The 566,095-nt window shown below is 44.1% G+C and overlaps 5 protein-coding genes across 6 annotated transcripts; 2 read left to right on the top strand and 3 right to left on the bottom strand.

Moving 5' to 3' along the window:
* Positions 1-16,373: 16,373 nt before the first annotated feature.
* On the bottom strand, positions 16,374-19,211 carry LOC147881749 (glutamate decarboxylase-like). Its single transcript, XM_087401886.1, has 7 exons — positions 18,993-19,211; positions 18,544-18,748; positions 18,231-18,431; positions 17,928-18,142; positions 17,546-17,799; positions 17,396-17,448; positions 16,374-17,087 (listed from the first exon to the last, which is right to left on the bottom strand). Exons 1-7 carry the CDS (start codon positions 19,085-19,087, stop codon positions 16,569-16,571), a joined length of 1,542 nt encoding a protein of 513 aa, XP_087258012.1. The 5' UTR covers positions 19,088-19,211; the 3' UTR covers positions 16,374-16,568.
* Positions 19,212-59,676: 40,465 nt separating this feature from the next.
* On the bottom strand, positions 59,677-60,807 carry LOC147881748 (early light-induced protein 2, chloroplastic-like). The gene is made up of 3 exons (XM_087401996.1): positions 60,615-60,807; positions 60,303-60,338; positions 59,677-60,114 (listed from the first exon to the last, which is right to left on the bottom strand). Exons 1-3 carry the CDS (start codon positions 60,747-60,749, stop codon positions 59,770-59,772), a joined length of 516 nt encoding a protein of 171 aa, XP_087258122.1. The 5' UTR covers positions 60,750-60,807; the 3' UTR covers positions 59,677-59,769.
* A 76,783-nt stretch (positions 60,808-137,590) lies between these two features.
* Positions 137,591-138,645, top strand: LOC147881747 (early light-induced protein 1, chloroplastic-like). Its single transcript, XM_087401998.1, has 3 exons — positions 137,591-137,781; positions 138,058-138,093; positions 138,272-138,645. Exons 1-3 carry the CDS (start codon positions 137,647-137,649, stop codon positions 138,614-138,616), a joined length of 516 nt encoding a protein of 171 aa, XP_087258124.1. The 5' UTR covers positions 137,591-137,646; the 3' UTR covers positions 138,617-138,645.
* A 25,533-nt stretch (positions 138,646-164,178) lies between these two features.
* On the top strand, positions 164,179-410,490 carry LOC147881746 (uncharacterized). The gene is made up of 21 exons (XM_087401787.1): positions 164,179-164,482; positions 166,742-167,118; positions 167,489-167,618; positions 183,483-183,687; positions 187,191-187,579; positions 229,587-229,711; positions 230,001-230,172; positions 230,807-231,035; positions 246,522-246,765; positions 263,752-264,165; positions 264,363-264,420; positions 279,386-279,473; positions 282,873-282,947; positions 283,192-283,275; positions 299,236-299,379; positions 311,723-311,795; positions 313,093-313,175; positions 349,760-349,814; positions 367,603-367,663; positions 367,829-367,911; positions 409,940-410,490. Exons 1-20 carry the CDS (start codon positions 164,227-164,229, stop codon positions 367,846-367,848), a joined length of 3,282 nt encoding a protein of 1,093 aa, XP_087257913.1. The 5' UTR covers positions 164,179-164,226; the 3' UTR covers positions 367,849-367,911; positions 409,940-410,490.
* A 70,940-nt stretch (positions 410,491-481,430) lies between these two features.
* SPI (BEACH-DOMAIN HOMOLOG A1) lies at positions 481,431-548,719 on the bottom strand. Of its 2 annotated transcripts, XR_015543966.1 has the most exons (21): positions 548,022-548,719; positions 546,835-547,335; positions 546,550-546,619; positions 543,908-543,993; positions 530,303-530,438; positions 529,945-530,001; positions 524,698-524,865; positions 524,256-524,450; positions 516,878-516,943; positions 516,601-516,715; positions 515,332-516,509; positions 514,236-515,010; positions 498,135-498,234; positions 496,847-497,970; positions 495,094-496,741; positions 491,799-494,936; positions 490,649-490,957; positions 490,258-490,561; positions 483,806-483,952; positions 481,606-483,655; positions 481,431-481,464 (listed from the first exon to the last, which is right to left on the bottom strand). XR_015543966.1 is itself a non-coding variant. In XM_087401875.1 (20 exons), the coding sequence occupies exons 2-20, from the start codon at positions 546,948-546,950 to the stop codon at positions 482,387-482,389; spliced, it is 11,001 nt and encodes a 3,666-aa protein (XP_087258001.1). In that variant the 5' UTR covers positions 546,951-547,335; positions 548,022-548,719; the 3' UTR covers positions 481,506-482,386. The 2 variants fall into 2 exon arrangements, 1 of the variants encoding a protein (XP_087258001.1); XM_087401875.1 differs by lacking the exon at positions 481,431-481,464 and having other exon boundaries at positions 481,506-483,655.
* Between the last annotated feature and the right edge of the window lie 17,376 nt (positions 548,720-566,095).

Genomic DNA, 566,095 nt, shown 5'->3' with positions numbered 1-566,095 from the left:
CACCATCCATGGGCATAAGCATCAATAATGTCTCATCTAAGAGAGCATAGCACTATCAGTGCATCAACTGCAATGTGTCAAAGTTGTCCCTCAGCATAAAATAGCACCGGTTTGCTAAACTGCCTCGTTTTGAGGTCACTACTCTTGTAATATAATCAATCAAAAGTTTTCACCAAAAAAAATGTGTTTGTGTGTGTCTGTGTGTCTGTGCACATTACAAGGGTTTTCCAAGGCAAACTGAAACTCCTTCAAGTACCGACATAATCCCGCTTATGACACATAAGCTAGTAGAAGACATTTCTGGAAAGGCTAAATATGTATACCATGATAAAGGTGGAATGGGAAAAGCAGGGTGGGCTACATCCAAGAGAGGATGGGAAAGAGGAGACTGGTAGTAGGGTGGGGGAAAGAAAGTAGAAGAGGGAAAGCAAGCAGGCATTCACTGCATAATTGAAGAGGAAGGTGGCATGTGCAAACGAGCATATATGCGTAAAAAATGAAAGCATTAAAGTGTCTTGCATCATGCAATAGCCCCATCTTATAGCCAAGTCTTGCTCAAATAATTGGCATCCACATGCACCTTTCATGTGAGCATAAGGGGCCAACCCTTCAATTCCTTGGACAGTCCTTAGCATCCATTTCTAGAAAAATCAAAACCCAATATCCAATGTTAGGATTGGGATGAGTCATAGGCTTAGACCCCTTTCCAAGATTTTAAATACCCAAATGCCAACTAGGGGGCAAGTGGGATTGTCCTAATTATATAATAGTATTCCTTTCGACTCCACACAAGCACCTACATCACGCATTGATGGGTCTGTGACCCATTCATGTGGAAGGGTGGCAACAAGTGAGAGTTTGCCATCGCCATATGCCCTCTTACTTTACATTATACACTCCTCATCACCATGCACACAATGATTTGAGCTACAATTTTATCAAAATTTTTTAGCCATTTGCATATTTCTCCCGATTTGGGATATAAAGCATTCCCAAGCCTAGTGCAATCATGGAAAGGTATGCCATTGTCACAAATACATCCAAAAGAGCCCTAAACATGGGATGCCACATATCACAACGACCCTACCACATGTTGAGCTTCAAGGCAACCATTGTCACCCTCGTGCCATTCACCCCAACCTACCATGTGGATTCAATGCCACATACCTTTTCCCTTCTTGGACTTTTGCATGTCACCACCATACACATTGACATTATAGGGGAGGTTGACTAAAGTTAAGCAGCTAGGATTTTGTTGCCAAGAGTACGAAAGGTCTAGAACAAGCACACGAGGTTAGGAGGGGTGAGGAACAGGCCACAAAAGGGTGGAGGTGGCATAGGGGCCAAAAAAGAGACAGGAGGAGGTATTATGAGGGGGCATATTTTGTTTGAAAGGCAAGGGGAGAGTATCGAGAGCATAAGCGCATGTGGGCCAATGCATGATTGGGTGTAGCTATTTTTTGTGAAGTCTAGGGAACATAATGCATATGGCTAACTTGCTCGATTTGTAACTTATGCATTTCTTAAAGGGATTTGACAAACTTGGTGTCTAAACTAATCTACACATTCTAAACTTGAATCTAAGATCAAAATATTACACAATTGGCATTGAATGAGATCATTAAACTCTTGCAAATGCTATAATGCCTATGAAGCATGCATCTCGGACTGTATAGGATATCCAAAAAAGAATTAAAACATCACATTATTATTTTACACATATATGGAAGCAATTGTTACTTGAAAGTAAACTACTTGAGCTTCTCACAAACCAAAGGAGGCAACTAATTAAGAACCTTTGGTATGGTTTAGGGGGTCTCCAATATTGTGTGTATACATTTGAGGGCAAGCTCAATAACTTTTTCTCATTTGGTCACAAAGGCAAACTCTTTGGAAATATGTACTCCATAATTATAAAGCTAGTGCATGGTGGTGTTAAAACTTTGAGATTTAGTGAAATTTCAGCTTAGTTCACCCATAAATGGATGCACTAGAAAAAACATGTGTAATTCTCTTTGAATAAATCCCAAATTATTTATCATTTTGCATTGGTTCCTTTTAGAGTCACTACCTTGCAATGCGGCCCATAAGAATGCCAAAGGTGGTTCCATTTCTTAATCCACAACATCAAAGCCGCTAGCGAGCCATTTCGCCTTTTGCTTTTTTCAACCAATTTGGGACTCTGCATTCATTTAGGTGGCAAAGTTGGTGATGTGTATAGCTCAAAGTGGCAAAACACGACCGTCAATTTGTCCCAAAATTTGACAACCCCCACTATTGCATTCAACATTTTCACTAAATTTACTTCTCATGCACTGGTAGATCTTGAATAAAGTGCATAGTGCATATTTGTGTGTCACATGTGTCCTGAATAAAGTACACAATGCACACCAATGTGTCACCTGTGCCTGACCTATCACCCTATCACATGAATACTCTTCTAAATTTTGATTTGCTTGTATTCGTGACCTCAGCTTCTTCCCATCTCTACTTCTTTTCGAAAATTATTTTTCTCGCTTCCTTGCTCCTCAGGGGCATTTGCCCCTAGAACTCTCCGTGCTCCTCATGCTCTCTTGGAAGTTGGAGCATGCACAAGTTTGGATTCTTGTCACAAAGCTTTCAGGCGAGTGTTTCTCTTCACAAGCTAGCTGTCTAATAACATAAATCACTTCTCATTTCTTTGTTCACTTTCTTTATTTGAAATAAGGAACCACATTGTGCAATGCAGTATGTCATGGGTTGCAAGAGAACTAGACAGAGGCTATGAGATAGGAAAGTTGATATACTCGGTCAAGGTAAAGGTATACCTGGTCAAGGTACTGTAGGAAAATGTGGCCGATACCACATGTCACCACTGAAAGCACCGGGTGTTGGGGCTCCAATCCCTCGTCCCCTAGCCATGAAAGCCTCTCCCACATCCACCAAAAAGAGCCGGCTAGGATGTGAGAGAGGGGCTATCACCATCAATCTATACCAAGTACCATAGGAGTCAACTTTGCATATGGGGTTTCTCCCCTATCAAGCTTCCACGTGTCAACTGTGCATCAAGGGGCTCCAATACCCCCATGAGAGTGAACTTTGGTTGACCAAATATTGCTGACCACCCACACAGGGCTAGATCAGCCTCAAACTCTGACCACCCACACACAGGGTCTAGTCAAACACACATGGCAACCACCCACACAGGGCACGATTTCCCAATCAAATGCCGCCAAGTTTCAGTAACCATTCATTGATGCTGACGCAAGCCATCAATTCCCACACTAGCCATCGGAGAGTCATTACTGAAGGTACCGTCATCAAAGCACTCCAGTCAAAGCACCCGTTGTCCCACATACGCGCAAAAACTTTCAAAGCAACATATCTGCTACTTTAGACAGACTGTGACCTAGAGCAAGCACATGGGTCATCACATCCCATGCACATGCGTAGTCTTTCAATGTAGCAGCCACTACCGCCGTGAACAGGTAGTTCATTTAAACACACAGGGTTGCGCACAATACACGTGTCCATCATACAGAGGCTCGTCGCCTGCTCTGATACCATGTAGGAAAACGTGGTCAATGCCACGTGTCACCATCGAAAGCACTGGGTACGGGGGGTCCCAATCCCCCAATGGAAGGGGGGTGACGATCCATCATGCCCTAGCTATGAAGCCATTTGGATATGCATGTGTACCAAGCCATGGTAATTCCCCTCTCTAAGTAGAGATTAGACCATGTGGAGATAGGTGATTGTCTAGAAGATGGCATCAATTTGGAGCAATATCATGCCAAACTTTGTCTGTATGATCTAGTGGGAGATAGAGGGTTTTCTCCGGATCATCTTGGAGCCCACCATCACCTATAACCTCTTGTAATGCCACCACTCAGTCACTGATAGATCACCCTTGCAAAAGGGTGATGCATACATGGTCGTCGATCTCACTAGTGTGTCAAATAGCCATTGCTTCATCGGGTTCCCAAAGATGTGTCTTAAGGCATAATCTCTCTAGTCAAGCTAGAGCTCTTTGCCTCCGCGTAAGTCATGCCTTGGCTACGTGAGTCATTGTGAGGACTAAACTTGCAAAGACTATCTCTATATCTATATCTATCTCTCTCTCTCTCTCTCTCTCTCTCTCTCTCTCTCTCTCTCTCTCTCTCTAGAGAGAGAGAGAGAGAGAGAGAGAGAGAGATGGCCTCAACAATGTGAAAGGGGTGCATAGCTTAAATCAGCTAGCTACAAAGAGGGTGGCATAGCTATGTTATATTCCTCTAAAACGAACACGAATGGCTTGGGTGCACAACATCGAAGGTGTTGTCCATTAGAAGGACCAACATGATTCCAATGATTGTCCATTGATTGGAAGCGATACAGACCGATGTGAGAAGTCTATGGGCAAAAACTTAATGCACAAAAAGGAGAGTCTGCCTAATTGAGAAAGTCATCATTGTAGTAGTGATGTATTAGATGGTCTTATTGAAAAGCAGCCCAAACTTTGTAATAAAAACATGAGGGGCATTTGTTGCTTGTTTTCATTGGCTCGTGATGTTATTTTTGTTAATTACATTAAATGTGTGAATACATAAGGGACATTTACTTAAATGTATGAATACATTTAAATAAATTAAATGTGTGAATACATAAGGGACATTTACTTATGGATACAAATTATTTTGAAACAATTATACGAGAGTTGTGTGGGGGTTAAAGGCCTCTGTACCTTAACCCTGGTTATGTACAATACTCAAACACACATATATATGGATGACATAGAATATTAGGGTGTTTTGTACGCACCAAAACTTGTGTGGCTCTCTCTTTTGGCTCTCCCTCTCTCCCACCTTCTTCCATTCTACTTCTATTATTGAGATCTCACAACTAGTACTCAAATGGTATCAGAGCCCGGGTGGTCTGTCTATTGAAAAGCAGCCCAAACTTTGTAATAAAAACATGAGGGGCATTTGTTGCTTGTTTTCATTGGCTCGTGATGTTATTTTTGTTAATTACATTAAATGTGTGAATACATAAGGGACATTTACTTAAATGTATGAATACATTTAAATAAATTAAATGTGTGAATACATAAGGGACATTTACTTATGGATACAAATTATTTTGAAACAATTATACGAGAGTTGTGTGGGGGTTAAAGGCCTCTGTACCTTAACCCTGGTTATGTACAATACTCAAACACACATATATATGGATGACATAGAATATTAGGGTGTTTTGTACGCACCAAAACTTGTGTGGCTCTCTCTTTTGGCTCTCCCTCTCTCCCACCTTCTTCCATTCTACTTCTATTATTGAGATCTCACAACTAGTACTCAAATGGTATCAGAGCCCGGGTGGTCTGTCTAATGCTTATGGGTCGTCTAGCTGAGCCCGAGAGGTCATTCTACATCCATACAGCTGTGTGGGTGGCATTTGCAGCTTTTTGGAAGCCTGTGGGTCCTTGTTTGATCTGCCCAGGTGGTATTCGAACCTTATGAAAGCCTCTTAATGGAATTGGAAGTCTCTTGAGTGGTTTTTCAAGCTTTGAGTGGTCTTTGAAGGAAAAAACGAATTTTTGGGTGGTTTTGGAGCCTGTGAGGTTTTTTGAGTCTAAGTGGACCGATTTGTCCTGGAATCATCTTGTGGGTGCTGGCATTCCATGGCTTTGGACTCTGTTGCTCATTTCGTGAGCTTTGTGAAAGACTTGAGCAAGGAAGGAGCCCATTTTCGTATATCTAGTTGTTACTACTGATGCTATTTTCATGACCTATGATCTCCAATTCAAGTTCCACTACCAAAGCACTTCCAGGCCTCCATTCAGCTTTCAACCAGCTTGGGAGAAGGAGTAGGAGCAGTAATAAGTTGTAGAATTAAGCGTTTTATGTTCTTTAATCCTCTTCTACGTTTCAACGCTCATGTACTGGACCAACTTGTAGAGCCCATCGTTTTTTATTTCGTTAGTTTCGATGACTCGGAGACGGGCCAAAACTGCTACCTACAAAGTCTTGCGTGATTCGGTGGAGTATTCACGGAGATCCAAAACTTTGAGTCGCCATTTTGTCTCTCTGTTTTAGATTTTCTCCAAAGCTCTACACAGGTGCCATGTGGCATTTTGGCTAAAGTCTAAGTTACCTAAGGTCTTAATTGCTGGTAAACTGCAAGGGTTGACTCTCAATTTTGCGTCCATCGGTTTGGGGGAAGTCCCAAGAAAGAGGGAAGTCTCGCAAAAAATCTAAGGCATGGAACATTGAGTGTTACCATTGTGACAAGAAGGGCCACATGAAAAAGGATTGCTACAAGCTAAAAAGAGAGCAAAAGGATAAGAAAAAGAATGCAAATTGGGGTGCAAATAAGAAGGAAGAGAGCCCAAGGGAGGACAAAGGAAAAATGAAGATCAAGGAGATCAATACCATCATTGATAATAGTGACAATGGCATTCTCTTCATGGGTGGGCCTTGTAGGTGTGCAAGTCCACTTGCATGATTTGTTCCTCATGCTTCAGATAGATGTTATTCGTACACTAGTCGTGTAGGAGCCCATACATTCGTAAGAAGGGTCTGCCTAGGATGGCCTCATATCTCGACTGCTGCTGGGTGCAGTCCATGACTACGAACGTGATGTGGTACGTGAATCCAAATACTTTGATGTTAATACTAGTGAGGACTCCCAGGCGTTCTGCAGTTCTGCCATTGGCCAACTTCACCACTAGATGGGTTTGCTCAAGTGAAGGTTTTTCCCACTTTACCCAGCATTCCTTGGTACAGATACTCACTCCGGCAACCCCATCTAAGATGGCATCAATCTTTTGATGCTGATAGGTTATGGGGATAGCCGCGTTCATGTCATCACCTTCGAAGTATTGGCCTAGCTTATTGATGGGAACCTTGGGTAAGTTCTGCTTCTCCTCTGGTGGCGATTGGTCGAACTAGCAGTGCCTGGGGGTAGTAATTGTCTATTCATCCAATTAGATAGGTCTCGCCAAAGGATGGGATTCCCTCTCAATAGGGAGGCGATCAGCATTTTTACCTCGATCGAGAGGAAGGCAACCAACCGGTGCTATCGTAGGGTTCTTATGAGGACTCCCTTCCCACTAGTAGCAGGTCCTCAAAATCATAAAGGTCTCCTTCTTCCTGTAGGTTTTGCAATACTGGGTCCTCTTGGAATAGTCGCTACATCAAATCTAGAGTCTCTCACTTATCAGAGTTGAAACACTCCTCTTCTTCCATCCTTTTCGGCACCTTGAGCACCTTTGCTCCTCGGTGGTTAGTCAAGTGGGCTAGGTGGATGGTATCCGACCCTCTGCTCACCTTGAGTCTATGCTCGAACTTTTCTTAACAGTCCCGTACCAAGTTCTGAGCCTCTATTACATATTGTTTCTCTGGGACTGGGTCTAGATAGGTTTCCTTATATGGGGGCAGGGGTGCGAGGCCTTGGGCATGCACTGGCTTGTTTACACCTGAGCTTGGAGGTACTTCCAGGCCACCCTAGGTGGAAGCACATCATGAGGTAGCAAGGGTGGCTATCTCCTCATCAGAACCATCCTGAATGAGCACCTGGTTGGGGGTCCATCACCTACCCATATGGTTTTCTTGGATTAGTTTGTGGATGTTGAGAAACCTCAGGGCCTTGCAGAAGGGGCCCTTTATCCTTCCTTGCCTGTTTTCTCATTGCCCTACCTATGTCTTTGGCTTGCATACTTGTGATGACCTTTAAGGGTACCGCGGCCATTTAGCCTTGTTTGATAGTGAGCAAGTTAAGGCTGGTGCTCTTAGGAGGGGTGACTGGGATTGCTAGTCTTCTCAAGGGACAACAAATGCTCTTTTTTGCATCCGATTGATACATTGGTTGGGGCAAGGACCTTGGAAATCGGCATTGGGAGGTGTCGTGGTTCCTCCATCTATGATAGTGTGCACAGTAGAGGGCTAGCCTTGCCCTAAGGCGGGGACACTCATTGGAGGGATGATTGCTGTTACATACCTTGCACTAGATGTTGTCTCTCTGTGGAAACAAGTGGGGGTTGCTTGACGCCTCCTTAGAGGTCCCTGACCTCCATTGTTGGCCGTATCGATTCAGTAAATTTGAGGCTAGCTCACTCATATCTAAGCCCTTGGGCTTGTTGGTCTCCTTCTTGGTCATCTCCACACTAGAAGACCTGACCGATGGTGATACTTCTAATGGGGTCAGGGTTTTATCTGAGTTAGCCTTGTCCATCATATTATCACTTATACGGATAGCCACCTTGTTGCATAGTTCGAAGGAGGTAGGTTTCATAACCATTAGGTGGTCATGCAGCTTCGAGTGTGCCAACCCAATGAGGAACCAGGGCAATAATCATTCGTCGCTCATTCGCTCATATGGTTCACAATGGGAATTGAGGTGCTTGATTCTAGCCATGTAATCCGAAAGGGATTCCTTGTAATTCTGCTTCACCTCATATAATTGATAAATCGGGCTCCATTTATGTCCATTGGGGGCGAATCCTATAGCGAAGGCTTTTCTCAGCGTCTCCCAGTTGACTTCTTCTTCCGGGGTGGGAGCCCTATACCATTGGCCTGCTTTGCCATCTAGACTGAGACCAAACACATTAGCCATTTCTAGATCTTCGGAAGCTCCAAAGGCTTCACATATCTACTCAAATTGCTCCACTTGGGAAACTGGGTCTCCTTCCCCAAGGAATTTGGTCATTAACCTAGAGATGGCTATGGGTCGGCTCCTTGAGGGATTTGCGATCCCTGCAGGAAACACTGGGGTGGGCGGAGGTGGTGTGGCCCCCCTTCCTAGCGCATTCACGAGGATGTGCACCACCTCATCTGATAGCACCGTTTGGGTAGCTGGTGGAGGCGATGCTAATGTGGGCCTAATAGGACGTAGGGGTCGCCTGGCCTTGGTGGTGGAATCCATTGAGTTGCTGATACTGGCATTGGGGCGGACGCACCAAGGCCTACATTCCTTGGAGCAATAGAGGCGGGGCGGTCGGACTCCTGGAGGGGGTGGGTCATGGGGTATTGGCATGGAGGTTCCTTGCATCAGGCGATAGGGTGGAACTTGTGGGGCCACATAGTTGGCAAAGGTTGGTGGCAATGGGAAGGTTGCGGGTTCATAAGACGCCCCTCCTTGGGAGCCTTTCGTATCGCCTCGTCTAGGGTCTTGCCCCTGGAAGTTCTTCATCCATGGATCTTCATCCTCCATGTGTTCCCACTAAGGGTGACTTGCGGAAGCTATGAGCCCCAGGTCCACAAAGGTGGTTTCAGTCCCTGTCTGCATTTCAGGAGCTAGTTGTTGCTGACCTTCCCTTCCCACCACATACATGCTAGCGAAGGGGTTTTCCATGTCTGTCGAATCTACTCGGCTTAAATGTCCAAACATGTTGGTGAATGTACCTCTTAACCTGGATGCTATAGAAGGAGAAGGAGACTTGGGAGAGCCCACACTAGTGAAGGGGGCTTCGGAAGCCCTTGGATTTGCGGGGTCTCGCATCTCCTCATCCAACCTCTCCGTCTCATTAGAGCTAGATGGATCCTCCTATCGAGGTCCTATTACGGACTGGGTGCTAGGAATCGAGCTTTTGGTTCGGACCGATCCCCAACTAGAGCAAAAGGTGGGCTAAGTGTAGCTCGAAGCATTGTCTTCAGGCACGGGCTCCTTGGACAAAATTCTTCCAAATTGCAAGTGCATGTATAAGACCTCTAACAGGGCACACTCAGGCTGAAACTTTAATTCTGTATTTTTTTCTGGACTACCCCAGAGGTATCTTGATGGGCGTAGGGATAGCTTAATGCACAGTAGGCGGGATACCAATATGGCAATGGGAGGCAAAATAGTTCTTAAGGCACCGATCGGTGGAATGGGTAGTGCCACATGTCGGTCGGATGGGATGCATGTGGTATCCCCACGGCCATAGGGATGAGCTAAGACTACGGGCGGCAGAGGGATAATGAGGTCGGTGGGATAATGGTACGGCCACGGGCATGGGGGTAGCAAGATGGCAATAGTCACAGGGATGATCTTTACATGCCAATTGGCGGGATACAAATACGACGACGGGCATGGGGATAATTGAAGGCACCCATCGGCAGATACTAGTATAGCTACGGTCATGGGGATAGCGCTAAGGCAATGAGTCAACAACTGTCAGTCCAGCAGGATAGCCAACTCTGACACGCATGAATTAGGGCGGCGGGTTAGACCATGGTCAAAAGTTAGGTCATGGGGATAGGCACTATGGCCATAGGTCAATGGAGTTTGGCCAATGGGATAGGGCTATGGTGACGGTGGACGGGATAATGCTAAGCCGCCGACCCATGGGGATAGAAATGTGATGTGTTGTCGATTGATTTTTGATGATTTTTGACAGATTTGTAATTTCTGTTTAGGGTTATTGTGTTAGGGGGATGCTATACTACCTAGTACCTAGTTTATCTACTCAATGCAAAAAACCTAGTCTACCTACTCAATGCAAAAAACATGAAAGAAAAACAAAATTTGAGTGCAAAAATGAGAGATTTCTTGAGGGGTGACTATTAACACACAAAACAACTTTGATTTTCAGCTTGATTCTTCATTCTTGGTTGTTTTTTATGAGATTTGACAACATTCACACCTTAGCAATTTGAGAGACTACCTTCCTATCATTTCAAAACTCTAACAAACCTGAAAAACAAGCTTCCTAAACTCAAAAATGCTCTTCAACATAAAATGATAGTCTTTTGTCTCTTTTCCGTCCAACTCACACTTCCTTCTTCATACCTCTCCTAAAACTCCACTAACAAAGCTCCAAGTTAAGCTTGAAGCCTTGTGCAATGGGTGGATTATGAAAGAAAGCAAGTGCAAATGCAAAAGCATACCTTGAACTCCTCGGCAGCGGCACCAAAAATTTGGTCTCGACGGTGACTCATGTGTTGTGGGGACCTTGAAGGAATGCCGATGGAGCCTCTTCCTTGTGAGAGCAATGCAAGCATGAGCCGACCAGTTGTGTCAGGCAAGCAGTTTTCGGAGTGTTGCAATGTGTTTCCACGAGAGAAAGAGGGAAGGGAGAGAAGGGAGAAGAGAGGAGAGAAGGGAGGGAGAAGGAGAAGGGAAGAGGAGAGTGAACGGGGATGGAGTGAAAAACACAAAGGTACTACAAAGAAAACAAGAGAACACCCAAAGACACTCTTGAGGAGAAGAGGGAGCTTGTATTCCAAACTTGTGCATACAACAATCAAGACCAAAGTCAACCATTTGGTCTTTTATACATGTCACCTTTTGAAGGGAGGGCCAACCCTTTTCCTTTTAGCACTCTCTCTTTCTTTACATTAAAAGGCTCTTGGGCCCGTAGGGTGCCAAGGTATCTTTGCTATCGTTTCCATCTCTTCCCTACTGTTCCACTCTTGTGTGTTAGAAATAACACTTGTGTTAACCATCTTAAAGCACTAAATAGTGCTTGTGTTAGCCTCGAGCCTCCGAGGTCGAAGCTATTTAGGGCTTGAACCTCGTGTACGAGGCTCAAAACCTAGAGTGGTGAGGCCGATCTTGAGCTACTTGCGGTTTGACCCCCGTGAGGCAAATAACCACTTAATGTATTTTTGGCAATTTGCGGCTTGAACCTGTGACTCCTAGGGTTATTTGTGGCTCAAACCCCGTGAGCTTGCACTGTACTCCTTCCATGGCTGTAACCATTGAAGTAAAGATCATGAAGCCGAATCACCTCTAATCACTGGTTACCTTGCATTCTATGACTGTACTCTGTGGATGTTAACAGCTCTACACGGTGTTCAGAGTGATTACTCCAGTGAGTTTTGATGAAATAATTTTTGATATAGAGTGTGAGCCTACCTGAAATTTGAAATCTCACCCACCAGCGGGTTGCAACACAATGCAATGTGGCCCAAAATTGCCCCAAAATAGTTCCACAATTGGCTACATGCAATCGTGCATCGACTTAAATTCTTTGGCAAAAGATGATTCATGTTCACTTTCTATAAAGGGAAAAAGGCACCTTTTTTGTAAGAATAATGATCTATTCTCTATTACTTGCCAATTTTGTCTGTTTGAATTTCAAGGATAGATTGTTTATTATCAATTTGCATGCTATATTATTGACATACGATTCAGAGAAAGGTCAAAGATCTCTTCACATAGGTAGGGAATTGTATCTCTTGATTATTACAACATGTTTAATTTATCCTAGCATTATATTTCTCCAATTTGGTGTAGGATTTTTTATCATGATTTTAATTTTTAGTTTTTAGTTTTTAGAGGAAGTCTTCCACTTGTGTTATGACAACATTCATATATGGCTCTGGAAAATAATCCATGGTTTTTTTTATATGAGGATAAATACATGCTTGACATGAATTGCCAATTTCATGCATTGGTGATATCATCCATATATCCTCACACCAACTTTTGTCTTGTGACAAATTTTAAACTTTTGGATTTTCACCCTCTAAAATTTGAGGATAATGGTGATAATGATTTTTTTTCAAATGCAAGTTTGCAATGTTAAATTAGCTTCACAATCTCTTAGATCAGTCGTATGAAAAGTATGCACCCTCATGAAGATTTTCTTGAGATGGGATATGTTAGAAAATAACCTTGGAAAAAGTTCATGTGAGTGCTTCAAATTAACATGAGGATAGACTTGTAATTGTGAGTGGAATGGTTTATTGTCACGAGGCAACTTTGTAATGAGAGTAGTAAAAAAAGAAAGCTTGTAAAAGATGATGGAAATTTCAAACGTGCAAAAATGAAAGGACAAGAAGGTGATTAAGACTATTAGAGAGAAAGTTGTGAAAGCTATGGTAGTGAATTAAGTTACTACTTCCATAGATCAAACATAACCTGACAAGGCACTTATGATGTTGTCCCATCATGGAGATTTTAGTATTTGGTGATACATTTCTTCCTTTTTCTTAATCTAGTCTGCATTAGGAGCCTTGTCACATGTGTACTTTGATCTCATACATAATAATTATTTGGTACAAAAATTATTGCGGGTAGCCTTGTCAAATGTGTGCTTCAATCTCATAAAGAATAATCGATACAAAAATTATGGCGGTTACCCTTAGGAGCTTTCCTCTCTTTCCATTTCCATATATGACGTAACCCACAACACTCATCATGTGTTGTCTCATGGACATTATAATGTCCCATCATGGAAACTTTAATAATTGGAATTCGTTTTTCTTAATCTATGTCTCCATTAGGAGCCTTGTCAAGTGTGTGCATGCTTAAGTTAGCCTCCATCAGGAGACGTGTCAAGTGTGTGCTTCGATCTCATAAAGAGTAATTGATACGTGAGTCCTAGAAGCTTTCCTTGCTTGAGTAAGTAGGCACAATATATATTTCCAATGCTAGTTCTTACTTTTGCGTGCAAAAATGCTTAAGATAATTGTGTTATATATTAGAACAATTTGACTACTCAATCCAACATCATGAATAAAAAATTTCAACCTATCTTTAGGAAACAATCCATACTTTCAAGAAACAAAGATAAAGTTACACGTTTGATTTTTCATAAACGAGATGAATTGTAGTTTCTTTAAAAATCTATAACTTTCAATCGAGACCTCCGATGAGGATCATACCAAGCCAACATTTTTCTATTTTTGTGTAGAAAAGTGCCATGACAAAAAATTGATTAAATACAACCTCAAAGTTCACATTAATTGGAGCTTAATTAAGCATACTACATAACTTCACAAAGCCATGTAAAATTTAACCTAACCTAGCCCAACCTTGCTAGCCTAACCTAAACTAACTTAACCCCAACCTAGCCTAACTCAACCCTGTACCCCAACCGTGGGCATGGTAGACCTGTCCGCCATAGCTAGCCTCCCCTCCACCTTCTATTTCCGCCAAAACGCATTCCCATGAGAAGAAGCTTGGTTGACAAAAACACATTTGTTGTTTGGAAGATCACAAACTAAGGTGAGCGATGGGTGGGAGGAACACCAAAGTGGAGCGGGCGTGCTAGTGGTTGTGAATTCGGGGCCAATGCCTATAATGGCCTTGCATCGCATGCACTTCACCAACTTTGAAAACTATGACATAGATCCAAACAGAAATGAGCTACCGCCAGAGTTGGTGCGCACACGGATGTGTCAAGGAGAATCATTATCCACACCTGCAATATTAAGAGGGTAAAGAAGAGGTTGGGGACTATGGAGAGGTGTTTCTGCAACCTTGGAGGGCATGGATAGAGCAACGAAGGCAGACATCATAGAGTATTTGATGAAGAATATGAGGGAAGGGGAACCTTTCGTGTTTACATGTAACGATGCCTAAAACAAGAGAGAGCGGGGTTGAGCAATGAAGGAAGGGCGAGAGAGCAAGAGAGATGATAATGGAAGCGAGAGAGAGAGAGAGAGAGAGAGAGAGAGAGAGAGAGAGAGAGAGAGAGAGAGAGAGAGAGAGAGAGAGAGAGTAGGGGAGGGATTATTTGTTGCACTTTGGGGTCTTTAACTTAGTTTTTTTTTTCAAAAAAAGAAGTATCTATTAATATGATCAAAACTGAGAAATTAAAGAAAAAGTTTTTTTCAAAAAAAGAAGTATCTATTAATGTGATCAAAACTGAGAAATTAAAGAAAAAGAACACTAGAAAATTAGTTTCCTCTATAGAGGTAGGAACACTACCTTGTACACTAGACTTCTGCATTATTTCAGAGACAGTACCTAAGTTCGGATGTTTCCTCCCAAGATAGAAGATTAGTTTACGTAGCTCAAAAACCACTCCCTCAAAAAAAGACTCGAGCCCACAATATTTTTTGAACACTACTATGCTTCTATACTTCCAAATTTGCCCAATATCGCTGGTTTGTTAAGGCTCAGATAAGGCATCATTTAAGTGGGCCATGTCACAGGATTGCCATTTTCCAAGTTGGTTGAATATCGATGGAAAAGTTCTTTAACCAACTACATCGCTTTGACTACAGAGCCGCATCAAGTGAAAATGTGTCTCTTATGCACTTCCAAGAAAGGCACATAGGGGGTTTAAGCAACTCCTAACTAGACGTTCGCATATAACTACTCTCCATAATAGCCACTTGAACTTGTATGAAGTGTAGCCCTCCAACTTAGGTTCATATGAATTGATTTTTAAGGGTTATTTTGCCTTTGATTAATATAATGTGTTTGATTTTAAGGGAGGCAACTAATGAATTGGAATTTTAATGAAGGGGCATAATCTTTTTTGAGGGGGAATAATAAGCTAATAATCTTGTACAAAAGAGAACTGGAATTTTCAAAAAATACTAGAAATGCCAAGGCAAGTATATATACAAGTACTTGAAATATTGTCAACCTTCTCCACTCTCATATGCTTGTGTGCAAATTTTGAAGTACCTTGCATGAAAACTTGGAAACTAGAAAATTATGTGAATGCTTGACATATAGCTCCTTATAATGCTTCATGTTTGACTGGCTATAAGAATCCAAATTAGAGACAACATTTGCACAGCCAGCTTTGTAAATTTGAAATGCAAATAAAATTACCATGCTAACTTCCACGAAATAACATTTTAAACACTTTGAGACCACAACCTAGAAAGGAGATGCGCTAATTGAACATGTAGGAAACAAGTAGTTAAAAGTAGGAAAAGAGTAGGATAAGGAGTCTTGAAATTCACATATTTATTTAAAAAGACTCACATACAAACTGCTCACTTGCGACAAAGGTGAGAAAGATTGGGATCCAGGTGAGGATACTTGATCGAGTGATAAGATGGACACACTAGGAAAGGGGAGGGAGTGGACACTAGAGGGGGACCAAAATTCAAGGTGTGTAAAAAGGACTAAGGAGATGGCTACTTGATTGGGGAATAAGATGGACATAGACTAGGAAAGGGTGAGGGAGTGGAGGGGGACCAAAATTCAAGATGTGTAAAAAGGACAAAGGAGATGGGGTTGGGTCACGAATATGGAGAAAGAAGCAGTGATGTGGGGAGAGAAAAAAGCCGCATTCAAATTTTTGAAGTGGAAATGTGGGCATAACAAGCTTGAAAGAGAACATAGATGGATCGAAAAGGAGAGGGGGGTACAAAATTATCGAAAGAACCTTCCATGTGGTCAAGTGCAAGGGGCTACCTGCCGGTGGTCTTACACACAACTCTCTATTTTTTTTTTCAAATTGGGAGACTACCCAAATAATACAAGCCAACCGTTTATATCTTCTTCTTCTTTTAGAAAGAGCATCACATCAAGAGAGATGCTCTCTCCATTCTAGGGTTACTTCTTTTTCAATTCTTATCGAAGGAAGCATGGTTGGAAAGGAAAGTCTAAAAAGAAAAACTTTCGAGGTGGGGACCAAAGAGCAACAAATTAAGGGGAGACCAACTCTAGATTCTTATCCAAGGAAGCAAAGAGCATCATATTGAGAGAAGCAAAGAGCATCATATTGAGAGAAACGCACACTCGGAGAAACGAACTCTCCATTCTTATAAGGAAGGATGGCGAGGAAGGAAAGTCTAAACAAGGAAACAAACTCTCCATTTTTATCCAAGGAAGGATGGATAGAAAGGAAAGTCTAAAAAGAAAAGGGGTAAGGGCAAAGGAAAGGCAAGGCAAGGAGGAGAATTGGCAAGCGCCACTAGAATTAGCAAACGCCACTAGAATTAGCAAACGCCATTAGTCTTGTGGAGGGCGGTTTTCTTCCGACGGTTAAAGGCCTTCTTGGATTGAGGCATGACGTTATCGAAGACGGTAGACTGCAGAACGTCGTGAGGCGAAACTCCACCGTCTGGTTTCACGAGCTCGGGCTCTTGCTTGGCTATGGCGACCGTCACTGCCTCCACTAGCTTCGGTGGCCTCGAATCCAAATACTCCAACACCCTCCCCAAATCGTTCAGCAATCTCTGCGCCAACGTGCAGCTGAAATCCTCCCTTATCACCACCCTCAATAGCGTTACGTGCTGCGCATCCGGTGCCATCGTGTACGCTGGCACTATCCATCCATACCTCCTCAGATTGTCTGCTATCTCGTACTCGTCGTGCTGTGACTTGTCTTTCAGCGCGAATGCCACCAATGGCACCCCCACCTCCTTCGATAGTATCTCGAACCTCCCCGTCTTCTTTATCCCGTCGCACAATACCTTGGCGTTCATCTGGCAATTCCGCATGATGCTCTTGTAGCCCTGCAGTTCATCATGCGGTTAAAAATGTCATTCGTCTACTTCCGTGAGCGTCATCTGCTAGCTAGATATCCATACTTGCATATATATATATATATATATATATATTTATTTATTTATCCATAGAGATTTCACAATCGTACTTTATCTGATCCCCACAAAAATTGATGTCATCCACGGCCGTGACGACTTTGCCTTGTGGCCTGAATCCACCCGGCCCAGAAAACGCCCGAGGGCACAACGCGCCACAATCGAATTAAATGTTGCTATTGAATTTCAATTTGTCATTCCATCGCAAATTAAAAAATTACCTCGAATCCAAGGCGGATCAGTTGATAATACTGAGCAATGATCTGGCTCGCTCCTGCGCAGATCACAAATTGATGTGAATTGATGGCGTCAAAAAACGGCAGACCACGTTTACCTCAAACAACGAACCCAATTCACGCTACCCAATATACCTTTGGAGAAATTGAGCGTGAAGGTAGGCTGATCGGCCCCGAGGTAATTTACATGAAAGACGAGCTCTTCAGGAAGATCCTGCTTGCTCTTCCAGACGACCCAACCAATGCCGGCGTATACCAGACCATACTTGTGGCCACTGACATTGATGCTACGCACACAAGATAGCCGGAAATCCCACTCAATCTCTGGATACAGGAAGGGCGCAACAAAACCACCACTGGCAGCATCCACATGGATCGGAGTGTTCCATCTGAAATCGACATTTTTTAGTAACCTATCTTCGAGCAAACACAGATCTGAGCTTACGAACTCAAAACAGCGCAGGAAAGAAACTTTTCTCAGAAAAATAACGCAGTCGATGTCCCAATTTGTCCTCACCCTGTTTTCTTATTCTTCTCCTCGAGTAGCTCGTTCAAGCGTTTCACGTCTTCGAATTCACCGTTGTATGTCGAACCCAGAATCGCACATACACAGATCGTGTTCTCGTCCACCATTTCCACGGCCTTTTCAGGATCCATCACGTAGTACCCATCGCTCAGCTTCACGTCCTTGAGTTCTACCTCGAAGTACCGAGCAAATTTCTCCCAGCAAACCTACAGGAGAGCTATCCTAAAGTCACGCCAGGATACAAAAATCACCGTTGACTCTTGTGTGCAGGCAAAATGAACAATCAAATGAAACCTGAACGTTTGCCCCTGTCACGATATTGGGCTTATCGCAAGGTTTCCCCTCTGCCTTGCGCTTGTTTTGCCATTTGCGCTTGAACGCCAGACCTGCCAACATGATGGCCTCCGAAGAACCTACGGTGCCGGCACCGACAGCTTGCTCCTCATTTTTCAACGGTGCGTTGAAAAGTCGGGCAATCATATTGACACATCGGTCCTGCAAACCCCTTGTTTCAGTACTCTGAAGATCGATCATCGAAGTCTGAGGGCGTTAAACGCTGTGTCGGGTCATTACGCACGACAAGAGCAATAGCAAAAGCAGATCTAACCTGCAACTCTGTTGTCACCGGGTATTCATCCATGTCGATGTAATTCTTGCTTAACGAACTCATGATCAGCTTATCGCACTCGGGCTCCATCCAAGTAGTAACAAAAGAAGCAAGGTTGAGCCGAGGATTTCCATCCAGCATCAGTTCATCACCGATGATCTGGTAAGCCGCATCCTTGGAAATTTCAGCCTCAGGCATGCGAAATCTGCGCAACAACATGAGAACAAATCAAATCAACAGGCAGCTTACTGCTGGAGCACATGATTGCCCAGTCAAAGGTGTTTTCTTCACAACTCAAGCAGGAAACAGCTGAGCTGCAGATGGGCTGCCAAACTTGTCCTCCGGGCAACGGCAAAAAAAAGAGCGAAATGAGGAGCAAATTTGAGGGCGTGATGGGCATATCCAAAGCTTATGTGGAAACGAGCTACAACAGAATGATGGAAGATGACCTGGGCAACGAAGTTTGGACGTAGCGGGAAGCAAAGGTGGAGTGGAGATTATTGTCATCTCCATGCTGAGAGCCAGAGGTAGTGCTGAGAACCATGGCCGAGGAGTAAGAGCAAAGCAAAGGATGAGAAGAAGATGAAGAAGACGATGCAAGGCAATGAATATAAAGCCAAGGAACACAGGCACAGCTGTCACACACGCATTCCCTTTGATTAAGGCCACCTCCACAATGGCGGAATCGTGGTTTTCCATAGCATTTCTTCTCTCTTTCTAGAACATCTCTTTTCGTATACAATATACAATGTAGGTCTCCGTGTCACATGTTCATTTCTCACCTCATAAATTCAAACATCACCTCCCTAGGCTTGAGGGGCCAATAAGAGGACCCATGCCAAACAAAATCAATGCTACTTGTCACTCAAGTCATAGAATTAGGGACCTATTTCTATGATGGCAATGGCAAATCTTGAATTGGGAGACCTTTTATACTGTGGAAATGGAATATGTGGAATTGGATGAAAAGCCATAACAAGACTAGCCCCTTGGCGGAACATAACAACCTCTGAAGATTTGTATGTTTTTTATTGGTTAACACGAACGTAGGAGTGAAGAGGGAAACATGTGCAAGGCTACTGTGGAAGGTGCATGTCAGGTCCACGCTTCGTTCTCTTCGGAGTGCGAGTTAAGAGGCCACAAAGTAAGGAGTTGGGAGGGGTGTTTAAGGTGAGCAGTAGTAAAGTGTTCAAGGTGCTCGAGCAATAGTAAAGGCAAGATGTCTATTGATGAGAAGGAGGGATGTTCAAGGTGAGCAGTAGTAAAGGTTTGATGTCTATTAATGAGGAGGAGGAGGCTTGGGGTGAGTAAGTATGGGGAAAGGTGACTCACAAGAGGGAGGTGGGTGAGGAGAGGATGCCTTTGTACACAAAGAAGGTTAGTGGGCCAACTAGCAAGGGATTCTCATAGCTAGTTGACAAGGAGGCGCATTCCCTGCTACATGTAGATCTTGCCATAGAGGTCAGGAGGCACAAAGGAAGGGTATGTAGGAAGAGGGAAGAAGGCATGCAATTTGCTGTGAGGTCCCATTGGAGACAGTTAAGCTTGAGATGGGGACGTTGGCAAAGGGTGGGGTATATTTGTTCTTCATAGAGAGGGCTCCATCATTTGACGATTTAGAGAAGCTGTTGAAGAGTTTTCTGGCAATTGTTGTGAGGCAAGGTTTGTGCGGAAGGGTTTCTTCTTGTTATGGTGTGTTTCAGAAGCTATTTGGAACATACTGGTGCGATGTTCATCTACATTTGCTCATGCTATTGTTTGTTGATATTTGTCATTCACCATGGAGGAATTCTTGTCTCATGAGTGCCCTGTGTGTTTTTGTTATGGTCTTCGGTTTATGGTTAGGTGATGCTCTTAAGTATGTTGCACGTGGATTGGGGAATTTGCTTCTTATTCTCCCATTCATGAGAGTCTCATTTGGGACTAAAAGGGTGTGAATTCCATGGGATTGAGTGCCAACTCGAATACATGCTTCATATGTAAAGGGCATGATCATTATGTGCGTAACTATCCTACTAGGGTATGTAAGGAGTTGGATGATTCAAATAATGTGTTGCATGTTGCAGAAGAGGGGTTGCATGAGAATAAAGTGGATATTGAAGCTGCGGTGCAAAAAAATGTAAGTTTGATCCTCACTTTTTTGAAATATGGAAAGCAATAATAGGAGCGATCCAACTAATCAAGGAGCTTTCACTGAGGAGTCACGTGGAAATGGTGACACACCACAGGTTGGTGATAAAGGACTCAAATGGAAAAAAATATACTATTGAAGATGGCTACCTACTCTACAAGGGTAGAGTATGTGCCCTTGATAATAATGACATTAGGCACCAGATTTCTTTTTACTATTAGGATAGTCAGAGTGTTGGACACCCGAGAATTTTGAAGACATATGCCAGTTTTGAAGAGGCAATTCTTTTGGCTTGGAATAGATAAGGATGTCCAAGAATATGTATTGAAGTGCCAAAAATGCTAGAGCATAACATTGAACGCCTTAAGGTAGGAGGTCTCCTACACCCATTGGAGATTCCATCTGGCAAATGGGAAAGTGTCTCCATGGATTTTATTGTTGTATTACGTAGGACATAGAGGGGGCAAGACTTTGTGTGGGTAATTGTGGATCGATTGACCAAGATGGCTCAATTTATTCCAACCAATGAAGGGATTAAAACTCTAGAAATAGCTAGGCTATTTGTGGAGCATATTTATAAATTGTATGGGCTACTAGTTGGTATTGTTAGTGACCAGGATAGCAAATTTAACAGCCATTTTTGGAGGGCCGTGTTTATGAGGTTGGAAACTTCTTTGAATATGAGCACCACGGATCATCCACAGAGTGATGGTTAAACTGAAAGGGTCAATTAGGTCATTGAGGATGTGCTTTGAGCATATGTAAGTAAATGGCAAACTAATTAGGAACAGTATTTGCCCTTATTAGAACTGCATATAATAGTACCAAACATTCGGCTACAGGTTTTAGTCCATTCATAATGATGCATGGATTTCAACCTAGGGCCCTAGTTGCAATGGGACTCAAAAAAGAGAAGGTTCACATGGCCAAAGACTTTCTTGAGGATATGAATCAAATGCTTAAGTTAGCTAAAGATAGCATCAGAAGGGTTCAAGATAGAGCAAGAAGTGATGCAAACGCCCACCATAGAAGGTTGGAGTTCTAAGAAAATGAGAAAGTCTATCTCAGGGTTCCTGAATCTTCACAATCCCTAAAGATAGGTAAATGTCCAAAGTTGTCTCCTAGGTATTGTGGACCATTCATAATGCTTAAGGGAATTGGAGAATTGCTTACAAATTAGCCTTACCAGAGGGATGCAAAATACATCTAGTTTTTCATGTAAGTAGGCTAAAAAGAAAGTTGAGATGATGATAATCTCATTGGAAATGATCTCCTAGTTGAACTCATTGAACCTGTTGCTTGACCATATGAACAAGAAAAATTTTAGATCAACAAGAAAAAAGAACAAGACATACAATTGGCAAGAATGTCTAGTTAAGTGGAAAGATAGACCTGAAGAGAGTTCAACATGGGCAAGGGTAAGCAATCTTTAGAGGTGGTATTCCAAATTTTGTTTTCAAGGATGTAAAGGGAATGTTACATCAACTATAATATTGAGGCTATGATATGAGGTGGGAAACCAAGAGGGCTGGACAATGGCTGTAGAGGTGGAGTAAAGGGCTACAATCTAGGAGTGTTTAGAAGCCTAGGCATTTATTGGAAGGTGAAATTGGAGTCCTTGAGAGGGGTTTAATGAAAGGTCACTATAGGACACATGGCACACTAGGAAGACTCCACATGGCAGGCATTGGGCAAGGTGGGAGGATTCCAAAGAGAGCTAAAAAAGGAAGGAGGTCTTGAGACAGGTGGTGCCACCAAAAACACGCAGAAAGCAAGAAGCTAGAGAGGGACCACTCGAATCCGATGGCTGGGAGGTTCACTGCAAGACAACCCTCTATTTCCTTCATGTATTAATTAAAGCAAGTTAAATGTGGGGAAATGGCATCATGTTAATTGCTGAACACGTCCTACCAGATTGTTGCTAAGGCTTTGGCATTGAGTACCAGGGAGATATGTATGTCTATGGTGGACACATGGAGAGGAATGGGTTTGTGAGCTGCAAGGCCATATTGCATGTTTTGGCTTCTTTAGATTATGCTTGTTCTTTGAGGAAAAAATGCATTTTGTTTGGTTTCGATCTGGATAAAGCTTATGATAGGATTTGATGGGAGTTGATTGGCAAAGTCCTGTTGCAGTTAGAATGTTGGGATCCCTTTGTTGGGATAGTTAGAATATTGTTTGGGAATGCTTCTACGCTTCCGATGATTTAGAACATGAACAGTTACGTTGATGCCTCTACCCATAATGAACATCGAATGTTCTTCTCTCTTAGCCCCACCACAACAACTGTGTATAAATGGCTCCTAATGGCTCCGACGCTGAAAACCCTATTAATTTTTGTCTCTCGCCCCCCTTACGCAAATTAATGTACTTCATCCCCCCCTTACGTGGTTAATCCGGCCCCCTCTCCCTTATCACTCTGACTCTCTTGCCTCTCGGCTACCTCTGCTTCCTCCCCTCCTCCCACTCACTCCTTCCCTCCTTCTCCCCTCCTTCACTCCCTCCTTCCTGCTCGCTTCTTCCTCCCCTCCTCCTTGCTCCTCCCCTCCCTCCTTTCTCCTTCCCTCTCCTCTCTCCCCCTTCCTCCCCTTCTCTTCCTCCTTGGATTGGAGAACCTTCACAGGCCCCTACATCGACCCCCCCCTTTCCCTCCTTTTATATCCAACGCAGGAACCTTCTGGATGTCGAAGGCTTCTCGAAGAAGCCACCACCCTCCTGCAGGCTATGATTACCTTAGTCACATTAATGGAGCATCACTGCCCCCTTTCCCTCCTTTTATATCCAATGCAGGAACCTGCTAGAAGTCAGAGGCTTCTCGAAGAAGCCACCACCCTCTCGTAGGCTGCAAATCGCGATTACCTTAGTCCATTAATCGAGCATCGAAGCCCCTAACAAATTAATTAATAAGCGAGTTTTTCTCGCTGGGGGGCCCTATTGGGGGTGTAGTGACAAGATTTAATTTATGTAGGGGTGGGAATAAAAGTATATAGTAAGCTTCTTGACCCATTGTTCTAACTTCTTGGGGTCAAGATTGCCATTAAAGGATTGCACATCTAGGGTTGTATCCACCTTGAAGCTTTAACTAGGTGGGAGCCCAAGCTTCCTTAAGAAAAGTATTCTCCTCCACAAGAGCTTCCTAAAGTGTTAGAATGTGACCCCATGGTGTGTTCTACTACTAGGATTTGAGCTACCCAACTTTTGCAAAGCTTGAGTGGATTGACCTATGTTTTGAGCATGTCTTTGAGACATTTTTAAGGCCAAATTCACTCACCTTTGTGGCCATATCTCCCTCAAACTTGGACAATTTCCTTTGGAGGGTAGTATGTCCATACAAAAATTCTTGTTAGAGCAATGCATGCCCCCTCCTCAGTTCATTGAGATTTTAACGATTTGCAGCTTTAGTCTTCTGGGAGTAAATTTAGACTTCCAAATAGACAGAGAGTCTATAGAAGTTTCGGGGTCGGTATGTAGTTGGAAGAAGACATTTGCTCTTGGGATGAGTGTATAGGGAAAAGAAGATGGCTAGAGGTTTTTGGTGTAGTGGATTGGAAAAGGGGATATTGTCAAGTATTTGGTTGCACCCTTGGGCCTAGGTTTGTTAGTGAGACAACGGTTTTGTTGCCCAATAAAGTAAGGTAGAAATTTCACAAGCGTGTTTGGGGTGGAATGCTCATTTATTGGTGATTCAACATGTGTTTTCTACCAACCAATTTCTACCAAGCAACAGCTATGTGGAATGCTCATGTATTGGTAATTCAACATGGCGACAACCTATGTGGGTTTTAGAAAGTGTCTTTGGGTGAAGGTTGAAAAGGAATTTGTTTGGGAAAAGGAGGATGAGTGGAGGAAGCTTCATTACATACCATGGAAGGCATTGGAGAGTAGTTAAAGTAGGGGTGGGTTGGGGTTATCAAAATTTAGGGTGAGGTATGTGTGTTTGATACTTAGTGGCTCCTAAAACTATTCGAATGTGGTGCTCCTTAGGCATAAATGATAAAGTGGTTTATTGTTAAGGGGAAAGGTGTGTGGTTGATGGTTTGTAGGCATTTGAATTGGTATGATAAACTAATGGCATGTTTTCCTTTGAAGATAATGGGGTTGGGTTCGGTGTCATGTCTGGTGACTTCTTAAAAGGCTATTGAAAAAGGAGAAAGGGTGCTATTGGAAAGTATTTGGTGGAGTTGAGTAGTGATGTGGGATGGTAAGCCTATCGCATTGATAAATTTGTTGAGAGCTAAGAAGCTACAAAGAAAGGGTGTAGTAGTTTGGGGTAGCTTTGCAATGATATGACAATAGATTAGATGTCTTTGGAGTCTCTGCAAGTTTAGTTTAGGCTTAATCATGGGGAACTGGTGGTGTTAGCTCAAGCATTGATCTATGTATCAGGAGTGGCTGACTAATTATGTGGTTATGGTTAGCATGTGAAGTAAGTGGTTGTTGAGTGGGGGTTGCATGTTGAGAAAGTTTCTGGCCAAAGTGGTTTCCAAGTCCTTGATGGCAGGTTGTTGGTCATAAGGCTAAATGATAATTGGAGTCTTAGCTAGCCAAGGCATGAATTGGTGGAGTAATTGGAGGAAATTTGGAAGCTTTTTGGTGTTGGTGTTGGTGTTGGTAAGGTGTTTTTTTCCTCTCTAGAAGGTTCTCCATCAGTGGTTATCGATTGTCTAAATGGGTTCACATGTTGCCGTTGTGCCCCAAGGGTGCCACTATGTAAAAACCCCATATAGCACGTGCGATCAAGGGGTATTAAAAATCCCGCTCCCTAAATATTTTTATAACATATATACACCCCTTCTGTAAATTTTGAGGTGATAAAAGCATCCCTTATGTATGAAAATTTCACTTTTTGAATTAAAAAACCCTTATTTATGTATATTTTTTGCAACTCCATAACCATATAAAATCCCTTCTGTTAATTGCACGTGCTATCGTACATATTTCCTAGTAATCCCCCTAGCATTGTGCCTAATGTGCAAAAATACAGTGGAAATTGTGAGGCATTTGATCCGAGAACGTGTAATGTTGAGGGGGGTGTGGAAGAGGTTGAAGGAGTCAATTTGGAGGGTGCTAAGATTACTATGTAAGCTTTGGAGATTTGTGCTTGTGGGAGATTCCCAAGGGTTATGTCTATACTCACTATGTGTTTGCCTTATTTGAGGGCAGTGTGTGGGGGTTAAAGGTCACTGTGCCTTTACCCTGGTTATGTACAATACTCAAACACGGCTATAAATGAATGAAAAAGAAGATTAGGGTGGTTCTGCACCCACCAAAACTTGTGTGGCTCTCTATTTCTCTCTCTCCCTCTTCCGTTCTTGCTTCCATTGAGAGCACTCTCAACTGGTATCAGAGCCCGGGTGATCTAGCTGAGTGTACGTGAATGCCTGGAGGCTCAGCAGCTCTGTGGGAGGAAGGAGAAGCTCTGTGGGAAGCTTTGTGGGTGACTTTACTTGTATTCGAGTGTGTAGAGACCTTGGAGGAAACTTTGGAAAAGTCACTTTGGTTTTGCGAAGTGGTTTTGAGAGCTTGTTAAGTGTTTTCAAAGAAAAAGTCATTTTTTGAGCTTTTCCCTGTTCTGTTCGATGTGACTGAGACTCCGTATTGACTTGTAGAGGCAACTATTGCTTGCTTTTGGTATCCACTTCACTTCAGGAGCTTGGAAACACCTTCATTCTTGGGGATCATTTCATTGGATTTCTGACTCACTGTGTCAGTTTCTGCGTTTTTCTGCCTGGGTGTTGGAACTCAAGTTTGGAGCAACCATTTGCAGATCTGTCAGTTTCGGTGGACTCAAGAGGTCCTAAAACTTCTATGTTGCTCATCATTCGCACTCCGGTGGAGTTTACAAACAGCTCTGTTTCCAAAAACGTTTTTCAGTCCGTGTGTTGGACCCAGTGATTGAGACCATGGTTTCCAAAACCGTCTGTCCCATGGCGTTCCAGATGCCCAAAAACCCCTACCTATCAGTTCTTGTGCGATTCGGTGGAGGATTTTCAGAGTTATACATCTCTGTGTATTCGATTTCGTCTCTCTGTTATGCATTTTTTATTCTAAGGTTTTGAAACCTTAGATTTATGCCACATGGCAGTGGATAAGTGTTGACTCCCATTTCTCACTCATCGGTTGGGATTTTGGAGTTCCGGCAGAAGAGAGATATTTGCAGATTTTCTTGCTAAGTCCGATTATGCAATGGCGCCCATGTTTTGAGGCACCTTAGGTTCTATTTTCAGTAGCGGTCATTACCGTGGGACTATGATTTCTTGAGCATACCTTATGCAAATCACTCTGGTTGCAGTTTGAGCAGTGTGCGCTCATTCGTGGTGTGCATTGGGTTGCAATGGATGATTTATAGGCCATTTGGATGCATTGCGGTCCTTATTGGATGCACTGATAGGCCCAAATTGCCTTGTGGGATGCTATTTTTATGGACGCTTTGCACATGGATGCTATTTTATGCTGAGGGACAGCTTTGACACATTGCAGGTGATGCACTGATAGTGCTATGCTCTCTTGGATGAGATATTATTAATGCATATGCTAGTGGACGGTGTTTATGCTTGAGCCATTTGGCACTTATTGGCATTTTGGATTGCTATTGCAGTTGGCATTTTCTTTTGGGCCAGATTTGCTCATATGGATGCATAGTATATGCACATGAGTCAGATGCTTTGAGACATGAGTTTTGGTGATATTTCACTCTATTGTGGCATACACATTTGGGTGCACCTGGTATTTGGTGTGATTCTCTCTTGTAGGCACTAGCATTTGGGATTTTTGCTTCATTTGCATCATGGTATCCTCTTTCATGTCTGAAAAGGAGTTTTTCAGCATTAAAAAGTTTGATGGGACAAAATTTTCTTTGTGGAAAGAACAAATAAGGGATGTGCTTATTCAAAAGAAGTAGATTAAACCCTTGGCAGGGATTGAAGCTACCTGCAAATATGTCTGAGGATGATTGGAATGAGTTGGATGCATTATCAAAATCTACTATTAGACTTCATCTTGTAGAGTCAGTTTATTTCATAGTAGTAACTACAGAAGATTTGTGGAAGAAACTGTGTGCCACTTATGAAAAGGAAACTGCCTCTAATAAAGTTTACCTCATGAAGAGGTTGTTTGAGCTACAAATGAAGGAAGGGGTCTCCATTGCTTCTCACTTGAATGAATTCAATATTATTTTCAGCCAGCTTCAGGCTCAGAAGATGAATTTTGATGCGGAGACTCAGGCAATATTTCTCTTATGTTCATTGCCATCCTCATGGGATACCTTCCATACAGTTGTAAGTAACTCTGCACCTGGTGGAGTACTGAAGTTTGATGATGTTGTGGGTAGCTTGTTCGCCAAGGAGATTAGACGGAAGTCTATGGACGGCAACAAGCAGGATGCAGCCTTAAATGTGCAAAGGGGCAGATCACAGTTCAGGGGGAAGTCCCAAGAAAGAGGGAAGTCTCGTAGCAAATCCAGGGCACGAAACATTGAGTGTTACCACTGTGGCAAGAAGGGCCATATGAAAAAGGATTGCTACAAGCTGAAAAGAGAGCAAAAGGATAAGAAAAGGAATGCAAATTGGGGTGCAAATCAAAAGGAAGAGAGTCCAAGGGAGGACAAAGGAAAGTGAAGATCGAGGAGATCAATGCAATCACACATGATAGTGGCAATGATGTTCTCTTCATATCTAGTTTATCTGCAGAGTTGCTTAAGTACCACTTCAGATGATGCATATTCCCAGGATTGGATTTTGGATTCTGGTGCGTCATTCCATGTTACTCCCCATAGGGAATGGTTCTCCACTTATGACAGTGGAAAGACAGGTTGTGTGCATCTTGAAAATGACTATGCATGTAACATAGTGGGAGTAGGTGACATAAAGTTTTCTTTTGCAAATGGGCCTGCATTTATTTTGAAACATGTGAGACATGTGCCTAAGTTGACCAAGAGTCTTATTTCAGTGGGTCAACTAGATGATGCTGGTTTTCACACCACTTTTGGCTTTCAGAGTTGGAAAATTCAGAAGGGCTCTATGCTTTTGGCCAGGGGTGCCAAGTGTGGGACTTTGTATCCCTTACATGTATCATGGATATTTGATCATGTTGTTGCAATAACCGAGCAGCCAAGCACTTCTTTGTGGCATTGCAGGTTGGGGCACATGAGCCAGAATGGAATGAAACTCTTATGCCGTTTGGGTTATGTACCGCATTTGAGTTTCTCTAATTTTGAATTTTGTGAGCACTGTCTCTATGGGAAGCAGACTAAATCAGCCCATAAAAGAAGGGGAAAGAAAGAGTTTGAAAAGCTTGATTTGGTGCATTTAGACGTATGTGGTCCCATGCCTACACGATCATTAGGCGGGGCTCAATACTATGTGACATTCATTGATGATGCAACTAGGAAAGTGTGGGTTTATGCTATAGCTCGAAAGAGTGATGTGTTCCAGGTATTTCAGAAATGGCTGGCCTTGGTTGAGAATTAGTTAGGTAGAACACTTAAATGCCTACAAACTGACAATGGTGGAGAGTATCTCTCTCATGACTTTCAGCATTTTTGTGATACACGTGGGATTAAGAGGGAGCTCACATCCCCTCATACTCCAGAGCAAAATCCAGTTGCAGAAAAGATGAATCGTACCATTCAAGAAAGGTTGCAATGCATGCTTTCCAATGCAAGTCTTTCTGGTGGTTTTTGGGCTGAGGCAATGAAGACTGCAGTCCATGTGATCAATAGATCACCTAGTAAGAGTTTGGATGGTGGTATTCCTGAAGAGGCATGGAGTGGCAAGAAGCCCTCTTACTCTCATTTGCATATATTTAGGTGTGAGGCATATGCACATGTGCCGAAAGAGCTTCGAAAGAAGCTAGATCCTAAGTCTAGGAAATGCATCTTTCTGGGTTATGGTGAAAGTGGAGAGATGGGTTATCGTCTCTGGGATCCAGAAGCAAAGAAGATCATACGTAGCCATGATGTAGTCTTCAATGAAAAGAAGATGCATAAGACACCCATGAGGGATGTGGAAATGAGGAGAATCACTTTCCAGGATGTGAATCCACCTGCATATGTTGATAGACAGCAAGCTGTCCATGCACTAAATGTGCAAGAAATGGTACCACCAAGTACTCCCACAGGTATACAATCAAGGGTAGATGATGGATCATCTATTGGTGGAAATGATGAGCCAAATGTGGCTGATATGCAGGTGGGACAGCAAGCTGAAATGCCTTTGAGAAGATCATCTAGAGTGTTTAGACCGCCTGATAGGTTTGTTCCAGGGGTAGACTATGTGATGCTTACTAATTGCGGGGAGCCTTCTTGCTACAGAGAGGCTATGATGCACGAGGATCAATGCAAGTGGGAGTATGCTATGCAATTAGAGATGAGTTCACTTATGAAGAATAAGACTTGGGACTTGGTTTCTTTGCCACATGGAAAGAAAGCATTGCCATGTAAATGGGTCTACAAGATGAAGGTCACAGGTGATGATGTGCCTAGGTACAAGGCCCGTTTGGTTGCTAAAGGGTTCAAGTAAGAGAAGGGTGTGGACTTTGATGAGATATTCTCTCTGATTGTGAAGATGACCACACTTAGATGCATGCTTGGACTAGTGGCATCAGAGGATATGGAGCTTATGCAGATGGATGTCAAGACAGCTTTCTTGCATGGGGATTTGCATGAGGAAATTTACATGGTGCAGCCGGAAGGCTTTAAAGAAAAGGGCAAAGAGCATTTAGTTTGCAAGCTGAAGAAGAGTCTCTATGGTCTTAAGCAAGCGCCTAGAGAATGGTATCAGAAGTTTGATGCTTTCATTCGGTCCCAGGGTTTTAGAAGGAGTGAAATTGATCACTGCCTCTACACTAAAAGGGCTAAGGATAATAGCCTGATAATCTTGGCACTATATGTGGATGATATGCTATTGGCTAGCAAGAATACTTATGAGCTAGATGCATTAAAGGCCAAGTTGCATGAGGCCTTTGATATTCAGAAGGATTTGGGACTTGCAGGTCATATTCTTGGTATGCGCATCACGCGTGATCGAAGTAGGAAACTCCTTTGGCTTTCACAAAAAGAGTATGTTACAAAAGTATTGCAGCATTTCAATATGGAGGGGGGGAAGGCAATGAGTACTCCATTGCCTCCATATGTGAAGCTGAGTCACACAGATAGTCCCAAATCAGATGAGGAGAGGGCCATGATGGCCAAGGTTCCTTATGCATCAGTAGTTGGGAGTCTTATGTATGCTATGATAGCTACTAGACCAGACATTGCATTTGCAGTGGGAGTTGTTAGCCGGTATATGGCTAATCGAGGAAAGAGGCATTAGGAGGCAGTTAAGTGCATCATGAGGTACATGAAGGGTACCAAGGAGATGTGCATCTGCTTTGGTAGAGGAGACATGCGTGTACTTGGATACACAGATTCAGACTATGCATGGCATGTGGATAGTAGGAGATCCACTTCTGGTTATGTGTTCACCTTTGCAGGTGGTGCAGTGTCGTGGATGTCTCGTGCACAGAAGTGCGTTGCTTTGTCTACCACAGAGGCTGAGTATGTTGCAGCCACAGAGGGTTGCAAGGAGGCTATATGGCTTCATCGGCTAGTGGGAGATTTGGGGATTCATACAGGTGTACCGACATTGCATAGTGATTCCATGAGTGCTATTTAGCTAGCACGGAATCCGGTCTTTCATGCAAAGACCAAACACATTGAGGTTAGGTACCATTTCATCAGGGAGGTACTTGAGGACAAGCGCATAGAGCTTGTCAAGGTTCATACAGATGATAACCCTGCGGATATGCTGACGAAGAGTCTACCTAGTCTGCGGTTTGAGTATTGTCGTGTATTGATGGGCATTGGATAGTATGCTCACTGGTTATTCTCCCTTAAAGGCACATTGTCCTTTAAGTGGGAGGTTGTGGGGGTTAAAGGTCACTGTGCCTTTACCCCGGTTATGTACAATACTCAAACATAGCTATAAATGAATGAAAAAGAAGATTAGGGTGGTTCTGCACCCACCAAAACTTGTGTGGCTCTCTGTTTCTCTCTCTCCCTCTTCCGTTCTTGCTTCCGTTGAGAGCACTCTCACAGTGGGTTTGTTGGCTATTTGGAGTGTGCAAAACTGGGTGATATTTGAGGAGGCGGCTTTGTTCAAGGACTATGACATGCAATGGTGGTTAAATGATGGACATTAGTAAGGTTTTGTAGAGAAAGAAGCCGGTTGAGAGTTGGATGTTGCTTGATAGTTGTTAGTTCATGATTATTTAGGTCCTTATGGGCTTCCTGGTAGCATGGGCCATGGATAGTATGCCCTTGGGTTGTTTCATCCATCCCTTTGTGCAAATTTTTTTTTTTGTGTGTGTGTATTTGGGTCCAAAAATAAAAACAAAAATTCCCAAGGTGACTTTCTTTTCCATCTTTAGGATTTAGTGTCATGATTGAAGACATGTGAAAGAGGACGTGATTTTCAAAGTTGGGAAGGTATCTACATCACATCTTTCATTTGAAAAAAAGAATGCGTGCCATAGTATTTCACCACTTTACCATGCTGCCTTCCATTTCTCACTGCTCAATAGTCGAAAAGTAAGGCTCTAGTGCTTTGCATCGTAAAGCATTCTTAGAGAAGGCTTCTCTGAGAGTCACTATACCTGCTCTATAATCCATAACTCTTCTAGATGAAAATGCTTAGTATTTTGAAAGCACTTCTCATTAACACCATAACTATAGCTTAGCTTCTATGTCAAATCTCTTGTGACTTCTGCGGGCCTAAACATGTCTCGCCATATGTAAGAGCTTCAAGGTTGCTCTTACCATGTTTGCTTATCATATTATTTTATGTTAGAGCGCTATAGTTATTTAGAAAAATAAAACTTGGGAAAGACCACATGCATTAGTCATAATGATGGGAATGCCACATGCATTAGTCAAAATGGATATCCAAAGTTTTGTATCTAAGCACATGTAGCTAAAGAAATATTGTTAAAATCTAATAAGGTATATCAACTACTTGATATGTTTATGTCAAGGCCACCTTCTAATTTGTTGTCCACATCAAAGTTTTGCTTCAAATACTAATCTCATTCTCGTACATGATAGTATGATTCAACCAATGAGAGATCAATGTCCTATCAAAGCCCTTCTCTTTAGAATTTGGTACTTCCTTGAGAGAAGGGCTTGTTGAACTAGCCTTGCAATCAAAGCATGCCAAATTGATTTCTTGTTTTGAAGGTCCTGCAAAACTTGATTATAAGGAAACTTCTTGACAAATTTGCAGTGAAATGGACAACATCTTGACAAAAGGAACGAGCATCTAGAAAGCGTCCAAAAATCACTTTTTATTTCAAGACCTCTTCCCTCCTGCCTTGATGTCAAAGTTGTCGGGATGGAGGAAGAACGATTCCAAAGGATCCAAGCAAGAAGATGAAGATTATTATTGGTGGAAGCTTGGGGAACCTGCAAGAACCCTTATTCTCCAAGCCAAGAGGGAGCCCTAAGAAGTCCACCTAGACTAGGCATTTGGCATGAATGAAGTCATTCATAGAAAATATTGGGGTCCAAGGAATACAATTGATCAAGCTTCTTACCATGTTTGTATGATCCTTTATAAATAGCCACTCCCCTTTTGTATTCAATGTCTTCTTGGAGAATCTCCAACACTTCTTCATCATAGTAGCAAGACTCCTCTTCACCAATCTGTCTAGCAAAGGACCTGTTCTCTTAGGAAGGGAGTTCGGGTTCAGCAGTCCCGAGTTCCCATGATTTGCTTGGCTCAACAACACTTTTTTATTAGCCATGTAGCCCCTTTGCCTTGAATCTTGAATGTCAAGAAACTATGATACTTTGACCCAAAAACACAAAGCCTTCTTCCACTAATAGAGATATCAAATCTTCTTCTTTTTTATAAGGATGGTCGTCATTCCCAAAAAGACCAAGATTCCAAAAAGAAAGGGTGGGAGTATACTTACAAGCAAGAGGTCAACAGTCCATGAGCAACAATGTCATGAAATATCTGAGGGAGGCAAGGCGGATAACTAGACTGACATGTGACACAAGAGCATCCACCTCCTTCCACCCCAAACGTCTTATCACAGAAAGCAATAAAATTGTGGGATAACCATATGGAGAGAAGCAATTGACCACAAATAATGTGCCAAATCAAAAGTGCGAGAGGGAAAGCAAACCCATAGTAGCCCCCACTCTACAATGAGGAAAGTCACATGACACCACAAACTTCGAAAGAGACTAGATTTACTAATTGTAGCTTGAAAACTATCATGGAAATTGGGCAAAGGTCTAGGAGACAGATGTTGAAAGCCAAGACTTGTCAAAAAGCATGGAAGAGGGGGGAGGGGAAAACAAAAGAAAAGGCAAACCGTAAACGTATAGAAACCAGCCCCGCCGTAAAACCATGTTAATAAACTATGAAGACTCCGGATACATATTCAAGGAGTCAAGGGCACGTGACATACACTGGTTGGAGGCCAATGCCAGGTGGAGCACGTGTCAAGCAGAGCGAGAGCTTTGCGGGGTCCCGCAGCAGACGGCGTGTGGACTGTCTGTTATGGACGACGAGCGCCACGCGTTATTCGCTCGCTTTTTTGTACGCGCCAACGGGCGCCGCGTAATAAGCTGTGTACGACTGAGCGCTCACCCATCCCACTGTCCCACACGGCTTTTATTGAACACTGTCCCACTGTGCCCATTTCATCAAACCAAGTTTTAAATAAATATCTGCACTTTGAGGGTTCTTCGGGGCTCTCGCTGTCGACATTTGAATGTCCAAAGTTCACAAGTTTGTTGGCCTTCGACCCGATTCAGAGACAAAATGAAAGAATTATCGTGGCGGTTGTCCATTGTGGGATTCACACACTGCGAACAAGTTCTTGTTATATAATTAATGCTGGGATATATGTTCATGAATTAGAGATGGCTTGGTGGTAGGGTCGAAGTTGTGGGTTCAAGTCTTGGCAGGAACCAATCATTTGCCAATTTTGAAGGCGGACAAGCTCACGGGCGGACTTTGGGCAGCCGCCCGTCAAAAATTCATTTTTTTGCTACCAAGTAGGAATGGCCGCCGCCTGTAGATGGACGTGTGAAAGGCCTACAAAAGGGGTCTCGAATTTCATTGGTGCAAACTCCTTTTTTGCCCATGTCCGCAGACAAGTGTGAATCCTACCTTACTCTCCTACCCTACTCGCTCTGCTAAATTCTATTCTATTAATTAATCCCTCACTACAACTCCTACTCGATTAACCTAAGCTGGGGAGGCCAACCCCTACTATATTACATATATGTAACCACTAGGGGCTATTTGCCCACAGCCACAACATCAAGTACTCACAAAATAGCAAGGGAGAGTCTTTCTTAATGCCAATTGCACTCAACTCCATTAGCAGATTCTCTATGGCCAAGGCCCGACTCCATTATCAAAAGTCTTTACTATTTTGAACACCCACACAACAAGGAAAACAACCACCCTAAGATACGACCAGGATGTTGCTAAGCTCGAGGTAAGCCCTTAGGTGCAACCTGTCAACACAATTCTCCAATCGGGACCTAACACAAAGCTCATCAATTAAATCGAACCTCCTTACCACACCATCAAGTCTCCGCCAAATCCTCGAGTTACTTGGCAAGACCACAATAGATGATGTGCCTCCTCAACATTAACCCCACACAAGGGCACATAGGGTGGTTGACCAATAACCAACTTGCTTCAAATCTGCAACCAATTAAGAAGGATTTTCCTGCATCATAAAGCTCACTTTCCTAGTAAGGCAACCCTTCTATATAGCTTTCAGTTGGCTTTCCACCACCCTGGGCTTTGCCACAACCTCCACTTAGTGTTTCAAGAGGTGACCAAGGATCTCTGGCCAACCTATAGACAAGTTTCGTAGTCACACTCCCCGTATTTGTTTTATCACCAATGAGCCATTAGTTCACCTTCCAGTTGGTTGAAGCAATACAATTAGTTGCCCAAGAATCAGGGACATGCTAAAGTACGATTGAGAGGATGTTGTCATTCTAAATGAGAATCACCTCCATGGGCTCCCACAAAGCAATTCTCAAGTCCCAAAGCTGCTATTGTCGATGTGGGCTTTGAGACTTAGAAGTGTTCCTTCAAACATCCATTCTTTCGGGCAAGGCCTAAGGTGAAACTGTCACTTATATTCTCTAAGTTTAAAGCCACTTGAAATCAATATCATAACATATGGGTATGCCTAGAACTAGATGCACATTGAGCACTTTGCTAAAACATGATGGAATAGGACCTAGTATTTTGTTGGACCTCATCCAATAATTTACAAATTCAAAGCGCTAGGTGTAGTTATTTGAATTATTTATTTGTAACCCATCCAAAACTTTCAGTATCATTTCACCTTTTAAGTCACATTTTGCATCAAAAGTGTGCTCATTAAATATTGACCTCTTGAGTAGGAGGGAATTTGAATAATTAAATAGCCTATTTTTAAACCTTGAAAATGATGTTGTGAATAGTCATTGTGCTATTTTCAACACCTCATGTGACCCGCGATATGACCTTTAGAAATCCATATTAGCTATCTTATCCAATTGGCACAAGCTATCACTTTCGACCATCTCTCGACCATCCACTTGTTTTGTTCAATAGAGACTAGGGAGCTAAATCCTATTGATTCACAACCAACATGTCTTGTTGCAAATTGATAGCTATGAAGGTAGACCTTTGATTCTATAGTTAATATAAACTATTGAGTATATTATAATGAATATCAGAAAGCAATCCTATTAAAAAATGAGGCTCTTAGACTCATGTTAAACCTTGATTCCAAATGGGTATACACAAAATAGACATCATCAACTACACCTAAGAACCAATCCTAGCAAATTGATATGTGTCTAACTATATTTGTAACATTATATACTACCTCCACAAAGTTTTCCTAGGAACCTTTGCAATCGTCGGGTTAATGTTAGTGATGAATGGGAGACAATAACATTGATTTTTAGAATCCATGATAATTGAGTTTTACTAGGTATTAGCATCCATGATGGGGAGACAATAACATTGATTTATAGAATCCATGATACTTATCATTGATTTTGGGAATCTATGATAATTGAAAATTGAGTTTTACTAGGTATTAGTATCAAATTGAGGTTAGCATTGAAATTTATTAAATTAGTATCAATAGTACGTTTTACTAGGTATTAGTATCAAATTTGAGAATAGCATTGAAATTTGGTAATAAGATCGAGTTCTTTTCAGACTTGATAGATGTAATCAATGGCTCGTAAAAGTTGGCTATTAGATATCTTCTGATATTAGAATTGGTGAAACCCAATGTATTGCAAAATGAGAAACTCCTATACAAGATTCACATCAAAGACAAAAGCTATATTTGTGATTGCTTGGACATACACTAAACATTTCTGAGACGGCAACAACCGGTAAAGAAGGGAGATGGCACAAAATAAAAGTGTAATCAAAGGTAGACAAAAAGGAGAGACAATGTGATCCAATGCCTATTAGATGAAGTATCGAAGTGTAGTGGGCTATGTGGTTTGTGAGTAGAAGTCCTCAAAGTGGAAGCTTAGGAATCAAGGATGGGAAATCCAAATTGTTGGAAGTGCTAGAGGAGGAATTGTGAAAACTATAATTAGGAGTAAGTACATTTCCTAGCGATAATAATTGAACAAGACTAGAACCTTTTAACCCATCAAAATTCCTTCCCTACATCTACTAATAAAAACCGTACAAGCTAATAAAGCCATCTTTGACTAGAACCTTTCAACCCATTGAAATTCCTTGCCTACATCTAGTGATAATAATTATACAAGCTAGTAAAGCGCCTTTGACTAGAACCTTTGAACCCACCTTTGACTACAACCCTCCAACCGACCTTTGACTAGAACCTTTGAACCCACGCAAAATTGCTCACCAGAAGTACATTGTGAACGGACTAATTGAGGATCCTAGTCATTCCTTAAGACAACATTGTAGTCCCAAAGTATACAAGAATAGGTTTTAGCCCCTGGTATGGCCTTTTAGGCTAGTTTGTGTGCTAGTGTGCACATTGTGCACTATTAGTTCATTAGCATAATTCAACCTTATAACTTAAAATTTTCCCCATGGGTTGACCGGGCTAGGGCTTTAGGGTTAGCCCTCAAAGTGATGCACTATTGCTTTTACTTATACTTTCTATTGCACTTGAGTGCTGCTACTGTGATTACACAACTCATTTTTTTTGCTTCATAGCTTAGTTTTGCTGCTCCATTGCTTCCCCGCAACCCTTCAGTGGTATTAGAGTAGAGTTCCAAACCTGCCCTGTGCATTCAATTGGACTCCGTTGCAAGAAAAGGAGTTCTACGCCTTCAGACGAACTGTGCAAGAGCATCCACCACCTGCAACAGCAGTTTTGCTGAGCTGCGATTCCATTTAGTGCAGTTTGGAGCTCTTTGCTTGCATAAAAGAACCCCTCCCTCCCTCCCCTCGCCCCCCCTCTCTCTCTCTATCCGTATGTGTGTGTGTGTGTTTGAAAATAAAATAAATAAAAGTCCCCTTAACAACACGACACTTGAAGCTCAAAATAATATGGGAGATAATTTAATGTAAAAAAATTTAATAACAAGTCTACAAAGATTGAGCATAAATTTTGTAAAATGAAAATGTCGAATCTCTCAGGTAGACCAGGTTCCAAGATCAGCTCCACTTACGTGTCACCATCCAAACTAACTAATTGTTAGACAATGCAGTTGCATTTGGGAAGATAGGTAATGCATGTATTCCCTAGGTTGTTATCACTTTATCTCTGAACTAGAACACGCCTTTAGGAGTCTCCAAGAATTATTGGCTTGTAGAGCTCACCAAGTGGCATGTGGGAGCACACCAGGTATAGGGGGTCCCAAGCCCCGCCCCTAGCCATGCAAAGCTCTCTCTCACCTCCCAAAAAACCCCAGGAGGGATGAGAAAGAGAGGGGAGATGGGCCAATATATCTTAGGCCCCCAAGGTTACAAAATTGCTTATGGAATTGTATTCACATCAATACACGTGTCTACAAGCCACGAGATCCTTATGAACATCGTGAGCTCCTTATGAACACCATACTCCAGCATAGCAATGAGGGGTGAAGGCCACCACCTCCAGCACCCCTTTTGAACAAACCCCAAGGCAAACACGTGGAGCGCAGCCAAACCTGGTCAAGGTCAACAAATACACAAGTCTAGACCAATCAGAGGCGAGCCCACCAAACTACCATCGAGTAGCCACCACCAAATCCCATCGGAGGAACACACATCAAGGAGTTAGGAGCTGCCACTGTCAACACAAATGCCAAGAGAGAGTCACACTTCACTGTCACCCCACCATGGATCACGACAACTCCGTCTCGCTGAATACTCTACATTCACCACGTGTATCAACGATCACCATGCAAAGTCAAGTCCACAGGTTGAGCATGCTGTGATACAATTGTTGGCTCATAGAGTGCGTCAATAGTGGTATCAGAGCAGAGGCTCGGCCTGCGGAGTTGACTGTGCATGGCAGCCATTGCTACACGTGACAGCTACGCAGTATTTGGTGGGAGCGCACTGAATACGATGGTCCCAAGCCCCGCCCCCTAGCCATGCAAAGCTCTGTCTCACCCCCCCCCCAAAAAACCCTGAGAGGGATGCGAGAGAGAGAGAGAGAGAGAGAGAGAGAGAGAGAGAGAGAGAGAGAGAGAGAGAGAGAGAGAGAGAGGAAGTGGGCCAATATATCTTAGTCTCCTAAGGGTTACACAATTGCTTATGGGATTTTATTCCCATCAATGCAGGTGTTCAACAGTCGTGAGTCCCCATGAACAAGAATCCGTAAGTTTTTAAAGAATTTAAGGAAAATAAGAAGAATTTATGGGATAAAAGGGCTAGGGTGGAAATTCTTGAAGACTAAATACCTTACATTAGAGCAAATGCCATAACTGAGGAACAAGCTACAATACATGTGCCAAACAACCATGAAAAAATATTTTAAATATGGAAAAAGAGGGGAGTTAGCATATGTACAAAGAGGTGACCACGTGCACCATTTAGCCACATATCAACTCTAATTGTGCTTGTATTTTCATATTTCTTTGGGTTTCATAAAACCAACATGCTTATAAGCACTCCTTGTAATTTTGGTGGACACTGCCCTTGATGATGCAGTAAGTCAAGAGGTAAGACCCTCCTTCATTTCTCATTTCCATTATTTGGAGGAATGCCCTCATTGCTCATGGAGGATGTTATTATGCCTCATTGCCAAAGGAGGAGGTGTTGCTATCCTCACAAAATGGAGGCATTTACGGTATGAAGACAAGGAAAGAGCATGTTTGTAAAAGCTCAATGGAAACTACGTGCAAACTACTTGTGCAAGGGTGGCAGCCTTGCGTTGGCAATGGTGTGAGGATGGCCAAGGTAGAAAGCATATGGAATAAATGACATGACTATCTAAAGAATGTCATACACAACTTAACAAGCGAGGTCAAAGAGTGAAAACCCTGCAATCATCAAGTACATCCTTTAAAACCATACTTTGTCAAATCTCACCTTATACATGCCTAAGATACAAAGGCCTCAACCTTGTAATCTAGGAAACTATATAGCCAATGTAGCCAATGTAACTCTCTCCCAATGTTACATTGAGGGAGGGTGTTGAAAGAATCATGCTTTATAAACACTACCTAAGGTGAAACTTGGTGAGTGTAGGCACATGGTTCACATGTAAAGGGTCACATGGAAGGTCATGGGCCTCATTAATAGTGTCACATGGAGCATGATATTGTACTTTGTGGTGGAGGATACAAGCAAGTGTGTGGAGGTGAATGTGCACAAGTGTGTCGTTGTATACCCAAATGGGTGGAACTCTTGGCTCTATTTGAAGGAGCCCTTGTATGGGGCTAAAATGCAATTGGCTTGAGCCTTTTGTACAAAAGTCTCATCATCTTTTGTGGTCTTATCTTCTCCCTCTTTCTCCTTCACTCGTGGTCTCTATGTTCTCAAGCTTTCCTTCATTCTCTCTAGCTCATCAAGCTTTTGTTGTGCTCTCTGGCTTAGAATTTAACACAAATCACATTCTGTTGCACACTTCTTGAATTGTAGATTCTGGAGGTTAGACAAGGGATCAAAGATGGAGGTCAGGCCTAGTTGAAGGTCAGGCTTGGTTGGACTCGAACATTTGAAAGTCAAGAATGTGGGTATTTCATGGTACAATTCTTTGTCTGTGCTCCATGGTATAACTGTGTGTGTGTGTGTGTGTGTTGGGGAGAGAGTGTTGTGTGATTGCATATTTGGTAGGTCAAGGTTAGCCTGAAGGGAGGTGAAAGCATGAGAGAGAGAGAGAGAGAGAGGCAGAGAGAGAGAGAGAGAGAGAGAGAGAGAGAGAGAGAGAGAGAGAGAGAGAGAGAGAGAGGCACAGAGAGAGAGAGAGAGAGAGAGAGAGAGAGAGAGAGATGTATTTGGTTGAGGATCTCCACAAAATGGAAGGAAAGGGAATTTTGTTGACATGTTAGTCGAAGTGCTCTATCTATCCATAGTCTTTGCCATGTGCATCTTCACTAATTTGCCTTTGCAGTCATCTATTTGATTATTCCTTCATTGTGTGGTTCCATTTTCTAAATCCACCTATAGTCTTTGTTTTTTTCCATATTCATGGATTCACTCTAGAGAGAGAGAGAGAGAGAGAGAGAGAGAGAGAGAGAGAGAGAGAGGTATTTCATTCTTGATGTAAGGTGTAGATGAAGTATTTCAATTCTTGAGGCAAGGTGTAGATGAAGTACTTCAATTCTTGATGCAACGTTTAGAAGAAAAATCCCAAATTCCATAAAAGAAGAGGAGATTGTAGAAACAGATGGAGGTAAGTATAGGCATGAAAGACATGATAGATGGAAAGGAGAAGGCAAGTATCAAAGGCATGCCTTTTTCAAAAAAGACAACCCCGTTCCAGGGAAAGAGCTTAGAAGAAGATGAGAATCCATTAGATTTGATTCTTTTTTAATTTCTTAAGAAGTGTGATGCTCAACAAGATTTCCATCTATTCTATGAGATGTGGAATAAAAGAGCTGGATTGTGCTACCATATTCGAAGTGCGCAGAGATTTCTTAGCAAAAGAGCTGGCAAAATTTAAAAATGTTACAGAGAAGGGTAGGGTGGTCATAGAGGACAAGGCTTACATTCACATCAAGTATCTAATAAAGGAACAAAAGTTTAGATTCCCTATAAACATGAGTTTTGATACCCTACCCCAAATATACAAGGCAAATTGTAAAAGTCATGCTAGAAGATGCAGGCTCTTGGAAGAGAGCCTTTCTTTTTCTATGTTCCTATATCTTTATTATGGAGCTCATGAAGACATACCAGAAGAGGCTAAGGAAAATCCCCAGGAAGAAACCAAATTTGAAGAAAAAGGTTGTCGACAGTATTGAAGAGGCACACAAATTAGAAGAGCAAGATATTAAAAATCTTGAGGAAGAGAGTAAAGAAAATGCATCTTTAGATCTTGTAGATTTGAAGTCAGAAACACACAAAGGAGCAATCTCTATTGAAGGACTAGATTATGAGAAATGTACTCCTGCTATCCCCATGTTTCCATCCTTCACTATTCAAGGTCAAGAGTATTATTTGCTATCAAACATACTCGCCCTCTTTGACCTAAGGGAAGATTGTGCCATTGCATGAAATTCTCAAGCTTGTAGTCTAGACAAAGATGTTGGAATTGAGGATGATGAATTGATGATTCTTGAAGATACGTTTGAACCCAAGGAAGCCCTATCTATGTGCCTTCTGAAAGCCACAAATATCAAGGATATGGATAATGAGACCTTCAATTAGGTCAAAACATAGATGAATATTCAGCCATAGGCATAGGAGCAGAGAAAAGTAGAGAGTAGCTTGGAAAGAAGCACAGACCTTTGGAAAGATAATTTTTTTGAGGATGATTAGAATATGAAGGTATGCTATCAACTTTTTCTTTGCTAGATCCCTTTTATTATGATTTGTGTTCATCTTTCTCATTATTATTTGTTTATAGTGCAGCTGTATATATTGAAGATGATAGTTTTCTTAAAACATCCATGGGGAGAAGAGAAAGGGGACTTGGACAATTGTTTTCCCTTTCACACTATATGAAGAAGATGTCTTCTGCCAAGATCCTGATTTGCCATAGACAGTTAGCAACGATGGAGAGGATGCTGTATCTATTTTTTCAAATGTTGGTTACTAGGTGGTTACTAGGTGAACTAGAGGAAAGACAAAGAGATACTAATTGAGAAGTTATCTGCCTTGGGACATTTTTGGGTACTGCCTAGGCAAACAATGCTCAAGGGTAGGGTACTTTCTGACCTACACTGTGTATGATCTGGCACATGGAATTAAAAATCCTCTACATCTAGATAGTTATGGGAAGCACCATCTTATAAGGTTTAGAGAGCCAGTATCGACTCCTAAGGCTGAACAGATAGAAGGAGGGAAGCTTGATGAGAAAGAATCAAAACAATTAAAACCAATTATGTTGTACCTTCCATTGTTACAAAGGGCTACAACAAAAGATAGTGAACTTTGAATTTGTATTAAATTCTTATAGTCTCTACTTTGCTTGAATGGGTTGTACATTGTTGACTTTTTTTATAAGCTTTTAAGCTCTATCAATCCATTTGTGATTGAAAAAGATATTTGTTTGCCTCCATTTCACATGTTTCTATGCAGTTGTTGAGTAATCCAAGATTTGCCTTTTTCTTTTCTTTTGTGCCATGTTGGAGGCAATTTTAACTTGTGATAATGCAACTTTTTTGTTTATTTGTAAACCTTTGTAGTATACATCTATAGAACCATTAAAATAGTTCTTTGAGGCTATTTGCCTTCAGTGCTTCTCTGAAATGTTGTGTGTGTTGAAAAATGCATTTCTTGCAATGTAATGAGAATTCTCCATTCCTTGTGTGGACCAAATTGTAGGGCATCCATCCTTTTTGACAAAATACAGAAGGTGGTTATAGATAATATGCTGCAACAATCACAGAAAATATTAAGTCACTATTTTGTGCTAGCAAACACCAAAAGCATCTACCTTACAAGATAAAATTTAGTGTGTTATGTTGCACCTTGTCCAAGCTTGTTTCATTAACTTTCCAAAAGTTATAAGCTCCTCTTCTAACGTATGTCCATGTCTCTTTGTCACAAAGGATGAATAGCTTGTTTAACGATTTCCATACTTCTGCTTTAACATTTCTAGCAACACCATTTGCCTCATCATCTTTGACAACATTTTGCACAAGCTTCCAAAGGCCAGATCTCACCCTCTACCAAGCTTCCCTTCCCTTTGTGGTTCTGATAAAAACCTTCTAGCTTTGACTCCACCAATTGATGGTTTGAGGGGAACATCATTTCCATTTGCTAACTTCTTAAGGTATGTCACAATATGAACATTTCCTCCATGAAGACTCATGTCGGATAATACTTTTTCTAATGCAGTAATTGGCTCTTTCCTATAGTGGCAGCCTGCTGTGTTGTGGGTGTTGGTCAAGCAGATCACACACCAATTCTCATTGAGGGTGCACTCCATTGCTGAATGACCAAGATTTTGGCAATGAGTGCACAAAAGCCTTTCAAACCTTTGACAACCGATCCATCTCTGGAAGCCACTGGAGCGACCTTCCCCCCTTTAGAGGCTCTTCGGGTCTTCTTATCCACTTTCGAGTCAGACTCCTCCATACTGGTTTCTTCAGGGCTCTCTGCATTTTTAAAGGGAAAACTTGTACCCTTTATTATACAATACTCCACTCCTGTGTCCATTTTCCTCTTTAGTTCCTCTCGCCTTTTTCAAAAAGTCTCACAAGCCTATAGTCTATATTCCATTACTCCCATTTTTATATATCCAAGAAACAAGATGCGGGGAGGCAGATGCGGGGAGGCACTATAAGAAACTTCAAAATCAGGGGAGATAATGGTATGTTCCTAGTAGCTTGTCCATAGTGGTCCATAGTGGCTCCTAAAGGTAACACATCAAGCCATGATAGGACTACACATAATGTTGAAGGAAGGGCTCCACACCATATTAATCCATGACTGCTCCAATCTAGTATTTATAGTCCTCACACCCTTGTCAATATACAAAGAGGGGAATTATGATCCTACTTTCTTTTAACATATGGGGGAAAAAGTCCATGATGTCCTCATGGACAATCAAAGTGCTGACAACCCCAAAGAATGCAAGGTACTAAATCCAAAGACTACAAGGGTCCCTGAGGGGACAAGAGTGTGTGTGTGTGTGTGGCCCACCCCCAACCCAGAGGTAAGACCACATGGTGGGGAGAAGCCTACCATGTGGAACTTACTCCCCACCTAAAAGTAATTGCCAGAAAAATGGATCTCTATGATAAGTGTAAAAGTGATATAAAAGCACAGTGCCATCAGTAGATGCATAATCCAGTTTTTGGTACTAATGTTTTTGCACATAAAAAGTAACCATTAGTACACAAAGGAAAGGGACTCAAAATACATGCAATGACAAAGATTTAGCCATTATCCTATGATTATGAATTAATTGTATGGTATTAGCCCAACCAAAGGCTAGTTAGGAGATCAGTGTGTGTGTTTAGATTTAATAATCCCATCAATAAATGAACCATACAATTAAATCAATCATTAATAAATGGATTGAAAATTTTAAGAAAACAAAATTGACCAAACTTTGACCTGAGTAACAAGATCGGCAATAGAATTTTTATTTATATTGAGGTTGCAAATTTAAGCACAGAAATAGTACAAACGTGTCAAATCCATCAGGTAGTCCATGCTCTAAGGTCAGGGTCCACTTACCTGCCACCATCCACACCAACCATTTGTTAGAATAATATAGTTGAATTTGGGCAGACAGGTAATGCATGTATTCCCTGGCTTGTTATTGCTTTACCTAAGAACTTGAATACACCTATAGGATTCTAAGAAAAAAGTGAATCAACTTCAATGTCCGCTAGAAAAAGGAGTTAAGACCAATAAAAAGGAATTTTTTAGAGAGAGGAGGAATCAGTTAGGGTGATTTAATAAAATGTACATAAAATTAATTTAATGGAACATTAAAGAAACAAGAAGGGTAGTCCATACAATTATTTAAATACAAGGATTAGTCAACAAGGGGGGTATTCCACACCCTTAGAAAATTTCCACACACCTTACCAAAATTAAATGACAACAGAGACTAAACAAATGAACATAAATGTCATCAAAGAATTTTTACATTTATAAAAAAGATTCTGGTTTCCCATGGCCTTAACTAATGAAGTGTCTGAATGGTACCTAGACCTTCTAGTGGAAGAGTGAGCCACATGGGACCTGCTTCAAACAGAATTTAAAAGACGCTTTCAAACGGAGAGGCTACAAGATGATCCCGCTCTCCAACTAAGCAAGATCGAACAAGGCCATCGAGAAGATGTACACACGTACCTGGGTAAGATGAAAATATTAATCGCCAAATGTGACCCACGCCCCGATGCAAAGTACCCCACGGCCTGGTTCATTGCAGGACTAAGAAAGAAAATCCAAAAGGATATGAAAAAGATTAGTAGCTATGAAACTTTTAGTGCTGCTCATGCAGCAGCCATTGACATCGAGGATGGCATGACCGACTCTGACACTAGCAGTGATGACGGATGACGGCAGATCTAGTGCACGAGATAAGTGCTCGAAAAAGGGCAATTCAAAGTCCACTGCCGAAACATCAAATGAAGATCGCCTAGAGGCCATGACCATGAAGCTGAAAGAAGACATGATGCAGGCCATGGAACAAAAACTTCACTTGTCTCAGCCGTCAACTCAAACATATCCACAGTGAGAAAATGTCTGGTGTCCACACTGCATGGCCAATCATACAGCAAATGAGTGCCCAGTCCTAAGAGCCACGATCATTGCACAAGCGAATCCACTGCCAAGGTTGTGGTGCCATATTTGCATTGTCGACGGCCATGATGAAAACAGTTGCATCTTGAACATGCACAACAACCCGCCTCGACCTCAACAATACCAAGTGGCACCCATGCCAATGTACAGGCAACTAGCACTTGGACAAGTCCCCTAGCTCCGAGGCTAAATCCTGTTCCTGTTCGGACACAAGTCCCACAACTACTTAGGAATACGAATCCATGACCATATCCAAGAGCACCAAATCCAGCTCCTCAGGTAGTTCCAATACATCAATTATAAGTAGAGGAAGTAGACTCATCATTTGAGTATGAAACGGAGTACCCAGTGTACTATGTAGAAGGTGTAGAGGGTCTAATATCAGTTTATGCAAATCAAGTACGTCCCAACACATATCGAGCACCAATCAAGTGCTACGGTTATGGAGAAAATCACCGGATTGCAAAGTGCCCTCATCGTGGTAGCCTCGCTACTTTCCAACCACTCTGCAGAGATTATGGCATAGGACATGCATGTATGGATTTTCCCATGAAAAATAAAGTCCCACAACAAACAGAGGTTAAGTCTGATGTCCCATTCGGCATCATTGGGGTGGACCATCAAAGTTTGGGTCTAGCAAGTGCAATATCACAACCTGTAAATGTAATTGCATGCCAACAGAAAGAGGCCACTAAGGACCCTAACATTCCAATCCAACCAAAGTCACTTCTTAAAAAGAAAGCACAAGTGCCTCCACCTCTGCCAAGCAATGAGCAGCCGAGCTCATCCACATCAACTCCCGAGCCTCAAATAAAAGAAGCTCCATACCCAAATGCAGAGGTGGAGAAGGCTCATTTTCAGGCACTTCAACAATGGGTACAAAAGGAACAAGCTCAATTTGAGGTTGAGAAACAAGCTCAATTTGAGGCTGAGAAACAAGTTCAAGACCCAATCCATGACTTGGCCCCACAAAATATTGATAATATACTCGAGCCTTTGTTCCAACAATAGACTCAACATAATGTACCGCCACGTCAACTTGAAGGAGCCACACTCTCTAGCATCCTGAGTTGCCCTGTGTCAATTCCCATCGGAATCCTCCTACGGAATTGTCCCAATCTCTGGGAGAGTTTCAAAGGATGGATTGAACTCGCAAATCCCCCTCCACCTATGAACGACATCGAAGATATCCCTATGTGGATGGGTGAGAGAGATGACATACGCAACATTACTGTGCCTTTGATCCACAAGGCATATAATGAAGTCCAAGCCATAGTGGATGGTGGAGCAGGTGTAAATGTCCTATCAAAGGAGCTCTATGAAGAATGGGGTCTCCCACCAATGCAAAAGGCTAATTTTAACATATGCCTTGCCGATGATTCATGGGCTAAACCCTTGGGAATAGTAAATGGCAAGTCCACAAAGGTCGCAGGAGTCCGCTTTTTCCTTCAATTCACAATCTTGGGTCTCCCCAAAAAATCCTATGAAATCTTACTGGGATGTTCTTGGTTACGAGAAGCATCAGTTCTCCATGACTGGGGAACTGATAGACTGAAAATCCAGAATCGTGACACCGTAATCATGGTGAATGTGGGAACAGGAGCTATAAAACCAATTGTGCCTAGAGCATTGGATGACACATCTTCAACGACAATCTCAAGCAAATTAGCTCCCTTGCAATAGCATGCCATAGCAGGTGATTCACAAAGCAATGTAAATAACTGGATACAAACATTGGCAACCATCGACAACTACCATTCATTGGACCCCATCTTCTCGCAGATTGATGGTAAGGTGCTACAGGTAGATCCTCCACTCACACATGAAGAACCAATCGATCTAGAGGTACCATTCTTTATGGCTGACAACAAAGGTTGAGAATGCTGAAATTGAAGATCAAATCTTTGACAATGACTTAGCCATTCTGCATGCCCTAATGGCAGTCGAGCTCCCAAAAATTGAACCTCCAAAGTTGAATAACAGCAGAAGATCCTGCAAGAAAGCTGAAGGAGGAAATCGCAAAAAAGCCAAGGCCGAACACTTCAATGAATTCAAATGAGTCCAAACAAGGATTGTCGAATTGTACCTTGCAAAGCCAGCTCCCTCAAAATCAGAACCACCGCCTCTTGAATGGTCCCCTGAGGAACTAGAAGGAGTATGCGCAGCAAATGAACCCTTACTTGGAAACACCTTACTAATGGAAAAGTTACCCCACAGTTCCCAACGTAAGAAGTTTTGAAAATATAAGCCACATGTGCGGATGAGGTGCGGATGAAGCTCGATCAAGAGACTTCAGAAAAAGAAAGTAAAAAAGAGCCTTAAAAATTGGTAAATGAAACTATGCCACCCAGTACACATGGCACATGTTAGGCTAGTTCAACACCATCAGAGGCCGATCTTCGAGAAGTGCTGGTATACTTCAAGAATTACATAGGTGGTAGTGACCACTAAGAGAATCTGAAGTTCAAGAAACTCATAGCATTGGAGAAACTCCAATCTATGAGGGACTGGCAAAAACATGCACAATAAACCTCGCCCTTGAAGGGGAGGAAGAAAAACTGGTTTTCATTGGGAAACAGCTTCGACAAGAAGATGAAACCAAACTCAAAGCACTCCTAATGGAATACCATGATTGCCTAGCATGGTCATACAAAGAGATGAAAGGAATTTCACCAGAAGTGGCAGTACACACGATACTTATAAGGGAACGTGCTCACCCTAAGGAATGTGGACCTTATCGCACAAATCCTAAATATGACACCAAGCTGGAAAAACTCCTAGATGCCAGATTCATCTATGAGATAGAGCACACTGATTGGGTTTCACCCATCGTCATTGTGCCTAAATGCAACAAGAAGCTCAAAATATGCATAAAATTAAAGAATGTGAATGCTGCCACAATTAAGGATCACTATCCCCTACCCTTAACAGAAACAGTGTTGGAAAAGGTGGCAGGCTCCGAAATATATAGCTTCTTGGATGGCTTGAGTGGCTATAACCAAGTGCAAATTGCTCCTAAAGACCAATCAAAAACATCATTTGCTACACAATGGGGTATTTTTGCATATAGAGTCATGCCATTCGGCCTTTGTAATGCCCCAGCCACATTCCAATGAGTCATGTTCACAGCTTTCAAGTCATTTTTGAATAAGTTTTTACAGGTGTTCTTGGATGATTTTTGCATCCATTCAAACAAAAAAGACCACTTCAAAAGCAGTACTAATCAAATGCAGGGAGCATGGCATCTCCCTAAATCCAACAAAATGCTAGTTCATGGTCACCCATAGAGTTGTTTTGGGACACATCATCTCTCAACATGGGATTGCAAACTGACATGGACAAAATCAAAATCATCATGGAATTGCCTCCTCCTACAGATTCCAAAGGTGTACAGGGGGACATGTTGGCTATTATAGAAGATTTATCTTGTAGTATGCCATGATAGCTAGACCACTTTACAAAATATTAGTGGAATCCTTATGGACCGAAGAGTGCAACCAAGCCTTTGAGCTTTTAAAGTGGCACCTAATCACAACACCCATCCTTATATCTCCCAATTGGGATATTGATTTTCATGTTCATATTGATGGATCCAAGTATGCAATTGGGAGTGTGCTTTGCCAACCTGATGAACATAAGAAAGACTACCCATTCTACTTCGCTAGTCAACAACTCAATGATGCAGAGATCAACTATACCAATGTAGAAAGAGAAGCCCTAGCAATGGTGTATAGTGTAAAGAAATTTCGGCACTATCTACTGGCAAATGATTTTGTCTTCTACACCGACCATCAAGCATTGCTTTATCTTGTGAACTATTCGTGTACAATAGAAAGAATAACCAGATGGCTTCTCTTGCTTCAAGAATTCAACTTCAAAATAGTGGTCCGCAAAGGTGCCCAACATTACATTGCTGATCACATGTCTCGTGTCAAGTCGGGAGAAGAAGCCACTGGAGTAGAAGACGACTCACTAGATGCCACACTATTTCAAATAGATGCTGTTCCAGAGTGGTGTGGAGATATCATTGGGTACTTAATGGCAGAAAGACCACCCCCTGAAATGAAAGTAGTAGATGCTAGAAAACTAATTCTAAAGGCTGCACCCTATCAACTTATTGTAGGATAACTGTACAAGATGGGCAAGGACCAGGTATTAAGAAGATGTGTAATGCCTCATGAGATCATGCCAATCCTAAGTGAAGTCCATGAAGGCATTGCAGGAGGACACTTCCAAGGGGAAGCCATAGCAAGAAAAGTTCTCCTCGTAGGCTATTGGTGGCCGACATTGTGGGCAAATGCCTATGAATATGTAAAAGGCTGTGATGTATGCCAACGGACCACCAAACCACACCACAAAGACTTCAATCCCCTAACAATAGTTGTTGCACAAAAACCATTTGAAAAATGGGGGATTGACTATGTGGGTCCCATCCATCCAAGCAGCAAAAGGAACACAGGCACGCTACATCATTGTGGCCACTGATTACTTTACAAAATGGGCTGAAGCTAAAGCAGTCAGAAAGGCAGATGCCAGAAGCATAGCAAGATTCTTATACAAAAATGTGATCACCCAATTTGGATGCCCCATTGAAATTGTGTCGGATAGAGGCACACATTTTGTCAATGAGGTAATCCAAGAACTCTTGTCTAGCTTTATGGTAATCCATAGAAAAAGCACACCCTACTACCCCCAAGGGAATGGACATGCCGAATCCACCAACAAAATAATATGCATTATCCTCACCAAGGTAGTAGAATAACAGCATTTTGATTGGGCAGAGAAACTGAATGCAGCCTTATGGGCATACAAAACCACACTCAAGGTCAGTACAGGGAACACACATTTTCAATTGGTGTACGGCCTTGAAGCTGTGGTCCCACTAGAATTTGTAATTCCAAGCCTATGCATAGCAGTATAGGAATGCATGGGAGACCATGAATCCTTGAAAGAAAGACTCTATTAGTTGGAGAAGCATACAAAGACAAGACTAGTCACCTACCATGCCATGACAACATAAAAACGCATGAGAAAGGCATGGTTTGACAGAAATCTTAAAGCTAAAGACATCAAGGAAGGTGACTTGGTCCTGTTATATGATGCCAAAGTACACAAGGGGAAACTAAAGTATCTAGGTCAAGGACCCTACTGAGTAAGAAAGATGAATCCCATCAGAGCTGTGCTGCTAGAAACATTGGATGGAGTCCAATTCAACACAACAATAAACGGGAGCTGAATGAAGCACTACTACTTCAACACGCAAGCCATCCTCGACAAAAACGAAGATTTGGGAAACCAAGTCTTCACCTTCATCAACCTTAACAACCACATGATCCCCATTACTATAAATCTCCCTCTTGTACAAAACCCTTCTACATATCGTCTCTTGTATTGACTTTAGGATGTCATCATAAATTCCCAAGAATTTTTCAACATATTGTAATTCCTCTACAGTTAAAGCTCTGTACTTTCTTTTCTTTGGTATTATCGCTATCCCTTTTTTCGTCACAGCTCTTTCACATGGAAAAGTAGTTTGAGCATATTTGATGCACCTATTCCATAAGTCTTGTGATTTTACTATAGAAGAAACTTCTAGAAGACCACGTTCATGCCAATCACAACATTCACATGACTCAAAATTCATCCATATTATATCCTTGTGGATCATAATATGGTCATATTCCTTATAAAGAATGCTCAAAATTCATCCATATATCTAGTGAGACCTTATGATCATCCCATAATGCTTGTAATTCAATTATACTCCCTAATATTTGATCCTCTAATGCTACACCTTGGAACGCTTCTCCACCTTCATTTTCACTCTGGAACTCCCTCAAAAGTTCAGCATGTGCTTCTAAATTATCCATAGCATTCTCTACATGGAGTGGACCACTATCATCATCTTCTAAATCATTATTACCTTCAAACTCTACTATATTCTCACCTTGGATATTTAAGCCAAATGTAGCACCAAGATCCTCAAATCTATCCTATTTTTAATGTCTAAAAAAGGTGACAGGAGCCACATAACGACCTCCACAACAAAATGAGTTACAATTACACCAAACTTTTCTTTGTTCACTAGGGGGCCTCAACAAGTGTGTCTCTCTTTGTGTATCCAATATAGATGGACTTTGGTTTTTAGCTACATTTTGTGTTTCTCTGATTATAGATAGATGAATATTCTACGCATTATATGAGTTGACTCTCATAGGCATTTTGCCAGGGCAATCGTAGACTGTATTAAAAGACCGAAGTGCTCCTGAGGCTAGATTGCTTAGAGACTATGCATTATAAGACTTGATTCTCGTGCGCATTCTGCCAGGGGAATTGCAGACTGTGTCATGAGATCGGAGTGCTCCTAAGGCTAGATTGCTTAGAGACTATAGATTGTATGACTTGACCTCTAGTGCTCCCACCATTACAAAGCATATCATGAATCTTGATTTAGGTGCAACGAATGATCCATCATATATGTTCTCTAATCTACAAGTATTTCTATAAGATATGCTTAATATATATGAATTATCCCAAAATTCTAGGTTCATTGAAATGATTTTTAGTGTGATTTGAGTCATACAAGTGTGTCATATATGCATATGTATTATCACACAATGGAAGGTTCATTCTAATGGATTTAATGCATAACATAAAGAGAAGGTGAATATACTAAAAGACATGTGATGCATATTTCATTTCTCTTAGCCATAACTTGTTTTCCATACATGAGCATTATTACCATAACTTGTTTTCAATTGTCTACTACGTTGTCTCACATGTAAAATTTTCTCTCTCTATGTGTGTGTGTGTTTGTGTGAGCGAGGTTCTTTTGGGAAAAATGTGTGTGTGTGAGAGAGAGAGAGAGAGAGAGGGAGAGAGAGAGAGAGAGAGAGAGAGAGAGAGAGAGAGAGAGAGAGAGAGAGAGAGAGAGAGAGAGAGAGTCTAACTATAAAAAGCCATGCTACTTGGAGGCAGTCAATAGAGCGAGCGAGCCCAAAAAAGCGAGCGACAATTAGTTGAAGTGGTTGGAAAATCAAGCAAGCAAAGAAAGAATCTAAGTTTTTTATAAAATAATTGCTTGAAGTACAAAGTATTCAAAAAGGTGGTTATGTGTCACAAAATTTATATTCTGATGCACACAAGTTTTTTAGATGGTGCAAAAAGGCATGATATTCATCTAAATCATGCCTTGTCATTTGATTTGATATGTAACATTATGCCATTTATATTTGATAATCAAAAGATGCAGGGATGTTAAAAACTCATCTTTTGGGCCAAAACAATCAAATGTTGACATCTTGCCAAAATATAGGGATGTGAAAATGTCCTCTTTTGGGCCAAAACAGGGAGCGCGTTATGTTTTGGCCCACAAGAGGACATTTTCACATCCCCATATCTTTTGATTTACAAGTCCAAACGAGGTCATGTTACATATCAAATCAAATGGCAAGGTGTACTTTAGACAATTATCACGCTTTGTGCACCATCTGGTAAAATTTAATGACCAAAAAATGAATTTGTGGCCAATTTGCTGCATTGGTAAGATTAGTGGGAGGTAAGAATAAATCATTAGGGAAGGATATTTTTGTAGTAACAAAGAAACATGGTTTTTGTTCCAAGAGTGCCTTCCTTCACAAGGCTCTACACAAAGCAAGCATCCATACTTTATACTGAATGAACATGGTCTTTTCCAAGCAACGTCCCAATTTTTGGTTGAAATTCATAGTGACCAAACAAAATAGAGCCTTGAAATAGCAATTCCAAACACTTTCTAGCCTCCATAGCTGTGACAAGCGACCCACTGTAGCGTCAAACTTGCTATTTGATTTTGCTCAACACACTAAAACGTTGTCTATTGAGTACAGCTTAATGAATACAATTTTTTAATTCTAGATGGGCAAAATTGGGGAGCATCTTGGCACTCATTTTGTTATCTCAATTGGCTACAATTTCTATGAGATAGGATTGAAAGGAGGCAATGACCCTACTTCGTTGAGTATTTCATGCCAAGCATTTGCGCTGGACTCAATCTCACAACGTTGGAAGTACTCCCTGGAATGAAGATCGCAATAGGGATCTTCATGTGTTTTCTTGATCACTAATGAACACATGTTTGAATGCACTATGTGCAGATTGGAGACGGCAATGGATCCAACATGCCTAGGTATGCCTCATAGGATGAGCTATTTGCATACTTCGTGGGTTTGAAATATGTATAAGGATGTGGGTTAGAAGTCTGTTGAGTGGTTGGGTTGTAAGTCCAATGCAGTGAACCTTGGACCCTAATGGTGGAGCTCGAGGCTTGTTGCAGACATAACCCATTTCCTGAGATGCTAGCCATCCAAGTTGATGGATGGAAGGCAACCGAAATCGATGGCTCTTCTTACACAAAGAAGCAAGCTCGTATTAGAGCAAGCTCACCATTAAGGGGTGTGAGTTCAACTGTGGTGTTTTTGTGGACAATGTGTGAGTGGAATTAGTTTTGGCATCGGCTAGTAATGTGCTTCAATGGTGGGTTTGAAGAGGTAACCGGCGTGCAGTCTCTGATACATTCACGAGAAGAGCAACACTTTCTCCGTGGGTGATGACAAGGTTTGGGGTAACATGCCTTGGATCATGCACAAGGAACACTAAACCTTTGTCTATATAGGAAAAAAAAGGGACTTTATTAGATACAATTGAATGTATCTAGTAAAAGTCCGGACTCGTAAAATTTAAACATTTCCTAGATCGACTATATAGCAACAAATAGATTCACTATATGGCAAACCTACAATATGATTTTACTAGATTAGATCTAGTAATTTATGTATATAGAAACACTGAGCATTGTCTATATAGTTAACAATTTACTACATAGCAAATGTGCTATATAGTAAAAGTCTACAGAACATTTGCTATATAGTAAATTATAATCCATATAGACAATGCTAAGTTAAATTTGCAATAGAATTTATTTGTATAGGAAAAATTTACTAAGTAATAAATGTAGACTTTCTAAAGGTTTTATAGAGTTGTTTTGATTATCTAATGGAAAAGAATAAAATTAAATTTAAACTTGAACATATAGTCAATTTATATAAAGAGCATAAACTAATCTTTAAAAAATAGATTATGACATAATCACCTAAAGCGTCACAAATCACATAAACTCATTTTCACAGGAAGGACATAAATATGAAAAGCATGCCAAAATTCACAAATTCATTTCAAAGAAAGTAAGAGCTTGTTACTAATCTACCATCAATACAATGTTTTATATTCAAAGAGACATTAATCAAAAGAATAATAAAAGAGTCCATCCATGTGTCTTTAGTTATCATTCAAAATAACATCTATCAGTTTGATACATGTATATCGTCAAGACATAACATTTTCTTTTCATCCCCATTAACCATAACTTTTGCCTCTAAAACTAACCAATCTATGATAGCTTTCCTTATTGTAGGCAAGCTATGCTCATTTCTATCTCCAGAAAAAGTTGGATCTCTCTTTATACTATTATAATTAGACTTAAGTGACATGTACATCTCATCCACTGTGTTTAAGTCTAAAAATTTCAAGAGAATTGTCTCTTGATCTTGTTCACAAAATTCATCAACCTAAAAAGCATCAACCCATAGTATATAAATTAATATTCCTCTATACTAACTGATAAAAGAAAGAATGCATTAACTTGAAGTAACACATGAGGCATATGAATCAATAATCTTTACATGCTAATGTACAAAAGGAGAAATGCATCATTCTTTACATATTAACTTACGTGATATCTTTTAAATTGCAATCTATAAATTAACATTTCTCCCTCCCATATGCATTGCATGTGTAGCCCACACCCTATGTTCAGCCCATGTGCATCCCATACATAGCCCATATACAGCCCATGTCCTATATTCTACCCATATGCATCCCATGTTCAGTCAATATGTAATATTCAGCTCACTCCCTATGTTCATCTAATGTGCATCCCCATACATAGCCCATATGCAGCCCACCTCCTATATTCTTCCCATATGCAGCCCATATGTAATATTCAGCCCATATGCATCCCATATTTAGCCCATATGTAGCCCATATCTAATATTCATCCCATATGCAGCCCATATAGATCCCTTTTGCAAACCATCCCCCTATATTCAGCCCATATGCATTCCATATGCATCCCACATCTTGCCTAACCCCTATATTCAGTCCATACACATCCCATACATAGCCCATATGTAGCCCAACCCATATATTTAGCCCGTACACATCCCATATGCAACCCATCTCCTATATTCAGTGCATATGCATCCCTTATTCAGCCCATATCTAATATGTGTCCCATATGCATCCCTTTTGCAACCCATCCCCTATATTCAGCCCATATGCATCCCATATGCAGCCTACACCTTGATAAAGTACGGATTGTACTTAGCCTAGTGCACACAAGATTGGCGGAAGAACTAAGGAGGATCAAAGCACACTAAATAAGACATGAGAGGGAGATAGCAAATCTATATCTCTTGCAATGTGTGTTCAACAATACATGATAGGCCTCTTATATAGAGAGTGCCCTTTGAATAGTCTCAACACATGTGGGTTCCTCTAATCCACATCTCTCCTTGTGGATATCCTTGACCCACATCTCCGCATCATGTACTCCACATCCTAGGGTGGCTACTTTGATTTTTTCCTATACCATACCTTAGCCTTTAATCTATGTGCTCGCACCACAACTCTCAACACCTCCCCTTGGTGCCATGATCCTTTGGCTAATGCAAGGTGGTCAGATGTGAGTTACATTTCATCACCTCCCCTTAGTGCATACATTGCTACTTAAGGTGGTCAAGTGTGGGTATTACAAGATCAAATCCTCCACTGGGTGCTTACATAGCTACTCTCAGGTGGTCAGGTTTGATTTACAAAAATATGGGCTGAAGATGGCAAGGTTTTCGCTTCTTAATACATGTTGTCGATGTCATTGTCTTCTTTGCTTAACGTAGCTTGAAGCATGATGCTTTGTTCTACTATGTGACTTGATGCTTTATGTGTGGATGCCATGTTTTGTGCTATGGTCATCTCATGCACTTGTGCTTTTAGAATGCTTTTTAACAATGATGTGTGCATTCATGCTTTGATTTGTCATTTGTTGTAAAGGTCTTACCAATTAATTTCTTTCAATATTGGCAGTGTCTAATTTCTAACAATGATTCTAATCCAATATGCACATAGAGCTAAAAAATACGATCATTTTTCCTTTTTGGAATGTGTCCAAATTCCTCTTGGATTGTAAGTTACGGCTTGTCGAAGATTCTGTGAAGAAGAGGCCTTTGATGATGTGGCATGGTTGTTCACATGCTGCTTACAGGCTGTGCTTGGCAAGGGGTTACTGTGCTGAGGTGGCCCTATGCCATGTGGCAGTCTTTTAACCAATTGTAGTTAACTCAAGGTTTAAACAAACTTAACTATGGTCACGCTAACCTATGCAACTGAACCTAACCCAGCTGACGTGGAGAAAATGTTTGTTCTCTGTTGGAGTCTTTGTCTCTACTGAACCTTTGTCGCGTGCTAATAGAAGGAGTCACTGCTGCTGCAGATCTGGGCTAGGGTTGCGCTAGCTTTTGGAGGTGCAGGAGCTTTCGCTCTGCTATTGGAGGTTGCATTAGCATTGGCTTGGGAAACCCAGGTCTGAACTCAAACAGCTCTCCTTTCGAGGGTCAGTGAGCTTTTAGAAATGGAGCAAGGAATTGGAAGTGTGGGAGGCTGTAGCGCACTGTGGCAACAAGACTTTGTATAGTCTTTCTTATGCTCAGGAGCTACCACAAGAGCCTATTGTAGAGTTTGCTCATGGCACCACAACTCTCAACACACCTTGCCCAACCCCTATATTCAGCCCATACACATGCCCATATGCAGCCCACCCCCTATATTTAGCCTCTATTTATTCATCCCATATACAGCTCATATGCAATCCACCACCTATATTCAGCCCGTATGCATCCCATATGCAGCCCATCTCCTATATTCAATCCATATGCATCCCATATCTAAATTCTATATCAATAATCTATCTAACTAATCTATAAAAGAAAGAATGCATCATTCTTAAATGATATGAACTTACTTGAGTAGGCATATCATGATGATCGATGGAATGAATATCCTTCTTAATGTTGATAGCATTCAACTCCTATGTGAAAGAAAAATCAAGTAGCAAAGAGTTAATTTTTACATTAAACTAAACTAGAGAACAACTAGTAAACCCACTAGCAAGTTTTCATGATTCAAGTACTTAAAGTTAAATAGAAACAATAACCAATACCTTCAACTTTTTTTGCTTTTTCACATTTCTGGTAGCCTTCTTACCTTGCATAGTTATTTTTGTCATCTCATTCCACTTAAAGAATAGTAAATAATAGTGAGATACTTTCATGAGAAAGAAAAGAACAAATTCAATGCAGAAGCATTAACATTAAAAATTTACAAATACTTAATGCATACCTTTGGCATGTGCTTGCTCTTTCTTCCAATAGAAATCTCAACATCATCTATTGGAGTCTCATAAAGGGAAGGCTGAGCCAAATCCTTAACCTATATGTCATTTCTTTTAAAACAAAACAATCAGATATTCATATTTAAAAACGATGAATATGATAAAGAAAATTCCAACATCATGAAATTTCTAACTTGTTGTTTTCCTTGCAATAGTTGCATAAAAGATTCTTGGGTTGAAAGGTAGTCATCCTAAAATGTGATCCCATTCAATATATGAGTTTAAAGAAATCACTCTATAAATCACTAAAAGTTATCAATAACAACTTAATTATTCATACCTTAGTAAAAGCTTCATCTTTTGCTATTGGTAGCTCTGGACAATAGGCATTGTCATCTTCTGCAAATAAATGAAATCTCTGGATAACAAGCATTATCTCCTTCTCCCTAGTAAAGTTCCCATAAATTCTTATAAATAAATCAAGAAGAAAATAAATATAAATTGCGTATCATACGAATCCGAGGATAAAATGATTAATTGTATCTAGCAAATATGCATGAATTTCCTAGTTTGGATGCGTTTCACTATATAGAGATTGGTCAAAAGTTCTTTGTGTATATATATTGATTATTATGAACAATTGTGTATCGTTGTACTTTCGTAATCTCTCGTCTCTATATCAAATTTCTTCTCTATTTGGGTAAGAGGGCGAGGGCCCCGAGTTTGAATACTAGTTCATGGGCGATTCATATAATTGGCCCTTGTGTGAGATATTCAGTGATTGCAAGCGATACCAGCCCTAGCATAGCAGCCCGGCCATTCCAAGTTTCTGCTTGAGCTGACATTATAGTTCCCGACTTGCTTTCCTTAGTCACCCCCTTGAATATGGGTATCAGCGATGCTGCAGAAATTAGGAACCCTGTGAGGATGAACCACTGTACACCGCCATCAGTGATTTGGGATAGAAGCCCGTGCCCGGTTGATGCTTCGATGCCCATGGCCGCAGAAAACCCGAGCATGGCCAACCTTCCATTGATCGTCTCCGGCGCAGGACCGGAGAAGGAGAATACATCGGAGAAGTTGGTGCTTACCTGCGTCCAAACGTTCAAACCATAATGCTCAGATACGTGAATGGAGATCCAGCAAATTCAGACATACATCTTCTTCCTCTAATCATACTATGCATCGAGAGATCAATGTTCCGGGATGCAGCTGTGCAATCATCCATAGTAGGATAGAGGACGCTCAAATACAGACAAAAGGTCCGTTAAACTGTTACCGTAGAGGACGTCTCAGATGTGCGACCCGGACCTGACTGCGGAAGAAACATAGTGTGTTAGAAGCGCGAACTCCGGAGCGAGAATGGGTATGAAAAGTTGAATTCTACGGGTCCTCAAGTTATTGATCTAAAGCCACACGGAATCTTTCCAAGGCTCCGGTCCTGGCAAAAATCCCGCTGAGCACCACCTTGCAAAGCGCGCGAGGCCTCGCATTGAGGAGAAACTATGCATGGCCATGTCGCACGGTGAGCGGAAAGAAAGGTCGAACGGGGGTTGCCATTTAACGAAGGAAGAGGAGGTGGGGGATTTACCTGGGGGGATTTGGAAGCACGAGCTGGGGTGTAGCGAGCTGTGGGGTGGAGAGGCTGACGGGGGGCGAAGGAGGAAGGGAGGGGGGAGGCCGAAAGGAAGCGAGAGGTGGAGCTGGAGAGGAGAGCAGAAGCCATGGAGGTGGAGAAGCTTGGCGATGGAGGGAGGAGCTGGGGTGGCAGAATAATACTACTTTGTTAAGAGAGGACTGCTTTGTGTTGTTAGAGAAGAGTACATTTTATAGAAGGGAGCAAGGTCACAAAAAATCAAAAGGCAAAATGCATGTTGAAAATGAAATGAGGAGTGGGAAATGTGAGGGGTAAAGTAATACAAACTCCACGTCCCCCTCTTTGTCCCCATCTTCCCCCTCCTTTTACATCGTGAATCCCCCCCTTCTTTGTTTCCTCCCACCAATTGCCTCCTCCATGCTCCTCAATTCATGTTTTTCCACGTCCCTTCAACCACCCCACTCTCGAAACATCTCGTTATCTTCCATCTCCTCACCCACTTCTTACTCATTTGGGCATTCTACATTGCCATACTTCTGCATATTTGACACAGATTTCATTCATGTTTTCACTTTCGTGCTAACTAGTCACAAACGATCACAAATTTACACACCCATCGAATATAAAAATGGTGTACAAATAGCGTGAATTATAGATTATTAATCAAAAAAGTCGATATAAACCAACTACATAATATTGCCAAGAGTGGCAAATAGGTCACTACAATCGAGAAATGACTTTGCATTGCAGGGAAATTCAAGTATGCTTATGTTTAATTACTAGTGAATAGAGTGAAAAAAAGTTGAAGAGTGAAGTGAACACACTAAATTATATATGTACAAGACTATCTTTTATTATTTTCCCAAGCACCCTAAGACAATATTTGCAGCTAGTGAGCTAACTATTAGAATGACAACTAGATTTGCGACAGGCAGTCTTTTCATCGTGGAGCACTACTAGCTCGAAATTGAAGCTGAATCCCACTATTTTATCAATTGTTTAAGGAAAAAAGAGAATGAGTAAAATATTGGACATGAGACGCGACACAAGGTCCGTTAGGATCCAATCCTCCCTGCAAATGTCAGGGGTGGTGATTTATTATTGATTTGTGATGTCCATATTTTGGAAGCTGAAGTCCAACAAATACATGAATAAGGTGATATAATAACTAATCCTCATTGAAGATTTTACAATATTGTCACATGGACGATAACCATATGAATAAAGGTATAGTCATCCTTCAATCTTGCATCCATCTTAGATTTCCTTGCTCTCTCGCATCAATAACATGCATTAAATGAGAGGAATATTGTAAGAATTCAAATTGAAAACAAGAAATTTTAAATGGACTAGTAATTGAAAATATTTATATTATAATATATAATATATATGATAATTATAACCACACAAAGTGTGGGTGGGAAGGCGGCGTGCTTCCTTTCCCAAAGAGTTATAATATGAGGGAACGGACCCTTCCCTGGGTGCCGAGATAACGCCGAGAATATTAACACCGAGAATATTAGCGGCGAGGATAAGTCTCGCAAATGGATAAGAAACTAGCATAATACCTGAATGTCAATAGTTGTAATCGAACATCGAGAGACAATATCTAGAAAACTTGCCAATGTGACCCTGAGAGGATCTGTGTGTGTCCTTGAGTGGGATGATTCCAACATTCTTAGATTGTTCAGTAGACTCTTGGATAGCACAAAAAGACAACTATCATTAGAGGAAGTTCGAAGTAGAGCATGCAACATTCTCACGTCTCTCCACTTAGCCACCGTTACATGCCTCTCCAACCTTGGGAAAATGGGATTTTGAACTGTAGTAAGTCGAGCTTTTGGGCTTGTGAGAGTAGAGCATAAGGTCATCGGCGAGGCTCTCCAAAGCTTCACATGCCGATAAGCTCAAACTTGCAAATCAAATAGACCATCTCTTCGAATCGAATAGGTTTGAAACATTTATATAGTCTTTTCATTGTGAAAAGCACCTATATGCTTTTAGTGCTTTAGTCAAAAGCTTAACTTTTACATCAAACGAGTTCAAGGGAATAAGATGAAACCAGATCAAGGGCTTAGATTCATGACACGTGGCTCAAGAGGGTGTGAGAAAATCCAAACATCTCCATAGGCCGCGTGCCGTAAACATTGACTGTTTGCACCTTGATTAAGATTTAATGAGTGTAGGTCAACATCTATTAGACTCAAATTCAGAGATCGAGGACATCACCAACTCTCTTACCCATCATTTAAAGGGTGCCACATCTCTTTGCTTTGAAGTTTCCCCTTTTTTGTTGTCTAATGCATCTCTCCCTATTGAGAAGTCTCGGCCAACCAAATATTCCAAAGCATCTTGTTGAACTCATAAAAGAATAGTGAGTACACATACCCTAGATGAATATCCTACTATTGCTTGCTACTGTAGTCAACATGGCACATCTCCTAAGTGCCATCCTCCTATGATTATAGATCCATGCAATAGTCCTGTTCATTTTACTCTTATAGCTTGCACTCAGTGCACATACCTCTATCTTCTTCCCTCTTAGAGTCAATGGCTTTGGAATTCTCGGAGGCCATAGAGTTGAGGGTCGATTCAAAGAAGCCTTCCCAAAGAGTTCCACTTGCTAGGATGATAGAATTAATTTACCAAGTCAGCTTTATCAAAGATTTCATGTTAGAGATGGGAGAGCTACAAGTCTAGAGTACAGATGCAACCTTGGAAGACAGATTCGAATTTGAGTGCTTACAAGGAGCATTGATCCAAAGATGGAGAATTTCACAAAGAGTTTTGTCAGATGGTTGCTACCACCTAGAGGGTCACATCATGGATGAGTTACCTATTGTGGCTCAAGTGAATTATGGATGATTTGGAGTAGTTTCTAGATGACATAGACCATGTCACTACCACTCAGAGGGTGACTTCATGGACAAGTTATCTAGTATTGATCAAGTGGAGTGTGAAAAGGAGAAACTTCTAGGTGACATAGGCCATGCCATCAAAGAGCAGATGTTGGAGTTTGATCTATGGGTTTGGGACTAAGCATAGGAGGTGCCTTAAATGTGTTTGGAGTTTAATCTATGAGTTCAGGACTAAACATAAGAGGTGCCTTCAATGTGTTCCCCATCACTGTTCCCAAGGAGAAAATAGAGTGCATTCTTTGAAGACTGAGCTATGGATCACAAGGGTTTGTTGAGAGGGAAAGCTAGAGTCTTATGGTCAAATTATCGTTAATAAGACCCAATATAAGGACAACATGGAGAAGTGATACATGGAGAGAAATAATGAAAATGGAGAGGGGTGAAGAGGTGAAAGTCGGGGGTAGGGAGAAGAGGGGTGGGGGGGGGGGTCACTCATAAATATGCTTTTTTAGCACATGGTTTAAATAGAAAGAGTCTTTTAAATATGTAAATGTAGCACATGGTTCTATAGAAAGAGTTTTTTACACCCCCTTTTTGCACATACAAAAGGGTATCATGTAAAGTTCTATTCACAACTTGCATAGAAAAAGGGTGTGTTTTACTCATGATAAATTTATGGATAAGGAGATTTACATAGTAGGCGTTGCATGACGTGATATATAGGTCTATACATAGGGATCTCCCCGAGGATAGGAGGATGGCACTTAGGAGATGTGCCATGCTGACTACAATAGCAAGAAGTAGCAATACATTTATCGAGGGTATGTGTAGTCACTATTCTTTTATGAGTTCAACAAGATGCTTTGTAATGTTTGGTTGGTGAGAGTTCTCAGTAGGGAGAGACACATTAGACTACTAAAAAGGGAAACTTCAAAGTGAAGAGATGGGAGACCCTCTACATGATGGGTAAGAGAGTTGGTGACATGGAATTCTTGGAGGCCATAAAGTTGAGAGGGTTGAGGCAACACGTAAGAGTCTGCTCCAACTAGTGCTCTAGAAGTACATTCTAGAACATTGTAGAGAGTAATGAAAGGCAAACAATCCAAAGTCTATTCTAGCCTCCAAATGCAAGGATTTTGTTAATGCTTTCAGGTTTACATTAACTCATCATTGTTGGATGGAAAACCTTGAGTGGGTTTGGTTTGCTTCAAGTTTAGGTCTAGTAGGGTACACATGATGGTTTTGCATGCCACGGTTGAATGGTTTTAGGTGGTGATTGAGTCAATGGAGGGCGTGATTCATGATGACATTCTACCAATAGAAGCTGGTACCTCTTGTCCATGATTGATGGTGATTGAAGCTTGTAGAGTTCCTGTCTTATATTATGGCACGCAATGTGCAATCCTTGATCGACCTGAAATGTGTCTCTTTTGGAATACAAGCTTTATCATTGTCTATTTCTCTTCTTGATTGATTGCTCTTATTTCATGCAAAGAGAGTTCATTGTTAAGTGTTGAATTCCACATGTATTCATTTTGTTGGTATGTCATGAACTAAGCAAAAAATCATACGAATATTGTAATTCAATTTCATCAGTTTTGGTATCAGAATAGGTGGTAGCAGTGAGATGTAGTCCAAGGATGAGGTGGAAAGTTTGTTATCTTCATGGGTGTGAAGTGTCCTACATGTTAGCCAACGATCCTCCAACTTTATCTTATGGACAAGGGTCTATGGCCCATCATTTAGGTGCTGAAAAGGAAGACTCCAAGAGCAGCGATTTGTTGTAGTGGGAGAGCCAAAATTTATGTGCCCATGGTATTCTAGGTAGGACTCTTGGAGCCAGGTACAATCATCACTTGGATTTGGCAGCAAGTACAACGGAGAACTGGAGAGCACTTCAAACACTATTCAGAACCCAGCTTAAAAATTCCAAGTTAATGTTGGAGCCAGGAGTTCTTTAGTTTAAAAGATAAAAAGTACAATGACCCTTGGAGAGCACTTCAGTAAGATGCACTCAATTCTATGGCAACTCCTTGATTTCAAAGTCAAAGTGAAAGATGATGATATTAAGGCCATTTTTCTCCCGTTTTGCTTTCAAGTTTACCTCCAGTGTATGCAAGAATCATCAAGATCCTTTGAGTCAGCAGAGAAGTGTCACTACCTGAGATGATAGCGACCTTATTGGGCGATGAGCATCATTAGAAGATGGAAGAAGGCTTTGAAGAGAACGTGTATCTCTCAAAGACAACTAGGAAGCAAGCAAAGAAATCTTACCTCTACGATGCGGCTACTGTGGCAAACTTGGACACAAGGAAGACTATTGCTTCAAAAAGAGAGATGATATTAAGTAGAAGAACAAAGAAGCTGGGAAACAAAACTTACGATACCCATGTTGTCGTAGAAGAGTTTGTCAGGATGTGTGTTATCAATGACAACATAGATTATGATGAATATGCATTCTAAAGTTTGAGAAGTGTCTCGGGCAGATGAATAAGAGTCAATAAATGTTGTAATAAAGCCAAAAACACCCAGTAGGGTTTAGGCCTTAGTGTGTCTAGATTTTATTAGTTAAGTTTTTGGGTGTGTCATTCATTGTGTGAGTGAATTGCAAATTTCTCAGAGCAGTGTGCTTTGGAAAAGAACTCACTTGATTTGTGAGTTGGTTTAGTTGCTCGAGTCTATTCTGTCAACTTTTATGTAGAGTTTTGGGTGGTGACTGAGTTGATGTAGGGGATGATTCTTGGCAACATTCTGTTACCTAAAGCCGGCCCCTCTTGTTCGTGATTGATGGTGACTGAAGCTTGTAGAGATCCTACCTTGTATTATGGCATCCTGTGTGCAATCTTTGATTGACTTGAGATGTATCTCTTTTGGAATACAAGCTTAATTGTTGTCTATTTCTCTTCTAGATTGATTGCTCTTATTTCATGCAGAGAGAGTTCATTGTTAAGTGTTGAATTTCACATTTCTTCATTTTGCTAGTATCTTGTGAGCTGAGTAAATGATCATACAAATATTGTAATTCAATTTCATTAATCATTCATCATGAATATCTTGTTTAGATTGATATCATCCACCATGGAGTCTACATTTTCTCCTCCGGTTGTAGCTCTCTTGGCTCCTAAGCCCTTACACTTTTGGAATGGCTTCTTCTCATTGCCTAAGGAGTGCTTACTCATTTGTGTGATTGATAACATGTACTCTTCTTTGCAAATGTTGGATCTCCACTTTCGGTTGACGAATATTGTAACATAGTCTCATGCCTTTGTAAGGTTTCAACCTCATCTCTCTCGAGCCATTATTTCTATCAAGATAGAAAGAGAAACATAAATTATTTCACTCCTATGAGTTTATGTCTTGTCTCCATATTGAAAGGCTATAGCTCTTTAAATCAAAACCATAGACACGTATTACACAATCTCTCCAAATACAATTGGTACCTCACATGAATATGAAGGAAGGATTCCAATCCAAAAAGATCTACACAAAAACACTCCTCCTGAAAATCTTGATACCTCACATAATCCCCTTCCCATTCATTGCCTTGCTGTTATGGTTGACCCTTACCTTGATACACTCTCTCCCCTCTATGTGTAAAATACATTAGGGGTGCTCCCTTGTTGTCAACCCAATGTTCAACAAAAGCTTCTAATGTCATTAATAACCACATATATATGTTTTATATAATCCCCTTCTTCACCCTCTAGTCATTTGGCCTATTGAATCTTATGTTTCGTTACTTGGCCCTTCGTGTGTGCAATACTTTGTATTAAAACTATTCTAAATTCCCCCCAATTCCACCCTCTAGACCTAACTAACCTCCCTAACCTCACCATTGCCAAACCCTCAATTCTTATAAACCAAACCTACTTAACTTTAGTCGAATGCAATAGCTCACCGCCACGCCTCCCTTGCATAATAGCCTCCTTTTCTTGAACGTTATGAAACCCTCCTTCTATATTTACTTAGTACTATGTCCCCTTGCTGCTTATCATCTCAGCTCCACCCTCTCATCGCTACCTATCTCCCACCTCTGCTTGATACTCTTGTGCCTGACTTTCCTCTTCGTGGTTCTTCTCAGGTGGCAAGCCCCATTACTCAAGTCTTTCTTGCCTTAATGTTTACAACTTTGTCTTGTGGCTTGTTTTTTTGGTCATTGCTGTTTACATTCTCCCCCAACACTTTATGTGCATTTTGCTCTAGCTAGCTCTTTCATTTTAGCTTCCTCTCAGCCACCTCTACCATAGAGCTTGATTATTTCAACTAGCAACCTCTGCTTCTCTCCTCATTGCCTTCAATCCTCATGGCCAACAGTCAGGTCCCTTATGCTATCACTGTTGCTTCTTTATTTATAGCATGTCTCCTTGAAAGTTATCTCCCTTGCATCTAATTCATCTCAATTGTGAATGATGTTCTCTCGGAGGTCCTACATTTTGGCCACAAGCTTGCATTGCTATACATTTCTTTTCCTCCCTTCACTATATAGACATCATGAGCTTAGATTCTAAAATCTAGGGTTTAGGATATGGAAATTAGGTTTTAGAATTTAAGCTATAGGGGTTAGGGTTTAGGGATTAGAACTGTTATATAAGTTTAAGAGCTTAGATTGTATAACCAAAGATTTAGGGAACTTTAGGATTTAAGATTTAGGGTGTAAGATTTAAGGTATACAGACTATATAAAATATGCATTCCAGTTTAGATATATATAAACTATATATTATATGCTTTCCAAAGTGTTTTGTTTAAATCCAATACTAGGTACGATCCTTTGCAAAGGCTTTACTTTAAGTAATTATAAGTCTACCTAGTCAAAGTATCCTACTGATTAGGGACAACCACATAGGCTAAAAGCACACCGATTCATATTTTCTTACATTCATGCTACATGGTGTATCAAAAGAAATAAAGAAGTATGTGATAAGAAATATTCAGAAGAAACATGTATTCCATATCATGGATTCATACCATGGATATCTGGTGGTTGCTAAAGTAGAAAAATGATATGGATTCAATGATACTGTAGTTTTGTGCAAAGCCTTAAACAAAGTTTAAGGCTTTTGCAAAGTATTACATACTGTAACAAAGATAAGCAAGTATGCTAAACCTCTTCCAGATTCTATGGTTTCAAATACCAACCTTACAAATACATTATCTAATTCTTCATTCTTCGAGAAGTATTATACACATGGAAGAAAAGCATACATGCTTTTCTTCCATGTGTGTAAAATTTAATATTTTCTTATTTTTTGAATTAATTCAATTCTTTGATTGCCTACTTTTTAAAATTTAAAGGTTATTACTATATAATATACATAATTTTAAATGTTATTAATGTATAATATTAATAATAATAATATATATATTTTTTATTTAAATTTATATAATAATTACATTATATTTATATTAGTTTTTAAGTTAATAATGTATATTTTTATTAAAACTAAAATTTAATATCTAGTTAATAGCCAGAAAAAATATTGTAGAGATTTTTCATATGAAGAACTACCTTACAAATACATTCACTAATTCTTCATTGTTTGAAGAATAAGTATTATATAAAGCACATATGCTAGAAGACCTCCCTTTCAAAAATATTTTTATTGTTATATTTTTTTAATTAATGTATTTATATAATATTTATATTAATTTATAGATTAACAATATATATTTTTAGCAAATTTATATTTTAACATTAGTTAATAAAAATTTATTATATTATGGAGTAAAAATATTATAAATGATTTCTCATATTAATAAAGTGTCGTGAGAAGAGTTTTTGGAGAGATTTATGGTTAAATTTTGTTTTGAAGTTGATGCGTATGTAATAGGTAGGGAGGTTTGAGTGGTTTTGAGGTTGAGAGAGAAATTTGTAATAGATTGTTTTCTAATTTATTTAAAAAAAAAATTTGTTGCATGTCCAATAGGTTGGGAGAGTTTGAGTTTGAGAGAAATTTGTGGCCATAGGTTGTGAGAGTTTGAGGTAAAGAGGGAAATTTGTGGGAAAAAAGATTTAATGCAAAAGATGGTTTTTTGAAGTTGTTGCGTACACAACAGGTTTTTGAGAAAAGAATCGGATTTGAAAAAAAATTCAAATTTACAAAAACTTAATTCTTAGAAGTTCTTGTGTATGCAATAGGTTGGAAATGAACTCATCTCTTAGAACATTTTGAAAATTGTGAGAATCCTGCAACAGGTTGATGAGAGGAGAGAAGCGTGGAGTGTAAAAGAATGAACTTTGAATGAAAGAAAGAATGAAGAACGATCTACTTATAGTGAACCTGAAAGAACTAAAAAAACCTAAAAGACTAAAAAAAGCTAACGACCTAAAAAAGCTGACTTGACCTAAAAGCTACCCATTTCCTATAAAACTCTACTTCTCCTCATTCTCTCTCACAACTTTCATCGAGCTCCTCCACCACCTCCCCACCCAGGTACTCCCTCCCTCCCTTCCCCTCTCCTCCCTCCCCTCCCTTCCCCTCTCCTTCTGCTTCCCATCCCCTCTCCTCCCGCTCCCCTCCCTTCCCCTCTCCTCCCGCTTCCCCCTTCCCCTTCCCCTCCCTTCCCCTCCCCTCCCTTCCCATCTCCTCCCCCTCCCTTCCCCTCTCCTCCCTTCCTCCCTCCCCTCCCTCCCCCTCTCCTCCTGCTTCCCCCTCCCCTCTTATCCTGATTGCCTCCTTTGATTACAAATCCACTCCCTCCCTAGGGGCAAGGAGCGGAGAGACAGAGGGTCCTTTTTTTTTGGTGGGGAGCGGGGACTGGTTTGGGGGAGGAGAGGTAGAGGCGAAGACGGGGAGGCGAAGGAGAGGACGGAGGTGGGAGGCGGGGAGGCGAAGGCGCGAGGGGGGGGGCGAAGGCGGGGAGGGGGGAGGCGAAGGCAGGGAGGCGGGAGGGGGCAGGCGGGGAAGCGGGGAGGGGGGAGGCAGGGAGGAGAGGAGAAAGGAGGGGGGATTAACCCCCCCTAACCTGTTGCGTGCGAAAAGGGCCCCCACTTAAGGGAGGATTAATCCCCTCCCCTAAGGCCCCAAGGGCCCCCTGTTGCACGTGCAACAGGGGCCCTTGGGGCCTTAGGGGAGGGGATTAACCCTCTCTTAAGTGGGGGCCCTTTGGGCCTCCAAAAAAAAAAAAAAAAGATGGAAAAAAATAAAACAAATTAAATTCTAAATAAATAAATAAATTTAAATAAATAAACTAAAATAAAATAAAGTTTTAAAAAATAAAATAAATTTAAATAATAAAATAAATTATATTAAATTTAAATTAAAAATTAAAATTAAATAAATAAATAAAAATTAAAATTTTTATTAAAAAATAAAAAAATAATAAAAATTAAAATATAGATAAATAAATAAATATAAATAATTTAAATAAAATAAATTAATTTAAAAAATAAAATAAAATAAATTTTATATATATTAAATTTAAATAAAAAATAAAAAATCAAAATAAATAAATAAATAAAATTAAAAAAATTAAATTAAATTTTAAATATATAGGTATATAAATAAATTAATTTAAATAAATAAAATAAAAATTTTAACAAATTAAATAAAATTTTAGAAAATTTAAATTAAAATTTCTAATCTATGTTTATAAAATATTTTGAATTAAAATATTCATGTGAAAAAATATTAGATAAAAAAATAGTATCTAGAAATATAAATATATATTTTTGAAAATATATTTGAACTTTTGAAATTTCAATAAAATATATTTTTAAAAATATATTTGAACTTTTGAAATTTCAATTAATTTTAAAATTTAAATATTTAAATATTTAATTGGTAAATTTTTCAATATTTTGAGTTTAAAAATCATTTTAATTCTCATTTTTTGTTTTTGATTGCTTTGTAGAAAACTATGGCTTCGAGTTTTGGTTCCAAGGTGTCTTTCAAATATCTTGAACATGCTTGGTATTTTATGGAGCACAAATCAAAGTATTTTTTGGCGATCACTGCCAAGAATGTGTCAAGCGTGAAATATTCTCCAGAGGCAGTAAGAAATGGTGGCATGGTCTCAACCATCAACATTAAAGAAAACAATTTGATAGAAGTTGTGTGCAAAGGAAAGAATGACGATGTGGTCTACAAGTTACGAGTTATGCACAAGCCTTCTTGAAGCCCTTAACAGATTCAATTGAGGGATCCTAAGAATTACTTAGTCCCTTGGAAGCATTGAAGAAAATGTGGGATGCATTTCCAAGTGGTGGTGTTTTACCTTCAGCAGCAGTAAGTACACCATCTATAACATGCAGCCCTCAAGTTGTACCACCAACATCTGTGGTGATAACTACGATATCTCTGACAAGAGTAACTACAATATATGTGATAGTAACTACAGTATCTCCAACTGTACCTACATCATCGACTGTTGCAACTATAGGAACAAGAAGGAGTGATTGTGGAGTAGATTCAAGTTCCACAGCTATTCCCAGAAAGAGAGCCAAAATAACTCCTACTCCACATGCAGATCGTTCAAGTGCAGGTTATTTAAAACCAGGTGAAAAATTGGATAGTGATGATCAGGAGGATCCGCAAGAAGAAGATACAAGTCTCGCAGACTTTTCTATAAGTGTGGCAGACTTACATCCTCCAGAGGATGAGGGGTACATTTAGGGATTTTCACAATTCAGCGTGGCCACAATGCTTATTGATCGAGCTTCGTTGTTCACAAATCAAAGAAAGCTAGATAAGATATCTACATGCAAATTGTATGAAGATACGAGGAAAACAAGAACTCCAGTTGCCACTAATATCACTCTTCATCCTATGGCATTTAAGAGACTTCAAGAAGAAGATCCTACATTGCTTGATGTCACATTTCAAAAGTGCGTGGACTTTCTTGATGCTTTTGAGAACTTTAAAAGGAGTGACTTTGTTCGTGAAGAGGCTTTGTACCAAAGCTGATATGGGATTGACATCGAGAAGAGATACATGCTAGCAAAGAATAGATTCTTGGAAGGATGTAGGTTTGAGCCCATTGATGGGCAACACTTTTGTGAAGCTTGCAGGATCGCCCTTGATGAGGAAAGAAAAGAAAACTTGCCACAGATTGAGTGGATGGAAAAGTTTCAACAGGTCATTTGTCATGTAAACGATGACTCGAAGTACATTCTAGAATCAGAAAGGCTGAATTTTGCTCCATTTAGGTTGAAAAAAAGCTCCTCTTTCTGAGATCTTGATAAAGGCAAGGGAGTTATGGGTGGGCTGTGGAATGCCACAAACAGTGAAGGGCAGGAGACCTACATCTGAGTACATGGTAAAGAGGACTCGGTTCTATAGATGCTTGAAAGGTGTTGTAAGCAATACACAAGGCATACCAAGTAATAAGGTTGAGGCAAAGGATCTGAACACCACCGTTGCAAGATATAGGAATGTTACTTGCATTGTCTTCCGCGAGGACTAAGTATTTCAGAGCATTGTGGATGTTTGCCAAGCATATGAAATAGGAAAGATATCCTTTGAGGCAATGTGTGTTTTTCATAGATGAATTGCAAGACCTTGCAGTGTCACGGATAGTTGAACTTGTGTGGTTTATCATAGAAGGTCCTATGGCAGATAAGAAAAGATCAACGTTGGTCCTGTTCATGACAAAATCACAAAGGGATGCCTTGTATGCGAGTTTGACATCTGCATTTGGGTATTTACTTTCAAAAGTATACCATGGTATAGTCCTATGCAATCATATGACTATCTTGGAAGGCACTGCCATTCAAGTCTTGCAGCCTTTCTTGATGTGCTTCTTATCCAGGGATGGTGGCAATCTAATCAAAATTCCTTTAAGGACTCTCGAGCTTCATTACTTTGAGGACAATAAGGTTAAGCTTGATGCAGCAATGGTGGATTACAAAAAGCCGATGCGATGTGATACTAGAGATGACAAAGAATTTACTGAATGATGGGTGGGAAGTAGCATTGTATCGAATGGGTTTTGCTGCTCAAAAATTGCTACACCAAGGTAGAAATGTAAATGTCATTGATACCCCCCATCAGATTGAGTTCTTTGACACATTACAGTTGCAGTACCTTCTTTGAAGAGGAAAATGTCAAAGAAGAGTATAGTGAGGAAAATGTCGAAGACGAGGGTAGTGAGTATGAGGGTGATGATTCTAGCTCAGGTGATGATGAGGATGAAAGCTTTGAATCCAATGACTTATGCCAAGAAGGAATCCGCACAAAGAATAAGGGTGATCAATTGTCAACTAGAGTCAAGGAGGTTCCACTCATCATATGAGAAGACCCGCGGCAACAAGAAGTAGTAGTAAAGCATGTCATAGGAAAAGGTAAGGCTAAAGAGGTGGAAGCACTTCCCTTGAAATTAAAAGTGAGGAAGGCACCCTTGATATTGGGTGAAGGACATGCAAGTGGATCAAGCAAGGAAGCCTTACCCAAAGAAGGTATGGACGAGGCAAAGCATGACCAAGAGGAGTTACCAGGAGGCATAGATGGTTCTTCAACCATGACCTTACAGGCAGCCTACTAGCCAGGTGCTTGGAACTGAAGAGCAAACTACTAAGGACCTTGCTACTGAGATTCCAGTCTTAGTTAGAGAGCCTATTAGTCAAGATCTTGGTAGTCAAGGGCGCATTGAGGACATTGGTACTGTCTTAAGAGTAGCCTATTAGTTAGGACCCTGGTAGTCAAGGGCTTGGCATTGAGGACATTGGTATTGAGGAACATGATGGTTGACGGCTTTGTAATCACAAGTTTTGAACTTCTATGTAAAGCGAATATCTAATAAAAAGTTAACTACTTTTTTTATTTCTTTACTGTCATTATTGTGTATAAAGATTGTTTATGAGGTCCATTTTATACTTAATGGTGTATTTTAAACTTTATGTCAATGTATTTTTATAGTTAAGGGTGTTTTTTAATACCAAGTGAGGTGTATATGTACACCACTTACACATAAAAGGATTTATGTATGCTACCTTTCTAAAGGTTTATGTACATGGTCATAAGGTGTGTGCGCACCACTTATACATAAAGGTGTTTATTTACACCACCTTTTTAAGAGAATTGGTCATCTATTGATGTTCTTAGGTGATAGTAGCTCAATTCATAAGAGGTTATGAAGATGTTTATGTAGACCCCACCTTTGTAAGAGATTTGGTGTTTATTTACACCACCTTTTTAAGAGAATTGGTCATCTATTGATGTTCTTAGGTGATAGTAGCTCAATTCATAAGAAGTTATGAAGATGTTTATCTAGACCACCTTTGTAAGAGATTTGGTTATGCATTGATGTTCTTAGTACTTAATCACCAAATCTTTTGTTTTGAGTTGTCAAATCTAGTTCATAAAACAACATTACTAGGATATTCAAAAAATTTGGACTGTTTTTTAGTTCATTTCTCAAATTGGACTTTACGTAAGTCTAAAATTTTTGAATAGTGTGTTCCCCCCAACTATTAATTATTCAATTCCCACCCCCCAGCCCCAATGGAATCAAAGCCACACTTGTATATTAAAGAGAGCTGATACAACCAAGCTGCCTCGGCTGGAAATGCATGATCAGTAGCAAACTTCCTAACCTAGCAAGCCAAGTGAGAGGGAGAGCATGAAAACACACAATAACATTGCATCCCTACTCCCTACTCCCTGTTAGAATGCTCTTCTAACTACTGTAGGACCGCCTTCTCTAGTTTCTATACTTGGCTCGCTGGACTGCTACTCGCTAGGTCATTACTCTCACCATTAGTCTAGCACCCTTAGCTTATGGTAACCTTTGCTTCAAATGCGAGGTCACCACTTCTTAATGTCTGTGCTCACCATTCAGACGTAACACCGCTGCTACTCACCCGGCAATTACAACCCACAAGTGCCACTTGTACTTGCTCCTATGTTAGCCTAACTCGAGGGCCAAGATAAACTTTATTTCTTTAACTTAGCCATGTTTTATTTGTTCTTAGCCGTTGATTTTACTGATTTTTTTATTTATTAACTTAATTTCTATCTTAATTATGCAAAAATTCTATGTTATATATTAGTTTATATGGCCACACACACACATTTTTTAAACCCTTTTTTTTCTTTTTATCTCCCTCCCTCCCTCTCTCTCTCTCTCTCTCTCTCTCTCTCTCTCTCTCTCTCTCTCTCTCTCTCTCTCTTTCTCTCTCTTAATCCTTCAACCCCCTCTCTCTCTTCTTCACCCTCTCTCTTCCTTTCTAGCTCTTATCTCTCCCTAATTCTCCAATTCTCGCTTCTTCCCCCTCTCTCTTCCTTTTGACCCCGTACTCCTTTTATCTCACTTTTTCCCTTCCCCCTCTTCTCTCCCCCCCCTCCTGAACCCCTCTTTTTATTTTCCCTACTTCCCTTAATTTTTCTCCTTTCCTTCCCCCCCCCTCCCTTAATTCTTCCTTATTTCCACATTTTTCTTAATTTTTCCTATTTCCTGTTTTTTACTCCTTTCTTAATTTTCATATTTTCTTTATTAATTTTTCCTTTTATCCCTTTTCCCGAATTTCTTCTTTATCTCCATAAATTTTCCCTATGTTTTTCTCTTATCCCTTATTTTTTAATTTCTAATTTCCTTATTTTTTATAAAATTCTCCTACTTAGTTTTTCATACTAGTTTCCTTTTAATTTAATCCTAATTTCTTACCTCTTGTTTTCTAAGTTTATCTTTGATTTTTTATTTTCTCCTAATTTACTCCTTATTTCTTCCCTTCTTAGGATTTCTTTCCTTAGTTTACTCCTAATTATTCCCTTTTAGTTTCCTTTCTATTTTACTTTTTTCTAATTTATTCCCTTTTTTATATATTTCCCATTTCCCCTAATTTTCCTAATAATCTTTTTAGTTTCCTTCCTATTTCAAAATTCCCTATTTTATTCTTACTTTTTCTAAAATCTTCTCCCTTTATTCTAATTTCTTCTAATAAACCCTTTTTCCTAATTTCCTCCTACCCCCCCCCCCTTTTGGCCTTCCCTCTGGGTAGCCTTAGCAACATTTCAATTTAGGCAAAGCATAAATTAGGCATTTTTAGAATTTTGGGAAGTGCATTTTTCCTATTGGACCTCCAGTATGGACTTGAATGCAGTGGTTGACTCTCTCTCTCTCTCTCTCTCTCTCTCTCTCTCTCTCTCTCTCTCTCCCCTCTCCCTCTCCCTCTCCCTCTCCCTCTCTCTCTCTCTCTCTCTCTCCTTTATCTCCTGCAGTCTTCCTCCACACCATCTCTAGTGGATTCTTTTTTGTTTTCTTTTTTGATCTTGGGCAGGCCTTCTGAATGATTAGATATCATTCACCTTGTGATTAATTTATTACCACTCCCCAAATAATTACCCCCTGGCGCCGCAACAATTATTGCTTCTCTATCTTTGACTACTCACCTCCCCATTCCTTATTTTCCGTGCATGGTGACTATTGACTACCTGTCTCCTCCTTTTAGTTGAAATGGACTACTTAACATGCTATAAATACCTGTCCCCCTCTCTTTCCTCCCTACCTACATCCCCTCCTGGCTCTAGCCTTATGTGCCTCCTCTACAAGCTCTTGTGCTACGCCCTACATTCATGTCCTTCTATCAACTATAGCAGCCCCCTCGCCCCATTGCAGCTGCCTTATACCTTTGCTATAGTGCTGATGCATGCTCACCAGTAGATCTATTAGGCAATCGGCCTCCGTGCCAGCTTACTCCCCCCATCCTCACTTGTGTGAGTTTCTACAATGGCTTTCGCCATTCTAGAGTGTGCCACAGTACTACGCTCTCCTTCCTTGTCTCTCCCATAGTGCATACCTACTATTGCTAGCTCTGCTCTCTATATACGTACCCACACCTTTAGTTGACTGAGCAGAGCCCTTGTCAATGTGCTACCAAGTTATTCAAAGACGTCGATGGACTCTCAGGTCCTTTTCATTCATTAAATGAAAAACCGTTCCTCTTTTCTTTCAATACCCCTCCCTGTTTTCGTTTTTTACTGCCTCCCCTTCCCCTCCCCCCCATCTCAGACTTTCTACTATGCTTTACAATTTATTTGCTTCTCTACCTTTTCTACTAGACCTTACCCTTCCCTCCCTTTCTCTTTGATCTTGAACACTTATTCTCACAAACTCTTTCAGTAAATTTTTCTCCCCTTCCCCCCCGTTTTTTATTTACACTCCCCCCTACAAAAGTACCAAGCTCACCCTCTATATTTATATAAAATGCAAAATTCACTCATTGTTACTCCAATCTACTTGACACTCATAAGTTTAAAACTAGCTTGATGGGTTCATGGTTTAAGTGTTAATTTTTATTGTGACCTCGATAATAAGGGAAGAGTGTTCATGACACCTGTCTTCCCAACTAAGGTTTAAGCGGGTTCTCACCACGTTTTTCTTGTTGGATGGTGGCAGGTATGTAGACTCTCCTCTTTAATAAAAGTAACACTTGCCAGGACTTCTTCAAGCTTCATGTTTTTTGCATAAACCTTCTTCTTTCTTATGAAAAACTCTTGTATACTTTCCATAAAAATTAGTAGGATTTCTACCTACTTGTTCAAACTCTTCCTTAATTCTATAATTTTCTCTCTCTTTTCCATTGTCATTGCTCTTTTGTCATTTCACTATGCAAAGGGGTTTTGTCTTGTCTTCCATACACACACACACACACACACACACACACACACACAAGCCTTTTTAATTATTTTCATCTTTAGTTTAAGTAATTTACTCCTCCTTTAAATGCAACTTTAGTCTATTGGTACATTTTCTTTTAAAGTGAGTTAATGCATTATTTATTAGTGATTTCCTTTGTGAGATCATTGTACTTTTATATGCTAGAATTTGGAGGGATGTTCTTGTTCCTAGGTAAAGTGATAACAAGCCAGGGGAAACATCTATTACCTGTCTACCCAAATTAAGCTATATTGTTCTAACATATGGTTTATTTGGACGGTGGCACCAGGTAAGTGGACCCTTACCTTGTAGCCTAGACTACCAAATGGATTTGACACTTATTTACTCATTTTTTGTAACCCTACCAAGGTTTGGTTGTAATAATATATTTGAAATTAAACTTTATTTGAGTTCTTCAAGAATTTATTATCCATATCTCTATTATTTCTAGTCAATGTTGTTAAGCTATTCTATGATTGAATCAATTGTATGGTTCATTCATTGATAAGATTATTAAATCTACACACACACATGCGTGCGTGCACGTGCACACACGCATAGATAGATAGATAGATACATACATACATACATACATATGTACATAGATACATAGATACATACATACATACATACATACAACACTATATTAGAGATTTGGGAATCTCCCAAGTCCAACTTTCAAATAAGAGGTTAAGAGTTGACCATGTAGCAAAATTTTAATCCTTGTTTAAAAGATGGACTTTACGTGCGTGCACACGTGCGCATGCGCATGCATACACACACACATACATACATACATACATACATACAACACTATATTAGAGATTTGGGAATCTCCCAAGTCCCACTTTCAAATAAGGGGTTAAGACTTGACCATGTAACAAAATTTTAATCCCTTGTTTGAAAGATGGACTTGGGAGGATTCATATGGTGTTTAGGGTAGATTTAACTTTTAAGTAAGGTGTTAAGATTTGACCATGTGGCCAAATCTTACCCATATTGGGGATTCCCAAATTCCCAAATTGCATACATACATACATACATACATGCATATGTGCATGTGCATGTGTGTGTGTGTGTGTGTGTGTGTGTGTAATTACATTGAAACCTAAAAATAACATAAAGCGACTAGGCCTTCTCAATCTCATATTGGTGAATAGATCATTTGATGGAGCAGATACTCATTGCCTAGTAAGCAAGGTCTAAAGAGCTTTGTCATCTCCTTTTCTGACAAAGGCAAGTGCTTTTCAGATGTTAATAAAATTGGCAATTGCTTCCACAAGACTCATTCACTCTCACCTCTGAATAGTAATAGTTTTGCTTTTGTAAAGCAACTTCCTTGTCGGCTTGTAATCACTAATGACACTAGAAACCAACTTGAGATAGCCATGTGACATGAACATGATTAGGTCTTAAGAGGAGACTCTAAAGATTCAAATTCTAGTGCCATATCTCTAATAATTTCTTGAAGCCATTTGGTTGATTCAAATGCAAGCTAATTGTGAAGTCATGACCGATGGAACTCTTGCTAGAATGAATTGTGATGCATCGCCAATTAATGGACCCACTACTAGCACTACTCTTGTTAATATAAATTGGGATGCAACACTCAGTCAGTCACATTGCTGAAAATTTTAAATCCACAAAATAGATTATTAGTTTCAAGTCTCAAAAAACCCTCTTTTGAGTTCTAGAGACTAGAACAAATAGGAAGAGGCACCTCATCAACTTTCTATAGGTGGGTTAGGAGGATGAAAAGCTCAAGCAATAGCATGACAAGGAATGTTTGATCAAAATCACACCCACACAAGCCATTACCAAAAAGTCCAATGATTAACGTGCAAGATAGCAAGACACTCCACACACTCCCTCTAATGACCACTTTGGCACACTTGGTGAATCAACTACTACAAATATGAACATTGAGATGGCAACCATCAAAGTAGGAAAATATGCAGACATGAGATAGAATCATACATGCAAATCTTGAAGATAAGAGTGGAAGGCAAGCTTGAGGATTACCAACATCATATACAAGACTGATGAGCAACAGCTAGGCAATGTGCTGTGTGTGTGTGTGTGTGTGCGCACGTGCGTGTGTGTGTGCGTGCGTGCATGCGCGCACGCGCGCGCGCGCGCGTGTGTGTGTGTGTGTGTGTAAGTAATAGGGGATGGAATGATAAATAAGAAAAGGGAGGGGAAATGGTTAGTTTAAAAGTCAAATATATAAATATTTAGAAATAAAATTATAATAAAAAATGAAAAGGGCGTTCTAGTTGTCTAAAAGAAATGAGAATATTAAAGGGGGCTAGGGGGCTTTTTACCTAGGGGTTAGACAGTACTTAAAATGAAAATAATGAGTGGAGGAAAAAAATTTTGTAGAGAAAGGTAGGGCAAAGAATCACTTGGGGAGGGACAAAGTTAGGGGGGGTTTAGCAAGAACAAGAGAGCTAAAAAAAAGGGGCCGAATCCAGGGAGGACAAGGGGGGCAAGGGGGAGTGCATGTGTGAGAAAATTTATTGAAAAAAAACATAAAGAAGGGGGGGATAAAAATATCAATGTGCCCTCTCAAAAATGCGAAAAAGGGGAAAGGGGTTGGAAATTTTTACTGAGAAAATTGTGTGTGTGTGTGTGTGTGTGTGAAAATGAGATAATTATTGAGCAAAATTAATGTGTGTGTGTGTGTGGCCCACCTCCAAGAGGTAAGACCGCATGGTGGGGAGTAAGCCCACCATGTGGAACTTAGTCCCCACCTAATAGTAAATGCTAGAAAAAGGGATCTCTTTGATAAGTGTCAAAAGTGATATGAAGCGATGCCATTATTGGATGCACAATCCAATTTTTGGAACCAATGTTTCTGCACATAAAAAGTAGTCATTAGTAAACAAAACAGAGGGACTCAAAATAATTCCAATTACAAACATTTCACCATGCTTAAAATTATATGAATTAACTGTATGGTACTAGCCCAACCAAAGGCTAGTTGGGAGATCAGTGTGTGTGTTTAGATTTAATAATCCCATTAATAAATGAACCATACAATTAATTCAATCATTTGGATGATTATAAAAAGCACTGGTTGGGAAAATATAAATAAATAAATAAAACTAAATTGAAGAATCCTTTGACAATATTGCAATCCAAAACTTTTATTAAAAAAGAAAACAGTCTAGATTGTCAAAATAATTTTTCTTTATATTGAGTTTACAGACTTTAAGCAAAGAATTAGTACAAAAATGTCACATCCGTCAGGTAGTCTAGGCTCTGAGGTCAGGGCCCACTTACTTGCCACCATCCAAACCATCCAGTTGTTAGAACAATGAAGTTGAATTTGGGTAGATAGGTAATGCCTGTATCCCCTGGCTTGTTATCACTTTACCAAAGAACATGAAAAAGCCTTTTGGAATTCTAAGATAAAAAGGAGCCCTAAAGGAATTTAAGAACATAGCGGGGGTTTAGAATCTAAAGAACTCTAATAAAGTGAAAAATAATCAAGAAAGGGGGTACACCACATCCAAGAGTGAAGAAAAACATGAATATATATTTTCTCTCTTAAGGAGAGGTTTGGGGGAGGACGATTAGAGAATTCTCCATCGTTAGATCAGAATGGATAATTTTAAGCATCGGATGAATTTCGGACACGTGGATTCAAGCTTTGGTAGTTACATGAGTCTCCTTCATGCCTTTCGCTTTTGTATGCTCAAGGAGAACGGAGAACCCATGAATCTATGACAGAGCTATGTACATGTAATCAAGGAGGACTAGCCTTTTGTATGATCAAGGAGAGCCTATCAATCTGTGATAAACTAGGAAGAATACCAAGGAGAAGTCATGAATCTATCACAAACCAGGAGGAATACCAAGGAGAATCCGTGAATTTATGATGGAACAGGAGTTAACTGAGTTATAAAATTTATTGAAGTGTGTGGACGATTGGAAATAGATTCTTTAGATTATGAAATTTTTTGCAAAATGATGATTGGAGGCATGTTTCTTCCGTCTTGCGCAGGCTAGATTTCGGTGGAGGCTAGATTGTGTGAGAGAGAGGGGAGTAGGGGAAGAGATAAGGAGAAATTGTAGATTAGGGAAGCGCAACAATAGCTCATGCTGCGAAATGATAGGAGGCAATCTAGCCCATGAACTATCTGTAGTCCACAACCATAGAATGTACCAACAACTCCTGTATGTAGCCTTGCTTAGGAGGTGGCGCTACTTCATGTGGAGCACAAGTTTCCCACTAGTATTAGTTAAAGAAGGGTGGTAAAACCTTAGCCCTAAGTGGTAATTGAGGGTCAAACAATTTAAATGGATTTAGAGAATAGGGGTAAACCACACCCATGAATGTTAAATAAGGAAAAAATTAGAAATTAAAGAAAAGATATAAAATTGAAAGCTTTAATTACAAGGAATGAAGGGCAATCCATAAAGGGTACTATACAATAAGAATGGGGGGTAATCCTCACCCATGGCAGTTAACTAGCACACTTAAAACCTATGTTTAAAGGGTCTAAGCACCAAGAGTGTTAATAAGTGAAATAAAACCTAGGTGTTTTTAAAGTAGATTGAAGCAAATACATGGTTCTTGCTCAACAATTCAATGTATTAAAAAAAAACATACTTGAATGATGCAATAGAAAAAAGTTAAGAAATTTTTATTAGGAATAGATTTTTAACAAAAATAAGAATTTAAGCAATGAATTTAAATGAATACCTAAACAATAAAATTTAATTATTAAATATTCAATGAAATCAAAAGGCTACCTAAGTCTAAAGTAGCTAATGAAAAATTACACCAAGAAAAATGTGCCAAATCGAATAGTTTTGCATGCATGTGTGTGTGCTAATTTAACTGATATTGGGGATAATCCACAACCAAAAGACGACCTCATTTTTTGACAAAAATAATTAAGGAGGGTGTTCCACATCCTTGATTAAATTCATAAGTAAATCATTTATGGTTATAAAATGATACAAAAAGGTTAGATAACCATAAACAAATCAAAGCTAATCTATAGTTGTAAAAAAATTAAAGCATGAAAAGCACCAAGGAAAAGCTTTACAAATTTCCTTTTCATTAAGAGTTTGAAAGAAATGAGGAAATTATGTGAAAATAGAGATGGAGAAATAAAATTATATTAAAAAAGCTTTTATATATATATATATATATATATAATTCAAAAGTTAATTAAAAAAGAAAATATGTAAGACAAAAGGAAAAGTTACAACCACAAGAGAAAAAAAATTAAAAAAACTCGGGGAGAAAGTAGTTGAGAAAAATACTTGACTAACTAAAAATATAAAAGCAACGTGAGTATCTAAAAAAGACTCATCAAGGTATAATAACGGAATAAGCAAAAAAAAGCTAGTCAACCTTAAGGTTGACTAATCAAGAGTTGTTGACCATGTAAGATGAGGTTTCTAAAAACAAGTCCAATGCATGCAAAACCCAAAAAATGCGTTAAACCGGAAAAGATGTTCTTGGAAGTTTGGAAGGCGAAGCTGTTGAGCCAGAAAGAGCATGCGGGATCCTCCCAAACACATAAGCGAAGTTAAAAACATGGCAAAGCCATGTTGTGGGGAATGCCAACCGCCGCTATGAGCTACTTAAGGGATAGCTAAGAGAACAAGGCTACCACCATAAGCAGGGGGAAACAAGTTGCTAGTGGTACGTATGCAAATGAGAACTGCACTTACCAAGTAGTATGCTATGACCGAAAGAGAAGAGCCCGAGTCAAGAGGTGAGTGTGTGTTGTGCATAAAGCAAAGATGGCGATACTGTTAGATATCAATGCTCCACTCTCGTGTAACTACGCGGGAACTAGCTAACTCTACTTATAAGCCCCCCATATGAGGAGAAGGCATTTAAGTAGCTCGGTTATCTAGTAGGTCTTGGTTTGGACTCTAGATGGGGGCCATGTGTGGCCTGATGGCTGGACGGCTTCAGATAGAGTTGGCACACTGCCAACTAGGCTACATGCAAGTGTGGGAAGGCATCCTTTGACTGACCGCACTGAGGGTAGATGGAGCATTTCCCGGGGCAGCCCACTCTCGGGTTGCGGGGCCCGTTTGGAGCCTCAGATGATCCCGGATGGCTGTGGGCCGAACGGTACCGCAGGTTAGTTGCTCTATTTTGTGCACCGGTTCTATCGTATGGTCGGTGGCCTATTTTGGGACCGACCCCCAGTCGACCGTTTTGGGCAGACTGGGTCGGCCACCCAATTGAGCCGAGTCGACTATGATTGGTGGCTATATAAGAGCAAGCCCGTGAAGCCCATTTCATCACTAGCTACAATAACCCTGATTCCTTAGCATCACTGTTTTCAGCATGCCATTTCTTTCACAGGAGTGCACGGTTGGGAGGCAGCACCATCTATTGTATCAGTTCTACAGTAATCAAATTTTTGATTCTCCATACTATCTTGTTTTCTCTCTTGCGTACAAGATCCTGTTATCTGTTGAGCACAGACGTTGTATTATTTTCTTACATGGTATCAGAGCCTGGACTCTAGCAAGAAGATTTGGTAGTGTGTTTCTATTTGCGAGCAGATTGTGAGAGATGGCCCAGCCTATAAGACTGCGAATCCCACCGTTCGGTGAAAGCGGAAAGTTGGACGGCTCTAACTATCCTCTCTGGAAGTTCAAGATGAAGACCATCCTAAGCGCATATGAGCTTTGGGACACTGCTACTGGGGTGGACGTGAGGCCGGAGACCGGATCCAGCCAATGCAGGACACAAGATAGTACCAACTACGGATGAGATTCTCACGTGGACAAGAAGAAATGCAGATGCGATGTGTTCTATTGTCTGCAGTGTTAGTGATTCCGTCATGGCGTTAATTCAACATGTCACCACCGCGGAGGAAGCATGGACGGTCTTAAAAAATCAGTGTGAGACCACGAATCAGACACGGATTCAGAATCTGGAGACTCAAAACGTGAACGAAAAATTATCTGAGTCTGAAGCGACAGAGAAGTTCATCACCAAGGTGAAGAATCTACGCGACAGATGACTGCGATTGGCATCACCATCACCAGCGAGAATCTAACAGGAAGGTGCATACGGATTCTCCCACCAAAGTACGACGGTCTTGTTACAGCGCTGAATAGTATGACGGTCTTGTTACGGCACTGAATACGCAGAACAGAAATCCACCCCTCAACTTTGAGTATTTCAACGCGATGCTTCTGGAGGAGGAGATGCATCAAAAGATAAGGACTGGAGAAGATTCGGCTTTCTAGACCGGATCAAAGAAAGGTAAGGACTCTAGTAACCCATCTTCTTTTGATGATAAAAAGAGAAAGAAGAAGATCAAGTGCTTCTATTGCAACAAGGCAGGGCACAAGCAGAATGAGTGCTGCAAGAAGATTGCAGATGAGAAGAACGAAGTAAAGAAAGAGTCCAGCAACAATGCACAAGCAGTACCAATAGAGCTGTTCGTAGCAATTGAGGAGATTTGCACGGAGGCATTCATGTACCTGCAGATGAACCTTGGATCATTGACAGTGGTGCATTGTGCCACATGACTAGTCGGAAGGATTGGTATACCTCTCTACAGCCGGTAGGAAATGACATCATGGTAGCAGTCGGCAATGATGCAAAATGTCTAGCAAAAGGAAAAGCTACGATTGCTCTCAAGTCAGATGGAGTTGTAAAACAGTTGTCCGATGTTCTTTATGTGCCAGATATCAAGAGGAACTTGTTGTCCGTTTCTGCGATCACGGATCGGGACCTCAAAGTTCGATTCGATAAGAATGGTGCACAGATCCTGGATCTTCAAGGAAAGTTCATTGGTAAAGTTACACGGCGCAACAACATTTATGAACTCTCAGCTTTCAGTGCGCTCAAGCGGATGTGAAGAACACTAAGCTATGGCATGAGAGGTTTGGTCATCTAAACCTTAGTTCTTTGAAGGAGATGCATAAAAGTGCAATGATTGCAGACCTACCAGAAATTTCAGATCTGCTGCCCGATGTATGTGAAGCTTGCATGATGGGCAAGCAGCATCGGCAGCCCTTTCCTAAAGAGGCCAGCAAGGCAAAGGCTCCTCTAGAGCTCATTCACATGGACCTCTACAGAAAGATGGAGACGGAAGTTGGGTGGTTCCTACTACTTCATGACGCTGATCTCGACGACTACAATAGAAGGATATGGATATACTTCTTGAAGACGAAAGACGAGGCTTTGAGTAGGTTCAAGGAATGGCATGTAATGGTCAAGAAAGAATCGGGGAGGAAGGGGAAGAAGCTGAGATCAGACAGAGGTGGAGAGTTCACATCGACTGAATTCGAAAGTTACTGCAAAAGTCACAGAATCAAGAGGCAAAAACCCCCGCCACATACATCACAGCAAAATGGAGTAGCAGAATGCAAGATGCGCGTCATCTGTGAAATGGGCTGGAGTATGATGAAAGGGAAAGATTTGCCAAAGACTTTCTGGGCTGAAGCATGTAACACTGCAGTTTACATACTCAATCATAGCTACACGAAGGCTGTGAACGGGATGACTCCACTGCAGGCCTTTTTTGGTAAGAAACCTTCAGCTACACATTTCAGAGTTTTTGGATGTGACTGTTTTGTGCATGTCCCTGATGCTACCAAGACCAAATGGGAACCGAAGAGCCGGAAGTGTATTTTCTTGGGCTTCAGTGAAGAGGCGAAGGGTTACCATCTCTATAACCCCGTTACCAAGAAGGTAATTGTAAGTTGCGATGTGGTCTTCTCAGAACAACCGCATCAATTGGAGGAGGATGCTTCTTTCCCAGACAACTAGGACCAGGATATCCATCCAGTACTGCCACCAACAGCAGACCGAACTCCCCCAACGGTGCTTGGGAGGATTCAAGACAAAGAAGATGAAGAAGAGCCTACAGAACCACAACGGCAACGGCCATTCCCGAAGTGGGTAAAGCAGCTTTTGGACGGTAGAGAACCTCCAGCCATTGAGGAGGAACCATCCGAACACCGCCGGTCCAAGAGATTAGAGGAGCAAAGAAGGGCGCAGGAACACTTGGTCAACTATGATTTGCTGACAAAAGTGATCCGTGCTGATGAATCCAAGTGTCTTGAAGAGGCATGAAGAGGCACAGGGCGATGATAGGTGGATGGAGGCTATGCAGTAGCTGGCTCCATAATGAAGAACAACACTTGGGACCTTGTGGATCGACCACCAAAATGCAAGGTAATCGAAACCAAGTGGGTGTACAAGACCAAGTACAAGTCTGACGGCACGTTGGATAAGTACAAGGCTCGGCTCATGGCAAAAGGATTTGCACAGGTACATGGTTTTGATTATCAAGATACTTTCGCTCCCATAGCTCGACTAACCACAATTCACAGTGTTTTGGCTTTAGCTGCCCAGGGAAGTTGGCCCGTGTTTCAGATGGATGTGAAATCCGCCTTTTTGAATGGAGATCTCAAGGAGGAGGTATACGTGGAACAACCACCAGGTTTTGAGATCCGTGGTTTAGAAGGTGAAGTCTGCAAACTGAAGAAGGCACTTTACGGGCTGAAACAAGCCCCACGAGCGTGGTACTAGCGAATTGATGCCTACTTTCTGCAAAACGGGTTCAGGAGGAGTCCATCTGATGCAAATTTGTATATCTTCAGAGAAGGAGGCATGTGTATGATCGTGGTCCTTTATGTGGACGACCTTGTCATAACAGGGAATCATGAAGAGAAGATCTTGCAGACGAAGCATTTGCTAGGAAGAGAGTTTAAAATGACAGACCTCGGACTAATGCATTTGTGTTTGGGGATTGAAGTTTGGCAGGAGCCGAAACAGATCTTCATTTCACATCTGAAGTATGCTGGAGAGATACTGAAGGCATTTGGCATGGTTGAGTGCAAGATAGTTGGTACCCCTATGGAGGTTGGTGCGAAGCTCTCAAACGAGGATTCATCACCACTGGTGGACGAAGCGAAGTACAGAAGACTTGTGGGCAACTTGATCTACTTGTGCAACACACGGCTGGACATCAGCTTTGCGACTGGTGTACTTAGCAGGTTTTCCAATAAGCCCCGGGAGAACCATTGGAGGGCAGGGATGCGGGTGCTGAAATACATCAAAGGCACACTTGATTATGGCATCACCTATACCAAGGGCAACATCTTGACCAGATTCTATGACTCGGATTGGGCAGGAGACGTGGATAGCAGGAGATCAGTGACAGGGTACTGTTTCTCACTTGGATCTGGAGTTGTGTCATGGGTCAGCAAGAAGCAACCCACAGTTGCTCTTTCTTCTACCGAGGCCGAGTACAAATCTGCATGCTTTGCTTCTTGCGAGGCAGTATGGTTGAGGAGGATTTTGGGGGACATGGGTGCAATGCAGAACAAGCCTATGCAGTTATCATGTGACAATCAAAGTTGCATGGTGATTGCAAAGAACCCGTTGTTGCACACTCGCACAAAACACATTGAGATTCAATATCACTTTGTACGCGAGCTCATCATGGATGGAGAGGTCAACTTGGTGTACTGTCCGACTATAGAGAATACTGCGGACATCTTCACGAAGGCTCTTCGAAGAGACTTGCTGGAGAGGCATCTTCATCGACTTGGCATTGGGCCGAAAAAGTAAGTTCACTTGCGGGTGGACATTGAGGAGGGGTGTTAGATATCAATGCTCCACTCTCGTGTAACTACGCGGGAACCAGCTAACTCTACTTGTAAGCCCCCCATATGAGGAGAAGGCATTTGAGTAGCTCGGTTATCCGGTAGGTCTTAGTTTAGACACCAGATGGGGGCCATGTGTGGCCTGATGGCTGGACGGCTTCAGATAGAGTTGGCACACCGCCAACTAGGCTACATGCAAGTGCGGGAAGGCATCCCTTGACTGAACATTGAGGGTGGATGGAGCATTTCCCGGGGCAATCCACTCTCGGGTTGCGGGGCCCGTTTGGAGCCTCAGATGATCTCGGATGGCTGTGGGCCGAACGGAGACTGCAGGTTAGTTGCTCTGTTTTGTGCACCGGTTCTATCATATGGTCGGTGGCCTATTTCGGGACCGACCCCCAATTGACAGTTTCGGGCGGACTGGGTCGGCCACCCAATTGAGCCTAACCGACTACGACTGGTGGCTATATAAGAGCAAGCCCGTGAAGCCCATTTCACACTAGCTATAGCAACCCTGATTCCTTAGCATCCAGCCTCCGTCTTCTACTGTTCCGGCATGCCATCGAAGCTTCTTTCACAGGAGCGCATGGTTGGGAGGCAGCGCCATCTATTGTATCAGTTCTACAGTAATCAAATTTTTGATTCTCCATACTATCTTGTTTCCTCTCTTGCGTACGAGATCCTATTATCTATTGAGCACAGACGTTGTATTATTTTCTTACAGATACAAATACGGAAGGAGAGTAAGGGATTTGAGGCTGTCACAAGGATCAGAGTGGGTCGAGGGATATTGAATGCAAAGAAAGGTTCAAAGGAGAGGACCTGAGTGGTGAAAAAGAGCATGAGGGGGGACATTGCGAGCCAAGATGGCAAAGAAGGTCTTAAGGGAACAGCAAAGACCCGAGCTAGAAGGACGTCTGGAGGGTGAGATGAACTCTATGAGTGGAAAGGTCGTAAGGCAACCGAGAAGGACAAGTGAGTGGAAAGGCCGTAAGGCAATTGAGAAGGACTCGTGAAGGTGAGGCATACGAGAAAGAAGTCATTGCAGAGTTGTGAAGGCCAAAGGAAAAGCCGTGAGCGAGCAATATACCATGAAAAACTGAGTGTCGAAGTATAAGTAATGGTTGGCAAAGAAGCTAGTAGTCGATGAAATAAGAAGGCAAGGGAGAAAGAGCGATTGTATCAAGCACTTTACAAGACGATGAAAAAGACAAGGAGAAGTGGTTGAGCACCAGAGCTTGATGACTGGTATAAGGAGAATGATCAAAGGGGAAAAAATGGCCAAATTAAGCACGTAAGACCAAGAAGGCACAAAACAATGAAAGCAAGGGATGGCGTGGCAGTGGCCAATCAGTAAGGAAGGGTGGTTAGGTAAGAAGGAAAATTAGAGCATGGTTAGGTTAGGGGTAAAAACAAGGTAAGGACAATTAGGTAGTCCATTAATAGGAGTGTGGTGGGGGGTTATGGGTCATTTTTATAGAGGAAAAAAGGACTAAATTAAAGTAATTATTTAAAAAGAAGTGTGTAAAAATTTAACGACCAATCACTTAAATATAAAAGAATGAGAAAAATAAATAAAGAAGTTCAAATAGAACGATATAATAATTAATTAAAATAGATTAATTCATTAGACAAAGTGTAAAGGGGAAGTTTCGCATGTCTTAATTAAGAATAGTTCATAAAATGGGTAACTCATCAATAGGGGGTTCATAAGTAGTATAAACAAAGGGGGAAGTAAATAAAAAATGTTTGAATACGAGAAATGTTTAAGTTTATATAGATTTAAAAAAGGGGGGGAAGGGGGAATAAAGCAAATAACTAAAAGTGAGATGATGCAACTAACTATTTAAGAAAAAAAGATAAATGAGGTTACCAATTAATTTAATACTAATTTATAACGTAAAAATAGTGTAATAGGGGATGGAATGATAAATAAGAAAAGGAAGGGAAAAATGGTTAGTTAGAAAGTCATATATCTATATATATAATTATAATAAAAAATGAAAAGGGGGTTTTAGTTGTCTTTAAAAAATGAGAATATTAAAGGGGACTAGAGGGCTTTTTACCTAGGGGTTAGGTAGTACTTAAAATGAAAATAATGAGTGGAGGAAAATAAATTTATAAGCAAAAGGTAGGGCAAAGCATCACTCAGGCAGGAACAAAGTTAGGGGCAGTTTAGCAAGAACAAGAGAGCTAAAAAAAGGGGCTGAAGCCGAGGAGGACAAGGGCGGCAAGGAGGAGTGCATGTGTGAGAAACTTTATTGAGAAAAAACATAAAAGAGGGGGGGATAAAAATATCAATGTGTCCTCTCAAAAATGTGAAAAAGAAGGAAGGGGTTGGAAATTTTTACTGAGAAAATTGTGTGTGTATGTGTGTGTGAAAATGAGATAATTATTAAGCAAAATTTTTGTGTGTGTGTGTGTGTGTGTATGTGTGTGTGTGTTTAAAGTTAAAAAGTCCCATCATTGACTAAGTCATATAATTAAATCCATCAATAAGATGATTTGTTAAAAATAAGAAAATGATAATCAGGAATCTTATAGTGAGACATGGAGCATTAGAGACACCATAGAAATATCCAAAAACGTTTTTAAAAATAATTCCAAATGCCTTTGAGATAGTAATACAGGAATAACATAGAGTGACGAATCTTTCCGGAGTTTGAGATTCCTTGGTTAGGGTCCACTTATCTATCACCATCCACAGAAAATCATTTGTAAGAATAAATTTGGCATCATGTGGAAAGACAGGTAATGCTTGTGTCCCTTGCTTGTTATCACTTATACCAAAGAGACTTAGAACTAATAGATTCTAAATGTATACCAAAAAAAGAACTGAATGTCATAAGTTCTCTAATATTTCTTTCGATACAAAAATGGTCTAGTTCTATTCTCTTGTCCAATTGTTTCCATTTCCCTTGTGCATCCTCCAGCTTTTGAGAGATAAAGGCCATTTTGGTAGGGTCTATGATTGCGGACATCCTGGCAGCCCCACGGAATTTGTTTGAGTTCGTCACGGGAATTTCCTACCAAATTCAGTTATCAAGCAAATTAGGGGATGGTCCATCATCAAGGTAAAACTATTCTAGAAAAGAGGGGGTTAGTTCATAACCAAGAGTGAGAAACCAAATGAGTATGTATGAGTTTTTGTAGGATGGGGGGTTTAAAGAATGGTGCGAGTAAATGAACGGAGATCATAGCTATGTGTGGTGAACCAAAAGACTTTATGCCGACCCAAAACCAGTGAAGAGCCATGAATGGTAGCTCCGAAGAACAAGGAGCATGAACGTCAGTCTGAGCTCTATAAAACAAGAGCCTATGAGCCGCCCATGCAACCGTGGAGCACGAATGACAGCCTGAGCTCTAGAAACAAGAGCCTATGAGCAGCCCATGCAACATGACACTACAGCATGAAGGTTACATATCAGTCGAGGGAAGGCCCGTGTGATGCAGTAATAAAGCAGTCGGTGGATAAAGGGAGCAAATTCATAAGCTAAGCAAGGGAGTACGATAAGGAGCACAACTGTTTACACATCTACACTAAAGTTTGGAGGTTGTAAAGAGTAGCAGGAGAATGACAAATATCAAGGGAGCTTTAATGTGGAGAAGAGCAGAAAACCGACAATCAGGTCACGCTCTGGGCCAGTATGAGTGGTGGAGTGGAGCATGAACAAAGGTGATCAAGAATCAACATCTTCTTCTACTTCTTGCAGGTGACAAAAAGAGAACCTCACGAAGCCAGAGAAGCTCATAACTGCCTTGTGTGGCTGACTCGTCATGTAACTTCATCAAAATATGTCCCCTATGAATGAGAAGAGGAGAAACTAAATAATACCAGAGCTATGAAATAAATTGCGCTTAATCCAGAAACAACCCGTCGAATGGAAAAACAGACTAAGGCAAGAACGACAGCAATCGGCCAAGCGCTGGACAGCTACTATGAGGAGCCAGTGGTGAAAGCGAAGGCAGTCTATATGTTCAAGACCTGATAAGTCAAGAGTTGTGAGCCGCCAGGAGCGAGAGAACTACGAAGAGCGCAGAGCCACTTCTACTACCAGTAGCGAACATGGCGCAGCAACCCGACTATATAGTGAAGGTGTAAGAGGTACAAGCAGTCAAAGCAAGAGAGGTCCAAGTCACGAAGAGGAAAGCAAGCCGTATTGACAATGGCTGGAGTACCTGGGGGGAAGAGGAAGCCAAGGAAAACTCAGGGACAACGTGGTTGAAGGCAACACCGATAGTGAAGGTTAGAAAAATCGGGGACAATGTGGTTTAAGGCGAAAGAAATGAGGTTTGCAAGAAGGTAGAACTCCAGTCCGGGCCAGCGTGGAGGGAGCTAAGGGATAAGCCCAATGAATGCTTCTTGCTGCAAAACCAGCGAATGAGCGCAACTAAAGAAGAAGGGTAGAGGTCGAAGAATGCGGTAGTAATCTGTGTATTTGAGGATGCCATAGTAGCATATGACTAATATTTGAGCAATCAATCAGGGCCTAGTAATGGCATGCTAGAATGAAGGTAGTATAGAACGAAGCACCCAGAGCAAGAAACCGACCTGAGTATTAGCTGAAGCCATGAGGAGGAAGTAGAAGTTGAAGGCGTAGTGGTGAGAAGACATCGTAAGGAGGAGCGTAGTGGCTGCGAATCCCATTTGAAGGTGGCATTTTAAAACCTAGAGGGAAGTCGTTATGGGAGACCACATAGTAATGGGTTAAGAGGGAAGCCGTTATGGGGGACCACTTAGTAATAGGTTAACGTAAGGGATAAGGGGGGAGAGTGGGACGGTGGCAAGTAATAGTATTTACTAAGATAGGATCCTAAGGTTAGACTATGTTAAGTTTTAGGGCTTCGTTTGGTAAGGGATTAGTTTAAGAAAAAGTTACCCTTGATTAATTAAAGCTTATACGGGAACAAGTTTTAAGTAAATAAATAAATAACATTAACGAAAATTGTCACTAAAGGTTTATTATGGCTATACTGAAAAGGATATATATATAAAAAACCTTATTAAGTATGCCATTAAGAAATATGTATTAACACAAAATCATTATAGTGGAAGGGTACTTATTAATACCATGGCCTATAAAAGAACTATCCTCCAAAAGGATTTGTAGTTAGTGTAGCTAGGGGATTCTAAGAGTAACCATGTAATAGAAGCCCCACTAAATGACCCCATGCCATGCAAGGTCTTGAAACAAAATTATATAAGGGTGTAAGAGTGTAGCACATATAAATTAATTGCCATGCATAGGGGAATGGTATTGGAGGGGTTTAAGCTAAGTAACCAATTATAAAATTGACAAATGAACATACATGAAGTTTTAGCATAATAGTAATTAAAATAAACTTACATGTAGGTACTATTATTCTTAAGTAATATTTGTCAGTTATTTTATTGTAAAAAATCATGAACATATTGCCTAGAGAGGACGAGTAATTAGTGGTCTTTTAAAGGACACCAAGACAAATGGTGAATGTTAGGAAAGAATCCAATACTAAGCTTAAAGAGGGAATCAAGCCAAGACAAGTCAATTATTATCATTTTCACGATCCAAGATAATTAATTACCAGAATAAAGGGAATGGACAAGTTAATTATTATAATACACATGATAAGCAAGGGGGTAAGCATCGTTATATTAGAGCTCTGCTCAAGGTAATACAAAAAGAGCTGTGTAAAATAGTAAGACCAAAATGATTTTGAAGAAGCTACAAGAATTGAATAAAAAACTGAACACACTAAAAATTGTGGATCCGTGCACTTGATAACCATCAAATGTCAATATTCTATCAAAGATATAGTTCCCTGAACACACCAAAATATGAGGATCCATGAACTTGATAGCCATCACATGTCAATCTTCAATCAAAGAGATAGTTCCTTGCAATTATAACCATAAAAGGTTGATAAAAGGACTTTTAATAAGTATTGTGAGTATTGTGTGTGTGCATAAGTTAAAAAATGCTAGTGTGTGTGAGTATGTTTACGCGAGAGAAAGTATACTTGTGTGTGTGTGTGTGTGTGTGTGTGTGTGTGTGGCCCACCCCCAACCCGGAGGATAAGGCCACATGGTGAGGGGTAAGCCCACCATGTGGAACTTACCCCTCACCAAAGAGCAAAATAAGAGTAGCGATCTCAAATCGTAAACTAGGAAAGCTGTTCTTTTTCAAGAAGTTAAGGATATTTTTGGTGATTAAGTTGGGATCAAATCCATTTTTAGCAAATAAGCCAATTACTCTATTGTAAATAAGTGGAAGAACTTGCAAAACACACACTTTATGTGCATAGCTTCTGGGTTGATTTCGTGCAGCATGGATGAAAGAGACATTAGAACAAGGTAATTTATCTTTTTTCCAAAAAGTGTGCATCTCATACTCACCAATAAAAGGCCTCAAAAGTGTAATTGAAGTGGTGAGAAAAGTAGTACAATAAGTGTCATAAGTGGGTTTGATAGTAATGAACTTTAATGGGTAAATACTCATTGGGTTAGTTAGGTCAATGGATCTGTTATGGGAAAGACAATTTGCCACAAAGCCATTATTGATAAAAATGAGATCATCCAAGAATCAAGCAGACAAATAAAATGCTTTAAGAGTTTTAACTTCTCTAAGTTTTGATAATTTGATAAATTGTAGCTCAAACCATGCCAAGTACAAGTTGCACCATCGTGGTGAGCACGAATAGCCCATAGGGATGCCTTTGGTTTGTAGAAAGAAAGTATCGCCAAGATTTGTATAACAATTTTCTAAAATAAAGATGTTAAGATTAATAAAATCTTTAAAATTAATAGTACACTCTTTATTTTTCTTAGTAAGCACAAAAATCTTCTTAGACTTTTTAAACACAAGATAGCCAAAGGTTTGTAATATTCTGATAAAATTTTGGAGCGACTCTATAAGGCTCTTATCTCCTTGGTGAGGAATCACTTCATAACAAGACTTGATGTCAAAAGTAAATACAGAGAAGATATGTTTAGGTAAATTAATTAGCAAGTCGTATTGGTTTTGAATAACCCAATATCCAATATCTTTGTAAAGTCTTTCCGAATACTCACGGATTCCACAATCAAGTGCTCTAAGTAGCTTAGTGATAAGGTCAGTATTATTGGAGAACATGCAGTTATGGGCATTGGTTAGCCACCTAAAAGTATTTTTATGTACTTTATAAGTACCCATAAGATAGGGAAATGTAAGTTTGGCAGGGAGAGTAATTTTATAAGATAAAGAATAGATTGTAACAGTATCAGAGATTTCTTTTCCCATTGCTAGGGTCAAAGAGAATTCAGGGGACCTAAGTCTTTGTAAAGCAGCAAATCTGATTAACTTTTTGCACATATAGGTCGGGGTTTGCATGGATTTATCTAACCCATAAATATAGAGTGGTGAGTAAGAAACTCCACTTCATCCATAATATTTTGGTCAAAGAACCAAGGTTGTTTATTAAACCTATGGTTAGGAAAGAAGGATTTGAAGTCTCTGAGGACAATTTCCTTTATAAAATTCTCATGGTCTAAAGTGGTGTAAAATTCCTTGAAGCACATCCAATTACTAAGTTTGGACCATGCCAAATGTAATTCCTTGATAACTGGATAGGGATTTACTAGGAGAGAGGGAATATGGTTAAGACCCTTTTTCAAAAAGTCTTGAACAACCGAGTGTCTAAACTGATGTGGGTCTGTTGATAAAACATGAGACCCAAAGTCATCCAAGTCTTGTAAAAAAGGTTTAAATCTTTTGGAGGTAGCGCAAATGCAAGACAAGGACTCTGTTGAAAATTTACAAAATGTATCCAAGGGTTTGTAAAAAGTTGCAGCAATATTTTTGGGATATTTCCAACCGACGCTGATATTAAACATGGAAAAGGTTTTCTTAATCTCAAATCTATCAAATACTTCCAAAAAAACTTTTTCCAATATAATAAAATCAAAAAGTTTGTTGACAAACAAAAGATGAATAAATATTTTCGCTATTTTATTGTGTTTATTAAATACTGACAAAGCCTTGGCTTTTTTGGTAATGAATCTTACTTGCTCACCGCTCTTTCCCCGCTTCACCCCAGCTCAACCGGCAATTCATCCCTTGCCAGAACCAGAGAATTTTGTAAATAGAATGGGAACCGGTCGGCCTTCAAAAGCAAAGAGCTTCAGGCTCCTGGCCAATCCATCGCCTTCACATAAATGCATGATTTGGTGCCCGTTCCTCAAGTCCTCGTCCTACAAGTCAAACATGGCCATTATATGTCGATGGAACGACTCTCTCCCATTAATTGGAGTGTTGAAAAAGTACAAATCGCGGCTCGAGATCAGAAGCAAATTAGGCAAAAGCTTCTAATTCATCGAATTGAGCTAATTCCAATGGAAGCTTCTATACTTACCTATGCCTGCCTCGTTTCCACGATGGAGCCCACTTCTTATGACTACTCGGTCTCGCATTTTTTGACCCCATAAATGATCCAACGGCTACCCCACCTTTTGTGCTCTGTTTGTTGGAGGAGGGAACACAAGCCTGCATTTCTCCGGCTTCTTTTTTTCTTCAATTCCGATTCAGAAATTAGCCGAGAGAGATCAATCACGGCAGGTAGAGATACTAGTTCCGGTAAAAAGAAAGACTAAATTCTCGAAGAGACTTCGTACTAGGAGCAAGGTAACTCCCCCCCAGGTGGGGTGTTAAGCAGTTTCCACAACGACTACTGAAAAGAATTCTCAGGCCTACCTGACTAGGGGAGGCCGGTGATAGACAATGGCGAGATAGACTTGTACAAGCCATAGGTGCAAACCCAGTCACTGACCCACTGATCCAACCATGGTATGCGCTTCGTTCGTTGGGCATTTGAGGCACATTCGGAGATTATTTTCTGGCATTCATTCTTTCACGAATGAAGTTCTTCTCTTCATTCATGTTGCCAACTTGCGAGCAGTTATTGTTTGCAAAAGATTACACCTCTGGAATTGGTTCCAATCCACAACAAAGCCATAGAGAAAGCTATAGTGCTTTCTTTGCTCCGCTAGGTCAATCCAAAACATAAGAATTACCAACTGCATTCCTGCACGCGTTGTTCGAAGTGAGGTTACAGTATATATGTATAGTATATATGTATAGGAAGAAAAGGGGGCGGCCAAGAAAGCACTTTGTGTTTTCCAAAGTGTTTTCTGCCAAGTAGAGGAATTGGTTTCTATAGTAGGGGAGTTGGTTGAGGCTAGCTAGGATCTCATGAACCTACCCAAGATCCTTGTATGAGTACGCCGCTCGTGATGCTCACATTGGACGGTGCAAAGCAGTTCAATGATATACTAATTTCCAAGCAAGAAGCAGAGAGACTCGGAAGAGTCTGGTATAACGATGGACAATATAAGAGATCCTTGGAATTTTGTGTTCTACAAGAGGAAACAAAATCCTACAAAGGACTTGAATGACAATTTAGAGAGGCGTGGATGGGTGTGTTGATGCCTGTGTTTTGATGTAGCAACAATTTTGCGTTACGAGATCCTCTTTTCCTACTTCCAATCATTCTATTTCCCTCTTTACACTTCAATTCACAGCAACAACAATACTCTTTTGCATTCTTCTATTGTACATCGACTGACACAAATCTCGACTCCAAGGGTTGACAAAATGTTCGCGGAGATCGAATGGGTTATGGAAGACCGATGAGACCATGGGCAACGAGGAGATGATTTGGAGTGAGTGTGTGCACCAAGTGGCTAAGGTAGAGAGAGTAGAACTAGCTATCCTTCCCGATTTCCAAGGGCTCCCAAAATAGGATGTTTCTCTATGCTAGAGCACTGCCCCTAATGGGGCAGTGCTAATAAACCATCTTTTTGGATCTTTGTTCTTTGACTACAGGAGAATAGCTTCAATAATATTGGCCAAAGGTGTGTTGTGGAGTTGAGGAAGCAAGGGAGTGTTGGGGAGTAGAGAGGCAGATTATGTGTTGCTTCTAGGCAAAACCCTTGCTTTACAATCCAAGCATCTAGGATCCAATGAATTTTCTTTTATCTTTCCCAAATTAAGCTCTTGGATGTTGACTCCTCTAAGTGCTCGAGTACTGCCCTTATTGCCAAAACCAAAGGCCCCATTAATCAAGATAAAGTTTGTGAGCCCAAGAAATTTCTAAAGAATTTTTGGAATACTTATCGTCATTTTCTTAAGTGCCAATGCAAAGATATGACCCTAATTCTTCTTGCTGAGCCTCCATTATTTGGTTGGATCACTTGTTATGGTTTGTTTTCCAAAATCTCCCTAGCTACTTCCCCTTCTCCTTGGGACCGGCCTTGGGACCGGCCTTGGTTTATGCTTTCATTGGATGGGTGGCTTCGTTTCCTTCTGAAATCATAACTGCTCTTATTGTATACTTTTGGTTTCATTTCCACCACTTTCGGGACCAAAACTACAAAAGAGCGCTAAAGAGGCAATTGAAAAAGGGGCCCTATGGTTAATAACCTCAAAATCCCAAAGTTTGTGCTCCAACCTAATGGAATCAAGCTCAAGTTGGCGAGGAGGGAGGAGAGGAATAGCTCCAGACAAAGCTTGAGACAAAAACTTTTGAGGGGAAGAAGAAGTTGCAGAAGGTTGGGAGCTTAAGGCAAAAAGGGCTTCTTTTTCAGTATGATCAAGGAGGTCAAAGTCTAAGAGCAGGTTGATAATTTCTACAGAGTTTTTAACTTCACAGGGGATTGATGGGAGACCATTAAGGGAAAAAATCTTATTCACTATCAAGGGTCGGGTAGAAAAGTAGAAGCTGAGATCCACATCTTGACAGTCAATGAGGGGTAGTGACAGAAGAAGTTTACTAAAGGCTTCTAAGAAGTCAAGTTGATCTTTCTTTGACTGGACTAAGAGGGAGATCCAATCATTCACAAAGGGGTGGTAGCAAGCTAAGGGTGTCCACTTTTTGACCACTTTCCATGGCTTGGGAGGGGGAGAACATCCTTTTTTGCACACAAATTGGGAAATCAGACCTACTTCCCTAAGTATTTAGTTCTTGAAGTCTTAAAACACCACACATGCCTTTGTGCACATAATGGTGTTATCTGATCAAAAGTTGGAGTTACTCATAAAAACTTTGTTTGCAGCTGACTTCAGGGTCATAGCGCCTGTCACACTTTTTCACAAACAGACACTATGACACTAAATTCACAATTTCTTCCTTGTTATACATCAAATGAAGGTGAAACTTGATAGAAAGTGTGTTCACATATGGTGGAACTTAACTTGATTTTTTGGAATTTTTGGGAGGGGTTTATATAAATAATAATAAAATTTGTAAATTTATGAAGGACAAAAAAAGGACATTTTTTTTGTACCACAATATTTTTTTAGTATTATGATTAATTGAACAAATCCAATTTGATAGAGGGTTAGTGGACACACAAGGTTATGTGATGGATGTGAAAGATCACAAATTTAACAGTTGGATTTTGAGAGATCTAAGATTAATTTTTACTTTCACTTGCCACCTCAGTCTTGCACCTCATCTTTGCCACCTCATCATTGCCACCTTGTGCTGCCATATCATAAAGCCGTGTCACATGCTTGGCCACCTCAGCTTGCCACCTCATACATGATGACCTTAGAGGCATGACACATGATGTGCCACCTCAGCACATCAAGCATGGAGCCACATAACCCATCAACCATGCTCATGCATGCATGCATGAGCATGAATGCCCATGCCAATCTTCAAATCACGTGGTTATGCCAATATTCATGGTATTTCACCCACCATAAAATATGCATGGAATTTCCCCCGCCAAAAATTATGCGTGGAATTTGATTTAATAATTAGCATAGGTGAATTGTATTGCTACATAACTATAAAGTTACACCATTTTTTAAGCATTGGTTATAATATTTGCTACATAATCAAAATGTTAGCACATAGCATTAGGTTAATATGGAAATAAAATTAAGTGAAAGCATAATATTTGCATAACATAATCAAAATGTTAGGACATACCATTAGGTAAATTTGGAAATAAATTAAAATTAAACATAGTAATATACCATTATATTATGCAAACATGAAATCCGATTAGCATTGGATTCCTTTAAAATTAGTGTAAAAAAATAAAATTATGTCAAATTAGAAGAGCCACTTATTTTGGCAAATCACCATAACCACTAGATTTAGCCAAATCAAGATTCAGATTAGAAGAGCCACCAAATCACCACAACCACTAGATTTAGCCAAACTACATCCAATGAAAGCCAATCAAATTTAATGAAGATCTAGGGGAGGATTGTCCAACCTCTCTATAAAAGACTACTTTTTTAGAACTCATTTCATGCATCCTTTGTTTGGAGCCTCTCCATTCTTGCCTTCCCATCACTTGTCACTTTCTCCTACCTTCATTGAGATGGGTTCTCAAAGCCATAGATCCGATAGATGTGATAGAAGCAGGAAGCCCCCTACTCATACTCTCGTGGATGAGAAGAGGGAAAGGAAGGTGCGTGAGTGAAAGAGAGCCTCAAGAACGAGAGCGAGAGCTCGTGCTACTGATGATGCACTCTTACCCCCCACCTCCACCTATACCTCCACCCCCACCTCCCTCCCTCCCTCCCTCCCCCTCCAACCCCCCCCCAACCACCTCCAGCTCATCACTCCCTCCCCTCCCCCCCCCTCCCATGCATACTCTCTCCCCTCCCCCTCCCCCCCATACCCTCACCACCTCCTTACTCCCCTTCACCTCTTCTCCCTCCACCCTTCCTCACCCCCCTCCCCCATCCCCTTCCCTCCTTCACTCCACTGGGTCTCTGTTTGCCTTACATCCCTCCCCCCCCCTTCTTGGTCTGCCCTCCTTTATTCCCTCTAGCTCTTCCCCCTCCACTCTACCTCCCCCCCCACCTCCCCCCTCTAGCTCTACTCCCTCCACTCTACCTGCCCCCCCTCCCCCTCCCCCCTCACCTCCCCCTCGTGATGGATCATGACGTGACTTGCCCATGACTACCATTCGTCATTATGCTAGTAGGATAGTGGAGTCATTCTTCAATGACATTACACCAGCTTCACAGTCAGCTCTACTATCTTGCTTGATTTATCACCCTACCTTGGTGGAGGAGTGTAGGAGGCTTGCTGGTCTTGTTACATCTAGATATAGGGTAGTATGTAGCAAGGTCCATTCTAGTGTTCGTCGGTCCTATGCATCCATCAAGCGTAGGAACATCGTAGAGGCCTTGGCAGCACATCGTGCCATTGTGGCTGCCATTAGTAGACCCCAGATGGCTGGCCATGTACACACCACATCGCGTCTCCTTAACATTGCACCGTGCACATTGCAAGCTGGTATGATTAGGAGGCAGAGTCTAGAGGACCATGATGTTGATGCTCTTTAGGCTTCGAGTGGCCGTGCACCCCGTAGCAATCGAATATTGGATGATTGCACTAGGTCCATCATACAATAGTTTTGGGAGGAGCATTGCAGGGCATGGGCATTTCCAGTGTTCAAGAATGCAGTGCGAAAGAGGGCATCATGTGGTGTCTACATTGAGCATGGTGCATGTTTTTTGGAGTGTACCGAGACTGAGTTGTACACTCAGTTTATAGAGGTGCACATGGAGGCCAGGATTGGGCAGAGGTCATTTGAGCGGTGCAGGCCATGGTTTGTGTGGTGTGCTCTAGAGAGCGTGACACATGTTGTCGTCACTATCATGTTGATTTTGGATTGATGTATGACGTATTCGTTCCCTTAATGGTCACAAGGGAGTGGTTCCTGTAAGAAAATAATACGTCTATTCTCAATAGATAACAGGATCTTGTATGCAAGAGAGAAAACAAGATAGTATGGAGAATCAAAAAATTTGATTACTGTAGAACTGATACAATAGATGGCACTGCCTCCCAACCATGCGCTCCTATGAAAGAAGCTTCGATGGCGTGCTGGAAACAGTAGAAGACGGAGGCTGGATGGTAAGGAATTAGGGTTGCTGTAGCCCCAGTGATGAAATGGGCGTCACGGGCTTGCTCTTATATAGCCAGCAGTCATAGTCAGGTAGGCTCAATTGGGTGACCGACCCAGTCCGCCCAAAACGGTCGACTGGGGGTCGGTCCCAAAATAGGCCACCGACCATACGATAGAACCGGTGCACAAAACAGAGCAACTTACCTACGATCTCCGTTCGGCAGCCCAGAGCCACATCCGGGGTCATCTGAGGCTCCAAATGGGCCCCGCAACCCAAGAGTGGGGCTACCCCGAGAAATGCTCCATCTACCCTCAGTGCGGTCAGTCAAGGGATGCCTTCTCGCACTTGCATGTAGCCTAGTTAGCGGTGTGCCAACTCTATCTGAAGCCGTCTAGCCATCAAGCCACACATGGCCCCCATCTGGTGTCCAAACTAGGACCTACCAAATAACCGAGCTACTCAAATGCCTTCTCCTCATATGGGGGGATTACAAGTAGAGTTAGCTGGTTCCCGCGTAGTTACATGAGAGTGGAGCATTGATATCTAACACCCCCCCTTAATGTCCACCCGCAAGTGGACTTACTTTTTCGGCCCAATGCCAAGTCGATGAAGATGCTTCTCCAGCAAGTCTCTTCCAAGAGCCTTTGTGAAGATGTCCGCAGCATTCTTTGTAGTCGAACAGCACACCAAGTCGACCTCTCCATCCATGATGAGCTCGCGTACAAAGTGATATTGAATCTCAATGCGTTTTGTGCGAGCGTGGAACACCGGGTTCTTTGCAATCGCCATGCAACTCTGATTGTCACATGATAACTGCATAGGCTTGTTCTGGCTTGTTCTGCACTGCACCCATGTCCCCCAAAATCCTCCTCAACCACACTGCCTCGCAGGAAGCAAAGCATGCAGATTTGTACTCGGCCTCAGTAGAAGAAAGAGCAACTGTGGGTTGCTTCTTGCTGACCCATGACACAACTCCAGATCCAAGTGAGAAACAGTACCCTATCACTGATCTCCTGCTGTCCACGTCTCCTGCCCAATCCGAGTCACAGAATCTGGTCAAGATGTTGCCTTTGGTATAGGTGATGCCATAATCAAGTGTGCCTTTGATGTATTTCAGCACCTGCATCCCTGCCCTCCAATGATTCTCTCGGGGCTTATTGGAAAACCTGCTTGGTACACCAGTCACAAAACTGATGTCCGGCCGTGTGTTGCACAGGTAAATCAAGCTGCCCACAAGCCTTCTGTACTTCGCTTCATCCACTCGTGGTGATGAATCCTCTTTTGAGAGCTTCGCTTCAGCCTCCATAGGGGTACCAACTGTCTTGCACTTAGCCATACCAAATGCCTTCAGTTCACAGCCATACCAAATGTCATCAAAGCATAGTTGACCAAGTGTTCCTGTGCCCTTCTTTGCTCCTCTAATCTCTTGGACCGGCGGTGTTCGGATGGTTCCTCCTCAATGGCTGGAGGTTCTCTGCCATCCAAAAGCTGCTTTACCCACTTCGGGAATGGCCGTTGCTGTTGTGGTTCTGTAGGCTCTTCTTCATCTTCTTTGTCTTGAATCCTCCCAAGCACCGTTGGGGGAGTTCGGTTTGCAATTGGTGGCGGTACTGGATGGATATCCTGGTCCTGGTTGTCTGGGAAGGAAGCATCCTCCTCCAATTGATGCGGCTGTTTTGAGAAGACCACATCGTAACTTATAATTACCTTCTTGGTAACAGGGTTATAGAGACGGTAACCCTTCGCCTCTTCACTGTAGCCCAAGAAAATACACTTCTGGCTCTTCAGTTCCCATTTGGTCCTAGTAGCATCAGGGACATGCACAAAACAGTCACATCCAAAAACTCTGAAATGTGCAGCTGAAGGTTTCTTACCAGAAAAGGCTTGCAGTGGAGTCATCCCATTCACAGCCTTCGTGTAGCTACGATTCAAGATGTAAACTACAGTGTTACATGCTTCAGCCCAGAAAGTCTTTGGCAAATCTTTCCCTTTCATCATACTCCGACCCATTTCATAGATGACGCGCATCTTGCATTCTGCTACTCCATTTTGCTGTGATGTATGTGGCGGGGGTTTATGCCTCTTGATCCCGTGACTTTTGCAGTAACTTTCGAATTCAGTCGATGTGAACTCTCCACCTCTATTTGATCTTAGCTTCTTCACCTTCCTCCCCGATTCTTTCTCGACCATTACATGCCATTCCTTGAACCTACTGAAAGCCTCATCTTTTGTCTTCAGGAAGTATATCCATATCCTTCTACTGTAGTCGTCGATCAGCATCATGAAGTAGTAGGAACCACCCAAAGCTTCTGTCTCCATCTTTCCGCAGAGGTCCGTGTGAACGAGCTCTAGAGGAGCCTTTGCCTTGCTCGCCTTTTTAGGAAAGGGCTGCCGATGCTGCTTGCACATCATGCAAGCTTCACATACATCGGGCATATCTAAAATTTCTGGTAGGTCTACAATCATTCCACTTTTATGCATCTCCTTCAAAGAACTAAGGTTTAGATGACCAAACCTCTCATGCCATAGCTTAGTGTTCTTCACATCCGAAAGCTGAGAGTTCGTAAATGTTGTTGCGCCGTGTACCTTTACCAATGACCTTTCCTTGAAGATCCAAGATCTGTGCACCATTCTTATCGAATTGAACTTTGAGGTCCCGATCCATGATCACAGAAATGAACAACAAGTTCCTCTTGATATCTGGTACATAAAGAACATCAGACAACTGTTTTACAACTCCATCTGACTTGAGAGCAATCGTACCTTTTCCTTTTGCTGGACATTTTGCATCATTGCCGACTGCTACCAGGATGTCATTCCCTACCGGATGTAGAGAGGTATACCAATCCTTCCGACTGGTCATGTGGTGCGATGCACCACTGTCAATGATCCACGGTTCATCTGGAGGACATGAACTGCCTCTGTGCAAATCTCCTTAATTGCGACGAACAGCTCTACTGGTACTACTTGCGCACTGTTGCTGGACTCTTTCTTTACTCCGTTCTTCTCGTTTGCAATCTTCTTTCGGCACTCATTCTGCTTGTGCCCTGCCTTGTTGCAATAGAAGCACTTGATCTTCTTCTTTCTCTTTTTATCATCAGAAGAAGATGGGTTACCAGAGTCCTTACCCTTACCTTTCTTTGATCCGGTCCAGAAAGCTGAATCTTCTCTAGTCCTTGTCTTTTGATGCATCTCCTCCTCCAGAAGCATCGCGCTGGAATCCTCAAAGTTGAGGGGCAGATTTTTGTTCTGCGTATTCAGTGCCGTAACAAGACCGTCGTACTTTCGGGTTGGAGAATCCGTATGCACCTTCATGCTAGATTCTCGCTAGTGATGGTGATGCCAATCGTAGTCATCTGATCACGCAGATTCTTCACCCTGGTGATGAACTTCTCTACTGCTTCAGACTCAGACAACTTCTTGTTCGTGAGTTGAGTCTCTAGATTTTGAATTCGCGTCTGATTCGTGGTCTCATACTGATTTTTCAAGACCGTCCATGCCTCCTCTGCTATGGTGACTGTGAAGATAGTGGGAGAGAAGGAAGGAGTCTCACTTGCGGCTTTCTCACATACACAATGGGGGAATACACACAAAGGTGGAGGCTGAAAACAGTTTTCCTCTTCTTAGTTGTGAAAGCCAAAAGAACTCTAGTACAAAGAGATAGAAGAAACCTATATGTGGGTCTCAAACCAAACTCAGCTAACTAAGGTGGCATACTAGCTAAGCCACAAACTAGAGTACATAAGGATAGCTTTCATCCAGCTTTTATTCATGGGCGGTGTACCAACCGCATCTGCAGCTAATAAGTCGGTGATATAAATGCACAACGGTCACCCTGGCATATCACGAGTGGAGCTCGATATCTCAACACTCCCCCTCGAGCTCAATCCCAATTCCTGCACACACCAAGCAGGTCTCTAAACTTGTGCAGCTTCTCTGCGCCCAATGCCTTTGTGAATATGTCAGCTACCTGATCCTTTGTGCTGACATAAACTAGATCAATAAGACCTGATAAAACCTTCTCCTGCACATAGTGATAATTCACCTCAATGTGCTTTGTTCTAGCATGATAGACTGGGTTATTTGCCAAGAGTATACTGCTCATGCTATCACAATAAATGACAACTGGCCCATCTGTAGACTGATGCATATCATAAAGTAGCTTATGCAACCAAGCTACCTCACATGCAGCCATTGCTGCACCCCTGTACTCAGCCTCTGTGCTCGACAAGGCAACTGTAGGCTGTTTCTTGCTGCTCCAAGTGACTGCAGCACTCCCAAAAGAGAACACATATCCACTGGTAGATCGTCTATCAGAAATACTACCAGCCCAATCAGCATCAGTGTATCCGTGCAACTGTATCTGAACCCCAGTCTCATAAAATAGTCCATACTGCAATGTGGACTTCACATACTTGAGTATGCGTCTAGCCGCATCCAAATGTCGTTTCCTTGGAGCCTGCATAAACTGACTTACCAATCCAATAGCATAGCTCAAATATGGCCTGGTAATAGTCATATAAATATAACTTCCTACTATGCGTCTATACATAGTAGGGTCTTGCAGAAGCTCACCTGCATCTGTGCTCAGCTTCACATTCTGCTCCAAAGGAACTGAAATAGGCTTACAGCTTGTCATCCCATATTTGGACAGCATGTCCAATCCATACTGCCTTTGCAAGAGCCATATCCCACTTGGTGATCTAATCACCTCAATGCCTAAGAAATAACGCAGCTCTCCCAAATCCTGTTGAGATGTGGTGCCATGAGCACATGTAGAGCAAAGGTATGAGCAAAGGACAAGCTGCCACATGGCATGGAGGAGATATCCCACATGTGAGCAAGCAAATGGATGTAAGTACCCTCACCTATAAAAGGGAGGTTCATTTGAAGTAATTCAATCAAGCACTTTGCACTATCTCAAGATTCTCTTTATGAGTCCAAGCTAATCTATCTTGGAACCTAATTGACTTGAGATACATGTCATGAGCACTCTCTTCATCATGTTTCCACATAGGTTTCATCCACCTTAGAGTGCTCCATAGATCCTGAGGCACACATGTTTTGTCATGGTATCAGAGCATAGGTTTAGCTCTTCTAGTTTAGCTCATTAGTAGTTCACTAGGATTGCTCCCATTCCTAGATTAGTTGTAGGCATGCCTTAGGAACTCATGAGTTCTCCTAGGTTAGTTTTAGTTTTAGATTGAAAACAAATTTCCGTCCCTAGAGAGAGAAAAGTTCCGTCCATTGTTTCCTTCCATTGCATTTGAGAATTCCGTTCATTGCATTTCTTATGTGAGAGAGATAGCTTCACTTGAGAGAGAGAGATATAGCTTCATTGAAAGAGAGAGAGGCTTGAAGTACTTGCAATATCCTTGTGAATTGCAACGACGACATGCTAAAGGTCTACGATTTTGGGTTGGCTCAAGCTTCCTCTGAATTTGAATTCTTGACAGACTTCTCGAGCCCCCAGCAACTCCTCCAAGCCTTCACAAGACTGCCAGAATGGACAGCTTTGACTCCAAGCTCCAGTGGCCAAACGGCTTAGCAAATCTGAAATTCGGCTGAGACACAGCTAGTAAAGGCAGCCGTCCATCCCAACTTCAGCTTCAAACAAGCACTATAGCCTCTAGCTAGAGCCGCCGATTTCCACACATATTCTGTTTTATGGAATCGTGAGCAGATCGTATGTTTTGTGGATGGGCGACCCATTCGACAATTCAAAAACAATGAGGCTCACGGAGTGGCTTATCCAAACAAGCAACCAATGCGTGTCCTTGCCAGCATCTGGAATGGCGAAACTTGGGCGACTCGTGGAGGCTTAGTGAAAATGGATTGGAATCACGCTCCGTTCACGGCGTCCTTCAGAAACTTCCAACCAAACGGATGCCAGTGGACAGGTAATACGCCTCCAGCTTGCGCTGCACCTGGAGCGAAGAATTGGTGGGATCAACCGATTTATCACAGCTTGAGCACGAAACAGGAAAGCTTTCTCCACTGGGTGAAAAGAACTTTGATGGTTTACGATTACTGCCTCGACAAAGCACGTTATCCTCAACCGCCAGCCCACGCTTATCGACTCAGAAAGCAAAGGCGACCCTCTCCAAACTAGACGGAATCTCTGCAACGATTGCTACGCCCAGCCAGCCGACAGACCTCTTGTCTCAGCATCAGCGCCGGACCCTGCACGAACTGCAGTGACTCCAGTGAAGCCATCGTCGTCGCAAAGAAGCTGCAAATCTTCTCTTTCTCCAAGGTTCCCTTGATTGACACGTGGCAAGATAATAACTAACCTTGGTTAAGTTAATCTAACTATAGTGAACCTTGGTTGAGTTTCCAGTCACACTAGGGTTAGCTCACCTTTGGTCAAATGGGTAACTATGGTTAAAGTTAGAGCTAGTTAAGCCACATAAGCATGCACAGTCAGTAGTGCCACCTAAGCACAGAGTCCCTTTGTAAGCACAGTATGGAATTGAGCATGTGAATCTCTGTGCCACATCATCAAAGGCCCCTCTTCTTCACAAAAGCTTCAACAAGCCATAACTTGCAATCCAGGAAGAATTTGCACACGCTCCAAAAAGGAAAAGTGATCGTCTTTTTGAGCTCTACGCGCCTGTCAAGTCAGAATCATTGTATGCAATTAGACAATGCAATTAGACACTGCCAATATTGAAAGAAATCAATTGGTAAGACCTTTGCAACAAATGAAAAAGCAACGCGTGAATGTAGAAAGCATGCCAAAAGCACAAGTGTATGAGATGACCATAGCCCGAAACATGGCATCCACACATAAAGCATTAAGGCACATGGAAGAACAAAGCATCATGCAAATAGCTACACCAAGCAAAGCAGCAAACGAGTCATCATCAAGCCATGAGCCAAAAGGTGACATCAATGGAATGTATTGAAAAGCAAAAACCTTGCCAACCTTGCCTATATTTTTTGTAATCAAACCTGACCACCTGAGAGTAGCTATGAAAGCACCTAGGGGAGGTATTGACATGTAAAAACCACACTTGACCACCTTAAGTAGCAATGTATGCACTAAGGGGAGGTGATGGAATGTAACTCACACCTTGCAGTAGCCAAAGGATTATGGCACCAAGGGGAGGTGTTGAGATGTGGTGCCATGAGCACATGTAGAGCAAAGGTATGAGCAAAGGACAAGCTGCCACATGGCATGGAGGAGATATCCCACATGTGAGCAAGCAAATGGATGTAAGTACCCTCACCTATAAAAGGGAGGTTCATTTGAAGTAATTCAATCAAGCACTTTGCACTATCTCAAGATTCTCTTTATGAGTCCAAGCTAATCTATCTTGGAACCTAATTGACTTGAGATACATGTCATGAGCACTCTCTTCATCATGTTTCCACATAGGTTTCATCCACCTTAGAGTGCTCCATAGATCCTGAGGCACACATGTTTTGTCAAATCCTTCATCTCAAACTTATGCTTCAATAGCATTTTCACATGAAGGATATCTTCATCACTATCGCCTGTGATGATCAAATCATCAACATAAATGACAAGCAGCATAATACCTTTCTTTGTTTTTCTCACACAAAGTGAGAAATCTGCCTTGGAAATCTAAAAGCCAATAGTGACAAGATACTATCCTATCTTGTCAGACCATGCTCTAGGTGCTTGCTTCAAGCCATACAAGGCTTTCTTCAACCTACAAACAAACTTAGGATGAAAAGCGTGAACATAAAATGGTGGCTGCTCCATAAAGACCTCTTCTTGCAAATCACCATGCAAGAAGGCATTCTTTACATCCATCTAATGTAAAGACCACCCTTTGATGCAACCACAGCAATGACTGCTCTTACGGTTGCCATCCTTGCAACAGGGCTAAATGTTTCTTCATAATCAATGCCATATGTCTGTGCATACCCCTTGACAACTAATCTTGCCTTGTATCTATTCACAGAACCATCTGGATTGTGCTTCACCTTATAAACCCACTTACAGCCAATTGCATTCTTGTCTTTAGGCAAAGGCACCAATTCCCATGTAGCATTTTCTTCCAAGGCATCCATTTCTTCATCCATGGCTTTCTCCCATTTTTCTTTTCCCATGGCTTGCTCAAAAGAAGTGGGTTCTGGTTCCTGTATCACTTTGACCATATAGGCATAGTGAATGGCTGTAAATCCATCATATTTCAGCCTATCCACAGGATACTTGACTCTGGTAGACCTGTGCAAAATAGGCTCACTTCCAGGTGCTCTCAAAACATCCTTGGTCTTCCTTACTCCAGGTGTAACAACAGAAGGAATACCCAACTCATCATCAATGCTCTATTCTGAGCCACTAGATTCACCATTTACATAAGAGTGACCTGCATTCACATCAAACATGGGCTGATCTACCTTCTCTTTTCCTTTTCGTGATACCTGCATACCACTATCTGCATTGCTTTGAGGAGATTCTCTTGATCTCAATCTGCCTGTCCATGGTGAAGTATGTGAAGCACTGCTAGAGGACACTACAGGTCCACTAATATTTTGTGATTGCTGCTGTGAATTCTGTGCAGCATTACCATTTTGTGCATCTACATCATCAATCACATTTACTGGTTTATACCAGCTGCTCATCTCATCAAAAACAACATCTCTGCTCATTGTACTTATGAGTAGAAGGGTTATAGCATCTATACCATTTTTGCTACAGAGAATAACCAATAAAGATGCACTTCTCAGCTTTTGGATCCAACTTGGACCTCAACTCATCTGGCACATGAACATAGGCAATGCAACCCAAAATTTTCAAATGAGAAATATATGGTTTCCTACTAGTATACATCTCCTCTGGCGTCATGCCATGTATAGCTGCAGTGGGAGTCCTATTCATTATGTAAACTGCTGTAGCAACTGCTTTAGCCCAATAATCATCTGGTAGGTCTTTTTCATTTAGCATGGCCCGAGATACCTCTCCAATATGCATGTTTTTTCTTTCTGCAAGTCCATTTTGTTGTGGGGTATGACTGCATGAATATTGCTGCTTTATGCCATGCTCTTGCAGGAACCTTGCAAACTCATTTGAGAGGTACTCTCCCCCTCCATCTGATCTTAGGCATTTTATTTGCAGGCCTGTTTCTTTTTCAACCATAGCTTTAAAGGCTTTGAAATACCCAAACACTTCACTTTTCTTTTTCATAAAATACACCCAAACTTTTTTGCTGTAGTCATCAATAAAAGTGACAAAATAATGACAGCCTCCAATAGATGCAGCTTTAGTAGTCCACACATCAGAGTGGATTAATTCCAATGGCTTCTTACTCTCTTGAACATGTCTAGGAAATGGTTTCCTTGTGTGTTTTCCAAATTGACAGGCTTCACATACCTTATGCATTTCTGCAACCTTGAATTTAGGCAATCCTGCAATAATATTTTGGAGCTGCATTGATTTAAGTCACTATACATTAACATGACCAATGCGTTTATGCCAGATATCAATATCTGCAACTACACCGGTCCCATGTGCAAACATTGCTGCACTCAATTCAGGCATGTCCACATCCAACATAAACATCCTGTCCTTCTTCTTTCCTTTTGCTATCAAGCGACCATTATTTTTCATATCCTCAACAAAGCATCCATGAGGATTAAATCTGACCTGTAAGCCCTGCTCAACCATTTGACCAACAGAAACTAGGTTCTTGGTGATATTCAGGACATGAAATACATCAGACAGGTATTTCTTTTTCCCATCCTGCATAGACAAAGGAATTTTACCAATCTGCACAATAGGATGTGCAGTATCATCACTAGTCTCCACAAATCCTGGTTTTTCCATTTTCCTTGCATCCTGCATCCATTCTGCATGACCTGTCATGTGGATTGATGCACCTGAGTCAACATACCACACATCATTGCTTTCTTCTGCACTTGTCACAGAATTGGTCATGTGTTGCACCATAAATAAATTCTCATTTCTGTCATCACCTTGTCTACTAGAGGATGCATAATTACCTTGCTGTAATTTTCCATTCATAATGTCATTCTGCTTTTTGTAGCAGTCTTTAGCCATATGACCCATTTTACCACAATAGTAGCATCCAACATTGCTGTTTGCATTTTGGCCTCTCTACCATCCACCACGACCTCTTTGGCTCCCCCTGCCTCTAGAGTTACCACGTCCTCCTCCATAGGACTGGTTTTCTTGAGTTTGCTGCATATTCTGATTTCTACCATGGCCTCCAGATCGGCCTGCTCGACCTCTGCCTCTACCTCTTCCAGCATTTGAGTAGAAGACAGTTTCTTTTGAAGTTCCTCCTGAAGAAGATGCACCACCATTTCTCTGCTCTTCAGAAATTAGAAGGGCAAACAACTCCTCAAAATCAGGAAATTTTTCACGAACGGCAATGGATGTCCGAAACTGTGCATAATCCTTTCCCAGCCATTCAAGGTCACAGAAACGAAATCATCATCTTCCACTGGCGACCCAATGGAAGCAAGTGCATATGCAATTTTCTTCACCTTCACGTGGTAGTCATTGATGCTCATATTTTCTCTCTGCACATTGTGCAACTCCTGCTTGAGCTGCATTTTCCTGGCTTGCGTATTTGTGCTGTACATTTTTGCCAAGGTATCCCATGCCTCCTTTGGTGTACTTGCATCCTGAATATGCACAATCATAGAATCTGAAATACTGATAGACAACCATTACATAACTTTTCTGGCTCTCTCATGCCATCCTTTAAATGCCTGCATTTCTTGTTGATTGGGAACATTAGGAAGAACTGGTTCTTCTTCATTTCCTGTAATGAACTCCCAATAGGCTTTTCCCATAAGGAAATTCGTCATTCTAAACTTCCATGCCTAGAAATTGTTCTTGTCAAGCTTTTCAGTGACAATCTGTGAAAGAGAATCAGACGCCATTACAGAACATTGCAAAATATATTGTCACTGCAAAAAACAGAGCTTCTGCCTCACAAGGGCAAATTTGCAAAACTGATGAAAGTGGTATTTGACCACACAGTCACTTCCTAGTGACGATTTTGCATCAACAGGCAATAAGGATGATTCTGCAACTCCCAATATCTCTATGCACAAGCATACAATGCAATTTCTGCGGCAACTTTTCACTGACCTACAGAGCAGTGGTCGCACAGCAAAAACAGGGCCTTTTTCTCAGTGCTTGTGGAGAACTTTCGCCTCCAAAACAGGCCCCGAAATGGCCTCGAATAAAAAAAATAAAGTCACCGAGGGCTTCGCCTGCACCCGCAACATATACTAGCCTCTCGCCACACCGCGAAGGGCGTCTCAATTTGAGACAATGCACTCTTGCACTTTCCGGCTGTGCTACCTACAGAGATTTGCTCCCAAACTCAAAAAAGGAAAGCAACACTGGTCCTCTTACCAGGACACCGTGAACTTGGTTTGCTTTCTTGAGCTCCTTACCACAAACCAGGCTCTGATACCATGTGAAGATAGTGGGAGAGAAGGAAGGAGTCTCACTTGCAGCTTTCTCACATACACAATGGGGGAATACACACAAAGGTGGAGGCTGAAAACAGTTTTCCTCTTCTTAGTTGTGAAAGCCAAAAGAACTCTAGTACAAAGAAATAGAAGAACCCTATATGTAGGTCTCAAACCAAACTCAACTAACTAAGGTGGCATACTAACTGAGCCACGAACTAGAGTACATAAGGATAGCTGTCATCCATCTATTATTCATGGGCAATGTACCAACCGCATCGGCAGCTAACAAGTCGGTGACATAAATGCACAACGGTCACCCTGGCATATCACGAGTAGAGCTCGATATCTAGACAGTGACATGTTGAATTAACGCCATGACAGAATCACTAACACTGCAGACAATAGAACACAGTGCATCTGCATTTCTTCTTGTCCACGTGAGAATCTCATCCGCAGTTGGTACTATCTGTTGTCCTGCATTGGCTGGATCCGGTCTCGCAACCGGCCTCACGTCCACCCCAATAGCAATGTCCCAAAGCTCATATGCGCTTAGGATGGTCTTCATCTTGAATTCCAGAGTGGATAGTTAGAGCCATTTAACTTTTTGCTTTCGCCGAATGGTGGGATTCACAGTCTTGCAGGCTGGGCCATCTCTCACAATCTGCTCGCAAACAAAAAACACACTACCAAATCTTCTTGCTAGAGTCCAGGCTCTGATACCATGTAAGAAAATAATACAACGTCTGTGCTCAACAGATAACAGGATCTCGTACACAAGAGAGAAAATAAGATAGTATGGAGAATCAAAAAATTTGATTATTGTAGAACTGATACAATAGATGGCGCTGCCTCCCAACCGTGCGCTCCTGTGAAAGAAGCTTCGATGGTGTGCTGGAAATAGTAGAAGATGGAGGCTGGATGCTAAGGAATCAGGGTTGCTGTAGCCAATGATGAAATGGGCTTCACGGGCTTGCTCTTATATAGCCACCAGTCGTAGTCGATTAGGCTCAATTGGGTGACCGACCCAGTTTGCCCAAAATGGTCGACTGTCGGTCCCGAAATAGGCCACCGACCATATGATAGAACCGGTGCACAAAACAGAGCAACTCACCTATGGTGTCCGTTTGGCCCAGAGCCATCCGAGATCATCTGAGGCTCCAAATGGGCCCCGCAACCCGAGAGTGGGTTGCCCGGGAAATGCTCCATCTACCCTCAATGCGGTCAGTTAAGGGATGCCTTTCCACACTTGCATGTAGCCTAGTTGGTGATGTTGAGATATCGAGCTCCACTTGCGATATGCCAGGGTGACCGTTGTGTATTTATGTCACCGAGATGCGGTTGGTACACCGCCCAAGAATAATAGCTGGATGATAGCTATCCTTATCTACACTAGTTCGTGGCTCAGTTAGTATGCCACCTTAGTTAGTTGAGTTTGGTTTGAGACCCACATATAGGGTTCTTCTATTTCTTTGTACTTGAGTTCTTTTGGCTTTCACAACTAAGAAGAGGAAAACTGTTTTCAGCCTCCACCTTTATGTGTATTCCCCCATTGTGCATGTGAGAAAGCTGCAAGTGAGACTCCTTCCCTCTCTCCCATAATCTTCACATGGTATCAAAGCCTTGTTCGTGGTAATGAGCTCAAGAAAGCAAGCCAAGTTCATGGTGTCCTGGTAAGAGGACCAGTGTTGCTTTCCTATTTCGAGTTTGGGAGCAAATCTCTGCAGGTAGCACAGCCAGAAGTGCAAGAGTGCACTGTCTCAGATTGAGATGCCCTTCGCAGTGTGGCGAGAGCATAGTATATGCTGCAGGTACAGGTGAAGCCCTCTGTGACTTTATTTTTCTAATTTGAGGCCGTTTCGGGGCCCCTTTTGGATGCGGAAGTTCTCCGTAGGCACTCAGAAAAAGGCCCTGTTTTTGCTGTGCGACCACTGTTCTACGAGTCGGTGAAAAGTTGCCGCAGAAATTGCATCGTATGCCTGTGTGCAGAGATATTGGGAGTTGCAGATTCATGCTTGTTGCTGTTGATGCAAAATCGTCACTAGGAAGTGACTGTGTGGTGAAATACCACTTTCGTCAGTTTTGCAGTTCTGCCCGTGTGAGGCAAAAGCTATCTTTTTTGCAGTGACAGAATATTTTGCAGTGTTCTGTAATGGCATCTGATTCTCTTTCACAGATTGTCACTGAAAAGCTTGACAAGAACAACTTCCAGGCATGGAAGTTTAGAATGACGAATTTCTTGATGGGAAAAGGCTATTGGGAGTTCATTACAGGAAATGAAGAAGAACCTGTTCTTCCTAATGTTCCCAGTCAATAGGAAATGCAGGCATTCAAAGGATGGCATGAGAGAGCCAGGAAAGTTATGTACTGGCTGTCTATCAGTATTTCGGACTCCATGATTGTGCATATTCAGGATGCAAATATGCCAAAGGAGGCATGGGATACTTTGGCAAAAATGTATAGCACAAATACGCAAGCCAGGAAAATGCAACTCAAACAGGAGTTGCACAATGTGCAGAGAGAAAATTTGAGCATAAATGACTACCACATGAAAGTGAAGAAAATTGCAGATGCACTTGCTTCCTTTGGGTCACCAGTGGATGATGACGATTTGGTTTCTGTGACCTTGAATGGTCTAGGAAAGGATTATGCACAGTTCCGGACATCCATCGCCGTCCATGAAAAATTTCCAAATTTTGAGGAGTTGATTGCTCTTCTAATTTCTGAAGAGCAGAGAAATGGGGGTGCATCTTCTTCAGCAGGAACTTCAAAAGAAACTGTCTTCTACTCAAATGCTGGCAGAGGTAGAGGCAGAGGTAGAGGAGGCCGATCTGTAGGCCATGGTAGAAATCAGAATATGCAGCAAATGCAAGAAAACCAGTCCTATGCAGGAGGACGTGGTAACTCTAGAGGCAAGGGGAGCCAAAGAGGCCGTGGTGGATGGCAGAGAGGCCAAAATGCAAACAGCAATGTTGAATGCTACTACTGTGGTAAAATGGGGCATATGGCTAAAGACTGCTACAAAAAGCAGAATGACATTATGAATGGAAAATTGCAGCAAGGCAATTATGCATCCTCTAATAGACAGGGTGATGACAAAAATGAGCATTTGTTTATGGTACAGCATATGACAAATTCTGTGACAAGTGCAGAAGAAAGCACTGATGTGTGGTATGTTGACTCAGGTCCATCAAACCACATGACAGGTCATGCTGAATGGATGCAGGATGCAAGGAAAATGGAAAAACCAGGATTTGTAGAGACGGGTGATGATACTACACATCCTATTGTGCAGATTGGCAAAATTCCTTTGTCTATGCAGGATGGGAAAAAGAAATACTTGTCTGATGTATTTCATGTCCCGAACATCACCAAGAACCTGGTTTCTGTTGGTCAGATGGTTGAGCAGGGCTTGCAGGTCAGATTTAATCCTCATGGATGCTTTGTTGAGGATATGAAAAATAATGGTCGCTTGATAGCAAAAGGAAAGAAGAAGGGCAGGATGTTTACGTTGGATGCGGACATGCCTGAATTGAGTGCAGCAATGTTTGCACATGGGACCGGTGTAGTTGCAGATATTGATATCTGGCACAAACGCATTGGTCATGTTAATATACAGCGACTTAAATCAATGCAAGCCCAAAATATTGTTGCAGGATTGCCTAAATTCAAGGTTGCAGAAATGCACAAGGTTTGTGAAGCCTATCAATTTGGGAAACAGGCAAGGAAACCTTTTCCTAGGCATGTTCAAGAGAGTAAAAAGCCATTGGAATTAATCCACTTTGATGTGTGGACTACAAAAGCTGCATCTATTGGAGGCTGTCACTATTTTGTCACATTTATTGATGACTTCAGCAGAAAACTATGGGTGTATTTTATGAAAAAGAAAAGTGAAGTGTTTGGGCACTTCAAAGCTTTCAAAGCTATGGTTGAAAAAGAAACAGGCCTGCAAATAAAATGCCTAAGGTCAGATGGAGGGGGAGAGTACCTCTCAAATGAGTTTGCAAGGTTCTTGCAGGAGCATGGTATAAAGTAGCAATATTCATGCAGTCATACCCCACAGCAAAATGGAATACCAGAAAGGAAAAATAGGCATATTGGAGAGGTATCTCGGGCTATGCTAAATGAAAAAGATCTACCAGATTATTATTGGGCTGAAGCAGTTGCTACAGCAGTTTATATAATGAACAGGACTCCCACTGCAACAATACATGGCATGACGCCAGAGGAGATGTATACTGGTAGGAAACCAGATATTTCTCATTTGAAAATTTTTGGTTGCATTGCCTATGTCCATGTGCCAAATGAGTTGAGGTCCAAGTTGGATCCAAAAGCTGAGAAGTGCATCTTTATTGGTTATTCTCTGCAGCAAAAAGGTTATAGATGCTATAACCCCTCTACACGAAAGTTTACAGTGAGCAGAGATGTTGTTTTTGATGAGATGAGCAGCTGGTATAAACCAGTAAATGTGATGATTGATGTAGATGCACAAAATGGTAATGCTACACAGAATTCACAGTAGCAATCACAAAATATTAGTGGACCTGGAGTGTCGTCTAGCAGTAGTTCACATACTTCACCATGGACAGGCAGATTGAGATCAGGAGAATCTCCTCAAAGCAATGCAGAGAGTGGTATGCAGGTATCACGAAAAGGAAAAGAGAAGGTAGATCATCCCATGTTTGATGTGAATGCAGGTCACTCTTATGTGGATGGTGAATCCAGTGGCTCAGAACAGAGCATTGATGATGAGTTGGGTATTCCTTCTGTTGTTACACCTGGAGTAAGGAAGACCAGGGATGTTTTGAGAGCACCTGGAAGTGAGCCTATTTTGCGTAGGTCTACCAGGGTTAGGTATCCTGTGGATAGGCTGAAATATGATGGATTTACAGCCATTCACTATGCCTATATGGTCAAAGTGATATAGGAACCAGAACCCACTTCTTTTGAGCAAGCCATGGGAAATGAAAAATGGGAGAAAGCCATGGATGAAGAAATGGATGCCTTGGATGCTAATGCTACATGGGAATTGGTGCCTTTGCCTAAAGGCAAGAATGCAATTGGCTGTAAGTGGGTTTATAAGATCAAGCACAATGCAGATGGTTCTGTGAATAGATACAAGGCAAGATTAGTTGTCAAGGGGTATGCACAGACATATGGCATTGATTATGAAGAAACTTTCAGCCCGGTTGCAAGGATGGCAACCGTAAGAGCAACCATTGCTATGGCTGCATCAAAGGGATGGTCTTTACATCAGATGGATGTAAAGAATGCCTTCTTGCATGGTGATTTGCAAGAAGAGGTCTTTATGGAGCAGCCAGCAGGTTATGTTCATGCTATTCATCCTGAGTTTGTTTGCAGGTTGAAGAAAGCCTTGTATGGCTTGAAGCAAGCACCTAGAGCATGGTCTAACAAGATAGGACAGTATCTTGTCACTATTGGCTTTCAGATTTTCAAGGCAGATTTCTCACTCTGTGAGAAAAACAGAGAAAGGGATTATGCTGCTTGTCATTTATGTTGACGATTTGATCATCACAGGTGATAGTGATGAAGATATCCTTCATGTGAAAATGCTATTGAGGCAGAAGTTTGAGATGAAGGATTTGGGAGAGCTGCGTTATTTCTTGGGCATTGAGGTGATTAGATCACCAAGTGGGATACAGCTCTTGCAGAGGCAGTATGGACTGGACATGCTGTCCAAATATGGGATGACAAGCTGTAAGCCTATTTCAGTTCCTTTGGAGCAGAATGTGAAGCTGAGCGCAGATGCAGGTGACCTTCTGGAAGACCCTACTATGTACAGCCGCATAGTAGGAAGTTTGATTTACATGACTATTACCATGCCAGATTTGAGCTATGCTGTTGGGTTGGTAAGTCAATTTATGCAGGCTCCAAGGAAACCGCATTTGGATGCGGCTAGACGCATACTCAGGTATGTGAAGTCCACATTGCAGTATGGACTATTTTATGAGGCTGGGGTTCAGATACAGTTGCATGGATACACTGATGCTGATTGGGCTGGTAGTATTTCTGATAGACGATCTACCAGTGGATATGTGTTCTCTTTTGGGAGTGCTGCAGTCACTTGGAGCAGCAAGAAACAGCCTACAGTTGCCTTGTCGAGCACAGAGGCTGAGTACAGGGGTGCAGCAATGGCTGCATGTGAGGTAGCTTGGTTGCATAAGCTACTCTATGATATGCATCAGTCTACAGATGGGCCAGTTGTCATTTATTGTGACAACATGAGCAGCATACACTTGGCAAAGGACCCAGTCTTTCATGCTAGAACAAAGCACATTGAGGTGCATTGTCACTATGTGCGGGAGAAGGTTTTACTAGGTCTTATTGATCTAGTTTATGTTAGCACAGAGGATCAGGTAGCTGACATATTCACAAAAGCATTGGGCACAGAGAAACTGCGCAAGTTCAGAGACCTGCTTGGTGTGCAGGAATTGGGATTGAGCTCGAGGGGGAGTGTTGAGATATCGAGCTCCACTCGCGATATGCCAGGGTGACCGTTGTGTATTTATGTCACCGACTTGTTAGCTGGAGATGCGGTTGGTACACCACCCACGAATAATAGCTGGATGACAGCTATCCTTATCTACACTAGTTCGTGGCTCAGTTAGTATGCCACCTTAGTTAGTTGAGTTTGGTTTGAGACCCACATATAGGGTTCTTCTATTTCTTTGTACTTGAGTTCTTTTGGCTTTCACAACTAAGAAGAGGAAAACTGTTTTCAGCCTCCACCTTTGTGTGTATTCCCCCATTGTGCATGTGAGAAAGCCACAAGTGAGACTCCTTCCCTCTCTCCCACAATCTTCACAGGTGATGTGCCAACTCTATTTGAAGCTGTCCAGCCATCAGGCCACACATGGCCCCCATCTAGTGTCCAAACCAGGACCTATCAGATAACTGAGCTACTCAAATTCCTTCTTCTCATATGGGGGGCTTACAAGTAGAGTTAGCTGGTTCCCGCATAGTTACACGAGAGTGGAGCATTGATATCTAACAGTTCCTACTAGCCCTCATGACTTCATTCAGTCCATATTGTGTGCACGAGATGGCGATACTTTGTACCACTCCCTTGATTGTGTAGAGGTGAGGTGTACGGTGTGTGGTCACTTTGCTAGAGTGCCGCGAGTTCCACTAGATGTCAATGATGTGGAGATTGTGCATTGGCAACAGTACGAGTACATCACATTGACATTAGATGGTGGTGCACAGTTTAGGAGGTTGCTGCTTGTGGAGAAGCAGACTCCAGGTGTTGCTTTCATTGATGCTTTCCAAGGGAAGTTGTACCACTACATACGGCACTCCCACACTGCAAAGTGGGAGGATTGACAGTTCCGTGCTTGCTTGAGCACATTTCTTGTAGGGGTGGTTGTCTCGGTGGTGGACTTTGCGGAGAACTATACCTTTGCACCTTAGCACGAGATGCAATCGGAGTATTATTTTTCTGAACAAGTGACATGTGAACGAGGATTGTTCTTACTTGTGTTTTCTTGTGCATTTCATTTTATTTCTTTCCATCATCCTCATTGTTTTTTATGTGCCATCTTGTAGGTTGCTATATTTCTGCATATTAGCTATTGTCATGCACAGGCTCAAGTGGATGGCATTGATAGCACCATGGACTCGCCCGTCATTATGCGAGAGTATCACTTCTACATAAGTGATGATCGCTCGCATGATGCCCATTTTGTGCAGCATTGTTTTAGTCTCCATGACATATTCTTGAGGGATTGGGGTGTGACATGGCAGTGGCACTAAGTTTGGTATAATGGTTGTGGTGGTCAGTTCAAGTCTACCAGGTAGTTTTATTGGTTCTACAGATGGCATCACGAGATGGGCATTCTGGTGATGTGGAGCTACTTTGAGATAGGGCATTGTAAAGGAGAGCATGATGGGGTAGGTGCTCGCTTGAAGCTTTCTTTGCATCGACACTAGTTGTGCCATAGTGCCACTCACTTTGTGGATGCATGCGATGTGGTGCAGTAGTGTACCTAGCACTTAGGCAAGTATGGATTGGACATGCTGTCCAAATATGAGATGATAGGCTATAAGCCTATTTCAGTTCCTTTGGAGCAGAATGTGAAGTGGAGTGCATATGCAGGTGAGCTTTTGGAAGACCCTACTATGAACAAACGCATAGTAGGAAGTTTGATTTATATGACTATTTCCAGGCCAGATTTGAGCTATGCTATTGGGTTGGTAAGTCGGTTTATGCAGGCTCCAAGGAAACCACATTTGGATGTGGCTAGACACATAGTGAGGTATGTGAAGTCCACATTGCAGTATGGACTATTTTATGAGATTGTGGTTCAGATACAATTGCATGGATACACTGATGCTGATTGGGCTAGTAGTATTTTTGATAGACAATCTACCAATGGATATGTGTTCTCTTTTGGGAGTGCTGCAGTCACTTGGAGCAGCAAGAAACAGCCTATAGTTGCCTTGTCGAGCACAGAGGCTGAGTACAGGGGTGCAACAATGGCTGCATGTGAGGTAGCTTGGTTGCATAAGCTACTTTATGATATGCATCAGTCTACAGATGGGCCAGTCGTCATTTATTATGACAACATGAGCAGTATACACTTGGCAAATAACCCAGTCTATCATGCTAGAACAAAGCACATTGAGGTGCATTATCACTATGTGTGGGAGAAGGTTCTAGTAGGTTTTATTGATCTAGTTTATGTCAGCACAAAGGATCGGGTAGCTGACATATTCACGAAGGCATTGGGTGCAGAGAAGCTACGCAAGTTCAAAGACCTGCTTGGTGTGCAGGAATTGGGATTGAGCTCAAGGGAGAGTGTTGAGATATCGAGCTCCACTCGTGATATGCCAGGGTGCATTATTTCACTAACTTGTTAGTTGCAGATGCAGTTGGTACACCACCCATGAATAATAGCTGGATGACAGCTATCTTTATGTACTCTAGTTAGTGGCTCAGTTAGTATGCCACCTTAGTTAGCTGAGTTTGGTTTGAGTTTGGTTTGAGACCCACATATAAGGTTCACCTTCTTTTGTACTTAGAGTTCTTTTGGCTTTCACAACTAAGAAGAGGAAAACTATTTTCAGCCTCCACCTTTGTGTATATTCCCCCATTGTGTATGTGAGAAAGCTGCAAGTGAGACTCCTTCCTTCTCTCCCACTCTCTTCACAACCATGAGGCGGTTGATGAGCCACCACTTCAGGAGCGGCATAGCTATTGATTGGTGGGACCAAGATGAGGGAAAGAAGCAAGCAGTCATCGATGAATTGAAAAGACAATATCCTAACCCTCCAAATTGGGAGTTTGATTCGAATTACATGAAAGAGTGCATGGGGGTCCTCTTGAAGCATCATAGGTCAACTTTGCATACTTCCATCGCAAAGGGGAAGGCTAAACCCAGTTGGGCAGACAAAGCTAACTGGAAATTTTTCAAGAATCAGTACAGGGACCATCCCGAGGTGTTCGAGGGTCAGAGGAGGGCTGTGAGGAGATGGCTAGACTCCGTACAGGTACTTCGCACTTTGGTGCAGGCGGACGGTTGGCATTCGAGGCAACCGTGGTAAGTCTACTTCTTTTCATTTAATGTATTATTCTATTTGTTTTACTACATATTGCATGCACTTTATCTAACTCTCATAAATTGGGCCCACAACAAGCTGCGATGGGTCGCCTTCTTACAGACACAGAGACAAGACGTGTGTTTCACGTAGGAATAAAGCCATGGTTTATTGAGCAGGAGGCGCTGGGAGTGATGGTCGATTGGGCTGAGGTGGCTACTCGCATGGTATAAGTCTACTTCTATTGTAATCTCACTTTTTAAACTATTTTATTCTTTAAGTTCCAATCTAATTTACAATTAATATGGTTTCACTCTTAGAGTCAGCTCAAACGTCCCATCAATGGAGGTGAGCAGTGATGATGAGGGATTAGGCTTACACGGCTTTGACGAGGACCAGGGATCAGGCGTAGCTCATGAGAGCCAGGGATCAGGCACAGCTCATGAGGGCCAAGGATCAGGCTAGCGCGACAAGGACGAGGACAACAATTTGGATGAGCAGCAGTAGTAGTAGTAATTTGCATATACTTCGCCATGTATATGCTTTTGTATGTCGGGTCGGTTGAGCGATTTTGTATCATCCTTTTCCAAAGGGTAATTTTGTAACAAACAATGCTGTATATCTTCGACATGTATATGCTTCTATCGCTTGGCTTATTTGAGCAATTTTGTATCACTCTTTTCACAAGGAAAATTTTGTAATAAAAAACATTATTTTGTATTTACTTTTAAAAAAACATTAGTGGGGAAAAACAGGGCTTGCTGTGGCCCTCTTTAGCCCCACTAATGTTTTTTTAAAGCTTATGTTAATCGTCGCTATATAGCGACGTTTACCAGTGTCGCTATATAGCGATGCTTGCAAGTGTCGCTATATAGCGATGTTTACCAGTGTTGCTATATAGTGACACTTATATAGCGACTGTTCTTTTCCAATGCTTATAGCAACGTAAATACCGGCCTTTGCGCCCGTCAAAAAAAACTTTTTAGTGTTAAAAAGGTTGGTATTTCCATCGAAAAAGGGCACGTGCCTTGTAGTGCCTCCACCTCAACATACCATTGCCCCACACCTTCTAGCACTCTCATTGGTACACCTCAAATCCCTCTCTAATCCCTTGAAATTAGGAAACACTAATTGGAGGCCCTTTTGAGATTAGTTATCAAGAAATTTCTTTCTTCATTATGCTTGCAGCTCTCACAAGCTTTCTATATGCAAAAAATGGGTAAGAAAGGTAGTCAAAAATACCATTGGTGCATGTCCCAATACTATTGGTATTTCTATCTATAATGCAATATTTATACAAGTATCATTAGTTTTATTAAATATCCCATTGGTGAGGAATTCGCAACAACCCAGTGGTAGGGCACCAGCCTACCAAGGTGGCCGCCCTCATTCGATCCCCATAGGGGATAGAGGTGTTGAGATATCCAGCTCCACTCGCGATATGCCAGGGTGACTGTTGTGCATTTATGTCACTGACTTGTTAGCTAGAGATGCGGTTGGTACACCGCCCACGAATAATAGCTGGATGACAGCTATCCTTATCTGCACTAGTTCGTGGCTCAGTTAGTATGCCACCTTAGTTAGTTGAGTTTGGTTTGAGACCCACATATAGGGTTCTTCTATTTCTTTGTACTAGAGTTCTTTTGGCTTTCACAACTAAGAAGAGGAAAACTGTTTTCAGCCTCCACCTTTGTGTGTGTTCCCCCATTGTGCATGTGAGAAAGCTGCAAGTGAGACTCCTTCCCTCTCTCCCACTATCTTCACATGGTATCAGAGCCTTGTTCGTGGTAAGGAGCTCAAGAAAGCAAGCCAAGTTCGTGGTGTCCTGGTAAGAGGACCAGTGTTGCTTTCCTATTTCGAGTTTGGGAGCAAATCTCTGCAGGTAGCACAGCCAGAAGTGCAAGAGTGCACTGTCTCAGATTGAGACACCCTTCGCGGTGTGGCGAGAGCGCAGTATATGCTGCGGGAAAAAGAAAAGCCCTCAGTGACTTTATTTTTCTGATTTGAGGCCGTTTCGGGGCCCGTTTTGGAGGCGGAAGTTCTCCGCAGGCACTCAGAAAAAGGCCCTGTTTTTTGCTGTGCGACCACTGTTCTACGGGTCGGTGAAAAGTTGCCGCAGAAATTGCATCGTATGCCTGTGTGCAGAGATATTGGGAGTTGCAGATTCATGCTTGTTGCCTGTTGATGCAAAATCATCACTAGGAAGTGACTGTGTGGTGAAATACCACTTTCGTCAGTTTTGCAGTTCTGCTCGTGTGAGGCAAAAACTGTGTTTTTTGCAGTGACAGAATATTTTGCAGTGTTCTGTAATGGCATCTGATTCTCTTTCATAGATTGTCACTGAAAAGCTTGACAAGAACAACTTCCAGGCATGGAAGTTTAGAATGACGAATTTCTTGATGGGAAAAGGCTATTGGGAGTTCATTACAGGAAATGAAGAAGAACCTGTTCTTCCTAATGTTCCCAGTCAACAGGAAATGCAGGCTTTCAAAGGATGGCATGAGAGAGCCAAGAAAGTTATGTACTGGCTGTCTATCAGTATTTCGGACTCCATGATTGTGCATATTCAGGATGCAAATACGCCAAAGGAGGCATGGGATACTTTGGCAAAAATCTATAGCACAAATACGCAAGCCAGGAAAATGCAACTCAAACAGGAGTTGCACAATGTGCAGAGAGAAAATTTGAGCATAAATGACTACCACCTGAAAGTGAAGAAAATTGCAGATGCACTTGCTTCCATTGGGTCGCCAGAGGATGATGACAATTTGGTTTCTGTGACCTTGAATGGTCTAGGAAAGGATTATGCACAATTCCGGACATCCATTGCCGTCCGTGAAAAATTTCCAGATTTTGAGGAGTTGATTGCTCTTCTAATTTCTGAAGAGCAGAGAAATGGGGGTGCATCTTCTTCAGCAGGAACTTCAAAAGAAACTGTCTTCTACTCAAATGCTGGCAGAGGTAGAGGCAGAGGTAGAGGAGGCCAATCTGCAGGCCGTGGTAGAAATTAGAATATGCAGCAAATGCAAGAAAACCAGTCCTATGTAGGAGGACGTGGTAACTCTAGAGGCAGGGGGAGCCAAAGAGGCCGTGGTGGATGGCAGAGAGGCCAAAATTTAAACAACAATATTGAATGCTACTATTGTGGCAAAATGGGTCATATGGCTAAGGACTGCTATAAAAAGCAGAATGACATTATGAATGGAAAATTGCAGCAAGGCAATTATGCATCCTCTAGTAGACAGGGTGATGACAGAAATGAGCATTTGTTTATGGTGCAGCATATGACAAATTCTGTAACAAGTGCAGAAGAAAGCAATGATGTGTGGTATGTTGACTCAGGTGCATCAAACCACATGACAGGTCACGCTGAATGGATGCAGGATGCAAGAAAAATGGAAAAACCAGGATTTGTGGAGACTGGTGATGATACTGCACATCCTATTATGCAGATTGGCAAAATTCCTTTGTCTATGCAGGATGGGAAAAAGAAATACTTGTCTGATGTATTTCATGTCCCGAACATCACTAAGAACCTGGTTTCTGTTGGTCAGATGGTTGAGCAGGGCTTGCAGGTCAGATTTAATCCTCATGGATGCTTTGTTGAGGATATGAAAAATAATTGTCGCTTGATAGCAAAAGGAAAGAAGAAGGGCAGGATGTTTACGTTGGATGCGGACATGCCTGAATTGAGTGCAGCAATGTTTGCACATGGGACCGGTGTAGTTGCAGATATTGATATCTGGCACAAACGCATTGGTCATGTTAATATACAGCGACTTAAATCAATGCAAGCCCAAAATATTGTTGCAGGATTGCCTAAATTCAAGGTTGTAGAAATGCACAAGGTTTGTGAAGCCTGTCAATTTGGGCAACAGGCAAGGAAACCTTTTCCTAGGCATGTTCAAGAGAGTAAAAAGCCATTGGAATTAATCCACTCTGATGTGTGGACTACAAAAGCTGCATCTATTGGAGGCTGTCACTATTTTGTCACATTTATTGATGACTTCAGCAGAAAACTGTGGGTGTATTTTATGAAAAAGAAAAGTGAAGTGTTTGGGCACTTCAAAGCTTTCAAAGCTATGGTTGAAAAAGAAACAGGCCTGCAAATAAAATGCCTAAGGTCAGATGGAGGCGGAGAGTACCTCTCAAATGAGTTTGCAAGGTTCTTGCAGGAGCATGGTATAAAGCAGCAATATTCATGCAGTCATACCCCACAGCAAAATGGAATTACAGAAGGAAAAAACAGGCATATTGGAGAGGTATCTCAGGCTATGCTAAATGAAAAAGATCTACCAGATTATTATTGGGCTGAAGTAGTTGCTACAGCGATCTATATAATGAACAGGACTCCCACTGCAACAATACATGGCATGACGCCAGAGGAGATGTATACTGGTAGGAAACCAGATATTTCTCATTTGAAGATTTTTGGTTGCATTGCCTATGTCCATGTGCCAGATGAGTTGAGGTCCAAGTTGGATCCAAAAGCTGAGAAGTGCATCTTTATTGGTTATTCTCTGCAGCAGAAAGGGTATAGATGCTATAACCCTTGTACACGTAAGTTCACAGTGAGCAGAGATGTTGTTTTTGATGAGATGAGCAGCTGGTATAAACCAGTAAATGTGATGATTGATGTAGATGCACAAAATGGTAATGCTGCACAGAATGCACAGCAGCAATCACAAAATATCAGTGGACCTAGAGTGTCCTCTACCAGTGGTTAACATACTTCACCATGGACAGGCAGATTGAGATCAGGAGAATCCCCTCAAAGCAATGCAAAGAGTGGTACGCAGGTATCACGAAAAGGAAAAGAGAAGGTAGATCAGCCCATGTTTGATGTGAATGCAGGTCACTCTTGTGTGGATGGTGAATCCAATGGCTCAGAACAGAGCATTGATGATGAGTTGGGTATTCCTTCTGTTGTTACACCTGGAGTAAGGAAGACCAAGGATGTTTTGAGAGCACCTGGAAGTGAGCCTATTTTGCGCACGTCTACCAGGGTTAGGTATCCTGTGGATAGGCTGAAATATGATGGATTTACAGCCATTCACTATGCCTATATGGTCAAAGTGATACAGGAACCAGAACCCACTTCTTTTGAGCAAGCCATGGGAAATGAAAAATGGGAGAAAGCCATGGATGAAGGAATGGATGCCTTGGATGCTAATGCTACATGGGAATTGGTGCCTTTGCCTAAAGGCAAGAATGCAATTGGTTGTAAGTGGGTTTATAAGATCAAGCACAATGCAGATGGTTCTGTGAATAGATACAAGGCAAGATTAGTTGTCAAGGGGTATGCACAGACATATGGCATTGATTATGAAGAAACTTTCAGCCCGGTTGCAAGGATGGCAACCGTAAGAGCAGCCATTGCTATGGCTGCATCAAAGGGATGGTCTTTACATCAGATGGATGTAAAGAATGCCTTCTTGCATGGTGATTTGCAAGAAGAGGTCTTTATGGAGCAGCCAGCAGGTTATGTTCATGCTATTCATCCTGAGTTTGTTTGCAGGTTGAAGAAAGCCTTGTATGGCTTGAAGCAAGCACCTAGAGCATGGTATGACAAGATAGGACAGTATCTTGTCACTATTGGCTTTCAGATTTCCGAGGCAGATTTCTAACTCTATGTGAGAAAAACAGAGAGAGGGATTATGCTGCTGGTCATTTATGTTGATGATTTGATCATCACAGGTGATAGTGATGAAGATATCCTTCATGTGAAAATGCTATTGAGACAGAAGTTTGAGATGAAGGATTTGGGAGAGCTGCGTTATTTCTTGGGCATTGAGGTGATTAGATCACCAAGTGGGATACAGCTCTTGCAGAGGCAGTATGGATTGGACATGCTGTCCAAATATGGGATGACAGGCTATAAGCCTATTTCAGTTCCTTTGAGCAGAATGTGAAGCTGAGCGCAGATGCAGGTGAGCTTCTGGAGGACCCTACTATGTACAGACGCATAGTAGGAAGTTTGATTTACATGACTATTACCAGGCCAAATTTGAGCTATGCTGTTGGGTTGGTAAGTCAGTTTATGCAGGCTCCAAGGAAACCGCATTTGGATGCGGCTAGACACATACTCAGGTATGTGAAGTCCACATTGCAGTATGGACTATTTTATGAGGCTGGGGTTCAGATACAGTTGCATGGATACACTGATGCTGATTGGGCTGGTAGTATTTCTGATAGGCGATCTACCAGTGGATATGTGTTCTCTTTTCGGAGTGCTGCAGTCACGTGGAGCAGCAAGAAACAGCCTACAGTTGCCTTGTCGAGCACAGAGGCTGAGTACAGAGGTGCAGCAATGGCTGCATGTGAGGTAGCTTGGTTGCATAAGCTACTCTATGATATGCATCAGTCTATAGATGGGTCGGTTGTCATTTATTGTGACAACATGAGTAGTATACATTTGGCAAAGAACCCAGTCTTTCATGCCAGAACAAAGCACATTGAGGTACATTATCACTATGTGCGGGAGAAGGTTTTACTAGGTCTTATTGATCTAGTTCATGTCAGCACAGAGGATCAGGTAGCTGACATATTCACGAAAGCATTGGGCACAGAGAAGCTGCGCAAGTTCAGAGACCTGCTTGGTGTGCAGGAAATGGGATTGAGCTCGAGGGGGAGTGTTGAGATATCGAGCTCCACTCGCGATATGCCAGGGTGACTGTTGTGCATTTATGTCACTAGCTGGAGATGCGGTTGGTACACCACCCACGAATAATAGCTGGATGACAGCTATCCTTATCTACACTAGTTCGTGGCTCAGTTAGTATGCCACCTTAGTTAGTTGAGTTTGGTTTGAGACCCACATATAGGGTTCTTCTATTTCTTTGTACTAGAGTTCTTTTGGCTTTCACAACTAAGAAGAGGAAAACTATTTTCAGCCTCCACCTTTGTGTGTATTCCCCCATTGTGCATGTGAGAAAGCTGCAAGTGAGACTCCTTCCCTCTCTCCCACTATCTTCACAAGAGGTAGGGTGACTGCCCCTCGAAAGCCTTAACTGTGTGTGTGAGTTGGGTGGGTGAGTATAAATTTTATTGAGCTCGCTCTAGAAAAAAGTAAGGGGCTAGAAGCTCACTAGGAACCGAGAGAGTTGTAACCATTCTGGGAGGATACTCGGAGGATCCACCCATGCAAATGTCAAGATCTAGATAATTTGCAAAATCTTGAATGGGTTGCTTCAATGGATTTCTTGTTGCTTCAGATTTGGTGGGTTGCTTCGATGGGTTTGCATGTTGCACAATTATATGTGTAATTTAAAAATGATAAGAGATATGTTGTGTAGACATTTCAATATTAAGAACTTGAAATGTTTTATGCAGACATTTCAATATTAAGAAACCAAAAAATATTTGAATGTCATATATTTGAATAGATATCAAATGTTAGAACAAGAGGTTGTAGTTTACAAGAGTTTAAAGCTCTTGCGAGGGCATCAAATTGCTAATCTCCTAAAACATATACAAAGAAGTTGGAAACTTAAATGACAAAGTATGCAGAGCCTTCTAGCTTGCATGGCTTGTAATAAGAAGACAAGATGAAACTTATGCCCACAAGGTATGACATAGAATCTAGTAGATGCATCAAAAATTACCTGACAAAATGGACATAAAAGTGCATCTTTACTACCTTTGGAAAGTGGATGCATTGGGTAGGTTAGTTTGCAAGTGGCAATGTATTGTAAATTTTGTATCATGTGGATGTGTCCATTGTGATTTATACCTTTGGTCCATGCACTCTTTCCTTACCTACATGTTCAATTTAGTTAAAAAGTATTGTGCCCATCGGATAGGCTTTGTAGTGTCAATCAAGCATTAAACACTATTTTTGGCCTCAATGTCATGCACAACCATATAAAAACATGGTCCTAGGTGTGTTATTCCAACAAGTACTTATCGGATGGGTGAACCACTTTGTAAGCATGTAAATGCCACCTAGGTTGATATGCGTGCAAAGTATTGTGTCCATCGGATATTATTTGCATGGTCAATCACGCATTATACACTGTTTCCCCCTAGTGTTATGCACTACCATAAAGAAACATAGTCCTAGGTCTATTATTCGAATAAGAACTTATCGTATGGGTGTGCAACTTTGCACCCAAGTCCATACCATCTAGCTTGAGGTGCATGCAAAGTATTGTGCACATCGCATATGCTTTGAATGGTCGATCAAGAATTAAACATCATTTTTGCCTTAGTGTCATGCACAACCATATAAAAACATGGTCCTAGGTGTGTTATTCCAACATGTACTTATCGGATGGATGCTCCACTTTGCAATCATGTAAATACCACCTAGGTTGAGGTGCACGCAAAGTATTGTGCCCATTGGATAGGGTTTGCATTGTTAATCAAGCATTAAACACCATTTTTTCCTCAATGTGATGCACATCCGTAAAAAACACACTCCTAGGTGTGTTATCCAAACAAGTACTTATCGGATGGGTGCACCACTTTTCATGCAAGTAAATACCATCTAGGTTGAGATTCTTGCAAAGTATTGTGTCCATCAGATATGATTTTCATGCTCAATCATGCATTATACAACATTTTCCTCCTAGTGTTATTCACAACCGTCAATAAAAGCGCTCCGAGGTCTGTTATCCGAACAAGTACTTATGGGATGGGCATGCCACTTTGCATGCACTTAAATATCACCTGAATAGAGACCTCTACAAAGTATTTAGGCCATCAAATATGATATGCATGGTCGACCATGCATTAAATTATGCTTTTGCCTTAATGTCATGCATAAGCGTCAAAAAACACTATCCTAGGTGTGTTATTCCAACAAGTACTTATCAAATTGGCATGACACATTACATGCAACTCAATACCACCTAGTTTGAGGTGTGTGCAAAGCATTGTATCCATTGGATATGCTTTGCATGCTCGATCATGCATTATATATTGTTTTTCCCCTCGTGTTATGCACAACTGTCAAAAAACATGCTCCCAGGTGTGTTATCTGAACAAGTACTTATGGGATGGGTGCACCACTTTGCATGAAAGTAAATTCCACCTAGGTTGAGGTGTGTGCAAAGTATTGTGACCATTTGATATGCTTTTCATGGTCGATTCTTGCATTAAACATCGTTTTTGCCTCACTGTGATGCACATCCGTCAAAAACATGCTCCTAGGTGTGTTATCCTTACAAGTACTATCGGATGGATGTGTCACTTTGCACCTAAGTCAATACCATATAGGTTGAGATGCGTACAAATTATTGTGTCGATATGATATGATTTGCATGGTCGACCAAGCATTAAACTCCGCTTTTGCCTTAGTGTCATGCACAAGCGTCAAAAAACATTGTCTTAGGTGTGTTATTCCAACAAGTACTTATCGAATTGGTGCACCACATTGCATGAAACTCAATACAACCTAGGTTGAGGTGCGTGCAAAGTATTTTTCCCATCGGATATGCTTTGCATGCTTGATCATGCATTATATACTATTTTTTCCCTATTATTATGCACAACCGTCAAAAAATGCACTCCCAGGTGTGTTATCTGAACAAGTACTTAAGGGATGGGTGTGCCACTTTTCATGCAAGTAAATACCACCTAGGTTGAGGTGCATGCAAAGTATTGTGCCCATTTTCATGGTCCATTCTTGCATTAAACAGCGTTTTTGTCTCACGGTGATGCACATCCATCAAAAACACGCTCCTAAGTGTGTTATCTGGACAAGTACTTATCGGATGGGCATGCCACTTTGCACCGAATTCAATACCATCTAGGTTGATATGTGTGCAAAGTATTGTGTCCATCGTATATCCTTTTTATGCTCGATCAAGAATTAAACATTGTTTTTTCCTCAATGTCATGCAATACCATATAAAAACATGATCGTAGGTGTGTTATTCCAATAAGTACTTATCGGATGGATGCACCACCTAGGTTGAGACGCATGCAAAGTATTGTTTAGATATGATTTGCATGGTCGATCACGCATTATACACCGTTTTCCCCCTATTGTTATGCACCATCTTAAAAAAACGTAGTCCTAGGTAAGTTATTCGAACAAGAACTTATCGTATGGATGCGCAACTCTACATGCAAGTCCACACCATCTAGGTTGAGGTGCATGTAAAGTATTGTGCCCATCGCATATGCTTTGAATGGTCGATCAAGAATTAAACATCGTTTTTGCCTTAGTGTCATGCACAACCATATAAAAACATGGTCCTAGGTGTGTTATTCCAACAAGTACTTATCGGATGGGCGCTCTACTTTGCAAGCATATAAATATCACCTAATTTGAGACATGTGTAATGTATTGTGCCCATATGATAGGCATTGCATTGTCAATCAAGTATTAAACTTTGTTTTGCCTCAATGTGATGCACATCCGTCAAAAAACATGCTCATAGGTGTGTTATCTGAACAAGTACTTATCGAATGGGTGCACCAGTTTGCATGCAAATTAATACCATCTGGGTTGAGATGCATGCAAAGTATTGTGTCCATGGGATATGATTTCCATGCTCAATCATGCATTATACAACGTTTTCCTTCTAGTGTTATTCACAACCATCAATAAAAGCGCTCTGATGTGTGTTATCTAAACAAGTACTTACGTGATGGGCATGCCACTTTGCATGCACATCAATATCACCCCCGATGATATGTATTGTCCAATAAGTCTCATCTCTATCCCATGCAATAAATGATTTTTGGAAAACATTATAAGGCATAACATCTCCAAGTACTTCCATATCTCCACACTTATGTTTTAGCTCAACATGTGCACTAAGAATCTTTGATACAATAACTGCAACCTTACCTTCGCCAAGTCTTTGAAAGTGACAAAGAGAATTTGGATCACTATCATGGATTGTAGCAAATGCAACTACTTTTTTGCAACATAATATCACCTCCATCCCAGGAATGAAATCTTTTGCCATCTTCCTGTGGAACAATTATAGAAAATATTAGTCTCTTTTGAATATTTTTCCTATTAGTTGTAACTTTTTATTAAATTAATCTCTTTTATTTAACTTTTACTTTATTTTATTAAATTTTGATGGTGATACAAGGATACAAGCATTTAGCTAATAGAATCTCTAATTTAAATTTGTGATTTTACGGTTTAGAATTATAAAAGATAGTATAAATAATTTAGTATTGAGTTGCATGCAATGTGGTGTGCCCATATGATAAGTACTTGTTCGGATAACACACCTAGGAGTCTGCTTTTTGATGGATATGCATCACACTGAGACAAAAACGGTGTTTAATGCGAGAATCAACCATGCAAAGCATATCATATGGGCATAATAATCTGCACGTGCCTTCACCTAGGTGGTATATACTCACATGCAAAGTGGTACACCCATCCCATAAATACTTGTTCAGATAACACACCTAGGAGCATGTTTTTTGACTGTTGTGCATAACACTAAGGGAAAAACGGTGTATAATGTGTGATCGACCATGCATAGCATATCTGATGGCCACAATACTCTGCATGCACCTCAACCTAGGTGGTATTGAGTTGAATGAAATGTGTTACACCCATCCAATAAGTACTTGTTAGAATAACACACTTAAGAGCGTGTTTTTTTACGGATGTGAATCACACTAAGCCAAAAATGATGTTTAATGCTTAATCAACAATGCAAAGCCTATCCGATGGGCACAATAATTTGCACACACCTCCACCTAGGTGGTATTGAGTTGCATGCAATATGTCGCCCATCCAATAAGTACTTGTTGGAACAACAAACTTAGGAGTGTGTTTTTTTATGGATGTGAATCACACTGAGTCAAAAACGGTGTTTAATGCTTAATCGACAATGCAAAGCCTATTTGATGGGCACAATACTTTGCACACAACTCAACCTAGGTGGTATTTACTTGCATGCAAAGTGACGTGCCCATCCCATAAGTTCTTGTTCACATAACACACCTGGGAGCTAGTTTTTTAAAGTTGTGCATAACACTAGGGGGAAAACGAAGCATAATGTGTGATCGAGCATGAAAAGCATATCTAATGGGAACAATACTTTGCATGCACCTCAACCTAGGTGTTATTGAGTTACAAGCAATGTGGCACACCAATCCAATAAGTAATTGTTGGAATAACACACCTCGGACAGTCTTTTTTTATGCTTGTGCGTGACACTAAGGCAAAAATGGAGTTTAATGCTTGGTCGACCATGCAAATCATATGTAACGGGCACAATACTTTGCACAAGAATCTATTCAAGTGGTATTGACCTACATGCAAAGTGGCACTCCCATGCCATAAGTATTTGTTCGGATAACACACCTAGGAGCGCATTTTTTGATGGTGGTACATAACACTAGGAGAAAAGCGTGATAGACCATGCAAATCATATCATATGGACACAATACTTTGCACGCATCTCAACCTAGATGGTATTGACTTAGGTGCAAAGTAACACATCCATCCGATAGTACTTGTAAGGATAGCACACCTAGGAGCGTGTTTTTGACGGATGTGCATCACACTGAGGCAAAAAGAGGGCAAAAACGGTGTTTAATATAGGAATCAACCATGTAAAGCATATCAAATGGGCACAATAGTTTGCACACACCTCAGCCCAGCTGGTATATACTTGCATGCAAAGTGGCGCACCCATCTCATAAATTCTTGTTCAGATAACACGCTTGGGAGCACGTTTTTTGACGGTTAAGCATAACACTAGGAAAAAAACAGTATATAATGCGTGATCGAGCATGAAAAGCATATCCGATGGACACAATACTTTGCACAAACCTCAACCTAAGTGGTATTGAGTTGCATGCAATGTGGCATGCCAATCCGATAACTACTTGTTAGAATAACACACCTAGGATAATATTTTTTGAGCTTGTGCATGACACGTGCCAAAAAGTTAACTTTTGATTCTCGAATGATATTTAAAGTAAACTTTTCAATTGGGAAGGATTTTTTGGATTAGTCCAAGAGTAGACATATGAGTCCAAAATTAATTAAATAAGTGTTCCTAGATGAATATCCTACTATTGCTTGCTACTGTAGTTAGCATGGCACATCTCCTAAGTGCCACCTCTTATGATTCTAGATCCATGCAATAGTCCTATTCATTTTACTCTTATAGCTTGCACTCGGTGCACATACCTCTATCTTCTTCCCTCTTAGAGTCAATGGCCTTGTCCTCAATCTCTGAATTTGAGTCTAATAGATGTTGACCTACATTCATGAAATCTTAATCAAGGTGCAAGCACTCAATGTTTGTCATTCTAATAGTCAGCTCACTAGATGCAAATATTGCCTTAAAGTGCTTGGGAAAACAATAAAAGATAGTCTTCTACATATATTTAGTGTGTTCACTTCACTCTTGTGTTTTTTTCACTCTATTTACTAGCAATTAAACATAAGCATACTTGAATTTCCCTGCAATGCAAAGTCATTTCTCGATTGTAGTGACCTATTTACCAACCTTGGCAATATTATGTAGTCGGTTTATATCGACTTTCTGAATTACTAATTCATAATTCACACTATTTGTACACACCATTTTTATATTCGATGTGGGTGAGTAAATTTGTGGTCGTCTGTGACTAGTTAGCACAAAAGTGAAAACGTGAATGAAATCGGTGTTAAATATGCAGATGTATGGCAATGTAGAATGCCCAAATGAGTAAGAAGTGGGTGAGGAGACGAAAGATAACCCGATGTTTGTAGAGTGGGGTGGTTGAAGGGGCGTGCAAAAACATGAATTGAGGAGCATGGAGGAGGCAATTGGTGGGAGGAAGCATGGCACGTAGGGGTGGAAAAAAGGAGAAACATGGCACGTAGAAAAGGGGGGGGGAGGGGGCTGTGAGATGTAAAAGGAACCTCGGGAAGGTGTAAAGTAGTGATGGGGAAATGTGAGGAGGGGGACAAAGAGGGGGACGTGGAGATTGTATTACTCCTCATTTCATTTTCAAGATGCATTTTGCCTTTTGATTTTTTGTGACCTTGCTCTCTTCTATAAAAAGTACTCTTCTCTAACAACACAAAGCAGTCCTCTCTTAACAAAGTAATATTATTCTGCCACCCCAGCTCCTCCCTCCATCGCCAAGCTTCTCCACCTCCATGGCTTCTGCTCTCCTCTCCAGCTCCACCTCTCGCTTCCTTTCGGCCTCGCCCCTCCCTTCCTCCTTCGCCCCCCGTCAGCCTCTCCACCCCACAGTTCGCTTCACCCCAGCTCGAGCTTCCAAATCCCGCCAGGTAAATCCCCCACCTCCTCTTCCTTCGCTAAATGGCAACCCCCGTTCGACCTTTCTTTCCGCTCACCGTGCGACATGGCCATGCATAGTTTCTCGTCAATGCGAGGCCTCGCGCGCTTTGCAAGGTGGTGCTCAGCGGGATTTTTGCCAGGACCGGAGCCTTGGAAAGATTCCATGTGGCTTTAGATCAATAACTTGAGGACCCGTAGAATTCAACCTTTCGTACCCATTCTCGCTCCGGAGTTCGCGCTTCTAACACACACTGTTTCTTCTGCAGTCAGGTCCGGGTCGCACATCTGAGACGTCCTCTACGGTAACAGTTTAACGGAACTTCTGTCTGTATTTGAGCATCCTCTATCCTACTATGGATGATTGCACAGCTGCATTGATCTCTCGATGCATAGTATGATTAGAGGAAGAAGATGTATGTCTGAATTTGCTGGACCTCCATTCACGTATATGAGCATTATGGTTTGAACGTTTGGACGCAGGTAAGCACCAACTTCTCCGATGTATTCTCCTTCTCCGGTCCTGCGCCGGAGACGATCAATGGAAGGTTGGCCATGCTCGGGCTTTCTGCGGCCATGGGCGTCGAAGCATCAACCGGGCACGGGCTTCTATCCCAAATCACTGATGGCGGTGTATCGTGGTTCATCCTCACAGGGTCGCTAATTTCTGCAGCATCGCTGATACCCATATTCAAGGGAGTGACCAAGGAAAGCAAGTCGGGAGCCATAATGTCAGCTCAAGCAGAGATTTGGAATGGCCGGGCTGCTATGCTAGGGCTGGTATCGCTTGCAATCACTGAATATTTCAAACAAGGGCCAATTATATGAATCGCCCATGAACTATTCAAACTCGGGGCCCTCTTTAGAGAAGAAAGATTACGAAAGTACAAGGATACATAGTCGTTCATAATAATCAATAGTGAATATGAAATGTTTTAGCCTCATCGCTAATATGTCAAATGCCCTTCCGTTTTAACTTGGTAAACTTGTAGTACAAGTCGAGTACAGAACTTGCTATATTAGAGCACCTTCCTATTTAAATTCAACCCTATTCCCACTAGCACTCAAGAAGGACGTTTTAAGGTTTTTAATGGAGTTGTGCATTCGAATGGGTTTGAAAGGGCTCTAGTTATGTTAAAGCTAAACATCACGTAAAGACCCTCCTTAAACACACATTTTAAGGACTTTTTGTAAAAAAATAAGATTTAACTTAAGAGACAACGTGCACTTTAATCATTCCCAAAAGCATTAACTAATGCAAAACTTGGGTTGTCTCATTCGATCTTAGGGATACGATAGTTCGATCATCATAGTTTGTGTGTGTGGTCTAATAGTTGAGTATGTGGTCTAATAGTTGTGTAGTAGTTTATCCTCGATAGTGGATATAATTCATTGTGTGTGTTTTTATGAATCTATGTATGCGTGCATGTACAAATATGTCAATTTCACAAATCTTTTATGCTAGCGATGTAGTCTCTAAGCTTTTCTGTTTGCTTTTGCTTGACCTCGTACAACTAGTTGATAGGACTCCATTTTGGTCCACTTGGGGCAAACCCTACTGTGAATGCCTAGCACAAGGTGTCCCAATTGATATTTTCCTCAAGGTTTCGAGATCTAAATCTCTTACTTGCCTTGCCATCAAGAATCAAGCCAAAAAATTTCACCTTGTCTAAATCACCAATCTCACGAAATGTCTCTTAAAACTCTCTACATGGAAGACTAGGTCTCCTTCTCCTAAGAACTTGGTGATTAATTTGGATATTATGATGGATTTACTTGTGGAAGTGTTTTGGTCTCTTCCTGTAAATGTTAGATGTGTGGCCCCCTTCCTAGTGCTTGCACTAGTATCCTCATTGCCTCATCAATAAGTATTGTTTGTGGAGTTGGAAAAACTTAAAGATATGTTGACCCTGTTTTATACATTGGTGGTCTCGGTCGAGGGTTCTGTGTTTTTGGTTGCTGTACAAATGTAGGATTTGAGGACTCCAACCCTCTAGACATTTGCATTGTGACTTGGGGTTGATTGGGCCTAATAGGTTGGCCTAAAGGTCCTTTGGGAAGTGGCATGTTCACCCAAAGCATAGGCCTATATGGGGTGGTCACTGGGTATGGCATACCTCCCATGTTCTATGTCCAAGTAGGAAATTAAGGGCCTTTGGATGTGGGGTGTCTTATTTGTGGACCTTCTGGATCACTCCTTTGTCCACTTTGTTCTGGCATTTGAAACTCTTAGGGGAATTTGGAGCTAAATTCACCACTATATGACTGGCTTCCATCAAAGAATGGATATAGTGGTGGTTGTTTGCCAGTAGATATGATTGAACTTGGTTTCCTAATTATTAATGTAGGTTTAGTTAGTCCAAGCCTACCCATCATGTTGGAAAAGGTTTCCCTTAATCTAGCGGTTGTAGAAGGGGTATGAGACTGGGGATCATCAAGCTTGAGTTTAGAGCCACTGAGGCTCTAATATTGGAGGGTTCTCCCATGTATCTATCCGGGCATATAGACTCTTCCAAGCTAGATAGGTTACCTTGTGGCAATTCGTGCATGGCATAAGAACTATCTTTTGAGCTTGTTTATCCTCAAGATACAAAGCTAAGTGGGTACATCAATAAGAGGTATTTAAGGCATATCCTCAAGGTCATGGTTAGTTCCTAGGATTCTTCCTAATCTCAAGTGCATGTGTTATTTGGTGCATTTGAGGCCTCGACTCTAGGTTTATTCTGCTTCGATGTGGGGTCAAGGGGCGGCAGTCCGTTGTGGCTTCCCTACACCAAAGAAGAGAAGGTTCCAGGGACAATGTCCCAATGTGGGGGCAGTGCCCCATCGAATTTTTTTTTAAATGGGGTCTATTTAAATCCAATCTGCAAGAATTTTGTCATTTTTGTCTAAATCTATAACTGGCCAACTTTAAATTTCAAGAGCTAATTTAGCATGGTCAAAGCTAACCCAACATGCACAGGGTTATAACTTAGCATGCGTTGCCTTAGGGTCAACCCGATGTGGGGCTAATTCAATGTGCACTAGGTTAAGGCTAATTCAGTGTTGACTTTTATAGCCCAACATTGACTTTGCTAACCCAACGTGCACTAGGTTGCTAACTCCATGTGTGTTGGGTTATTAATGCCCTAGGTTGATTTGATTTTATGCAATTAATGTGCCAGTTGGAAGATTTTGTCAAATGTCAAAGTGTCAGCAGCTGTTGCTAACCCAGCATGGTCAACGGATAATCCATTGTGGTCAACATTAACCCAGTGTGCCAGCTAATTTAGTGTATGAGACATGAGTGATTAGTATCCGACAGTGCGAGCAAGACCATAACAAATGGGGAACTGTCTCGCTATGATGAGAGCAAAGGGGGGAGGAAGAGGAAGCAATACGACGTGCTTTCAATTTCACCCCAATGGAAAAAGCTCCCACTATACATCTCCAAAAGAAAAGCCTCTGTTTCAATGGCATTTTTGCTTTCCAAATGTTCCTGAGTTTTGATTGCCACCAAGATAAAGGCCTATCCAAATTCCAAAGAGTGTTGGCATGCTTATCAATCCATGGCGGTGGAAGAAGAAATCTGTAGACCATCGAGGATGTCAAATTATGCATTGAAAGTGAAGAGGTAGCAGGAGACAAGGAAGTCAGATTCCAGTCCAGTAATCTGTCCTGTACAAACAGCGGGGGGACAAGAACAAATGGCTACAATATAGTTGTGAGTATTCTCCAAATGGGCATATGATGCAGACCCAAGGGGAATGTCCTGCAAGCTTGTGGAAATGAAAGCACATAACCATGTGGATCCACCACATCTCCAACCAATCTTATGCCCAATTTCATAAGATTATATGCTTTAATAGGTGCCTGTAAAGCAAGAGGCGATTCAAACACCTTGCTCCAATGGATGCTTTCCAAACGGAGAGAATTACCAGGATGAGAGGAAGCACCTGACCATTTAGCATAAGAGAGAATTCTCTTCCAATCATGAATAAAAGCAGTAGAAATAGGACAGCCTAGAATTTTCCCTTGAAATGTGGTCATGACTGCTTCCTAGTGATCTGTAATCCAATGCCCATATGCATGGGACTGCATGTTTCCACACATAGCTGCTAACATAATAGCCCATGGCTATTTTTGCTGAAAAAATCAGCAATCATAGGGCTCTTCCTTGCCAACATATGAAACTGAAGGTTGAGAATATTTAGTCCCCCATGAGTCTTAGGAGAACAAACAGACTGCATGGGAAGTAATTGCAAAGCCTTTTTGTGAGGTTTGCTTTTCCAAAATATCTCCATAGCCTGGGACATATATGAAGCCAAATGCTTACAAGACCAGGGAAGAAGAGGCAAATAAAATTGCACATATGCCATAATGATAGACTGTACTATCTGAAGTCGAACATGTAGAGGCCAAGTCGACAAGTGCCAGTATTCTAGCTTCTTGTTAATCTTTTGAAGCACCCATTTAAGCTGTTGTAGAGGGATAACATTCCACCCAATGGGATACCCTAAATGCCTCACAATGGTATGGGAAGAAATAATGTGGCCTGGCCAGAGAAGTGCATGCCAATCAGCTTCTTTCAATGCTAGAAGATTCGATTTCTGAAGGTTGATATGCAGTCTAGCAGCTAGGCCAAAGTCATTCAAAGTATGCATCAAATGAGAGAGGTCACTTTGAGAATTCCTGGGCATGAAATATGAATCATCAGCATATGCCTATGCAAGGAATGGCTGTGCCCCTAGAATTTGCAAGCCATGAAGCTGCCCTATATCTGCAAGATGATCCATATGCAACAATAAGTAGCAATGGCATACAGTAGCGAACTAAGAGGGCATCCCTGTCTCACTGAACGGGTCATAGTCCATGTCCTTGACAACCCACTACTAAGCAGACACTGTGCAGTGGCATGAGAATACAACCACTAAATAACATGGACCAGTCGAGGGCCAAATCCCAATTTATGCATAGTCTGAGAAATAAAATCCCAATGGACAGTATCAATGCTTTCGCAATGTCCACTTGCAGAATGAGAACATCTTGTTTAGAATATTTGGCATACTCAATTACAAGCAGAGCATTGGAGATATTGTCAGTAATCTGCCTTCTGGGAACAAACCCATACTGCCTAGGATGAAGTCTTGCTTGCAAGATGAATCGAATCCTAAGGACAATCATCTTGGCAATGAGTTTGTAAATGACTGGCATAAGAGATATGGGCCGCCAATCAGCCATTGTCTCACACAACATTTTTTTGGGGATCAATTTGACAAGGCCATGTTTCCAAGAAGGAGGAAGAGATTGTTCTGCCCAAGCATGATTGATCATGAGAAGAATAGTGTTCTTGAGATCATCCCAAAATGCACGGAAAAATTCAACAGTCAATCCATCCCAACCAGGAGAGCTGCCTTTACGTAAATGACTCAAAGCATCATCCAGTTCATTAAGCATAAATGGCTGCTCCAATGCATGAGCTTGTTCCTGAGACAATATAGGCTAAACATGCATAAGAAATTGAGACCTAGCTGCATTCACTTGCATCGAATTATCAGACTGAGGAGAAAAGAGATGCTGAAAGTGACTAGAGCATTGCGATTCCAATTCTGATTTGGAGGTGGTCCAGGTGCCATCATCTTGCCTGATCCTGTAAATATCCTCCTTTCGCCTATCCGCATGCAGGCTTTTAAAGAAGGCCTTGGAGGAGCAACCCTTATCCAAAAGGGGTTTCATGCGAGCTCGGATTTGCCACTTCTTTAATTTGTAAAGATCATTTTTATGGATGATATGAACCGCATAAATGCAAGAATTCTGTTCAAAGGAGGTGAGCTGCCTGTAAGAGTTGATTACATCCATTTGTTGCTTGTGAGATTGAGGCCATTTCAGCTTAAGCCTAAGGTGGAAGAACAACTTTTGGAGGAAAAATGGGGTGTTTTGTAAAAAGTGATAGTTTTCTCCTTTCAAACCACTTCAAAAGTCACTCTTAACATCATTTCTTAGTGTTTTTGTTGGGATTTGGTATCATGCACACCTTAGAAGTTAGCAATCACATAAACTACTTTTCTACAAACCTTGGATGCTAGAAAACACCAAAACTGCTTCAAAAGTCCCTCCAAATGACTTCCAGCACCTCTCTTTCACTCACACCTTCCTATATACCAAAAGCCAACAACTTTTATCTACAATAGTTAGCATTGGGAAATGGGTAGATGACAAGAGAAGCAAATACAATGCAAAACCGCACTTGGAACTCCCTGGCAATGGCACCCAAAAATGTGTAATCTCCGACATGACTCATGCATCATGGTTATCTTGCAGAAACACCAATGGAGTACTCCTCCAAGCTACTTGGGTTGAGAACAATGGATGCAAATGCCATTCAGAAGTGTCACTCTAGCGACTCCCACTCTCAGCTTGTTGTAATCGTGAATCCAAAAGTAGAAGAAGAGGGAGGGGAGAGGGAAGTAGATAAGGGAGAGGGGGAGAATAAGGGAAGAGGAGATGAGAGCATTGCATTCACAATATGTTGTATGAGAGAACAAGAGAGGAGAAAGAAAGCGGGTATTCCAATGTGTGCAAACAACAAGTGAAGACTAAAGTCAACTATTTGGCCTTTTATACATGCCACCTTTTGAAGGGAGGGTCGACCCTATTCTCTTTATACCAATCTTTTTCCTCATTCTTTACAATCATCTTGGGCCCATTTGGTTCCAAGGCACAATCCTAGCTCTATGGACTTGCCACTATCCACCAAGTAATATCACTAACCAGTGATGGCATATTGTTAACCAAGTCAATTGACATATGTTCAAGCCACCTTGCATCTTTGGGGAACATAGATGCTCCATAGAGATTAATTTTATACTCTTACAGTGGCCACACTTTGAGCATCAAAAAGTCTCCATAGTGGAATTGAAAAAATAATATCTTTTTTGTCAAACATCATCAAAGGCAAGAAGAACTAAATATAGGCCCCACCAAAATTGATTGTACAATTTGAAGTCAAACATGAAGATGCCACATGGCTAAACCCCAATACTCTATTTTCTTTCTGAGCTTTACAAGTACCCAATCTATTTGTTGATGGGGCGAGTGATGTTCCATACCAAAGGATAGCCAAGATGACAAACACACCGGCGGTTGGGCGAAACAATTTCCCCCGGCCATAAAGAGCTATTCCAATATTTAGCATGCACAGGTAGAAGCTTTAACTTTTGAAAGTTTACCTGCAAGCTTGCAACTATCCATACAAGGATAAAGCACTCATGAGTTGTGAAAGATAAATTTTTGTGTGCTTTGGAGTGAAGAATGAATCATCAGCATAAGCATGCAAAATCATGGGCTTTCTTTCATATATCTCCAAACTAGGTAAGACATTAATGCCCACAAGATGATTTAAGCATTGGATGAGTAGCTATTGCATGAAGCAAAGCACTAAGAGGGCATCCTTGTCTCATTGAATGATGTAGATTCCACAGATCAAAAATATCTCAAGACAAAATGCATGCTGCTTTACTATCACTGTATAGCCAATAGATAACATGTTGCATTCCATGCCCAAATCCCAAGGATTGCATGGTTTACAAGATAAAATCCCATTGTATAGTATCAAAAGCTTTGGAGATGTCTATTGGAAGCAAGAGTACATCTTCCTGGTATACTTTGCATATTCATCCCATATAGGCATTTGCAATATTATCAGTGATGTGTCTCTGAGGGCTAAAGCCATATTGGGTAGGATCTAGACCATCATGCAGAAAACATTTTATTCTTTCAACCACCATTTTGGCAACCACCTTATAAATGACTAGTATGAGTGTGATAGGCCACCAATTAGCAAATGATTCACAAAGATGCTTTTTGGGAATCAACTTAACCAGCCCTTTCTTCCAAGCATTTTGCATTTGCTGAATTTTGCCAGGCACTATGAATAATGTGCAATAAAACATTTTTAAGTGCATCCCAATAAGCGAGAAAAAACTCCACGGTAAGACCATCCCAACCTAAGGACTTCCATTTGCCACATGACTTTAAAACATCAAGAAGCTCCCTTTGTTGAAAGGTGTCTCAAGTTGCAAAGCTTGGCTGAGAGTAATAATGGGAGAAGCATGCTTCAATAACTTCTTCTTGCCAACAGTTTTGCTTGCAAAGAGGACTCCAGATTTCCAATTTGTCAAGCAAAATGATCAACACATGCTTGAGCAAGATGTGCCTATGAGGAACTCTAAAGACCCAAGTTTCAAAAGCATCTTTCCTTAGCTTTAGGCTGAGACATACAAGGCATCGAGCTAGAGGCATTCCCCTTGTTCATGGCTTGAGCCTTTCCCTTATCATGTGGTACATTTGCAGGCTTATTGCCTTTATTATTGATCCCAGAAGGCCCAAGGGCATCCTTATTTTGTAGTGGAGAAGGCATGGCATCTAGGGGCATCATATAAAACTAAGGGACATTGTGAATCCATATGCCCAAAGTTTTTGTACTCAAAGCACGAACCTGCAAAAAGACCCCATTTCAACCTATAAAAGGCACTTCCCATAGCCACATTATTAACTGTGACAAAGTAAGATTCTAGAGGGGGCATATCCGTGTCCCAAAAAATGTAAAACCTGTTATAATTTCCATTTGGTTGAGGTGAACATACCACCTTTCCTTATGATGCGGTAATTTTCGACAAAAGTGAAGCCAAGTATAGGAAAAATCCACTACCTCCACCCAAACTAGGCAATGATGCTTGATCAATGCTTAATAATCCCATGTAGGCAACTAGGGCAAGACATGCATCATTTGTTGCCCATACAAGAGTGGATAATGCTTCAATAATATTTGTTTATTCTGCTCATCTACCACAATAATTTCAAAGAAATTCTTTGTTGCATAATGTAGCTTAGAGAAAAAACAACCTCCCAATGTCCTCATCAACTAGTTGCCCACATCTACTACATACGACCCGATAAGAAAATGATAACATGCTTGGCATATTCATGTGCTAGATCTACTATGTCATCAACCTCCACCATAATTCCAATAGTGGGAGGAACATCTTTCTAATCCTTATGTGTATCTTCAAAACCTTCATGCATAACATCAAACATGTGCCTCTTGAGAGATATAAATAAGACCATCCTGACCCATGGCCTACTTTTGTTTCTTGTTTTGAGCCAGTCTTTCTTTGTTGAAAGTCTTTTAAATTCAAAGCTACCTTTGTACTCGACAAGAAGAAATTTTGAGAGCCAATTTAAGTAGAACAAGAGTCCACCACAAAGCTAAGGTATGAACAGATAGTGTGGGAGAAGAATATCTCAAGCTAAGGTAAGTTTGTACAACAAATATCACAGAGGTAGGATATTGGAAACCCAAACGACCCTCCATAGAAAGGATATACATAGGTTATTGGAAAATCTATGAACATTACATACGGGTATATATGGACAAAAAGTAAAAAACGAAGGATAAAAATGTTAATAGGCTACATATGACGAGAAGTAGGTGTGGAGGTAATATGGACAGAAGTGAAAAACAAAGGAAAAAAATGTTCACAAGATGCACACGGCCCAAAATGACTCTAGAAAAAAAAACGAGGGAGAGGGATTGGGTAAACAAAAGAAGAAATGGTGATAGAGACACTAGAAAAGGGAGTGCAGAGAGGGCAAGATTCCATAGGGACTGCATATGAGCAATTCAAAAGTCTAGGTAGGGTACTTGTAGCAATCATCAGGGATTGGCTCTTGTAATTTTTGTTAAAGGGCAGGTAGGATTTTTAGAGGATGTGCTTGTTGGAATGGATTGCTACAGAGCAATTGTAGCTCCTTGGATATTGTCGATGGGGGATGGGGACTTTGGGTTAATGTCATCTATTGTGTCCAAACTATGGATGAGTTTTGCCATATCTTCTTCTTCTTCTTTCTTTCGCTCCTAGATTCTCTTATCCTGAAACAAAAAATGAGGGAGAGGGATTGGGTAAACAAAAGAAGAAATGGTGATAGAGACACCGAAAAAGGGAGTGCAGAGAGGGCAATATTCCATAGGGACTGCATATGAGCAATTCAAAACTCCAGGTAGGCTACTTGTAGCAATCATCAGGGATTGGCTCTTGTAATTTTTGTTGAAGGGCAGTTAGGATTTTTAGAGGATGTGCTTGTTGGAATGGATTGCTACAGAGCAATTGTAGCTCCTTGGATATTGTCGATGGGGGATGGGGACTTTGGGTTAATGTCATCTATTGTGTCCAAACTATGGATGAGGTTTGCCGTATCTTCTTCTTCTTCTTTCTTTCGCTCCTAGATTCTCTTATCCTTTCTTGCTTGCTTTCTTCCTTTGTCTTCTTCTTTTTGCTCTGTTCTTTCATCCATGATTTCTAGATCTCTTCGTTCTTTAGTGGCCTGGTCCACTGCCTTTTTATATGCAATCTCCTTTGCCACTACCTCTTTCTGTGATTTCTAGATCTCTTCATTCTTTAGTGGCCCGATCTACTGCGTTTTTGTATGCAACCTCCTTTTGCTACTACCTCTTTGAATTCTTTCATCCATGATTTCTAGATCTCCTAGTTCTTTAGTGGCCCGGTCCACTACCTCTTTGTGTGCAACCTCCTTTGCTACTACCTCTTTCTTAGTTGCTCTCTGCTTCCATTGTGGAACTGTGTGCACGTGATTGAATTGTTTAGCTTGAGGCATCATCATTTTGGCAATTTTTACCAAATCCCATTATATGTTTATTGGTGGCTTCCATCGTGCCAAATAATAGATGAAAGGCATTGTGATCCAAGGGTTACCATTTTTGCATGAGGTGTGTTGCAAAAGTCCTTGGTCTCCCATTAAAAACATGATGCCAATGGTAATCCTTGGGCTTCCTTGCTATAATCAACCTTCTTAATTTCCTCTACATAGATACGGTCACTATGCTCTATCTTCAAATTGGCTGATATGTCCTTTAGTTCATGTATGACTGTGATTTTAGATAGGAATTTATATATATATATATATATATAAAGGAATTCAAAAGCACACGCGCGTGCGCATACGCGCACACACACAATTTATTATTTTTGTGGTGGGTGAAGTCCAAGTAATTATATTACCAAAAGTTTTCTCCAAGAAGGAGAGCGATCACATCTCTAGAAAACTTGCATGTATAGTAGGAACTGAGAGTAATCCAACTAGGCGGCATGCAGACAATCATAAAAGGACTACTTGTGGGACACTTGGAAAAAAGAGAACTTGTTCTAAGCGACGGATCACCAAAACCCCAATGGTTTTGGTCCTTCTAAAGAGTCCATAGTGCCTAATAATTAACCGAGGAAAAGAAAGCATCATATCCCTACTAGTTAGGGTGCAATCCAAATAGCCAAAAGAATCTACCAAAGACAGCCGCTAAAAAGCGTGCCTGCAAGATCCTTTCCAGAAGAATAAGAAAATATCACAAATTCTGGCAATGCCAAAATATATGAGCCACTAATTCTACAACACATAGCCACCCCAGTATGCCTTCGAGCCAAAAGTATTCCGAAAGGAAAAACATCTGCAACCACCCTCCAAAGAAAAATATATTAGCGAAGAGTGAGTTTGCAATTCCAAAGTTGACGTAATCTACCCCTCCACTACCTTGCATTGCGCTTCATATACCACCCATGGTTTGCATGGGCTGTAATTCAGGGGAGAGGCAAGAGAACCTTGTATATTCTAGTGACCATGAGAGAAGTCAATGGAAGTGGACGTCGAGTAGTGAGATCTAAAACAAGCACCTAGTCACATAGGTGACCCTGAAAATCTTGAAGCATTTGAGCAAGCAAACGCCAGTAGGGGCATTAATGCATACCCACACCAGAACAACGAGACACCATAGGAAAGGGCATCATCGAGCCTATTGTTGAGATATCGAGCTCCACTCGTGATATGCCAGGGTGACCATTGTGCATTTATGTCACCGACTTGTTAGCTGCAGATGCGGTTGGTACACCACCCATGAATAATAGCTGGTGGATGACAACTATCCTTATGTACTCTAGTTCGTGGCTCAGTTAGTATGCCACCTTAGTTAGCTGAGTTTGGTTTGAGACCCACATATAGGGTTCTTCTATTTCTTTGTACTAGAGTTCTTTTGGCTTTCATAACTAAGAAGAGGAAAACTATTGTCAGCCTCCACCTTTGTGTGTATTCCCCCATTGTGTATGTGAGAAAGCCGCAAGTGAGACTCCTTCCCTCTCTCCCACTATCTTCACATGGTATCAGAGCCTGGTTCATGGTAAGGAGCTCAAGAAAGCAAACCAAGTTCGCGGTGTCCTGGTAAGAGAACCAGTGTTGCTTTCCTTTTTCAAGTTTGGGAGCAAATCTCTACAAGTAGCACAGCCGAAAAGTGCAAGAGTGCATTGTCTCAGATTGAGAGGCCCTTCGCAGTGTGGCGAGAGGGCAATATATGCTGCAGGACAGAGCAAAGCCCTAGGTGACTTTATTTTTCTGATTCAAGGCCATTTCAGGACCCATTTTGGAGGCAGAAGTTCTCCGCAAGCGCTAATAAAAAGGCCCTGTTTTTGCTATGCAACCACTGCTCTGCAAGTCGATGAAAAGTTGCCGTAGAAATTGCATCGTATGCCTATGCGCAAAGATACTAGGAGTTACAAAATCATCCTTATTGCTTGTTGATGCAAAATTGTCACTAGGAAGTGGCTGTGTGGTCAAATCCCACTTTTGTCAGTTTTGCAAATTTGCCCGTGTGAGGCAGAAGCTGTGTTTTTTGCAGTGACAGAATATTTTGTAGTGTTTCGTAATGGCATCTAATTCTCTTTCACAAATTGTCACTGAAAAGCTTGACAAGAACAACTTCCAAGCATGGAAGTTGAGAATGATGAATTTCCTTATGGGAAAAGGCTATTGGGAGTTCATTACAGGAAATGAAGAAGAACCAGCTCTTCCTAATGTTCCCAGTCAATAGGAAATGCAGGCATTTGAAGGATGGCATGAGAGAGCATGTACTGGCTGTCTATCAGTATTTGGGATTCTATGATTGTGCATATTCAGGATGCAAGTACACCAAAGGAGGCATGGGATACTTTGGCAAAAATGTACAGCACAAATACGCAAGCCAGGAAAATGCAGCTCAAGCAAGAGTTGCACAATGTGCAGAGAGAAAATATGAGCATCAATGACTACCACATGAAGGTGAAGAAAATTGTAGATGCACTTGCTTCCATTGGGTCACCAGTGGAAGATGATGATTTAGTTTCTGTGACCTTGAATGGTCTAGGAAAGGATTATGCACAGTTCCGGACATCCATTGCCATCCGTGAAAAATTTCCTGACTTTGAGGAGTTGTTTGCTCTTCTAATTTCTGAAGAGCAGAGAAATGGTGGTGCATCTTCTTCAGGAGGAACTTCAAAAGAAACTGTCTTTCTACTCAAATGCTGGAAGAGGTAGAGGCAGAGGTAGAGGAGGCCGATCTGGAGGTTGTGGTAGAAATTAAAATATGCAGCAAACTCAAGAAAACTAGTCCTTTGGAGGAGGACGTGGTAACTCTAGAGGCAAGGGGAGCCAAAGAGGTCGTGGTGGATGGCAGAGAGGTCAAAATGCAAACAGTAATGTTGAATGCTACTATTGTGGTAAAATGGGTCATATGGCTAAAGACTGCTACAAAAAGCATAATGACATTATGAATGGAAAATTGCAGCAAGGTAATTATGCATCCTCTAGTAGACAGGGTGATGACAGAAATGAGCATTTGTTTATGGTGCAGCACATGACCAATTCTGTGACAAGTGCAGAAGAAAGCAATGATGTGTGGTATGTTGACTCACATGCATCAAACCACATGACAGGTGATGCAGAATGGATGCAGGATGCAAGGAAAATAGAAAGAGCAGGATTTGTGGAGACTAGTGATGATACTGCACATCCTATTGTGCAGATTGGTAAAATTCCTTTGTCTATGCAAGATGGGAAAAAGAAATACTTGTCTGATGTACTTCATGTCCCGAACATCACCAAGAACCTAGTTTCTGTTGGTCAAATGGTTGAGCAGGGCTTGCAGGTCAGATTTAATCCTCATGGATGCTTTGTTGAGGATATGAAAAATAACAATCGCTTGATAGCAAAAGGAAAGAAGAAGGGCAGGATGTTTACATTGGATGCAGACATGCCTGAATTGAGTGCAGCACTGTTTGTACATGGGACCGATGTAGTTGCAGATGTTGATATCTAGCATAAACGCATTGGTCATGTTAATGTACAGCGACTTAAATCAATGGATGCCCAAAACATTATTGCAGGATTGCCTAAATTCAAGGTTGCAGAAATACATAAGGTATGTGAAGCCTCTCAATTTGGAAAACAGGCAAGGAAACCATTTCCTAGACATGTTCAAGAGAGTAAGAAGCCATTGGAATTAATCCACTCTATGTGTGGACTACTAAAGCTGCATCTATTGGAGGCTATCATTGTTTTGTCACTTTTATTGATGACTGCAACAGAAAAGTTTGGGTGCACTTTATGAAAAAGAAAAGTGAAGTGTTTGGGCATTTCAAAGATTTTAAAGCTATGGTTGAAAAAGAAACATGCCTACAAATAAAATGCCTAAGGTCAGATGGAGGGTGAGAGTACCTCTCAAATGAGTTTCCAAGGTTCCTGCACGAGCATGGCATAAAGCAACAATATTTGTGCAGTCATACCCCACAGCAAAATGGACTTGTAGAAAGGAAAAACAGGCATATTGGAGAGGTATCTCGGGCCATGCTAAATGAAAAAGACCTACCAGATTATTATTGGGCTGAAGCAGTTGCTACATCAGTTTACATAATGAACAGGACTCCCACTGCAACAATACATGGCATGACGGCAGAGGAGATGTATACTAGTAGGAAACTAGATATTTCTCATTTGAAAATTTTTGGTTGCATTGCCTATCTTCATGTGCCAGATGAATTGAGGTCCAAGTTGGATCCAAAAGATGAGAAGTGCATCTTTATTGGTTATTCTCTGTAGTAGAAAGGGTATAGATGCTATAACCCTTCTACTCATAAGTTTACAATGAGCAGAGATGTTGTTTTTTATGAGATGAGCAGTTGGTATAAACCAGTAAATGTGATTGATGATGTAGATGCACAAAATGGTAATGCTGCACAAAATTCATAGCAGCAATCACAAAATATTAGTGGACCTGCAGTGTCCTCTAGCAGTGGTTCACATACTTCACCATGGACAGGCAGACTGAGATCAGGAGAATCTCCTCAAAGCAATGCATATAGTGGTATGTAGGTATCACGAAAAGGAAAAGAGAAGGTAGATCAGCCCATGTTTGATGTGAATGCAGGTCACTCTTATGTGGATGGTGAATCCAGTGGCTCAAAACAGAGATTGATGATGAGTTGGGTATTCCTTCTGTTGTTACACCTGGAGTAAGGAAGACCAGGGATGTTTTGAGAGCACTTGGAAGTGAGCCTATTTTGCACAAGTCTACCAAAGCTAGGTATCCTATGGATAGGCTGAAATATGATGGATTTACAGCCATTCACTATGCCTATATGGTCAAAGTGATACAGGAACCAGAACCCACTTCTTTTGAGCAAGCCATGGGAAAATAAAAATGGAAGAAAGCCATGGATGAAGAAATGGATGCCTTGGAAGCAAATGCTACATGGGAATTGGTGCCTTTGCCTAAAGACAAGAATGCAATTGGCTGTAAGTGGGTTTATAAGGTGAAGCACAATGCAAATGGTTTCATGAACAAATACAAGGCAAGATTAGTTATCAAGGGATATGCACAAACATATGGGATCGATTATGAAGAAACATTCAGTCCGGTTGCAAGGATGGCAACCGTAAGATTGCAATGGCTACATCAAAGGGATGGTCTTTACATCAGATGGATGTAAAGAATGCCTTCTTGCATGGTGATTTGCAAGAAGATGTCTTTACGGAGCAGCCACCAGGTTATGTTCATGCTATTGTTTGCAGGTTGAAGAAAGCCTTGTATGGCTTGAAGAAAGCACCTAGAGCATGGTCTGACAAGATAGGACAGTATCTTGTCACTATTGGCTTTCAGATTTCCAAGGCAGATTTCTCACTTTATGTGAGAAAAACAGAGAAAGGTATTATGCTGCTTGTCATTTATGTTGATGATTTGATCATCACACGTGATAGTGATGAAGATATCCTTCATGTGAAAATGCTATTGAAGCAGAAGTTTGAGATGAAGGATTTGGGAGAGCTGCGTTATTTCTTGGGCATTGAGGTGATTAGATCATCAAGTGGGATACGGCTCTTGCAGAGGTAGTATGGATTGGACATGCTATCCAAATATGGGATAACAAGCTGTAAGCCTATTTCAGTTCCTTTGGAGTAGAATGTGAAGCTGAGCGCAAATGCAAGTGAGCTTCTGGAAGACCCTACTATGTATAGACGCATAGTAGGAAGTTTGATTTATATGACTATTACCAGGCCAGATTTGAGCTATGCTGTTGGATTGGTAAGTCAATTTATGCAGGCTCTAAGGAAACCGCATTTGGATGTGGCTAGACGCATACTCAGGTATGTGAAGTCCACATTGCAGTATGGACTATTTTATGAGGCTGGGGTTTAGATACAGTTGCATGGATACACTGATGCTGATTGGGCTGGTAGTGTTTCTGATAGACGATCTACCAGTGGATATGTGTTCTCTTTTGGGAGTGCTGCAGTCACTTGGAGCAGCAAGAAACAGCCTACAGTTGCCTTGTCGAGCACAGAGGCTGAGTACAGGGGTGCAGCAATGGCTGCATGTGATGTAGCTTGGTTGCTACTTTATGATATGCATCAGTCTACAGATGGGCCAGTTGTCATTTATTATGACAACATGAGCAGTATACACTTGGTAAATAATCGATTCTATCATGCTAGAACAAAGCACATTGAGGTGCATTATCACTATGTGTGGGAGAAGGTTTTACTAGGTCTTATTGATCTAGTTTATGTCAGCATAGAGGATCAGGTAGCTGACATATTCACGAAGGCATTGGTTGCAGAGAAGCTACGCAAGTTCAGAGACCTGCTTGGTGTGCAGGAATTGGGATTGAGCTCGAGGGGGAGTGTTGAGATATCGAGCTCCACTTGTGATATGCCAGGGTGACCATTGTGCATTTATGTCACCGACTTGTTAGCTGCAGATGCGGTTGGTACACCACCCATGAATAATAGTTGGATGACAGCTATCCTTATGTACTATAGTTTGTGGCTCAATTAGTATGCCACCTTAGTTAGCTGAGTTTGGTTTGAGACCCACATATAGGGTTCTTCTATTTCTTTGTACTAGAGTTCTTTTGGCTTTCACAACTAAGAAGAGGAAAACTGTTTTCAGCCTCCACCTTTGTGTGTATTCCTCCATTGTGTATGTGAGAAAGCCGCAAGTGAAACTCCTTCCCTCTTTCCCACTATCTTCACACTTGTGTCATCCATTACATCTACCATAAGACAAATACCCATGGACCATATAAAATAAGAGCATTTGGTGGGCTCTTGTAAAGCCAGAGGAGTAGCAAAAGCCTTTGACCACTGAATACTTTCAACGCACAAAGAGTTACCATCTAGAGAAACCCAATCAATCCATTTCATATGTGAGAGTATGCTTTTCCAATCAAAAAGCATATGAGTGACAAAGAGACTGCCTCGAATTTTGCCCTCAATATGCCCATGGAGGAAATTCCATTCTCTTGGCTTTAAGAAGCCATATATTGTAGTATTAATGTTTATTAGCAAATGACAAACCATAGCAGCCCAAGGCTTATCACTCCGCATGAATTTGAACATAATTTTTTCCCTCGTGGGCTAGGATAGGCAAATGAATATTAAGAATATTCAAGCCCCCGTGCATTTTTGGAGTGCATAAATGTTCCATAGAAAGAAGCCTGAGAGCCTTGCGCATGATGCAACTTCCAAAAGAGTTCCATAATAGCAGACATGAAAGAGTTGATGTTGTTCTTAATAAACACAATCAAAGGTAGATAGAACTAAATATAGGCTAGAAAAACAAATTGCACAATTCACTCAAACGAACATGTAAGGGCCAAGTAGCCAATTTCCATTATTCTAGTTTCTATTTATGTTTTCAAAGCACCAAATCTAGCTGTTTTCTACAGGGTAACCAAGATGTTTGACTATCTGCATGGGCTATATTATTTGTTAAGGCCAAAGCAGGAAATGCCATTCTTTGTCATGCAAAGGAAGGAGGTTAGATTTTCCAAAATTGACATGCAAGCCAGCCTGCAATCCAAACAAAGAAAGAGCATTCATAAGGTAGGATAGATCCTTGTCTGTATTTTTTGAAACAAAGAAGGAATCATCTGCATAGGCCTATGCCACAGATATTCCCACATTAGGGATTTATAGACCATGCAAATCACCCATGTCCACCAAATGATCCATGTAGAGAAGCATGGGATAAGTAGCAATGGCAAACAACAGTGCATTGAGAGGACAACCTTGCCTTACAGAAGAAAAGAGGGTCCATTTGTCAAGAAGACCCCCTGAAATGATTCCCCTAGCCTTGTTGTCTTGATATAGCTAGTAAATAACATGTTGCATCTTATCACGTCAAACATACACACACACATGTAGCTTTATATTACAAAAAGACTAACTCAAAAGTAGAGATCAGCCAATACAAAATCAGAAAATCTCAGTATAAGACAAGGAGGCAGCAGTCTATCTACTGAAATCATAGAGTGATTGCTTGAGTGACATGTAAAAGTAAAAAAAATATGGAAGAGGTGGGATCATGAAAGACTTGTTGATTTATGTCTTTCCATATGGGGCCAGAGTCCCAAAATCTGACCCATGCAAAGAACAAGTCAAACTTTGGTCGTTGCAGGTGAATCCCAAAGAGCCAAAAAATCTTTCCAAATGTAGCAGAAGGAAATGTGTGCGAAGATACTACTAAATCAACAAAAAGAAATCGCGAGTGATGGGACAAGTCAAGAAAAGATGAAACAAAGATTCCCTGGGAGCCAAACATCTGTGGCATAATGCATGATCAATGTGTCAACAAGGTAAGAGTGTGCCAAAGGGAAAGACAACAACTAGCACTTGCCTTAAAAAAATCTTCTATCGAAGTGGTAGTTTGCAGGACCAGATTTGATGCAATATTTTATGCCCCCATTTGGCATTATGATTAAAAGACCACAATTGGTTGGCTGCTGCAAAATCCAAGGAGAAGGTAGCAAAATCTTGTATAAACCAGCCACTGAAATATCAACCAAGTGTAAAGGCCACAAAAGGAGAAACCTAGTGATGCAAAGACCCAATCAGTAAGCCAATCAGTGAGCTCCAATCTGGGAACTGGTATCTATACACACTTTTTTTTAAAGTGAAAATTTTGTTGCTTTTTATCTACACACACACACACACACACTTTTGTTAAAGTGAAAATTTCAATGTTGCTTTATATTACAGAATTACTATCCCAAAACGAGATGTGAAAAAGATTACATGACGAGAAGATCTCAGCATAAGACAGATATACATCATGATCTATGTACTTAGTTTGCAAGCAATCATAAAAAGATTGCTGCAAAGAGTGCCTGAAGAAAGAAAAAGGGATAAGGTAGGATCACCAAAGACTATGATTTCTATCCTTCCATAGAGTCCAAAGTGCCCAGTAGCGACCCCAAACAAAAAACAATTCAAAATCCTATCTAGGTGGATGCATCCCAAAGATCCAAAAGCACTTTCCAAAAGTAGCATTTGGAAATTGAGCTTGCAAACGCTACCCAAGAAGACTTAAAAAATCACGAGTATGAGAGCAGTGCCAAAGGAGATGAGGCATAGACTCCCGTGGAGCCAAATATCAAGCTTATTTTTTAGTATTCTAAGCAATAAAAAAGTAATCATCTACATAAGCTTGAGCAATCAAAGTGCCGCTCCCTTGAATTTCCAAACCATGAAGCACATCAGATGCTATGAGATGATCCATATACCAAAGCATGGGATGTGTAGCTATGGCATATAGAAGTTCACTAATCGGACAGCCTTGATAGATTGAACATCAAAGGGTCCATGCTTAAAAAATATCTCGAGACAGTATGCAAGCATCTTTGCTATCATCTCTGAGACTCCTACAAGGTCGAGGTGGCACTTTCAGCCTCAGCCTTGGTTGTTTTCCACCTCATTCTGAGGGGGTTTATTTATCCTTATGATTTCATGACGTATTCCGCTTTGAGCTTGCTCTCGCGGGTTTTTTCTCTTACTTAAAAGAAGTCTCTTTCTTGGAAAAAAATAAGATTAAAAAAATTATCCTTAAATTTATTTTCAATAAAGCCTTAATTGATAGAGCCTCATAAGCCGAAGCTAGTGCTTTTGTGCATACATGCACTCTTATTTAAACTACCATTGAGACCCATGGCAAGCCACATAATATTTGTCTCTTATGAGCCCTTTAAAACATGTAATGGCAATGTCAACTTGCCGTAACAGAACATCCTGCTAAGTATATTTGGCATATTTTATTGCGCAAGATGAAGGCCATCATGTAAATACCCTTTAATGTGATCCACTAACATTTTAGTAATAATCTTGAAAATGACAGGCATAAGGGTAATAGACCTCCAATCAGCCAAGGATTCACATATTTGCCTCTTAGGAAGAAGTTTCACAAGCCCTTTTTTCCATGAATCCAACATATATTGCTTTCCCATGCAAAGTTGATCATACGCATCAAAGTTGACTTGAGGATATCCGAGTATGCAAGAAAGAATTCAACTGTAAGACCATCCCACCTGGATATTTCCATTTGTCACCATAGGATTTTATCGCATCCAATAATTCCCCTTAAGTGAAAGGACTTTCTAGTTGTAGAGCTTGAACAGGGGAGAGAGAGAATAGGAGAAACATGCTACAATAATTGAGTCCGTGCAACAAGAACCTCTTGTGAAGGAGAATATGCAATCCAAAATTGCCATGAAAAATGATCCACACAGGCTGCAGCATGTTGGGCTCGACAAGAAGTCCAAACACCATCAAGCTTACGGGCCCTACAAATATTTGTAGACTGTCTCTTGTAGTGCAGACTTTTAAAAAATTCCTTGGAGGAGCAACCTTTGTCAAGAAAGCCCTATGTCAAAGAGAGAGAGAGACAGAGACAGAGAGGGATGATGCACTACCATGAGATTTTTTTCTCAATTAAATGTATCTAAATATATGTATGTTTGTATGATGCATGTATGTCTATGTGTGTGAGCAGAATTTTCACAAGAGAGAATTTGCTTGTGTATGAGAGAGAGAGCTTGTATCAAGGATGTCTGCATGAATGTGTGTATGTGTACTTGAGAAAGGGGGGGGAGGGATCTCCTATGTTTGAGTGTTTGTGTTTGTGCATTGTGAGGAAGGCACTCAACGAAGAGAGAGAGCACAAGTGGCAGTGTGATATGTGCATTGAGAGAGAGAGAGAGAGAGAGAGAGAGAGAGAGAGAGAATAGGACCCCCCAGTGAGAGAAACTCATCCTATTAATTAATTTGTGGGGGGGGAGCAATGTGCAGTCTATGACAACAGGCTGGAGGCTTCTTCTAGAAGCCTTCGAATCCAGAAGTTTCTGTTGCCTTGGGCAGCATAAAAGGAGGGGGGCTGTAGAGTGCTCAATGCAGGTAGGGGAGCTGTGAAGGCCTCTCCAAGAGAAGGCAGGGGGGTTGTGAAGGCTCTCCAAGAGGAGGAGGAAGAGGTTGAGCAGAAGGTAGGGGGAAGAGAGAAGAGTGGGAGAAGTGAGGGGGAGGAGGGAGGGAGGAGAAGGGAAGCTGTGGCTCAGCAAAGGGAGAGGAGGGAGGGAAGGGCAGCTGAGGGAGAGGAGTGTGGGAAGGGAGGTTGAGGGAGGAGGTAGAGAGGAAGGAGGCAGCGAAGGCAAAAGAGGGATTGGGGAGCAAGAATTGACACGAATGGAAGCAGCTACAGCAATAGGGAGAGTCTTTGAGCTTAGGTTAATTGTGAATATCAATCGATACAACACACAGTGATAAATTGGTTAATTGAAATAGGACACATAGATGCGAATAGATTATATATGTGATAAGTGTGACAATGCTCAAGATAAAATATTATGCAGATGGATGTCTAACCCCTGTCTAACACACCCACACACAAATGTTTTTTTTTTAGTGAAAGCTTTGATTGATTATATTACAAGAATAGTCACCTTAGAAAAGAGGTGTTAGAAAATACATCAACTGAAGATCTCAGTATATGCCAAATATACATCTTGATCTATTTGGTGAGTCTGCAAGCAATCAAAGAAAGATTGCTGTAGAGAACACCTAAAGAAAGCAAACAAAGAAAAATTGGGATCACTAAAGACTTTACAATTGCAGTCTATTAATAAAGTCCAAAGTGCCCAATAGCAAGCCCAAACAAAGAAAAGATGAAACTTCGGTCGCTGTGTATGAAAACCAAAGATCCAAAAAAATTTCCCAAAGAGAAGAGTCAGGAATCTCGCTCGTAGCCTCTGTCGAAGAGAATCCAAAGACTACCGAGAAGAAGGGCAATTCCAGAATAAATGAGGCACAGTCTCTTGAGAAATCAGACACAAATGACATAAAGCAGGAGCAATGTGCCTACAGGCCAGCAACTGTCCAGATGGAAAATTTCCCAGAAGCACTAAAATAACTTGTTGAGTGGAACCTCGTATGTCTAAGTTACCGTAGTCTTTTTCTCCACCACTTAGCTAGCCGATGCATTCGCCAAAGAGAATTACCCCTTTTTGAAACCCAGGGTTGAGGCAAAAGCATTTTGTATAATGCATGCACAATAATCTGAGATAGCCTCAAAGGACGAGAGGAGGACCCAAGGGAAATCAATGTCCATTCCTGTAATCGATCTTGGAGTTCCAAAGGGAAAATCAAAACCAAAGGGGAAAGCATACAAGTGATTTGGTGCCACAAAGTACAATAATGAGAACCCAAACCATACTGTGTGGCTGCCAGAGAAAAGGGAAGCATAGATCCATCATCATGAATAACATATTGATCCTTTTAAAAGAAATAAAGTAAGAACGGCGAGGTTCCTGTAAAGCAAGCAGAGGCTGAAAAACTTTTGACCAGTGAATGCTTTCAGCCCGCAAAGAATTACCCATCAAAGATTGTCGACCATGCCATTCCAGGTGAGACAAAATATGCTTCCAGTCAAAAAGCAAGTTGGAGACCATAGGGCAGCCATGCAAAGTGCCATCAATGCACCCAAACAAGAAACCCCACTGAGTGCGTTGCCAATGACCAAAAGCAGGAGTACTGATATGTGTGACCAGAGATTGAATCATGAGAGCCCACGGCTGATCATCTTTCAAAAATTGCAGCAACATTTTCCCCCTGTGAGCAAGGATGTGCACCTAGATATTAGTGATATTCAATCCTCCATGCATTTTAGGGGAACAAACTCGATCCACCGAAAGAAGTCTGAGACTTTTTTTGCCATGTTTGGAATGCCAAAATATTTCCATAATGACAGACATAAAGGAAGCAAGGTCTACCTTAGTGAATATGATGAAAGGCAAATAAAATTGAATGTACACCACAAGAATGGACTGCACTATTCGGAGGCAAACATGTAAAGGCCAGGTTGCCAGTTTCCAATATTCAAGCTTTTTTCAGAGCTTGATTAGAACCCAATCAATTTGCTGTCAACAAGTAAGTCCCAAGCCCAAAGGATAACTAAGGTGACGAACTAACTGAGTGGGTGGGATGATCTCCCCTGGCCATAAGAGACTGTGCTAGTATTTAAGATGCAATGTGAGCAGCTTAGACTTTTGAAAGTTAGCATGAAGGCCAGCTGCCAAACCATAAACTGAAAGGGCTTGCATCAACGCATAAAGATCAGTCGGAGTATTCCTTGGAGTAAAGAAAGAATCATCAGCATAGGCCTGAGCAACCATGCTGCAATTTTCATCCAGTTCTAAACCATGGAGAGAATGTGTAGCCACTAGATGATCAATGTATTGCAGCATAAGATGAGTAGCAATAGCATACAATAAGGCACTAAGGGGACATCCTTGACGAACCGAACTATGAAGAGTCCATTCTTTAGAAATATCTACAGAAAGAATACAAGCAGCATTGCTATCCCTGTAGAGCCAATAAATAACCTGCTGCATTTTTATTCCAAAGCCCAAGGATTGCATTGTTTGTGAGATGAACTCCCATTGAGCTGTGTCAAAGGCTTTTGCTATGTCAATCTGTAAGAACAAAACATCATGCTGCATGTACTTGGCATATTCAATCCCAACATAAGCATTGGCGATATTGTCCATGATATGCCTACGAGGAACAAAACCATATTGGGAAGGATGCAACACATCATGCAGATAGCCTTTGATACGGTCAACAAGAATTTTAGCTATGATCTTATAAATGAATGGCATGAGTGTGATTGGTCTCCAATCAATGATAAAATAAAAAATCTGCTTCTTTGGAAGGAGCTTTACCAATCCCTTTTTCCATGACAGAGGCATTTGCTGATTTTCCCAAGCTGAATTAGCCATTTGTAGCAGAGGGGATTTGAGGCTATCCCAAAAAGCAAGAAAAAATTCAACAGTGAGGCCATCCCATCCTGGAGATTTCCTTCTACCACACAGGATTTAATTGCATTTGACGATTCCCTTTCAGTGAAGAGAAGTTCCAGTTCCAAAGCCTGAGCTTGATAAAGAATTAGATGGACATGCTGTAAAAGAAGTTGATGTGCAGACAAAATCTCAGGAGAAGGAAAGTCCACATGTCCAAAATGGGAGGAGAAGTGCTACACACAAAAATCAGCAAGTTCAAAGCGAGATGAAGACCAAGAACCATGAGGCATCCGGACTCGACAAATATTTGCAGCCTGTCGTTTGTAATGCAAACTTTTGAAAAATTGCTTCGAAAAGCAACCTTTATCCAAAAAAGCCCTTTGCCAAGATCGGGTTTCCATTTTCTAAGCGAAAACCCTCGAGCGACGAGCGGACAAAAGGTGGGAGGAGTCAAAATATATAGGCTCAAGTCATTTTTGGGAAGCATAAAATTCCAAATTATTTCAAGGAATATATAAGTAAATATGAAATATTGATGAACAGAGATAGATATAAATATACCTTCATATAATATACAAATATAATGTCCAAATGGTGACTTATTTTAAGACTTTCAAATATCCTTCATTTGCCTTTCACCATTGGTTGGATCATGAAATTTTGAGCAAATATCCTCTTTACAACTCTTGAGGATGAGCTAAGAAAAATATATAACGTCTTTTCAATAGACCCTCTGAGTGTATTCTGCTAGAGGAATATGGTTTGAAGAGCTTGCCCCAACACTATTCCGCCAGTGAAATGCCCTTGGAGAGCCTACAAAGAATGGGTCATAACTTTTGCTTCTTAGCTCAGATTGAGGAGCTGTAAAAAGGAAAAATATTCAAAATTTCATGATCTATGCAATGGTAGGCTTAAAATTATAATTCTTATAGGTATAGAAGATATAAATTGGAAATTTCAAGATGTATGTGAGAGTTACAACTTTTTTTCAATTCATATTATGATAGGAAGGAGTTCAGTAGGGACCACATTTCCTTAAAAGTACTTAGGTTTGGAGAATTGGAAATATTTTGAAAATACCTCCCTTGCCTTCCCATATTTGATAATGTATTAGAGATTAATTTGACTGATAATAATAGCTTCAATTATGAGATTTTTAATATCCTTTTCCTACTCATCCAAGGAATATGGTATACATTGTTACATGAGAGCTTCGGAATACTTCAAATATGGGATTGCTAAAGCTAAGGGAAACCCTTTTTAAATTGATTGAATTACCATAATCCTCAAAAGAGAGTATGGTAGGGAGGGATTTATAGGAGTTTCTAAAGTGTTCACTATTTGTTCATATATAGATGATGTTTTCTAAAATGAGGGTTATAATGATAAATAATCCTTCCTTAAATCACGTCTTACAGAGTGATGAGCAACTCAAGGTCATTAGCACGGAGGGAGATCTATGGGCACTTACGTATCACTACCTAGATGGAATTGATGCACCATCACTTCCTATGCCTTTGACACATGGAGTACATATGGCCTATTATTTAGTATGATCCATGCTTGATAAGTGGAATTTTCTATTATTGGAGCATGTTCAAGCTCAAGAGGCTGCAACTACTCGAACGTGGGCTGTTGTCCAGCTAGGCAGGCGCCCTACCATTGGGTTGCCGCTGTCGTGATGGCATGCCATGTGGCACTACCATGCCTACGTGGCACTCAGAGTCAATATCACTCTACTTGGCGTGCCGCTGACATAAGGCAAGCGTCCTATCGGTGTCGCTACTAGCGCGTGAACGTGCTCTTCTCGACAAACACCCAGTAGATGATTACGTGGCACTGCCGTACCAAAAGTAGAGAGTGTTCAAGTACGGCCGTGCTTGGGACTCTCGCACAATCTCACAACCTTCGCAGGCTGATTCTTTTGTGGCAATTCCATCTGATTTTGTTTCACATTCTGTTTGCATGATGGCCAAGATCGAGCTTCTCTCAATTTTTGTTTTGCTTCTGCATCTCTCCCACACAAGGACTCGTGGCGTCGTGGCCGGTCCTGAAAGGCTCGACAGCGAGCGCTTGGGACAGGCTTTTGGAGACGACGACGGGGTTTTTGGGAATTGGAGAGGAACTCAGGGCGATTGCGGAGTTGCTCAGTGGCAGGGCCGTCGAGCATCCCAGGAGGACCGCGTGATTTGCATGCCGGAATTGATTTTGCCAGGCCTTGGTAAGACATACACGTGAAGAAAACATATGCTACCAAGTCTCCCCTTGCGTGCACAGCAATTCTTTCGATCCATTGCAGCCGCGGACCGAAGCAATTTAAATGCAATAATTCAAACACAGATCGCGTCTAACTAATGTGCAAGACAATGTACTATGATGGACGCGAAATGCTGCTGAACTTAAGAAGACGCACAAAAATACAAAGTTTGAAAGAGCCGATAGCCATGAGCTTACCACTTGCATGTTTTAGTCCTCGTCCCGTGCATGGCGATGCTATACGGGTGTAGGTAAAATATACTTGAGGCAAGTTGTCTTATCAATGTAAGAGCTGAGATTGACAATTTCCAAGAATTTAATGCAATTAATGTTTCCAATCCCCAAGCTATGGAGTCATGGCAGAATCTTCGAATTGGGACAAGGATTCTGAAAATCTACAGTAAGAAAACTTCTTTTACTCGCCTTTTCCAGTTGGGTTCCGTGAAGGACGACCTTGAAGCTAGCAGCAATTTGAAGATCTATGAGAGTCTATGTTTGCCTTCAAAATAGTTCTCTTGGCTCTAGCAGTAGAGCGCATGCCTTTACAGTCGATCGACAAAATTGTATCTTAAAACCCATTACCCTCCAAGTTAAAAATTTCCACTGATTGGACTTATTCTAGTCTTACAAAAGCATTTATAAAATTTCCACTGAACTTGTTGATTATCCCGCCAGCAATAACACCTATCCAATGTTTCCACTGAACTGGGGAAGTACAACACTGACAGTGCTGGCTTCCTTATTCACAGTGAGTAATAACGGCTTGAAATGAGCGGCTAGTTCTGTCTCCCTGTTGAAGGTATGCCGTGAAGTTTCTGCCGTGTCTGCTTAGTGAAGGTGATCTAATAGCGCTTAATTTGGTTATTGAAGGCGTTTCGCTACTATTAGGCTATGCTGGAGTTCTGAAATGTGTCAGACCTTCACCTGATCACTTAGAGAGGAATGTGGTCAGGGATAATGAATACCTTCTTGGAAGCTGGCCGTTCTACTCAGGCCGAGTGATGTCATATCTGCAAACTTGTGTCTAGCGCTTCCAAGGAACCTCTCCCAGACATTGTCAAATGTCTCGAGTTGGGAAAGGGGAGAAATTGTAGCATGGACTGTTTGCTTGCACGGGAAGGCCTATTTCAGTCTTCCCCCTCCCTATCATAACCTTTAAGATATACCAATCTCCACTATGCACTGGCGGTGCCAGGTTGCCTATTGAGAACCACTAAGCAGTGCTCATCATTGTTGTCTTGGATAAGGAAAGGCTAGGGGCTATCGACCCAACCCAAAAGGCCATTGCACCTTTGCATCACAGCTATTTGTCATTGACATGTGCCAGAATTTTTGTTAAGATTTTTGGTCGGGTGAGAGCCATGCCATCTTTGCAAAGACAGCTCAAGGTTCTGCGAAGCATTCAAGATATGCTGCTGTTTGGGAAAAAGGACAAGAAAGATGGACCGATGTCTATCACAGAAAATTGATGACACTGAAGATGTGGGCGCTTGAAGAGGAAAATCATTATTTCAATCTATCCTTCTGTGGCCTTGTGACGATCTGAGTGCTTTTTGAGCGTGCAAGATTTTACTGGTGACTGGCCATGCAACTTAAATGGAACACGAACATTGTTAATAATCCAGCTCGTGGAACTTGTTCTAGTATTTCCATGGCGCCATTGTGAGAGCGAAACTTGAGGAGAGGTGTGGAAATGTTGTTTGCCAGAGTGTTACAGATGGCATTTCATGTTTTTAGTGAGTAGACCCGGTTTTGGTCAACATATTGCTCGCTCTTACATGTTTGTTTTGTTGCCTTCATTTGAAGATGAGGTTGTTGGCCCTTGCTGCTGCACACCATTAATCCATAGTGTATGCGCTTGTGATAAAATCTGTACTTTTATGTCTAAAAATATGAAAGCGAGGTATATTGTGGTCCTTAACATGCCATCTTTACCATTTCTGTTCGGATTCATATTGCCATGGAAGGGCACATCTGTGTAAGATGAAGAACCATTTGTAGGGTCTGATGGATTGTTCACCAGCCATTAAGGGCCATGTGATCTGGTGGGCTTCTCACCTTGCAACAGGAACTGCCTCTGTTTCTTGGAGGGCCCTGTAGCTCTGCATTTTTCCTTGAAGGCTGACTCACTGTTCTTAATTCATTATTTCATATTATTGATGTGTTTTCTAGGGTATAAAGAAATTATTCTGTTCACTTGACATGCTTGTATCGTTTATTATAGGTAAACATCCTGATCAAGGCTTTCTTGTGGGCTTATTTGGCGTTTTTGATGGCCACAATGGGGCTGAAGCCAGTGAGATGGCATCGACCTACTTGCCTCATCGGCTCCGCTATCACACATGGTCCATCATAAGTCTTGAGACAAACTATGGTCTTAACGTTGCAGCTTTTGCAGACTGGCAACACCATGGATGCCGTTCAATAGGATCTTCAATGATAGAACGCATGGACAAGCAAGTGCAGGAACATCAAGGTGTAACTGAGGACATTTTTGTGAAGGAGATTAGTACATCTAATGAATGGAATTCGATGTACAGGTTGATCCTAAAGGAGGCTCTTTTCAGAGCCTTGGCTGACATAGATTCGGCATTCTTAAGCGTAAGTATCGATTTTCATAAAGAGATATGATACTAACATTTTAAATATCCATCGTCTCTTTGTCTCTGTTGCTTCCTCACTCTTATCCTCTTCCTCCTCCTCCTCCTTTCCTCTTCCTCCTCCTCCTCTCTCTCTCTCTCTCTCTCTCTCTCTCTCTCTCTTTCTCTTCCCCCACCCCCCCAACACACACACACACACACACACACTCTCCCACGCCCACACACCCAGCCCCCCCCCCCGCCCGCATTCTTTCTTGTCTTTCTTACAGAAAAACCTGAATTTGTAAGATTGGATATATGCTCTTAGTATATACAAATATGAGAAACGCTACTGTGGTTATGTTGATGCATCAGACCTTGTACTTTTACAGGAGTCTAGAAAGAAGAATTGGCAGAGTGGGTCAACAGCTGTTGTTGTGCTGAAAGCAGATAGATATCTGCTTGTGGCAAATATTGGGGACTCCAGAGCCTTTATCTGCTCGCCATGGGCAAATGTATCAGGTTTTTGTTGAAATCTAAAATCCAATTTTACTCTGAAATTTGTTGGGATTTAGAGTACATATGAACTGATGAGAAAGCAATAGTGATTGTATGAGGCTGAGGTGACGAACTCAATTCTACTTTTGACAGGACTACAGACGTTTACAAGAGGACTTGCCTGATGCCATAAGTTTTATTCCTCACACCTAGATCCTCATTCAACCTGCCAGTCCTTTAGGCAAGGTTCACTCTTGGAGGCATATTTCCAAGGTTCAATCTTAGGAGACGTGAGATGGGTGAGAATGGGGAGAAACAAAGTAAGTGAGCTTGAGAAAACTGGAATATATTATACACACTGAGAAGTACAAAGAAAATGTGGGTTTGTAGGAAACGCTACACTCTAGACTAAGATTAAGTCCTAGGATGACATGTGGCACATTCCTACTGTACAACATAAAAAATTCAGGTTTATTGCACCAACGTGTAGACAACCCCAGATACCTTAGCTGGAGCCAGATTCTAATTCTACATTAGGACCCTAAAAATACTAGCCGGAGCCAGATTCTAATTGTATATTAGGATACTAAATACTAGCTTGCATAGTATCCCTTTATTAATTACAGCCCATGAGGGTATTTTTCAATCCATCATGGGCATTACCCCAACATTCCTTTTCACAACGCAAAATGGTTGTCATGAGTCCAATTTAATTCCTAGAGACTGCATCATATGCATCATCAATCCCCTTGTCAAGGATCAAGTTAGCTATTTACCAAGAAGATGCTTGCATAGAGAAACTTTTCCTTCGCCTTTTGGCTTCGGTAATGATGAGTGATGTTCCTGTTTTCCACCTAGGGGGCTTGATATGCGACTTGCAGACTGTCCTTATTGTGAGGCTGGTCACTTTGTGTGACTAATGTGGGAAAATATCATCTTCCTCTTTACTTCATCACCTATATTAATGTCTTGATTGCTCTTTTGAGACAGCAGAGTCTCTCTCTCTCTCGGATGATGTGGTGCTGATCTCAGACATAGCAGAGGTGCTACAGATGCATTTGGCAGTATTGTAGGCTTTTTGTGACAGCCGAGACATGAAGATCAACCTGGATAAACCAAGGTTGTGATCTTCAACAATAATGATGCTCAGCTTCAGCGTGAGACCTTCACGCTTGTAGAGGAGACGGTTGAGATAGTCAGATCATATGCGTACTTGGGGTGCATTTGTTCAGGTCCCAAGTTTACCATGAAACTGGCAGCACATGCACGCTTGACCGGAGCGCACCCTTGACCACATGGACGCTTGACAGAGGGCACAATTCCAGCACGAGCACGATCACTTCTCTTTGATCTTATAGTCCGATGAGTGGCCTTATATGAAGGGGCTGTAGTAAACCTCACAAAGGACAAAAGACAAGATCTGCAAGTAGTATTCGTCCATCCATGAAATGCGGCCAATGCAACCACACACCTAACAGGTGGTCATACGAGAAGTGGGTCATAATCTATGCCTTTTTGCTGTGCATAACCCTTTGCCACGAGATGAGCTTTGTACCTGCCTATGGAACCTTCTGATTCTCTTTTGAGCTTGTATACCTACTACATGCCAATTTTCTTCTGGCCGACAGGCAAGTCCAACAACTCCCAAGTGTGGTTTTTCTTGGAGGATTCAATATGCGCTTGCATTGCTTGCATCCAAATGCACATTGTCTCGTGCATCATCAAAACTATCAGGCTCGTCTACCTCAACTATGTTGCTGACCCAAACAAACTCACAAGAATGGGTCTCCTCATTGTCTCTAGTGTGGGGCTAGGAAGTGGTGTGGCTAGGAAGTGGGTCCTGGAGTGCAGAGCAGCCAATGAGGTACTGATCTTGCTTCCTGCACTGCTGTACTTTCACGTGCAATGGCATCATCAATTTCTTCTTGAGAAACAGGCTTAGCCATAGGCTGAACTGAGGCATCACCCACTGGAGTATCTTGCTGCAAATTCTGATTTTCCACTGGCATTTCAGGTGCAGCATCAAAGGAAATGGGCAGCAGCTCGTCAGAGGGTTTAGAAAGACCCCGATTTCTATTGAAACCAGCAAAGTGCAGATCTGCATTTTCAGCAAATATAACATCCTAACTAGTGATAATGTTTTTAGTCACGGGATTATAAAGTCTATACCGCTTGCTTTCAATGTTGTGCCCAATTAAGATGCACTTTTTTGCCTTGTCATCAAGTTTGCCATGCAATTCCTGAGGCATATGTGCATATGCTACACAACCAAATGTATGGAAACAGCCCCCATCGAGTTTACGACCAAACCATGCTTGATAAGGTGTCATGACCTTAAGAGCATTCACGAGACACTTGTTCAGAATATGATTCGAGCACATAATGGCTTCCATCCAAAATTTGTGGGGCAACCCTTTTGCTTTTAGCATGCATCTCCCATCTCCGAAAGCGATCGATTTTCCTTTCACGCTTCCCATTCTGATTAGGAGTGTACCTCACCGTAAACTGATGTGTAATGCCCTTCTCAGCAAATAATTGTTGGAATGCCTTGGATAGAACCCCCTCCCCCCTCGATATGAACGGAGGTTCTGCAACCGGCATCCATATTGATTGTCAACCAAAGCGACAAAGTGTTTGACCACATTGCAAACTTAAGATTTTTGCTTAAGAGCAAAGACCCAAGTAAAACATGTGAATTCATCTATGAATGTAACATAATAGAGATGACCTCCAAGAGACGGAGTGTATGGGTCCGCAAACATCTTTATGGACATGTGTTTTGTTTAGAGGAGTCTCCAACCGAGGCAAGGCATCAATCATATTAAGCTTCTGCAATAACATAAGGCTGCCATAATTTGCATGCCGAAACTTGGCATTTCGTAACTTTGCATCCGGCATGGCAGATGTAGAAGCCACAAAAGCTGAATATGCTCTCTTATAATACACGTCAAGCTGAAATAACCCGTGACAACATGTGTCGGTCAAAACCAAAGGCATAATCTCTCCTTGTCACGGACCGTACATCTGTCATCATTGAAGATAACTTGGTTACCTCTTCAAGAGAAAGAAGAGACAAAACATTAAATCCTTCTTCATCCCAAGGACATTCAAAACATTCCTGGAGGCAAAGATTTGAACCATTCACGGCTGTGAGTGAAAGTTCTCTAATCCCTTTAATTGGATAAGAAGAATCGTTGGCACAAGAAACTGACTTGCCAACCTATGCATTGGATAACTTTTCAAAGAAGCCAACAAACTAGTAAATATAGCAAATGAACCACCAACAAGGGAAGATTGTTCTCAATGCAATAGAAGCTTTCTAAAATACTGTTTTGCAAAAAAGCAGCAAGTTCCCTAACTGAGTGGACTGAAAATGCACTCAAAAGTACAAAATTTGGGATATCCTTGCACAATACTACCTGAGATAAGTTCAAAACAGCAAGGAGAGATCTTTAGAAGTCCCAAACAGTCTTGAGAGTGATGGAACAGCTTCAAAACAGTCCTGAGAGTGATGGAACAGCTCCAAACAGCTGCTGCATCGGAGAATCGGTGGTGGAAAAACCCACAAAAAACAGGTTGCTCTACTTCTAAACAGCTCCGGAGATGAAAAAACAGGTTGCCTTGCTGAAAATTAGCTCCAGGAGCGATGCAACCCAGTTTTGGAGCCAAAAGCCAACTGAAACAGCAAAAAATACGATCAGCCTTGAAACAGCCGGAAAATGAGCAAGAAATATGGTGCAATTTCTCTAGGAGTCGTTGCCCACCTCCAAAAGTGCTCCTAGTGCTGGTTGAGATAAAAAATGACCGAAGTTCTTCGCGGCAGAGTCGAAGCTAGAGGGCGTGGGGAGAGGTGTGGGTGTGAGGGGGAGCACAAGCTGGTGTGGGCGTGGGAGGCATGGGGAGAGGTGTGGGTGTGAGGCGGAAATCAAGCTGGAATGAAATTGCAAAAACCCCTAGCTAGGGTTGTCATAGAGACAAAACCCTAGAATGAACCCTAATTGGGGTCAAAAGATGTGTGGTGACTAACTCACCCACAATCTCAACCTCTAACTGAGGTTAGGGGTTTAAAACCTTAATAAGAGAAAAAACGCCCCTAGCCCATTATTACATAACATTGGCCACTTCCTTAAGAAGTAGCACCTGCAGGCTGCTTTTTGCTGAACCAACAAATACATGAAAGTGTAAGCATAAAACAGTTGGCACCTTGTGACATTCTAGTGTTATACCAGCAGTCGAGTCACTTCTGGTAAAAAGATGCAAGCTAACTGAAGCATTGTGGCCATAGAGAAGGCCCAAACCTTGTGTGTTTTTCAAGTATCAGAAGGCACACTCCACAGTCTACTAGTGCCATGTTCCAGGACTGCGTGAATCTGCTTAATTGGGAAACAACATACCAAAGATCTGGCTTGTTGATAAAGAGTGGCCTCAAATGGCTCAACATCATCATCCACGGAGAAATGGAAATCCAGGTTCAACAGGCATAGAAACTGGGTTATAGTCCTTAAACTGAAATCTCTGTAACAGCTGTCCAATGTACTTGGATTGACTCATCATAATACCCCCCTCAACTTGAGCAAATTGAATGCCACGACAGTATAGCAACTGGCCCAAATCTGTCATAGCAAATGACTGCTGCAAATCAGCCTTAAAGGCTGCAATATGCTGAGTGGAAGGTCCAATCAAGAACATATCATCCACACATAAAAGCAGAATCAGCAAGTCAGCATCACGCTTGTGAACGTTGAGAGAGCTCTCTGTAGGGCTGTTCTCAAAACCAAGGCTGATTAGATGTGTATGTATCTTTGCATACCATGCTTGGGGTGCTTACTTCGAACCAAATAATTGTTTGTGCAACTGGCATACCTTATTTTCAGACCTTTGGACTTCAAAACTAGGAGGTTGAGAGACATAGACCTCCCCTTGCAAATGTCCATGAAGGAAGGAAGTTTTAATGTCAAGTTGATGCACTGCCAATAATGATGGGCTACCATGGCAATGATGCACCTAATGGTTGTGATGCGTGATGTGGGTGCAAAAGTTACCTCAAATTCAATTCGGTGCTGCTGAGCATAGCCTTTTGCAACAAGAGAGGCCTTATACCAACTTAGTGCCTATAGCACGCTTGCCTTTTGGCAAGTATTCCCAAGTTGTATTGAATCCGTTAACATTGCCATTAGCCTTCCTTTTAAGTTTGTATGCCCACTTAGTGCCTATAGCACACTTGCCTTTTGGCATGTCACACAATTCCTAAGTTGTATTGAATCCAACTCATATTTAATACCATCTATCCAATCTTTTCTCTCAAAAGCATCTGTGTGACACAGTGGCTCTTCATTTCATGCTGTAGCAACCAATGCAACCTCCACTAAATGTCCTTGCATGTGACGAGAGGCAGCCCTCCTGTGGCCAGACAAAGGCTAAGTTTGTTTGCTATCCTTAGACATATCCAATAGCCATCTAGGGACTGTTTTCTCTTGTCTAATGACAGCCCTCTCTTCAGTCATTGTTGATATGTGGTGGCTCGATCAATGGGAGGCATATCAAGCTATCATTCAGATCCAATATGTGGCTTTACAACGCCTTCTTGTGGCTGAGTTGAAGCCTCCATTGGCTCATCAGAATTTGATGCGGATTTGAACAAAGGAAACCATGTATCGAAGACGTTTGAGGCAACAGTAGTTGGTTATCTTTGACAGTCCACAAAGGCATGACAGAGTTTTCAAAACAAAGACCACCTCTTGGCTAATGATAGCTTTACATGTACTAGGCTGATATAACCTGTACCCTCTGCATTATGAGCTGTATCCAATGAAAATGTGTTTGACAGTGTTGTCCTCAAGCTTATGTTGAAGCTGAGACAGAACACGTGCATTGCTAGGCATCCAAACACTCTCATGTGTGAGACAGCCAGGTTACGACCTGTCCATGCCTCATAAGGTGTGATAGTCTTTAATGCCATGGTTGGAGATCTGTTTAAGACATAATTGGCGCACATGGCAGCATCCGATCATAATTTTTTTTTTTGCCGAAAAAACAGTGCTGATTATATTACTTCGAAAAACAAGATACATGGGGTCAGTTTTGCAGCTGACGGGGCTGTGTTCACAAATCGGACGCAGCCCTAAGAGGAAACAAAAAGCTCTCTCTCACGGAGGGATCAGGCGGGTGTGAATAAACAGCCAGAGAGGCAGTGAGTAGCGCCACTGAAGGCCCTGAGATGTATGCTCGAAGAAGAGGCCCTGCGTATCCCAATCTCGGAGGAAACGTCTCCGCTTCTCCTGGCCAGCCCGGGAGTCCCCTTGGATCTGGTCCCACTGGCCTCTGAGCGTGTGGATAATCTCGCTCCAGATGTCGGCCATGACCTGGGCAGTCGAAAGAGAGGTACCTCCGAGGATCTGCGCGCAGCGCGAGGTCCAAATGTGCCATCCGACGATGCTGCTAATAATCTCCCAGACTGGCTGCCTCACCTGAGATCCTGTGTCCACCTCTGCCAAGTGCTGCGGGAAGCCCTCAAGCATCCCCCAAGTCCCCTGTGTGATAAGGAACATAGGGTCCTGCGGGCCTGCCTCGAACAACTAGTGATAGCCAGGTGTGGTGCTGCACCAGCAGAACGCGCCCTAAGTTATCAAACCTAACTCCGGTGCTGCACGAGTAAGGATCCCGAAGGCCCTCCTCCACACGTCCTGGGCGCGAGTGCAGCTCCATAGGCAGTGCTTTGGTGACTCCTCGTCCTCATGACAAAACTGACAGAGTCCTTCCTGTCCAATCTGCCGCAACCAGCTCCCCACTGGAAGTCCCTTGTGGGCGAGTAGCCAAAGGAAGTAGGAAATCTTCCGCGGCTGCCAACTCTCCCACAAGGCCTTCCAGAAGGCCTGCAGAAATAGCCTGGAAATACCCTGAGCATACCAACTGGGCCGCTGGGTGGGCGGTCTGCTCTGCATCCTCCCGAGAACGCTCCTGCCCAGTTTCGTGCTGTAAGCGAAGAAAGGGGTCGGTCCCTGGTCTGCCACAACCTCTGGCCATCTCCACTCTCCTGGGTCCCAGTCAAGCTCTGAAAGGGCCCGCCCCTCCCAAAGCCAGAGGCGCCATAACTGCAGCTGATCCTGCTCTACACTAGGATCGATCCGCCAAACCTTCCCCACGAGGCCTACGACACGAACCCTCTGCCACGAGAGAAGGGGGTCAATGAGCGCACCCTCTCTCCTGAGTCGGCCGTCCCCCAAAATGGCGAAGGAGACAGAGGTGTCATCCAGCCAGCCTGCAACAACCAGTGGGATGCCGCGAGGGGTGAACTGTCCAAGCCAATGGGCATCACCAGGCATGAGGATCTGAATCTCTAGTGGAACCAACCATCCGGCAGGAATCGCTCCATCTATCTCTGTACGCCTCGCCTGAGCTACACGGACACCCCCGGCTGCGGCTGCTAGAGCAGCAGTCTCCAAGTGTCTGTAAGTGTCCCTCCAAACTCGAAGGGACCGGGCGGGCCCCCGCATCCAGTCGTCCCACGAGATATGCGACCTCTCCCCCAGCTGAAGGCCCGAGGCATCTATGACTTGATCGTTCCAGATGAGCGACTCGCGGTCGATCTCCTCCTGACTGCTAGGAGGCCACTGGAGGAGACTAAGACGAAGTCGCCTCCAAACCGTGAGCAGGCTACGAATGAGCGGGGAGCGGGGGCGGGTAAGCGGTGCAGAGGTGAAGATCCACCTGGGACGGTAGCCACTCTCCTCCTCGGCGCGGGGTGCAAGAACTGATCCCCTGCTGAAGTAACATCTTCCACGTTTGCCCCCCCGGGGTCAAACCGCGGATAACTAACTTGCCCAGTAGGGCTTGACTCTGAAGCTCTGGATCAATGACCCCCAAGCCACCCTCAGCCTGCGGAAGAATGACTGTCTGCCAGGCTACCCTGGCTCTGGTATCACTGAGACGATCCCCCCCGGACCACAGGAAATTCCGAACCATCCTCCTGAGCTGTGCCACGCAAGATCTCGAGAAGCACCAGCAAGAGGCCACATACCAGGCCGTGGCCAGGAGAACCTGATTGACTACAAGAGCAGGACCTGCAAGAGAGAGCTTAGCAGTGCTCCAAAAAGCCAGCTTCCGTCGTATGGAATCTAGCACCGGGAGAAATTGCTGAGCTGGCGTGATGTCCAGGCCGACTTGAAAACCGAGATATCTAGTAGTCTGCCCTCGCGGGATCCATCTGAAACCCAAAAACCTCCCCCACTGTGAGCATGCCCCAGGGTCTGTGAGAAAACCAACTGATTTGTTCCAATTGATTTTCGCACCGGTTGCCGAACAGAAGACCTCTAAGGCCAGCCTCACCCTCTCCAGCGTCATCTCATCATCCTGAACATACAGCGCCGTGTCATCTGCATACTCCGAGTCCAGGAGCTCCGTGTCCTCCCTGATGGGAAGGCGAACACCCCGGATCCCCGTCGATCTCGCACGAAGATAGTGTGTCAGCGCCTCGGCGAAGAAGAGAAACAGGTAAGGAGCAAGTGGGCAGCCCTGACGCACTGATCTCTCCAATCGAAATCGCTTTCCCATCCTGCCGCCGATGATGACCTTGCTGGAAGCTGTCCTGTATAACGCTGAGATACCCTGAATGCATCCCACTGGGAATCCAAGTCTCTCCAAAGTACCCTCCAGGAAGGACCAGTCCACTCGATCGTAGGCCTTCTCAAAGTCGAGAAGTAGGATGGCTAAGTGAAACCCGTTGTGCAGAGCCCACTCCGTCGCTTCTGAGAAGGTGAAGACATTATCCAGGATACTGCGATCCTGGACAAAGCCTGTCTGAGTGTCATGAATGAGGTCAGGAAGTAGTGGCTGACTCTGGCGCTGATCATTTTGGCAAGGATTTTATAGGCAGTGGTGAGGAGAGTGATCGGGCGCCATTGACGGATCTCCTGCCGATCTCCCCCCTTCGGGATGAGGTAGATCAATCCCAAAGAGAGGCTCTCTGGCATATGTCCGCTGCTAAAAATCTTCTGGAGGGCTGCAAGGAGGGGCTTATGGATCTGATCCCAGAATGAAGTGAAGAAAGCTCTAGAGCGTCGTCTGCATGCTGGGCTGAACAAGGGCCGGAATGTGCCTCCATACCTCCTCGCGGGAACGTCTAGTGCGGGGGCAAGCTGCTCCTGCTGGAAAAGAGTCCTGTAGAAGTCGGAAGCCAACCCCATGACTTCCTCCTGGTCGGTAATGATGTGGCCCTCCGCTGTCCTAAGACTCCGGAGCTGGTCACCTGCCGCCCTCTGGCCATGCGTCCTGAAGAATTCTCTGCTCATCCGGTCGCCCTTCCGAGCCCAGTAGGAGAGGGAGGCGTGATAAGAAAACTCCGAGCGACGCTGGATAGTCTCCTCAAGAAGGGCTCTGGATCGAAGGGCCTGGATCCGAAGCTCCTCCGAACCCGGAGCCGCCTGTTGGAGCCACTGAATGGAGGCGAGGTCCCTACGAAGCGCTCTCTCTGTGCCCCACCACTCCGGACGAACTTGAAGGGCTGCTAGCTGGCAAATCTGGTTGGACTCCTGCAGAGCTTGCGCCACCGACTCTGCCAGATCCACGCACTCGCCCCAATCTTTGTCCCAAAGGCTACCGATACTACTGCGCACCTCCTCCCTAGAGAAGATGGAATCAGGAATCCTGCACGAACGGGGGGGAAGGGACTGAGCTGCCGAGTCTAGTGTCAAGAGCACTGGCGCGTGGTCGGAGAGCGTCGTCCCTGGCACTACACCCACCTGACCACCTCTGCTGATGGCCCAATCACTGACATAAAATCTGTCCAATCTCTCCAGGAATCTGCCCCCTTCCCTGTGGAAAACCCACGAGAAGTCCAAGCTCCCGTGCCATCGGCGGAAGGACGGATCTCTCCAGCTATCCCTACCTCCTGTCGCAAAGAGAAATGGGTCCCAAGCGGACTGCTCTGCCTGAGCTATACCTGTAAACTCTGGTCCTCTGCCCTGCTGGTCCTCCAAGGTCTTGTTGAAGTCACCTCCAACAATCCACGAATCCATGTTTGGGAGAAGCTCTGTAAGTGTCCTCCAGAAGGTGGCTCTGCGTCGGAGGTCTGTGGGTGCATAAATGTTGAGGACTCCTATTTTGGAGCCCTCCAACTTTAGGCCAACCCACAGCGCACGGCCTGGGATCAACGTACCATGGCCAACGACTCCCTGGGCAATCGACTCGCAGACGGACGTGCAGACACCGCCACTCCTCCCCTATGCACCGATCGAGGGTTCCCAATAAGTGTGAGAGCGTCCAGGGAGGATCTTCCCGCAACTACGGGTATGAGCCACTAAAAGCTTATGCTCCTGGGGCAGGAGCATATCCAAACGACCAATCACTGCTGGTTGAAGTTCCTGTCTCAAGATAAGCTTCCTAGGACCACGGGTGCCAGAAGAATGAAACCCGTTCACATTCCAGGAAACAAGGTGTAAGCTCATGGTGAGGACTGGTAGGCTACGAACAACTGTTTGCTCGCGGCCGAGGTCGATGAAGAGGCTGGTAGTTCGGAATGAAGGCGCTGACGCTTCTGTGAGGGTTTGGAGGGGGAGGCGGGGTCATCCTGCCCGTTCTTCAAAACTTTTAGCAAAGGCGTGAGGCCTTTGGTGCCATGGACAAACGCTTTCTCGAGCCAGCTCGAGATCTCTGAGGTAGTCATCCCGTAGAATGCGCGAAGTTTTTGTGCTGTCCAGATTCTGACATCTTGGGGGAGGGGCCACGACAGAGGGGGCCTGAGGATCACAATCAATCTGAAACGCTTGGCGACGCATCGCCACCACAGGCGCACGTCACCCTCGGACCACTAGGTCTCGAGAAGCTGTCCACCCGTCGGACCTATCCAGGAGCAAATCTAAGCGTGTGTCTGCTCTCTGAGAGCCTCCCAGACCGAGTCGTCTGTCCAAATCTCGATGCTGTCGCTGAGAAAAGTGAAGGCAAAGCTGGGTCCATCCCTCGGGGCCAAGGCTGCGATCTTCCCATCCGCCTCTTTACGGAGCAGGAAGATACTGATGTCGAGGCAACCTGGGAAGGTCCCGAGGTCAGCCACATCCAAGTAATCCCAGGGACCAGACCTGTAGAAGTCGCGAGGGAGCTCTCTCTTCTGGAGCTGAGGCCCGCCAGAATCTGCAACTGAGGGGGCCGGGCTAGCAGACAAGGAAGGCTGCTCCAGGGGTGGTGCTATCTCGGGGTGCCCTGCCTGGGGTGAGGAAGGGGGAGGAGGCTGCGGGGTAGGAGACACTGACTCCATTGAAGCAACAAGCAGGGGGGCCGGAGGTGGGGGAGTAGGGGCTGCACGCGGTTGAGAAACCACCGGTGAAGCAGACACTGCGGAAGAGCTGAGAGGGGCGGGGGGGGGGGATGGGGCTGGGGCTGAAGAGGAAGAGGCGGGGGCTGAAGAGGAAGAGGCGGGGGTTGAGGCTGAGGGTCGAAAGAAGGGGACTGCGGTTGGGGTAGGTGGGGTAGGGGCTGGGGCTGGGTGGGGGGGAGCTGGGGATCGGGAGAGAAGGGGACCTGAAGCTGCGGGGGGCGGGTTACAGACGAAGAAGAAGCTCTCCCTAGACCCTGGGGCGGCTGCCTGTCAGGTCTCTGAGGCACTGCTGCAGGCTGGGTAACCTCTGCCTCCTTGCCTTTGTCAGAAGTCTTCTTATTCTTTCTACTTTTCCTTCTGACCTCGGTCCAGCCACCAACCACCTCTGGACCGGACTCCGGCTGCCTCTGCTCTGCCTGACGTGGCTGCCTGGAGGGAGGGGGAGGGGGCTAGGGGGGGGGCCGAGAGGGGCTGGAGAAGCGCGGGCAAGCAGTAGCCAGGTGCCCAAAGCCATGACAACGCAGGCACTGGCCTGGCTGTCCTGTGACTACCATGCTCTGAGTAATGCTGCCAGCATCTGTCACAATCTCGATCTCTGCAGGGAGGGACGCAGGATCTGCCACAGCCACACGGACTCTGGGAGCTCCTGCCACAGCAACTGCGTCGACAAAAGTGTCATGCATCACCCAGCCAAAGTGGGAACCCAGGTCCCTGACTATTGGCCGCAACTCAGCAGCAAGGCCTGGAAATACTAGCGTCACTGGGTGGCAAGGTATGCGGAAACGAGCATCAAAGTCCGCTGCACTGAATCCTCGGTACCAAGGGACTATCATGATGATCTTTCCATCCACAGATGTGGGGGAACCGGCAATCAGGTTGCTCGTGTCGCAGCTTTCGCAGTGGAGAGTTTAAGCCAGAAGATGCCCCTTCCCATAAGGGCCACCTCCTCGATGTGGCTATCCTCTAGCATAAGGGTGGATTGTAGCCAATCCCTGATGGCTGGCCTGGAGGGAGAGTGTCCAATGACTCTGCCATAAACTGAAGTGTGGGCAAAGTCATTGGCAGCCTGTTTTACCAGGGACGACTGTTGCTCTGTCAGAATCACGCGGTAGGCTTCTGGAGAGGGGGGGTCTGGCTGGGCCTCCGGTTCCGGGCAGGGAGCTGCCATACCGCCAAGACAGACTGCGAGAACTCCAATGAGGAAGAGGCTGCCACCAAAAAAGGGGGGCTAGACGAGGGATGGAGCCTGGGGGTGGATGAGGGAACGGCGAGGCGAGGCGAGGCGACGGCGACGGCGAAGCGGTGGCGAGGCGAGGCGGCAGGCAGTGGAGAGGCGAGGCGGGGCGGCGGAGGAGGAGGCGAGGCGAGGCTGTGGCGAGGCGACAGGCGAAGGCGATGGTGTGGCGTGGCGAGGCGTGGCGATGGCGTGGCGTGGCGATGGCGTGGCGATGGCGATGGCGTGGCGTGGCGAGGCGTGGCGATGGCGATGGCGTGGCGAGGCGTGGCGAGGTGGAGGGCGAAGGTGATGGCGATGGCGTGGCGAGGCGAAGGGCGAGGTGACGGGCAAGGCTAGGCGGAGGCGATGGTGGTGGCGAGGTGATGCGACGGGTGAGGGGCGAGGCGAGGCGGATAGGGAGGTAGGGAGGTAGAAGCTATGGCGAGGGAAGGAGGGCTCGCAGGAGCAGCAGCGCGTCGTCTCTTTCACAAAGCACCTATTCCGATCATAATTTATTTGGCAAAGACTTCCCTTTCATTGGATGTGCAAAGTTTCCGAGCAAAAACCTACGAGCAGAAAAGTCTGAGCGATAATTTTTGACACCACTTGTCATGAAGCGTGTAGTGGTAGTGGAGCTTGTGAGGGAGGTCTCACCTCAAAACCTGCAATAATGTTCCACAAGTTCTTGGCCACCAACACACGACACATCATGTATGACCACATGGGTAGTTGGTGCCATCAAGCTTGTCTTCAGGTGCAAGCATACAAGAAAGATCACTGCTTGCCATTGTAGGTAAGGCACAAATGCAAGAACCCAAAGAAACTGACTGAATACAGCACTAGGCAAGTGCAATGTGTGATTCTGACCACACAAGGCACAATTTCTGTAACTGAAATAGCCTGCAAATACTAGAGAGAGGCCAAGGCAGGCACAAATTCTTAACAGAAAATCTTGCAGAACAAGTGCAGCAAATGCAATAAGTCTTGACCGATTCAACAAGCCATGGCAAGCAAAAGTGACTGCATAGCTCCTTCCTGAGAGCTTCAAAATTGCACAAAACACTGCTGAACTGCTCCAACAGTTTGAATCAGCAATAGAGCTAAACTGAAACTTAAAACTGAGGTAGAAGCTCACAAACTGAGAAAACTAGCACCGAAACTCTGCAAAATGTGTTTTTGCTGCTCCAGAAGAATGCACAAAACTGCCTTGCAGAGGATCTAAAATGCTGCGCAATTCACAGACGTCGGTCAGAAGTGCACGTTGACAAAAGCCGCCACAAATGCAACTATAGAAAACTGTTTGGAAGGCTGACAGAGCTCCAAAATGTAACAACTGCTACTATGCAGCAGAAATCAGCTCAAACCTGCTCTACACAGCTTCAAACGAGTTTGCCTAGAGGGGCAGCAGCATGAGCACGTTCAGAAGGCTACAGATGAAGTTGCACTAGCAGAAAACAGCTCTAGAAGCTCCAAATCAGGTTAGTGTTCGCACTGACAGAGAAACAGATCCAAGAAGCTCCAAATCAGGTCACATTGACAGAAGGCAGGTCTACGAGGCTCCAAACTGCACTAAATGGAATCGCAGCTCAGCAAAACTGCTGTTGCAGGTGGTGGATGCTCTTGCACAGTTCGTCTGAAGCTGTAGAACTCCTTTTCTTGCGACGGAGTCCAATTGAATGCACAGGGCAGGTTTGGAACTCTACTCTAATACCACTGAAGGGTTGCGGGGAAGCAATGGAGCAGCAAAACTGAGCTATGAAGCAAAAAAAATGAGTTGTGTAATCACAGTAGCAGCACTCAAGTGCAATAGAAAGTATAAGTAAAAGCAATAGTGCATCACTTTGAGGGCTAACCCTAAAGCCCTAGCCCGGTCAACCCATGGGGAAAATTTTAAGTTATAAGGTTGAATTATGCTAATGAACTAATAGTGCACAATGTGCACACTAGCACACAAACTAGCCTAAAAGGCCATACCAGGGGCTAAAACCTATTCTTGTATACTTTGGGACTGCAATGTTGTCTTAAGGAATGACTAGGATCCTCAATTAGTCCGCTCACAATGTACTTCTGGTGAGCAATTTTGCTGTACTACACCTTCAATAATTCACCTTTCAATGAAGCGTACTGTCAGAGAGCTGAATCATTGAGCTCTAAGGCAGCCAGTGCTGTCCATACCCGTGTATTCAAGGCTCATCATGCATGTTGCTCTATAGGACATCTCTCCCCTTATTGCTAGGACTTTGACATTTCATGCCTAGCTACAAGCTTTGCCACATCTCTTCTTTCCAAGTTTGGTCCGGAAATAGCATATACATCTTGTATCATACATGGACACTGGAAATAATACTATTCCTCTAGAAAACCTCGTAGGAAATACCTACATCACATGAGCAGGATTGCTTTGATACCAAGGTAAAGACTCCGCCTTTTGGCACTTTCCTTGGGTAAGATTCGCTGGTGTGACAAATCAAACAAAGAACAACAATCATTAAGTAACAAGACCCCTCAAGGTTGAACTAGCAACCTGATCTCTCAGACAAGTTTTAGTTTTTTGAACCTGACCTTGAGCTTGAGGCTAGATCACCGAGGAAGCTAGTCCGAATGTGGGTAGGTCATGCATCCCATACGACGTCTCTTCTGCTAGCCTACTACTCCTAGGTCAACAGGTCCTGTGCTCTGAAAAGCTTTGCTTTATCCGGATTAGCCTTGCTATTCTTGGGTTAGCTATTTTCTCAGGATCTAAACCTCATCAATGCTAGCTGGAGTCTCAATCTTTATTGCTGGTTAGATTACACCCTGACCCATGATTATCCAATTATGGTTAAATCTCTTATTACTCTTTTTAGGGACTTAACAATCATTGAACCTTTTTTCAGGAAAATCTTAGAGAAGCATTGTGATTTGCATCTATAGTAATGATAGCAAATTGTTATTTTTGGGGTGCTCATGGATATATACAATTAGTAAGGATCCTATCTATAGCCTCATTCAGTGACTTTTCAATTGGGATTTTGATAATCAAAGGGTTGCATAATGCTATATTTCACTTCGTTCTGCATGAAGCCCTCATGAAGTTTACTACTTCTCCATGAATCTGCGTTCTTTCATTATGTTCACAGTTTACCTGTTCGTCATATGCTATTGCCAATGTAAAGAATTTTGAAGGTCCATAGTTGATATTTTTCATCGCATGTGGTTCCAATTAAAAAATGTTATATTATCTTTTGGGCCTGGCTCACAATTTGTTGATTTGTTTTTAACACATACATTTGGTTAAGTGCTGAGGAAATTTTAAAGACAATAGCCAAGACAAGAATACATATTTTTGTTCAAGAAGGATAATGTAGAAATTGTTTTTGCCTAGATTCTACAACTTATTCCAGCAACGTTCAAGATATACAAAATGTTGGACTCACCATGGAGCTTACTATTGACCACCGCCCAGATAGAGTCGATGAGAAGGCTCGAATTGAAGCTGCTGGGGGTTTTGTATCAACGTGGGGTGGTGTGCCAAGGGTGAATGGACAGCTTGCAATCTCTAGAGCTATTGGTGATGTTACATTAAAAAAGTGAGTAGCAAATTGTAATCATACTAATTTTGTGTTTCTAAGAAGGTGTATCATGTTTTCGAGTTCAATATTTTCATTAATTGGATAGCAATGTCATCATGTTGCTTTTAAAAAATCAATTTGTGGTAGTTCTCCACAATGGAAACACAAGTGAGACTTTCAAAGTTCTTGAACTTTTTGGTCTTTGACTTACCATCCAATGCATTTAAGTGATGTTTAAAGTGCATAAGCTAATCTACTTCATTGTCATTCTCGATGTATAAAGTGGTAGTCATATTTAGAACGTTCTAGGGTTTGTATGCGTGTGGTCTCATCATCCCCCAACTGCTGAAGTTCACTCCTTGTTAGTTTGGCCCTATGGCTTGAAAGAATTGAAATGGCTGCTTTTTCCCTTATTGAGTCCAAAGAGCTTCGGCAGAGTGGAAGGAGTACTTCGGAAGAGGTTGGGCAGAATGGAAGGAGTACTCCAATGGTTGGGCCTAGGTTGTGTGGCTCTTCTTGGGCTGGCTTGTTTTGGTTATTCCCTACAAGGTCTAGGTTTGCGTGATGTCCTCCTTGATTCGTTTGGCATTCACACTCCCCTCTAAGATAATCTCTTGTGAGGCTGCTCTAGGTGGAGGAATATGAGCGATTGGTGAGTCATATTCATCCTTGCCGAGATGCCTATGGAATTTTCCTATGGAAGCTGTCTTAGCTAGGTGCTCTACAAGACAATTCACTAGCCAAAAGAAAAAGGAGGCTGTGTGAAATGCGAGAGGCTCATTGCCAGGGTTCTCACTGTAGATTGAGAAAATAAATTGCTCTTAGCATCCTCTCTTTGTGAGGGAACCTCTACAATAGACCACCTCTTACACTCTTTCATCTTGCATACGTCACTCTTGTAGACTAATACTTAAAAGGCTATGCTCCCCTCCTGACCAAGGCGTTCTGGTAGGTCCCCAGGTGTGCTTGTGAGGGTGTGTGTGTGCAAGGATTTAGATAAATAAATGAATGACTATGTATATATATATATATATCCTTAGGCGAAGGCGCAAGGCGAGCGTCCAACATGCAGTGGATGCAACGGGACTTTACATGGGGGATGGTTGCCTGGCTCGTAGAGGGGGGCCATGCATTCTCGATTGATCCAACCTCCCCAGCCTACCGGATCGAAGGCTAGCATGTGGTTGAGATTGATCCCCATAGGCAGTGGGGGATCGTCTCCAATAGTCTATTTGCATAGCAGCCACAGCTGCCATCCACCCTCATTTGCTCCAGCCACGGGCTGATGGGCAAGCCACCATGCGCGACCACCCAAAAGAAATAAGAGATCTTCTGTGGTCTAAGGCTGGTCCATGGACTTAGGGACCTCCTGCTCGACCCTTAAGGGAGGTCCATGCTGCTGCCTCTAGCTGAAGATGTCAGCCAATGCAGGTCGTGTGTGAGAGGAAGGGCACCTCCTAACCTCGTCCTATTTGAGCGGGTCAGAACCGCTCACTTGAGTCCCATTGGATCTCCCAAAGAGGCTGGCCCTCCATAATGAAAGCTGCCACCGTGGACCCTTTTGTCGTGACAAGACTGTGACGGGGTCTATAGTCCAGACTCTATCCAAACTGCCCACAACCTTGAGCCTTTGCCACTCTAGCAAGCCCAAAGCCTCCTCATCCTGGCGGTCTCTCACCGTCTTCGGCTGAAGGAGGCCCTCCAGGTCCCACTCTATAACATATGCTCTGGTGGTTGACTATCCTTAGAATGGAATCCTAAGAGGCACCCCTATCTTCGAGAATTGTCCATATCAATGATGAGGAGTTGGAGAGTTGTGCATACCCTCTTCCAAAAAACAGATATTGCTGCATCAATTTTTTTCATATGTATATGTGGCCCCCCTTAAATGCGAGAGTGCTTGCCCCGTGCTTGTGACTCCAAGAGAAGTCGTCTCCATGTCTCAAATCAACTGGCTGTACCTCTATCCCACTGTGACCAGGTGATGTCAGTTCGCTGTCCTAACTTGAGAGCCTCTTGATCCCAAACCTTCGGATGCCAAATGAACAACTGCTGCTCAAACTCCTCAGGAATTGTAGGGTGGGCCCGAATAAGTCCCTTAGACAAACCTTGGGAGCCCTTCTCGGTGAGGGGAGCCTCTGTAATGATTGTGACACATGTATGTGTTCACCGTCAAGTGCAAATTTTGCATGGAATTAATCTCAAACTTGTGGTCTTGACAGGGCAAGGCCGACAATGTGCCCTACCCTAACCAAAAGGTCACTATGCAAAACCAACCTTCTCTTGGAGGTGAACAATCCAATAAGCCTCTGTTGAGGATGAAAAGATCCCCTGTTGAAAGACAAGCAGTAAGAGAGGTGAAATGGACAGGCTTGGAATGAGATAAGTGAGGAGGTTGGGACTAGAAAGAGTTGGGATTTTTATTTTATTTTTTTTGGGGGGGGGAGGCTGGGCGGTGGGTTGTAGGCTAAAATCTTGAGCAACAGCCCCCTAAAGGGGGGGAGGCAAGGGGGTTATCCAAAATAGGCAACGTAGTGAAGAGAAACATGCACACGGGCTGGCTACAAGGGGAAGGAGAGGCTTCGGAAGGACAAAGGGAGAACTGAGGAAGGCCAAGGGAGCCCTGTGGGCTGCCACACAAGTTGGAGCGGGGGGGGATCGCTCAAAAAAGAAATGGAGGGGGAGGGCATGGACCAGCAGCCCACACAGGGTCGAACTGGAAGCCACATGTGGGGGGGTGTTGAGAGAGAAGGATGGCAAGAGGTAAGGGAAGGTGGCAAGACGAGGGAGGGAGGGCTGGTAAAGAGGATGCACGGGGGACATGGAGCATGGAGAGAAGACGAGGTTGAGCAGCATCCTCTTGTTTTATTGTTATGAAAGTATATGTAATTTAAACAGGGCACTAGTAGGGTATGGGAGAATGATAGTGCTTACGCTGTTGACCAGAGCAACATCCATAAGAGAGCTAGCTCCCTATGACACCAGAATTTTCTTGTCTGCATCTTCTGTTCTGTTATTGAAGGAAATTCCATATGGAATTTGCAATGTCTTATCTTATTTCACGTCAGGGTGTTCATGAGATTAGATGTACAAGCATCATATATGGTCATACGGCATTAATGGGCTGTTTCTAGATGCTAATTAAGTTGTTGCAAGGGTGCAGTTGTCTGAGCTCTGTTCAGTTTGTCTTCTTGATGAGCACACTGTCCACTTTCTAAAGTGAAGAATCTGGCAAGTCTGGCATGGTGATTAGGTCTATAGTTCTCCCCCCCCCCCCCCCCCGCCGCCCCCCTCCCCGCCGGGGGGAAAAAAAGCTAGCTTGGGATTTTCAAATGAATTTCTTCTTATTTGATTCTCTCTTCAGAAGGTCAAGGTGAAATATGGTGCTGTATGAAACGGATTATAAATGCTTTTTCTCTCTTTAGATCAAGTAGAGTTATATTCTATTCGTTGTGGTGGGACTTCAGATTTGCTCTTGTTTTAGTGTATTACACTTGTTGATTTTCTGGGATGCTGACCAGGTATGGAGTCATCGCAGAACCCGAGTTTACAGATTGGCAAGAAATACCTCTTAATGAATCTTTTCTATTTCTTGCTTCGGATGGAATATTCGAGATGATGGAGACTCCAGATGTTTGCAACATGCTGCAGGATAAACATAAGGAAAGCTATGACTTCTTAATTTCAGAAAGCAAATCCTTTGATGCAAATTTATACTTCCAAGGTCTAGCAGAGGCTGTTGTGGTCTCAGCTTTTGAGAGGGGTAGCATGGACAATTTGGCTGCTGTGGTCTATCCTTTAAGATCATGGTCTGGTCAGCAATTTTCTTCTTATTCTGCAGAAGATTGCAAGAGAAATTGTGCAGAAGACGATGTTCTTGTGCAGAAAAAAGTTGGTCTCATGCAATCAGGTAAAACTACAATTGTTTGCATCGGGAATGATTTTTTCTAATTGTCCTCTTTCTCTATGATTACTTATGGAAAGGCCAGTTTTACAAATTCCTGTGTCTAAGGGTTGCAATGAATCTCTCCTTCCTCATCCTTTTCCCTTTCGCAAGTATGAAAGGATATTTAACTCACCCAGCTACTCAATGTAATGTTTTTTTATACACATGCACGTATGGGTGTGTGTGATTGGTTGTAGCGTTGGTGTGTAGTACTAGGTGATCTAGTACACTAGTCTATGTGTGTGTGTCGTGTGGTGTGTGTGTGTGTGTGTGCAGTGAGCAGAGTTTGGTGAGCGTGGAGCGTGAGCAACGTACGGTGGAGTTTGGTGAGTGTGGAGCGTGAGCGCTTGGAAACAGCGGAGAACAGATCGCCACAGCCCCGTTTCAGCTTCCCCCGTCTGACCGTACACCTGTACGGCAGCCGTACAGGTGTCGTACGACAGTACGGTACTTCCCCGTGTTTCTGCCTACGCATCCTGCGTGATTTCGCTCCAGCCCTCGTGTGTGTGCGTCGATATCTGCATCTATAGGCTTCGTTTCAGTTCCATCTTCCATCAGCATCTCGTCTCTCACCCGTAACCAGGCACCAACCCTCTTCCGTACGTCTGTACGGTCACCGTACGGTGTCCGTACATTCTGTACCTTTCCGTACAAGTTCAGCTTTCGCATACTTTTGGGGCTTTCAACTGGAGTTTTCCCTACCTGGTTTTTCAGCCAACTCCTACCTATCCTTTTGCTCTTTCCTTACCAGTTCTACACTTCCTCTTCTCTCTTGCGGGCTTCCTCTGATCTTTCTTTGGGACTGGTTTTTTTGGCTTTTACCACCCTTATACAGGTACTTCATCCTCGAGCTCCTCTTCCTACCGAGTCATGGCAGAGTATTCATATGAAAAAACATTTCAAAAGGAGCGTTCGGCTCCCTGCAAGAAACAAAAGCAGGTTGAGGGTCAGTATGACCCGAAGCATGACACGATTGAGGCTCAACTAGTATATGATGTAATGCATGAAGGATTTGCAGATACGAGAAAAGAGTGGAAAGACTCGGTTCCTTCAGTTGGCCTCATGGTTGAGGTCGATGAAATTGTGGATCCAATCAGAGAGTATGCCAAGAATGCAGTCATTTTATTTTTTCCAGGCCGGATGCCACCTGCTGCAGAAATAGGCAACTGGCTGACACGCACATTGGCTGGCTCTTTTGTTCGTAAAGTACATTATGCAGCCAGGGGCTTTTTCGAGGTTATCATGGTGGAGGAGATCCACAGACAAATGCTTTTGGAACATTCACCTCTCTTTTTTGGGCAGCAAATGGTGCATGTCTTGCCGTGGTCTCCCACAAGGGACTTTCAGGCTTTAATCCGACACAGATGCCCAGTCTGGGTTGAAGTTGTTGATTTTCCCCAATGCATGGCCTCACTTTTGCCTAAAATTGCAGCCTCTTTAGGTAAAGTGGTCTGCCCACCACGGCCAAATGGTAATTCAAACAGATTTTGCATTCTCTGGGATACTGATAATCCCACACCGGACTCTTACTCAGTCACGGTGAATAATGTGATCATGGGGAGTGCATTTTATAAACTCAAATGGGGTTTATTTGCAGGGGCCTGTTTTGAATGCAAAAAGTTTGGACACATGGCTTCACAGTGTCCACTGAACCAACATAAAATGCATCATGTCACCTTGCCAGTCCACATGCCCATTAAAGATGCTCCTACTCCAGTTGCCAACAAAAATAAAAGCAGTAAACAGCATTCTGGGAGTCAGGATAAAGGCAAAGATTCAGTAGCTACCAATGCGAATCTTACTTCACACTCATCTCCTGCTACTCAATCCTTGCCCAAAGGAAAGCAACCTTCAACTGATGGCTGGCAGAGCCCAAGAAAGGTTATTTCTGCTCGAAGAATTCCACCCCCCCGCACTTGGAATGGTGCCTCTTCTAGCGGAAACACCCCAGAGATCAATACAGGAATTGGAATTACATGGGCTGCAGTAATAGCCAGCAGAACACTCTTCCCTGAAGAAGAGGTTGCTGCTTTGCTGTCCACTTCTCAGGCGACTACTTCTCAGGGGCGAGGCCTCGACCCTGAGATAGAAATGCAAGGCTGACCTCATACATTTTGCTGCTGTACATAGTTTGTTACATTACTATAAGTATCTGTATATATGACTTCTCACATCACCTCTTTTACACTTAATGTCCAGGGCATATGTGACAGTAGGAAATGGAAATCTGTGTGGCTGTACATCACCTGACATAGTGGCATTACAAGAGCACAACCAGCATATTTATGCAGGCAAGACAGGACACTACTGTGGGTATGACATTTTCTATGCTGGGGAGCACTCTTTCTCAGGGGTTGTCCTTCTGATCAAACATGAGCTTCAACCAGTCATTGCATTAAATGACAACAAAGGTAGATGGCTTGTTCTCCAATGCATTATAAGAGGAGAGGTGTTTGAATTTGCTTCAGTTTATGCACCTCAGTCATCTCGAGACAGAACTGTAATTTGGGATGCTATGCAACAATACCCGTGGAGATCTCATGCCTACATATGTGGGGATTTCAATAATGCTCCACAACAGGGAGACAACACTTCCAGCCACGATCATATGTTATCTCCTGAAAGGCATGCGTGGTCTCAACTACTTTTGCATTTGGATCTAGTTGACCTCCTCTGGAAGGAGTTGCAGCCTCTGTCACCGGGCTACACTTTTCAACATAATGCTCTTTCCGCTTATAAGGCACGACTGGATCGTTGGTATAGTGTTGCTCCACAACAAAATGGGGATTTCGCATGCAAAATGTGGATTGAGTATGCCTTTGTGCATTCAGACCATGCACCACTATGGCTGCGGTTATCTTTTCATAAGATGCCAGATGATAGATTGCCACAAAGGCGACATCTAATCATCAACGACAGTTATTTGCAACATGCTGAATTCAAGGCAATGGTTACTGAAGCAGCTCATTGTCTTTCATCTAACAACCATCTTCATGTTGATGATGCCTGGGCTTCTTTTATTTCTAAAATGCAAATGGTGATTAGAGCTTATGGCAAGTCTTACATGAAGACTCTGAGGGAAACCATTGCTCAGGCCAAGTCTACTTGTCAAGACCTCACTGAACTCAGTCATCATCGTTCGTTGTCCATGCATGAGCAAACCACATTATGTCAGGCCAGACATTGTCTTAAACTAAATGATCACAGGAAACTGGCAAAATGGGAGACTAGAGCAAGACAAAGAGCCTTCACAGATAAAGGTTGCTCTTCCAAAGAATTTTTCAAGAGTTTACATCAGAGGAGAATCCAAACAGAAATTTACAGAGTGCTAATGCCTGATGGATCATGGACTACTTCACGATCACAGCTTGCCTCTGTTTGTGTGCATCACTTCTCTCAGCAATTTGGCTCTGTAGCTCCTCCCTCGCAACAGGTTTTGCTTGCACGAAATTTACTGTTGCAAAATGTTTCTCCAATCATTTCCCCTACTCAAGCTTTGGAATTGGAGGAACCTTTTACTGAGAGGGAACTGTCAGATGCCATCAAATCATGTGGCAGATGGAAATCCCCTGGATGGGATGGCTTGACAGTCGAGTTTTTTCTAGCTAACTGGCCTATTTTGAAGCATCCATTACTATCTATGGTGAATGCTGCATGGCAACATCAGAAAATGCCAGACACATGGAAGAGAGGTCTTGTTAAACTCCTTCCTAAAAAACAAATTTGTGAGTCTTTGGCAGACTGGAGACCTATCACTCTTATGCCTGTAATTTACAAAGTCACTGCCAAAATGATTGTTGCTCGGCTAAAGGGATTTTTACATGATGGGTTGCATCCTGCGCAATATGGCTTTGTCCCGCGTAGGCATATCACTGATAACATTGCTAATGCCTACATTGGAATTGAATATGCCAAATACACACAGCAGGATGTTTTGTTATTGCAAGTTGATATTGCCAAAGCTTTTGATACAGTTCAGTGGGATTTTATTTCATCGACTATGCAGGCTTTGGGTTTTGGCACAAAAATGCAGCAACTCATTAATTGGCTATATCAAGATAGTGAAGCTGCCTGCATACTTTCAGGAGATATTTCTCCATCATGGACTCTTGCTTGCTCTGTCAGACAAGGATGTCCATTGAGTGCTTTACTTTTTGCCATAGCCACTCATCCACTGCTTCAATATCTGGATCACCTCTTGGACACTGACCAGCTGCACGGTTTGGAGATCCTTGGCAGTCGCAGCATGATTGCTCAAGCATATGCTGATGATTCATTCTTTACTCCAAAAAATAATCGGGCTGATCTGTCCATGATCATGCATGCTCTTTCTACATATGGATTGGCTGCTGGCCTTTGGGTAAATTTTTAAAAATCAAAATTGTTGCCTTTACATGCACAGGACTGGCACAACCTTTTGTGGCCTGGGGAAATTGTCCCTGCTTCTCAATTCATTCGACATCTTGGTTATCCTTTAGGCTGGGGACTCACCCGTTCACAACAAAAAACTGATTGGGTGCTAGTAAAGTTGAGGGCAAAACTTGAATATTGGAAGCTTGCAACTTGGCCATTACATGTTCATCTGCGAATTACACAATCCATTTTGATAGCATACATACAATTTTATCTGCCTCTTACTATGTTCACTAAGGCAGATTTGGTTTCATTTATGTCAGCTATCATGGAAATTTTCTGGCGTTCAAAACATGGCAAGAAAAGTCTCAGATTACTCTCCATGCATCGTCTCTGTTCTCCAAAGATGCACGGGCGTCTGAACATTCTAAATATTCAAATGCATTTACTTGCTCATAGGGGGAAAATGATGATGCAGTGTCTACAAGGAGATCAGCCTTGGGCTTTTATGATTCGCTCTCTCTTATTACATCTTCATACATCTGCTTTTGGGAATTGGCAGCCTACTCAGTGGGAATTTTTATTTGGCTCTATCCAAGGCAAGATCAGAGGATGCCCTTTTGTCTCTTCTCTGCTTCTTGATTGGAAACACATTCTTTCCCACTTGGTATGGAAAGGCAGGGACTCTCTCTTGGGCAACTCTTTGAGGGAAGAGAATCTCTTTTGGTCTAAAGTATTCCATCCACCTTTGGCCATACAAGAACCCCGACGTTCATATTTTCTCTCCTTCAAAGGCATTTCATCTGTGGCAGATGTACTTCAAGATATGGCACAATTCTATCCTTTTCTTTGGCTGCTCGCAAATATGGCTTGGGAGCTCATTATCGTCCTTTATGGCATAAAATTTCAGCAATGCTCCAACCGTACTTGCCGGTACCTCATTTAGAAATTCAGCATCGGCTTGAGGATTGGATTTTACACTCTCCTTCCTCATATGTCCGTCCTTTGAAGCTTTCACATATCACAGTGTCATCATTGTATAGAGTGTTATTACCTCCACCTTGGATTTCCAACAGAGCAAATACTGTTTGGCATATGGATCGTCCAATGAAGTGGTGGAGAAAAAGGCTGCGTCTCCTTTGGCATTACAAAGTCCCTCTTCGACAACAGCTTTTCCTATGGCGAGTTCTCCTTGGCATTTTTCCATCTGGACAGTTACTCGCACACAGACATATTGCTTCAGCAGTTTGTCACAGATGCTCGCACTCTACTGAATCAGTGATCCACATCTTTTGGTCCTGTCCAAATACTTCTGATCTCATTGCTCTCATCAGACAGAGGCTTCGACAGCGATTTCCTACTGTTACTTTTGGCAGATTTTTCTGGTTGTTTGGATTTCATCCCCAGAGACAGGGTTTTGATTTATTTTTCGTATGGGTGCGATATTGGACCCTATGGACTTTATGGATGGATCGAAATCATAGAGTCTTTGGTGATCCACTATTTTCATCCTTCCTTTTTTTCAAACGATCTCTGCAACAATCATTCTACGATTGTTTTCAGACTCGTTTGATTGATCAGGATGTGTATACAGCCTATACTGAGATCTTTTCTTGAGTAGTAGCTACTTCGCTTTTGAAGCAGCTATGAATGTAATTATTCTATAGAAATAAAGATTTCTTCTCACAAAAAAAAAGTGTGTGATTGGTTGGGTTGGGAGGAGGGGGTGGCTGAGAGTGAGAGTGAGTGAAAGAAAGAGAGTATTTAACAAATATGACGCTTGAGAGGTTAGGTGGAGAGCCTTGGTGGGAGATAAGTGAGAAAGAAAGAAAGAAAGTTTATTAAAGTCTACTAAAGACCGATGGGTCTATGAGACTGATAGAAAACCTGATACAATGAGCAAATGGGTGGAGCTGCTAAGCGAGCATCCTAACCCATGCTAGAAAAGTGTGTAGTCATAGTCAATGCCATCATCATACATGTCACCATAGTCATAGTCCTCCCTGGCATCATCATCATCATAGCAGATGCAATCTGATCCGATACAATACAATACAATGCAGCACACACATGGCATGAAATGTCGATGTACGCATGGTGACGGACTAGGCAATGTAGGCAAGAGGCCCGTGATAGATCATTGTCTACTATATGGAGTAGTAGTCCGTCGTGCCCTCCTGGTGGCTACTCTACACCTAACAAGCGCAATAGTTACCCCTATCGGCCATATCTCAGGTCTGAAAATAGATGAGATGTCAGCTAGCGTGATCTGTGTATCTGTCCTTTGTCGAGTGTGCCGTGTCTGGGACTCGGGGTCTCTGCCTCTCTTGCTATCTGTGATCGGAGGGGCAGCATGCTCTGGCTGGAAGAACTCTGTGATCACAGTCTGAGATGGGTCAGATAAGGCCTTTCATCCTTGTCTCTGTGATTTGATAAGGTGCTCTGTATGTCGAACTGCCTCATGAATGAAAGCAGCGAGGCACCTCTGATCTGGGTATGAGAGAAGTTTGGAAAGGCCCAAAATCCGTCTCTGAAAAGGTAGTGATATCGTCCATGGATCTCGTAGTAGACTGGTCAAGGGTGTTAAAATGCTACTATCAACTCCTACATGCACACAACAGAATTCAGAAAGAGACATGAAAAATCTAACATCATTTATTATGCAAGAGAACCTACAAAGCTACTGCATGTTCATATGATAAAACCATACGTAATCCTCCTCATCCCTACGGGGCTTGTTGGAGGATCAAACCTTTTACAACATCATGTGAGGAGAGAATGCTTTCATGCAGGGAAGTAGTCCACGGATGAATTCTGCCACAGCGAGCCATATATGATAGAGTAGAGCAATCGGTTGAGCTCATTGATGAGGTGTATTCGAGGAGATTCGTTCCATTGGAGGAGACGATTGAGGCAAGATTCAATGACGGAGAATAACCGGATATGAGAAGGTGGATAATGCAGCATCTACTCCCATGCAGTGTTCACCACGTGAGGCTTGTTCCTTCCAACACACGGAAGGCAAAGTGCTCCTCTGACTCAACCTCATGCCGCTCACATAATGTACTCTCTGTAGGGATCCCCTCTGCTCGTCTGCTCTCGATATAGAGTCGGTGCAATGACATGGGGATAAGGAAATCCTCCTCGGAGATGCGTAAGTAGTGGTCCTGATAGAAGCTGAGCTTCACAGGAAGCTATGTTTGTGCTAACCAGGTCCCGAATGTGTGTAACTATAAAATATCCTCTTGGATGATCGGGTTGAACTCATTGCCCTGAAAGGGGACAAACGAAACGTCAATGCTGTACCAAAAGGGTGGCAGCATGTCTATATGGAACTGAGTCTCTCAAACCATTTGCATGTGTGTGCACCAATGTGGGACGGAAGTGCCATATATTTTCACTGATTACTTTTGGAAGGATTCTTTCCTATGGCACCCTGAATGTCCACCCAGGAGACAACTCTCTTCCTACTTGCTCATTGATCCATTCTGATGAGCAGGGGCACCTGGATAATCATTTCCCTTGGACCTGGTGGACTGGGATTGCTGGTTAGAATTTCTCTTCACATTGATGGAAAAGGGGAGAGAAGAACACCCCTTGTTAAATTTGGAGGGCCTTAGCATAGGAACACTTAGCTGGTCCTGCAGAGGCATGAGGTTTCTCTCATGCATCCCCCAAGCCATGTGATTGATAGAAAAACACAGCAAGTCAGCAGCTCCTCCTCCCGATGACGTCATTGAAGGGTCTTGCCTTGATTGAAGTACTCGCAGAGGAGGAAGAGGAGATGCAGCACTCATACCAACTTTTCTTGTTCTTAGAGACACGGGCCAGATGCTACTCCTCCTACCCCTTGTAAGAGTGATCCCAGAATTGAGGAGCATCATGCTTTAAAATTGTCATAACCAGAATGGAAATGCCATGAAGGTCTTGTGGCACTATATGTGAAGAATAGACCATGGTCACGCTCTTTCATGGAAGAAACTCTCTAGAACCCCAAATGCAATGCTGAATGGACTTTGATGAAGTGAAGTACAGCACACATCTGGAAATTGTATCAAAGGCCTATCTCCAGGTGCTGATCGGTCCACTGTTCCAGAATAGCCAGCAGAACATGAAAATTTCTCTCTTAGTAGGATCTCCAAATTCATCTCCAAAAGTGAATTTGCATGCGTAGTGTGATGCCAAAGGTCTCCCAGCCAGGTGGGTATCTAATGTAGGCTTTGAATATGGGATCTTTAGCATGCTTGACTGTGGAATCCAAGAGGGAGAGTGCCCTATGGAGAAGTACTGCATCAATCCAATGCTACTGTCTCAGATCCCATGATAGGTGATGAAGAGGGAATCCACCATAAAGCTAGAGACGCCGTGGATAACCCATGAAAAGAAAGGTGAGGATCTATCTATGCACCATCTTCCATCACTTAAGAGTCGAGCCAACCACTTTGATTGTATGGAGAAGAACGTCCCCAATCAGCTCTTGCTCTGTCGGTCTGACTAGTCTTCAACTTTTTACAACACCATAAAGGAATTTGTCTCCTCCCTAGTCCCAAAGGGGCTCTTGTAGACGCCTAGCCAGTGACCATGTCTATCCTGAGTACTGTGCTGAAATAAAAAGAGCTCACTGGCTCAAACAAAAACAAGTACAAAAGTACATAAATATATCATATCATATCATGTGCTATCTGCTATCGAGAGCAGGTTGAGAATTGGAACTGGACTGGAAACTCAGAAACCGAAACCGGGCACTGTGGTGGCTCGTCTATGAGCGGTGAAAATGTCTGGAATCTGAGTCTGTCTGGCTGTCTCATACTGTGGCATCGGAGGGGGGCGTGGTCTCCTCGATCTTTGAACCCGCTGAGCTATGTTTAGAGTGACTCCTCGTCTCGGGCGGTCCCCTCTGAGGAAGGCTGTGATAGGGCGAACCTTAATCGAGTGTGCTCTGGGCGGTCTCCATGTCGTGGGTGGCCTCTGCAGTCGTCTCTCGGTAATCCAGGCTGCCCGCATAGCAGCTAGCTCCTCCTCCTCCACCCCACTATGTCCTAGAGCTGACTTGAATGCATAAAAATCTGTGACGTGCCGCTGTCTGTGGTCAGCCTCTGCATCTTGTGGTGTGATCGCCTCCTATTGCTCTCTGATTTGTCGTAGCAAGGTCTCCCTATGTCGGCGCATCTCAAGCAGGTAGAGCCCAATGCAGACCTGGTCATGGAAATGGATCAAGCTTGATAGTGGGCCGAAGCCACTCCCGTCCAGATAGAGGCAGTGGTATCGTCCCCGGATCTCGTAGTAGGTTGGGCAGGTGCAAAGAAAGTGTTCCTCTGTCTCAACCACTCCTAGTGTGCATAGTGTGCAGGTCCGCTGCTCTCTAGGTATACATGCTGCTCTCCCTGTCTCAATCCTCAGCTGATGAGATGAAACCCGCATCTGCCCAAATGGCGATCCTCAGCGCATGTGAGACTCTTCTGTCCTCGAGATATAGGGGTCTGACGATGAATCCATCCTCTGAGACATTCAAAAAATTGTTACGGTAGAATTGTGTCCTGGTGGGGAGGTCCTGATCTCCCCCCCAAGCTCGAGACGTATGGAGTTGGAGAAGATCTAACGGTATGATACGGTAATCTCATCTTGTGAGATCGACTCAGGGGGTGCATCCAAACTATACTGAAAGGGGGGGAGCCTGTCCATCTGAATCCCGTGTCTGGCAAACCATGTGGATATATGTGCATACCATGTGTCTGCCCCACTCTCCACTAGTGGTTTGGATGACTCCAGAGCCAGCCTCGGTAGTCTCCAATGGGGTAAGTCGCAGACTCTATGGATGAAAGTCACTGTGTGAAAGATGGCATCAATCTGTAGTGGTGTCATGGTGAACTCTGCCTGTATTATCTCATGCGGGACTGAGGGCTTGCTCCGAATCATCCTAGATGCCATGGTCGCTTGTAACCGCTCAAATGTCTTCCACATTGCTATCAGTAGATCACATCCCTAGAAAGGTGTTGCATACATGGCGGTCGGTCGCACTAGCGGATTGAAAAGCCAACACTTCGTCAATGGATCCTGGAAGTGTGCCTGGAAACAGTGCCTCCTCAATCGAGCCAGAGCACCCGGTCCCCGTGTGAGTCGTGCCTGGGCTGCATGTGTCATAGTGAAAAGGGGTCTTGTGAAGACTGCTCCCAAATATGTGTATGACTGCACTATCTCCATTTGCTCGGTTCGATAAGTGAAATTGAGTTGTTGGATTACTGCGTATGAGGTGTTGAAGACCATAACCTTGGTCTTCCCAAGGTTGACTGTCAGGTCTCTCTCTCTATAGAACACCTCTAGGGCCTCCAAGTGTCTCTATAGCTCCTCCGCTGAGGATGAGATGAGGACTATGTCATCAGCGTATAACAATATCTGTATCATGAGATCGGCCAGTGGTGATCCTTCGCCCCCTAGGCGGTCTATTAAAGAGGTGATCTCATCAATGTACAGCCCGAAGAGAGTCGGTGAGAGGGGACATCCCTGCTTCACTCCAATCGTACTCTCGACCCAATCCGATAAGCCTCCTAGGACATGAACTCGGCCTCTGACTGACTCATATAGGCTCATCACCCCCCATATAAGTGTCTCTGGACTCTGCAGCTCCTGTAACCTCCTGATCGTGCGGGATCGTGAGACAGTGTCAAAAGCCTTCCGAAAGTCTACAAAGCATGTGTAGACTTTCTGGTGTGTAGACCTCACCTCCTCAATGATAGCCCTCAAAGTGAAGATGTGATCTAGGGTAGAGTGCTGATTGTTGTCTCCAGAATCCTGCCTGTCCTAGTGCCTGCTGCCCCCGAGCCTATGTATGACTGGTGAGTTCCCTCTTTAGAACTGATCCATAAATCTTGGCCAGAGTGTGGCCAATCATAAGGGTCCGATAGTTCCCTGTCTCCATAGGGTCCCCGGCTTTGTGTATCGGTACAATAGTGGTGATACTCCAAGAAGGTGGAAATCCGTGACAAACAGCCCGGTTGAACATCTGTGCTAGGATCGGGGCTAGGACCTCTTGTCCATGTGCAAAGTGCTCGGTCCGGAGGCCCTCGGGGTCTTGCGCTCTCCAATTGTGTAGACGGCGAAGTGCAGCCCGTACATCCTGTGTGGTGAACAGATGACAATGAACAGATGACAAGTGGTGGGCCTAGGCGTGGAAGACATATCCGGCAGTGTCTGCATCTGGGCATCATAGAGGGAGCATGCATACGTGTGCCACACATTTGGGTCAGAAATGGGGATAGGTGGCTTTCCCTCTGATAGAAATCCCCATCCAATGGTCGGGTCTCCTCCTCGGAACTCTGACAACCTCATCCATCCTGTGTGTGAGGAAAGCCCGTCTCTTATGGTGTGTCAGTCGTTGATAGATCCTCTGTGCTTCAGGTGGCGTCAGATGACTCAAAGTTTGCTGCTGTGTGAAGTGGGCTCTCGCCTCTCTGCACTTGTCGTCGAACCAAGGGTTTTGAGGCATCTTCCCACCGCCTAGATCGGGTCGTGGGAAAAGATCTGATAGCAGCGTCCTGTACCACTGAGACAAGGGTGTCGGAGGCGCTGGTGAGGTCTATGTCATCTCCAAGTATAGCTGGGATCTCCCTGGCTAGATGGCTCATGTATAGTGGGTCAAGAGCATGGTCAAAGTGGATCTGAGTGCGTGGGGGGAGCTCTCCCTGTGGTTGGCGTGGTGGTGGCAATATGGAAGGTCAAGTATGAGTGATCAACTCCGAGTGGGGGGGGGGGATATGGCGAAGTCGTGTATCCGTGAGAAAAAGTCTAGTGGGCCTAGTAGATAGTCCACAGTACTAGATCCACCACCATGTGGGAAGCAAGTGAGTCTTCCAGAAGATGGCCATCTGTGAAGGCCATTAAAGATGATCAGGTCGTGGATTGCCCCCAGCTCAAGCAGATGTCGTTTGTACCCTGTCACCTGTGGGGTATCTGCAGAACGCCTTACCAGCTGCATCTAGTTCCGGGACCATGTGTGGGTCTCTGTCATCATCTGAGAAGTTAAGTAGGCCCACTTGTCTATTTCCTGTCCGTGCATTGAAGTCCCCCGGTAGGAGAGTGTCTCCTTGTCTGGAAAACTCTGTGATGTCATCATGGATCGTCTCATATGGACTGTGTCCATCTGTAGTGATCTCTCGTGCATAGGATGACGTGTCCGGAGGAAAGTAGCATACTGCAATGAAGATAGGCCGAGCATCTGGGAGCTGAACTCGTATCCACATGTGTCGTGCATGCTCCTCTCTCCGAACCATCGATATGAGTGGTCTCAATTGTAATCTGAAAAGGACAGCCACTCCACCGGAGCCACGAACTCCGCTATCTCTTCTCAACTCTATTCTGTGAGCTGATTCACATGTGTATCCAGTCACTGTGGGCAGCCCCCCTCGCTTTGGACTCTCGTGTGTTTCGGTGTAGAAAATCATCTCTCTATCATTATATGTCTCCAGGAAGCCCCCTGGGTCAGACCATAATGTGCCATTACAATTCCATACTGCTATTTTCAATCCGGTATGTGCACACATCCTATGAGCTTGACACCGTCACAATTCTCCCCCTTCCTTCTCTTCTTTATCCTCCTTATCGCCTCTTTCTCGAATAATCACCCTACCATCCCTATATACCGCCCATTTCCCTGCTTCCCTTGCTGCCATTACTTTTATCATACCTTCCCTGCGATGTTCCTGTTGTAAGATTGTGAGGTCATCATCCAGGTAGATCCTTGTTCCCTTCAAAGTCGCCCTCGTGCTCATGAGGGTCTTCCTGTCCATGGCTGTCCGGAATTTCAGCACTAGTGGCTTTGAGGGTGCCTCAGGTTTACCCACCCTCTAGGCTGTCTCACAAGTGAGATTGACTCCCATTTTGGTGAACAGTATTTTGGCATCTCCCATCGGAAGCCCCCTCACTAAGACATTTAATGCTTTGCTGGTCCTCCTTTTTTCCTCCTCAAGTGCTTCGGAGATAAATTCTTTTTTGGGGGCTGTTGTGCCCTTTTTGACCACATACTTCCATTCCAACATCTTAGCTTCCCCTTTGCTGATTTGTTGTTTAAGCTCAGCATGTGTGCCTGCATTGTTTCCTGCATGGTGGCAATGTCCTTCCTGAGAGTGGCATTTTCTGTTTTCAGCTCCTCCATTGCTTTGCAATCCTTCCGGGGGTGCTTTCATGCCCTTTATTTGCTGCAATTCAATCTCCAAAGCATGTACCCTGTCCTGGAGCTTGTTTTTCTCGCATATCCATTCACCCTTTTCATTCTCCCATTCCTCCTTTTTGCCCCTTTCTTTCCTCCATTCCTCCTGCATCCCTCCATGCTTTTTCACTTCAGCTAGTGTTTTATCTACATGTGCCTTCTCCGCAAGGAGGGCCACATTAGTAGATTCCAAGCTATCGATTCTTTCAATCAATGCAAGGCATATCTTTTGGAGGCTGGTGAGGACATTGGACGTAATGTTTGGAGTGGTCCCTGTTGTGTAAGCTGTCATGGCATTTTCAAGTGCTTGTTTCCCCCAAATGTCCTCCACACATGCTCGTGTAGGCATTGTGCAATGTAAGTATCTGCCCTTGTTTATTTGCTGAACTGGAAAATGCAGTAATAGAGAGAATCTTCACATGTTTTCTCTACTTTTGCACTTTTCTGTCAAGTTGGAGCCAATCTGGTGGGAGCCCGTGTGACCGCAGCAAGGGAGCCCTGATGTGCTGATGTGGCATTGCCACGTGTCAGCAGTGACATGGCAGGCATGTGTTGTGCCACGTGTCAGTAGTGACATGGCAAGCATGCGTTATGCCACGTGCTGATGGCGTGGCTTGTGGCAAGCGTTAGGGAGATGGCGCAGCCAAGAAGTCTGTGTGCGAGCAGCTACGAGAGGGCTGGGTGACGTCGGCACTTGCAAAAGAAGGGCCCTTGTGCCCCTCCGTGTTCTTTGGTCACAGCAGTTAGAAGTCTCGTGGAGATGGCGCAGCCAAGAAGCCCCGTTTGCTAATAGGGAGCTACGAGAGGGCCCATGTGCCTTGGGCGACGTCAGCAGCAGCGAGGAGTGCCCTCCATGTGCCCCCAATTTGTGGAGCGATGGAGCGTGGAACGATGGAGCATGGAGAGAGAGGGAGACTTGGCTGACGGGAGCTACGATGAGAGGGTTACAGGAGTGACGGGCTGGAGCTACAAACTGCCTATGGCAGCATAGCATGATGCCTATGACGGACCAGAGAGGGAGCCGGAGTAGAGGCACGGATGTTGATCAGCGACGGACTTCCACCTTCAGCTATGACCAGCGACGGACCTATGATCAAAAACGTTGACGGACCTACGATCTACGACGGACCTATGATAGACCTACGCTAAGCCTACGCCAAACCTGCTATGACCTATGATAGACCTACGCCAGGCCTACGCATGCAGACCTACGACCTACGACAGACCTATGAGAGAGAGAGAGAGAGAGAGAGAGAGAGAGAGAGAGAAAGAAAGAAAGAAAGAAAGTGTATTATTGTCCACTAAAGGCCAAAATGGGCCCATGGGACATCAAGAACTCTGCATACAAGATAGCACAAAATCAACGTGCCACAAAGAAGAGGCATCGTCAAATATCATCTAAGTGCTACGCAATACAATGCAAGTGAAAGTACATAATGTCAAATCTGAGCCTAAATACAAAGTAAACTAGATGCAAGGAAACCGCCCCTGGGTGCAAAATGGGGGGATGAGTACAATATGCCAATGCAAAGATACAAGTCCAGGTGTCACTGAGTCTGAGAACCAAAATAATACTGGAAATCCTGTCCATCGACTCTGCCTCCTGCTATGAGAGTACAAATCTGAGCAAAGGTGAGGTGAGCGGCTGGTGGGGCGAGATCTCCATGAGTAAGTCTCCTCCGAAAAGCTGCCATCATCCTGGATCGTCTGGAGATGAAGCGACGAGTACGTCCCCTATGTAACAAGATCCTGCGGCGTCTACAAACCATCTCATATGTACATCCACAGGGTGGAGGCATGTGTCCTGTGTGAGCTCTGACCTCCTCGTGCTCCTCCTGGTCTCTGTCCTCTGGTATAGCGTGTGCCTAAGCTCTATCAGGCTGGGCTCTATCATGCTCCGGTTTGTGCTGATGGTCTCTGAGGTAGTCTCGTCGAAGCATAGTGGCCTCCCTGACATAAAGAGCTAGGCAATGCTGATCCTCGTAGTCCATCACTCGTGAGAGAGGTCCAAAGCCATCCGTGAAGAGACAGTGGAATCTACCTCTGAGCTCATAATATAGCGGGCATCTGCAAATGAAGTGCTCCTCTGACTCCACCTCTCCCATGGTGCAACAAGGGCAGATCCTGGTCTCTCGGCCTGGTCGCCGTCCATCCTCCATGCGTCGCATCCTACCAGCCTCTATCTCGAGCTGATGCGAAGAGACTCTAAGCTGGCCAAGGGCAATCCTCAATGAGTGGGACATGTGGATACTTGTATAGCCTGGTGGAATGACAAATCCATCCTCTGAGATCCGAAGGAAGTGGTCACGATATGTGGCCATCTTCGTCGGAAGCTGCGTGGGATAAATCCAAGTGCGATACGTATGAAGCTGCAGCAAGTCTGCTCTCTTGACCTGGCTAAGCTCGTGGCGAGTCAACTCGAGATGAGGGGCATCTATGCTGTATCGGAAGGGAGGCAGTCTATCCATGTCTAGTCCAAGAGATGTGAGCCACCTAGTGAGTCTGAAGTACCAGCAGTATCGGGCCCCAGATCGTGCCAACTCCATAGAAGATGCAAGTGCTAACCATGGCAACCGAGCTCTGCCTGCTGCTGAGTCTCCAAACTCCCTAACCCTATGCAAATACATGACCGACTGAAACGCTGCATCCAATGCAAGGGGAGTAGCTCCAAACTCTGCTAGCATGATCTCGTGCGGAACTGTAGCCTTGGCCCTAATGAGCCGAGAGAACATGATGATCTGTAACCTCTCTACTCGTCTCCAATCTGCAGCGCCGAGGTCTCCTGCCCAGAAAGGAGCTGCATACATCGCAGCTGGTCTCACCAATGTATCAAAAAGCAAGGATTTCGTATCGGGATGCTGAAAGTGGGACTGAAAACACTGACGCTCAAGATGAGCCAACGAAGCATACCCTTTACTAATCCTATCTCGTGCTGCATATGTCATGGTGAAAACCGGTCCCCTGAAAACTGCCCCCAAATAAGTGTACTCTCTAACAAGCTCAATGGGCTGTCCGTCATATGTGAAGCAAAACTCATCCGTGCTGTAAATACGATCAGAGGTGTTGAAAACCATAACCTTGGTAGAGAGACAGAGAGAGAGAGAGAGAATATGATACGCTTCTCTCAAAGTCCACATGAGACCCTTCAAGAACTATGAGAGAGAGAAAGAGAGAGAAGTAGAAGTAGAAGTAGAATTTATTATTGTCCTCAGGGGGCGAAAAATGACCCATGGGACCTAATCCTGAATACAAAAAATCTCCTCCAATGTGGAGGGGTCAAGAGTTTTCAAGTTCTTGATGGTACGAAAAAAGACGAGTGACAAAAGTCCCCAACGTTGCCGGAGAGGCAGTGGAGAGAACTAATGAGAGCTTTGTGGTGTCTACTAGTATCTGCTGGTAATCATCCCTGATATGTGCATATCTAGGGCACTGTAGGGCTACATGTGCCTCTGTCTCGAGTGCTTGTGAATCACAAAATCTGCAAACTCTGGCATGTCATGGCAAATTCAGCCAAGCTCCTTTCTCTATGGCCAAGGTATGTGACCATGTGCGGAATCTGGCAATATTCCCGCCATAGAGAAGAGGGATGGGAGTGCTGATGTATGGCTGAGTAGAGGCATCTGATTTCATGAATGATGACCAGCATAGAGGATTTAATTGATCTTGGTAGTATTCTAACTTGGTCTTCCTTTCTACTGTCAGCCATTGAGCCTATAGGGTGCATAGTAAGGACAACTGGAATTCCTGTAGTTTGACCTTTTCACGTGGCATAGTGAAGTATGGTTCCGCTTTCCATCTGCTGAACCATTTCCTTATGTCTGTCCCCCATCCTATACATATGATCTTGCTTTTATGGTTCTTTTGAAGTTTCATACTTGCTGTGTGGTAATCTGTATGTTGGCAGTTGTTGCACGTCCACTAGATATTGCATCACTCTGATCAATGCATGAAACTCAATTGGCCTCCTACCTGTTTCCAAAAGGAGCACAGAGTACGGGGTAGTAGCCTTGAAACCAGCCTCAACAATGTAAAGGGTGGCAGGATCCACTTAATTACAGCATACACAGTAAATTGACAGACAAACATGTACCACAAAGCAAATCACAAGGGAGCTAGAGTGCTCCTACTCAGAAACAAGGACACCGATTGGCCCCATATTTATTTAACTTTCATTTGAAGCCAAGCGGCTGATTACAAAGGTCTCTAGGAAGCTGCACCACAGGCAAAACCAATGCCCACAGACTCCCCGTCCAGCCCACCCTGTAATTTTCCTGCTCAATTTCAAACGGTGAATGGCATCCAAACACTAGACAATCCTGTATCCTCAGCCAACCAAAGCATGCAATAGAGACCCCAATAGCATCCGCTGTTTGAACCACTCCTGCAATCGCACAACCAAGTGCCCAACCAGCCAAACACAACTGAACAACTGCAAGACAAAGCCCTCAACAGCTGAAATCTGGTGCAATCAAACAATCAAACACCTCCCAGTGGGTTGCCTCAATCTATAGCCTTCCTGGCCACTGCCCAACAGCATAAATCAACCCTTCTTTGCGAGGAAAGAAACCCAAACGTAATAACTAGCCAGCAACCAATGAGGGAACGGCAAATGCAGGCCAAAAAGCAAGCCTCCTTCTACCCAGTATCCACAGAGCTATGTCACTGGGGCTAGAAAACCCAAGATCCTGTAGAGAAAAGCTGATTCTGCTCTGGCATAGCCCAGAAGCAGCCTAGAATAGAACACCCACGCCTGGAAAGATACCAAAACCAGCCGCAACATCCAGAAAGCTCCAGAAAATCAGGTCAAAATCTCGTGCAGAGCCTGAATGCTTGAAAAAGCAAGTCGCAGTTCATCCGGAGCAGCCTGGTCAAGTCTAGAACTCCTGGAACAGCCCTAGAACCAATCGCAGGCACCTGGAACAGCCATGAAGAGCCCAAAAGAAAATCGCAAACTGGAATAGACACCTTGGTAGAAATCGCCACCTGCAACAGGCTCCTGGATCAATTGCGATTTGCTCTGGCAGGCCCTAGTTCACCTGGAAGTGGCCCCTGGGTAAAAACGAATTTCCCTGGCAGGCCTTGGATCACCTGAAACTAGTCCGTGGGTAAAAACGAATTTCCCTGGCAGGCCCTGGATCACTTGAAACTAGCCCTTGGGTAAAAACGAATTTCCCCGACAGGCCCTGGATCACCTAAAACTGGCCCATGGGTAAAAACGAATTTCCCTGGCAGGCCCTGGAACCTCCCGGTAAAAAGCAATTTGACTCTAGCAGCACTTGGCAGGCTCTGGCAGCTCCAAGCTGATGATTTGGCTCCTCTGGAACTGATTTGGCCAACTGCCCCTAAAAGAAGGCCCCCCCCCCCTTTTAAAGCCCTAGGCTCCAAAAAGCAATGTTTTTTTAATTGCACCACTCTTTTGGCCTCGTTGTTGCACACTTTGGCCCTAGGAATTAATTGCCTAGTGAGTGCACATTCACTATTTCCAAGGACCCACTAGGAATTTTAATTCCCCAAGTCTCTCCCCATGGCCGGACCCTCGCGTCCTTGAGGCTCAAGGCAGTCACGTGCAAATTATGAGAGTTGCAAATCAAGAGTCTCATAATTTCACGTCCTCGTGACAGACCCCCCTCTTGAAAGAAGGCAAATGTCCTCGATTGCCAAAAATTACCTGCAAAAGAAAACCAAGTGGAAACACTACAATGTTTGTTAGGCAAAAGACAAGCAAACATTCCACATGCATGCATACATGCATTCACAAACAATATGCTCCCACGATGTCCAATCCACCTAATGTAAACACTTAATGCATGCACATAAATACTCAGACTGTACTTCCCAGGGATAGTTCATGCATGCTTTACCCACCTATGGCCATCTCTTCAGACCCACACTAGTGGTACATCATGAACATCCGAAGTACTTGAGATATTAAATCCAAATCTGAGTGGGCAGCCAACCATGCTGCCAACAGATCACCAACAGTGCATATACGATTTGTAGAGCTGCAGATAACAAATACGTATAGCACTACAAACCAAGCAAATAGTACACCCAATGTGACTAGTACACCATGTACATCATGGCCAACGATGCACGACATAGACCACTTCCAGGAATTGCGCATCAAGGTCTAGGGGAATCCATTCTCTTTTTGTCGAAACCACATGACAAAAAAGAACATTCCCATCTTGTCGAATCCTCATGACAAGAATAACATGCATATTTTACCGAAACCTCATGGCAAAAATAGCATTCTTATTTTTGTCGAAACCTCATGACAAAAATAGCAATCTCATTTTGTCAAAACCTCATGACAAAAGAGCATCCAAAAGTAGCAGGGAAAACACCATCTTGCAAACCATATACATCATCCAGAATCAGATGCCAAAAAGAGTGGCAAACTTTGCCATACAAAATTCTTTTTACAAGTACCTATATACCATGCTATACAAAACCAGTCGTAAACAACCCGATGTGGAATTAGGAACTCTTGCCCTTCAGAACATTCCGTGGCTCATCCGTGTCACTAGCCGGCTCCTTCCTCTTACGGTTGGGACAATCTCGAGACTGATGTCCGTCCTCTTTGCAAATAAAACATTTGCCAGCTTCATATAAAGCGCATCATTCCTCTGGAGACCCGCCCAAAACTTACTGTTATACTCCTCTAAATTACGGCAATTAATGGAATTCAGCTAATGCCAAGCAGTCATGATATCTACTTCAAAAGTTGTGGTAAGCCACGCAACCGAAAACACCTACTTGAAACCTACCCATGTGTTTGGTGCGATGTTTTGCATAAGCATAGTGGTCCACCACTGAAGTGCGTTCCCCTTTAGAAAACTTGCAGCCTGACGTACTTTGGATGATTTTGTGAAATTCCCTCCTGTGTAGGCTGCATCGAACTGCTGCAAAAAGGTCAAGGCCTCAAGTTTGTCCTGCATCCCACTGAATGTCTCAAATTTCAAGGCTGCACCTGCCTCTTTAAAGTCCTTCAACTTCCCTTGAAGTGCCAAATTGTCATAAACAGGTGCCTGGGCAAAAGGGACAGCAGCACTCACTCTATCCCCCACACTACTAGCATTAGGAAAAGCTGTACTATTCAGACCAGCATCCAAATTTTGCATATTTCCCAAAGCAAGGTTACCTCTTGCTGCATTAGGCATACCTGTTTGCATCCTTCGGGCTGCTCCAACATTAGCATACATCATGTTCTGTCCCATGGGTTGTAAACTAGGTTGAAACTGCTTGACTAGCAGGCATACCCGAAAATTGGGCTTGTGGGCTGACCATAGCCTTAAACACTGAACCACCACCAAAATAACCTAGCTGCACCGGGTTTGCCAATACTCCTTGCTGTCCGGAAACCATGGACTGAAAATTATTACCTTGAGTCGGCCCCGGAATCGTATTAGACTGTTGCTGACCATAGGGGATTTGAGAGGGCTGATTGTGAAAGCTGACATGTGGTCGCTTGTTAGCTTCAACATCCCTATACCCATCATTAGGCTTCCTTTTCTTCAGCTGCACCTCTGAGTTCATCATCTTTTGGAAGCAAGGATCCTGTATGAACTACGTGAAAGCATTCATGAAACTCTGCATTTGTGTCTTGAATAGTTCCACATCAATAACTAGCCTGCAACCAATCAATGAACGGCCAAAGCAAAAAAGCAAGCCTCCTTCTACCCAATATCCACAGAGCTAGGTCACCGGGGCTAGAAACCCAAGATCCTACAGAGAAAAGCTGATTCTGCTCTGGCACAGCCTAGAATAGAACACCCATGCCTAGAAAGATACCAAAACCAGCCACAACATCTAGAAAGCTCCAAAAAATCAGGTCAAAATCTCCCGCAGAGCCCGAAAGGCTGAAAAAGCAAGTCGCAGTTCACCCGGAGCAGCCTGGTCAAGTCCCAAATTCCTGGAACAGCCCTAGAACCAATCGCAGGCACCTGGAACAGCCTGGAAGAGCTCAAAAGCAAATTGCAAACTGGAACAGACACCCTTGCAAAAATCGCCACCTGCAACAGGCTCCTGGATCAATTGCGATTTGCTCCGGCAGGCCCTGGATCACCTGGAATTGGCCCCTAGGTAAAAACGAATTTCCCAGGCAGGCCCTGGATCACCTGAAACTAGTCCATGGGTAAAAACGAATTTTCCTAGTAGGCCCTGGATCACCTGAAACTGGCCCCTAGGTAAAAACGAATTTCCCTGGCAGGGCCTGGAACCTCTTGGTAAAAAGCGATATGATTCTAGCAGCACTTGGCAGGCTCAGGCAGCTCCAAATTGATGATATGGCTCCTCTGGAACTGATTTGGCCAACTGCCCCTAAAAGAATGGTTCCCCCTCCCCTTTTAAAGCCCTAGGCTCCAAAAAGCAGTGTTTTTTAAATTGCACCACTCTTTTGCCCCCCTTGTTGCACACTTTGGCCCTAAGAATTAATTGCCTAGTAACTAAGCGCACATTTACTATTCCCAAGGGCCCACTAGGAATTTTAATTCCCCAAGTTTCGCGCGATGGCTGAACCCTCGCGTCCCATAATATCAAGCTAGTCACGCGCAAATTACGAGAGTCGCAAATCAAGAGTCCCATAATTTCACGTCCTCGTGACAAGCCTTGACTCCTAGATGTCATTGTAGGAATGGTTTTTGCATTTTTTCAATCTCATTCCATGTAGATGGAGAGATGCTGCCCCCCCATACTTCTACTCCATAGAGCATTGTTCGGGACCACATATGCATCAAACAACATATCCAGTTCCGGGTGTCAGTGTGCCTGCAATCATTTTCAAATTGATAGTATTTTCCCAAACCTGTATTAAACCTTCTTTGTGCACATTGCCACCATTTGTGGTTGGCTGGTATGTCGATGCCTAAATATTTAAAGGTGTTGACATATTCAATGGGCTGCCCCGCAAAGCTGATAACAGGAAGGTGTTCAGGTTGAGTGGTGCATCATGGGATCATTTTGGTTTTGGTGACATTAACTTGCAGCCCACTTTCATCGCAAAAGGCCTGAAGTGTCTGTAGTAGTTGCTGCATAGAATCAGAGTCATAAGCAAAAAGAACCACATCATCTGCATATAGATGCAACAATATTGTCCATATCCCCAGTGTGGGTCCTTTTACCCTGTAAATTCATTTATGAGTTCATCTAACTTGTCAATGCAGATTCCAAACAGTGTAGGTGAGAGAGAACAACCTTGTTTTACCCCCATATTACTTTGAAATGCAGCTGACAATCCATGCTCTTGTTTTAATCTGTATGATACTTTCTCGTAGATTGAGGAGATGCCTACTCTTAGTGCCAGGGGAACTTTTGAGGGCTTGCATTCTTTTCCATAGGCCACCTCTTGGGACTGTATCAAATGCTTTCTTAAAATCTACAAAACAGCATAAAAGAGTTTTTCCTTTGAGTCTGCTTTCATCCATGAGTACTCTTAATGTGACCAGATGATCTGCAGTCCTATGCTCTTTATGGAAGCCTGCTTGTCCAATGGCCCTCTTCTTGGCCTCTTCTGCCCAAGTGCTGATTTCTGCTTCAAGCACCGTGCTTCTTATCCTCTTTGTTTCGCCTCTACCTTGTATAGGTCAACCTTATTGGAAGAGTCACAGCCTCTCACCATTCTTCTGTTGGATTTCGAGAAGGCATACGACAGAGTACAATGGTCCTTTTTGGAGGGTACCATGCAGAGACTTGGCTTCTTAGAGAGATGGATCAGAGGGGTGTCAACTCTCTATGCGGGCAGCTCCAGCCAGGTGGTCATTGGGGGGCGCACAGGCGAGGCCTTTCCTCTTTCTTGCTCAGTGAGACAGGGCTGCCCTCTTGCCCCCTACATGTTCCTCTTTGGAGCAGAGGCCCTAGGCTACTTTCTTCGCTCCTAGGCACTTGGTCTCACAGAGATGAGGCTTCCAATCTAGCAAGAGGAGGGGCTTTATGTGGAGGGCTCAGCATCCAGTCTAGAGAGGGTTAGGTGGCCTTGTCCATTTGTTGTGAGGCTTTCAGAGCTCATATAAAACTGGACCAAATGTGTTGGTTTCTTTACAGGGCCAGAGGAGATCTAGGAGGTTCGAGACTGGGGGGTTGATTTCGTCTTGCGGTGGATCCCTAGGGGGGAGACGGCGAGGTACTTGGGCTGCCAGGTTGGCATTGACTTTTGGCAGAGCAGTAGTTCAGCCCAGGACCTTATTTTTATTTTGCGCGCCATTTGGGAGCGTGGTACTCTGAGTTTGAAAGCGACCGCTGAAAGGCCGGAGCGTTTCTGCAAGGCCTGGTTTGCAGGAATCTTTTACACTTTTTCTGCGAGAGGTATTCATTGGATGTATAGACCACCACTATGGTTGCTACCTCCTGTTTTGGAATCTCTCTAGGCAGTGTGCCAGAGATTCCAGGAACACATAAGCTGTCTTATAGCTGCCAACTTGTCTCTTATGTATGTACTTTCAACAGCTCCTCTTTGGAGCTGTTTTTGTACGATATTTTTCCAGCATTAATGTTACTTTTCTCAGAAAAAAAAAAGAAGGCATCACTATTAGTTGATAGTGATTGCTAGTTCCATAGATGCTAAGGGTATCATGGCAGAGAAAGCCTGTACAAAGGCAAAAAACGTAGTGGATAAGTATGCAAAAACATTTGAACATCTAAAATTATATATTATACAAAAAAAAGACGACATTAGAGTGTATAAGGGTGAGGGGTAGAGAGCAGTGGGAGAGCGGGGGAGGGGGAGCAGAACTGGCGTGAAAGGAAGGGTGGTCTGTACAGCAGCCTGGACTGTGCACCAATCGTGGTGGAATCTGCCCAAAAACTGGATCAGAGCAGCAGCGCTTAGAGAGTAGATTGTCCATTGTCCATGCTCTTTGGTCTCTGCCGAACACAGCATCATGGAAGCTGCGTGTTGAGCAGCACCACACTCTGCGCCATGGAACACAGGTTTGTGTTCAAACATTTTTATACCTTTAGGGATATAGGAATTCGTTGGTAGCATAGCTCTCTATGCTGGATACTGGCACCTGCTCTAGGGATACCGTGGGCTGCACTTTCTTGCATCTGCCTTTTTCTTTTCAGTGCCTTGCGGATAGCTGACTTATATGTATTGTGCACTTTTATTAGATGGTCCTTGTTCGAAAGGCTGATCATGTATCATTAGCACAAAAACACTCTCTGATACCATATATATAAGGTCCTTATGTTGGTGCATTTGCAAGGCAGCCTCCATGTCAGCCCTAACCAGGGCCTATGCCAGCCTTATGTGCTGGCTTGGCTAGCCCATGTGGCTGCTGTAAACTACGAGAAGAAAGAGTAGTGTGTGCTGCCCATGTGGCAGCCTGCGTGCTGCCCACATGGCAGCATCTCTCAATTCTACTTGATCTGACTACCCCGTGTCCTCCTCATATTGGTGCTCAAAGGGGGGAGTCGACCTCTGCATTCCAACAATCCTCTTCTCTTATAGGAGGGGAGGGTAGGGGATGTGGTAGATACAAGCGGGTGTACAAAATGAAAGTCGAAGAAGATGGATCCAATTGACAAGTACAAAGCAAGATTTCTTGACAACGGGTGTTCCTAGGAAGAGCATTAGGTTTTAAAATATTTTTTATTATTTTAGCCAAAACAAGGATGATATTATTTAAGGGACTTTTGCACAACTTCCAATAGGAACTTGGATGAGGAGCTACATATGGAACAGCCACCTAGCTTTGTACAAAAGAGCAAAAAGTAAGTTGTTTGCTAGTGTCAGAAGGCATGTTGGGCTCAAGCAAGCACCTAGGTCGTGATACATCAACATAGATGCCTATTTTCAAACATTTGGCATGAAAAGGGCCAATTCAGCACATTGAACATATGGCAACCAATCATTTATAAGGGTTTTTTGTAGTCCACCATTGAAAAGATTGTGCTGTGTAGTGTGCTCTGATTTCCAGTTTTTATGAAGTACCTTAGTTTCTCCCAATTGCAAAATTTAGTACGGGAAGACTAAAGATGGACAAGGGAATCGTTTTGTAAGAATGTTAAAGCTTGATTGATTGATGGTTACCATGGTATAGGATTCAGTTTGTAGAGCATGCATTGACCACTTGTCTCATGGATGACATGCTTGTAAATCATTAATGACCTTTATTTATTTATTTATTTTTGCAAAAAAGAGACTTCTATTAAGTAAGAAAGAAACTCGCTAGAGCAAGCTCTGTGCGGAAATACAACATGCTAAGCATGTAATAAAAAACACCTCAGAGGAATGAGGTAGAAAGAAACCAAGGCTGAGGCTGAATTGCCAACTCAACCCTGTAGAAGTCTCAGCAAAGAAGGGAGAGTCTCTCCAATCTCTAAGAAAAGTAACTCTCTTGGAGGAGGCTGCTCGAGATGATCCCTACATGGTCGCCCAAATGGCCATCAGAGTGTGTACCGTATCTGTCCAAGTACTGGCCAAAATCTAAGAAGGGTGAACCTGAGAATCCCCCAAAGCCTCAGTGCATTTGGCTCCCCAAATGTGCCATGTTGCAATGCTAGCTAAGATCTCCCATGGAGAGTCGACCGAGGAATGAGCAGCCCTAAAGAGAGTGGCCGGAACATCCTCCAGAGAGCTCGACTCCACAAGGTGTCGTCAGACGTGAAGAGCCGAAGAGGAGTCAAGTCTCTACATTTTGTATCTAGGCAATTTTGGTACTCTATTTCATTTCATTTTGTATCTAGGATTTTTGTAGCCATTTTTGGCATCTTAGCGGTATTACGATGAGGCCACCTAGTTGGCGCATCGTTGATGATGTATTTTCCTTTCGGATGATTTTGTGTCCCATAGGCCATGTATGGCCTTCCGTGGACCTTTAATAAAATTTCTTTCTTTCTTTCAAAAAAGACCTGGGGCCCTGAAAGAGTAAGCCAAGCCACTAATCCCCAGGTCATATAGAAAGGTAGGCGAACAAAAGTGCTGAAAAGTCTTGCAATCCCCTTCCATATGATTCTCGCCTGTCTGCAATCCCAGAGGCAGTGTTGTATTGTCTCCAAAGCATAAAGGCAACGAGGGCAAGAAAGGTCAGCTCCGAACCTGGATCTCCATTGGTTCATTGCTATCCCACCATGAATAGAAAGCCAAAAGAAGAGAGTGATTTTTCTATTCCGATGGGATTTCTAGAGCCTCTGCTAAAAAAAATTTCTGCAAGTCAGCAGAAATCTGAAAGTTCTCCCAATGATGAGTTCTGGTAGGCCTCCAACCCCTACAACTGAGCTGGAATTTCCTGGCATCACTAACCGTGTAATGAAAGAAGGGGATGCCCTTCTCTCGGTGCCCTTGATCTATCCATTCCCATTCCCCAGGGTCCCACTACAAAAACTTAATTGGGACACCTCCATAGAGCCACAGCCTCCATGAGCCCAGGGCGATGAGAAGCGGGTCAGGATCCAAGTACCACTGTGAAAGAGAGCCATGCTCCATGAAGCCCACTATCCTAACTGGCTGAAACAGTACCTCCAACAAGATATCGTCTGTGGATCTGGATAGCATGCCCCCCGAAGAAACATCAAAGACTAAGGCAACCTCATGTGTGTCATGAAAAGCAATCACCTGTAAAGGAGCTCCCAGTCTGGAAAATGCCCCCATCCAGGTGGAGCAAGTAATAGGCATGTCATTTGTGTCCACCCAATCCAAGGGCAAGGCTGCATCAATCTGTCGGACTCTCCCTGCACTCCCTTTGAGATTAAGAACCATCTGGGCCTATTAGTCTGCAGGAGGGCTTTCCATGCTTCCACAGTAGATGTAGGGTCCATCTCCCATCTTGGCCACTGCATGTAAGGAGAAGCTCCAAGTGGTCTGCCATGCTCATCCAAAATCCTGTCATTCCACATGATAGGCTACCTTTCAATCTCTTCACGGGTGGATGGGGGAATCTTGCGAAGAGTACTCCTGAAGCTGGCCCATGCTTTCAGGATAGCAACCATAAGAGGGGAAGAGGGAGATCTGAGGTGGGCTGTGGTGAAAACCCATATGGTACTGTGTGTCCAATCCTCTCCTGAAGTGGGCGTGCGAGACTGTATGCCTCTGATAAAGAAATCCTTCCAAGGCTCTTGCCCTGACATAAGTCCTCTCACAATGACCTTGCAGAGTAAAGCTCTGCACTGTAGATCCGGGTCGATGATATTCAAACCCCCTTCTCTTGAAGAAAGAATCAAGGTCTCCCAAGCTACCCTGGCTGTAACATCAGATGTGCCATCTAGACCACTCTATAAAAAGTTTCATACAGGCCTCTTAAGCTGAGTGATACAATCCCTAGAGTGGCTGAAACCGGCCTCTAATCACTCAGAGGGCAGTGGAACTAAACCTTCAATCACTTCAGCACTTATTTACAGCTCACAAAGCATATATCACAACCATTAACCATTGCATGATCACCATTTGGCATTTACCCATTTGTTCACAAACAAAATCACTGAAAAAGGGATGGAGGCTAGAATGCCCATGCTCAACAAACATAGACAAGTGCACCCGATTGGCCCCAAACACCGTGGCGCCCCTTTCGGTATTTCTTTATATTTCACAGTGAAATGATTACAAGTTGCATCTAGGAGACCTTCCCTGCAACTGAGCACGCAGCCCCGATTCGCTGAGCCTTCGCAAGGCTTTCAAGAATAGAACACCATCACATAAGTGCACTTAACCCATAGGCTCAATCTCTTTTCCGAGTGCAATTCCATTGGCTGTCCAGATGCAATCACACTGCACCCCAGCTGCACTCTCTTTGAGTGGTTTCCAGATGGCATTCACAAAGCTTTTCAAAGCTCCAAAATAAAATCAGGAAAGTACCCAACCAAAGAATGACTCATGTAGCACTGCCCGAGCACCTGTGAACCAAGAAAGAGGCGGCACACGAGGCCAACCAATAGCTTATGGCAAAAAGAAATTGCAGCAGCAAAATCACAACTCACCAAGCCTTGAAAACTCGAACCAAGTCCTGAATTGCCAAGAGGACGTAGTAGCCAATGCCTAATTGCATTTTCAGCCAAAGAGGAGCGCAAAGGCATGAAGAAAGAGCATTTACAAGAGCCGACCAGCAAGAATTCCACTGAAAAATGCGAAAAGAAGCACTTCTATCGCGAAGAAATAGGAGTTCTTGGGCTCAAAAGAAGCGTGCTTCAGAGAGGAATGCATTGAGAAGGTTTTGGAGAAGTTTCATCGTCGGAAAGTCCTCCAAAACTGAGAAAAACCAGTCAACCAGCGCGTAGGACCACTCGAAATTCAACAAAAAGCTGTAGCTTTGCAAGAGGAGAGGCCCAGGAGGTGGTAGAAGCAAAAAGGTCCAGAAAAAGCCACGTTTGCAAATTCTACCAGGAAAAGAAGTGCTCAACTCTGCCCGTTCTACACGGAGGGAAAAGCATATCACTACGAAGGGGAGGCAGAGGGGAAGCCATCGGGCCAAATGGAAGTTGAGGAATCCAAACGGGTGAGGAGTTATGAAGGAAAACGGAATTCAGCTGAAGGAGGCTGAAAAACCAGTCTAAAATCTCAACAAAGGGAGAAGATGAGAGAGAAAACCACACATGTGAAGTTTAGAAGACCCAAGAAGGTCCAGGAATGGCAAAGGAGCATGTAGAAGGCACTAGAGCCACCTGGAACTCTAGGGGGGCCACTGAAGGTACATGGCCCTCTAGGGGGCCCATTAAAAATGCCACATCATCATTTTCCAACAACCACTCTTTTAATTCCTTGGAATGTCTTTGGGCCTAGGGATTAATTACGCTTATGTGCTAGGCAGCATGCCGCGTTTAATTACACATTATTAAGCCCATGCTTGGACTTTTAAAACCAAAGTTGTCATGGTCTTATAGTACATTAAAGTACTTAGAATTTCATGCCCCCGTTGCATACCCCTCTCTTGAAACAGCAAACCACAGTTTGCTGCCCCAAAACACAGGAGTGAGCATGAAATATAGCATAAAAGAGTATATAAGAAAGCCATAGCTATAGTATACAGAGACAATGAAAATATGGCTAGGAGAGGCATGCATCCATCCATATACACTGCTCAAAATCTATGTGATCCTCGGCGATCAATAGTCAAGATGCATCAATACGATGAAGTCTCACAGCAGAAATACTGTCAGCTCAATATCTCGGATGAAACATACAGTGTCATCAAGCGACCTCATGAAATCACGGTGAGCCCATCTGTACTGCCTCTCGAACACTAAGTAATGCTCCAGACACTCGCTTTGCTGAACTACCTGTAGGAGCCAGTCGGCTCTAATTGGAAAGCATCAAGGTAAAGCTGCAATATCCCAGGTGAATTTGCCAGTTCACCTTCCTCCATCCATTTCGCATCAAGTGATGGGTAATTTTGAAAATTTACCAAGTAGCAACGGATAACTTTACCCTTGAGCTTTCTATCTCTGTGTGCCAGAATTTGCTCTGGGACCAGAAGTTCATCCTGTTCTTCCACTTTGGGTTGCACCTCATCAGGTAAATCCTCGGGAATGTCTCCATGATATTGCTTTAATAAGCTCACATGAAAGGCATTATGTATCTTCCAATGCAGAGGCAACTTCAGCCTGTAAGCTACCTCGTTTATCTTTTTAGAAACCTAGAAAGGACCATAGTAACACATGTTCAGCTTTGTGTACAACCTTTCCTTGTCTTTCTTATTTTTCAGCCTTGCCTTCTGAAAACGCAGCAAAACTCGATCACCTTCTGTGCAGGGGGACTCCCGTGCAGCCTCAGCTAGGAGGGTTTCTTTCTTCAGGGAATGGAAGGATTCTCCATTCTTCTCTGAATCTACTACAGGGTTGAGATGGCACTTTCAGCCTCAGCCTTGGTTTCTTTCCACCTCACTCTGAGGGGGTTTTTTATTATCCTCATGATTTCATGATGTATTCCGCTTTGAGCTTGCTCTCGCGGGTTTTTGTTCTTGCTTAATAGAAGTCTTTTTCATGGAAAAAAAAAAAACGCAGCAAAACCCAATCACCTTCTGTGAATACCAATTCCCTGCGGTGCTTATCTGTTGCTCTTTTCTGCTTGTCCTGACTTCTTTGCAAGGCATATTTGATCTTCTTGTAAGCCACAAAACGATCAGCTTCGAAGATTTTCTCTTTTGTATGTAAAATGGGAGGTATCTTCCTAGCACCTTCCACTTTTTCAAAAGGTGCTTTACCTGTGGATGTGTGCACCATATTATTGTAAGCATATTCCAGAAAAGGCAAAAAATGCTCCCATTTGCTTTTGTGGTCTAAGACATAGCATTTAAACATATCCAAGATGGTAGAGTTTTCCTGCTCCGATTGTCCATCAGACTGAGGGTGAAAAGATGATGAAAAATTCAGCGTAGTGCCCATATTTTCAAACAGCCCTCTCCAAAAGAGGCTGGTCAACCTCGGATCTCTATCACTGATTATGGATTCATGCATCCCATGATACTTGAAGACATGCTGCAGAAACAATTTGGCCATTTGATCTGCTGTAATTTTCTTTCTTACTGGCACAAAGTGGGCTTGTTTGCTAAACTTGCAAATTATTGTCTACAATCCATCATGTCCAGTGGAGTACGTGGAAGATCAAACACAAAATCCATAGCTATGCTTTGCCATGGTCTATCCGGAATCGGCCAAGGGTGTAACAACCTAGGTGCCTTCTACCTGTCAAACTTTACTTTCTGACAAACCATGCATGTTCTCACATATTCTTCCACATCTTTCCCCAAAGATGGCCAATAAAAGTATTGCTCCACTGCTGTAATTGTTGCTGTAATTCCCCTATGTCTTGCATATGGAGGAGCTTGACTTTCCATTATGACTTTCTGTCGCATTTGATCAGTGACGTAGAGTCGTCCATGCATCAAAATGAAACCCTCTTTCAACATATAGTGATCATGCCTTTGACCATCAGAAAGCTGATGATAAATAGTTGAAAAATCAGCATCATTAACATATTGATCTTTCATCACATCTAACACATTGTTGTAAGCAATGCTTACTACTGAAACACTGGGTTTCTTGGAGACTGCTTCAGGCTGTGGTTTCCTGGAAAGTGCATCAGCCACGACATTTTTGTTACCCGGCACATGTACAATTTGAAAATGAAACATTGAGAGGAAGTTAGCCCATCTCATGTGCTTTTCAGATAATTTTCTCTGCGTGAGAAAATATCTAAGTGACTGATGATCTGTCTGCACATAAAAATCAGCTCCAAGAAGGTAATGTTTCCATGTGGTCAAAACATGTATCACTGCTAACATTTCCTTCTCGTATGTCTGCAAGTACAATTCAGCATCTTTGAGAACTCTACTCTCATATGCAACCACTCTACCATCCTGCATCAAAGTGCCTCCTATGCTGTTCCCACATGCATCACAAGTTACTGCAAAGGGTTTTGCAAGATCTGGCAAGATAATAACGGGTTCAGAACACAACTTTTGCTTCAGGTCTTCAAAAGCTGCATTTTCATTTGGTCCCTACCGAAACGGTACAGCTTTCTTTTGTAAAGCATGCAAGGGAGAAGCAATTTCTGCAAAGTACTTTATAAACCTCCGATAGGATGAACACAACCCAAGAAAGCTTCTGACTTCATGCAGATTTTTCAAAATTGGCCAACTCCTTATGGCCTCAACTTTTGCAGGATCCATCTTGACTCCATCCTTTGACACTATATGACCGAGAAAATGAATCTCATGCATAAAGAACTCACTTTTCTTGGTGTTTATTAATAGCTTGTGTCTTTTCAACTCTTGAAACACAATAGTGAGGTGTTTCCTGTGCTCCTGCTCATTTTTAGAGAACACAATGATGTCATCGAAGAAAGTGCCCACAAACTTTCTGTGTGCTCTAAAAATTCTGTCCATCATTCTATTGAAAGTGGAAGCTGCATTAGTCAAACCAAAAGGCATCACAAGGAACTCATATAAGCCAAATGAATTGCGGAAGGCAGTCTTGTAGACATCTTCAGGCTGTATCCTTATCTGATGGTATCCACTTTTAAGGTCAATACGACTGAACATCGAGGAACCTTCCAACCAATCCACTATATCATCAATGCATGGAATTGAAAAACGGGTCTTAATTGTGACTTTATTCAAAGCCCTATAATCAATACACATTCTCCAACTGCCATCCTCCTTTTGCACAAGCAACACAGGGGAACAATAAGGAGAATTACTTGGCTGTATTAATTCCTTTTTCAAGAGTTCCTTCACTTGTGACATTATCTCTTCCTGTTGTGCCTTACTGACACGATAGGGAGGTATATTAGGCGGTGAGCTTCCTGGAATTATATCAATTTGATGATCCTCGGGCCTCTTGGGAGGTAATTCTTGAGGAAGTGCATCTGAGAAACAATCCTGAAAATCTGAAATAAAAGCAGCCCTTTCTCTATCTAAAGCAGAAAGAGTAGAGCCTTCCTGAATTGGTTGGCTGTCCTCTTTGACAAAAATCAAGTACGCTGAAATATGACGCTTTATTACATTGGAAATACAAGAAGCTGAAACTACAGGGATGGACTCCCCTTTCAACTTTACATCAAGTACATGATTTTTGCCTCTATGAGTTAAAGGAATCTCTTGTTTCTCATCTGCACATCAGCCCCCACCCTGTACATTCAAGGCATCCCAAGCAAAGCATCACACTCTGGCAAAGGCATAATGTAGAAGTCCTCTGCATCCTGATATCCCTGGATATGCATCCTCAACTTGCCAATGATAGGAGTGACAGGTGTGTTGAGTTTAGGAATGGCCATATCACACATGCCGGATGGCCCCATTTCCTCAGGCTTAAGCCTTCCAGCCATATCAGGAGTAATGAAATTTGCCTTTGACTCAGAATCAAAGAAAAACAAACAATTCTGATTTCTGATTTTTCCCCATGCTCTGCACATCTCAGTCTTTTTCGTTTCCTCTTCATCATGTGCATGTGGCAAACTCCTAATCACATCTGGAAGAAGTTCTGCGGAAGGTTTAGGCCTTTTGCCCTTCCGATCAGCCTGTTTATCACCATTCTTATCATCATCTGACCTGTCTCTTTTCTTGGATGGGCAATCATAAGAGCGGTGTCCCTCTCCTTTGCATATAAAACATTTGTTTTGCTCCATGAGTGACTTTCTCTCTTCATCAGATAACTTGGTACGGGGCTGTTTATTAGGCTGTCCACGCCTTTGACCAGCTTTGAATTGGGCTTTTCCTCCCTTTTGAAACGGTCGTTTGCCATAATTTTTATTTTCAGATTTGATGTCCTTATCCTGGTGTTTGGCAGCCCGTTTGTTGTCTTCTTTCTTGCTGTCCATAAAGCCCAAATTCTTCTCCTGCATCCATGCATATGTTGTCCTTGCATTCTCAATTAATTAAGTCATAGAACCCACCTTGGTTTTGATGCAATAATCACGTAGCTCACTAGGCAATCCACAACAATACCTCTCCATTTGCTCTTTCAAAGAAACATGCCTGTAAGAGCTCAATGGCAGCAAAACATCCCAAAACCTCTGGGTGTAATCATCAAGATTCTTGCAAAGTTTGTATGACTAGTCATGCCAGTGTGAAAGTACTTCAACTTCAAAAGTTGGAGTAAGCCAAGTAGAAGAGAACACTTGCTTAAATTCCAGCCAAGTAGCAGGTGCATCTCCATGAAGCATAAGGTTGGTGTACCACTTAAGTGCATTGCCTTTCAAAAATGTGGCGATCTTCCTCATCTTGGATGCTTCTGTAAACAAACCCCCAAGAAATGCAGCATCAAACTGTTGAAGGAATGTGAGGGCTTTGTACCTGTCCTGTACTCCATTATATGTATCAAACTTGACACGAGAACCACCATCCTTAAATTCTTTATATACATTTGATATTGGCTGTCCCAAAGATGGCTGTATATTTGCAGCATTCCCTTCACTAGGGAGAGCCATGCTTGGCTGAACATTAGGCATGGGAGCATATGTTGTGGCTTGCATGCCTGGCTGCATTCCCACATTGTCATACATGGCTTGCTTTCTATGCCCAATTGGAGGTGAAATCAACATAGCATCAAAGATAGACTCTGTACCAAATTTTTCAGGTTGCTGCCTCAAATATGGCTGAGGTGGTTGAGCCACATTTATGGACTACACATTATTATTTTGAGGAGTAGAAGTACCCAAACCAAGGCCTTGTGCTGGCTGCTCATACTGTTGCACTGGCTGTACTTTTTGTACCTCTTTCTCAAGTGTTCTTTTGGGTGATTCCTCTCTCTTGGAAGTCACTTTCTGAGTCATTTTTGATGGCTGTCCCTCATGGGAAACTGATGCATGAGTGTGCGGTCCGCCATGAGAAGCTGATGCATGTGTGTACTCACTCTTTCCGTGCTTGTGCTTTCTTGATTTCTTCTTCTTCTTGGCATTTGTTTGCACAATCTGAGCCAAATTTTGAGCCAGCTGAGTCAAAGCAGTCACTGCACTTGCAAGCTGTGCATTCAACATAGTAGCATCATCAGACTCACTGCTAGAACTAGTATCACCGTTGAGCTCAGTTGTAGCTTCATGTGTGGCTTGCTCAAAAGGCATTTGTTGTGCTCCCTGCAGCTGTACACTAGCTGGATCATTAAGGCTTTCCTGCCTTCTCCTTTGAGGAGTTGTGGAACTCTCTTGCTCATGGGTACTCACCATGTTTATGGTTGTAATATTCAGCTGTCAAAAAGTGCAGCAAAGATATCCTTCCACCAAACTACCGAGGCCCACCTCTTGAGAAAGAGTGTGTGGTATCCCGGCAATGGAACCAATGAAACCGGCCTCTAATCACTCAGAGGGCAGTGGAACTAAACCTTTAATCACTTCAGTACTTATTTACAGCTCACAAAGCATATATCACAACCATTAACCATTGTATGATCACCATTTGGCATTTACCCATTTGTTCACAAATAAAACCATTGAAAAAGGGATGGAGGCTAGAATGCCCTTGCTCAACAAACATAGACAAGTGCACCCGATTGGCCCCAAACACCGTGGTGCCCCTTTCGGTATTTCTTTATATTTCACAGTGAAATGATTACAAGTTGCATCTAGGAGGCCTTCCCTGCAACTGAGCACACAGCCCCAATTCATTGAGCCTTCGCAAGGCTTTCAAGCATAGAACACCATCACATAAGTGCACTTAACCCATAGGCTCAATCCAAAGGCATTCTCTTTTCCGAGTGCAATTCCATTGGCTGTCTAGATGCAATCACACCGCACCCCAGCTGCACTCTCTTTGAGTGGTTTCCAGATGGCATTCACAAAGCTTTTCAAAGCTCCAAAATAAAATCAGCAAAGTACCCAACCAAAGAATGACTCATGTAGCACTGCCTGGGCACCTGTGAACCAAGAAAGAGGCGACACACAAGGCCAACCAATAGCTTATGGCAAAAAGAAATTGCAATAGCAAAATCGCAACTCACCAAGCCCTGAAAACTCGAACCAAGTCCTCGATCGCCAAGAGGACGTAGTAGCCAATGCCTAATTGCATTCTCAGCCAAAGAGGAGTGCAAAGGCATAAAGAAAGAGCATTTACAAGAGCTGACCAGCAAGAATTCCACTGAAAAATGCGAAAAGAAGCACTTCTGTCGCGAAGAAATGGGAGTTCTTGGGCTCAAAAGAAGCATGCTTCAGAGAGGAATGCATTGAGAAGGTTTTGGAGAAGTTTCATCGCCGGAAACTCCTCCAAACCTGAGAAAAACCAGTCAACCAGCGCATGGGACCACTCGAAATTCAACAGAAAGCTGTAGCTTTGCAAGAGGAGAGGCCCAGGAGGCGGTAGAAGCAAAAAGGTCCAAAAAAAGCCACTTTTGCAAATTCGACCAGCGAAAGAAGTGCTCAGCTGTGCCCGTTCTACCAAACGCACGGAGGGAAAAGCATATCACTATGAAGGGGAGGCAGAGGGGAAGCCATCGGGCCAAACGGAAGTCGAGGAATCCAAACGGGTGAGGAGTTATGAAGAAAAACGGAATTCAGCTGAAGGAGGCTGAAAAACCAGTCCAAAATCTCATTAGAGGGTGAAGATGAGAGAGAAAACCACACATGTGAAGTTTAGAAGGCCCAGGAAGGTCCAGGAATGGCAAAGGAGCATGTAGAAGGCACTAGAGCCACCTGGAACTCTAGGGGGGCCACTCAAGGTACATGGCCCTCTAGGGGGACCCATTAAAAATGCCACATCATCATTTACCAACAACCACTCTTTTAATTCCTTGGAATGCCTTTGGGCCTAGGGATTAATTACACTTATGTGCTAGGCACCATGCCGCGTTTGATTACACATTATTAAGCCCATGCTTGGACTTTTAAAACCAAAGTTGTCACGGTCTTGTAGTACATTAAAGTACTTAGATTTTCACGCCCCTGTGACCGTGGCACCAACAAGAGCATACAAACCATGTTGTGGCTAGAAGAACCTGGTTAAGCACCACCACTCTGGAAGCCAAGTCAAGTTTGGTTGAGCTCCAAAAAAGGAGCTTTCTTCTAATGCTCTCCAACACTGGAGCAAACTGTTGTGAAGCAGAGATGCCCACCCCAACCTGGCAGCCCAAATATCTGACAGAGACGCCCCTTTGTACCCAAGTGAAGCCAAAATCATTACCCCAATCCGGGGTGTCATCATCGCAAATCCAAAAACCATTGGATTTATTCCAATTAATGTGTGCACCTGCAGCTGTGCAAAATAAATCCAAGGCTGTCCGGAAGGAAGTGAGCGTCCTGGGGGAGGCATCTAAAAAAACAGCTGTGTCATCTGCCAACTCACTATCCAGGAGCTCTTCTTCCCAGCGGATAGGAAGCCTCAACCTATAAATATCAACTTGAGATCTAATGTAGATACTCATAGCTTCCGCCACAAAAAGAAAAAGAAAAGGGGCAAGAGGACATCCTTGGCGGACTGATCTGGAAATCTGAAACCTGTCCCCTCTTACCCCCCCAATGAGCACTTGGCTATGGGCTGATTTATAGAGAGAGGATACTCCTCTAATCCATGCATCTGAAAAACCAAAGCGAGATAGAGTACCCTGTAAAAAATCCCAGTCTACTCTGTCGTAAGCTTTCGCAAAGTCCAAGAGTAGAATGGCCAATCTTTCGCGGCTCTGCATGGCCCATTTTGAGGCCTCCCAAAATGAGAAAATATTATAAAAAATACTTATGCCATGCACAAACCGTGTCTGCGTGTCATGAATCAAATCTGGAAGAAAAACCTGTAGCCGCAGACTGATGGCTTTCGCCAGAATCTTGTAAAAGGTGCCTAATAGAGTGATGGGTCTCCATTGAGACACAAGATACCTATTATTCCCCTTTGGGATGAGATGAATGAGACCATCTGTAAGTGAGTCCGGCATCTCACCAGAGTCCCACACGCCCTGCAGGGCTGATATAATGTGATCACCAATCTCTTCCCAAAAAGTAATAAAAAAGGAAGGGGTTTGTCCATCCGAACCGGCACTTGCCCTTGTGAAGGGCAAGTAATGCAGTCTTGAATTTTGCATTGGTGAAAGGTGAATCCAAAGAAACATACATCTCATCCTTCACCAATACAGATACACTGTCAAATAATCTCTCTGGCATCATCTATAGCCTGTGTGCCCGGATCTGCAATAAGAAGGGACGCAAAAAAATCTGAAGCTACACGCATGACAACATCAGGATCTAACTGTAACACCCCGTCTGAGTCAACAAGCTGCGAGACACTATCTCTACTATGTCTGGGTCCATGAGTAGAGAAAAAGTGTTTGTTGACCCTACCACCCATCTGAATCCAAAAGGATTCCCGAGCATGAAAGGCATATTCTGCTCTCTGATCCAACAATGTCTGTATATGAGCCCTTGCTGCAACAAGGCGCTCTTGAATCCAACCATCTGTGGGCCTCTTATGCTCTTTCCTCTAAAGGGACGCTAACTGCTGGCATATACCAATCTCACGTCTGAGAATCTCATGTCTCCTGGAATCAGCGACTGTATGATAATAGTCACTAATTCCGGATAAGGCTACAGCTACCTGAGATGGGCGTACAGTCACTCCTGTACTCTTGGTCGAACAGGAGAATACACATGCCCATCCATGCACGTATTGACAGATTTTATGTAGACGATTGGACACTTGACAAAGGAGGATATGTATGCATTTCCACTGGGGTTTCCACCTCAGATCATTTTCCAGTGGTGTTGCAGATTCTTGAACCTCATCGGAGAGGACAGATTCCTGACACTGGCAGAGCGTCCTCTCCGATGAGGTTCAAGAATGTGCAACACCACTGGAAAATGATCTGAGGTGGAAACCCCAGTGGAAATGCATACATATCCTCCTTTGTCAAGTGTCCAATCGTCTACATAAAATCTGTCAATACGTGCATGGATGGGCATGTGTATTCTCCTGTTCGACCAAGAGTACAGGAGTGACTGTGGCATAACATGAAAGGCATCATCCAACCAAGTGTCCTTGCCACTGTACTGAAAGAGAAAGGCATCCCAGGCTGCCCTCTCCAAAGAATGAATTCCACCCTATCTGCCTCCCTTTTTGTTTGAAGGCAACTCAACCATGTTGAAGTCGCCACCAATGATCCAAGAATCTGCAATGGGGGCCCAAGAGACTAACTCCTTCCAAAAGGAGATCCGCTCCTCTCTATTGTTGGGAGCATAAAGATTGAGAAGACCAATCTTACGCTCTCCAATCAAAATAATGATCCATTGAGCTCTAGAGGGGGAGATAATACCATGACCAGCAACCAAGGGGAGAATAGAAGGAGAAACCGAAATGCAAGTACCTTCCCTTGTGCCCATAGCAGGCGACCAGAAGGTATGTCTTGAAAGCAGTTTGCCAGACTTAGAGCAATCATTGGCATCCAACTTGTGTTCCTGGATAAAAAGGATATCAATAGCACCTCCAGTGACACCTAGATGAAGCTGATTCCGGATCAGCTGCCTACGGCGACGGTGTGGAACTCCGCCTAGGCCCTGTATGTTTTAGCTGACTATACTCATCGACAGCAGGATGCTGGATGGAAAGGCTTCCCCGACCTAGTAGAGGAGACCAGCTTCCCCTGGGCCGAAACACTTCTGCTGAGGGCAGGAAGTTCAACAGGTGAAAGAATCCCCACACCTGCTGAAGGGGAGGCCCTATCAATTGGAATCCCAATGACCGGGACCCCTAAGGTGGAGGGCACAAACTCCTCCTCATTTATGAAAGTAGCTGAATCTGCTAGTGCCGAAAAAGAGTTCCTGATAAACAAGTTTGGCTGAGGAGTGCGAAGAAGACGTGCACTCGTGGAAGATGGAGGAGAAGGACCTACCAGGCCTCTATGAGCAGAACTGGAGCTGGGGGCTGAGGAGGCCTGTGGATGGGCTGAAGAGGAATCTGGAGTCCTCATCTGTGCCTGCACTTTCTCTGTTGTCCTGACTGTGGCAGGAACAGTCTACGGGGAAGAAGTACCTGTAGCCCCCTCGTGGTCAGAAACCAAGGTGACTGGGGCTGGTGCATATGAAGGCCCCTCCTGATGTTGAGCTGTAGTGTCTGGCGCTGCAGCAACATCCACCTCTGGAGTCTGGAAGGCGTCTATCTGAACAGGATCAAAGGTCTCCTCCTGAGGTAAGGGAGCCGCTCTGATAGCTCTCCATCGTGGTATTGGGTGTGCTGCGGGCATTGGGCGTCTTGCTACCCCTGGTGGTCCTAGGGTGCGCGAAGGAGGGCGCCCTATTCCTCCTAGTGGTCTTGGATTGCGTAGTACAGGGTGCTGGGGAGGTGCAGTCGGGGTAGTACGTGAAGGAGCCGCACCAGAAGACCTCTTCAGTCTTTTTCTCTTCCTTGGGCAGTCTCTAGCAAAGTGCCCAAGGGTCCTGCAAATCTTGCACTAGTCCTGTCTACTTGAAATCTTGACTCTCTGTCGAAAGAGAGAGCCATCTGGACGCTGAAGCATGATGTGGTCATCTGAGATGTTAGGGTCAAAGACAATGACCCTAACATGAGGCACCCCGTTTGCACTGACTGCCTCTGCTGAGGAAGAAGGCATGCCAGGAAGGAAGGGGATCTCAGTGACCACTCCGAATGTGGCTGCAATAGTGGCAAGCAGTCGATGGTAGACCTGAGAAAGACCAGGAAATCTAATGAACACTGATGTGACCTACCTGTCCTCCTCAACCGGATCGAAGCCCAAGGTGTAGGGTAAAAGAAAGATGCTCCTCGAACCCAAAGCCAGGGGATTAGCTTTGAGAACAAGGGCTGTGGACTCGTGGGAGTCAAAAACCACTTGGAAGAATCCACATCCTAGAAGTTGAATATCCCTGAGGTGTGGGGCGAGATCTCGTGGTAATGCCGCCAGCATCCAGTCTCTAGCCTGTGATTTGGAAGGGTGTGACCCAAAGATGTGGGCGAAAAGTGATGTGGAGCCCTCTAATTCCACAGCTTTCTTGAGCTGCTTCAACTCGTCTTCTGAAAAAATGACTGTTCTCGCGGCCAGTGGAAGTGGATGGAGATTGGCTGAATGCGGATCCATTCGCCAATTGATGTGAAAAGGCCGATTCCCACACTGAAAAAAGCTCTGTCCGTGAAACTATTGCCCAGGACGCCCTGGAACACAGGCGCAGGAAGGAGAAAGAGAGGGTAGGAGAGAGGGGAAGGGAAGGAGAGGAAAGACTGAGGGGGGGAGACGGGGGTTGGCTGAAGGGGGAGGCGTAGGGGAGCTGAGCTAGAAAGGAAGGGGGCGGGGAGGGAGAGGGTGTCGGGGATTTTCTTTTTCCCTGTTTTTTTTTTTTTTTTTTGGGTAAGGGGGGGTTAGGAAGGAGGGAGGGGGCTGGCAGGGAGGGAAAGGGAGGGCGGGGGAGAGGAATGAGGGGGGGAGGGGGGGGGGGGAGAGGAAAGGATGGCGGGTTAGGAGGGGGGGGGAGAGCAGCGGGGGGGGGAGAGGGATGGCGGGGGAGGAGAAGTGGGCGGGGAGGGAGGGGCGGGGTTGAAGGAGGGGGGCGGGGGGGCTGTCGGGTGGGGGAGAGGGAGGGTGGGGAGGGAGAGGTAAGGGGCAGCGGGGGGGGGGGGGGGAGAGGGAGGGTGAGGGAGGAGGAAGGAAAGAGGGAGGGTGAGGGAGGAGGGAGAGGGGGCTGGCGAGAGGGGAGGGAGAGGGGGGAGAGGGGGGGCAGCGAGGGTGAGGGAGAGGGAGAGGGGGCTGGCTGAGAGAGGGAGAGGGGGAGGGCAGTAGCTCACGGGGAGAGGAGCAGCTGAGACCTACAGTTTTTATCCACCAATGACCTTTATTTACAAAGTAGTAAGCTGTGTTTTCTCTTTAAAAGAAAGAGGGGGGACATGGCCATCTTTTGGATGTGGGAGAGCCTACCTCAAACTATAATAAAAAATGTAGGGTTTATATCTAATCAGTATGCTTAACTCTAAGGGGTTTTCCAAGCCATTTAAGATGCAAACAGCTACTTGTGGATATTCAGAAGAAATGCTGAAGGTTGAATTTGCTGACCAATGACCAGGTTTGGAAATGCAGGTTTAAAATTAGGTACCTGTAAAGATTCTGACTTATGGATGGGTCGCCCCTCCAAAAGCAAAGAGAACATAGGTAGTCAAGACACAGGACTGATTTCTGTATCTACAACTTCCCCTCGATTGCCGGTAAGTTTCTCTTCTTGGTAAGTGTATCTCGTGTTGTTATGGCACAGTATCGCTTCATGTATGGGAAATATTTTGGCAGGTCAGATGGTATAAAACCTTCCGAGAAGGCAAAAGGCTTCAACACGCCTGCACATTTGTTTAACGATCTAAAAGCAAGCAGGATTTGTTTAACTTAATGAGAGCTTTTATATGTAAAGCAAGATAAGGATTTACTTCTTGAACTTATGAAACAATAATGACATACTTATTCTAAGATTTGGCCTTGATAAAACATCTGTTGTATTTGCAGTTAACAGGAAGGGAAGAAGGCTCTTGTTATGAGCTTGCTGAAAGAATTCCACGTGGAATCGTTTTACCATTGCAAACATCAATAGATCTTGCATCAGGTGATCCCACAGGAAATGTGACAGGAGTTGAAGGTCTTGCTGGGCTCATAGCCCTTCCTTATGCACAAAAGACTGGTATGGAGGAACTTTACGAGAGAATTAAACTTTTGTTTTAGCTTTGCTTTATGAGCATCTTACCGAAATTGAGCGACATGAAGTTGTAACATCTACCTGCTAGATATACATGCAATAGATAGAAAAGAAAAACAGTTCAAAGCATGGCACTACATACGAGATATTGGGATTTGTTAATTTACTTTTTATGTTAGTTGATAAAAAGCTGCTCTTATGTTTTATTTTTGGATGTTTGGGAGCCTTATATTAGCACTGCCTCCTTAGAGGTAGCCCTATAGTGGAGGATTGGAACTCCTTTTGTGAATTTCCACTTTTGTGTTTCATTTATGTAGAATATGTTACAGAAATTGCCTTTAAATAGCCCAACTCCCTTAAAAAACAATATCTTACAGAATTTGCCTTTTAATAGCCCAACTCGCTTAAAAATTGTGTGGTTTCTCTTTTGCATCCAGAAGGGCTTGCTTTTACCACTATACTAGGAGGCAGTTTCCACACACATTTGTGCACTCTTGTTTTACTACCTATGGAGCAGAAAGAGCATTTCATTTATACGACTTATGACACAATTCTATAGGTCTGATGCTCATTTTGATCCCTAGAAGTATCTCAAAGACATTGTCTTGCTATTTTGCAGGACCTGATGTGCAGCTGGAGGTATATCATGAGCATCTTATCTGCTTACTACAACCTGTGCTAACAAATGAGGATGAATTCTGTCTAAACCCAGAAAGATTTGCCAATTATTTGAGGTTGATTGAAGCAGTTCCATTAGTGGAAAATAATTCCTCAAAAGTGTCTAGTTGGGAGAAGGTGGACGGAATGGATCCGCTTTCTTTTCATTCATATATCATGATTCATCACAGGTCAGATGCATTCAAATAATTTTCAAAGGGTTAGTAATTTTATCGGCTACGCCGAATTTCGAATTTTTTTTAAGTGTTTCGATTTTTAAGAGTCGGACTTCCCTTCGTTACCTAAAAGGGATGTTATTGCATGTGGTCCAGATTTTGCATAGTATAAAATCTAAAGTTTTGCCTGTAGACTCTCGGAAGGATTTCCATTGAGATTGTTTATTGAAGGAGACTTTAGGTTTATCTAAGAAATCGATAATGTTTACTGAAGGAGACCTTACGTTGTTACAAAATCCGGTTACCTTAGCTATACCTTTGAGGTTGGCTGGCCATTTAGGATCAGAGCTTTAGATTAAAGGCATAGTAGCCCAAATTCATTATTGGTTGTCTTAATTGAGACTGTCCGTGGAAGCAGTGCTTATATTATGGCATGATCCATTAAAAAGTTTAGTGCTAGAGGAGGGTCGTGTCACATTTTACTGTTGATTGTAAGCAGGGTTTGACGTGGTTTTTGACCCTTGTAGCTATGGTCTTAATGTTCTTCCAGGGACATTCCATGGATTTAAAATTAGTATAGGGGACCTTAAAAATATATATATCAGCCCCTCCCATTGTTTTATGCCTAGAGCAGCCTGAACCAAGAGTACCTTAGCGAGAAGTGAGGATCCTAGATGGGCTGAGGAGGATTTGAGATAGGTCATCTCATTGATTAGGACCCAAGGGGTTAATCGGCCCCAGTGGATAGCTGAGGCCATCCACATTGAGCAGTACAACAATGTAGAGCAAGACCTTTGTCGGGCACATTGTTACTTGTTTTGGCTTATTGTGCCCATGCTTTAGGGTTCACCGAGCTAAGTAGATCCCTCTTGGAATAAAGAGCTCATGAAAGCTCGAGAAATGGGCAGTTATGCTGTCTTTTTTCCAAGCAGGCTGCATTGTTTTTTTTTTTAAAACAAAGAAAAGACTTCTATTAAGTATGAAAGAACCTCCAAGAGCAAAGCTCAACGGAGGAATACATCATGCCAGGCTGCATTGTTTTTTTTTTTTAAACAAAGAAAAGACTTCTATTAAGTATGAAAGAACCTCCAAGAGCAAAGCTCAACGGAGGAATACATCATGCAAGGCATGAGAAAACCACCTGATAGTGCAGAATCAAGCTCCTATAAGAAAAAAGGTTGAGGCTGAAAGTGCCACCTCCACCTTGGGGAGGACTCCGAGAGCCTCCCCACTCCCTGAGGAAGAGAGGCCTCTGAGTAGATGCTGCCCGGGAAGACCCCTACATGCTCATCTGCATGCTCGTCTGAATGGCCACTAAGTTGTGTACACTATTTGTCTAAATACTGGCCAATGTGCAAGGTGGACTTAAGTACCATATAAGGCCTCTGTGCATCTGCATCTCCATTTATGCCACTTGATATGCTCACTAGAATCTGCCATGAAGTATCCATAGAGGCATGTGCATGTTTGTAAGGAGAGCCAGGGATGCCGTCTAGAGACATGGCTCAACCAAATGTCATGGAACCGAAAGAGCCAAAGAAGAGACATGTCTCTCATAGAATACTTGAGGCCCTGAGAGAGAAAGCCAAGCTCCCGAGCCCCAGGTCATGAAAGAAAGGAGAAGGCATAAAGGTGCTCAATAAACTAGCAATCCCCTTCTAGATGATCGATGCTTAGCTGCAATAAGCAATGCTGAATAGTCTCCTCAGCAAATAGCAACGAGTACAAGTAGAATATGCCCCAAACCTAGACTTCTACCAGTTTCCTGCAATACCTCTGCAAATAAGAAGCCAAAAGAAAACATTGATTTGTCTATTCTTGAGGGATGTCTAGAGTCTTTCCGAAAGAAATATGAGAATTGTCCCGATGAGGAACTCTGGTGGGATACCAATCTCAAAGACTGAGTTGAAACTTCTTAGCATTACTGACCATGTAGCGGAAGAAGGGAAGGCTCTTCTCTCGGTGCCTTGCATCCATCCATTCCCACTCCCCATGGTACCACTGCAAATACTCTATGGGGACACCTCCACAGAGCCAAAGTCTCTATGAACCAAGGGAATGTGATCTGGGTCAGGGTCTAGATACCATCCTGAAGCCAAAAAACACGGCTTTAGTGACCTACAACTTTGATAGGCTGAAATGGAATATGCATAAGTATACCATCCATAGATCCAAACAACCTACTCCTAGAATGAACATAAAAAATAAAGGCATCCCTGTCAGATCGTCGTAATCCCATGACCTGAAGCGGGATCTCTATTCTCGTAAAGACCCCTAGCCAAGTAGGTTGAGAACAAGGCCTGTCACTTGCAAGAACCCAACCCAAGAGTATAGCTGCATCAATCTACTGAATTCCCCTTTCCCTTCCTTTGAGGTAACTTACTGATAGGAGTTTACGATTGTTTGGAAGCGTTTTGAAAATCTTCAATGAACTTAGAGAAAGCGAGACTTCTCTACCATCCAGACCACTACATATAATGAGAGCTATCAAGTGATATGCCATGATCATCAAGTATACTATCATTCCACATGATAGGATGCCTATCAATCTCTTCCCGAGAGGAAGGAGGAACTCTCTGAAGAGTACTTTTTAAGGTGGCCCAAGCTTTCAAGATAGCATTCATACAAGGGGAGGAGGAAGCCCTGAGCTGCGATGAGATGAGGATCCAAAGATGTTAGGTTCTTTGCTGAACTCCAAAAAAGGATATTTCTTCCAATACCTCGGCCTTTACCCTAGCCAAACACAGAGTTAAGTGTAGAGTTTGGGAGGATAAGAAGAACTTTGTTGAGGCAAGGACAAGCATAGCTGAGGAGTCAGAGAAGGAAAATCACCAAGAAGAGAAGAGAGCAAAGAAGACCAGGACAAGGGGAAAGGTATCGAGTAACAATTGATTCAAGGACAAGTACAGGCAAGGGGTCGGAGTAAAAATTCTTTAAGACACACCAAGAAAAGAAGAGAGTAAATAAGATTGGGACAAGGGGAAAGATATCGGGCATGCAAATGCCTTTTTTTCGCATGAAAGAGACTCTTTTAAGTATCAAAAAATCCCCAAGAGCAAAGAGCTCAAGGTAAGACGTGCATCATGCATAGCATGAAAATAAATTGAGAGGGTAGGGCCTTACCTGATTAAAAGTCTAGGACTAGGGCTGAAAGTGCCATCTCAATCCTATAGTAACCTCTTAAAAGAAGGGACAACCTCTTCATCCCCTAAGGAAACTAATATCTAGAAATAGCAGCCCTGGAGGACTGTTGCATACCCAACTAGATGGTCATGAGAGTGTGTACGGTGTTGACGTCAGTGGGGATGTCATAGTAGCTAGTCCCTGCTATGTGTGATGGAGTTTATGGTTTTCAATCTTATGAGTGACTCTCGTGAGATTGAAACTGCACTATGTTGTGTTTTTAGAGGATGAGTTTGGGAATGTTCCTAGATTCATCTAGGTATATGTTAGGCTGAAATGCTCGCTATGATCTCCCACTAGGTGTCTACTAAAGCATGTGCAGATCTGTTTGGGGAGGAAGTAATAGCATCCTGAGAGCATGGCTTAACTAGGTGAGACCAAGAAGAGCCATGCCTCTCATGGAAAACCTAGGGCCCTCTAAGAGAGATCCAAGCCACTAGGCCCAAGGTGATGAAAAAGGGGAGGGGGCAACGAAACACAAAAGTGTCGCAATCCCCTTCCAAACTGCCCTTGTCTACAACACCAGAGGCAATGCTGAATGGATTCATCTACTGAGAAGAAGGATGGGCAACTTGAACGTGGACCTCCACTGATTAACTACAATCCCCCCATGAATAGAAAGACAAAAGAAAAGAGTGATTTTTCTATTCCTGAGATACTTCCAAAGCCTTCTCCAAAAAGATTTCTGCACATATAATAAAATATGAAATCTGAAATTCCTCCCAATGAGAGGCTCTAGGAGTCGTCCAGCCTCTAATGCTCATCTAGAATCTCCTAACATTGCTAAAAGTGTAAATGTGAATGCATTTGAAGTGCTGAGGGATCAAGATATGGATACTAAGTCTAATGAAGAGGAGAAAGCAATCCCTAGTGCACAAGGGTTTGAGAGCAATGAGAGGCCATAGATAAGGCTACTGTAGAAAACAATGAAGTCCTTTCATTAAGGTCAAGCCTAAGGGGAAGTAGGGGAGTTTGTAGCATTAAGCTAAAGAGGTGATTAACTCGGAATCGTGAAGAAAGAGGAGGTTGTCAACTGGGTTCATTATGTCAAAAATAGTCAATCCAATGACGTACACCATTCAAACATCTTTCCGTTTTTTGAGCATCAAGTTCAAGGCATGACATGAGTTTAAAACCTGAGTTACTAAGACGATGGGATTCAAATCTGACTTTTTGGCCTTGTAAGTGTTCAAGGTAGAAGGTGACAACAAACTTCTCTAACCAATGCAGAAAGTGGACATCTGTATAGTCCGTATGACTTTATGGACCTAGATTTTCTGACGATTCTGTCATCCACTTGTTTTCCAACCATTTCTAATAGGTGGCAGTCTGTACAGTATGGATTTTTCCAGATTTTGCACATTATTGGTTCTACTGTCAGTTGACTTTAGCAGCTGGCTCTTCTTAGTTCCCATTTGTTGTTTGGATCTTACATTTGCAAATCAGTGAACAGAGTTGACTTTGAAGTTGCCAAAACTATCAGAAATTGGGGCTTCAGAGTACATTGACAACACATTGCAGGCATAATTGAAATTCTTAGTGACGTTTGGGGTTTTCTTTGGATTTTCTTTTTCGCTCATTTGCTCTCTACAAGTTTGGGGCTTTTGCCAAATTTGCAGGCAGAATTGCAGTGAGTGCTTGGTATTGCCTGATAATTGCATTGGTCTCTATGCCTTGAAAATTCTTCTTTTTAAGGTACTGTGCAGCCCTTGATTCAGAGGACAAAGTTTTGTTGGATAGACATTTGCAGATTTTTGCAGTCAATCTACTTGTAGCCAAAAAAATTTGCAAGGCAGACTTGTGCATTTGGTTCTTGGTTGTTGGAAATGGAAGCGACATAACGTGAGAGAATGGAGCTGAAGCAAGATGGAAATTGGAATGAAATTGCAGCAACAACAATGATCTACAAAGCTAGGGTAGTCATAGACATGAAACCCTAGAATGAACCCTAACTAGGGTTAAAAGATGTGTGGTGACTAACAAACCCACAAACTCAACCTCTAGCTGAGGTTAGGGGTAAAAACCCTTAATGAAGGGAAAAAATGCCCCTAGCCCCTTATTACATGTACCATAACATTGGCCACTGCATTAGGAAATATAAATATTTCTAACACCCCCTTGCAGTGACAATGTCACAATGTACGAGGTAAACATCAAACACCAAATGGATTTAAGTTTAAAGCTTTGTGAAAAGCCTCAAACTTTGGATGATGTAATGCTTTGGTGAAGGGATCTGCCACGTTCTGATGTGTAGGGCTGAAGAGCAAGCTGATGTCCCGTGCATGTACCTGCTTCTTGACAGAATGATAATGAATTTCAATGTGTTTCGTACGAGCATGAAACACAGGATTCCGTGCCACTGTACTAGCACTCTACTTGTCAGCGAGAATTGGAGTAGGCTTCTCCGATGATGCATGAAGATCACTCAGCAAACGCCTCAGCCAAATACACTCGACTATGGTCGTGAAGGCTGCCCTGTACTCAGCCTCACATGAAGAGGTAGCCACTGTAGACTGTTTCTTGCTTAAGCAAGAAATGCATGAGTGCTAAAGAAAGAAACAGTTACCACTAGTGGATTGCCGAGTATCAAATTCACCAGCCCAATTTGAATCACTGTAAGCATGTAAGTGAAAGTCACCCCCCTGGGAAAGAGAGAACCAAGAGTTTGGGTGCCCTAGAGATAACGGAACACATGCTTCACAGCTTGCCAATGTGAAGTCTTTAGAATGTGCATAAACCTGCTCAATTGGGACACTGCATATTGAATGTTCGGACGTGTGTTGCGTAAATAAATAAGGCATCCCACAGGCTGGCTGTAAACAGAGGCATCAAAAGGCTCGCTAGCATCATGAACGGACAGCTTAAGCCCCTGCTCCATAGGAGTAGAGATGGGCTTGTAATTCTGAAATCTGAACCGTTCCAGGAGCTTACCAATATACTTGGACTGCAACAGCCCAATACCTCTATCATCTTGTATAAAATGGGTGCCCAAATAGTAGTGAAGCAACCCCAAATCTGACATGTCATACATCGGCCATAATTCAGCCTCAAAATCTGCAATTTTTGCAGCATTAGTACCATTCAGTAGCATGTCATCGACGTAGAGAACAATGATGAGCAAATCCCCACCTTCCTTCCAGACATAGAGGGTACTCTCATGCAGACTGTTCTGCATTCCTTGGCTAGTCAAAAAGGCATCTATCATTGCATACCAAGCTCGTGGATCTTGCTTCAAACCATACAAGGCCTTTCTCAACTTGCATACTTTGTCTTCCTTGCCAGGTTCCACAAATTCAATGGGCTGAGAAACATAGACTTAGTGGTCATTCGAGAAGTGGGAGCAAAGGTTTCATTATAATCTATGCCTTTCTGTTGTGCATAGGCCTGTGCTACAAGGCGAGCTTTGTACCTATCAATGGACCCATCTGATTTCTTTTGAGCTTATACACCCACTGGCATGCCAATTGCCTTCCTGCCGAGCAGGCAAGTCCACCAACTCCCAAGTGTGGTTTTTCGTAATGGAGTCAACCTCTGCTTGCATTGCTTACATCCAATGCACATTGTCTCGTGCATCATCAAAACTATTAGGCTCATCTGCCTCAAGTCTGTTGCTGACCCAAGCAGACTCACAGAAATGGGCATCCTCAGCATCTCTAGTGCCACTCCGTGTATGGGTAGGAAGTGGTGCTGAAAGTTCGTTGTCCTCAAGAGCGCGGAGCAGCCAAGGAGGTATTGATCTTGCTTCCTGCACTGCTTTACGGCATCATCAATCTCTTCTTAAGAAATAGGCTCAGCCATAGGCTGAACTGAGGCATCACCCACTAAAATATCTTGCTGCAAATTCTGATTTTCCACTGGCATATCAGGTGCAGCATCAAAGGAAATGGGCAGCGTCCCGTTAGAGGGTTCAGAAGGTGCTACGGCATCATCAATCTCTTCTTAAGAAATAGGCTCAGCCATAGGCTGAACTGAGGCATCACCCACTAAAATATCTTGCTGCAAATTCTGATTTTCCACTGGCATATCAGGTGCAGCATCAAAGGAAATGGGCAGCGTCCCGTCAGAGGGTTCAGAAGGACCTTGATTTCTGTCAAAACTTGCAAAGGGCAGATCTCCATTTTCAGCAAAGATAACATCCCGATTAGTGATAACCTTCTTGGTCACTGGATTATAAAGTCTATACCCCTTGCTTTCACTGCTGTAGCCAAATAAAGATGCACGTCTCTGCCTTGTCATCAAGTTTGCCATGCAACTCTTGAGGCACATGTGCATACGCTACACAACCAAATGTACAGAAATAGCCCACATCGGGCTTATGACCAAACCATGCTTGATAAGGTGTCATTACCTTAAGATCCTTCATGGGACACTTGTTTAAAATATGATTTGAGGACATGATGGCTTCCATCCAAAATTTGTGTGGCAACCCTTTTGCTTTTAGCAAAGATCTCCCCATCTCCAAAAGTGACCAATTTTTTCTTTCACCCTTTCCATTCTACTGAGGAGTATACCTCACAATAAACTGATGTGTAATGTCCTTCTCGGCAAAAAATTGTTGCAATACCTTGGACATATATTCCCCCCTTCGATCTGAATGGAGGGTATGCAACCGGCATGCAGATTGATTTTCAACCAAGGCAACAAAGTGTTTGACCACATTGCAAACTTCATACTTCTACTTAAGAGCAAAGACCCAGGTAAAACATGTGAAGTCATCTATGAATGTAATATACTAAAGATAACCTCCAAGAGATGGAGTGCGCATGGGTCCACAAACATCAGTATGAAGGAGCTGTAATTTTCGTGTAGCCCGGATTGCACCATCCTTGGGAAAGTTAAAACGATGCATTCTACCCAAAATACAGCCCTCACACATTTTGTTTGGAGGAGTCTCCAAACGAGGCAAGGCATCAACCATATTAAGCTTCTGCAATAACATAAGGCTGCCATAATTTACATGCCCAAACCTGGCATGCCATAACTTTGCATCTTGCATGATGGTAGAGATAGAAGCCACAAAAGCTGAATATGCTCTTTTCTCATAGGCATCAAGCTGAAATAACCCACGACATAATGTACCGGTGAAAACCAAGGCATAATTTTTCTCCCTATCACGGATTGTACATCTATCATCCTCAAAGATTACTTAGTAACCTCTTCGAGAGAAAGAAGAGAAAGAAGAGACAGAAAGTAAATTCTTATTAATCCCAGAGACATACAAAACATCCTGGATGCAAAGATCTGAACCATCCACCGTTGTGAGTGAAATTTCCCCAATCCTTTAACTCAAAGAATCATTGGCACAAGAAATTGTTTTGCCAATCGGTGCATTGGAGAACTTATCAAAGAAAGATTTATGTGAGGTGATATGGCAGGAAGCACAGCTATCAGAGTACCATGTCTTAGCCGTCTCATTCATGCTGAAAATACGTGACTCCCAAGAAGCATCATAGCTGCAAGTATGAGCATAAGTATCCTTAGAACCTACATGATGAGTTGAGCCAGAAACTACCATACTAGACTCTTTCTTCTTCTCTTTTGCAAGCCTCTCGTGGCATTCTTAGATGTGATGACCACACTTTTTGCAATAATGGCACTTGCCTTTCTTGAAAGGCTTTGAGGCATCCTTTTTATCTTTCCCACCTGAATGTGCATGTCCAGAACCACTGCTAGAGGCATGACTTGGCTGAACTTTCTTTTTGCCCTTATCCTTCGCTTAAAAAGCATGCTCCCTACTACAAGAACGTGAAGCCATATTCTTTCGCGTCTGCTCCTCCTGCAACAAGAGTGCTACCAACTCTTGAAATGTGAGGCGATTCTGATTCCCGCGCATCGAAAAGTTGAGAAACGTATGAAAAGAAAGATAAGATTCTGGCAAGGAGTTCAAAGTAATGGTAACAAGATTTGTGTCCAGAATGATCTCATCAATGTTTAAGAGTTGCTCTTGAATTTGGGTGACATGTTTTTGCATGGAGTCACCTTAATCCATGTGCACATTATCAAGCTCTGTGCAAATATGAGACTCTCGCCTCATTACGAGCTTGATACATATGTTCCAAAATAACCCAGGCTTCTTTAGTAGTCTGGCAGGACCTAATATGAGGGACAATAAACTTCTTGATATACAGTGAAATCAAAGACAAGGCTTGAGCATTACGAGTATCCCACCTCCTTTTCTCTGGAGTAATACTTGCAGGTGCTTGCCCAACCGGGGCAGCTTGTTTCCTTGTTGCCCACGACCTGCACCACCACCACGCCCCCCCCTTGCTGTGGAGGAGTACCTGTTAATATAGGACCGGGATGGGCCTCATCGCTTGTAACATAATCCCAGGCGCCCTTGGCAACTAATAGATTGCGAATCAAAAAACTCGAAAGAGGGTAGTTGGTGCCATCCAACCGATCCTTCTTGGGCAAGCAACTGAAAGACATCATTCGGATTTCGTTGTGCCATTTGAGCAAAGAAAAAGAGGGAAATATACTCAATAAAGTTCACTTGCTGTGAACACCCTACTCAAGTAATAGATATGATTGCCAAAGCCTATACTAGGCTTGAGGATGCTCCTCAAATACACCAGAAAGATCCCGTGCTGTGGATATGTGCTGCAATATCAAAGTTTCCCCTAAAAAACCAGCAGCTCAACAAGGCATAAACCCAACTGAATGCTTGATTGTACCTGCAAAGGCAAACCCCATTGGCACAAGGGCTAACAAATGCAAGAAATTGAGAGAAAAAAGAGCTCCCAATGCCTAGATCTTAAGTGTGGCTACCATCAGATCCGTATTAGAGCCGAGGATGTGCATAAAACCGCTTTTAAAAGCAGGTTTGGACATTATGAGTTTTTGGTAATGCCCTTTGGACTTACCAATGCTCCAGCTACATTCGTCATGCTTATGAACGATTTACTACGTTCGTATATCGGAAAGTTTGTAGTACACTTTATTGACGATATTCTGGTATTCAGTAAGAGTATTACTGAGCATTATGAACACTTAAGAATAGTGTTCAATAGTTTGAGGAAAGCCAGTCTTTATGTAAACTATACTGTGTATGGTAAGACTTGAATATTTAGGATTCATAATTACTCCTGAGGGGGTAGAAATGGATCCAAAGAAAGTGGCTGCGATACTGGCTTGGCCAATCCCTCAGAGTTTGATCGCTTTGCGATCATTCTTGGGATTTGTCCAATTTTATCGAAGGCATATTAAAGGATATTCCGAAATAGTATCGCCATTGATTGATCTGACCTCAGATAAAGTATCTTTTATATGGGGACAGAATCAACAGGAAAGTTTTAACACCATAAAACAAGCTGTGGTCACAAGACCGGTGTTAAAAATAGTTGATTCCCAGAAACTTCCTTGAAATCGATGCAAGTGGCATTGCGGTAGGAGCAGTTCTTCTCTAAGAGGGAAGGCTAGTAACCTTTGAAAGCAAGAAGCTTTCTCCTTCTCAACGAAATTGGCCAACTCATGAATTAGAGTTGTATGTTGTTGTCCATGCTTTGAAAACATGGAGACATTATTTGTATGGATTAGAGTTTTATGTGGATGTTGATCATGATACTCTGAAACATTTTTGTAAATAACCTGACTTGAGAGGCCGCCAAGCTAGGTGGCAGAACTCATGCAAGAGTTTAACTTGACGATTCGGTACCGAAGAGGGAAGGATAATAAAGTGGCTGATGCATTGTCATGCATTATGCATAACATGAGTTTCACGGTGTTAGAGAGTGCTCTAATGACTGAGATTAGAGAAACTCAAAAGGTGGACGAGTTTGTCCAGAGCCTTTGGCCTAAGGCTGATGTATTAAAACCCGGGGAAAAGGATGACCTGGCATCCAGAAAAGGCCAAACTTATGCAAGGTATGCCATAAGGGATGGTATGCTAAAAAGAAATGGCAAGGTAGCAGTACCTAATCAGAATGATCTCAGGCAGAGAGTCATTCAACAATGCCATGATAGCCCATGTGCGGGACATCCAGGAGTCGAGAAGACATATGATCTCGTGAAGCGAGATTTCTTTTGGCCAAAGATGAAAAAACATATTCATGAATATGTGACACGTTGTTTTTCGTGTCAAGTAAGGCAGAATGGGTGAAGCCACCCGGACTTTTACAGCCCTTGGAGATACCACTAAGTAAGTGGGAGAGCATTTCCATGGACTTTATTCTAGGGCTGCCTACGACACAAGGTGGATATGATTCTATCCTTGTGGTGGTTGATCGTCTTACCAAGATGGCTCACTTCATTCCAACTAGAGAGTCTGTTAGTGCCCCGCAAGTGGCGGATTTGTTTATTAGACATATATTTCGTTTGCATGGATTACCCAAATCCATAGTGTCAGACAGAGATGTCCAATTTACCGGTCACTTTTGGACTGCGGTATTTGAGACACTAAGGACTGAGTTGGGAATGAGTAGTGGGGATCATTCAGAAACGGATGGTTAGACAGAAAGAATCAATCAAATTTTAGAGGATATGCTTAGAGCATATGTGTCATTGAGGCAAGATACATGGGACAAGTGGTTACCATTGTTAGAGTTTGCCTACAATGATAGAAAACATTCCTCTACTGGGTTCAGTCCGTTTGAGCTGAACTATGGTTATAGGCCAATGAATCCAACTATAGTTGGAGTACCTCAGAAAGTACCTAGTGCCGCGAACTTTATAGTTCAGATGTGGGAGATGCTAGCACTTGCGAGAGCTAACATCCGCCAAGCTATGGATAGAGCTAAGGCATATGCGAATGAAAATCGATCCGCTAGAGAATTTAAGGAAGGAGAAAAAGTTTTTCTCAGAGTTCCTTCGCACTCTAAGTCTTTGACTGCAGAAGAGTGTGCTAAGTTATCACCTCGATATTGTGGGCCATGGTTAATTCTAAAAAGAATAGGCAAGGTAGCCTATAAATTAGAATTGCCACAGGGTTGTAAGGTGCACCTAGTGTTTCATGTTTTTCGTTTAAAGAAATTTTTACATACAGGTGACTCACTAATCGAGGGTGTTGTTTTATTTCAGGAGATAGAGGATAATGCAAGACGCAAACCAACAGGAATCCTGGACCGAGGAACAATGCAAGTGCGTAATTGGAAGGTACCCACGGTGTTGGTTGCATGGCATGGTCTACCTCTATGAGAAGCTACCTGGGAATCCGTATACCAGTTACGGAGAGTGTTCCCAGACTTTATCATTGAGGACGCTGATGTTGAAGAGGAAAGGAATGTTACGCTCAAGTCGAGGTAACATCACCTCGGAAGGATCAGTCAACATTTTCCTTTAAAGGATCAATATTTGTATTATATTTGTTTGGGCTTCATGTAAAAGATTGAAAAGGAATAAAGGTCAAGGTCCTTGGTGTGGGTGACATGACACTAGACTAGGTGAATCTAAGGCTAAGGGACTTTAATGCATTAAGTGTGCCTAGGGGCAAATGTTTCAAAGATATCCCAAGAGAGGGGTAAATAATGCATTAAGGAAGGGCCCTAAATTGAGGACATGTGGCATACTAGATCCATCTAGGGAGTTTGGGGCTCGTTGGAATTAAGCAAGCAGAGAGCTTTGACGAAAGTAATCTTTTTGTGATTTCAGAAGAGGAGCTTGCAACCAACGAGGTTGGCTGGGAGGATAAACCAAGTGCCCGTGCCCGTGATTTGACGATAAACAGGAAGAAATAGATTGGAGTGTAAAAGTAGAAGCCCCAAATGATAGTAGAAGAAACAGTGTACCTTGCTGGTTTTTTTGATGGAAAAAGATCAGTGTCAAAAGAGTGACAAAAATTGACAGTTTATCGAATTCTGTCGAGAAATTTTTCGGCCTATTCTGGATTTTGTTTTTATGTGGGTTATCTTCCCATCAACCATTTCTTTCCATGAAAATGCTGAAATAGAGCTCTATGGATGTGGAGAGGAAAAGTGGTGGAGGGGTCTTGTAAGAGAGGATAGGGAGGCAGGGCGGTTCACGTAGAGGCAAAAAATGGATTCCCCTCCATGTTATGATTCTATTCAAGTCCGCATGAGACCCTTTAGGATCTAGGTGCACTGTGAGAAAGAACGTTGCATTAAAGTCAAAGAGAGAGAGAGAGAGAGAGAGAGAGAGAGAGAGTTTATTATTGTCTTCGAAAGATCGATAGGTCTATGAGACTGGTGGAGCTACCAAACAAGCAGAAAGGGTGGAGCTACCAAACAAGCATCATCATTCATGCTAAATGCTAAGTTCTAAGTAGTACATAGTCATATCACATGGGATACCATACTTGCCTGCTGGCCAAACCAAGGAGTGAAAGAGGAGAGACTTGGTCTGAGGGTCCTGAAAATGTGAGTGGAAGCATTGTCTCTCTGTCTGGTTAATGAGGCATATCCTCTGCTCAAACGGGCCTGCATCACTAGCCTCGGTGTGAAAATAGGACCGGAGAATAGAACCCTAGATAGGTGTATGATGAAACAATCTCAACTGATGACCCATCATAGGTGAACTGCGCTCTATGTACAGCTGCTTGTGATGTATTGAAGATAATGACCTTGGTTTTTCCAAAGTTGACCTTGAAGTCATGTGACTCGCACAGAGAGAGAGAGAGAGAGAGAGAGAGAGAGGTTTAGGAGGCTTAGAGCATGTTCGAGATTATTATGAACTAGCTATAGTCCCAGGTAAAGATAGATGGCCTTATTTACATTAGTTTAAGACTAAGAGTCTTTGGGTCTAGGCTTGAAGTCTTGATTAGCGCCTTTCCTTCTCTATAGACAGCCCACGTTCCTTCCCAGTGGGAGTATGGTATTACAAATTGCATCCTCTTCTGCTTATTTGAGGTCCATTGTACTATCAATGGTTCCTTTTCTTTGCATCCTCGTAATCCTTGACATCATTTAACAATAGGTGCACTGATAAACATATTGCCCCTTATCGTCCCAATGGTAGTGTGTGTTGCTATAATCTTGGCCTACATCCCTTTTATGATGGTTCTTTTCTCATACTCTGAATGGCTAGCATCTTTTTAGGACATATATATATATAGTGATTGGCTACTAGTGCTATTGCTACTAATAGTTAGTGCTACTGCTAGTGGTTGGTGCAGCTACTAGTGATTGATGGTGCTATAGTGCTACTAGTGGTTGGTGCAGCTTCTATAGTGCTGTTGCTAGTGGTTGGTGCTACTCTAGTGCTGTTGTTAGTGCTACTGCTAGTGGTTGGTGCTACTACTACTTCTAAGCATCCTTTACTTCAGCCAGTTCTGTTGCTTTTTCCTTGAGCTGAGTCAAGGTGAGGCTCTTCTGAAGATCCAAATCCTCATACCTAGCTTATTAGTTTGCATGAGAACCTTGTCCCTTGCCATCTTGTCATCCACTTGTGCTTGTGCCGCTCTCTAGAGGACACAAAGTATGCCTTCTAAACCCCATCCAATCTGCGGGATTTTTTCCTTAATGAGATCAATATTGTCTTCCATACATCCCTCAGGCAGCCCCCTATGCATGGACTCAGGGCATTGGACACCCTGGTTTCCTGTTCTCTTGTCCCCCATACACATCCCATGTATTGGTTTTATTATCTACTGCTGCTGTAATTGTACCCTTCGTGGACTTGAGCTGGGTGATGTCCATATCTCGAACCATGGATACCAACTGCGGTGCAGGTATGTTGCATTACTTCTGGATTACCTCATGTTTTGTCAGGAACGTTCCTCTCCAAGGAGGCAAGTCGAAACTTGACTTCTCTAAGCTCTTGCTGTAGAAAATACTGTGCGAGGGAAGTGAGGAAATACTGTGCGAGGGGTTGCGAAAAGGTGGAGCTGAGGGGGAGGGGGGACTGGTGAGCAACACTATGCAAGGGGGGCCTGAGAGGCAGAGTTTTTGGGGGGGGGGGGGGGGGGGGGGGGGGCTGAGTGGCACGGTGCAAGGGGGGGAGCCGAGAGGGGCAGCTGAGGAGTTAAAACCATCTGAAGGGTTGCTAGCTTTGTGCCTAATGCAGATGAGTATATTTCAATATAGTTGGGGGGGGGGGGGGTGGGGTGGGTGGGAAACAAAAGTCGAATCAAACATGCTGAATTAGACCACCCAAAGGCTGATTTTGGTAAGCCACCTGACATCACGAGGATAACAATTTAGTCATCACATCTCCTTCAGTGTTTATCAAGCTTTCTTACTCTTGAATTGCTCTCAAGAGTGCAACTTGTTCTTTTTCTACTTGCCTCCATGTCTTCGTTGATGTTTGGGACATGTATTGATATAGTATGTGGCATGGTGCTTGGGTTGTTTATGAATCTTTTTATGTAAGTTAGGTTGGTTCTTGTGTACTAGTATGTCAAGATGGAGTCCATTTTCTGTTATCCAGGTATGAGCTTACAAAAAATGTTGGACGTGGAGGATTTGGAGAAGTATGGTTCGCTGTACTAAAGAATTGCTCCACTGAAGAAAATATGGGCGAGGTATACTGGCAGCAAGTTCCTGCAGGATCTTTGGATGTGTGGAATCTTGATCCTAATCTCGAAGGAAATCCTTCCTCAAATTCATTCAAAACTGGGATGAGGACCGGTAGAGATCAACAAAAGGAGCTTTATGTGTTGAAACGGATTTTGGTGCGTGCTATTTAGCAGTTGTGCTATGCATTGTTTTGTATGGTTTCAGAAGCGTCAGATTTGATCCTTTTCTTGTGTGGATTTATTTTTCTACTTGCAGCTGAAGTCCAATGCTATGTTTCCTTTCTAGAGAAACCATTCTTGCTAGATGACTGCTCTAGGACCTCAATGGGAAAATACCAAAATCTATTCTTCAGTGTAGGTAGACAGGAGGTCACTGTGCACTAGTCACTATGTTTCCTTTCTAGAGAAACCATTCTTGCTAGATGACTGCTCTAGGACCTCAATGGGAAAATACCGAAATCTATTCTTCAGTGTAGGTAGACAAGAGGTCACTGTGCACTGGTCATTAAATGTGCATGGAGCACATAAACATTCAAACGAATGTATTTGAAACACGTAAAACAAGACACTAACCTTTTGTGGGCGAAGGCGACTGGTTATTCCACCCAGCCAACCTTTGGTAGAAGCAAGCTTGAAATATCCCTCACATTTTTTTCCTCCTGCATGCTTTCTTCAAAGCCCACAATTCCCTAAATGAATCTGGATGCCACATGTCAATAATTGGAAGGCCCTAGCATACACCCTTTTTACCTCTCTCTTGGGTACACCTCTCTTGGGATAACCATTAATTCCATTTGCCCCTTGGCAACTCACACATTTAGGTGCATCTAGGCCTTCAGCCTTATATTCATCTAGTCTGTGCCATTTTGCCCTTACCAAGGACCTTGACATTAATTACTTGAACCGCTTACATGAAGCGCGGTAAAATATAATACGGAGGGCAGTCCACACAAAAGGAAAATGTCCACCGACCCTTCCGAGGTCATGTTATCTCAACTAGAGCATAACATTACTTCCCTCTTTAGGCATTAGTGTCCTCGATGATGAAATCTGGGAATACTATCTGCATTTGGTAAATGGAAAACCAGGTAGCGTCAGATACAGGCAAACCATGCCATGCAACCAACACCGTGGGTATCTTCTGATTGCATACTTGCATTGCTCATTGAAGAGAGTGCAAGAGGAGTTGGACAGACAACTGAGCGGTGGCCAGAACCTAGAATTCCAGAGCACTGATCACGGGGAAACTCAACTGAAGTAGTGCATGGAGAAGATGCGCGAGGAGCAATGGAAAATGTGCATCTTATTGGATCGGTCCAGGATTCTTGTTCGTTTGCGCCTTGCATTATGCTCTATTTCTTGAAACAAAACAACACCATCAATTAGAGAGTCACCTAGGTGCAATAACTTCTTTAGATGAGAAACATGAAACACTGGGTGCACCTCACAACCTTGTGGTAATTCCAATTTATAGGCCACCTTGCCTATTCTTTTAAAAATTAACCACAACCCGCAATATTGGGGTGACAACTTAGCACAGTCAAAGACTTGGAGTGTGAAGGAATTCTGAGAAAAAATTTTTCTCCTTAAATTCTTTAAAAGATCTATTTTCATCCGCATATGTCTTAGCTCTATCCGTAGCTAGTGGGTGTTAGCTTTTACTGCATTTGAAAAATATAGTTCGCGGCACTAGGAACTGTCTGAGGTAGGGACTATACAACCAGCAAATCCCTCGCGGAGTGAAAACAAAAAAAACTCTTGTAGGCCAAGCCTTGCAGAATCGAGCATGCCTCGCGACTGTCGCCATAGAGCCTGGGGTCCCACGCTCCCAGGTGGAGCGGAGGGTGTAGATGATATCTTGCTAGATGGTGACCAAGGCAGCCGAGGGTGGAATTGGATGACTGCAGTGAGCAACCCAAATGTTCCACACAGTGATACTGGCTACTACCTCCCATACACTGTCCTCCGGAGGAGAAGAAGGAGCTAGGCTATCAGGAGGGACCGCCTCATGGAGCTCTATCCTCTGAATGCTCTGACCCTATATCCGGTAAGCTGGGGAGATCTCATCAATCTGGAACTCATGTCCTCCCTCAATCAACTAGGCCACCATCTCCCAAGTGTAGTCCCTCTGAAGACTCTGCATATGGGTCATAATCTTGAGGGCTCCTATTCAAATCCTCACTGCGCTATGACAGCTCCAAAGTCAGTGCGGTGCAACAACCACCTTATTCTCCTTCCCTCTTCGGTATCGAATTGTCATATTAAACTCTTGCATGAGCTCTGCCCACCTAGCTTAGCGACCTCTCAAATTAGGTTGTTTACAAAAATGCTTGAGAGTATCATGGTTCACATCCACGTAGAACTCTAAACCATATGAATGATGCCTTAATATTTTCAAAGCATGAATAACAGCGTACAACTCTAATTCATGAGTTGGCCAAGGGAGAAAGCTTCTTGCTTTCGAAGGCTACTGGCCTTCCCTCTTGGAGAAGAATTGCTCTTACCGCAATTCCATTTGCATCGGTTTCTAAGAAAAATGTTTTTTGGGAATCAACAATTTTAAGCACCGGATCACAGACTGCAGCCTTCTTTATGGGGTTAAAACTCTCTAGCTCTGTCAAAGGCGATACTATCTTGAAATATCCTTTGATATGCCTTCGATTAAACCGGACAAATTCTAAGAATGATTGCAAATGCGGTCAAACTCTGAGGAATAGGCCAGGTCAGCAGTATCGCAGCCACTTTCTTCGGATCCGTCGCCACCCGATTAGGAGTAATAACGAACCCCAAGTATTCAAATTTTACCATGCACAGCACGGTTTTCTTTTTATTCACATACAGACTGGCTTTCCTCAAATCATCAAACACTTTTTTTAAGTGTTTACGATGTTCAGCAATGATTTTGCTGTAAACAAGGATATTGTCAATAAAGTGTACGACGAACTTCCTGATATATGGACGTAGTAAGTCGTTCATAAGCATGTTGAATGTAGCTAGAGCATTGGTAAGTCCAAATGGCATTACCAAAAACTCGTAATGTCCAAACCTGCTTCTAATAGTGGTTTTATGCACATCCTCTGCTCTAATCCGGATCTGATGGTAGCCACTCTTAAGATCTATCTTGCTGAAAATCATTGCTCCATGTAATGCATCTAGCAAATCATCAATATGAGCCATCGAATACGTGTGCTTAACAATGATATTGTTCAATCCTCTGTAATCTATATACAGAGACGAAAAGTATCATCCTTTTTCTTCTTCAATATCACTGGCGAAGCGAAAGGTGAGAAACTGGGCTGAATTTGCCCCAACTTGAGGTATTCTTCAAGTTGCCTTTGCACCTCAACTTCTTCAATAAAATTCAATCTATAGGGAGAACTATTTACGAGTTCTACCCCCGAGATAAGTTCAATATTATGTTGAACATTCCGCTGTGGGGGTAAACAATAAGGCAACTCATCCCTAAAGATTCAGAGAACTTCTCAACGATTTGACTAGCCAACTTGCCCATCTCTCCAGCTTGGGTAGCGTCAGTGCTAGTCAATGGACCGTCAATCGACTCTACCGATGCTGTACAAAGAAACATAAACTCTTCCTGGTTTTTCAAACTTCCATCATATCCTTTTCACCTCGCAAAACATATAGCACATCGTTCATCTTGAACTGATAGCAGCCATAGCAATGACTGCTCTTACAGTTGCCATCCTTGCAACCGGACTGAATGTTTCTTCATAATCAATGCCATATGTCTGTGCATATCCCTTGGCAACTAATCTTGCCTTGTATTTGTTCACAGAACCATCTGCATTGTGCTTGATCTTATAAACCCACTTACAGCCAATTGCATTCTTGTGTTTAGGCAAAGGCACCAATTCCCATGTAGCATTTGCTTCCAAGGCATCCATGGCTTTCTCCCATTTTTCATTTCCCATGGCTTGTTCAAAAGAAGTGGGTTCTGGTTCCTGTATCACTTTGACCATATAGGCATAGTGAATGGCTGTAAATCCATCATATTTCAGCCTATCCACAGGATACCTAGCTCTGGTAGACCTGCGCAAAATAGGCTCACTTCCAGGTGCTCTCAAAACATCCCTGGTCTTCCTTACTCCAGGTGTAACAACAAAAGGAATACCCAACTCATCATTAATGCTCTGTTCTGAGCCACTGGATTCACCATCCACATAAGAGTGACCTGCATTCACATCAAACATGGGCTGATCCACCTTCTCTTTTCCTTTTCGTGATACCTGCGTACCACTATCTGCATTGCTTTGAGGAGATTCTCTCGATCTCAATCTGTCTGTCCATGGCGAAGTATGTGAACCACTGCTAGAGGACACTGTAGGTCCACTGATATTTTGTGATTGCTGCTGTGAATTCTGTGCAACATTACCATTTTGTGCATCTACATCAATCATCACATTTACTGGTTTATACCAGCTGCTCATCTCATCAAAAACAACATCTCTGCTCACTGTAAACTTACGAGTAGAAGGGTTATAGCATCTATACCCTTTCTGATGCAGAGAATAACCAATAAAGACGCACTTCTCAGCTTTTGGATCCAACTTGGACCTCAACTCATCTGGCACATGAACATAGGCAATGCAATCAAAAATTTTCAAATGAGAAATGTCTGGTTTCCTACTAGTATACATCTCCTCTGGCGTCATGCCATGTATTGCTGCAGTGGGAGTCCTGTTCATTATGTAAATTGCTGTAGCAACTACTTCAGCCCAATAATAATCTGGTAGATCTTTTTCATTTAGCATGGCCCGAGATACCTCTCCAATATGCCTGTTTTTCCTTTCTACAAGTCCATTTTGCTGTGGGGTATGACTGCATGAATATTGCTGCTTTATACCATGCTCCTGCAGGAACCTTGCAAACTCATTTGAGAGGTACTCTCCCCCTCCATCTGACCTTAGGCATTTTATTTGCAGGCCTATTTCTTTTTCAACCATAGCTTTAAAAGCTTTGAAGTGCCCAAGCACTTCACTTTTCTTTTTCATAAAATCCACCCAAACTTTTCTGCTGAAGTCATCAATAAAAGTGACAAAATAGTGACAGCCTCCAATAGATGCAGCTTTAGTAGTCCACACATCAGAGTGGATTAATTCCAATGGCTTTTTACCCTCTTGAAAATGTCTAGGAAATGGTTTCCTTGCCTGTTTTCCAAATTGACAGGCTTCACAAACCTTATGCATTTCTGCAACCTTGAATTTAGGCAATCTTGCAACAATATTTTGGGCTTGCATTGATTTAAGTCGCTGTATATTAACATGACCAATGCATTTATGCCAGATATCAATATCTACAACTACACCGGTCCCATGTGCAAACATTGCTGCACTCAATTCAGGCATGTCCGCATCCAACGTAAACATCCTGCCCTTCTTCTTTCCTTTTGCTATCAAGCGACCGTTAATTTTCATATCCTCAACAAAGCATCCATGAGGATTAAATCTGACCTGCAAGCCCTGCTCAACCATTTGACCAACAGAAACCAGGTTCTTGGTGATGTTCGGGACATGAAATACATCAGACAGGTATTTCTTTTTCCCATCCTGCATAGACAAAGGAATTTTATCAATCTGCACAATAGGATGTGCAGTATCATCACCAGTCTCCATAAATCCTGGTTTTTTCATTTTCCTTGCATCCTGCATCCATTCTGCATGACCTGTCATGTGGTTTGACGCACCTGAGTTAACATACCACACATCATTTCGTTCTTCTGTACTTGTCATACAATTGGTCATATGCTGCACCATAAATAGATGCTCATTTCTGTCATCTCCCTGTCTGCTAGAAGATGCATAATTGCCTTGCTGCAATTTTCCATTCATAATGTCATTCTGCTTTTTGTAGCAGTTCTTAGCCATATGACCCATTTTACCACAGTAGTAGCATTCAACATTGTTGTTTGCATTTTGGCCTCTCTGCCATCCACCACGGCCTCTTTGGCTCCCCGTGCCTCTAGAGTTACCACGTCCTCCTCCATAGGACTGGTTTTCTTGAGTTTGCTGCATATTCTGATTTCTACCACGGCTTGCAGATCGGCCTCCTCTACCTCTACCTCTGCCTCTACCTGTGCCAGCATTTGAGTAGAAGACAGTTTCTTTTGAAGTTCCTCCTGAAGAAGATGCACCCCCATTTCTCTGCTCTTCAGAAATTAGAAGAGCAAACAAGTCTTCAAAATCAGAAAATTTTTCATGGACGGCAATGGATGTCCGGAACTGTGCATAATCCTTTCCTAGACCATTCAAGGTCACAGAAACTAGATCGTCATCTTCCACTAGCGACCCAATGGAAGCAAGTGCATCTGCAATTTTCTTCACCTTCATGTGGTAGTCATTGATGCTCAAATTTTCTCTCTGCACATTGTGCAACTCCTGTTTGAGCTGCATTTTCCTGGCTTGTGTATTTGTGCTGTACATTTTTGCCAAAGTATCCCATGCCTCCTTTGGCGTACTTGCATCTTGAATATGCACAATCATAGAATCCGAAATACTGATAGACAACCAGTACATAACTTTTCTGGCTCTCTCATGCCATCCTTTAAATGCCTGCATTTCCTGTTGATTGGGAACATTAGGAAGAACTGGTTCTTCTTCATTTCCTGTAATGAACTCCCAATAGCCTTTTCCCAGAAGGAAATTTGTCATTCTAAACTTCCATGACTGGAAGTTGTTCTTGTCAAGCTTTTCAGTGACAATCTGTGAAAGAGAATCAGATGCCATTACAGAACACTGCAAAATATTCTGTCACTGCAAAAAAACACAGATTTTGCCTCACACGGGCAGATCTGCAAAACTGACGAAAGTGGTATTTGACCACACAGTCACTTCCTAGTGACGATTTTGCATCAATAGGCAACAAGCATGATTCTGCAACTCCCAATATCTCTGCACACATGCATACGATGCAATTTCTGCGTTAACTTTTCACCGACCAGCAGAGTAGTGGTCGCACAACAAAAACAGGGCCTTTTTTTGAGTGCCTGCGAAGAACTGCCCTCTCGCCACACCACGAAGGGCGTCTCAATCTAAGACAGTGCACTCTTGCACTTCTGGCTGTGCTACCTGCAGAGATTTGCTCCCAAACTCGAAAAAGGAAAGCAACACTGGTCCTCTTACCAGGACACCGCGAACTTGGTTTGCTTTCTTGAGCTCCTTACCACGAACAAGGCTCTGATACCATGTGAAGATAGTGGGAGAGAGGGAAGGAGTCTCACTTGCGGCTTTCTCCAATACACAATGGGGGAATACACACACAGGTGGAGGCTGAAAATAGTTTTCCTCTTCTTAGTTGTGAAAGCCAAAAGAACTCTAGTACAAAGAAATAGAAGAACCCTATCTGTGGGTCTCAAACCAAACTCAACTAACTAAGGTGGCATACTAACTGAGCCACGAACTAGAGTAGATAAGGATAGCTGTTATCCAGCTATTATTCGTGGGTGGTGTACCAACCGCATCTGCAGCTAACAAGTCGGTGACATAAATGCACAACGGTCACCCTGGCATATCGCGAGTGGATCTCGATATCTCAACAAGGCCTCCACTGGGACACTAGATTTCTGCAACCTCCTTTCGGGATAAGGTGGATGAGACACTCTGTAAGCGACCCAGGCATCTCGTCAAAGTGCCAAATGGCCTGCAGGGCTGAAGTAATGTAGTCTCCAATCATATCCCAAAATGCAATGAAAAAAGAAGGGGTGAGGCCATCCGAACCTGGGCACTTGCCCTTGTGAAGGGCTAAAAGTGCAATCTTGAACTCTGTGTTGGTGAAAGGTGCATTGAGCAAAACATGCATATCCGGATTCACCAACAAAGGGATGCTTTGCCAAATAGCCTGTCTAGCATCCTCTCTATCCTGTGTCTCAGGATCAGCAGTAAGAAGGGTGGCATAAAAATCTGAAGCTATGCGTAAGACATCATCAGGCTCTGTCTGTAAAACCCCATGGGATCAATAAGCTGGGATACACTCTCTCTGTCTAGGGCCAAGAGTAGAGAAAAAGTGTTTATTGACTCTAGCACCCATCTGAATCCAAATGGACTCCTGTGCATGAAAGGCATACTCTGCTCTCTGATCAAGCAATATCTGCTGATGAGCCCTTGCTGCAGCAAGACGCTCCTAAATCCAAGCATTTGAAGGCCGTTTCTGCTCTTCCCTCTGCAAAGCTACCAACTGCTAGCGAACACCAATCTTATGTCTGAGAATATCTCGTCTTCTGGTACAAGCAACTGAGAGGTAGAAGTCGCTAATACCAGAAAGGGCAGCAGCTACTTGTGATGGATATGGCTGCCCACCTTGGACATGAGAAACCCATATCTTCAGGGCTGCCTTTGTAAGGTCCTCCTCTGTGTACAAGGCATCTGGAATCCTGATGCTAGCAGAGCGGCCTCTCAAGTGAGGCTCTGAGATAGCCAACACAACAGGAAGGATTGCTTGGGCAAAAAGCAGAGGTTGCTCACAGTCCCTCGCAGCCCCCCGCTCACCCCTCGCTCAGCCCCTCCTCGCTTAGCCCCTCGCTCACCCCCTCACTCAGCCCCCCCCCCCCCCCCCTCGCCCCCCGCTTACCCCCTCGCTCAGCCCCACGCTCACCCTCCCCGCTCAGCCCCTTGCTCACCCCCCCCCCCCCCGCTCACCCCCTCGCTCAGTCCCTCGCTCACCCCCCCCCCCGCTCACCCCCTCGCACTTGCAGCCCCGACTTTTTTTTTTTTTTGGCCCCACTTGCAGCCCCGACCTTTTTTTTTTTTGGCCCCACTTGCAGCCCCCACCCCCTCCCCCCCCCCCCCCCTGCTTGCAGCTCTGACCTCCTGCAATCCTTTCTTTACCTGCCGCTGCCTCCCCCATAATGAAGGGAACAGGGGGATGAGGACAGGAGACTAGGCGGGAGACCCTTTGGTCCAAATTTACATACGCGAGGACATGGGGAAGGGGAACGGTGACAAGGGGAAAACACAAAAGCAACTGAGTATGGTTTGACAGTGGACAGCACCGCGGCCCAGAAGAAAGGGGCCCACCCAAAGTTCATGCCGCTCACCACATCCTCGACCACTATGGTTACCACCACTATTTCACCACCATTATCCACCTCATCATCTACGCCACCTCTCTCCTCCCCCTCTCTTGCATCATCATCACAGGTCTCCTCTCCATCACCTCTACCTCTCAGTCAGCCACCCTTCATCACCTCGTCCGGCCTCACTACTCCTACATACCACTCCTAGATCACAGCGTTCCCACCCTCAGTACAACCTCAGCAGCCCACCTTTATTCCAACCCCTCTCGAGATTCAATTCCCACGTGGACCCCCACCAGATTCTTCGGACTCCCTATTGGCTGAGATACACAGCATTCGGGCCTGTCAGGCAGAGCTAACACATTACACTCAGGAGCAGGCCCGATACACCTAGGAGCAGGCCCGCATTATACACGAGAATTATACACGAGCAGGGCACCCTTATCCAGGGGCTCAGACACGACATCACACAGCTTCGAGAGGAGCTCGGGACCCTCAAAGCAGCGCCTGGAGGGACCCTAGTCACAGAGATGGAGGCACAGATAGCCACGATACAGTCGGCTATAGCAGAGACGACTAGATGGGTAGATGTGGCGAAACGGGAGCCTGCAAAGGCAACCGTTTCAGTCGCCATACAGAAGCAGCAGCAGAGGGCTTCGAAGGCCCTCAACATCTAGATACGAGGGATCACGCGAGACAGCACCAGCACCACTACGACGCCCATGGAGGAGGCGATCACCTTTGTGACCACCACCATGGGGGTCCCCGACCATGGCATAGAGGGAGCATGGTGTGTTGGGAGAGACCCCAACCGAGAGCAGCCCCTAGTCATTCGCTTCAGAGATTCACATGCTCGACTAGCGACACTCCGACGTCGAGCCGCCCTACGAGAGCATCCCACCCTGTCCATGGATGAGGATTTGACAGCACTATAGATTGAGGAGCGACAAGTTCTTCTGCAGCAGCGAGATGTTCAAGGAGGAAAAATGGGCCGTGGTCTAAGATGGTAGGTTGTTAACCGGCACCCGTCGGGCTCCCACCCGTACCCCCTAGGGGGACGGGGCCTATGAGACTCAGGTTTTTGAGACCCTAGCCTACACCATTTGGAACTGTAATGGTACCTTATGGCTAGACCCAGGGAACTTCTCGGAGTCTTATACAGGACGAGACATAGTCTTTTACACGAAGACACACCAGAGCCCAGAGCATCCACTACCGATAGTCAGTGGCTACACATGGGAGTCAGCCTTCAGGGATGAGACGAGGGATACAGGAGGAGTCTGAGGATCAGGCGGGGTCACAATATTGTACATGTCTTCCCTTGTTGGAGCCATCTCCATTGAGAGGAAGGACGCACACTCCCGATTCATGTGGATCCGGATCCGACACATAGACACCCGTGACCTTTTCATAGCAATATGCTACTTCCTGCCAGACACATCCCACTTCGCCAGAGTGGCACAAGAGGAGGGTGAGACAGTGCCATATGCACCTTACATCAGGATATCCCAGACCTTTCAGCCCGTGGGGAAGTTTCCCTTGTTGGGGACTTCAACGCCAGGATGAGCACGTGCCAGGCACCACTCCTGGACTTCGGAGACGACTCTATCATGCTACCAAACATGGACCTAGACGGAGCAGGTATGACCAAGACCTCATTGGACCGACACGGGCCTGTTACACCATATGGACACGCGCTCCTTGATCTGGGCAGGATGCATGATCTCATCATCTACAACAGGCTTGACCTATGGCCCTCCTCAGGTGGTTTTACTTGCTTCCCACACAGGGGGGGGGGGGCACTAGTGTAGTAGATTACATCATGGGATCCCCTACCTTCACTTCATGTATCACCGACTTCACCGTAGCACCACTCCCTCCAGGAGCTAATCACACATACCTATTCTTCACTATCGCCACCCCACGCTTAGCCACACCACACACACCACATAGGAAGCACGACACCTACCACGACATACACTTTGATCACAGCCTCTCACCAGCCTACTCTGGATGCCTAAACAGACTCCTAACCTACATCGATCACATACCACTCATAGAGGACCATGCTGCCCTGATTAGTCGCACACTTCACGAAGCTGCCCTCCAAATCTTTCCCCACACCACACGGTCCACTAGACCACCACCTCTTGGTTCTGTACGCTGCAACAACTGGTATGATGCGGAGTGCAAGGCTTATCGCCGACAGCTTCGTCTTGAAACCAGATGTCACCTCCCGAACACACCGGACACGGTACGCAAGTACCGACATCTCGTACATCGGAAGAAGCAAGCATTTCTTCCTCGAAATGAGGAGCTGTTGAACATCTTGTACAGCAACAACTCTAAGGATTTTTGGCGGAGATTCCTTGAGCGTAGGTCTCCATCACCCCTTACCGACATGAGAGTCTGGCACACGTATGCGTACCATCTTTATGATGTCCCACACCAGCCCACTCTAGATCTCATACACACACCTCATCCCACCACTTGCACATTGTTCCTAGCAAAGCTATTCAATGACGCTGTTTGCCTTGGCTTCCCCTGCACTTGGACACTCAACACCATCACCCCCATCCACAAGGCAGGGGATCCCATGGACCCGAGTAACTATAGGACTATCATGATTGGACATGTGATGTCCAAGATCGATGCAGCTGTATTGAATGCGTCGGTCAGCCTGTTCGTAGAGATGAGAGGGCTTAGAGCAGAGGGTCAAGCCAGTTTCAGGCAAGACCATGGGACTATGAATCACATACTCACACTCAGGAGTGTCATTGAGGAGTCCAGATAATGGAAGGAGAGGGTATATTGCTGCTTTGTGGATTTCCGCAAAGCCTTTGACACAGTACCTCGAGCTCGTCTCATCACATACCTACAGACAGTGGGATTTGATCAGGAGATCATATGGGTAGTCATGGCACTTTATGAGAGAGTCTCAAGCCGAGTTCGGACATGCGCAAGTTAGACAGATGAGATCTTGAGTACCATAGGGGTCAAACAGGGTCGTCCCTTATCACCAACCCTGTTTGGCCTCTACATCGCCCTCTTGTCGTCCACACCCGAGAGGCTCCAGCGACACCTGGATGCACTATAGGCTTTTTGTTTATCCCATGATTTGGAGGTCAACCTTGGCAAGACCAAGGTCATGATCTTTAACAGCTCTCGAGCAAACATGCAACGGAAGCAGTTCACTTTCGGTGGGTCACCAGTTGAGATCGTATCCTCATACACTTACTTGGGGATCATCTTCTCCGGCCTGATCTTCACGATGAGACCAGCGATGCAGGCCAGACTAAGTTAGGGGATACGCCTCACTGGCTCGGCTAGAGAGACAATGCTTCCACTCCCACTTGCAGGACCCTCGAACCAAGGCTCTTCTCTTCGACTCCTTGGTCCGACCAGCCGGTATGTATGGCAGCCCTTGTTGGGGACCTGACATGTCAGAGATAGAGTGGACACGGGTGGAGCGCCTGCAGATCCTCATTTTCTCACTGATGATTCGGGGGCAACCGTCTCTACCACATCACATTATTCAGGCCGAGTTTGGTGCTTCTCCACTCCAGCTAGATGCAACCTTTCAGACCATCACATATCTACACCGGCTCGGCTAGAGAGACAATGCTTCCACTCCCACTTGCAGGACCCTCGAACCAAGGCTCTTCTCTTCGACTCCTTGGTCCGACCAGCCGGTATGTATGGCAGCCCTTGTTGGGGACCTGACATGTCAGAGATAGAGTGGACACGGGTGGAGCACCTGCAGATCCTCATGCTCTCACTGATGATTCGGGGGCAACCGTCTCTACCACATCACATTATTCAGGCCGAGTTTGGTGCTTCTCCACTCCAGCTAGATGCAACCTTTCAGACCATCACATATCTACACCGGGTTAGATCATATGGGGACTGCACATCAAGGAGATAGAGGTTGCTATGGTTGGCTCTCGATTCCTCCATGAGGTTGGCAGCAGAGGAAGATGAGCGATGCTGGTATGCACGGACTCGTAGATGGTTTGTGAGACTAGGGTTTCACATCGATAGGATACCTCCTTTTCAGTACCGTTTAGATGCCCCTCAGGTACTCCCACCCACCATCCCGATCGGGCCACACACCCACCAGGTCATTCGAGAGGATCTCCTGCAACTACACACCTTTAGGACCTAGTTGGAGCCGAGGGAGCTTCCAGTGAAGCTAAGTTTCTACAGAGATTACTGTCTTCGTATTTCGGAGGAGGGATTCATCACACCACCGGGGTACACTGAGCTTCATATGCCTCACTCACTACGGGTCTCCATTGGACAGTTTCGGGTATCATCACAACGCCTCCGCATAGAGAGCGGCAGAGTAGAGGAGATCCCTAGGGAGCATCGCTTATGCACATTGTGCGACTGTCAGGAGGTTGAGTCGAAGGAGCATTTTATTTTCAGGTGCCCAGTGTACTACGAGATCCAAGGTCGCTACCACTACTCTTCAAAGACGGCTCTGGTCTTCTTTCCAGATTCCTCGCCTACCCAGATCAGAGATGCCTCGCTGCCTTCATTCACGAGGGGGTTCGACATAGAGAGTACTTACTCAGGCAATGGGGTTTGGCCACATCATTAGACAACTCTCAAAGCAGGATCACAGAGTTCTTCCCATCGAGTGACATTGATTGTCCAGTCTCTAGCCGCAGACGTGATAGAGTTTTCGACCCGACGATCGTAGCACAACACACGAGACATCGAGGGAACACATAGAGCACTCTAGGGGACCTCCCGTCATTGTTTAGACCCGGGATACGTCCCACGGGAGTCACGGTGGCTTTGGTCTTGTGTCGAGCCTTGTCTAGGAGACCGAGACACACGGCACCCCTTGACGGGCACCAGTGTCCCATCACCGGCGGCTATGCACCAGCTAGGGCGACATGACATACGGAGGATTCCGCTCCACTTTAGTCTTTTTCTTTTCATTGTTACATCCAGATGTATTTGATTATGTATGATCAGTAGACTTACGATTCAACACGGGTGATGATGCTCGTTTCAATAGCTCCACCCTTACTGTGATTTGTATCAGGTTTTCTTTCAGTCTCATAGACCCATCGGTCTTCCGAAGACTCTAATAAAATTTCTTTCTTTCTTTCTTTCTCTATTCCCTTTTTTCCCTCCACTTGCGGCACCTCCTCGTTGTTCGTGCCACTTGCAAATAGGCTTTTTAGCATAGTGGATATGCAGGATCTCGTTAATATGCTGGGAGCTCTAGCCACATCCTTATAGCAGGCCACACCGGAGAGGCCGCCTCTCTCACAGAGGTAGGGCTGTCCACTGGCTCCCTTCCCCTTCTTTTTTGTGCAGGGTATCACTTATGATATCAGGAGGTGGATGGGCCGTATGTCGAAGAATTCACAGACGATATGTGCTTGCATGTCAAAGCATGTCAGGCAAATAGGGACAGGCAGTACATCCCAAGTGTGGATGATAATAGGACATTTGCAAGTACATCAATTCAAGGAGCTGAAGGATCCCATGCAATTGGATCTTGATGAGCTTAACTTGGCAAGACCTAGATTGAGATTCTACCAAAGAAGCTTGAGATTTTGTGCTGTGCCCTTTTTAGGAGATGATGCTCTAAGGAACAGGATTGTAGCACAATTTAAGAGCGAGCTTCTTTGGGGATGGCAATGAATTGACCCCTAACAAGGACGATGTGGAGAAAGGGAACAAGATTGGCATTCAATGGGTTGGGAATGAGGCTTGTCGGTTATTGAAGTTCGTAGTTGTGATTCTAGCCTCTTATTGGTTATCTGGGAGCATTACTGAGCAAGTGCCATTACACATGATAAATGAATTCGTTGAAGATAACATTTCTTATATTATTTATTTATATTTGAGGGTTAAATCCTATGCTCTACACCCACTATTGGGTGTTGATGACGTCAATGGGGATGTCATAGTAGCTAGCCCTTCCTACGCATGATGGAGTTTATGGTTTTCAATCTTATGAGTGACTATCGTGAGATTGAAACTGCACTATGTTGTGTTTTTAGAGGATGAGTTTGGGAATGTTCCTGAAATCATCTAGGTATATATTGGAGCGTTAAATCCTTGATTCTTGTTTTTTAATTCCCATACACTCGCTCATACACTCTCTCGTATTGGCATGTATTTGTTTGTAGGTCTGTTTTGTGAATCTTCTGGATTGTATTCAAGATTTTGCTGCTAATGTTTGTATATAGCTATGCTCGTTTTGTTCCTAAACTTCTAACGATAGTTTTCATATTTTTGTAAACCTATCACATTTTTGCTCTTTCACATTTGTTTTCACAAGAAAACATAGACTCCATAATGTGTTAGAAAAGATAAGAGCGGTGGGATTTCTTGCTACAGCCAATGATCCCTGCAGCGAAGATAGATGAAACAAGATAGTGCCCAGGAATCAGAGTGTTTTTCATGTTTTTTTTGTGGGGAAAAAGGGATTATTTTATTGATTTATCAGAAAGTTTCCATAATATTTGCAAATCCTTTAACAGGATCACTCCAAAAGTGGAGGAAACCATAGCAAGACTGGAAGAACCACATAGTGGTAAGCACCCAACTGAGGAACCAAGATGAGAAAGCTTCATTCTTCTTTCTTCTCTTCCATCTTTTGAGTCTGAGGAAGGATGCGTGGAATCACATGGTCACTTGTGTGAATTTCAAATCCAACTTCTTTCCATGATGTGTACTATTGTAGAAAGCGATTGAGATGCAGACAGTAAATAAACAATGCTGTAGAGAGAGAGAGAGAAAGAGAGAGAGTAGAAATGGTAATATATTCTTGTTCAAGCATGGACCAAATCATATACAAAATATGTGCACAGTGTGCCAGCCTCTATCAGCAGGGTGCTGACTAGATGTTGACACCTGTGACACTCATAACTGTTCTCCTATCTTCACCCTGTGTTGCTCTCCTAGAGCTTTTTTGGGCTTTGTAATGGTACCCCACAAACACCCTTCCTGATGCTCGCTTGGACAGCCTATCGTAAGGCAGTAGTTGCTCTGTTGAACCTTGACCTCCTTGCTGCTGTGTAGGCAGCTCAATGGTGAGGCACAAGACTCCCATGATTCTGTCCTTCCTTGTCACTATGCAGGCAGCCTATGATGAAGACCTCTTGTTGTAGTTCTGGACCTCCAAGTTGAGGAACTAGAGGCTTGGCAATGTGGAATAGAGAATCAGACCCTTTTATAGGGCTGGAGGCCGTGGCAAATTCTCCGACCAGCCTGCAGACTGCTGGCCCACCAGTCTGCAGACTATCCGACCCTGTTGTGCAGTCTTTACATGGTCCCATGCAGGCACCCTTCTGTGGCTTGGCTTCCAGCTCCAGACAACTCTGTCCTGCTCTGCCCCGACCTGCCTGAGTGACCCAACCTGCGCCTGCAGCTCCTGTTGGGTGCGCCTTTTGCTATTGACTACTGTGCAGGACTTTGCTGCTTGCACACCTGCTCCAGACTCCTTTGTACAACCCTTTACTGACCCAACCACTCCCTGAGTGCTGTGCAGTCTGATATTGCTTGTTGTAGCCCCCAGTGCAGGCCCAAGCCTACTAATCTCTGAGCAGCCCTTGCTGTTGGCTCTGGATGTGGCTGCTCTTTGGATGGGAACTGCTGGCCATTTGTCAGTGCTTGTCCAGCCCTCCAATGGCAGCTTGGTTACGCTCTATATCTTGATCACATGGCAGCCTACATGTTGTCCATGTGGCAGCCCTGCAAATCCTCAGTTTTGCCCCAATGGCATCTCTGAGACCTTCTTGGTGCCACCCCCCCATGTTCTCCTCATTTGGGGTCTCGCAAATGGAAGGTTGACCTACATAACTCCAACACATTGAGCTCGTTTTTAAGTTAATTTGAGGTTGGTGGAGTGCTAAAAAAGTTGGCGGACTCAGAAGCAGCAAAGCTGCAGTAAGCTGTCTTTTATTTTCACAAGTCAGACATGTTTTATACTGCCTTGTCATTCATGATTTATTCTGGAAAGGAAGAGATTGATTTGTCTTTTATTGTACATTTTCAAGTCTAAATGTAAGGTATATTTTCTCTCATTAAATATGCAGAATAGTTGCTTTGAGTTCCTAATCAAATAATAAACATTTGCTGATCAGGTGGAGAAAGGTGATGCAGTCTACCTGAGTGGAATTCGTGAAAGATATTTTGGTGAGATTTTCATGAATGTCAGAAATTTTGTCAAAACCAAATTTGCAGGAAAAACAAAAAAGAAGCTCCACACAGAAGATGAGGTGGACGAAGAGGAACAAGGGACAGAAGATGGGTTGAAGCATTTAGTGCGATATGTGGAGAGCTTTCAGGCCAACATGCAAGGAGACCTTTGGTTAGTTTTCTGCAATGAAGGGTACCCTTTGTCTAGTTTGCTTTATACAGTAGACAGAACAATACCGAGTGGAGAAGAATCAAGCTGGAGAGGGCATATTCGAGTATTGGAGCCTTCGAATTGGTGGAGGTGGCTGAAAACGACTGAGGATGGACAACAGGAGATGCGCAGTCTCATCTATCAGCTGGTGAAATGCTCTCTTCTTATTGACAGTATTGGGGATCATTTTGTACTACTGAATGAAAATCTAGGCTACTTTATGCTGAATTGGGCATTGAAAATCTACTCTGTGCTAAATTGGGCAATGTATGCAAAAGCACTCAGTTACCGTCTGGAACATTGACCTGTATTTTTTTGCATTGTCATTACCACATGAGCTTGCAGTTGTTGGGGGTGAAGGCATGTCATGATCGCAACATTACCCACCGAGATATCAAACCGGGTGAGTTGCTTTGGTAGAAGAACTAGTTTTGCACCAGTCCCATAATCTCATGGCTTTTCTTGTGCTGAATCATTATCTTGAAGCTTACATAGCCTTGCTTGCTGTCCTGTCTAAATAATGTGTTGGTATAGCAACATGAGCTTCCCTGGATACTTTTGGGTAGATGTTGCCATGACCTTCCCTGCTGGTAGATGTTGCCATGATGCGGCTCTTCTTCCACCAACTCTTCTTTTAGGCACTCTGTTAGACTCAACTTAATTTTCTACTCCTCCAATTCTAGATCCGTGTCAAATTGAATCTCTTCGCACCCTTTGATTTTTCCCATAGGCCTACTACTCCCCTCGCAATTCTTTGATCCTAGAAGCAAGACTGAATCATCAACCATAGGTACAGTTTTCGGTCCAGAGAGGATAGCAAACAAATCCTTCCCAAGAAAAATCAAGCATTCATCATTATGCTCAAATCTTTCACCAGCAAAATCAAACATTCATCGTTGTGCGGGCAATCCTCCAAGAACGGTTATCTGAAATGTAAAATGAAAATGTATGGATGGGTTTGATGTGGCAGGTAGGAGAATGTAATCTAACATTGCAGCTGCATAAGTAAAAACTTAAAAAATAACAATAAGAAGGATCATGTACAGCTTTAAAAGAGACCAACCTATTGAGGTTTTTGCACTGAAAAGTAGGCATGGCGAGCATTGCAATGAAGGCTAGAACATAGCCATCAATCTGGCAATGCTGCACGCATTGCAGATGCATAAACTTGTGAGAGAAAGAAAGAAAAGAAAAGAGAGTTTATTAAAGTCTTCGGAAGACCGATGGGTCTATGAGACTGAGAATCTTGATACAAACAAACTGTGAGGGTGGAGCTACTAAACGAGCATCCACACCAATGCAAAATGCAAAAACTAGTGCTAACTACAACAACATAGTCATGTTAGAGTGATCGACTCCACATCGGTCTCATCATCATCATCATCCTCATCACCAACATCATCATCAGGTCGTCCAGGTGGATGAGATAGTGGAAGCATAAAGTCGGTGATAGAGTGTTGTCGGCTGCTCCCAGGCATGGTCTTGTGTCGTAACGTGGTCATAGCTCTGCGCCTAACAAGGGCTATAGTGACGCTTGTCAGTCGCTCCCCGACTGTGAACAGAGAGGGGATATGCCCAAGTTAATATGTGCGTCAACCCTCTATTTGAGCTATCGTGTCGCAAGCTATGGATCTCGATCATGTCGGGGCCTCATAGTATGGGGGTCCATATGCTCTAGTTGGAAGAACTCGTGATTGAGCTCTAAGAAGGGTCTGCCAAGGAGGAGGTTTGCTCCTGTCTCTGTGATGGAAGTAGACGCTCCCGGTGTGTGACTGCCTCATGGATGAAAGCCGCCAAGAATCTCTAGTCTGGATAGGAGAGAAATCGGGACAACACCCCAGAACTGTCTCTAAAGAGGCAGTAGAAGCGCCCTCAGATCTCGTAGGAAACAGGGCACCTGAAAATGAACGCTACTCCGACTAGACCTCCTATGTGTCACATAATGTGCATATGTGCCTCTCTCGGGGTAGACCCTCTGCCATGCCCCTCTCAATGCGCAGCCTAGGTGAAGAGACCCGAAACCATTGGATGGACAAAAGCAGTAGAGCCTAATCCACCTTCATAGCCACCCTCATCCACGTTTAAAACAACTCAACAACACTATCAGAAGGCAAAAGGCATTCATTCACCATCCTGGCCTCTACACACCTCTATATATACAAGTCATACTCTGGCCACAACCACTATTTCCCCATAGTTCATTAATAACATTAGAAATGATGCAACCCGCCTTTCTTGCTCATCTCTGCCTTCAAGCTATAATAACTACCTCATAGCTATTCTCCTCCTCACTCTATGCCCACCTCATGCAAGTAGTGAATGACGCACTCCTTTTAGAGCTCCCCTCTGCCCTCTGAGATCCCCCGATCCTTCCCCTTTTGCTCATGGAGCTCCCACAGATCTCTGGCCTTCATAATTCTCCTCCTTTCCACTACAAACCTCTGCTCACAGAGCTCTGCTCTTCACACCCAAGGTATTCTTCCCGAGCCTCCACAGTGGCGACGCTATGCCACATCAGAGATGCAACCAAGTCCCCAAGCCTCCATTCAAGCATCTGTCGACCTCTTTAGCAAAAGCCCCCGAAGCTCCCAGCCAACACAATCCATTTCCCCACAGCCTCTGAGCTCCCATGCTCATCCCCTTCAAGCTTTAGCTGTTCACGGTTCTTCCTCCACCCCTACGAGCCTCCATCATCTCAGGTCCTCCAGCACGCAGTAGCCACACCCCCTCAAATCCCAGAGCTCCTGCCTCTGAGTTCACACGCCTTCCTAGCCTTTGGAACCTCCCAGGCCCCCCATCACTGACGCGATTCCTCACCACCCCTAGTCCCCCTCCTGTGAGCAATCGACAACCAGCTGCCTCAGTCTCTTCCCGTAGCTGCTCCTACAGCATCCCAGAACTTCTGCCTCTTCCAAGATCCTCCTCTCCTGTAGTGGCGACACCTTCAGCTCAGAATCCCTCCACGAGCTCCCCTGCTTCTTGTTCCCGGTCTCCTTTGCGCAATCCTGGCTCCCTCTTCCACCATGAGCTCACGTCCCTTTCTGCGCACCACGATCCTTCCTGCCACGTCCAAGCTCTCGACTCCCTCCTCCTCTCTGTGCACCGGCCTTTGGAACCTCCCCCTGCACCACACAGTAGCGACCCATAGCTGCATCACCTAGCACCCGGCGCTTCTCCCACACCTCCTTTTCGTGATCACTGCTGCCTCACAGCTCCTCTTCTCCTCATGGAGCAGACACCTTCTCCCAAGGCTCTCCTCCTCCTTCTAGTTCTCCTCCTCCTCCTCGCACCCTCCTGTGTGATTGCCCAGCCCCCTTAGAACTCTCCGGCAGGTCCTTTTTGCGCGATGATCCTCCAGGTGCCCATGATCTCCTTCTGGAATTCTCCTGCAAGTTGTCACCTTCATCTACGTCCAACTCGTCAACCAGAAGCATCCTTTCCTCATTTACGTAGCATGCATGCATGCTTTTCTTAAAATTAGCCACGTCACCTCATGTTTCTTTTTTACCACTCCAAAGGATTCCCACAAATTCATACACCAAGGCACTTAAAGCACATATTCCAACCTTAGTCTCAAAGCACACCCTTTCACATAACCTTCCAACAAAGCCTAAAGCTTGATTGCCACATATAACCACACATCCATGACGCCCACACTGAGTCAATGAGTGGTCCCATGACTTTACCACAATACAGAACATCACTCATGTACACATGTACAAGTTGAGTTTGGGGTTTTCAAAAATCTTCACACACCTTTGGCAACCCCACTCTTCTGCTGTGACATTCATGTCCAACAGCTGTGCAAACAGAGACTATTTATCCTCCTGGATCAAACAGAAATCTCGGTGCATACACCTTCCAATTCTTCAAGCATTTTCCTCTGTCAAATAACCATTGATACATCCTGTCATGATCTTCCATTTTCAGCAACCCTCTAGGTTCTTTATATATGGCATCATCAATATATACTATTGCATTTCCTCCTCCATACCAGCTCACATAATCTTGTGATGGAAACAACCATTCCTCACCTCTACTCTCTGACACATCTGAATCCCACTCATAATCATATACTGAATTAACAAACATGTGATCATCAACTTCCATCTCATGGTCATTCAATTTGCAACCTACATCATTGGTTTCCAACTCTTCCTCTGGACAAACTGCCAAACTAAGACTATAGCGAGACCACTCATCCATATGTTGAGCATCAACATGAGGTGTATCCACCATAAACTCATTTCCCTTCAGCCCATCAACATCAAACACAGCAACTTCATGCACTGTAGACTCATCATTGCCACTTCCCTATAGTTTCTCCAGCTTCAAGACCACTGGTGATCCTTCAAGATTCTCCACATCTTGCAAAGGCATCTCTACCAAGTCTAAGCTTCCTAAACTGCCAGGCAAAGCATTTTGGTCCCCCTGACCAACAACAATAACCTAACATGCATTCTCACTACTTACAACTGACTCATTCTCTTGGGCATGACAAGAAACACACACCTTATGATCAGCAACCACACATGCAAAATCTATCACGTCATCATCCAAAATAGCATCTAACTCATCATCAGTCACACCATCACTCCCTTCCTACAGAACTGGTATGCAAGTATTTGTTATCTTCTCCAAGGAAGCCAATTCCAACAGATCATCCAATGCATTATCAAGAATACAGTTCAGCTCATCATCCAAATTCTCACAAGCTGCAATATCCAACTTATCACCCAGATCATCAATATGTACTTCATCCATAGTATCTTCATTAGTAACCTTTTGATCATCACATTCTACCTTGACTAGCTGAAGTACAGGCACATGCAAGTCATTACTCATTTTTGAATTAAAGAGATCATCCAAGTCATATCCATATTCAAACACATCAGGTTCCTCAGCATTAACATCACTTTCACAATCTACAGCATCATCAATAATCTTCTTAAACAACATATCTGGATTTCTCTGCCAAGAGTCAGAAGTACAATCAACATGCTCATAATCAGTTTCAGCCTGTTTAAGAGTATGACCAGCAGCCTCTTCCACATTAAAATCATGACAAACAGACATACAGGAACCCTTATCCTCATCCCTGATAACATGCAAGGAAAAATTAGTAAACTGTTCACATGGTAGATAGCACACTGGAGCCTTCATCACTTCCCTAATCATAGGCTGAACCATAACTGGCTGCACATCATCAATACTTCCATCCTCCTCCTTCCTCATCTTCTGAAAACTCTTCAGGCCTGATTCCAAAAACCTTACCCTTCTCCATTTCCAACAGGTTAATCTGTCCCATATCCTGCTCTGCAAATGTGACCTTACGGACTTCATGAACATTGGGCTGAATTGCATCCTTCATCTGCATACTAGGGTCAATCACCCTATCATTCATTCCTGTAGACAACTGATACATACCACCATTAGCTTTGGCTGGTTTCTCACATTGCGGACTGATATGACCCCACTCACCACAATTCCAGCATTGCACATTACTCGGATATCCTCTCCCTCTTCCAATATCTGCTGAATTTCCTTCAGAACCAGATGATGCATGTCTTCCTTCCCATAACACCTCTACCTCTTCCTCTTCCTGCAGACTCTACCCAATTCAAGCTTAAAGACTTCATGAGCTCCACTGCTTCATGAATATATTTCTTCAATGAATCCTCCTATTTAGGAATTGCTATAGCTTCTTTCTCAGGATGTACATTCACCATCTCTTGAACATTCGCATACTTCTTCGGTTCTTCCTGTATTCCCAACCGCCTCAGATGCTTCACCTCCCACTCCTTCTCATGAGCAACTCTGACAGCCTCCTCAAAGCTATCCAGATTCTTCAGCTCCACCTTCAGATGGAGGGTAGGCTCTAGACCAGCCACAAACCGGTCTCTCTTTATCATCTGCGGGGGTACTTTAGGAATCAAAGCCTCACACCATAGACTCCACAGTCTACCAAACTCTATCAGATACTGATCCACATCTTGACTATCCTTTTGCTGAATTTTGCACAACTTCTTCCATACTTCATTCGGACTCCTCACATGGATAAACTGTGCCAAGAAAGCAGCTCTGACCACACCATACTCAGGGTCATGCTGTTGAGCATTTCTGAAGGTGGTCACAAACATCTGTAACCATGCTTTTGCATCACCCTGTAAACAAAAGGTCAAGATCTGAGAAAGGATCTCTGGAGTTGCTCTATCCTGCATCAGGGCTGTAAACTCCATCTTTTTCAGAAACTTAGACACACTTTCATGCGGTAACCCCCAGAACTCTGGAAAGTCCTGAGCCATCTCTTTACCTCTCTGATTCTCTAACTTCTAATCCCACTCTCACACTTGTGAACTGAAGTGACATTCCTCCGTGGAGGCACCAAAATGTGGATGGACAAAAGCAGTAGAGCCTAATCCGCCTTCACAGCCACCCTCATCCACGTTTAAAACAACCGAACAACAATATCAGAAGGCAAAAGGCATTCATTCAACATCCTGGCCTCTACACACCTCTATATACAACTCATACTCTGGCCACAACCACTATTTCCCATAGTTCATTAATAACATTAGAAATGATGCAACCCGCCTTTCTTACTCATCTCTGCCTTCAAGCTATAATAACTACCTCATAGCTATTCTCCTCCTCACTCTATGCCCACCTCATGCAGTAGTGAATGACGCACTCCTTTTAGAGCTCCCCTCTGCCCTCTAAGATCCCCCGATCCTTCCCCTTTTGCTCATGGAGCTCCCACAAATCTCTGGCCTTCATAATTCTCCTCCTTTCCACTACAAACCTCTGCTCACAGAGCTCTGCTCTTCACACCCAAGGTATTCTTCCCGAGCCTCCACAGTGGCGACGCTATGCCACATCAGAGATGCAACCAAGTCCCCAAGCCTCCATTCAAGCATCTGTCGACCTCTTCAGCAAAAGCCCCCGAAGCTCCCAGCCAACACAATCCATTTCCCCACAGCCTCTGAGCTCCCATGCTCATCCCCTTCAAGCTTTAGCTGTTCACGGTTCTTCCTCCACCCCTACGAGCCTCCATCATCTCAGGTCCTCCAGCACGCAGTAGCCACACCCCCTCAAATCCCAGAGCTCCTGCCTCTGAGTTCACACGCCTTCCTAGCCTTTGGAACCTCCCAGGCCCCCCATCAGTGACGCGATTCCTCACCACCCCTAGCTCTCATCCCCCTCCTGTGAGCAATCGACAACCAGCTGCCTCAGTCTCTTCCCGTAGCTGCTCCTACAGCATCCCAGAGCTTCTGCCTCTTCCAAGATCCTCCTCTCCTGTAGTGGCGACACCTCCAGCTCGGAATCCCTCCACAGGCTCCCCTGCTTCTGGTTCCTGGTCTCCTTTGTGCAATCCTGGCTCCCTCTTCCACCATGAGTTCACGTACCTTTCTGCGCACCATGATCCTTCCCGCCACGTCCAAGCTCTCGACTCCATCCTTGTCTCTGTGCACGGGCCTTTGGAACCTCCCCTTGCACCACACAGTAGCGACCCATAGCTGCGTCCCCTAGCACCCGGCGCTTCTCCCACATCTCCTTTTCATGATCACTGCTGCCTCACAGCTCCTCTTCTCCTCATGGAGCACACACCTTCTCCCAAGGCTCTCCTCCTCCTTCTGGTCCTCCTCCTCCTTCTCACACCCTCCTGTGTGATTGCCCAACCCCCTTAGAACTCTCCAGCTGGTCCTTTTTGCGCGATGATCCTCCAGGTGCCCATGATCTCCTTTTGGAATTCTCCTGCAAGTTGTCACCTTCATCTACGTCCAACTCGTCAACTAGAAGCATCCTTTCCTCATTTACGTAGCATGCATGCATGCTTTTCTTGAAATTAGCCAGGTCACCTCATGTTTCTTTTTTACCACTCCGAAGGATTCCCACAAATTCATACACCAAGGCACTTAAAGCACATATTCCAACCTTAGTCTCAAAACACACCCTTTCACATAACCTTCGAGCAAAGCCTAAAGCTTGATTGCCACATATAACCACACATCCATGACGCCCACACTGAGTCAATGAGTGGTCCCATGACTTTACCACAATACGGAACATCACTCATGTACACATGTACAAGTTGAGTTTGGGGTTTTCAAAAATCTTCACACACCGCCCAATAGAAATCCTTAGTGAATGGGGTAAGTTAATATGCGTATATCTTGGTGGGTTAATGAAACCCTCCTCGATGATATGTAAACAATGATCCCTATAGAAGCTGAGCTTCACTAGAAGCTCGTTCGGTGCATAGTAGCTCGTCAATATAGAGTCCAAATAGTGTGGGGATAAGGGGCATCCCTGCATCACCCCAATATTGCTACTCACCTTCTTTGAGAGCCCTTGTGTGGTGGACCTCTGCCTATGACCCTTTCATATACAGCCAAGATTTCCTAGAGGACGTTTTTTGCAATCCCTAGTATCTGAAGGCGTGAAATAAGATGACCCGTTGGGACACAGTTGAATGTCTAAGTCAACAAAGCAATAGTAAGCCTTTTGCCTAGCCTCCTCAATGAGATCCCTTAGGGAGAAATTCGGTCCACAATGGAGTGGTCCCATCTGAATGTTGCCTACCCCTTTGTATGCATATTAGGCCATTCACCCTTGGGTAGCAAATGACCTTAGTTACTAGTGTCCATAGTGTCTCTTTGTAAATTAGAAAAATGGTATTAACAATCGAGGCTGTAAGAAACCCTTTACAAAGAGCTTCATTGAAGTGATTGGCTAGGTGCAAGTATCTCCTTAGTTAACTAGGGAGTGAATGTGTGCGTAACAATTGCAAAATAGGAGATTCTATTCAATACAGTTGAGCTAGGGGTTAGTGACATTTGGCATTTTCAAGGAACATGGCTGCTCCAATTTAGCCACCATTATATCTAACTATATCCCCTAGGCGGAGCTAATCCCTGGGGTCGGGTTGGGGTTCATCCTAACTTCGACATGTGTTGGACGTTTGTTGTGCATTATAGGCATTTACTTCTGCTCTTGTGCTTTATGGTCAGGTGAGATCAATAGCTAGGCTAATGCTAGGGCAAGTGAGTGGAGAATGCATGGAGCAACAAGGCTTACAATAGAATGAGTGAAGGTGAGGTAGGGACTGCTTGTTGTTGAAGGTAATGCCCAATTTTTCATGAAATAGACTTCTACTATGTAAGAAATAGAAGAGAGAAGAAACTCAAGGCATGGCATAGAAAATTGTCGTAATACACCTTTCAAAAAGTCTAAGCAAACAAAAGACTTGATTAGAACTAGGGCTGTGGCTGGAAACCCCACCTCATGCTTCTGATTGTCTCAAAAAAGAAAGGACAACCCGTTTACTCTCTATGTAACTAGATCTCTAAATATGTTGGGCAATGATGATCGTTACAATCTCCCATCAAGTATTCACCGATGCAAGTACAAGTCTGTACTATTGAGGACATGAATGGCATGAATTCGACAAAACTGTGGACCATGATGCCGAACATGAGAGTCAAGGAGGATTCTTGACCCTCTTAAAATACCTAAGGCCCACTAAGTGAAGGCTAGACCATTGGGCCCCAAGTAATTAATAGAATGGAGGATTCTGCTATCGCAGTCTAGATGATCTTGGCCTTTTGGATTCCAAGAGGCAGTGCTGTAATGACCATTTGCAAGGGAGAGGGAGGCAAATAGGTACAATCATGGTCTTTGCTGGTCATTGTCATCCTGCCCTTTTTTTGTTTGCAAGTCCATCAGCATTGCTATAGGGGTGTTTATTTGCACACACATCTATCATGCCGTTGGCTGATCTATCCATTTGCAAGCACACAAAAGTCTCCTTTGAGGTCCTAACCAGGAGGTGTGATCTAGGATGAATTTCTAATAAAGATTATACTTTATTTCTTGAGAGAAGTACCAAATGGTGACACCCCTCGGCTTCTAATAATTGCCGTCAATTGAAAAGCTTCCTGATACAAGTGCAAAACTTGAGGATATTCTGAAAAGTCCTCATCTACCCACTTGGCATCAAGTGCTGAATAGTTCTTAAAATTAACAAGGTATCTGCAGACGACCTTGCCTTTGGGTCCTTTCTTTTCTGTGAGGTATATAATTTGTTCTGGTTGAAGGATCTCCTCCATCCTTCCACCGCTGGTGGCTCTTCTTGTACTGGTTCCATGGGCTCTGGTCCTTGGTACTTCTTGAGAAGACTCACATGAAAAGCATTGTGAATCTTCCAAGTCTCAAGCAATTCTAGCCGATATGCGACTTCATTTATGGGCTCAGTAACCCAAAAAGGCCCATAATATCTAGGAGACAGCTTTGGGTATACTTTTTCCTTCCCTTTCATCTTTCTTAAACGTGATTTTTCAAACTTGAGTAACCTTCTTGGAGATTCATTTCTCTCTTATGCTTGCCTGCAGCCTTCTTTTGCTTTTGTTGTGATATTTCAATTGCTATTTGAACTTGGGAAAAGGCTGTGTCCAAGTCTCGAACATATTGATCAGCTACAAATATCTTGTCCTTTGTTATGAGGATAGGTGGCAAAATCACCTTTCCATAAATGACTTTGAATGGGGCTGTTCCTGTGGAGCTGCACGTAGTATTATTGTATGCAAATTCCACAAGAGGAAGATGCCTTTCCCATTTGGCTTTCTATTCGGACACATAGCGCTTTAGAAGATCTAATACTGTAGAATTGGCATTTTCACTTTGTTCGTCCGTCTGAGGGTGAAAAGAAGATGAGAAATCCAACTTCATACCCATGTTATCAAAGAATGCTCGCCTAAATAAACTAGTCATCTTGGGGTCTCAATCGGTGACAATCGACTTAGGCATCCCATGATGCTTGAAGATCTGTGCTAGAAACAATCTTGCCATGTGGTCTACCTTCATGGTTTTTCTTACTGGAATGAAGTGGGCCTGCGTACTAAACCTGTCAATTATGGTTATCATTCCCGTATCTTGATCTGGGAAGATCAAAGATGAAGTCCATAGCAATACGCACGTGAGATATTCCATCACAAACTTGTGTATATCCTTCCATATTCCTAGCCAAAAGAAATATCTTTCAATAGCTTGCATAGTAGAAGAGATACCTCGATGTCCTACGTAAGGAGGGGCGTGACATTCTTCCAATACTTCTTTTCCACAATGGAAACACTTTCCCTCCTTTTGGAAGGCCTCTATTTGCTCAGGTGAAAACTTCGGCTTCCCTTTGTAGGGCTTCAATGGACCCCTCGGCTTCTGAAACTGGAGTTGTGTGAACTGCCGAGTCCATGTTCATTTTGAAAGTGCCTCCATCTTTACCTTTTGAGGTACTCATTTCTTGTAGCAAATCTTTCTTCGTTTCCTCAACCACTAGGGCTGAGTGCATCAAATCTCATAGCTTTGTCTTGCGTTCAATGCTCACTTGGGTACAAATACTTGGATGCAGACCAGTCAGGTACTTCCGCATCTGTGTCTTCTCTAAAATTTCCTTAAAGGGAGTAATTTGGAGGCATGTTGAAAAGAACTTATGATTGTTAAGTCTTGACCGTATCCATACCTATCATGGATACACTCTCCCAAGTTGTATGAACATCATCATAAAAATTCTTTGGCAAAAATTGCTTGAGAATTTGCTTCTTGAAAGTGTTCCAGTTGGGTGCTTCATCTGCCACTAAAAGAGCTCCCCACCATGCTCTGGCATTGTTTGTATGATGGAGACTTACAGTCTTCAATTTTTACTTCTCATGATAATTTCTTGTCTAGAAAGCTATGTCGAATTGTCGAATAAAGTCCAGAGCATACTTTCCATCAAAAGTATAAAATTTGACGGGCTTGCTTCCTTTGAAATCCTTTCGTCTTGATCTATTCTTCCTCCTTTTGCGCCCTGAAGATGAATGCTCTCGGGATGAAGAGGAAGAAGAAAAGAAGAAGAAGAAAAGGAACTTGAAGAAGATGGGCTAGAGCTAAAAGATCTCCGTCGGTGCTTCTGCTTCGTCTTCCATGAGACTTTGGACTCCTTTCTCTTTTCCTCAAATCTAAATACCTTTGAAAGAAAGTATTTTTTATTGCAATAAAGAACTTCGGGGGGGTCCAACCCTTATTTTTGGGCCCTAGTGATGTGTTTTGTTTTCTCACTCCCCCTCCTAGAGCTCTTTCTACTGCTGCAAATTGTGTCTTCTCCTTCCAGACCAAATTGTGATTTGTTCTAGCTTCGTAATCTTGCAATGATCGCAGGTGTGAGTGTCCGTACGAGAGAGATTCTGTTGCGATTTCAGTTCTGGATGCCTGAATCTGCTGCGATTAGGTTTCCAGCCCTTCTGGGAGCTTCAGAGTCTTAAGTTGTTGAGGATCCGTTGTGGGAGTGTCATCCTCAATAGCATCCCATACATTTTCTTTCATGAGGAGCAACTGAACCTTAGTTTGCCAAGTAGGGAATCCTACCCCCTTGAACTTCTCCATGAGCAATGAGTTTGAAGAGAGAGAACTCATTCTGTACCTCGAGAAATGGCAACTGCAGTCTTCAGCACTTTTGGTGCGGGAAAAGAGATGAAACTGAGGGTTGGAACTGAAGGTAGAAGAGGGGGAGGATAGAAATATCATCATGTGGGAGATGGAGCATCAATTTGTGGGCAAAATGAGGATAGCTCAGCTCATGTGGAGGAGAAGAAGCAATGAGCAGCAATGGCACGAATAATGATGCCAATGGTCGATGTAGCAGCATCTCTCTTCAAGTAGGTTATTTCTTTAAAAACCGGCTCCAAATGAGGTGGTTTTTAGGGTGACCAGTAGTAGAAACATCTCCACAACAGTAAGCAACTATTTCCTTCACAAAAACGCCCCCAAAACAGTAAAAACGAGCTGTCTTTTTCCTCCGCGAAGATGCCCACTAATGCCCACAAGAATGGTGACCGAGTTGCTCCTTTTTATGTGGACAGTAAACCAAGCTCCATAGCTTTCAAAGGTGAGGCTAAGGTAGGAGAAGAGAACAAGATGGGGAGAAAGGAGTGGAAGGGAGCTCAATCATGGAGGAGAGGATGGCTTCCATTTGCGGGTTTCCTTCATCCTCTAGATTGAGCATGGAGAAGAGAAAGGTAGGAAAGGAGGAACTGATACCACATGAAGGTGCATGGTGGAGAGGGAGAGAGAAAGAGGGTAGGCTAGGGAGAGAGATAATAATACTCAAAGAGCGACATAATGAAATGGAAATGAATTAGCAAGAGCAATGAACAAAATGAAAGTACTCACATGTAGACCAAAGAAAAAAAGAAAGAAAGAAAGAAAGTTTATTAAAGTCTTCGGAAGACCGATGGGTCTATGAGACTGTGAAAATCCTGATACAATGAGCTGTGGTAGAGGAGCTACTAAATGAGCGTCCATACCAATGCAAAATGCAAAATGCAAAAAATGCAAAAAATGCAGAATGGCAGTACTAAGTCCTAAGTACAACATAGTCATGTCGATGGTCGACTATATATCAATCTCAGCATCATCATCAATAAAATCATCATCCCCAGCAATAGCAAGATATCATGATGGATGAGGCCGTGGAGGCATGAAGTCGGCAATAGAGTGCTATCGGCCACTCAGAGGTGCGTACCTGGCACGTCTCCTGGTCGTAGCCCTGCGTGTAACCAGGGCTATTGTGACCCCCGTCGGTCGGGCTCCAACTCTAAACAAGGAGGGGATGTCTCCAAGTGTGATTTGTGTGTCGACCCTCTGTCTGAGCTGTCAGGTCACGGGCTCCGGGTCACAGTTATGTCGAGGCCTCGTCTCGTTGGGGTCCATGTGATCTAGCTGAAAGAACTCCTTGATAGAGCTCTAAGAGGGATCAACCGAGGAAGAAGTCTACTCCTTTCTCCGTGCTCAGAGTATCCTCTCGTGGTGTCTAAGTGCCTCATGAATGAAACCTGCCAAACACTGCTGGTCTGGGTAGGAGAGGAAATGGGCTAAAATCCCATAACTATCTTTGAAGAGGCAGTGGAAACGTCCTCGGATCTCATAGTACACAGGATACCTGAAGATGAAATGCTTCTCTGTCTCAACCTCCTGTATGTCACATAGTGTGCATATGCGCCGCTCCTTGGGTAGTCGCTTTGCTCTGCTGCTCTCAATGCGAAGTCTGTGTGAAGAGACCCGGAACTACCCAAGAGAGATCCTCATCGAGTGGGGTAGGTGAATCTGTGTGTATCCTGGTGGGTCAATGAAACCCTCCGCTGTGATATGTAAGAAGTGATCTCTGTAGAAGCTAAGCTTCACTGGGAGTTCACTCGGTTCCAACCAGGTCCGAAAAGTGTGTAGCTGTAGTAGATCCTCACGGATGACCTAGTTGACCTCGTGTGATAAGAGCTTGTAGGCTTGATACTTGATTGATTTGACACTAGACAAGTACAGCTTTTATATAGAAAACACACACACATATGAACACCAATGCATATGGGATAATTCCCAATGTGACACGTGGCATCCATAGGACACACTAGACTTTTAGAGATCCAATGTGACACGTTCTTTCAAAGACTTTCAATCAAATTTCTTTCTTTCTTGCTCATGCACACACTTATATTTTATGCATTTTTTCACATGCTCTTCAATAATGTGCTGTCTCCTCTCCATTTCCCTTCAGTTTCATACTTATGGGAGTTGTATTGCAGCTTAATTCTGCAAATTCAGTGTGCACTCCCCCAATCTCCAAGATAGCATCGTTGCTAGGGTTCACATTTTGTATCACCACCGAATGTATTGTGTTGCATAGAAGTCACTACAGTAGTAGGCCTCATTGTTTTCTTTCAGACAGACCAGTGGATTAACAGTGGTCCAGATCTTTGTAGAGGTCTTTTACAAGATTTTGTAACATGTTCATGATGTGATCATTTTAACTTCACGTGCAGCCTCTCCAACATTTAGTGCTACTTCCTGGAAACTTGAACGGAAGCTTTTGTTTATGGATGAGAGCTTTTGTAACACCATTGTCCAGACGTTTGTAGGAGAACACAAGCTTCTTGACTATATGTCAAATCACATGTTTTTAACTGTAAAAGGAATGTTATCTGTCTGTCCAATACTTTAAGCTATTTCCTTTAAAGGTGAGTCCTTATTACAGTTCCTTTCTGTTTAGGGGTGTGCTGGATAGGTTTGCATTGTGATCCAAAATATTGAAACCACCAGGCTGTGTGGTACAATCATGCCACGTGTCTCTATATTCTGTTGGACAACACTGGCTAGGGATATGAACAATGGCATACACTGGAATTAAAGAGGTTTTGGTGTCAATTTAGCATGCTATGCCATGAGTCTGATTGAGCATTGGAAGAGTTTTCAGCTATTGGCATGTGTAATCTCTTCTGGGAGCTATTAATTTGTATACTCATGATGTTTCAATATTCGGTATTTCTTGATTACTGGACTCTCAGAGAACATGATGGTTCGTGCAAGAAGCAAATGTTCAGTAACTGGGAAGGATGGTCAGCTGCGCATAGATTGGCCTTGCAACTTGAGCATGTAAGATCTCAAAGAATACCCTGTTGTGTCCAAAATTGGTGTATTGTCTTTCAGCAATGGAAAGCTATGCTGAATATTTGTTATTTGAGACTAAGCAGGCTTGTAAACTTACAGTTGTACATCATGCCCCAGCGGTACAAATGTTGTTGGATGCTAGATACTAAAATCGCAGAGGGATGTAAATTCTAGTTCTGAAATAGTACTTTTCCACTTTTGCTCATATTTCTTAAGAATGTGAGGCTATTCTAGGCTATGTGACAGTTCTATGCTCAATGCGTGCAACTTCAAGCAATGCTACAAATCCAAAGACTGTTCTTGAATTATAACATGCTTATGGAAAAGAAGAATGTCCATCATTAAGTGAGTTCAAATTAATAAGGATGCCAGCACAGGTACATCAAAGGATGTCTTGACAAGATTTGTGGTACAAGAAGAGTCAACTATTGTGAGGATAATTTGCACTAGGGGTTAGTTTTATGCTCAGTCCCAATATTTCAAATTGTTAGTACACCTAACAGCATGTTCCATACAGGCCAATCAACCAATGTGTTGCAATTTATTGTGGTACTGTGTATTCACAACACTATTTTTCAAACAGCCATTGTATGTAAATTTTGACACCATCACTGCAGTGGAGATTTTTGTGTACTTGAAATACATAGAAGCCTTTGTGTGAGGTCTTCATCTATGTGGATACATTGTGTCAGCCTTAGCAATGTATTTGCACACATAACTAGCTTTCAATGAAGTGTGCACTTGGACTTTGAATCTTAGGGGGACGAGCATTTTCCGAGCGAAATCTTCCGAGCGTCCGAGCGAAGGAAAAAAAAAGCTTCCAACTATGCAAAAATATGACAAAAAAGGATCAGAAGAAAACATAGTTTCACTTAGAAATATGAAAAGTATTATAGGAATGTCTATTTTATACACGAATATTTATGTGAATCTTTGGGAATGGTGAGAACATAATGGGATGGCTTTTGAAGAAACCCACATGTAGAGTAGACTTCTCTATGAAAATTCCCTTATGATCCTTCTTACAACTTTTTACTTAATAGGGGGTGACATTGAAAAACCTCTCTCAACCTATCTTCATGAAAGGGTTTCTCCAAAGAAAACTCTTGAAGCAAGCCATCAAGGTAGTTTCGCCAGCGAAACCCCTTTGAACAAGGTCTTTCAAGGTAGTTTCGCTGGCGAAACTACCTTGGACAGCACTTTTAAAAGTGACATAACTTTCACATCCAATCTTCAAATATAGTCATTCAACCACTCAAAATGATCGGAAAACCCCATTCGAGCACATCTATGGGGTTATATTTTGGAAAACCTTGCATATATAGTATTAAATATTACATGTATTTTATGAGAGTGATATATAAGCCCAAGTTAATACTTATTTATAGTAATTTAAACTTCTATAGAAACATGTCCATAAATATCTTGTTATTAATACTATAAAAACACTTGAAAGATATTGCCATATGATATAAATGTGTTTAATAAGTAATTATTTATGTATAATATTATTATATTGAGAGTGATTATGAGGGACGTTTCTTAAATGAATTATTTTTCAATACTTTTTTAAGGTAATAACAAGGGTACAAAGGGATGTCTATGAATAAGAAGATTTATATTATGTAAAAATGAATGAGTGACTAGTCTGTATATTTTTATGATAAAGGAATCTAGTTCTAATGAAAATAAAAGTGTAAAAACCATGTTTCCTAAAGAAATACTATTTTTAAAATCTCTTGAAAAACACGCTCGTATAAACTTGCTCATAGGTTTTTGCTTGTAAAATTGACGCATCCGAATCTTAGAACTTGGTGAAAAGTTTCTACTCAGTCCATGCCATCATATCAAATGTGATTACTCTTCTTAATGTAATTAGACTTCTATTTTGGTTGAGTCTATTATCATGTGAAATCACCGAGGCTTTTTCTGGTGGGCGAACTTATCTTAGCTTTGAACAAGGGTTCCTAATCGCACTCTTACACATCAATATGCCAAGCTCATAGTAATGGGGAGATATTAGCTGGCTATTCGACAAAAAGATATCTTGATATCTCTGGAGCTGTGCTGGAAGAAGCCTGTTCTGGTGTAAATCTGTTCCACTGGCTCCCTTGAGTGACTAGTGAGTTTTTTAAAAAAAAGGAATTGAGAGGCTGCCCTGCATGCTCCTGTTTGTCAAGCCATCTTCAACACTTTATGCATCCTACTCGTGGAATAAGTTGCCCCGCTACTTTGGTAGTGATTGTATTGTTCCTTTTTTGCCTTTGGATACATTACAGTGTGCCTGAAATGTTTCAAAATGGTTTCGTATTTCAAAACCTCCTAAAGACATGCTCAGTGTGCTGTGAATGGGCAGGGTTCACACCTTGCTTTGCTGAGAATATTCACAACATTTACCTTATTTGGTACTTTTGGCCCTATGAATGCTTGTATCATATATATGGTGTAAACAGCTTGGTGGCTTTCTTTTTAGCATGTATCTAGAAATCTGCACCCGGCAAGCTTTAAGTTTGGGTGACGTAGTTAAATACAAGCACATCTTTCAAGGAATTCACCGTAGAGAATTGCACTGCTACACTTGCTTCCACCAGATGACTGCCCTTCTACCCTTGTCTCTTTTACTAACTTCACATCAGCCTTGAAAGTTATAGACAGTGATAGTGTCCTGTATGCCAAATGTTTTACTCAACCTATTCCTTGTCTTCATTTGGGTAGTGCATAGCTTGCATGCTTAGCATCCACATTCTTTGAGTATCGTTTATTATCCAGTTGATTAATGATGGTTTCACGTTGTATTCTTACGTGATTATTTGTAGTGGTTAATTGAATTAAAGAATCAATACCCATAACAGCCTGCGTTCTTGAGGGGATCTCCCTTTTCACTTTGCTAACCCCTTCAAGTACAACTCCCAACACTCCGTCCTCTCCTTGAGTACCCTGTGACATAGCAGAGGAGCCAACCTTATCTCCATTGAAGGATGGTGGTTTATAAGTGCTTTTGATGTTTTTGGCTGTCTTTATAATGTGTTTTGGATGTTTGTGGCTGTGTTTCAATAGTGTAGAGGCTGAAGAGCTATCTTAATTGCAACTTTGGGGCCTCTCCCTATGTCACATAATGACCGTCCTTATCCAATCCAAATACTCCTTGCCACATCGATGTGTAGTGCCATTGATTAATGGGCTGATTGCTATTGCTATAACGATTTGACTTCAGTATTCCAATGCAGGATTAGTTGGTGTCTTGAGGGAGGTGCCATATGCAGATGTTAATAACAGTCTTTTACTGTCCATATGATTTGGATTTTTGAAATTATCATAATTATGCATTGGTTAAGGGCTCTCAATATGTCCCATTGTGTTTTTGACCCATTTGGAAATATACAGGCGTATAATTGACTTTGGCAGCGCAGTCGATACATATTCATTGTTGAATCTTTATGGTCCTGATGGCCCCTCTAGGTACGGTATTGATCTGTGTTCTCTCCAATGTAAGTGCTTTTATATGTACATGATTTTGAACATTGTGCATTGGACAAATAAGTATCATAGAAGGAAGCTATAAGGAAAGCACCATAATAGAAGAAACCTTTTACAAATGAGGAATGGTCGCTTCCTATAGGGTGGTATGTGATGTGAGGTTGGCAGATACTTTGTATGAGAAAGTCCTCAAACAATTTCACTGACTGGAATGCTCTATTCACAGGTCTGAACAGACAGCAGAATATACTCCACCAGAATCCTTTCTTCAGAAAAATTGGATAAAGTTTCATGGAAGTCATGCCACAATGTATGTATTTCTTTTATCAAAGACTTGTAATACAACTTTAAATGATACAATTTTAAGTTCTTGTTAACGAACAGTCAAACTAGTCTACCCAACTTTAGGATCATCGACCATTCTGAACAGACAGCAGAATATACTCCATGAGAATCCTTTCTTCAGAAGAACTGCTCAAAGTTTCATGGAAGTCATGCCACAATATCTGCCGCTCCTTTGTCAAAGACTTGTATTAGCTTTAACTGATTCTAACGGCAAGCTTTTTAACAACTGTTTTCATATAAGCTAGTCAATATACACAATTTTTAATACTTAATCCTAGAATGTGAAACAGGACAAATGAAAGCTATATTCCTCTTGTATTTTGAGTATTCTTTATCTGTATGTTTTTTCTTTAGTACACGAGCATGAGCCTGTTTGCACCGTGTGCCCCTGCGTGGAGAGTTGCACACAAACATATGCATGTCCTTGTGTAAATGCATAGAACCATGCTTGTGTCACTGGCAGTCATGGTGTAATCAACCTCCCAACTGACAGATAGGAGTCCACATTAGATGGCCTTTTTTTTTTTTGGGGGGGGGGAGGGGGGGGGCATAACAGAGTTTGTGTTTATATTAAGGTAAAACTTTGACATTTAGCTTCATAAAAAACTTTTCCCTCACTCTGAGGTGGTAACACAAGTATCCAACTCAGACAACATTTTCTGGGAACCGAACATCAGTCCACATCCTCTGGGAACAACAAAAAACCAGAGTACCACTTGTCATGAAAGCAGCTTCTGAAAACACAGCATGTCAGTCCACTTCTTCCTTGACTTGAAAGCAAGGGGTAGTGGGCTTGTAAAACCCTCTTCACAGTATTGTAGGTGCCAAAAAGTTTGTGATGCTCCTCTATTTCCTTCTGCAGTTGATCATGAGCATCATTGAAGTTGAAGATTTTAGTACAACTTTCAAGAAGAACTTGCTTAGTAGGACTCAGATTACACTTCAGAACGTGAAAGATGAGCTGTTCCTATTAAACCGGTTCAAAAATGCATCCTGAGCTAGGATGATGACACCATTGAACTGTAAACTATTTCTAGTCAACCAGGTGAACCATAAAGCATGTGCTCTGTTTTGTACCCAAATGTCCTGCTTGACCTTCCTTGCATCTTCAAAAAGAATAGCTTTCCAGTTAATTGGTTCCCCTACTAACATCTGCATTGATTTTGAGACCCTTCTAGCATTGGCACATGCTACAAAGAGGTGAAAGATATCTTCTTTATGCCCAGGACACCTGTGACACATCCCCTTTACCCGTGGAAGGAGAACATGGCTGTATACAATGGATGAAAAAATATTTTCATGTCTCCTATTCAGCAAAAGTCCTTTGATCCCAATCTTGCAAACCGATGCCTACATTGCAAGTCTAGATCAATGATGTTGAGGCCCCCTTCTTGCATGGGGAGAATCAAAGTCTCCCAAGCCACCCTGGCTTTGGTGTTTGCTAAAGCATCTACCCCACTCCACAAAAAATTCCTCATAGGCATTTTGAGCAGTGGTGCATTCTCTAGAAGGGCACCAAGAAGAGCAAACAAGCCATGCTGTGGCCAGCAGTAACGAATTAACAACCACACTCTAGAAGCGAGGTCAAGTATGGCTGAACTTCAAAAGAGAAGTTTTCTCCTGATACTCTCCAAAACAGGAGGAAACTGATGCGAATGAGAGAGAACCAAGATGACTTGGTCGCCCAAGTATGTAACCGAGACACCCCTTTGAATCCAATTGAAACCACAATCAGCCCCTTAATCTGAAGTGTCCTCATCGAAAAACCATTGGATTTACTCCAATTGTTGTGTGCACTTGTTGCAATACGAAATAATTCCAAGGCTACACTGAAAGAAGTGAGTCTCTTGGGTGCAAGAAGCAATGGAATGGGAGTGAAGTGAAAGGGAGCAAACAACAAGATGAAGCAAACGTGAGTACTTGCAAATGGATAATGAGAAAGTACAAAGGGTGGCCTATATGGTCCGCAAGTCAACCATATGGTTGACCAATGAAGTCAACTCTATGAGTTGAGCTCACCTACAAGGCACATACCAGAGCTAAGTGCTAACAAACCCCCCTCCATGGTATGGCTGAAGTATCCTGGAAACGTCTCGGGAATATCTGGAATATATATCATGGTTGCACATGTTTGACGAAAAGCCTCAAAATTGGGTCGCGGTAGAGCCTTCGTGAAGAGATCTGCTAAGTTGTCCTCCGTCGGAACATAGGACAACTGTATGTCTTCTACTGACAGTCACTATCGAACATAATGATAATGAATCTCAATGTGCTTTGTACGGCCATGAAACACTAGGTTACACGCAACCGCCAAAGCCTCTGGCCGTCAGTGTAGATGATAGTAGAAGCTGACTGGCTGATGTCAAGAGCCCAGTTGTAGCTTCCACTATTCAGAATATTTTGTTTCTCTTATAGCCTTCCATTCTCTTTCTTTTTTTTTTTCTAAAAAAGAGACTTCTATTAAGTAAGAAAGAAACCCGCTAGAGCAAGCTCTGTGCGGAAATACACCATGCTAAGCATGTAATAAAAACAACTCAGAGGAATGAGGTAGAAAGAAAGCAAGGCTGAGGCTGAAAATGCCATCTCAACCCTGTGGAAGTCTCAGCAATGAAGGGAGAGTCTCTCCAATCTCTGAGAAAAGTAACTCTCTTGGAGGAAGCTACTCGAGATGATCCTTGCATGGTCACCCAAATGGCCATCAGAGTGTGTATCGTATCTGTCCAAGTAGTGGCCAAGATTTGAGAAGGGTGAACCTGAGAACCCTCCAAAGTCTCAGTGCACCTGGCTCTCCAAATGTGCCATGTTGCAATGCTAACTAGGATCTCCCATGGAGAGTCGACCGAGGAGTGAGCAGCCCTAAAAAGAGTGGCCGGAACATCCTCTAGAGAGCACGACTCCACAAGGTGTCGTCGGACGTGAAGAGCCCAAGAGGAGTCAAGTCTCTCAAAAAATACCTGGGGCCCTGAAAGAGTAAGCCAAGCCACTGATCCCCAGGTCATATAGAAAGGTAGGCGAACAAAAGTGCTGAAAAGTCTTGCAATCCCCTTCCATATGATTCTCGCCTGTCTGCAATCCCATAGGCAGTGCTGTATTGTCTCCAAAGCAGAAAGGCTGCGAGGGCAAGAAGGGTCAGCTCTGAACTTGGACCTCCAATGGTTCATTGCTATCCCACCATGAATAAAAAGCCAAAAGAAGAGAGTGATTTTTCTATTCCGGTGGGATTTCCAAAGCCTCTGCCAAAAAATTCTCTGCAAGTTACCAGAAATCTGAAAGTTCTCCCAATGAGGAGCTCTGGTAGGCTTCAAACCCCTAAACCTGAGTTGGAATTTCCTAGCATTACTGACGGTGTAATGAAAGAAGGGGATGCCCTTCTCTCGGTGCCCTTCATCTATCCATTCCCATTCCCCAGGGTCCCACTGCAAAAACTTAATTGGGACACCTTCATAGAGCCACAGCGTCCATGAGCCAAGGGCAAGGAGAAGCGGGTCAGGATCCAAGTACCACTGTGAAAGAGAGCCATGCTCTGTGAAGCCCACTATCCTGATTGGCTGAAACGGTACCTCCAACAAGATATCGTCTGTGGATCTGGACAGCAAACATCAAATACTAAGCCATCCTCATGTGGGTCAAGAAAAGCAATCACCTGTAAAGAAACTCCCAATCTGGAAAATGCCCCCATCCAGGTGGAGCAAGTAATAGGCATGTCATCTGTGTCCACCCAATCCAAGGGCAAGGCTGCATCAATCTGCTGGACTCTCCCTGCACTCCCTCTGAGATTAAGAACCATCTGGGCCTGTTGGTCTGCAGGAAGCTTCCTGAAGGCTTTCCATCCTCCCACTGTAGATGCAGGGCCCCTCTCCCATCTTGGCCACTGCATGTAAGGAGAAGCTCCAAGTGGTCTGCCAAGCTCATCCAAAATCCTATCATTCCACATGATAGGCTGCCTTTCAATCTCTTCACGGGTGGATGGGGGAATCCTGCGAAGAGTACTCTCGAAGCTGGCCCATGCTTTCAGGATAGCAACCATAAGAGGGGAAGAGGGAGACCCAAGGTGGGCTGTGGTGAAAACCCATCTAGTACTGTGTGTCCAATCCTCTCCTGAAGTGGGCGTGCGAGACTGTATGCATCTGATAAAAAAATCCTTTTAAGGCTCTTCTCTTGGCATAAGCCCTCTCACAACGAACTTGCAGAGTAAAGCTCTGCACTGTAGATCTAGGTCGATGATATTCAAACCCCCTTCTCTTGTAGGAAGAATCAAGGTCTCCCAAGCCACCCTGGCTGTAACATCAGTTGTGCCATCTAGACCACTCCATAAAAAGTTTCGTACAGGCCTCTTAAGGTGAGTGATACAATCCCTAGAGTGGCACCAACAAGAGCATACAAACCATGCTGTGGCTAGAAGAACCTGGTTAACCACCACCACCCTGGAGGCCAAGTCAAGTTTGGCTGAGCTCTAGAAAAGGAGCTTTCTTGTGATGCTTTCCAACACCGGAGCAAACTGTTGTGAGGGAGAGATGCCCACCCCAACCTGGCAGCCCAAATATCTGACCGAGAAGCCCCTCTGTACCCAAGTGAAGCCAATATCATTACCCCAATCTGGGGTGTCATGCTCGCAAATCCTAAAACCACTGGATTTATGCCAATTAATGTGTGCACGTGCAGCTGTGCAAAACAAATCCAAGGCTGTTCGGAAGGAAGTGAGTGTCCTGGGGGAGGCATCCAAAGAAACAGCCGTGTCATCTGCCAACTCACTATCCAGGAGCTCTTCTTCCCGGCGGATAGGAAGCCTCAGCCCATAAATATCAGCTTGAGATCTAATGTAGATAGTCATAGCTTCCGCCACAAACATAAAAAGAAACGGGGCAAGAGGACATCCCTGGCGGACGGATCTGGAAATCTGAAACCTGTCCCCTCTTACCCCCCCAATGAGCAACTGGCTATGGGCTGATCTGTAGAGAGAGGATACTCCTCTAATCCATGCATCTGAAAAACCAAAGCGAGATAGAGTACCCTCTAAAAAATTCGAGTCTACTCTGTCGTAAGCTTTCTCAAAGTCCAAGAGTAGAATGGCCAATCTCTGGCGGCTCTGCATGGCCCATTCTGAGGCCTCCCAAAATGAGAAAATATTATAAAAAATACTTCTGCCATGCACAAACTCTGTTTGCATGTCATGAATCAAATCTAGAAGAAAAACCTGTAGCCGCAGACTGATGGCTTTTGCCAGAATCTTGTAAAAAGTGCCCAAAAGAGTGATGGGTCTCCATTGAGACACAAGATTCCTATTACCCCCCTTTGCGATGAGATGAATGAGACCATCTGTGAGTGAGTCCGGCATCTCACAAGAGTCCCACACGCCCTGCAGGGCTGATGTAATGTGATCACCAATCTGCTCCCAAAAAGTAATAAAAAAGGAGGGGGTAAGTCCATCTGAACCTGGGCACTTGCCCTTGTGAAGGGCAACTAATGCAGTCTTGAATTCTGCATTGGTGAAAGGTGCATCCAGAGAAACATACATCTCATCCTTCACCAATACAGGGATACACTGCCAAATAACCTCTCTGGCATCATCCATGGCCTGTGTGCTTGGATTTGCAGTAAGAAGGGATGCAAAAAGTTCTGAAGCTACACGCATGACAGCATCAAGATCTGACTGTAACACCCCGTCTGAGTCAACAAGCTACGAAACACTATCTCTACTATGTCTAGGCCCATGAGTAGAGAAAAAGTGTTTGTTGACTCTGCCACCCATCTGAATCCAAAAGGATTCCCGTGCATGAAAGGCATACTCTGCTCTCTGATCCAACAATGTCAGCAAATGAGCCCTTGCTGCAGCAAGGCGCTTCTGAATCCAAGCATCTGTGGGCCTCTTCCGCTCTTTCCTTTGAAGGGACGCTAACTGCTGGCGTATACCAATCACATCTAAGAATCTCATGTCTCCTAGAATTAGCGACTGAATGATAATAGTCACTAATTCCGGATAAGGCTGCAGCTACCTGAGATGAATGGACAGCTCCACCCTGTATGTGAGAAACCCAAATCTGTAAAATATCCTGCGTGAGGCTCTCCTCTGCATAAAAAGCAGTCGGAATCATAACACTGGCAGAGCGTCCTCTCCGATGAGGCTCAAGAATTCGCAACACCACTGGAAAATGATCTGAGGTGGAAACCCCAATAGAAATGCATACAGATCCTCCTTTGTCAAGTGCCCAATTGTCTACATAAAATGTGTCAATCCGTGCATGAATGGACATGTGTATTCTCCTGTTCGACCAAGAGTATAGGAGTGACTGTGTTATAATATGAAAGGCATCATCCAACCAAGTGTCTCTACCACTGAACTGAAGGAGAAAGGCATCCCAGGCTGCCCTCTCCAAAGAATGAATTCCACCCTGTCTGCCTCCCTTTTTGTTTGAAAGGCAATTCAACGGATGCGTCAATTTTACGAGCAAAAACCTATGAGCAAGTTTATCCAAGCGTGTTTTTCAAGAGATTTTTAAAAATGTTTTTCTTTAGGAAACATGGTTTTTACACTTTTATTTTCACTAGAACTAGATCCCTTTATCATAAAAATATACAGACTAGTCACTCATTCATTTTTACACAACATAATTTTCTTATTTAGAGACATCCGTTTGTACCCCTGTTATTACCTTAAAAAAGTGTTGATTCCTTTAAGAAACATTCCTCATAATCACTCTCAATGTAATAATACTATGCATATATAATTACTTATTAACACATTTATATCATATGGCAATATCTTTTTAGTGTTTTTATAGCATATTTATGGACATGTTTCTAAAGAAGTTTAAATTACTATAAATAAGTATTAACTTGGGCTTATATATCACTCTCATAAAATACATGTAATATTTAATACTATATATGGAAGATTTTCCAAAATATAACTTCATAGATGTGCTCAAATGGGGTGTTCCGATCAATTTGAGTGATTGAATGACTATATTTGGACATTGGATATGAAAGTTATGTCACTTTTAAAAGTGCTGTCCAAGGTAGTTTCGCTAGCGAAACTACCTTGGGAGACTTGCTTCAAAGGGGTTTCGCTGGCGAAACTACCTGGATGGCTTGCTTCAATGAGTTTTCTTTGAAGAAACTCTTTCATGAAAATAGGTTGAGAGAGGGTTTTCAATGTCACCCCCTATTAAGTAAAAGTTGTAAGAAGGATCATAAGGGAATTTTCATAGAGAAGTCTACTCTACATGTGGGTTTCTTCAAAAGCCATCCCATTATGCTCTCACCATTCCTACAGATTCACCTAAATATTTTTGTATAAAATAGGCATTGCTATAATACTTTGCATATTTCTAAGTGAAACTATGTTTTCTTCTGATCGATTTTTGCCATATTTATGCATAGTTGGAAGCTTTTTTTTTCCTTCGCTCGGACGCTCGGAAGATTTCGCTCAGAAAATGCTCATCCCCCAATTCAACCATGTTGAAGTCACCACCAATGATCCAAGAATCTGCAATGGGGGCCCAAGAGAGTAACTCCTTCCAAAAGGAGATCCGCTCCCCTCTGTTGTAGGGAGCATAAAGATTGAGAAGACCAATCTTACACCCTCCAATCAAAATAATGATCCATTGAGCTCTAGAAGGGGAGATAATACCATGACCAGCAACCCAGGGGAGAATAGAAAGAGAGACCGAAATGCAAGTACCTCCCCTTGTGCCCATAGCAAGCGACCAGAAGGTATGTCCTAAAAGTAGTTTGCTAGACTTAGAGCAATCACTGGCATCCAACTTGTGTTCCTGGATAAAAAGGATATCAATAGCACCTCTAGTGACGCCTGGATGAAGCTGGTTCTAGATCAGCTGCCTACGGCGACGGTGTGGAACTCCGCCTAGGCCCTGCATGTTCCAGCTAACTTTTCTCATCGACAGGAGGATGCTGGATGGAAAGGCTTACCCGACCTATCAGAGGAGACCAGCTTCCCTTGGGCCGAAACACTCCTGCTGAGGGCAGGAAACTCAACAGGTGAAAGGATCCCCACACCTGCTGAAAGGGAGGCCCTGTCAGAAGGAATCCCAATGACCGGGACCCCTAAGGTGGAGGGCACAAACAACTCATCATCCATGAAAGTCGCCGAATCTGCCAGTGCCGATAAAGAATTCCTGATAAGCCGAGGAGTGCGAAGAAGACCTGCACTCGTGGAAGATGGAGGAGAAGGACCTGCCAGGCCTCTATCAGCAGAACTGGAGCTGGGGGTTGAGGAGGCCTGTGGCTGGGGTGAAGAGGAATCAGGAGCCCTCATCTGCGCCTGCACTTTCTCGGTTGTCCTGATTGTGGCAGGAACAGTCTGCGGGGAAGAAGTACCTGTAGTCCCCTCGTGGTCAGAGACCAAGGGGTCAGAGACTAAAGTGACTGGGGCTGGTGGATCGAAAGGCCCCTCCTGATGTGGAACTGTGGTGTCTCGGGCTGCAGCAACATCCACCTCTGGAGTCTGGAAGGCGTCTGTCTGAACAGGATCAAGAGTCTCCTCCTGAGGTAAGGGAGCCGCTCTGATAGCTCTCCATCGTGGTACTGGGTGTGCTGCGGGCATTGGGCGCCCTGCTGCCCCTGGTGGTCTTGGGGTGCGTGAAGCAGGGCGCCCTGTTGCTCTTGGTGGTCCTGGAGTGCGTGGTACAGGGTGCTGGGGAGGTGCAGTCGTGGTAGTACGTGAAGGAGCCGCACCAGAAGACCTCTTGGGTCTTTTTCTCTTCCTTGGAACAGTCTGTAGCAAAGTGCCCAAGGGTCCTGCAAATCCTGCACTGGTCCTGTCTACCAGAAATCTCGACTCTCTGTCTCGACTCTCTGTCGAAAGAGAGAGCCATCTGGACGCTAAAGCATAATGTCGTCATCTGAGATGTTAGGGTCAGAGACAATGACCCTAACACGAGGCACCCCGTCTGCACTGACTGCCTCTGCCAAGGGAAGAAGGCATGGCAGGAAGGGAGGGGATCTCTGTGACCACTCCGAATGTGGCTCCGATAGTGGCAAGTAGTCGATGGTAGACCTGAGGAAGACCAGGAAACCTAATGAACAGTGATGTGACCTGCCTGTCCTCCTCGACCTTATCGAAGCCCAAGGTGTAGGGCAAAAGAAAGATCCTCCTCGAACCCAAAGCCAGGGGGATTAGCTTTGAGAACAAGGACTGTGGACTCGTGGGAGTCGAAAACCACTTGGAAGAATCACGTCCCAAAGGTCGAATATCCCTGAGGTGAGGCGCGAGGTCTCCTGGTAACGCCGCCAGCATCCAGTCTCTAGCTTGTGATCTGGAAGGGTGTGACCCAAAGATGCGGGCGAAAGGTGATGTGGAGCCCTCTAATTCCACATCTTTCTTGAGCTGCTGCAGCTCGTCTTCTGAAAAAATGACGGCTCTTGCGGCCGGTGGAGGTGGACGGAGACTGGCTGAATGGGGATCCATTCGCCAATCGATGTGAAAAGGCCGATAACACTGATAAAGCTCCGTCCGTGAAACTATTGCCCAAGACGCCCTGAACGCGGGCGCAGGAAGAAGGAGAAAGAGAGGGTAGGAGAGAGGGGAAGGAAGGGAAAGAGAGGGGCAGGAAGAAGGAGAAAGAGAGGGAGACAGAGTTAGGCTGAGGGGGAGGCGTGGGGAGCTGAGATAGGGAGGAAGGGGGCAGGGAGGGAGAGGGAGGAGGGTTTTATTTTAATTTTTTAAACTCTTGCCCCCCCCCCCCACCCCGGGGAGAGTCACCTAGGGGGGAGAGCAGCAGGGGGGGGGGGGGGGGGGGGGGGAGCGTGGGGGAGGGAGGGAGGTAGGGGAGGAGAAGGGGGCGAGGGGGCTGGCGGGGGAGAGGGGGCAGGGGAGAGAAAGGGGCAGCGGGGAGGGGGAGAGGAGCGGGGGAGGCGAGAGGGAGGGCGAGGGGGGGGGCGGGGGAGGAGAAGGGGGCGGGGGGGCTGGCGGGGGAGAGGGAGGGCGGAGGAGAAGGGGGCAGCGGGAGGGGGGCAGCGGGGGGAGAGGAGAGAAAGGGGCAGCGGGGAGGGGGCAGGGGGGGCTGGCGAGGGAGAGGGATGACGGGGGAGGAGAGGGGGGCCGGGGGGCTGACGGGGGGGAGAGAGAGGTTTGGGCGGGGAGGGAGAGGTAGGGGGTAGCGGGGGGGGGGGAGAGGGAGGGCGGAGAGGGGAAGGGAGAGAGAGAGGGAGAGGGAGAGGGAGGAGGGAGGAGAAGGGCTGGCGAGAGAGGGAGAGGGGGCTGGCTGAGAGAGGGAGAGGGAGGGCAGTAGCTCACGGGGAGGAGCAGCAGCTCCGCTTGCTCTTGCGTTCCTTCCATTCTCTTTCACTGCTACACTTTACAAACTCTTTGCAGCCTTTGCTTTACTGCTGGTTGCTCGCTATAAATACAGCCTTTGCTGTGCTTACCCCATCACCCTGTCTCCTTCCTGGCTTGCAACAAGAAGATAAGTCTTCTTTGTTAAATCTGCTCATCACACCAATAATTTGTAGAGCAATTTTCCATGGCCTGAGATCAGCAGTTGAACTGATCCACCACTGTCTGAACTGTAATGCATTGTGCAGCGCTTGGCTGTAATGCATTGTCCCTCAGTTATCCCCCTCGTTGAGCCACACGTTGTCGGGCAGCTCACCGTAAGCCTTTACAAGCTGGGCCTTGTTGTCGGGTTGGTACTTCAAGATGGCAAATGTCTGCAAGTCTGAGCTGAATCTCTCGCAAATGTTGGCTCAATGCCACAAATTGCAAAGGACAACTAGCCCAAGTCAAAGGTCGAATACAAATAGATATCAGTAAATTTGACAAAAGGGCCAAATTTTGAGAGCACAAATATGCCAAAAAAGACAGTCTTATAAACCCATCTGTCCGAAGACTTTAATAAGGTTTCTTTCTAGTTTCTTTCTTTCTCTTCACAAGGAAGGGCTCCTTCCTCATGAGGAGCCTTTTACGGTCTGGTTGTTTTTGGCTCGGAAGCCTCATTTCAGGCCAGCCCTTCATGCAGGGAGGAGTTCGAGAGGCAGCCGTGCATATGCGACCTAGAGGTCTAGGACTCGAAGGGGCATTTGCTAGATAGCGGACATACATTGGATGGGCACACTGACAGTGCTCCAGCCATACCTTTCGGTGTTTGGAGACAACTCCCTAGGGATGCAAAGGCCAGGGTGCAAGCTCTTTCGCATTTGAAGGGGGAAGGTACCCAGATGGCAGAGATTGACGTAGCCCTAGTGGGAGGGGTTACACAATCCTTGGACCCCTCACAGCTGGGGGCAGTTCTCGTGGGGCGGACAGGGGTGCCTGTTAGAGTTTTGGTTTTTTCGGGAGTCCCTTGGATCCTTTTGTCACAGGTTTTACAAGGTGGCCAGGAGGCTTGTTACAGACTGAGACAAGAGGGACGACGGGGATGAGGTGGCCCCTAGATGGTTTGGGGTGGTAGCAGATCAGGATAGTCGGCGTTGGGGCAAGGTTCTGGCACTGAACCAGACATAGTCATGTCAGCCGCCCGCAGAGGGAGCAGTTTGGCGCCTGTGGCTTTGGGAGGGCTGGCATCTCCATGATATTCAGTGGACCCGAGGGAGTGGTTTAGCCAGCTCGAGTAGGACACTCAGACAGGTTAGGGGAGGTGCCCTTTTCCTCATGCGCGACTCGCATCGGTTAACGCCTTCAGCTGGCGACAACAGCTTGGACAGCCTCAATTGGAACGCCACTAGGTTGATCAAGATGTCCCTCGGGAGGTTGTCTCCCAATTCTGGCCTCATCTTTGGATCAGCTTGAGACCATCGAAGATTTCCTATTTCTTTTGGCTATTGGCTCATTGCCCACATCGGCCCTTGGTTAGAGCAAATGCGGGTAGATGGGAGATGCTTCTATCATAGAGGGAGTTTTGGAGACGATCCCCCACTACCTATGGAGTTGTTATGCGGCTCAGAGGATTTGGCTAGTAGCCTTCAGGCTTGTGGCTTACATGCGGTGGATGCAGTGGAACTTTGCATGCGGGATGGTTGCATGGCTCACCAAGGGGGGCATGCTTTCCCAATTGATCCAGTTTCGCCAACTATACGATTCATGGCCAGCAGGTCCTCATGGATAGAGATTTATGATGCATCGCCATTGTTCTGTGTATGTGCAATGCATTCCCCAGAGGACAATGTTTGGGAGAGGTTTCCAGCATCACTGCTTGGAGCATCTGGGTCGCTTGGTGCAGTCAAGTGATGGGCGGATAGAGGGTCCCTCCGACGGCTACCTGGAGCCATCTAGCAGGACATCATCTTTACTTTGCACGCCATCTGGGAGCGCAGTACTCCAAGATCGAGAGCGACCACTGAAAGGCAGAGTGTTTCGCAAGGCTTGGCCTACAGTGTCTTTTATGCCCTCTCTGCGGGAGATATTCGATGGATGTATAGACCAGCTTCCTTGGTTGTTGGCCCCTATTCTAGAGATTCCTTTAGGCAGTGAGCTGATTCTCTGGAACAGGCTGGCTCTATTTGTGGCAGCCAGTTTTTTCTCTTTGTACTCACCATGCTTAGTTCCCCTTTGGAAGCTGATTTGTATGGTGTTTTTCAAGCTTTAATAGGTGGTCTTTTTTATGGGAAAAAAAAACTCTAATACTCTTTTGGTATCCCTCCCTTGATGTGAGACAAATATAAAAGTTTTGCATGTGCAACAATCAGTCATTTACGGTTCTCTCACAAAAAGGGATCCTAAACATTGCATCTTAATTACGAAGCAATTTTGTTTTTCGAAGGTGAGTTTATTCTGAATCAGGTTCAATATGGATTAAAACCAGATGAAGCCTTAAAATAGCTTGCATATACAGGGATTTTAGACAATGAACAAAACGAGGCAGGCTATATACAAGCAATCCCACTGTAGACCAAAGTGCAAAACTTTCATTCCTGGTCTTTTGATATCATATCATTAGCTTTTCCTTTTTTTGGGCATATTCTGTGCGCTATATCACAAGTCTCCAAAGGAGACTTGTCATATAGCCATTGTGGGTGTTTCTTAGACATCTTCAATAATGTAGTATCAGACACACTGAGTCTCTTTGCCACTGCTGTAGTCAACACTTGTATAGTCACACCTTCTTTAAGGAACTTTCTCATACTCTTCATCAATTTGGGTCCATATGCCTCTTTTTTTTGTCAGGTTTTATATTGTCACAGTAAGTTGTACAAAGATATTAGTCCCTTTTCTGCCCCTGTTAAGATTTATTGAAAAGAGCAAAGAAATTGCAGGAATTGGTTAAGTTATTTCCATAACTCTAATACTCCTTTAGCACTCCCTCCCTTCCTCTGAGACAAATATTAAATTTGCACATGTAACAACCAGTTATCTACTGTTCTCTCACAAAAAAATGTCCCAGTGTTATTGAGCTGCTGCTCCTCCCCACTCCCTTGCTGCCCCTTCTCCCTCAGCCCCTCCCTCCCTCTCTCCCTTGCCCTCAGCCCATCCCCCTCCCCCTCCCTCAGCCCCTCCCTCCCTTCTCCTCCTCTCCCTCTCAGCCCTCCCCCTTCCCTTCAGCCCGCTCCCTCTGCTCTCCCTCTCAGCCTGCGCCGCCGCCCTCTCCCTGCCTCTCAGCCCGCCCCCTCCCTGCCTCTCCTTCCTCTCCCTCTCAGCCTGCGCCGCCGCCGCCCCTCCCTGCCTCGCAGCCCACCCCCTCCCTGCCTCTCCTTCCTCTCCCTCTCCTCTCCCTCTCAGCCTGCACCGCCACCCCCTCCCTCCCTCTCCTCTCCCTCCTCTCCCTCTCCTCTCAGCCTGCCCCCTCCCTGCCTCACAGCCCGCCCCCTCCCTGCCTCTCCTTCCTCTCCCTCTCCTCTCCCTAGCCTGCGCACTCCCTCCCTCTCAGCCCGCCCCCTCCCCTTCAGCCTCTCAGCCTCTCCCCTCTACCCCTCCCCTCCTCGCCCCCTACCCCGCTCCTCCTCACCTCCTATCCCTGTTCTCTACCCCCCTACCCCCGCCTTTTTCCTTCCTCATTCTCCCGCAGCATTTTTTGGAGTGGAAGGAGCCCCCAAAATTGTCAGAGTCAGCCTCCTCACCTAGATTGGCGATGGATATTCCGTCAGCCAATCCTACTCCACCTCCACCGGCCGCGAAAACTAATTACTTTTTCTAAAGACGAGTTGTAGCAGCTCAAGAAGGATGTAGAGATTGAATGCTCTACCACATTGCTAGCACGCATAGGAAGATCTTCTTTGACGCCTTTCATATTGGTTTCGACCCAGTGGAGGCAGATAAGGAAATCTTTTCGCTCTTCATCAGATTTCCCGGGCTTCCCAGGTTTACCATCGACTTCTTTCTGTTATTGGGGAGCATTTTGGCGCGGTTCCCACCCCTCCCTGGGTTGCCATTCACTGCGGCAGAGGCAACCAAGGCTGATGGGGTACCTAGAGTTAGGGTCCTTTGTAAGGATCCTAACCTCAAAATGGACCATGTTATGATCTAGCACCCGGATGGTTCCTTTTTTCGCCAGAGAGTAGAGATTTCAGGTAGACAGGACCAATGCAGGATATGTAGGACCATTGGACACTTTGCCAGGGATTGCCCCAGGAAGAAGAAAAGGCCCAAGAAGCCCTCTGGTACAGCTACCGCCCCACGGCCTCGACAGGGGGGTGGTACAGGTCCAGCACTTGCTCCTCGGCCTCGACAGAGGGGTGGTACAGGTCCGGCACCTGCTCCTCGACCTCCACATGGTGGTCCTCCTCAGGATGGTGGTGGTACAGGTCCAGCACCTGCTCCTCGGCCTCAACAGGGGGGTGGTATAAGTCCATCACCTGCTTCTCGACCTCCACCTACCTCAGGGGCACACGATGCATTCCAGTGGGTTCCAGTTCATGTGCAGATCCCTCTTTCAGTTCACGAGGCTACACTAGTGGAATCTGCTTCACTTCGAGCTGTCCCTCCAATCTCACCTCGCACAGTCTGAGACACTGAAGCTTCGACCTCCTCCCCGGTTGCAGCTTCTTCCCTAGAACCAACGGTGCCAGACACTCTTCTTGAGGTAGTAGAGGTCTCCGCGGCTGGGCAGACATCGGATCGAGAGCAGTCCTCACTTCCTCCCTTGGATAGGGGGAAGGGGATGGTTTACACTATTGATCCTCTTTCCTTAAAAGGGATCCTTCCCACTCCGGTGTCGAGCTTGCTTCACAGGAACTCATATTCAGCCTTGGCAGATGATTCAGATTTCCCAGAGGAGTAGTTTGTGCCTTCTACTTTTAGTGAGCCAGTGATTGGGTTTCCTGTTGACAGGGCTTCTTCTTCAGGTGGCAGGGTTCTTTTCCCTGTTGATTTTTCGCCAAGGTAGGGGCAGCAGGGAGGGAGAGGTAGGGGGCAGCGGGGGGGGGGAGAGGGAGGGCGGGGAGGAGGAAGGGGAGAGGGAGGGTGAGGGAGGAGGGAGAGGGGGCTCACGAGAGGGGAGGGAGAGGAGGAGCAGCGATTGGGGGAGAGGGGGGGAGGGAGAGGGGGGGGCAGTAGCTCACGGGGAGGAGCAGCAGCTCATCTCAGCCGGAAAAAGACCAGTGATCATCTTTGGAAAATCATGCGTTTAATCTGAATCAGGTTCAATATGGATTACTAGATGAAGCCTAATAAAGGCTTGCTATATGATTTTAGATATCAACAAAAAGAGGCAGTCTATATACAAGCAATCCCACTGTAGACAACTTGCATTCCTGGTCTTTAAATTATATGTCAGTAGCTTTTCCTTTTTTGGGGGCTTATGGATTGAGGCCACAGTATTGTATTCTGTGTGCTACATCACAAGTCCCCTTTGGACTCTTTTATGCTGCCTTTCACTGCTTTTGGTGCAATTAAAATCTTAAAATAGATTAAGGTTTGCTTACGACATCTCACATGCATGCAAAGCTGAAATGATTGCATTCACCTTACAATCCCTACACATAATTACACATTGTCTCCATAAGAGGTTTCACTTAATATTGCATTTGTTTTCAGGTATGATATGTGGAGCATTGGTGTCATAATATTAGAGCTTGTTCTTGGGACGCCTCATGTTTTCCAAATATCCTCTCGAACAAGGGCTCTACTTGATCAGAGTCTGGAAGGATGGGATAGACCAGCATTAGATACCGCATATAAGTACGCTTTTAATTTTTATTGGAATACTAAGGATGGGATAGACCAGCATTAGATACTGAATATAAGGTTTTATTTTTTCTTGCGATGAGGATTGTACTGATAGCTGAAATAACAACAAATTTGAATAACCCCTTTTTTGCAGTTCTGAATTGAACATGGAATTGGAATAAAATGTTAAGCTCCAGCTTTGTTCTTCCTTTCTCCCTCCTGCTTCTTGTTTATTCTTTTGGCGCACTAGTAAACCTGGATTCACGTTACTCCTATGTCAAATAATGCCAAGCTTTTGGTAATTTTATTTGTATGAGGTTAGACCCTGTTTTGAGTTGAAGGAGCTTGTAGCCCTATAATATTCTTGCCATTCTTTTTTTAACAAAAAGATCACTTCATTAAGAATGATTGAAAACTGCAAGAGCAAGCTCTAATGCGGGAGTACAACATGCCATGCATGAGAAAAACAAACAGCTCAAAAAGAGCTAACAAAAATCGAAGGCCGAGGCGGAAAATGCCACCTCAACCCTAAAGAAAACTCAGAGAAGATGGGAGATCCTCTCCAAACTCTGAAGAAGGTAGCCCTCCGGCAGTAGCTGCTCTGGAGGATCCCTGCATGCTTAATCAGATGGCCATCAGAGTATGTATAGTATCAGTCCATATACTAGCCATAGATTGGAAGGGATGAACCTATGAACCCTCCATCGTCTCCGTACATCTGGCCCTCCATATATGCCATGCTGTAATGCTAGCCGAAATCTCCCATGATGTGTCTACCGAGGCATGAGCAGCTCTGAAAGGAGTGAAAGGAACATCCTGAAGGGAACATGAGTCCACAGAGTGTCGTCATATAATGAAGGCTGAATCTGAGTCATGTCCCTAGAAAAACACTTGAGGGCCAGTGAGAGATAACCATGCCAGTGATCCCTAGGTCATGAAGAAGGGTGCTCTATGGGAAATACAAAGAATCCTAGCAACACCCTTCCAAATCATCCTCGCTTGTCTACACTCTCAAAGGCAATGCTGAATTGACTCAGCTGGTGCGTGGCATCGAGGACAAGTAGGGTCAGCCCCAAACCTGGATCTCCACAGGTTCACTGCATTCCCTCCATGAATAGAAAGCCAAAAGAAAAGAGTGATGTTTCTATTCGTGAGGGATTTCTAGAACCTCCTCCAAAAGTTCCTCTACATCTCTACAGGAATCCGAAAAGAATCCCAATGTGGAGCTCTCGAAGGTCGCCAACCTCTACTCTAAGCTGAAGTCTCCTGGCATTTCTGATTGTGTAACAAAAGAAGGGGATGCCCTTCTCTCAGTGCCCTTCGTCAATCCATTCCCATTCCCCAGGGTCCCATTGCAAGAACCTAATGGGGGAACCACCATACAACCAGAGTCTCCAAGACCCAAGTGCCAAGAGAAGAGGGCCGGGATCAAGATACCACTGTGAATCCATGCCCCACTCCATGCAACCTGCAATCCTAATAGGCTGGAAGGCAACCTCCAAAAGAATATCACGTGAAGATCTGAGAAGTCTGCCTCCCGACTGAACATCAAAGACCAAGGTCTCCTCAAGTGCAACCTGCAAGGCTATGACCTGTAAAGGAATACTCATCATCGTGAAAGCTCCCAACCAAGTGGACTCTGTGATCGGCATATCATCTGTATCTATCCACTCTGCTGGTATGGCTACCTCTATTTGCTGCATCCTTACTGCACTTCCTCTGAGATGGCTAACAGAAATGAGTCTCTGATCCTTTGGAAGCTACCTAAACGCCTCACAGGCACCTATTGTAGAAGCAGGTCCCCTCTGCCATCTAGACCACTGCATATAATGTGACGCTCCTAGTGATCTGCCATGCTCATCCAGTATCGAGTCATTCCACATGACTGGCTGTCTGTCTATCTCTTCTCAGGGTGGAACTCTCCGAAGAGTGTTTTTGAAGCTGCCCCAAGCTTTCAGAATGGCAGCCATGAGAGGGGAAGAAATTCTTGCCATTCTTGATATAGGGGAGCAAGAAGAGGCGAGTAGACAAGCGGAAATCCAATAGAAGAATGTCTTGGTTAAACATATCCTAGGTATCGACCCTTTCAAGGTCAGGTTAGCAATGGATAAAGCCCTTTTTGAAGCAAGGCTATCTGATCGATAATTTTTACCTAGGCAAAATCTTATTTTTGTTTCACTCAAATGTCTAGACCATGCCAAGAGTCGAATTCCGATCAGGGATACTCAGCCTAGCTGAATGGGAATGTGGTTTACAAGAGATGACAATAGGGTTTACGCAATTCTGAGTGATTGCCCACTTCGACCATCCACCTCGAGACTTCCTTTTTGACATGTTAGGAGTCTATATGCATTCACATTGTGGCATCATCTTTTTGTAGCAAACTTGGCCTCATGTAGCTATTAGTCACAACACTAATACAACAAAAGATAGATAAAGATTAGAGAACACAAGAGCACCCCAACATTGGCACCACCAATCAACATTGCAATTCTCTGCACAGTTCGGTTTGCACAGTTCGGTTAGAGAGCGCAACCAAAAGCTCCCCCCCAAACCCCAACGGCACCCTCTTCCCCCCTTTTTTTTGGCTAGATCCCATGGGTTCACACTTGGGTTGATTTTGACTCCCCTTCGTATGTGCGGCATCCTGCTAGAGTAAGAGGGCTCGCCTCTCCTCTACCTATAGAGTGAGGTCCTCGTCCATATATATATCTGGGTGGTCTCGCAAGGATGCACGGATGCACAATGCTGCTAGTCAAGCCTAAGTGTCTTTGAAGTGTATCACAAGAGCTTGATCTCTAGTAAGAGCTCATTTGACCCACCATGCACTGTCAATACCATGCTCTAGTACCCCCAAAGTGGAGGTAACAAAGGTGCTAGCATCTCAGATAGTTGAATTGGTGCGTGTAACCCCATGGACCCTGATGTTGAGAGCCTTATTGGCTCTCTGTTACTGCTCAAGTATAGTGGTGGACACTGTTTCCTTTGGAGGTCCCTGTTTCACAACGTGCACTCACTTGGATGCCTCCTCATTGACCGTCTCCATCATGGCAATCCTCTCTTCCATAGTAGGACTACTCACCGGGGCTCCCTCTTTATGGCGTTGGAGGTCATCCATCTCCTTTTGAAGACCAACAGCCGTTGTCTAGGTTGTGAGGACACCCTGTCGTAGAGTCTCCATCTTTCTCTGCTGCTCCTGTATGATGTGAGCATGTTCCACCTCTTGTGTACGGAGGCAATGATCCAAAATCGTGTGTGCTACATGGCGGAGTCTCCAGTGTTGTTGATTACGTCATGGGATCCCCTGCCTTCACATCTCGCATCATTGATTTTACCGTAGCACCTCCCCCTCCAAGGGTTAACCATATCTATTTTTTCTTTAGCATTTCCACTCCACGTCGCACAGCACCCTCCACCCCACTGAGTTCTTACTCCACCTATCATGATATACGCTTCGACCACGATCACTCACCTACTTACTCTGGCCGCCTGTACATACTTCTCGCTTATATTGACTGCATATCCCTATTAGAGGATCGTGTTGCCTTGGTCACCCGCTCACTACACAAGTCTGCCCTTCACGCTTTCCCTCACACCACCCGCTCCACCCCCTGGGACCATACCCTATAATAGTTGGTACGATGATGAGTGTAAGGCTTTACGCTGTCAGCTTAGATTCGAAACAAAAAACAAAGACACTACGTGAGTATTGTCGATTGGTACGTAGAAAGAAACTAGAATTCATTTGCCGAAATGAGGAGGAACTACTAAACATTTTGTTTGGTAACAACTCTAAGGACTTTTGGCGGAGATTTCTAGAGGGATAGTCCCAATACCCAGGTCCGGTATGATTATGCACACACACTTTATGACAGAATGTCGCAGCATCTGGTATCACACCTTGTTCTAGCATGTCCTCAAAACATCGTACAGCTATGTTACCATTGTAGCATGACCCAGCTACAATTGTCCATTTAAGGCTAGCACACAATTTGAGTTGGAAACCATAACCATGGGAATTCTTGATCCCTAAATACTCTTTGGGGCAGCTGGCTGCTATGCAGCCTGCTTCTCAGGACCCTAGCTCACTGCCTAGGATGTCCCGGAAACCGGTGCCAGCAACCACAGTGGGGGGCTATATGATCAGTGATTCCTCGATCTGTAAGGCTGTATAACATCCTCCAGGCCAGGCCTTGCAGAAATTCTCACGCCTTTCAGCAGTCTTCCTAGAACCTTCCGTGTCCTGCTCCCAAGTGACCTGCATGGTATCATTGTATTTTCACCCATGGATACACAGACATTGGCAGTCATTGATTACCCAAATCAAAGATGTCTCACACTATTCATACACGAGGTTATTTGCAGACTCATGAGGCCCACCATGAATCCGGCCCTGGATAGTAGTAGCAGATCGTACACTTCTTCTTCACAGAAGAAGATGTAGTAGGCTACAATGACCCTGACTACTAGACACACTAGACCGCGCACAGCCTAGCAAGCACTTGCCCAATTCCAAGGTACTGTCCTAGTAGCCTCTTGATGTTAGGTATACAACAGAGAGGAGTCACGAATGCTAGCAACAGGCCTCAAATATGTTCCAGAGACATGGCCACTCTTAATTGGACCCTAGTCAGGGCCACACAAAGATCAGGCTACTCATGACTCACACCTGATTATAACTTACTAGACTGCCATGCAAGGCAGTAAATCTCAGAATGCCAGGGAACGGCATTCCAAAACACCAGCCGTTCCCGACCTTCAAGTCTCTGAAGGTTTCCCATGCTTGTGTTGCTTCTTTGTTTGGCTCTTTGCCTTGAGTTGGCCCTTGTTACCCTAAGGCATTTTCCTGTTCTAGGAAAGGGGAATGGTGTCGCCTGGTAGCTATGGCAAAATGAGGGGGGGTGTGCTGGTGTTATATGGCAGCAATTTGGGGGGGGGGGCTTGGGTCTGTACGGCAACAAGGGGGGGCAAAATGAGATAGGGACAGGGGGAGGGGGGGTGAAATGAGAGAGGGAGAAGGGGGCTTCTTATATGGCAGCTAGGGGAAAGGGGGGCGAAATGAGAGGGGGAGGGGGGGCGTTTACCGCTTGTATGGCAGCAAGGGGAGGTATGTAAAACTATTTGAGAGAGAAAAATTGAGATGAGAGAGAGCAAGGTTGATCATAGAGAGAGAAACAGAGCATAGATATGATATGATATGATTGTATTAAAGTCCGCGTGAGACCCTTCAAGATCTATGGGACTGGTGATCACTATTAACTAATAGTGATCCCTTACATTCAGTGAGAGAAAAATCTCACAGACTTGTCATGTAGTGAGTACTTGTTGGGCTAGCTTGTGAGCTAGAATCAGTACCTTGTTGTGATGTTCCAAAATCTCTTTTAAGTAGCTGCCTCGCTTTTTAGCTGGCTGTTCCAGCAATTTTTTAGATCTCTGCTTCCCCCATAGCCTTCTCTGATGTGCATGTATGCTCTACATCTCATGAGTACATGCTGCTCATTTTCTACCTCTCCTGTGGGGCAGATGAAGAGATAGGGGTAACTGATGAAGAGAGAGAAGCACATACTTAGGAATGGAGGTTAAAGGAAGTACAGTGAACAAAAGCCTCCCCATCACCTAGCGTATGGTGACACCAAACTTGTTGGTTCCAATTAGATCATTGACTCTAAACAGGGAGGGGATGTCCCCAAGTGTGATATGTGTGTCAACCCTCTGTCTGAGTTGTCAGGTCACTGGCTCCGGGTCACGGTCATGTCGAGGCCTCGTCTCATGGGGGTCCATGTGATCTGGCTTAAAAAACTATGTGAGAGAGCTCTGGGAGGGAACAGCTAAGGAAAAAGTCTACTCCTGTCTCTGTGCACGAAGTATCCTCTCGCGGTGTCTGAGTACCTCATGAATGAAACCTACCAAATATCGTTGGTCTGGGTAGGAGAGGAATCGGGCCAAAATCCCATAGTTATCTCTGAAGAGGTAGTAGAAATGCCCTCAAATCTCATGCTTAACACTGATGTCATGAAAAGATAGGTGACAAGATATGAGGATGCAAAGGCAAGAAGACAAGGAGAAAGGGCCCTCTTTCGTACATACCATGGATCTCGTGTGCCATACCTTGAGCATCTAAGAGCACTTCCAAAGAATATTCATGTCGATTGGCTACTTGACAAAATGGAGAGAGCAGAGAGAGACGAGGGGATGCATATCACAATGGAATAATAGGAGTATGCTAGAGGATGCATGCAAAAGCGTTGAGGACTAGGCACTGCACAGAGGCGGCTCTACCGGGATTTTGGCAGGTACTATGATGTCAAACCACTCTCCTCTAGGATTTTGGCTGCCTGTCACTCCCACTCAAGGTGGAGGCAAGGGTAGAGGTCAATACGACAAAGGCTCTTAGTGGCTCAAGGTGCAGGACAAGTGATTGGAGGAGCAGCTGCTACTTTGGTGGCTCCCACAACAGAATAGAAAAGGTGGGATTCGCGGGATGCACAAGCCCTTTCAGTTATTTCTCTTTCTATCAAGAGGTTTATCATTCCTCACATTTGGTCATGCAAGACATCAAAGGCAGCTTGGGAGATTTTAGAGAGTAGGTTTGCAGCAAGAAATGATGCCAGAGTCTCATTCTTGAAGAGAGAGCTATCTCATACACATATGGATGAGGGAGATTCCATGAATGCTCACCTCACAAAACTTCAAGATCTGTGTCTATCCTAGGGGGTCAATGAAACCCTCCTCTGTGATATGTAAGCAGTGATCTCTGTAGAAGCTAAGCTTCACTGGGAGTTCACTCGGTCCCAACCAAGTCCGAAATAAGTGTAGTTGTAAGAGATCCTCACGAATAACCTAGTTAACCTCATGTGATAGGAGGGGAGAAAATAGAGCATCCATGTTGTACTCGAAGGGAGGTAGTCTATCCATGTGGAGCCCTAGTCGCTCAAACCATCTCTCTATGCGTGCATACCAGAACCTCTGGTCCCCTCCTACTGCAAGTGCCATAGAAGAGGACAGTGCTAGCCATGGTAGCCTGCTACGCCCAGAGGTGTAATCCCCATACTCCCTGACTTGATACAGATATGTAATTACCTGAATGCAGCATCTAGTTGTAATGGGGGTGACCCAAACTCAGCGTGTGAATGATCTCGTGAGGAACGGATGGCTTACCATGAATCATCCGTGATAACATCAGAACTTGTAGCCGCTCCACACGGGCCCATTCTCTATCTGACAAGTCTACCCCCAACATGGACTGCCGTACATCCCCGCTAGACAGACCAAGGAGTAAAAAAGCAACCCCTTGGTCCGTGGATCTTGAAAGTACGAGCGAAAGCATTGCCTCTCTAGTCTGGCCAATGACGCATATCCTCTGCCCAAGCATGCCTGCATCGCCCGTCTCATAGTGAAGATGGGTCCAGAAAAGACAACCCCAAGATAAGTGTATGATGAAACTATCTCGACAGGTGACCCATCAAATGTGAACTGCTCCTGGAGCATGACGGCTCGAGATGTATTGAAGATCATAATCTTGGTTACCCAAGTTGACCTTCAAATCATGAGACTCACAGAAGGACTGTAGTACGTCAAGGTGTCTCTGGAGCCCCTCTACTGAGGAAGACAAAAGAGCCACGCCATCTACGTAAAGAAATATCCCGATCAGCGTGCTTGCAAGAGAGCAACTAGCCCCCCCCTGTGTCTATGTCACTGTCCCAAGCTCCTCAATGTAGAGGCCAAACAAGGTAGGTGATAATGGACGCCATTGTTTGACCCCAATAGTGCTCATGATCTCGTCTGTCCACCCAGATTCTACCCGGACTCTGCCTCAAACTCTCTCATGAAGTGCCATGACAACCCAAATGATCTCCTGGTCATAACCCAAATCCTGTAGGCTGCCGTATGAGGTGGGCTCTCGGAACCGTGTCAAATGCCTTAAGGAAATTCATAAAGCAACAGTAAATCCTCTGCTTCTGTACCCTCGTCTCCTCGATGATATACTTGAGCATGAGAATGTGGTCCTTGGTTCCATGATCATGCCAGAATCCGGCCTGTGCTGCTGCTCTAAGTCATCGACACTCCGCAAATCTGCTAATCTCGGAATCAAGTACTGATGCAAAAATCTTGGACATGACATGTTCAATCATAATGGTCCTATAGTTCTCCGAGCTCATGGGATCCCCTGCCTTGTGGATGGGTGAGAGAGTGTTAATGGTCCAAATGCGTGGAAACCCCAAACAAACAACTTCATTAAAGAGCTTTGTTAAGATTGGGGCTAGGAGGTTAATCCCATATGCAATGAACTCAGTGCATAGTCCCTCATGATCCTTCGCTCGGCCATTATGAAGTTTCATTACGGCATCCTTTACCCCCCGTCTCGTGAAGAGGGTGCAGGATGTAGGGTGTGGCATATGTGAGAGGTTAGGGACTGGCTGATTCGGTTTAGTGGTATGGATGCTACATGAATTGACCATAACGTGCTCTTCGTGCCATATGTTCCCAAGCTTCGGGGTGGTGCTGGATGAGAACTACAGCCTGGAGGTGAGTTACATGTCACACGTACCAGTTTTTATTTACCCCTCCCCTGCCCTGGTCCCTGCTGTAGATCTGCTGCAAGTCCTCGCATCTGTTCTGTTGTTGCTCCACTTCTATTATGCTGCTGTTCTACTGTTCCATGGCTGATGTGACACCTTGTGTGGTTGCCATGTGTGCTTACTGACTCATGAGGCTCCACCGCCAGCTGGCTGCCATGTATCCAAGGCTCCTTTTGCCATGGAGGCAATATGGCATTGGCTGAGGATGCCCATGTCATCCCCTGGAAAAACTAGGAAAGATTTCGATGCACGGAGGTGAGGATAGTATTTTTTTTAAATCCTCGTCAACTGATGGTGATTTTTCAAAATCGTCGTCAACCCATGGTGCCTTAAAAGAGCCTTGATGCTTTAGATCGACTGCATACAAAATTGCTGTCGATTGCTAGTGCTTGCCTTGAACTTTGTCGAGCAAAATCTACTTGAGCTCAGCCATACGTGTGTGGTCAACTATCTCAAGCCGCTTACCTTAATGTGATACTCCAAGTCAGATACAAGGGGGTGTATCAATTGTATCAGAGCAGGATCTCAAAAGACAAGTCATCCCATGAAGGTTCAACTGAAATGAGATTTATAAAATAAAGAGGTACGATATATATATACATATCTAAATCTGTTTTGGCATGCTTTGTAATGATTTATTCTCGAGGGCAATAAAATTGGCGCTTAAATCTCTTGTGAAAACATATCTCTGAAATTCCAAAAATTAGTTGGACGTAAGTGATCAGGTTGAGTTTTTTTTTTTTTTTTAAAGAAAAGAATGATATATTCCATTCAAAACAAATCATACAACAGGTGGGAGAGAAAGTACTCTATCCCTAGCCTCAACAATGTGGGAAAAAAGCCATGGAGGTGGTCTAAAATGCCACGACATCCCAAAAGGGGTCAAATGAAAAAATAATGAGCAGTCCCATGTCCTCATGAAGGATGTAAGTCTCCCACGAGCTGCCAAAGAGGTGCTTGTACATCGCTCCCACTGACTCCTGAGAGTGAAGATAATGTCCGCCCAAATGGAAGCGAGAGTGTCAGCCTCCATGCATAAATGGCCCTCAAGGACAAAAGAACATCGCGACTCCGCCATAGGGTAATGCTGGAAATCATCTCCCAGGTATGGAATCCTGAGCTGGTACCGGTACCAAAAGTAAATCCTGCGGCTCCATGATGCTGGCCTCTATGGGACCCCGTCTTTGGCGACGCTGCATGAAGAAACCATGGTCTCCTGGCTCTGACTCAAAGAGAGTAAAGGCTCCAGATCCTCTCCCCCAAAGGGCAGCACCCCAAGTCATCAGAAAGGACTCAGATGTAACATATGAGAACAACCTGAAGATACCTGTCCATACCACTCTAGAGCTGGTGCAACTCCATAAACAATGCTTGCTAGATTCCTCTGCAAGCTGACAACGCATACACAAGGAGGGTCTACCCAACTGCTGAAGCCAAGTACCCACAGGTATGCCCCTATGTATAGTGATCCAAAGAAAGTAGGAGACTTTCCTGGCTCTACTGATGACTCAAAAGTGGATCCAGTAGCTCTTGCAGAGCTCTGCAGTAAGTCCCTGTGCGTGCCAATGCTGGGAAGTAGATGGTAGGTGATGAGAGTCTCTCTGCTGAAGCCTGTAACCTTCCCTCGTCGAGTATTGGAAAAATGAAAGAGGACGAACGCCTGCCACCGGAGCAGGCCATGCCCACTCACCTGGGTCCTAGTCAAGCTCGCAAGAGGTCGACCCTGAAAAATCCAAAGTCTCCATCTAGTATCCTCTGCAATGGTCAACCTGGAAGGATCTGTGGCCCATTCCTTACCGAGGCAACCAATGACCCTGACTCTCTGCCAAAGGAGCTCCTGTCGATCCAGGGGTTGAGTGGGATACAAGCTGTGAGAGGAGTCCGTTTCAAAATAAATAAACGGTGCCGGTCCTAAACGAACTCCAATGCATAGCCCAGCCTCACTAAAACAACTTGACCAAGTAGAGATGGGATGAACATAGGCTGGATCTGTAAGTATATCCCTCCACTCCTGAGGAATAGCTCTCATGATCAGTAATTTGGTGGCAGCAATCTGTCGAAGTGGCCCATGTCTATCTCTGATCACCTCCTCTGACATCTCCACACCTCCCCTGAACCAATCTCCGACTGTCACAACCCCTTGAGCATGCCATCTGGCCAAGGGAGTCCTAAGTTCTGTACCAGGGGAAGATCCCTGCTACCGAACCATGGGGTTATGGTAAAGTGGCTATCTGGCAATTTCCTCTCTGGAGGAGGGAACTGCTCTAATGAGGTGTTGTCGAAAATGATCCCATATCTGAATAAGCCTTTTCACAAGTGGTGAGGAAGGCTGAGAATGCTGGTCCGTCAGGAAGATCCAACTGACTCTACCTACCCACTGACCTGCTGCTTTAGGGGTGCACTGGTGAATCCCATGCAGTAGGAACTGCTTCCACGGCTGATCTCCTGGAGTCAAACCTCTAACAAGAAGTTTGACTAAAAGGGCTCTGCTCTGCATCTCCGGATCAAGAACGGCGAGAGGTTATGGTGATGCCAATAGTATTGCTCATTAACTGATGTGCCAAGTGAATATTTTGTAAATATCAAATGCAACAGGCTTACGTGGAAGCTTCTAACATAGGGAGTGAGCACTGTCAAACATTGTCCATTGTAGTGTATAACAGCAGGACTATTTGTGAGACCAGAGAGTTGTCCCTGTCCAATCAAATGCAACAGGCTTACGTGGAAGCTTCAAACATAGGGAGTGAGCACTGCCAAACATTGTCGATTGTAGTGTATAACAGCAGGACTATTTGTGAGACCAGAGAGTTGTCCCTGTCCAATTTGTATTGTTCCAGTATCTCCTAGTTAATCGATGGATTATGCCGTAACATTACCATCCTTCCATTTGTTGATCTTTTTGTCGTTGAGTTGTTGGATAGGGCATTGTGGGTTCTTTTCTTGTGCTCAACTTGTATCACGCCCTCATGCAAGCTGCCGATGATAAAGTAATATGTGACAGACTGAAGCACGACCTAACCTGACTAGTGATGTAATTGACATAGGCAGCAACTTCATGCCCGTATGTCAAAGAGATTAGAAAGTTGCTTTGAGGAATATACTTCAAGTTCCTGCATTCTTGTTTGAATTTGATGTCATCCTTGCATTTGCTTATGATTAATTGGTTGTCTTCTCTTTCTTTAATACCTATACTTGCACTGTCATTTCCTGTGTTTTGCTTCTCCTTGTCTTAATTGTTTTGATGGAGTCACATTTTGTAAGTTATAGTCATACCTCTCAAGCCAATAATGTATGTGTCTAAGAGGTGTAACTTCGGCATAGACAATGATAGAATAATTTTTAAAAGATTCTCGAACCAGTTTAAACAAGAGTTTTATCAAAATTTTCTTATGATCTACCCATTTGAATTCATGTGTCTCCAAGTCGAGAGGAGTTTCTGGAAATACTTATTCATAATCGGATGAATTTCTCAATAGGTAGATTCTCAGTTTGAAGTTTCTCTCTTTCACGAAGGGTTGGATATGCTATGTTGATTTTGTGTAGAAAAGCACAAGTGTCATTTGAAAAGAACATCTTAAGTGAGCAACCATTAAAACTTCTTTGCTGTTAAGGGTTTTCTTTCCTGGGTAAGATGTATCTGTTTTGAAAAATTGACTTCACTATTGCTATATGGCTTACTTTTCTTGGTAGCCATTTGGTTTCACAAAATTCATCTGTGCCTCATTCTGTTGCACCTTTTGTGGATCTTGTTGTTTGGTTATGTTACCTGGAAACAGACTTCGAGCGTTACTCGAAATGTGCATTCTCCTTCCTGGGCATAGCAAACACCATCAACACGTTATGAACCTGGTACAGTTTGATATCTTGCCAACTTGAAGATCCCAGTGTGCTCCCCCTGCAGAATAACAATGAATCATTTACTTCCCTTATACATAATAACAAAAACAAAATGACCATGTCCAAAATTGAAGTTATTCCTTGCAGCATGAATCCTGTGATCAATCAATTTGTCTTTGCAGCGACGTTACACGTTTTAACAGAAGCCAGAAAGTAAGAGGTTTGTAATATACGTCAGTAAATGCATTGACCCTGTGTTTGAGCTGCCGTGTCACTGGCTTTGGGTCTCGGTCATGCCTAGGACCTGTATAGGGGCGTCTATATTGTCCGGCTAGAAGAAATCCGTGATCATGCTCTAAGAAGAGTCCACCAGGGTATACTCCTCATGTCTCTGAGATCGGAGTAGGCGCTTATGGTGCCTAACTGCCTCATGAATGAACGCGGCCAGGCACCTCTGATCCGGAAAATAGAGAAATCAGGATAACAGCCCGGAGCTATCTCTCAAAAGGCAATAAAAACGTCCTCTGATCTCATAGTAAACATGGCATCTGAAGATGAAATGTTCCTTCGACTCAACCTCTTGTAGGTTGCACAACGTGCATATACACCTCTCCCTCGTTATACCCTCTGCCCGACCACTCTCAATGCGGAGTCTATGTGAGGAGACCCGGAACTGCCCAATGGAGATGCGCGATGAATGGGGCAAGTGAATCCCTGTATACCCTGGTGGGTCAATAAAGGCCTCATCCGAGATATGTAGGCAATGCTATTTGTAGAAGCTGAGCTTCTGCGAGCTCATTCGGTGTCAACCAGGTCCGAAATGTGTGTAGCTGTAGAAGGTCCTCTGTATGACCTGGTTGACCTCATGATACCAGAGTGGGAGAACGGCGCATCAATGCTGTACTGGAAGGGAGGAAGTCTGGGAGGAAGTCTATCCATGTGTAACCCCAGTCTCTCAAACCATCTCATTGTGTGCGAAAACCAACATCTTCGATCCCCTGCCTCTAATAACACCATGGAGGAGGACAATCCTAACCACAGTTATTTGCTGCGTACAAAGACAGAGACACACGGTGTGGTGAATGAGTTTAGACATCATCTTTGTTGAATTTGTGTAATCAACTACCGCCCTGGACCCATTGGTATGTCCTTTTTTACAAGTTTGTTGGTTATGTGTGGAACATTTTTGGTTTATTAAGTTCATAGAATAGTATCATAGATGAGAAAAAATAGTTTTACATGGAGTACTTTTGCAACCTCTCATAAAGTTCTATAAATTTGCTAATTTTGAGTTTAAATTTGAATGCAGGATAGCTCCAATCTTGCTTCATGGAAATGTACTGAGGAGAATATCATGCACTTGATCAAAGAACATGATCCACTTGGCATAGGGTGCACTTTCTTTTCATGTCATTTTATTTTTTAATATGTAAATATGTCCATAGAAAAGTCGAATGCTCACATCACATCACCAAGAAAATAAAATATGTATGTATTTCTTAGATATGCTTAGGGCCCTAACGGAATTTATGTAGAAAGAACAAAAGTTTGTGGTGCCCTAGAGAAGTAGAATTTTTATATGTCATCTTTTATCATGCCATTTACATCCAAGAACCAATAAAAACAAAATCCAGTACTTTTGTATGTATGGATTCTTGTGCATGAGAGTGTGGGTATATGTGCATGTGAAAGCATAATGATAACTATCATGGTGTTGAAACTCTTTATTCCTTGTCATAGATATGGCAAGTTATTAGATATGTGTATGTGTTCACACACATACGCACATCTATATATGAGGAAACACACAGAGACGCGTGCACACATGTGCACGTGCACATACATTTGCACCCTTTCATTGCTCTCCTTAACTATGAGTGGGAATAAGCCCTTTTCTTTTGTGTATGCCTCATGTCTATTCAAGCTTCTTTAATTTTCTTTGTTGACATACACTTTGTAAACGTGAGTCTGTAAGTGAAATGTGTAAGCTTCTCACAAAATGCGTAGACTTATAGCCATCTTTCAAATTGATAGAAGCTTTCAAATTGATAGAAGCATATAACATAGTTTGAATTGGAGGACATGATTATTTTGTATGTGCAAAAGATTGAAACTTGAAAGGCCAAGCGACCTAACTTTTGGGGAAAAAGGGGAAAAAGTCTTTCCTGGGTTGCACAAGTCTCAATCGTAAATGTCAAATCAACCCAAGGAGATGCAAGTAAAAAGTGAAGAACTAACTAGTGGAGGCTATCGTCAATCTATGCCTTGTGCATTTATGGAAAATATATTTTTTCTCTTGAGCAAGTGAATAAGGTTTAACTTAGGTGCCTAGCATGATGTCATATGTGGAGGGGAGCCCGGCTATGGATGATTAAAGTGTGAACATCCTTACATCCAAATCCTACAAATTTGAGAGGGTATTGGCAAATGGAGAGTTTACAGATCTTACATTGCCATAACCTACATTGTCGCTTGTTGTATGTACCAAGGACCCTTTGTAAGGAGACAATGGATAGACTAGATCTCCTTAGCATCCCTTGTAATGAAGAACCTAATTTTCTCGTGACGACAATGAGTAGGCTAGACAAAAGAAAAGCGGCAAAGAAGACTTAAAATCCCTTCTAAGTGGAATGACCAATGGCATATCCTTGAAGATAATGTTGACTACTCTCATCCTCTCGTAAATAATGGGTGGAAAGCATAGGGAGTCCATAAAGCAACAAAAGAATAAGAAGATCCATGTAAGTTCCCGCAATGATGTAATTTACTTCGGAAGCCATGTTAGAAAGGCTCTAATATGGCCGTTGCTCGCTCCCCCTCCGTGCGACCTCCTTCACTCCTGTGTGACTCTTCTCTGCCATCCTCTAGTTGCCTTTCTCCCTGCCATCCTCCCTTTCTCCTTCGCCTTCTCTCTCCTCTATGTGACCCATCGTGTTGCTCGTTTCGCAGCATACTTCTCCCTCCTTTGCTCTCTCCCAGCCTGCTTCTATTCCGCCTCCCTCCTTAGCCTCCTACCTTCTTTTCTTGCCTCCACCCCACTCAGCCTTCACCCCTCCTATCATACAGTTTATATAGTGCACATACATCTCAAGCTCTCCCATACACACATTACGCACGCACGTGTGTGTAGGGATGCATTATCATACTCTGTGGCAAAAGATTGCTGCCGGTGCCACCACTTGAGCTTTAGGATAGGCTTGAAGATTGGACTCTTCACTCTCTAGGTTCATCAGTGCGTCCCTTGAGGCTGTCCCACATTACTGTACCTTATAAAAAGTTCTTCTACCCCCACCTTGGGTTTCTGATAAGGCAGATCAGCTCTGGCACATGACTTACCCGGCAAAGTGGTGGCGCAAAAGATTGTGGCAGCTTTAGAGTTTCAAAGTTCCTCTTCGACAGTAGGTTTTTTTGTGGCGATGATGCTGGGGGTTCTTCCGTCTGGGCAGCTCTTGGCACGTATTGCTCCGACTGTTTGTCACATATGTTTGGCTCCACGGGAATCTGTGCCTCATCTCCTTTGGCATTGTCCACACACCTATGATTTCTTGGGTCTCCTTCGGCAACTTTTGAGAGCTAGATTTCCTAATGCTACTTTTGGGAAGCTTTTTTGGCTTTATGGGATTCACCCATGGAGACAGGGGTTTGAATTGTTTTTCTTTTGGGTTCATTACTGGGCACTCTAGACTCTATGGCAGGATAGAAATCATAATGCAACAATCTTTCTTTGATTGCTGCATACGTGTTGTATAGATTACAATGTATACTTGTGTTAAGGCATTGACAGCTTGCGGGGTTAGCACAGATCCCAAGGGGCGCAAGTGGCCGCAACCCTTCAGTCAGCGGTTGCAACCGCATACGTTGTATGTCCTCGGGACCAAGTGTCTCTTGATCATTATGCATTTCACGGATTCGGATACAGTGTGTTTTCATTCTTCTTTTCTGCATACTCTGTGTCTTGTGTGTGTGAGCATGCGCATTATCTACTTTCCATAATGCCTGTGACTCAGGGAGTTACACATTGGCGATCACTATCAACTCATAATTTTTCATACATGTGGGGTGTGCGTTGAGCCTTATGGCACACCATTCATGTCAGCATTGCCGGGAGGGACGGCATGTGACGCGCCCACGATCGAAGGGTTCATTGGCAGACTTGCAAGCGCTCGTCGTCCGGAGACGACAATAACTTAGCGTTGTGATCAAGGATCTTGTTGCGGTGAATACACTACCCTAGCGCGCTTGTTTTGGTGACCCCCGTTTCGCAAGCAAACTGGTGTGTCAAGTGTGGATGCTTCATGTGGCCATTGATCGTCTCACTCGTCAAATTGTGGTAATAACCCGTGGCATGAATGCAAATGAGGTTGCAAGGACCTTTGGGTCCACTAGTACTGACAACGAGGCTACCCTGTCGGCCTACACGTCTCTCTCCGCAGACGAAGACTTCCCATGTGGATCGAGATGTTCAGAGGACTCTGCAAGATGCTGGTGGTGGCGTACTGGGACATGGCGGTGCCCAGTTTGTGCCAGAGCGGCCCGCAAAAGAACGCGCGCGAGGCTTGTTCATCGCAATCTGAGTGCGGATGATGCGGTCCAGCCCTTTCCACGAGGTCGACGTGTGTTAAGTGAGCCATCTTCACCGACCGCGGGAGGCGTTTCATCAGTGGTTCGTGGGTTATTATTCACTCCGCAAGTGGTAACGGTAGTTGTGGAACCAGTGCTACAGGCACCGATTGCCCAAGTCATTCCAACCAATCCAGCCGCAATGGCGGCGGCTAATGTGAAGTATACTAAATTCCAAGGGAAGACTCATGATGATCCGGATGGCCACATTCATCAATTTGATAAAATTTACACTCTCAACGTGCCTGGTGTGGTGGATCCGGTGCAGAAGGGGGCAGTCTTTGAGTCCACATTGGAGGCTAAAGCGTCACATTGGTTGGTGAAGTATGCCTCGGACCATTTCGAGAATTACGATGAAATCAAGGTCACTTGTCTGCAGCGGTTTCGTAAGGAGAAAACGATTTTGCAGACGCTAGAGGGGCTGAGGATCTTGAGACAAGGTAATCAGGACATGGAAGACTATGCGACTCAGTACTGCCAACTTTTGCAAAGGGTTCCAGTGACTCAACGACTAGTAGTGAAGGTGTTGAACGATTATTTCATGAACGGTCTAGCCTAGGATGTGCGGACTGCAGTGGCGACGGTGGATAAGGTCACTTAACCCTTGAACAACGTGATCAGTCAGGCAATCCGGGTGGGTGAAGCCCTGCAAGTATGTTGGTCGAATTTCAGGATAACCAATGCAGGATCAAGGATCCAAAGCAAGGGTATGAGGTTGTAGCAATAGGCACATATGACAAAGGCTTATACAAGCTTGATGCTCAGCCTTATGATCAGAAGGTATTGACTGTAGCAAACACTTCCCAGGCTGATTTATGGCATGCCAGGTTTGGACATGTCCATCACAGGGCATTGTCCTACTTGTACAACAATAATATGACTCAGGGAATGCCAAAATTGCAGCAACCAGCAAATGAAGTGTGTGAGGGGTGTGCACTTGGTAAATTGCATCGCTTGCTATTCAGTAAACAAGGCAAGAATTGGGTCAAGGAAACCAAAGTGTTGCAGATAGTACAGAGTGATGTATGTGGCCCCATGACTATACCCGCGCATAGAGAAGCAAGGTACTTTGTGACCTTTATAGATGACTTCTCTAGGTTCACATGGTTTTTCTCATGAAGGAAAAATCTGAGGTGTTCTATTGGTTTCAGGAGTTCAAAGCTATGGCTGAGAACCAAACCAATTCTAGAATTGGAACACTCAACTCAGATAGAGGGGGAGAGTACATGTCACATGCATTCCAGGCAACATGGGATTAAACATCACTTGACATGCCCTTACACACCATAGCATAATCCACTCTCTGAGAGGAAGAATTGTACTCTCATGGAGATGACGAGATGCATGCTGAAATTCAAGAGAATCTCAAAGGCTTTTTGGGGAGAAATAGTTGTGACAGCCACTTACATTCAGAACAGATGTCCTACCAAAGCTTTGGTTAATGTGACTCCATTTGAGGCTTTGTATGGATTTAAGCCAAAGGTTAGTCATTTCAGAGTTTTTGGCTCAGTGGCATATGCTTTGGTTCCAGATGCACATCGGACAAGCTGTGACAAAGCTTGATGACAAGAGTGTCAAATGCATTTTCGTGGGATATAGCACTGAAAGCAAGGGATTTAGGCTTTATAATCCCGCTACCAGGAAGGTAATAATCAGCAGAGATGTTCTCTTTGCTGAGAATGAGTGCATGCGGCCTGCTAGTGCAGACTTGCCACCATACGATGGCACCCCTTTGGACATCATCCAGTTTGAGGATAATGAGACGGAGTCTCTCGATGCTTCCCCTTCTACTTCTCATAGTTCAGATGGCTTGCCACATGTTGAGGATGGCTCTCCCTTAAATGTTTCAGATTTGCAGCCAATTAATGAGAATAGACAGCCTCATGTTTGGAGGCATTATCAATGTCATGAGGCCACTAAAGATGTTGATGCAGCTCCGAGTGATACAGCAGAGAAATCTATTCCACATTGGGCAAGGTTGACCATTCAAGATGCTAAGGATCAGCCTACTTTGGGGAAAACCAGGGCCAGCACTCAGAAAAATCAGAAAAAGGTCAATTTTGCTTTGATGACCTCAGTGATGGAAGTTGAAAATGAGCCTCAGAGCTTCAAGGATGCTCAGCATAATCCGGCATGGCAAAAAGCTATGGAAGTTGAGATTAAATCCATTGAGAAGAATGCCACATGGGACTTGGTTGATGCACCCATTGGGAAAAATGTGGTTGCACGAAATGGATTTATAAGGTGAAATACCATTCATATGGCACAATTGAGAAATACAAAGCCCGTTTGGTTGCCAAGGGGTATGCACAAGAGGAGGGGATAGATTATGAGGAGACTTTTGCTCCAATGGCCAAGATGACCACCATTCGTTCTGTCATCTCTCTTGCTGCGTTTTATGGTTGGTCAGTGTACCAGATGGATGTCAAGACTGCTTTCCTCAATGGAGATCTTAAAGAGGAGGTCTATGTACATCAGCGCCAAGGTTTTGAGGTGAAGGAACAAGAGCACAAGGTATGCAAGCTCAGGAAGGCTCTATATGGATTGAAGCAAGCACCTCGTGCGTGGTATCAGAAGATGCATCAGTTTTTGCCGTCCCAGGGCTTCGTCAACACTCATACAGAGCCAAATTTGTATGTTCTGCAGAAAAAATCAGAATTGGTCATGTTGGTACTATATGTGGATGACATCATACTCACTGGCAGTGATTCACAGTAAATTATAGTAGTGCAGTCCGCTTTAGGTCACAACTTTGAGATGACAGATTTGGGCCTATTGCACTATTGTCTTGGCATTCAGTTTTGGCAGACCTATGATGGGATCTCTATGTCACAGACAAGTATTCGAAGGGGTTGTTGCAGAAATTTAAATGGAGAACTGTAAGCCTGTGGCTACTCCATTGGAAAAGGGACTCAAGTTGAGTAAGAATGATACTGCTGAAAAGTTTGATGGCACTTTGTACAGGCAATTGGTTGGCAGTTTGATATATCTATGCTCCACACGGCCTGATACTGCCTATGCCACACGGCTTTTGAGCTAGTTCATGCATTGTCCCACAATCACACATTGGAATGCAACAAAGAGGGTTCTCAGATATGTCCATGGCACTCTCTCTCTTGGCTTGCATTATGCTTCAGATTGTGATCTAAAGCTGAGTGGTTTCACCGACTTAGATTGGTCAGGGGACATTGACGATAGACGGTCCACTACTGTCTATTGCTTCTCATTGGGTTCAGCCTGTATCTCATGGCTCAGTAAGAAGCAAGAGCGAGTCTCTCTTTCCTCCAGTGAAGCAGAGTACAAAGCTGCAAATTCAGCCACCACGGAGTTAATGTGGTTAAGGAAGTTTTTGCATGACTTGCATCATGCACAGGATGGCGAAGCAAACTCTATCTTCTGTGACAACCAGAGTTGCATTGCCATAGCCAACAATCCTGTCTTTCATGCTTGTATGAAACACATTGAAAATCATTATCATTATGTACGGGATTTTATTTCTGATGGCTTCATCGATCTCATCTATTGTCCATCTAAGGACAACGTGGTGGATATCTTCACCAAGCCCTGTCAACAGATCTTTTCTTATGACATTGACATGGCTTAGGGATCAGAGACATTCTCACAATGTCAAGGGGGGTTGTGAAGTGATTCACAATGACATTGTTTTCATGTACTCCCATAGGTTGCATATCCATCTGGATGAATTTGTGCGACCATGGTACTTTAGGTACTACAGGGTACACCTGAGATGTTTCCAGGGTACTTTTAGCCATATCTTTGAGGGGGGATTTGTAAGAGATTACAAAGATATGGTGTTGTAGGCATAAAGTCACCCCTATGGTTGACCAGTAGTACTTGGGTACTATATATACCAAGTGCTTGTATTGTTTCATTTGAACATTTCTATTGGAGCTTTTTTGTGTGTGCACTCTTGCTCACTTGTGTTCACAACTTGTCTCCACTTTGTTCCTACATACGGGCACTTTGTGGTGGATGTTTATGCTTTCGTTCGTTCTTCCTTGCATTAATCTCTCCAAGATGTGTTCCTTTGGCCAAGCTCGACGTCTTTATCATTGTTCCTGGTTCTCTAGTAGTAGTTGCTCCCTGTGCGTGCATGCGTGTGCGTGAGGTTTCTCTTGGAAGCATACTCGTAATCTTTTAACTTTTGTACTTCATGGTGGTTTTTTTCCTCTTCTTGAGGTTTCCCACACATAAATATATGATTTCACTAAAAAAAAGCGTGTGCGTGTGCGTGCGCGCGTGTGTGTGTGTGCGAGAGAGATTCCGTGCTGGCCCTCGTGCTCCCACGCTACAGCTGCTTGTTTCTCCCTCAATTTGATACCGTCGAGGTTCCTTTTGACGTCCGTTTTTTGTCCGTAGCTTTGTCAGAAAATTCGTACTGTCAAAAATTCGCACGATTTTGTCCGTACAGTCAGGAAAATTCGTACAGTTCGTACAGTTTGCCTGTTAGGGGGAAAAAAATTTTACTGTCAAAAATCCGTACGATTTTGTCCGTACTGTCAGAAAATTGCGTACAGTTTTGTCCGCACATTCCGTACAATTTGCCTACCAAGAAAAAAAAAATTCATACTGGCAAAAATCCGTACGATTTTGTCCGTACAGCTAGGAAAAACCGTACCTGCTCTGCTTTTCTCCTTGTAAAGTGTTGCTACTTCCAAGTTTTTTCCTTAACTCGAATGGCGGATTATTCCTATGAGAAAACCTTTCACAAAGACAAGTCGGTTTCCAACAAGAAACAAAAACAAGTGATGGATTCAGATGATTCCCATCATGACTGTGCTGAGGCTCAGCTTGTTTATGAGGTTATGCATGAAGGGTTTGAAGACACCCGTAAAGGTTGGAAAGATCCACTTCCCACCACTGGCATTATGGTGGAAGTGGATGATATATTTGAACCAGTTAAGGAGTATGCAAAGCATGCCATTATAATTTTCTTCCTAGGACGGATGCCTGCTGCTGCAGATGTTGGGAATTGGTTGACTCAAACCCTGGGTGGTTCTTATGTCAAAAAAGCTCATTATGTAGCGAGGGGCTTTTTTGAGATCATCATGGCTGATGAGGAGCACCGTCAGGTTTTGTTGGAGCAGATGGCCCATGTTCTGCCCTGGTCTCCCACCCGGGATTATCAGGCATTGATTCGGTATCGTTGCCCTGTTTGGGTAGAAGTTGTGGATTTTCCTCAATGCTTGTCTTCTCTTCTACCTAAAATTGCAGCTTCCCTCGGTAAGGTGGTATGTCCACCGCTACCCAATGGAAATTCGAATCGCTTCTGCATTTTATGGGATACAGATCATCCCACTCCAGCTTCATACTCGGTTACCGTGAATAATGTTTCCATGGGGAGTGCCTTTTACAAGCTCAAGTGGGGCTGTTTGCAGGTGCTTGCTTTGAATGCAAGCAATTTGGGCACATGGCTTCACAATGCCCTTCCCGAGCTCCACGGATGCCAGTGCAAGCAGAAATGGTTCAGCCTTTGAATAAGAATGCAAATGCCTCTTCTGTGGTAAAAAACAAAGGGGTCAAATAGTTTTTCTCTGTTCAAGAGAAAGGCAAAGCCCCGGCTGTCTCACATGGTAATGCTTCTTTTCCTGTGCCTTTGACCTCTCCATCTCAGGGGAAGGGGGGGAAATTTTTGACTAATGGATGGCAAACTCCTCGCAAAGTGATCTCCCCCAGGCGACCTTTGCCTTCTTAGACTTGGAGTGGTGCATCCTCTCATGGGAAAACACCTGCTGAAAACTCTGGTGTTGGCTTGACCTGGGCTGCTGTGACTGCAAATCGGACCTTGTTTCTTGAAGAAGAAGTTGCTGCACTTTTGTCCTCTCCTCAAGCTGATGCTTCATCCCAGGACAGAGGTCCAGACATTGAGGTGGAAATGCAGACGTAGACAGCCCGTTAGTTGATGTACATACCTGTCGCATAACTGTAAATATGCTTGATCATCTGAAGTGTGTTACTCTCAATGTACAAGGAATGTGTGATGGTCACAAATGGAAACTGGTTTGGATGTATATCAGGCAATTGCAGCCTGATATAATTGCTTTGCAAGAGCATAATCAGCATATGTATGCTGGTCAAATAGGCCATTTTGCTGGTTATGATATCTTCTATGCCGGAGAGCGCTCATTTTCTGGTGTGGCTTTTTTGGTAGAGCACGACCTTCAACCTGTTGTGGCTCTCAATGATCGCCATGGTAGATGGATTATTGTTCAATGCCTTGTTCAAGGGGAAATTTTTGAATTTGCATCGGTTTATGCCCCTCAATCGGGTGACAACACCTCAGGCCACACTCATATGTTGGCTTCTGAAACACAGGCATGGTCTATTTTTTTGCTTCAGTTGCGCCTGGTTGATCTCTGGAAGGAATTACAGCCCATGCTTCTGGGTTATACCTTTCAGCATAATGCTCAATCTTCTTATCGGGCACGCTTGGACAGATGGTATCAGATTGATCCACAGCATTGTGATGCCTTGTCAAATTTGGGTTGATCATGCTTTCACACATTCGGATCATGCTCCTCTTTGGTTGAGGCTTTCCTTACATGAATTTCCCACTGACAGATTGCCTTGCCGAAGGCTTTTGCTGATTAATAATAGTTATCTGGAGCATGCTGACTTTAAAGCCTTAGTCTCTGATGCTATTCAGCCTCTCTCTCGTCAGATACGCATTGGTTTGGATTATGCCTGGCAGGCTTTTGTTGCCCGGATGCAAGCATTTATTCGAGACTATGGCAAATCCTAAATGCAAGCCACAAGGGAGACTATAGCACATGCCAAATTTACATGTCAGAGTTTGACTGAGCTTGCTCATCTTTGCCCTTTTTCTTCAGAGGAAAGCATGCTCTTATATCAGGCTCAATTCTCTCTTCAATCTAATGATCGCAGAAAGCTTGCTAAATGGGAAACTCAATCCAGACAATGGGCATTTTTGGATAAAGGCTGCTCTTCCAAGCAATTTTTTAAGAGTTTACACTACAAAAGACAAGCTGCCAATATCTGTCGGATCCGGATGCCTGATGGTTCTTGGTCAACATCTCGTTCAGAGCTTGCTGATTTATGTGTGCAGCACTTCTCCACTCATTTTGGGCATCTGGATACTCTTTCTCCTCGGCTCGTGTCTGCACGTCAGCTTCTTTTGCAACATATTCATCCAATTCTGTCTGATGCTCAGGCTTTGGAACTTGAACATCCCTTTACTGAAAGGGAATTGTCTGATGCACTGAGATCCTGTGGCAGATGGAAATCTCCAGGATGGGATGGTCTCACTGTTGAATTTTTTCTTGCATTCTGGGATCTTCTTAAATTCACCTTGCTGCAAATGGTAAATACAGCATGGCAAAATCAGCAGATGCCTTTGTCATGGAAAAAGGGTCTTCTCAAGCTGATTCCAAAAAAGCAGCTATGTGATTCACTGGGTGATTGGAGGCCAATCACGCTCATGCCAGTCATTTACAAGATCATTGCCAAAATGGCGGTTGATCGGATTAAAGGTTATTTGCATGATGGGTTGCATCCCTCCCAATATGGCTTTGTTCCAAGTCGCCATATCACAGATAACATTGCCAATGCTTATATTGGGATTGAATATGCCAAATACACGCAGCAGGATGTTCTACTCTTGCAGGTAGATATTGCAAAAGCCTTTGACACAGTTCAATGGGATTTCATCTCGCAAACTATGTGAGCTTTGGGGTTTGGACAAAAAATGCAGCAGGTTATTTATTGGCTTTACAGAGAAAGCAATGCGGCTTGCATTATCTCTGGGAATATCTCTGATGAGTGGACTCTTCATTGTTCGGTTCGCCAAGGATGCCCTCTCAGTGCTTTACTGTATGTGCTTTACTGTATGCCATTGCTACTCATCCTATGCTGCAATATATTGATCATCTTGTGGCTACAAGATCATTTCATGGCTTGGAATTGGATGCTAATCGCAGCATGGTTGCTCAAGCTTATGCTGATGATTCTTTCTTTACCCCGAAGAATACGCCCCATGATCTTGGTGCCTTGATGCAGGCCCTCTCTATTTATGGTTTGGCAGCTGGTCTTCATGTTAATTTTTAGAAGTCTAAGCTGCTCCCTTTGCATTCCAAAGACTGGCATAGTCTATTATGGCCCGGGGATATCATTCCACCCACTCAGTTTGTTCGTCATCTTGGTTACCCTTTGGGGTGGGAACTCACTCGCCGACAACAAACTGATTCGGTTTTGGCTAAGCTTCGGAAAAAGCTTGAGTATTGGAAACTGGCAACCTGTCCTTTGCACGTTCATCTTTGAATAGTGCAGTCCATCCTTGTGGCATATATTCAATTTTACTTGCCATTGATCATGTTCACTAAGGCAGATCTTACATCTTTCATGTTTGTCTTTATGGAACTCTTCTAGCGATCCAAACATGGCAGAAAAAGTCTTAGGCTGCTTTCGATGCATCACATTTATTCTCCCAAGATGCATGGTGGATTAAACATCATGGATATTCATGTGCATATTCTTGCCCACAGGGGGAAAATGTTGCTGCAATTTCTGCAAGGTGATCAGCCTTGGGCTCTTATGATTAGGACTTTGGTCACTCATATCAGTATTTCTGCGTTTGGTCATTGGCAAATCGATCACTGGGATTTCTTTTTTGGCTGCACTGATGGCACTTTGCTTGGATGCCCTTTTGTCTCCCGCTTGCTTCTTGACTGGAAGCATGTTCTTTCTCATCTGGAATGGAATGGACGGCAATCTTTGCTTGGAAATCCTTTGAGAGCTGAAAGCATTCACCGGTCGAAAGTCTTTCAGCCTCCCTTGGCTTTATAGGAACCTCGACGTTCCTACTTTGTCTCGTTTAAAGGCATCACCTCAGTTGCTGATGTTATAGATGATGCTGCTACTGTGCTCCCCTTTTCTCTAGCAGCCACTACATATGGATTGGGCTCTCATTATCGTCCTTTGTGGCGACAAATTACTTCTATGCTTTTGCCCTTTGTTCCGATTCCTCCTTTGGAACTCCAGGACCGACTGGAAGATTGGACTTTGGGACTATAAAGTACCGCTTTGACAATAGGTTTTCTTTTGGCGAGTTCTTTTGGGAGTGTTTCCATCTGGACAGCTACTAGCTCATCGACACATTGCTCCTGCACTTTGCCATATATGTTCTGCTTCTTCGGAGACTGTGCCTCACTTGTTTTGGCATTGTCTGTGCTCTTGTGAGTTTTTTAATCTGCTTTGACATCACCTGCGAGCAAGATTCCCACCTGTTCCATTTGGGAAGTTCTTCTGGCTATTGGGTTCATCCATCCAGACCGGAGTTTCATCTTTTCTTCGTTTGGGTTCGCTACTGGGCACTATGGACTTTATGGACATATAGGATTTGTAAAGTCTTTGGTGATCCTACTTTCTCTCTGTTTGGCTTTTTTAGGCATTCTCTGCAGCAATCTTTCTTTGATTGCTTGCAGACCCGCTGCATAGATCATGAGGTCTTTTTGGCATATACTGAAATTTTCAGTTGATGTAATTGTAGCACCTTTTTTTGAGGTTGCTACTCATATAATATAATCAATCAAAGATTTCACCCAAAAAAAAAGTGTGTGAGTTTTTTTTAGATATTGAATTGGATGAAGCCCTCAAACATTTGGGTAAACATAAATCCCTTGGCTGGGATGGTTTGACGGTTGAATTTTTTGTAGCCTTCTGGGCTGAATTGAAGGGTCCAATCTTGAATCTCATTAATGTAGCCTGGCAGCATCAACATCTTCCCTCAGCTTGGAAGCATGGTCTAGTTAAGCTTGTGCCCAAAAACCCCCTATGTGAGACTATGGATGACTGAAGGAGCATCACTTTGATGCCTGTTATATATAAACTTATTGCTAAAATGTTGGTTCATCGGATAAAGGATATCCTTCATGATGGACTTCATCCCAGGCAATATGGTTTTGTCCCAAGAAGGAATATACATGATAATATCTCCAATACTCTCATCGCAATGGAATATGCAAAATATTCAGCTCAAGATGTTTCGGTCATGCAGGTGGATGTGGCAAAGGCATTTGATACAGTACAGTGGGATTATGTCTCTCAAATCATGTCTAAACTTGGTTCTGGGCCAAAGCTAGTTAATGTCATATATTAGCTTTACTCAGATTCCACTGCTCAATGCTTTATAGGGAATCATTTGTGTGAGTCTTGGACTTTGGAACGATCAGTTCGACAAGGATGCCCTCTTAGTACTTTGCTCTATGCTATTGCTTCACATCCTTTGCTTCTTTATATGGATTATCCGGTTGATACTGGACAGTTAGTGGGGCTTCAGATTCTTGGCTCACGGCCAAGACCTCTCTTCCATGTGTCTGGCATTTTTTGATTTTGCCAAGCATAATTCACCATATGCAGCAAAGCATGCTCCAAAAGAGGCCAATATTCTTAAAAAAACTCAACTATAAGACCATCCTATCCTGGAGATTTCCATCTACTAGAGGATTTGATTCCATTTGACAATTCCCTTTCAGTAAAAGGTTCCTCCAATTCCAAAGCTTGAGTAGTGGAGATAATAGAAGAAACATGCTGTAAAAGTAAATTTCTTGCGGACAAAACCTGCTGCGAGCGAGGATCTGCATAACCAAACTGCTGAGAGGAATGATGTACATAGACAGAAGCAAGCTATGACCGTGATGTAGTCCATGAACCATCAAGCATAAGCACCCCTGCAAATGTTTGTTTTTAATCTCTTTTGATGCAAGCTTTTAAAAAATTGTTTGAAAGAACAGCCTTTATCTGTGAAAGCTCTTTGTCTTGCTCTGGTTTCCCATTTAGCAAGTTTCCTGTGACTATTGATTTGGAGACAATGTTTTAGCCTGGCATAGTATTGTTTGCTCATGCAAGGACAAAGGACGAAAGTGACTTGAGTTCAGTGAGGTCTTGGCAAGTCAATTTAGCCTGAGCAACAGTTTCTCTCAGAGTCTTCATGCAAGACTTGCCATAACCCCTAATTACAACTTGCATTTTTGAAACAAAAGAATCCCATGCATTATCAATATCAAAGTGGCTCTGAGAAGACAGAGATTGATAGGCTTCAGTAACCATTGCCTTGAAAGCAACATGCTGCAAATAGCTATTGTTCACAATCAAATGTCGCCTTTGAGGCAGTCTATCATCTGGTATATCATGAAAAGATAGCCTCAACCATAACGGTGCATGATCTGAATGGACAAAGGCATAGTCAACCCACATTTTGCATGTAAAATCATCATTTTGTTGTAGAGCTACACTATACCAGCTGTGACGCCAAAAATTGATATTTTTAATTTGGCATTGGTATTGTTTTTCTCTATGTTTGATAAGAGTTTGAGTATCAAGTGATAGCCTAGCAGCTCTCACTTACTTCTATTTTCTATGATATTGTATGGGATTGAGAGGATGAGTGGAATGGCTCATTGTAAATACCATAGGTATGAATTATAAATACCTTGGTATGGGGTGAGAGTTATTTGTGTATGGGATATTATTATGGAGTTTTTAGAAAATAGGAAGAGTGAGTCATATAACGAGGTGGGCTCATATCCATGTGTTCCAATAATATAAGAGAGGCCACATGCCAAGCGTATGGAAGGCATGTGGAGGAGTGTGAAGTCAAGAGGAATCCTTCTAGAATTCCTATGTGGAATAAGGAGGATGTGGACATGTGGAAAAGAGAGGGTCCGTATGGGCTCCATGTGAGGAGACTCTTGACTTTCTCAATATTTTAAGAGTCTTGAGCATCTTGTGATGGGACACATGGCAAGAGTAGCCAAAAAGGACATGGATGGTGACATACGTGCTTATGTGATTGATGGGGAAAGGAATCTACAAGCAGCAATTGTAAATGGGTGAAGGAGGGTAACAAAATCTCTATAAAAGGAGCCCTCCTCTCCCTTGTTCATCAATCTCTTCCACCATTAGGCCTCATGTTGTTGTAGCTCTAGTCTCCGCAAGCCTCTTCCATGAGCCTTCTCTCCCTCTTGTAGATATTCTCTTATGTAGACTCTTGAGTCCATCTCTCTCTAGTTTATTCTCTCTCTATGAGTAGTCTTGGAGCTTCCGCTCCCTCTTGTATGTATGAAACCTCTTCTTCGCCCTTGTGTTTGTAGTGTTGCAGGGGATTCTCACTCTATTGGTAATGAAGGTCACTTCAAGTTCTCTCTCTCTTGAGTATCTCTTCCCTTTTCTTTCTTTTAAAGCCTTAAAAGTTATTTCTATTCGGGTGCTCACTGTGCACACATGGTCCATCTGTTTCCAGAGCCACCATGAAAACTTCTTCCCCTATTCTAGGCGAAATCTATTAGGGGTGGATCGTTGATGAAGGTGGAGTCTTGAGGGAGCATCCTGCTCAGGCGAGGTTAGCATGGGTGGAGGGCAGTTTTCATGACAGTTTGACCCCCTGTTAGTGTTTCGCTCATAACTTTCTGCTCGGTAGTCCGATTTTAATGAAATTTATATCAGCGCAAAGCTCTCTTTAAGGCGCATGTTTGTATGTGATCAGATCTTGAATCAGAACTGCTGCAAGTTATGAGTCTTTGTGTCTGACAATCTGTTTCGATGACAATTTTTACCCCCGTCTAGTAAACTGTCCATAACATTTTGGCCGCTTCTCTGTTTCTTATGAAACATATATCAGCATGAAGCTCTCTTTAAGGCGCATGTCTCTAGGTGCTAGGGAATATGGGGATTATACCTAGGGGCGTAGCAGGCTACCATGGATAGCTCTATCCTCTTCTATGGCACTTGCAGCAGGAGGAGATCAGAGGTGCTGGTATGCACGTATAGAGACATGGTTTGAGCGACTGGGGCTCCACATGGATAGACTACCTCCCTTCTAGTATAGCATGGATGCTCCGTTCTCTCCCCTCTTATCACACGAGGTCAACCAGGTTATCCGTGAGGATCTACTATAGCTACACTTTTCGGACCTGGTTGGAACCGAGTGAACTCCCAGTGAAGCTTAGCTTCTACAGAGATCACTTCTTACATATCACAGCGGAGGGTTTCATTGACCCACCAGGATACACACAAATTCACCTACCCCACTCGATGAGGATCTCTCTTGGGCAGTTCCGGGTCTCTTCACACAGACTTCGCATCGAGAGCGGCAGAGCAGAGCGACTACTCAGGGAGCGGCACATATGTACACTATGTGACATACAAGAGGTTGAGACAGGGGAGCATTTCATCTTCAGGTGTCCTGTGAACTATGAGATCCGAGGGCGTTTCCACTGCCTCTTCAGAGATAGTTATGGGATTTTAGCCCATTTCCTCTCCTACCCAGACCGGCGGTGTTTGGCAGGTTTCATTCATGAGGCACTTAGACACCGCAAGAGGATACTCTGAGCACGGAGATAGGAGCAGACTTCTTCCTCGGTTGATCCCTCTTAGAGCTCTCTCACGGAGTTCTTTCAGCTAGATCACATGGACCCCAACGAGACGAGGCCTCGACATGACCGTGACCCGGAGCCCGTGACCTGACAGCTTAGTCAGAGGGTCGACACATAGATCACACTTAGAGACATCCCCTCCTTGTTTAGAGTCGGAGCCCGACCGACGGGGGTCACAGTAGCCCTGGTTAGACGCAGAGCTACGACTAGGAGACGTGCCAGGACCGCACCTCTGAGTGGCCGACAACACTCTATTGCCGACTTCATGCCTCCACTGCCTCATCCATCCTGATATCTTGTTGTTGCTGGGGATGATTATGATATTGATGATGATGCTGAGATTGATATATAGTCGACCATCGACATGACTATGTTGTACTTAGGACTTAGTACTGCCATTCTGCATTTTTGCATTTTTTGCATTTTGCATTTTGCATTGGTATGGACGCTCATTTAGTAGCTCCACTACCACAACTCGTTGTATCAGGATTTTCACAGTCTCATAGACCCATCGGTCTTCCGAAGACTTTAATAAACTTTCTTTCTTTCTTTCTTTCTTTCTCAAAAACTTCCAAAAAACACTGCAGAATTTGCCAATGTCTGCAATGTCACTCAAAATGAGTCCAAAATAGCCTGCAACAATCCCAAAATGCTTGTACACTACCAAATTGCATTAGAATGCTAAAAGCCCCAATTTCTTCAGGGAAATCACATCCAAAAGAGGGCAAATTGCTTGAAAGCCCCAAAAATGCAAGAAATTGCTGTGTAAAGCAAAAAGCCCCAAATTTTTGCAAGAAATTGCAACTCGAAAGGGGGCAAATTGATTGAAAGCCCCAATTTGCAATTTATATGCAAAAAGAGCCAAATTCTACTGCCTATGTGCGCAAATGAGCACACCCTCAATCCCAAAATGCACCCACTTGAATCCACAGCCAAACAATGGCTCACTGCACAAATGCTTGACAAAGATAATAACGCCTACAAGATTCACCTGCAATGAGAACTCTCCAAATGACCAAGGCACCCTTTTGCAGAAGAACTAGAAGAGCCCGTACAGTACGGACTGTACGGCTATACTGGCAGCTAACGAGAGCTGTACGGCCCAACGTAGGTACAGTTGATCAGAACAGTATGGATGACCGTACTATTGTACGGCCTAATACATGTTGATGGAGGAGTTTTTGCAGGTACGTACAGAAGAATTGTCAAGAGCAATACGGACAGTACAAGAAAGCAGGTGTACGGACTGATGCAAGTGTACGGTCAATAGTACGGTACGACAATCGTACAATGAAGGTACATCGCAGGTACCTGTACCAAATAGCATTGCTCAGAAAACAACTAGCATACAACGCTTGTACGGCAATGTACGGATTGCTCACAGGAGCATTGTACGGGCGGGCACTTGTACGGATGAACTACAAGCAGAAGGTACGGACTGTATGGAAGAGCAGCGATGGTACGTGCAGGTCGTACAAACTATACGTCGGGTGTTGAGCAAGGAGCAGGGAGTTGTTGAGCTAGGAGCAGGGTCTTGCTGCTCTGATACCAAATGTTAGAAAAGAGAGAGTGTGAGAGCAAGAGAGCTGAACGTAGTGCTTGCAATAGAAGAAGTTACTAATACAAGAAGTGGGATGGGTTTTGTCTAAGTGACAAAACCTTATCCTTCACTAACCGTAGTTAGTGAACTAACTGTGGTTAGGGGGGAAAACCTCTAAAGGAGGGAAAAGTGCCCCTAACCTACTTATTACGTTACATTGGTCACTGCTGAATTATAATAATAATTCTAACAAATAGTCCCCATTTCAATTTATAAAATGCGCTTCCCATGTCAACATTGTTCACCGTGACTGAATAAGACTCCAGTGTGGGATTATCAGTATCCCAGAGAACGCAAAATCGATTAGAGTTGCCATTAGGGCGCGGTGGGCAAACCACTTTGCCTAAAGTTGGTGCAATTTTAGGCAAGAGTGAAGCCATGCATTGTGGGAAGTCTACAACTTCAACCCAGATCGGACATCGGTGTCGAATCAGAGCCTGATAATCCCTTGTGGGGGACCATGGCAAAACGTGCACCATTTGCTGCCCAAAAAAAAGTGGCGAATGTTCCAAAAGCAGTTGCCTATGAATCTCATCTACCATAATGACTTCAAAAAAGCCTCTGGTTGCATAGTGTATCTTACGAACAAACAAGCCAGCCAGTGTGCAGGTCAACCAGTTGCCTACCTCTGCAGTAGGTGGCATCCGACCTGGGAAAAATAAATAACTGCATTTTTGGCATATTCTCTAACTGGATCCACAATTTCATCCACTTCAACCATGAGACCAACCAATGGAACAGAGTCTTTCCACTCTTTCCTTGTGTCTGCAAATCCTTCGTGCATGACATCATAAACCAGTTGTGCTTCAACAGAATCATGCACGGGGTCATGCTAACCCTCATCCTACTTTTGCTTTTTGCATTGAACCGATCGATCCTTTTGAAAAGTTATTTCATAGAAGTATTCAGCCATGTCTTCTGAAGAAGATGGAACCCAAAAAGGGGGTACCTGTAAAGTGATAAAGAGAAAAAACAGTCCCTAAAAACAGCCCACAAAGAAGAACCAGAAGAACCTGCCAAAAGTAACAGTAGGAAATCTCGCTCGAAGCCCCTGACGAATGAGAGCGAGGAAATCACAAGTATGTGGACAGTGCCAGAAAATATGAGGCACAGATTTAGTAGGATGTAGACATCTGTGGCAAACAGCCGGGGCAATGTGTCTATGCGCAAGTAACTGCCCAGATGGAAAAATGCCAAGTAGTACTGGCCAAAGGAAAAGTTGTCGCCGAAGAGGGACTTTGTAATGCCAAAGGAGACGCAGCCGCTTTCTCCACCACTTTGATGGGCGATCCATATGCCAAACAGAATTGGCTCCTGTCAGAAACCCAAGACGGAGGTAACAACACTTTATACAGAGAAGGCACTATGATATGTGGCAGCTTCAAAGGACGGGTTGAAGAAGAGGAAGAATGAAGAGTCCAATCCTCAAGCCTATCCTGAAGTTCCAAACGAGGTACCGGCAAGAAAGGTTGAAGCATTTCTGAAATTTTGTGCCATAAAGGACGATAATGAGCTCCCAAACCAAACTTGCTAGTAGCCGCAGAAAAAGATAAAAGAGTGCCATCATCCTGAAGTACATCCACCACATAAGCAATACTTTTGAAAGATATAAAATAAGAACGCCTGGGTTCTTGTATAGCCAAAGGAGGGTGAAATACTTTGGACCAATAAATATTCTCAGCCCTCAAGGAATTTCCCAACAAAGAATCCCTACCATACCATTCCAAGTGGGATAAGATATGCTTCCAATCAAAAAGCAAACGAGAGAAAGAAAGAAAGAAAGAAATTTTATTAGAGTCTTCGGAAGACCGATGGGTCTATGAGACTAAAAGAAAACTTGATACAAATCACAGTAAGGGTGGAGCTACTGAAACGAGCATCATCACCCGTGCTGAATCCCAAGTCTGATCATACATAATCAAATACATCTGGATGTAACAATGAAAAGAAAAGGACTAGAGCGGAGCGGAATCCTCTGTATGTCATGCCCCCCTAGCTGGTGCATAGCCGGTGATGGGACACTGTTGGACGAGGCTCGACGCAAGACCAGAGCCACCGTGACTCCCGTGGGACGTATCCCGGGTCTAAACAATGACGGGAGGTCCCCCGGAGTGATCTGTGTGTCCCCTCAATGTCTCATGTGTTGCGCTACGATCGTCGGGTTGGGGTCTCTGTCATGTCGGCAGCTAGAGACCGGACGATCAATGTCACTCGATGGGAAGAACTCTGTGATCCTACTCTGAGAGGTGTCTGATGATGTGGCCAAGCCCCGTCGCCTGAGTAAGTACTCTCTATGTTAGAGTCCCTCGTGAATGAAGGCCGCGAGGCATCTCTGATCTGGGTAGGCGAGGAATCTGGAAAGGAGTCCGGAGCCGTCTCTGAAGAGGCAATGGTAGCGACCTCGAATCTCGTAGTACACTAGGCACCTGAAAATCAAAAACTTCTCCGACTCAACCTCCTGACAGTCGCACAATATGCATAAGCGATGCTCCCTAGGAATCCCCTCTGCTCTACCACTCTCTATGCGGAGGCGGTGTGATGATACCCGAAACTGTCTGATGGAGATCCGTAGTGAGTGAGGCATATGAAGCTCAGTGTACCCCGGTGGTGTGATGAATCCCTCCAAAATGCGAAGACAGTAATCTCTGTAGAAACTTAGCTTCACTGGAAGCTCCCTCGGCTCCAACCAGGTCCTAAAGGTGTGTAGCTGCAGGAGATCCTCTCGAATGACCTGGTTGGTATGTGGCCCAATCGGGATGGTGGGTGGGAGTACCGGAGGGGCATCTAAACTGTACTGAAAAGGAGGTATCCTATCGACGTGGAACCCTAGTCCCACAAACCATCTGTGAGTCCGTGCATACCAGCATCGCTCGTCTCCCTCTGTTGCCAACCTCATGGAGGAATTGAGAGCCAACCAAGGCAACCTCCGCCTCCCTGATGTGCAGTCCTCATATGATCTAACCCGGTGTAGATATGTGATGGTCTGAAAGGCTGCATCTAGCTGGAGAGGAGAAGCACCAAACTCAGCTTGAATGATGTAATGTGGTACAGACGGTTTCCCCTGGATCATCCGTGAGAGCATGAGGATTTGCAAGCGCTCCACCCGTGTCCACTCTATCTCTGACATGTTAGGCCGCCAACAAGAGCTGCCATACATACCGGCTGGTCGGGACCAAGGAGTCGAAGAGAAGAGCCTTGATCCGAGGGTCCTGGAAGTGCGAGTGAAAGCACTGTCTCTCTAGCCGAGCCAGTGAGGCATATCCCCTGCTCAGTTTGGCCTGCATCGCTGGTCTCATCGTGAAGATCGGGCTGGAGAAGATGACCCCCAAGTAAGTGTATAAGGATACGATCTCAACTGGTGACCCACCCAAAGTAAAAGTAAATTGCTTCCGTTGCATGTTAGCTCGAGAGGTATTAAAGATCATGACCTTGGTCTTGCCAAGGTTGACCTCCAAATCATGGGATAAACAAAAAGCCTGCAGTGCATCCAGGTGTCGCTGGAGCCCCTCGGGTGTGGACGACAAGAGTGCCACGTCATCTGCATAAAGAAGAATCCTGATGATGATCGCGGCAAGTGAACAACCGGTCCCTCCGAACGTCCCCATGAAAGTCTCAAGCTCATCAATGTAGAGGCCAAACAGGGTCGGTGATAAGGGACAACCCTGTAAGACCCCTATGGTACTCAGGATCTCATCTGTCCAACTTGCGCCTGTACGAACTCGGCGTGAGACTCTCTCATACAGTTCCATGACTGCCCAGATGATCTCCTAATCAAATCCCAGTGTCTGTAGCGTGTGATAAGACAAGCTTGAGGTACTGTGTCAAAGGCTTTGCGGAAATCCACAAAGCAACAGTATACCCTCTCCTTCCATGATCAGGCCTCCTCAATGACACTCCTGAGTGTGAGTATGTGATCCATAGTCCCATGGTCTCCAGCCTGACCCTCTGCTCTGAGCCCTCTCATCTCTGCGAACAAGCTGACCGATGCATCCAATACAGCTGCATAGATCTTGGACATCACATGTCCAATCATGATAGTCTTGTAGTTACTCGGGTCCATGGGATCCCCTACCTTGTGGATGGGGGTGATGGTGTTGAGTGTCCAAGTGCAGGGGAAGCCAAGGCAAAGAACGTCATTGAATAGCTTTGCTAGGATCGGGGTTAACGTGTCGATCCCATATGCGATAAACTCAGTGCATAGCCCCTCGTGAATTGAAATGACAGACCTCGGACTGATGCATTTCTGTTTGGGGATTGAAGTTTAGCAAGAGTCAAAACAAATGTTCATCTCACAACTAAAGTATGCTGGAGAGATACTGAAGGCATTTGGCATGGCTGAGTGCGAGACAGTTGGCACCCCTATGGAGGTTGACGTGAAACTCTTAAATGAGGATTCATCACCACCGGTGGACGAAGCGAAGTACAGAAGGCTTGTGGGCAGTTTGATTTACTTGTGCAACATGCGGCTGGACATCAGCTTTGCGACTGGTGTACTAAGCAAGTTTTTCAATAAGCCCCGGGAGAACCATTGGAGGGCAGGGATGCGGGTGCTGAAATACATCAAAGGCACACTTGATTATGGCATCAGGAGATGTGGACAGCAGGAGATCAGTGACAGGTTACTGTTTCTCACTTGGATCTGGAGCTATGTCATGGGTCAGCAAGAAGCAACCCACAGTTGCTCTTTCTTCTACCGAGGCTGAGTACAAATCAGCATGTTTTGCTTCTTGTGAGGCAGTGTGTTTGAGGAGGATTTTAGGGGACATGAGTGCAGTGCAGAACAAGCCTACGCAGTTATCATGTGACAATCAGAGTTGCATGGCAATTGCAAAGAACCCTGTGTTCCACACTCGCACAAAACACATTGAGATTCAATATCACTTTGTATGCGAGCTCATCATGGATGGAGAGGTCGACTTGGTGTACTGTCCGACTACAGAGAATGCTGCGGACATCTTCACGAAGGCTCTTGGAAGAGACTTGTTGGAGAGGCATCTTCATCGACTTGGCATTTGGCCGAAAATGTAAGTTCACTTGTGGGTGGACATTGAGGGGGGGTGTTAGATATCAATGCTCCACTCTCGTGTAAGTACGCGGGAACCAGCTAACTCTACTTGTAAGCCCCCCATATGAGGAGAAGGCATTTGAGTAGCTCAGTTATCCGGTAAGTCCTGGTTTGGACACCAAATGGGAGCCATGTGTGGCCTGATGGCTGGACGGCTTCAGATAGAGTTGGCACACTGCCAACTAGGCTACATGCAAGTGCAGGAAGGCATCCCATGACTGACCGCATTGAGGGTAGACGGAGCATTTCTCAGGGCAGTCCACTGTCGGGTTGCGGGGCTCGTTTAGAGCCCCAGATGATCCCGAATGGCTCTGGGCCGAATGGACTCCGTAGGTTAGTTGCTCTATTTTGCGCCACGGTTCTATCGTGTGGTCGGTGGCCTATTTCGGGACCAACCCCCAGTCGACCGTTTTGGGCGGACTGGGTCGGTCACCCAATTGGGTCTAACCGACTACGACTGGTGGCTATATAAGAGCAAGCCCGCGAAGCCCATATTCATCACTGGCTACAGCAACCCTGATTTCTTAGCATCCAACCTCCGTCCTCTACTGTTTTCAGCACGCCATCGAAGCTTCTCTCACAGGAGCGCACGGCTGGGAGGCAGCGCCATCGATTGTATCAGTTTTACAGTAATCAAATTTTTTATTCTCCATACTATCTACTTTTCTCTCTTGTATCTACGTTGATTTTGTGCTATCTTGTATGCAGAGTTCTTGATGTCCCATGGGCCCATTTTGACCTTTAGTGGACAATAATACACTTTCTTTCTTGCATACGAGATCCTGTTATCTGTTGAGCACAGACGTTGTATTATTTTTCTTACAGCTTTGGGGTTTGGACATAAGATGCAGCAGGTTATTTATTGGCTTTACAGAGATAGCAATGTGGCTTGCATTCTTTCTGGGGATATCTCTTATGAGTGGACTCTTTGTTGTTCGGTCCGCCAAGGATGCCCTCTCAGTGCTTTACTGTATGCCATTGCTACTCATCCTATGCTGCAATATATTGATCATCTTGTGGCTACATGATCACTTCATGGCTTGGAATTGGATGCTAATCGCAGCATGGTTGCTCAAGCTTATGCTGATGATTCTTTCTTTACCCCGAAGAATACGCCCCATGATCTCGGTGCCTTGATGCAGGCCCTCTCTGTTTATGGTTTGACAGCTGGTCTTCATGTTAATTTTCAGAAGTCTAAGGTGCTCCCTTTGCATTCCAAAGGCTTCCATAGTCTCTTATGGCCCAGGGTTATCAATCCACCCACTCAGTTTGTTCGTCATCTTGGTTACCCTTTGGGGTGGGAACTCACTCGCCGACTGATTGGGTTTTGGCTAAGCTTCGAGAAAGCTTGAGTATTGGAAATTGGCAACTTGGCCTTTACACGTTCGTCTTCAAATAGTGCAGTCCATCCTTGTGGCATACATTTAATTTTACTTGCCATTGATCATGTTTACTAGAGTAGATCTTACATCTTTCATGTTTGTCTTTATTAAAATCTTTTGGCAATCCAAACATGGCAGAAAAAGTCTCAATTTGCTTTCGATGCATCACATTGTTCTCCCAAGATGCATGGTGGATTGAACATCACGGATATTCAGGTGCATATCCTTGCCCATAGGGGAAAAATGTTGCTACAATTTCTGCAAGGTGATAAATCTTGGGCTCTTATGATTAGATCTCTGGTCTCTCATATCAGTACTTTTGCGTTTAGTCATTGGCAACTTGATCAATGGGATTTCTTTTTTGGCTGCACTGATGGCACTTTGCCTGGCTGCCCTTTTGTCTCCCGCCTGCTTTTTGACTAGAAGCATGTTCTTTCTCATCTGGAATGGAATGGTTTGGCAGTCTTTGCTTGGGAATTCTTTGAGAGCTGAAAGCATTCACTGGTCGAAAGTCTTTCAGCCTCCCTTGGCTTTACAGGAACCTCGATGTTCCTACTTTGTCTCGTTTGAAGGCATCACCTTGGTTACTGATATTATAGATGATGTATTGTGCTCCCTTTTTCTCTGGCAGCCACCAGATATGGATTGGGCTCTCACTATCGTCCTTTGTGGCAACAAATTGCTTCTATGCTTTCGCCTTTCGTTCCGATTCCTCCTTTGGAACTACAGAGGACCGGCTGGAAGATTGGACTTTAACTTCTCTAGGGTCCTCTTCTCGTCCTTTGAGACTATCTTAAATTACTATGCTGCATTGTATAAAATCCTTTTGCCTCAACCTTGGGTTTCAAAGAGAGGTGATTTTGTTTGGCAAATGCATCGCCCAACCAAGTGGTGAAGGAAAAGATTACACCAACTTGGGCCTATAAAGTACCGCTTCGGCAACAAGTTTTCTTTTGGCGAGTTCTTTTGGGAGTGTTTTCATCTAGATAGCTATTGGCTCATCGACACATTGCTCCTGCACTTTGCCACAGATGTTATGCTTCTTCGGAGACTGTGCCTCATTTGTTTTGGCATTTTCCGTGCTCTCGTGAGTTTTTTTATCTGCTTCGATAGTGCCTGCGAGCGAGATTCCCATCTGTTCCGTTTGGGAAGTTCTTCTGGCTATTTGGGTTTCATCCATCCAGACCGGAGTTTCATCTTTTCTTCGTTTGGGTTCACTACTGGGAACTATGGACTTTATGGACATATAGAAATTGTAAAGTCTTTGGTGATCCTACTTTCTCTCTGTTTGGCTTTTTCAGGCATTCTCTGCAGCAATCTTTCTTTGATTGCTTGCAGACCCGCTGCATAGATCATGAGGTCTTTTTGGCATATACTGAAATTTTTAGTTGATGTAATTGTAGCATCTTGTTTTGAGGTTGCTACTCATATAATATAATCAATCAAAGATTTCACCCAAAAGAAAAAAATTGTGTGTGTGTGTGGCAACAAGTTTTCTTCCGGCAAGTGCTTCTGGGCATTTTTCCATTTGGACACATTGCTCCTGCTCGTTGTCACATATACTTGAGTCCTCAGGAGACTATGCCTCATTTATTCTGGTTTTGTCCATGTTCTCGTGAGTTCATCGATCTTCTTTAGTAGCGCCTGCGAGCGAGCAACCCGACTAGTCTTTTTGGGAAGTCTTTCTGGCTCTTTGGTTTTCATCCACCTAGACTGAAGTTTCATCTTTTCTTTGTTTCGGTTTGTTATTAGGCACTCTAGACTTTATGGACAGACAGGAACTGTAAAGTCTTTGGTGATCCCATATTTTCCTTGTTTGGCTTTTTAAAGCGTTCTATGCAGCAATACTTCTTTGATTGCTTGTAGACGCACTGCATAGATCATGATGTATATCTAGCATACACTGAGATTTTCAGTTGATGTAATTTTGGCTGCCTCGTTTTGAGGTTGCTACTTTTGTAATATAATCAATCAAAAGTTTCTACTAAAAAAAAAGTGTGTGTTCTATATGCTATAGCCACACATCCTATGCTTCAATATATTGACCATTTGGTGACGGCTGACATGTTACATGGCTTGCATATTCCTGGAAGTCGTTCTTTGGTTGCTCAGGCCTATGCAGATGATTCCTTTTTTGTGCCACTGAAAACTGAAAGAGACCTTTCTTCCCTTATGCAAGCTCTTTCATTATATGGCCTGGCTGCTAGCCTTCATGTCAATTTTCAGAAATCTCGCTTGTTGGCTTTGTATTCTAAAGATTGGCATAGTCTGGTATGGCCGGGGGAAATTGTCCCACCCAATCAATTGGTACGTTGTCATGGTTACCCTCTGGGTTGGTCAATTTATTGTGACAGTGAGAGCTCTAATTCTATTCTTCAAAACTATTTATATTTTGCTCGCATGAAACATGAGAATGGCCATCAAATATTTTGCCCCACTAAGGCCAATGTGGCATGTAACTTCATGTAGAGAATTTGCAAAGTAAGTTGGCATCATTAGAAAGAACTTCAGCATGTAAGAGAACAACAATGAATGGTGACAACGATTAAATTGCTTTATTGTTTCTTGTACTTCCATAGGTTTTATTTTCTATAGATGATAGGTACAACTATGGTCCTTCAGGTGCTGAAAAGAACAACAATGCAAATGGTAACAATGATTAAATTTCTTTACTTCTTGTACTTCCATAGTTTTATTTTTTATGGAGAATATGTACAACTATGGTCCGTCAGGTACTCTAGATACTCTTTGGTTCTTCACCTGGTTGTTTTATTGTTCTTTCACCTTTTTCCCCCCCAAGAAACATACTTCTATTAAGTATTGAAGATTTTGCCAAGAGCAAAGTACTCAAGGTGAAATACATCATGCAAAGCATGAGAGGAAATTGGTAAAATACCACTCATTATATTTGAACATTATGCAAATCTTAAGAGAAACGAGGATTGTTGCTGAAAATTTGACATCATGCTAGTAAGAGACTCAAAGAAGAAAGGGCTGCCTCTCCACTCTCTAAGAAAACCTTTCTCATGATTGGGCTGAAAATGTGACATCATGCCCGTAAGAGAAGAAAGGGGTGTCTCTTCACTCTCTAAGAAAAATCATCCTCTTGACCGATGTAGAAAGAAAGAAAGAAAGAAAAGAAAGAAAGTTAATTAAAGTCTTCGGAAGACCGATGGGTCTATGAGACTGTGAAAATCCTGATACAACGAGCTGTGGCAGTGGAGCTACTAAACGCGTGTCCATACCGATGCAAAATGCAAAATGCAAAAAATGCAAAAATGCAGAATGGCAGTACTAAGTCCTAAGTACAACATAGTCATGTCGATGGTCGACTATATATATCAATCTCAGCATCATCATCAATATCATCATCATCCCCAGCAACAGCAAGTTATCAGGATGGATGAGGCAGTGGAGGCATGAAGTCGGCAATAGAGTGTTGTCGGCCACTCAGAGGTGCGGTCCTGGCGCGTCTCCTGGTCGTAGCTCTGCGTCTAACCAAGGCTACTGTGACCCCCGTCGGTCGGGCTCCGACTCTAAGGGGATGTCTCCAAGTGTGATCTATGTGTTGACCCTCTGTCTAAGTTGTCGGGTCACGGGCTCCAGGTCACGGTCATGTTGAGGCCTCGTCTCGTTGGGGTCCATGTGATCTAGCTGAAAGAACTCCGTGATAGAGCTTTGAGAGGGATCAACCGAGGAAGAATTCTACTCCTATCTCCGTGCTCGGAGTATCCTCTCACGGTGTCTAAGTGCCTCATGAATGAAACCTGCCAAACACCGCTGGTCTGGGTAGGAGACGAAATGGGCTAAAATCCCATAACTATCTCTGAAGAGGCAGTGGAAACATCCTCGGATCTCATAGTACACAGGACACCTGAAGATGAAATGCTCCTCTGTCTCAACCTCCTATATGTCACATAGTGTGCATATGCGCCGCTCCCCGGGTAGTCGCTCTACTCTGCTGCTCTCAATGCGAAGTCTGTGTGAAGAGACCTGGAACTGCCTAAGAGAGATTCTCATCGAGTGGGGTAGGTGAATCTGTGTGTATCCAGGTGGGTCAATGAAACCCTCCGCTGTGATATGTAAGAAGTGATCTCTGTAGAAGCTAAGCTTCACTAGGAGTTCACTTAGTTCCAACCAGGTCCGAAAAGTGTATAGCTGTAGTAGATCCTCACAGATAACCTGGTTGACCTGATGTGATAAGAGGGGAGAGAACGGAGCATCCATGCTATACTGAGAACTAGAAGTTCCTTGGATCCTTGAGCAATGGCCATCAAGGTATGTACAATGTCTATCCAGATGCTAGCCATGGTAATGAGCTAGGTGAACCGAGGTGCCATCGATAGCCTCTGTATGTCTAGAGCTCCATGTGCCAGAGGCAGTGATGCTTACAATAATCTCCCAAATCGTGTCCCACCGATGCAAGCGGGGCTTTGTATTGAGGGAAAGGAGTAGTGTCAAGCCGACAAACTCCTCAAGATGATGCAGAATCATGATAGCCCAAGAAGAGATGTGATCTTGTAAAATCCCTGAGGCCTAGTCAAAGAAATCCAGGTCACTAAGTCCCATTTGATAAACAAATTGAGGAAGAAAACCTGCCCATAAGTCCTATAATCCCAACCCAAATGATCTTGGCCTATCTGTAGTCCCCAAGGCAATGTTGAATATACTCATTAACAATCAAGCAACAATCAAGCACTAAAAGCAAAAAAAATTGGCTCCAAAAGTGTTCCTTCAATGATTTACTGCAATCCAAGAAAAGATTCACATTTTTGTAGCTGAAGCATTTCCAAAGCCTCCCCCAAAATGATCTTTGTAAGTCTAGAGGGATATGAAAGCTCTCCTGGTGATGATAAGCTTTGTACGGCCTCCATCGTCTCGCTATAATCTGAAATTTTCTGGCTTTACTGGTGTAAAGTCAAAGAATGGAAGGCTCTTGGAGGTATTCTCTGCAACAATTCACTCCCATTCACCTGGGTCCTGCTGAAGATTCTTTATGAGAAAGCGATAACCTCCAAATACCAAGGGGGACATCTTCCGAACAAGGTTCAATGTATCAGCCCGTAGTATAAAACCAAGGGGGACAATGCACTGCCATTCCCCTGGGTCTCGCGAAAGATACTTTATGGGAAAAGCGACGGCCTCCAAATACCAATGGGAACATCCTCAAACAAAGTCCATTGTACCAGCCCATTTCAAAGCGATAGCTGCATCCAACTGAGAACAATGACAGCCATATGGGTTTTGTTTTCTTCAAGGAGATCCTTAAGCCTTCCAAGATCCTACAAAAGAAGCAAGACCTCTCTCCATCCAGACCACTGCATAGAACCCAAGGTACCCAAGAGGTCTGCCATGATCTTCCAAGATAGATTCATTCTACATAATTGGCTAAGAATCTACACTGTACCATGTAGATTCTAAGCTCATTGTGGGTTTCTTGGAAGCTCATAGAGTTGTAAGTTTTATTGTCAAGCTTTAGTTTCCGTGCAGCATTTTGTGCCTTGATATGTAGGCTCATTATACATTGGTTCTTTGTTTTCAGTTGTGTGTGGTTGTTGAAATTACTCTTTCTCACTTCCTTGTTGCCTACTATTTCCTTCAGGCATCCGATTCGCTTTGTGTTAAGTGCTAGTTGGGTGAAAAGTTTTAGTTTCTCATCCTCTCTACAGACTTTACCCATCCCCTCCTCTCCTTCCCCGGTACCCGTTTTCTCTCCCCCTTTCCAGCCTTCTCCTTCATCCCCGCTACCCACCTTACCGGTTTCCCCCCTGTCTCCCTCTCTTTCTCCTTCCATGCCTTGCACTGTTTGTCCTTGCCGCCACATCCTGCCAGAGCTTCAGCACTTTGAGACCCTTCTCCGAGCTGCACTTCAGATGCTTCACAGAAAGGACGAGACCATTTCTCTACTTATAGCTCAGGTTGCATCTCTTGCTGATCGAGTGACACAGCAGGATCGGGAGGTCTTATCTATTAGGACAGATCTTCAGGTCTTACAGGCGACCCATAGGACTCTTGCTGGAGAGATTCATGGACACACAGAGCGAGTGCAGCAGATCGAGACTCGCGTTCAGCACATGGATACATCTCCCACTACAGCAGTAGCAGCGGTTGAGGAGCGTTTGACCTCCCTTCAGACAGAGGTCCAGAGAGCCACAGAGTGGGTGGATGTCGTCCGCCGTCAGCCATCACAGCCTCTGAGATCTACTGTATCAGCTACATTGGTCGAGTCACAGCAGAGGGCCACAAAGGCCCTCAACATTCGCATTCGTGGTATCTTGCCCTCGGCGACAGAGTCCACGATGACACAGGCTGTGACCTTTGTCTCTCAGACATTGGGAGTACAGGATCATGGCATAGTAGGAGCATATAGAGTCGGGAGGGATCCTACTAGAGAGCAGCCCCTCATTATCAGATTCAGAGATGCCCAGGCACGTCTAGCTGCCCTCAGGAGGAGAGGGACACTCAGAGACCACCCACAGATTTCCATGGACGAGGATCTGACTCAGATACAGGTTGAGGAGCGCAAGGCGCTCATGCCTCAGAGAGATGCAGTCCGAGCTCAGGGCAAGTGGGCAGTGATTAGGGATGGCAGACTCATCACAGGCACCTTGAGGCGTGCTCCCACAGTGCTTAGAGATGGCAGACCAGCAGATACAGCCCCACCTCCACCTCCACCTCCACCTCCACCTCTTGCCCCGTCCGCTTGACGGGACAGGGCCCATGGGACACACCACCCGTCAGATACTCTACGCATCGCTGTATGGAACTGCAATGGTTCTTTCACAGCACAACCAGGCAATATACGGGGGGCATTCTTTGGGAGAGATATCATCTTTTTCACGGAGACACACGAGAGTCCAGAGAGACCTTTGCCACGAGTGACAGGGTATACATGGAGATCTGCCTTCAGGCAGCATGCCCGGACATTTGGAGTGAGAGGATCTGGAGGAGTGGCCATTTTGTACAGAGAGCATCTCGATCGGATCATCACAGTGGAGAGAGCAGATTCACATGCCCGATTCTTGTGGGTACGCATCTGCCGCAGGGCCCCTCAGCGAGATCTTTTCATTGCAGTTTGCTACTTCCCCCCGGCGCAGTCGATCTATTCTTCCACTGGACCAGGCCAGTCCATATTTGAGGATCTCTCAGCGGACATTGCAGATTTTTCACGTCGCGGAGAAGTCATCCTTTTAGGAGACTTCAACGCGAGGACCTCAGACAGACAGGCCTTCACTTATGACTTCATGGAGGATCCGGTCATACTCCCAGCATTTCACGATGATAGCCTCTGTCGGACTTCATCAGACTGCACAGTACAGCCCACAGATCAGGGACGTCAGCTACTGGAGCTCCTCACCTCGCACAGCATGGTCATTTATAACGGCTTGTCCAGGTGGCCATAGTCTTCCATGCCTACATTCTCTTCTGCTTCTGGGCGTGGTACTAGCGTGATCGACTACATCATAGGTCCCCCGACTCTAGTCCCTTCCATCCATAGCCTTACTGTTAGCCCCTTCATGCCCTCTGCCGACCATGCACTCATCCACTTTACTTTGACTCATGTCTCCCATGACCCACCTCCCCCTCGTTATCACGACCGCCAACCCTACTACGAGGTTCATTTCGACCACCAGTTCGATGATGTATATAGCCAGAACCTCAGCCGCCTACTCCGTCCTCATCTATTAGATGCTCTACCATCCACGCGGGACCGGTGGGAACTTGTACATACTTCACTCGTTTCTGCCGCTCACATGTCGTTCCCTGCCACATGTCATTCGTCTAGTCCCCCACCGGTTGGTCTTGTTCCTTGCAACGGTTGGTATGACGAGGAGTGTAAGGAACTCCGCAGGAAACTTAACCTTGAGACCAAGGAGAAGTCTCCCCTCCTTGCCGAAACCAAGAGAGACTACAAGTGGTTGGTTAGGCGCAAGAAACGCCAATTTCTAGCCCGGAATGAGGAGGAGCTGAGAAGCTTGCTTTTCAGCTGTGACTCCAAGGAATTCTGGAGAAAATTCCTCCGCTCGAAGTCTCAGAGCCCCCTCACAGATCCACGTGTCTGGTCTGCATATACTTCAGCTCTATACGATGTTCCAGATCAGCCAGATATCGATTTATCCCACTCCCCTAGGCCAGCTTCATCTAGTCTCTTCACACCGGAGAGTGTCCGTGCAGCAGTCCACCGATTGAAGAACGGGAGAGCTAAGGATCATGATGGATTGCAAGCGGAGTATGTAATCCATGGGATTGATACCTTAGCTTTTGTTCTCTCCCGTCTCTTCAATGAGTCTGTTTGTACAGGCCTACCACAGTCCTGGTTAGGCAATACCATAGTACCTATCCACAAGTCGGGGGACCCTATGGAGCCGTCGAATTACAGGACCATCATGATTGGCCACGTTATGGCCAAGATCTATGCATCAGTTTTGGAAAGCCGTATAAATGACCATGCCGAGACGACAGGACTCAGAGCCAGAGGACAGGCTGGATTTCGCAGGGATCATTCGACGCTTGACCACATTCTCACACTCAGGGCACTAGTAGAGGAGGCGAAGTCACGAAGGCAACGGCTTTATTGTTGCTTCGTGGACTTCAGGAAGGCATTTGATACAGTTCCGCGATTCAGATTGTTTCAGAGGATTCGCGAGATGGGCTTCAGTGGAGAAACACAGTGGGCTATCATGGCTTTGTATGAGAGGGTCACTGGTCGGGTTCGGACACGTGAGGGGCTCTCAGAGGAGGTATGCAGCACGATTGGGGTAAAGCAGGGTTGCCCGCTCTCTCCTACTCTCTTTGGACTATATATTGATGAGCTAGAGATGTTCGTACAGATGACAGGCGGTGTGGGCTCTACTCTCTCAGGATCCTCCATTCCTATCCTCCTGTATGCGGATGATGTGGTTCTCATTTCCTCTACTGCTCAGGGCCTCCAGGCACATATTGAGGCACTCCACAGGTTTTGCCAGGACAGGGGATTGACCGTAAACCTTGGCAAGACCAAGGTTATGGTTTTCAACACCTCTGATCGTATCTACAGCACGGATGAGTTTTGCTTCACTTATGACGGACAGCCCATTGAGCTTGTTAGAGAGTACACTTATTTGGGGGCAGTTTTCAGGGGACCGATCTTTACCATGACATATGCAGCACGAGATAGGATTAGTAAAGGGTATGCTTCGTTGGCTCATCTTGAGCGTCAGTGTTTTCAGTCCCACTTTCAGCATCCCGATACGAAATCCTTGCTATTTGACACATTGGTGAGACCAGCTGCGATGTATGCAGCTCCTTTCTGGGCAGGAGACCTTGGCGCTGCAGATTGGAGACGAGTAGAGAGGTTACAGATCATCATGTTCTCTCGGCTCATTAGGGCCAAGGCTACAGTTCCGCACGAGATCATGCTAGCAGAGTTTGGAGCTACTCCCCTTGCATTGGATGCAGCGTTTCAGTCGGTCATGTATTTGCACAGGGTTAGGGAGTTTGGAGACTCAGCAGCAGGCAGAGCTCGGTTGCCATGGTTAGCACTTGCATCTTCTATGGAGTTGGCACGATCTGGGGCCCGATACTGCTGGTACTTCAGACTCACTAGGTGGCTCACATCTCTTGGACTAGACATGGATAGACTGCCTCCCTTCCGATACAGCATAGATGCCCCTCATCTCGAGTTGACTCGCCACGAGCTTAGTCAGGTCACGAGAGCAGACTTGCTGCAGCTTCATACGTACCGCACTTGGATTTATCCCACGCAGCTTCCGACGAAGATGGCCACATATCGTGACCACTTCCTTCGGATCTCAGAGGATGGATTTGTCATTCCACCAGGCTACACAGGTATCCACATGTCCCACTCACTGAGGATTGCCCTTGGCCAGCTTAGAGTCTCTTCGCATCAGCTCGCGATAGAGGCTGGTAGGATGCGACGCATGGAGGATGGACGGCGTCCAGGCCGAGAGACCAGGATCTGCCCTTGTTGCACCATGGGAGAGGTGGAGTCAGAGGAGCACTTCATTTGCAGATGCCCGCTATATTATGAGATCAGAGGGAGATTCCACTGTCTCTTCACGGATGGCTTTGGACCTCTCTCACGAGTGATGAATTATGAGGATCAGCATTGCCTAGCTCTTTATGTCAGGGAGGCCACTATGCTTCGACGACACTACCTCAGAGACCATCAGCACAGACCGGAGCGTGATAGAGCCCAGCCCGATAGAGCTCAGACACACGCTATACCAGATGACAGGTATCAGGAGGAGCACGAGGAGGTCAGAGCTCACACAGGACACATGCCTCCACCCTGTGGATGTACATATGAGATGGTTTGTAGACGCCGCAGGATCTTGTTACATAGGGGACGTACTCGCCGCTTCATCTCCAGACGATCCAGGATGATGGCAGCTTTTCGGAGGAGACTTACTCATGGAGATCTCGCCCTACCAGCCGCTCACCTCACTTTTGCTCAGATTTGTACTCTCATAGCAGGAGGCAGAGTCGATGGACAGGATTTCCAGTATTATTTTGGTTCTCAGACTCCGTGATACATGGACTTGTATCTTTGCATTGACATATTGTACTCATCCCCCCATTTGGCACCCAGGGGCGGTTTCCTTGCATCTAGCTTACTTTGTATTTAGGCTCGGATTTGACATTATGTACTTTCACTTGCATTGTATTGCGTAGCACTTAGATGATATTCGATGATGCCCCTTCTTTGTGGCACGTTGATATTGTGCTATCTTGTACGCAGAGTTCTTGATGTCCCATGGGCCCATTTTGGCCTTTAGTGGACAATAATACACTTTCTTTCTTTCTTTCTTTCTCTCTCTCTCTCTCTCTCTCTATCTATCTATCTATCTATCTATCTATAAAAGAGTTCATAGTGGAAGATTTATTAACATCACGTCATAGAGGATTTAGTGTACCAATTGCACACGTCTTTGGATGTGCTGAGCATAGGGACATGCGCCACAGGTTTGTTACAGATCATAGACTCTCTATGAATGTAGAGGGACAGATGCTATTGTGAGTCTAAGTTGTCGATGGTGGACATGGGTTTCTCAGAATGTGTGGCTGTGACCTTCTTGTAGCTTATCAGAGTATGGCATCAGATGGCATTACACACATCTTTTCTGTTTTCTCATGGATGTCTTCGGGATTAGAGACCAATTATGTTGGTTCTCTTATCTCTTGTACTCCTTTGATTCTAGTATGATTAGCTTTGGGTTGAGTTGATTTACAATCTCCATATGATATGCTTATATGGGCTTCAAGTTACAGCTTTAGCATTTCCTCCTTATTTTGACAAGTAATGTTTTGTGCTTTTCTGGGCATTAGTATTTACAATCTGTTTGAAGTATCAGTAACCTAATTAAATAGTGTCATTCATCGAACTTAAATTTTTCATCCATTGGCTTCAGCAGCAAGTTGAAAGATCCAAAGTAATGCTCAATCACAGATGAACAGACATGCTGAGTCCCTAAGCTTAAAAGGTTATTATTAGGCAATTGCTCAGTAGATGAGGGGCTGAAGAATCAATCACAATTTTTGGAAGAGCGGTAAGAAAAGAACAACTAGGACAGATGGATTTTACTAGGAAATTGGGGTTTGAGTTGCTACCATTGTCCCTCAAAAATATATGAGAAAGGTCCTGCTAGCTGAAAGACCCTGAGATTCTTTGGAACTCGTGAGATTTTCATAGAAAATTGGTGTTTGACTTGCTATCATTGTCCCCCAAATATATATAAGATCCGTCAAAGGCACTGTAATATAAGTTGCTTTATTGCATTTGAGGCCTTGACAAGTAATAACAAGAAGGTAACTCCTCTGATGAGTAATTTGATTTGTGTTCCCAATCGTATATCACTGATCAGAGTTCTTTTACTTACTAGCCAGATGTTTGCCTACAGGCTGACAGATGTTTGGGCTCTCCGTCTTCTGCGTGAACTTTTACAATGGCATCCTGTGAGTATTTTACTACGCTAAATATGCATTAATGGAATTTTGAAAGCCTTGGAGTAAAGACAGTTTTCTGGAGTGGGCACACCAGCATTGATGTGTTGAAGGTGTTGTCTATGTGCTTTCATTTCGATTTAGTACAGCATCTGAAATCACTCTTCTTGGTGTTTCTTATCAAGTAGACTTGTTTTTTATGATGAAGCCATTTTTTGCAATTCACCCCCAGGTATTCAGATATTACAGGGGCACGGAGACAGCATGCTTTGAATGTCACTTCCGAATAAACCTTGAACAGTTTATTTTGTTTTGCGAAGAAATTTTAGCATTTTGGAAAACGACTGTCTTGATCTCTGAAGATATCGCTCTGTTGTACTTGGAAGCACAAGTCAAGAATGAGATACTCTTAGGCTGTTGTCCTGCATTAAATATGTTTTTGCTTCCATAAAGTGCTGAGTGGACATTAGAAGTGGTGGAAAGGTAGGAGATGGAGAAGAGGAGGCTGCAGCCTCCACACACCAAAATGCTATACAATATGGACACTCTCTTTCGAACAAGATAAAGGATACAAAGATATATATATATATAACCCTAACTTAGAGAACCCTGATTGTCTCTTTACTTCTTCTTTTTTTAGTGAAAGCTTTGATTGATTATATTACAAGAATAGTCACCTCAGAAAAGAGGCGCTAGAAAATACACCAACTGAAGATCTCAGTATAAGCCAAATATACATTCTGATCTATGTGGCGAGTCTACAAGCAATCAAGGAAAGATTGCTGCAGAGAACGATTAAAGAAAGCAAACAAAGAAAAATTGGGATCACTAAAGACTTTACAATTGTGGTCTGTCCATAAAGTCCAAAGTGCCCAATAGCGAGCTCAAACAAAGAAAAGATGAAACTCCGGTCGCTCTGGATGAAAACCAAAGAGCCAGGAAAAATTCTTGAAGAGAAGAGTCGGGAATCTCGCTCGTAGCCTCTGTCAAAGAGAATCCAAAAACTACCGAGAAGACGGGCAATGCCTGAATAAATGAGGCACAGTCTCCTGAGAAATCAGACACCGATGGCATAAAGCAAGAGCAATGTGCCTACATGCCAGCCACTGTCCAGATGGAAAATTTCCTAGAAGCACGCGCCATAAAAAAAGCTGTTGCCGAAGTGGAACCTTGTATGCCCAAAGTTGCCGTAGTCTTTTCGTCCACCACTTAGCTGGCCGATTCATTCGTCAAAGAAAATTACCCCTTTCTGAAACCCAGGGTTGAGGCAAAAGGATTTTGTATAATGCAAGCACAGTAATTTGAGATAGCCTCAAAGGATGAGAGGAGGACCCTCCTCTAATCGATCTTGGAGTTCCAAAGGGGGAATTGGGACCTTTAGACTTAGCCTATACATTGGGGCATCCCCATTCTACCACTAGTATACACTATGCACATGGTGCAATTTCCATGCTCAACACCCTGTCTTAAATTGCTCTTCATAAGTAGAGGGTGGAGCTGCATCATTTTTCTACTTTGATTTTTCTTATATACAGGAGCGAATTTCACTCAAAAAAGAAAACCAGCAAAATTGCATCCACAAGGGACTCTAAACCTGTCCATGAGGGGCAGTATAGTCCAACATTTCTACAAAGATTTTCGGCAAATTCGACAAAGTATTACTCAAAGGGCAACACTCAATCAACAAGTGGGGGAAAAAAAACATTTTGCGATCGCTTGGAGGAGCTCCCGTCTGCCTGCTGCCCGCCATTGCCCGCCGCCTTCTTCCAGCCCTTGGCAGCGCCCTGCCAATTGGTCGCACCCTGCTCCCTTGGCAGCGCCCTGCTGCCTCGGTCGCGCAGGGTCCCTTGGCAGTGCCCTGCTCAAGTCGCCCCCCCCTTCAGCCCTCTCGCATCGCACCCCCCCCCTTCAGCCTGCTATCGCATCGCGCCCCCCCTCTTCAGCCCGTCTGGCTGCAGGTCGCCCTAGTGGTCGTGCCCCCCTTCAGCCTGTTCGCGTTGTGGCCCCCCCCCCTACAGCCCGACTGGCTGCTGCGCGCCCTGCTGATCCTGCTGGCTGCTGCTGGTCGCGCCCTTCAGGCTGCCATCTAGGCGGCCCTTCAAGCTGTTGTCTGCCCCTCCCTTGCGCTTCAGGCTGGGCTGCTTCAGGGCCCTCTCTGGGGCTGTTCTGCTCATGTTCCGGAGAGCTGTGTTCCTGGGCTGCTTCCAGACATAGGCGGAGCTTTCTGCTTCAACATTGAGCGGCCTGTTTTCATTCCACGCAGGCTGAAGCTTGGGGCTTTCTTTAACCAGGGGTTTTTTTGGGATTCTAGAGGTTGGTTGCGAGTTCTTGGTGGATATTTTCAGCAGAGGTAGCTCCTCCCCTTAGGACAGCGCAAGCTGAGACAATGGAGGACACTAATGCCACTCCCGTCGCCAAACATGAGGAGATCGAAGTCACAGTTTCTTTTCCTCCTGACATTGTGCAGATGATTGAGGTAGCAGAGGAGGGTTTTCGATTGACGCACATCATTGGCTTTCTACCCGGTAGAGGCCAACAATTACGTGATTGGGTGTACACCAGCATGGCCTCATTGGGTGTCTCAGTTACGGTTTTCCGATTGCTTGGCAAAGGGTACTTTTCTTTTGGCCTTCAGTCTACAGAGCAGGCTCAAAGAGTACTTATGAGCTCACCGATTCAGTTTCAGAGCAGAGTCATCCATTTGTGGCCTTGGCGGAAGCACTTCAGTACTACTTCCCCGGGACCGCGTCAGGTCTCTTTTTGGATGCTTTTCCCTGGACTTCCAGATGAGGTCAGCTCTTGTCGCAGAGCTGTGGAGCATATGGCTAGCGTGGCAGGAACAGTCATCCCATCAGGTGCTAGACTTTCCTATGCTCAGTCACTTGCTGGTACAGGTGTTACGAGGGTCAGACTCACTTCAGAGTTCCCTCCTCCTCGACCTTTGAGAGATCATTTTATTAGGGATTGCCCTAGTCGTTGGCCTCAATCAGAGACTCTGGATCCTTCTCATCCCACGAGTGACCTAGAGCCTACAGTTCAGCCTTCAGGGGTCTCTGAGCCTGCTTCGACTCATTCAGCAGAACGAGAGGAGACTCCTCTGGGGGAGCCTCCAGTGGACTCAGAGGACCTGGAGGTGCCTCCAGTGGAACAGCTTTCACGGAGAGCTCGGAGGAGACGGAGACAGAGAGAGAGCCAGCAGTACAAGCAGCCCCAGGTACGAGCTCACAGATGGTAGAGAGTTGAGACACATGTGCAGGAGACCTTGGAAAGGGGAGATGCAGAGGACCATCCGCAGGCAGGTCTTGACACTGTGGAGGAGACGATAGCTCAGGGAGTCAAGACACATGTGCAAGAGACCCCGGAAAGGGGAGATGCGGAGGACCATCCACAGACAGGTCTTCACGCTGTGCAGGAGAAAGTAGCTCAGGATTTGAGGACTCTAGACACTACTACCCCGGAGGTTTAGATATTGGTTACGGAGACAGTTATTCAGCAGGAGACTGCTCAGGCTGCAGTTACTGTGATGGATGCCTCTCCCGAGCAGTCCATTGAGAGAGTGGTATTTTACGACACAGGTTAGAGTGAGCCGGTCCCAGGATCTCATGCGCCTGTACGAGGTTCCATCGATACCTCTTTCACAGCCCCATCGCACAGTACCTTCCTTTGTTGCTATGCCAGAGCGTCCTTTTAGACACCCCTCCCAGTACAGCCTCATCCTCACAGCTTTTCACTCCTGGTTTATCCAGATCTTTTGCGAGTGCGGTCACAGATTTTGCTCAATACCCAGACAGGCGTGAGGATTGGGAGATCCTAGCAGACGAGATTAAGCGAGAGTATCAGTCACACGCGGATAGACACCTCGTTGCAGATTCTTCCTCTCCCTCTCACCTATTCCAGGAGCAGAGTTAGGACGGCCCAACCCTTTTCAACTCTTCTGACTCCTAGACCTGACCCCAGGATGGTTGACAGAGATCTGCCCGTTGAGTTTTGGCCCTTTTTGGCTCGAGAGGTTATCACAGACTCCCTCACTCGATTGGAACTTCTACCGGTGTTTTGCCGACGATCAAATGAGGTAGAGGAGTACTTGGGATCTGTTACTCTCTCCAGAGAGGGGCATGTTCTTCGTTTCTCTGCAGGTAGCTTTCTATCTCAGGGGAGCGAAAGTTGGTCAGCTAGAGTTACTTGACAACGAGATTGCTAGACAGCTCTTGTGCATGACTCAGTTTTCATCGGTTCATCGTATTGTTGGCTCGCAGATTCATTCTTGCCCTAGGACTCTTCGACCTGGCTTCGGTGGTAGGGCCTTTCTGTTTCTGTTCTTTGAGATTCAGGGAGACTTTGATTTACCCAGGAGTGCTGGTTGGTTTGACTTTCAGCTCCTCAGTTCGCGCCAGAGTACTATTCCCTTGGATGGAGCCATTTTATATGAGTTGGGGCTGATTTGGAGTTTGATCAGAGACCGACTTTGGATTGCGCCGTCAGAGAGAGAGTTTTGTGCGTTGCCATTGACACACCCTCACTTCCATCTGATGTCTAGGTTGTCCATCATTTCTTGGAATGTGAGAGGACTGAACGGCCGTAGATTTACCTCAGATGCAGATGATCGTAGATTGGGAGTTCCTAGATTGCAGTTGCTTAGGGACTCCCTTCGGTTTATTTCCTTAGGGTCCCCTCCAGACATTGTGCTTATCCAGGAGCATAAGCTCTCCCAAGACAGGATTGACAGATGCAGATCCTTACTCAGAGGACAGAGCTAGACATATTGGAGCCCAGCGGATGGCACGAGGGGAGGAGTTTGCATTTCAGTTTCCCTTCAACCGCTTTGAAGCATCTTGAAAGACAAACTCCTGCAACATCCAGTAAACCTAATTATAATGTCTGTAATTGTATCCAACCAAGAGAGAAGAAAGGCTAGAGATGCGATTACATATAATTCAACATCTTCTATATTAGATAAAGAGTGAGATGAAAGTTTTAGTAGATCCCCATTTTCATCAAAACATTTCACACACTTTTTGAGGGAGTGGGAGTGGGAGAGGGAGTGGGAGGGGTGGGGTGGGAGGATGGGCGTGGGAGTGGGAGAGGGGCGTGGGAGTGGGAGAGGGAGTGGGGTACATTAGTGGAGAGCAGAGCATGCTATGTTATTCTTCACATTGAGAGCACAACAGTTGGTGTTCTCAATGTGTATACTCCCACGGATCCAGCCCACAGATGTGCTTTTTGGAGACAGCTCAGAGAGTCCCTTCCTTAGGCAGACACCTGGATTGTTAGAGGAGATTTCAACATGGTTGAATTCTCTGAAGACAAGGCGGGTCAGACATAGGGTGGCCTTTCTGATAGGGAGAGAGTGGAGTGGGATAGTTTTGTTTTGCATGCTGGACTTCATGATGCAGATCGATTGGATGACTTTCGTCACTTGGCTGACAGTCTTCAGTTCTCTTGGTCCGGGGTTTTCCATGGCTCTCTTTCTTTGGTCAGACTTGACAGGTTTTATATTGGCCAATGGGGCCAGGCCAGAGGAGGACAGATTGGGATCCCCCCGGGTTATGTTTTATCTGACCATGCTCCAGTCTTTTTACAGATTCTTCCTACCTCTCGATTGGCTCTCGATTGGAGAGCATAGGCTCAGTGAGAGTTCCGGATTTTGTTTTTCAGGACACAGAGTTCGTGGAACGGTTGAGAGAGGCTTGGTTGTCCGAGGACACTGCTGTGGATCAGGGCTGGTTGATGTGGGTAGAGGGGGCTTTGGCTAGAGTCAGCATGGCCTGCCAGTTGAGGGCAAAAGAGGAGAAGGAAAAGCTCAGAATCAGAGATCGGAACGCAAGAGCGGAGGTATCCAGACTTCAGAGATGTGATTCAGAGTTTTCCTCATTCTCTTTTCATCAGCAGAGGACAGCTTTCGGAGGCTCAGGAGAGACTAGAGGAGATTCAAGGCAGGAGGGCCTTCAGGTTTTACTCCCAGCAGACTTCTGGATTCAGAAGGGGGATAGATGCTCTAGAGAGTTCTTCAGGGCAGTGGGTCAGAGATACTCTTCGGACAGTCTTCGTAGACTTGTGGATGAGGCCGGGGCTCTTCAGACGGACCCTCACCGTCTTGTTGAGTTCACTTCTGATTTCTATTCCACTCTTTACACCGCCGATCCAATCATTGAGGAGATGATCAGAGCCAGAGAGGAGATTTGGAGCCATATCCCCCTGATGGTCTCAGACAGGATGAGTCATGTTTTGGATAGCCCACTATCACTCTTGGAGATCACGGACGCGTTACATGAGCTGCCCAGAAACAGATGCCGGGGGGGGGGGACGATTTGTCGCTACTTCTTTTCAGAGCTCTTTGGGATATGATTGGGCCTCATCTACTCTCTGCCTTTTCAGAGGCTCTCGATACAGGATCTTTGGGCGAGACATTATGCACAGGTATGATTTGTCTCATCCCGAAAGGGGGAGACAAGACAGTCCTACGTAATTGGAGACCCATTACACTTCTAGGGACAGCCTATAAGATCCTAGCGAAGACCTTGGCTCTTCGCCTAAAGCCTATGCTGCCAGATATCATCAGAGCTACTCAGACAGGATTTGTCCAAGATCGGAGTATCTTGGATAACATCTTTACTTTTTGGGAGGCCACTCACTGGGCAAAGGAGAGTCAGCAGGAGATTGCAGTTCTTCTTCTCGACTTTGAGAAGGCTTATGATAGGGTGGACTGGGGTTTCTTGGAGGGCACTATGAGGAGGCTAGGCTTCAGTGATAGATGGATTTCCTGGGTCTCATCACTTTAGTCTCACTCTTCTAGCAGAATGGTGGTCTATGGAGGCAGAGGACCGCCTTTTCAGCTATCCAGATCGATACGACGGGGTTGCCCGCTTGCGCCTTACCTTTTCCTTTTCGTAGCGGAGGCTATGGGATACTTTATGCAGGCTACCAATCATGGCACTTTGGGCCTCCATCTGCCTATCCGGCAGGAGCAAGAGCAGGAGCTTCTGGACACTGAGTTTGCTGACGACACGGCACTGACAGTCAGAGGAGATGCGTATAGTCTTGCTACTGCTGCGGATTCAATTGACAAGTTCTGCCTAGCCTCAGGGGGACTTGTCAATTGGAACAAATCAAAAGGCATCTGGACTGGAGCTCAGCAGGATACCCCAGCATGGGGAGGAGACAGAGGCTTTGTTTGGATTCCCAGAGGCACCTCTACGAGATATCTAGGCTTCCAGGTTGGCATTGAGGTGTCCTCGACGCAACAGTTTGCCCCAATTCTTGAGAGTATCCGAAGAAAGCTAGCCTATTGGAGTACGGCTAGACTCTCTTTGGCCGGTAGAGCGCTGGTACTCAACCAGGTTCTACTAGCGACTATGTGGTACGTTGCGTCATGTTGGTGCTTTCATGCTGACTTGATCCATCAGGTGAGGAGATTGCTCCGGAACTTTCTGTGGAGTGGTGGCAACGGTTCTGAGGACACTAGGGCCAGGGTTTCATGGGATACTATCACTTTACCCTCCTCGCAGGGAGGACTTGGGGTTCTTGATCCTGAGATGCAGAGCAGAGCCCTTTTTTTCAAACATCTTGTTAGAGGTTTGACTCCAGGAGATCAGCCGTGGAAGCAATTCTTACTGCATGGGATTCACCAGTACACCCCTAGAGCAGCAGGCCAGTGGGCAAGTAGAGTCAGTTGGATCTTCCTGACGGACCAGCATTCTCAGCCTTCCTCACCTCTTGTGAAAGGGCTTATTCAGATATGGGATCATTTTCGACAGCACCTCAGCAAAGCAGTTCCCTCCTCCAGAGAGGAAATTGCTCGACAGCCACTTTATCATAACCCCTTGGTTCGGTATCAGGGATCTTCCCCTGATACAGAACTTAGGACTCCCCTAGCCAGATGGCATGCTCAGCGGGTTGTGACAGTCAGAGATTGGTTCAGGGGAGGTGTGGAGATGTCAGAGGAGGAGATCAGAGATAGACACGGGCCACTTGGACAGATTGTTGCCACCAGATTACTGATCATGAGAGCTATTCCTCAGGAGTGGAGGGATATGCTTACAGATCTAGCTTATGTTCATCCCATCTCTACTTGGTCATGTTGTTTTAGTGAGGCTGGGCTATGCATTGGAGCTCGTTTAGGACCGGCACCGTTTACTTATTTTGAGTCGAACTCCTCTCACAGATTGTATCCCACTCAGCCCCCGGATCGACAGGAGCTCCTTTGGCAGAGGGTGAGGGTCATTGGTTGCCTGGGTAAGGAATGGGCCACAGATCCTTCCAGGTTGACCATTGCAGAGGATCCTAGATGGAAACTTTGGATTTTTTAGGGTTGACCTCTCGCGGAGCTCGACTGGGACCTAGGTGAGTGGACGTGGCCTGCTCCGGTGGCAGGCGGCCGTCCTCTTTCCTTTTTCCAGTACTCGACGAGGGCAAGTTACAGGCTTCAGCAGAGAGACTCTCATCACCGACCATCAGCCTCACAGCATTGGCATGCACAGGGACTTACTGCAGAGCTCTTGCTGAGCTACTGGACTCACTTTTGGGGCATCAGTAGAGCCAGGAAAGTATCCTATTTTCTTTGGCTCACTATACATAGGGGTATACCTGTGGGTACTTGGCTTCAGCAGATGGGTAGACCCTCCTTGTGTATGCGTTGTCAGCTTGCACAGGAATCTAGTAAGCATTGTTTATGGAGCTGCCCCAGCTCTAGAGTGGTATGGACAGGTATTTTCAGGTTGTTCTCATATGTTACATCCGAGTCCTTTCTGATGACATGGGGTGCTGCCCTTTGGGGGAGAGGATCTGGAGCCTTTGCTCTCTTTGAGTCAGAGCCAGGAGACCATGGTTTCTTCATGCAGCGTCGCCAGAGATGGGGTCCCACAGATGTCAGCATCATGGAGCCACATGATTTACTTTTGGTACCTGTACCTGCTCAGGATTTCATGCCTACTTCACCTGCAGGGTCAGCATGGGAGGTGATTTCCAGCATTACTCTATGGCGGATATGGTGTTCGCGATGTTCTTTTGTCCTTGGGGGCCATTTATGCACGGAGGCTGACACTCTCACTTCCATTTGGGCGGAGATTATCTTCACTCTCATGAGTCAGTGGGAGCGGTGTACAGGCACCTCTTTGGCAGCTCGTGGCAGACTTCTATCCTTCATGAGGACATGGGACTGCTCATTATTTTTTCATTTGGCCCCTTTTGGGATGTCGTGGCATTTTAGACCACCACCATGGCTTTTTTGCCACATTGTTGAGGCTAGGGATAGAGTACTTTCTCTCCCACCTGTTGTATGATCTGTTTTGAATGGAATATATCACTTTTCTCTTTAAAAAAAAAGAACTAGTGGGAAAGTTATTGGAGGAAGAACAGACAAGAAAGAACATGTCTATTGAAGTGCATGATGATGATCAAACATTGTTGGGAAAAAGAAAGGTTAAGTCATTTTGGTGGCCATCATTCTAGGACTGATTCAGCACAGCCATCAAGGATAATGATGGTTGTCCCAAAAAGAAGGGTAAATGCCATTACTGTAAGTAGCCTGGACACTATATCAATAATTGCAGGAAGAGGTTGGAGAAGGAAAAGAAAAAGAAGGAAGCTGAAATGATAGTTCCAGAATCCAATACGTCAAATGCAAAGAAGAAAATACCTTAGCAAACTATGTGGCTGAAGATTGATCCTTCCTAGTTAGCAGTTATGATGCCAAATATGGTGCCAATCAAGAGATTACTTCACTTAATGTGAGCGGTGCCAGTTGCAGTGTGGTATTTTGACAGTGGGCCTTCCATCACTTCTATTTATTTGCTGATTTGCAGCCTGCTCATATTGGCAAGAGAGTTTCTTGTGCCAAGAATTCCTCATGTCTTGTGAGGGGAGTTGGAAAGATTTTGTTGTCACCAGTTGATGGAATTGATTTATGCTTTCGAGAGAGATTTGCTAAGTGTTTAGCCAAGTTGCATGAATTCCAGTTCTCTTTTATCATGAACAACACTGCTCATGCTACCTTGGCAAATATGCTCACAGAAGGGAAGTAGCAGAAGATGTGGAGAGTCAGATTAAGGACAGATCACACAGGAAGATCAGAAAGTGAGTGGGCCAGTGTATACTTTATACTTTGACAGGGTATTCCGGAAAAACATAGGAAAGGAAAGTATAGGTATCTGCTTATGCAATCCTAATGGTCAGGAGATCGTTGCGGAGAGGGAACAAGTAAACTCAATAACCTTGAATAGTGAAGCTTAGTATTTGGCCTCGATACAGGGCTTCAAAGGCTGCCGGGAAACTGGGGTTCAAAGGCCTTTTGTTTGGACATTTTTTACTCGTAATATGCCACATGCAAGGAACTTGGCAGAGGCACAACAAGACACTCTAGCCTTTGCAGGAAGAAGCAAAACTGCTATGCAGACAGCTAGAGGTGAATTCCTTCTTCACATTATCAGGGAACAGAATGCCCAGGCTGGAGGGTTTACAGGATATATACAATTAGCTACAAGAAGGGGAGCCTCTTGAGAGGGTGCCCAAGCAGGGACAGCTGACGTTGCTTATGAAAGCTAATCCTTATATGCTGTTGGGAGATCCGTTGTACGAAATGGGAAAGACTTGATGCCGTGGAGATTGATTGGAAGGCAGAAGCACAAAGGGTGATGAAAGCCTTTTCATGAGGATATCTGTGGGGCCCACTTTTCACATGAAAATACAACTAGAAAGGTTTTGGCAGCAGGGTAGTTTTGGCAGAAAGATACTTAGGAATCGTGCACCACTTGCCATACATGTCAAACTTTCAAGAGAAGAGAGCTGAAACGGGGCCCACTGCACCCCATCCTTGCATTAGGCCCTTTCAAGAAATGGGGGCTCGATTTGGTGGGGCCTCTATTATGCTCCCGGCAACGGAAAGATTTATATCATAGTGACCACAAATTTTGTTACCAGATGGGCTGAAGTTAAAGTGGTAGTGGACTGCAAAGCCAAGATGGTGGCCAATTTCTTAGTCGGAAACATATATGCATGGTTTGGACGCCACTTGAAATTGTAACAGATCATTTCCCTGCATTCAGAGGGGAGGTGTTACACATTTTGCTGTCCAAGCTTTCTATGAAGCGTAGGCTTTGTCAGCCTATTATCCTCAATGCAATGGTCTAGTAGAAAAGACCAATGGGGCACTATGCAATATCATTGCTAAGATGATTGAGAGGAGCAGGAGTGAATGGGAATTACCGTTTCCTACGGCTTTGTGGGTGTATCGTATTACTCGTAAGGTGACCACGGGTTTCACCCATTTTATGAAGTGTCTGGGGTTGCCACTTAGCCTTGGTATAGCCTTGTAGGCTAATTAGGCCTACTTAGGACATCTAGACCACTTGGGATACTAGTCCTAGTTCACCTAGGACATTTACTCCTAAATAGAGTTTGAGCCCTATATAGGCTACCATTTCTACTCTCTCATTTTCCATTTGCAAGTACACTTCAGTTTCTTCAGCTTGTAGTCTCCTCCTTGCATTCTAGCTTCCTTCCATTGATCCTCGCATCCAACAATCGTATCAAAGCAGGATCCCTTGCTTCTACTGGCCCTCCCCCATGCTCATTGCTCAGCCCAAGTTCCTCTAAGGAAAGAAACACCATGGGTGAAGACGGGAGCCAACTCGATGTGTGATAAAGGAAGTGTTGAAGTGGCTTCTGCTTGTATGATTCATCCATTTGTCTAGGTGTAAGAGCTAACAATATAGCCCTCACCACACCCGCGACCCCTCACCCGTTCCAGCACATTTCGTCATATTGGAATTCTTGTTGTTGTATCAACCCGAGGCGTCACTCAGCCATGCCAAATTGGCGCTCATTTGCCTCAGTTTGCAGAGCTCTACTGTCCCACAATTGTCAGCACTTGCATTCCTTCTTCGACCTGTTGGAGCTGCTTCGAAACTTGGCATCTGACCCGTGACTGGTTGCTATACTTTTTAAGTTTACAATATAGCCCTTGGCAATCTCCAAACAAACACTCATTCGCCGTGATTTATGATGGGCTTTTAAGTTGCCAAATCAACGTCATTTGCTATCACAAGACCTTCTGTGCAAGCATGATTGCCCTTAGATACATTTCAACGTCATTTGCTATCACAAGACCTTCTGTGCAAGCACAATTGCCCTTAGATACATTTCAACCAATATTTGTTCCAACTAGGGCTGTTCGTACAGTCGTGCAGATCAGTTAAATGTACGGATTTTTGAGACATGTCTGTACAGCAAGTTTCACAACTCGTTGCAGCTTATGTTTGTTTTTTCCTGCTGCTCCAACTTCCAAGTTATGCTGTGTTTTGGGCTCCCATTTGCCTTCAACAGCTTGCTCTTGCAAATTAGTCAACTCTATTGACTTATTGGGTCATGGAGCACTAAAAAATTGTGGCTTTTGGGTCACATTTGCTCACATTGCAGACATATGTATTGACATTTGACTGGAACAATCACATTTAAGGCTTTTTTGGGATTTTCCCTCTTTTGGCACATTTCCCCTCTCCAAAAGTTGGGGCTTTTGTTAAAATTTTAGTCTTTTGCTCTCAATTTGCTTGGTAAGGCCTTGTCCTTCAATTTCTCACATTCAACTTGCAAGAGATTGGGGCTTTTGCTCTTTGCCTTGCATTGGCCCTTGTGCATTTATACTTGATTTTCAGGTTCATTGAAGCAGATTTGTGCGGACATTTGGGGAAGCTGGTGGATAGACATTTGCAGATTTGCAGGCAGATTTTTGGATGCATTATTGCATTTAGCTTAGTGTTTGAGCAACCCATTTGGAATTCAAATGTGCAAACTTTTTGCTGTCATGTTTGACCTGACATTTGCAGATTTGTAGTCAGATATTTGGGCAGCCAGCTCATTTTAGTGATAGCCTTGAGGCTTTGACATTTGCAAGGCACTTTCTTTTCGGGATTTTTGCAATGGTCAACAATAGCTTGCTTAAAATGTTGTCCATTGAGGACAAGCTTGATGGCACCAGCTATCCCATGTGGTTGTACATGGTGTGCCACTTGGTGGTGTCCAATAAATTTTGGGGTATTTGTTATTGGATCCGAGACCAAACTTGTCTCTCAGGCATAGGACGTGCTGCCACCACCCACCACTTCAGGTGGTGCTATTACTGCCACTTCTTGATCCACTACCACTGCTAGCGTAGTGCCTGCCACCCCAGATCATATACGTTGGGATAAGAGGGATACATAGGCACATGCCTTGATTGCAACCTCTAGTAAGAGGGTTGGACACTTTGGCCAATCGATATCAAATTCGAAATGAGGCCAGGGTTGCCTCTTTGCGCGGGCAGCTAGACAATGTGAAGATTAACGAAGGGGACAATTGGATGCATATCTCACACAGGTCAAGGATATTAGAGAGCAGCTCATCAATGTTGATGAGATTTTGCCAAATTCCCAGGTGGTGTCCACCACATTGGATGGCATACCTGATTCAAATCAAGGCCTTGCTATGATGTTGAGGTTACAGGCTTTGGGTAAACTTAACCACTACACCTTCGATCAGCTTGTTTCCTTACTCTTGTAGGAGGAGCAGAGCCATCAAAACCAGGCTGCTTTCATTCATGCAGATGATGCCTATGCCATGGATCACAAAGGCAAAGGAAAGGGGGACAAGAATTTCAGCAAGCCCAAACTTCATCTAGTACCACATCTTCTTCTACCCCGGCTGATGTGAAGAAGAAAACAAAGCAAATGAAGCCATCTCTGAGTATTGGAAGCTCATTGTTTCGGAAAATAAAAAATGACAGCAAGGTGTTACAGTTACAAATGCTCTAGCTGCCCATGAGCACACTCACCCCGGCTGATGTGAAGAAGAAAACAAAGCAAATGAAGCCATCTCTGAGTATTGGAAGCTCATTGTTTCGGAAAATAAAAAATGACAGCAAGGTGTTACAGTTACAAATGCTCTAGCTGCCCATGAGCACACTCATGGGACAGCAAATATATCTAATGATGAGTGGGTATTTGTTGAGATTTGCCATTACAATCCGACAAAATATGATGCAACTTTGTCAATTTAACTCTATTTCAGTCCTTGAATGATGCACCCAAGGGGGGGTATTGTCACTTGTGCAAACAATATCTTATCTCGTGAGAGGGGTCGGCCAAGTGCAGGTCACTACAGTGTCAGGAGATTTAATGACTCTTTTGAAAGTGTTATGTGTTCTAGATATTAAAAAAGCCTGATTCTATCTCAACCATCTCCAATATAGTACTTATTGGCACACTGTCCAGATAGTTGAACCATCCATCTTGATGCATATGAAAACAGGCTGTTACAGAAGCAAATGCAATAGCTGAATCTGTCATTTGGACACAGATTGGGACGCCTCAACTATGGAAGGTTGGCGAAAAGGCATTTTAAGGACATGGTGGTAGACGTTCCACCCATGCATGCACTTACTAAAATGTATTTGAGTGTTGCTTGTTGGGTGAAATGCATCAGTGCTCATTTCCAAAAGATGGGACTGTTGGTGCATCTAGCAAGTTGCACCTATTGCATAAGGATGTATGCAGGCTGATGCGGACAGCATCACTTGGGGGCTATTTACACTCTGTCACCTTCGTGGATGACTTCCACCAAACATACTTGGGTTTATCCTTTGTCGTCCAAGTCTAGTGTCTTCTCTTGTTTCAAGCATTTCTTGCCATGGCTGAAAATGAGAGCAGAAACAAGCTCTTGACTCTCCACACTGATGGGAGGGTGAATAGGTCCCGTGAATTTTTTGACTTTTTAGCAGCCCCGGGCATACATCAGTACACAATGCCATACACTCCGCAAGAGAATGGAGTTGCAGACCGGAAAAATAAGACATTGATTAAAATGGCCAGATGCATGCTCAAGGGAAGTCTTTGGCCCTAACCTAGATCAGATTTCCTTTGGTACATGGAGTAGTTGGCTTTATGGAGCTGTCCCCATAAAGTATTTGTCCCCATGAAGTATTTATTACAATGGAACCCCGAGGATTGGGAGTGGATCAAGGCAAGGCATCGGGAGAAGAGTCTCCCCTTCTTTCGTTACTTGGTTAGTAACGCCAGGATGTTTCAGCTCAACCTTAGAGGTTGGAAGCTCACCAAAGCTCCTCCTTGGGAGAATTTTCAGATTTCTGTTGACTTGCAGAAATCCTTTTGGAAGAGACTCTAGAAATCCCTTAGTCATAGAAAATGCACTCTTTTCTTTGGCTTTCTATCCGTGGAGGGATTGGATTGAACGATTGGAGGTCCATGTTCGAGGCAACAGACACTACTACTTGTATTTGTTGCCTTTCCGTTTAAGAGTCTATTCAACATTGTTTATGAGACTGCAGAAAGGCGAGGTTCATCTTGAAGGGGATTGCTAGTTTGTTGAGCTCTTTTACTCATTTTTCCTTCTTCATGACCTGGGGCTTGCTAGCTTGGCTTTCTCTTTTGGGCCCTCAAGTTTTTTATGAGAGATGTGACTCTTCTTGGGCTCTCTTGTTTTGATGACAGTTGGTTTGAGTCATGCTCTTTGGATGAAGTTCAGGGTTTCCCTTATAGACTTAGTATGCGTGTGTGGATTCCTAGGAGATTGTGGCGAGCATATCAGTGTGGCATATATGGAGGTCCAAATGCACAGAGGCCTTGGATGGTGCCAAGTTCACACTGCACACACATTGGTCAATATTTAGACAGATACTGCACACACCTTATGGGACCGTCCCGGGCAGCCTCTACCACGAGGATTGTTTTCCTTAGGGAGTGGAATGGATCCCCATTTTTCATACAGCCCGTCCTAGGGTTCAGTGGCCCTATCAGCCTCAACCGTGTATTTTTCTAGCTCTCTTACATGAGCTTGATTTTCCCCCTTTTAGGGTGTTTTTCTTCATGCCTTGCATGATGTACTTCTCCTATGAGCATTGCTCTTGGAGCTTCTTTCATGCTTAATGGAAGTCTTTTCTTTGGGGGAAAAAAGGAAACTGAGAAAAGACACCTGGACTGGCTAAAGGTAACTGCAATCTGCTTGGCCCCATCTCAAACTTTGGAAACCTCACAGACTTCAAGAGAAGTCCTCCTCTTGGGTCAGTTGGGACTGAGGAAACTTGATGTAGAGGCTGGACCGGACAGAGAAGATCTGCTGCATCTTGACAAGACACATGACCCTGTGACAAAAATCTACAAACTAACATAAATTGAAAATATGTCTCCCATACTAGTTGAGGCTGAAACCTTCAGACTGAGATATCTTGAGCTCCACAACTTTATTTGAGGAGCTACAAACACAAAAATCTTCAGCAAAACAAACTTTACAGCTTGGGCTGGAGTTGGACAGCAACCATGGGTTGTATGACCTGCAATACTCAGCACTATGGCTGGAATAACACATGAAGAGGAAGCGCTATGGGTTGAACTGAAGTAAGGTGGGAGAGGCATCTTTGGCATGAGACTCCCCATCAGGCAGGGATGAGGAGCTGCTAGACAGTGAGGTAGCTGATGACACAGTAGTTTATTTGGATGCCTCCTCACAAACTCTTACCTCTTTCAATTTGGTCTTGGATATTCTTTTGTCTTACAGCAGGAGCTCAGATTAATTGGCACAAATCCAATGGATTCTATGTCAGTGATAAGCTTGCTCTGCATTGGGGAGCTGAGATCGGATGCACTTGGATTTAGAGAGATGTTTCAGTTAGATACTTGAGCTATCAAGCTTTCATTGATATCCACTACATGCAATAGTTTGTTCTTGTGTTGGTGAGCATTAGGATGAAACTCCTTTCTTGGAGCTTTGTTGGATTGGATCTTGCCTGTAGAGTGGTTATGCTAGCCATCATCTGCTTTGTATGCTCCTGTTGGTGCCACTCCCGAAGCTGCATTTCATATCTTTAGAGGCGTACCAGAAATTCTAATTGGAGTAGGCTAGATGGTTCTGTCGGTACTAGAGCCATGATTTTATGGGCAAGAATTGCAGGGCTTATAGGCAGGTTCATTTCTTCCACTTTGTTTATTACTTGGGGCTTAGTAGCTGGTCTTTCCTTGACTGGGACTCATATATTTTTTGAGAGCCAGGATGCTCCATGGGCTATCAATGTTCAATACCATCTTGTTCGGTTCCGCCATTTGGATACAGTTCCTGTCTTTCAGGACAGACCTACATATACATCCGTGGACAGAAGTTTGCAGATCATTGCAGTGTCACTGCCTTGCACATTTACAGGGCTAGATTGAGGCACTTGACAGTACACAGGCTCACCCAGCTTAGACTTTGGCTGCTAAACTGGATAGACATTGTGCATACTTGTTGGGCATCTGGTCGAAGATGAAGGAGGCTTCCACATCAGCATTGATAGCAGGAGAATTTTTCTCAGGGAATGGAGAGACAGCCCCTTTCTTTCCATCTTCTTGTGGCATTCTCAGCCATTATGTTGGCTTTTTCATGTTTTGCATGGTGCATAGATTCCTTTAGTTTCATTCATGCTCTGCATGATGTATGAGTAGCTTGAGTCTCACACTCTCGTTTAGTAGATTCTTTTTCGTTGAAAAAGTAGAGATCAAAATTAAAATATTTTTTGAATAGATTATATAAAGTCTACCCAAAAAGTTTCCTAGAGGAGGAAAAAAAAAGTAGTTTTCAGGGAGTTTGAAATGCATACTCCTTCATAAACTGCAAAGAGAACACATCACCTGCTCATTCACAAAGATCATGTGGCATCCTATAGTAGGAAACAACTGTGTACTTTTGCACCTTAGCAGAGGTTCTGATTGCTGGTATGGTGCAAAATGTCCAACTCTTGTATGGTTCTCTTCATTTAATTATGTTGTTTGTTGTGAAATCGAAGGAGGATCGCATTTCTGCAGAAGAGGCTTTGCAGCATCCATATTTCCATCCCACCCTCCAAGGTTTGTATGACCCCTTATACTTGCTTTTTTTGTATGTAGCTTGCTAAGTAATTGCCTGTCAGGGATGGCTTGATCTCCCCAGCAGTGCAGTGTGTCTACTTTCTTCTGGGATTATCAGTATCACTAGAAGAAAATTGATGTGAAATGTTACTTGTGTGTCTCCAGGGAAGGATGACAAAAAATAATGTTTCCAGCTTGTACGGAAGCACCGAAATGCCATTTTGAGTTGAGAATTTGGAACTATCAGTGTAAATATTAATTCATCTCCTCATTTATTAATGTAAAGAAATTTGGTGTTTTGCATCTTCCTGAAATTAACGTTTCTCATCCTTAAAAGGATCCTGTTTTATGTCAAAAGAGTTCTCTTATCACACAACAATCATAGAGTACACGGGGCGTAGCTTCCTCAACATGTAGCGTCCCTCTCCCAAGTGAATGAGGGACTGACAGGTCCATTCATGGAAAAGGCCACAATTGAGAAGACATGAGTAAGGAATTGAGGAATTGGAGGGTATCCACATGAACTTTGGTTATGGAATGACAGGGAGTACAACCATCTAGTCCTCATCCCACAATGACTGAAACGGCTGGACACTCACTGATAACTACAAATAGAGTATAGAGGAAAGGAAACTTTGAGAGTAGCATATATACCTGGTGAGCCAGGCCCTCACTGCACACCGATCTCATCCCAATGCATGCACTCTCTCCTTCCTGCATTCCCTCCTTAGCAAGCTTGTTGTACTCAAAGTTTATGGCGACCCACCAAGAGTCACACCTGGGTCACGTCATGGTCACCTCAGCAACATGCCAAGTTGTTAGACCTTGGTCATACCTAGTCGCAGCGTGTTCACATGTGTTCACATCTTGGACTTGACATGGACATGACTTGGACATGACATGACTTGACATGGACATGACTTGGACATGACATGACTTGACATGGACATGACTTGGACATGACATGGACTTGAGATGGACATGACGGAAGCAATACCTGACTGAAGAGAGTGCCAAACCTCAACCTCGACTCACCATGGTCAAAGTCAATCAGAGGGAAGTATTGGCGCGATGGTACACGGGATACACGTGTTGGTGCACATGGGAAGCAGTCCAACAGTTAAGAGGCATAGGTGGTGCACCAACCCTCTCAACCAACTAGTGTCAGGAGCGCAGGAGAACACATGGAGCACGGGATTCACTGACCCAGGACAGGCTGGAGTGTTGCGGAAGCCATCAAGGACAGAGCGGCCCACAAACGGTGGAATGGCTAAGGATGGCTAAGGGTGCAAGAAGACATCCAATAGGAAGAAGGTGTGGAGATTGGTAGCGGGGGGTGGAGCAGAGGAGGAGAAGGTGAAGAGGGGGAAAGGGAAAAGGGGGAGGGGGACTTTTCTGGAGGGGCGAGAGGCGGGAGTGAAGGAGTGAGAGGCTAGAGTCAAGAGCTCGCCTCGTGTGTATCTTCTGGGAGTGTATCAGTCATCTTGCTTTCTAATGAGTTATGCTACTTCCCATCTCGGCTCGCTACTCTAAAATCTCTTTTCGTTGTGTTCTCCTCCCCTCCTCTCCCTTCACCTGGTACAACGGACCTGTGTCATGTGGTTGAAGTTCTTTGCTGTTCATGTCGAGGGATGGCTTTCATGATGTTGTTCCGCTTTGGTCTTCTTCTTGCTCACATCACTTCAGCACTTGTACCGCTTGCACATAGTTCACACCATCGACAAGCACTCACCTACGTACCATCAGTGACACTTATGGCACGTCTTACTCGCTTCTCGCACCAGTGGCCCTAGGCCTCCGGTAATACTTCCAGAAGTGTTAGGAAACCCCCCCCTCAGACAGTTTATGGCGATCACGGTGGGACACTGCTGGTGTTAAGTAGCACGAGTGAAGTGGTGATCTAGGGTCCTAGAGAGAGGTCTTATGCCGAGTAGTTCTGAAACAATTGAAGGAGCTAGTGAGAGAACTAGGAGGTACTTGAGGAGAGTGGAGAAAAGACTTCCGGCAAACCAAACTAGGTACAAGAAGCATTACGTGCGACGTAAGTTTGCGAAGTCCTCAACTCGAGCACAAAGTGAGCCCATTGGAGCAGTAGCCAGAGCAAGTAACTTCATCGATACTCTCATTGACTTGGACCAACAGGAACCCTGGTGGTCAGATCCGGACTCCGGAGAAGAAGAAGTGCAAAGTGGAGAACAGGTGAAAGAAGAGGGTACTAAGGACGAGGACTCCTCAGGGACTCATCAAGGTCAAGGCAGCCCCTCTCCTCCTCCTGCAACGATGTCTTCATCAACCACCTCTTCTACCGGAGTGGTGACTCCATCTGCTCCCGCCTCAACCTCTTGTGGACAAGCTGCTACCTCATCTATTATGCATAGCTCCGGGCTCCTAGCTAATCCTTCTTCTACATCTATTCCATTGGGGGGTACTTTTGCTCCGGCCATGCCTTTACCTGTCATGATGGTTTCATCTCCCTTTCCATCCACACCGGTGTTGCCTTTTCCACCACCTTCTTCCTTCCCTTCTGCTTACTCATCCATGACTTCAACTCCGTCCCCTCTTTCCCAAATGCTCTCCCATCCTCTTTCACCCCCACATCTTCCATGTTCTCACCCTTTCCCTCTGCAACACCGAGACCCCCTACTTACGCCCCCACTTACGCCCTACCATCTGGGTACACTTCCTCTATGACTACATCAGTAGTGACTTCTCCATTGTGGTCCTCCACAGGAGGAGTTGTCGGGGTGGTCTCCTCCTCGGGAGCACCAACACTCATTACAGCCCCATCGGGACTCCCTCCAACTCTTGCATCCTCTCCAACCTCTCGGGTGGGGATGGCCCCCTCTCCAACCTCTCGGGTGGGGATGGCCGTTCTCAGTCCTCCAGACAGAGCTAGACTTCTCGAGCTACTCAACAAGGTCCACGTGAAGACTCAAAAGTTCAAAGGCCACCTCCATGAGGATGCGGAAGCTCATGTGAGGAAGTTCCTCACAGCATGTAGAGCTAAAGGTGTGGAGAATGAGCATGCGTTCCTTCACATCTTTCCCTCGTCATTGGAGGATGCCGCGGATGTATGATACAGTCAATTTCCTCCGGACCACTTCCAGACGTGGACAGACCTAAGGGAGGAATTCTTACGCACTTTCAAGTTGGAAAAATTCGAACACATGATTGTCCAAGAGTTATCCACTGACACCATGAAGCCTGGAGAGAGCATCTCTGAGATGTACACAAGGATGAGGGTCTTGGCGGCAAAGATGTCGGTGCCACCCAATGACGCCGTCATGAAGGGGTGGTTTTTGAAGGCTTTACCCTCCACCATTGCTATAAGGCTGGTTGACAAACTTCCTGAGCATGCCTCACTACAAGAATTTCTGAGGGAAGCGGTGAAGATGGAACGGTCCCAGTTAAGTTTCGCCTCCACCCGCCCAGACCGCCCAACTTCCGAGAGAAGAGGGCTCACAGGCATGGCAGCAACTCAAGAAGGAACTAGAAGAAATCAAAGAAGGTCTGAAAGACAGAACAAAAGTGGATGGACCGTCACCCTTTGAAGCTCAGATAAGAAGTGGTCTCTGGTGCACCGACTGCAAGGGTTCTGGCCATGGCTACTGGGAATGTCCATCGAAGCGTAAGGTACCCTCCCCGACCTCTGCTTGGGGGGGGAGGGGTTCCTATCCTTCCGGAAGTGTTACCGGAGGCCAAAGGCCACTGGCGTGAGAAGCATGAGTTTTGCAATGCTCTAATGCAATGGATCGTGCAGAGCGCACCGTGCAGTAGTGTGCGAGTGTCGTATGCTATACTGCAGTGGACAACAACGTACGAGTGCCGTACGAGTGCACTATGCTAAATGACAATCACCGGTGAACTCCACAACATAAGCAAAATAAGAAAATCCTACACTGGTGAACAATCCCCATATCCGGAAGAGACAAGAGAGATGCGAAAGTGACCGAGTTGGCCAATGTACATATCACTGGACGTGTCCCCAGGTCACAAGTCGCAAGTCACAAGAATACACAAGTCGCAAATCACCAGAATACACAGGTCTATCCCCATAGTAGACAAAAAATACACACAAGTCTCTCCACATTCTCTCCTTGGCGAGCTCGTAGCTCTAGCCTCTATCTCTCCTTACTCTCCTCTCTTTCGCTCCCCTCTCGAATGCCGAATGCCCAATGCCCAATGCCCAATGCCCAATGCGAATGCCTCCTCTTCTCTCTCCCTTCTCCTTCATCCTCATCCCCCGCCTTGGAGGGTCCCTTCTTCGCTGAGAATTCCCCCTCTTTCTTCCCATTGGTCATCCTCTTATCTCCTTAGCTGTTGAGGATAGCCGTTGCGCCGCTGGCTCTCTTGATGGCTTCGGCGACTTCCTGACTCCCTGACTTGCCAGCCTGATGGTATAAATTCTCCATGTGCAGGTGAGCTGGTTCACCGCACCTCTTGATGGCTTCGGCGACTTTCTGACTCCCTGACTCGCCAGCCCGATGGTGTAAATTCTCCATGTGCAGGTGAGCTGGTTCACCGCACCACTGCACCACTGTATCACTGAACCACTGTGTAATATAAATACTCCTGACTGCTCCATGTGCTAAGCTCACTCTCCATGTGCGCAGCTCTTGATGAGATCACTTTGGACACGGTACTCCTGGTTGACCTGTGTCGACCTGTGTCGACCTGTGGTTGACATGTGTCGACCTGTGGTTGACATGTGTCGACCTGTGGTTGACAGCCTCGGACAGTACTCCTGGATGAACCCGTGTGATCGCGTGGCTAACTTGTGTTGACACATGGTCAACATGTGGTCAACAGATGTCGTCATGTGGTCAACGCCTGTCGACAGGTGGTCGTGTGATAAGGTAACAGTTTCCCCCGCCACTATCATTCACCGTCTCGGTGAATAGAAAGGTTGGACGATTCGTCAAAGAAAAATAAAGATGAACTTACAAACCATTGATATGGTGATGGAGTGGGAAAAAGAAAGAGTACAGACCATGTGGTTGGCCGTGGGAGTAATCCATGATTTGTATTAAGTGGAGATGTGAAAAATAAACTGCTGTATTACAAGGGACAGCATGGAAAATTGCAGAAAAAACTGAGTACACCTTGAGGTAAAACACTAACAGCTTGGCAAAATCTAACAGTGCAAAAAAAAAAAAAAAAAAAAAAAACTCAAACACCAACAGCCATCTATCAACTCTTCTATGAGATTACAGAGGGTGGTAAAGCTGCAGCCTGTTCCTCTGCCTTCTCCTCTTCTGCCTCCGTATTTGGCTCTGTGGCTTTTTGCGCATCCCTTTGCTCTGGCTCAGGCATAGCTATCTGTGGATGGGGTGCTTCCTCCTCACACTCAAGCGTGTCCATCACATTTCTCAGATTTTCATACTTGTCTTTATATCGGTGGTATCGCCGGTAGTAATGATCCTTTTGCTCTTGCAAGGTGGACTGGGAAGTCTGGAGGGTGGCCAACTGCATCCGAAGAGCTGTGAATTCTTCCTCCATGGATGAACACTTGTTTTCCAATTCAGCCACTCTGGATTCTGATTTTTCTTTGGCAATCTCGGAGGAAGACAAGGACTCTTTTAACTTGGTAATCTCCTGGTGAAATCTGGTCACCTCGGTGACATGCTGGCTGTGCAAAGTTGCCAGGGCTGCAGCATGAAGGCTGCGCAAAGATGTCATTGCTGCTTCCCATTCCTGCCTGTGATTATGGAGGCGATCCTCAAGGGCAGCCTTCTGAATATTCCAAGCGATGTCACGCTCATGTATTGCTGAGTCCTTCTCTTTCTGCCATCTTTCCTCCTGTTGTCGAAGTGTTACGCTAGTGGCGCGCTGCTGGGCTGCCTGAGCTCTCTCGAATTCTAACTTTAAATGTTGCTGTTGAGAGAGGAGCTTATGAGCATAACCTGTGGAATTGAAGACCGCTGTCCCAAGCTGTGTGAAGGTGTCATCCATGATACGCTGAGCAAGGTGCAGGGACCTTTTCATCCACGCATACCTGTCGCTGTAATTCATCCTGTCCGCCAAATTAATGACGTCCCCCAATTCCTCAAACATGTCAGGAAGAGCTCCCTCTTCCTCGGTTGACAGGTTTCCTGTAGGTGCCAATTTGTCCAAGTGCACAAAACATGTCGGGGCCCTAGAGATCTTTTTGTTCTGTGCGAGGCAGTCCTGCAAGGGAATGGTGAAGATTTGAGTGAGATCCTCCTCTTCCCCACATACTGGTGAGCGTTTTTTGTGAAGGACAGATAGTAGTTGGCTGTAATCTTCATTCTGTTTTTCCACCAGGGAAATATTTGAAAGAGGTGGGCCCGATGAAGCAGCTATGTAAGCTGTGAACATATCATTCTCATGAAGGGGTGGGCAATCCACAGATTTGGGCAGAATCCCTCCCTCAAATACCTCCTCTGAGGCTGAAGTGGCGGATGGAGCATCTCCGCGAGAGGGGCTCCCACTCCCGTCTCTAGTCCTGTCTCTGCCTGGGGAGGCCGAAATGTGAAGTACACCCTGGGATGACATCTCCTGAGAAAGCCCATGGAAGTGGGAGTCGGGTCCCAGGCTAAGATTCAGGTCCAACACCTGGTCCAAAACATGGTCAGAGGTCGCCTGAACTGTGGTGATGACTGCATCGGTGAAAGTGGTAGGGGGTGAAGACGAAACAGCTGCAGTCCTACGTAACAATACACCTGTCGAGGAAGTCCCGGGTACAACAGTCGTCGTCACTGGTACAACAGGAGGTGTACCTGGTGCAATCCCTCCCATGGAAAGTCTGGAGATCGCTGGAGAAGCCTGGACAAGTGTGACTGATGGAGAGGCAAGTCCTGGCACGGGCACGACTGATGGAGATACAAGACATGTCACTGATGGTAACCCTGTGGCACCGGTAACAGAATATGTTGAAGAAGCTCCGGTGCAGACTTCATGAGGTGGCGCTCGCCGAGGTGTCCTCCTGAGCGAAAGAGGAGAAGAGGCAGTCCCGGGGGAAGGAACACTAGAAGTGATAGTGAACGATGTGGAAGAGGGGGTGACAGGAGGGGAGAGAGATGTGGAAGGGAGGCGACTTGTGACAATGGGCGGAGGGTTGGCCTTCCACTGATGAAGTAAGAAGGTGAGGTGGGGCCCACAAGTACAGGTATATGTGCCCCGACGCTTGCGAACTGTGTTACGAAAGGCAGAGTAGAAGAGTGAGGCGAAATCATAGGGAGTGACCGAGAGGATGGAGTCTAAGGCAGAATGGATCGCCTTGGTGATGAAGAAGTGGCCTGGGGCAGAGTAGAAGTGTGTGAACAGATACCTCGCTAGAAGCGCCTCTCGGCTGTTTCCCTCGAGAACTTTCTTGCACTCATGTCCTCTGCGATGAGTTTTACAGGTAGACAAGAAGGACAGGAATGTGGGTGAGCCAGTGTGAGGTGGCAAAAAGGGAAGTGTGGGAAGACGGAGATATGTGGATACGAGACTAGGAGTGAACATGTGACGGGAATTCAAGAATCCGAATGTGTCTGTTGCAAAGTCATAAGACTAAATGAACGCAGTACACATTTGGACGTCCACCTGGGGAAGTGTGACATCATCAAACTCCACGAGAGACATGCGGGCTATCTCATCAGGTGACAAGATGCTAGACAGCTTGAGTGTGGGATCGAGGAAAGGTTTGAAAACCACCCGAATGATCGAGGAGGATGAAGCTGGGGGTGGAAGATCACAAGCCGTACTTTGTGGGGCCAAATCACCGCCACCGTTACTGTGACCGCTGTGCCCACTGGATGCCTTGGATGGTGTTTTGATTGTACCTGTGGGGGGCAGATAGTCAGAGCCTCCATGATCTGAATCAGAGGAACTCGAAAAAGGGGATAGCTCCTCATCCGATATGATAGTGATCCTGTCGGAGGGAGGTGAATCTGCAACTGCTCGAGGTCGTTTCGAAGTGCTTTGTGGTGTAGACCCGGCACCCAGGTCATCAGTGGTGCGTTTGCCAAGTGATGCCATGGAAGATGGTCCCGATCCTGTCGTGTGGCCTGATCGAGCCCGATGGAAGTCAACGAATAAAGTATCGCGGGGTAATCTGGGTTTGTACTTGTGACGAGAGGCACGGGTAGGCATGAACGATGGCGTCGTATGGAGAGGAAAAGAGTACGGAAGGGGTGTCGATGTCGAGGTCTGGAGAGGAAAGGAGGAAGGAGGAGGTGTTGATGTCGAGGTTAAGCCCGGAATCTGCTACGAGAGATTACTTTAGCAGATCCACCAGTGCAGGCCCATGCTTCGATGGAGAGGAAAAGAGTGAGGAAGGGGTGTCGGTGGAGAGGGAGTGTAAAAGGACAGATGTAGACTAGGGGGGAGGAGGGGGGCTGGAGCTAGGAGGGGAGGTGATGCAAAGGGTGTAGGGGGGAGAAGGGGGGAGAGTTGCTCCTGGGACGTGGGCAGAGAGAGGGGGCTGCGCAGGAGAGAGGGGGAGGGGCAGGGTGGTGGGTAAAGGGAGAGCGGGGAGGGGCTGATGCACAAGAGAGGGGGAGGGGACTGTTGCGCAGGAGAGGGGGAGGGGACTGTTGCGCAGGAGAGGGGGAGGAGGGGGCTGTAGCGCAAGAGAGGGGGGGGGGAGAGGGGGCTGTAGCGCAGGAGAGGGGGGGGAGGGGACTGTAGCGCAGGAGAGGGGGGGGGAGAAGGGGCTGTAGCGCAGAAGAAAGGAGAGGGGAAGGGAGGGGGCTGTAGCGCAGGAGAGGGGGGAAAGGGACTGTAGCGCAGGAGAGGGGGGAAAGGGACTGTAGCGCAGGAGAGGGGGGGGGAAGAAGGGGCTGTAGCGCAGAAGGAAGGAGAGGGGAAGGGAGGGGGCTGTAGCGCAGGAGAGGGGGGAAAAAGGGAGGGGGGTAAAGGGGGAGAGGGGGCTGTGGCGTAGAAGGGGAGAGGGGGGGGGCAGGTGGTGGGTAAAGGGGGAGAGGGGGGGTTTTGTGGCGTAGGAGAGGGGAGAGGGGAAGGGCGGGGGGTAAAGGGGGAGAGGGGGCTGTGGCGTAGAAGGGAAGAGGGGGGGGCAGGTGGTGGGTAAAGGGGCAGAGGGGGGGGAATTTGTGGCGTAGGAGAGGGGAGAGGGGAAGGGAGGGGGGTAAAGGGGGAAAGGGGGAGAGGGGGCTGTGGCGTAGAAGGGGAGAGGGGGGGGCAGGTGGTGGGTAAAGGGGGAGAGGGGGGGGGGGTTTGTGGCGTAGGAGAGGGGAGAGGGGAAGGGAGGGGGGTAAAGGGGGAGAGGGGGCTGTGGCGTAGAAGGGGAGAGGGGAGGGCAGGTGGTGGGTAAAGGGGGAGAGGGGGGGGGTTTGTGGCGTAGGAGAGGGGAGAGGGGAAGGGAGGGGGGTAAAGGGGGAGAGGGGGCTGTGGCGTAGAAGGGGAGAGGGGGGGGGCAGGTGGTGGGTAAAGGGGGAGAGGGGGGGGGGTTTGTGGCGTAGGAGAGGGGAGAGGGGAAGGGAGGGGGGTAAAGGGGGAGAGGGGGCTGTGGCGTAGAAGGGGAGAGGGGGGGGCAGGTGGTGGGTAAAGGGGGAGAGGGGGGGGGTTTGTGGCGTAGGAGAGGGGAGAGGGGAAGGGAGGGGGGTAAAGGGGGAGAGGGGGCTGTTGTGCAGGAGAGGAGGAGGGGGGGGGGGGGGGGGAGAGTGGTGGGTAAAGGAGGAGAGGGGGGGAGCTGGTGTGCAGGAAAGGAGGAGGGGAGGAAGGATGGTGGTAAAGGGGGAAGAGGGGGGCTGTTGTGCAGGAGAGGAGGAGGGGGGGGGGGAGAGTGGTGGGTAAAGGAGGAGAGGGGGGGGGAGCTGGTGTGCAGGAAAGGAGGAGGGGAGGAAGGATGGTGGTAAAGGGGGAAGAGGGGGGGGCTGTTGTGCAGGAGAGGAGGAGGGAGGGGCAGGGTGGTGGTAAAGGGAGAGCGGGGAGGGGCTGTTCAAAGGGTGGAAAGAGAAGGTTTCTGTAAGAGAGAGGTAGGAGTTGGACATACGGTGGAAAGAGAAGGTTTCTGTAAGAGAGAGGTAGGAGTTGGACATAGGGTGGAAAGAGAAGGTTTCTGTAAGAGAGAGGTAGGAGTTGGACATAGGGTGGAAAGAGAAGGTTTCTGTAAGAGAGAGGTAGGAGTTGGACATAAGGTGGAAAGAGAAGGTTTCTGTAAGAGAGAGGTAGGAGTTGGACAGAGGGTGGAAAGAGAAGGGTTTTGTAAGAGAGAGGTAGGAGTTGGACATAGGGTGGAAAGAGAAGGTTTCTGTAAGAGAGAGGTAGGAGTTGGACATACGGTGGAAAGAGAAGGTTTCTGTAAGAGAGAGGTAGGAGTTGGACATACGGTGGAAAGAGAAGGTTTCTGTAAGAGAGAGGTAGGAGTTGGACAGAGGGTGGAAAGAGAAGGTTTCTGTAAGAGAGAGGTAGGAGTTGGACAGAGGGTGGAAAGAGAAGGTTTCTGTAAGAGAGAGGTAGGAGTTGGACAGAGGGTGGAAAGAGAAGGTTTTTGTAAGAGAGAGGTAGAAGTTGGACAGAGGGTGGAAAGAGAAGGGTTTTGTAAGAGAGAGGTAGGAGTTGGAGAGAAGGTAGAAGAAGGAGTTTGTAAAACAGGATGAAAAGGGGAGGCCGTAGTTAGAGAGAGAAAGTAACACAGAGTGAAAATGGGAGGCCACATTTTAAGGGTGGTCATTTAGAGAGAGAGTGGTACGGGATGAAAAAAGGTGGTCACACTTAGAGAGAGAAAGTGGCTCGGGGTGAAAAATGGAGGGCTCACTTAGAGAGAGAAAGTGGCTCGGGGTAAAAAATGGAGAGCTCACTTAGAGAGAGAAAGTGACTCGGGGTGAAAAATGGAGGGCTCACTTAGAGAGAGAAAGTGACTCGGGGTGAAAAATGGAGGGCTCACTTAGAGAGAGAAAGTGACTCGGGGTGAAAAATGGAGGGCTCACTTAGAGAAAGTGACTCGGGGTGAAAAATGGAGGGCTCACTTAGAGAGAGAAAGTGACACTCGGGTGGAAAGAGAAGGACCCATTTAGAGAGAAAAATTTGGCGCCAAGGGGAGAGAGGAGGAGCCATGTAGAGAGAGAAAGTGACACTAGGGGCAGAGAGGAGGACCCTTGTAGAAAGAGAAAGTGGCCCTCACTCAGAGGGAGAAGATGTCACCAGGAAGGAGAAGGACTAGGAGGGTGTTTTCTCATTGATCATGGTACCTCTTGATGCGTGACCCATTCACCGGTGCAGGTAGGAGTCTGCCTTCCAAAGTGGCCAAGTAGACTCCACCACTTGGGATAAGCTTGGCAATGAAAAATGGACCTGTCCAACCACTCACAAACTTAGGTTTGTGTTTGAGAAACTTACTGGAATACAAGAGTACTAAATCTCCGACTTTGAAATTTCTTTTTCTGAGGTTCCGGTCATGCCAAGCTTTTTGTCGCTTCTGCCAAACTTCTTGAGCGAAAACTGCTTCACGTCGATGCTCTGCCAGTGCTTCCAAATCCCACAAGCGTTCCATTGTGCAGGCTTCAAAGTTGTCATTTTTGGCTGGAAGAATCCTGTGAGTGTCAAGATGAAACTCATAAGGCATAACGGCCTCCAGTCCATAGACCAGCTCGAAGGGTGAATACCCAGTACTCGCCTTGTAAGCCGTTCGATAGGCGAATAAAGCAGCTGGAAGTACGTCGTCTCAATCGGCTAGAGAGTTTAGGCAAAGTCGATGCACGATCCCGCACATTGTGCGATTTGAGCTCTCAGCTAGACCATTGGCACGTGGGTAATAAGGAGATGAAAATTTGTGAACTATTTGAAGCAGGTGAACTAGTGCAGCAATGGTGTCATTTAGGAAGTGAGACCCTCTATCACTTATCAACTCAACAGGACAACCAAACTGAGAGATGATCTGGTCATATAGAAATGTGGCTACTACCTGGGCTGTACAGTTCTTGACTGCCTTGGCTTCGACCCATTTGGTTCCATAGTCGGTGGCAAGCAGAGCATACTTGTTCCCTCGGCGTGTGGCAGGAGAGATGGGTCCAATGAAATCCAATCCCCAGCGATAGAAGGGAGGCACCGGAGTGAATGGTTTGAGAGGGAGGTACTCACGCCTCGTAGGCTTGGGGCCCGCTCGTTGACATGAATCACATCTGGTCACATGAACATGGCAGTCGCGGAAGAGCTTGGGCCACCAGAACCCTGCTCGCATGTAAAGGGAGTACCCACTGAGTTCATGGAACATCGCATCGATCTATATCCGGAAGCAGAGCCGGTGATCAGGGGACCATATCGCATGAATCCTAACTATGGCAAGGCTGTCCATGCTGATATTCAAAAGATGGAGCAAGCAGGGTTGATCTACCCTGTTGACTACTCCGAATGGCTTAGTGGCATCGTAGTGGTGCCCAAAAGAGAGACTGGAAAACTCCGAGTTTGTGTCGACTATAGGAGCTTGAATACCGCCACACGTCGGGATAGGTTTCCTCTCCCCTTCACTGACAGGGTGCTAGAAACCGTAGCTGGTCATGCTCTCTACTCCTTCATGGATGGATACAGTGGGTATAACCAGGTTCGGGTGCGAGAGCAAGATCAGTTAAAGACTACCTTCGTCACCCAATGGGGAACTTATGCTTACCGGATGATGCCTTTTGGTCTATGCAATGCACCGGCCACGTTTCAACGTCTTGTCACCAAACTCTTCCAAGAGAACATCGGAAAGTTCCTTGAGGTATTCTTGGATGACTTCTATGTGTTCAATGGTAAGAATGCTTCTCACCTCGAACCTGCTATTCAGACTGATCACATGAGTAAGTTGAGGTGGGTTTTTGATAAGTGCAGAGAAGCTAGGTTGTGCTTGAATCCGGACAAATGCTTCTTCCTCGCCTTGCGAGGGGTCCTCCTTGGCCACATTGTCTCAACTAAGGGAATGACCACGGACCCAACAAAGGTGGAAGTGATATTGACCTTGCCTATTCCTCGCACACCCAGAGAAGTCAAGTCTTTTTTGGGACATGTGGGTTATTATAGAAGATTCATCAGGTCCTATGCCGACATAGCGGTGGCGTTGACGGAACTCCTTCGGTAGGAGCAGTCCTTCAACTGGTCGGCACCTCAACAACTGGCGTTTGACAACCTCAAGGATCGTCTAGTAAAGGCACCCATCTTGCGGCAACCTCAATGGGATGTCATTTTTCATGTGCATGTAGATGCAAGTGGGCTGGCGATTGGGGCGATATTGGCCCAACCAAATGAAGAGCACAAACTCGACCTACCTGTGTACTTTGCAAGCAGACAACTCAATGGAGCAGAAAGAAACTATAGCACCACTGAACGCGAGGGCTTGGGCATGGTCTATGCCATGACAAAGTATCGGCACTATCTCTTGGGCAGTAAGTTTATCATCATTACTGATCATCAAGCTCTCAAGTACTTACTGAACAAACCAACGCTTGGGGGGAGAGTGAGTAGGTGGATTCTTCTATTTCAAGAGTTTGACTTTGACATCCTAGTGAGAGCAGGCCGATTACATCAACCAGCAGACCACTTGTCAAGGATCTCTTCAGGTGAAGCAGCCATAGGAGTTGATGATGACCTTCCAGATGCGGGCCTCTTCCGTGTCGATGCCAGAGTACCAAAAGATGACTGCCTGTTTGCTGTGGATTGCTTTCCCCCATGGTATGCAAACATTGTACACTTGTTGTCTACAGGGGAGTTCTCCAAAGGGTTAACTCCAGCACAAAAGCGGAGGCAGATTCTTCAGGCTGCTCCTTTCAAACTGATCGCGGGTCAGCTGTACAAGTTGGGGAAGGACCACATTTTAAGGAGGTGTGTGCTCCCTCATGAAACACAAGCCATCCTTCAGGAGGCTCACTCAGGAATGGGGGGAGGTCATATGGCACCAGAGGCCACTGCTAGAAAGATAATGCGCTCTGGGTTGTGGTGGCCAAAGCTATTCCAAGACTGCTATGCTTATGTGCGCCGCCGTGACTCATGTCAAAGAGGGGGGCCGAAGCCTACCCGACGGGAGTACCTTCCCCTTCAGCCATCCAGCCCTGTACCACCCTTCTATAGATGGGGATTGGGTTTTGTTGGACCCATCTCTCCTGCAACTCGAAGAGGGAACAAGTATGCTCTGATTGCTACTGATTATGGCACCAAATGGGTGGAGGCTAAGGCCGCGAAGACCTGCACTGCTCAAGTTGTGGCCTCATTCTTGTATGATCAAATCATTTCTAGGTTTGGATGTCCTGTGGAATTGATGAGTGACAGAGGTACCCACTTTCTCAATGATGTCATCGCTGACCTCATCACCCAACTGCAAATTGTTCACAAGACCTCTAGTTCATACTACCCTCGAGCCAATGGTTTGGCCGAGAGCTCCAATCGGACCATGTCTCATATTGTGGCTCGGTTATGCCTTCATTCCTTGGCAGATTGGGATATTCTACTACCAGCTGCTCTTTTTGCTTACAGAACCGCATACAAGGCTAGCACTGGATATTCACCCTTCCAGCTAGTTTACGGCTTGGAGGCGGTTATGCCCTATGAGTTCCACATGAAGACCACTAGGGCCATGGCAGAGATGGATGATAACTTGGAGGCATGCACACTTGAGAGATTATGGGATCTTGAAGCCTTGGATGAACATCGTCGTGAAGCGATCCTTGCTCAGGAAGTCTGGCAAAGAAGGCAGAAGGCATGGCATGACAGAAATCTCAGGAAGAGGGAATTCCAAGTTGGCAGCTTGGTCTTGTTATATTCCAGTAAGTTCCTGAAGCATAAACCCAAATTTGTCAGTGGATGGACAGGGCCCTTCTTTATCACAAAGATTATTCCCAGTGGAGGGGTTTATTTGGCCACCTTGGAGGGCAAGAAGTTACCAGCACCTGTAAATGGCTCACGGGTAAAGAAGTATCATCCACATTGACTCTCTCTCATTGGATAAGGATTTCCATTCCTATTAGTTGAATTTCTATTTATTCAAACAACAACAATGTATTCCCTTTCCTAACCCTGTCAAGCTTCTACTCTCTACCCCATTGCACTCTTTGGTGGGAGACCAATAAAAACTGAGTTTTTCCTTCTCTGGCAAGACGGAAACAGCCCTTGCCTTCTCTGACACACACTTCTACTTAATCCCTCTTCACCTCTCTGTCACTCAGGTTGAACCTCAGGTCACCCCTGTTCACTCCTAGGTCACCCCTGTTCACTCCTATATCAACTCCCCATGTTCACCTCTCTGTCGCCCATGTTCACTCCTAGATCACCCCTGTTCACTCCTAGGTCACCCCTGTTCACTCCTATGTCAATTCCCCATGTTCACTTCTCTGTCACCCATGTTCACCTCCAGGTCACCCTTCTTCACTCCTAGGTCACCCCTTGTTCACTCCTAGGTCACCCATGTTCACCTCCAGGTCACCCCTGTTCACTCCTATGTCAACTCCCCATGTTCACCTCTCTGTCACCCATGTTCACCCCTAGGTCACCCCTGTTCACTCCCAGGTCACCCCTGTTCACTCCTATGTCAACTCCCCATGTTCACCTCTCTGTCACCCTTGTTCACTCCTAGGTCACCCCTGTTCACTCCTAGGTCACCCCTGTTCACTCCTATGTCAACTCCCCATGTTCACCTCCCTGTCACCCTTGTTCACTCCTAGGTCACCCCTGTTCACTCCCAGGTCACCCCTGTTCACTCCTATGTCAACTCCCCATGTTCACCTCTCTGTCACCCATGTTCACCTCCAGGTCACCCTTGTTCACTCCTAGGTCACCCCTGTTCACTCCTATGTCAAATCCCCATGTTCACCTCTCTGTCACCCATGTTCACCTCCAGGTCACCCCTGTTCACTCCTAGGTCACCCCTGTTCACTCCTATGTCAACCCCCATGTTCACCTCTCTGTCACCTATGTTCACCTCTCTGTCACCCCTTGTTCACTCCTAGGTCACCCATGTTCACGTCCAGGTCACCCCTGTTCACTCCTATGTCAACTCCCCATGTTCACCTCTCTGTCACCCATGTTCACTCCTAGGTCACCCCTGTTCACTCCCAGGTCACCCCTGTTCACTCCTATGTCAACTCCCCATGTTCACCTCTCTGTCACCCATGTTCACTCCTAGGTCACCCCTGTTCACTCCTATGTCAACTCCCCATGTTCACCTCTCTGTCACCCTTGTTCACTCCTAGGTCACCCCTGTTCACTCCCAGGTCACCCCTGTTCACTCCTATGTCAACTCCCCATGTTCACCTCTCTGTCACCCATGTTCACCTCCAGGTCACCCCTGTTCACCTCTAGGTCACCCCTGTTCACTCCTATGTCAAATCCCCATGTTCACCTCTCTGTCACCCATGTTCACTCCTAGGTCACCCCTGTTCACTCCTATGTCAACTCCCCATGTTCACCTCTCTGTCACCCCTTGTTCACTCCTAGGTCCCCCATGTTCACCTCCAGGTCACCCCTGTTCACTCCTATGTCAACTCCCCATGTTCACCTCTCTGTCACCCATGTTCACTCCTAGGTCACCCCTGTTCACTCCTAGGTCACCCCTGTTCACTCCTATGTCAAATCCCCATGTTCACCTCTCTGTCACCCATGTTCACCTCTCTGTCACCCATGGTCACTCCTAGGTCACCCCTGTTCACTCCTATGTCAACTCCCCATGTTCACCTCTCTGTCACCCATGTTCACTCCTAGGTCACCCCTGTTCACTCCTATGTCAAATCCTCATGTTCACCTCTCTGTCCATGTTCACCTCCAGGTCACCCATGTTCACCTCCAGGTCACCCCTGTTCACTCCTATGTCAATTCCCCATGTTCACTTCTCTATCACCCATGTTCACCTCCAGGTCACCCCTGTTCACCTCCAGGTCACCCCTGTTCACTCCTATGTCAACTCCCCATGTTCACCTCTCTGTCACCCACGTTCACCTCCAGGTCACCCATGTTCACCTCGAGGTCACCCCTGTTCACTCCTATGTCAACTCCCCATGTTCACCTCTCTGTCACCCCTGTTCACTCCTATGTCACCCCTGTTCACTCTCAGGTCACCCCTGTTCACTCTCAGGTCACCCCTGTTCACTCTCAGGTCACCCCTGTTCACTCCTATGTCAACTGCCCATGTTCACCTCTCTGTCACCCATGTTCACTCCTAGGTCACCCCTGTTCACTCCCAGGTCACCCCTGTTCACTCCCAGGTCACCCCTGTTCACCTCTCTGTCACCCATGTTCACCTCCAGGTAATCCTTGCTCACTCCCAGGTCACCCCTGTTCACTCCTATGTCAAATCCCCATGTTCACCTCTCTGTCACCCATGTTCACCTTTCTGTCACCCATGTTCACCTCCAGGTCACCCTTGTTCACTCCCAAGTCACCCCTGTTCACTCCTATGTCAACTCCCCATGTTCACCTCTCTGTCACCCATGTTCACCTCCAGGTCACCCCTGTTCACCTCTAGGTCACCCCTGTTCACTCCTATGTCAAATCCCCATGTTCACCTCTCTGTCACCCTTGTTCACTCCTAGGTCACCCCTGTTCACTCCTATGTCAAATCCCCATGTTCACCTCTCTGTCACCCATGTTCACTCCTAGGTCACCCCTGTTCACTCCTATGTCAACTCCCCATGTTCACCTCTCTGTCACCCATGTTCACCTCCAGGTCACCCCTGTTCACTCCTATGTCAATTCCCCATGTTCACTTCTCTGTCACCCATGTTCACCTCCAGGTCACCCCTGTTCACCTCTAGGTCACCCCTATTCACTCCTATGTCAAATCCCCATGTTCACCTCTCTGTCACCCATGTTCACTCCTAGGTCACCCCTGTTCACTCCTATGTCAACTCCCCATGTTCACCTCTCTGTCACCCATGTTCACTCCTAGGTCACCCCTGTTCACTCCCAGGCCCCTGTTCACTCCTATGTCAACTCCCCATGTTCACCTCTCTGTCACCCATGTTCACTCCTAGGTCACCCCTGTTCACTCTCAGGTCACCCCTGTTCACTCCTATGTCAACTCCCCATGTTCACCTCTCTGTCACCCATGTTCACCTCCAGGTCACCCTTGTTCACTCCCAGGTCACCCCTGTTCACTCCTATGTCAAATCCCCATGTTCACCTCTCTGTCACCCATGTTCACCTCTCTGCCACCCATGTTCACCTCCAGGTCACCCTTGTTCACTCCTATGTCAACTCCCCATGTTCACCTCTCTGTCACCCATGTTCACCTCCAGGTCACCCTTGTTCACTCCGAGGTCACCCCTGTTCACTCCTATGTCAACCCCCATGTTCACCTCCAGGTCACCTCTGTTCACCTCTAGGTCACCCCTGTTCACCTCTAGGTCACCCCTGTTCACTCCTATGTCAACTCCCCATGTTCACCTCTCTGTCACCCATGTTCACCTCCAGGTCACCCCTGTTCACACCCAGGTCACCCCTGTTCACTCCTATGTCAAATCCCCATGTTCACCTCTCTGTCACCCATGTTCACCTCTCTGTCACCCATGTTCACTCCTAGGTCACCCCTGTTCACTCCTAGGTCACCCCTGTTCACTCCTATGTCAATTCCCCATTTTCACTTCTCTATCACCCATGTTCACCTCCAGGTCACCCTTGTTCACTCCTAGGTCACCCCTTGTTCACTCCTAGGTCACCCATGTTCACCTCCAGGTCACCCCTGTTCACTCCTATGTCAACTCCCCATGTTCACCTCTCTGTCACCCATGTTCACCCCTAGGTCACCCTGTTCACTCCCAGGTCACCCCTGTTCACTTCTATGTCAACTCCCCATGTTCACCTCTCTGTCACCCTTGTTCACGCCTAGGTCACCCCTGTTCACTCCTAGGTCACCCCTGTTCACTCCTATGTCAACTCCCCATGTTCACCTCTCTGTCACCCTTGTTCACTCCTAGGTCACCCCTGTTCACTCCCAGGTCACCCCAATTCACTCCTATGTCAACTCCCCATGTTCACCTCTCTGTCACCCATGTTCACCTCCAGGTCACCCTTGTTCACTCCTAGGTCACCCTTGTTCACTCCTATGTCAAATCCCCATGTTCACCTTTCTGTCACCCATGTTCACCTCCAGGTCACCCCTGTTCACTCCTAGATCACCCCTGTTCACTCCTAGGTCACCCCTGTTCACTCCTATGTCAACCCCCATGTTCACCTCTCTGTCACCTATGTTCACCTCTCTGTCACCCCTTGTTCACTCCTAGGTCACCCATGTTCACCTCCAGGTCACCCCTGTTCACTCCTATGTCAACTCCCCATGTTCACCTCTCTCTCACCCATGTTCACTCCTAGGTCACCCCTGTTCACTCCTATGTCAACTCCCCTGTTCACCTCTCTGTCACCCCTTGTTCACTCCTAGGTCACCCATGTTCACCTCCAGGTCACCCCTGTTCACTCCTATGTCAACTCCCCATGTTCACCTCTCTGTCACCCATGTTCACTCCTAGGTCACCCCTGCTCACTCCTAGGTCACCCCTATTCACTCCTATGTCAAATCCCCATGTTCACCTCTCTGTCACCCATGTTCACCTCTCTGTCACCCATGTTCACTCCTAGGTCACCCCTGTTCACTCCTATGTCAACTCCCCATGTTCACGTCTCTGTCACCCATGTTCACTCCTAGGTCACCCCTGTTCACTCCTATGTCAAATCCCCATGTTCACCTCCAGGTCACCCATGTTCACCTCCAGGTCACCCATGTTTACCTCCAGGTCACCCGTGTTCACTCCTATGTCAATTCCCCATGTTCACTTCTCTGTCACCCATGTTCACCTCCAGGTCACCCCTGTTCACCTCTAGGTCACCCCTGTTCACTCCTATGTCAACTCCCCATGTTCACCTCTCTGTCACCCATGTTCACCTCCAGGTCACCCATGTTCACCTCCAGGTCACCCCTGTTCACTCCTATGTCAACTCCCCATGTTCACCTCTCTGTCACCCATGTTCACTCCTAGGTCACCCCTGTTCACTCTCAGGTCACCCCTGTTCACTCCTATGTGAACTCCCCATGTTCACCTCTCTGTCACCCATGTTCACTCCTAGGTCACCCCTGTTCACTCCCAGGTCACCCCTGTTCACCTCTCTATCACCCATGTTCACCTCGAGGTAACCCTTGCTCACTCCCAGGTCACCCCTGTTCACTCCTATGTCAAATCCCCATGTTCACCTCTCTGTCACCCATGTTCACCTTTCTGTCACCCATGTTCACCTCCAGGTCACCCTTGTTCACTCCCAGGTCACCCCTGTTCACTCCTATGTCAACTCCCCATGTTCACGTCTCTGTCACCCATGTTCACCTGCAGGTCACCCCTGTTCACCTCTAGGTCACCCCTGTTCACTCCTATGTCAAATCCCCATGTTCACCTCTCTGTCACCCTTGTTCACTCCTAGGTCACCCCTGTTCACTCCTATGTCAAATCCCCATGTTCACCTCTCTGTCACCCATGTTCACTCCTAGGTCACCCCTGTTCACTCCTATGTCAACTCCCCATGTTCACCTCTCTGTCACCCATGTTCACCTCAAGGTCACCCCTGTTCACTCCTATGTCAATTCCCCATGTTCACTTCTCTGTCACCCATGTTCACCTCCAGGTCACCCCTGTTCACCTCTAGGTCACCCCTATTCACTCCTATGTCAAATCCCCATGTTCACCTCTCTGTCACCCATGTTCACTCCTAGGTCACCCCTGTTCACTCCTATGTCAACTCCCCATGTTCACCTCTCTGTCACCTATGTTCACTCCTAGGTCACCCCTGTTCACTCCCAGGTCACCCCTATTCACTCCTATGTCAACTCCCCATGTTCACCTCTCTGTCACCCATGTTCACTCCTAGGTCACCCCTGTTCATTCCCAGGTCACCCCTGTTCACTCCTATGTCAACTCCCCATGTTCACCTCTCTGTCACCCATGTTCACCTCCAGGTCACCCTTGTTCACTCCTAGGTCACCCCTATTCACTCCTATGTCAAATCCCCATGTTCACCTCTCTGTCACCCATGTTCACCTCTCTGTCACCCATGTTCACCTCCAGGTCACCCTTGTTCACTCCTATGTCAACTCCCCATGTTCACCTCTGTGTCACCCATGTTCACCTCCAGGTCACCCTTGTTCACTCCCAGGTCACCCCTGTTCACTCCTATGTCAACCCCCATGTTCACCTCTCTGTCACCTCTGTTCACCTCCAGGTCACCCCTGTTCACCTCTAGGTCGCCCCTGTTCACTCCTATGTCAACTCCCCATGTTCACCTCTCTGTCACCCATGTTCACCTCCAGGTCACCCTTGTTCACTCCCAGGTCACCCCTGTTCACTCCTATGTCAAATCCCCATGTTCACCTCTCTGTCACCCATGTTCACCTCTCTGTCACCCATGTTCACTCCTAGGTCACCCCTGTTCACTCCTAGGTCACCCCTGTTCACTCCTATGTCAAATCCCCATGTTCACCTCTTTGTCACCCATGTTCACCTCTCTGTCACCCATGTTCACTCCTAGGTCACCCCTGTTCACTCCTATGTCAACTCCCCATGTTCACCTCTCTGTCACCCATGTTCACTCCTAGGTCACCTATGTTCACTCCTAGGTCACCCCGGTGCACTCCTAGTTCACCCTTGTTCATTCCTAGGTCACCCCCCAAGCTCACTCTCTGTCACCTATGCTCCTCCCTATGTCACCCCTTGTTCCTCCCCTGTTCACCCTTGGTCACTTCTTGCCGCTTTCACCCTCAGTCACCTATGGGCACACCAATGTCACCCCTTGTTCATCCTTGGTTCACCCTTGGTTCATCCCTCCTTCAGCCTCATTCAGCCTCATTCACCTCTATGACACACTCATCCAATGGCCTATACAAGAGAGAGTAAAATTCAAATTCCGATTTTCCCACCGTGTTCATTCAAATATTTCCTCTTGCCCACACCGCTTTTTCTCTCACCTACCACCTCCCACCAAGGCTATATTTAGCCACCAAATTCAGCGTCTGTCCTTTATCTCCCAATTCCGACCAGTGCTATATTTAGCATCTGGCTAAACTCAGCGTGGATCCTTGGGATCAGCTCATCCACCTCATCCACCGCATCTTGCAGCCCACTCATGCTATTTTTGGCTTACTTTTCTAAATTTGGATCTCTTGGTTGTGTATTTATGGCTGTCCCCTTCCCAACAACGAAACCATACGCAGCCTCCCCTCCAGCGCCTTCTCCTGCAGCTCTCCCTCCATCGCAATTCTCCTGCAGCCTGCAGCCCCTTCCATCAAGATCGCAGCCCCCTCTCCCTCCCTCAGATTCTCCTGCAGTCTCCCCTCCAGCGCCTTCTCCTGCAGCTCTCCCTCCATCGCAATTCTCCTGCAGCCTGCAGCCCCTTCCATCAAGATCGCAGCCCCCTCTCCCTCCCTCAGATTCTCCTGCAGCCTCCCCTCCAGCGCCTTCTCCTGCAGCTCTCCCTCCATCGCAATTCTCCTGCAGCCTGCAGCCCCTTCCATCAAGATCGCAGCCCCCTCTCCCTCCCTCAGATTCTCCTGCAGCCTCCCCTCCAGCGCCTTCTCCTGCAGCTCTCCCTCCATCGCGAATTCTCCTGCAGCCTGCAGCCCCTTCCATCAAGATTGCAGCCCCTCTCCCTCCCTCAGTGATTTCTCCTACAGCCCCTCCACCAGCGATAGCAGCCCTCCCTCCATCAACGAATTTCCTGGCAGCTTCCTCCATCAACGAAATCTGCAACGAAAGTTGCAACGCATCCTCTTGGCAGCCCTTGGCCTTGGATCGCATCTCCACCTCCTGGCAGCCTCTCTTCTAGTGAATTGTGACAGCTTCTTGCTCCCTGCCCACCTCCAGACCCTGCGCCATCTCCCCTACTCTACTGGGCTAGGCCACCCCCCACTGCTGGGCTGGGTCACGCCCCACTCCCTCTCTCTGCCAGCTTCCTACTCCCTGCCCACCTCCACATCCTCCGCCATCTCCACTCTGCGCCACCCTGGGCCAACTCCAACCCACTTTCCTTTCTAGCCTCCGTGCTTCTCCATCAGCTCCCCTTCTCATCGCCTTCAGCTCCCCCTCCCTTTCCTGCTTCCTTTCTAGCCTCCGTGCTTCTCCATCAGCTCCCCTTCTCATCGCCTTCAGCTCCCCCTTCCTTTCCTGCTTCCTTTCTAGCCTCCGTGCTTCTCCATCAGCTCCCCTTCTCATCGCCATTAGCTCCCCCTCTTGTCACCACCCGCCCCACTATCTCGTTATCTCTCAGCGGGCTTGCCAACACCTCGACAACAGCTCCCCTACCTCGTCACCAGCTCCCCTTCCCTTCCTGCTTCCTTTCTTGCCTTGTCATCACTCACCTTCCTGCTTCGTCATCAGCTTCCTTTCCTGCTTCGTCATTAGCTTTTACTTCACCTCTTGTTCTTCTTCATGCTCGAGAAGAAGTCCAAGTATAAGCCACGGTTGCCCAGAGATAAGCTCTTCATCCCTTTCTATACCGCCATGACGTCTCAGGCAGCCTCTGCAGTGCACATGACCTCACCCATGCCTACAGCCTCAGCAGGGCCGACTACATCAGCTAGGCCGACTTCATCAGAAGAGCTACTTTCATCAGCAAGGCCAACTTCATCGGTAGGGCCGACTTCATTAGCAGGACCGACTTCATCAGTGATGCATTCCCATCTTGGTCCGGACATCACTATCTCGGATGGAGAGCCACCGCAATCAAGACAGCAGTGGGGGGTTCTTTTCCACTCTCAGAGCTCCAGTGCCTCTTCTTCCGACCATGGGGGCTCAGATTACACCCCCTCTGCACGGAGACCACATTTAGAAGGGTCGGGTGGGCCAACGGAGATACAGAGCCCTTCGATAACTACCCCTCCCCTCTCCCACGTTCGGGTTATGTTTAAACCTCTTCTTGATCCGAACCTCAAACTATCCTCGGTATTGACATCTTCCGAGATCCAGACCCTCAGTCTAACTGAGTTCGACAAGGTCATCTTCCCTCCTGTGGATGTGGAACTGTGTACAGGATTCATCAGATCTTATGACTCTGTCACAGACACTTTTGAGTTCATGGGCTCTAGGCAGCTTCTCACACCCAATTTGGTCTCACAGTACATGGGGCTTCCTGCTCTCCCCATTCAGCCTCCTTCCGACGATTCACCACATCTCCTTTCATTCCTTTCACAGTGCAAACCCAACAGGAGGGGATATGATTGCAAAAAGGTTTTGGAAGGTGGAAGCAGAGAAGCAGTGATCACACGCTACTTCTTCACTCGCTTCTATTCAGCACCCGGGCATTACTACATCACGAAAGGTATCCGTCCTGCTCTCAATGCTCTCTTCACCATCATTCAGTATGATTTTGCATCCCTCTTTTATTCAACATTCCGGGCCACTGTTCGAAATCGCACACGCCGAAGCACACACACCTGTACTTGTGGACCTCACCTCACCTACCTCTTGCACCAGTGGCGGGCTGCAACGCCTGCACTTTTTCCTCCACCTTCACATCCTTCATCTTCTCCTCACCGCCCACCCTCCGCTCCTATGATCCCCCACTTGAGATCAGCTCCACTGGCCCTTCGTGCGGCCCCAGCATCCTCGGCCTCTGCTGCATCAGTCTCTGTCCTCTCTTCCTCTCCAGTCCCCATTCCCACTCTTGCTCCCCCCACATCTGCATCTCCAGTCCCCATTCCCACTCTTGCTCCACCCACATCTGCAGCACAGGTTTCTGAGCCATTCCCTCTTGGGCCAGCCTCTGGAGCTTTGCCATCAGTTGCTCATGCAGGAGTCGCCTCTCCATCCATCCCCTTCGAGGCAGATTTTGATTTCCCTGATGATGTTCTTCCGGTCACTCCCCTGCCCTCCTCAGGTCTCACCCACCATGGCAGGACATTACCACTTACCTCACCCGCAGTCATGACCATTTCCCCTCCGATCATCTCATCAGGGTCAGTAGGGTGCAAAGATATGCACATTAACCCCCCAACTCAGGGGGATCCCTCGACAGAAGTTACGGCAGCAGGCACCTCTGCCTTGGAATCTCTTGATGGAGAGGCATCAGAGCGACACAGGTTATTGAACTTGAATCTTACTTTGGGAGCCACTGGTGATGCGAAGACACCACCCTGGGTGTCTCGACGATTGACCCCTGAACCAAGTATGGAGGCTGCTGAACAGGACTTACTGGAAACTCGACCTGGCGAGGTTATTTTTACTGGGGGTAAGATACCTTTTCAAGCGGATTGTCCTCCACTTCCTCAAAATGATATGTTGGATACCTACTTCGCAACCTCCTCAAGAGATCTATTCACCCATGAGGCCCAGATAGAGGAACAGAGCCAGGAACACAAACGGCTGCTGTATGCATTAAAGCGGAAGCGGTCTCCTGTTTGCATGGAGGAGGAGGACCTCGACCAAATTTTTACACTTCCCTTGCAAGAGACAATCGCTTCCAACAAAAGGTATCCCAAGCTCCAAGCTGTTACCTAGACATCGACACACTGGCTCCAGTGGCAGCTCTCGAGGACCCAGAGCAAGAGGGGATGAAAGCAGCCTTCGAGGAATATGGCGAACTTATTGACATGGCTGACCGAATGACCTATCAGGACAGGTATGCATGGGTTAAAAGGTCCCTTCATATGGCTCAGCGCATTATAGATGACAGCTTCATTCAGATGGGTGCCTCCCTCTTTAATACTACGGGTCAGGTTTGCAAGCTTCTGTCACAGAAGCAACACCTCCGCTTGGAACATGAGAAGCAGGTAGCCAGCATGCATAAAGAATGGGATACAACATTGCAAATGAAAGAAGCGGAGTGGGGAGCAATTCTACAGGCAAGGGAGGCTGCGTGGAAAACTCAGCATGACGAGTTTCAGCAATGTCTTGTAGCAAAGGAGGCAGAGTGGACAGCCACCAAGAAAGTTTTGGAGGACCATCATTCAGCCCAACAAGCTCAAATCCAGCGGGAGCTTGCCGCCCTACATGACAGATACACCTCACTGCTGCGGCGGATAAGCATACTATGGATCAACAGGTGGAGGTGGTGCGGAGTCAAATGAAGCAGATTCGCGAGGCGGAAGACCATCTCCAAGTTTCACATTCCAAGTTGCAGGACAACTTCCATGGGCTGCAAGATGAAAATGCTGCTCTCAAATCTCGATGTGAACATTACAGGTCTGGCTACCACAGGTATAAATCCAAATACGAGGACATCCGCAACCTCATGGACACAGTCAAGGAAGAGGCAAGGACCAGCCCCGGAACATCAGCACACCCACCACACCCACCCCCTCCCCCTCCCTGACTTTCATCCAGCAAGCAGTAGCTCCTGGATCTTTTAGTTCGGCATTTCTTTTTGCGAACTCTGTACATTTGGATTCTCATGTAAATAAGGAATTTGGAGTTGTATGGCCATGAGCCAGTTTTTTTTTTCAGTTTTACAGTTGTAAGGCCATGAGCCCTTTCTTTTCAGTTTTGGGATGTCAACCCCAAGGTCACTTTCTTATTTGTAATTTACACTTAACTTTCTCTCACAAGATCCTAGGTCATTCACCGGGACGGTGAATGATAGTGGCGGGGGATCTGTTGTACTCAAAGTTTATGGCGACCCACCAAGAGTCACACCTGGGTCACGTCATGGTCACCTCAGCAACATGCCAAGTTGTTAGACCTTGGTCATACCTAGTCGCAGCGTGTTCACATGTGTTCACATCTTGGACTTGACATGGACATGACTTGACATGGACATGACTTGGACATGACATGACTTGACATGGCCATGACTTGGACATGACATGACTTGGACATGACATGACTTGGACATGACATGGACTTGACATGGACATGACGGAAGCAATACATGACTGAAGAGTGCCAAACCTCAACCTCGACTCACCATGGTCAAAGTCAATCAGAGGGAAGTATTGGCGCAATGGTACACGGGATACACCTGTTGGTGCACATGGGAAGCAGTCCAACAGTTAAGAGGCATAGGTGGTGCACCAACCCTCTCAACCAACTAGTGTCAGGAGCGCAGGAGAACACATGGAGCACGGGATTCACTGACCCAGGACAGGCTGGAGTATTGCGGAAGCCATCAAGGACAGAGCGGCCCACAAACGGTGGAATGGCTAAGGATGGCTAAGGGTGCAAGAAGACATCCAATAGGAAGAAGATGTGGAGATTGGTAGCGGGGGGTGGAGCAGAGGAGGAGAAGGTGAAGAGGGGGAAAGGGAAAAGGGGGAGGGGGACTTTTCTGGAGGGGCGAGAGGCGGGAGTGAAGGAGTGAGAGGCTAGAGTCAAGAGCTCGCCTCGTGTGTATCTTCTGGGAGTGTATCAGTCATCTTGCTTTCTAATGAGTTATGCTACTTCCCATCTCGGCTCGCTACTCTAAAATCCCTTTTCGTTGTGTTCTCCTCCCCTCCTCTCCCTTCACCTGGTACAACGGACCTGTGTCATGTGGTTGAAGTTCTTTGCTGTTCATGTCGAGGGATGGCTTTCATGATGTTGTTCCGCTTTGGTCTTCTTCTTGCTCACATCACTTCAGCACTTGTACCGCTTGCACATAGTTGACACCATCTACCGCTTGCACATAGTTGACACCATCTACCGCTTGCACATAGTTGACACCATCGACAAGCACTCACCTACGTACTATCAGTGACACTTATGGCACGTCTTACTCGCTTCTCGCACCAGTGGCCCTAGGCCTCCGGTAATACTTCCGGAAGTGTTAGGAAACCCCCCCCTTAGACAGTTTCAGATTTATTTCACAGACCTAATCTTCTCTTCTCACCTGATCTCTTCTGCTCAAACCTCTAATCACCCTAGCTGATACCTTTTATGCCTAGGTTTGTATGTAACCCAGGTTAGTACAAGTCAACTACTGTTAGGTCAAGACATCACGTTCTTACCCCTCCAAAGAAGATTTGTATTCTCATAAATTTTTGAGGAAATATTTTTGATAGAGATGAGTTTTGTCGGTCACTTTCTCGTAATACACCCAACCCAGTGTTCCATGAGAAGTGCATCACTCCCCCTCGACATAGATACATAAGAGTAATCCATAGTATCTCATACTTCCATGAGTCACAATTACTATCTAGGTCACTCAGTATTTCCTGAGAATCTCATTAGGTTTTCCAGTTTTACTATCCAAGAAACTTAAACACAATCTATCTTATTTTAACTTACCTGGCCATACTAGTTGTACAATATACTCAAAATTGCATTCGTGGAATCCTAATGCTCCATTATGTGGCCTCCAATGCCACCACAGACCACACTGTGATACATCATCCAATCATAGAAGCACTGACTTTGTTTGTACCATAACTTATCATAAAGTCAAAGATCGAATGACCTCAAAATACATTTTAAGAAACTAATGTCTCAGCAACAAAGACTCTCTAGCCTTGATCTCACCAATCTCTTTGCCGTCTCCTTTGTCTCACCTCCTTGCAGTGTCGTCTACATCCTATTGAAGAATTCCTCAAATGTCACCTATTTTGCTTTTGCTATGTCGCCGCTCCTTTTTATATCCATCCTAGAGAGATCATGATTTTTGGTGAGAGTTTTACCTAGCACCAATACCTCCTCTATTGGTCTAACTTGAGTATCATGGTGGTCTAATAACCTCAAAGGCACCTTGAAGCTCCATTCTCATTAGCACCTTCCTCATTTCAGATTGACCAAGAACTCCTCCCATAGACTAACTTTCCCGTTGTCATGAAGTGTTAGGGGTTAAGTTCATGTAGGATGTAGAACCTAGAACTCTTGTGACAAATATCTGTTTGAATAGAGTTTTATTGGAAGACTTGCTCTGCATTTGGCTCATATTGGACAAGGATTCTTGTTATTGGGCTTTGTAGGGTTCTACAACTAATTAGTAGTACCTTGTTATAGATCTTTTGCAACCTCTTCACTTGCAGAACTATCATGTTTTACATCTACGTCTGTTTTGTTTGACAACAAGTGTTGGTCAGTATAGAGATCGAAGTCCATCATCTTCTTATAGATCAGCTCTTCCTACAGGACATCTAACCTGAGATTAGAAAGATCGTGTCATCACAGCTCCACCCCTTTAGGTTCTATGACCGCATACTGGTGGCGACCTTGTGACTCCCTCCTATGCAGCTTTGACCTTGGAGTTTTCTAGTTTGTTTCTATGCGTTCAGAAAAAGAGACCTCTATGAGATAAGTTTTGTCCCCAACTCTTATTTCAATTATTCATATCTAGGGTTGACTTGATAATTTGCAGCATCAATGGAGTGAAGTGTGAAATCAAAGGTGCTTCCAAGCATTAGCGAGTGAGAAAGGCATTTATGCTCACTATGTGTTCCTTATTTTCTTCTTACACAAATTGTTAGGTAGAGGAGGCATTGTTGCAAGGCTTACATTCATGAGGGTGTAATCATTGAGGGCAGAGCATTTTTCAACATTATTCAGCTTACAGAGGCTCTCTTTGTCTTTTATAAGATAGTCCTTCTTGCACTCCAAGTCTTCATTAGTTTTTTACGTCTGCTCTTGCTACATACTTGTACTTATGGACTCGTGGATAGTTAAAGGAGATTTGAGATGCTTGAGTTTGTCGATAACAAGCTTGGAGGTTTGACTCATGGATCTACCAATCGTATTTATATGGAGACCGTGGCCCCCGCCACAGCGAGAGGAGATGACCCAACAGACATAGATACGAGATATTTTCGCAACTTACAAGAGAGCCACCTTGGCACCTTGTTATGTGTTTTGACTCTGAGATTGAGTACTGGTTTTTGAGTTTTGAGCTTTGAGCTTAGTATAGTTGAATATCTTTTCTTTTTTTTTTTTGCAAAAAGAGACTTCTATCCAGTCGATCTCTCCGATGGCTACTTTACTAGCCATCTAGCAAGATATCATCTTCACCTTGCGCTCCTTTTGGGTCCCAAAGGCAATGTCGCACTGACTCCTCTGCAGAATGACAACGAGGGCAAGTAGGGTCAGCCCCAAATCATGATCTCCATAGATTCACTACAATCCCTCCATGAATAGAAAGCCAAAAGAAAATAGTAATCTTTCTATTTCTGAGGGATTTTGAGAGCCTCCTTTAGAAGTTCCTATGCAAATCTGAGGTGATGAAGAAGCTGTCCCAATGGGGGGCTCTGGAGGGAATCCAACCCCTACTGCCCAACTGAAATCTCCTGGCATTACCAACCGTGAAACGAAAGAAGGGAATCCCCCTCTCTCGGTGTCCATGATCTATCCACTCCCACTCTTCTGGGTCCCACTATAAGCACCTAATAGGTACACCTCCATATAACCACAATCTCCAGGATCCTAGGGCCAAGAGGAGAGAGTCAGGGTCTAAATACCACTGCAAGCCCGCTCCATGATCCACAAAGCCAGCAATCCTGACAGGCTGAAAGGCAACCTCTAGAAGAATATCATCCGTGGATCTAGAAAGTAGACCCCCATCCCCAACGTCAAAGACAAGTGCATCCTGAAGAGCGATCACCTGAAGAGGAACTACTGTCCTTGAGAAAGCTCCCATTCAAGTGGCAGAAGTAATAGGCATGTCAACTGTCCAGTCCACCGGGATGGCTGCATCTATTTGTTGAATCCTGCATGCTAACCCTCTGAGGTGACTCACAGACTATAGTCTCTGATCCTCAAGTAGCGTGATAAATGCTTTCCAAGTGCCTACTGTGAAGGTGGGGCCTCTCTCCCATCTAGACCCCTGCATGTAATGCGAAGTGCCGCCCAGTGGTCTGCCATGCTCATCAAGAATACTGTCATTCCAAATGACCGGCTATCTATCAATCTCTTCGAGGGTAGAGGGTGGAACCCTGCGAAGTGTATTCCTGAAGCTGCCCCAAGCTTTCAGGATGGCAGCCATGAGAGGAGATGCCGGAGATTTGAGAGGGGCGGAAGTAAAAATCCAGCGAGGGCTGTCCACCCAATCATCTCCCAAGGTAGGTGTGCAAGCCTAAATGCGACCATAAAAGAAGTCCTTCCAAGGTTCCTGCCTAGGCATGAGACTCCTTACCACCACCTTACAAAGCAATGCCCTACATTGCAGGTTTGGGTCAATGATATTAAGGCCCCCTTCACATGTAGGGAGAATAATGATCTCCCAGGCCACCCTCGCTGCAACATCTACCGTGCCATCGAGTCCACTCCATAAAAAATTTCTGATTGCTCTAATGAGCTGAGTGATGCACTCTCTAGACTAGCACCAACAAGAACACACAAACCAGGCGGTGGCCAAGAGAATCTGGTTCACTACCACAACTCTAGATGCAAGGTCAAGTTTGGCTGAACTCCAAAAGAGAAGCTTTTTCCTTATACTCTCCAATACTAGTGTAAACTGCTATGCTGGAGAGATGCCCAACCCTACCTGGCATCCCAAATATATGATAGGAACACCCCTCAGAATCCAGGAGAAGCCAATGTCAACTCTTTAGCCTGGAGTGTCCTCATCGCTGATCCAAAAGCCAAAGGATTTATGCTAGTTGATGTGTGCTCCTGCAGCTGAGCAAAAGATATCCAAGGATGTCCGGAAAGCATCCAATGACTGCGAGGAGGGCTCAATAAAAATGGCAGTGTCATCAGCCAACTTAAAGTCTAGAAGCTCTTGCTCCTGTCTCAAGGGCAACCTCAGCCCATATAAACCAGCCTGAGATCTAAGAAAAATACTCATAGCTTCAGCTACAAAAAGAAAAAGGAAGGGGGTTAAAGGGCATCCCTGACGGACTGATTTGGAAATCTGAAACCTGTCACCCCTTACCCCTCCAATCAAAACCCGGCTGTGGGCTGATATGTAAAGGGAGGCCACCCCTCTAATCCATGCATCTGAAAATCCGAATCGTAGAAGAGTGCCCTCAAGAAAACCCCAATCTACTCTGTCATAGGCTTTCTCAAAGTCCAAGAGTCGAATTGCCAGCCTTTGCCTGCTTTTTTGCATAGCCCACTTTGAGGCTTCCCAGAAGGAAAAGATGTTATCAAATATGCTCTGTCATGCACAAAGCTTGTCTGAGTATCATGGATGAGATCTGGAAGAAGGGGCTGCAATCTGATGCTGATTGCCTTGGCAAGAATTTTGTATAGAGTGCCCAAAAGAGTGATGGGTCTCCAATGGGATACAAAATTCCCATTGCCACCTTTCGGGATAAGGTGTATAAGTCCCTCGGTAAGTGAGTCAGGCATCTCAGCGGAGTCCCAAATGCCCTGCAGGGCTGAAGTAATATGATCACCTATCATATCCCAAAAGGCTATAAAAAAGGATGGAGTAAGACCATCTGAACCAGGGCACTTGCCCTTATGAAGGGCGGAGAGAGCAGTCTTGAATTCTGTGTTGGTAAATCGTGCATCAAGTGAGCATATCATCTCTGGTGTGACCAACACAGGTAAACGCTGCCAAACCGCATCTCTAGTCACATCTCTGGCCTGTGTGTCAGGATCTGCAGAAAGAAGGGAGGCATAAAAATCTGTTGCTAAGTGAATGACAGTATCCGGATGAGACTGCAAAACCCCGTCAGAGTCAATAAGCTGCCTGACACTCTCTCTACTATGTCTAGGACCAAGTGTAGAGAAAAAGTGTTTATTGACTCTTCCTCCCATCTGTATCCAAAAAGTCTCCCGTGCATGGAAGGCATACTCTGCTCTCTAGTCTAGCAATGTCTATAAGTGAGCCTTTGCTGCAGCAAGGCGCTCCTGGATCCAAGCATCTGAGGGTCGTTTCTACTCCTCCCTCTGTAGGGATGTCAATTGCCGGCAGATACCAATCTCCTGCGTGAGTTACTCACCTCGCCTAGTACTAGCGACAAAATGATAAAAGTCGCTGATACTGGCAAGTGCTATGGCCACATGTGAAGGTACGTCCCCCCCCCCCTGCATGTGAGAAACCCAGATCTCCAAGACTGCCTCTATGAGAGTATCATCTGTGTATAAGGCGTTAGGGATCCTGATATAGGAAGATTGTCCTCTCAGATGGGACTACCGGAAAATGGTCGGAGGTGGAAACACCAAGTGCAATGCAAACTGTCCCCCCTCTATCAAGAGCCCATTCATCCACATAGAATCTGTCAATCCGAGCATGGATAGGCATCTGCACCCTACGGTTCGACCACGAAAACAAGAGTGACTGAGACTGAATATGAAATGCATCATCTGACCAAACATCTCTGCCACTGAATCTGAACAAGAAGGCATCCCAAGCTGCTCTCTCAAGGGCGTGAATACCACCTTCTCTTCCCCCTTTCTTATCGGATGGTGCCTCAACCATGTTGAAGTCACCTCCAATAATCCAAGAATCTGCAATGTGAGCCCATGAGAGCAATTCTCTCCAAAAAAGAACACGGTCCCCTCTGTTGTTCGGAGCGTAGAGGTTGAGGAAACCAACTTTACGTCCGTCAACCATAAGCAAAATCCACTGGGCCCTGGAGGGGGTGATGGTACTGTGTCCAATGACTAGAGGGAGGATAGAGTCTGAAAGTGATATGCAAGTACCTCCTCTGGTTCCCAAGGCAGGATGCCAAAACGTCCGGCCTGAAAGCAGCTTACCTAACTTGGAACAATCTCTGGCATCCAGTTTGTGTTCCTGTAGAAAAGGAATGTCTAGGGAACCACCTGACACACCTGGATGAAGGTGATTCCTTATCAGCTGTTTGTGACGGCGATGAGGGATGCTACCCAACCCCTGTATATTCCAACTAGCTATCCTCATCGGCGGGAGGAAGCGGGTTGGAATACCTTACCCGACCTGGTGGCCGAGAAAGAACCCTATACCGGAGTTGACCTCCTGCCATACACACGAGGTCCAAGGGGAGGAAAGTCCACTGGTGAGAGAGAGAAGAATCTCTCAAGGGGGATGCCGATAACTGGCTCTCTGAAAGTGGAGGGTACAAAATCATCATCTGGGAGGTCACAGAGGTCCTCAAGAGCAGAAGAGGAATTCCGCTGAGCCAGTCCTGGGGAAGGGGTCCGAAGGATTCCTACCGAAGCAGGGAAAGAATGTAAGACCCCTTTTCCTATGTCAACAGAAGGAGGCACCTGTGCTACGTCCTGATCAAGAAGTCCTGATCAAGAAGTGTTGTAGACGAGGTGCCAACAACCTGGGCCACTGAAGGAGGCACAACTTGATCCTGTGGTGGAGCGGAAGAAGGCTCCTGAATAATAGGCTCCACGGCGGTAGCCTTCCGAGGCTCTTGAGGGGTAGTCTTCGGAGCAGCGGAAGTATGATCTGAAGTAGAGGGCCTAACCGGGACCAGAACCCACCGGGGGCCAGAGGTAGTGTGGTGTGCAGGAGGGACTCGGGCAGCCCTAGGAGGAGGAGGGGCTCGTGTCTGAGGCGATGCCTGTGGAGCGATAGGTCGTGCTCTTGATCTCTGTCATAACCTAGTACGAGCTGGTTGTTTTTTGGCCTCTTCTTCTTTGGGCAATCTCTGGCGAAGTGCCCGGAGGATCTGCAAATCCTGCACTGGTCCTGACGACCTGCAACCTTAAATCTCTGGCGAAAGAAAGACCCATCGGGTTGCTGTAGCATGATGTGGTCATGTGAAATGTTAGGGTCCTCGATAAAGACCTTAACCCTGGGTACCCCATCCATCCTGACCGCCTCTGCAGCCAACGAAGGCTTGCCAGGAAGAGGGGGGGTCTCTGCTACCACACCAAACCTCTCGCCAATACTGAAAGAAGCTGGTGATAAACTGAAGGTAGACCAGGGAACCTGATGAAGTCAGAGACTCTATGCTTGTCCTCTTCAACTGGGTCAAAGCCCAGTTGAAAGGGAAACAAAAAAATCCTCAAGAGAAATCGAATATGAGAAACCCAGTCTGTAGCAAGTCTCTGGTGACATCCAGGGAATCTAGGCACACCTGACAGAAGCCTCGTCCCAACAAACAAACATCCCTAAGGTGGTGAGCAAGGTCCTGAGGAAGTTCGGCAAGCATCTAATCTCTAGCCTGTGATTTGGAGGGGTGGGAGCCATAGATGCGTGCGAAGAGGGTTGTGGAACACTCATGCTCCAAATCCTTTTGCAACTGCTGTAGCTCGTCTTTTGAGAAAGTGACAGTTCTCGCAGCCGGTGTGTGCAGTAACGGATTGATTGAATGGGTACCCATTCGTCAATCGAGGTGGGAAAGGCCGACTCAAACACAAAAAAAACTCCATCTACTTTCCTGAAGCCCAGGAGACCCCCAAAAGAAAATAGGGGTACACCTGATGAAGGGAGAGGGTGAAAAGAGGGTTGAGCAAGGAGAGGAGGAGTCTGTCAGAAAGGAGAAAGGGAGGGCAGCAAGAGGGAGAGGAAGGGGGCAGGAGGAGGGGAGGAGAGGGGGGGGAGCAGCGAGGAGGGGAGTGGATGGGAGCGTAGAGGAGAGGAGTGGAGGAGCAAAGAAACAGTGCGTGGGTCCCCCCCGCCTCCCCTCCTCCTCTCCCCTTCACTACCCCTTGCACTGCTGCCCCCTCCCTCCCCTCCTTGCTGCCTCCTCCCTCCCCTCCCCCCTACCTGCTGCTCCCCCCCGCCTCCCCTCCCTCTCTCCCCTTCCCTACCCCCCACACTGCTGCAGGCCCCCTTCACGCTGCTGCCAGTCCCTCCCCCCCGCGCTGTTGCCCGCGCAGCCCCCCCCCCCAAAATCTAGGGTGTCCTCACAACAAATCCAAGAGACATTCGATTTATTCCAATTGATATATGCACATGCTGCAATATTAAATAAATCCAAGGCTGTCTCACCCGAGGAGTGGCATTCAAAAAACAATAGTGTCATGTGCAAGTTCACTATCCAAAATCTTGAGAGTGATGCCCTCCGAGTAGAGTTGTGATGGGCTGAACCTCCATCTTACGTGCCTTGGTGTCTCTGCATCATGTGTGGACCGTGCATCTCTTGCTGCATCCCTCCTCGTCGTCTCATCCCACTAACCCATGCTGCGCTCATATCATCTATCTCCTCCTCCTCTACTCTGCCATGTCCAGGGGCAGTCTCGAATGTGTAGAAATCTATGACATGTCGCTGAGCTTAATCTATCTCTGTCTCCCGTGGTACTTCCCCTCTTGTTGTCCACGCAATAGGGGCTCTCTATGTCGTCACATCTTCAGATAGAGGCCAATGCAGACGTAGTTCTGAAAGTGAATCATCCAGGATAGAGGCCTAAAATTGTGCCCCTCCTAAAAGAGAAAGTGGTGCCGTCCTTGGATCTCACAATAAACTGGGCAAGTACACAAGAAATGCTCCTCTGTCTCCACCTCCCTCAATGTGCATAGTCTGCTGATCGGTTGCTCTCTATGCATAGCTATTGCTCTCCCTACCTCAATCCTCAGTCGATGGACGAGACCTGCATCTTTTAGATGGCAATCCTCAAGGCATGTGAGACTCACCTATCCTCGAGATACTAGGGTCTGATAATCACTCCATCCTTCGATACTCTCAAGAAGTGGTCGCGTGGTAGAACTGGATCTTGGTGGGCAAATCTTGTCCCCCCCCAAAAAAAAATTTGGTGACTTATGGAGATGGAGTAGGTCCAACCATATAGTATGGTTGACCTCATCATGTGAGACCAAGGGGTCAAGGGCATCCAAGCTGTTCTAAAAGGGAGGGAGACGGTCCATTTGAATATTGTGGCTGTCGAATCATCTGGATATGCATGTGTACCAGGCCGTGCAAACCCCACTCTCAACTAGTCGTATAGATGACTCTAGTGCTAATCTTGGTACTCTCCCTCTAGGTAAGGCCTAGACCCTGTGAAGATAAGTGACCATCTGGAAGATGGCATCAATCTGTAGTGGTGTCATGGCGAACTCTGCCTATACGATCTGGTGGGGGATTGAGGGCTTACTTTGAATCATCCTGGATCCCGTCATCACCTGTAGCCTCTCGAAAGCACTCAGTCACTGATATGCCACTACCCCAAAAGGGTGTTGCATACATGGCTATCGGTCTCACCAGTGTGTCATGGGTAGTTTTTAACTATAACAGTGGAGTGGTGATTCTCAATGCTTTCAACTTCTTTTGCTATGCAAATGATGAAGAGTACAATATCTTGAAGCTATTATGTGTAATTTCAATTGTGACAGGATGATTCTTAAATGCATGTATACACAATGTTTTCATGGTATTGGTTGGTCACTTATTTTTGAAGATTTTGTTGAGGATCACATTGTGGAGGTTTTTCAACAAGTGGTTATGTATAATAAGTCAGTCTTGGTATACTAAGACTCTGTGGGATCTTGTTTAGATCTTGTTTGGAATATTATTTGGATCTTCGTGTTTCCTTTTTGTATTTCATCATGGTGAAGATTCCAGTGTTTTGAGGAACCCAAGGGAAAGACCCGGAGTCTTATCTTCAGGATTTTGTTCGAAGATGCCGGCTTTCTGGATGGTCCATGAAGGATCAAGTGGAGATTTTGCTTGATTTTCTTGAAGGTGTAGCCTTGAGTTGGCATGAGGCCTTGCCGGACTGTACCAAAGAGGACTGGGACCAAGTGGTGGCTGCAATGAAGTAGAGATTTGGGATAGTGGAGTCACCAAATGCTTTGATATTGCAGTTGGACCGGTTCTATCAAGAAGAGGATGAGATGGTCTCTGCGTTGGCAATCCGATATGAAACTTTATGAACAAAGTATGAAAGGGCAGCTTTGCGAGTTGTGGAATCTGCATCATCAGAAGTGACCCGTATGATTGTACAATCTCCATTGGCTTCCTTGGATAAGTGAAGCTGTGTTGATGAAGTATTGCCCGTGAGTTGTTGAAAATCATAACCTTGGTTTTGCCAAGGTTGACTATCAGGTCTCTCTCTCTCTCTCTCTCTCTCTCTCTCTCTCTGTGCAAAACACCTCTAGGACATGTAGGTGCCTTTGTAAACCTGTTGCTGCTGAGGACAATTGAAGGACTATGTCATCTGCGTACAACAGTATCTGTATCATCAAGTCAGCCAACAATGATCCCTCACCTCCTAGGTAGTCATGAAAGTTGTGATTTGATCAATATACAATGCAAATAGTATCAATGAGAGGGGGCATCCCTACTTCACTGCTATTGTGCTCTCGACCTAATCTGACAAGCCTCCAGAGGCATGCACTCTCCCTTTAAGGAACTTGCACAGACTCATCTCACCCCCCAAATCATGGCTCCGGGGATCTGTGTCTCTTGAAGTCCCCTAATCATGCAAGATCGAGAGAGAGAGAGAGAGAGTTGTATTAACGTCTTGGGAGGCCTCACGGGCCTATGAGACAAAGTACAAACACACACACACACACACTTTTTTTTTGGGTGAAATTTTTGATGCTTTATATTACAGAGTAACTATCCTAAAATGGGATGTGTCAAAACACACAAGAGAAGATCTCTGTATAAGACAAGTATAAGACAAGTATACATCAGAGTCTATGTAATGGTTTTGCAGACAATCATAGAAAGATTGCTGCAAGGAGTGACTGAAAAAAGAGAAAGTTGAGAAAGTAGGATCACCAAAGACTCTATGATTTTTTTCCTTCCATAGAGTCCAAAGTGCCCAGTAGCGAACCCAAGTGAAATATAAATGAAACTCCTATCTATGTGGGTGAAAAAGCCAAAAAAACTTCCCAAAAGTAGCATTTGGAAATCTAGTTCTCAAACGTTGCCCAAGGAAGCCCAAGATATCATGGGTGTGGGAGCAATGCCAAAGAAGATGAGACATTGATTCGTGTGTTTGTTCCCCCAAAATGCATGGGCATTTAAATATTCAGAACATTCTTTCTGGGGTTTTCGTGGAGGATTGAGATGGAAATAGCTCTCACAATGTAATGAATGTACTTCGGTACTTTGTTGTTTTGAATGGAATATATTGCTTTTTTGGTACACATAGAATGTGTAAAACATATGAATCTCCAAAGCTTAAGGCATGGCAACTTGGTAAGTTGATTACTCCACTTATCACCTACATGCATTAAGACCCCAAAGAAGTTCTTGAGACTTTGGAATTTTAAAGTTAATCCTTGAACCAAGCCTTCGAAAGTAGATACATGGGTCATAGGCTAAGGGTAGGTCTAAATGGGAAGATGGAACTCGAGTGATCTCAAGAGACATTAATGAAGGGGTATCCCCCTTCATTCTGAATCTCACGTAGCATTCTCTTTTCACCTTGCATTCATCTTGCCATCTCTCTCCCACCTTGCATGTAGGTTGAAAACAAAAACACGAGGGCGCTCTTCCCCCATTGGAGGGCCAATCAGCATTCAAATTGTGCATGTATTGCAAACATTTGCATTCTCGCAAAGCTGGTTCTTCACATTTGGTATCAGCATAGCACGATCCAGTGCATGGACGCGAAGACAAAGAGAAGAGAAGGATCAAGCGAAGAGGATGGGAGGCGAGCTAGCATGCAGAGAGGACGGCAGCACACACACGTGATAGCTCGCAAGGCTACTCTTTTGCTTGCTTTTCTCGAGCAGCACCAGCCATGGGCACTTATGCTCTCTTGCTTGTTTGCTTCACTCGTTGCTCCATATGATGTTTTTTTCGGGCATCTACATGGTTATATTCCCGGTTGTCCATTTTCTACTCATCTGCTCCATGATTGGCAGCTCCTTTTGGCACATCTGCATTGGTCAGGTGATCCCCCGGATTCCAAAAATACACTCCGTTTGCAGAGTATTCAATAGATCTATGTCTTTGGTCGGTCGTTGGCTCGTCTTAAGTCTAGAAAGGATTATTTTCTACATTGATTGGGTATCTCCATGGTGGATGATGTGGTGGATGATCAAGGTCTAACCCTTTTTATTCCACAGGCCAGAAGGCAATTTTGCTTGGGCATGCATCATAGGCCTATTTGGTGCTCTCTCTACCATGTTGCTTCCATTTCAGCATGTCCCCCATTTATTTACTGAGCATTCTCTCATGGATTGGAGATTTGATCGAGGCATTTCAAGTTATTCTTCCTTCTCTTTTGCGGATCTAATTGCCAATAAATTTTTCCTTCTTCTTCTCCCACATCCATGGATTCAAGAGCGTGGGCTTTTTAATTGGCATCTTGACAAACCTCTTGCTTGGTGGAAGGTTTGTCTTGGCCGTATTTGGAACAGTAAGCTTCCTCTCAGATAGAGGCTTTTATGACGGTGTTTGGTTGGTGGGCTCTTTCTTGGCTACTAGGCGCATAGCTTCCTCGCGTTGTCCATCTTGTTCATGTCCAAGGGAGACAGTCTTGCATCTACTTTGGACTTGCCCGCCGGTTGCCCGTGATTTCCTTCCCAGATTGGGACCTTATCTTCATACTGGATTTTCTCGTGATGCTTTTGGCAAGCTGTTTTGGTTATTTGGTAGATATGCCTCTACATCAAACTATGTTCAGTTTTTTAGTTGGTGTCGTTATTGGGCATTGTGGTCCTTATAGCCCGTAACTCCCAAATTTATGGTCATGGATATTTATCATTTCTTCCGTTCCTCCTTGCATCACTCGCTTAAGATGCGCATTACATGGGAGATCTTCCTGCGGCCCAGCTAGAAGTGTTCTTTCACTATTTTTGGTTTTGTTGTATTCATTCTTCACTAGAGCAGCTATCATGTGTTTTCTTTTCAGCTTCTTCTGGTTTATGAGTAGTATGTATCTCACCTTGAAATGGCTACTATGAATGTACATTCCTCTTAATGAAAGGGGGGAGGGGGGGGGAGCATTTGGTTGCTGGCAACACTACCCTATGGGATTTTCTCCTTTGTCACATTGATGGTAGAGTTAAGGGATGTCCTTTCGTCGCTCGCTTGCTTTCTGGCTGGAAGCACATACTATCTCATCTCAAATGGAATGGTAGGGATATTCTTGCTGGAAACTCTTTGCATGCGGAGAGTCTTCATTTGTCAAAGGTGTTTACTCCTTTGTTGGCATTGTTGGCATTACAGGAACCCTGCCAATCGTATTTTATCTCATCTAAAGGAATTTGCTCCATGGGAGATGTCCTTGATGACGTTGGCATGGTTCTGTCTTTCCTGTAGCAGCAGTTACAGTTTGGCTTAGGACAGCATTACAGGCCTATATGGCATTTATTATCACAGATGCTCCATAACTTTCATCCGGTGCCTCATCTTGAGATTCTAGACCGTCTCAGAGACTGGGCTCTTCTCTCTGATGATCCCTATCGTGCTCGTAGCTAATGTCATGGTTGCATCGTTGTATAAGGTTTTGCTGCCTGCTCCTTGGGTTTCTCTTCATGCATATGACATATACTTCTCGGTCGTGGTGGAAAAGGTTGCAGCAAATTTGGGCTTGCAAACTTCCCCTTCGGTAATAGATTTTTTTTTGGAGACTCTTGTTCGGGGTTCTTCCATTCAGACAAATCTTGGCCCATCGACGCATTGCTCCTGCCACTTGTCGACGGTGTCTGTCCCTATGCTTCATCTTTTTTGGCATTGCCCTAAATTTGTATGTGTGAGAGCATATGTTTATACTATGGTCTACACCCATTGTTGGGCGATGATGACGTCAATGGGGATGTCATAGTAGCTAGCCCCTGCTATGCATGATGGAGTTTATGATTTTCAACCTTATGAATGATTATCATGAGATTGAAACCGCACTATGTGTTGTATTTTTAGAGGATGAGTTTGGGCATGTTCTTGGATTCCTCTAGATATATAAATTGCCCTGAATCTCGGGACTTTTTGTTTTTGCCATATGGCAGCGAGTTCAAGCCCGTTTCCGTAGCACTTGCCTTGGCAAGGTATCTTGGTTGTTTGGTGTTCATCATGTTAGGCAAGGATATGTTCTATTCTTTCAATGGGTTCGTTACTGGCCACTATGGAATCTATGGAAGGAGGGTCTTTGTTGATGATCTGTCCCTGGCAATCCTTCTATGATTGCCTTCATGCGCGGGATCTTCATTATCTTGCTTTCTTGTCATAAAATGACATTTTCTGATGATGTAGCTGGCTCTCTCTTTCTTGGGGACTGTTTTTAATAATATAAAAAGTCACCAAAAGAAAAGCTGCGTGTGTGGTTAGTTTTTTTTTGGGGGGGGGAGGGGTACCGAGTTTACGGTAGGGATAGACAAGGTCACATATCAGAGTATTCACATGACATCAGGGAAACGTACAGAATTAGAGAGAACAAGAGAGAATGGAAGATGAAGATGAACTTGGCAAAATATTGAGAAGAAGAGAAGAGAAGAAAGGACGAAAGACAGATGAATACGGGCAGGAAACATAAGAGAGAGAATGGTAGACAAAAATGAATGTCAAGTTGGAACTACATCCTTTCCTGTTCTATGTATTGCTCTGCTGCCCTAGCTAACCATGCTTAATTTGAGGTATGTGCTCCATACGACTCTCCATGGGTTCAGGTAGAAGTCTTCATTTGTGAAAACATGGGCCTTACCATTTTGTATTCTTTCATTATTGAGGTTTTCTCACCAATCCATTTTGTTGTTATGTAGGTTCTCAGCCAAGAAGGCATGAAATTTCTCATGTGGCCTGCAAATTGGATGATACAGGGTTCATACAAATCTTGTGCTGATGGCTGCATAACGTTATTGTTTTGATTGGGTGTGGGCTGAGCAATATAGAAGATCGGAGAATTCGGTTGACATATTTTCAAATATGTGTGCCAATTTGTACCATGCTAAAATTGTAAATTGTAAAATTGTCAGTTTGTACCATGCTAAAATTGTAAATTTGAACATGAGTGGGAAGAAAGAGTGGTCTCCATAATTCAGGAGATACACAATTGTAAGGGGAACAATTGTGTATCTCCTGAATGGATGTGTTAGAGCTGCATGCAAAGCATGTGAGGCAAAAGGTAGTGAGATGTAAAGGGCCCATGTATATTACGACGGTTAAGGTACAATTTAGCTTCTGGTCAATTCATAAGGCTTGAGGTGGTAGGCCAATGCAAGAAATCATTTTATATTCATGCAAGCATAGAGGCATATGCATTGTTTGTGACTTGAAGAATTGTCTTCTTGATCTAACTGTACAATATTTGTATCCAAATGTAAATCTCCTTGGAAGTTTTGGCTTACAAACTATAGATTTATGCTTTATAAGATAATCATACAGCGGAATCCTCGATGATTATTTCACTAGGTGGCGAGACAAAAGCAGTATGAGATTTCGCTGCCACTAATGTTGTGCAATTTTGACTTTTAAGTAAGGACATTATCTATTAGCATATAACGCCAGGACATTATCTATTAGCATATAACGCCATTGAGTTGGCCAACATATGTTTCAATGTGATGTACACTAATGCACGTTTTAATGATGACCTGACAACACAGGTTTTGTATGATGTTCAACAAGAAGGAAGACTCACAAACAATGAGGTTCACATCAATCCTTCTTGATCGAGGAAGCATTCGTTCTGTTAATTGATTACATAATCTCTTAATGAGCTTATTACAAAGACCCTCTACTTTTGCCATCAAATTATTGCCATGGCTACAAAGGGTATGATAGAACAAAAGACATAACTAGAAGAGTACATTGTAGCCAAAGGAACTACTACTTGTTAGTCCAAGGCACTTGAATTTCGTATATACGTCTCCATTTTCAAGGCCATAAGCTAGGATAATGCATTATATGGAGCGTATAAGTCCACAACTTGTCTAGTTTTCTTGTTATATTCAAGGCGCTTGATTTTCTTACGTGTGTCTCCATTTTCAAGGCCGTAAGCTAGGGTGATGCGTTAAATGGAGTGTATAAGTCCACAACTTATCTAGTTGCTTGTTAGAATCAACTATAATCCTTTTGGTGAGTCTTAGGGTTGGAATGGTTTGAAATGCAGGTGATTGTTTGGATAAGATTCTTTCAACTTCCATTATTATTGATTATTTAAGTGACCCACTAGTAAGAAATAGAGTATTCCCAAGTACAAGATGGAGCAAATATTGGTCATGGAATTATCCAAATAAGAAAGAGTATTCCCAAGTACAAGATGCGGAATGATATGGGCCTTCAACCTAGATTACTTATCTAGCAATGGCAAAGATTGCAAAAGAATATTCCATAGGTAACATTTTTCTAGTCTCCTTTTTTGGCAACCATCCTTGGCAGTGGTAACAGGATGACCAAGAGTCTTCGTAACTATAGGACAAAACTTTGGTGGATGGTAGAGATGAGATGACTTTACTATGGGTCAACATGCCCTTGAGTTGGGATATTGGTTCCAGCAAGGACATGAGAACGAAAAGTGACATTGGACCTTTTTGTGTCTTTTTTGCAAGGATTGCACAAAACACTGTAGTAGTATACCCTCCATGATTCGAGGTACCTACTACTCGATAGGTGCACATGGAAAAGTTTAGATTCAATTAGACATCTAGCTAAAGAGGCCTCCAAGTATGATAGGGCCTCAAAAGAAGGGACCCATAGGCTGAGTTATTATAGCCAACAAGGTTGTTATTATGCAAAGGTTGACCTATAATATTGCCTCTTTGGTCTTTATTCGATTGACCCCAACAAATCATTGGCAAGAATATGAGGAAAGTTGAGAAAAAAATTTGCACCACCCAACTCATCCTAGCGCGTACATTGTTGTTACCTTATCACACGACGACCACCTGTCGATAGGTGTTGACCACATGACATCTGTTGTCCACATGTTGACCATGTGTCAACACAAGTTAGCCACGCGATCACACGGGTTCATCCAGGAGTACTATCCGAGGCAATCATGTAACGACACATGTCAACTACAGGTCAACCAGGAGTATCATGTCCAAAGTGATCTCATCAAGAGCTGTGCACATGGAGAGTGAGCTTAGCACATGGAGCAGTCAGGAGTATTTACATGTACACAGTGGTTCAATGATACAGTGGTGCAGTGGTGCGGTGATCCAGCTCACCTGCACATGGAGAATTTACACCATTAGGCTGGCGAGTCAGGGAGTCAGGAAGCGCCGTAGCCATCAAGAGAGCCAGTGGTGCAACGGCTATCCTCAACAGCTAAGGAGATAAGAGGATGACCAATGGGAAGAAAGAGGGGGATTCTCAGCGAAGAAGGGACCCTCCAAGGCGGGGGATGAGGATGAAGGAGAAGGAGGAGAGAGAGAAAAGGGATTCCGCATTCGGCACTGGAGAAAAAGAGAGGAGAGTGAGGAGAGAGAGAGGCTAGAGCTACGAGCTCGCCAAGGAGAGAATGTGGAGAGACTTGTGTGTACCCTCTGTCTACTATGGGGATAGACCTGTGTATTTTGGTGACTTGCGACTTGTGACCTGGGGACACTAGTCCAGTGATATGTACTTTGGCCAACTCTGTCACTTTCTCATCTCTCTTGTCTCTTCTCGATATGGGGATTGTTCACGAGTGTAGGATTTTCTTATTTTGCTTATGTTGTGGAGTTCGCCGGTGATTGTCATTTAGCATAGTACACTCGTACTACACTCGTACGTCGTCGTTCACTGCAGTATAGCATATGACACTCACACACTATTGCAAGGTGCGCTCTGCGTGATCCATTGGATTAGAGCATTACAAAACTCATGCTTCTCACGCTAGTGGCCTTTGGCCTTCGGTAACACCTCCGGAAGGATAGGAACCCCTCCTCTCAAATAGTTTATGGCGATCACGGTGGGACACTGCTGGTATTGAGTAGCACGAGTGAAGTGGTGATCTAGGGTCCTAGAGAGAGGTCTTATGCCGAGTAGTTCTGAAACATTTGAAGGAGCTAGTGAGAGAACTAGGAGGTACTTGAGGAGAGTGGAGAAAAGACTTCCGGCAGACCAAACTAGGTACAAGAAGCATTATGTGCGACGTAAGTTTGCGAAGTCCTCAACTCGAGCACAAAGTGAGCCCATTAGAGCAGTAGCCAGAGCAAATAACTTCATCGACACTCTCATTGACTTGGATCAACAGGAACCCTGGTGGTCTAATCCGAACTCCAGAGAAGAAGAAGTGCAAAGCGGAGAACAGGTGAAAGAAGAGGGTACTAAGGACGAGGGCTCCTGAAGGACTCATCAAGGTCAAGGCAGTCCCTCTCCTCCTCCTGCAACAATGTCTTCATCAACCACCTCTTCTACCGGAGTGGTGACTCCATCTACTCCCGCCTCGACCTCTTGTGGACAAGCTGCTACCTCATCTATTATGCATAGCTCTGGGCTCCTAGCTAATCCTTCTTCTACATCTATCCCATTGGGGGATACTTTTGCTCCGGCCATGCCTTTACCTGCCATGATGGTTTCATCTCCCTTTCCATCCACACCGGTGTTGCCTTTTCCACCACCTCCTTCCTTCCCTTCTGCCTACTCATCCATGACTTCAACTCCATCCCTCTCTTTCCCAAATGCTCTCCCATCCTCTTTTACCCCCACATCTTCCATGTTCTCACCCTTTCCCTCTACAACACCGAGACCCCCCACTTACACGCTACCATCTAGATACACTCCCTCTATGACTACATCAGTAGTGACTTCCCCATTGTGGTCCTCCACATGTGGTCCTCCACAGGAGGAGTTGTCGCGGTGGTCTCCTCCTTGGGAACACCAACACTCATTACAGCCCCATCGGGACTCCCTCCAACTCTTGCATCTTCTCCAACCTCTCGGGTGGGGATGGCCGTTCTCAGTCCTCCAAACAGAGCTAGACTTCTTGAGCTACTCAACAAGGTCCACGTGAAGACTCAAAAGTTCAAAAGCCACCTCCATGAGGATGCGGAAGCTCATGTGAGGAAGTTCCTCATAGCATGTAGAGCTAAAGGTGTGGAGAATGAGCATGCGTTCCTTTACATCTTTCCCTCGTCATTGGAGGATGCCGCGGATGTATGGTACAATCAATTTCCTCCGGACCACTTCCAAACGTGGACAGACCTAAGGGAGGAATTCTTACGTACTTTCAAGTTGGAAAAATTCGAACACATGATTGTCCAAGAGTTATCCACTGACACCATGAAGCCTGGAGAAAGCATCTCTGAGATGTACACACAAGGATGAGGGTCTTGGCGGCAAAGATGTTTGTGCCACCTAATGATGCTGTCATGAAGGGATGGTTTTTGAAAGCATTACCCCCTTCCATTGCTATAAGGTTGGTGGATAAACTCCTTGAACATGCCTTACTTCAAGACTTCCTAAAAGAAGCCGTCAAGATGGAACAGTCACAGTTAAGCTTTGCCTCATCAATGAATACGACCACCCAACTCCCAAGAGAGGAGGGATCATCCGCATGGCAGCAACTCAAGAAGGAGTTAGAAGAAATCAAAGAAGGCCTGAAAGATAGAATAAAGATGGATGGCCAATCGTCCTTTGAGGCCCAAATTCGAAGTGGCCTTTGGTGCACAGAATGCAAGGGTTCTAACCATTGTTACTAGGAGTGCCCCTCCAAGCGGAAGGTACCTACTTCTACCTCATTTTGTACATTTTGTGAGATCCATGGACATGATGCCTCTGAGTGTAGGTACCTCAAAGGATTAAGGAAGCTTCTTCTAGAGTATACCTTGGGGGAACCTCTAGTTGCTGCAGTCAACAGAACGGTACCCATAACTTCTGGCCCAGCAGAAGTATCTCCTACTCCCCCTCTTGCACGAGCATCTGAGCCACCTCCTCCTCCTATCATGCCACCTTCATTGCTTCTGACTCCCCCTTTGCTCCAAGCTCCTGCCCCCAATTCGATTGGTTCTCCTTATTTCTATCCTCAGCCATACTATGCCCCATACCAACCACCTATGTCCGGAGGTGGCTATGGACCCTCTTATCAACGCGGTTGAAGGGGTGGTTTCTGAGGTGGACGTGGAGGTGCAGGCAGAGGTACAAACTTTAGAAGACCCATCACATGTGTTACAGATGTGGCAAGTACGGCCACTACCAAGATGATTGTACATAGCCGTTCGAGGGACCCTCTTGTACACAGTGCAACACAAATGACCACTACACTAGAGATTGTCCCAATAGAAGAGTGGAACCCGCATCCCAAGTGAATATGGTTGATGTAGTAATAGCGGGGGAGGGCAACAGTCCCCATTTGATTAGCGCAGTGTTGGGCGTTGTGACACGGTCACATATAAAAGGTGACAAATGTAAGGGTGACTCAGAGTCAGCACCGGAGACCTCAGCACCAATGAGTTCGACAAGTGTTTCCCCACCGAGGTCATTCTCCTCCTCCAAGGTACACAGTACGCCCAAGAATAGACCACCCATGCTGGCTTCTGATAGTGATTCAGAAACAAACTCGAAGGGCGCATAGCCATTAAGGTCAACCACTAACTCTGGAAGTGCCTCATCCTCAGGTGATCACTCTATGCCTTTGAGGTATCAGGAGGTGGTAAAGGGTGTCACGAGAGATCTTCAAACAAGTTCTAAAGATGAAGGTAGCACACCTCAACTTCCATCCAGCAAGTCCAGAATTGTGAGGTTTGCAACAGAAGTGACAACCCTCGGACAGCACCGGGATAAGGAGGCATGAGTAGGTCCTCTCACTTTATCCCCAACAGCACTCAACAGAGAAGGGGCTATGGGTACAAGACCTAGTCCTGCCTGGGAAAAAGGGAAAGGAGTGATGGAAGAGAAACCACTGGAGACAATGACTCACAATTCAGACCTACATCCACATCCTCGTGTAAGCTTCGACCCTCGGCCAGAGGCTAGGAGGATGAGGTTGCAGAAGGCTAATGCTAGTATCCACCACTACTCCCTGTTTGAAGATCTTATGAGTTTCAAACCCAACCTCACTCTACGACAACTTTGTCTGTTGTCCCCCCAAATCAAGCATCAGACTATTACATTTCTAAATCGCCTCCCAGGAGGTCGACACAAGGGATCTACTCTGAGTGGGCCAACACCAGAGACATTACCGGCTCAGCATGGGTCTACACTGGACCACTTCTCTACCTACGCTGCCCTCACTTGTGAACAAAGTCCCAAGCTCACCGTGGAGATCCATGGAGTGGAGCTGAAGGACGTCTTCCTCGATGGTGGGGCGGCTACGAACATTATGTCGAAAGGTACACTCCAAAAACTAGGGTTGAAGTTGACAAGTGATGTTCACTTTCAGGTATGCATGGCTGATCAACGCAGAGTAAAACCAATGGGTGCAGTCAAAGGTGTTCACATGAAGATTGGCGGAGTAACTTTTCTCTCCAATTTTGTTGTCCTTGATATGATCGAAAATGAACAAACTTACCCTCTACTTCTTGGTAGGCCATGGTTGCAGTCTTCAAAAGCCATTCAGGATTGGTCAACTGATGAAGTTCGATTGCCCCTGGGATCGCTCGACATCCCTCAAAATAGATATGGTCACAGGGCAGGCAAGGCACATACCTATAGAACTAGGAGAGGAGGATTTTGAAGAACAAGCCAGAGTCGAAGAGGAGCATTGGGCCTGTGGGGACTGGCCCAAGGGTGGTGACCAAGATATCAATGAGGAGACAACCCTAGAAGAATTTGAAAGTTTGACCTTGTTGGATCAGGCTGATCAAGAAGACGAGGAAGCTATCATTTTGGATTGGATAGGAGCCCTGGGCTCCTTAGCGGTCAACATGGTCGAACTATGCCAACAAGAAGATCAAGAAGAACACCTACTTGCAGTATTAGAAATCCACCTAGAACGATAGGGTCTGGCTGAACTAGTTTACGAAAGGATGCCCTTTGGACTTTGCAATAGTCCACACATGTATAAGAGAATGGTCACTAGGGGTACTACAGTGGACACCACTGATCGTACTGAGGACAATGATGGTACTGCAGTAAACGTTGAGGATCGTCCAGTGGTTGACATGGAGGACATTGGTCAAAATGATGCTGACAATACTATAGGATACAATGAAGGATCCACTGTAGATGAGGCTAGTACTGCACAACCCACCAATGGTACTGCAGAGTACAATCATGGTACTACGGTATACAACCATGGTACTACTGAGTGCAATGATGGACATACAGAAGACAGAAACACTAATGAAGACGAGACTGATGGTGATAGTGATTTAGAAGAAAGTGACATAGACATTGCTGAACTTGAGGAGAATCACCACCAATAGCTTGAGGTCTTGGGCGGACCCAAGGTGCATACCGAATACAGAGGTGAGGACATGACCGATCTCACTTTGCTTGACCTTTTCTTATCAGAAGCCAACCACCCCTCAATTCAAGACCTTTTAGAAACCACTTATGAGGTGGAAGGCTTACCTTACCGGGGCATGCTGAAACAGTCACCGAGGCATCGAAGGCATACAACAACTGCAACATCTACTGATTCTACATCTCAGTCAATGCCTGAGAACCCCCTAGTTACTTACCCCCCATCTTGGTTGAGAGAAGTGGAGGGGGACTTTCCCCTTGAAGATACTCCAGCACATACAAGAGTGAGGATGGGTGAACCAAATACCTCAACATCCCAATGCATTGCCCCTATTGATGAGGCACAGAACTGGCGGTATCTCAACATTGGAAGTGAGGACCAACCCAGGCATTTGAAGTTAGCCACTTGGGTCTGGAAACATGACTCTTCTAGCTGCAGTCACCGACCTTTTTAGAGAATTTGTGGATGTCTTTGCTTGGTCCTACAAGGATCTGAAGGGGGTGCCCGCTGATTTCATGGAGCATAGCATCGAATTATATCCAGATGCAGACCCTGTGATTAAAGGTCCATACCGCATGAATCCCAACTACAGCAAGGCAGTCCAAACAGATATACAGAAAATGGAGCAAGCAGGATTAATCTACCCAGTGGGTTACTCCGATTGGGTCAGCGGAATTGTCATTGTACCCAAAAGAGAGACCGGCAAACTTAGAATATGTGTTGACTATCGGAGTTTGAATGCTGCAACACGACGTGATATGTTCCCCCTTCCCTTCATAGATAGAGTGTTGGAGATAGTGGTAGGACATGCTTTATACTCATTCATGGATGGATATAGTGGGTACAACCAAGTCTGAGTGAAAGAACAGGATCAGCCCAAGACTACCTTTGTCACTCAATGGGGAACATACGCCTACCGAATGATGCCCTTTGGACTATGTAATGCCCCAACAACCTTTCAATGACTTGTATCCAAACTCTTTCAAGAGAATATCGGCAAGTGTCTTGAGGTATTCCTAGATGACTTCTCTGTTTTTAATGGTAAATCGGCCTCCCATCTTGATCCGGCCATACAAAATGATCATCTACATAAGTTGAGATGGGTCTTTGATAAGTGTAGAGAAGTGCGCTTGTGTTTGAACTGTGACAAATGTTTCTTTCTCGCACTCCGATGTGTTCTCCTTGGTCATATTGTATCTGCCCGAGGACATGACCACGGATCCCGCAAAGGTAGAGGTGATCATCTCATTGCCCATCTCTCGTACACCCAAAGAGGTGAAGTCCTTCTTAGGGCATGTAAGATATTACTGAAGGTTCATACGTTTCTATGCCGACATTGCTATTGCACTAACAGAATTCCTACATCAAGACCGATCTTTTGTTTGGGCCACCCCACAACAACTAGCCTTTGATGATCTGAAGCATCACCTCGTGAAGGCCCCCATCCTCAAGCAGCCCGATTGGGATGTAATTTTTCATGTCCATGTGGATGCTAGTGGGTGGGCACTAGGTGCTATATTGGCTCAACCTAACCAGGATACCAAGATTGATTTGCTGATCTACTTCGCGAGTCGACAACTCAATGGAGCAGAACAAAATTATAGTACCATAGAAAGGGAGGGCCTCGGCACGGTTTATGCCATGACCAAGTATCGTCACTACCTCTTGGGCAACAAGTTTGTGATCATCACTGATCATCAAGCTCTTAAGTATTTATTGAATAAGCCTACTCTTGGTGGCCGGATAAGCAGATGGATTCTTCTTTTTCAAGAATTTGAATTCGACATTGTGGTGAGGGCTGGGAGACTGCATCAACCTGTAGAACACTTGTCTAGGTTACATTCCGGGGAACCAGCCAGTGGTATGACCAATGAATTACCCGATGCGGGCTTGTTCGGAATGACGGCACTACCTGACGAATGCCTATTTGTCGTGGACTGCTTCCCACCATGGTATGCCAACATAGTACACCTCTTGTCTACAGGTGGCTTTCCTCTAGGATTAACTCCAACAGAGAAACGCAAGCGGATCCTTCAAGCTGCTCCTTTTAAGTTGATTGCATGTCAATTGTACAAGCTCGGGAAGGACCAGATCTTGAGACGGTGTGTGCTTCCGCATGTGTGCTTCCGCACGAGACACAATCCATTCTTAAAGAGGCACATGCTGGCATAGGTGGAGGGCATATGTCCTCAGATGCTACTGCTCGGAAGATCATGCGAGCAAGGTTCTGGTGGCCCAAGCTCTTCCGCGACTGCCATGCTCATGTGACTAGATGTGATTCATGTCAACGAGCAGGCCCCAAGCCTACAGGGCATGAGTACCTCCCTCTCAAACCATTCACTCCGATGCCTCCCTTCTATTGCTGGGGATTGGATTTCATTGGACTCATCTCTCCTGCCATACGCCGAGGGAATAAGTATGCTCTGCTTACCATCGACTATGGAACCAAATGGGTCGAAGACAAGGTAGTAAAGAATTGTACAGCCCAGGTAGTAGAGCCACATTTCTATATGACCAGATCATCTCTCAGTTTGTTTGTCCTATTGAGTTGAGTGAAAAAGGGTCTCACTTCCTAAATGACACCATTGCTGCACTAGTTCACCTGCTACAAATAGCTCACAAATTTTCATCTCCCTATTACCCACATACCAATGGTCTAGCTGAGAGCTCAAATCGCACAATGTGTGGGATCGTGCATCGACTTTGCCTAAATTCTTTAGCCGATTGGGACGACATACTTCCAGCTGCTTTATTCGCCTATCGAAATGCTTACAAGGCGAGTATTGGGTAGTCACCCTTCGAGCTGGTCTATGGACTCAAGGCCGTTATGCCTTATGAATTTCATCTTGACACTCACAGGATTCTTCCAGATAAAAATGACAACTTTGAAGCCTGCACAATGGAACGCTTGTGGGATTTAGAAGCACTGGCAGAGCATCGACTTGAAGCAGTTTTCGCTCAAGAAGTGTGGCAGAAGCGACAAAAGCTTGGCATGACCGAAACCTCAACAAAAGAAATTTCAAAGTTAGAGATTTAGTACTCTTGTATTCCAGTAAGTTTCTCAAACACAAACCTAAGTTTGTGAGTGGTTGGACAGGTCCATTTCTCATTGCCAAGCTTATCCCAAGTGGTGGAGTCTACTTGGCCACTTTGAAAGGCAGACTCCTACCTGCACCAGTGAATAGGTCACGCATCAAGAGGTACCATGATCAATGAGAAAACACCCTCCTAGTCCTTCTCCTTCCTAGTGACATCTTCTCCCTCTGAGTGAGGGCCACTTTCTCTTTCTACAAGGGTCCTCCTCTCTACCCCTGGTGCCACTTTCTCTCTCTCATTGGCTCCTCCTCTCTCCCCTTGATGCCACTTTCTCTCTCTACATGGGTCCTTCTCTTTCCACCCGAGTGTCACATTCTCTCTCTGAGTGCGCCCTCCACTTTTCACCCCCAGCCACTTTCTCTCTCTAAGTGTGACCTTTTTTTATCTCGTGCCACTTTTTCTCTCTAAATAACCACCCTTTAAATGCGACCTCCCTTTTTCACTCTGTGTCATTCTCTCTCTCTAACTATGGCCTCCACTTTTCATCCTGTTTTACAAAACCCTTCTCTTGCCACCCTCTATCCAAGTTCTACCTCTTTCTTACAAACACCTTCTCTTTCCACCCTCTGTCCAAGTTCTACCTCTCTCTTACAAAACCCTTCTCTTTCCACCCTCTGTCCAACTTCTACCTTTCTCTTACATAACCCTTCTCTTTCCACCCTCTATCTAGCTCCCTACCTCTCTCTTACAAACACCTTCTCTTTCCACCCTATGTCCAACCCCCTACCTCTCTCTTACAAAACCCTTCTCTTTCCACCCTATGTCTAACTCTCCACCTCCCTCTTACAAACACCTTCTCTTTCCACCCTATGTCCAACCCCCTATCTCCCTCTTACAAACACCTTCTCTTTCCACCTTTGTCACACTCATCTCTTTTTCTTCCATCTTCCATCATCCTACGATGCACGTCCAATCTATTTTTGGCACTTAGCTAAATGTGGCAAATATGCTAAATTTAGCAAATAAGCTAAATTTGATGAATATGCTAAACTTAGTGGATATGCTATTTTTGGTGGATAAGGTTAAGTTTGGTGGATTTGCTTTTTGGCTCTTTCTCCCCTCCATCAGTTCTCTCCACCCTTTACACACCACACTCAAAATCGTGCTAGTTTGGCAACTGACTATCCTCCTCCCAACTCTCCTCTCCTTCGCAACCAGCTCTCTCCCTCCTCCTTGGCAACTAGCTCCTCCTCTCAGCTCTCCTCTCCTTGGCAACCAGCTCTCTCCCTCTCCACGCAGCTCCCTCTCCTCCCCTTCTCTCCCTCTACTACTCGCCACCCTACTTCTCCCCCTCTCTCCTGCACAGCCTCTCCCTCCTGCGTAATAGCCCCCCCCTCTCTTTCTCTACTCGCTACTCTGCTTCTCCCCCTCTCTCCTGTGCAACCCTTCCCTCCTCTCCCTCTACCTGCTCTTCCCGTCTCTCCTGCGTAGCCCCTCCCTCCTCTCCCTCCTGCGCAACAGCCCCCCCTCTCTCCCTTTACCCACCACCCTGCCCCTCTCCCCCTCTCCTGCGCAGCCCCCCCCCCCCTTATCTTTCTCTACCTGCCACCCTGCCCCTCCCTCTCTCACCTGAATAGCCTCTTCCCCCCTCTCCCTCTACTTGCCTTCCCCCCTCTCTTGCGCAACAGCCCCCCCCCCTCTCTCCCTCTACTTACCACCCTGCTCTTCCCCTCTCTCCTACGCAACCCCTCCCTCCTCTCCCTCCTGCGCAAAAGCCCTCCTATCTTCCTCTACCTGACCTCCCCCCTCTCCTGCGCAACAGCCCCCCCTCTCTCCCTTTACCCACCACCCTGCCCCTCTCCCCCTCTCCTGCACAACAGCCCCCCCCCCCCTTTTCTTTCTCTACTCGCCACCCTGCCCCTCCCCCTCTCACCTGAACAGCCTCTTCCCCCCTCTCCCTCTAATTGCCTCCCCCCTCTCTTGCGCAACAACCCCCTCCCCTCTCTCCCTTTACCCACCACCCTACCCCTCCCCCTCTCTCCTGCGCAGCCCCTCCCCCCCTCTCCCTCTACCTGCCTACGTCCCCCTCTGTTGTGCAACTCTCCCCCCTTCTCCTCCCTACACCCTCTGCATCACCCCCTCTCCCCTCCTTGTTCCAGCCCCCCTCCTCCCCTCTCGTCACCCCTCCTTCCCTATCAGTCTACATCCGTCCTCTTGCTCTCCCTCTCCACTGACACCCCTTCCTCACTCTTTTCCTCTCCATACGAAGCATGGGCCTGCATTGGTGGCTCTGCTAAGGAATTCTCTCGTAGCAGATTCTGGGCTCCTCTCTTATTAACCTTGACATCAACACCTCCTCCTCCCTCCTTGCCTCTCCAAATCGATAACATCGACACCCCCTCTATACTCTTTTACAGTGGCAGTGATTTGGCCCCACAAAGTACAGCTTATGGTCTTCCACCCCCGGCTTCATCCTCCTTGATCATTTGGGTGGTTTTCAAATCTTTCCTCGATCCCACACTCAAGCTGTCTAGCATCTTGTCACTTGATGAGATAGCCCGCATGTCTCGTGGATTTTGATGATGCCACACTTCCCCAGGTGGACGTCCAAATGTGTATTGCGTTCATTCAGTCTTATGACTTTGCAACAGACACATTCGGATTCTTGAATTCCCGTCACATGTTCACTCCTAGTCTCGTATCCACTTATCTCCGTCTTCCCACACTTCCCTTTTTGCCACCTCACACCGACTCACCCACATTCATGTCCTTCTTGTCTACTTGTAAAACTCATTGCAGAGGACATGAGTGCAAGAGGGTTCTAGAGGGAAACAGTCGAGAGGCGCTTCTAGCAAGGTATTTGTTCACACACTTTTACTCTGCCCTAGGCCACTTCTTCATCACCAAGGTGATCCATTCTGCCTTAGACTCCATTCTCTCGGTCACTCCCTACAATTTTGCATCTCTTCTACTCTGCCTTCTGTAACACAATTTGCAAGTGTCGGGGCACATATACCTGTACTTGTGGGCCCCACCTCACCTTCTTACTTCATTATTGGAAGGCCAACCCTCCTTCCATTGTCACAGGTCGCCTCCCTTCATCATCTCTCTCCCATCCTGTCACCCCCTCTTCCACATCGTTCACTATCACTTCCAGTGTTCCTTCGCTCGGAACTGCCTCCTCTCCTCTTTCGATCAGGAGAACACCTCGGCGAGCGCCACCTCATGAAGTCTGCACCGGAGCTTCTTCAGTATATTCTGCCAGAGGGTTCCCATCAGTGACATGTCTTGTATCTCCATCAGCCGTGCCCGTGCTAGGACTTGCCTCTCCATCAGTCACACTTGTCCAGGCTTCTCCAGGGATCTCCAGACTTTCAATGGGAGGGATTGCACCAGGTACACCTCCTGTTGTACCAGTGACATGACTGTTGTACCAGGGACTTCCTCGAAAGGTGTATTGTTATGAAGGACTGCAGCTATTTCATCTTCACTCCCTACCACTTTCACCGATGCAATCATCACCATAGTTCAGGCGACATTCAGGCGACCTCTGATCATGTTTTGGACCAGGTGTTGGACCTGAATCTTAGTTTGGGTCCTGACTCCCACGGGCTTTCTTAGGAGATGTCATCCTAGGGTGTACTTCATATTTCGGCCTCCCCACCACGACCACCACACGGCAGAGACAAGAGCAGAGACCGAAGTGGGAGCCCCTCTCGAGAAGATCCTCCATCGACCACTTCAACATCAGAGGAGGTATTTGAGGGAGGGATTCTGCCCCAATCCGTGGATTGCCCACCCCATCATGAGAATGATATGTTCACAGCTTGCATAGCTGCTTCATCGGGCCCACCTCTTTCAAATATTTCCCTGGTGGAAAAACAGAATGAAGATTATAGCCAACTACTATCTGTCCTTCACAAAAAACGCTCACCAGTATGTGGGGAAGAGGAGGATCTCAATCAAATCTTCACCATTCCCTTGCAGGACTGCCTTGCACAGAACAAAAAGATCTCCAGGGCCCTGACATGTTTTGTGCACTTGGACAAATTGACACCTATAGGAAACCTGTCAACCAAGGAAGAGGGAGCTCTCCCTGACATGTTTGAGGAATTGGGGGATGTCATTAATTTAGCAGACAGGATGAATTACAGCGACAGGTATGCGTGGATGAAAAGGTCCCTACATCTTGCTCAGTGTATCATGGATGACACTTTCACACAGCTTGGGACAGCGGTCTTCAATTCCACAGGTTATGCTCATAAGCTCCTCTCTCAACAGCAACATTTGAAGTTAGAATTCGAGAGAGCACAAGCAGCCTAGCAACGTGCCACAAACGTGACACTTCGACAACAGGAGGAAAGGTGGCAGAAAGAGAAGGACTCAGCAATACATGAGCATGACATCGCTTGGAATATTCAGCAGGCTACCCTTGAGGATCACCTCCATAATCACAGGCAGGAATGGGAAGCAGAAATGACAACACTACGCAGCCAACATGCAGCAGCTCTGGCAACTTTGCAAAGCCAGCATGTCATTGAGGTAACCAGATTTCACGAGGAGATTACACAGTTAAAAGAGTCTTTGTCTTCCTCCGAGATTGCCAAGGAAAAATCAGAATCCAAAGTGGCTGAATTGGAAAAGAAGCGTTCATTCATGGAGGAAGAATTCATAGATCTTCAGACGTAGTTGGCCACCCTCCAGGCTTCCCAGTCCACCTTGCAAGGGCAAAAGGATCATTACTACCAGTGATACCACCGATATAAAGCCAACTATGAAAATTTGAGAAATGTGATGGACACGCTTGAGTGTGAGGAGGAAGCACCCCATCCACAGATACACATGACTGAGCTAGAGCAAAGGGATGAGTAAAAGGCCACAGAGCCAAATACGAAGGTAGAAGAGGAGAAGGCAGAGGAAAGGGCTGCTGATTACAGCCCTCAATAATCTCATACAAGGGTTGATACATAGGTGTTTGGGTTTTTTTTTGCACTATTAGATTTTGCCAAGCTGCTTGGCCCTCACTGTAAATATCAGTGTTTTACCTCAAGATGTACTCAGTTTTTTTTTGCAAGTTTCCATGCTATCCCTTATCATGCAGCAGTTTATTTTTCAAGTTTCAACTTAATACAAATCTTGGATTACTCCCACGGCCAACCACATGGTCTATACCATTTCCTTTTCCTACTCTATCACCATATCAATGGTTTGTAAGTCCATTTTTATTTTTTCTTTGATGGATTCATCCTCCATTTCTATTCACCGGGACGGTGAATGATCGTGGCGGGGGAAACTGTTACCTTATCACACGATGACCACCTGTCAACAGGCATTGACTACATGATGACATCTGTTGACCACATGTTGACCATGTGTCAACACAAGTTAGCCACGTGATCACATGGGTTCATCTAGGAGTACTATCTGAGGCAATCATGTAACGACACATGTCAACCACAGGTCAACCAGGAGTATCATGTCCAAAGTAATCTCATCAAGAGCTGCGCACATGGAGAGTAAGCTTAGCACATGGAGCAGTCAGGAGTATTTACATGTACATAGTGGTTCAGTGATACAATGGTGCAGTGGTGCGGTGATCTAGCTCACCTGCACATAGAGAATTTACACCATCAGGCTGGCGAGTTAGGGGTTCAGGAAGTTGCCATAGCCATCAAGAGAGCAGCAGTGCAACGGCTATCCTCAATAGCTAAGGAGATAAGAGGATGACCAATGGGAAGAAAGAGGGGGATTCTCAGCGAAGAAGGGACCCTCCAAGGTGGGGGATGAGGATGAAGGAGAAGGGGGAGAGAGAGAAAAGGGATTCGGCATTCGACACTGGAGAAAAAGAGAGGAGAGTGAGGAGAGATAGAGGCTAGAGCTACGAGCTCACCAAGGAGAGAATGTGGAGAGACTTGTGTGTACCCTCTATCTACTATGGGGATAGACCTATGTATTCTGCTGACTTGCAACTTATGACCTAGGGACACTAGTCCAGTGATATGTATTTTGACCAACTCTGTCACTTTCTCATCTCTCTTGTCTCTTCCCAATATGGGGATTGTTCACCAGTGTAGGATTTTCTTATTTTGCTTATGTTGTGGAGTTCGCCGGTGATTGTCATTTAGCATAGTGCACTCGTACATCATCATTCACTGTAGTGCATACGACACTTGCACACTACTGCAGGTGTGCTCTGCGCGATCCATTGCATTAGAGCATTGCAAAACTTATGCTTCTCACGCCAGTGGCCTTTGGCCTCTGGTAACACCTCTGGAAGGATAGGAACCCCTCCCCTCAAACAATTGTAAGAGAATACAGTTTTGGTTCAAGGCATATTAATAGTGAGTCAAATTACACCTGCAATCACAATTTTTCCAATATCAACTAGCAAAGAAGAGGTGTCTCAAACATAGAAAGAAGCCATAACCACATAAGAGCCAGTATGGAATGTGGGGTCTCAATTAATAAACTTAGTGTAAGAAATAGCACAATCGTCATAAGGGTCGACATAAACACTAACAAAATGTGAGTGGAGCTATACGTTTTAAAGATGCAATAGGAAGACATTCAAATCTATAATAATATGATCCCTTACTATTTCTAGCTTATAGTATAAAAAGAGTAAATTTGTATTTGAGTAGCTCTATTGACTACAATCTAATAGGTTCTTAATTTGCATAATGATTGTGACTAATACAATAGTAGATCTAATGAACATTATAGAAGATTCTCATCACTTACAAATACATGACAATTAATACACTAGAATGCGTGAAAACCTTTATGCATGATAAGATTTTATCTAGATTATTTATAAAAGCAAAAACGTTTGCGATATTTATTACAAGAACTATAGGGTCTATGTATGTGTGTGTGTGTGTGTGTGTGTGTGTGTGTGACTATTAGGCTTTAGGGTCTTTATATCATGCCGATAACTTTCACTTGTGTGGCCATTCCCTTGTTTATGTCTATCATTTTTTTTCAATCCTCTTTGCATCAATCCGTTCAGGATGCGCATGCCCAAGGAGATCTTCCTCGGCTTAGTTAGAAGTGTTCTTTCACTGTTTTGAGTTCTTGAGTAGAAGTTGCTTCTTGTTGGAGTAGCTTAGAATGTACATTTTCTCTTAATGACATATTGCCTTTTACAAAAAAAAAGAGTGTTTCTTTTCAAGATTCTATCCTAACTGTTGGAACCAAGCCTTAATGGGTAAAAATGAAGGAGGGTTGGTGGAATAATTGCCATGTGGCAATAATGCATGAGAGCATGTAAAGCTCTTTAGAATGGTGTGGTTTGGCTCGGTGAAATAACCTAGATCAAAGGTGAGATGATCATGAGGCAATCTTGTAGGAGTTCTCGCACTTGATGATAGCGGTTGCATTTTGGCTTGCTCCCTTCTATTTCACTGATGGCTCGGTGTTCGATTCTTTGTGGTGTACCATCGATGTAGTCCTTGAAGCTTCTGGAAGCTTCTTATGCCATATAGTTTTGTTGCTCTTTCTCTGTTCTTTATATATATTTCATGCAGTAGATAGTAGGATTGATTGTATCAATCGGTTTTAGAGCACATCAATGCAGGATCTATGGAGAGAGTTTGTTGCATGCATGCTTGAAGGTGTTTTCATCGAGAACTAATCATCCACTTGATAATCAACGTAGCCATCACAAGATGGAATCAAATGGAGAGGTTGTGAAGCTAGCCACCATCACTTGAGCCAACTTTTTGGCATGGCAGTTGGCCGTGCAGCGCTATCTCATGGAGAAGGGACTCTGACCAATCGTATCCGATGCCAAGAAAGAAGATTAAGACAGTAGCAATTCACTATAGTGGCAGAGTCACAATTTGCATGCTCTTGGGATCATAGACAAGTTACTCGGAGCTCAATATATTTATCACTTGGATCTAGTAGCAAGCATGACAGAAAACTGGGTGGCCACCGAAACACTGTTTGGTGCTCGTCTAAAAAATTCAAAGGTACACTTGAAGCAAGAATTCTCTAGTTTAAAGATGCACAACACTATGATGCTTGGTGAGCATATGAGTAGGATGCTAGCAATTCTACGGCAGCTATTGATCTCAGGGTAAAAGTCAAAGATGATGATATTAATGCTGTGCTGGTCTTCCTACTTCATACAGTGAGATCATGAAGATCCTACATGTGAGTAGTGACCTATCTTGCATGAGATGATTGTAATGATTTTGGATGATGAGAGATGGCAAAATTTTGAATATGGATATAGCAACATGCATATCTGGTTGAAAAACGTAAGCAAGTTTAGAAACCTCACTTGAAGTGTGCCTATGTGGAAAGTCAATCCATAAGGAGGATTATTGCTAGCAGAAGGAGGTTTTGGCTAAGCAAAACAAAGAGGTCGCAAATACCAACACGCAAAATAGATGGCAGGCTTGTGCATCATTGAGGGCAATGTAGACTACAATGAATATGTTTTTTGAGTTCATGTAGCAGTAATAGCGCGGAGTGTAGGGAGTGTCCACAATTACACCAATAAGGTGATCCATTTTGTGAGCCAAAAACACCCCATAGGGTTGAGACAATATCCTGATCACCATTAGGTTTGTTGTTAGGAGCGTCATGGAGTCAAACGAGTATATGATATTAGCTGAATGTTGAATACATCAAGCCGTTTGTTGTTTGCCCTGTCCTATAGATTAATTGTGTGTTTAATTGTGTGTTTTTGTTTTTTAGCAAAAAGCCTTTGTAGATCCTTGCTTTTCTTGTGAGTGATATTTTTGTCTTCAGCTCTATTTGGTCTTCTGTCAACTTGGGGTCCTCTAAGATTTTGTTGGTAGGGACAATTTCATGCAAAAGATTATTTTACCGATCCTTAGCTTGAGGGGGGTGTTGGAACCAAGCCTTGATTGGTAAAAATCAAGGAGGGTTGGTGGAACAATTGCAATGTATAATGCATGACAGCATGCAAAACTCTTTAGCATGGCGTGGCTTTATTCGATGAAAGAACTGAGATCAGAGGTGAGATGATCACGAGGTGATCTTGGAGCAGTTCTCGCAGTTGATAGAGGTGTCATTTTGGCTTCCTCCCTTATATTTCAGTGATGGCTCAGTGTTCGGTTCTGTGTGGTGTATCATCGATGTAGTGCTTAAAGCTTCTTGAAGCATTAATGCAATACAATTTTGTTTTCTCTTGCATTTCTTTGTTGAAGTTCTTTATATTTCATGCAGTAGATAGTAGGATTGATGTTATCACTAACCACTTCATGTAATCCAAGCTTCCTCCTCATCTAAGTCAGCATGATTCAACAAGTAGGTCAAGCTTTTAAAACCTTCCATGGTTTGTGCTTCCTCTCCTCCATCTTAGTCATCTGCAATGGGCCAGTAACCAAGAGCCCAATGCTCCTCTTTCATTCCAACTTGCTCTTCAAAATCCTCTTCACCTGGTCGATGGGTCGATGTTGTGCTTTTCTCGTAACCATATCTATTTCTGGGAATGTGGAACCTAAGGGCAATTGCACTTCATCTTGGACCAATCTTGAATGGCCTTTGCTGATCGCAACCATGGTCGACCAAGAAGTAAAGGGTAGGTTCATTCATCCTCAGTCATGTCCAAAACAACAAAGTTGGACAAGAATGTCACACCACCAATCTTCATGTTAACACCCTTGATTGCCCCCATAGGCTTCACTCTATGTTGATCAACCATACGGACTTGGAAATAGATGTCACTGGTCAACTTCAAATGGGATTTTGTTCAGATTATTAATCCCTTTATCCATCCATTTTAGACATCGTACCTCTTTCTTTCAGTGAGGTGAAAGACATAAGCTTATTTTGATATTTTTTTTAATGAGACTTTAGATTCTAAGCTTTTGGAAGTTTTAAAGGCTGAATATGTTGGATTTATCATGGTTTTTACATAATAGTTTCACAATATCTTTTTAAGAAATAGGTAGAAATTTTTAAAAAATCAAAAGCGGAACCAACACAAAAGGCATTATAAGTTGCAAACCATGCCTTGGAATGAGGTGTTAAAAAAAAAATGTTGATTTGTTCATGCTTAGCCCAATAATGGAGAAGCCCCAACACTATTTCTTTGGCAAAATAGGGATGGGAGCTAACACAAAAAGCATCATAACTCGCAAACCGCACCTTAGAATGAAAAGGTGTAAAAAACAAAAAAGCTCAAATTTTCATGCTCTATCTAATGACAGCTTCAAATTTGAAATTTGAGAGGCCCCAATCACTATTTCTCTGGCAAAATAGAAGGGGGGGAGCTCATGCAAAAGGTGTCATAACTTGCAAACCGTACATCAAAATGAGGAGGTGTAAAAAGAAAAAATGCTCAAATTTTCAGGTTCTATCCAATGGTGGATTAAAAATCCCAACTCACTATTTATTGACAAAACATGGAGGAGAGAGAAGCCAAAAGGGATGTTGGGTTGATTGGAGCTACACATGTGCATTTGTATGTGTTCATGGTTGTATGAGAATAAGTAAGGAGTTTCGTGTAATCTACAACAGTATGTGCACATCTATGTTTTCATTTTGTTCTCTTTTCCTTGTTTTTTAGACCTTTCATTGACTCTTTAGAGTCCCTTATTGCACATATCTCACTTACGAAAATATTTCTAGGTTTCTCAAATTTGAGGAAGTGGAAGGCTCCTCAAATTTAAATACTACAATAGTGCAGGAGGATCTTAAATATATTTTAAAACAATTATATTATCCATGTTTGGAATTGGAATTTCTTTGAGAAATATGTGCTTCGGTAGGTTCCTATAAATGGTAGCTCGAAGAATTTAGCTCGAGGGTTTTAGCTCGATAATCTTGCATACCCTCTTCAAATTCAGTTGTTGTAGCATACCTTTGGGCATGATATTCATGGCTACACCCCCATCTAAGAAGACATCCTTCAACTCCATGCCATTAATATCCACAGTGAGACTAGGACTTTGTTCACATGTTAGGTTAGCATAAGTCAAGTAGTGATCTCCATCCTGAACCAACGGTCGAGTCTCTAGTGTAGGCCTGCTTTGAACAGGTCCCTTGTGTTGACCCCCTGACATGTGGTTTAGGAATGCAATGGTTTGTCCTTGATTTATGGGGACAACAAATAAAGTTGATGTAGGGCAATGTTAGGCCTAAATTCCATCAGGCCTTGGATGAGGGAGTAGGGATGTGAGTTGCTTTTTGTAACCTCATTCTCCTAGCTTTTGTCAGAGGGTCAAAGCTCATGTGAGGTGGAGGGTGCAAATGTGAATGTCTAGCCATTGACTCATGTGATGTTTCTTCTAGCACCTGGTTCCCTTTCTCTTGTGCTGTGCCATGTCTCAAATGTCCATCTCATGACTCATGTAATGTTTCTTCCATCACTTGCTTCCCTTTGTCTTGTGCCATACCATGTCTTAATGGCCATCTCTCTTGGAGAAGATTGGAAGGTCCTATTTTCTCCTCCTTATCCTTGCTATCTCCTAGGGTTTTCACCTCCTTTGTGAACTTCATTGTTTTGAACTTTCAGGAAGGAAACTAAGATGTGCTTCCCTCGGAGTCCTCCTTGGAACTACTAGTTTGAAGATCATTGATGATGCTCTTGACCACCGCCTGAGAGCTTGAAGGCATAGATTGGTCACTTGAAGGTGGGCCACTTTTGGAGCTATTGATGGGCCTTGATGGGTGTGAGGACTTTTTGTTCTTTCTCATCGACTAATAGGAGGGGGTGATCTTAACCTAGAAGGAGGGGGTGACTTCGAAGGGGATGCATTGCCAGGGATAGAGTTGATACTAGTCGGTGACAAGGCTTGTGGTATTGAGTCTAAGTTGTCCGTACAATTGCCATCCTTTGTTTGTGACCTTGTCATAGCTCCCAACACTACACCAATCAATGGGGTGTGTCATCCTCCACCACTACTACCACATCAACCATGTTGACTTGGGATGCTGGTTCACCTTTGGTATTGCGAAAGTCTCTACTATAGTGATCATTTGTGTTGCACCATGTGCAAGAGGGTCCTCCAAATGGCTATGGACAATCATCTTGGTAGTGGCCATACTCTCCACATCGATACCACATGATAGGTCTTCAAAGGTTGGTCCCTCTATAAGTGCCTCTCTGGCCTCCTCAAAAACCACCACATCAACCTCGTTGATAGTATGGTCCATATGTTGGAAAGCTGAAAGGAAAGCAAAGAGTGGACACAAACTCAGAATACTTGCATTACTTGCATTATGGAATGAAGAAGTGAGGTCCTTAAGTAGGCACCTCATACATGCTCAGTGACATCACTAATGACTTTAGAGCTCCACAATCATCTCCTCAATCTGCTCCTAGATTCTCTCAATCATCTTATGTGGCTCTCCACCACCTAACTGTGCTTGTGGGCACCTAACTGTGCCTCTAGCACTCACACATAGAAACCAAGGTGTGCCTGAGGCATACACCTTGAGATATCCCATCAAACCCCCCCTCAAGGGAATGCCTCAGGCTATGTCAAGGATACATCTAGTCTCATAGTTTCTCATGCCATCTCATGGTGGTCAAGGATAAATCTATGGCTAGGTTCTCATGCTAGCAAGGGTTCGCATGGGTGTAAGGTAAACAAAAGGGATACAAAAAGACCTTCCAATGGTTATCTCCCCTGCATGTACATGCACACAATGTCTGCAGGAGGTACCATGGAGTGAAACATACACATGGCCTACATCATAAGGTGACCAGAGGTGTTTACAAAACACACAAAACACAATAGTTTATTTTCATTCATTTTGGAGGACTATCCAAGTTGAGTACCTTGACATAAAAGGAGAGATCTGGAGCATACATAGAGATGTTTTAAAATGCATAATCTTCATGGGATGCCTCATCTTGTGGAGGCAGAATATCCATGTCAAGGCAAGGTCTTACCACATAGGCAGTGTCTAGTGCCTTATAAGATGGTACTATGATAGAACAAGTGGATCTGAAAATCATATCCTTCAAGAGAACAATTATCTTATCATCTCCATAGTTGTGTAGAGAAGCATATCTTAGGTATCTGACCTTCATCTTTTTCTTGTACTTGGAGTCAAATAAAAGTGCCATGAGAGGGTAGATCTCTGGCTTTGTAGTTGCTTCCTTTTTGGCAACCATTGTTTTGGCAATCTTCAACAAGGAAGTCAGGTTGACATTTTCATCCTTTGTAGCATAACAAGACATTGCTTTATGTTTTGGCTTTTCACATATTTTGCATAAGCAAGCCATGAGAGGGTCTAACCTGGTATTGGGCAGTGTCTTCTCTCTTACAGGGCTTAGAATAACAACTGAAATGCTTCAAAATATAAGCATTTAATGTAGCAAAGTCTTGTGACCAAATTTCAAACAATGATGCTTCTTCTTACATGCTTCATAGAGGTGGCTAAAATGAATACTTTCCAATCAAAACCAGGTCTAGCAATTCAAAACAAAACTGAAGCCACACTTGTACTGAAGTTATTGAAAGTTTCAAAAAACTAGAAATGCTAGAGTAGCATTTTATGTAGCATCATCTTCAAAAACTTGTCAAAACTGTCAAAACCAACAGGCTAAGCTTGGAGGGCTTGTAGCTCACTCTTCAAAGCAAGGAAAAGAGGGCTTTCTGAAGCAAAAGAAAGCTCATATATTAGAGAGGGTTCAGCACAGAGGTTGGACGAAATGGTGCGCTTTTGCTCGGGGGAGTTGCTACAGGCTGAACCTGAGTTTTGACGATTTCTCCTTCGTTACTGAACCAAATGAGCTGAAAAATGGCTCAAAATCTTTGTCTTGAGGTTGCCCATCTACTGCTAAGAAGGCTCAGGCAATGGCGGAGCAGGCAGGGAGTATTGAGCAATAGAAGAAATTCGCTGTTTGGAGAATGGCGGCCAACAGAGATGTTTTTTTCTCAATTGCTTGCAGGTGGAAGTTCGCCCATACTAGAGGAGTTTATAGCTCAAAGGGTTTGGGCAATGGTCGTTTGTAGGCAGAGAACCAAGCTCTCAAAGATTTTGGGAAGGAGGAAAATGGAGAAGAAGAAGATGATGTGGTAGAAATGGGCTCAAGGGGGATCAAAGGGCTCTGATACCATGTTGGAAAGCTGAAAGGAAAGCAAAGAGTGGACACAAACTCACAATACTTGCATTACTTGCATTATGGAATGAAGAAGAGTGAGGTCCTTAAGTAGGCACCTCATACATGCTCAGTGACATCACTGATGACTTCAGAGCTCCACAATCATCTCCTCAATCTGCTCCTAGATTCTCTCAATCATCCTATCTGGCTCTCCACCACCTAACTGTGCTTGTGGGCACCTAACTGTGCCTCTAGCACTCACACATAGAAACCAAGGTGTGCCTGAGGCATACACCTTGAGATATCCCATCACCATACCCACCTCTGGGAATAGGTGGTTGGTATGGTGCATAATAGGGTTGAGGATAAATGTATGGTGTCCCAACCAGTTTGGGTGAAGGGGCTTGAAGCAAAGGGGGATTAGGAACTAATGGAGGTAGAATGATATGAGGGGAAGGTGGCTCAAATGATTTTCCAAGAGTAGGAGGTATGGGTGCTGGGCTAGAAGCTATCAGTGCAGCTCTGTTAACTGCTATCAATAGTGGTTCTGCTAAAGAATACTCTGGTAAAAGCTTCCTTAATGCTTTGAGGTAGCTACACTTGGAGGCATCATGTCTATGGATATCACAAAAGGTACAAAAGGAGGTAGAAGTAGGTACCTTGTGCTTAGAGGGACACTCTTAGTGACCATGACTAGAACCTTTGCATTTTGTGCACTAGACACCACTTATGGTCTGGGCCTCAAAGGATGATTGTCCATACACACTTGTTCTTTCTTTCAGACCTTCTTTGATTTATTCTACATCCTTCTTGAGTTACTGCAATGCTGACGATCCTTCCTCTCTTAAGGGTTGGGTGGTTGAAGTCGATGATGAGGCAAAACTTATCTATGACCATTCCATCTTTACTACTTCCCTTAGGAAATCTTGTAGTGTGGCATGTTCAGAGAGTTTGTCAACTAGCCTTATGGCAATGGTGGGAGGTAATGCCTTTAAAAACCACCCCTTCATGACAGCATCCATTACCCTCCACTGGCTTTGTAGGAACCCAGATGTTCATACTTTCTTACTTTCAAAGGGATCCCTTCTTTATGGCAAACTATTACTCAAATGCTTCAGCCTTTTCTACTGGTGCCACCATCAGAGCTTCACGATAGCCTTCAAGATTGAACTCTTCATTCCAATTGATTGAGGTTGTCTCATATTACAATCATGCTTTATTGCCCCCACCTTGGGCTACATATAAGGCAAATAAGCTTTGGCAAATAAATCACCCGACAAAGTGGTGGTGAAAGAGGTTGCGACAGCTTTGGAATTCCAAAGTTCCTCTTTGACAACAGCTTTTTCTATGGCAAGTGATGTTGGGGTTCTTCCATCTAGGCAGCCCTTGGCACACAGACATATTGCTCTAGCTATTTATCACTTGCAAATGTTTGGCTCCATGGGAATTTGTTCCTCATCTACTTTGGCATTGTCCACACACCTGTGATTTCTTAGGCTTTCCTAGGCATTGTTAGAGGACTAGATTTTTGAATGCTACCTTTGGGAAGCATTTCTACCTTTTGGGATTCACCCACACAAACAGGGGTTTGAGTCGTTTTTCACTTGGGTTCGTTATTGGGCACTCTGGACTCTATGGAAGAATAGAGATCATGGAGTCTTTTGGTGATCCTCCTTTATCCACTTTCTTCTTTTTCAAATTCTCTTTATAGCAATATCTCTTTGATTATTTGCAGATTTATTACATAGACTACAATGTATACTTATCATATAGTGAGATCTTCTACTAATGTACTCTTGAGCTCCCCATTCAGGGGAAGCTACTTTGTAATATAAGGCATCAAAATTTTAACCCCAAAAAATGTGTGTGTGTGTGTGTGTGTGTGTGTGTGTTTTGATAAAATAAAGTGGTGGTTGATAGAATAAAAGGTTTTCTGCATGACCCTTTATGGCTTCATCCATTGCAAGCACATCACTGATAATATTGCAAATGCCAATGTTGGGACAGAATATACAAAATATACAAAGTGCATGTGGTCTTTCTGTAATTAGACATTGCCAAACTTTTGATATTGTTTAGTGGGATTTTATCTCATAGACCATGCAATCCTTAGGATTTGGGCATCAAATGCAACATGTTATATATTGGCTCTACAGTGATAGTAAAGCAACACACATTTTATTTGGACATAATTCTAATCAACAAAATTTATATCATTCAGTGAGACAGGGATGTCCTCTTAGTGCTTTTCTTTATGCAATAGCCACTCATCCGATGCTTTGCTATATTGATCATCTTGTGGCCATGGATGTTACATGGTTTGGAGATACAAGGAAGAAAGCACATGATTGCATAAGCTTATGATGATGATTCATTTGTCACTCCAACAAATGCAAAATATGATCTTTTGCAACTCATGACTGCTTGATATGTATATGTCATAGATGCTAGCTTCTAGGTCAACTTTCAAGAGTCCCAGATTCTACCTTTGCATGCTAAGGATTGGCATAGCTCATTGTGGCCAGGGGAAATTATCTTGCCCAACCAATTTGTTCATCATCTAGGTTATCCTTTTGGATAGACCATCACTCACCACCATCAACAAATAGATTGGGTACTTGCAAATCTTAGGAAGAAACTCAAGTATTGTAAGTTAGCTACTTGGCCTCCTCATGTTTGACTTCGAATCATATAATCCATTTTGGTGGCCTATATTTAGTTTTCTTGCCTTCATGATGTTTGACAAAAAATATATTACTTCTTTCATGTATGCTCTTATGGAGACTTTCTGGTGTCCAAAGCATGGCCGTAAGAGTATTAGGTTACTCTCTATAGAGCATCTCTATTACCCAAAGATGCACGGTGGCTTGAACATAGTAAATACTCACATGCATATTTGGGCTCATAAAGGAAAAATGATATTGCAACTTTTGAAGGGTGATCAATCTTGGGCCACCATGATGCATTGCCTACATTCACAATTGACTACTCCTGCTTTTGGGCACTGGCATCCCCCTCCATGGGATTTCATTTTGGGTTATATTGATGGCAAGATTACAAGTTTCCTTCTGTTTCCAAAATGTTCTTGGCCTAGAAAGAGATTCTCTCATCTCACACTTTTTTTTTGGGGGTGAAATCCAATCTGCACTGGTCAAAGGTGTTTCATCAACCCCTTGCTTTCAAGAACCCAGACATTCATATAATATTTCATCAAAAGGGATTGCTTTGGTTAATGATGTGCTTCATGGATGGTGGTTCTTTATTACCCTTTTCTTTGGCAGCCAGACAATATGGATTGGGCATGCATTTTGACCTCTTTGGCAATATATTTCTAAGATGCTTCATGAATTTTTTCTAGTGCCCAGGTTGAAGCTGATGTATTGTCTTACTGATTAGACCTTACATTGCTAAGGATCTACTACCCATCCCTTATGCTTGGCCTATATCTTAGTGGTGTCTAGTTTATACGGGGTTTTAATGCCTCCTCCTTGGATTTCGCATCATGGAAATCAGCTTTGGTCTTTGAATCATACTACCAAATGATGGCATAAGGGCATGAGCAATGATGGGGCAATTCATGAGTAGAGCGCACTCTTGGTTCCCTCCTCATAGGTATAGGGCCCCCACTTATCCCTTCAACCACCCTCCCTTCCCATGCCTCCTCGCCAACCATGTACTAGCTACGTTGCACCTAGTACTTCCGATGTCACATGTACTAGTGTTGCTATGCAGGTCATCTCTATTCCATGTTATATCTTTGAGGGTGGTGGTTTGCTAGAAACTATGGAGTGTCCTCTTGTGCATGAGAATGATATGATGTCCATTTATCTTGCTTCATCATTTGGGCAACAGTCTCCCATCAACGAGATATTCACTATCCCTCTGCATGAGACCTTGGCACAAAACAACCATGCTACCAGAGCACCTAGCTATATTGACTACATCGAACTCAATAATCTGGGACATGTGGCCACCTTGGAGTTTATGGAATAGAAAGGTATGCAAGCCAGATTTAAAGAGCTAGGCAACATTATAAATATGGCTGATCGTATGTCCTTCACTGACAGATATGCCTGGGCTAAAAGGTCATTACACTTACATCATCATATCATGGATGACACATTTGCCCAGTTAGGGGCTATTGTCTTTAATGCAACATGCCATACACAAATGCTCCTATGCTAGAAGCAACATATGAAATTAGAAAAGGAAAAAGAAGCATGAGCTCAAGAGTAGTAGTACATCAAATAGCTCTAGGACAAGGAGAGAGCCTATAACATGGAGATGGACAGGCTGAAAGCGCAACATGAACTGGAACTACATCAGAGGGAGTCTCAATTCCAAGAAGTTCTATGCACACATATAGCAGAGTGAGATAAGATGGCCCAAGCGCTAAGTGTACCCCAAGCCAGCCATGACTGTTTAGCCACTTCACATTCTGAAGAGCAGAGCAGAGGATAGCTGAGTTGGAGTCTCAACTTGAGACTCAAGAGCAAGACCATAAGGAGATCTAGGAGTGGCACTCTGCATTAGAAGATACACATGCCATAATAAATGCAGAGCTACTATCCCTACAGGTTGAGCATACTAATTTACAGTCATAGCATGACCTATACAGATCAAAATATCACCGCTACAAAGGAAAATCTAAGAATCTCTAAAATGTGGACACTAGTGAGGAAGAAAATCATAAGCTTTTTAGAGTCTCTTAGCACCATCTTAGGGTAGGGATGACTAATGGCATATGATTCAGCAAGAGTATTTTGTATATAGTTAGCTTAGTTCCCTCCTCACTATGGCATCTCTTGTTAGCATGTTGGCTTCTTAGCTGGTTTTGGTATTGGGTTAGTTTGGTTCCATTTTTAGCTCAAGCATTTTGTACATAACCTGGTTCATTTCTCTCAATGATTTCTTGGATTTCAGCAAACTTTTGTAATCTCAGGAGACCTTTTGGTATGCCGATGCCTTTTCTAGAACGGTTTTTGTCAAATGCTAAGAAAGTTTTTGTAAGAAGTTGGTTTAATAAAGTTTTTAGTGAGGTTTTCTTTCAAGTTGACTCTTGTAAAACTCAGTGGATCTAGATTGGTGATACATTTATGAGTTGGGTGATTCTGATATGTTTTCAATAGGACTTTTTGCTTCACCTATGACCAGTCCTGTATTGAGCAAATTCATTTTTCCTACACATCTCTCAACATGACCTATTCATCGGAATGCTCAATGATAGTGGCAGGGGAAACTATCATATAGAGATCATGCATGACCAGCTATGTCTAGTCTCTTTGTCAGGAGATGACATGGTCACAAGGATGACATGTTCACTTGGCGAGACATGGTCACAAGGATGACACAATTCATGGAGGTGACAAGGGCACAAGGATGACATAAGTCTTGGAGGTGATAGGGTCACAAGATGACACAAGTCATGGAGGTGACAAGGTCACAAAATGACACAAGTCATGGAGAGAACATGGTTACTAGGATGGCATAGTCACATGGGGGCATGGTCATCAAGATGACATATCACCCAAGCACATGGCCATGTGTCAAGGGGCTGCCAACCTCTACAAATCAAACTCATAGGTGGCATAGATGTTTCATCCATCAGTCCTTATGAGATAAAGGGTGGCTTTAGGCAATGCACATGGAGGAGTTATGATGCACCAACTCCGACACAAGCTGGCCATTGTAGAACACATGAAGAGACTCAGCAATTGCGGGATGGCTAAGGATGAGGGGATAGACTAATAGGAGAGAGAGAGAGGGGATTTCCCACATTAGGAAAAAAGGGAGCTCGTTTTGGGGCCTTTTAGGGTTTAGAAAAATAGGCTCTCGACCAATGAAAAGAGGTCCAACATAACATTGGAAAAATACAAAAAATCACATTAGGAAAAAAGGAAACTCATTTTGGGGCCTTTTAGCCTGGAAGGAAAATAGCCCTCCATCAATCACAGGAGGGCCAATGTAACATTGAAAAAATACAAAAAAGGAAGAAAAAATAAATATTGTCAAGTTTGCATTCAATGAGGATACTTGAGCTACTTTATTATATCTGATGCATGATGCATACTTTGGCACTTTTCACATCACCGATGCATTCAGAGCGGGCCAAAACCCCCACAATGGCATTTGAAACATTGAAAACGGGCACTCAAAGTCTTGAAAAAGGTCAAAAAGGCCCCGCTAAAAAAGTGTACTAAAGAAAGCGATTTGATAGGTTGGCCAAAATGTGTTGCAAGTGTCAAACTTTGCATCTCCGAAGGGATGATGGTCTGAAATTGAACCCTCCAACAATCACCAAAGGGATGATAGTATAAGAGAGGACATACAATCCGTGGATTACCCTCTAGAGGCTTCAAAGTTATCTCGAATAAATCAGAGGTTGTGCTTGCACCTAGGAAAGGTCCAGTCAGATTGTCGTCCTTCAAAGGCTTCGACTTCGTCTCAAATTAATTTGGGGGCTATGCATACATTTAGGAAATATCTTGGGGTCCCGACTGGATGATAAGATTGTTCATGCAATGGAAGATTTGTCAAGAACTACTAAGAAGAATACAATGGATGCAATCATGCATGATCAAGCAGGGCAAGTGAACAACCTTGGAAAGTTGTGGAAAAGAAGGGTAAGGTTTAGGTCAAAGTCCAGGATAAGGTGGCTGGTTTCAATTCAACTCAGCCTATGGTTCGGTAAAGGCTGAAAGGAAGCAAGCAGTAATGAGAGTGAGACTTGAGCTCAAGATCCTGAAGGTAGCGGCCAGGTGGAGTTTATGGATGGTGTGGCAGATGAACTACTAAAGGCAAACCATAGGAAACGAGTGCTAGAGGAGAAAGTGCAGAATAGGTTGCCATTGGATGCGAGTGGGTCAAGCAAGCAGGCATCTAAGGAGGCCTTGAAAAGGATTAAGAACATGGCTAAAAAATGTTGGGGGTGAAATAGAGAGCAAGTTTGACTTCGTCCATGATGCTTATAAGGCCCTGGAGAGGAAAGCACTCTATGTCCCTAGTGTCTTGGAATGTCATAACAAAAAGGATGTGATGCTACTGTTATACAATGGAATGCCAAGATAGTTGTATTATAGAAGTGAGATGTGGAATTTGAGGAGGGTGTCTGGCTTGCCTTTAGGTAGATGGGTTATGAGGCTTTTGTTAGCTCCCCTCTGAGGGGGAAGGGTGTGTTGGTAAAAAGTCTAGTGAAGAGTGAAGGGGCAAGATTTGTTTTGGGACTTGCTGGCCCAATTTTTGGCTGTCTATTGGTTCTTTTCCACGGCTTCCGTAGGAAGAGCAGGGTATTCTCAGTATGCAGGGTTTTGAGATTTTTTGTCACCTATAGATATTTTGATGTTGTCGTTTGTAGTATAAGTGTAGCTTAGGACCTTGGGTCGTATTCTAGTGAGAGACATAATCTTAAGTGTGGTAAGCAAACATAGTGCATGCATGTGTGAAAGGGACATGCATCATCATGATAGGGGTAATGAAGGCTTTCGCCTTCATTGGGATTGAAGGGTTTAGGAGGAGTTTGAGGGTTAGAGGGAGGTTCATGGTTCAAAAGGAGATATCAAGGTTTAGAAGAGGTTTAAGGTGAGAAGGAGGATCCAAGGTTCATAATAGAGTACAAACATATGACTCAAAGACCATTCTTTTCATAGTGATAATCAAAATTTTGATCATAAAATACTTCATCCATCCATGTATATGACAAACAGCCATCAATGTTAAGTGAAAGTAGCAAAGTAACCAAAGTTTTGAGCACATAACCATCAGCATTGCATGTAACATGAGGAAGTAATGCAAAAAACCCCCAAATGAATCGGAGGATCAAAATTGCACTACTAGAGTTGGCTTTTAGAGGGCTTTCAGCATGGAAAGGAAGTTCTATTATCAGAGATTGTCCACTAGGGAGCAAAGGCGAAATGTCGTGCCAGGTCGCCATAGCCAAAAGCTCAAAAGTTAACTGGTTTTTTGTCTATTTATTTTCAAATACTAATACATTTGGTCTCATGCTTCAATAGCAAACTTCTCATAGGGTTGCCTAACTCCAGCTATGAGTAATTAAGGAAATTCAATGCCCTGAGGGAGAATACTCAGAAAGTTCATCGGACTATCAGAGTGGCGATACAGGCAACAGGCACAACTATCCTTTAATTGCTTGTAGCTATAGATTTTCCCTATTACAAGGTATCTCCAACTCAAAGCATTCTAGAAATGGTCGCCTACAGAAGGAGAACAAGCGCTTGGAAATTCTACTCAAAGAGAAAAAAATGGTGAAGAAGAGAGTGTGAGGAAGAAGATGATGACGTGGCTAGAAATGGCTCAAGGAGGCTCATGGAGGTCGGAGTGGCTCTAATACCACATGTTGGAGCAGCATGGTGACAAGATAAAGGCAACAAGATGAACAATGAATCTTGTTTATTCATTGAGAAAGTGTCATTATATAGACGGGGGGTACATCCATAGATTACATCATATGTGAACTCAAGAGTTGACACACATTAATGACACACATCTACACAAATACACAAGCAAGCCACACAGATTGCATACAAGTAGGGAAACACATAAGGAGTACATCAAAATGTTATATTTAGATGAAACAACAAGTTCATGAACATAGATGGAGAAGAGGACAGGAAAACTAAGATAAGGAAGAATTATGAATAATACAACAAGTGGAATTTATGCCAAAAGTTAGAAAACTATATCTAGATCTACTAAGACATTCGTAGATATCATATAAATCTAAGGATAACTGAGGCATCCCTTTTCACATGCGAGATGGTAGAAAAGGCCACGGTAGGATAAGGACACATAATTTCCTACATCATCAAAAATTAACCTTGCTTAATGAAAGTTGCAATTGTCAGGAAAAGTGAGAAGTGTGAAGTGGGTGATGCCTAGACCTATGACACAACACTACATCGACTGCACTACACTACGCAACGCATGACAATACAACATTGAAGGTGCTATGGAGTGCTAAGTGCTAGAATCAAAATAGGAAGAACAAACCTAGAAAGGAGATAAGAAGCAATAACGCTAATGACAAATAGCAAAGAAAGCACTAGACAAGAGCATAACACGAGCAAAGTGCGTAATATAGAATCAAAGGGATCCTCGTACACCAATAGAGATCATAGATCACTCATCTACGGTAGCAATACACCATAACAATGCAATAGGCAAGCTTGTAGCTCTAGCCTCTCTCCTTTTCACTCGCAATCCCTATACAATGCTAAATGAATCCCCATGGCCCTCATCTCCCCTCTTCACCCTCGCCTTCTTGGGCATTAGGAAAGAAGGGAACTCATTTTGGGGCCCTCTAAGAAATGTGCTATTTACCTATTTTTGTTACACCCAAAATATGAAAAATGCCATAAAATACGAATACTTACTGCAAAAAAGCCACACTAGTACCCATGCTTCACATTGAATGTGAATATAAGATCCTCTAATTTTTGTGCAAAATTTGATGATTTTGACATCATTGACGCATTCGGAGCAGGCCAAAACCCCCTAATTGACACATCCGGAGTGGGCCAAAACCCCCTAATTGACCCCGGAGACACCAAAAACTGATGCCTAGAGGCCCAAAAAAGGGCAAAAATGCTCGGAACGGAAGATTTGCAAAAATGCCTGGAATGAAATGTGATTTGGCCAACTGGCACATGTTTGCCCTTTTCAGGACTTTTGGGCGTCGATTTTCGGTGTCTTTGAGGTCGATTTGGGGGTTTTGGCCCACTTCAAATGCATCGGTGATGTCAAAATCATCAAATTTTGCATAGAAAAACATCTTTGAAGATCATGTATGTTAGATTTAATAAAAGAGAGAGATTTTGAATATGACTTCTTTTATCTTTTTACGTGATTTTTGGTATTTTTCCAAAGTTATGTTGGACCTCTATTGATTGTTCGAGAGCCAAGGCACCAGATTTGTTGGGATATACCATAGTCGCCAGTTTTGCACTACCCTCATGGGGACAGACACACCCACAACACAGGCTCACTTAGCCTAACCTAGCCTCACATTGGGCAAGCACACCCACAAGCAAGGCCCTCTTTCTCTAGAGTGACATCAGGAGACGTTGACCTCCACCAAAGCCATATTTTTTTCTTTTTTGGAATGCTTTAAGCAATATTGAACTAATCAAGAGCAATATTGAGCAAACTTAAGAGCAATTTATGTCACTTGTGTTCAATCCAAAGGCGACATGCACTTCTTTGCCTAGAACTTTTGTAGCAAGGCGGCTATGTTTGGGATAGATGGGTCAACTCCCCACTTGCAAGCCCCACATGAGGAGGACAAGGGGAAGTGACACTTATAAAGGAAATGGAATGAGAGAATTGCCACATGGATAGCTAGCATGGTTGCCACATAGGTGGGCCTATAGCATGCCATGTGTCAATAGATGACACTGCCACATAGGTAGAGGGTTGTGTTCCTTGCAATCAATTGGACCTACTTGAGAGCAAAGATCAGCCCCTTAGGCTTTGTCATGGATATGACCCAACTTTGAGATTGATCATGGGCCCTTATTAAGGGTAGAAAAAGGCCTAGATATGGGGAAAATATGGGACATTAGAGTCAAGCCAAATGAACTTAATAGGTGAATTTGGATTAATAAATGTTGTGGGCCCAGACTAATGAACCCGATCTATAAATTTGGATTATGATTAGGTTTAAGAAGTTAGTCAAATTCTCCATTAGTGTGCATAATCTTGAATTCGTCCTTTAGTAGCTCCATGACTTCATTAAGAAAGTGTGACCCTTGATCATTGACAATTTGTATTGGGCAACCATATCTGCAAATGATATTTTCAAAGATAAACTCAACTATGCTTCAAGCTGAGTTATCTTGGAGTGCCTCTAAAAGGCCCCAAAATGAGCTCCCTTTTTTTCTAATGTGGGACATCCCCTCTTTTTGGAGAAGTGAAAGGAAAGCATAAAGCTGAACATGAAACAAGAGAATGCATATCAAATGAAGAAGGGTGAGGTCCATATGTAGGCACCTCTACATGAGCCACCAAGCTCCACAATCATCTCCTCAATCAGCTCCTAGAATCTCTCAATCAGCCTATGTGGCATCTACCACCACCTAACAGTGCTTATGGGCACCTAGCTGTGCCTCTAGCACACACACATAGAACCCAAGGTGTGCCTGGGGCATACACCTTGAGATATCCCATCAAACCCCCCTCAAGGGAATGCCTCAGGCTATGTCAAGGATACATCTAGTCACATAGTGTCTCAAGCCATCTCATGGTGGTCAAGGATAAATCTATGGCTAGGATCTCATGCTAGCAAGGGTTCCCAAGTGTGTGAAGTCAAACAAAGGGATACATAAGACTACCCAATGGTTATCTCCCCTGCATGTGCATGCACACAATGTCTGCAGGAGGTACCATGGAGCTAAACACATACACATGGCCTACATCATATGGTGACCAGAGGTGTTTACAAAGAACACAATAGTTTATTCCATTCATTTTGGAGGACTATCCAGGCAAAGTACCTTGACTCTACATAAAAGAGAGATCTGGAGCATATGTGGAGCTGGTTCAAAAAGCATAATCATCATAGGAGGCCTCATCTTGTGGAGGCACATCAACTAAAAGTAAATTGGTAGTTTCTGGTTTTGTAGTTGCTTCCTTCTTGGCAACCATTATCTTGGTAATCTGCAACAAGGGAGCCATGTTGGCATTCTCTTCCATTGTAGCATAACAAAACATTGCTTCATGATTTGGCTTTCCACATATTTTGCATAAGAAAACCATGAGAGGGAATGCAACGGCTAGCTTGTGTCGAGTCGGTGCATCATAACTGTTCCATGTGCATTTCCTAAAGCCACCCTGTATCTGATAAGGCAGCATCGAATGAAAAAATCTTGCTTGTGGGAAGGTTAAGCGGAGGGAGGAGGATTGGAAGGAGAAGGGTAGATCGCAGCAAAAGGGGGAGAGAGGAGGATTGAGGGGAGGCTCAAGAGTGGAGGGTTGTGTAGATATGGCTATGAAAGTGGAACAGGGAGGGCATCTCTTTATATGCGCACAAGGTGAAGTAGAAAAATCTAGAAGGGGCTGAAGTGGCAACATGTGGCACAATGTCTTTAACTCCAATTTATCCCTTCCCCTCCCCCCCTTCCCCCATATTTCATGCTCTAATACCATATTTCACCTCCAATGGGGGGACCCTATTCAAAGAAGAAAAAAAAAAGTTTTATAAGGGGAGGCACATATTATAGGCAAGAGTGACTTTGTGGGAGGGTCGAGAATGTGCTCATGAGTAGTGTCAAGACATTTTATTTCTTATAACGGATTTCAACAAAGCTTATAATAGAATGGAATGGGATTTAGTCCAAAGTTCAATGGAGGACATGGGGATTGGTCCCAAATTCAGAGATTTTGTTGAGAACTTGTTGCAAACAAGCATGGACCAAAATAGAGATAAATGGTCAAATCTCCTTAGCTTTTCCTTTGAAAAGATCTATTAGGTAGGGATGCCCCGTCTCTCCTCTACTTTTAGAAATTGTTGTAGATTCTTTCGGTTGGTTAATACAAGATGGAGTGTACAGACAAGTCATTAAGGGCATTTAGCTTGAGAGATATCTACATATTGTTAGTCACGACAATTTGCTAATGACACTAACCTCACCCCACATAATGATCCTTAGTCAGTTGGGAAGTTCTAAAGTGTTTGGAGACTTTTTGTCATACATTACGTTCTAAAATTAACCACAAAAAAATAGGAATACATGGGACTAGGAGCTCTCCACCTAGCTTCCTCATTGAAAATGGATGTAAAGTGTTGAGAGAGGGTGAGAACTTTATACTACTAGGGATCCCGTGGGATTTAAATGTACCAACAAAGATAGAAGGGATTGGGTGTTCCAAAAAATCAAGCTAGATAGCAAAGATTGTAGCCATCACTGGCAAGGAAAAAGTTTTCACTCAATCATTTCATATATCCATCATTGATCTAGTTTATCTCCTGCTAGTTTCCATCCCAAAAAAATTGAATCAGATAAATGCTCTATTTAGAAATTTTCAATGGGGTGGTGTGTTAGGAAAGAGAAAGGTAGCCAAGGTACAATGAAATTTTTTCACATGGCCAAAGAACATGGGAGGTCTAGGAATAGTTTGCATTGAAAAGTCATCAACCAGAGGATAGACAAAGGGGATTCTAGATTGAGAATAAGGAACTTCAAAATAGGTTTGATTTAATGTGGATACAAGAAAGAAGGAGTCTAGGACAAAGATGTTCTAGCTTGGATGGGTGGCAAGCAGCAGCAACCTACTCTCTAGGAATTTAGATGGATCGAATGAAGAAGGATTTTTTCTATACCTATTTGTGAGGAATACCACTGGATGAGATAGTTGACCACCTTAATAGAAATGGTATAGGAGATACTCTCTCATGGTTTGGTCATCCACATTTGAAAGAATTTGTATTAAGTCAATTCTTGAAAAGCATCCCTGTAAACTGTGGTTGATTATGCATAAGGCAATATGGACAACAAGCAAGGCCAAAGTGATAAGGTAGGGGGAACAAAGATGTAGAAGATGTCATAGGATGCAACTCAGTGTTTGGAATGTGATTCAAAATCATATCTTCCCTATCCTCTTGATTATGCTTACATTCTACCAGGGGATGTTCCTATCAGAGCAAAAGGAAACTGGTTAGACATCAAGCATTATACATTATGGACTATTTGACTTCAGCATCGCTCTAATATTTTTAGAGGTAAGGTTTGGATGCTAGTCCCATTATTCTAACATGGTGAATACATGCATGCTTGAGCTAAAAATTGGAACATGTTGATCAACTAGTGCATCAAGTACATGATTACCTTAAGAAGGATGTTGCCATGGCCAAATGACATGTCAAACTAGCTACTCTTACTTGGAACCTTCTTGCAAATGTGGTTGAAATGTTACCAAATGTTCCTACCAAAGACCAGACTCAGAGAGAGGAGAATGCCAAGACCCAAGGCTTCATGGCCCAATAGGGCAAATTTCTTCTTCTTTGTATAAGCCATTATGGCCCAACAAGGCAAAGTTGTGGTCACTAGATTGGATAGTTTATGATCCTTTCTTTTTATTGCTTACTCCCCTTTACTATTTACAAAAGGTTGAGATATAATTAATGTAATCAAAGTTATTCTTGATAGTATAAGATAAACCCTCTTTTCTCTCAAAAAAATAGTTCATAAGAATGTTGAGTAATGACTCCTAAAAAGTGCTAGGACATTGTTGAGCCCAAAGGCCATCTTCTTGAATTTATTGGTTCTACATGGAGTTACAAAGGACATCTTGTTTTTGTCCCCCTCAATAATGGATACATAAACATTAAAGCCATCGTTCCACATCCTTGAGCACCTTATTTAGGAAAGATAGTGGAAAGCCACCCTTGATGATGGCTTCATTCAAAGCTCCATGTTCACATATAATCTGACTTTTAATTCTTCTTCTGTGGAACAATGATGCATGGTGACAACCATTTAAAATGCTCAATCAACACTATGAGTTCAAATGCTCAATCAACACTATGAATCCAACTTTTCCATGTTGACAAGTGTGTCTTTTAGTACCTTGGATAAGGTAGCTTCCACATAGACTTTGCATCAGGCTTGAGAGGATGTGGTGAACAATGAAGCCGCAAAGTCCTCATAGGCATCCTTGAAGTCTTGGAATAATACCTTTATAGTTTTAAGGTTCTTGTGCTCCTCCCAAACCCAATTATTGATTATGTTTTGGGCTACTTGAAGTCTTGGACCACATCCTTTGCCTTTCCTTGCTACTCTTCCCACACCTCTCTCTCATGCAATGGGGTTTCCTTGATGGGAAAATCTCCCACCCCTCCTTAAACCACTTTGAAGTAAAATCATCTAAAGGTAAGGCAGAAGGGAGAGGGATTACCTATTTCTTACCCTTGGATGGTTTAAGTTGTTTTGGGGTTGGAAATTTCCTTCTTTACATCTAGTCGCATATCCCTATCACCTCAACTGTATTCCAAATTGATGTGCTCTTCCAAAGTTGACGGCTCTTCCAAATCCAGTGTTTCCCCTTTTATTGAGATAAAAGCCGCCCAAAAAAAAATCCCAAATTCCCCCTTTTATTGATAAAAGCCGCCCCAAAAAAAAAAAGCTAGAAGATTTTATTTTTATGCTTTCAAGCCTCCCTTCCTCTTCCTCTCCTCCACCATAATTACTCATCTCTCTCTCTCTCTCTCTCTCTCTTTGTTCCCCCTTCTCGTTAAATGTGTTTTTTTTTTTTTGAAAAATGAGCTTATATGGTAGGGAAAGTGGGGAACAATTAGAGAGAGAGCGCGCGCGCTCCCCCCCTCTCGTTACATGTGATTTTAAAATTTTTTTTAATGAGCTTATATGGTGAGAGGACACTCGAAAAATGGCAAGCAGGCGGGAGGACTCCCCGACCTTTCTCGATCGTCAAAGGCTTGGGGAGGGGAATTCAGGCAGGGTGATCGGGAAGGTGCATTCACGGGAGGCATTACCGTTCTGCAGATTTTTTATCCAATGGTCTAAGATCACGATTTTGCCAACCCAAGTCTTTGACAAGATCGTCGGGATGTTTTTCCCCTCAGATTCTCCAGACTTTTGGATGAACCATGACATAATTTAGGAGCTTTGAAAGAGGGAAAGAATGGAGAGTTTTAAAAGACCAAGGGAGAGAGAGCACCCTGAGTGAGGTGGTCTGCAGGCCCGTTACACGCAATGCAACAAAAAAGAAAAATCAACCTTCTTCCATTTCAAGCCTTCAGCAACCACATAAATTGAAATCAATTTGGACAAGATAATTCTCTGTCGCATTGTTCGCTTGATAATCAGTCTCTGAACTTGAAAGAATGTCTCAAGAAATCCATACCTGTACTGGTTCCTTCAGATAATTCTTACGAATAAGTCGCTGCTGCGCGTAATGTAATTCGTAGGACAGCAACATCTCCAATATTAACAATCTCAGGATATGAAAAGCTTCATCAAAGCTATGCAAATAAACGTTCGGATATCCGTGAAATTCTTTCAGATTATACACCCGATCTTGCTAAGATCGCATGTTGCTGACAGAAATTCTGCTTGCTTTGATTTGAACAAATATATGCAACATACCTAGTTTTGAAATTGTCTCCTCAACTCTTCTGCGGCGATTCAAAATGCATTGACACGAAATCGAGTCATACGAACTGATTTGAGTAGAGTTATGCAACAAACGATATTCCATATTCATACAGTGCTCGGCTGAATTGCAAAAACTCCTTGATCTGTAGCAGCGATGCAGTCTCCAGTCTTTCGCAATCGCTTGTTAGGTGCTTCAACGAGATTTACCATCTCGATCCGACCTTGCTCCCTCCTGTTCATCCAGCTTTCAAGCAAGTTTACCGAGAATTTGTCGCAAGAATTTGGCAGATCGGCTGACACAACAGACAGAGATGAGCTAGTTCCCGCTCCTCTTATCATCCCCACCCCTTCTTTAAGGTGAATGCGAGCAGATGAGTCTGTTTCTGCAGAATTTGGAACCTCGGCTGACACTTTCGCCGAAGCCAGGGGCACAACAGCCAGAGGTGAGCTAGTTACCACTCCGCCGACCGTGCCTGCTGATACTTCTTCAACTGGAATGAGAACCGATGACGGTTCGATCGTATCAATACTCGCTTCTTCCGTTACATCCGCCATGGCCCGGCCTTCTGAACTACACACAGCGTTTATAACGATTGGCGCCTGCTGGTCAGTTACTCCAATTGTATGGACTTCGATTCCGTTCATTCCAGTCGCACCGCTCTGTGATCCATTCCACAAGCTGCACGCAGGATCAGGTAGACTGGCTACTGCAGCCTGCCGGAATCCAGTTACACCGCTCTGTGATCCATTCCATAAGCTGCACGCAGGGTCACGTAAACTGGATACTGCAGTCTGCCGGAATCCTCGATCATCATTCATACTTGTGTCTGTGATGACAGGAGGACGACCTGTTTGCTGTTCTTCCAAAAATCCTCCATTGGAAGGTGAGAGGAGAAGATTGTCGAAGTCCTCAACATTGCCCTCAAGCCATCCTAATGCCGTCAAATCATCGATCACTACTGCATTCTCCAAGGCGGTTGCACTGACAGAGTCGCCAAGAGAAGAGCGAAACGGTTGATAGAGAGTCAGTGAACTCAAATGCGAAGCTATGTAGTCCTGCGAGGCGTTCGCAAGCGAAATTATTTTAGCTCGAGAGTGTTTATGGGATGCAAACATGTGAAAGAACCACGCGCAGAAGTAGGCAAAGGTAGGTGGACATATTTCCATGCGACCCGCAAGGGAATCCACAAGACTAGCGAAAACCATGCAATGTCGACGAATGGACTGTCAGTTTGTCAAACCTTCGTGAATTTGCCGGGGGAGTATCCATTCACTTTCAACACCTGATTTTGCAGAGTCGCATCAATCTACTTCAGATACAAGCATAACAAAGAGAAAAAGGACTCACAGATTCAATCTACTTCAGATACAAGCATCACAAAGAGCAGAAGGATTCACAGTTTCAATCTACTTCAGATACAAAAATAGTTGAAGGATATCTTGCGACAAAAAGAAAATTTTCAAGGAAGAATTGATACATCTGATTAAGCCCGTCGGAATTCTCAGAATCAGCATGCAGAAAAAGTACAAAAAATGAGGAGAAAGAAACGTACGTTTCGGAGATCAGAAGCCGAACATAAGTGGAACATGTCTTTGGAGGCGCAAGACAGGACGTGAGCGTAAGATTCCAAGGTGATAGGAGGCGATCGTGAGCCCCGAATGGTTTTAGAGCGAGGGTGAGGCTGCGGGAAAAGATTAGGATCTGCCATGAACGCAAACAGAGGAGATAATTCAGGCCAAGAAGAGAGGAACTTGCAGGTTATGAGAGTGGATCATGATCTGCCGCCATAGCCGAGCTCGCATGAATCAAAATGGCAAAGATGAAGATGAGGTGAAGAAGAAAAAGGCTTTTGCAGCATCGTGCAGATTAGCCTTAACCTTTTACTAATTAGGATAGGATTATCCTAGCCATTCACTAATTAGGTTTGTGTTAGCAACCAAGCTGACATTCTCTCAATACCTCGCCTCCTGCTTGATGCCGCCCTTGTGAAGAGTTGCTCTCGCCAAGAATGGATGGGCTACACACTTGGTTGTCAACACTTGGTTTATTTTGTTTCGAGTGCCATTTTTCCACGTGAAGCGCTAACATCCACCAGACAACCCATGTTGAACACTTGTTTCTCTCAGAAGAACGAATAGGCAATAAGCAGTGCAGCTAGGGATGACATGCCTGACTCCTACTCGAGCGTGCTCGCAGAGGTGATGCTAGTGAGCCGTGTTGTAGCTCAATTCCTAGCACATGTTTGGTCGGTGAAGGATTGCCTCAAATAAGGAGTCAACCAGCATATCTTACGAGTATTCATCCGTTCTCCTTCATGTGGAACAGCCTCTTATCACCACAACCGAATCTAATGCCAAAATGTGTTGTAAGTTGCATCTCCAAAGGGATGATGGTCTGAAATTGAACCCTCCAGCAATCATGGTGTAAGGGAGGACATACAATCCGTGGATTATCCTCCAAAGGCTTCAGAATTATCTCGAATAAATCAGAGGTTGTGCTTGCACCTACGAAAGGTCCGGTCAAATCATCATCCTTTAGAGGCTTCGACTTCATCTCAAATTAATTTGGAGGCTATGCATACATCTAGGAAATATCTTGGGGTCCCGACTGGATGATAAGATTGTTCATGCAATGGAAGATTTGTCAAGGACTACTAAGAAAACAATGGATGCAATCATGCATGATCAAGCAGGACAGGTGAAGAACCTTGGAAAGTTATGGAAAAGAAGGGTAAGGTTTAGGTCGAAGTCCAGGATAAGGTGGGTGGTTCCAGTTCAATTCAACCTATCATGGGTGAAGGCTGAAAGGAAGCAAGCAGTAATGAGAGTGAGACTTGGGCTCAGGATCCTGAAGGTAGTGGCTAGGCAGAGTTTGTGGATGGTGTGGTAGATGAACTACTAAAGGCAAACCATAGGAAACAAGTGCTAGAGGAGAAAGTGCAGAATAGGTTGCCTTTGGATGAGAGTGGGTTGAGCAAGCAAGCATCTAAGGAGGCCTCGAAAAGGATTAAGAACATGGCTCAAAAATGTTGGGGGTGAAATAGAGAGCAAGTTTAACTTACTCCATAATGCTTACAAGGCCCTAGCACAGTCATAAGGAGGTGGGGGGAGAAGGAAGCACTCTATGTCCCTAGTGTCTTGGAATGTCATAACAAAAAGGATGTGATGCCACTGTTATACAACGGAATACCAAGATAGTTCTATTATACGAAGTGAAATGTGGAATTTGAAGAGGGTGTCTGGCTCCCGTCTGGCTTGCCTTTAGGCAGATGGGTTATGAGGCTTTTGTTAACTCCCCTATGAGGGGGAAGGGTGTGTTGGTAAAAATCTAGTGAAGAGTGAAGGCGCAAGATTTGTTTTGGGACTTGTTGGGCCAATTTTTGGCTATCTCTACCGTGTTAGCAAGATGTCTTTTTAATGTAGTGTGCAGTTATGCATCATATGATGCTCAAGTCCGAGGGGAGTGTTGAAGAGATTTAAATGAGAGAATGTCTGGGAGTAGATTGGTTCTATGAGGGATGGAAAATGATTGAATGTTTGAATGATAGGTTGTACTCTATTAGAGAGCTATCTTAGAGTTAGAAGCTTGGTGCTTAGATGGCTTATAGATGGCACTGAGCTAGATCCTGATAGACTGAATGGGTTTTCTTGGACTAACAAGAGTAATGGGAGAGAATTTTAGAGCTAGCAAAATTCATAAGTTTTATTTTTTCTGAGACAAGGGATGGTGGTTGTGTGCACCTATGGGTGGGCGGAGTTTGGCTTAATTTTGTAATTTTTGATCACTTACCTATAGGATGGTTGTTCTCTTTGCCTGGGGAGGTGGGAAGATCCTATGATTATCCATTTAAATTTGATAACAATCTTTTGCGGAAGGAAGGATTCTAGTATAGCTAATCCCTAGGGTAGATGGGATAAGGCTATAAGGATTGTCCTTAGAGTGGCCAAAAGTTGGGATGCTAGAATATTCAGTCTGAAAAGAAAAATGCTAATGAATGGCTTCTGGATTGTAGCAATAAGCTAAGGAAAGAGTTGGAGATATCATTAGGAAAAAAGGGAACTCATTTTGGGGCCTTTTGGCCAAAATGAAAAATCCCTCTCCACCAATCACAAGAGGGCCAACGTAACGTTGAGAAAATAGAGAATATACAAAATAGTTTCCCATAATAAGAGAAAGAGACAAAACTTTAAGGATGTACAACTGTATAAACCTGACAAGGAGTCATTTTCAAAAAAGATCACAGACTCAAATGTGATTTCCCTCCTAAACAAGTTTTCCTGCTTGTATGAATGAAAGATTCAAATGTGCTTTCTTGAGTCTAAGATTGGGCCTATTTTTCCCCACCAGTTCTCCTGCTCACACTTTCCATCCATGGCAATTAGGACCCTAGGTCATCTTTCTTGCTTGCGTCCCTACTTTACGTCCTAGTCCTCTCATTTGCATTTTACCCATTTGAAAGATTGGTTCTCTTTCATGAATCATCCATGGCAACAGGAAACCCAAGGTGTCCCAATGTGAAGCGGTGTGTAACTCAAAATGCAAAAGACCAAGACATAGAGGTGAGCATTGTTTCTCAACGACCTACAACATGCATATCATCTATAGAGGTTGCCAATAGGGTGAATGCAGATGGTCACTGGCAAGAGATGTTTGTGTCGAAAGGAAGTTGGGTGCTAATGTAGCCAACGAGGAGGAAAAAACCACAGGAAACTCTAGATATTTACACATCAACAATTGAAGATGTGGACTACCAAAGTACCACTCATTGATGTAGACTACAAAAGGCAAAGGATTCCAAAAGTTTTGGTTGATGGAGGCTCAAGCGTCAATATCCTATCAGAGGATATATTCAAAAAATTGTGCTGCAATGAATTAGTTCCAACACCATTCCAGGTGAGGATGGCTAACCAAAGGAGAATCCAAACTCTTGGAATATTGAGAGGGCAAGAGATTACAATCATGGGACTAACATTCACAGTCACATTTGTAGTGCTCAAAATGGAGGAAAAGGATTCTACTTACTCAATGCTATTGGGTAGGCCATGGTTAAGAGCTGCCAAGGTCAAAACAAATACTTGGCATGGATCATTGTCCTCCACCCACATGAATGGAAATCATCCTGTTGTGGGACCTGCACAAACTTAACAACCTTAGGATATGGTTTATATAATTGAGGAGGCCAAAAACATCATTGAACATCCACAAATGTTCTTACCTTTAAGTCAAAAATCTCAACACTATCAAGCAAGTCCACATTTGGAGGACAATGATCCAAGACATCGTATAACCTTTTTATTCCACTGCACGATAAAGTCCTATCATTAACAATGGTGAAGTAACAACTTAGAGCTTTATTTATATAGGGCTATATTAAAGAAAGAAAACATACAGATCAAGGTCCTTATGTGTTCCGTAAAGAGAATTCATACGAAAGGCTTGTTTTTGTTGAAGATCAATAAACACTAGGCTCCAATGGTTGCTACAAAAAAAAGACAGATACAACAGTCAACATTACAACAACAAATGATAGAAGAAATGAAATAAAATGTATTATTCACTTACTCGGAGTGATAAGGTAACAAGATGAGAGTGATCAAGGTGAAGTCATAGTGTTTGAACCACTTGACAAGATCAGTTGTAGGAATCTTTGGATTTCTTAGTAAGGGAGATATGCAAGGATCAAGTACATGAACCTTAAGTTGTTGCCTCTCTTTTAACCCTCCTCTATACATCCTAGTAAAAATATTGTTATCAATGCATTGTATAAGAAATTGAGTCCATATCATCAATTAATCAAAAAACTCAACCATATTCATCACCTAAGCATGCAAATCAATTACCTGAGAACTAAAAAAAGAATTGTATTAATCTCCCATTCTCCTTGTGACATCAAAGCTCCCAAACAGTGTTATATCTCTAACAGACCCAATCACAAGAGGGCCAATGTAACGTTGAGAAAATAGAGAAAATACAAAATAGTTCTCCATAATAAGAGAAAGAGACAAAACTATAAGGATGTACTACTGTATAAACCTGACAAAGAGTCATCTTCAAAAAAGATCACAGTCTTAAATATGATTTCCCTTCTAAACAAGTTTTCTCGCTTGTACGAATCAAAGATTCAAATGTGCTTTCTTAAGTCTAAGATTGGGCCTATTTTTCCCCCCCAATTCTCTTGCTCACACTTTCCATCCATGGCAAGAGCCTACCCTAGGGTGTCTTTCTTGCTTACATTCCTAGTTTATGTCCGAGTTCTCTCGCTTATATTTTACCCATTTGAAAGTCTGGTTCTCTTTCATGAATCATCCATGGCAATAGGCAACCCAAGGCGTCCCAATGCAAAGTGGTGTGTAACACAAAATGCAAAAGACCAAGACATAGAGGTGAGCATTGTTTCTCAACGACCTACAACATGTATATCATCTATAGAGGTTTCCAATAGGGTGAATGCAGATGGTCGCTAGCAAAAGATGGTTGTTTCAAAAGGAAGTTGGGTGCTATTATAGCCAACGAGGAGCAAAAATCCACAGTCGAATTATATATTTTTGACCTCTTGGAAAGACAAGGTCAAAGCTTTTAGAACAATATATGGTAAGAAAGGTGTTAAGGAAATACTAGTCGAGCATGTATATATGCACAATGAACTTGTGGTGCATGATTATCTTCAATGGCACAGGCCCTATTGTGAGTTTTTAACCCAAGTTTCGGATTGGTAGTTTCGAACATTTCAATTTTTAGCATAAACTAAAACGTGTTTTGGTTTTCAAATTCATATGAAGAATGGCAATCAGTGGAGTGCATTTTTGGATTCTTGGATGTCTTGCATGGAGCAATAGGAGAATTACAATATCAAGCTAGATCTGCAACTCAATTAGTGCAAACAGGTATCTTCTTCTATGACCATTTTAATGAATTGTTGGACAAAATCAAACACTCACAGTGTGTTGAGGAAACAAGATCTTCTACCATGGAATACGATAGACTGGCCAGTGTCCCCTAGTAGCGTGATAGAGACATATAAGGCTAAGCTATTCACAAAAGTTCAATGATGTTTACATCCAAGCATTGCTACAAGAATTGTAAAAATCAATGTATGCATGCCAATCACGGTATTTCTTGAACTATTTAACAAGTATCCATTCAAGGTATGCAAAAAAATGCTCACCTACAAAGCAACTGGAAATGAAGAAAACTTTGACTTCTTGGATGATGGTTAGGATAAATCAATATTAAACAAGGTCTACTGTGAGGTGGTGCCAAGTATGGTTATCATTAAGTATATGATTGCATGCCATAATTTATTAGTTCCAATGGACCAAGACTTTAACTTGTTTGGCCCTGAAAGCAAAGTATTGGATATCAAGGCCTATGAATATGGAATATTGGTAAGTGTAATCTCAATAGGACAGGGTTGTATGCTAGCCCAATTGCATCATGACATCTGTGTGGAGACAATGGATAGTATTTCAAAAGAATTCTCATTCATTATCAAGAACAAAAAGGTGCATAGAATGTTTACAAATTGGTTCTTTAGTATCTTCATTTGTTATATTTACATGATTCATTCCTGTCTTCATTTGTTACTAACAAAACATACAACAGCTATTGCGTAGGAGGGAGAGCACAATTCAATGCAAAAGCATTGCTGGATAGAGTGTTTATATTACTTCTCAATAACAAAGAATAGGAATTCACATGATTTTTGTACATGTAGAGTACTTCTCAACGACTTAGTGACCAACAGCCATTCTGATCTTAGTGATTGTGGACATGTGTAGATATCTACTATGGTCCAATTCACAAAGAAGGCAGTGCACCAGTTCCTCCTGTACCATTTTCTCCTCTAACATTTGCTTCAACATCTCATCATCATCTCTTCTTGAGCTATTCAAGAAGCAAGTAGAGAACCTCTGCTACTAGTCTAGCTCTGTACTCTCAATTATTGGGGAAACATACTTGAGAAGCTATGCTACTAGTCTAGCTGTAAAGCTCTATACACACTTTGAGTTGTTAACATTCCTCCTTCACTTGTAAAAAATTGTAATGCAAATTGAGTTTTTTAATCCTATATGAAACTTTTGTACATGAATTATTTATAATGGAAAGTTTATGGGTTTTACAAGTGATAAGGTCTCAATCTTTGTTAATTTTACTAATTTTCCATATGCTATCTTTAAACCCTTATAAGAAGGTACCCTTGATTCTTGATTTGAATTCATGTTATACTAATGTTACATGTTATATGCACTACAAATAAGAGAAAGAATAATAGTATATGTAAAGAAATCATTGAGAGAAATCAAAACTCATATTACATGCCAATTGTATCAATACAAAAATCAGTGATACATAAGAAGAGACATCCCAAATGGGATTGTTGAGATAAATAAAAACTCATATTACAGGTATTGTATCAATACAATGAGTGAGTCATAATCACAATCTAAAGTAGTTGCAACTATGATGAAAATATGTAGCTAATCCTATGCAGATGAAGGTATGCAGATGAAGGCTGCTATGAAGGAGGCTGCTGATCAGGTTGAGACCGCTCATCATGCTACTGTGAAGGATGCTACTGATTAGGCTGAGGCTGCTCACATCAAGCTGCTATGAAGGAGGCTGCTAATCAAGCTGTGGGTCTGGTCATAAGGCTGCTGTGAAAGATGAGGCTACTGTGAAGGCTGAGGCTCCTTATCAGCCTACTGTGGATCCTCACTGGAAAGCTTCTCTTCCACTTTGGGATTTTCCTTAGCCCCCTACTCCTTCCCTTTAGCAATAGTAGTCTCCTTGCTTCCGAAATCACTAGCCATAGACCTCACTCTACATCTCCATTTATGAGCATAAGTTAATAGCTTTTCTATGACCATGGAACTATATCCATCAACATAGACTGATGTAAAGCTATCCTCTGAAACCTCAAATCAAGAAAAATAATAAGAAATAGTAGATTATATTTTGTTTCACAATGGCATTTGTACAAGAGTCAGTATGAAAATATAGATTTATATACTTACCCTATCTGGTGGCGGATCTACAAAGTAAGTATCTAATAAATACATGGCATGGATCATTGTCCTCCACCCACATGAATGGGGATCATCCTGTGTGCTGGTTGCACAAACTTAACAACCTTAGGATATAATATATGCTCTAGAAGTTGACTAGCACAGAGCATATGCTAAATGGCAAATAACTTATGTTAACAAGCATAGAGTAACATGTACTATAGAAGTTAAATAGAACAAACATCTGTAAATGGAATAGAGCATTTGGTAGCTAGCATAGAACATATGCTAACTAGCATAGAACATATGCTAGCTAGCATGATTCCTAACATAGAACATATGCTAATAGACAGTCGACTATATATTCTAAATAGCAAATTATAAATGCTAACAAAATATTTGGGGTCTCAATAGGGCCTCCAATTAGTGTTTCCTAATTTCAAGGGATTAGAAAGGGATTTGAGGTGTACTAATGAGAGTGCTCCTTTCTATGGGAAAATGCTACATTGAGGTGTACAAAAGTACGTGCTGTGCATTTATGGGTGGGGAGACCTCTCACCCATGGTCTAGACCCATGGTCCTCACTCCTAGCCATTGTTCTAGTCTCCAATCCAAGGGTCACATTCAAATGCGAGTTCATGCTATGATCATGGGGGTCATAACACCCCTCCTCCTAACCTAGTCCTACAGCCCTCATAGCTCCTCATGCAAAAGCTCACTTGAGGGCCTTGCCTACATATCATATTCTAACACAATCTTTATCATGTGTAGTCAATAATATGATCTTTAGCTTTTAGCATCAAATTAAGCCGTCTAAAGCCTACTCATACTTGATGTAGCTCAAAATTCAAATATATATGAATGACACATTAAGATAGCATCAAATAGATGAAAAAGTTAAAAGGACATACCTCGTGACAGTCGACACTTAAAGGATTGATTTGAATTTGCAATAATTGAGAAGATTTTCAAACCACGCCTGCCTGAGGGTGAATGACCCAGGGTGAAAATGGTAGCGCTGAACACCCACCCCCCCCTTTCTTGGGATAGCTACAGCTAAGAATAAGAAGGCTGCTCATTCGTTATAGTTAAAAACCATTGACCAGAGCGCACATCAAAAGCCCCTGGCTCACTAGACTCTCACTACTTAATCCCTCCCCACACTAAAAACCTTTTCATGAAGTTGCAAAAGAAAGCCCTTTAACCTGGGAAATTCTTCCTTGAAATTTTAATTAATGATACAAGGGGGAGGAAAAAACAAGGCAGGAAAGTAAGACACCTAAAAGAAAAAAGAGAAGGGCCAACAATATAGAAAGAGAAAAAGGACAAGCTAATGCATAAAAAACAAAGAAGAAAAACAACATTTACCTATTAATGAGCTCATGAGCGCAAAAGCTTTACTCACGTATTTCTCATATTTACTTTGGCTGATGGCCTCAGTAGGATCTACACATATCTAAGCGGACATCTGCTCCTGAGAGACCTTTCTTGATTTTTGAATGTATACGAGGACCTCTGCTCCTGAGAGACCTCTGTTGTTTTTTATAAAAAAGTGCTTGGTTGCTGAGCTATCAAACGTCTTTAGTTCATGATATAGTGGGGGATTTGTGCTCCCATGGTCTGTAGTTGATATATTGCTAAGGTAAGATAGACGATCTCCATGAAGGGTGTGGGATTACCAGAAAGCACATTGGACCTCAGTATTACTAACGGTGGTTCGGTCCACCACCATGCATAGTAGTAGTATATATTTTTATGTGTGGGAATTTATAGAGAATTCTACATTATTGTCTGTGTGGGAGCTGTGAGCACTGGTACCTTGGATTCACAAATCACATAGGTAGCTATGAATATTTGCTACTGCTGGAAGAGCCCGACTGTCTCAGAGATATTTGCTCGTCTTTTGCTACTCTAGAATAGCTCTGTTATAGAGCTTATCACCATATTACTTGCCCAAAATGTTGACAGAGTTGTGGGTTTATAGCCACAAAAACTAATCCCAATATGGACGATGATGGTTTTCATAGCACTTACGCAATTAATAGGGGACTTTTTACCTTGCTTAAGAGTATCTGCTTTATAAGTTTCTCATAAGGCTTTGAGAGGGTCGAGGGACTTGATTGAATGGGTCGAGGGACTTGATTTAATAGTGAAATTCCTTTTAGAGGAATCCCTTTGGAGTTTTTGTTCAATAGGTAGGGGCCATTGCCCCTAGGAATAGTCGGGGGTCATTATGTTATACTTTGGAAATCGCCCTAGGAATTCTCTAACATGATCTTGAGTAGACCCATTTTGATTTTTACTGAAAGACTTTAGCCACTTTTAATTTTTATGATAAAGAAGAAAGGGCCTTTTAGGACTAAATTAGAGCATTTAAAAGTTTTTATATTGCTTCTCTATCTCCACGTAGTACTATTATTATACATGAAATTCATTATATTTTTCCCTCATGAAACATGGAGGATTTATAAGGTTTATGGTCATACATGTCATAAATATTCTTTAGAAAAATGGTAAATTAAGAACATATTGCCATTGTAATTTTACTACAATATTTTACTTGTATGATGGTCTTGAGTCGCTTCCAGATGGGGGTTTGTTCTAGATCCCCTTACCATATGGAGAGCACTTTGAAAATTGGATATGCGACATGGGATTTCCTTAAATTTGGATTTGGAAATTTTTACACTTGAGAGATTTTATGCGGCGTAACTAAGAATTAGGGGAATGCATAATTAAGAGCCTTCATGGAATTAATCTTTGGTATCCCTTACCCTTGGAAGAAACGGTAAGGGAGTTTATGCCTTTTTTAGTTGCCATTGGGTATTGAGCAACCTGGGTTAATGTTGGAGGAATGATCAAGTATTTCTTAAGGATTGTTAAAGTCCCAAGGTTAAGGACACTTTAATGATGTAGGGATCAGGAAAGACAGATTTCCATTGATTTTGAATTCATTATAACACCCCATATATGGTTAAAAGTTGTACTTATGAATAGAATGACCCCAATGATGCATGAATTTGAGATCCTTCAAAGATTTTATCTTGCAAGTTTGAGACCCCTTAAAGATGTTACCCTTAGGATGGTATTGGATTACACTTCACACTTTATACTTTGATATTTTACACTTTACACTTTATACTTTGGTAAATGGAAAAGGCCATCATTTGTCATGAGTCAGTAACTTGCCAGCAATTTTTTACATTGTGTCGCATTTCTTGAGAACTTCTTTTAAGGTGAATGGGGAGAGAATTACGATTGGAGTCTCCTTTGATCTTATTAGTTATATTATGGAGAGATTTCCTATATACTGAATTAAGAAACATTCATAGTGTAATTGTTAATAAAAGTCAAGAATATAGCATGATTTTAAGTGTGAAAAGGTGAAAAGGCCATGTAACATGGAGCTAGTCTCTCAATTTTGACATTATCAAGGACCTTATCGCACTTTGATGTGTGCATAAATTTAATTATAGTATTGATGATTGGGAAGTGCCAATAGGAGATCGAAGAAAGGTATAAGTATATTGAGGTTATATTTGGATTTTTTGACCTTGGGAATTTCGTTGGACTTGGTTGGAATACCCAAATTTATGGTTTACTTGAGATTCCCACTTAATACTTCGATTTCACTAACATTTTATATGCATTTATTCATATCTTTAATTGCCCACCGCTGATTACTATTGATTAGTAAAATGCGAGGATTTGATTATGCTAATCTAGATCGAGGGACATAGATAACAATTGTGTGCCGGCATTGAAGCCTGTAGTCCCAAAATTCATAGTGTGCATGTTCTAATGTGCTATGTTTGTGGATGGATGCAGGTGAGTCGACATACCTCTCCATCATATTTGCATTGGAAATTCTAAGGCAGAAAGATAGTGTTGACATCTTCAAAGCATACACGACAGCAGATTATCTCCAAGTACTAGTAAATATGATTGGACATTCTATTGGAGACTAGCCATCATTATTGTTGTACTTTTTGGAATGTTCTAATATGAATGTGAGTATAAAAATTGACTTTCACTTTGTAACTTGGTTAGAAGGAACGATATGATATGAATTATTCTCACTTGGGCAGTATTAAGAGAGTGGTTAACAATGGATTACTCTCATTAAATGTTTGAAAAGGGCAAGAGCAGATGTTTGCAATTGATTTATTTTGACATTGGAAATTGGTCTAGTAGTGTAGTAGGATAGTTGTTTGATAAGCAAAACACACACACACACACACACACACACTCCCTATTCCTTTCCCTCTTTACTTTGACTTTACCCTATTTCCCTCCCCCCCCCCCTCCCTCTCATCTTTCCCTGCTCACTCCTACCTTCCTTATTTATTTTCCCTTTTAAATACTTTCCCTAATTTCCTCTTTATAAAAGAAAATTATTAATTTCCCCCCCTTTTTTTCTCACCTCCCTCATTATTTTTTTGTTCCTTACTTTCTTATTTATTACTTTAAACCTCCCTAAGTTTTCCTTGTTTTTCCTCTTGATTTTCTTAATTCTTTACTTTAAATATTTTCTTTAAATTTTATATCTTTCTTAACATTTTTTCTCTTAAAATTTCCTTGTTTTTCTCTTAATTTCAAATTTGTAGTTTTTCAAAATTTCCTTAATTATTCTCGTATTTCTTCCAAAAAAAATTCCTTAATTTTTTGGTTTTTAAACCCTTTTTTTCTCTTTTTTAAATCTCTCCCTACCAAAATTTTCCACTAACCTCCCCCCCCCTTTCTCTCCCCACTTTATCTAACTAATTTCTCTCTCCCCTAACTTTCTACTCTACCTAACCTAGTCTTAATCTTTAACCCACGCTTACCCCTAACTGGACTAAACTACCACTCTTTACATACAAGTGCCCCCCCCACCCAACTTTTTGAGACCCAAACTCCTTGCCTTCTCCGACTTCTCCTTTCCCTTCCTTCTTGACTAATGCACAACCAGCTATTTAACCCCCCCTTCCTGCTTCTTTTCCCTACCAACTCCCATCGTAGCCTCTGCTCCCTTCTGCGCCATCATTAATACCTCCCCTGCCCGTGCCGTTTTTCCACTTTCAAAGACTCTGCTCTAGGCGCTCGTATGCATCTGCTGTACTCCGCTCGCTCGCTCGTTCCCCGAGGTGACCTCACAGTCTGCACCCACGCCTTGCAATACCTCTTAGACTGTAGATCGACTGCCTATCCACACACCGGCCTTGTCTTCTTGCCTCAGACATCCTTGGCTGTCCTACCCATTGCCACAGTTAGCTTCATACTTCTATTGCGCCGCCTTGTTGTTTGCACTTGCCATCCCCAAATAAGTAGCTTCTTCTCTACCCTCCCATACACAATTCTATTGCTCACTGCCCAAAATCATCTCACATGTCTGTGCCTTCTAATCCGTCTCACCCATCGATGTTTGCTCCGCACACTATGCCATCATCATCACCCTGGACTCACCGGTCAATTCTTCCTTCATTACTACTTACATCGAGGCCCGCCCCCGCCCCCCTTACTTCCACTTCCTCTCTACGGTTTTTCCCCCTTCTCTAAATTTTATTTATCTTAACCCCCCCTTTTTTTTAATCTAAGGCCTCCCTCCTTTCTTTTTAATTCCCCCCTCTTGTAAACCTTATGGAACCCTTTCTCCTCATTAATCTAAACGCTAAACCTTACCCCCCAAACCCCTTTTCCCCTGTTTTCCTCCCCCCCCCCTCTCTATATACATTATTTTTGTTCTCTCTTAAAAAATTTCCCCCCCTTCTCTATTTATTTTATTTTTCCCTCATAGTTAGATTTATTAAACCCTTGTTTTGTTTCTTTACTTTTCTTTAATCTATGTCCTTTAATTTTCATTAATTCCTTTACTTTTCTTTAATCTATGGTCCTTTATTAACTCCTTGCATTAATTTCCCCCTTTAATCTATGGGCCTTTAATTTTCATTAATTTCTTCACACTTCTCAAAACTTCCACCTCCCCTTTATCTCTTGTCTTGTGGATTGGCATCCACATCCAAATCTCTTTATTTTTTGGCTTGCCTTTAGTTAGATTATTTTTTCCCCTTTTCTTTCTATTCATTTGCTTTAAATTTCCCTCTCAAGTTGATTAGTTGTTTAATAACTATACCTTCTAGCATCACTTTTCCTCCTCCACACTTATTCCAAAAACCCCTCCCCTCCCCCTCCCCCTCCCCTTCCACATGTTAGATATCAATGCTCCACTCTCATGTAACTATGCAGGAACCAGCTAACTCTACTTGTAAGCCCCCCATATGAGGAGAAGGCATTTGAGTACTCGGTTATCCGATAGGTCCTGGTTTGGACACCAGATGGGGGCCATGTGTGGCCTGATGGCTGGACGGAGTTGGCACATGCCAACTAGGCTACATGCAAGTGCGGGAAGGCATCCCATGACTGACCGCATTAAGGGTAGACGGAGCATTTCCCGAGGCAGCCCACTCTCGGGTTGCAGGGCCCGTTTGGAGTCCCAAATAATCTCAGATGGTGGCTGTGGGCCGAACGGAGACCGTAGGTTAGTTGCTCTATTTTACGCCACGGTTCTATCGTGTGGTCGGTGGCCTATTTCGGGACCAACCCCCATGTGAAGATAGTGGGAGAGAAGGAAGGAGTCTCACTTGCAGCTTTCTCACACACACAATGGGGAGATATACACAAAGGTGGAGGCTGAAAATAGTTTTTACCTTCTTAGTTGTGAAAGCCAAAAGAACTCTTGTACAAAGAAATAGAAGAACCCTGTATGTGGGTCTCAAACCAAACTCAACTAACTAAGGTGGCATACTAATTGAGCCACGAACTAAAGTACATAAGGATGGCTGTCATCCAGCTATTATTCATGGGTGGTGTACCAACCGCATCTGCAGCTAACAAGTCGGTGACATAAATGTACAACGGTCACCCTGGCATATCACGAGTGGAGCTCGATATCTCAACACTCCCCCTCAAGCTCAATCCCAATTCCTGCACACCAAGCAAGTCTCTGAACTTGCGCAGCTTCTCTGCACCCAATGCCTTCGTGAATATGTTAGCTACCTGATCCTCTGTGCTGACATAAACTAGATCAATAAGACCTAGTAAAACCTTCTTCCGCACAGTGATAATGCACCTCAATGTGCTTTGTTCTAGCATAATAGATTGGGTTATTTGCCAAGTGTATACTGCTCATGTTGTCATAATAAATGACAACTGGCCCATCTGTAAACTGATGCATATCATAAAGTAGCTTATGCAACCAAGCTACCTCACATGCAGCCATTGATGCACCCCTGTACTCAGCCTCTGTGCTCGACGAGGCAACTGTAGGCTGTTTCTTGCTACTCCAAGTGACTGCAGCACTCCCAAAAGAAAACACATATCAACTGGTAGATCGTCTATCAGAAATACTACCAGCCCAATCAGCATCAGTGTATCCATGCAATTGTATTTGAACCCCAGTCTCATAAAATAGTCCATACTGCAATCTGGACTTCACATACCTGAGTATGCGTCTAGCCGCATCCAAATGCGGTTTCCTTGGAGCCTGCATAAACTGACTTACCAATCCAATAACATAGCTCAAATCTGGCCTGGTAATAGTCATATAAATCAAACTTCCTACTATGCATCTATACATAGTAGGGTCTTTCAGAAGCTCACCTACATCTGTGCTCAGCTTCACATTCTGCTCCAAAGGAACTGAAATAGGCTTACAGCCTATCATCCCATATGTGGACAGCATGTCCAATCCATACTGCCTCTGCAAGAGCCGTATCCCACTTAGTGATCTAATCACCTCAATGCCCAAGAAATAATGCAGCTCTCCCAAATCCTTCATCTCAACTTTCTGCTTCAATAGCATTTTCACATCAAGGATATCTTCATCACTATCACTTGTGATGATCAAATCATCAACATAAATGACAAGCAGCATAATACCTTTCTCTGTTTTTCTCACATAAAATGAGAAATCTACCTTGGAAATCTGAAAGCCAATAGTGACAAGATACTATCCTATCTTGTCAGACCATGCTCTAGGTGCTTGCTTCAAGTCATACAAGGCTTTCTTCAACCTACAAACAAACTCAAGATGAACAGCATGAACATAACCTAGTGGCTGCTCCATAAAGACCTCTTCTTGCAAACCACCATGCAAGAAGGCATTCTTTACATCCATCTGATGTAAAGACCATCCCTTTGATGCAGCCATAGCAATGACTGCTCTTACAGTTGCCATCCTTGCAACCCGACTGAATATTTCTTCATAATTAATGCCATATGTTTGTGCATACCCCTTGACAACTAATCTTGCCTTGTATCTGTTCACAGAACCATCTGGATTGTGCTTCACCTTATAAACCCACTTACAGCCAATTGCATTCTTGTCTTTAGGCAAAGGTACCAATTCCCATGTAGCATTTGCTTCCAAGGCATCCATTTCTTCATCCATGGTTTTCTCCCATTTTTCTTTTCCCATGGCTTGCTCAAAAGAAGTGGGTTCTGGTTCCTGTATCACTTTGACCATATAGGCATAGTGAATGGCTATAAATCCATCATATTTTAGCCTATCCACAGGATACCTAGCTCTGGTAGACCTGTGCAAAATAGGCTCACTTCCAGGTGCTCTCAAAACATCCCTGGTCTTCCTTACTCCAGGTGTAACAACAGAAGGAATACCCAACTCATCATCAATGCTCTGTTTTGATCCACTCAATTCACCATCCACATAAGAATGACCTGCATTCATATCAAACATGGGCTAATCTACCTTCTCTTTACCTTTTCGTGATACCTGCATACCACTATCTACATTGCTTTGAGTAGATTCTCCTGATCTCAAACTGCCTGTCCATGGCGAAGTATGTGAACCACTACTAGAGGACATTGCAGGTCCAGTAATATTTTGTGATTGCTACTATGAATTCTTTGCAGCATTACCATTTTGTGCATCTACATCATCAATCACATTTACTGGTTTATACCAGCTGCTCATTTCATCAAAAACAACATCTCTGCTCACTGTAAACTTACGAGTAGAAGGGTTATAGCATCTATACCCTTTCTGCTGCAGAGAATAACCAATAAAGATGCACTTCTCAGCTTTTGGATCCAACTTGGACCTCAACTCATCTGGCACATGAACATAGGCAATGCAACCAAAATTTTTCAAATGAGAAATATCTACTTTCCTACTAGTATACATCTCCTCTGGCGTCATGCCATGTATTGCTACAGTGGGAGTCCTGTTCATTATGTAAACTACTGTAGCAACTGCTTCAGCCCAATAATAATCTGGTAGGTCTTTTTCATTTAGCATGGCCTGAGATACCTCTCCAATATGCCTATTTTTCCTTTCTGTAAGTCCATTTTGCTGTGGGGTACGACTGCATGAATATTGTTGCTTTATGCCATGCTCCTGCAAGAATCTTGCAAACTCATTTAAGAGCTACTCTCCCCCTCCATCTAACCTTAGGCATTTTATTTGTAGGCCTGTTTCTTTTTCAACCATAGCTTTAAAAGCTTTGAAATGCCCAAACACTTCACTTTTCTTTTTCATAAAATACACCCAAACTTTTCTCCTGTAATCATCAATAAAAGTGACAAAATAATGACAGCCTCTAATAGATGCACCTTTAGTAGTCCACACATCAGAATGGATTAATTCCAATGGCTTCTTACTCTCTTGAACATGTCTAGGAAATGGTTTCCTTACCTGTTTTCCAAATTGACAGGCTTCACATACCTTATGCATTTCTGCAACCTTGAATTTAGGCAATCTTGCAATAATATTTTAAGCCTGCATTGATTTAAGTCGCCGTACATTAACATGACCAATGAGTTTATGCCAGATATCAATATTTGCAACTACACGGGTCCCATGTGCAAACATTGCTGCACTCAATTCAAGCATGTCTGCATCCAACGTAAACATCCTGCCCTTCTTCTTTCCTTTTGCTATCAAGCGACTGTTATTTTTCATATCCTCAACAAAGCATCCATGAGGATTAAATCTGACCTACAAGCCCTGCTCAACCATTTGACCAACAGAAACCAGGTTCTTGGTGATATTCGGGACATGAAATACATCAGACATGTATTTCTTTTTCTCATCCTACATAGACAAAGGAATTTTACCAATCTGCACAATAGGATGTGCAGTATCATTACCAGTCTCCACAAATCCTGGTCTTTCCATTTTCCTTGCATCCTGCATCCATTCTGCATGACCTGTCATGTGGTTTAACACACCTGAGTCAACATACCACACATCATTGCTTTCTTCTGCACTTGTCACAGAATTGGTCATGTGCTGCACCATAAACAGATGCTCATTTCTGTCATCACCTAAGATGCACCACCATTTCTCTGCTCTTCAGAAATTAGAAGAGCAAACAACTCCTCAAAATCAGAAAATTTTTCATAGACGGCAATGGATGTCCGGAACTGTGCATAATCCTTTACTAGACCATTCAAGGTCACAGAGACTAAATCATCATCTTCCACTCACGACCCAATGGAAGCAAGTGCATCTGCAATTTTCTTCACCTTCATGTGGTAGTCATTGATGCTCATATTTTCTCTCTGCACATTGTGCAACTCTTGCTTGAGCTGCATTTTCTTGGCTTGCGTATTTGTGCTGTACATTTTTGCCAAAGTATCCCATGCCTCCTTTGGTGTACTTGCATCCTGAATATGTACAATCATAGAATCTGAAATACTGATAGACAACCAGTCCATAACTTTTCTGGCTCTCTCATGCCATTCTTTAAATGCCTGCATTTCCTGTTGATTGGGAACATTAGGAAGAACTGGTTCTTCTTCATTTCCTGTAATGAACTCCCAGTAGCCTTTTCTCATAAGGAAATTCGTCATTCTAAACTTCCATGCTTGGAAGTTGTTCTTGTCAAGCTTTTCAGTGACAATCTGTGAAAGAGAATCAGACGCCATTACAAAACACTACAAAATATTCTGTCACTATAAAAAACACAGGTTCTACCTCACAAGGACAAATCTACAAAACTAATGAAAGTGGTATTTGACCAGACAGTCACTTCCTAGTGAGGATTTTGCATCAACAGGCAATAAGGATGATTCTATAACTCCCAATATCTCTGTGCACAGGCATACGATGCAATTTCTACAACAACTTTTCACCGACCTACAGAGCAATGGTCGCACAAAAAAAACAGGGCCTTTTTCTCAGTGCTTGCGGAGAACTTCAGCCTTCAAAATGGGCCCCGAAATGGCCTCAAATCAAAAAAATAAAGTCACCAAGGGATTCGCCCTCCCCCGCAGCATGTATTGCCCTCTCGCCACACTGCGAAGGGCGTCTCAATCTGAGACAATGCACTCTTGCACTTTTCGGCTATGCTACCTGCAGAGATTTGCTCCCAAACTCGAAAAAGAAAAGCAACACTGGTCCTCTTACCAGGACACCATGAACTTGGTTTGCTTTCTTAAGCTCCTTACCATGAACCAAGCTCTTATACCATTTGAAGATAGTGGGAGAGAAGGAAGGAGTCTCACTTGCAGCTTTCTCACATACACAATGGGGGAATACACACAAATATGGACGTTTGAAACAGTTTTCCTCTTCTTAGTTGTAAAAGCCAAAAGAACTCTCGTACAAAGAAATAGAAGAACCCTATATGTGGGTCTCAAACCAAACTCAGCTAACTAAGGTGGCATACTAACTGAGCCACGAACTAGAGTACATAAGGATAGCTATCATCCATTCATGGGTGGTGTACCAATCGCATCTGCAGCTAATAAGTCGGTGACATAAATGCACAACGGTCACCCTGGCATATCACGAGTGGAGCTCGATATCTCAACACCCCAGTCAACTGTTTTGGGCGGACTGGGTCAGTCACCCAATTGGGTCCCACCGACTACGACTAGTGGCTATATAAGAGCAAGCCCGTGAAGCCCATTTCATCACTGGCTACAACAACCCTGATTCCTTAGCATCCAACCTCCGTCCTCTACTATTTCTAGCTTGCCATCGAAGCTTCTTTCACAGCAGTGCACAGTTGGGAGGCAGTGCCATCTATTGTATCAGATCTAGAGTAATCAAATTTTTGATTCTCCATACTATCTAGTTTTCTCTCTTGTGTACGAGATCTTGTTATCTGTTGAGCATAGACGTTGTATTATTTTCTTACGCCACACTCTTCTCACCTATCCCCCTATCTATAAAGGTTTAATATTTCTCTCCCTATAACTGCTAAACTCATTCTTCTACCCAAACAATCTTGTTTTTACATTAAGCTTGATAAGTATATGGCCAAGTGTTAATTTTTATTGTGACTCTGATAACAGGGGAGGGGTGTTTATGACATCTGTCTTCCCAACTAAAGTTAAAACTGGTTCTTACTGTTTTGCTTGTTGGATGGTGGTAGGTAGGCATATTTCCCTCTTTAATAAAAAATGATGGTGCCAACAACTTATCAAAGCTCAACTGCTCACATTTCCTTTTTTCTTAATAGAAAAAATTGTTCACCCTCTAAGTGATGCTACTACATTCCTAGTGGATATTTATTTTAAAGTTTATCAATAAAACATTTCTCATTCCTACTCTAAATTGTCTTCTCTTCACTATGGAAAGGGGTGTTGTAAATGTCTTCTACACACACACACAAAATCTTGACAATTCAGTCAAAAATGGATGTACATCCAAATTTTAAAAAAAAGGCAAGAGACGAGTTGAATGACAAAATGGCTTATATCTTTTTACATTAATTAGTGGAAAGGTCACTCAAAGGATGGTAGAAAGATCAAGACTGGGTAAATGCAAGAATTTAATAGTTGCTTTTGGAGTGGGCACTATGAATGTTTCCATTAAGGATACAAGAACTTTAAATGGTATAATCTTTCATTTCATTCCCTTCCTTACCAAAATAATCAATGGCAATGGGATGGATTCTCTTTGGAAGCCCATAAGATGAGCTAATGAAATGATTGGAGAATAAGGGAGATGAGAAAACTTTGAGAATTTTGAAAGGAAAGTAAATGAATTGCCATGTAGCCCTACTATGTAGAGATATCCGGCAGATAGTAGAAGTACCTTGTGGTAAGATCAAAGGACTACACCATTGGTGGGACTCTAGATCTATCTCTTTTGTATTGTGTCAATTGGTTCAGTCCCTTGGTCTTAGCTCCATAATCGTGACTCTAAATTCATTTAAGTTAATCATACATGCATGAGTATAGATGTAGGGCTAAATGCCATATTTTCCTTGCCTGACCATTATCCTATGTAATTTTTTGGTGGATGCAATGGATTCTTAGCAAAATTTATGTGTTTAGTAATATAATTAATAGTAAAAGGAAGGGAAATACTTCTTCCCCTTCTATGTCATTTGGAGGTGGCCATCTTGGGATCATACATTTTCATTACTTTACTTTGACTTAGCATTCTCCATTCATATATTTATTTGCATATATGATCGTAATGTGTGTGTGATGGGATTTGGAAATTTTCCAATCCTTGTTATTTTTTTCGTGGATTAATTTTGTACTTGACTTTGGATCGCTAACAAGTCCATCAATGTTATGACACCTGTCTTCCCTTTGGGTTTAAGCTATGTTCCTAACTTAGGTGTGTTGGATAGTGGCAGGTATCAGCGTTGCTAGTTGAAGTTTGGTACCAAGGTTCTGTCATGGAAATTTTCTTTTTCAATCCTAAAAATATTCTCTTTTTAGGATTCAACCACATTTTGTCTTTATAAATACCTATTCAATCTATCAAATCCTATTCATCCCTAGATAACTCAAAGTAAGAAGAGTGCACAATAGCATTATTCCCTACTCCACCACACATGTGCATATGTGTGTGCGTGCATGCACACACACACACGTGCATATGTGGGTGCACACGCACACGCACACGCACATGCACATGCACACGTGCACACGCATGCACATACACATACTCACACACACACAAATGTTTGTGTGCTCGTGCATGTGCATGTGCACATGTGCATGCATGCGTGCATGCGTGTGTGCAGATATAAAGGTGGTGGAGTAGGGAATAATTTTATTGTGCACTCTTCTTGGTTTGACTTATCTAGGGATGAATAGGATTTGATAGATTGAGACCCTATTCTTTGACAAGTCAGGGGGAGCATATCCGAGGGCAACCACTTACTCTTCTCTGTTGGTGGGTCTGCCATCTCAACATCTGAGGGCTCTAAGAAGGACACTTTCTGGGGCGGCTCGATTGGAGAGGGGTCCGAGGTAGTACGACTTCATTTTCCGAGGTCAAGGATCTCTACGTCAGAATCCTCAGTGCCTGATTCACTCAGAAGATTCACCCTTGGAATATTGGGACATTCCGTGCGATAATGACCCTTCTGGTGGCACTCGTAGCACACAACATTAGCACGTTCTCTTAGAGGGCGATTCTGATGTCCACCATCTCAAGCCGAAGATCATTCAGGGCCTTGGCTAGGTCATTGACTCTGGGTTCCTCGGCAAGAGGGGCTAGGGGAAGAGGAAGGAGAGAGGCTCGTGGGCGAGGCTGGAAAAATCTTCAAAGCGGAGGTTGAGGATATACTCCTTGTTGAGGGTAAGCATCTAAGGAAAGACCGTACATTTGAGGTGGAGGCAGAAAATACATCCCTGACGAGGGATGGGAGTATGCCTCTGAGTTAGACCCCCCAGGTTATTGTTGTAAGAATTAAGAGGGTTGCGAAGGGAGAATCGTCTTCTTTAAAGTGGGGTCAGACTGAACTTTATCAAACTTTTGAGCAATCTCATGTGCTAGCACCATAGTTTCTGGATCCTCCTATTTAAGCTTGAGGTGGAATTCATCACTTGCTCCTACTATAAGGTAGCCCAGCACATGTTGAGTCATTCCAGCTCGAAATCCGACATTGTCCTCTTGTGTGGCCATTAAACGGTCCATGAGCACGACCACTCGATCCACATATCGATGCACCGTCTCACCTTCTAACTGCTTTAAGTTTCCCACCTGCAAGTACACATTCTCTGACTCCTCATCTTTGCCGAAATATTCAATCATCGCTGCTGTTAACATTGGCAAGCTTTGACGAACGCCGTCGACCTGCTTCTCATTCCACCCCTCTAGAAATGTGGGAAGAACCAACAGCCATCTATCTTCAGTAAGAAAGTTGAAAGAAACACAATGGCGCTTGAAGGCCACAAGATACTCATTTGGATTTTCTTCAACCTGTCCATAGAACACAGGAATGTCAGCCATGCTTGAAAAATGGAAAAGAGAGAGTCGAAATTAGGCTTATCTATTGGCAAACAATGGAAAAAGATAGCTTGAACTGAAAATCAGGTGAAGATACATCCACAAAGCACACATAGGCACAGTACGGTGTAACTGGTGTATTGTGAAATACTACACGGGAAGAATCTTCAGCATAAAATAGCTCATAGATAGTCTTAAAAGGACCAACCCTCATGATATCGCATCCATCTTTACAAGCGAGGGTCAGAGACACGACGCTGCATGAGGTTGTTCATCAAGGCAAACAAGAATGCAATGACAAATGTCAACAGTTGGACAGCTTGCACATCATCTTCAGCTTCTTCCAGTTCTTGTAATCGCCATGCTATTTCTTCAAGGGGTGCACGGCCTGGCATCCTTCTTTTGAGCAATGTCCTTGAGGACCTTTCTGATGATCTTCCGAAGTCGATAAACTCGTATCAAATATGCCCAACACTTAGTTTCATAATGACCACAACCTTTGCATTCCTTACAAATGATCACCCTCCTTCGTGGCTTGCGGCTTTGTTGGGATGGTGCTTCCACTCGCTTCATGCATGATTGAAGTACAAGCTTCACATGCCAAGAAATCAGCAACTATATTTTAAGCTCGAGGGATATGCTGAATTTTTACCTCTTCAAATTATTGGCAAAGTTCCAATGCTTGTTGATGTCGTGGAACCAAGCCTTCGCTCCGCACCTTCCACCTTCCACTAACATATTCACACACGAGTTAAGAATCTCCTTGCACCTCAAGTTGCTTGATGCAATGTTCTTGCACCTTTTGTAGCCCAAAAATAAGTGCCGAGTACTCAGCTTGGTTGCAAGTACTTGCTGGTGCAAACTTGCTATGAAGTGAGCTTCACACCCACACCAGCAGCCTTGGTCGAAGGTTTATATGCGTCGTCAAATTGGAGGAGTCAAGATGTCATCACACCAAGACTAAAATTCGAACATCCCAAGTTTCTTAGTAGTCCAAGATAGGTAGAAGGAGAGGGTAGGGAGAATTCAATACTTGAGCAAGACGTTCAACACCAAATAAACTTGCAATCCTTTGTTGATAGTTTATTTTTAGACCAAAAAGAATTACAACTTGAAGCTCAAAATGAGGCACAAAAGGTTAATTAGGTACAAAGGGATTTTTTGATCGAAACATTACCAACCATAGCCGAGCCCTAGAAACCTCTGTAATGAGATCGAGAAGAAATCATTCAAGATGAGCTTATCCACAGAAATTAATAAGCAAATGCGCCAAATCTCCCCCCAAGCCTGGGAGCATCCCACCCTTCGAAGAATATCACCCTTTTAATTATCTTCGATGCAGCAAGTAGCTCGATCACCGCACAATGAGTAGAATTGAAATCAAAGTCCTCTCACTGTATCACTTATTCTTCACCTTGAATCATCCATGGTGTATCATCCCACCCGTCGTCTCCTTGAATAATGCATTGTACAATTAGTTTGTTGAAGATCAACATGAAGATCAAGAAAGAGATCTCGTCAATTGGTAGTCGTAATGAGCGGAGGACCAAGCACCAAATCCTTGAACTCGTCCAGAAGTAACATAAATATCCACCCTCCTCATGTGACGTGTGTCCAAGGAGTAGTATCAAATATGAATAGAGCACATCAAATGAAGTACTTTACAAGAGGAAACTCCCTACAGTTACAGTTCATGAGATTTCACCATATAAGCAATATCTTTACACTTTCATCACTTCCTATTTGCTAGCCCATTGGTAAGCCTTCCTTTTGTGAATGGGGAGATCTTGGGTTCAATTCCCACTACTTAATAAAAAGAGAGGAGAGGAGAGAAGAAGAGAAAGAGAAGAAGAAGAGAAAGAGGAAGAGGATAGGGACACGAGATCTTTTGCAGAAGCATGAAAAGTCTGTCTGCGACGCGCAGATGCACCAGAAGATGCAAGAACTCAAAAAACAGTCGCGATTCATGATCTGTCCGACGCACAGATGCGCTAGCTGCAACTAGGAGACATCTGAGTGTTACAGATGCGCATGAGCGATTTTGCAAGCGCAGTCGACTAAAAGATGCGTGATGTTGCACAGGAACCGAAAAGATGTGCAAGAACCACAAGCTAAAGGCGTAGAAACTGAGAAGTTCTGGAGCCGCAGAGATGAAGAACTACGAGCAAAAGATACGCAGATTGGAGGCGCAAAAGCAAAGAACCGCACACGGAAGGTACTGCAGAACTACACCCAACCGTAGGAGTAACGAATTTTACAACACTAGCAGTGGAGATTTGGATCCCAACAACCACACTAATTCTATTAACTAGAAAAGAATTCGAGGCGTGAGGCTAGACGCTAAGCATGGCGACGCTTGAGGACCATGGAGAAAAAGGAAACGTGAGGGAAGAAGCATTAACATAGGTGGGAAAAAAAGATTAATAGGGGTGGGAATGAAGAGAGGGACTATGACACAAGGGGGAAGGAAGAGGGGGAAAAGGAGCATGTACATGCTAGAGGACCATGGAGGAAAAGAAAACGTGACGGAAGAAGCGTTAACATAGGTGGGAAAAAAAGATTAAGAGGAGTGGGAATGAAGAGAGGGACTATGACACAAAGGGGAAGGAAGAGGGGGAAAAGAATTTCCTAGTACATGCTAGAAAGTGGAATGTAGAGATGGAGACATCAAGGGAAGAGAGTCATGCTTTATTAGAAAGATGGGGAGGAAAATCAGAGTACTAGCTAGGTGGCTTTACAAGAATGAGTGTGTTCCATCAAGAAATAGCCCTCTCCTTTTATAGCCAAGAGAGAGAGTCTCTCCCAATAAATGCATCCTTCCACATGCATGGTGTGTGTAGAAGAGTGTCCCATGTGGATTAGGCGGTTACGCACTCTCAATTGTGTGCAACAACCCTTTGCCTCATTTTTCCACATACATCAACCCCCATATCCCAAGTCTAAGATACTCCCTTGGTCTCTTCCCAATTTTATAATACATTCAAACATCTAGGAGGACAAGTGGAGGATTGGCACAAGAAATCTTACCACCTCATCCTACTTTCCCATTATTTAACTTGCATTCTTGGACTTTCTACACTGCCCCCTCCCCACATGGGCCTATCCTATATGGATAGGAGAACAAGTGGAGGGTTGGCACAAGGAATCTTACCACCTCATCCTACTTTTCCATTATTTAACTTGCATTCTTGGACTTTCTACACTGCCCTCTCCCCACATGGACCTATCCTACATGAAGGAAATAATCCAATATAATATCCATCTCCACCTATTTTATATTACTTCTCCCATGGTCCTTGGGCCATATCTTCTAAATGCAAACGTGGGAGCGCCTAGATGGAGAGGTGGTGCATGAAGGACCCATGCCACCTTATCATTTTATATTATTACTATCATGGATTATATACAACACACCTTATGGGTCCTCTTATATGGAAGGGTAACACATGGTCATACCCTACCACCTCAACCTTGGGCCTTATGCACACCATATTTTATTATACTATTGCCAGATACAAGCACATTTTATTATACTATTGCCAAATACAAGCACATATATTTATGCCTTTTAGTTGGGTCAAATTTATCCATAACACCGGTACACACTACAATAGATCGATGAAAAAAGGGAGCTCATTTTGAGACCTTTTAGAAGAGAGAGAAAATAGGCTCTCAACCAATCAGGAGTGGACCAACGTAACGTTGAAAATTCAACAAAAGAAGATGAAAATAAGAAAAGGAAATAGTACTATATGTTTGTAGAAGCATGTCACATTAATGAGGTGATCTAATTTGAATCTTTAAACATTTTATTTTCTGTGCAAAATTTGGTGATTCTGACACCGCAAATGCCTCCGGAACGGCCCAAAACCCCAAGAACGGCACTGAAAACGCTGGAATCGGACATCCGGAGGCCCGAAAATGGCCAAAAAAGGCCGTAAAACGCGATTTACAGAATAACGTTTTCGGACCTCCGGATGTCCGATTCCAACGTTTCCAGTGCCGTTCTTGGGATTTTGGGCCGTTCCGGATGCGTCTGCGGTGTCAGAATCACCAAATTCTGCACAGAAAAGTGTTGCTCTTATATGAACATTGAATGTAAAGCATGTGAAAGAATATATTTATTTCTTTTCACACTGACATTTCTCATGCAAGTATCCATATTTTCTTGCTTTTGTAGAGAGAAAAGAGAAAATAGTGAATTTCTTACAGGGCCCCAAAATGAGCTCCCTTTTTTCCTAATATATCTGTTATAGCATGCATAAGAGTTATCCCACCGAAGAGGAAGATGGATAGAATGCTATTGCAAGCATTCTATCCCCACCATTCCATGCGTAGATGTAGGAACAGATTCCCTTCACAACCATTATATATCACTTACATACTTCATTGTTCAATAATGCAATATCGTATGTGCATCATTTCTTGTTCAAGCTTTACATAGGATTATCAGAAACAACCTCAAAAAATCAACCCACCCAAAGATGAAACTCGCAAAAATGCCGGGGCTCACAAAGGAGAGAGCTTGGAGCATCCCAAACCAAAAGGATTGAACTTGCAAATGAGCCAAGAGAGGGAACCTCTGGGCCGTTCCATCCATGTGGGTGAGCGTGCCATATGCAAAGAACAAAGGTTCAATGCAATAGTATCTCCTCTAGACATTCTTTGTGTTTCAAGCCATCGAAGGCTTTATGCTCGAGCTATACAGTATTTCCTTATGGGTGAGGATTCTGACTATTCTCCATGTATAAGGTCCTTTGCAGATCAACGGATAAGGCTTTTGTTCTATACCGTGACCATCGTGGTCACTCACTCTCGCAACTCTGGCATATCTCTCTCTCATGATGAAAACCTGAGTTGTGGTAAAATGACCCACTGAGATGGGTCCTCCAATCAATTCTCTGAGAAAGAATCTCGGAGACTCAATCTACAAATGATCCATTCAGTAACACAAGGCATGTAGGACGTATCTTCATGATACTATCGTCTCTACCACAAAGGACAAGACTTTGTAAACCAAGAAGGATAATGGATAAAGCACAATCCCCGTTGTTTCAAGGTGTTCACACACTATGGGCGCCCAAGCCTGCCTAACCTTCATTGAATACATCTCCGCCGTGGGCAAGCAATCTTGCCCATTCATGAACCTTGGGCATGCCCACAGTGGGCCAACTATGTGAACATCCTCAAAAGTGAATGAATCACACTGAGACGGTGAATATGGTCTCCTTTCAATGTTCCCAATGCCCACACTTTAATTCCTCCACTCCACTGCCCAATATAAGTGATATCCAGATCCTCTAGGTGACTTTCTATTGGCTATGAATTGATGGTAAGCCTGCCCAACCTTCATTGAATACATCTCCGCTGTGGGCAAGCAATCTTGCCCATTCATGAACCTTGGGCATGCCCACAGTGGGCCAACTATGTAAACATCCTCAAAAGTGAATGAATCACACTGGGACGGTGAATATGGTGTCCTTTCAATGTTCCCAATGACCATTTATGCACTTTAATTCCTCCACTTACCCAATATAAGTGATATCCAAATCCTCTAGGTGGCTTTCTATTGGCTATGAATTGATGATCCATTAAAACATTTTAAACAAGTGTTCAATGCCTTCCTATATGGAGATTTTGGGAGTTGCTCAAGTTCTCCTTAGCTTTTGTCTCGTATGTTAAAAATGTAATTTTATGATTGATTTTGTTATGTCTCGCGACAAATTTTGCATGGCGCAAACCCAACTATTTTCTTCAATAAATAATGTAACTCTTCTTTGAATCTCCTCCCCCCAAAAAAGATTAAAAACATAAGACTTTCAAGAGTCTTGCGTCTACACACATATCAAAGAGGGGCATTATAATATGGACAAACCTTAGAGAGAGAGAGAGAGAGAGAGAGAGAGAGAGAGAGAGAGAGGGAAAGAGAGATTTTAACATTGATGGGCGACCATCGTGGTTGGGTGCCTTGGAGGTGGGTGGTTGTGTAAGGGTTTGTGTTTTAGGTGGAGAGAGGGTTGGTTGATGGGAAGGGGGGGGGGGTCAAAGAACCTTGAACCCCAAATGAAATTCTCTCAAGAAAAAGAAAGAAAAAGTAAGTGAACATGTAGGTAAGAAGGGGTGCCGCGGGGAGAGGGCGGAGGGGCGGGATCCATCTAGAAACTGATAAGCCACTTGCGGCCTTAGGTTGGCATGACTTCGAACTATAGATTCAGTCTCTCAATTTCTGCCACATTTTGCATTTGCTTTCCTTCGTTTGTCCAGATAAGAGTTCTGTATTTAACATTGATCAGCTCAAGATCGCACCTGTCATTCGATCAATATCAATATCCTCTCTACTTCTTCAATAATGCGTAAGGGTTGTAACAGGGTTTACCCCCAGCATTGACCCTCGAAATTAAAGCATGGACTCGCTCATTCAAATCACATGCTACCAATTTTTTACAAATCTGAGATCGCAACATGTTGGTCTTCAACAAAAGAAGAAGCATTGACAATCACCTCTCCAAGAAATAGACTGGCTTTGGCAAGAAATGAATCTTAGGGTGTATCTGCAAGAAAGTACAGAAAGTGAGAAATGACACATTCACCTTTTCATAGCACAATTCTTAGACAAGGCATTTCTGTACGTTTCAGAGGATTACTGCAAAATAATGCTTGTATCCAGATACTCTGAAGGGGACAAAATGCACCTGTGCCAATATCCATCACTCGATGTGGCACAGACCTTCAAGATGCCAATATGCACATGATTTATAAAAATTGCATGGACTTTGTCATGATTCAACTCTACATCTGACAATGAATTTGTCAACAAACCTTTTCAAAGGAGCTTCACTGACCTAATATGATACAGCCCAGGTTACAAGGCTGATCTTTCTCCAGCCTTTTCTCTCTATCAGGGGCAGTATAGCTAAATTGTATAGTTAGTTTTAGAAGTTGTCAGAGACAAAATTGGTTTCAACAACTTTAGCTGCAGTCAGGTCATCTGAGACAACTGCAAGTCCTTACTTCCAGGTCAATATCCTTCACAAAGGGACTTGCCCCACGACCCAAGCTTAAGCACATAAGGTGATCGTTGCTTCTAGTCACATCGCTTCCATTCAGTATTGGCATATTACGGATAGACGATACTGATTATTGTAATTGGAAGGGATGAGCTGGAGATAAAACTGAGTCCAAAGCACCAGTAGTAGCCGAAGATATTGACACCCCTTGAGAAGCCAAACAATTCTTCAAAATTGGCACTGGTTGAAGACATTTCTTACCTTCAAGAATGAGAACCAGTTCCTTATGGAAGCAATTGATGCAGATCAGCTGACTCCGTTTTTACACGACCTCCCTTAAGGGGATAATTCCTGCCCCAAATCCAAGAAGATAAGCCGGATTTTCAAGTCCAAGGCATGGTTTGATCCTGCAACAGATGTTTTATGCCACCATGATCAGCACAAAAAATTTCCACAGCCATGATGCTCATAGGTGGTCATCTATGTCTTGAAGTGAGGAACTCTTCATCAACATCTCATCAGGAAGGGTCCAGGAAATCAGATGCCCTCCAGAATCACCACTAAATAGCTGTTTCAAATCACTTGTCAGATACACACATGTGACAGATTGTTTATGCCACTTCAACACTTTTAAGAGGATAAGCTGATATTCTGGTGTGGAAACAACCGGAACACCAGCTTTTCGAGACTCTTCCTGCAAGGGACGCATGGAGATTTCATCATTCCACTTCCTATGATCAGACTTTGATGGAACACTCTGGCTTCGGACACGCAATTTAGAGACCCCATCAGAGGAAATGTGCTCCATATGCCAGAGTTTGACTGAGCCACTTTGATGGCCAGTTATAAACGAGTTAGTTTCCATCCAATCAGAAAAACACGAGCTTGTTACAGAAACAATGGTGTCAGATGGAAGTTGCGACGTATTTACAATAGCAAGACAGTCCCCGTTAATACTCCACACAGCAAGTGTGGTACCAGCTGCAGTTACTATGTCACCAGTCATGTCATTTGTATGCACTGCAGATGCTGCAGCAGGAAGCTCTGGTAATTGCCGTACATACTCCAAGCTGCTAAGGTCCCAAAAAATCACACTGCGATCCTCAGATCCACTGATTACAAGGCTGTACGGCTGGCAAACTGCGAGGCATGTGACCTTCTGAGTGTGAGCACATAATGCTCTCTGCAAATGCAACCGCCGTTGCTTCCTAGCACCATCCTTGCGGAGACGCCAGATTGCCACCACACCATCCTCACCCCCCGTGGCAAGAATACGACCATCTCTACTCAGCCCAGCACATTGCACTTGCCCGCATCCATGGAGTCCTTCATGTGTTGAGATGAGCTTGTCCTGATCATAAGAGAAAAATCTTAAGCTTCGATCTGGGAAGCTCCAAGCTACATACTTGCTATAGGAACGTGGCTTAAGGACACTGTTGGCACGAGCAACAAAAATTTTGTCATGGAAGACTACAATCTGAGAAATCGGGAACCCAACAGTCCGTATTTCCTGTGGCACAAGAAGATGATGCTGTCGTAGTACATGCATTGGAGTACTTTTGTATTGAAACTTCCGCTTTGGATGAGGTTTCAGAAAAAGCTGTCGGGGAGTCTGCCCAAAATGATTAATCTGGGCTAAAATTGAAGCCTTCATTGATGGATCATCAATTGAGTCTATATCAACAGCTCCTTCATATGTCAGATAGAAAAACACATTTGTTGCATCAACAGCAGCCTATCACAACCCACAGAAAAGTGTGTCAGATTCCAAATAATGCCATTCTAGTTTTTAAATGAATAGCTTATTTTGATCAACAGAAACTTTGGCAGCTGCCAAGCTTACTGGGAGTCCGGACTACATAGGATTTCCTTCAAGCATGCATACCTTGCCTTGCTGTTGGTAACCAAAAATGAGATCTATCCAATGGTGTAAATTTTCCGAAACATACTGTGACTCCAAAGCTTCCCGATGCTTGCGTATGAATTCTCGAGCACTACCTTTAGCCCATGGGGGTAGTAGAACACTATTAACCTGTAAAATTTTATGAGTAGATCTGTGATGAGACTCAGAAACAATCTCTCTCTCTCTCTCTCTCTCTCTCTCTCTCTCTCTCTCTCTCTCAGAGGACGATAATGTATTCTTCTTCTTCTTCTTCTTCTCTCTCTCTCTCTCTCTCTCTCTCTCTCTCACACACACACACAGATTTCTATGCATTTGAGTCAGCTCCAGGACACAGTGGGGTCGAGGAGGAGGAGCTAGTTGATATGCAGGCGGTATAGATTGCTGAGAGAGGATTGCAAAGGCTAGGCTACCAGTGACACAAAGAGCGACCATGGCACACTCGATTAGGGTCCGACCTATCACAGCTTTCCTCAAAGGAGACCGCCTAAGACAAGCGGTCACTCTGAACATAGCTCAAAGATCGAGGAGACTACGCCCTCCTCTGCCACCACAACGTGAGACGGCCAGACAAACACAGATCCTAGACATCTTCGCCGCTCATAGACGAGCCACCACAGTGCTGAGTTTCGGATTCTGAGTTCCAGTTCCAGTTCCAGCTCTCTTCTTACACATGATATGACATGACATGATATGATACGACATGTTTTCTATTCGATTTTTTGCTTGAGCTAGTGAGGGCCTTAGCACACCCTTTGCTCCAGCCCTTTGTGGCTTGTAAGAGTTTTTTTCCCTTTTTGGTGTTTTCCGCACTTTGTCCCATAGGCCCGCGAGGCCTCTCTCTCTCTCTCTCTCACACACACACAGCCCACCCCTCATCCCCTTCCGCCAACAGACCCGTCCCCCTACAGCCTATCACGATCATCTGTACCCACCCAAGACCTACACACGCACAATCTCACCCTGTCGCGGCCTGCTTCTCCTGCAGGGTTCCACAGCCCCTGCCTTCACCTCTGCTGCCTGCCGTGGGGCTCCATAGCCCCCATCTTCACTTCCTACCAGCCCTTGCACCCGTGGGGCTGCCCTCTTCCTCGTCGCAGCTGCTCCTTGCAGCACGGGGGCTGTCTAAGCCCCCCCCCCCCAACCACTCAGCCCGTGTGGGCTCTCTACTGCGCTACGGGGGGACGCCCCCACAGTTGTCGACTGCTCCAGCCTTCCCCCGTGCACACTCATACAGCAGCGAGGCTACTCCCAGCCCCCACATGCCAGTGGAACAGCTACCACGACCTTCAAGAAGACATCAGCTTCTTCATTGCAGTTAAGGCCTTGTGCACAAGTGCTTTCTCAGCTAACACGGCCTGTGACTTTCAGACTCTATTTTCTTGATGAAGGCAATGCAAATCTTATTGATGCTAGTGAGGAAATTTTCTGCAGCCTTATTTAGTTGTCCCTGCTAAGTATGCTGACATGGCATTCTCCAACGCCTGCTTTCCCCATCTGTCTTTCACGCATCCTCGCGTACGGATTGCAAATAAGCTCAACCAATGCCCCTTCTATTTTCTGTGTAGAATAGCAGAGATGCAGAAGATGACAAACACCCTCACATTTATGTATATGTAGGCAGCCTAGGACGGTCTTCAAGCAATCTTCAACTGAGCGGGTACTCTTCCTTCCTCTTTTCTCAGTAATACATTGTGAATAGAAGCTGTTGATGCCTATTCTTGATTCAAGACTGATATTAATTTGCAGGGCAGGAAGTTGCAGGAAGAATGGAAGAAAGAGAAATCTAAGAGAGAGGAGTGGGAGAAAGAAAAAGTGGAATGGGAATCTGCCAGAACCAGCCTCTAAGACAAAATACATGCATTGGAGATTGAACTACACCAAGTCAAAGAAATGAAAGGGATCCCAGTGGAAGAGCTCAAAACTGAGAATGCCAATCTAGGAAAGATATTACAGCCATGCAGGCCACAATGCAGAGGAAGCATGCTGAGCTTAAACAGCAAGTCAGCAAGGGGGAAGCCAAAATATTGTAGTAGAAGGATGTGGTTAAGAAAGGTAGATCATATCGGATGCCCTTAAAGAGGACAAGAGACAGGACAGCAAATCCTTGAATGCACTTGTTAGAGGCCTACCAGTAGGGGATACCCCAAAGGCGGATGCCAAAATCCTATTCACCAAGATGGGGGTCAACCTAACTTGTGAGGCAGCTTGAAGAGTGGGTGGAGTGGACGCACAATCCAGGCCATCGGTGGTGAGATGCTGGACAAAAGAGGACAGATCTACTCTTATGAGCATGAGGGAAACACTGAAGGGCACCAGGACCATTCTAGATGATGATCTCACCCTCCTACAACAGGAACATTGGAGAGAAGGAATGGTGAAAGTTATGGCAGCAACACAGGAAGGGAAATGGGCTGCATATAGAGACGGTTAAGTGATCATCCGCAACAGAGCTGACAAAACAGAAAGAGAAGAGAATGAGGAAGGTGAAATAGTCAGCACATGACGGTGTTGGGGCCTGGAGAAGAGAGCACAAAGCAGAATACAAATAGCTGTATGGAATTGCAATGGAACCCTTTGGTCCGACCCAAGGGGTTTCTCAGAAACATACACTAACAAGGATGTAATCTTTTACACAGAGTCTCCTGAGATCCTAGAGAGGGGATTGACTATAGTAACTAGATATATATGGGAATCAGCCTATAAAAGGAGATGATGAGAGACAGCGGCATACGAGGCTTAGGAGGAATGACAGTCTTGTTTAGGTCATATATGAGACCCTAAATATCTGTGATGAGAAGGAGGAGCATGCACGCCACATGTGGATACGAATTCAGCCACCTAGCACACGCCCAATTTACGTTGTCGGTATGCTACTTCCCCCAGACACATTATCATATGCACATGAGGTCACCGCAAAGGGTCATAGCCCATATGAGACAATATTTGACGATATCTCATAGTTCTCCAGACAGGGAGAGATCATAGTTTTGGGTGGCTTCAATGCACGTACAGGGAACAAACACGTGGGCCTACTTGATTTCGAGACTGATCCCCTCAAGAGTACCGGAGATAGACCCAACAAAGCTTGGGACAGTGAGACGCTCAGGATGCACCACACATCACTGGATATGGACGACATCTACTAGATATGGGAGCAGTTCATAATCTAATCATATACAACGGTCTCCTTAGATGGCCATTGTCGGGAGGCCTCACCTACTTTCCACACGAAGGGGGATCAAGTACAGTAGATTACCTTTTGGGATCTCCAGCTTTTGTGTCACATGTACACGATCTCGCTGTCCCTCCCCCACTAGGCGAAAACCACTCTCATTTCACTTTCAGCATCTCAGCCTTATTGCCGGCCATAGGACACAGTCCACCAGCCGCCACTCAGGTCTAGGTGCAATTTGATCATGTCCTTGATGCAGTATACATGAGTCACTTATCATGTGAGCTACCACAGTCTCCGTAACTATGCAAACCTCGCCCATGCCTCAGACACTTTAGTATCAGTGGTTCAAGATGCCGCAGTCAGATCCTTCCCCACGACTCGATCTACATCATACTCCCCAGCTGGGAAGATGCCCCAAAACCCATGGTTCGATGATGAGTATCAGGAGATGAGATCCCCCCTCTACATTGATAAGATTACGACGTTCATTGCCTGCCTAGGAGGAGAGGGATCCTTGCTTGCAGATTTGATGATACAGATATCACTATACGCAGATGACATAGTTCTCATCTCCTCTTCTGCGGTAGGCCTACAACATCTTAAGGCTCTAGATGTGTTTTGCAAGGAGAGGAGACGGTCAACCTTGGCAAGACCAAGGTTATGACCTTCAACACATCACGAGCAATACTTCAACGGCATACTTTCACATTGAGGGGAGCCAGTGGACATGGTACAGTCATATACCTATCTTGGAGAAATTTTTGTGGGGCCTGTCTTCACGAATGACACACACAGCTTGGGTGCAACTCAAACGAGGGCAAGGGGCTCTAGCTCGGCTAGAGAGACAATGCTTCCAGAAACACTTTCAGGATCCCCCGACGAAGGGGTGGCTCTTTGATAGACTAGTGAAGCTGACACCCATGTATACATCCACCCTTCTGGAGATGTGATCTACCAACAGCTGAGTGGCGGAGATTCAAGAGGTTATAGGTTACCATGGGGGTCAGAGATGGTTAGGAGTAAGCCATCAGTCCCTAACCAGATCATGCAGGCTGAGTTCACTATGACACTGCTGCAGATTCATGCCATCTTCCATGCGGGCTTTACCTAGATGGAGACTACCTAGGTTGGCACTAGAGTCATCTCGACGGCTAGCTGAGCGCAGGGACAGCAAAGCCTAGAATGCACGCATCTCCAAATGGTTTTGGTCTCAGGGCATTTAGATGGATCACCTCCCCCCTGGTTTGGACTCCTCATCCCTTCATATCCCATAAGATGAGATCAGCCGTATCATACGGATGGACCTCCATCAATTGTACACATCACTGACTTAGGGAGGCGACCAGATTCCAAGATTTAATTCTACCAGGACCACTTCTTGAGAGTATCAGAGGATAGACTGATCATGAGGCCCCAATAGCTAGAGGACAGACGGGTCACCCATGCGTTGAGGATTGCCATAGGACAGATGCGGGTCTCGTTTCACTAGTTGAGGATCGAGGGCAAGGCAAGGAGAGCTACAAGTACACCTAGAGACCGAGGAGGATGAGAGCACGCACGATAGAGGTCCAACCCATCGCTGCTCTACCCAGAGGAGCGCAACCAACGAGGTGTCACCCTTCATGCCGCTCACCGTATACAAAGATCCCGAAGACCATGCGCCCCGCCACAACGAGAGACAGCTCGACAGCTATAGATACGCGACATCTTTGCGTCCTATCGGAGAGATACCACGACTCCAAAATATGTCCTCGGAGCTTTCGCACTGTCTAATGGAGTCTCTTGAGAGCCTCGGAGAGTGTCTTTTTCGAGTTTTTGAGTTTTCAAGATCATTAGCTTAGCTTAGTACTCAGCAAGTGCCTTAGCGAGCCCTTTGCTTCAGCCCATGGCGGCTTGTATGAGTTATTCTGCTGATTGTACTTTGTCTCATAGGCCGCCCTAGAGCATCAGATGCAATTGCATATAGCAAAGGGGCAAGGGGACATCCTTGTCTAATTGATCTCTGCAAGTGAGGCTTCCCGAAGACGTTAATACATCTTCTCTCTCTCTCTCTCTCTCTCTCTCTCTCTCTCTCTCTCTCTCTCTCACACACACACACTTCTTATTTAAATAGTGAAATCCAGGTATTTTTATATTACAAGAGGCTGTCCCCAAAGTGGAGAGCAGCAAAATACAAGATCAGAAAATTTCATTGTAAGACAAGTAAATAGTGTAATCTATCTGACAAACAGACAGGATTGCCTGCACAGCATACAGAAAAAGTAAACATGGAAGAAGAAAGCTCTCTAACGAGTCTGTGATTGCTGTCATTCCACAGAGTCCAAAGTGCCCAATATCGAACCCAAGATCAAACTCCACCCTCCTTGGCTGAATGCCAAAGATCCAAAAAAGACACACACACAGTTTTTCTTTGGGTGAAATCCATTGAAGATTATATTACAAGAATCAGTCCCGAAAGCTGGGACCTCTAGTTCCAAAACACACACTCACACACACACACACACACACACAGCGCCTCAAAACAAGTTGCAATGGTGCACCTTAAATGAGCCAGTCCAAGCACATCAATATCGAATAGGATAGGCACCTACATAAAGGAAATCCTAGGATACCAAGCATAGCAAGCGTATATAAAGATTTCTCACATTTTTGAGTGTAACGAACCACTATCATTTTGATAGTGGTCACAGCGCCTCAAAACAAGTTGCAATGGTGCACCTTAAATGAGCCAGTCCAAGCACATCAATATCGAATAGGATAGGCACCTACATAAAGGAAATCCTAGGATACCAAGCATAGCAAGCGTATATAAAGATTTCTCACATTTTTGAGTGTAACGAACCGGTCACCAGTCCCATAGATCCTGAAGGGTCTCTAGACAGCATCAATACAATCATATCATATCATATTGTATATTTTTTTTCGATGTGTGAATGATCCTTCGGCATATCATATCATCCCCCCCCCTCTCTCTCTCTCCCTCTCTCTCTCTCTCCACACACACACACACACACACACACCCCACACACATTTTTTTGGTTAAAGGAAATTTAAATAAAAAAAGCATTTACATTTATAGCTGTCCCAGAGTGGAACAGCTACTACTCATAACGAAATACTGACAACTAAAAGCAGCTCCACAAAGAACTAGAAACACTCACAACACACACACACCATTTATTCATGCAACCCTGCATATTAGCCAGCACATATGTGCTCCACAAAGAATAAATAGTACATTTGAAAGACAGAATTGTACCTTCTCCCCTGACTGCTTGCATCCAAAATCTAGATCAAAACGATTCTCTAACATTTCTGGCATATAAAAAAACTCTGGAATGAGCTCTTTGACATCTGCTGTGTTGCCTTGACTGGCACTTAACCATGTCTCTCTTACACTGTTGAATAGCCGATCAGCATGATCAAATTGGCCTCCCTGCAGCTTCCGATTCTCTGCACTGAAAGGTGGCAAGCGGATAAGATAAAAGAGTACAGTACCAGCACTTGAATAATGTGACCCATAGTGGAATCTTGGTATCTCAGGATCATCCCAGCTATCATACCTGAAAAATCACTTGCTCAGAAATGCATACATTTGCAAAAGGTGTAAGAAAATGCAGTTAACCCAATCAACTGCAAAAAAACAATACCTTCTCTTGAATTCTTCTTCTCTTTCATGGGTAAGTGCACCCATAGGTTTGTCTAGCCTTCGAAAAGATTTTGGATTATCAAGGTCCAGATGCTCACTTTCATAATTAGCCAGCACCCATGGGTAAACAGGGTACTGCGTGAGATCATTGTACCCACGCCCTGCAAGTGTGTTTAAATGCATCAAATACTGAAAGTTGCTAATTTCCCCATTCTGCCAGCGCTTGCTAAATGATTTGGCCATCGTCTTGAAGAGCCGGCCTCCTTCATTGCTTTCCTGTTTTGACGCACCGGAAATAGTGGCATCCAACCTACCCGAGCAACAGAACAAGTAATGAGGAGAAGTGTTTCAATAGATGAACATCCAGGCAAATATGAAAAGCAATAGAAAGAGTTATACTCTGTAGCACTCTCCATCATAATCAAAGATCATCCAATTGGGCATTTTGAGAACAAATCAACTACTGGCAGAGAATATTTTAAACAAAGCAAACATTTAATTTTCAAGCATTTTTTAAACATTTCTTTCCCTATCCTCTCAAAAGGCCTGCATGCAGAAGTCAAAACATATTTTCAATCCTTACGGTGCATCCCTAGCATCATATCCTCAACAATAAAGCATAAGAAATATACTAAAGAGTGTCAGATTTAGAAGCAGACAGGCCATGAAAAACTTTGGGGTTTGTAGATGGTTAAGATGCAAAGGAGCAAATATATTAATTGCACCCATGTTTATGAACATATTTCTGAATAGCATCAATCAATCAATAGGCAAAGACGAAGGGGAGTTATGAAATAAGTACATATATATAGGTGTAATGAAATAAGTACATATATATAGGTGTACATAAAAAAGGAGGCACAGCACAGCTACTTTGACTGAGTTACTAGAGTGGGCTATCAATAAAACAATCACTGTGTGAAGCCAGCATTTCAAAATGTGTTCGAAGCAAGACTTGTGAAATACAAGAATCCAAGGTGTTCAGTGCAATCTTCAGTTGCTTTAGCTGAAACAGATACAGGTTCTCAATAGTGAAGTTCTTGTGTAGCTAAAAATGGACATGTCTTATTGAGAGAAGTAACAAATCAAAGGGAAGTCAAAGCTGTATAAACAATATACAAAAATAACAAAAGCAATTAGCCCACACATACATGCTATTCCGAGGCAGATTCATTGCAACAAGATTCTTGAAAACCTCATCTCGCTCATTTTTGTGGAACACCAACAAGTCATTGCATCCATCCATACTGAAAAGCTCGATGGCGACAGGGCGGAGTTGATAACGCCGCTTCAAAAGCTCATGCACATTCTCCAATTTCCACATGCGCCAGGGGTGAGCCATATGACTCACATTCTCTACCTTTTCTTTTCCCCAAGCACCTCCACTATATGCCCATGCTCGACCCCCCAGCCATGCATTGGCAGTTTCTTGCCAAGAACCACCTTGTCTCAGCTCCTGAAAAGCAGCCATACTAGAGCTGCTGGATTTCACTCCAAGCGCTTGATCAATGACTGACAAATCATCTCCTCCAATTTTCTCACAAATATGATCTGACTCATCTATATAGAAATTTTCTATAACATACAAGCACATTTCACCAATGAGGAATATTCCGTCATGTTTTTCTAGCCCAACAACCCTTTCACAGTTGTACCGAAACCTTATTTTTTCCCCAGGTTCCAAGAAAGGTCGAATCAAATATTCACCATCATCGTGAACATCCTTATCTGTCTTGCCATCCACATATTTGAGGTCGTCACTTGATTGCAAAGATTGTTTTGGAGAGCTTTGGCCAGATTGGGGGATCTCTCCAATCAAGCTAGCTTGAGCAGAGAAAACACTGTTAGTTCTAGTAGGAGGATCTCGTGAAGGATGCAATGAAATGCCATTCTCACTGCCTGACTGAGTATTGTTCCATCCAGCCTTGTTTGAAGATGATATACTATCTTCTTCTGCTCCCTTCAAATCCTCCTCTTCATCCACAAAAACTTCTAAGATATCTTTGCTACTGTAGCTGAGTTTATTTGGGCTTGCACCGCCAACTGGAAATAAATGGAAGAATGAATCATAGTCTGGATCTGTAATATCCAGACCAAGACCATCTTTTCCAGGACCAAATTTATCGTCTTCTGCAACTTCTAATACTGACATATGCTTATTATTGGCCATGTCAATTTTAACTTTACAACGCACAAGCTTTTTGCGCATACGATAAGGACCTTCTGTTGCACATAGCTGCCAATCAGAGTCCCCATTGGATGTAGGCTTTAGCATGGGCAATATGCCACGCTCATGTATTAGATGTTGCGCATGCTCTTCCCATTCACTCTCTGCATGGAGAACCCAACCATACTTGTCCTGTCGCATAACCCTAAGCTCTGTTGCCATTGCATCTCTTACTACATCAAGGGCATAACGTCGTTCATTCATTTGCTCCCAATGACGCTCCTCAAGTTTGGAAACATCTCGAAGCCTTCTTGTCATTTCTCTTTTCCGCCGACTCTCTGTCAGCTTCATTCGTACTCCTGGAAACTTGGCTGCAGATGCAACATACTGCATCCACATTATTGAAGCACACTGCTCCAACACTCTAGAAATTACCTCTTTAGAATTCCGAAACCAAACATAGAAGTATGCCAGGTTGTTTGAAAGAAGCTTGTCAAATCCCCCATGTAAAACATCCAAGGCTTCGCCTTGGTTTGGCCTAACAGCAAGCAGCTCATCCAAAGCTGGCTTGCGAAGATCAATTAGGAACTTCATGACTTCCACTGCTAGATTGCGAACACTTGGCCGTGAGTCCCACAGCATAGATATACTGTTGATACAAAGACAACATACCAGATCAGTGTCTAAATTTATTGCACATAGAATCAGTTGCTTGTTTGCTATCACCAACTGAAGCACAGTGGAGACATCAATAGGAGATGACAGAGACCCTCCATCCCCTTCATCAATTCTTTTCACTTCTGTTCGTGGCCAGCTAGAAGAGATGAATTCATCCTCCCCTATTGCACTCAGGAAACATGGAGTAAAACAATACATGATCATCCGATTTGTATTCTTCAGCAGTCCCTGTACATACGATTCAACCTGCCGACTGTTTGCTCTGTTGCGAGATAGCAAGCCCTTTCCAGTTAAGGTTGCTTCCTCCACCCTCCTGTCCTTATTTGCAAGCTGCAACATTGAGAGTAAAAATTCTAGAACCTTGAGCACCGATCCAGGTTCTGGCAAAGCACCCATATAAACACGATCCACCAGCAGAGAGCTAAAAGCATCAAGGTTTGAGGACCACCTGCCCTTATCTAATCGCTTGTTTACCTCCTCATCTTCCCGCAGCAGTCTGCGCTCAAAAAAGTTCATCAAACGAACTAGACACAAACCTTGAAAAACCACTGCAGAATCTGCAGTGATATACAGCGGAGATGCTTCAAGGACTGCTTCTGTAAGTAAGATAGCCTTGACTTGATCGCATAAAGCATCTGCCAACACCTCAGCAATCAAGTCTAGCACAGCCACAGCTCCTGCAGAACATGGACCCCCACCAGACCCAGCAGAATCAAGTTTTAGCAGCAGATCTGGTTTTATATCAACAAACGTACCCTCTGGAAATGCTCCAGGTGCACTGGACCTGTAGTACACCCCGGAATTTATACTACTCATGGATGTGGACGGTGTGACCAAAGATGAAGCTCCCATGTTGGTTTCACTGCGTGACGAGCTTCCCATCCATGATGCTGAGGGAGCAATTGGTGTAACAGACATTGAGTGCACTGGCCTGACAGCTGCTAACAGACCAGATGTTTCTGAAACAGGAGAACCGGGGGCTAAGGCAAAACGAGATGCTAACAAATCTATCCCAGCATTTGAAGGAGAAGAGGGGATTTGTGCCTCAACAACCTCTTCCTTCTGCTCAGCAACTGGAGGGGAAACAGCTGCCAGAGCAACCACATGATCCAAACTGTCCATTGCAAAGAGATTGACATCACATACAATTTCTTCTGATGGCAAAGTGTCTTCCTCCATACTAGAGACGTTATCGATTTCTTTAGGACCAGACATTGAGCGCGGGATACTGACAACAGTATCAGAAACATGAAGTGTCTTAGGCTCCTGCACTTTTTGGGGGTACAAACTCGAATCTGCACTCCCATTTCTAGGTTGTTGCTCATGCACGGAGCCCGAAGATGTGACTACAGAGCTGGGTGCATCTTCTGAATCCATTTGATTATGTGGAACTTGTGACTCTGCTAATACTCTACATTGGGCAAGCTGAGCAGCATAAGCAGACCTGAAAAAGAAAAGATGCAATAAGAAGTAAAGAAAGGTTATTGTAAATAGAAAGAAATGCAACCCAGAAGCATGCCCATCTGCAGCAACCGCCATAATTCATATCCTCTGCCATTACATGCTCTTCACTTACCATAATAAATGACGCTGATCCTTACCTGGCACATGAAAAATAAAGGTCAGTGCAGCTTTCAAGGAGGTCTTGACGTCGAAGAGCAGTTGAGAAGGGCGGACACATCTTTGCAAGGTCTACCATATAGCGTAGTATAGAAGTCACAACTGCAGGGGCAGCTGCTTCACCGCCTAGTAGTCTTGCAGCATATGTCTTGTGCAACAATGCTTCACCTTGCAGCTGCTCTGTGGAATCCATGATGCCTCTGAAATTCAAATCCAGAGAAATACTCATTTGAACCTGTTCTGCCGACTGTAACTGTAAGGTCATTCTGTCAAAAGCAGCTTTTGACATAGATACAACTGCTTCTAACAAATCGCCAAACATCAGCTCTCCAGAACCTCCATCATCTGGCATAAGTGCATGGAAGTCTAGCATCCGCACCTCAGGCTGCCTTGGATAAACTGACTTGCTAAACATGAGAGAGAAGAGGATGTAATATACTTCAGGACAATCAAAAAAGCTAGGAAGTACTTGAACCAACCCTTGATAGCCACCACTATTACGAAATTTTGCACCAAATGTTGGCGAGGATGAAAGGCAGACTCCAAGTAAAGTCATTACCCAGCGCATGCTTGTAGGATGAACAGCCTCATCAAGAAGAAATGTGATAAGTTTTGAAGAGACAATCTTGTGCCACAATTCAAGTATTTCTTCAGATGTAATGGTTACCTGAAGATCAATAAGCATCTCAAGCAGCATATTGCGTACAATGACCTGCACTCCCATTGTCTCCCGCAGTATAATAGACCTTTGCTGTACTTCTGGGGGTTCAAATGTCATGACTACAAAATCAACGACATACTTGAGCTCAGATGTTATAAATCCATCTTCTAGTAGAATTCCCAAGAGGACCACTAGCTTCTCTAAAACAGGGATCTCCACATCGCCCCTCTGTAGTGTAACCAATAAGTGCTGCACGATATTGACTCGCCGTAGCATGGTCAGATTGTGATTTCGGTATCGGTGCATTGACACGAGTCGCTCAATAAACCCAAGTAAAGCAAGCTGAAGTGAAACAGGAGAAGCAACCCATAAGGTCCAGTCCAACAGAACATACTCCATCATCTCTGGGTTAGCAAGTACAAGGCTATTAGAACCTTCTGTAGATGGCTCAATCATCTCCATATCTGACACGCGGCTCAAAACTTCTTGCTGGACAAAGAAATCAGCTGTATCAATCTGTGATCCAAACGGTGAGACCGCTTCTCCAGTACTAGCAGTAGCAAGTACATTCTCTAGGCTATTAGTAGTTAAGGAACTGCTAGAAGTAATGGCACTGTTTAAAACATCTGAATTCGTTATGTTGGAGGAGCTAACCAAAGAAGCCTCACATGCAGCAATCTGAAAAAGCGTCTCAAGATCCTGCATATCAAAGAAACACATCCGATGCCGTATAAAAAGAGCAAGCAGGTGGTATCCTCTACTAGAAGACATGTCATGTATGTTGTGAGGGTTCCAACGAAGAATGCAGGCCAGCAAAGAAAGAGCTAGATGCAGCATCTCTTTACTTTCTGCAGCTTCAACAAGTGCCAGCACTACGGCTACTCCACCAATTCTCCTTAAATTCTCACCAAGACTGCATGGGCAGCAGACGTGAATGTCTCCATGCAGCCGAGCAATGCGTGGTAATCCTGAAACATGATGGCATGTAAGCATCCAAGTTTTGCATTCACATTTAAAAATTTAGAATTTCAGACATGCAAGTCAAATTGCAGAGAAAAGTTTTGCCAACGCACCACCAAGTGGTGAAGCTGCAGAAGATAGAGGGTCAACCAGATTGATCATTGCAAGAGAACCAGACAAAGCAGTGTCAGTACACGTTCCATCAAAAGAAAATATAAGTCTTTTACTTGCCAGTTGAGCTGAGAATGTGGCCAACCTATCTAAGTCCCACACAACCCCACTGCCTTCTGTCTTGCTCATACTTAACTTGGAATTGCTCTCCACTTTTGGATTATTGGCACCTATTGCCAATTCTACTTCCAATGCCTCAAAAGTTGCCAAATTTCCTCCACCACAAGCTTCATTTGGCATAAAACGTAACAAGTCTGTGTCTTGAAATAGACCACGATAACCCCTTCCTAAAGCATACATAAGAAAGACTGATGGTGCAGGGAGAACTTCCTCAAATAGGTAGCATGAACCCAGATTCCAGCATAATGGCAAGACCTCAATATTTGACGGCGGTGTCCCAATAGTCGCCTGCAGAGTTTTACCAGCAGGTGAGGCCGAGTAACCCAGCTTTCCTGTTTGCCTGAGTCTTCCGTTCACGTAAAGATAAGCGCTACTAGATTGAAACAAGCCAGCCAACGCATTTGGCTTGTTGTGCACAATCACTATGTGATGCCATATACCTTCCTCAAGATACACACCTTTAAAAGACAAGAAACCAGACATGCTCGTAGCCAATGTCAAACCTCCTGAATCTTCCATGTAAAGTTCTGCATAGAGATTGCTTGGCTCTTCTGCTGAGCCTACAGAAAATACTCGAATTTTTGCATGTTCCCTTCCAAGCATGCCTGCTCTATTCTTGGAATACCGGTTTTTTGGAACCACATTAACATTTAGCTCCCCAGACTGCTTTTTAGCAAGAGTTTTGTATCTTAACCAGCAAGCAAATGAATACCCCGCTGCTGGTGGCCAAGTCCTGTCACCAAGGGAGATCCGAACACACGAATAACCAGATTTGTTCATGTTCATTTCAACAAAGGGCGTAAACGAGCTATTTTCTGAATTGGTAATCTCCATCTGGATCAGCCTTTTCATGGATTCAAGAAATCTTTGGCCAATTTCTCTGCTAGATGATTCCCGACTTAACCACAAACACCTTGCTAGTGCCCTCAGTTCAGAAGATGATAGCCTGCAGCAATTCAATCATTTTAAACATGTTAAAAAGATTTGCAAAATCTAACCTTATAAAAACTATCGCAGCACAAAAAGATGTTGCATGCCTGTTTACATGTATATAGCTATACCATGCGTGCATGCCCGCGCACGTGCGCACGCACGCACACACACACATACCTGTAAGATCCAAGAACTTCCACAATCCTCAAGACATGTTCAAGAAGTATGGGATCTCCACAAGCAGAGTTCGCTCGCTCCAGCAATAGACTCACACAGCCTGAAATAATTGTAAATGTATCTCAAATCTCCATCTAACAAAACTGAACTCAGCCCACATTTTGAATTGCACATCTCTCTCTCTCTCTCTCGCATAGTCTCTTCCAGCTACTGCAGTAGCAGCAGCCCACAGCAGCACCCGCACAGCGTGCAGCAAGCCTCCAAGTCGCAGCAGGAGCTCCAAGCTCCGAGTCCCACAGCAGGCCTCCATGCAGTTAAGGCGTAGGAGGTCCAGGTCTGGCTCCGATGCAGGTTGCAGCAGCAAGCCAGGCCAGACAAATTTGCACTCGTCACTCCAGACTGGGTCATAAGTGACTCTCCTTGAATCGATGCGTTCCACACAAAAATGCCAAAATGCACTGTACTTTTCACTTTTTTGTGTGTTTGTACTTTGTTTGATAGGCCCATGAGGCCTCCTACAGAGGTCTCTCTCTCTCTTGCCAAAATGCACTGTACTTTTCACTTTTTTGTGTGTTTGTACTTTGTTTGATAGGCCCATGAGGCCTCCTACAGAGCTCTCTCTCTCTCTCTCTCTCTCTCTCTCTCTCTCTCTCTCTCGCGTGCAAAATATGGGGATTACACCTCTGGGCGTATCAAGCTACCATGGCTAGCCCTCTTCTATGGCACTTGCAACAGGAAGGGACCAGAGGTACTGGAATTTCTCCCCTCCTATCACACAAGGTCAACCAGGTTATCCATGAGGATCTATTACAGCTACACACATTTCGGACCTGGCTGGGACCGAGTGAACTCCCAGTGAAGCTTAGTTTCTACAGAGATCACTTCTTACAAATCACAGCAAAGGGTTTCATTGACCCACCAGGATACATGCAGATTCACCTACCCCTCTCGCTGAGGATTGCTCTTGGGCAGTTCCAGGTCTCTTCACACAGACTTCGTATCGATAGCGGCAAAGCAGAGCGACTACCTAGGGAGAGGCGCATATGCACAGTGTGACATGCAAGAGGTTGAGACGGAGGAGCATTTCATCTTCAGGTGTCCTGTTTACTATGAGACCCGAGGGCATTTCTACTACCTTTTCAAAGATAGCTATGGGATTTTGGCCCGATTCCTCTCCTACCCAAACCAACGGTGTTTGGTAGGTTTCATTCATGAGGTACTTACACACCGCGAGAGGATACTCCGAGCACGGAGACAGGGGCAGACTTTTTCCTTGGTTGATCCCTCTCAGAGCTCTATCACGGAGTTCTTTCAGCCAGATCACATGGACCCCCACGAGACAAGGCCTCGACATGACCGTGACCCGGAGCCTGTGACCCAACAGCTCAAACAGAGGGTTGACACACAAATCACACTTGGGGACGTCCCCTCCTTGTTTAGAGTCGGAGCCCAACCGACGGGGGTCACAGTAGGCCTGGTTAGACACAGAGCTACGACAAGGAGACGTGCCAAGACTGCACCTTTGAGTGGCCGACAACACTCTATTGCCGACTTCATGCCTCCATTGCCTCATCCACCCTGATGTCCTGCTGATGATGATGATGATGATGATGATGATGATGATGAGATTGATATGTAGTCGACCATCGACATGACTATGTTCTACTTAGGACTTAGTACTACCATTCTGTATTTTTTTTAATTTTGTATTGGTGTGGATGCTCATTTAGTAGCTCCACTACCACAGCTCATTTGTACCAAGTTTTTCACAGTCTCATAGACCCATCGGTCTTCCAAAGACTTTAATAAACTTTCTTTCTTCCTTTCTTTCTTTCTTTCTTCCTACTCAAAATTATGCTGTATTTGTCTTTGGTATTGATTCCCGCTTAGAGGTTCCACCCATCCAGCTCATTATATCAAGTTCTTTCAATCTCATAGACCCTTTGGTCTTTCAAAGGCCTAGAGGCCACAAATGCGGCCTTATTGGCTGAAAAATCCCATGTTGACAAGACCCTTGCTGAGTTTAAAAAGCAGGGAGGGAAAATACAAGAAGAATGGAGGAAAGAAAAGGCCAAGAAAGAGGACTTGGGAACAAGAAAAAACAGAATGGATTAATGAGAAGGTAAAACTCCAAGACAAGATGCATTCACTGGGTGTTGAACTACAGCAAATGAAGGATATGCAAATGCTTTCAGAGGGGAATTGTAAAGCCATGGAAATACTCAGAACAGAGAATGCAGCTCTTAAAAAAGAGATGGCGGCAATGCAGGCCACGATGATTGGGAAACATGCTGAGATCACACAACAACTCAATAAAGGGAAAGAAGAAATGCTTGAATGGACAGCAGTGGTTAAAAAGGGATCAGTTGCACCCAAGAAGGAGTTTATCCCTGAGACTCGAAAGGAAGAGAAAAGGAGATCCAGCAAGGTCTTGAATGTGCTTGTAAGGGGCTTGACGGTAGGAGATACCCCAATGGCAGATGCCCTAGTTTTGTTCACTAAAATGGGGGTTAATCTCACATGCGAGACAACCTGGAGAGTAGGTAAAGCTGAAACACCAATGAGACCCTTAATACTGAAATTCCGGAATGCCATGGATAGGTCCACCATTATGAGCATGAGAGCAGCATTGAAAGGGACCAGGATATATTTGGATGATGATCTAACCCTCCTACAGCAGGAGCACAGAAGGGAGGGAATGGTACGGGTAATGGCAGCAAGGGAGGCAGGAAAATTGGCTGTATATAGAGATGGTAAAGTCATTATCCGTGAGAGACCAGCCAAGGAAGAGAAGGAAGATGGGGAGTTATGACGGTGTCGGACCAATGGGATGAATGCACATAATGAACTCAAGATGGCAGTGTGGAACTGTAATGGCACACTCTGGTCTGACCCAGGAGGATTCTCGGAGACATACACTAGGAGAGACATGATCTTTTACACCGAGACACATGAGAGTCCAGAGAGAGGACTGCCCACTGTGGCAGGATATACATGGGAGTCAGCCCACCGGAAGGAAATGAGGGGAGACAGTGGAGTGCGTGGCTCCGGAGAAGTGGCCATCCTCTTCATATCACATTTGAGACCCCTCACTTCAGTGGTTCGGAGAGAGGAACACGCACGACATATGTGGGTCCGTGTCCAAATACCTGATACCCGACCAATCTACATGGCAGTGTGCTACTTTCCACTAGATACATCACCTCACACGCAGTCACTACAAAGGGACACAGCCCATATGAGACGATACATGATGATCTCATTGAGTTCTCCAGACTAGGAGACAACCTCCTTCTTGGTGACTTCAATGCACGCACAGGTGACACGCAAGTGGGCCTACTTGACTTTACATCAGACTCTCTCATAGTACCAGAACTAGACACTGCCGAGCTTGGGACAGTAAGACACTCAGTGGATGCATCACATGTGACGGGATACACCCGGCATCTACTTGACCTGGGGGGTATCCATGACCTAATCATATATAATGGCCTACAGAGATGGCCATTATCTGGTGGGTTCACTTGTTTCCCGCATGGCGGAGGTACTAGTACAGTGGATTACATACTCGGTCCCCTATCCTTCACCTCACGGGTACACGACTTCGTTGTGCCTCCTCCCCTGCTAGGTGCTAACCACTCATACCTATCCTTCAGTATCTCCACCACTACACCAATCACATGGAGGGCCCCCCCCACTCCCACTTGTGTACAAGTCGACTTTGACTGGACCCTTGACCCCGTTTACGTGAGCCATTTGGCACGGGAGCTCCCAGGTTTACTACTTGGCGACGAGGTAGACCTCACCCATGCATCAGACACCCTTACCACAGTGGTCATGGACGCAGCTATCAGATCTTTCCCTACGACTCGGCCTAGGCGCGTTTCAATGGGAAAGATGCCCCAAAACCCCTGGTATGATGATGACTGCAGAGAGATAAGAGCTAACCTCACACGTGAGCAAGCCCTTGGCCACTTGACACCACCTAAGGCACAGAGGATCTCACGACACCTGACACGCCAAAAGCGGCGGGCTTTCCTCACCCATAGGATGGACGAGGTGATTAGTTCATTCAAAGGAGGGGATCCTACTATTGGACGAGGGTTCCTGTCAGAGAGGAAGCCGCCTATCCCCATCACAGACCCGAGTGTTTGGCACACATACGCATGCTCTCTCTATGATGTTCCAATGCAGGCACCACCTGATATGTCTGCTATGCCCAAACCCGCCACTTGTCACTTGTTCACTACACAAAATGTGCAGGCGGCACTCCGTCAGCTACATAACTGGAGAGCACAAGATCATGAGGGACTACGGATGGAGCATTTCGCACACGGGCACGAGGTTTTGGCCCTGATCCTAGCACAGATGTTCAACCACGCCATATGCCACGGCTTTCCATCCTCTTGGAGCACTACTACCATCGTCCCAATACACAAGGCAGGTGACCCCATGGACACTGGGAATTACCGCACTCTCATGATTGGCCACACTCTAGCCAAGATCTATGGATCTGTACTAGAGAGATCAGCAATCACACAGAGGCACATGGACAACGTGCCCTGGGATAGGCAAGATTTCGGAGACCGCATTCCACCCTAGACCACATCTTCACACTCAGGGCTATCATTGAGGAGGCGAGGTCGAGGCATCAAAAAGTCTATGCTTGCTTTGTAGACTTTCGGAAGGCTTTCGATACTATCCCACAATCCTGCATGATCAGGAGACTCCACGAGATGCAGATCCCAGAGGTTCTGATTTGAGGGGTGATGAACCTATATGAGTCCGGCAGAGGACGAGTTCGCGCCCCAGGAGGCCTATCAAGCTAGGTAGAGAGCGCAATTGGGGTGAAACACGGATGCCCACTCTCACCGACTCTCTTCCGCCTCTACATTGATGAGATCACATCCTTCATAGACTGCCTAGGAGGCGAGGGGTCACCGCTGGCTGATTTGTTGGTACCGATACTACTATATGCGGATGACATAGTCCTCTTGTCGTCCTCAGCAGAGGGTTTATAGAGACATCTGGAGGCCCTCGAGGAGTTTTGCACAGAGAGAGATCTCACAATTAACCTTGGGAAGACCAAGGTTATGATCTTCAACGCCTCATACCAAGTGTCCATCGACATAGCTTCACTTACCGAGGTCAACCAGTAGAGATTGTGCAGTCCTACACATACTTAGGTGCAATTTTGACTGGGCCAGCTTTCACGATGATCCATGCAGCTTGAGCACGCCTCATACGAGGATATGGTGCTCTGGCCCGACTAGAGCAACAGTGTTTCCAGGCGCACTTCCAGGACCCACCAACGAAGTGCTGGCTTTTCAACACCCTAGTGAGACCAACTGCCATGTATGCAGCACCGTTCTGGGGGTGTGATATTTCAGCAGCAAAATGGAAGAGAATTGAGCGGCTATAGATAATCATGGGATCCAGGATGATTCGTAGTAAGCCCTCGATCCCCCATCAGATAGTACAGGCATAGTTTGCTATGACCCCTCTTCAGATCGATGCCACCTCTCAGACAGTGATCTTCCTCCATAGAGTCTAGGACCTACCTCGTGAGAGGCTACCGATACTCGCATTGGAATCCTCTATCCGACTGGCAGAGAGTGGGTTTGATACAACATGGTATGCACGCGTCTCTGCTTGGTTCGCCAGTAATGGCATTTAGATGGACAGGCTCCCTCCTTTTCAATATAGCATGGATGCACCCCCTGAGCTGATTCTGCGAGATGAGATTAGCCGCATCATACGGTTAGACCTCCTCCAGCTTCACACACTTCAAACTTGTGGGGGCAGGGGGGAACCAAGAGTTCCTCACCAAGACCCAACTCTACTATGACCATTTCTTGAGAGTATCGGAGGATGACCTCATCATCAGACCCCAGTATCTTGAGGACAAAGAAGTCTCACATGCACTCAGGATTGCCATTGGACAGATGCGAGTCTCCTCCCATCAGATGAGGATTGAGGCAAGGAGAGCTACAGGCATACTAAGAGAGCAACGGACTTGTATGCTATGCACGATGGGCAGCGGACTTGTATGCTATGCACGATGGGTCAAGTCAAGACTGAGGAGCACTTTCTTTGTATGTGTCCCACCTACTACGAGATCCAAGGGCGCTACCATTGCCTTTTTCAGGAGGGACACGAGTTTGGCGCACTCTCACGGGTGTGTTGGGATATCTCAAGGTGTATGCCTCAGGCACACCTTATGTTTCTATGTGTGAGTGCTAGAGGCACAGTTAGGTGCCCACAAGCACAGTTAGGTGGTGGAAAAGCCACATAGGATGATTGAGTGAATCTAGGAGCAGATTGAGGAGATGATTGTGGAGCTTTGAGGTCATCAGTGATGTCAGTGACCTTGTATGAGGTGCCTACTTAAGGACCTCTTTCTTCTTCATTCTATAAGCAAGTATTCTGATTTTGTGTCAACTCTACTCTTTCCTTTCAGCATTCCAACATGGTATCAGAGCCCTTTGATCCCCCTTGAGCCCATTTCTGCCACATCATCATCTTCTTCTTCATCTTCTTCTTCTCCATTTTCCTCTTTCTTCCCAAAATCTTTGAGAGCTTGGTTCTCCATCTACAAACAGCCATTGCCCAAACCCTCTGAGCTGGAAACTCCTCTAGTATGGGCGAACTTCCACCTGCAAGCAATTGAAGAAAAAACGTCTGTGGTGGCTGCCATTCTCCAAACAGCGAATTTCTTCTGTTGCTCAATACTCCCTGCATACTCCGCCATTGCCTGAGCCCTCTTAGGAGTAGATGGGCGACCTCAAGACGAAGATTTTGAGCCATTTTTCAAGTCATTTGGTTGAGTAACGAGGGAGAAATCGTCAAAACTCAGTTTCAGCCTGTAGCAACTCTCCCGGGCAAAAGTGCGCACCATTTCGTCCAACCTCTGTGCTGGACCTTCTCTGGTATATGAGCTTTCTTTTGCTTCAGAAAGCCCTCTTTTCCTTGCTTTGAAGAGTGAGCTACAAGCCCTCCAAGTTCAGCTTTTCAGTTTTGACAGTTTTGGACAAGTTTTTGAAGATGATGCTACATAAAATGCTACTCTAGCATTTCTGGTTTTTTGAAGCTTTCAATAACTTCAGTACAAGTGTGGATTCAATTTTGTTTTGACTTGCTAGACCTGGTTTTGATTGGAAAATGTTTATATTTCATCCACTTCTATGAAGCATGTAAGAAGAAGCATCATTGTTTGAAAACTAGTCACTACTATTTGCTACAACAAGTGGCTATACTTTGGAAGTATTTCAGTTCTTTTTGCCTTGTAAGAGAGAAGACACTACCCAATACTTGGGTTAGAGCCTCTCATGGCTTTCTTATGCCAAATATGTGAAAAGCCAAAACATAAAGCAATGTCTTGTTATGCTACAAAGGATGAAAATGCCAACCTGACTTCCTTATTGAAGATTGCCAAAACAATGGTTGCCAAAAAGGAAGCAAATACAGAGATCTACACTCTCATGGCATTTTTATTTGACTCCAAGTACAAGAAAAAGATGAAGGTCAGACACCTAAGATATGCTTCTCTACACAACTATGGAGATGACAAGATAATTGTTCTCATGAAGGATATGACTTTCAGATCCACTTGTTCTATCATAGTACCATCTTATAAGGCACTAGACACTGCCCATGTGGTAAGACCTTGCCTTGACATGGATATTTTGCCTCCACAAGATGAGGCATCCCATGAAGATTATGCATTTTAAACTCATCTCTATGTATGCTCCAAATCTCTCTTTTTATGTCAAGGTACTCAGCCTGGATAGTCCTCCAAAATGAATGAAAATAAATTATTGTGTTGTGTGTGTTTGTAAACACCTCTGGTCACCTTATGATGTAGGCCATGTGTATGTTTTGTTCCATGGTACCTCTTGCAGACATTGTGTGCATGTACATGCAAGGGAGATAACCATTGGAAGGTCTGTTTGTATCCCTTTCTGTTTACCTTACACCCACCAAGGGAACCCTTGCTAGCATGAGAACCTAGCCATAGATTAATCCTTGACCACCATGAGATGGCATGAGAAACTATGAGACTAGATGTATCCTTGACATAGTCTGAGGCATTCCCTTGAGGGGGGGTTTGTTGGGATATCTCAAGGTGTATGCCTCAGGCACACCTTATGTTTCTATGTGTGAGTGCTAGAGGCACAGTTAGGTGCCCACAAGCACAGTTAGGTGGTGGAAAAGCCACATAGGATGATTGAGTGAATCTAGGAGCAGATTGAGGAGATGATTGTGGAGCTTTGAGGTCATCAGTGATGTCAGTGACCTTGTATGAGGTGCCTACTTAAGGACCTCTTTCTTCTTCATTCTATAAGCAAGTATTCTGATTTTGTGTCAACTCTACTCTTTCCTTTCAGCATTCCAACAGGGTGATCCACTTTCAGGATCAGTTTTGTATTGGGCTCTACCTGATGGAGATGCAAAGACACAGACAGACTACTGCGACGGATCAGAGAACAGCAAGATGCAACCACCACGTCACAGGACACTGAGGTGGACCGAGCGCAAAGGCAGGTCACCAACTTCTACGCTTTGAAAACATGGAGGCATTACTTATATGGTTCAGAGTTTTATGTGGACACTCTGAAACATTTTTGTAAACAGCCTGACTTGAGGGGCCGCCAAGCTAGGTGGGCAGAGCTCATGCAGGAGTTTAATCTAACGATTCGGTACCGAAGAGGAAAAGACAATAAGGTTGCTGATGTGTTGTCTCGCATTATGCACAACTTGAGTTTCACGGTAGTAGAGAGTGCTCTAATGACCGAGATTAGAGAAACTCAAAAGGTGGACGAGTTTGTCCAGAGCTTATGGCCTAAGGCTCATGTGTTAAAACCCGAGGAAAGTGAAAGGGATGACCTGGCATCCAGAAAAGGCCAAACTTATGCAAGATATACCATAAGGGATGGTATGCTAGTTAGAAATGACAAGGTTGTAGTACCTAGTCAGAATGATCTCAGGCAGAGAGTCATTCGACAATGCCATGATAGCCCGTGTGCTGGACATCCAGGAGTCGAGAAGACATATGATCTCGTGAAGCGAGATTTCTTTTGGCCAAAGATGAAAAAGCATATTCATGAATATGTGACACGGTGTTTCTCGTGTCAAGTAAGTAAGGCCGAGCGGGTAAAGCCACCCGGACTTTTACAGCCCTTGGAAATACCACTAAGTAAGTGGGAGAGCATTTCCATGGACTTTATTGTAGGACTGCCTACGACACAAGGAGGATATGATTCTATCCTTGTGGTGGTTGATCGTCTAACCAAGATGGCTCACTTCATTCCGACTAGAGAATTCCGACTAGAGAGTCTGTTAGTGCCCCGCAAGTGGCGGATTTGTTCATTAGACATATATTTCGTCTGCATGGATTGCCTAGATCCATAGTGTCAGACAAAGATGTCAAATTTACCGATCATTTTTGGACAGCGGTATTTGAGACACTGAGGACTGAGTTGGGAATGAGTAGTGGGGATCATCCTGAGACGGATGGTCAGACGGAGAGAGTCAACCAGACTTTAGAGGATATGCTGAGGGCATATGTGTCATTGAGGCAACATACGTGGGACAGGTGGTTGCCATTGTTGGAGTTTGCCTACAATGATAGAAAACATTCCTCTACCGGGTTCAGTCCGTTTGAGCTGAACTATGGTTATAAACCAGCCAATCCGACTATAGTTGGAATACCTCAAAAAGTGCCTAGTGCCGCGAACTTTGTAGTTCAGATGCGGGAGATGCTAACACTTGCGAGAGCTAATATCCGCCAGGCTATGGATAGAGCCAAGGTGTATGCGGATGAAAACCGGTCTATAAGAGTATTTAAGGAAGGAGAAAAAGTTCTCAGAGTTCCTTCGCACTCGAAGTCACTGACTTCAGGAGAGTGTGCTAAGTTATCACCTCGATACTGTGGGCCGTGGTTAATTCTAAAGAGAATATGCAGTGTAGCCTATAAATTAGAATTGCCACAGGGGTGTAAGGTGCACCCGGTTTTTCATGTTTCGCGCTTAAAGAAATTTTTACATACTGGTGACTCACTAATCGAAGGTGTGGTTTTGTTTCAAGAGATAGAGGATATTGCAAGGCGCAAACCAACAAGGATCCTGGACCGAGGAACAATGCAAATACGAAATTGGAAGATACCCACGGTGTTGGTGGCATGGCATGGCCAGCCTCTATCCGAAGCTACCTGGGAATCCGTATATCAGTTGCGGAGAATGTTCCCAGACTTTATCATCGAGGACGCTGATGTCTGAAGAGGGAAGGATTGTTACGCTCTAGCCGAGGTAGCATGACCTTGGAAGAATCAGTCGACATTTCCCTTAAAGGATCTATCTTTGTAATATATGTGTTTGCGCTTCATGTAAATGATCGGGAGGGATTTAATGTCAAGGTCCTAGGTGAGGGCTGATAGCACCAGACTAGGTAGATCTAAGGCCAAGGGCCTAATGCAAAGGTTGTCCCTAGGGGCAAAGAATTTAATGCATCCCAAGAGAGGGGTGAAATATGGCATTAGGAAGGCCCTATATGGATGACATGTGGCATCTAGATCTATCTAGGGAATTGGGGCTTGCTGAGGCTAGTGAGAGAAGAGAAGGTAATGATTCACGTATGATTTGAAATGAAGATGTCTGTCTGCTTGTTAGCCTTAGCAAGGAATGGCTGGGAGGTGATTCGTGGTGCTACTCCCGTGATTGAAGTAGAGAACTAGTAGAGAAATTGTTTGACAGAGTAAATGACGAATCATGGCAGCCCATGGTTGAGAACCTTGGAAAAACTAGAGCATGAGTTTTCCCTTATCAGCAAGAATGTGCAGATGGATATTAAGAATATTAAGACCTCCATGCATCTTTGGAGAACAAGGCTGCTGTACCGGAAGCAAATGAAGGCTTTTTTTGCCATGGCGATAACACTAGAAGATTTCCAACACCTCAGACATAAAAGAGGCAAGATCAGCCTTGCTGAACATAATAAGAGGCAAGTAGAATTGAATATACGCCATCAAAATAGATTGCACAATTTGAGAGTCAACTCCAGGACACTCGAGAGTGAGGAGGAGGAGATAGCTGACATGAGAGATAGATGGGTTAGTAGAGGGAGTCAACACGACACCACTACTGGACAAGGGTCACGAGGATCTCACATGCGACAGGACACCAGAGCGCACACGATTGAGGTTCGACCTATCTCAGCTCTTCTCAAAGGCGACCGACAAAGATGCGGCATTACACTTGACATAGCCCATCAGATCCAGAGATCGAGGAGACCACACCCCCCACCACAGCACCAGACAACTTGACAGATACAGATACATGAGCTCTTTGTGTCACACCAGATAGCTATCACGGAGCCTGGATACATGGAGCCACATCATGTTCTTGGAGCATAAGCCCTGAGCGCCTGACAAGCCTGACTCATGTTACACACTATTTGGCTTTTCTGGCTTGACTTGATATGATGTACTACATTAGTATTTCAGTTTTATGTGTTTTCTAGTACTCAGCGAGGGCCTTAGCGAGCCCTTCGCTCCAGCCCACTCTGGCTTGTATGAGCTTACTTTGTTTCCGCACTTTGTTTCCAGCCCACATGCGGGAGGCTATAGTGTTGTGGACTACATCATGGGATCCCCTGCCTTCACATCTTGCATCACTGACTTTACCGTAGCACCTCTCCCTCCAGGGGCTCATCACACCTATCTTTTCTTTAGCATTTCTACCCCCCACCGCACAGCACTTTCTACCCCATTGAGTTCTTACTCCACTTGCCATGATATACACTTTGATCACGATCAATCACCTACTTACTCTGGCCGTCTGTACATACTTCTCGCATACATTGACTTTATATCCCTATCAGAGGATCGCGCTGCCCTAGTCACTTGCTCACACTACGAGGCTGCTCTTCACGTCTTCCCCCATACCACCCGCTCACCACCACCTGGGACCGTACCCTGTAATAGCTGGTACGATCATGAGTGTAAGGCTCTACGCTGTCAGCTCAGATTCAAAATAAAAAACAGCCTTTTCGGCGAACTAGAGACGCTACGCGAGTACCGTTGTCCGGTACGCAGGAAGAAACTAGACTTCATGCAACGGAACAAGGAGGAGCTACTGAGCATTCTGTTCAGTAACAACTCTAAGGACTTCTAGCGGAGATTTCTAGAGGGATGATCCCCCCCACCACTCACTGACACTCAGGTGTGGACTCATTATGCACGCACACTCTATGATATCCCAAATCAACCAGCCCCTAACCTATCACATATGCCACGCCCCACGTCCTGCACCCTCTTCACTAGGAGAGGGATAAAGGATGCTGTAATGAAACTTCATAATGGCCGAGCAAAGGATCATGAGGGACTATCCACTGAGTTCATTGCATATGGGATTAACCTCCTAGCCCCGATTTAGCCAAGCTATTTAATGAAGCTGTTTTCTTGGGGTTCCCACGCACCTAGACCATCAACACTATCTCACCCATCCACAAGGCAAGGGATCCCATGAACCCGAAGAACTACAGGACCATTATGATTGGACATGTCATGTCCAAGATTTATGCATCAGTACTTGATTCCGAGGTCAACAGATTTACGGAGTGTCGAGGACTCAAAGCAGGGGGACAGGCCGATTTCAGGTGGGATCATGGGACCATGGACCATATTCTCGCACTCAGATGTATCATCGAGGAGGTGAGGGCATGGAAGCAGATGGTTTACTGTTTCTTTGTGGATTTCCGCAAGGCATTTGACACCATTCCGAGAGCCCGCCTCATACGACGCCTACAGGATTTGGGTTACAACCAGGAGATCATTTGGTTGCAGCAGGGGGGACCAGAGGTGCTGGTATGCACGCACAGAGAGATGGTTTGCAGGACTCGAGCTCCACATGGACAAGCTGTCTCCTTTCCACTACAGCATGGATGCTCCTTTTTCTCTCCTCCAATCACATGAGGTCAACCAGGTTATCCGTGAGGATCTACTACAACTACATATGCGACATGCAGGAGGTTGAGACAAAGGAGCATTTCATCTTCAGGTGTCCTATCTACTATGAGATCCGAGGACCGTTTCTACCGCCTCTTTAGAGATAGTTATGGAGTTTTGGCCCGTTTCCTCTCCTACCCAGACCAACCATGTTTGGCTGCTTTCATTCATGAGGTGCTCAGACACCGCGATAGGATACTCCAAGCACGGAGACAGGAGCAGACTTCCTCCTTGACCTTCCTCCTTGACTGATACTTCTCAGAGCTCTACCACGGAGTTCTTTCAGCCAAATCACATAGATCCCCACGAGGCGAGGCCTTGACATGACCGTGACCCGGACCCTGTGACCCGATAGCTCAAACAGAGGATTGACTCACAGATCATACTTGGAAACATCCCCTCCTTGTTTGGGGTCGGAGCCCAACCGACGGGGTCCACAGTGGCCCTGGTCAGACGCAGAGCTACGACCAGGAGACGTACCAAGACTGCACCCTTGGGGGGGGCGACAGTGCTCTATTGCTGACCTCATGCCTTCACTTCCACAGCCTCATCCATCCTGATGTCCTACTACTGTTGATGATGATGATGATGATGGTTATGATGATGTCGACGATGATGCCAAGATTGATATATATACATAGTCGAGATATGACTATGTTGTACTTAGGATTTAGTACTGTCATTTTGCATTTTCTGCATTCTGCATTGGTATGGATGCTCGTTTAGTAGCTCCACTACCACAGCTCATTGTATAAGGTTTTTCAGAGTCTCATAGACCCATCGGTCTTCCGAAGACTTTAATAAACTCTCTCTCTCTCTCTCTCTCTCTCTCTCTCTCACACACACACACACAATTATGCTGTATTTATCTTCAGTATTGATTCCCGCCTAGAGGCTCCACCCATCCAGCTCATTTTATCAGGTTCTTTCAGTCTCATAGACCCTTCGATCTTTCAATGACTTTTAATAACTTTTTCTTTCTTCCTTTCTCTCTCCCTCCGGTGCCATCCCATCACAATTCTGCATTGCCATTCCATCACGATTCACCTCTTAGCCCTCTCTCAACCCCTACCCTCTTAGCCCTTTCTCATATCTTGCCATCTGCTCTCTCTCTCTCTCTCTCTCTCTCTCTCTCTCTCTCTCTCCATTGCCATTCCAACATCACCATTTCAATGTTGCCATGCCCCTATCGGCCATTGAAACTGGCATTTGGGAATACCAAAGGGCAGTGAACAGATAATAACCAGCAGATACCATAATTTCAGAATTATTGCTCTCTCTCTCTCTCTCTCTCTCTCTCTCTCTCTCTCCATTGCCATTCCAACATCACCATTTCAATGTTGCCATGCCCCTATCGGCCATTGAAACTGGCATTTGGGAATACCAAAGGGCAGTGAACAGATAATAACCAGCAGATACCATAATTTCAGAATTATTATGACCAACCAGAAAATAATAACAGCCAAACAAAGAATCACATAATAAACACAAGGAGAGACCTCACACTTTGCAAGAGATCTACATGATGCAGCCCTACATCTGAACATCATGGATTTCTCGAGCTGCGAAAAAGTCCTCATGTAGGGGGACTTCAACGCGAGGACAAGTACACGTCAAGTACCACTTCATTATCACGATGACTATTTAATTGCTGGATATTGATCTAGATGAGGCAAGGATATCTAGAGTATCCACAGATAGGCGAGCACCAGTCACATCTTACATGTATGCTCTCTTGGACATGGGTAGGATACATGACCTTGTCATTTACAATGGTCTAGACCGGTAGCCTTCCTCGGATGGATTCAGCTGCTCTCCACACAAGGGGCTCCCTACCTCATGGGATCCCATGCCTTGGTCCCGCATATCACTGACTTATCTATCTCCCCACCACCACTAGGAGCTAACCACATCTATCTTTTCTTTATCCCCCACCAAACGATGCGCACACAACACTGCCCACACACACTACATATCATGACATCCACTTCAATCAGAGCCTCTACCTTGAGTACTCTGCATGTCTTTCCCTCTTACTCATAGATCTCAAGGACATTCCGCTCTTGGAAGATCGAGCCGCTCTCATCACGCGCTCCTTTCATAAGGCTGCCCTACATACACACCACTCGTTCCACTTACCCACCACCCGTTAGCTCAATACCCTACAATAGCTGGTACGATGATGAGAGTAAGGCTTAACTACTAAGCATCACCTTCCAAGCAAGGCAAAAACGATACAAGAGTATGGTTGCCTGGTCCGTTGGAAGAAGTAGGCTTTCGTTCGCCCGAGCGAGGAATTAATAAATATTCTACTTAGTAACAATTCCAAGACTTTGGTGGAAGTTTCGTAAGCTACGAGCCCCCTCTCCTCTCGCAAACACCACACTCTGGCATCTTTTACACACACATCACACCACATTCCCCACCAGCCACCACCTAGCCTCTCACAATTGACCCATTGTAGTGGGAGATAGACTATCCTCACTCTCTCTCCTATTCAATACTAATTGCAACTGCAAGATGATGCATTCAATACACAAAGTGATGCTGAGGATGTGAGTGAGAATCAGAGGGAGAGAATGTAGTGGACCTCCAAAGAGGAAATAGGTACAACTGAATAATGAATGCCCAAAGGGCTGAATACAATTGTATGAAGGGGCTGAAAGCCTCACTGCAAAACTCGAAGACCACACTACCTAGAGGAGGTGAATCCTCACTAGATCCCTAAGAGGCTGAGGCTACCCTGCCGGGGAGGCCTAGGTGCACTATGTAGAACTTAGCACTAGCTTTTTGCATTTTGCATTGGTGTGGATGCTCGTTTAGTAGCTCCACCCTCACAGTTTGTTTGTATCAGGATTCTCACAGTCTCATAGATCCATTGGTCTTCCGAAGACTTTAATAAACTCTCTCTCTCTCTCTCTCTCTCTCTCTCTCTGTTTTCCCGGGCAGCATGTGCAAGCATTGCAGACGTGCGGGGAAGGCAGCGCTGCATGCATGCGCGTGTGTGGGTGTGGGTGTGGGTGGGTCATAGTTTTCCCTTAACAAACCTTATTTCTTTAGCATACAAATCATCTAAGATCTGGCCTCTCTAAGCTTACCAACAGCTGTAAGGCAGTCTTGGTTGTAAGCACACGCACTGGCGAGCTTCTCCACAAATTCAAGCACTTTCATTTGTAGCTTGGAAGAAAGGCGTTGTAGACAACTGATCATTACTTCTATGGCTCCTGCATTTAGTACAAGTTCCATTGAATCGGCATCATATGCCACTTGATCACTTTCTGAGACTCTGTACACAGAATTTTCAGCCTCTTCTCGCCTTTGACTACCATCAGAAAGCAAGCTCGATGAGTGGTTCTTGCTTAAAAGCATGGTCATCCCTACAGATAAACGTGTCTTCTCTAGTGCAAGACCCAAAATCAAGTCTGCAACTAGTTCTTCATATTCTGCACACAGTAAGCCAGACTCACATAAAAGCTCCTTGAAAGTCTGTGATGAGATGATTTTGTGCAATCTCCCTCTGTTGACAGCATTCCCCATTACTGCTGCTTTCGCTACATTGATCAAGGCTTCAAACACTTCCATATACTGAGTCAAGGAGGCCTTTTCTGAATCCTTCTTACTTGATTCAGACAATGTTGCCTCGCTCACATCTTGTCCCACTTGAAAACTATGCAGTATGGTGAAAAGAAGACTGAAGCCAGTAACTGCACCAAAAACTTCTTTGGAAGCATTGTTTGCACCAAGAATGCGAAAGATGGCCCACAAGACATCCCTTTTTGTTCCAATATCCACCCTGATTTGTTGACCTGACGAGTTTGCCACCACTCCACTTTTTGCGACCTCGATCAGTGCACCAAGCTCCTCAGAATGAGACTGCATAGTCAACAGAAAATCACAGATGGAATGAATCGACATGTTTGATGGGGCAAAAAAGTAAACCTTAAGCAAGAAAAACCAGTTGCATGTGATGGAGAACAATTCAATGACATATCATTCATTCTTAGACAAAAACCCACCGCCCTGTTATCGAGATCAGACAGAGCTGCTTGAATATCATAGCTTCAACCTTTCAAGAATTTCAGCAGACACAACCTAGCTTCAATCTATTGTATTACAAATTTATACTGAAAAGACGTGTAACTTTGCCTCCCAAAGATCCCATCAAACCAAAAAAGAATTTATGACAGCACCAACCTGGTTGATATCTTCAGAGATAAGGCAACTTAGCAGGCGCAACACTCCATTGCGATGAGAGGGAGATGCTAACAATGGAAGTACTGCTGAAACCCCATTAGCCTTCCGGAATAGCATCTGATTGCTATCTGCATTCTTTAGCATTGTAATCAAACAGTCCCAAGCAATACCAAGTGTATTCTCGCTTTCAAAAAGCTCAGCCTTTGTTGATAGCTTTGCTGCACTTAATGAGGAAAAGGAAGGGGATCTCATATCAATCCCAATGCCCCTGCCAAATGATCCACCATGAACTATACTCCTTGCTGGGTGGCTCTGAGCATCTGGTCGTGAACAGGTCTCCAAGCGCTTTAGATCATCTATGAGGACCTCCAATGCTCCAACTTCTCTTAACACTTTCTTGTACTGTTTGTCGAATGATAGTAGCTTGATAAAGAATGATAAAGTATTCCGCTTCATGAACACAGAAAGAGGCTGCTGTAACAAACAGCAAAGGGAGAGGAGCTCTTGCTCTGGAACACAGTTGACCACTGTCACTGCATATTCTAATATTTTTAGCAGGCGCTCTTGCAATATTTCAGGAAGGGTCGGCATGTTGAGGATGAAGAGAGGGAGTGTACGTAGCTCCTGACATAAACCATAGTTTTCTTGATGGCTAGCAAAAATTCGCAAGAGCCGATCCAGAATTTCCAGTTGCAACCCCAGATTCTCGGCCTTCAAAAAAATGTCTTGTAACACTTGCACAGCCTCCATATCCCTGACTTTGCCATCCAACCGTCTTTCATCCTTGCTTCCACTACCCCCCACATCAGAGAACGAAGAGGAACGATTGACACTGGCAGTAGGCTTTGTAGCTATAACCTTGCCACCCTTTGTACTTGCAATCATGCCTTCAGTTCTGGATACCCCAGCTTGAGCCAAGTTTACAAGTATATCAAGCAGACGTGTGAGAACAGGAGGCAGATTTGCCACAGGATCATTTCTAGTTTCTCCCATGCTAATGCTCACTGTCAATAATTCCTTGGTTTTTGCCGTCTGATCCAAGGTTTCTGCTTCTGATGCACTGATAAATTGCATATTGCTATCATTAGGACATGCACCCACAAGGTTCAAAGCAAACTGAACAAGGAAGCGATAACCATGAGCATTATGCAGATCATCTCTTAGTCTTACTCCTGAATCTGTGACATGTATACAAACCAAGTGTTACATTTCATATAATAGACGGAAGCAAAAAAAACAATTTGAAGGAGGAGAGTTAAGCAAACACACCTGGTCTGCAAGACAGTTCAATGCATTCCAGCAGCAGATCTACCACACCCACAGCATACTCTGCATCTCTAACACTGCTGTCAAAATCCCTTACCACTTTGAGGAGAACTTTGATCTGAAGGATTCAACACTTGTCAGGCATGTATAGTGCTTGCTATCAAAAGGAATCATCTGAAATTCATACAGTCCATTAAGCTTTATCAAAGATGTCTTCCTTGGTGCTTGTTTACGTGTGATAATAACAACTGTTCGAAATATATCTTGGATGACAACATACCAGCTGATGTTTATGAATATATTGAGCCGAGCTGCCATTATCACTGTCCAAAAGAAGGCCTAGAATCTGCACATACGCACAGACCATATTAGTAAAAAATTTACCCCTCCCCCTTTCTTTCCAACATGAAGTAACATGTATATATGCATTATGAATGTGTGTGTGCGCGCGCGTGTGTGTGATCCCTAAAGTTTAAGAAATTTGCAAATGACATAACAAAAATGTGTGTGTGCACACGCACGCCCTATGTGTGCACCCATATCGCGATTTATCTTCAAGTTTGCTTGCACACACAAAAACACACACTTGACATTGACTAGTCGCTCTTTGGTTGCAGCTATCATCTGGCAAAGTCGAGAGCACATGGCACAATTAGAGCATCATGATCCAAGTGCCATTCTCCACAAACTCACATGGATATTGGCACCAAGGCGCTTCTACAGTGCAACAATGGAGACAGAGATTGCTAAGTGCACGTTTATAGTCGTCGGATGTTTTTCTTAATGTAATCTTTTGTGTCCCTCACAAGCCCCCATAATCTCCTCTACCCACCCTGCACCTGTCCGAACCCTATTCGAGACCCTCTCATAAAGTGCCATGATTGCCTAGGTGATCTCCTGATCGTATCTCCCCTCCTATAGACATCTAATGAGTTAGGCTCTCGGCACTATGTCAAAAGCCTTGCGGAAATCTACAAAGGAGCAATAGGCTCTGTCTCCGTGCCCTGGCCTCCTCGATACCCCCCCTGAGTGTAAGTATATGATCCATGGTCTCGTGATCTATTTGGAAGCATGCTTGTCCCACGGCTCTGAATCCTCGAAGCTCTACGGCCAGGCTAATCTCTATGTCAAGTACTGATGCATAGATCTTGGACATGACATATCCCATCATGATGGTATTGTAGTTTTTCAAGCTCATGGGATCTACTGCCTTGTGTACAAAGGTGATGGTGTTCAGAGTCTTAAACTTGTGCAAACCGCTTCGTCGAAGAGCTTCATTAAGATTGGGGCCAAGATATTTATCACATATATATGCAATGACTCCAGTTCATAGGCCCTCGTGATCTTTCGACCGGCCGTTGTGAAGCTTCAAGGCTACGTGTTTGACACCACCGGCTATGAAAAGTGTGCATGAATTGGGACGTGGTACATGTGAGAGATCACGTGCTAGTTGGTTAGGAACATCATATAGCACACGTGCATAGGAATGCCACGTTTGATGTTCGTGAGGGGATGGGGCTCGCCGTTCAAGGAACCTCCGCCAGCAGTCTTCAGAGTTGCTACTAAACAAAATGTTTATTAACTCCTCATTCCAACAGATGAAAGGCTTCTTCCGATGAACTAGATGACGGTACTCACGTATCGTCTCTGCCTCACCCAAAAGATGATGCTTAGTTTCAAGTCTAAGTTGTGAGTGTAGAGCCTTATACTCATCGTCGTACTAGCTATTGCAGGGTATTGAGCCAAGAGGTGGGGGACGTGTGGATCGAATGGTGTGTGAGAAAGCATGTAGGGCAGCCTCATGGAGACAATGTGTGATCAAGACGACTTGACCCTCTAAGAGCAGTATGCGGTCAATGTCTCTAAGTAATTCGGAGAGACGTGCACAGTATTCGGGTTTTAATTTGTGATCAAAGTGTATATCACCTTAAGTAGTGTGTGTGGATGGTGTCGTAGTGTGTGTGGTGTGGATACACTGAAAAATAGATAACTGTGGTCTGCTCTTGGAGGTGGTGGTAGGACAGAAAAGTCAATAATATGTTGACGTGAAGGCAGGAAACCCGATGAGATAGTCAACTATACTGGAGCCCCCCCTCCCCCAATGTGGACAACAAGCTAACCCGCCTGAGAAGGGCCAGCAATCCAGGCCATTATAGATGATAAGCTCATGTATCCTACCTATGTCCAATAGGATGTGACTGAGCCCATCTGTCTACAGAGACTCGAGAGATCCTAGCCTCGTCTATCTCAACATCTGGTAATACGATAGAATCATCACGAAAATCCAAATTTGATACATGGCATGTACTCGTCCTTGCATTGAAGTGCCCAACAAGGAGAGCTTCTCCGCGACTCGAAAATGGGAGGGAAGTAGCAAACTGCAATGAAGAGGTCCTCTGGGGAGGGCCGTCGGATTTGAACCCATAGGAACCTGACGTGTGTACCTCATCTCTCGATGGAGATCATCCCAATAAGGAATGATCAATATGCTATTTTGCCACTATTCCCATCCTCGAACTCTGGGGTCTCCTCCTGGTATGTTGCCTCCCATCTATATCCACTAACTATCGACAAAGGACATTCTAGACTCCGGTGTGTCCCTCTGTAAAAAGCTCTATCTCGACCTATGTAAGACTCCGAGAAATTCCTTGGATCTGACCATAAAGAACCGTTGCAGTTCCAAACACGGCAACTCGAGGTCTCGATGCTCTGAATCTCATAGACCCTACCCCTCTATGTAGGGGGGCCACCAAATGCTCGTCGAGGAGCCACCCATCTCGCACTACCACTCACTTCCCCTCCTTGTGGGCAACATCGCGCTGTTGTACAAGGGTACACCTTTCCTCTACCTGCAAAGGTGTAAGGTCCTAATCTAAGCAAACCTCTGGATGGGCTTGCAAGGCTGATCGTCTATGCAGTTCTACAAGGCGGGTCTAGGTGTCTTTGAAGTGAATGATGAGAGGCTTCACTCGTTTGGGGTCCCATCCTATGTACCAATCCCCCTCAATCACATGCTCCTGGACTCCCAATGTGGAAGTCACGAAGCCATCGCGTCATCTCTGGGAGTGATAGCTGTGCGAGGGATGTCAGTATGTGTCACATACTGACATTGAGAGCCTTATTGGCTCTCTGTTGCTGCTCTAAAATGGTGGTTGAAACGGTAGCTTCACAAGCTCCTGTTTTGCGACATCCACCCATTATAATGGGTGATTGCAAGGTAGCTATCTGTGCCTCAACTGTTGACCCACTGCATGGGGCTGTCATTGCAGCTGCCATCTCCTTACAAAGATGTGATATCTCTTGGCTCAGGCTATGGATGAGAGACATGTGAAGGAAGCATATTTCCAAGATAACATGGTCCCAGGACTCTGATGGTATCGTGTGACCATGCAGCAAGTAGAGGTAGGGTGTGAATGGGGGGCGGAGGATGGTGAAGGGACACCTAGAGCATGGGCGTGGTGAGACGAACTGAGGATGGGAAAGGTGCTTGACCTAGGGGTAATGGTGAGAGAAAGGAGGCAAATTGTGTGGGGCATTGCGAGTCGCAGCTGGTGCTGTCACATCCAAAGATAGTGGTGATGTCACCTCCAAGGATGGTTCAGAGGATGCAAGAGGTAATGATGGTGGTGATGATGATGAGGCTGATGTGTAAGCTGATGTGGAGTTTGAAGCTGCTTGGGAAGAGGCCTTGCTGGCTGCCTTCTGAGTGGCAGTGCTATCAACCTGTACGCCACTACGTGCTCCGTTTGTTCACATCCTCGATTGTGAGTTGTTTATGTTCTTCTTGAGTCTCTCTTTCTCCTTATCCCCTTCCGCCATTTCCCCTTCAACTATTCCTTTTCCCCTTTTTCGTTTAGCAGAAAATATTCTTGGCTGAAATTTATGGAGGGGGGAAGGGCACACAACCCTTCCTGCCTTCCTTGTCTAAAGGAAAATATCAATACAAAAGAACACTAATGCTAACACAAGGAAACAAAGATAAACCATTGCACATACAAAGAAACAAAATGAAACACCAACACAAACACAAGCAAACAATTATAACCATTGTTTTTTTAATAGTTATTTATTTATTTATTTAGATTTAAAAACAATAATAAATAATCGATTAACAGGATGGGAAAACTCAAATTTCAACACATACCTAAGAGTACGTGATCTCCAAAATAAACAAACCTAGGAGAAAAAAGAAATGGTCTTTGAAGCTCCCCAGTTTAGATTTTGATTCTCGATCAAGGATCCTAAACATACCCAAAGACAAAATTCCAAAGATATGACAACTACGTTGTAGGGCAGAGTGGAGGTTCTTCGTTCCTTTTCTTGTATTATAGCCCTTTCTGAGAAGTAATAGTATGCAGGCCCGACTAAGCAAGGGGTAGGCCGCGCTTGCCAAGCTTGAGCACCAATGCTCCCACTTGTGAAACAACCTTTCCACGGCAGTCACACATAGAGAGCAGTTCACCTTCTATGGATTGTCGATAGAGATCGTTGCATCTTACACACCTAGGAGTGCTTTTCTCTAGTCCAGTTCTTCACAACAAGACCAATGATGCAAGCCTGACTCAGTAGGAAGTATATCCTGCCAATGCTTCCACTCTCATTCCAAGGATACCCATACCAAATCTCTTTTCTTTGATTCTTTGGTCCATCTAGCACGTAGGGACACTGATATATTAGAGATCAATTAGGCTTTAAGTGCAAAACTCCAGGTTCTATTACTCGCACCGATGATCCTCAATAACCCGTTAGTACAACACCAGATCATCTTGGTTGAGTTCAATTTGAGGTCGTCCTACTCCAGCATTCCAAGTGATCACATACCCCCATCAAGTTAGAGCTTTTAATTCCAAGACCTAAACCCGAAGCAAGTTACCATGGATGGCCTTATCCACATCCATGACATTCAGAGGTGTTGGTATACTCGTACATGCAGATGTGTGTGAATCGTCGACTTCACATGCACATGCTGCCTCCTTTTCAATCACAATGCTAACCAAATCATTTAGAAAACCTTGTTCAACTACACATATGAAACTTGGTAAGCACCTAGCGAAGAACTTGCGAAGCTCAACTTCCAAAAAGAGCACTGCCTAACGATATCGGAGAGGGGCTTCATCGACCCATCAGGTTACACACGAATCCAACTCCCCCGTCCCTTGAAAATCTCAATCAGACAGTTATGTGTTTCTTCTCGCCAATTACGCATTAAGATCGAACGGGCTGAGGGCATACCTAAGGAGGAACACGTTTGCACTCTACGATCTATAGGAGGTTGAGTGAGACGAGCACTTTGCTTTCGGATTTATGGATCAGCAGTATCCATGATAGTCACATCCATTGATAGGATGTTGGAAGCTAGTGCATGAGGTGGACTCTACATCAGTGAAGTTACCAATCATTTGACTATTTCCTACCAGATCACCCTCCACTTGATATTAAATCATCAACATGCCGTACAAGACTAATGATGTTTCGCACATCCACAAGGGTTTTCTAATACCCGATGGGTCTCCAATACCCATGGTTTATTCTTGACACTTTGGGGGTGAGCCTTGGTGTGTTGAGCAATCATGCTGGAATTTGTACAATTGGATATATTTGAGTCTTACAAAGATATATTCTTCTATAACCTTAGCAGACATGCAAATTCTTTGAATTTCGTCCAAGTAGTGATCAATTGTTCCAACAATATCGAAATATCTTAGGCGGGTGTAGAAGCTCCAACGGCTAATACTTCTCCTCAGAACAACAAACTTTGAATTTCTAGATGATGTAAACACAACCGTAATGAAGATAGCAAAAGTAAACCATATTGAAGATGGTGAAATGATATGCAAGATCACAGATCACACTAAAGGTGGCATGGACAAACTGAAGGTTTTTAAATGCTAGCACTTTAATAATGTCGTCACGCTAACGGTGACGGAGGTAATATTGAAGATAGCATACATGGTGATCAGCCATGGAAAGAGCTTTGAAACATGAATAACCATGCGCACAAGATTTGTAGAAGGTAATCGGCCAGGGCGTGGAGTCGTGTTGCCAGAAATCACACAAGTAGTCACTAACTTATGATAAATGAAAATAGGATATCCATTAATGATACACAAATGTAGTGGAGAGAAGGTTACAACCGCATTTGCCAAGCTTGAGCGTTAGTGTTTTCACTCTCATTTCCAAGACCCCTTGACCAAATCTCTTCTCTTTGATTCTTTAGTCCGTCCAACCAATAGGTATGGCAGCCCATGCTAAGTCCCAGATCTATTAGAAGTACTCGAGTGAAGAGGCTCCAAGTGCTTTTACTAGCAAATACGCAGTAAGCAATTAGTCCTACATCAGATTGTCTTGGCGAAGTTCAAGGTTCCCCCACTCCAACTTGACACAGCATTCCAGGTGCTCACATACTTCCACCGAGTCTAGGGGTTTTGGTTTCTCGACCTCCGACAGATGCAAGTTACCATGGCTAGCCTTATCCGCATCCATGACATCAATAGCCAAGGGGACCACATGTGCTAGTATACCCATACGTGGAGATGGTTTGCGAGCCTTGGACTCCACATGGATAAGACTGCCTTCTTTACAATATAGCCTTGAGGCCCCCTTTATTCCATTCACGTATCACGAGGCTAACCACGTCATTCACAAGGGCCTCATACAGCTACACATATACAAGACCTAGTTAGCACCTAGCATCTACAAAGATCGCTGCCTATAGATATCAAAGGAAGGCTTCATCGGCATGCCATTGTATACACAAACCCACCTCCCCTACTCCTTGAGGATCTTGGTCAAGCAATTCTTGTTTCTTCCCACCGATAACGTATTAAGATTGGATAGGGTATACCTAGAGAGGGTGCATCTACACTCTACGTTGAGTCAAAGGAGCACTTCGCTTTCAAATGTCCCACGTGCTATCAGATCCAAGGCTTCCAGCACTATCTTTTCAAACATGGATACAAACGCCTCACGAAACCCTTGATTCATCCAAGTCAAAAATGATTAGAAATCTTCATTCACGAGGTTGTACAACACAAAGACCAGCTGCTCAAGACAAAGAAACGAGATCGAGAAGCTCAGCCAACCTCCATTTAGAGGGTAGGGAGACGGCGCAAGTGAGACACGGCAAACCTGCTAGTGTGTTGTGTTGAGCATAGATGAGACTTAGGGTTCTTCCCTCCATGTTCATTGGACTAGGAATACAACCGACAGGGGTGACAGTGGTACTTGTCTGACGAAGAGCCACTCTAAGGAGATCATAGCGGTCCACATAGGTTAACAGAAGTCAACGCTCTATCATGGGCTTCATCCCTATGCAGCACCAATACCCGCCAAAGGCCTCTTTTAGTATTCGTATTCGTAAGTCTTGGGTGCACCGGCTTAGTGGCTCTACTCATTCAGCTCATCGTTATCTGGTTTTTTCAGTCTCAAAGACACTTAGGTCTGTCGAAGATTTTAATAAATTTTCTTTCTTCCTTTCTTTCTGCATATGCATACTTACTTGCATGATACATGTATGAATGTTACTATATATGTAAATAACTACATTAATAACCAGGTCACAATCAGGCTATAAAACAACAAAAAAATGTGTGCATCTGCATGTACATATGTGAAAAGTGTATTGTAGGTTGTAAAGCACAAACATCATAACACCTTACCTGCAATGCCTGTCGATGAAGCTGAGCAGAGCACAAAGTTGCCTTTAACGCATCAGCATCCTCAATAACTGGGCTGCTAGGGCGCATCGCAACAATATGAAACAATAGCTGCAAAGAATCATCCTCAGCCAAACTCTGAGTTGCTCCAGGATGCTGAGCCAATGCTTTCATAATATGTACTATGCTTCCTTCCACCTGAAGAAGACTCCAGGCAATGCGTGAATTTTAGAAGACAAAGAACCAGAATTTACCAAGAAACAGCATCATAATACTGACTAATTGTTTGCTTCAGTTCAAATCCAATAAGTTTGTTTAGGTGGAGATGATGCAAGGCTTTATCTCACACCTTGCCCGTCTCTAAACATAAAAATCTTAAAACTACTTCAGATGAACATGTTTTTAAAAACAGAAGTAGAGAAGTCAGAAAGGGTAGGTAAAGAACCGCAAGTCTGTATGTCTGCTCCAAATCAGCACCAAGAACACCCTGTCGATGATGCTCCTGCCTAGTTGGCGGTCCCTCATCCAATCGTGGTGAACCCAAGACCGTGTGTAGGATGAAAACAAGGCATGAAAGAAGGCCCCCATCGAGCAGCGGTTGAACATTGAGTGGCTGCAGTCAAAATATGCATACTTGGATCAGATTAACACTACCATCATGACTCTCTCTCTCTCTCTCTCTCTCTCTCTCTCTCTCTCTCTCAAAGGGATGCCTATTTGATACACTTGTGAGGCCGACAGCCGTGTATGCAGGCAGCGCCCTTGTGGGGGAGCAACCTAGCAACGACAGCCTGGCAGAGATTCGACGGCTATAAGTGGCTATGGGGTCCAGGATGATTCGAAGTAAGCCCTTGGTCCCTCAAATAATACAGGCAGAGTTCACCATGACACCACTCCAGATTGATGCCATCTTCCAAACACTAACATATCTTCATAGGATATGGGCCTTGCCTAGCTAGAGCCCAAGGCTGGCACTATAGTCATCCAGACGACTAGCCAAGAGTGGGGTCAGCCCAACCTGGTGCGCATGCATATCCAGATGGTTTGAACGTCAAGGTATTCAGATGGACCGCCTTCCAAGCTGCTTCGCTCCCTCCCAAGCGGCAAACCCCTTGGTCACGGTAGCCTTCTGAAGCTACTGGGGTAGGCTTCAAGCCCCCTGAGTGCTCCCCTTGAGCTTGGCGTGCAGCTGCCCCCTAACAAGCATAGCAGCAGCTCGTCAACTCCAGGAAGTTCCTGTGCCAGCCCCTTGCAGCAGCTTGACACTAGGGCTCCCTCTTGACACTAGGGCTCCCTCTTGACACTAGCCCCCGGGAACTTGGTTCCTCGCTCGGCTTTGAAGCCTCATTTGGGACTGTGTGCAAGGTTCCTCAGCCTCCTTTTCTTCACAAGCTGTCGCAACCCTTTGCTTAAGCTCTTGGCTTCCCTCTTCTGCCCCCCCTGTTTTCTGCCTCCCTCCCTCATTTTCTCGCAATGCTGGGTTTCCTGTTTGATCTTGGGAGAACAAAAGTTTGGTGGTGACTCTTGCCTGGCAAGAAGGGCTTTAATGGCAGCACCTTCGACTCCCCAATCCGTCAAGGTTTTTCTTTCACCTCAGGACAAACAGCAAGTGAAGTTAGTAGTTCAGTCACTCAAGGATAAGGTAGTGGTGGGCAGAATTGCAGGGCTTACACCCTTCAGGAAATAGATTAGGGATTGGTTACAATCGAGCTTAGCACTAGAAGGTGACCATATTCAGGAGATTACCATCTACGGCAGGAGTTTTTTTCCTCCAGTTGAGCTTACCCGATACCACCCTGACACTTGCAAAGCCAAGCCCCATCTACCTTCGTCCTCATCTAGTTTACCTTTTCCCAAGATACCATGGCTTTACCGTGGAGGCTATGGATACGACTCTTCATGTGACTCTTCATGTGGGGCTCACAAGAGAGTACAAGGCCATCCTCCCCCCCATTGGTGGTGCTTTTTGACACAGTACTCGGGGCTCCTCCAAACACAGCCGCCTTTGCTGTGGCAGATGATGAGGTTCCAAGACTCAGATTGGTTGTTGAGAGTCCAGAGTCCCTTTTGGAGGAGATCTAACTCGAGACCCTTGACATGGGTGAGCTTCGACAGAGGATGGAGGTTTTAGGGCTTCCTGGACAATACGTACAATGTCGTCAAATGGGCCACCTAGCTCGAGAATGCCCCAGAGGATAGTGACATGGGTGAGCTTCGACAGAGGATGGAGGTTTTAGGGCTTCCTAGACAGTACGTACAATGTCGTCAAATGGGCCACCTAGCTCGAGAATGCCCCAGAGGATAGTGACGCCCCCCAAGGACAAAATCAACAGAGACAACAAAGGGAGCCTTAGGTGGATAGGGCTCAGCAACCGCCCAAGCGACAGCAACAGAGTCTCAGACCCCATGGGTGGAGCCTTTTGAAAAAAAGTGAACCAAAGTAAAGAAGAAGAAAAAGAGCAAGCATGCTACGAGGAATCGCAAGTCACCAGCCAAACTCAAAGAGAAACAAAAAGTAGAGCGAGAGCTTGCCTCCTAGACCCAAGGGAGCACTCTAGGTGTGCCCCCTCAGGTCATCCTTAGACAACAAAGAAGGAGACCTTCTTCGACCTTTCGACAGATCCCCCTATGACAAGGGCAGACGATGCACAGTAGCAGGATGTCGGAGTTACCGTTGCTTCTACGTCCACTACCTCCTTCGTCCTTCCCAAAAACCTAGGGACAAGGGGCTCATCAACGAGGCACTAAAGTTCCTAACGCTTCAGTGAACGACTTCCCTCCCATTCGTCCACCCCCCCCGCAACTTTCTCATTATCCCCCCTCTGACCGCTCCCCTTGCTGTAGTCACTATGTCTCCAAACCCCCCATCCTCCTCTTCCTTGCCGTCTCCCTCCCCCTCGCCAGGACTGGCCGCCTCTCCTGCATCCTCCGCCTCTCACTCTTCCTCTGGACCCACTCCTCCTCCCAAGCCCTCGAGCAAGGGAGAGTTTGGGCCTCTCCTCCTTCCTTTCTCCAAACTACGGCTTCCTCCTCGCACCTACAGTCTAGCTCTTCCCTGGAATCAGCCTCATCGGCAACAGGGGAAAGGAGCTTGTTCTCCAAGGTCCTAGGCCCTACACCCCGGCCAAGGCAGCCCCTACCGTGCAAGTTTTGGCGGTTCAAGCCTTAGAGCTACCTATGTGTATCTGCTAGCATTAGAGGTGACAGTATTACATCCCCAAAAAGGAGGATCCATTGAGATGGTTGACTCCCGATCTCACCCCTTCTGGGGATTCCACATTGTCTCCACGGGAGAGGAGCAGTGGATCCCGTCTCTGTTGATTGTATGATGGGAGAGCAAATGCACCGCATGATAGAGCAGTGGATGGGCCCGCCACAAATTGAAATGTGGCTCACCTATCGTGCTTCAGTCGTCTACCAACTTGGCTTCTACCACAGAGAGGCCGGATGCAAGCATGGCAGTTCTGGTGATACGCTATGTTTCCACTTTGCCTTATGCTCTAAAACATAGCATTTAAGAAGATCAAAGAAAATAGAATTTGCCTCTTCTGACTCTCCATCTAACTGTGGGTGGAAACTTGAAAGAAGATGAAAATTTCAGCATAGTGCCCATGTTGTCAAAGAGACCGGGTGGTCTACGCGAATCTCTATCACTAACAATGGATTGAGGCATTCCATGGTACTTGAAAATATTATGCAAGAATATTTTCACCATCTAATCTGCTGAAATCTCCTTCCTCACTGGAATGAAGTGGGCTTGCTTGCTCAATCTGCATATGCTTGTCCGGATCCCATCATGTCCAGTCGGAGTACAAGGAAGATCAAACACAAAATCCACGGCAATGCTATGCCAAGGTCTATCTAGGATAGGTAGTGGATATAACAATCCAAGTACCTTCTGCCTATCATACTTAACCTTCCGATAAGTGATGCATGGTCATACAAATGCCTCAACATCTTTCCTCAAAGCTGACCAATAAAAGAAAGCTCCACTACCTTTACAGTGGCATCAATGCCTCTGTGTCCTACATATGGTGGGGCATGACTCTGTCAAAACTTTTGGCCTGAGCTACTTTGTGACACAAAGTCTGCCATGCATCATCAGAAAACCATCCTTAAGCATATAGTGCTCATGTCTTTGGCCTTCAACCAACCAATCAAAATCCTTGCAAAGTCATCATAATTTGCAAACTGATCCTTCATGGCATCAAGCGCACTGTGGTATGCAATCATGACTGTTGAAACTTGCGGTCTTATGGATACTGCATCTGGCATTGGCTTCCTTGAGAGTGCATCACATGCACAATCTGAAAACGAAACATGGAAAGAAAGTTTGGTCACCACATGTGTTTTCCAAACAGCTTTCTCTAAGTGAGAAAGTACCTCAAGGATTGGTGATCTGTCTAGACATAAAAATAAGCACCTAATAGGTAGTGTTTCCAAGTAGAAAGAGCATGTATGACAGCCAACATCTCTTTCTCATAAATCTGCAAATACATTTCAGCATCACTGAGCACCCTGCTCTAGTATGCAACCACTCTTTCATCCTACATAAGCACTCCCAGACAACGAGGGTTATTTGGAAGGGGAGTGCTTAGGATCTTTAGTACTTTTGCTCCTTCGCGCATCTATATGACTTGGGGTTCAGTGGCTTTGGCTCTCCCTTTCGGGCCCTCAGTTTTTCTATGAGAGGCAAGACTCTTCTTGGGCTATTTTGGTTCAACGACACTTAGTTGAGTTTTACTCTCTGGATGACGTTCCCTTCTCCCCCTTCAGACCGGAGCATGCTCATGTGGACACCTCTTGGGAGATAATGACAAGTAGCAGCCTGACATATCTAGAGAGCCAGATGCACAGAGGCTTCGGATGGATCTCAGGTCCACCATCCCTCTCACACCATGGCCAATATTTGGACTGATACCATACATACTTTGGTGGCCAGTTGGGCGACCATGCAAGGTTCTTCCCAAGCAGCCTCTGCTAGAAGCGATATTTTTCTCACAGAAAGGAGGGGCTTTCCCTTCTTCTCAAAGTCTATAGCAAGACTGAGGTGGCACTTTCAGCCTCCTCCCTGGTTTCTTTCCAGTTTGTACTGAGGTTTTCAGTTGAGACATTCTGGGTGACATTTTTGTTCATGCCATGCATGATGTATTTCCGCTTTGAGCTAGCTCTTGCGGGTTTTTTTCATACTTAATAGAAGTCTCGTTCATGAAAAACAGAAAAAGAAATGGCACAGCCATATTCTTATCTTCCCCTCATTTATCCCCACAACCTGTAAAAGGCCAGACCATATGCGTGTACTGAAGATAGCACCAAAGGACAGTACCACACAAAAAATCCAAATAAAGCAGACTCTGGAGATGACCCTTTGCATTGTTTCCCTGGTTTCTTTTGCCAAGATGTTCTTGAGAAGAAGTCTGAAAAATAAGGATCTTTTGTCTTTGCTGTTTACCTGGTTCAAATGGAGAGAAGGCAGGGATCTATACTATGTAGTCCTGCACATGGGCATTTGGTTTTTAAAAAGGAGGGTTTTTGTCAACTATGGCCTCTTATCACATATGGGTTAGTCAACTCATACACTATATTTTTGATAGGTTAGCAATGGCCACCAGTAGTGCAACCAAAGACAATTATAAGGCTTCCTTTGATAGCTCATGAACCAATTATTTATAGCACATGAGAAAACACTTACAGGAGAAACGAGGCATTCAAGTGCATACAGCAAATTTGCACCGACACTTATGTCATCCTGCACATATACAAGGGAAGAAGTCCTTTTCAGTATTGATACCTCAGGTTGCCATTGATGATAAAATCCTGAAAGCCAGGCACAATCAAGCATATTTGACAGAGACAAACAACTTCGAATCCAGGAACGGACAGAATGTTGACCGAAATTTTCCCCTAAAACTAAAAGACTAAATTGTATGGTACTAGTACTAGTTGAATGCTTTAAGTAAGGTGCTCAAGAAAGTACAAATAAAAAGCTTATAAGCAGTCCACAGCAAAACTATGAGTGCTATCTAAGCAATTTAAGGTACCTAAAGTACCTTTGCCGATTCCATGAAAAAACGTAAGATCTGTTCAACATCTTGAGATCCGTCTGCGTTGGACCTCTTCAGCTTTCCAATATCTGTAACCAAAGCTCTGCCTACCACAAAGGAAAACATGCGTGCATCGACCAGGCTACCGACCAAATCCCCAGATAAAACAGAAAAGTTAGTGATATACTCAAGTGTGACCAAGTGAACCAGTCAAAAGTTAAACTTGCGCAAATGCTCAAAAGACCCACACCAGCTAGAAGACAATCCACATATCAGGACTTAACACTTTGAGGACAGAAATAGTAGCTTAAGAGTTCAAACACATTGAGTATAACCTACAAAACTCTTTAATGACCAAAGGAACACAGGACGTTTCAGATAAGATGGAAAAGTATTAGAGATTCCCATAGATAGGAGAATAACACTAGCTGATGTGTTATATCTCCGAAACTTCTTTAGTAGCAAAGGTTGAAACGTTGTGTTCACCACACACACACACACACACACACACACACACACACACACACACATATATATATATATATTCAAATGCATCCACAATGTGCCAAAACTCATCTTGCAAGAGTACAACAAAAGCACAACTTTAGCTTCAAAATAAAAACCAATTATTTGTTCATGAATCAAAAGCGAAAGGTTTCCGAAATTAGATGATGAAGACTATGTTGTAACTTGCAAGCAGCAAAAATGAAATCCAGAGAGAAGTTCCTGAATAAGATCACACCTTGCAACATGCCATTCATTTGCAGCTTGTATACCATTTGATGGACCATAGCTATTTTTCAGGCATAGAGGCAGCAATCATGGAGACCCTTCAAGGTGTTTTCAAGAATTCAAGCAAAATAACCCTTGAGACGGAGTAACCCTAAGGCTCCAAGCAGGCCTTTTTTGGTGTTTATATATACCTAGATGAATCCAAGAACAATCCCAAACTCATCCTCTAAAAACACAACATAGTACAGTTTCAATCTCCGAGGAGGCCTTTTTTGGTGTTTATGCTATTTTTGGCTTTCCTTTTCTTTTGTGTTCTTTTTGTGTAAGTGAGTGGAGGAGGCGGTGGGGTTGGTTATATATTAAATATTAAACATACAAACATACAAGGAGGAAAAAATATTCATGCTCTTGAGGACTCCTAGAACAAAGAACCACAACTACTTGGGAGGACATGGGAAAGGTTGACATGCAGCATGCGGATTGGATTGGGGCTGCCACATAGCTCTCGATCTTGGTTTAGATGTAGGGCAGCCCATGTTTGGCACTAGACCCTTGTTTAGGGCACATGAGCTAGGGCAAAACCCAGCCAACTCGGGCCAGCATAAGGGGTTTTATAGACCCCAAGAACGGGCTGGTTGGCCTGTTCCAGGCAGCCAGAAAGGCCTGTAAAGATGGCCTATAGCAGCAGGTCGGTGCAGCAAATATCTGGAGACCACATCGCCCTACCATGTGGTAGGTCAGCACTGGTCAGGTTGGCAGTGTGTCAGCACAGGTCAGCTAATCTGGATCAGCATACAGACTGCAGATCAGCCAGATTGGGTGGTCCGGGGGGTGGGGGGACCCCTATATAAGTGGGGGTTCCACCTATCCAAGATTTCAGTCTGCAGATCACCAAGGGTTGATTACAACTCTACCCATTGAAGAACAGTCCAAGCAAATCACCTTCAAGGATTTGGGCTCATTCTTTCTTCAAGAAGAGGCTCAAATGAAGCTATATGATGAGAATGATGGCGACGAGAAGGCCTATATAGTATACAGTCATGGGCAAGCCTCACAAAGGTAAGCCCCAAAAACAAGGGTGGCAAGGGGGGAAAGCAAGAAGAATAGCAAGAACAAAAAAATTGATTCTATTGCGACAAGCCTAGACGTTTTGCAAAGGACTAAAAAAAGGAGAGGCTGACCAAGCAAAGGAGGACTAGTCAAACTAGCATGACAACTACCAACGCGGTAACTTAGGAGCTTTTCATTGTATTGACACTAAGTCTTGTCGAGATAGACTTTGCAAACCTAAGGGTGATGGTGTTCATGGTAGATATTGAGGAGTGGTACACAAATCTTGACTTTGTAGTGGAGGATGGTCGAGGTGCAACTCACTCTTGGGACCTAATGACATGTCCAATAGGTACCCCACCGTGCAAAAACCCCTCCATTAATTAATTTCTCATGTTTTGGGGGGCCGCAATGCTACATTAACCTAAGCATGTCTAGAATTTAATTGAGGTGCAAGGCGGGTGCAGCCGTGGCGTTCTCGAGAAGCTACCAAAATTCACCATCAAGAAGCTTCTGCTACCGCCACGCAAAGGGTATATGAGGGCGAGGGGGGGGGGAGCTCGAAGACACAGGGGAGAGGGAGCAAACGGCGGGAGGCGGAAGGGAGAGAGGAGAGGGGGCTGCGGGAGAGTGAGGAGAGGAGAGGAGAGGAGAGTGAGAGTGAGAGTGAGAGTGAGAGGAGAGGAGAGAGAGTGAGAGTGAGAGTGAGAGTGGGGGCTGCCGGGGGGGGGGGGGGGGGAGAGAGAGAGAGAGAGAGAGAGTGATACGAGAGGAGAAGAGAGGGGGCTGCGAGAGAGGAGAGTAGGCGAGGGGGAGAGTGAGGCGAGTGGGGCTGAGGGAGGGATGCAGGCGAAAGAGAGGAGTGGGAGGGCAAGCAAGGAGGGGGAGCAGGAGGCGCGCTTTAATTTGCATGTCAAGCTTAGCTTAATGTGTAGAATTGAATAGAAGCTAATTAATTAATTGATTTCGATGCAGGAGCGATTGTCCAGTAGCGCCGACAGAGATGGTACTACTCTTGTAGAGACGAAGCATGATGAGCTAGAGTTCACCAAGGGGAGCATACTTACAAAGTTACACAAGGACATTGAAGATGATGGTACTTCCAAGAGGTACCTCGCTTTGCTACAATGGCAAGCAACATTGGGTATGTTTTCTTAATTCCTTTTATTGGAGACTTTAGTAGATTGCTTTGGGATGATTGGTTAGAGAATGGAAAGTGAAAGCCTTCCGTACAAATAGAGGAGAATTTCTCATTGTGGAGGCTTTCAACGCTTGCAACAAGGTTGCCCTGGCGGACGACAAAGACTTTAATAAGTTTTGAGTTGCTGACTAATGAGTTGGCCCAATCGCATGATGCTGGAAAGACCAAGTGTTAATCCTACCAAAGAGTTGAAACTTGTGATCTAGAGGATCAGAGGAGGAGGATCATGCCCATGGGGGACCAATTGTTGATAGCTTTTCGTTGGAGGAATTCCTGTCATTGGGGATGTATGGAGACATAAGGATTCCGGACTTGTTTGTGAATGGTGTTGGCACATGTTTGGGCTAAAATAAACCATCGACTCCCGAGGCCTGGAGCCTTACAAGATATAGCATGTTCATTAGAGAAATGATGGCCTTGACATTTGCAAAGTTGACAAGATGGTGACTTCATGAATTAACCTATTGATGGTACCTAAATCGCACAAAATTTCACATGGGTTGGTGCTGCATGAAAAATATGTGTGTTCTAGGGTGGTGGAGCCAAAACTATAGTAGGAACCAAAGAGTCATGGACCAAAGATCGAGGACATCTTTAACTTGTTCCTCCCTGGAAACTGATGCAACAGATGATCGTCAAGTGGGTGTTGACTCCTCTCTACTCTTTGATGTGGGAGACAGACCACGGGAGTGATGGTAGCACTTGTCAAAAGACGAGCTTCCTCTCGGAGGCCACAAAGGAGGAGGGAGGGACGGCAATCCATCACTGATTTTCTCCCTCAACAATGCCAGCCCTCATTAAATCCAGAGCCACTATCAGACGAGCTCGTATTGTCTATCCTCATCAAACAATGGAGTGGTCCCACATGCAGCATACACATGCCCATTCATTCCGATGGATAGCTGATATGTTGGCTCTGTCATTGACTGACAGCCAGGGGCCTCCCATCGTTGCCCTTTACATTTGGGTTCTCTCGCAGCAGCAGCAGCAACAGCAACAGCAACAGTGCGATGTATTTATTTTCTTGTCTCGGATACCAGCCTCGGGTCTGGGTGCCAGTTTTTCATGTGCCCCCCCCACGCCGTCCCCGCCCCCCCCGGTATCATTGTATCTGTAGACCTTTTCATAGACACTTTCTTAATTTCTTTCAGCATTGTATGCTGCAGGTGTTGGTACAACTAGTGGCAGGTTCTGTACTTGGATTTATACATCTGTCTATATTCTTTTCCCTAAACATCTGAGTGTACTTCCAGATCTGAAGTGTTCTTTCATTGCATGCATGCACACAGTGTGATCTCAGGGAAGTCCTCCGCTATGCAGAGATGGTTGTAGCAAGCAAGCTCTCTTGTTTGACATTATATATGTATATGTATACTCTTTCATTGCATGCATGCACACAGTGTGATCTCAGGGAAGTCCTCCGCTCTGCAGAGATGGTTGTAGCAAGCAAGCTCTCTTGTTTGACATTATATATGTATATGTATATGTATATGTATGTGTGTGTGTGTGTGTAATGTCTTAGAATGTGTGTGTGTGTGTGTGTGTGTGTGTGTGTGTGTGTTTACGGCAGTGTGGAGAGAGTGGAGCGATGGAGCCTAACATCTCTCTCCCTGGCGCCATTCTTCCCCTTTCACCTATTCGGCCTGTACAATCTCTGTCTGGTCAGTTTCCGCCTATGCCCATACAGTTTATGCTGCCTGTACAGTTTGCACCTGTACAATCTACGTCGCCCGTTCAATCTGGTACAAGCGTTCGTGCAGTTTACACGGCCCGTAACGTCTACGCCTGTACATGATTCGCCATGTTCTGCTCGACCTGTTTCAATGCCCTTTTCTTTCTCCACTTCTCCTTCGTTGGATGTTGACCAAGAAATTCATTGCTATAATCGCAAACATCATGGTATCTCTCAGTCCTCCATTCCCCAATGTTAGAAAACAGAAGGAAAGAATCACTCTAACCTCCAGCCAAGATCTCTCCCACTCTAGCAACACTCAACTCAGATAACTGATCACAGATACAATACTCACTCAGAGAAAACTTAGGCAGAGAGAGAATATATTCATCCACCGGATGGTGGGCAGAAAACTGGCTCCAGGGGAGCAAGTGCTGAGACAAACTGAAGGAATTCTCTCTGTCAGAAGATGCCAAATCTGAGTGCACAGCACAGCCTAAAACAGAGGCTTTCTGTCCTGCACTGGATGGCTGAATGAAGGGAAGTGTGGGCCTTTTATAGGCACTGCCCAGGCCTGTTGGTATGGCCGACCAGCAGGGTCGGTTCCCTGACTGGGGACCGACCAGGTCAGTCTGGAAAACCGACCAGGGTCGGCCCTGGTCGGTGGCCCTGGTCGGACCGACTGGTCCTGCAACAGGCCCCTATAAAAGGGTGCCCTGTGCAGCCAGTCCATTGCATCTAGGAGGGCATGGAGCCCCCCCCAAATTGCTGCTGTTTGCTGAGTCTCTCTTTCCCATCCCTCCTTACCCTCACTGCCCCTTGTCCCCACAAAACGGGGGCTCACAGGTGGGAACAGTGAGTCTCTAACACCCCCCCTCAATGTCACAACTGTGGGCCAATCCCCATGCGTTTGATGAGGTGCTCCATCTGTTCTCGAGGGAGTGCCTTCGTGAAAAGGTCGGACAAATTGTCGGCGGTCAGGCAGTAGATAAGCTCGATCACATCGTCGATGATGAGCTCTCGAACAAAATGATAATGAACTTCGATGTGTTTGGTCCGCACATGGTACACTGGATTCTTGGCAATAGCTATGCAACTCTGATTGTCGCACATCAGCACTGTCGCATTCTCCTGACACACATCCATGTCCTCCAGAATCCACCGCAACCACAATGTCTCACAAGCGGCTGTACACGCGGCTCTGTACTCTACCTCTGTAGATGAAAGGGATACTGTGGGTTGCTTCTTACTTAGCCAAGAGATGGCTCCAGATGCAAGTAAGAAACAATATCCTGTCGTCGACCTTCTGGTGTCCACATCACCTGCCCAATCACTGTCACAGAACCCGCCTAGTTCAATGCCTTTGTGTAGCTGATCCCAAAGGTGCAAGTACCCTTCAGATACCTCAGCACACGTAAACCTGCATTCCAATGATTCTTCCTGGGAGAAGCAGAAAACTGACGTAATAGCCCAACTGCATAACAAATATCAGGGCGCGTATTGGTAAGGTAAAGCAAACTTCCTACCAATCGTCGATACAAAAGAGTATCAACCAGCTGAGATGTGTCGTGAACACTTAGCTTCAGCCCGACCTCCATGGGAGTTAATGCTGTTCTGCAATCCTCCATCTGAAATCTCTTCAGAATTTCTCTGCAATATTTCTCCTATGAAATGAAGATCCTGTCTTTAGCCTGCTTTACTTCAATCCCAAGGAAGTAATGTAATAACCCAAGGTTAGTCATCTCAAACTCAGACATGAGTAGCTCCTTGACCTGTGAAATCTTCTTGACATGATCACCTGTCAAGATAAGATCATCAACATAGAGGATGAGTACCAATCGCAATCCCTTCTCAATGAACAAGTAAAGGTTTGCCTCAGAAGGACTCCGACTGAGCCCAATCTTCTGAAAGAATATATCAATCCTTTGGTACCAAGCTCTAGGGGCCTGTTTCAGCCCGTATAACGCCTTCTTCAACCTGCAGACCTTTAATGGGGACACTGGATCCTGAAAGCCCGGTGGCTGCTCCACATATACCTCCTCCTCCAGGGTTCCATTAAGGAATGCGGACTTCACATCCATTTGAAAAATAGGCCACTGGAATTGGGCAGCAAGGGCAATCACTGTCCGGATAGTAACCATGCGAGCTGTGGGAGCAAAAGTTTCATCAAAATCCATGCCTTCAGTTTGAGCAAAACCTTTCACAACCAACCTGGCTTTATACTTAACCAAGCTGCCGTCAGATTTGTATTTGAGTTTGTATACCCACTTAGTACCGATGACTTTCCGTCGAAGGGGCCTGGCCATCCCATGTATGGTTCTTCAGAATAGCATCCATCTCTGCCTGCATGGCAGCCTGCCATTCGGGATTGTCTTTCGCCTCCGCAAAGGTTCTTGGCTCAACAATCTGAGCCACCAAAGCAACATTCACGGATGGGGTCTTTTGAAGACGTTGAGACCGACGCAATCCGGAACTGCTACTCTCAGGTAATGAGGTGACACGAGACTCTTCCAATGTCCGGAGATACCATTGGGGCAACTTTTTCTGCTTCTCTGTGGGAGGAGGAACGGGAACTTCTGCTGGAACATCCTGCTCTTCCTGAGCATCGGGTGGAATATCAACTTTTGATTGGGTAACCTCTTGAATGGTCAATCTGGGACGGGGTGGGATCGAGGGTTGAACAATCTCCTCCTCCTCAATCTGAGGCTCCTCCTGGGGTTCAGGTTCTTTTTCCGCGAAGACAACATCACGACTGATGAGTATTTGCTTCTTTACTGGATCGAAGAGGCGGTAGGCCTTGGATTCTTCACTATACCCAACAAAGATACATGGTCTGCTTCGGGAATCAAGCTTGGTCCTATCTTCCTTGGGCACATGCACCCACGCGTTAGAACCAAAAATGCGGAGATGAGAAATAGAGGGCTTCTTACCATAAAATGCCTCATATGGAGTCTTGTCCTTGACGGCCTTCGTCTTGGTCCGGTTGAGAATGTGTACCGCTGTATTGATAGCTTCACTCCAATAGGCTTTAGAAAGATTTCTCCCTCGGAGCATAGCAAGCCCTGTCTCAGTGGTGGTTCTATGCTTTCTCTCGGCTACCCCGTTTTGCTGAGAAGTATGTGCCGTGGTGAGTTGTCGCTTGATCCCATGCTTGCGACAAAATGTATTAAACTCACTTGAGGTGAATTCTCCCCCCCTGTCTGTGCGAAATGTCTTGACATCTTCCCCTCTCTCCTTTTCAACTCTAGCCTTCCAGTCTTTGAATTTCTCAAAAGCCTGAGACTTTTTAGCCAAACAATATACCCAAGTCATTCTACTGAAATCATCCACAAAGAGAAGTGAATACCTGGATCCTGCCCATGATGCAGTAGACATTGGACCACAAATGTCGGCGTGAACCAACTCAAGTGGTTTGCTGGCCCGAAACGAAGCTTCTTGTGGGAACTTATCCCTGTGCTGCTTGCCTTCAAGACAAGCCCTACAGACATCATCCTTGCCTGTAATTGGTGGAAGTCCATCCACCATCTTTGACTTTGACATTTCAGCCAAGATTCCATAGCTGACGTGACTGAAGCGCTCATGCCAAAGTTTGGACTTTCCGTGATCATCATGAACCAACATTGCACTGAGACGGTACAGTCCATTCTCTTCAACACCCTGTGCCACCACTTGTCCACTCCCTTTGGATGTCACGGTAACCTTGCCATCTTGAAAAAGAACTGCCATGTTGTTTTTGTCCATCTGACTTACAGATAGTAAATTCTTGCAAAGGTCGGGTACATAAAGTACTCCAGAGATATCCTTCTCCTCACCCGCCGTGGTAATGAAAGGAATGCTACCTATGCCCTTCACAGGACATGTCCGGCTATCCCCAACAAAAACTTTGGAATCCGGGTGTGTACTGTCCATGGTTTTGAACCACGTCCTTCTGTTGGACATGTGCTTAGAAGCACCGCTGTCAACATACCAACCTTCTTTACCTTCACTAACTGCATAAGCTGAACAATGTTCACTGAGTAAGAATAACTGTCCAGTTGTCACATTGGCAGAATCACTCTTAGGCTCTTCTTTGTTTTTGGCTTCTCTTTTCCGCTTTTGATCCGCCTTCTTCTTCCGGCATTCTTTGGCGGAGTGGCCAAGCTTTTCACAGTAAAAGCACTTCATTTTCTTCTTACGTTCAACGTCCTCTGATTTCTTGGAATCCTTTGACTTGCCTTTGCCAGGCTTGTCTTTGGCAACCAATGCCTTTTCGTCGGTTTGCATAAAGAGTTTCTCTCGGGCCTCCTCCTGAAGTAGGAGTGGACAAAGCTCCTCAAAGTTGATTGGCTTTGTCCGTTGACCCGCAGTGACCGTAGTCACAAAACTTTTAAAACTCCGTGGCAACTTGTGGAGTGTGAGTAATGCTAATTGACTCGAGTCCACCTTCTGACCAACTGCTGCGAGCTGGTCCCGCACAACTTTCACCTTCGTCAGATGATCATGAACACTATCACCCTCATTCATATCAAGGTTATAAAGCTGATGCTGCAGTGTGATGATACAAGCTGTATTATCGGTTTCATACAACTCCTTCAGTATGGTCCACGCCTCTGAAGACGTTTCTGCCAACTGGATATGAGGAATCACAGAATCTGCTGTCGTGCCTATAAGCATTGCTAAGGCCTGAGCATCCCTCTCCTCCCATGCACAGAATTCATATGCATCTGCTTCAGCTAGAACTTCACCTCTCTTGTCCACAATATCCTCCGGCTTTTCTTCAGTCCCATTGACAATCTTCCACAATCTCCATGCCAACAGATGGCTTCGGAACTTTCTAGATTGGAAAGTTTGTACCATCAAGCTTTCCAGCTTCACCGAAATTAGGGATAAATGAAGAAGGAAGATGACTGGAGAAGGAGGAAGGACGAGCAATGGATGTAGAGGCTTCTGATCGCTGATCCATCTCGGTGAATAGCTACAGAACTTGAAAAACTGAAACAGAAATAAATGAACTGACCTTCTGTACTGAACTGAGCTGAAAACAGAGTTGCCTTACAGCCAAGGAACTCCTTCCTTCAGAGAGTGTTATTGATGAGGAAGAGTCGAGAGCCTATGGCTCTGATACCATGTTAGAAAACAGAAGGAAAGAATCACTCTAACCTCCAGCCAAGATCTCTCCCGCTCTAGCAACACTCAACTCAGATAACTGATCACAGATACAATACTCACTCAGAGAAAACTTAGGCAGAGAGAGAATATATTCATCCACCGGATGGTGGGCAGAAAACTGGCTCCAGGGGAGCAAGTGCTGAGACAAACTGAAGGAATTCTCTCTGTCAGAAGATGCCAAATCTGAGTGCACAGCACAGCCTAAAACAGAGGCTTTCTGTCCTGCACTGAATGGCTGAATGAAGGGAAGTGTGGGCCTTTTATAGGCACTGCCCAGGCCTGTTGGTATGGCCGACCAGCAGGGTCGGTTCCCTGACTGGGGACCGACCAGGTCAGTCTGGAAAACCGACCAGGGTCGGCCCTGGTCGGTGGCCCTGGTTGGACCGACTGGTCCTGCAACAGGCCCCTATAAAAGGGTGCCCTGTGCAGCCAGTCCATTGCATCTAGGAGGGCATGGAGCCCCCCCCCAAATTGCTGCTGTTTGCTAAGTCTCTCTTTCCCGTCCCTCCTTACCCTCACTGCCCCTTGTCCCCACAAAACGGGGGCTCACAGGTGGGAGCAGTGAGTCTCTAACACCCAAGACAAGATGCCTAAGTGTTCTGCTTTGGCTTTTCCTTCTTCTGTTTTTCAAAAGGATCTCCTTGGTCGCTTGTGTTCTGAATCCGTTCAAAGTTATCCTTCTCAGGGTTTTCTACTTTCTCGTGCCCTTTCCTCCCAACCAATTTTGTCCAGCCTTCTCAAGCCCAACAGTTGGGGATTTGTCTGTATTTCACAGGCAGAGTGATGACAGTTCCCGCTTTGCGTCGTGCTTGGTCTGAATTTGCAGTTGGTGCTAGCAAAATTTCTTCTTTAATCTTTCTGGGAAAGGGTTTCTATTATGCTCACTGTACAGAAATTGAGACAGTTTCTCAATTGCTGAGCATGGGAGGAGCTCGTGGTGCAGGTCATTTGGCAATAGTGATGCCTTGGGATCCTCTTTTTGATCCGGCACAATCTCTGCTTCGACAATGTCCAATGTGGGTTTCACTGAAGGATTTGCCAATTCCTTTTCTTCCGCATATACATTCTCTGGCAGCCCTTCTTGGTAGAGTGCTTTTTAGGGGAGTGCTTTTTATCCCTAAGAGGGATTTTTTGGTTACTAGCAGAGATGTTCGTGTTCGTGTTTGTGTGATGTGGGATATGGAGCAGCCTATTCTTGCATGCTTGGATGTGGATTTGGGTTTCGCTCAGCCTTTTCGGATTCGTCTGCAATTTTCTTCTTTTCCGAATGCTTGCTATAAATGCAAACAACTGGATCATTTTGCATGGGACTGCACTTCTACTCCAGCTCTAGGTACCTCAGTTCCTTCTCCAACAGTTCCGGCAACCGGTTTTTCTTCTTCTGGGATACAGGTAGTCAAGCAATCTTCCAAACCAGTTAAGCGGGTTAAAGATGTTTCAGCGCCAAATTGTTCTAAGGTTAATCCCTTTGTTGTTAAAGAATCTCGGGATCAGTCTATTATTGAGCATACTCAGCATACTTCTCTTCAGGATATGGAGTTACATGTTGAAGAGGGGCTTAAACAGGATGATGCACATGGTACATCTCAGGCTGATGCACAAGATGAAGCTGTAATGATGTGTCATGATTTATCAGCTGCAGCTCCTATGTCAAAGTGTGTAGATGTTACTCAAGTCCCTATGCCTGTGAAGACAATGCCAGAGTCTCTTTCTGTTCAGGATGCAGATGTTCCTTTTCATTGGATTCTTTTCATCCTTGGTTGAGACAGGTTTTTGACTCTGGTTCAAAAATTCAGGTTGCCAGCTTATACCAAGAAGAATCACAAGGGGAAAAAACAGCTTTGTTTTATTGAAGGTGATGTCACTCCGTTGCATCACTTTTTGCAAGTCAATAGTCTTAAAATGGAGGATGTGTTCTTAGATCCTCCTCCAAATGATATGTAAATTTCATCTTGGTAGCCTCATGAGTTTCTCTCTGAGGCTTGCTTGTAAATTTAATCTTTGTACTCAATGGTGGGTTTTCACCTCATTTGAGGTTTCCCACAAAGAAATATAAGATTTCACTATATATAAAAAAGTTTGTGGGGGTGTGTGTGTGTGTGTGTGTGTGTGTGTACCTGTTTTTGAGTTTTTCCATTGGGCTCTTTTTTTGAGTCTCATGTCAATGAGTGGGAGACTTCCCATCTTGTAAATTTATGATAATATAAATACACTGGATTTTACCAAAAAAAGTGTGTGTGTGTGTGATTTGTTTGGGTTCGTTATTGGGCACTTTGGACTCTATGGAAGGATAGAAATCATAGAGTCTTTGGTGATCCCACTTTTTTCAATTTTTGCTTTCTTTAGGCACTCTCTGCAGTTATCTTCCTATGATTGCTTGCAGACAAAGTGCATAGCTCATGATGTATATGTCTTATATTGAGGTTTTCTCTTGATGTATTTGGGCACTTCCCTTTTTGGCCTGCCACGTTTCGCGTGGAAGCCTTATTGACAGCTAGGCAGCTTGGAGAAGCGAAAGTCTTTTTGGAGCTCTTTTCTTTTGGATTTCCACGTATTGTTTTCTCCCCCTTTCTCTCTCTCTATCTCTCTATCTCTCTATCTCTTCTTCTTCTTCTTTTTCTTCTTGTTCTCTCTCTCAGCTTCCAGTCCAGGGCAGGCCCTCTCAACTTCCAGGGCAAGCCTTTTGAATGTATTCAACTTGTTGGGATAGTGACTCTGTAATATAACGCAAAAGAAATTTCACAAAAAAAGTGTGTGTGTGTGTGTGTGGGTACACACACACACACACACACACAAGAAATTTCACCCAAAAAAAAAAAGTGTGTACACACGCACATACACATCAAGACAGGTATTAAAGGATGTCAGGGTTCTATGCCCAAGGAAGTTGTAATATATGCAGGCATTACGTCATCTATTCCAAAATATTCCAGCCCTATTTTGTCATGACTTCTCGAGTGAGTTCCTATCTCAAGTAAGCAATTGTACAATATTATTCAGTTGCATGGATGGTGGTTTTTGGGAAAGTAACTCTTAGGCACAAATCTAAACATTGGGAATTGGAATGAATATAGTCTTAGATGAAAAGCAGGCATTAAACATGTTCATTCTTCTTTTTAGAATTGTTGAGTACACAAAGGATGTACCTTGTGCTTAGAATCTCGCAGTAAATCTCGACGGTTAGACTACGACAAAACGTAGAGATTTCATATAGCTGACCAAACAAATAGTGCTTTTATGATAAGCAACAAGAGGCTCTCCATTGATGCAACGTGAGAATTATCACTGATGATGCTTTTGATATTAAATTATATAACTGAGCTGCCACTGGGGCTAACAAAAATGCTCTAATAACAGCTGTATGGCTTCATTTGCCCAAATAAGACTATGGCAATTGCTATCCAAGCCAAGAATTTTCTCAAGTCACATGTCCAATGAAGGTGCCCATTGCAATGATAAAGACCAATAACACGCACTTGCAGGCAGAAACAAGCAGCACCAAGCAATTCCAACCAAAACAATAGATCCACTACCCTACACAAGTACCTGTCACCCAATCTTCTCATTTTTAGCCAAATCTATAAGGATCTAGTCTTCTCCTAAGCATGTACACATTTAAGGCCACATCCTTCAATGCCATGGTGGCCTTTGCGAATTCATAAAAACACTCTATAGAAGTAGAGATCAGTAAGATCTATAATAAGTCCCATGTTGCTTATCAAGGCATCCCAGGAATGCATAAAGCTAAGCAGATTATCAAATCCTGAGAATTAAAAGTCAAATCCAAGACTACAAATATCTAACTTACGTATTTACAAGTTGGGTGGGGTTCCCAGATCGCCTTGCAAGCCTGCAAAATACATCGACTGCCATCTCCAACGCTGCTTCTTTCTCCTGTACGTAATGGTAGCCGTGGCAACATGTATGAGCAAAGCAAAGGGCCTCTCTCTCTCTCTCTCTCTCTCTCTCTCTCTCTCATATTGGTATCGTTATGATTATGGCTTTTTTTGTATTCGTCATGGGTGTTGAATTTTTCTTCTTTCTCTCTCATGTCTATGGAAATCGTTCTATTTTCCAAGCTATAAAGCGTTATGTTTCTTCTCCCCATTGAAGATTGGTTGTTTAACAGACTCTTTATAAACTTTGCTGTCCAAAGAAAAATGAGCTTCCATTACTTGCAGCTCAGATTGGGTATACTTTAATCTATGAAAATCATTCCATCTTCGTATAAAGTGTCTTTATTTCTATCTTTCTCATCCCCATTAAACATTCGTGGCTTAACAAACTTTTTATAAGCATACTGTGATTAGTCATGAGGTGATATATGTATAATACAATGTGCCAATGTTGTTAGAGCGATTTTTAATATTAAGCCTGATCAACAAAGCTAAGTTTTTGAACAACTCATCCAAATTAGATATCTTAAGGAGTGAGTTTTAAGCTCATACTGCCTAAATTTTAAATAAAGGATACCGTACATATCACCATTATTTTCTTGTTCCCTTCCCATTGGGTCAGGATTAAGCTTAACAAGCTGCCATGGATGTGTTTTGTCCTGCATCCAACTGTTGGCTGGCTTCATCAAAAGCTTTCTCAACACGATGCACGATTGAAAGACACTGGTAAAATTCAGAACTATTTGACGCAACAAAATCCTACTAATCAATGCCCAAGCAAACAGTTTTTTAGGTACACCACTTAGTTCAACTGTAGATAAAGTTTGCAAACTATAGCAAAGTAAATTCCTTCCAAAGAAAACGAATTGAACTTACTAGAAATCCCACAATCCCATCCACTAACAACACATCAGATTCATGCATTAAAAGTATTCACAGCTTGAAAACAATATTCAAGCAATTCAATGCATACCTATTGTGTCCAGATGAAACCCACACCAGACATGCACAGGTAGGACATAAGATTGCAGCCTACAAACGGCGAGATATGGACAAGCGGCAATATACTTCTGGTCAGAAATGGAATCTGCTTTACCGCTTGGACCAATACACTTCTTGCAAATAAAATATTACACCATCTACTGCAATTCCGTTGCTAGTCAGAAATCTAGTGAATTAATTCCCAGAGATACATGTCAACACTTCAACAAATGTGACCAGACCAGTCAGCAATCTACTAAATTAATGCACAGAGTGCCATCAAGATCTACATCCACACTTCAATCGACATGACCAGCCCAGCAATACAATGATGCAGCCAAAATATCTAGAGCAAGATTCAGTCAATGTCCACCAATTCACAGCCAAAAGATCTACATCAACACTCAGGCAACATGACCACCAACGCAGCTAAACATCAGCCATCAGTCATCAATACGCCAGACAAAGGATTCACTCAGCAGGCACACTTACACTCTTGATCGTTAACCTGTATGCACACAATATGCACTCCTGCTTTAAACGATAGCAAATAGCTGCAATCAGCAAATAATTGCAATCAGGAGAGAATTCTTTGCGAACAGCCCCGGATATTCTTGCAAATAGCAACGATCAATGGATAGCTGCTTTGTCATATCTGTCTAATACCAATGCAACATCCTCAAAATTGAGCAGCTAAGTTTAGGAGAACGTCTCACACTCAACCCTCATAATCATCCTAGAGACTCAATACTAGATGCCTCTAAATGCACCATGCTGCCACGCCTAAGCCCCATGGTCGCTTTCAAAATGTGTACTAGTCCACTTAGGATTCCTAGTAGTTAGGACACTAGGTTAGTAGGGGGAGGGGGTAGAACTTCCCTCCTAGTAGCCCATAGGCCTCACTCTCCCACCAGCACTAATGCTGCCAAGGCCCCAAAGGGCCCATGGTAAGGGGAGGGAATGTGGCAAGGGGGGGAGTACAGAAAACAAAAGGAGCCTTTGACGCTCAGTATTGCTCTTAGGTAGCAGCACCTTTTGGCTGTAGAAGGTCAGTCCCCAGCTGCCACATGAACTTAAAGAATTGAGAAATAATCATTCAGCATTTAGCCGTAATGGAAATATTCGAGTTAATGTGGGACATTTTATGATATTCACTGTAGTATATTCAGCCTGTTCGGATTTATCATGAATATCAGCTAAACCTATGTTACATTGACACATACACAAATGCCCAATCTGCCAATGGAAAGATTTGATTCAGATTATATGCAGAAATTTAAAACTCCACAACTCGAACTGTCTCAAATGGACTATGTTACATTGACACATACACAAATGCCCAATCTGCCAATGGAAAGATTTGATTCAGATTATATGCAGAAATTCAAAACTCCACAACTTGAATGGTCTCAAATGGACTATGTACTGCAAGGGCCTGCACAGACCACTCCTTCCGAAAGACTTATCACCCCAACTACCTGGAGAGATGCAGAATAAGTTCTGTTGTCCGAACCTTTCTTGGCTTCTACCCTTGATACACAACACAATGTGGAGATCACCTAAACAATCGTACCTTCTCCAAACTGGAAGAACGAAACTCCTCCCAGAATCTTTTGAAATCCAACTCTGATTCATGAGTGTTTCTGCACAAAAATTCTTATTGCAATCAATACACCTTTACAAAACCTCTTCAAAGTCAACCTCTCCTTGCAACACAATAAGTGTGCACAAGACTATAACTTATACAGATAGCCGAACTTTTAATCCTGAAACTAGATTGAAACACTTGGATATTCAACTTCTGTTATGTTTCCAGATCGCAGCACAAAAAAATGACAATTTGAGCAATCTGCTTTACCTTGAATTGACAGGAGATCCATTAACTGCAAGATTAAGCTGGTCGTGCCCAGGCGACAATGCTGATTGTGACTGTGGGAAGCCAACTTTATCTTTGAAGCGTGCCACCCATTTCATTGTTGCTTTGTTTGTTGCTGAAACAAGGTTGACATCTGTAGCTTGTTCTTCATGCAATTGGTTATGACCTCTAGTACCAAACCCTAGTCAACAAACTTGCCAATAGGAATATGCATCTGTTCTCCAGAAATGTAATTGCAAAAGCAAGTTCTTAGAGTAGTTTTTCAGATATAATGGCATGGGACGCCACCCCTTTCTTATCAAACATAAAGTTCGTCTTTGTCCATGAGCTTGGGCGCTCATCTTCCAAGATTGCTAAAATATTTTTAACCCCTGGTTCATCCAAACTTCCTCTGATCTCAAGGAGCAAGCAGCCATTTTGCTCTTGGCATCAGTCATGAATCACAAAATCCATAAAGAAATTGGAGGTGTTGCTCGTCGCCCACTGCCATTCAGTAACAGACTGAATTAGATCACAGAACTCAAATATCTTGCTTGTACATGCATGACCCGTACATAATGTTTCTTAATGAAAAGGAGGGTTTCACAATTCGAATAGGATTTACTCCAAGCGATAAAAATCTAGACTGTCATGTATGTGTCTTATCTTTGACCTACAAGGGCAGCCAATTGCTAGATTTTCAATCGGATGTGAACATAGTATAAAATTCCTGATCAACCAGCATATAGGAGCGATAGGATGGGTATGGATCATAGAAATCTCTCAGAAGGAAAGCGCTGAGTTACATCTACAATTTTTTAAGTTTTTTGTGGCAAGGAACCTATTGATTGTAACTCGGGATAAAAACTGTGGCAAAATCCAAATACACCAGGCAAGTTTTGGTGACACACGTAGTAGTGATCCTTGCATTTGGTTCTAAGAAAAGCAACATCACGACGCATCACAAAAGCGAATGTACATCCTAACAACCAGAAGACGCAATAGTAAAGCCATGTAATCGAAAAGCATTCAACAGTTGCATGAGAGATGAGCACAACTCGAAGTAGAACATAGTATTTGCTGATGCGTTCAAGTAAAATCTAGACAGATTTCCCCAATCCAAAACAAAAAGGAAGGGGTGGGGGGGGGGGGTAAACGATTCCAGTAGGATTTTACGAAGCAACCCGTACCACAATGGAAGTGATCAAGGACGCCCGTTGAAGGGCGAGGCGGAACCAAATGCACGAGCGAGTGCAGTTCGATGAAATGATCGGAAAGTTCAGAGATGAGGACCCCAGTGCAGAATCAGCCTCACGGGACTTGAAGAAGGATCGGCTTGAAAGTATCAATTTGAGCTTCCGCCCCTTGCCGGCAAGCTAAGCAAGGAGATATAGGCTGATCGTTGTGACTCGGAACTTGGAAGGATCAATCGTGCAAGAGCATCCTCAAATTCGATTTTTTGCATACGGTTGATTGCACTGGTAAGCAGATTTCCATTACCAAATTGGTCACCCTGTATTGCCGAACCGATGTTCCTGAGGGATTAGGCCTCCTGCTCGATTTAAGCCTGCGGATCGGCCTTCAAAGCTCAAGTAGTTATCGATGTCGTTCTCTGCGCAATGCTTATAAGAACGTTCTACAGCGTCATCCGATTCACAAGCGGCACCGTAAATGCTCCGGGGCCCTTGTCTGCTGAAATGAGGCGAGGCGGGAGGTCTCTCTACGGATCGAAAGCAGGGTAGCGATTCTGGGAGGGATGGAAAGGAAGCGGAGCTAAGAAAGGAAGGTCCGATGGTTGGAAAGCTGAGCCAAAAGGATGAAGGGGAAGGAGAAGGAGATGAAGGCGATGAGGGAAGATGAAGATCCAAGGGCAAACTGGGGATGATTCGTGGAGAAGCAGCGCAAACACAGGGAAGAGAATCAACACACAGTGCCATAAGCCTCTCGAGTTCCTTCCCCCCATGCTTAGGGTTTAATCCCCTCATTAACTCCCTTAATCCCTTGATTAAGTCTCTAATCGGACCCCCTTCCCGCCGGCGGCCAAGTCTCAGCTTCGGACGCCGAGCCTGCAGACTCGGCAAGAGCTGCAGGCTCGGTAGATGTCTGGGCTGGTTTTCGCTGGTTATTTTGGCTCGAAAAGTGGTTTTGGTTGGCTCGGCCTAGACCTGGTGCAGGCTCGGCATGGCCTGGCTGGTTCTGACTGGCTCGGCAGTTGGTTTTCCGTGGCTCGGCGGGTGGTTTTGGCGGCGGGGATCTTACTCGGACGGGTTGTTTTTGCGTTGAAGGAATCCGGTGAGTGGTTTCGTGGTTTTGTTTTTTGTTTTTTAAATCAAAATTGGGGTTTAGGCCGGCGCATTTGAACGCACGTTGCCCACATCGTGGCCGGCCATTCTTTTAACTCCACGTCCGTCTTTTTTACCCTTATATTTCATCTCTCTCTCTCTCTCTCTCCGTCCTTTTAACCTGCCACAACTCAATTCACCTCTCCTTGTCTCTCTCTCTCTCTCTCTCTCTATACTAATGCTTTTGTTATGGCCTTGTAGCTGAAAAGACAACTCCAACGTACAACTACTCATGGATTGTCATCCGGATCTCATTATAATGTAACCCATGCCACACATCACATGAATAAGAAGGCTTCTCTCTCTCTCTCTCTCTCTCTCTCTCTCTCTCTCTCTCTCTCTCTATATGTATATGTATATGTATATTCCTCCCACGAAGAGAGGAGCTTGTTTTAGAACTCTACTTGCTCGACAAGGCAATCCCCTTAGGACAATAATATATTCTTCTTCTTCTTCTCTCTCTCTCTCTCTCTCTCTCTCTCTCTCTCTCTCTCCACACACACACTCATAAAAAATAAAATCTTTACATCACAACTTTTGCAAATGCAAGAGGCATGGCATAAGTGTCAACCTATCATAATTCATGCTTTATAATATTAAGAAAGTTGCACTTCATTTATGACATTTAAGCTTTTTTTTTTTAACTAACTTTAAAAATGTAAAAACCCCCTTTTCTTACCTTCAAAGGTTGGAGAAGGAGATTGCTTCCTAGTGAACAATTATGGCCCATCTCCTTATTACACTTTGTTGAGTACATTGAAATGTCACAGATCGTTATGGAGATAGTTTGAGTGTTAGCACTAACAAGTATGGAGATCATATGTTAGAAATCTACCTAAGCTAAAGTACAGTGGATCCCTAGCATACAAAAAGACACAAACATATTAATGCATCTACAAGAGGTGTACGACATTAGTTTTTTGCCATTATCACACTCTTTTGTGAGTTTAAACATATGCCTAAGCAAACATATTGTGTTTGCACATATGCTCACATGTACACACATAAAAGGCGTGAGTGGTTTATGTGTATGTCCATTTGTATGCACATGTGTATTTGACTATGTCTTGATTCACATGTCGAGTTATTTGATGCCTTATTTTTCATGCCATGACATTTACCAAAGAATAGTTTGGTGCAAATTGTCATGTATAAGTTCATCAAATGGAATGAGTAGAAAAGCTAAACTTTCGAGGACAATCTTGTTCTTTCTATGAGAGCTAGAAAGAAGAGGTTCAAGAAACAAGGACACTCTTTATTGAAAAGTCGAACACTTCAAAGAACGTTTAGGATTTGAAAAGTGCATAAAGCAAGTAATGTGTCATTATCAGCCTTGCTTTTCCTAAAAGCAAGGAATTGTGGAACATACTTTAGTGAGGATGGTCAACCAATGTCTTGACTTTCTTTATGCATTTAGGTTGCTATAAAGATTGTGTATAATTTGCCAGGTGGCTACATTTGAACCCTCAATTAATGATAGCATCTTGTTTCTCTAGTTAGGATATGCATGTCTTGTTTTCACTCGATCTTATGGGGCTTTTCCTTTGTTTGAAACAAAATTTAAAGAAAACTCTATTGCATGCTTTTACTATAACAATGACAACTAGAAGTGTGACTTTTCATGTTATCGATTCTTTATTCATTATTTTTTTAAAAAGCATTACATTTCAAAAGGGACTATGTGATGTGAAAAATCGTCATTATTTTTAAAAAAAGCATTACATTTCAAAAGGGACTATGTGATGTGAAATTTCACTTAAAGCCATCGATCAAAAGCAACTAATTGGAACATGAACATGGAAGTGTAAAATGTGATTAGAAATGTAGACATCGGGGAAACATACAATTTCTTGAAATGTGAAAGTCCCTACATTTAAAAATTCAAATTCAACACAAGCATATGGAATTTTTGGGACATCTAAATAGCTATATGTTGTCCAACCCCCTTCAACTTCATATGCAAATAACACAAGATATCTTTGGGGAAAACCTTCAAGTTGGCGAGGCTAGTCGCTCCCTGAAAAGATGGAGGAGTGACACCACGGGTTCTAAGCGGTGAGGGAAATGAGTGTTGTGAGCAGAGATGAAGGCAATGTCTCAAGAAAGGTGGTCGCAATAGGCAAAGATTCGGGGGGAGCATGTCGAAGAAGATGTCGAATCAATGTCCTACATGAAGAAACGCCTACTTCTTCTTCACTGGCAACCTTAGAGAGGCTTCAGCAATTCCTCATCTTCGAATGTCATATTCCAATGTCGGCCTATGTGGTGACGTTCATTGGCAAAGGTTTTTTCTTGGTGCATTTTGTGTCGAAAACTCTTTGTAATAATATGCTAGGCAAGTCTTACATGTTTGCAGATGCTTTGGTGCTCGTATCCTCTGGGGTGCTTCATTTTTTGTGGATGAGTTTCTATATCATGACTGCCGAGTGTGGGTGGATTTTCCAATCTGCCTCCGTGGCCAGGTGACTCTCTCGACAGGATGGCAACCACGCTAGGAAAGGTTCTCATTCCTTCGACTACGAGGTCTCCGTTTGGTCGTAAAAGAGCGTGGATCCTATGGGATTGTGCCAGATTTCATCGAAGTCACATTTTTGGGAGGCTTATCGATTGCCCAATGGGCCAGGTTTGGTCCCTTCCCCGATTCCTATTTTATCTGTAAGCAGACATGAAACTTCACTAAGGAATGCCTGGAGAGGCCAATGAACACAGCTCGCTTGATCGAACAAGGTCGCATCACCCACGGAATCTGATATGCAGAAAGATGTATCGATCTAGACGAATGGCAATCAGTCAATCCAATCGATTTGACCAACCACGAGTGAAGGTGATCATGGTTCAATAGGGGGCAACTAGCACACAACTGAACAATGGAGGGTGGTGGGAAAAAAAGGAAAATCTAAGATGGTTGACTCCAATGCAAAACCAATGTGGGGTATCTGTCACGAAAAGATAGAAGATCCAAAACCATTCATGAAGCTGCAATGGTTCTCCAATGGGGGAGAGTGTCCATGTGTGTGAGACACATGTACTTTTGCTATGGACTCCTCTACATGCAAGGGATGTTGAGAACTTAAGGGGGAGAGATTGAGAGAATGCAAGGGAAGGGAGAATGAATGAGTGACATGAATGGGTATCACCCTTTCAATAGTGGTCTTTGGAATCCAAGGCCCATGTACCCATTTCACTACCCTTAAACAATGACTATGACTTCCTACCATTCAATCTAAACAATAATATACCCTAATACAATCTAAACCATAATATTGTCGTGACATGCCCTCTTGCTTGGGGATCAATTGTCCTCAATTGATAGGTCTTCATCCTGTCATGTCTTTATGTTTAATTTCATGCTTCATAGTACTACATTAATGCTTGACTTTCTTGGCAGATATACCACGGAGATCTTTGTGTTGTTTGGACTCTGTACTCATTGATGGTTCTCACCATTCTTGACTCATTGAGGTTTTCTCAATTCCCTTACACATGCAGCTAATTGCTTGTAAGCAGCTGTTCTTTTTGAGTTTGGCTCTCGTTTGGCTCAATTGTCGTTGTCGTGTGTTGGTGGAGATTCCGGTTTGCTTCCCAAATATCAACTTGCAATGTTCAGCCTCAGACCTCTATGGTGCCATGTTGTTGTTGGCTCTCCTTCTCGTGGTGTCAAGCCACTCCTCGTGCCTAATGCCTCCTATTGATGCTTATCCTGCTGCTACGGTGCATGCTTGTAATTCTAGTATTTCTATTGCTATCGAGTCATCTAGATGTTGATTTCCTAATTTCTTCATCCTTATACTCTACTTTTTCTCACTTGCAACAACTGGGATTGTTGCTTCATTGTCTACCTTGTTCTTCAAATGATGGCTGCTTCCCTCTCCATCAATGAGCATTCCAACTTTGTGGGGATCCCCACATAGGTTGGCACCACTACCATTAAACCAATAAGAGCTTGTTCAAGTGTTACATCAACCATATTTGCATAAAGCTGAGGCGGGAGACCAAGAGGGCTTGACAATGCAATGGTGGACAATTAATGCCAAGGCAAAATAGATCTAGCATTCAGAGGGATGCCAAGAGAGGTTGTGAGTCGTGGTTGGGAGGAAAATGCAAGAGAAGCCCTCTATGATGGAGAAGACGTAGTATTGGTATCAAAGCCGCTTTGCAAGACTATTGAGAACGCCGTGAAGTACACTGAGATCCTTTCAATCCGTTCTCCCCTGTCCCTGACTCGAGTTTTTGGAGACCGTGACCCTAATGATCTTGTGGCGTGATCGTAGAGCAGCAAAAGAAGGAGTAAGGCACATGACTTCGGGTTCAAATTTGTGACTCCAAATAGATAGCAGCGTGCGAAGTCGAAAGTGCTTAAAGACTATCTACAAGCTGGAACAACTATGCAATGATCTATAGGAGATCATAAGCTCTGGCAATAGAGAGCTTGGAGTTGTGAGTGACTATGAACCAAAATCTCAAGCTGTGGGCGAAGAAGGAGCATGGCGCTGAAGATGTAATAGCAAAATAGGCCCAGGAGATGCATTCTACCTACAGCTTAGAAGAAGCACAGTGAAAGGCTGATGCACCCAACAAGAAGATAGACATCGTTATCTCTGTCCCTGATTACAATAGTTAGATGTGAAGCGCTTGAAGGAGCTTGCGACACTAATCTTCCAAGAAACGACTTTACTGGCATTGTTCCTTGTGATCTTCGATTTGGGCATGCTGAATACTTTGGACTTCCATGAGATCTTGTTGAGGCTCTCTCCCTCCACAGACGTTCACAGAGAAGTCGTTGCAATAGACAAAGAAACTGCCATGTCATACAAAGGTTTTTTGACCTTTGAAGAAAGCCACATCATTTTTCTAAAGGTCCCCCTTTTTCCAAGGTCCTAAAATCCTTTTTCACCTCTCTAAGAATTTATATCTTTAAAATCCTAAGGCTCCTCTAAAGCCTTTTCTTCTTTTTGAAAGTCCTAAGGCATATCATCCTCTTTTTCTCTAAACCTCACCAAATTCAAAGAAGAAGATCGAAGCGAGGAATTCAAGATTTCGAAGCGAGGAGTTCGAGATTTCGAAGAAAGCAAAAAGAGTGGAATCGAAAGAGTAGTTCATGAAACAAAGAAAGCACACCAACCTCAAAGACAAATTCAAGGCCATCGAACAAATACCAAGGAAGTGGGCATCATATTTTTCTCTTTGACATAAAGCGCTTTGCTTTATAATTTTTGAAAAATACGCATCTTTAAAATGACAACTCTAGAAAGGGATGATATGGTTAGACATGCCAAGGAAAGGGCTGGGAAAGGAAAAGCTGTAGTTGGAGAGGAAACACATGAGGAGGTACAAATTGAAACTCAAGAGGATAACGTGGAAATGGAGGACATAGACTACGGTGATTATGGAATTCACTAAACTTGAATCTCGAACACAAAATATAGAAACACAGCTAGGAGTTATTAGTGATACATTGAAAACCCTAGTTGAAGCCATAACTAAGTTAGCCGATTCTCAATCGGTAACTATTACTGAAAAATCACCGATTCCTCCTAATCAAGTTGAGAGGTCCACGTCTCGACTTAGAGAAACCTCTAACATCCTTAAGGACTTGAAACCGCTAATTTTCAATGGGGAAGAAAAGGAGCATAATAAAGATGCGATTAGTACGTTCTTACAAAAGTGGCAAGACTTCCATCGACTCAGGAAGACTCCTCCTAAAAATCAAGTCATCGAAGAAAGTCTTTCCCTTCGAAATAAAGCCTATAAATGGTGGATGAGCCTCATGGAAAATGATAGAATTCCTAGGTATTGGATTGAGTTTGAACAAGCTTCCTAAAATCAAGTCATCGAAGAAAGTCTTTCCCTTGGAAATAAAGCCTATAAATGGTGGATGAGCCTCATGGAAAATGATAGAATTCCTAGGTATTGGATTGAGTTTAAACAAGCCTTCCTAAAAGAGTTGGAAAATGAATTAGAAAGAGTGTGGGAGGCTTGGGACAATTGCACAATGGGTAAAAACACTCTAGTCTAGTACATAGCGAACTATAGGGAGGCAGTCCTTAAGTTGAAGGGAATTGATGAATTCCAAAAAATAAGGGGTTTCGTGAGAGGTCCCAAAGACACTTATAAGGTTGAGGTGAAAACAAATTCTCCTAAAACCTTTGAGGAAGCCATTAAGTATGCCCAAATATATGATGGTACGACGGGAAAATTCAAAGTTGGAACTTCAGAGCAAACAGGTTTTGTTCCAAAGTTCAACAGATTTCCCAATTTGAAAAGGAAGGGGCACTTTAAGAAGGAGGTTCCTCAGGCATCACCTAAGAAACCTCAAACACAAAATTATCCTCTCTTGAAGAAAGAGGATTACGAAAGGGCTAGGCAAGAAAATATTTGCTTCAAATGTTTGGGCAAAGACCATGCTGCTTGGAATTGCCCTAAAAATAAACAAGCGGGCGCTAAAGCCCCAAATAGACCTCCATAAAAACAAGTACATGTGGTGCAAGTGTTGCCGCTTAATAGTATTGAAAAGTACACTGAGGTAGAGTCCTATCATGAGGATAGCACCCACATGTGCTTTCTATCATCGGCAATGTGGCAGCCCACCTTTGGTCCTCATGACTTATGAGGATGCATGGAAAAATTAAGGGGCAAAGGGTAAGAGTGATGGTCGATGATAGTGCAACACATAATTTCTTGAACTCCTCGTTAGTTAAGAAATTCAAATTTCCTTAGAGTCCAAGTGCCCCTTTGGCAAAGGGCAGTGATAAAAAAGTTTGGGACACCATGATACATGGTGTAGAGGTGGATATTCAAGATTATCAGGATGCCTTGGATTTCCAAATCATGCATCTCGACCGAACAGATGTGGTGCTTGCTCAAGAATGGCTGTATAATCTTGGGCATAGCTTACAGCGGAGTTATCTTAATAACTCCATTATGTTTGAGAAAGATGGTAGAGTCTTCCAGATTCAAGGAGAACATGATGTGCCTAACTCTCCTCCTATTTGTTCGATGGAATTGGAACGACTACTACACCAAGAAGAATGCAAGGTATCTTTGTGACGTTACTTTTATTGGTGACTTTATGTCTTCTGCATCAGAAAGAAGTAATATTGTTTTTGACAATGTTAAAAAGTATAAATCTTCTTTCAACGATTTAATGTTTGAATTTAAAGATGTTTTGCCGTTTGATTTGCCTGATGGTTTACCCTCGAGAGAGAAGTAGATCATAAAATAGATTTAATTCTTGGATCTAACCCCCATATAGGCTTAGTCAAATGGAGGAATGTGAGGTTGAAAGACAATTAACAGAATTTCGAAGGAAGGTCCAAATCCAACCAAGTAGCTCACCTTGGTTTGTGCTAGTTTTACTGTGGTAAAGAAAATGGATGGTACTATGCATTTATGCATATATTACAGAGCACTAAATAAAAAAACCATAAACAATAAGTATTCTATGCCTCTCATTAATGAGCTCTGTGATCAATTGCAAGGGGCAAAATACTTTACTAAAATTGATCAGGATATCACCAAGTACGAATTAGGGAAGAGAATGTCCCTAAGACATCATTTCGTACTAGGTATGGGCATTATCAATTTAAAGTAATGCCATTTGGATTAACAAATGCTCCAGCAACTTTCATGACACTTATGAATAGTGTCTTAAGGCCATATCTAGGAAAATTTGCTATAGTGTTTTTTGATGATATCCTTATTTATAGTAAAATCATAAAAAAGCATTTGGAACATTTGCGAACAGTGTTCCAACTACTTAGAGATAATTCTCTCTTTGCTAAAGAATCCAAATGTGAATTCTTTGCAAAAGAAGTGAAATACTTGGGACATATAATATCCCAAGAAGGGGTTCGTATGGACCCTGACAAAGTAAGGGCCATATTGGAATGGCCACATCCTACAAATCTAGAAGAATTACATATATTCTTAGGTTTTTCAGGATTCTATAAGAGATTCAATCCAGGATTACGCTAAGATTACTATTTTGATGATGACGGACTAGCTTAAGGGGAAGGGAAGCACCTTCATATGGGGTGAACCTCAAAAGAGAAGTTTTGAAAAATTAAAAGTAGCTATAGCGGCAACTCCTGTCTTAAAAGTAGTGGATCCCAATGAACCATTCATGGTTGAGACATATGTCAGTGATTTTGCTGTTGGGGTGGTACTTTTACAAAAATGTCGACCTATGGCTTTTGAAAGCAAAAAGTTAGATCGTGCCCAATAGAATTACTCAACATATGAGAAGGAACTATATGCTATAGTCTATGCTTTAAAAAAGTGGAGGCACCACTTATATGGTGTAAAATTTGAGATCATCTTTGATCAGGAGAGCATTAAGTGGAGTTGTAATCAGCTAAGCTTAAAGGTAGAAAAGCTAGATGGGTTGAGTTAATGCAAGAGTTTGATATACAATTGACATATAGGAAAGGGAAGTTCAATGTGGTAGTAGACTCTCTTAGCCGTGAATGCCAATTGTTAATGAATTGAGTTTTACTCAATTTTAGAATGATTTCCTAGAGTCCTTAAAGGGGAAATGTGAGTTTGATCCTCACTTCTCTGAAATCTGGAAAGCAATTAGAAATAAGGATCCAACTAATCGAGAGGCTTTCATGAGTTGTATGGAAATGGCGACACACCATAGGTTGGTGATAAAGGACTCAAGTGAAAAAAATATACTATTGAAGATGGCTACTTGCTCTACAAGGGTAGAGTATGTGTCCCAGATAATAATGACATTAGGTGCCAAATTCTTTTTGAATGTCATGATAGTCCAAGTGCTGGACACCCGGGAATTCAAGAGACATATGTGCTTCTGAAAAGACAATTCTTTTGGCCGGGAATAGGTAAGGACGTCCAAGATTATGTATTGAAGTGCCGAAAATGCCAGGTTAATAAGGCTGAATGCCTTAAGGTAGGAGGTCTCCTATACCCATTGGAGATTCCACTCCATTGTTTTCATTGTGGGATTACCTACTAGGACACTGAGGGGGCACAACTCAGTGTGGGTAATTGTGGATCCGTTGACCAAGATGGCTCATTTTATTTCTATCCAATGAAGATGTTAAAACTTCAGAATTAGCTAGGCTATTTGTGATACACGTTTTATCTATTCATGATGATGTATGGATTTCAACCAATAGTCCCAATGATGATACACGTTTTATCTATTCATGATGATGTATGGATTTCAACCAATAGTCCCAATGATAGTGGGACTCAAAAAAGAGAAGGTTCAAGCAGCCAAAGACTTTCTTGAAGATATGAATCAAATGCTTAAGTTAGCTAAAGATAACATAAGAAGAGCTCAGGATATAGAGCACGAAGTTATGCAAACCCCCACCATAGAAAGTTGGAGTTTGAAGTAAATGAGAAAGTCTACCTTAAGGTACCTGAATCTTCAGAATCTCTAAAGATAGGTAAATGTCCGAAAAAGAAAATTTTCAAGGAAGAATTGATACATCTGATTAAGCCCGTCGAAATTCTCAGAATCAGCATGCAGAAAAAGTACAAAAATTGAGGAGAAAGAAACGTACGTTTCGGAGATCAGAAGCCGAACATAAGTGCAACATGTCTTTGGAGGCGCAAGACAGGACGTGAGCGTAAGATTCCAAGGTGATAGGAGGCGATCGTGAGCCCTGAATGGTTTTAGAGCGAGGGTGAGGCTGCGGGAAAAGATTAGGATCTGCCATGAACGCAAACAGAGGAGATAATTTAGGCCAAGAAGGGAGGAACTTGCAGGTTATGAGAGTGGATCATGATCTGCCGCCATAGCCGAGCTCGCATGAATCAAAATGGCAAAGATGAAGATGAGGTGAAGAAGAAAGGGGCTTTTGCAGCATTGCGCCCAAAGTCGTGCAGATTAGCCTTAACCTTTTACTAATTAGGATAGAATTATCCTAGCCATTCACTAATTAGGTTTGTGTCATCCCAACACACAGCAACCAAGCTAACATTCTCTCAATACCTCGCCTCGTGCTTGATGCCGCCCTTGTGAAGAGTTGCTCTCGCGAAGAATGGATGGGCAACACACTTGGTTTATTTTGTTTCGAGTGCCATTTTTCTACATGAAGCACTAACATCCACCAGACAACTCATGGTGAACACTTGTTTCTCTGAGAAGAACGTATAGGCAATAAGCAGTGCAGCTAGGGATGACATGCCTGACTCCTACTCGAGCGTCTCGCCGAGGTGATGCTAGTGAGCCGTGTTGTAGCTCAATTCCTAGCACATGTTTGGTCAGTGAAGGATTGCCTCAAATAAGGAGTCAACCAGCATATCTTACGAGTATTCATCTGTTCTCCTTCATGTGGAACGGCCTCTTATCACCACAACCAAATCTAATGCCAAAATGTGTTGTAAGTTGCATCTCCAAAGGGATGATGGTCTGAAATTGAACCCTCCAGCAATCATGGTGTAAGGGAGGACATACAATCCGTGGATTATCCTCTAGAGGCTTCAAAATTATCTCGAATAAATCAGAGGTTGTGCTTGCACCTATGAAAGGTCCGGTCAGATCATCATCCTTTAGAGGCTTCGACTTCATCAATTTGGAGGCTATGCATACATCTAGGGAATATCTTGGGGTCCCAACTGGATGATAAGATTGTTCATGCCATGGAAGATTTGTCAAGGACTACTAAGAATATAATGGATGCAATCATGCATGATCAAGCAGGACAGGTGAAGAACCTTGGAAAGTTGTGGAAAAGAAGGGTAAGGTTTAGGTCGAAGTCCAGGATAAGAAGGTGGGTGGTTCCAATTCAATTTAACCTATCGTCGGTGAAGGCTGAAAGGAAGCAAGCAGTAATGAGAGTGAGACTTGAGCTCAGGATCCTATAGGTAGTGGCCAGGTGGAGTTTGTGGATGGTGTGGCAGATGAACTATTAAAGGCAAACCATAGGAAACAAGTGCTAGAGGAGAAAGTGCAGAATAGGTTGCCTTTGGATGAGAGTGGGTTGAGCAAGCAAGTGTCTAAGGAGGCCTCGAAAAGTATTAAGAACGTGGCTCAAAATGTTGGGGGTGAAATAGAGAGCAAGTTTAACTTCCTCCATGATGCTTACAAGGCCCTAGCACAGTCATAAGGAGGTGGGGGGACAGGGAAGCACTCTATGTCCCTACTGTCTTGGAATGTCATAACAAAAAGGATGTGATGCCACTGTTATACAATGGAATACCAAGATAGTTCTATTATACGAAGTGAAATGTGGAATTTGAAGAGAGTGTCTGGCTTGCCTTTAGAGCTAGCAAAATTCATAAGTTTTATTTTTTTTGAGACAAGGGATGGTGGTTGTGTGCACCTATGGGTGGCGGAGTTTGGCTTAATTTTGTAATTTTTGATCACTTACCTATAGGATGGTTGTTCTCTTTGCCTGGGGAGGTGGGAAGATCCTATGATATTCCATTTAAATTTGATGAGAATCTTTTGCGGAAGGAAGGATTCTATGAGAAAGTCAAGATAGAGTGGGGGTGTGTGTCTTCTAGTATCGCTAATCCCTAGGGTAGATGGGATAAGGCTATAAGGATTGTCCTTAGAGTGGCCAAAAGTTGGGATGCTAGAATTCAGTTTGAAAAGAAAAATGCTAATGAATGGCTTCTAGATTGTAGCAATAAGCTGAGGAAAGAGTTGGAGATATCATTAGGAAAAAAGGGAACTCATTTTGGGGCCTTTTGGCCAAAATGAAAAATCCCTCTCCACCAATCACAAGAGAGACAACGTAACGTTGCGAAAATAGAGAAAATACAAAATAGTTTCCCATAATAAGAGAAAGAGACAAAACTTTAAGGATGTACAACTGTGTAAACCTGACAAGGAGTCATTTTCAAAAAAGATCACGGACTCAAATGTGATTTCCCTCCTAAACAAGTTTTCCCGCTTGTACAAATCAAAGATTCAAATGTGCTTTCTTGAGTCTAAGGTTGGGCCTATTTTTCCCCACCTGTTCTCCTACTCACACTTTCCATCCATGGCAATTAGGACCCCAGGTCATCTTTCTTACTTGCGTTCCTACTTTACGTCCTAGTTCTCTCATTTGCATTTTACCCATTTGAAAGATTGGTTCTCTTTCATGAATCATCCATGGCAATAGGAAACCCAAGGTGTCCCAATGTGAAGCGGTGTGTAACTCAAAATGCAAAAGACCAAGACATAGAGGTGAGCATTGTTTCTCAACAACCTACAACATGCATATCATCTATAGAGGTTGCCAATAGTGTGAATGCAAATGGTCACTGGCAAAAGATGGTTGTGTCGAAAGGAAGTTGGGTGCTAATGTAGCCAATGAGGAGGACAAAACCACGGGAAACTCCAGATATTTACACATCAACAATTGAAGATGTGGACTACCAAAGTACCACTCATTGATGTAGACTACAACAGGCAAAGGATTCCATAAGTTTTGGTTGATGGAGGCTCAAGTGTCAATATCCTATCATAGGATATATTCAAAAAATTGTGCTGCAATGAATTGGTTCTAACACCATTCCAGGTGAGGATGGCTAACCAAAGGAGAATCCAAACTCTTGGAATATTGAGAGGGCAAGAGATTACAATCATGGGACTAACATTCACAGTCACATTTGTAGTGCTCAAAATGGAGGAAAAGGATTCTACTTACTCAATGCTATTGGGTAGGCCATGGTTAAGAGCTGCCAAGGTCAAAACAAATACTTGGCATGGATCATTGTCCTCCACCCACATGAATGGGGATCATCCTGTTGTGGGACCTGCACAAACTTAACAACCTTAGGATATGGTTTATATAATTGAGGAGGCCAAAAACATCATTGAACATCCACAAACGTCCTTACCTTTAAGTCAAAAATCTCAACACTATCAAGCAGGTCCACAATTAGAGGACAATGATCCAAGACATCGTATAACCTTTTTATTCCACTGCACGATAAAATCCTATCGTTAACAATGGTGAAGTAACAACTTAGAGCTTTATTTATATAGGGCTATATTAAAGAAAGAAAACATACAGATCAAGGTCCTTATGTGTTCCATAGAGAGAATTCATATGAAAGGCTTGTTTTTGTTGAAGATCAATAAACACTAGGCTCCAATGGTTGCTACAAAAAAAAGACAGATACAACAATCAACATTACAACAACAAATGATAGAAGAAATGAAATAAAATGTATTATTCACTTACTCAGAGTGATAAGGTAACAAGATGAGAGTGATCAAGGTGAAGTCATAGTGTTTGAACCACTTGACAAGATCAGTTGTAGGAACCTTTGGATTTCTTAGTAAGAGAGATATGCAAGGATCAAGTACATGAACCTTAAGTTGTTGCCTCTCTTTTAACCCTCCTCTATGCATCCTGGTAAAAATATTGTTATCAATGCATTGTATAAGAAATTGAGTCCATATCATCAATTAATCAAGAAACTCAACCATATTCATCACCTAAGCATGTAGATCAATTACCTGAGAACAAAAAAAAGAATTGTATGAATCTCCCATTCTCCTTGTGACATCAAAGCTCCCAAACAGTCTTGGGTCAGTGTTATATCTCTAACAGACCCAATCACAAGAGGGCCAATGAAACGTTGAGAAAATAGAGAAAATACAAAATAGTTCTCCATAATAAGAGAAAGAGACAAAACTTTAAGGATGTACTACTGTATAAACCTGACAAAGAGTCATCTTCAAAAAAGATCACAGTCTCAAATGTGATTTCCCTCCTAAACGAGTTTTCTCGCTTGTACGAATCAAAGATTCAAATGTGCTTTCTTAACTCTAAGATTGGGCCTATTTTCCCCCCCCAGTTCTCTTGCTCACACTTTCCATCCATGGCAATAGCCTACCCTAGGGCATCTTTCTTGCTTACATTCCTACTTTACATCCTAGTTCTCTCGCTTGCATTTTACCCATTTGAAAGTCTAGTTCTCTTTCATGAATCTCCATGGCAACAGGCAGCCCAAGGCGTCCCAATGCGAAGCGGTGTGTAACTCAAAATGCAAAGACCAAGACATAGAGGTGAGCATTGTTTCTCAACAACCTACAACAAGTATATCATCTATAGAGGTTTCCAATAGGGTGAATGTAGATGGTCGCTAGCAAATAGATGGTCGCTAGCAAAAGATGGTTGTTTCAAAAGGAAGTTGGGTGCTATTGTAGCCAACGAGGAGGAAAAATCCACGGTCGAATTATATATTTCTGACCTCTTGGAAAGGCAAGATCAAAGCTTTTAGAACAATATATGGTAAGAAAGGTATTAAGGAAATACTAGTCGAGCATGTATATATGCACAATGAACTTGTGCTGCATGATTATCTTCAATGGCACAGGCCCAATTGTGAGTTTTTAACCCTTTCGGATTGGTAGTTTCGAACATTTCAATTTTCAGCATAAACTAAAACGTGTTTTGCTTTTCAAATTCATATGAAGAATGGCAGTCAGTGGAGTGCATTTTGGGATTCTTGGATGTCTTGCATGGAGCAATAGGAGAATTACAATATCAAGCTAGATCTGCAACTCAATTAGCACAAACAGGTATCTTCTTCCATGACCATTTTAATGAATTGTCGGCGGACAAAATCAAACACTCATGGTGTGTTGAGGAAACAAGATCTTCTACCATGGAATACGATAGACCAGCCAGTGTCCCCTAGTAGTGTGATAGAGACATACAAGGCTAAGCTATTCACAAAATTTCAACGATGTTTACATCCAAGCATTGCTACAAGAATTGTAAAAATCAATGTATGCATGCCAATCATGGTTTTCCTTGAACTATTTAACAAGTATCCATTCAAGGTATGCAAAAAAATGCTCACCTACAAAGCAACTAGAAATGAAGAGAACTTTGACTTCTTGGATGATGGTTGGGATAAATCAATATTGAACAAGGTCTTCTGTGAGGTGGTGCCAAGTATGGTTATGATTAAGTATATGATTGCATGCCATAATTTATTAGTTCCAATGGACCAAGACTTTAACTTGTTTAGCCCTGAAAGCAAAGTATTGGAGATCAAGGTCTATGAATATGGAATATTGGTAAGTGTAATCTCAATAGGACAGTGTTGTATGCTAGCCCAATTGCATCATGACATTCGTGTGGAGACAGTGGATAGTATTTCAAAAGAATTCTCATTCATTATCAACAACAAAAAGGTGCATAGAATCTTTACAAATTGGTTCTTTAGTATCTTCATTTGTTATATTTACATGATTCATTCCTTGTCTTCATTTGTTACTAACAAAACATACAACAGCTATTGCATAGGAGGGAGAGCACAATTCAATGCAAAAGCATTATTGGAGAGACTGCTTATATTACTTCTCAATAACAATGAATAGGATTTCGCATGATTTTTGTACATGTAGAGTACTTCTCAACGACTTAGTGACCAACAGCCACACTGATCTTAGTGATTGTGGACATGTGTAGATATCTACCATGGCCCAACTCACAAAGAAGCCAGTGCACCAGCTCCTCCTGTACCATTCGCTCCTCTAACATTTGCTTCAACATCTCATCATCATCTCTTCTTGAGCTATTCGAGAAGCAACTAGAAAACCTCTGCTACTAGTCTAGCTTTGTACTCTCAATTATTGGGGAAACATACTTGGGAAGCTATGCTACTAGTCTAGCTGTAAAGCTGTATACATACTTTGAGTTGTTAACATTCCTCCTTCACTTGTAAAAAATTGTAATGCAAATTGAGTTTTTTAATCCGATATGAAACTTTTTTACATGAATTATTCATAATGGAAAGTTTATGGGTTTTACGAGTGATAAGGTCTCGTCTTTGTTAATTTTACTAATTTTCCATATGCTATCTTTAAACCCTTATAAGAAGGTACCCTTGATTCTTGATTTGAATTCATGTTATACTAATGTTACGTGTTATACGCACTACAAATAAGAGAAAGAATAATAGTTATGTAAAGAAATCATTGAGAGAAATCAAAACTCATATTACATGCCAATTGTATCAATACAAAAATCAGTTATACATAAGCAGAGACATCCCAAATGGGATTGTTGAGATAAATAAAAACTCATATTACAGGTATTGTATCAATATAATGAGTGAGTCATAATCACAATCTAAAGTAGTTGCAACTATGATGAAAATATGTAGCTAATCCTATGCAGATGAAGGCTACTATGAAGGAGGCTACTGATCAGGTTGAGACCACTCATCAAGCTACTGTGAAGGAGGCCGCTGATTAGGCTGAGGCTGCTCACATCAGGCTGCTACGAAGGAGGCTGGTGATCAAGCTGTGGGTCTAGTCATAAGGCTGCTGTGAAGGCTGAGGCTGCTTATCAGCCTGCTGTGGATCCTCACTGGAAAGCTTCTCTTCCACTTTGGGATTTTCCTTAGCCCCCTACTCCTTCCCTTCAACAACAGTAGTCTCCTTGCTTCCAAAATCACTACTCGTAGACCTCACTCTACATCTCCCTTGGGATACTTTATGAGCATAAGTTAATAGCTTTTCTATGACCATGGGACTATATCCATCGACATAGACTGATGTAAAGCTATCCTCTGAAACCTGAAATCAAGAAAAATAATAAGAAAGATTAGATTATATTTTGTTTCACAATGGCATTTGTACAAGAGTCAGTATGAAAATGTAGATTTATATACTTACCCTATCTGGTGGCAGATCTGCAAAGTAAGTATCTAATAAATACTTGGCATGGATCATTGTCCTCCACCCACATGAATGGGGATCATCCTGTGTGCTAGCTGCATAAACTTAACAACCTTAGGATATGGTTTATATAATTGAGGAGGCCAAAAACATCATTGAACATCCATAAATGTCCTTACCTTTAAGTCAAAAATCTCAACATTATCAAGCAAGTCCACATTTGAAGGACAATGATCCAAGACAACCAACAACCTTTTTATGCCACTGCAAGATAAAATCCTATCATTAATAATGGTGAAGTAACAACTTA

The sequence above is a fragment of the Dipteris shenzhenensis genome, chromosome 30 (assembly GCF_047967505.1).
Source record: "Dipteris shenzhenensis isolate YYH24624 ecotype China chromosome 30, Dip_SZ_1.0, whole genome shotgun sequence".
Lineage (NCBI taxonomy): Eukaryota > Viridiplantae > Streptophyta > Polypodiopsida > Gleicheniales > Dipteridaceae > Dipteris > Dipteris shenzhenensis.
Note: the sequence above shows the minus strand (reverse complement) of the source record. Positions and strands in the feature narration are given on the sequence as shown.

What these genes read in the sequence shown, in the direction of transcription:
- LOC147881749 (XM_087401886.1), bottom strand. Translation starts at nt 19,087, where the DNA reads ATGGTTCTCAGCACTACCTCTGGCTCTCAGCATGGAGATGACAATAAT. An exon ending in GTCCAAACTTCGTTGCCCAG is followed by an intron (nt 18,749 to 18,992) that starts GTCATCTTCCAT and finishes GTTGTTGCGCAG; the next exon opens with ATTTCGCATGCCTGAGGCTG. An exon ending in CACGCTCAATTTCTCCAAAG is followed by an intron (nt 17,449 to 17,545) that starts GTATATTGGGTA and finishes TGATCTGCGCAG; the next exon opens with GAGCGAGCCAGATCATTGCT.
- LOC147881748 (XM_087401996.1), bottom strand. Translation starts at nt 60,749, where the DNA reads ATGGCTTCTGCTCTCCTCTCCAGCTCCACCTCTCGCTTCCTTTCGGCC. An exon ending in GTGCTTCCAAATCCCCCCAG is followed by an intron (nt 60,339 to 60,614) that starts GTAAATCCCCCA and finishes TTTCTTCCGCAG; the next exon opens with TCAGGTCCGGGTCGCACATC. An exon ending in CATCTGAGACGTCCTCTACG is followed by an intron (nt 60,115 to 60,302) that starts GTAACAGTTTAA and finishes GTTTGGACGCAG; the next exon opens with GTAAGCACCAACTTCTCCGA.
- LOC147881747 (XM_087401998.1), top strand. Translation starts at nt 137,647, where the DNA reads ATGGCTTCTGCTCTCCTCTCCAGCTCCACCTCTCGCTTCCTTTCGGCC. An exon ending in GAGCTTCCAAATCCCGCCAG is followed by an intron (nt 137,782 to 138,057) that starts GTAAATCCCCCA and finishes TTTCTTCTGCAG; the next exon opens with TCAGGTCCGGGTCGCACATC. An exon ending in CATCTGAGACGTCCTCTACG is followed by an intron (nt 138,094 to 138,271) that starts GTAACAGTTTAA and finishes GTTTGGACGCAG; the next exon opens with GTAAGCACCAACTTCTCCGA.
- LOC147881746 (XM_087401787.1), top strand. Translation starts at nt 164,227, where the DNA reads ATGATGGCCAAGATCGAGCTTCTCTCAATTTTTGTTTTGCTTCTGCAT. An exon ending in GGTCCTGATGGCCCCTCTAG is followed by an intron (nt 282,948 to 283,191) that starts GTACGGTATTGA and finishes CTCTATTCACAG; the next exon opens with GTCTGAACAGACAGCAGAAT. An exon ending in GCATTAGATACCGCATATAA is followed by an intron (nt 299,380 to 311,722) that starts GTACGCTTTTAA and finishes ACCTGGAAACAG; the next exon opens with ACTTCGAGCGTTACTCGAAA.
- SPI (XM_087401875.1), bottom strand. Translation starts at nt 546,950, where the DNA reads ATGAAATGGGTGGCACGCTTCAAAGATAAAGTTGGCTTCCCACAGTCA. An exon ending in GAAGAAGAATTCAAGAGAAG is followed by an intron (nt 490,562 to 490,648) that starts GTATTGTTTTTT and finishes GTGATTTTTCAG; the next exon opens with GTATGATAGCTGGGATGATC. An exon ending in GCAAGCAGTCAGGGGAGAAG is followed by an intron (nt 483,953 to 490,257) that starts GTACAATTCTGT and finishes AAAATTTTACAG; the next exon opens with GTTAATAGTGTTCTACTACC.